The sequence below is a fragment of the Lissotriton vulgaris genome, chromosome 2_2 (genome assembly GCF_964263255.1).
Source record: "Lissotriton vulgaris chromosome 2_2, aLisVul1.2, whole genome shotgun sequence".
NCBI lineage: Eukaryota > Metazoa > Chordata > Amphibia > Caudata > Salamandridae > Lissotriton > Lissotriton vulgaris.
The window spans coordinates 53378495-53955210 of record NC_141688.1 but is presented as its reverse complement, the minus strand read 5'-3'; the positions used below and the strand labels follow the sequence as shown (position 1 = coordinate 53955210).

Below are 576716 nucleotides of genomic sequence, written 5' to 3'. Positions count from 1 at the left end.
CTTTTGCTGTGGAGGTTGAGGGTAAAAATTCCCTCTCCCTCTGCCTCTCCCTCGGTTTTGGTTCCCCTTCTGGGATCGATGATCTTAAAAAGGTAGGGAGCTCTGGTTAGAGGAAGTTTCACCATTATTAGTGTTATCTGTGTTGGTTTCATTGTCAGATTCTGCATTTGTGTATGAGGAATCTGAAAAGGTCACTCTCTTTTTTGGGTAGACTCTTTTAGGTTGTTGCCATTGGTTCCGATTGAAATGTTCTTCTCTCGGTCTGTCAAAGAAATCTTTTTGGATGTAAGGATATACTGCCTCTAGATTGTAATTGGCAACATCTTTTCTAAATTTATTTGACTTTTTGTTTAGAAGATAATCTTTATAGCTGGAGACATCCTTTTGGATGTCTTCAAGTTTTTTCTTTGCATCTTCTAAGGCAGTGTTCCCTTGGAGTTTACTTTCAAGTTCTTCAATTTCTTTTTTATCAATAGTCAATATAGAGGTGGCTGTTTCGATGATAAGCAACATCCAATCTCTACTACATCGATTAGCGATGACGGTCCAATTCTCTATAAATTTAGCGTGGCGTATGAAAATACCAGGTTCATTTTTTACCTGTAAGCCTTTTGGAATGATACCCTTTTTACAGTAATCAATTAGAAAATCTGCATGTAATTCGGTTCTAACCAATTTCTTTTTATTATTCCAAAGTTCGCGCCATTTTTCCTCATCGCAATTTGTTGTGGATATTGAGGAATAATTTTTAGAGGTACCATTTATAATTTGGTTGAATTCCCCTCAGAAAAACCTTTTGTTTTTAGGGTGTCCATTTATATATTTTAGGAAACACCGTTGGTAATAATATATAATTCAATATTAGTAGTATTATCCTTCCCAGCTAACAAGCTGTACACATAAACACCAAAAATATATTGGAAGGTTCCCCTGGTTATTAGACACAGGTAAGGGGAGAGAACTGCAGAAAAAAGGGGACCTGTGGTTTGTAATAAGCTCAATAAGATCAGGAATACTGAATGGAACAAGGCAGTACTAGGGCAAAGTTAATTTCTAAAGGTCCTGCCCTAATCACATCACAATGTAGTGGTACTCTGAATATCAAGCACTGTTCATTTTGATACCTCCCAAAGATATTAAGTAGTCAAATCTACTAGGTAAGCAAATACACCAGAAAAGTAAAAAGTATAAACATAATTTATTAAAATGCCTCCCTGTCAGGGTTACAATCTAAGTAAAATACAATAAAATATTCACCAAAGTGAAACAAATCTAAAAAAGTCAAAGTACAAAGGTCGACGCTGCGTTTCGGTGTTTGTTTGTATTATTTACACCTTCTTCAGGACACTTTGACAGTCCAAAATTAATCTAGGATTTAAACAACATAATTTTAGATATATGTACATTCAACACATAATCTTTAATACAGTATTTGCTATCCTATCTGGTGTGCATTTCCACCTACAGTATAACATTCTTTATTATCTAAAAAAGGCGTGCTTATATAAGGACCTCCCTTTGATCTCAAACTATACAATAACACTAAGCCCTTGCTTTAAGCTTTTAAATAGTGAGGTAGACAACCCCTCTTTTAAGGGGAAATTTATCTAAAAAGTGAGAGTGAATACCTGATATTTTCGAAGTTTCCTTTTTAACCATTTGGAAGACTTCTTAGAAACAACCAGATAGCTGTATAACATCTATTCCTTCTGTTTACATAGCACCTTGATCGAGAAAATTAATAAGGTTTTTTTAGTGAGGAATACTTTAGTCTACCTTTTCTTTGTACTCCGTTTAGTTCTTAAAAAATTACCTGTTTTCAATTCACGGTACAAAATAATGAACACCGGAGGAGCCACCGGACTTCTCTCTCAGACAAATTCTATGGGGGGATAGCCTTAGGTCCTTTTCTCAATTTAGGATCCCTGTAAGGTAGGACATATAAATGTAATGGGACTACCATGACTCACCGTCCTAATAAAAACCACGGATGTGTCATCCACTTACCACAGCTATGTATCCTCTTTCAAATGCTGTGTTTATTTAGTTGATTGCTGTTTCACCTGTTTAAGTAAAGGGAACGTATGTGAGTCTCATGCTATTAAGGATAGTAGTATATTATCAAAAAAAGAGCAACATGTGCTATTTTATCCTTATATGTTAATAAATGTTTGGCATTAAGCCTAAGTGACATGTTTCTTGCTAGTATTGAAATTATATTCAACATGTCTCTCTGAGTTTAGTCCAAAAATATATTTATGACAGCCATTTTTTAAAAAAAAGGGGGGTATGCCCTGTTGTTGTTCAGCCTGCCCATAAGAATAAAAGTTGGTTTCTTTTTACACATTTATGCTCCACGGGCGGCGTTTTAGACCTAAAGGGACTTTTAGCGTTAAACATTTAGAACCTAGTTCCTGCCTCCTCTAGTTTACATACCTCGTAGTTTGCGGTCAGCCTCCCTGCTCCTCCGTGTTACTCGTCATCCGGGTAGATAATTTACCGGGACGCGAGGTCTGTTTAAATGCTGTCTCTTCTCTTATTGCCCCGGAAGTGCACAGGATCGTCGGTGTTTGTAAAAAGAATATATTTTTCTAATCCTGAATTTTTTACTCATTAACGTTCCCTTAACTATGGAGGAATTAATACATACATCGGACAAACCCGAGTCCACATAAAAAAGGAAGGCATGCCCTGAATGTCAGGTTCCCTGCCTCGGAAGTCGTCCCTTCAAGACGGATTGTATTCCCATCCTTAGTGTATTTTTTCATTGGTAGTTATGAATACATTTAGAAAAGTTATGAAAACAGGCAAAGGTGGTTGCTTTTAGCATGTGATAACCTGCTATGTGTATGTTGGACACATTTACAATATTAGTGTTTTATCCGATTTTGTTTCCGAGGACGGCGGCCATTTTGAATTGGGAAGAGTTCAGCTTGTTATTATTCTTCCTTGATATATCGGTATCTCTCACGTTCCTATGGGTCATGTTAAGTTTGATCCAGGATTAATTTGTACAGTATGTAAACCCGCCCATTTCTAAGGTAGACTGTATTTCTGTATGGTTAACATCGATTTATCAAGCGACATCTTCCTCTATCATGGTGAGATTAATCCACAATATTATACAACATGCATTTCTGTATCTATATGTTTTCCACCCTACATCTTATAATCTGACAGCCTGGTCAACATAGACTTTTCATTAAAACATATTCATAAGGGGAGTTTAGTTTGTAATAATACTTACTTAACATATCAGTATGTATCATGTTCCTATGGGTCATGTTGAGTATATCACAGGATTGATATATACAAGATATAAAACCGCCCATGTTGAAAATAGACTGAATCTCTATGTACCTAACATTGATTTATCATGAAACATCTTCCTCTGTCATGGTGAGATTAGTCCATAATACAATACAACATACATTTTTATATTTCCGCACTGCATATTATCATCTAACAGCCTGGTTAACACAGACTTTTCCTTATAACATATTCATTAGGGTATTATGCTTAATACCTTTTGCGATAGATCGTACATTTGTTCATACACCCCATATAGTGTCATCTACTATTTTTGGCTTGTTCATCAATTACAAGCGATTGACTTAGTAGGTCTCATGGTATACAGTTCTACATACAATTCTTAGCATATTTACATGGCTTTATAGGCAACAATCATTGTAGTCATATAGTATTCTCGTGATTAAACATAAATAGTGTAGCAATATTCAAGGGTGCGTACAGTTCTACTTCGGCCAAGATAGTTCCATGAACAACTCGAAGAAAACAAATAGACTTAGTGTGTCATAAGGTTACATTATAGGGCATCTGATCACATTAGTTTTGGGACAAAGGATGCTATATATGTAGTTAGCTACAACAGAAATTAGTTGCATATACTTTTAATGCTATCTTGCAAGTTAAGAGTCTAATTATGTTGGGGCAGTGCATGTCCTATAGGATCAGTCTTTCCCATTCTTCTTTATTATTCAGCCCTGTCCTAAAGGTATTGAAGAGGGACATAAAAAATTGTTCCCTTCTTTTTCTCTTAGTCTGTATATCACCGCCTCTGAGGGTTTGTTTCATTACCTCTATACCGCACCATTTCAAGTCTTCAATTTGGTGATTGTGGGACAACCAATGTTCCACGAGGGGCGCTGTTCTCTTTTTTGTTCTAATTGCTGATTTATGTTCTGTTACCCTGGTTTTGATCTCTCTAGAGGTTTCACCAATGTAGGCTTTATTGCATGGGCAAAGTATCAGGTAAACTAGATTTTTGGTTTTACAATTGATGAAGTTTTTTATTCTATATCTGATACCATTGTGCTCAATGATGTCCACTTTCATTAATGTCGCACAGTTTGTACACATATTGCAACAAAAATTACCAACTGGTAAAGGCCTTTTGTCAATCGTTTGTTGGCTTTCAATTTTTTCATCCCTGAATGTATGGACCAAGCAATTCCTAACTGTTTTATTTCTGCGGAAGCTGAACATTGGCTTCGGGAGTTTTTCACCGTTGTTCTTCTTTAAAAGTGACCAGTTTCTATTAATTATATTCTTCACTTTGTTACTGGCTGTACTAAAATTTGTAACAAATATCAATCTGTTTTCTGAAGTATCCATCCGTTTTTGTTCTTTGGAGAATAAAGATTCTCTGTCGTAATATTTGGCACGTTTATATGCTTTTCTAATTAGATGTTTAGGATATTCTCTTTCTTTTAGTTTGAGCGATAGGGCATCCGCATGTTTATTGAAATCTCTAATGTCTGTGCAGTTTCGTCTTATTCTTAAATACTGGCCCAAAGGGATATTGTCCTTTTGGCTCCTGGGGTGATTGCTATTGTAGTGCAAGAGGGTGTTTCGATCAGATGGTTTTGTGTAAAGTTCCACTGCTAAAGAATTGCTGATGATAATGCAATTACTTCTACTCAATTGGGGGAAGGGAATCCTACAACAAGAGCACATTTTTTGTTCGCTATTTGTGTTCTGCTACATTTAGCACTATTTATTACCGCAGTATGCATTTAAGCATCCATTTTGGATGCAAGAGGACATTTTTGCACTAAGAAATAGCTCAAACTGCAGATCTACTCCTCTTGCGTAATTAAGCGTAATCTCATAAAATTCTTAGGTAATTCTGCATGATTAGGCTACACTAATTTATGTGAGTTAACCCCCCTACCCTACCTGGGTCTATCTATTCCAGAGTCTACACTCTCCGAGTCCCCATTAATGTGTGTTTCATTGTCACTGTAGTATACCTCCACAAGTTCCTGTCTTCCCCTATGCCTGTATATCAGTGGTACACAAACACTTGCCCAGAGTATCTAGGGGCTCAGTAGACTAATGAATCCACCGCAAAGACCTGAGTTGAACTTGCTGCTCACAGGTTTGATCATGTGCGTCCTCTCAGCTGATCATATTTACTAAGTCAATAAAATTATTCCCACTGAATTGAGTAGAAAATAAATATTTTCTAAAATAGACTTCCTTGGGGGCAAACCCGTGGTCTACAAAGTTGGCTGTTTTATTATGTTGTATAACTTCCCTAATATTGCACATGGCAAAATCTTACGAATTATTTCACAACCTTCTGATCAATGCCTTTTATGGAGACAATAACTAGAACAAGAAGAAGCCTGGAATGATTGAAGATTTGCTAATTTCAGGTGGGGGAGACACTTGTCTACTTGCCTTGGTTACACTATGAATGTAATTAACTGCAAACAATAAAATCAACTCCTTCACTACCCATTATAGAAATATATATATAAAGTATGTAATTTTTAAGTTTTCATAATCTGAGTAATTTAGGTAATTCTGCGTTACCCTTTGATGCAGACTTACTGGTAATAATGTGATACACCTGCTCACGCAATTAAGAGTTATTTGCAAAAAACAATCCTAGGTAGAGCACATCTAGCGACCGTGAGTGGCAGCTCCTGCTCGCCATTTGTCTTCTGTCGTATTTAGCGCTATTTCTGAACGTAAATCCTTGCTTCCATTTTGAATGCAAGTGTGCATTTCTGACTAAGAAAATAGTGCTAGATGCCAAGAGTAAGTTGGTAATAATATTTTACCCCAACATCACCTTTAGCGCTATTTCTTATTGCAAAATGCCTTCTCGTATCCATTTTGGACATAAATGGGGCCTTTTGCAATAAGAACATAGCACGAAATGCCAGGCATGCACTGGGTGAAAATCCTACCTCAAATACACAATTAGCGCATACGAACAGCTGCTTACGCTTACCATTTATGTTCTGTAGCGCTATTTCTTTGTGCAAAATGCATTCCTGGTTCCATTTTGAACGTGAGGGGGAATGTTTGCACAAAAAAATAGTGCTAAATGGAGAAATACTCTTCTCACGTAATTAAAATAATCTTGCATGCTTACATTATACTCAATTACTCGAGTCAAGCCCACCCGTATCTAGAAACAGAGGGGCAAATTATCAAGATGTGTGTTACAAAACGCACATCGCACATTTCCCTATCGCCGGCTATCGCCGGATTTTATCGCCGTGATAGCGCGTTATTATCAATGTGCAACACGTAGGCGATATTAACCGGCGATAGTTGGCAATAGGGAACATTAGCGCGTGAAAACAAGCGTTGTTGTCACGCGCTAATGTGTGCCTTGATAATATGGGGGGGTGGATTCAGCTTTATGATCCACACTCCCATGTTAACAATGCCTAACACCTGATCAAAGCAGGCGTTGGGAGACCTGCGATAAACGAGTTTATCGCAGGTCTCCTTCTCCCAACGCCTGCCTTGATAATAGGGTGTTACCACCTCCAACCACATTCTACATGTGGTTGGACGTGGGAACGCCCACCCTGCATCCCATTAGCGTTATCTATCGCCCCCAGCGCGAGGGCGATAGATGAAGTCAAGAATACATCTCTAACTCCGGTTAGAGACGTATTGAGAATAGTGCGATAATAAAAAAATGCGTTAGCGACTTTAATAAGTCGCTAACGCTTTTATCGCGGGCTTGATAATATGCCCCAGAATTCATTCATTTACAGTTACAAATTGGAAACTATCATGGGAAGAGAGAATATAAAGACAGAAAAGAATAAGCTTGGAAAGGCAAGCGCAGATGGCTCAGTAGTCCATTGCTGTCATCACTTTCTGTTTACCCAAGGAAACCATCCGCAGAGAAGCCATTGGGGAGCTGGTCAGGTCCTTGCATTACCCTCACAATCAAAGGGGGAATTCACAAAAGGCCTTAGCAAATGAGCAACAAAGGAACGTGCCACTGCCTCTATGAGTCAGCAGGAACATTACCAGCTCTATTATCGTAACAGGAGAACAGTAGAGCGAAGAAAAGGTAGGACATTGCTATTTGCTTTGCATGCCACGAAAGGCATGTGCAGACTAGGAGGAGGCAGTGCTGTGTCTAAAGCATAAGAGGGGCTCGCGTTACAGACCGCACAGCAGTCAAATGAAAATGTGCAATTCTGGGGAGACATCTCAGAGGAGCGTGGGCAGCTTGGCCAACCGGAGACAGCAATGAGACCCAGCAAGAACACACTACCTAAGGGCTACATTTTTCAGACGCTAAAGCACTTTCAACAACACAAGCACGGGGTGTGCATTGCTGCAGACACGCTGTTTGATCTTGCCCTATCTATCGGACTTGCTTTTTACAGGTGGTAGTTCCGGGAATCCTGTTAGCAGGGAAGCAGTGGTGGGCGGACAGACGTTTGACAGGCTTCACCGGGGTTCCGCCGATGCCCACATCAGAGGCTCGCAGTCAGAGGCGAGCAAGCATTTGGTTTACCAATAGGATTGCTGGCCGAACTTAAAAGCTTTATTCAGCCTCAGGTGCTGAGGAGGACTTCAGACATCAATAACAACTGCTATCAATTCGAAAAGAAAGTACTGAAAAGCTCAAATAAAATAGTAGAAATAGTAATGTAAAAATTATAAAACAAGATGGGTAAAATATGCCGAAAAACTGCTTTCAATGTTTATTGAAGGAATCGCTGACTATATACATGAAAGTCTAGGGATCCTATTACCATGTATAGGGATGGTTACAAAGTTCTCTGTGCAGATCTATCTTTTTGATGTTCCTTGCTTGTTCTCGTGCTGGTATATCTGACCTCTGGAGTAGCTGAGGCCGGTAGTGCTTACAAGGTCACAGTTACATGTACCATGCTTTAAAAAACACACAAACACGCCTGTTTTAGTCTAATGCTACCCTCCTTACCACTTTTGAAAGTCAACTGTGTGTATGCAAACATTTTGCAAAGTTGTATCAACTGCAGATATGTAGGGAAGAAAAACATTTCACATTGGCACGAAAAATGAGATGCTACTAGAAGTGGTTGATTTCGGCAGCACGGGTGTTTCCAATTTAAACACAGGCGAAAACATGTATTCAGTCATTCAGATAGGAGTGGTCTATCAAATTCCAATTCACAGCAAATAGGCAATCAAGTGTCCAAAGAGGACTGAACTGGTCAGATGGGTAATTTCAACAGCACAAGTTAAAACGTTTGACTAGACGGGCCACCAACCTTTACTGGGCTATGGCCCATCACAAGCTGGATGCAATGAGAGCCAATGTTTCCAGTCCACTGAATCCTTCAGATCTGTATTAGAATTTTACATTCCGATTCTTTTCAATATAACAGTTTTTGCTACGATTTGTGATCCCAACACTAAATCTTGAGTCTTTTCAAAAATTTCAGCTCAGATGACTGAAGGACCAGACCCACCACACCTGGCTCGTCTAATGATATCCTGTACGAGAGCACTCCCTACAACCTGTATCCCTGGGACACTGCACCTCCAAACTGGTTCCAAGTCACTATTCTCCAGGAGACCTCCTGTGAAAAACTGCAATATTGTGTAGTCTTCTCCCTCCTTGTCTGCCCCCTTCAGCCCTTCTACAACAGCGCCCCCTGCCCCCAACCTTCGGTCTCTTTAATCTTATCTCTTCGCCTTCAAAATGCTAGGCATGGCAAAGCTGAGATACGCAAAGAGCAAATGCCACCTAGGACCTCTTATGGTCAGAGCCTGTTGTTGTCTATCCTGGTTCAGAGACTTTAACAGAAACAAACCTTAATGCATGGAGGCAAGAAAAATCCTAGCAAATTGCTATTACTCAAGACTGAGTCCCAGAATCTCAGTTGACAGGCAATTGCCTCAGGCGATTCCATAAGGCTGCGATGGAGGATGTTATTACTTGTTTCCGTGCAGAGGTTACCTTGATCATTTGACTGGTGGTACGTTCATAAACCCGCATTTGCTCTAGGATAGTAACTGCCCCCGTTTTACGGCAACTACAATCAGCTGGCAACCCATGTCCGTATGGCTCATTTGAATGTCGGTCATCACCATGTATTACATTTCCCAGGTAGTCTGCGAGTGTTAACTCAAGTGCGTGATGTGACCTTCATTACAGGCACCCGACTCGCGGTTCAATCACTTCCGCAAGAGTTGTCCTAGAACACTCATTACTACATGCAAGGTGAGGTTATACATAGGGCTGCTTGGTTTAAGGTTTGCAAGGGCTGCGGTCTTGGTTGTGATTATTTCTATGGCCGTTGCCTGTTGTGTATTGTGACCTGGCGGCCATTTGATACTCGACAGCCAGACCTCCCCTTTTGTAGCATAGTTTATTTTTCACAGCCATCTCTATAGTTAACATACAATCACCCTACATTTTGTCCCATACGGCACGTATTTAGCTCAGCCTTAGTACCAGTGGTTTTGACCAATAAAGACCATTACCCCTTGAGAGATATAAACATAACACAGTCGGAGTTGTATGAGAGAACAATGGGCACCTCACAAGAGTAACCCGCAAAGTTCTTCCTGAACTCCGTGTCTTTACTACTGTATCTGCATTTAATTATGCTCATTAACTCATCGAAGACATGGTGTATATATCTGTCCACCATAGGATTGTGCTTTTTAGCTTACAGAAATGTGTGTGTTTCTGTTGTGTTTTCTCTGACCTTCATCTATATTGTTGTACCTCAATAGAGAGCTCTATGTGTGAAGAGACTCTGTAGATGGTAGAGTCGGACGTTATATACTGCCCCTGGGTAAGGTCACTATATACAATCTTTGGGAGTATGTACATACGTTTTGAGGTGTTAGTGCACTTTGTTGTTTTTAAATGTACATTGATGCATATGTTTGATATCTACCTATTTGCGTTTTCTTTGTAGGGACATCTGACCCACTCATCAAATCGTTACAACTGTGCACTGTTGGTGGGGATATAGGCCTTAGTATAATGTTGATACTTTTGCTATTATAATTTGTACACGTTTATACATCAGTTGTAGTCCAGGCTCAGTAACTTGCGGCCCCAGTGTGTGGAGGGACCCAATGTTGAAGCATGTCACCCTCGGGTGAGTGAGGGTTCTCGTCTAAACACCTGGAGTGCCCCCCCCTGTTGTTCCCATTTTAATTCGTTCCACTTGCACCTCGCTTCTCTATACTCTGTGTGAGCAGAATTATTGCCTCAGGCACCCATTTGATCTGTCTTGAAGAGGATCCCAGCATTTAGGTTAACGGGATCGAAACGTCGTAGATTGTATGCACTCTGACATAAAATGTATACCTTGCATTAATGTGTGCTGAGTCCTCTCACATATTTGATGTTGGCCTAACAGCTATGATTCTTTCTGGCCAAGCCTTCCTGTATTGCCTGAGCCTTTTTCCGTGTAATACACATGTCCCCACTTATATGTTTTCTTATTTATTTAATTAAATATGTTGTCCAGTTGGACAATCAAAGTATAGAGATCATTGTATTTCTATATGTATGAATCTCTTTACTTGTTTTTTTGTTAGGAACCTCTGATCCTTAAAATATTGAGAACAGGAGGGCACAGTTTTACACACAAGACAAAGAACTATCGCCACTGTGAGACCTGGTGGGAGTGTCAGCCCTAAAAATAAACAAGGAGAGTCCTCTGTCCCTGGAGCTTTTACTGTGTGCACTTGGTTGCCCCTAGAAGGATATTGAGCTTACTCAGTCCTCTTCCCTAGCCTTAAACTGTTTGGCTGGGTCGCCAAGGACGTTGTAAGCTTTTCAACACCCAAATCACTCTGCAACCCACCCAGCAGTCATGGTGATGTTTGAATTTATTCTTTTGTGTACCTGCCTGTGAGCAGCACTTTAGGAAAGAAAACATTAACTCTTTACTTTTCTGATGCGCCATACATGCCTTGTTTTCAACTTTAGATCCAGCCGCATCTCTCGATTCATACCCTTTACAAAACCCACCTTTGATGTATAGTGGCTGACTTAAAACATGTATTGTATTGTATTGTAATTGCATTTATATAGCGCTTACTACCCCTGACGAGGCGTTTAAGCGCTTTTTTGGCGAGTAGCACGCGAGTAGCACGCTACTCTGGGACCCATAGAGGATTAGTGTTGAATTAGTATAGTGAAACATGCAAATACATTTTAAGTGGTGTAAAGGTTAGTCAGTTATTTGGATTTGGAATGATAGCAGAAGGATAGAAGAGGAAAAAGGTTTGTAGTTATATAGCACTTGTTGATGTTGATGCACGCTATTCAGGAAGCCCATAAAGGATCAGTGGTGAATTAATATGGTGAAATATGAAGTAATTTCAGTGGTCGATATTTAGTCAGTTATTTGGAGTGAGAAGGATAGCGGAGAGATAAAAGGGGAAGAAAGATTTGCATTCATATAGCACTTGTTACCCCTGAGGGGTGGTGAAGCGCTTTTCTGGCGAGTAGCATGCCGCTCTAGAACCCATACAGGATTAGTAATTTGAGTAGTGGATATTTTATTCAGTTATTTGGGTAGAGAAGGGTCGGTGGCAGGATAGAAGACAGAAAGAGGTTTGTATTTATATAGTGCTTGCATCCCTGATGGGGTTTTAAAGCGCAAGTAGCACGCTACTCTGTAACCATTCTGGCTTAGTCTTGAATTAGTATGGTGAAACATGAGAGTAATTTTAGTGTTGGATATGTAAATCAGTTATTTGGATTGAGAAGGGTTGGGGAGGGGCAGAAAAGGAAAAAGGTTTACATTTATATAGCACTTGTAACCCGGATGGGGTGTTGAGACTCTTTATTGGCAGGTAGCACGCTACTCTGGAACCCAATAAAGGATTAGTAGTGAATTAGTATAGTTGAATATGGAATTTGAGAAGTTAACGTGTTAGTCTGTTAATCTTGATTGAAAAGGTTAGTGGAGGGATGAAAGAGTGAAGGATTTTTTTGAATTTTTTATGTCTTAGCAGTTTGAGGAGGCTTTTGGATGAGTAAAAATGAGTTTTGCAGGGGAGGAGTCGGAGGGAAGAGTTTAAAAAGGTTTGTTTTAGGGGATCGGTATAGTAAAAAGAGGTGTCAGATGATGCAGGAAGGGGTAGAGTAGGAGAGAGTCTAGAAAGGGTTATTTTGGCGATCATAGTAGTGGTACGTGGTTTGGGATAAATGAGAGAGTGGATGTAGAGGATAGATGTATAGGATGAGAGATGGGGTAGTGCAGTGGAAAGAGTAGTAGAAAGAAGTTTGAGATGAGTCAGAAGGTTGGGCTAGAAGATATATTGAGTGAAGTATAGGCTGAGAAAGGATGTATGACGGTACAACGCAGTATAAAACACCGCAGCCCATCACAACGCAGGTTTTACAACGCAAGTCGTTACCACGACTTGCGCTGTAGGGTGCTGGACTTAGGAATAGTAAGATTTACTATTCCAACACCAGCCTACTTACAGTAGGGAAGGTGCTGGAATAGTAAATCTACTATTCCTTAGCCTAGAGCGCCCTCCAGTGCAAGTCGTGGTAACGACTTGCGTTGTGAAACCAGCGTTGTAATGGCACTGCGGTGTCATTACCGGGTTGTAAAGGATGTTCCCCGCTGAGAAATAGGGTAGTGCATTGGAAATGCTAAATTAAACGAAAGTGATATATATATAGATCCATAAGTACATTGAAATTATATAGATACATAAAGGAGGTAAGTATATGTAGATTAAAGATATTGATAGTAGTGGCATGGGGTTTGGGATAAATTAGAGAGTGGGTGTAGAGGATACATTGATAGATGTATAGGAGGAGCGATAGGGTTGTGCATTGGAAAGAGTAGTAGAAAGAAGTTTGAGATGAGTCAGAAGGTTGGGCTAGAAGATATATTGAGTGAAGTAAAGGTTGAGAAATAGGGTAATGCATCAGAAATGCTAAACTAAAAGAAAGTGATAAATATATAGATCCATAAGTATATTGAACGTATATAGATACATAAAGGAGGTAAGTATATGTAGATTAAAGATAATGATAGGAGGCACAAGATGAGAAATATGGTAGTGCATTGGATATGCTTTTTCAGGAGATAAGTAACAGACACACAGGTCCAAGTACATGGAAGGTACATAGATGCACAATGGAAGTATGTACACGTAGACCATAGATGATTTATTTATTTATTCATTATTATTATTATTATTATTATTATTATTATTATTATTATTTTTCCTCTTAACAACATCATTAATTTACATGTTTATACAAAGTAATACACAAAGATAGGTACATATCTATAATGAAAACAAATGCTTATATACAGAGGGATATGCTATAAATTTCTACTTGCGTATGGTGCTTATGTGGGGAAGAGCCAAATCTTGAGTAGTTTTCTGAAGATAAGGTGATTGTTGGTGGACCTTATGTTGGGGGGTAAAGAGTTCCATAGTTTGGCTGTTTGAACAGAGAAGGATGTGCCACCAATGGTTTTTTACTTGTATAATGGGATTTTGAGGCGAGATGCTCCTTTAGAGCGGAGGCTCCTTTGTTGAATGTGTTTGGTGATTTTATTCCTGAGGAAGAGTGGTCCCATCCCATGTATTACTTTGTGGGTGATAGAAAGCAGCTTGAGCGTGGATCTTCTGGCAACCGGTACCAATGATGGGCTTTTAAGGCAGGGGAGATGTGGTCTCGCGGTATGATATGCAAGACTAGTCTGGCAGCCGAGTTCTGAATCCGTTGTAGTCTTTTCATAGTGATTAAAGGTGATCTGTGGTAGAGGCTATTGGCATAATCGAGTTTGGACAGAACAAGGGATATGGTAGCTTAGACCTTGTGTGGAAATCCCAAATGAGGAAAAATTTGTTGCAGTGTTTTAATAGTGACAAAGCTTGATCTTGCTAGTTTATCCACTTGAGCTTTCATGGACAGCTTGGAGTCTGTGGTCATTCCGAGGTTTCTTACTTCCTTCGATACTTTAGGCAGTGATCCCAGTTCATTAGGCCATGGGGCAAGCAGGTTGTAATGTTTCCAATCGTAACACGTGAGTATTTCAGTTTTTGAAGCATTCAATTTGAGATGGCTCCAAGTCATCCACTAATCCACGGTTCTGAGACAGCTGAAAATTGGTGATTTTCCAATGTCTTTGGGGCATTCCAGTTGATGGAGTATTTGCGTGTCATCTGCATAGTTATAGCACGTGAGGTGAAATTTATTAATCAGTACAGGTAATGACTGCATGTAGATGTTGAAAAGCATGGGCGAGATAATAGAACCTTGAGGGACCCCTGCTTTTGTGGAGTACGGTTTGGACGAGAAAGGTGGGGTATGGATGACATTAGTTCTGTTTCGAAGGTAGGACGCGATCCAGTCTAGAGCAATTCCCTCTACGCCGACTTCATAGAGTCTTTATTTCAGAGTGTCATGGTCAACCGTGTCAAAGGCAGCTGAGAGGCCCAAGAGGAGTAGCGCAGCAACCCCGTTGTGGTCAACTGTATTCTTCAGGTCATCCCAGATGGCAAGGAGGGCAGAATCAGTGCCTCTTCCCGGACGGAATCCTGTTTGGAAGTTTGAAAGTATGTAATTCTCTTCAATGAATTGTGACATCTGGGCGAACGCTGCTCTTTCTATCAGTTTGCCCAGGAAAGGTCCATTTGTAATGGGTCTGTAGTTGTCAGGGCTCAGCGGGTCCAAGTTTGTTTTCTTCAGTAAAGGACATATGTATGACTTTTTGAGTTACTCTGGAAATATTCCAGTAGTTAAGGAATCATTGATGATTCTTCTTATTGGAATGGCAGCAGAGTTTGTTAAAAGAATTGTCTTGAAAGTTTGTGGCGGACAGGGGTCAGACGGACTGCCGGCAGGCCTGCTTGCTTTGACCAGGTCCATTAATTCATCGTGTGAGATGTGTTGGAAGGAACGGAGAGGCTTGATTAGAGCATTCTTGGATTGTTGTTTGGTACAAGGGTTAGTGCTGGTGCTTTGTTTCTGTTTTAAGTACGAGTTCAACGTGTCTGCTTTGTCGGTGTAATGATTTGCCAGTTTGACTGCGAAATCTTGAGTAACAGGATAAGTTCCTTCTAGGCAATTTGGTTTTCGAAATTCATTGAGTATTTTATAGAATTCTTTATTTGCACATTTAGCATTTTGAATTCTGACTGAATAGTACCTTTTCTTAGCTTTTTTGATTGCCGACTTGTATAATCTGTTAATTTTCTGTAGGTGAAGTTTGTCTTGTTTGGCGTTTGTTTTGAGCCAGGTACGTTGCAGCTTTCTAATTTGTTGTTTTATGTCTTTATTTCTATGTTTCTCCAAGGCACTTTTTTCTTTTGTTCTTTTGTGTGGTTTTGAGTGGTATCAGAGTGTCAAAAGCTTTCTGTAGCCACTCATATAGATTTTGGACAGAATTTATGGTTTCCAGATTTGTACTGGATGTTAGTTATGTTTCTAAGTGATCCAAATTGAGTTTGTTCCATGGCCGATATGTGGATGGATGTAAGGTAGTTTTAGGTGAGTCGCTTAGTGTTGTCTTATGTTGGAAAGCAAGAAAGTGGTTGTCTGACCATGTGACTGACGTTATAGTTTGAAAGGTAACTAGTTCAGTATTTAGCAAAAACTACATCTAGGATATGTCCAGCGGTGTGTGTCGGATTGTGGACAATCTGATGCAGGTTCAATGCATCTAGGCCAGAGATTATTGGTTTTGGATGGGTCATATTGGGTTTATCAAACAAAATGTTAAAGTCACCCAGAACGCATAGGTTGGAGTGTATTGTTATCAGGTTTGAAACTGTGTCTAGAAGTGTGTCTGGGAATGTTGCCTTGCTAGGTGGAGGTCTGTAAAGGAACAGGAAGTTACAGGAGGAAGACGGTGTAGGATTGCATCTTGTTAGAAGAGCCTCACAAATATTTATGGAGATGTTGTCAATTTTAGTGATATGTATTGTTTGCCTGAATACAACAGCTAGACCACCTCCTCTTTTGGCTATACGATTTTGGGTGATTGTTTGATAGCCTAGAGGAATGGCTTCATGCTGGACTGGAGCCATATCTTCTCCCAACCATGATTCGGTTATGAATAGTATGTCTGGTTTTGCATCGGTGAGAAGGTCATAGATGTGATGCTTGTTTTTAGAGAGGGATCGAGCATTTATTAGTAGACAGTTTAGTGAGTGGCCTTTGGTGATACTGGGACTTTTTTTGTAGAAGAGTGATCAGTATTGTGCGGGTTTGTAGCAGGTGTGTTTTTAGTGCTGGTATTAGCTGTATTAGGATAGCAATTGTGTAGCTATTCTGTATCGTGTTCCTCATCCAGCATGCTAAGAAGGCATTTTGATGGGTCTGCGTGTGTATGTGTTGGAGATGGTGTCTGAGAGTGATATGGAGTGCTGTGTTTCTTTTGTGGTGTAACAGTGTTGTGAAGTAGACATGGGGAAGCAAAGTTGTGAGGTGTGGCATGTTGCTTATATGTTTTGCATGTGTTTAAGGTGGAAGGTGTATGAGTCAGGGGAGGTGGTGCAGCATGTGGGTCATGTAGTAATGTTCTAAATTGTCCAATGGATGAGAGGCGGGTTTGAAGAGAGTTGCTGTATTGCTGTATCTGTGTTAGGTGTGGTGGAAGAGGGAAAGCTTGGCATTGGAGTTTGTTCCTTTGTGTGGTTTGGAAGGTGGGTATATGTTTGCATTTTGTGATGGTAAGTATTATGAGGTGCTGCGCTTTGAAGATCTTGTTGAGCTGGTGTGTGTGATATGTTTTGCTTTTGAGTAGTAGTGAAAAGGGGTGCTAATGCATATGTTTCATGCAAAGGATTTGGTTGCATAGTATTGTTTGTGAGAGGAGGTTGTGACGTAGAGGGGGTGGTGATGTGTTTATGAGTAGAGTGTATGTTGTGTGTAGGAGGGAATGAAGTAGAGGTGAGAGTGTTTATCTTAGACTGGTTTGTTGCAAGAGTTACAAAGTGTGGTGGTGTGCAGCGTGTGTGTTGTGCGTTAATGTTATTATGGTAGAAGGGAGAGGAGGGTGTTTGTTGGACAACTGATGGAAGGATGATTATATGTTTGTTAGTGATAAAAGCTGGTCTGTTAGGTGTAATTACAGCAGGGAGAGTGTGTCTGAATGGGATGGGATGGGATGTAGTTATGTATGGTGTTGATTGGCGTTGTGTTAGTGATAAGTGTATTGGTTAGTGGTATAGGATAGAGTTGTGTACTGTTTGTAGGTGATGGTGGATATGTGTGGTAGTTGGGATAGTAGGGTTTGTAGATGTGGTTTGGTTGGGTTTGTAGTGCATGCTGGTACATTAATCTGTGCATAGTGTTGTGCGTGGTTTGAGTATGTTGCTCTGTTTGTGTATGTGGATGGTGTGGGCTGGGTGTTGCTAAATGGGAAAATGGGCAGCATTTCTGGCCCTGGACCCGACCAGTCTTGAACAGCCTCAAACAGGCAATTGCCCTTGTCGCTTACCCACACTCACAAATGTATATATATATATTTGTTTTCCGGATGTCTTTCTTGAATTTTCGCAGCATCCGTTGGCATTTCCCTGCCATGCTCTGATAAGCAGTTAAGAAAACTTGATATGTCTGGCCGTCCTGCCCACACAGAAAACAGTAGATTACTATTTCAGAGTCTGTGTAAAGCAGTGCCCACAGCCCACGCGCACAGGCATGGCGGCCGCCGCTCAGGTATCACTTGGAGACGCGCAGCTCCCACCTAGTGTTCCCAGGTGTGGTGACCACCGTCTCGGCATCCCCGACAACAAATGAGATAATGGCTGATCTGTCCTAAACCCTGCAATTATTCAGAAGTCATGGAAACCCCGTTATTACGCAAGTCGGAATCGGTGATCACAGCCTCGCTGCAGCTCCTGCCAAGATGAAATATTTCCCCTCCGTAAAGAATTTCTTCCTAACAAAAGGTGTCTGAGTCTAAATTCATTACTGCATTTGAAAGGCATGTTTTCCTTATCACAAAGTTGTACTAAAACATCATACCACAAAAGGTATACATGCAAAAAATTCAGTGCCAGACTTTCTGATCAGCTACATTTCAAGGAAGACAGAAGAATAGTACTGACAACAATCAACTGCATTTCTACAGTCCCGGCTCATTTTTAATGGAACACATGTTATCTCCGCTGGGTGTTGTCCTAGGATAAGTGATATATTTTTTTTAATCTTGAAGCAAATCACAAAATAAGCTTCTCCAATGTTGCCTTTTCATTTGTTTTCTTTTCCTATAAATGATTGACAACCCTCATAGCTACACCTTAGGACAGGATAGAGGAAGCAGTAGAACGGTTGTAGTAAGTACAACAACTGGATCATATCCCCCCAGATGTTTCACAACAATTTCCGCCCCTCATAGATTAGCTGTTTTCATTAAAAGATGGTGGACAGTCATTAGCTCTAAAGGTATGACTGTACCTCCACTGCAGGGAATGGAGGCCTCACAGCCATGCATTGGAATGGAAGAACTACTTCGGCATATTGGTATATATGGCAGGGACCTGTCTGCTCTAATACTATTACTCCTCAACAACACAAGTTACAATCTTTGGGTGAAGGTTTTGCACATCATCAGAAAGCAAGCACCTCAAACCCCTTTTCCAGAAGACAGGGTCTTCTTGACATTTAACGTTTTCTACTTTACCCACAGTGTCACCTGCTGCTCCTGCTCGCAAGTTGACAGGGAACGGAGCACATTTTCAAGAACCTGCTGGGCATTTAAAAATGTCAACACAGGTGGAGCGATTTATCTTTCCTATCGAATGCACAGCCTTAGTCCTTAAGAAAAGGTAACTCCCTTTTTCTGTTTAATTCATTCTTTTAATGTCCAATTTATCCATAGATCGGGACAATTTCAATCCAGTTTTTAACAGTCACATGTGAGGCAGCACATGTATTTGGAACACTTCAAATGCTGCAGATTGCCCATCCAGGCCTCTCTACTGCAACACGTCGAATACATTTAAAAAGACATCCTCGATTACATAATCTCCGCCCTTCATCAGGGATTCACTACAAATTTTTAAAAAACACAGCGTTAAATCACAAACTCACCACCTCAATTACGACGCTCATTACAATATACATCCTAGTTGCTATGCATGCCCTGTTTTTTAATCGCACATATTTAACGTGTTCCCTCTAATCCCTTGACTGTGCATCAAAGTCTAAACCACACCAAACTTTTCCCAACACACGATCTTCCCCAAACAATATCACTGTGACTTTCTCCAATCCTTCCCTCCTAAAACTTCCCCCTCCAATCAACACATTTGTACCTCCTTACTTCACTCGTCTTCCCATCGCACTTCTCGCCTTCATTACAACAATGTGCAAAACCTCCCATTTCAAAATGTCATTATATAGCACATGGATCTTTCTTGCTTACCCTTAGCTAACATGAACATTGATAGCCACATTTTAATGAATGATAAGAAGCTCTTAACTGGTAGTAAAACTGATTACCTAAAGAAGCACCTCACCACAGTTTACACCTAATAATTGAAGATGATCCCCTGAGAACAAAGCTCACGATAATTGGCAATAATAATGTTAAAAACTCAGGAGCAAGAATTCCTCCACAATTGACTCTAAAGGATTCAACTTTAGACCTTGTCTGCTCCAAGACGCTCTCAACAGACTCAACTTCAAGATCCACAATGAAGAAGACTCAGATAGTTTGGTATCAGCTCTCAGCTCTTTGATAAGCCACATCTTTTGCACACGAACTTCGGAACTACTACTTAATACTCAGCCCATCACTCCTGGACAGTGACAAAGTCTTGTTTGCCATCCTTCTAGATACTTGCGTAGCACTATTCCAAGCATCTTCCAGGCGGCTGAGAAAGTACGATAAGATTGCCCACACACTTCACAAACTCTGGTTTTTGCATGAGCTTTCATATCTCATTAATATCCAATCATAGCCTTCCACCTGAAGTCTGGAAAGGTTGTTGATTCTAATTGGAAGTGTTATCTCAGTGGAGAGCTTAGTAGGAAAACAAATTCCTAATAGGAACTGCGGGGATATTGGGATGCCTCTGGATAAAGTCACTTGTTAACTTCTCAGAACTATGCTTCTGAGTCATCTGCAGGGTCATCACTATGAGAAGAGTCTCCAAGCTGCCCCTCAAAAAGTATGGTTTAATATGGGTTCTTTCTAAGTGTAGCTAAATTCTGATTAACTCACCCAAGGACATACATATTTTACATTGAAAATAATTTAGGGAACACGTATGATGAACTTAATTGTCTCTGGAGAGGATTCATACCGTTCTAGGGCAACATTTTGTAGTCTGCCTGACAAAACGGAGGTCAGTAAGGCTAGGGCCTTATCTTTGACTCCTAGTTTGCTCACTTGATTGATCAGCAGCTTGAGATCTCCTGTAGTCTAGTTCTATTTCTGTGTCCTTTTCTGAAAACAGAGTATTGATTATCCTGCCTAAGTCTTATCAAAAATTGACTGCTGTAACGGCTAATAAATGAAAGTGCAGGAAAAGCATCCAACTGGTGGAAAATGAGGCCGCTAGGCTTCTCCTAGGAATTCCCAAACTCTAATCTGTTTCCAGTAAGAAGTAATGTCAAGTTCCAAACCCTTTGTGCCATCCACACGGCTTTGCACATTACAGAGCCAGAGTTCCTGAATCACATCTCTGAGTGGTACAAACCTAGCAGACTTCTGCACTCCATAGGAGCCAAGAAATTGGTAGTCTCTGAAATCTGAAAGATGAACTGGGGATGAAGATGCTTCATCATGGGAAGGACCAAGCTCTTGAACAGCCCCTCCCCCCCCCATATCAGGGCCTTGTCCACCCTGAAATCGTTTAAAAGGGAGATTAAAAAATGGCTATTTAAAAATTAGGGTCCTTTTCAATTGTGTTCATGCGCAGTTAGCACCAAGACATCTCAGGGTGTGACCGCTCTATAAATCTTTTCAAAATTACATATTCACAGTATTTCCTGCAGAGGCCTTTCTCTGTAGTTTCTCAGCAGTGTAGTCCCACATTACATTTTTCATTTAGACAACGCTATACCTTTCTGAAAAGCTCCAATAAGACCAAAACATGCGTCAGGAATGAAATTGCTATTATGCATTCCAAACAGACATTTGAGGTGAGAAGATGTAGGCTGTTCGTTGTGTTCCATGCAAAGGCGCTACTCTCCACCAATTACCAAGGGTTCCCTGCTCTTTGTTATATATATATATATATATATATATATATATATATATATATATATATATATATATATATATATATATATATATATATATATATATATATATATATATATTCCTCCAAACACCTTCCCAGAAAGGAAAGCAAGTAGCCGCACACCACGGTGGAATCCGCATCAATTTATTCAAAAGCAGCCCCATCTTCCTGACATGTTTCGCTCGTTCATCTTGAGCTTTATCAAAGGGTTTATGCCTGCTGCCGTTCAAACCATGTATGGCGAAGAAACTACATCACTTAATTTTTTGTAATTTATTTCAATGGGCGTTTCCATCCCTCGCTCAGTATTGTGGTCAATGTAGTTTCTGATGTTTATTAGTTTTTTATCCCTCCAATGGGTTTGTGACTCATACCTGTCTTGAGAAGAGTCCATTGTGTCCCAAACAATCCATTTTCAAAATTGTCCGGTGAACCAATATAGGAGACAGTCTCCGGCGGCACCCGCCTGACCTATTGCTTGCGCATTCAAAAAACAGAGGTTCCATTTCAGTCAGGCCGCGGCGCTCTTATGGCGGTGCGTCGCATACGGCTGAACCACGCCGTTCAAACATTCCTCCAAACACCGTCCCAGAAAGGAAAGCAAGTAGCCGCACACCACGGTGGAATCCGCATCAATTTATTCAAAAGCAGCCCCATCTTCCTGACATGTTTCGCTCGTTCATCTTGAGCTTTATCAAAGGGTTTATGCCTGCTGCCGTTCAAACCAGGTATGGCGAAGAAACTACATCACTTCATTTTTTGTAATTTATTTCAATGGGCGTTTCCATCCCTCGCTCAGTATTGTGGTCAATGTAGTTTCTAATGTTTATTAGTTTTTTATCCCTCCAATGGGTTTGTGACTCATACCTGTCTTGAGAAGAGTCCCTTGTGTCCCAAACAATCCATTTTCAAAATTGTCAGGTGAGAAGATGTAGGCTGTTCGTTGTGTTCCATGCAAAGGAGCTACTCTCCACCAATTACCAAGGGTTCCCTGCTCTTTGTTATATATATATATATATATATATATATATATATATATATATATATATATATATATATATGTATATATATATATATATATATATGTATATATATATATGTATATATATATATATATATATATATATATATATATATATATATATATATATATATATATATATATATATATATATATATATATATATATATATATATATATATATAAAGAAGCAGAGAACTCTGGGTAGTTCCCAAGTTAAATGGCACACTATAACACCAGCCACACTCTGAATTTGTTAACCTCAAATGTCAGTTTTTCTAGCAAAGTTTTTAGCATGGGATTTGCCCAGTGCCATCCAAGCCGAACTAGAAAGGGACAAAGTATTTTGCCATTTCTAAAGCAAAGTGTTTATGCATAGGATTAGCACAGTGCCATCCACGTTGCGCTGTAAAATAACAAAAGCCTTTTACCATTCCAGGCACAGTATTACAGATTTGGATTTGTAAAATACCATACAAGACAACCTGGAATAAATATAAACAACTCCTGACATTTGTTTTGCTGTCATTATAACTATTCTGAGAGATGAATCTTTTTCAGACCCAGGGGAGCACCCAGTATACGTGTAAACAATACACTTCCAGGCTTAGAGTGCCACATAAATGCAAAAGGAGTAGCAGATAACTCTGGGTAGTTCCCAAGTCTAGGTCGAAAGCAGCTTCTGAAAAGAGCACCTCACAACACAAGTGACACTTTGAATCTGCTCACCTCAAATGCATGTTTTTCTAGCAAAGTTTTAAAGCATAGCATTAGCACAGTGCCATCCATGTCAAGCTAGAAAAGAAAAAAGTATTTTGCATTTTCTACAGCCTAGTCTTTAAGCATAGGACTAGCACAATGCCTTCAATGCGTGCATAGAGTACCAAAGGGCTTTTATCATTTTGCAGCTTGCCTTGGATGGAACTGTGCTAATCCTAAAATCAATGATATTAAATACCTCTTTGACCAATAAATGTAACTCAGCCTATTCCATGGTGTCTATTGCTTTAAGCCCCACTTGGTCAAGCAGACAAGGAGTCTTGTGGAAGGGGATTATTAAAAACTCCTTCTGACTTGCTGTATAGGAAAGAAAAGAGAATGACACAGAGGTTGTATTAAACTTCTCAGTCCATCTGGCAGCTCAACAGCGGAGCAGTCATTAATTGTTGCCACAGTTCTTCTACATGTTCTGTGTGGTCCATAGATAAACAGGTCATTATGGACATGGCATTGACAGTGAGGTACCATGCATGCCAAAAACATCTATTTCGGGTGACCGGTAAAGTAAGGGACCGCATCAAGAGTAGAGTAGCAAAGATCTTAGAAAATGTGGTTATTGAACCTTCCAGTAGTACTTGGTATAGGTTAGTGAGGTTAATTTCAAAAGTTACTTGTTATCTGGTAGTGCCCCAGAAGTAAGATTTGCATGGTCTAAATAGATACCCGCAATATACCACTAGTTGATATGCTTTGTGAATAGGTTGGGGTACTTAACCTTGTGGACAGGTTCAACATGTCAACTTTCAGTGTACCTATTATTTAACTGCAGTTTCTTAGCAGAATACATACCCATCCTCCATACCCGAAGGTCCTTTCTATGAAATGTGTCACGATGATCTCGCTCCTCAGGATCAGAATGATGCTCAAAGGGGTCCACCTCCTGATGCCCCCATACTCTGACTAATATATATATATATATACAGAGTATTGAAGTAATCAAGCGAGGGATAGGGTTAGGGAGGGAACAGCGGTGGATAGGGGACACCTGTAACAATATAAGCAAAACATTAACATGTTATTGTATCTTCGCTACTCTCATATATTTCTCACTACAGGTTGATCCATACCATGAAAGTCAGTGATACTCGGGGACCCCTTTCCTCTCTCTCTATGACAAGATGCTTCTCTCACCTCAGAAATTGTCTGGACCTGAAAGTCAAAACATATCATCAGTACTTCCAGTCACCATAACCGACCATAGTAATGTATACTTCAAATCACATACATACCCTATTTCATTCACCCTTGAAAGAAATAGCAAAGCACTTATACAAACTCAAGCTCCAAGGAGTTATCGGTTCATGGAGAAACATTAAGCTGAGTCAGAAGAACCAAAATGAAATACGAGGAAAATAACTGTTCCTTCAGAAATGAGGAAAAAAGGTAGGATCAAAATGTCTCCAGGAAAACAAACTGGAATGGCTTAGTAACGTAGTTCAGAATTCCATTTAGGAAAGTACAATGAAAAAACAAAAGAGAACCAAAGTCTCAAACGTCATACATCCACACCCAAAGAGTTCACGACCTTACCAGGCCTCAAAGAATCCCAGCAACTCCCAGCTCTCCGTGATAGCAACCAGAAGGAGGGGCGGAATCCCACAAAGAAATCCCCCACCTGACCTCTGAAGGTCAGAGAGGGGCAGCGTTGAATGAGAACAGTACTTCAACTCGCAGCCACAAGCTGGAAGTTTCCAGGAAAAGATGATTGACGCTCGGCCGAGCGGAATCAACAGATGGCTACAGGAGCTTCCTTATCCGAAAGGTGCCTCAGACGTCAGCAGCCGCAGGCGGAAGGAAGTATTCGGTACAAGTGCGTTAAACGCAGAGCCGAGCGGAACGCAAATCACAGGTTTTTCGCGTCTCCAACTAGACGCCAATCCAGGGTACGAACAACCTGGACCGCGAGAAAAGTCGTCCGCTTCCACAGGTACTCGAAGCAAACTAGAATCACGTACGTCGCATTAAGCGAGTCACGTGACTATATACCAATAATTTCTCCCAGAAGGCCTGGGAGACGTAGAATGGTCTGGGCCAATGTAAGCACATAGGCACAATCTGGCAGATCCTGACAAAATGTGCAGTCCCTTGAATTAAAAAATGCAACAGCCATCTTCCAGGAGGACAGAAGGTATAGCTAAGACTGTGGTTCAATTTCAAGAGTGCAGTGTTGCTTTCCAGGATTTCATTACTCTCTCCGGCGTCCTCAGGGAGCACCACTTGATAATTCTTGGGTAGTGTGCATGGTATTAATGTTTTCATTCATTTATACATATTAAAAAGGGATTTGGGTGCTTAAAAAAGCGCAGCATGCACATAAAGTTACTATCAGATAGGACTCAGCTTTTCTGTCTTCCTAGGATACCACATTGGCAGTAGCAAGATGAGGCCCTTCAAGCTATTTTACATTACACTTTAGACCAAACTAATGTCAATACTCATCATCAAAGATTAACTTTATTTGGTTTATCACAACCCTAAAGTGTACACAATAAGAAAGAGAATGGCCATCTAGATAAAAAAATTAAAAATGCATTTTCTTAAAATTTTGCAATTAAAAAAAAAAAAATCATCTTTCCAGTCCCAGCTTTGACTATTAATTTTTTAGAGTAAAGTCTCTACTAATGTCATGAATATTACACCACGGCATATTAGAATGTTCGAAGTGGCACCCATCCAAGTTGTTACCGCCTGCCTGCAGGTGGGAATTTTTAGGTTATTTAGAACTTGTTTCAGCAGTTTTCCTCTTTCATCTTTTACTGCCTCACACATGCACATTAGATGGAGCAAGCTTTCCGTGTGGTACCCGCATAGGCGGCATGTCTTGGCTTGCTGTTTGATTTTCCAGGAAGGAATCAGGTCTTTTGAGCAGTGGTCGCCCAATCTGTATGCCATGAGTTTCGCTTTTAACGATAACCGAAAGTGAGCTTCTAAATAAAATTGGGGTTTTAGTCTTTTATACGAATTAATTACAATCCATGCATGTCGGTGTTTGGCTAATCTCCTTTTGTCCTCTGCCAGGGATAGCAATTTTGCGTTTGAATTACAAATTTTATTAAATGATGTTCGTTCCAATTGGCTATTCCAAACTTCCTCAATGTTTAGTGTTTCCAGTGCAAGTCGCAGGTAATCGCCCCAAGTGTTTGGTTCTTTTTGCTCATATTGTGTCTTGATTTCTAACCAACATAAGTTATTTAATGATCCTTTTTCTGATGCTCTGAGTTTCCAGCACCATTTTGTAAAAGTTGCTTTCCTTTGGTATTCTTCGTTTTGTAGACCGAATTCTAAACGTATTTGTGCTGGCGATGATCCTTTAAAAAGATTAAAAACTGATTTGTAAACTTTTATCTGTAGTTTGTTTAAAATATCAGTTTCTTTCCCATGTCAATACTCAGATTAAAGCATTGCGGACCTTTAAGAAGCTCTCTGTCAAGCACTGGTGCTCGGGTCTGCAAGGAACAGAAAGCAATGCATTGGCAGGTAAATGTCCAAGATCATGGAATTGGAGTAGTACTCCCTTAAGTAATGATTATGAAAAGTGAAGTCTGCATTTGCCATAAGTGGGGGACTTTTGCAAAGGAAATGTAACAAGCACTTTTAGTGATTTCAATTGAAGACGTTTAAGCTCTATTCATTTGACATCCACTTCACTGATTTACCAGAGACTCATAGGAGAAAATCTAATGCTTCTAAGGGATCACTGACATAATATTGAGGGACAGAATATCGAGTTTGTATCTACAAACAGGTAAGTACAAAAATATCGAGTACAAAATATCGTTTACAAAAATATAGTTTATAAAAATATAGATTTTATTAAAAACAGTGTTAAATTAAATTAATATTAAAAATTAATTGCTAAAATATACTTAAAAATACTTAAATTAACTTATAATAATTAAATAATTAATGAAAGTTATAAAAAAATTGTACAATCATATTTGTTAAAACATACATATAGTAACATAATATAATTAAATAATATCCAGTATTATTACCGTACGATAGCAGAAGTGTAAACAATACTATTCCCACTCCAGTGGGTGCAACAGTAGGGAAAGTGTTGGATAGCGTAGAGGTAAAAATTACTATTCCCACTCCAGTGGGTGCAACAGTAGAGAAAGTGTTGGATAGCGTAGGGGTAAAAATTACTATTCCCACTCCAGTGGGTGCAACAGTAGGGAAAGCGTTGGATAGCGTAGGGGTAAAAATTACTATTCCCACTCCAGTGAGTGCAACAGTAGGGACAGAGTTGGATAGCGTAGGGGTAAAAATTACTATCCCAACTCCAAAGAGTGCAACAGAAGGGAAAGCGTTGGATAGCGTAGGGGTAAAAATTACTATTCCCACTCCAAATAGTGCAACAGTAGGGAAAGCGTTGGATAGCGTAGGGGTTAAAATTACTATTCCCACTCCAGTGGGTGTAACAGTAGGGAAAGCGTTGGATAGCGTAGGGGTAAAAATTACTATTTCCACTCCAGTGAGTGCAACAGTAGGGAAAGCGTTGGGTAGCGTGGGGGTAAAAAATAATATTCCCACTCCAAATAGTGCAACAGTAGGGAAAGCGTTGGATAGCCTAGGGGTAAAAATTACTATTCCCACTCCAGTGAGTGCAACAGTAGGGAAAGCATTGGATAGCGTAGGGGTAAAAATTACTATTCCCACTCTAAAGAGTGCATAGTAGGGAAATTAAATACTTCATATATTATTTCAATAAATATAAATTAATATCTATAAAAAATTAATTAAAAGTAATTACCAATTTAATATAATATAATAATTTATCAATTAAAATTACAAATTAAAATAATTATTACAATTATTTACCTATTAATACAAATTAATTACAAATTAACAATTAATATTTTTACATTTAAAAATTAATTAACAATTAATTCAAATTAAATACAATTAAATACATTTATTTATTTAATTAATTATAAATAAATTACTTCCCACCCCATTCCCCTATAAACCCACAACCCACTACAGAAAATAAATTATTAAAATTAACATAATTAGCAATTAATCGATTAATTAAAATGTATTGCCAATTAAAATTTAATTAATTACCAAATATAAATTAATTAACAATTAATTAAAAATGAATATCAATAAATAAATTTACATATTTAATTAATTTTAATTAAATTACTTCCCACCCTATTCCTCTATACACCCACAAACCGCTACAGAAAATAAATTAGTAAAATTAACGTATTTAACAATTAATCAATTAATTAAAATTAATTGCCAAATAAAATGTAATTAATTACCAAATATAAATTAATTGACAATTAATTAAAAATGAATACAATAAATAAATTTACATATTTAATTAATTATAATTAAATTACTTCCCACCCTATTCCCCTATAAACCCACAACCCACTACAGAATTAAATTACGCAAAAATTAAAAAAACTAATTTCATTAATTAAAATTAATTATAACATAAATACACACTTTTTACACATATAATAACATAAAAAACACTATAAAATATTCGATATTATTAAAAATTCGATAATTTTAATAACCTATATTATATACTTTGATATTTTAACTGTCTATATTTTTAACATTCGATATTACATTACTTACCTTAAAAACGATATTTTTGATGTCTATATTCTGTCCAGTCGATATTTTGTCCATTCTATATTTAAAACTCAATATTATGTCCATTCGATATTTTGTAGTCGATATTTTGACTGTTTACCGCTTCTAAGAGGACCCTAACCTTACTTTTGAACACAACACTGCAAATAGCTATTTCAATGCAGATGGGCTCTCCAGGATTTTTTTTCTCACTCTAATGAATTAATCATCCAAGTGGTTAGATACACTCTGGAACATTAAAAGGCTATGGATACTAAAGTGTAGTACCAGAATATTCACTTACATAGTGTCCTAAATATCACCTATGAAAGAAAACATTATCCTACTGGAATTTATAATAGAAAATATGTACAAAATAATACAGTATTTTTTATAAACATTGTTAATGTCAGACAATATGGAGATGATATTCTGACATACAGTTGATGGTAAGTGTATGGCATTTCCGCTGCATCTGCATTTGGTGCATTCTTATTTCAAATTCTGCTTTTATCTTATGTTATTTAAAATTACCTCTACACTCACATGCTTATATTTAAATTGTCATCACCCCCTCTTAGGCACATCACACTGGTAATAGAAGTAAGCATAGGAGAGTTTTGTTTTTAATAAAAAAATGCACACATTTAATGTGTTGGTTAATATTGACAGACAACTACCGCAGAGCAGTTTGTTTCTTTTAAACTTAACTGAAGAGAAATCTTATTTTCTTCACACTATTCCAGTTTCTGACTTATTGTTTTCTCCTACCAGATAAAATCATACATCGAATGCCAATAAGCCAGAAAGAAGACACAAAATGCAAACAGGTAAATGTATTAGATGAATATAGCTATTAAAATAAATGTTATCCTATAATCCTTGTGGTGGATGATAACTCCATGAATAGATTTGTTTAAATTTAGGCTTTTGATATTTATTCAACTTCAGATATATTTTTTAGTTTATAAAAAGAGATAAAATCATATAAAAATCAACATCTCAACAAAATGAATTAGACCTAAAACATTTGTTGCTAGTATTTGCATGTATGCATGCACATGTATGTTCTATATTTAGTTGGCAAACACGTTTTCAAAATGTTTGTTTAGTGAGAGATTTTAGATATTATTTAGAAATCTGAACGCTTCTTGTTGGGGAAGGTGGGTGAGAAATCTGTTGTCCTCTATGTGAGCACTAATGGGTGTTGCATTCAGTCCTAGCATGTGACGAGGACTGGATTCTGTGAAGATCTATTAGGCCTCCTTCGTATGTGGCCGAAGATTGGGATACTCCTTTTAGCCATGGTGCCTCCTTCCACTTAGCAAGACACTTGAAAGGCTTTAAGGGTCTTCTTGAAAGGGTCACAGTTAGGTGAAAAAAACTATTAAGGGGATCAATATTCCTCTGGAATTCTACAGTTCTTGATTGAAGATGATGAATCATACCCAAGTTATTAGTTAAGCACAAACACTCACTGGCATTAGGGAAAAGACCAGAAAAATTAGATTAAGTATATACAAACGTAGATCCAATAAAAATTCAAACTGCTTAAAAGCAATAATCAGGGACAAAAATGGGCAAAGAATGTCATGAAATATAAGGGACTAAGTGCTTTTCAACATATCCTCCTCTTATAAATGCCTCCTTGTGTGTGATTCAATCAGAAACTGACATCACTAGAAAATATTCTACTCCTTTTTGAATTGGGACCTTGATATAGAATTTACTGTACTGAAACAATCTTGAAAGGACAAATTATAAACCTTGTCCAGGCCCCTTTCCTGAAACTCATGGTGTTGCTTTGACACATAAAGACGGAACATAAGTTTGACATAGTTTGCCCAGCATTAAACTCTCTAGTCCTGCCAAAACCCGTAATGCTCAACTCTCTATGTAGCCTCAATGATCGTGTGGGTCCCTTGATCTACATGTCCACACCCTTTAGCTTCAGTTTATAGAGCGAGGGAATTAAAACACAGGGATTGAAGAGCTCTGTAATATACAGTGCTGTTTTTGTTGGTGTATATGTTTTCCTTGTTCATTGGGATGTTGATCGCATGGACTTCATGCACTCTGCTGCTAGACAATGCAGTAGGAAATTGGTTAGATTTCGAATAGCGGACCCATTTCTGGTGATGGCATTGTTCCCAAGGTGACACTTGTTGTAGTGATTTTAAAGGCTCCTACTTCAGTTAATACAGAAACGTAATAACACTTTCTGTTTTGTATGAATATCATAGCAAATGTGTAAGTAATTTTGGTGAGAATTTGGAAGGACTAAGAAAATTGATGCGAAAGGGGGCAGATTTTGAATGGATAGAGGCACAGTAAGAGGCATTTCATCATATTAAAAAAAGACAGTGAATGCTCCTACAGTAAAGCCTTATGTATGGGGGAAAAGACGAGTTATCATGATGGATGCACGCATGCAGGTATGGGTGCTGTTCTTTCTGGAGTGGGAGGAAGTGGAACGTTGAATAATTTGCTCGAAAACATTTGTCTGCTAATGTTTCTACCTATACAATAATTGAAAAAAAAGTTGCTTACCTGTGTGTGGGCATCAGAGCATCTTAGAATCAGATTATGAACCCCCTATGGTAGCCTATTACCAGGAGGTGGTTGCAATGCCACTGCACTTATTGATAGGTTGACATCTCGCTCACAGGAAAACAATTTTAAGGTTCAATTTGTACTTGGGAAGAAGAATGTTATGGCACACTTTTTGACAAGACTATCCATTGGACCAGCTCAGTCTTTGGAAAAGTTTGATGAGGAGAACTATACCGCTACTGTGGCAACTTTTAACGAGTGAACATTTTTGAGGAGTTTACAAAACTGATTGGTTTGAATCAGTTAAGCATGATGCAGTACAGAATTCTTAATGTATATGGGTAGGGAAAGTTTGGCGCAAATAGAATGACATTTCAGCATTGTAAATGTAAATGTAAATGTATAGGCATTTATATAGCGCACTACTTACCCGTAGGGTCCCAAGGCGCTTCGACCGCTGCGAAACCCTTCCTGGCTTCCCTGAGAGATGGTCCCTTATTGGGTATCTCCAGGGTGAGACCAGGCATCCCCGGCGGTCTGGTGGGGCCGTTAGTGAAGACGAGGCAAGCTAATGCCCAGAGTTGCCGAGTGTGATCGCTGAACAGAGTGGGCACCGAGGCGAGAGAATTATCGAGTCCGCTGACCCTGGTCCAGAAACCTGCCGTGCCGGGAATCGAACCCTGGTCCCGGGCCGTCCTCTGCTCTCGGGTCTGCCGCCTCTAACCAGTGAGCCACACTACTTCACTGTGTTCCCCTTTCATGTTGGTTACAGAGAGCGGGTCTTTTTTGTAATTAGTGCATACGCTAACATTTAAAAAAAGGGTTTTAATTTAACAATCCAAGTGTCATCTACTATCTAAGATAGGTAAGTAAAAAATTAAAGCAAATAGCACCTGTGTCAATTTGCTGATGCATGCATACATTCTTTTTTGTGTTTAAAATATTTTATTGGATATTATAAATACACAGACTATGAATATACATGAAACAGCACTGAATACACAAATAACCAGATACTTCCAAAAGTCAATTAGTCTTAATAGTATACATTCATATAGTAAGCTTTTCATCTGTACTATAATACCTTAAAATGAACTGAAAATTATAAAGGGCTACTTCACTATCAAATTCTCCAGATAGGAATTGTAAATATGTTTAATAACAGAAACAATTTGGACTATTATATGAAAGGATTTAAGGGATAAAATCAGAAACATGCACAGAAGGGGTTTTCCACATTGTAGAGTTAATCAATGATGAATTCTTAGAGGTATGCATCAAAGAGGACTGGCCATGTCTAAGATATATTATCCAAGCCGACCCTTTAAGATTCACCTAAGAGATCAGTATCTTTCCAGTTAGAAGTAATTGATTTGATTGCCTAGCAAATAAGAAAATCAAATAGTCTCATAACAGAATTAGTTCGAGTATACATAGAGCATCAGATTTGCAAATAAACTTGAATGTTATTTTTATATTAAAATGGAAAGTCTTAGTAAGAACATTCCATACATTGGTGCAACATTTGAAAATAATTGGACAATCCTATTTTAAATCTTTTTAAAGATGCAAGTCTATATTTTACGTGATAACAATTTGGATTATCAATTAAATTTGGTTCATAAACCATTGCATAAAATAAAAAGTTTAGTTTGAGATATAGAAGCTGACACGTAATCTGAAACATTACAGGACTATACATTTATGCATTGTTTTAGGGAGAGCTGGATGCCTAACTCCGAGTTCAATATTTGTCTACAATTATTTAGCAGTAGTATCAGCAGAAGGAATTTTTTTATATACTTAAAAAGATATATATCCAGAGTGACAAAAAATATGAATGCACAATTCCATATCAGGTGTTTTGGCAGATGGTAGAGAAATACTATGTGCATTGAGATTGGAGTTACATAATATTTCATACTCATGATATTCTGTCCTAAGAAAATGAGATTTACGTTGCTGGTCTGAAAAAGATATAATATCTCCTCAACAAATATCATGCATGTAAAAAATGTCAACCTCAATCAAAAACATGCAGAAAGATATGTGTGTTTGAATAGTAGGGTGACAAGGAGCCGAGCTGCCACCCTGCGGAGCCTTGTATAACGGTGGAACAGTAAAGGGATCACCAAGAGTTAATATCCTTCTGCCCTTTTTCCCTGCAGGTCGAGGAACCTCCCCTCCCGTGTGACAACCAATGGAGTGAAGCGCTTTTGAAGAAGGGGCGAAATCCGTAGGAGAAAGAGAGATCCCGGAAGACGCCAAGTGGTGCATGTTCGGGAAGCAGGACAGAACAGAGTGGAGCACCCTTGGAGGACGAGAAGCAGACTGTTGAAGGCAGAGCGAGGATGAGAAGCAGACGGGCAATAGGAAGAGCAAGGACAAGAAGCAGACGGGCTGAAGGCAGGGCGAGGACGAGAAGCAGACGAGCCGAAGGCAGAGCGAGGACGAGAAGTAGACGGGCTGGAAGCAGAGCAAGGACGTGAAGCAGACGAGGAACTCCTGAGACGTGCGAGACAGCCGACGTTCAACAAGAAGAGTCGTTAGAGGATTGGTGGTCACACCCAGAGGACACTGTAAGGCTGCTGGAGCTCAGGAGAGCTGCAGCCTCTATGGTATGTACCTTTTTCTCACTTCCCCTCACATCACTCTAACGGCCTTCTTTAACCACTATGTACAGCATCATAAGCAATGTAACCACGGTTATGAGAGAAGCACCCCACATTTATGTGATTCTCCTCAGAGTCGGGAGTATAAAGTAAACTAAAGAAAACCAGCAGACTTTTATATTATTGTTTTTCACATTCTTTTCTTTTCACGGTATGGTCGAGATTTATCGGAAGTGCATAACGTAATCCCATTCTGAACCTTCCCTCTATTTACCCATAAGCCCTAGTTATTTTGTCACGTGATGGCACGGTTCACACTTTGAATAACCGTTTGCCTAACAGGACAGCCGCATTGACCGCCTTTTGTTTCTTTTTGCTTTCTCAGGGCGGTGTCATCATCCCCTGGAGAAGAAGACGATCCTCAAACAACAATACCCAGAGCCAAGACAACGCCATTTTTATCTTCCATACCCTTCCTCTTGTTCAGCTATGGTTTCTACTGTGATTGACCTTAATAAATGTCCCCATCATTCAACAGCCTATAAGACCTCCTTGCTTTATTTTCCACCCATCCCTCTCACAAGCAGATAATATCAGAGAGAGATTTTTGAGATTTTCATAATAATGTGAAATCTTGCATCAGTATTCAATGAGAATGAGGCAAGTTCTGTAGCATTGATGATGGGCAAAAATGTTACTAAATTTACTAGTCGTAAGAGTTTAAAAATGCTGGTAAAAGGAAAGGTTTTAGAAAATGATGTTGTTTTTGAATCTTAAGGAAATTATAAGAGGTAAGATTTGGAACCATAGAAAGCTCTGTAAGTAGAAAAACAAGATATTTTCTAAAATCTAGTTAAGCAATACCACCTCTTTTTTAGCAAATTGTGTGAATTTGCAACATATTCGTGAATGTTTGTTGCTCCTAACAAATGTAGTAATTAAATTTGGCACACTCTTATAAGAGCTATTTGGAAAACATATTGGCAACATAGATAATGTATACTGTTTTCGTGGTGCAGTCACCGTTTTGACTTCATCAGCCCTACCCCATTGAAGTGATGTCAGTTACTCCAAATTTTCTTTTATTACAGTAATTACATTTGTACTGTTTACATTAATTTTTTTGCTAGTGTTGTTGAACATGATACCAATATATTTTAGCTTAGGACTTCAAATAATACTAATATGCATTCCAAAGTACATAAGGTATTTAAAGGAAAAAAAAAAAAATAACATGCAGGAACAGAGGCATATTGATCTATAATATGTTAAATAATCAGAATGGTTGTAAAAAAATTATCAGCAGACAACAATATATCGTCTGGTTATACTGATCCCTTTAAAGCAACATCTTCTAATACAATACCTTTATTTTCTTCAGTATTGTGAATAAGGCATATTAAGAGCTTTATAGCAATCAAATATAGGAGACTGGAAAGTGGAATACGTTGTCTTGTATCGTTTTGTAAATTAGGAGAAAAATGCCATTAACATACATTCTAGCTGATGGGCTAGCATATAATGCTTTAACCATATTCAAAAAGTTAGGACCAAAATGGAACAAAATTCATGGTTTTAAATAAAAATTGCCAGTTCATATTATCAAAAGTCTTTTCAGCATCTAAAGCCAGAAGAAATTTTGATATTGTCATTATAAGATAAAACGTAACAAATAAGTCATGTTTTATGAGCGGAAAGTCTACCTTTCATAAAGTCTGTTTAGTCAGATATTATAGAATGTAGAATTGTTGCCAATCAATTAGCTAATATTTTAGTATAAATCTTGTAACCCTGGTTTATGAAGGAGATTGGACAATAATTGGATACTGAAGTATGATTTCAGGTTTGGCAAGACAAGTTTGGCTACTTTAAATGAACCTTCAACAGTACCCTTCAGCTGAAAATCATAAAATAGTGAAAGTACAGTAGAAGATAATATGTCCTGGGTATTTTATAAAATTCTGCTGGTATCCTATCTGGAGTTTAATTTGGAATTTGGGACTTATTAACTGAATGTGTTTCCTCTATCTCTATAGATCTGTCTTATATCATTGTACCTTCTTTAGTGATTTGAGGCAGTTTCATTGCATTTAAAAAAATCAATAATATCTTATTGGTTAAATGTAAGATGTTCACAAAGGGTATAATAAAATGATACACAATATTGGGCAACATCTGTGGCAGTAAAAATACATTTTCCATCATCTCTTCTAATTACATGAATTTGATTTTTAATCTTTGTTAATACGTAAGTATTTGGTTTGAAGGCTCTCTGATATATTGGAATTGCAATAATAGTTAGATTATTCCAGAGAAATAAGCACATTTGTGCTTTTACTTAATAGTTGAATATGTTCTTATTTCATTTTTGAAGCTAAAATGTATATTCAGTAATTAAGGAAGATATAAATATTCTTTCTATTTCTGCAATTATTTTCTCTAATGTTGAAAGTCTAAATTAAGATTTTATTCTTGTGTGCCATTATAGAAATAATTCTTCCTCTGATACATACATTAAAGGCATCCTAGTTGACAATCTAAGAGGTGTCTTCAGCTTTATTATTAAAATATTCACTAGTAGCTTTTAAGAGTTTGGTGGAATTTTCTTAGTTTAGAGCCACCTCACTGTTCTTTCTAAATCTATTTTTAGTAGTATGTATGTCAAGCATAGAGAATGAGGTTAAGGCATGAGCAGAAATCCTAATTTATTCCAACTGAAGGTCTTTAATCATATAACATAGGTTTCTCAAAGAAATCAAATATTTAATTCTAGAATATGCAGAATGAATATTTAAAAAAAGTAAATTCTTCAGTTGTAGGGTATAGGCTCGTCCTTTGTACGACCATATATGTTAACTAGGTTTAAGATGTATTAATCTAATTAAATTTGAGCAAAATCAAATCTACCTTATGAATCATTATGCTGATCTAACAATTGGATTTGCAATTTATAAGAGACTAGCTTACCCATTGCGCGTTGCTGCGATCTCAGAAGAAAGGAAATTTAAGGAAACTTGTTATGATAACATTCAATATACATTGTGTAATTTTTATTGAAACGTATTCATTTCAATATGGAAAACATTTTAAAGTGTTGTTTTAATTCTGTTTATTTATTCGAGTACTTGTGGATACACGGTATTTTTTGTTTTTCCGTCTGATGCGTACACAAATAAATCCAAAGGTTTTCCAACGCTTGAGCTGGCCATATACAGTTGTCCATGCGAGAAGCACGGATTCTCCAAATGTAGTCCACACACTTGCAGCGATTGTCCTTGTGCTTTGTTGATGATCATTGCACAAGCGAGTCGCACCGTAAACTGTAAACGTTCCGTATTGGAAAGATCCTTGGGGTCAGGGGGGCCGATATTTAACAAATTTTTCTTTTATTTTGCCAGAAACCTTCACCGGAGTGTACTCAACAACTTTTAACAATTTTTTTTGTTTTTTTCTTTGCCAGAAACCTTTGCTGGAGTGTACTCAACAACTTCCCGAAGTTTCATGGCGATCGGATGAATGGTGTAGTAATGCATAAAGGACAAACAGACATACTTTCGCTTTTATATATATAGAAAAAGAATAGGATACCATTTTTCCACCCTCTCACTGGTGAAGAAATAATATTGCCAATCCATCCTTTTGACATAGATGATAAAGTTTACTGATTTGATATGAGTCTCTTAGATGAAACAAGTATCAGCTTTACACTTTTTTAATATTCTGAAATGTTTCATCTGTTGACTGAATGACCATCTGTTAACACTCACTGATGTGATTTCTGTAATCTATTTATAAAAAAATAACAACTAATAAATCTAGAATTAACCAACAGAAACTGACCAAAATGATAGACAAATCATAGAAATTCCCTAAGCAGGAATAAAACGATCATAAAGTACTGAACAAGGCAGGTACGAATCAAGACAAAACACACTGCAACAACCTTCAACTAAAGAGAAAAATAGAGATATAATGGGGTTATATGTTCATCCAAGGCTTTCTGTAGCTTGAGAGTTCATCATAATCGGACCACATTGATATAGGTAGGAGATCAAATCTAATGGAGTAGAAAAGGATTTGTATATACCATTTTTCAAGATTCATACTGACAATCAAGAAGGCCATATTTACAACCAGCATCTTCCAATCTAGGTCTCAAATCTGGAAAGTGTTCCTATATATATTTTGTTAACAGTCTCTTTGGTAAAATCTTAATGGATGAATACTTGGTTTCCTTGTACCAATAACAATGGAATTTCTCTTGTAGCTTTTCTGATGAGGACAAGATGATGATGTTCCTGACTTTTGAGATAATCTTTCTAGGATTCGATTGGTTAGGTTTCTGCTGTGAAGGGATGTGATGAGCTCTATCAATCTTGAATTTTCTGTTAAACTGTATATTTAAGGGTTCCGGTAGAAAAGTCTCCAATTGTACTCTGCTCCTTAGACCTTTGATATTTTCCAGAACATTATAACGTGGAGATCATAGTGTCAGTTTCTGTTTTCCAAGTCTCAAAGTGATTTTTTTCAAGGGAGACATTTCTTTACTAAAGGGGTGATGCTTTCAACAGCTGCTTTATTTTATATTTTAATCTCATTATCAGTGACTTTCATTGTTGAAGTGGCAATATCTAACTGAATATTTCTAAAGTCAGGGGATATTGTGTCAGTAAAATGTATTACTTGAATCTAATCTGTAATTTTTTTTCAATAATATATTTTGTGCATCACACAAACAAAGGCGATGGGAGGAATGCTTGCAGTTAGTATAACCACTGGCAATTGCTTGCTCCTGGTAGTATTCAGACCCATCAACAAATTGCTAGCATTTATTCCATCACATTATTTGCATCTGATGTAACCTCTTAGAGAGAAGTCTAGGATTGCCCACATGGAGGGGCTCAAATAAATCTTCAAGGGACTACACCAGTGGGAAACAATGTTATACCAAAAATAATGGAAGTGCAAGAAGTGGGAATGGGAATAGTGTTTTTGGGCAGCGCTCATAGTCGATCGTAAAAATCCCACACATGCCTAAAATAAATATTACAACAGTTACAGGTAACCCTTCAAACAGGTGCACTGCCAATGATCGCATATCCTTTAGCTATATAGTTCACTCATATTATGTTTGCAAAGGGTTACAACAGTGATGACTGCAGAAAATGCTTGAGATCATTAAAGTTATTAAGATAAACACACATGGAGGCTCAACAGCCCCATGCCTCTTTATTTTAATTTAAATGTGCAGAGTGATAGGCCACTCCCCTGGTTGCCATTAGTTACTCTTAAATCGATCAAAAGCTGCCACTAGCTTGGGACTGGTCTAGGTGTCTATCAACTTAAAAACAAACATTTGCAATGCAATTGGTCTCGTATTAGGAAAGTTTGAGCTATTGGTATTGACAAATTTTTTATTTAGGTTTTGTTTTTGAAAATAGCGAAATTAATAGCTTTGTCATTTACCATGCCAATATTTATAACTTTCGCAAATGTGACACCTATAGCATTTGTAATGCAATATGTGTTGTATTTACGTGGCTTACATGTATTGATATTACAAATAACAATGGTTTAATTTTTTTTAAAATAATTAATACTTAAATAAAAGTTATTGTAATTTATAATGGCAATAGCTTAAACTTTTGTAAATAACATTTGTGAAGATTATGTTCAGTGTATTTTATTGTGGCGAAAATCCAAGAACATATGTCAAATATTAACATCTTTTTCTTACATTTGTAATAAAGCTTGAAACATTGAGATAACATATTTGAACCAGTTGTTGTTAAATGGTTACACAGATTGATGCTGTGGTGGAGCTTAGTGATGTGGTGCCACAGAGTGATGCTGTGGTGGTGCTGAGTGATGCTGTATGCTATGCTAGGTTTTGTTTTGCTATCCTATGTTTTGTTTTGTTATGGTATGCTATGCTATTTTGTTATGCTATGCTATGTTTTGTTATGCTATGCTATGCTATGTTTTGCTATGCTATGCTATGTTATGCTATGCTATGTTTTGTTATGCTATGCTATGCTTTGTAATGCTATGCTATGTTTTGCTCTGCTATGCTTTGTTATGCTATGCTAAGTTTTGTTGTGTTTTATTATGCTATGCTTTGTTTTGCTATGCTATGATTTGTTATGCTATGCTATGTTTTGCTGTGTCTGGTATGCTATGCTGTGTTTTGCTATGCTATTATATGTTTTATGTTTTGTTAAGCCATGCTATGTTTTGTTGTGTTTTGTTATGCTATGCTATGTTTTGTTGTGTTTTGCTAGGCTATGCTTTGTTATGAGATGTTTTGTTATGCTATGCTTTGTTATGCTATGCTTTGTTATGCTATGCTTTGTTTTGGAATGCTATGTTTTGTTATGCTATGCTTTGTTATGCTATGTTTTGTTATGCTATGTTTTGTTATGCTATGCTAAGCTTTGTTTTGTTATGCTATGCTATGTTGTGTTTTGTTATGCTATGCTATGCTTTGTTGTGTTTTGTTATGCTATGCTATGCTATGTTTTGTTATGTATGCTATGGTTTGTTGTGTTTTGCTATGTTTTGTTTTGCTATGTTTTGTTATGCTATGCTTTGTTATGCTATGCTTTGTTATGCTATGCTTTGTTGTGTTTTGCTATGTTTTGTTTTACAATGCTATGCTTTGTTATACTATTCTATGTTTTGTTTTGCTATGCTTTGTTTTGTTATGCTATGTTTTGTTATGCTATGGTATGTTTTGTTGTGTTTTGTTATGCTATGCTTTGTTATGCTATGCTATGTTTTCCTATCCTATGCTTTGTTTTGTTTTGTTATGCTATGCTATGTTTTGTTATGCTATGCTGGTGAGGGTGAGTGAGGGTGGGTGGGTGAGGGTGGGTGAGTGGGTGAGGGTGGGTGAGGGATTGAGGGTGGGTGAGTGAGGGTGGGTGAGTGAGGGTGGGTGAGTGAATGAGTGAGTGAAGGTGGGTGGGTGAGTGAGGGTGAGTGTGTTAGAGCGAGGGAGAGGGTGAGAGGGTTGTGAGGTTGTGTATCCTATGCTTTTTTTGTTATGCCATGCTATGTTTTGTTATGCTATGCTGATGAGGGTGTATGAGGGTGAGTGAGTAAGGGTGAGTGAGGAGTGAGGGGGTGTGAGGGGGTGTGAGGGTGAGGGCGAGGGTGTGCTGGTGTGTGAGGGTGAGAGGGTTGGGAGGGTGAGGGGGTGTGAGGGTGAGGGTGTGAGGGTGAGTGAGGGTGAGGGTGTGTGAGGGTGAGGGGGTGTGAGGGTGAGGGTGAGTGAGGGTGTGTGAGGGTGAGGGTGTGTGCGGGTGAGGGGGTGTGAGGGTGAGGGTGTGAGGGTAAGGGTGTGTGAGGGTGTGAGAGGGGGTGTGAGGGTGAGGGTGTGAGGTTGAGTGAGGGTGCGTGAGGGTGTGAGTGAGGGTGTGAGGGTGTGTGATGGTGAGGAGGTGTGAGGGTGTGTTAGGGTGGGTGAGGGTGTGAGAGGGTGTGAGGATGTGTGAGGGTGAGAGGGTGTGAGGATGTGTGAGGGTGAGAGGGTGAGTGAGGGTGAGTGAGGGTGTGTGAGGGTGAGTGAGGATGGGTGAGGGTGAGTGAGGGTGTGTGAGGGTGAGGGTGTGTGAGGGGTGAAGGTGAGTGAGGGTGTGAGGGTGAGTGAGGGTGTGTGAGGGTGAAAGGGTGTGTGAGGTAAGAGGGTGTGTGATGGTGAGTCTGCAAAGAAACAGCAAATACCTATAAAACGTACCATTTCTAAATAACAGTTTAGATAAAGGTTGCTCTCCCACACATAAAAAATAACCACACCACCCGAACCAGCTTTACTATTAACTGCAGACATTTGATTTACAAATGGCCACTGAAGCGTCCCTTTATCAGCGCAGCTCTGTCTGCAGCACACATCACGTTTGCACCTACACGCTGGCCTGCCGCTTTTCACGAAATCGCTTTTCTTGGCACGAAATGCAGGACATATTGTAGGGTGGAGGGAGTGACTGATGGGCTGAGAGCCCCTCCCTGCGAGGAGGAACCAGACCTTCAGCTATTGCAGAAATGCGGTAGTAAATGCAGATCGCTCGCGGTGCACACGTCCATTTTGGACGTTCTGTTTTTGAAGAAATGTATAAGGCACTGCCGCTCACTTAATGTAAGAACAAACCAAAGATAAAGAATACAATTAGATGGGATAATACAGGCGAGGCCCCTGGAAGTGGAATGGTGTCATGTCAACATGGACACAGTCACAGTGTTGGCGAGTCGCACATATTTTTTTTTTGTTAGTTATGTATTTATTTTGTTATCTTAACTAAGGCGGACAATTCAAAGTAGAATGGTTTTCGGTTATTCTCACAAGAAATCACGATGTGATCAAATACCAGATATGCGCCTTCTCCGGGATAAATATTCCTGTTTAAATAGTTTTAAAATAATTTCTGTACATGGCTGTTACAACAATGGCATTTTAGTAGCGAGTCGGATGCTTGAACTAAGTCTTAATTTCTGTCATCTTTTCTCCTACTCACGTCTCTTCCTTGTCCTTTCCTTCTTTATGGAAAACAAGGCAGCGCTGGGAGGGGGGCTGGGCACGAAGGAAGGAGAAATATGAGTCACGGCAGCCGTGAAGTGTGAAGCAGATCCCTTTGAAGCTCTCGGAGGTAGGAGCAAATGGTAAGGGGAGGAGAAATGCTGCTGGGGTGAATGCCTGAGGCCAAATCCGGATCGTAAAAGTCAGCTTTGTGGATGGACGGCATTAGGTCTCTCTCTACGAGACCTAATAAGGAAGGTATTTTCTTTCTCAAAGATCTCCCCGTGGGGCATTAAGTTTGCGATGACTTAGGTTCTCTGCGGTTTGAGAGGCAATTAAACATATTGCCAAAAATAAAAGTTAAAGAGCAAATTTCCAGAATAAAGGTTGTCAGGGCTTTTTGTCCTAGCACTCTCCAGCACTTTCTTAAAGTAAGGGCCATTTTTTGAGGGGGCTGATAATGGACAATCGGCATAAAAGAAACAGAGGACTGCTGCTCACCCGACCAATTTAGAGATTCTTACACAGCAGATGTCTTGCTTCTGCAGCCTTTAACCACATGGCTGCTGTCCATTTTCCCCCCCTGTGCTGAGGAATGCAGGAGCCCATTGTTCATGACGAGCTCAGCTCGTCATCAGCACACGACACCCGTGGGTGATGACGAGCTGAGCTCGTCATCAGCATCGAAAGGGTTAATAATGTAATTTGGCAGACCAAGATGCAGTGCTAACCCTACCAAGAAACACTTGTTTCAACCACCGCATTTATAATAAAAGATCCACTACAATGTTTGCTGAAGTTATGAACAAGAAAAACTAGCAGGGAAAGGGTGACAGATGTTCAAGAAAATGTTAATAAAGTGTTCCGAGTATTCTGTTAAACAACCAGAACATCTAGGAGAAACAAGGTGCAAAGGACCGAAGCCAGGTAACGGTGAATCCAGAAGTAAAACGTATCAAGGTGACAAGCAAAGTACATACCAGGCTTCTCAGAGTATAACTTGGGTCACAGAACTACAGCGGACAGGAGATGCGAGAAGCAAGGACTAAGAGAAAGACAGGAGACAGACAAGAACATGGTTTGATCAAAGTAAGGGATTTACAGGTATAGGACAAGGATATCTCTTAGTGGCTTAGGGAACATCTTTGGAGTGACACGAGAAGCTGGCTCTTAACAACAGTCATACTTATATGTCATAGTTCAGGCCTGCTGTTAGAGAGACTGTTGTACTCAGTGCAAGATGGAACGAGACTGACAACAGCACTGAGAAAGGTAAGGCTCCAAAGGACCTGGACACAACAAAAGAAGTCTTTTTCCTTACCTATTCAGACCAGAGACCAAGACAAATGTCACACTGTAAACAGACATGGACTGCAACAGACGGTGTCAAATCTGGAATGGAAAACAAAACCAGAATGGAAAGAATAACCACAATACAGGAACGATAATAAAAGCAAGAAGAGGGAGAGAAACCCCAAGCCAAGCCAATGAGTATTTCAGAAGTCTAGAAGAGGACTTCTGGGATCAAGAGCAGGCTGTACTTAACAGGCACTGAAACAAGTAATACCCTGTTGATGTAGAGAAACTGGAACAAGGATTCAGAACAAGGAATTCAAGAATGTACCCAACTGGCACTGGAATACGTAATGCCCCGCTGCTACATGGAAACTCAATCTAAATAGAACAGGGAATTCAGAATGTAGCCAGTCAGCAGGCACTATACAAGTAATGCCCTGATGGCACATGGAATAACACAGGAATGCAGAACAAGGTCAGAACAGAAATTCAGAACAAGGAAGCAAAGGGAACCGCTGCCAACCCAGTGAATATGTAGTCAGAAACCCAACAGGAAAAACGCAAGAGTTAAGGATATGAGAATAGAAAGGAAAGGCAGAAAGACATTTGAGACTGTGAAGCAAGGAAAAAGCAGAAGGCACAATTCTGCACAGGGCAGCCACAGGAAAGTAGGATACATAAAAAAATAGTAGTCGGAATCAGGACTCCTCCCTGAATTTCAAGGGTTCAGCAGTGCAGGCAACTGAAGAAGAAGAATGCAGGAGCTCCCATTAACAGAGGTTGAAGCACACATTCTAAATGCAGAAGTCAGACTTAAATTCCTCCTCCCAGCTTACAGCCACACAGGGTGAATGAAACTCAGAATAAGTGTAAGCTGGCTGTAGCATAGTGCAGATGAGAACAATCCCTCCTCCAGCTCTCTGTCTGGAGAAGTGTACTGAAGTTCCAGGAAGCAAGCAATGGCCAGAATGAAATTCAGTAGTTGAACAATGATTAAATCTTGTTTCAGAACATGGCAGGAATTCATGCAACAAAGAGCACTGACATGCTGCGAGTGGTAAGAGAGTTCAAAGTATAAAGATTCATGAAAAAGCTCTTCTCTTGCTCTCATGCTATAATGCATTAAGAGTTAATAAGTAAACCCTGGAGTGGATCTGATTTCCAAGAGGGTTCATGAAGTCTGTGGCTTGAAGTGCAGCACAGGTACCAAACTAGTGTTCACAATCAAAGCAGGCTCACAGAAGGTCTTCAAGTAGTGCCACCTAAAACCAGGATAGAAGGAACCTAGCGCATGGTGTGCGGGGAATGAAAATCTGCTCACACCTTTGGGATACATTTCCAGTGACCTTATTAGATGGTGGAAAGTCCATCTTTTACTAAGGTATTAAAGATGTTTGACATACATTACCTCCATTCAAAGTAACCAATCACAAGGGGGAGACTGCCACACTGATGGAGAAACCACAATAGCAAACTCAAAATATGGTGAATGGAAATGCAGCCACAAAATCACCAAATCAGCCCCCGCCCCAATCTGGACCAATTCTCTCCCCACCAAAAAGAGAGACATGTATATTTTAAGGACTATTTAGTTTCCCCAAGGAAATCACCCTCAGCAGATTACTGTTCAGAGTCAAAGCGCATGATTGTCTTAGTGCACTGTTAACAATGTGTTGGGATTGGTCAGGAAACATTCAATGCTATGTCCAGTTACTGTCCCTTCCTGGTTTATCATAATTAGGAAGTGAGCTTTTGGCATTAGGGAGAGGTGTGGCGCCACGGCCAGGGCGACTGACGCTGGTTTCTGGGGATCATGGTTCGGTTTGATCCCCGGGGCTGGCGGCAGATTAGCTCAGCACCATGTGACTCTGGGCAATAGCTTGCTTAATCTTCCTGACTGCCCCCAGTGCCTGGAGACCCTTATGGGTGATTGTTCGCGCTTTACAAATGTGGATTATTACAAATGTGGATTACTATTATGAGATAGTACATATTTTGGTGTTCTATATTTACTGTTTTGATTCTTGGTCTTGCCTTCCAAATGTTCCTAAGATGTATTCACTTCATCTTTAGAGTTCTAGGCTGATAGCATTCCATAACAGACCTACTCAGTGTCACTGAGATGCCAGCCTTCCTTCAAGGGCTCGACTTGTGAAGTACTAAGATAGAGCATCTGCACCCCCTCTAGCTTCTTTCATTCCCTACAGCCATCACCATATCCACCTTCCAGGACCTATTCTGCCATTTGCCAGTGATGAAATGAGGAGCATCATCTATAGAACTTCTGTTGCTCACTCCCTAAACCATGTACTGGTCAGAACTGTTCTTTTACATGGAAGGCCCTTTCAGTGCTCTCCGTTATTAATGTTCCAGTGTCCAATGATTGAATAACTTATTTAATTCCTCCATTTTACAATCAAAAGTTGGTTTCCATTTTAATTGGGCTCATCTCTAGCTCCTCCTTGCCCTCTCTTCCTGTTCTGTGGCATGCCTCCCTGTACACTATTTCCCATGGTAAAGTGTCATTGCTTTCAGGTGGTTGATGTGCTATTGTTGCCAGAAAGGGGCGCCTGGAGCTGGCATAAATGAACAAACACCTGCCATGTGTCCGCTTTAGTCTCCTTGCTTATAATTTAAGAGCAGCATTCTCAATGCCCACCATCCCCCACCTTAAACCATCAAGGTGTGCTAGGTAGATTTCCATGATGTGTCAAGGTATATGTTGGTGTGATCAACAGGAGAAAAACTATGTGCGTGTTACTAGAAGTAAGTAAAAGTTATGGATAGATAGACTGTGTCTCTTTTAATCAATTACATGTGATCACAAGTATACAAGTGAGTGCTTCAGGCGGGCAGCAGGACAGTCTAGCTTTGTCAGAGAAGAGCGTGAGTAGATACAAATTGCAGTCTATGGTGTTTGGCAAAAGAAGCAACCAAAGAAAACTCGAAAAAGCCACATGACAAAAAGAACAGAACGTGGCAAGATGGAAACACTTGATGTTGTCCTTCACTTGGACATTTCACATGCATGCTACCACTCAAAGATCTCAAATTAGCCAGTGTCAGCCATGACTCCCTGATCCAGTGTTGTGTTTTCTGATTCTATGTGTGATACCTGTTGTGCTGTTTTCTCCATTTAAAATTCATAACTACAGGAACCAGAATGGGAAAAAAAATCAGGACTGGATGCCCTCACACTTGACATGCTCTAATTGATAGGTATTATGACACCCTACTGTAAACTCACAGTTGGAGAAGGGCAAATTCAAAGGGGGCATAAAATAGGTGTTATATGGGACTTTAAATTATGCTAAGGCTCATAATATTTACACACCTCCCTGGAGCCTGGTTATTTTACGTCCTACTCCCTGTTGCAGGCTCCTGCCCCAAATCTGTCTCTCAAATGGCTTCAAGAAAGAGATGCTCATATCCTTCTGGTTTTCCTACCCGAGTGTCTCTCCATTTTCATTTGGTTCTGGATGCTTGGGTATGTATTAGGCCTGGACGAAATTTCAATAACTCTGACATAATCAGTCTAATTTTGCTAATTTCTTTTTACTCATGTGACCCAAGATTGCTGAGAATTAGAGGATTACATCCCAGTGCTTAATTTGGGGCAAAACGCCTCCCCAAGAGCATAGAAACACTATGTGCTAAGAAAATAGCATCAAATGCAGGGATACGCTTTTCAAATAATTTCAAATTACCTTGCATAATTTTGCTATAATTTCGCATAATTTTGCTACAGTAAATTACACATGTTTCGCCCATCCACTAGTTATTGAGAGGAATTTCTCAGTTCTTTCACACCTAAATTGACTCTGTGGTCTGTTACTTTCAATTTCAAGTAGGGTTATTTTAGAGAGTGTTCAACATGTGTACCTCACATTATCTACCCCATATGGATTGACATTGTCCACCGACAAGTTGCATTAAAAAATGTGAATCCTTTACAAAAGTTAACGAGCCCTACTATTTACAAAAGTTAAAATATGATTAGTTGATCTCACTTGGGCTTCAATATGCTTAGATTTTAAAAAGCCAAATATACATAGCAGATGCAGTCCGTGTAAATTTACCACTATCAACTGAATAAGTCACGGCAGATGTTCCGCACGAAAAAATTATCAGAGTAATTGCTAACATTTTATTTTAATGAAAGTTACCTAGATTTGAAAATGACCTACCTTTGGTCAGTTCATTAAACTGTGCTTGTGATCCTGTTATTAACCAAAATACGTGGCATAAAGTTTTCCTTCACAATTAGAAATTAGAAATTTAATTCTGACAAATGTTTAAAATGTTCAACAGGTTTAATACCAACATTGCAAAAGAAGTAAATTGTAGGAAAATTATTACCTCTGTAAATTGAAAAGTCTATAGCATCATATTTTCAAACTTCAATAATATCCACAATTTCCTTTTAAAGCCATCTAAACTTGAGCAAATTACACCATACAAAGAGATATAGAGGTGCATGAGGACATCTTTTTTGGCTAAGAGTGGACACACAAAACAGATCAGTTGTCATGCTCTGTTTGTTTTTGTCGATGTCTTAAAATTAGGATAGTCCACTCTTCAGAATGCTAATTACTAATGGAAATTCAAGAGATTAGATATGTTTTGCTACTTCCACCATCAAAAGATCTCCGAAACAGAAATGCTTTTGCACAGTCAGAAGCCTTTTTAGGTCGAGCCTATCCCATTCCGCAAGGAATGGATAGGGTTGAATTTTAGTGTGCAAAATAAGTTCTCAAACCATCGGGAGGATTTCCGACAGTTCACGTGAACACATGCACACGCTTTTCTCTCGGAGAGCTTCACTTCAAAGGGCTCCCCCGCCCACTGCTTCACACTTCATGGCCGCCAGGCCGTGTCTCTCATTTCTCCTCCCCCCGCCCACTGCTTCACACTTCACGGCCGCCAGGCCCTGTCTCGCATTTCTCCTCCCCTCCTCCCCACAGCAATGCCAAGAGCTTGTTTGGCCTTGCACACTTGTAATGCACAATGGCTGCTCCGGTGGCTCTCTTCGCTTCAGGCCCTCCTCTCGCTCCCACCTCCCCTCCCCCCCGGTTCAACACTCATGAATGCTACATGTAGAAATGGGCTCTGGGATGGCCTTCTTAAGCCACTAGCAATTGTTTTGTGCATATGTGAGGGAGTTAATTGGAAACCGATAGCTCGCACTGGCCCTAGTGAATGCTTCACTTTCGCCGTGGACCTGGCCACGCGTGCCGCGCTTGTCCGTCCGTCTTGTGGCCATTTCGAAGACTGCCCAGGACCACCGAGTCATGATACATGTGTTAGATTCAGCATGGTCACGCTCTTGGAACCTCCACTGCCACTGAAACTTAACTTGCGTGTCCCCTATTATAGGGTCACAGTCCTGAACTGCACGCAAATAAGTCATCCCGCCTAAAAAGGAAGCCGAGGCTGGGGCATGTGCACCGGAGCAGATGCTTATAAGGTACACTAATTACCTCTACTTGTGGTCACTGTCTGATTGATGTCTCTCCGTGAGGCAAGCTTCCTTATTTGCTGGTATGGTGGGCCGCTTGCATCCAGAGCAATTAATAATTCATCGGGCCCTTCCCGCCAGGCGCTGCCCCTGCTCCCTCTCTCTTCGCCGGCAGCAGTAAGAGCTCCGCCCCAGCTCTTGCCTCCCCCGCCGGGGGTGGCGAGCAGTGGATGAGCAATGAGGGTGCCGTCGCGTGAAGCCACTCCGATATTGTAAGCGAAAACAAAATGAATGAAACGCCAAAGGGCTTTTCAATCACAGCTCTCCACGAAGTATCTTTTTGTTTACTGCACATTAATCTATGATGAGATGCTAAATTAAATACAACAAACTCCCTTGCAGTAATTATTAAAAATTACTCAAAAGACAGTCATTAAATACCTTCCATTCACGTGATCAATTATGACACCCATCTTGTTTGATCTACCACAGTTTATATCACAACAGAGCCCATCGCCTAACTCTGCGGTGCGCCACCCTTCCCGCGCAAATAAGCATCCTACGCTGGGCAGTACCAGTACCCCTCGGCCCAGTACACATGCCCACTTCAATGCTGGACCACTCCAATGTGAAGTACGGGGCCTCTCAGCTCCTGCACTGAGTAAAGCTGACTTTTCTTACTGTCGGTCCGGACATCCCAATCTCTTCTTAGGGGCCTATCCATGTTGACAGATTATCTTCCCTCGGGTCAACTAAATGTAGAAAAAAAAACGAAAATGGCATATGTTGCAGAGAGTGTGCAGTGCTACTTTACTATATCATAATCTTAAATGCGAATGAGCGTGCACTGTACTGCACAGTGTGCCCCATCTCTTTTATGTGCTTAGAATCACACTGTGTGTTGGAGACGAGTGGTCACTGATGCCTCAGGCATCGACGCCATTTAGTTCAGCTTATCGTAGAAGTGGATTATCATTTGTGTGCTTTCCTGTGTTCCGGGCGCATCCCTCCTAGTCTCTACCTGCGCCTATTTCATTCCAAGGTGGAAGACTTCGGTGTGGTTACCGGACGTGATTTTCCAGATGTGATTTCTCGCAAATGTAAATATAGAGCCCCTTCTACCAGAAGTTAGAAGAGGACAGCTTGTCAGGCAGGTGTAATGTACTACACAATATTCTACCGTAAAGTAAAGAACAATTCACTCTGACACATCACCAGTGAGCAGGGAAAGAGGGTATGTGCGAGGACCTATGCAATGCATTGCAATAGGTCTCGCATTTGCGAGAGATTGAGCTGTTGGCATTGTAAATGACAATGCCTTTTATTTACGTGTTGGTTTTTAAAACATAAATAAAAGGCATTATCGTTTACAATGCCAATAGCTTATTTACATGTGTTTTTCATCCTAGGGCTGTAATATACTGTTTCTTTGCTAAAATAAAACATATTTCTACTCTAGTTTACATATATATATAATATATATATATAATATATATATTATTTTTTATGCTGCACAATGTTGGTTTAGAGCGTGCTGTATAATGTGTGTGTTCTGTAATATGTGGTTTGTCTTTTATAACACCCAGTACTAAATGTCATCTGTTATACTAACCATTTAGGTTACACTATAAATTTGCTTTTCTTTGCAGTATTTTATAAATATGCAGCTAAATTATTGTTACACTTTAATACCTATAACATATTTATGTTGCAAATTCATATGAATATTTTAGCCACATATGGTACAGCACCCTGCAGCATGGCTTGGAAAAGAAGCATTTACAATACAATAGGTCTCGCATTTGTTAAAGTTAGAGCTATTGGAGTTAAAAATTAGGGTGTTTTTACTATAGCTTTTCTATACCAATGGTAATAGCACTATGTAAATATAATGACTCAATTCCAAATAAAAAATTAAAAGGTAAAAAACATTTTCATTTTCAACACCAACAGCTCTAACTTTAACAAATGCCAGACCTATTGCATTGCAAATGCTTGTTGATACATGGAAATATGATAATATGGCTGATCAGGTAATAAACTCCGAGAAATTCTAGGTAGCTCTAATTCAGGTAAAGTGCTGATAACCTCAATCCGACAAGTCTTTGGAGAAGATATCACACAATAGATTATCAAACTGCTAGTTACATTTACGAGGAGTAATAATAGAATATAACAAAATAGAGATTATATTGCTAGTGAATTAACTAACTACCCCAATGTCTTCCTCGTCTTCACTGTTTGAAGAGCTTGAACTTCCTAGACAGAAGCACTTGCTGTTCATTCCTGAAAAATAAAACCTTTTAAGAAAAAGCAGGTACCACATTCCTACAGGTTGGCTATTCTATCTCTACTTACTCCCCACTTTTGGAATGTGTTTTGCCTAAAGACAGTGCACTCCCAGGGTTGCCGGATAGTCTTGTACCAAACGGAACAATCTTAATCAATCTCCCTGGGCTCACAGCACCAGGGAGAGCAATCTGTGGTTGGGGTATCCTGAATTTGTGCACAGAAACTATTCAATATGGAGGGCATGGGGGAGTTAATAAAGAAAATGTTTGGGAATTGTTGAAGAAACTCAGAGGCCTGTCATGCCTTGGAAGAACAAATACCAAGACTTAATTCACTTTCACCATCCAAAGCTAGCATTCGGTCTCCTCAGATTGGGGAGATAAGTCTGTGAAGGTAGGCTGCAAAGACAGGAGTGTACTGCTTAGTTGTGTTAGAAGTGACACATACAGAGGTATGGGTTCCTTGCCCATCTACCATAACAAACCCTCAAACAGGTTCAATTGCCACAAATTTGTCTGCCTTTGCACAGCTCAATTTTGGAGTTGGTACAGAGAAAATGGAGGGTTCATGAGATAATTTCCAAACCTTAGTTCAAACCTTTCCTCTCAAGAAGAGACACTAAAGTCTCTACCAGAGAGGTCATAGATTGACTGCCTGTAGTCTGGAATACATGGAAGACCACCTTTTTTCGATAGATGAAACAAGACTACATGATATGGTGGACAGGAGACTGGATGGACTAAAGAAATGTGTATGTACTTTCCAATGAGGTCAGTTACGTATGCGGCATACTCAGTTCGGCCAATGTTGATGAACTTTGAATCCCTCTTCAAAACTATAGTAGTGTAATGGGAAACATCCTTTACGACGCAACTTTTACCACGCAGTACCTTTACAACGCAGGTTTTTCAACTCAAGTCATTACAACGACTTGCGCTGGGGGGCGCTCTAGGATAGGTAATAGTTACATTTACTATCCAACACCTTCCCTACTATCCACGGGGACTGGAGTTGGAATAGTAAATTAAACTATTCACTATCCAGCACCCCCCAACGCAAGTTGTTGTAACGACTTGCGTTGAAAATCCTGCGTTGTAAAGGTATGCGTGGTAAAAGCATGCATTGTAACAACGTACATCTAGTGTAATCAGATAGGTCGGCATTAGTGGAGACCATGGGATGGCAGGGCAGTTACCTTTAGGGCATCACATTTAACGGAACAGATGTGTGTCACTGGCACACATTTATGGGTGCTAACCTCTTTAGGGATTAGCTCGGTGAGGCAGTCTCTGTGTCTCTATAAGGAAACAAAGCATCCTGGGACCATTTAAGAAATTCAAAAGATGCAGTCACTCATTGTGATAGTCTTCCTAGAAGACAAGCTGAGTTAGCCAGATACTTTATTCAGCCTTTGAAAGTGAGAACACCTAAATCCAAGTTCTAAAAGGACAGCATTTCCCAAGTTCAAGATCGTGGTAGAGATGTCAGCAGGTGGAGATGGACAAACTTTTGTGAAAAGTACCAGGAATTGATCTCAGACAAATGGGTGTTACAATTAATTTATAAGATTCTCAAGACAAATGCTAATCTTTGCTACCATTTTTTGTTTCATAGGATTCAATCCTGAAGAGAAAGTGGAGACAAAAACACACACAAAAAACAGACAGATGCATGTATATTTCTTATAGTACCCAAAATGATTTTAAAACACAAATTAGTCTTAGGCAAATCAATTTAGCAATTTATTTGCATTATATAAATAGAAACAGTGAAGGCTGGGGGATACTGCCAGGTGCAGTAGGGAGAGAGTGCAAAGGTAAGTGCTCATGTGAAGAGGGAAAGGAATTCAGGAAAGATTCAAGAAGAGAATCCAATGATTCACATTCAGCTAAGGTCCAATTCTCCTAGCGGAATAAAATGAGAGGCCTGCCCCAGACAGTTTTTAAACATAAAGTATTACAGATGTCTGTCCCAGTGTCACTACATCTGCGCAGACGATCAATTGGGTGAGGGGAGAACGAGAATGCAGGCCCCGGAATGGGGGAGATCGTCAACGTTTTGACCCTGGCGCAGTTGAGGGAGGATTAACACCTCAGCTATGGGTATTCTTCGGGATGGGGTAGGAAGGGACCTAGGTTGCAGGGAAAAATTGCACCCCCAGCAATGGGTTTAGGTACTATAAGAAATATACATGCATCTGGCTGTTTTTTGTGTGTGTTTTTGGTCTCCTCTTTCCCTGCAGGATTGAATCCTATAAAACAAAAAATAGTGACTCATTTATTGATTTTGATTAAGTTATGTCTAGGACCACTTTGTTCTTCTATACTATTTAATACACAGGTCCTCTGACTTTTGCTGGGTTTGACCCCATTATTTCAATGAATCTTTGCTACCAGCAAAATGGACATTAAAAGCACTGGAAAGTCAAGACAATAGAGTGTGAAGATAATGCTCTTGTGTTCCCTCCAATAAAGAGGCAGCAATGAATGGAGGCACCATCTTTGGCCAGGAAATAGACAGAGATGAAGATGGTTTGGACAATGCCCTAGAAACTGTAGCTGTTCTTCAGCATCCTGAATGGGATGGCTCTTTGTCCTTCATAACAAGTAATGATAAGAGGTGCAAGCAAGAGGGGCATATGCGTGAGGTTGCGGGTGAAGGAGACAAAAAATTGGACCTTGGAGCACATGGAACCCACACCCAAACAGAAAAAGTGGCAGGGGTGTTCTAAGCTGTCTTCCATTAGTGCACCACATAGTATTAATTAGTGAATGAATGAGTGGTTCTTGAACAACACTTGGCTACTCGCAGTGCTTTGGCAATGAGACACAAAATGGCGGCATGGTTCGCTGTGAGTCCTAGAATCCTTATAAATAGGTTTTCAGCACTTTTTTGAATCTACTTTCCTCCATGATACATCTTAGATGACCAGGCATCTGATTCCTCATGTTAGCTGCCCTGACTGCGAAAGAGGAGCCCCTTCTTCATTGTTTTTTAGAACAGGAGAATGTGAGTAAGCCAATGGTACTTAAGCACAGTGACCTTCCTGATCTATATTCCTTCATTCTCTCATTCAGATAAATGGGCCCCTTGTTATGGTCGGCTTGATGTGTCAGTGTCAGAGCCCTATACATAACATGGTTATGGAGAGGTGACCAATGAAGCTTTTCAAAAAGCTGAGATACTGACACGTGCTTGGGTAGTTTATAGAGTAAGCAGGCTGCTATGTTTTGGACTTCTTGTAAATACTGAACCAGATATTCTGGGAGTCCCAAGTACAGTACGGTGACATAGTCTAACCTCGAGAGAATCAGTGCCTTGACCAAAAGTGACTTGTGCATCATGAAGCAGAAATGTGTGAAATGTCCTACTCCTGTGAGGTGGTATAGGACCAACAATACATGAGGAGGGTTACCTTATTTTGTTGGATCCTATTACAACCACAAGACATAATGTTGCATAGCCACTATCTCACTCGGGAGTAGGATTGTTCACCCGGGTAAATTGGTGACAATCACTGTGCTCGTGTGAGATAGGATTATCAGACGACCCAGGCCTGCAGTTCGCTAACTGTGTCTTCAGTTCCTCCTTGGAGGGGACATGGAAAAATGACAACTTAGAATATGATATTGGTCCTACTATGTTTCCAGGCCCTGGAGCAAGAGTTACATTATTTAAACCCACTAAATTGATCTGAATTTTTTAAATCTTATCCTCGAAAAAAAATCACTGAGTCTCAAGCATAGTACTTGATTGATCTCTGGGGAAGGGGACGTATTTTTAGGGTCCCTGAAGCTGGAGACAATTTTGAAAATCTTCCCATTATTATCTGCCTCTTTAATACAATGGGAATAGAAGGAGCTCAGAGCCCCCTTTATGTTTTTGTGATATATCATAAGACCCAGTTTGTAGTAGGTTTTGTCTGTTTCATGATAGTGGCAATGCCACACCCGTTCCAATTTTTTGTATGTTGTGCTTTCCAGGACCAACTCTTGAGAGAACCATTGTGCTGAACGGCCCAAGGCTGCTTTCCTGGCAGCTGTCATAGGGGTCACGGAATCAGCCGCCTTTGTGAGCCAGGATCTAATAGCAATATCGCCCTCTATGACAGAGTCCAGGATACTGGTTTGCATTCAGTCAGTATCCTCCTATGGCCTGGAATAGAAAACTTGCTCCAACATCTATTCCCACTATTCTGTTGGGCGGTCTGGTTTCCTTCATACATTCAAAATGCTAAGAAAACACAAGTAACAAGTAGTCAGACCAGATCACCTGGCATGGGTGCTTCCAATGTATCATTGTGTTAGCCAGGAACCCTTCTAAGGCATGCCCTGCCCTGGTCATCTGGCCTGTATCGGCTTGTGCTATTTTAAGTAAGGCCAGAGTGTCCAAAAAGTGGATGGACAGCGGATCATCTGCCCTATCCATGTGTATGTTAAACTTGCCTAAAATGGTGAAATGTGCACTGCGGATACATTTAGAGGCTAAGGCTTGATCCAGGGATGCTACAAAATCACCTACATATCCTGGGGGCGGTAGGCTAAAATTCTGAGAGAGATGCTAAAACCAAGGGAGTCTGCTCCCTTCATCTCCTACAGCTTAAACTCTGTCTATTTTTTGTATGCTGTGCTTTCCAGGACTAACTCTTCAGAGAACCATTGTGCTCTATACATGTGTCCTCACTTATCCAGGTTTCAGTCATCAAAGAGCATCAAAAGTACTCTCCTCTATCATGCTTTATATGTCCAAAGCCTGCTGATGCAGGGAGTGTAATTCAAAGTGGCATTAAATTCCACCTGGTTCTTAGTTGGGCCTGACGTGCTTTTAGGCTTTAGGATCAGGGGGTGTAGACTACATTTATATTGACTACACATATTTGGTTCCTCCATACCTCTCAGTTCAGACGCTGTGTAAATATGTCTTGGGTGGCCCTCTGTCACCAACCTGGCATAATGCCTGGCACTGGTGTGATGCAGATGGGCTTGCCATAGATGCTCCTCTGGTGTGCCAGATGCACGCATTGACGCTGCAGCCATAAAGGGATAAGAGGGGAAGACTCCTCCTGCAGGTCACTTTGGAGCACTAAAGCGCATCTTGCCGACATATGGCCCCGCTCCATGTCCCGCCAGCTCCCCTCCTTCTGGGACCGCCCACCAGTTATTGTTATGCGGAGCAATTAAAAAATACTTTACTGTGCAAAACGATAAAAAGTGCGAGAGGTGATTAAAAGGTACCGGGCAGTTTGAAAAAGATATTTCAGCGCAAATCAATTTCAATTCGTTTCAGTTAGCAGTATCAGAATTAGCAGCAAAAGTCATGTACACCTCAGATTAAATAGCTAAATTCAGAACAATTCTACTGTTTTAGCCCCCAGTATGAGTGAGTAGGAAAACCGATGGAACCTGCCTCTACAGATGTCAAAAAAACCTATGGTGGCATTTGTGCAAACACAAAGAAGAGTTGGGGATCTCCCATCTTCTGCTGGGAGGGATGTCAAAACGACCAGGAAGATGAAGGGGATCTTATGAACTGACTTCCATGAAATAATCAGGACTTTACAAAAGAAACTTTAAAATAAATTAAGGCTCCAGGTCAAATATCAAGGGGCTCCAGGAACTCAGGAGGAGTCTGTGGGAGATTTAGATCTTCAGCAGCAAACACTCTTAAGTAGAGAAACTCTTCCCATGGCTCATTTCTCCCATCTTTCAGGCACTCTGCAGGTGCACCTGGAACCCAGTGAGATCTGTTGCCTCAGTAGATGCTACAGTTAGACCTAAATTGGTCAGGAGGGGTGCGACCATAAGTGTGTCCGTGTGGCAGGAGGGGCGTGGACCTATGGTAAAGCATTTAGGGGTACTTAATATGGCCCGGCCGGAGATATTTTGGGCATTCACAGCCAACCTCTTGTATCTCTCAAATATTAGGGGCCTATCCAGGCCTGACAGGTTGGATTCAGGATGACATTCTAGCTTTAAAAGGCAAAATTGGGGCCTATTAATCATGTACTGTGGATAGTATAAATCTAGCTGGCCTGATCGGCCCACTCACAGTGATATTGTGGCTAACACTTCATTTTAGAGGGTTAATCATGAGAAACTCTCACAGTAGACGATCTAGCTCAGGCAACTATTAAATAGCTACATAAACAAGAAGAATCCTACCACTTATTGGGAAGAGAGGTGAAGAAAGAAAGGGGACACTCAGTGTTGTGTAAAATACCCCTCACACACCAACAGGCCCCTTGGTGTCATGCTTCATCATCGGGGTCTTCGCACCCTGCTAAGGGGATGCGGCACGCTACGACCTACGACTACGCGGGAGCGTTGACAGTTCAGTCTATGTGTGGTGTGTGTTGAGTGCAAGTGAAAGGAATAGGATGTGAGTGGGAAGTGTAGTGAGAAAAATTAAAAAGGACCTGGCCAGTGGGTAAAAAGAAAAAACTTTATTCTGTACCTCTGGCTGGTACTATTAAAAAAAGTGCTAGATGGCGAGGTTTTGTGTCTTAGTAAGGGACAGAACCTCTGGTGTGCGTCGACATGTTTCGGTACAAAAAGTACCTTCTTCAGGACGGGGCACAACTCCCAACCCTACTCACGTTTCTCTACAGAACAAGATTATTGTTCTAACTTTCCTAAAAAAGTGATTATATTTACTGAAGACAAATACAATGTGCCTACAGCGGTTTTACTTGAACATGTAGTTACATGTCCTGAAAAAAGAAAAAAAGCGTTAGGTTTGGTTACCATATAGGCTGGCTCATACAGGTGCAGTCACCTGGAGCCCCAAAACGGTTGTTTTAACCTGTAAAGGAAAAAGAGACACACAGAACACATAACACACAAACTCACACACACTTATGACAGACTTAGGGTTCAGTGTTTTCAAACATACTTATTGTATAAGCTGGTTAAAGCCTCATGAGCAATTTCAGAACATCAGGGTAGGTAGGTAGGTGGATCCACAATCTATAGGAATAGAAGGGTGGAATCAATGTTGTTATCTCTACTCACTTGTTGGACTCTGTAATGTGCCCACGGAGTTTAGACTCCGTTTCAGTGAATACTCACGAAATCCGCCTTAGTCGGCCTCTTTCCTCCACCCTGTGTTGCTCCGTCGTAAATGATGTACGGCTGAGCTTGATGGTATTTATAGGCGGATGCAGCGCGTTCTCATTGGTTAATTAGTGGAAAGGCTCATGACCGTACCAGGGTGATATCCCTATTGACGCCCCTTCCATGCATGTGATTTGTCACATGTACCATGCATATCATTGTCATTCGTTAATTACCGGGTTTTAACCTGTCCAAATATGGACTTTCCGCTTGTTAGCCACTCACACTCCGTTATTTGTGCTCGCGTTGGAGGGAGCCCGTGTGATGCAGCCTCCGTTCTATTCCTCGCGCATGTGCGCTGTCGGGTCTTCGAAAGTACCTTTGCGCATGCGCGCAGGCGAGACTTCGGCGTTCCAATGCGCATGCGCATTGGTCTAGTGTGGTGTTGCGCATGCGCGTTTGCTATTTCGCCCGGTTAAATCATTCTTATTATTGTGGGTAGTGCACTTTGAAAAAGTAACCAGATGGAGTTTCTTGTTGATTTCATCACGGAGGTCGTACCATACAGTTTCTAGTGATAATTTGGTATAGATGGCCATGCCTTCTTATGTCATTCCTACAGATGGTGGTACCCAATGTTGGGGATAGCACCGCTATTTTGCCCGTTTATTCACTCACTGTTATTCTCGATATTGCGTTGTGGAAGGGACCAAGTGGGTCACTGGAGTTTTTGGTTCATCTCCTTTTGACATAGCCACGGAGGTACCGTTTGTAGTGATATTATGGTGTGATTTGATCATACCATCATGATTCATTTATTCAAATGTTGGTACCAAATGCCGGGCTAGCTAATTGTTATCCCTTATTTATATCTGGGGGTCTTTTAGGAGACTTGGCTCCATGGTATGTCATCATTAAGTCCGGTGACATGGGTTGCCAGGCGGAACACCCAACGTTGTTCCTTTTGGAACAGACCTGTCTCGGAGGGTAGTCGTTCTATGACGGTCCAGCGGAGGTCGTTGACGCAGTGCTGGTGTGACAGAAAATGTGTTGCCATCTTAGTTGTTGTCTTCTTACAGCGTATATTACTTTTGTGTTCTCCTATCCTTATCTTGACGGGGCGGGTGGTCATGCCTACATATTCTAGTCCGCATGGGCAGGTGACTAGGTAAATCACATTCTTTGTGTTGCAGTTAGTAAAGTGGCGTTGCTCCCATGTTGTGCCATTTCTGAAGTTTAGGTTTTTACTTTTTTGAGTTTGGTGGCAACAACTGCAATCCCCGCAAGGGAAGTGACCTTGTACAGCAGTTACATTGGGTCTTTCCATCTGGTTTGTCCGTGGTCTGGTATGGACCACAATGTCCTTTATGTTTCTGCCCCTTCGGTGCGCATGCATCGGTTTCTCAAATGATAGACCTCCACAGTTCAACCGACAAGCGAAAGATCTCAAAACCAAACTTGTACAAAGGAAATACCCCACAAGAACAATCGACAAAGCGATGAAGCGCGCTAAAAACAATCATAGGGAGGCACTCATAGAAGATAATCCTCATGAAAAAGAAGCGAACAAGAGGCCGATCTGTGTAACAACCTATTCCACCATATCAAATCAGGTGTCAAAAGTCATTGATAAACACTGGGGCATATTGAACTGTGGAGGTCTATCATTTGAGAAACCGATGCATGCGCACCGAAGGGGCAGAAACATAAAGGACATTGTGGTCCATGACCACCCGCCCCGTCAAGATAAGGATAGGAGAACACAAAAGTAATATACGCTGTAAGAAGACAACAACTAAGATGGCAACACATTTTCTGTCACACCAGCACTGCGTCAACGACCTCCGCTGGACCGTCATAGAACGACTACCCTCCGAGACAGGTCTGTTCCAAAAGGAACAACGTTGGGTGTTCCGCCTGGCAACCCATGTCACCGGACTTAATGATGACATACCATGGAGCCAAGTCTCCTAAAAGACCCCCAGATATAAATAAGGGATAACAATTAGCTAGCCCGGCATTTGGTACCAACATTTGAATAAATGAATCATGATGGTATGATCAAATCACACCATAATATCACTACAAACGGTACCTCCGTGGCTATGTCAAAAGGAGATGAACCAAAAACTCCAGTGACCCACTTGGTCCCTTCCACAACGCAATATCGAGAATAACAGTGAGTGAATAAACGGGCAAAATAGCGGTGCTATCCCCAACATTGGGTACCACCATCTGTAGGAATGACATAAGAAGGCATGGCCATCTATACCAAATTATCACTAGAAACTGTATGGTACGACCTCCGTGATGAAATCAACAAGAAACTCCATCTGGTTACTTTTTCAAAGTGCACTACCCACAATAATAAGAATGATTTAACCGGGCGAAATAGCAAACGCGCATGCGCAACACCACACTAGACCAATGCGCATGCGCATTGGAACGCCGAAGTCTCGCCTGCGCGCATGCGCAAAGGTACTTTCGAAGACCCGACAGCGCACATGCGCGAGGAATAGAACGGAGGCTGCATCACACGGGCTCCCTCCAACGCGAGCACAAATAACGGAGTGTGAGTGGCTAACAAGCGGAAAGTCCATATTTGGACAGGTTAAAACCCGGTAATTAACGAATGACAATGATATGCATGGTACATGTGACAAATCACATGCATGGAAGGGGCGTCAATAGGGATATCACCCTGGTACGGTCATGAGCCTTTCCACTAATTAACCAATGAGAACGCGCTGCATCCGCCTATAAATACCATCAAGCTCAGCCGTACATCATTTACGACGGAGCAACACAGGGTGGAGGAAAGAGGCCGACTAAGGCGGATTTCGTGAGTATTCACTGAAACGGAGTCTAAACTCCGTGGGCACATTACAGAGTCCAACAAGTGAGTAGAGATAACAACATTGATTCCACCCTTCTATTCCTATAGATTGTGGATCCACCTACCTACCTACCCTGATGTTCTGAAATTGCTCATGAGGCTTTAACCAGCTTATACAATAAGTATGTTTGAAAACACTGAACCCTAAGTCTGTCATAAGTGTGTGTGAGTTTGTGTGTTATGTGTTCTGTGTGTCTCTTTTTCCTTTACAGGTTAAAACAACCGTTTTGGGGCTCCAGGTGACTGCACCTGTATGAGCCAGCCTATATGGTAACCAAACCTAACGCTTTTTTTCTTTTTTCAGGACATGTAACTACATGTTCAAGTAAAACCGCTGTAGGCACATTGTATTTGTCTTCAGTAAATATAATCACTTTTTTAGGAAAGTTAGAACAATAATCTTGTTCTGTAGAGAAACGTGAGTAGGGTTGGGAGTTGTGCCCCGTCCTGAAGAAGGTACTTTTTGTACCGAAACATGTCGACGCACACCAGAGGTTCTGTCCCTTACTAAGACACAAAACCTCGCCATCTAGCACTTTTTTTAATAGTACCAGCCAGAGGTACAGAATAAAGTTTTTTCTTTTTACCCACTGGCCAGGTCCTTTTTAATTTTTCTCACTACACTTCCCACTCACATCCTATTCCTTTCACTTGCACTCAACACACACCACACATAGACTGAACTGTCAACGCTCCCGCGTAGTCGTAGGTCGTAGCGTGCCGCATCCCCTTAGCAGGGTGCGAAGACCCCGATGATGAAGCATGACACCAAGGGGCCTGTTGGTGTGTGAGGGGTATTTTACACAACACTGAGTGTCCCCTTTCTTTCTTCACCTCTCTTCCCAATAAGTGGTAGGATTCTTCTTGTTTATGTAACAGTGCCCGTGGAGTAGGAATCCTACTTGATACTCTACCTCCCCTCTTTGTTAAATATAACTATTAAATAGCACCAGGAGCTCAAGGAGGAGGTACGGATATAAAAGCTTCAAAATGTAGGATTAAGAGAGATCATGTGGCAAGAGAGATGGGTTCCCATATCAGGGAACAGGGGTCCGCATTGCGCTTGAGCATCATTTGACAGAATATTGAAGTACTTCAATGCCCTACAAAAAAAAACAATTCATCCATGTTTTAATAGAGTTAGTCTATGTATAAAAATATTAGACAGATGTACAGCACCTACATTTGTTCAAGAGAAAGTTTACTAAATTAGTCCACGCCACTAGAGATACCATTTTGGAGTCCTGGGAGTTTCATTACCAATTGGGTGTATTTTTGCATCTATAGTTTTGCTTCATTTTACAGAACCAATTGGACCTGTAAAGCTGAAAAGTAAACATGAAGTTCAACTAGGAAAGCCCAGCACTAGGATATCGTGTCATTGGTAATATGAAATCATCTGTAACCTTACTTGAGAGATTTGTGTCCCAAGCAAGGGGAATGTTGCAAATTAACTCGACTGCCCACTGTGTTTTTTTACTCTTTGTAACTCAACAAGCCAAGTTTAACACAAGACTCCACGTCACTAAAGACACTGCCCTCCAATTTAGGTTTTTCCCCTCTACAAATTAGAGCACTTTTCAATCTTAATCCAGATGGCTCAATTAAATTGAACCAAACTACAAATCCCAGAAGGCACAGTGTTGTTAAATGAAATGCGGGACTGAAACGTGGAGTCAACTAACAACCTTAGAAAGTGCACAAAACGAACAGTGAAGTTCACACATTATAGCAGCAGATAAAAAATATTATATGGAAAATGCTGTAATTTACTTCCATAGTCGTAGGCCTTCGTAAATTCCGTTGCTGGTTTTCCCAACAAAAAAGAGTCATGCTGAAAAGAGGTTCCCCTTATGTTTATTGCTCTTAACTGTGAATAACTTCCCGATAATCAGTGAACCCATGCACAAATGAAAGGGGATTAACGCAAAATAGACATCTCAGCCGTGATAAATGCGTTCACCGAGATGAATCCAGGCAGTCCTCCCTCAGAAGAAGATCAGTACATTGCAATTTTAGCAACTAAGGGGACGGGGAGCAGGTGCCGTGATTTACTCAGGCACAGCCAGCACCCAGAAAGGTTTACTCTGCCAACACGCGATACTGCCGGATCACCCTACAAAAAACAAAAGATTTAGGGGCATATTAACAAGGAACAGGGAAAATTAACGCTAAGGGCGCTTAGCAATAATTTTTTTAACGCCCGCTATCGCTGGATAATATCGCCTGGTTATCGCGTTATTAACAACGCTAACCACCTAGGCGATAAAAAACCCAGCAATTGCGGCATTTTGGGAGGTTATTGCTGGTAATGCAGCGATTAAACTACAAGGATAGGGATATCCTTGTTGATAGCCCATGGTGGATTTAGCCGCAATCCACCTCCCATTGGATTACATGGCTAAGTCTGAAAATTAGCAGACGTAAAAAAGCAGCGTTAACTGTGGTTAGCGCTGCTTTTTTTGTCTCTAACAGGGTTAGCGTGAAGCTTGATAATAGGAGAAATGTCGCTTAGCGACATTTCTCCTATTATTTTGCTCTGGAATGCCCACTTTGCATCTCATTAGAGATGCAAAGGGAAGCGTAGTATGCCATTTTGCATGTTAGCACCCTGTTGTTGATAGGGCAAGTTTTTTTGTCTCCGCTTCTTTGGCTTTTAAAGCCAAAAAAGCGGAGATAAAGCCATTGTTAATATGCCCCTTAATGGGGAACAGACTGGTACTCCAAGAAGCCTTGTTTACCTGTTCTTTCCTCGCAGCGCGAGCCGAACGTGTAAACAGAAGAGAGTCTACGAGAGTTCTGAGGATGCCACTGTGTCATCAGGAGAGCCCAAGGTGAGCCACAAAGTCTGGAATGAAAGTTTTCAAGGCCCATGTAGGGCAACATGAGACCATTGATATGCTGCCGGAACTAAATCACCCATTTAAATCTCTGGAAATTATGAGTGACAGATTAAGGCAGGTGTGTCCAACCTAGGTCCTTGAGAACTTGATCAATGCCAGACATTGTAGAAAGGCGCATTAAGTACTAGTACATACATTGAAAGGAAACATAGCTCATTTGCACATTCTGGGGAACTCTGGGCACCTCTCATTGTGGGAACAAAACTGTACCCTAAAATCTTAACACTCCAAAATATAACTCATTCGTATTCCACGGTTTACTGTATCAGACATATTGTTAAACCTCAATTTCATGAGGCAATGTGCTCCTGTGTTAAGGCAGCTCCCCAACAGAGTAAACAGTTTGATAGATCAATGAAAAGTTGCAGTGTGTTTCCTGTAGAGCCCACTTAGTTTGCTAGTGTGTTTCCTTTAGAAGCCACTTAATTTGTTTGTATTTTACTTTACTTGCACATTTAGGCCTCTTTGTCTTGCACACGCTTGGCACTTTTTTTGTGTGCCACAACATTATTTTAGAAACGCACCACGCATGTTTTTATTATTGGATCAGACTGTCTGAACATCTTGTGCTTGGTCAAACAACTGTGGGCTAGATGTAGGTAACTCTAATTTACCGATTCATAAATACCGAATTTTACCGATTCGGTATTTATGAATCGGTAAATTAGAAGGAGGGAGATGTAGGTAAATCAAAAATCTGATTTACCGAATCGGTAACATTCGGTATTTACCGATTCGGTAAATACCGAATCGGTATTGCCCATTGATTCCTCTGGGCCTTGAAGCCCATAGGAATCAATGGGCAATACCGATTCGGTATTTACCGAATCGGTAAATACCGAATGTTGCAAGGGTGCAGACGGTGTCACTTTGACACCCTCTAGCACCCCAAGTACTGGCTTGTGTGCCATGTGGCACACATACATGCCCTAAGGTGTGCATGCACAGATGTGCATGCACACCTGAATTTGGTATTTTACCACCCAATAGGATTGGGTGATATAATACCGACTCTTAAGGGCCTGTGGCACTCTTAGGAGTGCTAGCTACATATGGATTTACCGAATCGGTAAATATACCGATTCGGTATTTTACCGATTCTGTAAATTTAGGCCCCTACATCAGAAAACCCTAATACCAGTCGGTAACGGCCGAATTCGGACGTTACCGACCGGTATTAGGGCTCCTACATCTGGCCCTAAGTGCCCAATCTTCTTGTAAAAGGTTAGCAAACAGCTTGGCACTTAGATACAACATTTATTAATATCTGCTGTTTTCAAGAAGACACCTCGTAGCATATAAACCGAGATGTGCCATTTTGAAAACAGAGAGAAGATATTTAGAAGAGCAGAGGTCCTGACGAGAGAGAGTTCCACTGCCTGAGAGGTAGAACTACCTATGCTTTTCAGGTATCGGGTTTGTCACTAAACCCAGAGATCTATACTATAACACTGTGTTTCCATATTGGAGGTAGGCTGAGGCAGATACATAATTTACCATGGTAGGGCTTCTTATTGTTTATAATTTACATGCAACACTCCTCATTCTATTGGGGTGCATATGTTTTCTTGGTGCAGCGCAGATGTTTTATAATAGAGCACAATAGGTTTCAATAAAATTGTAAACGGTTCTCGTGTCTTTTTTATTTATTATGGACATGCATGTGTGAGAAAACGATAGGTTGACGATCTGTTTCCACAGTTACCTGACGGGACTAGAGTGTTGTGTATTTTGGGGGTGCTACCTTCCCTGTCACTCTGGGAAGGTTAGGAGAGCAGGTAAAGGACTATGAGCTAGTCTGGATTGGCACTCATACATACTGATGTGGTATGGTGACTCAGTCCCTACATACTGAGGTTTTGTGGTCCCAGCTTACACCTACCACTGGAGATGTCCATGGGGCTGGAGATTAATCCTCGAGTCGTATTTAGAAATCACCAAATCCTGTAGTTTTTCAAGCTTGAAAGTTTAAAAGGAGAACCCATTTTTGTGTTGCAATTTCTTTTTATTTCTGTTTTATATATTGCTGTACCTGCTGCTGTTGTCATTTGTGTTAATTGCAGACCTGCTGTCCATGCACATGTAACACATCATGGACTTACTAATGCAGGTGGTGCTTTTATCTTTGTGGAAGAAGCAAATTATGCTTATCGTTTTGAATGATTTTATTCTTGGGTCGATTTTCCATATGTGGATGCTAATTGAAACACATTTCAAACATATACTACTCCTGCCACACCAGCACAATACAGAGTATATGCACTTATGAAAATACCACTGACTTACTGGGAACACAATCCTTGGTTCCTTGGTGCCCTCCCCAAATGTGAATGCACCCGCATGCATGAGTTCCTTTATTAATGATGGGGTGACCTGGCCAGCACTAGCTGGATACACACCATACCCTGATGTGGGAGCTCTTAGGGCCCGATGTAGGTAAAAGGGATTTTCCGAATCCAAAATACCGAGGCGGGCCGAATCGGTATTGTGAAATCGGAAAACGAGATGTAGCAAACAAACAGCGAAATAATCCCGAATCGGTCGGCATCGGTAATGTGAATCGCTACGTACCGATTCGGCACGGACCGAATCGGAAAGTACCTAATCGGCTACCACCGAATCGGAAATAGCCGAATCGGCTACCACCGAATCGGAAATAGCCGAGTCGGTAAAATCCGATTCGGCAATTACCGAATCGGAGCTATGAAAACACACCCATGGGCAAAAAGCCCATAGGAATGCATTGAAGAAACCGAATCGGAGAAATCCGAATCGGATTTTACCGATTCGTTAAAATCCGATTCGGTAAAAGCCGATTCGGTAAAAGCCGATTCAGCCAATGAGGTGGATCCCCCCTCCCCCACCCAAACAGGGAGTGGCAACCCTGGCAGGTGCAGCTAATTAAGAACTTACTGGAGAGCCAGCCTGAGCTGAACACTCACAGTTAGCAGCAGTGGGAGTAGGAGGTAGAGAACTGTTCAGATCAAGATGGCAAACCCTAGTGAGAGCCAGAAGTCCAGCCAGAAGAGGAAGCCAAAGTTCAGCAGCACCGAGCTGCAGGTGTTGGTTGAGGAGGTGGTGAGGGTGCACCGGCAGCTATTCGGGAAGCTGTCCCTCAATGTGCCAGACAGCACCAAGAGGAGGCTCTGGAGCGAAATCGCCCAAAAGGTCAATGCTGTGGGTGTCACCCCCAGGTCCCTTGATGAGCTGAAGAAGCGCTTCTATGATATCCGCAGCCTGACCAAACGGAAGATGGCTGAGATCCAGAGGCAAGCTGGAGGCACTGGTGGAGGCAGGAACCCGGCGCCACCCCTCACAGAGCTGGAGGAACTGGTCTCCAGTACCATTGAGAGGGAGAGCGTGACCGGAATTGGGACCCTGGACAGCTCAGCCAGAGCTACAGCTACAGGTAAGAAGCATGCGCATCATGACACACCCTACCAGACACCTCCCCATTAGACACAATGCACAGCCAAACCCCAGCACAGTACTGTAACCAACATACAAGAGACAAGCATCATGGTACATGTAGTCAGCAGAAGGTAGCAAAATATGGCAGTGCAGAATAACAAGATAGGAAACAGTGGAACACATTCTAAGGAGATGCAAGGACATGTGGAATGCTTTAATTGTACTGACTGTAATACATCGGCACTCAATTTACAAATGCTTCTTTGTACCTAGGGGCTCCATCAGGCGGCGAACCACAGACAACAGAGGCAGCAGCACCATCTAGCAGTGCAGTCGCAGTGCCGAGCACGAGTCAGGCTGCCGAGGAGGAGGAGGAAAACACCATAGGGCTGGGTATTGAGGGAGACCTGGCAATTGACTATGATCTACTTCACTCCCCACAAATGCCGAGCACACCCCCCTTGCTGTTCTCCCCAGAGAACTCCCCGACAAGGGACCTCCATCCACCTATACCAGCTCCTGCCACGATTATGGCTGTGGCTCCACTACACCCTGTCCTGGGAGCAGGGGCTCAGGCCCCGGCCAGCACCACATCCCCACCAGTGGCACCCCAGCCCACTCAGCAGGCCGGCAGCAGCAGTACCCGGCGCCGTGCCATTCCCACCACTGCAGCGCCAGCACCGGAGGGCAGTGTCTTCAAGGGCCTTGAAGGGAATATGGTGAAGATCCAAAGGCAGCAGGCGAAGTCCATCATGGCCTGCCAACGCCAGCTCCTGCAGCACAACCTGCAGATGGGGGAAATGGTGAAAGGTTTTCAGGCCTTTGTGGATACCAACAAGGAGGTAGCAGCAAGTCTAGGCAGGCTAACCACTGCCATTACCCAGTTATGCGGCCGACTAGAGGAGCATGAGCTTTCGCGCAGGCGGGATGCCCGGGTGCAAAACCGCTCCATAAGCCGCCTTGCTGCTGCAACGGCACAACTCTGTCAGCGCGGTGCCAACATGGAGTCAAGTCTCACCCAAAATACCGCCGAGATAACAAGGGGAATGGCCCGCATCACTACAGCAATGGAGGCCATGATTATCTCAAACACTGCCGCAAATCCTGCCCTGGACCTGGGGGATGCTGGGGACAGCAGCAGCCGCAGCAGCCCGGCCAGCGCTGCGTCAGAGCCACGCAGGAGCAGCAGGCGCTCCGCAGAAGCCGCTGGTCATTCTGAAGGGGGTGAGGGACACCCCAGTGGGGCTGCCAAGCGCTCAAAGAAATAGGCTTGCAAGGGCGGGTGAGGCAACCTGCACCTTAGACTTTTGTTTTCTTAGCTATTACACCTTTTTTTTGTTGCACATCAGTGCAGTAACTGTGTTGCAACAGTATTAAAATTTGCTTTTCACCACAACCATTTGCCTGTCTGTGCATCTGTACTCACTCAGAAATAGTTTTCTGTAATCTCCTCACGTCTGTATCTGCCATCACTTGGCGTACACACCCCAGCTGGCTGTGTTAGTGGCACAGCTTCGTCGTCGTCATGGTCCTCGTAGTCAGACAACTCCACCTCAGTGCCCTTCTTCACCGCAAGGTTGTGTAACATTGCACATACAGCTATTATCTTGCAGCAGGTGATGGGGGTATACTGCCTTGCACCTCCACTCTTGTGCAGGCATCTGAATCTACTTTTCCAGATGCCAAAGGTCCGTTCGACGACATTCCTTGTGCTTTTGTGGGCCCGGTTATACCTCCTTTGGCTGGGTGTGGAGGGGTTGAGGTAGGGGGTGAGTATGAATGAGCGGAGGGCATATGCACTTTCGCCTGGAAGGGAAAGGGGTAACATTACACACATGCATACATGTATTACACCTAGCTACTTTGTGTTATGGGGGTCTGATGATGTGTCTCACCTAGTAGGTATCCTTCACCAAATTCGCCAGCCATCAGCCGTGCATAGATGCCGCTCTGTTGGAAAATATAGGAGTCGTGGGTACTCCCTGGGAATTTTGCTACCAGGTCTGTGATGGTGCACTTCGCATTGCAGATCACCTGCACGTTGATGGTGTGCGTAGACTTCCGATCGCGGTATATGTATTCTGTGTCCGCTGGTGGGCAAATCGGAATGTGCGTGCCATCTATGCAGCCAATGATTTGGGGAAATTGTGCCATCTGGTAGAAGTCAGCTTTAGTTTGTAGCAGTTCTGCGTGGGTTGCAGGGAAAGAGATGTATTGGTCCATCCTGTGTATCATGGCGTCAAGGAATGTGTGGAAGAACCTTGACAGGCTGCTCTGGTCACCCCTCCTGCCGCTGCAACTCCACTTTGATAGCTGCCAGACGCAAGCAGGTGTAGGCTGCATAGCACCTGGACGTGTGCTGGGATGGCGTGTGCCCTTGGGGTGTGGTGGTCCAACAATGGTTTGAGGTCCCTGATGAGCTCAAGAATGGTGTCAGAGTCCAGCCTGTATCTCTGTAGGATCTCTGCCTCTGTGAGCATGAACAGGGTTATCCTCTGTCTGTAGACCTGTTCATTTCTTTGCCATTCCCTCTGTCCTTCCTGCTGTAGCCGTAGCCGCCTCGCAATGACATAAAAAGCTGCCATCCTGCAACTTGCAATGCATTTTGGGGCTGTTTTTATGGGTTGGAGTTGATTACCACCTGATTGTAATCCATGGTAAATACCGAGTGAATTCTACCGATTTTGAGCCGAAATCGGTGTTTCTGTGCCTCCCTACATCTCCCCATCTGTCTGAATCGGGGAATTTCCCGATCGGTGATTCATACGAATCGGTAGGTTCTCCGATTCGGCTCATGTCCGAATCGGTGTATCTACCGATTCGGTACATGGACTGAATCGGCTTTATTCCGATTCGGTGTGTCTACCGATTCGATACATGGACCGATTCGGATAATTTCCGAATCGGTGTCAGTACCGATTCGGTACATGGACCGAATCGGATAATTTCCGATTCGGTGTCACTACCGATTCGGTACATGGACCGAATCGGTTATTTTCCGAATCGGTGTCACTACCGATTCGGAACATGGACCGATTCGGTGTTTGCATCCGATTCGGTGTGTTACCGATTCGTTACATATCCGATTTTCGGTATGTACGTATCGGATTCTTTTCCATTCGGGACTCATTCCGAATCGGTTTTCGCTCCGATTTTGACTTTTTCTTTGCCCTACATCTCGATGGCTGTATACCGATCGGTAAGGGCCCGAAATCGGTATTTTCGGCCGTTACCGATCGGTAACGGCCTACCTACATCTGGCCCTTGGTCTTTTGCAAACAAGAGCATTATATGAGGCTATAGTTATATTATATAGACGCTTGACTCAATATGTTTCACGCACTTTATTGGCTGTACCACCACGACCTGGCCTGATAAAGCAAGCCCAGTTGCCTGCAGTGCCTACTATCAGTCCTGTAATTGTTCATTCAGTTATAGGCAAGGTGCCCACTAATCATGAGGACATTCTCTTTTGGATTTCTCAGAGAGTAGATCAACTTGAAGTTATGTTTTGCCTTATGCGACCACAAAACAAGCCCAGAATATAACTATATGCTCAACACATGGAATGGTTTTCGGAATAGGTGACTGTCAAACTTGGGGGACAGTCTTTGCCACTGTATATACCATCAATCTTAGCACTCCGTCTATGTCAGTCTTGCTGGACGTGTTAAAACAAATACAGAATGAGCACAGGGCAGATGCCACCCTGGATTTGGGGATGAAACTAATGGGACATTTTCCTGTGGTCTCCTCAGTGATTCTGTCTAGCACTAAAGGTAACGCTGGATATACTACGCCAGAGTCACGCAGCGGTCACACGAGCAGAGTGTGAACGTGAGCTTCGTATAATTATTGCTGATGAGTACACATTCTTAGGACGCAATAATTTGGGAATCAGACCTACTAAACCATCCCTTGGCAAACCGAGTACTGACAAGTAAGCCAAGCAAAACCATGAGTGTTTTAAAAAACCATGGAATAAATATAAACAAACACAGAAAAATAAACCTCGTGATGGTTCTCCACCCCCACCCCAGGAGCCCCCTGAGAGATGCTATGTTTTTGGCGATCGCACTAAGCTCAAGGATCCAGCCAGGTATTAGAATTCTGATACACCTTCTCCTCGTTCTTTGCAGGGCTCATCTGATAAGCAGTATGAGAGAGGGCAATCTGAATACAGAAAAGAAAAGTATGTGACACGGAAAGGGGACTCACAATGCTCTTCTGATGTAAAGATAAAGAAGGAGGAGAAATCTCCTCCATTTAAACCCCATTTTCGGAAAAAGAAAGTAGCAGCTATCACCACAAAATATGCCACAGGCACTGAGAACCTTCCTCCTGAACAGGAGTTTGGTGGTGACTCTCCTCAACAGCGCAGCAGAAGTCACCATAGGGCGCTGGAATCTCCAGGAGTTTCTGGTATCGAAAGCAACTGATACTTTTATTACAGTTGAGACCCCAGACATGAGCTTAGCCCCTCCTGATAGATTATATGATCTAGACATTTAAATTGAGGGTGACATACAGTGCACAATTAAAGCAATATTCTGGGAAATAGTAACTTTGTCTTATGACATCCTTCTGGCAGGGGTCAATATAAACAATCCAACAGGATGAGGATGTCATACTTCCTTCCTTCTCTGCGCTTGTCCCTGAACAGGTCAAACAAGCTTATGCAGCAGAATGTGCTCTTGCACTAGCCCCTGCGCTATATCACAATCATGTTGGCTGGGATAAGGACTCTCTTTATCATATCATACCTGTAAGGTCCATTCTGCAAGTGCAACTGCAATCCCCCATTAAATGAGATGCTTAGGCACCCCTTAGAGAAATTATTTTGCAATTGGAGTACCAGGGAGTAACTGAACCCTTTGTCTCTCAGATGACCATCCCCTTTTTCCTGTTTTGAAACGGAATCATTCATATCAAATAGTCTTAGACTACAGACATTTAAACAGTCATACACACACATTTGCAATACAAAATACACACAGAATGACACTAATTAACAATATAGTCAGTAATAAATACAAAACAGCAGATATTTCCAATGTTTTTTTCAGCCACAATCTAGCGCCTGAGATCAGAGATTGGACAGCCTTTTCGTAACTTGGCTTTCAGCATTGCTTTACCCGCATAGATATAGGCTATAAAAACGTTCTGGGATTATTTCCTTCCTGCATAGTGTCAATTCTACATGATATAGATCTGGAACCATTGTATTATGTAGATGACATCTACCTGACAACGCAGTTAAACCTACACTTGCACAGAGTGGATCGCATCATTTTAGGATTCACTGGATATAGCTATATGTTCAACTTTCAAAAATCACATATCGCATTTCTAAGTGTTCTTTTCTTAGGATATGAACTTACATGTGAGGGTAAGAGCCTTGCCCCTCACTTTTTAGAGACGTGTGCATAATTACAACCTCCCAATACTTTAAAGAAACGACAGTACTTTTTAGGATTCCTCAATTTTGGCAGAACATACATTCCTGATTATGCTCATCGCATCAAATTACTATATGAATTAATTTGGCCTGTTCTTCACAGTCAACAGATACACTCAGATCTTTACAATCTGACTTGCTCAGCACTCGTCACTTACATACATGTATATATATATATAACACATGTAATCATCTGTGTTTTACTAGGTGAATTGGATTCATCTATTTCACCTTGGCATATAAATAACATTTATATGCCAATGCGGAAATGTGTTTTACCTCCACTGAAAAAATACTGCCTGTGGTGCAGATGGCTATTCTTACAAGGCATTCACTTGCACAACAGAAACGCATTATTGTTTTTACTCCCGTGCCTTGGAGGCTGTCACAAAGGCTACCATTCCTAATGATAAAACACTCCATGCTCGATGGATACAATAGGCAACATCCATTGTATCCATCACAGCTGTTGATGTGGACTTTGTCTTTGATCGGTTTTTACAGATACAAGAATTCTTGCAGTATGAGCGTGTTTATCCCATGCCCACTTCGGTCTTACTTCTTAAACAGTATAAACAGATTTTTTACACTGATGGTTTAGCCCAGCCTGCTGTTGGCTCTAAACAGCAGTACTCAGCGGTGTGTGCCACCATTTCTGGTGTCATTCTTCTTCCTACGTCAGCTCGCAGGATGCTGGTGCACGCCCTCGTCACATCGCGCCTGGACTACGGCAACTTGCTGTATCTGGGAGCCACCAGTAAGGTGATTAACCGCCTCCAGGTGCTGCAGAATGCAGCGGCTCGCCTGATTTTAAAATTTCCCAAGAGATCAGCATCGAAGGTAGCCCTTGCGGCCCTTCATTGGCTCCCTGTAAGGAGTAGGGTCGAGTTTAAGGCCCTTTGGACATGCCACCGCATTCTGGGAGGTAAAGCCCCTGCTCCGCTTCAGAGTTTGATCACCCGGTGCGTGCCCGTGCGCGCTCTGTGGTCCTCCTGTGGAGGGTTACTAAAGGTGCCCAGAATAAGAAAGGCACGCATGGAAGGGAGATCTTTTTGATTCTTGGCTGCTAAAAGCTGGAATGCCTTGCCATTGGATCTCCGCCTGGAGCCATCTGAACCTAGCTTCAGGAAGAAATTAAAAACCCACCTTTACGCACAGTAAGCAGAGCAGACCCGGCGGCATGACTCTGCTGACTCCACTCACCACAGCCCGGGGACACGCCATACGTGCGTAACCAGGCACTTTATAAATCTCCCTTAATAATAATAAATAATCTTTAGACGGAAATTTACAAATGCAAAAAACTTGCACTCAGTCCTTAGGGTACTGCACTGCAGTTGGCTGAACTGAAAGCTTTGCTTATTGCACTCCGACATACAGATCTGGATTCCCGACACTTACTGTGTGTGATTCCTATTACCGTGTACAGTCCTTTAATGATAATTTACATTTTTGGCGGCAGAATGGATTTAAAGATTCTAAAGGCAACACAATCAACCATGTAATGCTTTGGATTAAAGCGTAGGACCTTAAAGACTGGTTTCCACAGGCTCATGTTATACATACATTGAGTCATCAGCATGTGGAAACACAGGCTGAAGGAAATTCTTTGGCTGATGAAGGGGCCAAATCTATATTTGCAACTGCTACTGTTGCTGCAATTACTCATTCTAAAACAAGAATACACTCTGATAATTTTGAGGATGTTTATACTAATAAAGACAGCACACCCTTACCTAAGGGATTTCCATTTAAATATACTTACCATTTGAGTGAACAAAACATTCCTTTTGTAACTATTCTAGGAGTTGGTGATTGATTGATTCCCAACCAAGACTGAAGACTAGCTTTAGTGATAGCGCACTCAAAGGTGTTGCTTCGTCACAGGTGTGGCTGCCACAATTACACTGCTACTGTAGCGTTATAGGTGGTATGACTTATATCAGCAGGGCAAAAAATATGCCTTTGCTGTGACATTTGTCAACAAATTAAAGCTTCCAATGTAGCTCATCCACCGCAGATATACCTGTTATTTTTAACAAACGTTTGGCTGCATTTATTTGGATACAGCCTTTAAATTTATCCTAGATGCTGTTGATTCTTGCTCCAGGTTCCTCTGGGTTTTGCCATAGTGTTCGACTGATGCTCACACTGTTAATAAAGACATGCAAGTCTTTATCAGGAAACATGCATGCAGTACATTCCACTCGGGCCAGAGCCCGGCTTTCTCTTCTAAAGTGTACCTGGATACTATGGCATCCCTGGATGTACAGGTTCATTATTCTTCTCCATAAATGAACAAGGGCAATTCTGTTGTGGAGAGGATGAACCATGACTTAAAGCCGTCCTTAATAGCTAAAGAATTAGGCAGTGGACGTAGTTGGATCCACCACCTATATGGGGTTCAACGGGCTCTTAACAATCTCCCTAAAGAATTTCTGGGTGGTCGGACCGCATACAAAGTACTCTTTGGCATCAAAATGTTCATTCTAGACCTTGATGGTCCGGACTTTGTGGTGGGTGCCACGCCTTTTGATGTAGATAACTGTTGTGCTTTCTTACATGACCTACAAACGTTTCATGGTACCCAATCCAATGAGCAGTTCAAGACGTCTGACTCTGTGAGAATCAAGGAGAAGCCAGAAACTTCAGGCTGGATTCCACAAGTTGGGGATCTCATGTGAGAAAGAGTTTTGCCCATCATACCGATCTCGGGTGCCAGTTCTTGGCAATCAAGGTACAAGAACTGTAATCTTGCCACCGTTTCCTGGCTCTAAAGGCAATAGTTTTGTCTCCATTGACAACATCAAGTTACATCATGTGGCCGATTTTCAGTAGAAGGCCATGAGGAGTCCTTGGCAGTTCCCGAACTCCTCTCTATGTTTTCCTTCCATACTTCAACTGTCGGAGGCCTATGGGATCCCCACAACTGTGCAATATCCCGTTTAGCAATCATGGCCCCCAGGGTTGCCCATTGGGTCTGGGCCAATGCTATTCTTAATGTCTGTGTCACTACATGTCTACAGTCGTCATGGTAAAGTCTCGTTATTACCCGATGCCTTAGCTCATTTGTCGGCTAGCATTACTGTTGGACAGGCGATGTGTGAATAGAGAGAATTTACCATTTCTGACTTGTACAGAGCTCATGGTTCAACGCATCTATGTTCAGCATTGTAAGCCACGCTAACTTCAGTCTAAAGATATCTGCCGTCATCCATACTATTTCCGATCCCAAGTAGACATCATTCCATTTAATGCCGACATATTTTCAGTACATCACTTACTTTATGAGTTGCTGACCCGCCGACCCTTGAGGCTTGTGGGTTTCCTGCTTCTACCATAGCTGTTGATAGTTCAGCGTTGGGAACAGAAAAATCTGAAAAAGATGTGGTCTGTCTTTACGACGAGGCACATTGTGGTTTTGAGGTAAATCGCATCTCATTTTCAGCCCTAAGAACATGGCCTCGGGGAGAGACAGTTCACTGCAGATGGTCTTAGCCAGCCAACGGTCTCCCGCACCACAATCAACCCAGGTAAATCCTTGCTTACCTTGGATTTATTATATCAAACCAACATTCTGTATGACTTACTAGTGAATTATCGGTGTGCGCCGCACTGTTTGCTTGCTTCTGGCTATGTTATTATTGTTCTTGCATAACATACAAATACCTATCGTACAGTGTGAATATATATGATGTTTACATTGGCTCCCTCCTCTCATCTGGATTGCACAGACTTCATTTGCAATTTGCACACAAATCCGCATTTGTTTTAATTTAGATGTCCAAGGAAACTGAGCTCTAAAGTTACCTTTGCTTTTCTCAAATGATGCTGCCTTGTGCTTCTAGATCTTCATGTGTAGGACAGGTTTGAGCAACCCTTCATTGTAAACTTTAATAATGCGAGACCTATTGCATTGCAAATGCTTGTTTCTATTCCTGTGGATTGTACGTGTGATAGATTTTTTATTGCTGTTTAATGGCTACTACCTTCCAGAATGCTCTGCTGCAGAACTGGCCGATGGGATGTTGACCCTCCACTCTTCTTCGCACAAGCTAAAAAGAGACTTGTCCCTCATGAACATTTGAGCTGTTCCAGTAACTGATGGAATTGTTTGGGATAAAGTTCCGTACAACATATTCAGTCCTACATAGATTCTGCAGATACCATATGTGATCAGAGTTTCGATGAGGGATGTAATAGTACCTGGGTTACATTCAGATGATTGGGATGTTTAAACTGTCAACTCCATGCTCTCGGAGCTGGAATAATTCTGCTAACTGTGATGAGATGTTCTGTTGCCACCATTATGGACATCATTGTTTACATTGAGCTAGTTTTCAGCACACACTTTTTTATTACACACAATGGGAGCATTGTCCCACTCCCCCACCAGGGAGTTCCAAAGTATACAAAGATAAACATACATATTTTTCTGGATATAACATGTCAGATCCAGCGTCCTTTTGTTTTAAACTTGTCCCTACACCACCGAGAAAATATATGCTTACGCAAACCAAATTAATCTATGCAGAATCATTTGTTGCACAATTGGCTGTGAGAGACTATGATTATTGGAAGGACAATATTGATTTGAAATCCATTAGGTATACGAAATCCTTGTAGGTCCAGGGTACAGATACTTTATTTCAAGTCTGCTTAATTCCAACTCAAATGATTTTCCTGAATGACAAGGGAAGGAGTAGTGACAGAAGGAACAGGCACCAAAGTCATCAATTGCTGGGTTGCGGTGTGTGAGAATTGGGGAGAGGAGTGGTGCTGACACACTAGGCGTAGCAGATAGACTAAAAGTTATCACAGAAGGGGAATCCACAGAAACGGCAGGAAGCGCGGCAGCCAAAGCAGCTGAGTCAGTAACAGAAGAAACAGAAGCAACAGGGGCAGAAGAGACAGCCAACTGGGGTTGTGGTACATCAGGGTATATTCTCTGAAGCCTGTATGGAGGCAGAGGTTGGGTGTCTAACAACTCCTCCTAAAATGTGTTATTTTCTTCTCGAACCACATAAGACTTTTCACATTGCAATCAAAACCTTCTATCAGCACACTCTATCCTCTTCTCAGCTTTCTGAGTACCTGTCTGCATCCTTCCCTTTCGGGCCTCCTTTTCGGCTTTCATTTGTCTCTGTTTGCCAAGTTCTGAGGGAATCAAACATCGACTGCCTACTTCTCTTCCCAAACAAATTATCCTGCAGGAAATTATGCTTTTGTTCATCAAAAGTGCCTGTCAGCGGCCACTGCAACTCGGCATTAACCCTCGTATATTTGTGCCATAATGTACTAAACATAATAGGACCAAGGCCATGTTTCCCATACCTCTCAAAGTTTGGCGTGCCTTCCAGAGGTGCAGGTTGGCTCTCTTTCAATCGAGCATCAGCAGAGCAACAACGACAACTCACACAGCAGAATTTACTCAAGTAGGGCATTTTTCAAAACAAAACGTTCACTATTTATGCCGAGTTGATATTTGCACAGATCTTACCAACGTTGGTCGTCAGACCTCACCAAATCCAAATCGAAGTGATACCATGTTCATAAGGAACTAAAAAAATTCAAGCGCTTATCCAAAAATGATCCTCAGACCGTACCAAGCACAAACCAAAGTGGCGCCATAGCCACAAAACAAAAACCTAAGCAGACTCACCTGGTGCACACAGATCAAACAAAGTTATTCTCCACTGCTGACTCTTCAGACCAAACTATCAGATCCAAGGGTTTTGACTTTCAGGGCCCAAGTAGGGAGAACCACTGGGCGAGGCACCACCGGGGCAGCTGGGAGTGCTGGACTCTTTCGTGCAGGTATCCCCGGTCCGCCTATCTGGCCCGACATGGCCCCGTCCTCCTCACCTGTCTGTGGGCGAGGATGGGTCACCCGATTGGGTCTCTGTTCGAGCACCAACTGAAGGAAGTGACCCGATTAGGGCCACCCGGGTCACTCACTATCACCTCTCAGCCTTCCATACAAATGAAGAGTCGGTCAGACAGTAAATAATACAAACCAAAGTCATTTATTAGTCATACACTCGAGCAAAGGTAGTTGAAGAAGCTGAAGGAGACTGGAGTTCTGATACAATATCGTATATCTCTTTCGAAAGAGTCAAAGCTTGGGAAATGCGATTAGAGAAGTAGCTTTTCTTGGCTTCCCTGATTTTAAATGTATATGTAGCAACAATATTGATATAGTCTATTCTTTTATCTATATTATGGTCTCTACAACATTGTCTTCATACTCTGCTCGCTCTGCCTATGTTGAGAGCCTTACTTCATCTGCAAATCAAGGATTTTTTGTTCTATATAGTTATATCCCAACAACATATATTAAGATTTTGCTCTAGTTTTGCTCTGCTGAGAAAACCAGAGAGCAATGGGAGGAATGCTCAAATTAATCTTGATGCTGGGCATTTCTTGGGCAGAGATTTTTAGTCCATGCTTTTTTTGCACTTTATACTACAATCAGGTATCAGCCTTATGAAAATAAGTCTTGGTACTGATGACTTAAGGAACAATCCAGCCATGTCTCCTCTAAGCTAAAACACAAGCAATCCGGACTGGTCACAGTCTCGTTAGACCTCCACAGTGGTGTGCAGATTATTTCCTATGGCCCAGAGATCTACGGAGCCCACATTTGGGCAACCCCATTGTACTTAGTGAATCATACTGAGAAGAAGAGAAAGGCGAGGGGTATAATGCTTGAATTAATCTCAGCTCTTGCAATTTTTGCCGCAAGCATTCTCGGCTATCGTTGTTTTACATGGTGTGCTACAGACAAGGACCAACCATAAGCAAACAGTCTTTGTCTTCCTGCAGAAAACAGAGAAAAATTCCAGCTTGTGTTCCTTTCCCATTTTTGTCCTCTGGTTTAAACATGAAAATACTAGCCATACTGGTAAAATACTAGCCAGGTGGTAACTTTAGAGGCTTCTTCTCTCCCTCCTGGGCCTTGCAGCCATAGTCCAGCACTGATAAACCCAAGGAAATTGGTTAGTTAGTGAGCAAGGCTTGCATAATTATTTAATTGCTTTTGGACTTTGGCTTTCTAGGTTTGCTGCAAAGTTGTGTGCAGTTGAGGGGAGATAAATCTCAAAACTGCTAACTGAATCCGCATCACGCTAAAGTGCAAAAGGAAATGCACACTAGCGCTATCAAAGTGTATAATCAGGATTTCTATCAGTAGTTTAAAGGTTGCAGAGGGCGTTGATGGAGGTCTTCTAGCCGTGGCTCAGGGCACATGCCATCAAATGCTTTTAGCCTTAGCCTACATATCGGATTCTGGTAGTTTCTGGTATTTTAAAGTGAGTTGAGTGTTGCCTTTCATAGAGGTGAAGCTATTTTCAACTATTATGCTCGCTTTCATATCTTTCTAGATCAAAAACTTCTGTGCCACACAGCTTATCTTGCACTGTGTAACTGGAAAACCATCTTGAAATGTAAATCCAGTGGCCAAGGCCAGACTAGGAAAGCAAACCAGCCCTGATTTATTGAACAGTCTTTCTTCTCATGCAAGAGAAATGAATTGCCACAATTGCAAGACTAGTTATTATAAAAAGTGCGTACAGTAAAATGAGGATTGCAAAATAATACTGTAAAAGCATTGATATGGTTTCTTAGCCATACAATGGTTAAAATGAATAAAATATATACATTCATATATACATTAGGCTAACGTACTCAACTGGTGCTTCTAACTACGCCTACCCCAGTGTACCTGACCTAAGCCTAATACTTGGGAGGGAGTAAGTAAGTAGCAGTTTTAGTTAAGTTGGTTTTGCCAAGGTTTGCTTCAAGAATTCTCTCTAAGAGTTTAGTCAACACCATACCTCTGAAATAGAATGTTGGAGGTCTTGTATCTCCTTCCAGGACTCGATATCCCAGTCACTTGCAAGAGTAGGCTGGAAACGCCGGAGCTGGCTTTTCTCGGCAGCAGAAAAGACAGCGTCTCTCTCAGCGCGTCAAGGAGGAGGAGGGGCAGCGTCCGTGGGCTGCTTGCATCTGCTGGGCTCTGCAAGGGCCAGCTGTTCTGCTCCTGTATTCACCACACCATCGCTTTCATCGATGTCGCCCCATTTGCTTAAGGCAACATTGGTAATATTTATACCTGAAAGGTGCCTTGTTTGACGTAAGTTTTTGGACATAAGACGTCAATAAAGATGTCACTAGGAAGTGATCGTCCTATCAGTGCTCATTAGATTTCTATTACTAATAAAAACATAGCAAGCGGGGCTTTCCCAGGTTGATGAGTTTTATCTTGTTGAAGAAATCGGAGTGTAATCTAGGAATCTAAGATAGTGGCTTCTGCTGTGTCATCTACTGTAATGAGCTACAGAGGCGAGTTTCAGAAATGTGGCTGAAATATGGCCCTGATCGGGTATGCCATTATAGGGGTATGAATGGATTATAGCGGTATAGGGGCATAAGGTCACAGTATTGATCGGGGTCCTAGATTAGAACACAACACCCACTCCACGAATTTATGTCCATCAAATTACTAAAAACTAAAGCAATAAGATGCATGCGTAACATTGCCCACCCCAAAATACATATTTACATTTGAAATGGCGTATTTTGAAATACATGAAAATATAGGTACTGTACGTCTTTAAGCATAGAAATCATTAAAAAATTATAGCATATGTAATCAGTGAACAATTTTGCGAAAAAATTACACATGAAATATCTTTTTATATAGAAAAGAAGGGCGAGATTATTTCATCACATATAAATGCATTTGCTGTAACATGTGCTAGAGGCTGATGTAAAGTTATTATGTCTCTAGATCTACCTAAAAATAGAAGTTCTGTTCTTTATGAATAGGTCTACTTTAAGCAAAGAATTTCGTGCCAGAAAAAAAGGTAAATATTTTGGAAAATAGTTCAATTAAAAAAAAAAAATTCTTGGTGAACTGGGGAATAGAGTTCCAACGCTTTTCAGTAGTTTTTGTTGATCAAAACTGAAGGCCGAATTCAGAGTTCATGGGAACGCTGTGTGTCGGAAAGCTTTTCAAAATTATTGTTTCTGTTCAGGGGAGAACATCATATCAGACAGGCTCTCAAAGAATTGGTCTACAAAATCAGATGACAGTTCGACCAGTTCGATAGTGCTGTTACTTGGCAGGTGTGAGAATGATTGCTATCATCAAAGTCTGGATCAGCAATGCTCACAGAGGGTCGTACCTGGATGATGTTGCTTTTATTTCTCGCTCCACTGTCACCACCTAGTCGTAGCACAGGAGTCTCAACGAATGCCGTCATCAGGATTGGTAGCCGCTGGGGACAACACAATGCGTGAGCCGTTACAGGACTTAGCAACGTATCGATATCCATTGGTACTGCTGATGGAAGTGCAAGACAGGTGTCTAACACGCATTCTTCTCCGCATAGCATACATCGAAGCACAGGTATGATGCAGGTCTGCCATATAAGTCTGAATGAAAGAAACCAGGACATGTTCAGATCTCTCAGCCTGGCCAATCCAAGGATTCTAGTTATGCGGTCCCGGTAGCGTATTGCTAGGATTGTTTCTTCCATCCCTGCCGGAGTCATGTCTGTATTTTGGCTTGCCATATCGGAGCAGGGGGGTCGAAAATAAAATGCCTGCTACAAGTCCCAAAATCAGGGGTATGCCTCCAAAAACTGAATGGACAAAATTAGGAATGACTCCTAGAATTGCTTTGAATGGTGTTAACAGTCCCGAAAAAATGGTCTTAAATACGCCTGGGATGCCTATGGCACTTGGCATATTTAGAATTTAGCTAAGCATTTCTCTGAAATGCACGGGGCAATTTGTTGATAAAAGGTCATGAATCTCTGATGTTGTCCTTGCAACTTGGAGATCATACGTCTCTTTTGATGACGTGATGGGCACTGTTGTCTGCAAAAGCACTGACTTCATTCTGCTTAAAGTATCATTTCGTATAGAAGAGACATTCAAACGAGGCCATATGGGAGTCTCGGAGTCTCCAGGGCCGTTTGGAAACAATGCTTGCATAGAGCATTTGACCATGGAAGTTACGCTTACGAGATATGCTTTACCTGGCAAAAGGCCACAACAGCTGTGATCCGTTATTAGAATGTAACTCCCGTTCGAGAGTTGCTTAAAGAAAGGCTCTATCTGCGTTGCAGGTGTGACATGTTGGTGGCATGAAAGGTTGTTTGAATTTCCTTCACAGGCCCCGTGTAAATTAATACCTTGGCACAAAAGTATACCGCTTAGTGAATGTTTGCAGTTCTCACCACTAAGAAATTCGTTTTTGTTGCTGTCACTATAGCATGTGTGTGTATATGGTAATTTCCATGCTGACTTAATGTACCCTTTACCCAAACGTTCATACTGGCCAGTCGGTATGTATTCAAGGCAATTTTTAAATCGGAAAGTTGTTATCGGAATTGTGATAATCCCGTGTATTATCCATTCAATGACAGGACTTTCTGACATTGCCAATGATAATCTCTCAAGTTTTTCGATGCTCAGGATTGTATAGTCTGCTCCTTTCTGTGCCAAGCTGATTTGTTTATCAGTAAGGTTAAAGATGGAAAACAATGACGTTGTGTTGATTAAACGCCATGGCACATAGCCTGAACGAAGATTTTGCAGCGTCCAGCCTAGCTGTACAATAGAACGTAATTGTGACTGGCCATGCTGTAACATTAGCAAGTCTTTATCTATTATATCTATGGCAGATGATACAATACTGTCCAGTGAATATATTCTGGAGGACAGAGTCATTAACCCATTGTCCACAACAGAAAGTGATTTTTCCAAATTAATACGATCAATTTCTCGTATTTTTTCAGCTGTTTCAATTTGTGTTACTTTCCAAACCTCGTTGTAAGCCGCAAATATACTGGTCGCTATGAAACGTTTTTGACGCGGTTTGCGTGGTCCCAGAATGAAATTGCGCAAATCAGCACCATCTTTAAGTAAAGATAAGTGTTGCTTAATTTCTGCCAGTGTGGATGATTCTAGCCATTCAAGGCACAGCTTCCCTACACTGTATGTTGTTACTATCCCTGGATGTTGTCTCTGGGAGTATCTAGAGTCTAGTCTGGTCATTGTTAACCCCTGTGTTTTATTCAGGAATATATCTTGACAGTTATTCGTGTCAGTAGGCCAGATTAACCACTTTTTCCAATCAGGATGTGTTCTGTTTAGATGTAAAAATTTTGATACGTCTATTTCAATATCTGTAGTTGCATTATCAGGTATTGGCTTTGGAATAGACGGTTTGTTAAGGTCTTTAATCTTAGCTAGGCCAAGACAGGTTGTTTGGTGAATTGTGTCATTTAAGAACATTATTTGTTCTGGGATCATGCAGGCTCGAAATAATGCTTCTAGGCCTTGTACCTGCCAATCTTTTGTACCCCAGATTGTTTTTGTTTCAATGTTATTTCTCCAAAAATCAAAACCAAATGTCATCATTTTTTCATAAAATGATTCTGAATATATCAATTTAGTATTTGTCATCATTGTTTTCAACCCTGTTTTATCCAACAGTGTCAGGTCCGGGTGTCCTCAGGATCGTACGATGCTCAATGGGTTCCACCACTAGACAGCCCCTAGGTCTGAATTACCACAGACTCAAAGGAGTGGTCAAGTGAGGGACAAAAAACAGGGAAGGGCAGGATGGGGACAGCAGGGAGAGAGAGCTGAAACGAGAACAAGGCACTATGAGTGAAGCCCACACAATGCGATCTCCTATATGTAGATTGACAATGGCTACAGGCTATCTTTTTGTACATGCACAAATAAGATGTGATACCTGTAAAGGGAAGTAATGGTGCTTTGCCTGGCAATCTGGAGATGCAAAGAACTTTCAATTCTATAAATGCAAAGAACTCAAGATTATAATAATATCAACATATCAATGACATGTCCCTGTAAAGAAAAGGCATCGTCAGTACATACCAAAAGTATAAACGCAAAGACTTCAACAGGGGGGGCTTGGGAAAAGCAGCCTACCAGGCGAAGCTCAAGTACCCCTGTTGTAAAGAGACATAAATTGCGCAATGAGTCACTCAAATATCCAAGACACAGGATTGCGCTGCGGGTTAAACTCACCCTTACAAACATAACATGAATTAGTTTCCAATGAAACTCAGGGAGCACCAAAAAAGATACTCCATCAGTGCCCGAAGGCCAGTACAGTAGATCAAAGTCACGAGTGCTTTCTTCCCTCAGAGAGTTGCTCAAAAGTCACCTCCTACTATTCTGAAGGTGAGTGCAGTTCCAAAGACACCTATACTCTCTTAACTCAGAGAGTTAACCACTGTTCCCCATTCCTTGCCGGAGGTGAGCCCAGCAAACAAGTACAAGTTTACTTGTAATGTACACTGCTGTGCCTGGAGATGAGCGCAGCCAATAAAGACACCAAAACGTTCCAAAATGCAAGAGCAGAATGGCACATGACACTCGATCAGCTCAGGAAATAAGTTAGTATCGGTGAAAACACCCCTATCGTAATCTTCCTCAGTGAAAGCAGAATCAACGGCGGCGCTCAGCAGTTCCCGGCTTCAGATGAAGTTTTGCGCGATGACGTCACCTGCCTCTTCCGCCGCGCGCATCAGCTTAGGAGCCTGGGAAATGTAGTAATTCAACAAAAGACATGTCTCACGGCAGTGTTCGAGCCCGCACTCCGCCGTGGGGCACAACAAACAGTTTATAATAAAACGTTTCTGCATCACTGGTGTTAAACCCTGAGAAGTACTGGAATTTCTCATAGAATGTTTTAGAACTGCTTTTAGGTGGAGTAGCACAATGTTCCCATTGGTTATATTTAAAAACATTTCTAGGTTGTGCAGATTTATGTAAGTAATGATCTCCGTAATGTGAGAAGCAGTACATTTGTTTATAACTAGACAAACCTTGTAAATAATCATGTTCTGTAAATCTTCCTGACAACACTGAATCAGACATCATATTATTAATTCTTTCAAAATACCAATCATCAGAAAATGTACTTGGTTTTACAAAGTCACTTAAGGAAACCTTGAACTGGCGAGGATATTTCAGGATTTCGACCGGACCATATATTTCATAGTCAGTTTTGTCCCATACTACCCCCCCGGGTAATGGAATGGCTGTGACATTTACTGTTGATAGTTCTCTTTTCCTCACGTGGGATGATCTGTGTGGTTTTAGGACTAAGTTGATGTTCTGACTTGCTGTGTCCATTGAACTGTATTTTCCCTCAATGAATTTTCCCAAACAAAGTACCATGATGAGCCAAAGCAGGAGGAAAAATACATCTAGTCCAGACCAGAACTCTAACCATGGAGAGATAAGGTAAATTTCCTTGAGTTGATGAAAGAGTTCTGTTGCTTTTTCTTTAAAAGTCTTTGTTTCTGGCATCACTTCGGGGTCGTTTTGATCTTCAGAAAAGTTGTCGAAATTGATGAAGTAGCCAGAGGCAGTTCTGTCAATTGTTGGAATTGTTTTCTCAATTTGTCTTTCGTTAGCACATTCTGATGCCACATCATTGTAGACTGGTGTTTCATGACGAACTGCTTCAATCTGTGTTCCAAGTGGCACGAGTTCCATGACATTATTGCATAGTCCCTCTCTGTGCACTGCAGGTTTATCAAATGTGATTAATCTTTCAGTTTGAACCTCTTGGATTGTTGCAAGTTTGGGTATTCTGTTGTTTCTCGGGAGTCCACTGGGCCTACTGTTGATTATAAGCCACATGATTGTGGTTTTACCAGGTCAATTGATACAACTCTGTTCTCCTTTTTACCAGCAAGGGGCTGTAGTATAACTGATCTTGTTCCGTTGATTGCCAAGACAGGTACTTCTTTTCTGTAAGAAGGCCCAAATTCCTTCTTTACCGCTATTTTTTCTGTCTCTGACTAGATCCCCAATCTTTGGAATCCAGACAGGCCTTGCTGGGGCTGGTGGTGCCTCGTCAGTGGTAGTTGGCTGTTGCTTTAACTTTATGTTGCTTATGGATTTTCTTGTTTCATTCAAGTCCTGTAAAACAGCCAAACGATCTTTGATGTCAAAGTCTTTATTCTTATCTTCTACCACTAATACCTGACTATCTAAGTCCTGAATGTGCATTCTAGTTCCGAAAAATAGTTCGTATGGGCTGAAACCTTTTAGAGAATTTCTTGGCAAATTGTTTAGACTAAGCTGGACACTTATTAAATGTTTGACCCACCCATCACCCGAACCTAATACCTTCGCTGTTATAGATTGCTTTATGTCCCTGTTTTTTCTTTCCACTACACTGTTCCCTTCGGGGTGTGATGGACAAGAGTATCGCAACCCAACGCCCATGCTGGCCAGGGCCTCCTTATAAGCTCGAGAGCTGAAAGCAGGACCCTGGTCAGAATGGAACATGGCAATTGCGTATGTGCCGATAAAGACTCGCAGATCTTTTATAACCGTTCTGGCATCAGCCGAGCGCTGGGGTCACATTTTTTAAGTGAATGTAGTCTTAAATGATATACAATGGGACGCATTTCTCTTGTTTGATTATGCGTATAGATCGCCTTATGCTTTCTATAAGGGTTCCTGACACTACGCTGGCCGGTTCTCCACTGCGATCTCTGTTGTAGTCTTCACAATTTTTTGCTAAATAATGAATATCTACGCTCATTCCCGGCCAACAGTACTCTGATTGTAATTCTTTCAGAGAGTCCCTGATTGTTTGGTGTCTCAGACCCAACCCCATATGTGCTTCCTGTGTGAGGAAACCTCTCCGGTTCGTGTTTGGAATTACCCTGTCCCCCACTCCAGGGATTCGAGCAAAAGGAACGGAGTTTGCATCAATTACGTATGCATAATTGAGTGGATAGTTCACGGGTAGTGCTGCACAGTCGCCTTTTAAGGACGTTTTTACTGCCAGCATGGTTTCCCCGTCTATGTATTTTTCTGAACGCTTTTTTGTGGCTACGGAAGCCGGTTTGGTTGCTTCCGCTATGGCTGTATTAGCCAAAGAATTCCCTGCAACGTGAACGCCATCACGTTGATGACTCAGAGTGTGTATCACGTGAGTCTTTCGTAGTTCTTCCTGTAAAAGAACTACCTGTTTCCAAAGCATTTTATGCTTGATTGTGGCACCTGTGTCATCTTTGTAATCATTTTGAACCCAGCTCTGTAACTTGTTATTGTAAGAGTTGATGCAAAAATGCGAATCGCACACAATTAGTGTCGGGAATTCACGTTCTGCATTTTCAAGCGCCATCTTTAAACATCTGATTTCAGCTCTCTGAGCCGAACAGTTTCTAACTGCTTCAGTTTTTGTTATTTTCGGTCTGAATTTACCGCACAGCCAGAGACCTTTAACAATCGCGCACGCTGCATCGTATGATTTGTTTTCTACATTGTAGTGCTGTACAAATCTGTCTGTATAGATTATACAGGAGTATTGTTGGAGAGGCAGAATTTCGATTGGCAGAGGATATTCTTGTTCATATTTTAAATCATTCCGTTTTTCGAATTGCGGAGCAAAATAGTATTTCACGTCGTCCGCAGCAAGAGAATTTACATACTGTATCCATTTCGGATCCAATGACACTGTAGGCAGGTTTTCTGGGCTGAATAGCTCCTCGAAGGCGGATTCTGCTGTGAGGATATTGATCCTTTTGCCGTGTGCTAGTTCTCGTTCATTAGCTATTGCAGTAAGTACTGCTTTCACAGTATTTTCTGTGAGACTGAATGTTTTTTCTGCTTGTGTGTACAAGTGAGATTTGTAAGCTATTGGTACCTTTTCTCCCTCATTAGAGGTCAGGTCCGTGAATCCGCATCTTCCTGGGATGACTCGGATTACAAGGTTGCGTGTGTTATCGCGTGTTTCAAATTTAGTTTTAGCTAACATGTCTGTTTGCAATGATCTCAAAATTTCTGTGTGTTTTTGAGTCCAATTGATTGGTTTAAAATCAGGTTTAATTAATTCATAGAGAGGTTTAACCCTCTCCGCATAATTTAGAATGCAAGTTCTTCCGAAATTCAGGAAGCCTAGAATCGATTGTAAGTTCTTCAGCGTTTTCGGTGCTTGGAGTACAGCGCACTTCTCTAAGAAGTTGTCCACTAGGCTTTTTCCTTCACTTGATGATTCGTATCCTAAAAATAATACTGTCAGATGGGTAATTCTTGACTTTTTAAAGTTGAATTTGTAACCCTCTGCTGCGAAACCAAGTATTATGGTGTTCACTCTTTTCAAGTGAGTCTCCAAGTCGTCGTCTGTGAGATAGATATCATCTACATAAGATAATGCCTCATCATCATACATTTGTAGTAACTCTGTTACTCTGGCTGAGAATAGTCCTGGGCTGTTCTTGAATCCCTGTGGGAGCCAACAGAAATTTTCTGCGACCCCATTACTGAGAAAGCGGTCAAGTATCTGCTTTATGGTGCAATATTTTGACAAAAGAAACCATTAGATATATCTAATGTCGTTTTATATTTTTTCCGAACTATGTTATTCATTAGTGCAGCACTATGCGAATTCTGTACTGCAAATGTTTTGCAACATGAGTTAAGGTGTCTGTAGTCCAAAACTAGACGATATGAATTGTCTGGTTTGGAGACAAGAAACAAAGGATTGTTCATTTGAAAGGTGCATGTTTCAATCACCCCCTGGTATTCAGGTTGATCTAAAATCTCCCTGACTTGTTTTTTAGCTTCTTGCTTAATGGGATACTGCCTTTGTGCAGTCGGTTGACTTTTTAACTGGATTTTGTGAGGAGGAGAGTCCTCATCCCATCCTACATGATTTTTATATAATGCTGGTGCCTGGGCCACTGCCCATTTCCTTGCATACATATATTTAGTGTGAATCGGAATGTGATTCGAGAAGGCAGGCATAATCATTTCTTCGCCACGAGGGCACTCCCTGACAAACTCCGGGGGCCAATCTTTTTCAGCTAACAGGATGTCATAGCCTTTTGAGAGTTTATCCCAAAATAGACCCCTTATTTTCCTGGTCTTATCACCCTCTATACACAGTGTTATTTCGTATATCTTATAAGGTTCGCTAACTCTGGTGTCGGCAGTTTCTACTTGAATGTATTCATTCGTGTCCACTGTCTCCAGATGACTCATCAGGATCTTGCGAGCTATGGTGATTTCTGCTGCACTGTCTAGCATTGTCTGTGCCCACTCCCCATTTTTCAACTGTGTCCTCAGTATTCTCGCATGTTCGATTACTCTAATACTGGCTACCTTCTTTCTTGGAAATTGAGATTTTTTACTTTGAGCAGGTTCCTTGTCTTTGGACTTAGTGTGCTCTCCTGGGTCTGACCGTCCTCCTCTTTCCGATTTCTGCGAAAAAGATCGAGAGGGACGTGTATCAATACTTTGATGTCTATCAGGCTTCTTCAAGTTATCCCTATTTCTAAGGTTATATCTTTTCTCAGAGGGCTCCCTCTGGGGAGACTGGTGTTCTCGAGTCAGAGTTCTTTCCCTCCGTCGAGGAGACCTTCCTCTGGACTGGAAAACTTTTTCCTTGGGAGTGGATTGTTTATTTCCATCCCAGTTCTTTTTAGGAGTGTTTGAATTATTTTTAATAAATAATTTTTCAGGATTTTCGAGTAGTTGGGGTTTCACTGGTTTCCCACCCAAGCTGTCTCTACCTAGTTCTTCATAACATTTTTCTATAATTCTGGCAAGCACAATTGGTTGATCTGTTATATCTGTTTCCTTCAACTTCTGGCGGATCGCCACAGATGCTGCTTCTCCTTTTATATTGGCTAGTAATATAACCGAGACCTGCTTGAAGTCTTTCAGTAATTTCATACCAAGAGTTAAAGCAGGTTCTGGACCGTATTCATTCTGAATCTGTTTTAGCACATCTGGTATTACCACCATTGACGGAACACCATGTGTTTTTGTGTAAATGGAAGCAAAGACTGTACCCCATGTGTCACAGTCCTCCACGTGTGGTGCAACCCCCATTGGAAGGCAGATGGTCAGGATTCTGTGTTTCTCAATAGGAGTAGTATTCGGAAATACTGCCTCTATTTGAGTAACATGACAACTTTGCTCCTTAGAATAAGAGTCAATCTCTAGAGTTGTGTGAAACAATAGACAGTTATTTTACTCAGTCAGTTGTGCAGATTACTTTCACCAAGATGCAGAGAATAGAGAGACGGGTGTTTTCAATAAAAGGTATTATTTATTGAACAGTCTTTCTTCTCATGCAAGAGAAATGAATTGCCACAATTGCAAGACTAGTTATTATAAAAAGTGCGTACAGTAAAATGAGGATTGCAAAATAATACTGTAAAAGCATTGATATGGTTTCTTAGCCATACAATGGTGAAAATGAATAAAATATATACATTCATATATATACATTAGGCTAACGTACTCAACTGGTGCTTCTGACTACGCCTACCCCAGTGTACCTGACATAAGCCTAATACTTGGGAGGGAGTAAGTAAGTAGCAGTTTTAGTTAAGTTGGTTTTGCCAAGGTTTGCTACAAGAATTCTCTCTAAGGGTTTAGTCAACACCATACCTCTGAAATAGAATGTTGGAGGTCTTGTATCTCCTTCCAGGACTCGATATCCCAGTCACTCGCAAGAGTAGGCTGGAAACGCCGGAGCTAGATTTTCTCGGCAGGAGAAAAGACAGCGTCTCTCTCAGTGCGTCAAGGAGGAGGAGGGGCAGCGTCCGTGGGCTGCTTGCATCTGCTGGGCTCTGCAAGGGACAGCTGTTCTGCTCCTGTATTCACCACACCATCGCTTTCATCGATGTCGCCCCATTTGCTTAAGGCAACGTTGGTAATATTTATACCTGAAAGGTGCCTTGTTTGACGTACGTTTTTGGACATAAGACGTCAATAAAGATGTCACTAGGAAGTGATCGTCCTATCAGTGCTCATTAGAGTTCTATTACTAATCAAAACATAGCAAGCGGGGCTTTACCAGGTTTCTGATTTTTATCTTGTTGAAGAACTCGGAGTGTAATCTAGGAATCTAAGATAGTGGCTTCTGCTGTGTCATCTACTGCAATGAGCTGCAGAGGCGAGTTTCAGAAATGTGGCTGAAATATGGCTCTGATCGTGTATGCCATTATAGGGGTATGAATGGATTATAGCCGTATAGGGGCATAAGGTCACAGTATTGATCGGGGTCCTAGATTAGAACACGAAAATGCAATGCAAAAAACCTTAAAAATAAACCTGAGTAAAACACTCACAATGTCAATCAACTACAGGAACAAACATCAGAAGTCCTGGTTCCTGGGCGGCCGGAAAATAGAGCCATCACGCGAATACAAATACCTGGGAGTCATTTTTGACAGTGATGGTTCATTTGCCCAGCAGCTGCAGGAAAGAAAAAGAAGAGGAGTTCTGATTACCATCACACTGAAAAACTTAGCCAATCAACTCTCAGGGCCAACTTTGACACCTTACTTGAAAGACAATCAGTCTAAGCTAATCCCCTCTATTTCCTACGGAAGCGAGGCACTACGAGGAAGAGACTCCAGGAACCTAGACACTATCCAGGCAAAAGCATATAGAACAATGTTCTCGCTCCCGCCCTACACCTCGCCCGCACAACTAAGGCTGGAGATTGGCTTGCAAAAACAGGACCTCGCCAGACAGGGAGCTTACATCATTTGTTGCCATAAATTCCGTTCTGCCAGAATCGACACACTAAATTCACTGCTGTGGCATGATATACAAAGCAGGGATGCATCTCAGGCACGCTCCTACCTGAAGGCAGCATTGGGGGCTGTCAAAGCATCTGCGATCTGGGATATGCATCTCGGGCACAACCCGTTCAAAAACCTAGTCTGGAAAAGCGTAAGACATCTTTCCTTATTAGAGGACAAGGCGGCCTTTGCAAAAAGAAACCATGCTTGGATGACATTAAACATGTACAAAACACTGACACCACAGGCATACTTCAGCCAGGGCTATTCAAAAACCATCAAACTGAAGTTCTTGAAACACAGACTAGGGGTGCTGCCCAGCAGAGAACACATTCCACCATGGCTCAGAAGCAACAGCCACGAAGCCTGCCCACTTTGCAACCTAGAAAAAGGAGACATACTCCACATGACCTGCCTCTGCGAAGAGCTTCGACAAGCCCGCCAACAGCTCTTAAAGGATCAGTTTAAGCAGATAGGGACTACCACACGAAGGCAAGCGGTGCTTGCCTGCTTGAATCCTGCAAATACCAAACTGAACTGCAGAAACGTTAAGTGCCTGGTTATAATAGAGCAAAGACTGCCAAAAACTGCAAAAATCGACGATCATTAACACAACTAACAAGCAAACAGCTACCAGGTTGATAAAGGGTGCATGCTGCCCTGGCCCCGGCAAATTACTGCTAGATATTTACTTAGGTCTTCCACTGCGTGTTTTTAAAAAAATGCTGATCTTAAATGATCAAACTTTCTATTATATTTTTTAAACTTTTTAATGCAAAATGTTTGTACTGGTTTTAATTAACTATGCATAATAAACTTACCTTACCTTACCTTACCAATGGCCCCTTAAAGAAATTCTACACGATCCAGCTCACCTCATTAGAGCGTGTATACGTATGACCCCATCACCCCACTCTGCTGGAACTCCAGGGGCTCCCGTTGCTGGTCCGTGCCACCTCCCAAACCAGCTGCATCATCTATGAAGCCATGAAGACTGGCACTCCTATGTACCTGTCTGACAAGCCTACTATCTCGGAAGGCACTCCACGCACTCACGGCAAGGACACCTCACACACAGAAGATAAAGAAGTGCAAACAAGGACAATAACAAGGCAAAAGTCCTTCCCCGTCTATGCACCAAGAATCTGGCCCAGTGTCCATGCAGACAGCCCTGTGGCAGGCTAATTTAGGAAACAGTTGAATACGCACCCTTTTAAAGAACACTACAAGTCCACAATCCACCCACGCCTCCTATCACATGTTGCCTCTGTCTTTGAACATGCATAGCTGTCTGCTTCCTTTCGACTAGGTTTGCACCATGTAAACACCATGGGCCTCATTTATGAAAAGTGACACATCGCTGCGTTCAAACAGCGATGCGTCACTTTTCATTGCGTCCTCCTTGCGACACGAATGATGCGTCATGTTTACAGTATGATGCATCATTGCGCAAAGAGTTACAGATAATTCAGTTTTTCTGACGTTTCTATATGGCGCAAAAGTGACACTTTGCTGGAGTGAGTCACAAAAGTTACGCAGCTCCAGCAATGTGCCTTTCACATGGGGCAAGCCCCATGTGAAAGGGCCTGCATCAGTCTTACGCCTGCTGTGAGGCAGGTGGAAGAAATTGACGCATTTGCGCCCTAGAAGTGGCGCTGTGAAATCTTATAGATTTCACTGTGTCACTTCTATGACCTTTTCTTGCATCAGAACGCCCCCCTGCATACATTATACCTGGCTCAGGTATAATGTAGCGCAGGGGTTTACAAAGTGACGCATCTACCTAGATGCGTCACTTTGTAAATATGGTGCAACAAGGCACATTTTTTACGCTGCTAGTGCGTCACAAAAAGTGACGCACCGGGGGCGTAAAAGTGTCGCACGACCTCATAAATGAGGCCCCATATACATAAATAATTAGTGCACTAATCTTTAAAAAAAAAGTTACAATGTAATTAAATATATACTTTTTGGATGGATCTAGACTAAACGTTTCCACCCAGTGCGTCTGATATGACGCATTTGCACTTAACAGAACTTTTAAATATGTACTTATTAACGTAGGGTTATTATTTATGTTATTGTTTTAGGGATTTCCGCACAAGGAAAGTTACTTCTTGCAATAATTCTCCAAGGGGCCTAGAGGACTAATATCCAATTGATGTAATTTCCTGTGGTGTCATGGTGTATGCAAATTACAAGAGCCTCGCGCACCCCTGTCTGCTGGGGCTTGAAAAATCCTAGAACCATTCCTTGTCGGAAATGCTGTTTGGGGGGCCTAGAACTGTAATGACTGGGAGATCCGCAAATCAGGACCGAAGAGATGCAGTGATGGGGCGGGGCTCAGGTAGGCTGAAATGCACGGACGACGTCGTGGGTGTGTTCTGGAACCGGAACCACGTTCAAGGGCTGAGGGGCATTGGCTGTCTGTTAGAGGGGGTTCTTGTTGACATACAGCGGGGAGGCAGGGACGAGTTTTAACTTCAGTATTCTGGTACTAACATTACATTATGGGACTGAAAGGCAACGGCGTGTGTCTAAAACGAAGGAAATAGCACAAGTTCACGCCGAACACGAATGCTGTGCGTGGATAATCTGTTACCAGGGATGCCGTCCTGCTACAGGGCATGGCAGGTGCTGATGGTGCAGGGATGCAATTAAAATATACGGGAGGGAGGGGCTTTAGAGCCGGATGGTAAGGGCTCGTGTAGGACAGGTGTGAGGTGCAGGGGGAGACTGTTGCCAAGGCGCTGCTGGTGAGCGGGATGCACCGAGGCGCTGTCTCCCTCTGGTGTGTCAGTGCGCCCTGCCTGCCTCCGTACGGTACTCTATGGAGGTGAGTCATTGCTCCGGCCGGGTCCGCCCCTCCCCACCTGTACCCCGGCCGCCCCCACCTCTGGGGCGCCGGCGGCGACAGACAATGAGGGCTGGGATCAAAGCCCTGGGCGGCGGCCCGCTCAGCCGGCCCATTGGTCCGCAGCCAGGCCCGGCAGAAGAAGGGATAAAGTTCCGCGGACCCCTCCTCCGCCGCCTGAACTTTGCCTGCTGCCTCCGGTGCACTGTGAGGAGGAGGAGGCGGGAAGGAACGGCAGCCTCGAAGCCGGTGTGGTGAGGCACTGCACCGACGTGCGCTCCGAGGCCCAGGGGGCGCCACTCATACAGCAGGAGAGCATCCTCACACAGGGGTCTGCGGTGCTGGAGCCTGACTTCGGGAGCTGATGCACTTCCCGGTCTGAAGACTCCGGAAAGAGCGAAGTGCGAAATCCAGCACAGGTGCGTGACCGACTCTTTACACTCTTTCGGGATCTTCTCCAGAGGGGGAATCGGGTGGAACAGGCGAGCCCCTCACATCCAGAATACCACCTTATCCCAATTCTGTTTTTACACGAATTCCACTAGAAGTCATTAGTTGAAAAAACAATAGAATGCAACTACCATGATGCATCTTGCTTGACAGTTGACACTTGACAATGCCTCGACTTGTGCTGACCTTGACCCTACTTTAGCAGAAGAGGTGATTGGTTGTAGTCGAGAGACTGGCAGTGCCTCCGCGAGTATCCAATAGGTTTGTGAAGGAACCCCAAGGGGCTCATTCCCTTTGGAGACATTTGATTGGGTCGGGGAAGTTTACGTAAGGTCTGATTTGATGACACAAAGATGCAAGAACTTTCTAGTGCATGGAAAGGTTGATCTTGGGCAGGGAGTGTGCTTTGTACAGTCTAGAACTGTGAATCAGTAGTGCCAGAACCACACAGTGAGACGAGTTAGTGACTTTATGCTGGAATGTAAGACGGCACCAGAGCAAATAATCCGTGTAGAGATAAAGGCTACCAGTAAACAATGTGTTTGCTCATTAAAGGTATCTTCCAAAAATGGTATCGTCCTAGCGGCCTTGCTTGTTATGTTAATTACTTTCGTAAAACACAAACTTTGTGGAATGGCACGGTGAACGTCGGTGCCACGGGGTTATTGAAATTGAATGACTGGGCGTGGGAAGCATACGCAATGCATACATTATTGGTTGACAATGACATTAGGTGAGAGGGGAAATACTAGTGTGCATTTTTGACATACAGTGGTGATATAATAAATTGTGTAATTCCACAGAGATTGCGTGGACTTTAAGCACTGGTGAAAGGTGACTTCATTAGGGACCATCGCCCCGTTGGTTTTTCGAGAAATACTGCTGGATGGGGACACATTTAAGGCCCGCGTTTTATGACCTCTTTAATCAGGAAAATGTGAAAGCGACTGCAGTGCTGCAGCTAACATAAGCACCAGATCTTTGAATATGTGGATGAAGTTAGGGAGGGTGACCCAGTAATGTAGCCCATTGGGTCAAAGCGCCTCCAGCAGAGCATGCACCATCAGGGGCTTACGTTTGTGTCCTGCATAGTTTACTCAGCGCTCCCTCCTCCCACAATTATTTTATAGGCCCTAGAGGCGTACATTCAATCACTCCACCATTTTAAAAGAAAACTAGTGTTTACTTAATATCAGAAACGAAATGCAAGTCGGTGTCATCGCAATGTAAACTCAGGCGCATAAAAGCCGTTGTGTCAGTTTTGTAGTAGCACTCTGGCAGAAAAGACCCAATACATCTTCGCGCCAAGACACCCCCAGGTATACGTGCGCTATATACATTTTAATAACAACATATTAACACATCTATTTCACAGAACATAGTCTGGCTGGGCTGGGAAGGGGGTCAGTCATCTCTTTAGTACTGTGCCGGGCGAGGCACAGAGTTTCTGCTTGTCGTGTTGGTGTGAGGGATTCTTCAGTGGTCACTCGCATGTCTCCTGGGCTGTGGAAAGAGTCCTTCCTCATGGATCTGACCTGCAAACATTCTCAGTGTAGTGTTTTGAGAGCCTGAGCATCGAACTGTTCATGTTTCAATACAGGTGACATAAGCAACATGTTCTTTATGAGAGGAGTATGACCAGGCTGTGTCAGGACAATACAGACCATATTTTAGAACTTTTGTCCCATAGAAGCGTGGTCGTTTCCAAGAAATTACAAGAAAGAGTTTGTCCAAGCGCCCTCTTTCATAGACACAGGACTGTGGATGAGAGGCACATCTGTTAGTGTAGCAGGTGCAGTGACACCGAGGCTCAGGGGTTTGAGCTTGCCCTACTGGGCCAATGACACTCCTTGCTATTCCACTGGGATGGAGATGGTCGGAAGACCCTGAATCTTTGAGAGAGATAGCGTCAGACAGGTCTTTCTGAAATGTTTCAAACCATTGAGTGGATGGGAAGGATAGAGTACATGTGAGCGGCGTGAGTTAAAAAGTGATCAGCCTCGTAGATCTCTGGGTGTTTGCACGTCATTGCAGGAGACCACCAGTAAGGGTACACACGATGCTGAGCAGTGACTTTAAAATGAGTAAGAGTTGTGTTTTACAGCTACAAGCGGCCATTGACCAATGACTTGCAGACCCTCAGACTGCTCTATGAATGTTCCCTCAAGCTTTCAATCTGTTGTGTTCAGTGTCCCTTTGACAGAAAGCTGGATGTTGCATCTGCTGTGTTTTTTTCAGTTCTGAAAGCATTCCCCACATCAACTAGTGCAATTTTTAGGTCTAGTATTACAGTGCAGCTGTGTGCAAGAGCTATGGTTACTAATTCTTTAACATAAACTTAGAGTGGGCTTTGCCTCATCCTTGGGGAGCAACTCTCTCTCACTACATTCTGTCAGCTGTTTGATGTATATTATACTTTAGTTCATCCTGGAAACAAAATGCCTAGGGTCACACATGTCTATGCATCTGGACCCCATGGCAGCTACCAATCTTTTTGCTGTGTAACAAAAAAGGGATTTAATTAACATGTATTGAAGGGAAATTACACAGCTAACAACAACACTTCTAATCGTACTACTCTCCCCTGTAGACAATGCATTGGCATACTTTGACTATAAGTGCAAGCTTGTGCTTTTCTCACATTCTGTTGCTTTTCTGCCTTGCGCTCTCATGCATACATGTTCACTGTTCCCTTTCTCATACAAAATTAATTCATAAATATGTCCATGATTGAGGGACATGCCTACTTTGTGGGTCCGCAACTGTTTAGAAAATTAAATAATATATACACATTGATAACATTTATATAAACAAAGAAGCAAAGTGTAAAAATGGAGGTTACAAACTGTTACTATCCCCAGAAGGATTCCTGGGAGCAGTGCAAGTGCATCAAACCAGATATAGTATGAATGATCAGTAGCCTCAGCTAAATTGTAAAAATTTCCACCTTCCCATTAAAATTCAATTTTTATTGGTTTTAGATTTGTTTGTGAATTTAATAAAATATTTTGCAATTTATGTATGTGTTTGATGAATGCTTGTTTCTGTATTTGGTGTGTATTGCTTTTCAGTTCAAATCATCGAAAATACTTTGGTTGGGGTGCTCAGCTTCCAGATTCAAAAAATAATCCAGTGGGGGTCCCCAGGTTCCAATAGTGATTAAGTAGAGGTCCACAGAAGTCAAAAGAGTAAGAACCACTGGGTTAGACTACAGAAGTATAGAGGCGGACAAGTGAAAAGCTAGTCACGCTCAATAAGATATTGAACATCACTGAGATTTGCAGCCCACGGTGTGCATTAAGGTTGCTCCTTTAGCACCTCCACACAGTCCATCAGCTAGGTACTCTTTCCCTCTTCCTAATTCCACTGGCACATTGGTCTTCTGCAAATTGTGCACAGCACTAAACAGGTCTAAGGGCGAGAGGGGCAGCTTCCAGATTAGCATGGCTCTGATCACTCCACACTGATATGAAATTACCTGTTAATCCTTGCTACTTCCGCCACAATTATGCCAGCGCATGCGCTAAGAAAGTTGCTGTACCTAACCTGATGTACAGCTACTGGAAAGTAAGACAGGAGTGGACTGGACAGGCCGGACTGCATGGTCTTGGATAAGAGTAGACTTTGGATCTTCTTTAGCTCACTGATACCTCGGCTCACGCATCACTTCTGCTGCCAGCAACCACTTCACCTGGAGATTACAAGCAGAGCCCAGGCCTTGCTCAGGGATTATAAGTGTGAGTGACCAGGGTTGCAATTTCTGTTTTTTTTAAACCTTCCTGCAGTGGGGGCATGAAAGGAGGGAACATACACAGCCTCTGTATGTGCCTCCCTGTGTGTAAGTTTGGTTGTCTTTTTTTCTTGTCGGCCCAGCACCCAGTCTCCTTTCTGAATGTTAGGGGGGTCTTTCATTCCGTCGAGCATCAGCATATTCTTTCATTTTTGCTTTCTTGGTCTTGTCTATTTCTGCTAATGCGGGGTGATCATAATGTTGAGTACTTGAGTGCACGAGGGTGTCCATGATGGGTATTCTGGTATGCAGTGTCCTTTCCAGCATCAGGGTGGCTGGATAGTTCTGCCTGTTGTAGGGTTTTCTTCAGTGTAGCAACAAACCTCTTTACCATCCCATTGGCTTGATACCACATGGGGGTGATCTTCCAGTGTCTGAGTGGAGGTGAATTGCGAATTCTCCACAATCATGTCCATTGAATGGAGGGCCATTATTGGTCTTGACTACTTTGGGGACACCCCAATGTAGTATAAGGATAACTCAAGAGACGTCAGGAAATATTTGAAGAGGATTTATTTCTATAAGCAGAAACACCCACGACCAGACGCTCCCGCTCCGCTCCAGGACACCAAACAACTGACTAACGTTGCTGGAATCCAAGAGCAGGGCAGCAGCATCAGAACATGGAACTCTATTCAAGAATATACATGTGTCCTCGCACTGCGCTGCAGCGCGAGGACCAGTGAAACATACATGCAATACATTACATCTTCTCCCTCTTCTCAAAAAAGACAACATTTAATTTTCAGGAAAATAAAAATAAAACTTACACAAAAAAAATGCTTATGATAAAACATAATCATTGAGTCTTGCAGGTAATCTCCTACATTGGACCCCCATTTCTGAAGCAGATTGAGCATTACTATTGATACCTACAGAAGTTGAAGTAGAAGTGGACGGGCCAGACAACAAAGAATGATTGATAAAACCACTTGATGTCGTACTGGTACCAGTTGACACTGGAATTTTTAACCAAAAAGCCCAATCACAGTGTTCAAACTCATCTTTAGACAATTTGAGCAATGAACGTGCCTGAGAGGCAGACAAATGTACCAGAGCCCTCTTATTCCACCAACCTCTACTGCCAAGTAAAGCAGAAGCTTTATTGACCGACGTGACTTGAACTGGAGTGGAAAATTTCGACGACCCTTTAATGACCTTTTTGATTTTTAATTAGGACCCAATCGCCCAATTTCAAATTATGTGAACTAAAACTTTTACCAAAATAATGTCTAGTTTTCATAAGATTCTGCTTCTGCAATACCCTGTCAGTCAAATTTTCATTATCAAGATTTCAACTATTATTAATTTTATGAGTTAACCAATTGGGACAAAACTTGTTATGAACACGTCTATTCCTTAACAATGAGAATAGAGAAGCACCTGTGGTACAATGTGGGGAAATGTTGTAGGACCACAACTTAGTTTCCAGAAAATTCCTAACATCTTGTTGAGAGGAAATGGCTGTTTGAATAGCGTCTTTAACCAATCTGTTGGCTCTCTCCACTAGACTATTAGATGTTGGAGAATAAACAGCCACCTTATAATGAACAACATCATGTTCACTTAAAAATGAAGTACGCTTTTCAGAAGTAAAGTGAGAGCCATTGTCTGTTACAACAATAGAAGGAGAACCTTCAATTAAAAAGAACTTTCTTAGAAATGCAACAGCATTGGTGGAATCAGCTGAGCATCAGAACATGTGATACACCCACTTAGAATGATAATCAATTAATAAAATAAGATACTTCATGTCATGAGAAAGTAAATCATACGGGCAGGAAAAATCTAAAGCAACCTTTTCCCAAGGTTTCTCTGGGAAGGGAACAGGATGAAGAGGGGTATTCACGACTTTCCATTTTTTGTCAGAAAGCAAACACTCATGACAGGAATCAATGAAAAACTTAACTTGAGATTCAATAGATGGGCAACAATAATGGGACTTAATAAGTTGAGACATTTTTGAGATTCCAAGATGACCTTGGTGGGCAAATTGAATAATATCATTTCTGATACTAGAGAGAGGAACAAAAACCTCATGTCCCATTATCAAATTGTTAACCAGGGATAACTCTGAGGCAACCATAGCGAAAGCCTTCAATTCATTAGAAAGCTTTCTACTTTCTGGCCAACCCTTGGTAATGTACTCTGCAACTAATTTCAAATTGTCATCCTTATTATACGCCTCAAACCAAGACTGTTCAGTAAAACGAGGACACAATTTGATTGCATCAATGGCAGCAACCACACATTCAATATCCCCAGCTTCCTCAGCTTCAGAAACATCTTGAAGAGCCATGCATGACAAACGGATGTATGACATTACAACGCATGCTTTTACCATGCATGCCTTTACAACGCGGTTTTTACAACGAAAACCTTTACAACGCATAGCGCTTTGGGGTGCTGGATAGTGAATAGTTTAATTTACTATTTCAACTCCAGTCCCCGTGGACACTAGGGAAGGTGTTGGGTAGTAAATAAAACGTATTCCCTATCTTAGAGCGCCCCCCAGCGCAATGCGTTGTAATGGTTTGCGTTGTAAAAGTTGCGTCGTAAAGGCACTGCGTGGTAAAAGTTGCGTTGTAAAGGATGTTTCCCGTGACAAGCAGTCGGCTCTGAAGTTTTTACCTCCAGAGATATGTTTTATGAAAAAATTGAATTCATGCAACTTAGACAAAAGTCTGACAAGCCTGGAAGAAGCGTTACCAAGACCATCGCCATTGATAAGCTGAGTGAGGGGTTTATGATCAGTAAATAAATCGAACTCACGTCCCCATGTATAGTTCTTAAACTTCTCTATAGCCCACACACAAGCGAGTGACTCGTGTTCTATGGTGCTATAATGTGTTTCTGACACTTTGATATTCCTTGATGAAAAAGCTATTGTATGCTCTTTTCCTGACACCCACTGACCTAAGACAGCTCCTAAACCTGTTAAACTGGCATCTACCATCAAAAAGCATCTAGAGGAGTCGTGAAAAGGATGTAAAGCTGGAGCTTCAACAATCATGTTCTTAACTTGCTCAAAAGAGGCAGCAATATCCTCTGACCACTCAAACTTAGACCCCTTACATAAAAGAGCACGTAGTGGCTCCACTAACTGAGCATACCCTTTGACAAAGCAGGCATAATGCTCTGCCAGACCTAGAAAAGATCGAAGTGCATCTTTGTTCTTGGGTGGTGTGGCATGAGTGATGGCTTTGATGAGAGAAGTTTTTGGTTTGATGCCCTCTGGTGACAAGGTATGACCTAAATATTCTAAAGACTGGGTACCAAACTTGCACTTATCAGCTCTGACTGTCATACCTGATTCGTCAAGCTTACGTAAAACTGAATTTAAATTCAACAAATGTGATTCCCAATCGCCAGAAAAAATCAAAATGTCATCCTGGTAGGCTTGGACTCCGGGCATGTTTTGGAAAAGATTGTCCATAATCTTTTGAAAAACACTCGCCGTGGAGGCCCAGCCAAAAGGAAGTTTTAAATATTTGTAAACTCCAAACGGAGTAACAAATGTGGTAAATTCTTGGCTATCCTTGGTTAGTGGTACCTGGTGGTACGCTGACCGCATATCAATAATGGAGAAATATTTGGCACCCCCCAGATTAGCAAGAAGATCATGAATTTCAGGGAGGGGATGGCAGTCAACTAGGATATTTTTATTTAATGTGCGCAAATCAGCACATAATCTGACCTCGCCATTTTTTTTTCTGACTATAACAATGGGAGAAACCCATTCTGAAGAGTTAGAAGGTGCAATAACACCATTATCACATAAGGATATAAGAACAGACTTGAGTTCATCCTTTGCACTATGGGTACAGGTCGAACCTTATGAACCACTGGATTAGCCTGAGACTTCAGTCTAATTTGATGTTGAAATCCCTTTACAGTACCTGGTTTGTCTGAAAACACATTGGGAAATCTATCTAACATTTGTCTAATATCAGAATTATAATCTATCACTCTGGCTCCCCACCAATCCTTTAAAGGATTATTAGTATACAGACCGCCTGGCCCACCTGAAACCTTTTTTGAAGACTTCGATTCGGTTTTGCTGGGTCTGGCCCTGAAAGCAGAACATTGTATAGTAGCCGGGGATTTCAACTTCCGTATGGATGATCCGTCGGACCCGGACACTATCAAACTATTAGAGGCTACGGCCCCGTTGGGCCTGATCCCCCTACCTTCAGGGGCCTACGCACGACAAGGGACATGCTCTTGACCAGGTCTTCTCGACATCTCCGCTCGAGGTGAAAGAGATTATCCCGGTGCTATGGTCAGACCATCGGCTTGCCAAATTCTTGATTAGAGGCACAGCTAGACCGTCTACTTCTGTGTCCCTGCAGCAGGGATGAGCCCCTAGGGCATACCATCGAGTGACCCCTGCGATGCTGACCCAGGCCGCCCTGGATCACCCTTGCCCCCTCTTAGGCGACCTGGAGAAGGATTTGGAGTCTCTGCAAGCATGGCTTTTAGATAGGCTGAACGATCTTGCCCCAGTGTTGGCCCCCCGCTTAACATCGAAACTGGTTTCGGCTCCCTGGTTCACCGCGGTACTGTCGACTGCGCGGCAGCAGTGTAAGGCAGCCGAAAGAGCCTGGCGTTCACAATACGACTCTGTGGCTAGGCTGACCTATAAGATGGCGGTGAAGGCCTATCACCGGGACATTCGCCTTGGAAAAAAAGCCTACCTTGCAGGGAGGATAGAAGCCGCCTCCAACTCCTGTAAGGAGATTTTCACCATAGTGAGAGAATTCATGGCTCCGCGGTCCAATACATCTGAAGATATGCTCTCTGAATCCTGGGCTTCGGATCTTGCTAACTTTTTCACCAGCAAGATTAAACTTATCCAGGATTCTTTTCCACCGGTGGCGCCCGCGGGGCTCACTAACCCCGAGGATGACCTGCACCCTCTGGCCCCGCTCGGTCCGACGCTGGCTGTGTTCCCACCTATCTCAGCCCCTGCTTCCTTAGTGCTTATGGGCAATCTCAAATCTGGGTCGCCTTTGGACCCTTGCCCGGCCAAATTCTTGGCAAAAATTGCGGAAGTGATAAATCCGCTGGCGAATCCACTTCTGAATCTCTTGTTGAGCCAGGGAGTGGTTCCGCAGGCCTGGAAGCAGGCAATGGTCATCCCGTTGCTCAAGAAGCCTGGTCTCAACCCTAAGGCCCCGGTCAATTATAGGCCCATCTCTCTGTTGCCGGCTCTCACGAAAATTCTGGAGAAGCATGTTCAGACGGTGCTCTCCAATTTTCTGGAAACACACGAGATTCTGCATGCCACCCAATCCGGCTTCCGCCCAAATCTCAGCACAGAGACCGCGCTCCTAGAGGTCTCAGAAACCATTAAAGGGGTTCTGGACACTGGGGGCAAAGCCATGCTGGTGATGTTGGATTTGTCGGCGGCTTTCGACACCGTCCCCCATGACGGCCTTCTCGCAAGACTCTATGAGATTGGCCTACGGGGGACGGTGCTCAGCTGGTTTTCTTCCTTCCTAGCTGGCCGCCGGCAAACGGTCTGGGCCTCCCCAGATTCCGCCGTGATGCCGCCTCTGGGAGTCGGGGTTCCACAGGGCTCTATACTGAGCCCGACCCTTTTTAACATCTTCATGACCCCTTTGGCGGCGCTGGCGGAGTCGTTTGGGGCCCAGATCGTATCCTACGCCGACGACACCCAGCTCCTCTTCTCTTGCAAGAGAGGAGGAGACTTTGATGGAGAGAGTATCCGGGATTGCCTTGGGGCTGTTTTCAAATGGTTCCAACTGAACAGCCTCAAGTGCAATTCCGATAAGTCTGAGGTACTCTTCTTTGGGTGCGCTACGGAGCCAGACTGGCAAGCTTGGTGGCCCATTGAGATGTTCCCTCCGTCTTGCTCATCCCAAACTGCTAAGAACTTGGGGGTCAAGATGGACAAGGGTCTGACGCTGAGATCCCAGATCCTTGGTGTGACAGGCACATGCTTCGGCCTCCTTAAGATGCTGCGGAGGTTTTGACCTCTTCTGTCTGAGGAACATAGGAAGCTGACTGTGCAGGCTCTGATCGGCTCTAGGTTAGATTACTCCAACGTTCTTTACCTGGGCCTGCCAGAGTACCTGCTGCAGCGGCTGCAAGTTGTGCAGAACGCTGCCGCGAGGGCCATTTTCGGCCTGAACAGACGAGCCAGTGCTGCGGGCCTGCTGCAGACTTTACACTGGCTTCCCACCCGCAAACGGATTGCTTTTAAGGCATTAACTTTGGCCTATAAAGCCCTTCATGCGGTGGGAGCGAAGTACCTCCAAAAGAGACTTGCCTTTTATCATCCGGCTCGTTCTCTGAGGTCAGAATCTCTGTTCCTGGCGGCTGTGCCGCGAGCGAAGAGAGCTCGCATTGGAGGCCGCTCCTTTGGACTGCTGGCGCCTCAGTTGTGGAACACATTGCCGCTAACACTCCGGGGAGCCACCAGCCTACTTGCATTTAGGAAAGGCCTCAAAACCTGGCTGTTTACCCAGTAGGCTGTTCTGCTGTTCTCTCTGTCTTTTTTTTTTTCTCAGCATTCCTCCCTCTTTTATTACTGTGTTGTGTTATTTTACTGTAGGTCTCCTTATTTAAAGCGCCGGGACACTCTTTTTGAGTAGCCGTGCGCTATACAAAAATAAATATAACATAACATAACATAACAGAAGCTAGACAAACAGATTTTACAGGGGGAATAGGGATATAATCCTGGGGAAGTTCACCTGCTGCAATTGGATTTTCAGAACCAGGAATAAAATATAAACCCATTTTCGCAAGATCTTGCCATCCAATTAGGTTGCGTCCCTTGACAGCAACATATATTTTTGTAATGATAGACTTTTCCTGACATTCCAATCTGAAATTAAAATATCCTAGCATGTCAATGTCAAACTCACCGAATGCTTTCGGGTTGACGTCAGTTTTGGATAAGCAAATAGAATTATTCCACTTCTCATAAGATACAACATCTGACAAAATGGTTATAGGAGATCCCGAATGCCATTATGGGAATATCAACGTCACCAAACAGAGCAGTACCTAAAGGACCTTTGACTGATTTTGGAGAGAAAATTGAGTTGCATTCAATGGAGACCACCGTGTTTTGGAAATGATCTGCACAGTCTTCTACATACTCAGGATATTCGATACTGTTGACTCTGGTAGGTCTTTTCACAGATCCACAAGAGCCTTGGAAATGACCTAACTTTTTACATAATACGCATCTTCTCCAAAGGGCAGGACAAGTGGGATTACTACCAAGATGTGATTTCGATCCGCATCTGTAACAAACAGTATTAGTTTTCCTAAATATTTTTTAAAAGGCTTGTTAAGTTTCACAATATTAACAGAATTTGAATTTTCAAAAGAAACATTTTGACTAGGAGTGCGAGATTGATCATTCTGCATATCCCTGGATGTAGTAATGGACCTTTCAATTCTCTTTGCGATATCAATAGTTTCTTGAAGTGTTGGTTTTCTACAACTTAATAAGCGTTCTTGAATTTTTTTAGGATGGCAAACAAAAACAAATTGATCTCGAATATAAATATCTGGACATGCTTCAAACTCGCATGTCGAAGCCAAAACTCTCAATTGTGCAATATACTCTTCCACTGACTCATCTTCGCGTTGTCTCCTTCTAAAAAAATTATGTCTCTCAAGCATTTCATTTGATTCCTCACCATAATGTTTTTCAAGATGAGATAAGGCCTCTTTATATTCATTCCAATGATCTGCATCGACTGCTTCTCCAGCACGAGTCGGAAATTTTGGCAGATTCTCAAAAACATTTTGTGCTGCAACACCTAAACAACCATAAAGAATTGCTACTTTCCTTTCTCGGCTAAATTTGACAGCATCAATAGCAACAATGTGATTAGCAAAAGCTTTGACCCAATGACGCCAAGGAATAGTTGGCTTTCCGGGATGTTGTAGAAAAGGAGGAGTTTGAGCAAATTGTTGCGAAGAGGCCATGACTGACAGTAACAATTATGTGGAATGCAATGAAAAATAAGAAAATAATGTAAAAGTATTTCCACAATATTAATGTGAACTATCTTGCAATTACTATATTAGTCCACAACTGAAAAACCATACAACAACTTACATAAACAAGGTGTGCTTGTCACCGTGGAAAGATGCAAGCTGCAGGTGTGCCTGTCACCGTTAAAGAAAACAGAAGGATGCAGGCCAGAAAAGTCTTTTAAAAACAATAGAATGGTGTGCCTGTCACCGAAATAAACATTTGAGGCATCGTACCTTGAAATCAGATGTGTCCCGATTACAGCTGGAGTTGTAGCGTGAGCGCAGAGCTAGCGTTTGAGTGCGTTACCAAGCAACCAAAAACATGGCCGCCTGACCTTTTATGCGCTGACTTAGTAGCGTGGTGAGGCAAGACTTGCGTACTGACGCGGCATTTGGGAGCGTACTGCAAGCGTAGCCAGGATGAGTCACACTAGAACGCTGAAGCCGAAGCTGACGTACATCTCTGTTGCCAGGTTACAGAGGTAAACGTCACGCAATCGGCAAGAGTCACTAAAATGCCAAAATCTCACCAAGGAGAGGAGGAGACTTCATCTGTGAAGAACCAGCTGTTTGAAGAAAGGCAGAACCGGGAAGAGCGCTGAGGATAGAAGAGATGCCGAGGTATTTCATCGGTGGGTGTTTAAAAATGAAATTCTTCACTTTAAATAGAGTTCTTGACCACCTCGTTGCCAATTGTAGTATAGGATAACTCAAGAGACGTCAGGAAATATTTGAAGAGGATTTATTTCCATAAGTAGAAACACCCACGACCAGACGCTCCTGCTCCGCTCCAGGACACCAAACAACTGATTAACGTCGCTGGAATCCAAGAGCAGGGCAGCAGCAACAGAACATGGAACACTATTCAAGAATATACATGTGTCCTCGCACTGCGCTGCAGCACGAGGACCAGTGAAACATACATGCAATACATGACATCCAAGCTGCAAATGTGTAGTCTAGGACTGGTATGATGGTGGTCACTCTTGTAGATGATACTTGTTGCACAATGTGGAATCTTGAGTATTTATTCATTATGATGATGATGTACATTCCGGATTTTAAAGGGCCAAAGAAGTCAATGTCTACTTGTTTCCACACTCTGTCTGGGAGGACAGACATCTGTAATGGGGACATGCTCAGCTCTACGGATCTGGAACTCTCTCCCCCCTGAAATTCACAGTCTCACCTCCACAGTTGCCTTCACAATTGAAGTAAAACGATTCCTTATGTGAAAGTTCTTACCTTAAGGGGGCTCCTATCTTTTGCTTGAAGTTACTTGACTTACTCCCTCATTCAATGTACTTACTGTAATGATGTGTTTGCACCCTTTGTAATTTTTTTTCTGTTTTATGTATTTGACGCCTGCTTAACCTTGACCAACCGTAATTGTGAAGCGCTCTGATATCCCTCAGGATCATGTTCGCACTATATAAAACTTTGCAAATAAATAAATGATTCTTCTCGCCCTTCCAGTTGACATTGAGGGCAGTCACAAAGTGTGGCGTTGACCATTTGTTTGAGTGAGGGGAACCAGACTTGTTCCCGTAGTGCCTTTTTGGTTGCCATTATGCCCCTATGCCCTTCGTGCACCAAGTTGCCGACGATTTGTGGTAGCTGTTGTGGTATGACAATCTATTTGTCTCATAGTAGTAATCCATTGTCACCTATTGTGAGTTTATCTTTGACATGTCGGAAGGACACTCGATCATGTGGATTGACTCCTTTTTAATTTGATGTTTCATTGAGGTGTCTCCAGGAGTTCGTTTGAATGTGATGTATTATGTTTTAAAGCGTAGCATCTTTTGCTGTGGCTTCAGTGATTGCTTCCAGTGGGACGGCCGGTGGTCTTTCTTGATCGATGACAAAGTGGATGTTATCAGCAGCCAGTGAGTGTCTCGTTTGAAGTGAGGTCCTAGGATGTCTTAACATGTAGTCAGGTAGATTTTCCACCTTTCCTGGCTTGTGACCAATGGTGTATGTGTTTTCTTGAAGACAAAAACGCCAGCCCTCCATTCGTGGTGGCATTTTTACTCAGGGGTTTCCGAATATTGTTATGAGAGCTTGATGGTCCGTAATTAGAGTGAAGTGCTTCGGATAGATAAAGATGTGAAGTGCTCACATGGCCAGACATCTGCCAGGCTTTCTTTCTCTGGCTGCGAATATGCTTTTTCAGTGTCAGTCAAACTGCGGCTGGCGTACACTACGATGTGTCATTGGTCACCTTCATTTTCATATCGCGTTAGGATGGCTCTGAGTCCTACAGGCCTGGTGTCGACAGTGATTTAAGTTTTTCTACGAGGGTTGAAGTATGCTGGGTTGATGGCAGATCGTACAGCTGTTTTGATTTTGTTGAAAGCCTGCTCACATTGTGCTGACCATTGAAAGGATTGACCTTGTTTCCTGAGTTCTAGCAAGGGAGAGCTGAAGGTGGCATAATCCTTTATGTATCAGGCACAATAGCTGACCATACCTAGGAAGGACCGTATGTCACTGGCGTCTCGTGGACAGGGAGTGTCAGCTAATGCAGTCACCTTTTCAAGGTCAGAACGCATCCCTTCACTGGAGAATATGTGGCCAAAGAATTTCAAGGTGGATTTGTGAAACTCCTATTTATCTCGATTGAGTGTGAGGTTGGCTTCTAGGAGAGCGAGACACACTTGATCCAGGGCTTTGTCATGTTCCTTGAGGATGTCATCACTGTAGTTGAATGAGATGGGAATGTGATGAATGACTCACCTCACTGCTTCTTGAAATATTTCTGCAGCTGATGAAATGTCAAAGTTGAGGCGTTTGCATCAGAAAAGGCCTCGATGAGTTGAGAATGTGGTTATGTAGCGGGATGTCTCATGAAGCTCAAGCTGATGATAGCCTTTGTTTAAATCCAATGTGGAAAAGAATTTCGCCCCATTCCGCCGAATGCGTTCTCATTCTTTAGTCGTGTTTGGGGCTCTCATGTCTATGCAGAGGCACACTTTGTTATTTTACCCCCGTTTGGGTACGACCACCATTGGGGATACCCAAGAAGTTGGTCCTGTCGACGTCTTGATGATGTCAGCTCATAATAGGTATTGTAACTCTTCCTCTACAGCTTTTTGAAGGTGAAATGTCACTTTCTGGTGACGTTGGGCCATGGGTGTTACCTGTTCGTTGATGTGTAACCGGACTTTAAAATGGGCTTGTTTTCTGAGTCCAGTGAATAGTTTTGGAAATTTGCTGATGTCTGGTGTATCATCTACTTTGTATAGTATGTCTACAAGTTTTAGGCGTTCTGCGGTGGACAAGCTGAGAAGGTAATCAGATGCTTCAGGTTCTTCTATGACTTGGATTTGGGCATATACCGTTCTGTCTTCGTATGTCAAAGATGTGCAAAATTGTCCTTGGCATGTTAGGGGTTCTTTGGACATCCAGGTGTAGACACGCATACCAGCCTTATGCAGTTTGGGTTCACTTTGGGTATTTAGTGACACATATGTAGTTGAGGGATGCTCAAGTGTCCAGTTCAAATTGTGCTGGATGGGTTCTCATTCGAATGTGCAGCCTTGGATATTTCTTTAGTCTGTCGGGGTCAGCAACCATGCACACATATTCATCACTGTCCTGAAAGAAGGAAGGGATGATGACTACCACATGACAAGCGTTTAGATCGGTACGTGAGATGGGATCGTCTGCTGAATCTTGACGAGCTGGTTGAATGTTCTCGCCTGTCACAGACTGCTTTTGCATGCTGACAAGATCAGGCGTTCTTTTGGGGTTGTTCTAATTACTTGCGAGGTTCTCTGCACACCAGTTCAAAGTAGTATTCTTTTCCACAGCAGTGACATTGCTGCCCCATGGCAGGGCAGGGACCTACATGAGGTTTTCTTGACTACAGTGGTAGCATTCTAGTTGTTGTTTTTGGCTGCTTCAGTTCCTGTTGGTGCTGTGAGTCTAGCTTGTGGGTTTGGAAGTTCATCTTTGATCCAACTGATGTCTTTGTTTCATCTGAGACTGAAGTCGGAATGCATGTTTGTGTTTTTTTCAGTTTTTCCTACTTCCATCTTCCTGGCATGTTCTTCGGCCTGATCATTGATTCTTGTCTGTTCTTCAATATTGTCCAGTGAGTAATGTTTCTTCATCAAAACAACGGCATAGTGATTCTGAAGGGCATCTCTCTGATTCTTAGACAGAGGGGGGCATGTTCCGTGGTGAAGTTGTCAAATTTGCAGTATTGAGCTAGACGTTTGAGACCTGTAATGAAGAAGCCCATCTCTAACCTAAATATACTTGCTGTCTCTTTTGAGACCAGCGGCCTCGATGGTGGCGCTTTGAAGCCACTTTTTCCTTTTTAACAATTCTTGAGTTATTTTAAATATGAAGCAAAATCCCACTTTGTAGCATTGAACAGGTGTGATTAAGCAAACTAAATTTTCCCCACAGAGCCGGGCCTCATCCCCTGAGCTGTAGCCAGGTGGAGGGCAGGTAACTTATCCTACATTGGAGGGTAAGTGGATCTCCAGGCAATATCAATTGCAAACTTTGATGATAGAATTTATCACAAGATGTTATTGATTCAAGCATGATTACTCACTGTGTGTGATATATATATAAATATATATATATATATATATATTTTCTTTTCACGAGTGCCGGTAGTAAGGAAGCACTGTCAGCGGGCTGTCCGAGCCGGGAACCGGCAGTCCCCAATTATAAGCTTCACAAATCAGTTCAATACGAATTGATAGCCCGGACACCTTTTCTGTGCAATTATAATAGAGATTTATTGGCAACAACAACGCGTTTCAGCGGTTAAGCCTTGATCACGCTTACCGTCTCGCCACAAACAAAGCCATTTAAATCCACAAATCCAATAAATCTCTATTATAATTGCACAGAAAAGGTGTCCGGGCTATCAATTCGTATTGAACTGATTTGTGTTATATATTCTCTCTTTTTCTATAGATTGTCCCAGTAAATCCTGACACAGCCACACAGGATTACTGGTGTTGTATCTATCTGTTTCTTAAATATATAATTTGAGCACTTGTTCACTACTAGCACCAGCAAATATCATCATCTTAATTGGTCCTGAAGAAAGCCACTGATACACAAAATTGATCATCTAGCTGAAACATGTCGACCGTATTTAGTGAGCAGTTTTAAATCCATACTGCTCCACGCACTGCATTTTTAACCCTGCCAGTGAGAGCTAACTAATAAAGACAGTATTTAGCATCTTCCTAGGCAGTTTTAAGTTCACCATTAGGTCCACCTTTTGTGTGTATATATATATATATATATATCACACACAGTGAGTAATCAATAACATCAGTAATCTACAGAAAAAGAGGTAATATATCAATATTAATTTTTGCGCTGCGCCCTCACCACACTAAACTTTCAAATATGGGATTCTAGCATCCTAGTCACACTAGGAAACATTTTGAAAAACTTCCCTGAGCTCCTCCCTCACAGTGAGGGGGTTGTACCCCTCAGCAGGACCAGGCTTTCCTGCTGGGAGGAGGAACCCATATGATGAAGCATGTCACCTTCGGGTGAGTGAGGGTCCTTAAGGGAGAATTCCCCTTTTAGGCTGTAACTTTCTAACATTAGTTTAAGAGAATATTCTTATGCATATCACACGCAAACTCACGTGCTGAATATATAGACCCGAGGTAGTATAGTGGTTCTGGTGGCACTAGGAGCACCCCGGGTGAGCCGCAGGGGTACAATGCAACAGCGTAGAGAAAGCTCCTTCCCAGGTGGTGGTGTGGGAGAAAAGAGGTCAGCTAGATGTCATGTTGTATGAGTCTTGAAGTAGTTGGACCAGAGCGTGCTGCAGTTGTCCCCAGGAGCATGTATATGCTGCTATAAATGATGGTGCCTGACTCAAAGATGGTCCCTGAGGTCAATGCAAGGTTTCTGGCAAGGCCACCTAACTTAAAAATGGGCGCCTGGGGACACACGCATGCATGAGGCTGCAGGAAGGCAGTGAGAGTCTGGAAGCAGGAACGGCGGGAAGCAGGCTTACCCAGATGCAGCGGTGGGGACCTAGGCAGGCAAAACTCGACCAGGGTGCAGTGGACGCAGCAGTGCAGCCGGTGCAAGGTAGGGCCTTCACTCGCTTCGGTGAACGCATCCGGAAGCAAAAATGCAGATGGTGCTCCTGTCCCGGCCAGATTGGGAGCCGCAGTGAAGGGAGGTTGCTGCTGGAGTGATAGTTGGGTGGTGCACCATGCGGAGCAGTGTGCAGAAGTGCAGTCGTGTAGGGTGGCAGCAGTATGGAAAACGTGGGCGGGTCATGGGGATCCCTTTCGCTTGTCGCCAGTAGTCATGTTGTAAGAAGACATGGACAAAATTTAGGCGGATAATATTCTTTTTCTTTTCGCCATTTCTCCTGCCTTGCCTTCCTACCTCTCTCTTTTACAGTCCTCCTTCCTTTTTTCCTTCTTTGCCCCTCCTCTTCCTTTCTCCTACTTCCTTCAGCCCACCTCCCTCTTCCGTTCCTGATCTGCCCTGCATGGTCTTAACGCTGCGCTAGTGTACCTGACGACACTACACCTCCTTCGCATTAAGCTGGCCCATTGAGCTCAACCCTGGTAGAGTTACACCTTGCCTCGCTGCCTTGGACTTTGAGCATCTTATTATGAACCTTGGATAATTTGAGTCGACTACTGATATCATTGGTAGAGCCTTGAAATATTTAAAGGGCTGCTAGATTGTAAAAAGCCATGGCACATAACAGCATATATTCTGAAGCTCTTTAATTTTCTACCACAATCATTTTGGATGGGCAGTTAACTAGCACTTGACCACGATGAGCAGAATACCTAACTGTCTTGGGCTCATCTCCTTTGGCAAATTTATTTTGCCTGCTGTACTTGCTGTTTTTCTGTGAGGCTTTAAAGAGCACAGCTTGTGTCACTCTGACCCAGTGCAGCTTGCAGTATGGGATACCTGCAAACAGCAAAGACTGTGCCCAATCATCTTTACAGCAGGAATGGGTGATGGGTGCAGATTGTGGCCAAAATTCATACCTCACACCAAGACCCAAATGTGCAGTGGGCGCTGCTTTTGTGGATATCATATCTCTCCCTTTCTCCCCAGAATTCACTGTATAGCGTTGATTCATTCACTCATTTGATTTATTTACTTTATTTGATTCTGAGGACCCCCGCTTTATTTGAGGCAGTACATATTTTTAGCATTACCCTTTGTTTTAAATGACTGAAAATCATAGCTCACCAGCAATTTAAATGAACCATTTTTACTCCGCCAATTTTATGATTAACATCAAAGAAAAAAAGACCTAAAAGGCCGCATATTTTTTTTTACTTTCTACAAAGTGGTTTGGTGCATTTAAACTCCATGTTTCGTATGGTATACCAGACATAACCTCAATGTGACAGGACGTTCCGAGGAATGTATGACATTTTCAGACCGTTCTGTATTTTAGCAGGCAGTACTTTTGCATTCTGGGACTTTTAGTTTCCGTTTCTCATTATAAGTAAAGGTTTTTAAAAATGTCAGCACGCAAAGCCTTGATGGCAAAAATCAGAGACCAGTTGAACATACATCTCAGATAACATGTAACCACTTGGGAACTACCAAGCACCTGTTCATATTTTGTTGGGGTGTACACACACATCATCCGTATAACCAAATAAAAATGGCCATAGTTTTCCCTTTTTTTATAGTAATTCATAGACATAGTTCTTTCAATAATGAATAAAAAATCCTTTCAGGATTCTGCTTCTGGCATAGGTTCCATTATAGGGTGGCAGTGAATCCTTCTAACTCTTAGCATCTGTTGACATCTGTTTAGATAAGGGATAAGATCCATCCTGGCAGGGTATGCATCCTGCACACTAAAGGCTCTTCTGATGCCTAAGGTGGAAATAGTATACAGAAGTTGGAAAGATCTGAGTCCATTCTAATCAAAGGTTCAACACACCATACAATTGCATTGAGGGTCAATGTGCTTGTTGTAGAGTACAGCATACACCAGATTTGTTTTTATGTGGATCAGTGGTTCTAAAACTCTGGTCCCCGGACCCTCAGGACCCCCAGTGGTCGGTGACACATTCCCAGGGAGTCCACAGGCAGCAGTTTTAAAAGCACCGCAAAGTTCCTTGTATAATCAGAGGTTTCAGGCAAAAAAAAGGTTTCAAGACAACTCTGCTGGAGAGAGTTGGGAGTTTTGTTCAGTGGCAGCTTTGACTCATCTAACGTAGCACAGAAGATTAATATGCCTGCTGTAAAGTACATGTACCATGCATTTGAAAAAACAATGTTTTATGTGCATAGCTCAGTGGGTTACTGCTATTGTCACAGAGATTATGTTGTTACTGTGCAGTTCACAGGTTACAATCGTGATTTAGCAGTGAGCTATGAACTTCCACCAAAGAGCTACAAGCAAACTGCATGGTGCAAGTTAGTAAGTCATGTTTTTCCCCCGTCTTTCATTATCCTGACACTGCTTAAAAAGGATGTTTGCATAGAAATAAATTCTTATTAAAGTCAACGCAACCACTGGGTTATATTCTGAATCCTGAGTTTGCACTTCACAGAACAAGCACTCTTAAAAGAAATCCCGACCAGTATGGATGACATGTCACTCCCTTTGCCTTATGTAACATTTTCTCTATACTGATTTACACAAATATGATTAATTGCCTCTCTATGTGTGTGATGTAAAGTGCTCTGATATCCTACACTGGTATGAGAGGTGCTATAAAACAAATGGAATACATGTGAGAGAGGGGCTAAGGAGAGATGAGAGGCACTGTGGGAGGGTGATAGTGAGGGAATCATTGAAGAACCCAACAAAGATTATTGTATCCTGGTGCACAGTAAGGTCATCATTTACTATGCTTAAAAAGCTAATTACATTCAATATATATTGACAAATGTGTTGTAGAGTGCACCATTTTTCCCTAATTTTCTTAGGGGAGAGCCACCCAAAACCTTCTTTGTAGTGGTCAGGCTCGTTCACTGTACTTGGTGTGCACCATACGGGGATTGTTCTGGGACTGCTTTGGGTTTCTAGTCTGGCCCTGGCAGGAGCTTCGTACCGCGAAATAAAACCAAACATTGAACAGTTAGTCACCAAGAAGCAGCACCAACCTTCTCATTAAAGGTTTTCGATTGTTGCAATTTTTTTTTTATAAAATGAAATCTTTTGTAGTCCGATTATTTGTTTGGTGTGCAGTTGTTTAATGTTTGAAATTTAAATAGTATAAATTGCTTGCAGACTCGTGCCCTTAAAGGCCTCTTGGGGCTCATGTTTACTGCCCTAATAAGTGGGAGTGAACCAAAATGAAGAGTTGGCTTCTTAAAGGAGACTTGATCCTGGATACTTCTTAGGGGTAAAGGCAGTGTTGGTTCGTGTTCTTTTCCCTGCACCACTGCTTATGCGCTCCTCTCTTGCACACACTACACATCAAATGTTATCTGTGTCGAAACACTGGTATCATTGTTATTAGTGACGTCATTTGAGAAGGTATCAGTAATGTCAGCGACAATATCGTTAGGTTTCATCTAACATGTCATCTAGGCGGTCTGGGGCAGTTATCCTTTGTGAAGCTTGCCATAGCTGGGGAATTTCACTGAATTCGGGGTTTTACATCCAACTATGATTTCACTTTACCTTTTAGTTTTTGTAAGGTCATGTGCAAGGTTTAAAAAAATATGTGTTAATAACAACGATGACTATAGCTTAATGTTTTTTCCCCAGCTGTGTAGCAGAGAAAGTAATGAACTGGTGCCAGTCTCTGCAAGATTGTAACTGAACCACAAGGCCCTGTTTCTTTGCTGTTGACATCAAAATTATGCTTGAATAGTTTTCGTGGTAACCCTCAAAACTGTGTTTTGTGACTATTTATACATTTAGGGCTGCTGTAGTCGGATGTGGATATTCATAAAAAATAGTTATTCATACATCTGTTCTTGTTAACTTTCAGGTTTTTGTGATAAACTTGGGAAATTATGCTTTTGACACAGATGTCAGTGTTTACATTCATGGCCCCGGATAGACCATAAACTTTTTCCAATAAGTTTTTAGTGGCATATGTGCCGCTAATGAGTAAGACTTGTGTTTTCACATTGCCACAAACATTTCTCACACCCAAACTAAAATAAATTGAGTTACTAATGCTAATTTATGATGTGTCATAGAGTGACAGAGTGCGATGAATGTTAATCAGGTAACAATAGCAGCAGAAACAACCACAACCAGTTTCTTGGTGTTTTGTTATTGCTGTTTTTGTTCTATTCTATTGAGTTTAAAACTTAGGTTAAAATGCTGCCCTCTCTGTCTAGTTTTACAAACCTACTTCAAGATAAACCCATGTGAAATATTATTACAAATCTCCTTATTTGATGAACACTTATGAATCTAACACCAATGGTTGAAGGAAACAATTTGTGAAGCTGTTTGAATATTTTCTTTTATTTTATGACATGTAACTTTAGCAATTGGAAACGTGTCCATACAATAACAAATCCTTTCTCCAGTATGGATAAGGAGTCTCTACTCGCCGCATATCCCTAGCACCTCCAGATCATCATGCTATTTTTGGGAAATTTTTGTTTTGGTTTTTGATCTCTTTCCCAGTGCACTAAGCAGATCTTCTCTTAAACTGACACCGAATGAATGCACTTATGTCACACTACACCGAAGGTTGGATCTTGGCATTCTTCTTCCTTCTTCTGTTCACTTTTTTATCCAGATTGACATTAGATTTCATTTTGAGAGTATCCGCTCATCATCTGTCACTTCCGATGAGTGTCTCCTAGCCCATATTTTAAGTTCTTCATTTAATCTGATGTGTAGTCAATTGTAAGACTTGCATATTATAATTTTTTTTTAAATCTGTGATCTTCACAATATTCGCAACATTTTCTTTGCTTAAGAAAATGGTAGATTCAGTGACCCCTTGTTACTGAGGAAAACCTTTCTGATGGCAGTGAGAGACCGTTGGTAGACAGGAGAAACAATTCAGCAACAATGCGTCAGTGTCACGCTGTCGCATACTGCATACTCGACCCTGCACCCCTAGAAACATCCCTATAATTTTTAGCCTTCATCACCCTGGCAAGGTCCCCTTTCGGAGCTCCCCTATTTTCCATGGTTCAAGACTGTTTTCCCTCATGTCGCTGCCTCTCACCCAAGTTTTACCAACGATAGTAAGCCAGTTTCCTATCTGCAAAATGTCTCGTGTTTCATGAACAGAACATTACACGATTGAAAAACAGCCCAGTTTGGCACGTCACATGTGGGGGAACCTTTCCCATAGCAACGATGGATGAAGTAAAAAATAATACATATTATTCCTGTGGCAAGGCACTGTTCCTCATATCTCATCATATCATTTTACTTCACTTGTAATGGTTTTCTTTCACTGGCCTCTAATCAGATTCACCATCCTTGCGACATTGCCAGCCTTGCTATTGTGTCGGCCAACTCACATTTTCACTTTGTATTTAGCAACTCCTTAGAACCTTCACAAAACACCTTACAATACTGTCACAGGTCCTAGAACCTTCACAAAACACCCTACAATACTGTCACAGGTCCTTATTTGATTGTCTCTCACACTCTGTTTTTGCAAACTCTCTAGCTATCACAATACGTATGTTGACTGATGTGTCCAGCTCCTAACCTTCTCGGCTGGTCTCCTCTGATCTAGTACACTCATTTGGAGGATTCCACCCCAATCTGCTTTATTCCTCACTTCTGGTTTTTTAACTCCTCTTTTAGAACCCTTGAGTGTGACTGGAGTTCTTTCATCTCTGAAATCTGCGCTCTCGCTCCTCTCCAGTTAGTACTCATCTCGAAATCCGCAAAGGGAACCAACTACAAATCTGTCTCTTTGCAATCGCCTACCACCCTCTTGCCTTTTCAATGCTGACCCTTCTTACTAGGTGTGCAGCAAATGTTCATAATTTAATTTTGCTAATTTTGTGTTTTTTAAAGCTATGCCATGCTTTCTAATGGCATGACCTCGGTAAAGATTTAAAAAACTTAGAGGCTGAAAGTTTCAGAAGAAGTAGGATTAGCAGGAAAACAATGGAGGTAGAATAGTTTTTAATCAGAAGCAGTCTTTGTCAAGGGTGACAAATGTTGGCCTTCATGAATTTGCAACCATTTGCCACTTTTGCAAAAAGCTGTAAATAAAATTACAACGTCACACCCTTACTTCTTCTCAGTCTTTTGCGTAATCACTCCTTGTCCGCCTACTTCACTGCCACAATCTCTTCCGAGTCCTCGCACTTGTCCCTTACTGGTCACATATTTACCTCCCTTTGTCTCTGCTGCTGATTCCAAAGTCCTACACTTGTTGTCATGTGTTAATGTTACATCTGTACCTCTTGAACATCTTTACACGTATCCCCTTAGTCTTTTTTTCCTTCTCACATTTGTAAATTATTTTTTCTCTCCAGAGCTCTGAACTTTTTTACTTATCTTATCAACATGCTTCTGTTCTTCTGCTTGTAAAGACACATGTTCTGGATGTTTCGCTCGAACTAACTTTACCTCTATCTTTCCATCGATCTTTCTATCTTAACTCATTCCATGCTTTGCTCTCCTCTTTTCTTGATTTCCACACCTGACTCTTTTTTTCTTTAATCTGGTTTTCACTATGCACACTGTAAGGAAACTGCACTCTAAACCGACACTTTAAACTGTCTCCTAATTTGTCAGAATATTTTTGAAAAGTTTTCCGATGGGCTTCGTCTTCTCTTTACAACCGTTTCAGTTCAGTTCACTGTTGGGACTCTTTTTCTGTATTTGTGCACTGTTTTACCAGCGCCTCATGGTTTGTTTTTACTTTGCTCTCTTATCTTCAGCCTCCTTTTTTCTGCTAATTATGTCTGCTGCCAGTCACTTCCATCATTTCTAGTCTGATTCACAGTCTTTCCCTTTCCTCTTACTAACCATAATTTGATTAACTTGCCTGTGCTCTCCAGGAGCCAGGTGCAGTCAAATTTTCAGCAATGTCATCCCTCTATTTTAAACATGTTTTTCCTCCATACCCCCTTGTCTACCAATCCCTCCCCACCTATTTCATCTATTTCAATCAACACATCTATATCTCTTTTTCTTTCCTGCCAATTACCTCAGCGGTTCTATGTAGCACATACCACCACCTGCAGTTTCCCATTTTAAATATCCATTAAATCATCAGCCATTTTATCAGTTTCTCTGCTGATCTATAGTCCACATACTGCAAGAAATTGGGGTATTAGTTGAGGGTGGTAAGAACCCACTTTAAATAATCATCACAATTCTTGCCAAAGAGAACCCAAAAGGCCACTAAATAAGCCTATGCTAAACCCTCCAGTACCTTGGCACAAATCAGTCAGGCTTCATTTAGAGGCAGTGTGTAAAGTGTTTAGGGAGAACTAAAACCGTAATAAAGTTGCAAATGCAAAACAAAAAAATCCCAAAATGTAATAACAATATGGCACTAAATGGACACAAATCTAATAGGAGAAACCAAAGTTCTGCATTTTTAAAGGTTTAAGTAAGAACAGCCCCTGGAAGCACAACTAGTCAATAGTATTCAATGCTCATGATAGAACAGGCAATAATACACAGAGAGAGAAAGGGTAGAGTGAAACTACTACTCCTAGTCCCCTTTAATAAGTCATAATAACTACAACGAAAGAGTGATTCCACACAAATCTTGAGCCAAACATGTGAATGAAAGCGAGAAAGAGGAAAACAATTATGTTTAAAAAAGAACCCTCACTCACCAAACTAGTTGGTAACATGCTTCATCATAGGGTTCCCACCCGAGCAGCCGAATGCCACTCGGGTGTGCTTCGACGCCTGATTACAGCGGAGCAGGATGTTTCATTCGCATTTTTGGCTTAACCTCTTGCGTACTGCCGTCGGCCGGCGGCAGCACTTCCTCCTTAGTGCTGCCGTCGGCCAACGGCCGATGCAGCCCCGCCCACTCTTCAGAACGTCCGCACCGTGGCGGAGAAACCGCCACGGTTAAGGCGTTAAGATTAGTTTAGAATCACTTTGTTGTTGTTACCGTGGTAGAACAGGACCTAGATACAAATAAAAAAAATAAAAAAATAAAAACACACAACAGAGCAGAACAGGTCTTAAAGATGGTGTGCAACTATACCTGTAACTCAGAAACAGTGGGATGTGTAAGTGAGCCAATGCTGTTGAAAGTTGTTGTTGGTAACGCAAAGCTAGAATAGTTCCCATCAGACCACCCTCGTGGTGGAGTTAACGTCACGTGGGAATTACTGATCAATCCATACCAAACCCGACCATATAGTGCCGGTGTGAAAAATGGATGTCAGAAAACTAGCCATGATGTTTACCATAAAGTGGACTAGATAATGTGCAGTGCTCAAGTGATAGGTGATACATAAAATTGACTACACTGATTCAAAAGAGCGTACATAAGGAGATCTGTGTGTCAAAGGTTAAAAACACGCCAGGTAGACAGGCTACCCGTGGCGCTGTGTAAGAGGTCGACATGTTTCAGCCAAATGGGGCATTGCCCCGGCTTTCTTCAGGACCTTTGGTGTAAAGCAGCTACTGCAACCATAACTACAAGCGATGTGTAGAATGAAAAAATATTAACAAGTTTACTAATAGACAGATACATATCTACTAGGAACTTAAATGCTTAGACGTCCACTGGCGGGAGAGAAGCTTGTCTTCTTCCTATCAACAAACAAAAATAATTGTAAAACAACACTAGATTACACAAACACATCCACCTGAATACAGAGAGACTGTACAGAACAAACACACCTGCATGAATATTTGACATTCTGCATATATAGGAAAAAGCATAATAGCTTAATCACCTTGGAGGCATTTCCTCCCAGTGATACTCACCCAGCCTTGTGTGGGTGAAGACCTCACCTCACCCGGCAACCGCTCGGGAGTATGAGGCCCCGCTCTAAGGTGTAGAAAAAGGGACGCAGTCAGTACACTACTCTACTGTGCCCAAGCCAATTGCTCTACACACATAACCCAACAAACGTGTGATAGGTACCCAACTATCAAGCCAAAACCACCACACAACATCCCATATGACATCAATAATGCGACATACCTTATGCCAAAAGACATAATAGGGACCTATAAGGGTGCCTCTAAACAGTTTATTGACAGTTCTCTACCTCCTTATTCAATTGCATAAACTGGAAGCTTATTGTAAAACTCAGTCTAAATGACATTAGTGGGAGGAGTATTTAAGCCCAAAGGTGACCAACAGGGCTGCCTACAATAGCGGGCCCCTGCAAACTCAAGAAATATAAATAGAAACCAAAAGAGGTCCCATTTAGCAACACAGTCATGTCGAGAGTGAGAACCAACCAGGCTACTGCTAATCCTTGTCAAGTCAGCAAAAACTCTCATCGATAGAAGCTGGCTGAGATAAGGACAAACGGATAATCACCTGTCCGTCGGTGCCCCTGTCCATGAGTCGAGCGGAAGTGGAGGTGTTTGAAATGAATCCCGTCACCCTTAAATAACCGACACACGGTGGATGGTGGGGCGTGCCGGACATGCAGCATAACGCAGCTGTCGGGCCAAGCGCGAGGAGAGAACACTACTCCTTCGGGCATGCGCAAATGGTTAGATAACCAAGGGCAATGATATTGCTTTACATACATATTGCGCCGTTCGTAAAAAGGGGTTTCTATGCTCATCATTGATACACCTATAACATTATTTGTCTCCTGACAAGATGTTATTCTATATCTGAAACGGATGGCTGCCCCAGAATATGCGCGCAGAAGTACGCCGAGAGACACTATTCCCTTAGGCATGCGCCCGACCTCTGGCATTAGGCAAGGTTTAGAGTCGATGAAAAAAACTGTTAGACCAATATTTCTAGCGTGTATCTCTCAAGTGGAGAGCCATCAATGTGCCCTGTGGTAGTTGGAAGCACTGTAATCTAGCCATCCAGTTTAACGCATGCAACATCAAAATGATGTACACTTTCACCGTGAAGACGGCCATTGTGAATATAATAGGTACATGGTGGGGAAAATATATTTACTACACTCTAGGTGTGAGATATACCAACATCAAGAACTCATGGAGAGGAGAGCACGGGAAGTGCCTCTGGTAATATTTCGAAATGAGAAAAATGATAGTTACAAAAGCATGACTATATTCTATGAAGGATTGTCATATTTACACAGTTGAGTGTCACACAATTAAGTTGGGTGAGCTTAAAAGGTGCAAACCTTTTAAGCTTACCCAACTTAATTGTGTGTGTTACCCTTCTGTCTACCCAGGCTCTACCATATTCCCTCCCGTAATGACATTAGATGATAGAAATATCAATTTAATTCTTCGTCCACGCGCTAAGACACTCCATGACACTCAACTGTGTAAATATGACAATCCTTCATAGAATATAGTCACGTTTTACTATTCAGTGACTGCTGCTTGTACAAATGCTTTTGTAACTATCATTTTTCTCATTTCGAAATATTACCAGAGGCACTTCCCGTGCTCTCCTCTCCATGAGTTCTTGATGTTGATGTCACAGAAAGGCCCCAGAAGCTTTAGGTAGGGTAATGCTTGACATTACCATTAGATAGGATTTTAAATTACAATTCAAATGAGTGGAAGAAGTATTTCTCCAACTGCTCCCAAATGTAATCCATCACTTGTTAAATGTAATAAGGTAAACCACGGTTTGGTTATGAGAGGCCATCCATGCCACAGTGAAAAATGCCTTTGGAGGTTTTTCACTAACAGTACATATAGAATATTAAACATACCATCCTACTTTTTAAACACCATGCACCATATTCTGTGAGAACTTAGGGCCTACCTAAGGGGTGACTAATAAGTATTACAAAAAGAAGGATTAAGACTGGCAAAAGGTTTATTTTACAAGGTCTAAATGGCCATTTAAAACTGCCCTGCAGGCTGCAATGACAGTGCTGAGACATTTTTTAGGGATCTAGTTTAGTGGGTGGGACAATGAGGACTGCAGCCCACTAACAGCATTTAATTTGGAGGCTCTTGGTACAGGTAGTACCATATACTGTGGACTCCTAAGAATATTAAATGAGCCACTCATGTCAATGTTAATTTTACCATGGTTAAAGGAAAGAGTACACTCACTTTACCAGTGTTTAGCAGGAGTAAAGTGCATAGTCGTATTGGCAACAAAAAATAGGTTCAGCAGCAGAAGGCAAAAATCTGAGGTGACATTGCAGAAAGGGCACATTCCAACATAAACATATGTGCTAGAAATGTGCCCTCTCTGCATTGTCACCTACACTAATTCAAATCCATTTGGTTTTGTATGTTGATTCATTCACCTTTAACTACATTGGACTCCATCCTATTGCTCCTCACTCTTAAAGACAGTCAGACAACTGTGGTTTGGTTGCTGATCACACGATTGGCATGATGGGGTGGGGCTTTAAAGTGGTCAATGTGCCACCTCTCTATCATGGTAACTAAATATTTTGACATCCAATTCCAGAATGAACTTTCTCTTGGCACTGAACCCCTCTTGTAAACCGCTTGTGAAGCTCTCGTTAGCAGGTATAGTCAGGACAGGTGTCTGTATTAAAGATCTCAGTGTGTTGAGTGTCAGGCATGAGTAGCTCTTAAAGTCCTGGTTTTACCTTTACATTCTGGTTCATGTAGTGCTGAGTTCAAAAGGAAAATGCAGAAATAAAATTTCCATAATGCAAAGGGAAAAAAAGTACTGAATAAACTACACACAACTACAAAGGGATAACTTACAAACTTAGAGCTCTGCCAAAGTACATGTTTAAATGACCGTTTCAGGGTTATAATCTCCTTCTGTAATGCACACATCCATTGCTCAAATCCATGTGCTAGTGAAGGATCACTAACACCTTTCCTAGTACATCTGGGTTAAAAGTAAAGAGAGGTGGGGTGTTCCCCATTTCACTGACATTGCTGTGGGGTTGATCATGCTTATTAAGAAGCCATTAGTGAAGCATTTTGATTAAACTTTGAATAAGTTTGCTCCTCACAAAGAAAACATTTGAGAGAATTCTAAAATGTATGTAAAGTGGTCTTTGAATCCTATTGGCTTTAGAAGTTCACAAGTGGACCGTTTGACTCTAAACACCAACTAACCCACTAAAAGGATGTTTTAAATCCCACCGAGATAAGTCGAAAGGTTGACGAATGCATTACGTGATGCTATTATGTACCCCATCATCGTTCCCGTTCTAAGCAGGTGCATCAAGACGGAAGTGCTACAGATCTTATTACGTGTCCCGACCCTCATCCTATATCGAGTATCTATGCTCTTTGGCAAATTAGCAAAACTAAAGAGGTATAAGATGGAATCAATGGCATCCAGGATGTGCAGCCTTTGTATTTGGCAACTCAGACATTTGGCAACAAAGGTGACGGGCTCCTAAGTTGCACTTTATTGATATTCAAAGACCGAGCGAGAGAGACAATGTTGGTGTGGAAAAGTTATCTAATATGTCACAATGGTTGCAGTGCAGACCTCAGTTCTCCCTTTTTTAACATACTTTTCTGATCATCATATATTCTCCATTTTGCGAGATCCCTGGGCTACGTGATCCACCCTCTTTTTACGCTTAATAGACAACATGAGCAAATGTCCCTAATATTGGAGAGCGCCAGAGAGCCCTTTCAGTTTAGTTTCACTTTTTTGTCATCTAGTGCTCAGAGACCTTGCTCTGGTAGGAGGAAAGCTGGGCCAAGAAATCAACTGGAAATTCATGACTGCAAACCTACCCACTGTCTTTGTATGTGAAGCAAGGCTAGAAACAATAAACAGACACTTCACTTGGACTTTGCACCCCCTCTTCCCACGTGGGATGACTCGCATGTAGATGGAATGCTAGTTTTGTTGAAAAAGAAGACACTCCCTTTCAAGACTCCCCCCACTGCCTTGCTGCAAATGCTTAAAAGCAAAATAAAGTGAGGATCCTTTATTCAAGTATTTGAAAATGTGTTAATGCTTGGTTGTCCCTAAATGTTTGGCCATGCAAGATTACCCCTGCTTGCTGAATTGGGGAGTTGTACCTGCCAGAGTTAAAACGTAGTAAGTATCATGAATGAGTTTTAGCCCGGAAGGTAAGTGCAAATGCATCAGGTCTTCAGTGGGAGCAGTCACAGATGTCTTATATGACTTCACATTTCTTGATACTTCTCTGCACTGCTAAATCTAGTTCAGAATTCGGGATTTTCTTACTGTGGCATCCATTTCATTAAACCCCTGGGTACTGTTCACACTGACCTGAGCTGCACGATTAATCCAAGACTTTAATTCATTTATTGTCCCTTTTTCTAAAGTGGGCAATTTATCCATACAGCATCACTACACGTTTGTTTTCCTAATAGCAATGAGGTTTTGATGCTACAGATTGGTTATCGTTTGATACTCTTTGGTACTTTTTGGGCTTTTTGTCTAACCCCCTCCCTGCATTCTGCCTTATTATACCTCTGATATCAAATGGTCTGGACGCACCTCATGGTTTCCAGAGTGAGTTTGGTTGTATGTTTTATTTTTTGTTTATTCTAATCACCTAAAAGCAGTGGGCTACCAAACTGATCTGAATGGGTCCAAACTTTTTTTATTTCCACCATTGGTCTTCAAACAGTAGGGCTGCCCCTCCCCCCTTTTTAACTCGAAATCTGCATGGCATAATAGTTTTGAAAACCTCTAATATAGACACACACTCCTACTCCCTGGGGAAAGATGAAGAGCCTCACAGACCTGGAGTTCGTCACACGCACTCCAACATGATCTAAGCAATGAGAATAATTACATAATCTAATTTGGGACGTCACTTTAATATAGAGCAGCTGTAAAACAGACCTACCACCACTAGCAACATGCGTAGGGCTGCCTGTGAGTCTGCCCCTTTCAACTATTGGTATTCTTCAATCGGCCTCCTTTAGCCATTGGTTTGAGACTTTGTCAAGCATGCCTTGGCTCAGCCCAGTGGAGTAGCGATCTCTCACCTAAAACTATTGGCTCTTCGGGTGTATCATTCCGCGTTCACTTGAGGGCTTACATTTATCTGCCTGAGAAACATTGTTACAATTATATAGCCCTCTCTCAGGTTCCAGCTTATGTGTCTTGCTCTAATGTGCTAATGCTGTCTGTGTTACCACATTAAACCCAGACCTGTTGGCTTTGACAGTACTTGTATTTATTTTGGTAATCCACCGTTCTTCACAGAGGCACAGTTAATGAGTGTGTCGTTAACACACCAGCTACATTGCAGTGAAACCACATTGAAGTGAGGTGCCCTTGAAACTGGCGATGATAAACCCACATAATATATTAGTTTTGCATAAATCATCTCTCGCCCTCCCACATTAATGAAACCAAAAGCGCAGAATGGGGCGGAACAGCCACGGGCTTCACTTTATTAACCACTCTCGGTGCCCGCGAGGGGCGGCTGCATAATTCATGCCTCGCCAGCGAGAGGAAGTGACACTTCGTCTCGAGCGAGGATAAGCAAATGAAAAAAAAAATCGCGAGCTTGGTTCTCGAAGATAGATGGGTATTGAGGCCAGATGTCTGATGTGAAAGAAAAATAGAGATATGGCTGCAAGAGCCGCCTCCAGTACACGGCTCCACTTACTTCCATGCGGATTTTTTTATTTATTTATTTATTTATGCGATTTTATATAGCGCGAACTTTACCCGAAGGTGTCAGAGCGCTTTACATAGGACCCAGTTTCAAACATAAGGACTGACGGTACAAAAAGAATTGGCAAATTTTTGACTTACATAAGAACCAGTTGAAAACATACGGATTTAGGATTACATGCGTTATAAAAGGTACAACCAGAAAAAAATTGCAAATGTACAAGAGATAAAGTCACACAAGGAGGAGATACAAATCGATAAACTCTAGGCATATACTAGTGAAATCTCTATCTACTTAGGGAGGGGATACACATGGATATACTCTAAGAGTCACATAGGAATGGTAGAGAGCAGAGCGGACTCCTGCATAAACTAGTGATTAGAGTTATCTCTATATACATAGGGAAGGGGTAAGACTGGATATACTCTAAGAGTCACATAGGAATGGAAGAGAGCACAACGGTCTACTGCATATACTACTAGGATAGTTCAGTAAAGTCAGTTCCCGCCAACATTTACGCACCGCACCCCCGCCCTCACGCGGTTACTCCGCCTAGACTTCGCAGCATGTCAATAAATTGATTTATTTCGGTTACAAACACGCACACACACTATAAAGCAATCAACATATACTATTAATAATTATAATTGAACATATACCATTATTCAATAACAAATACCGGCATAGAAAGAAATCTAGTTTAAGACTAATCCTGAATTGATTAACTTATTTTAACAGCCTTAATTCAAAAGGCAGCCATAGCTTAGCATGTCGGGCAAGTAAATGACATTTGAACATATATGAATGTCAGCATGCCTTTAGTAAACAGAAATGGTGCATGATATTTCGAGTTAGCAAATCAATAAAATCCAGGAAAGAAGGCAAAATGGATAGTGATTTGAACAGAGCTGTTATCTAAAGAAAGCAAAATTACGGTCTCAGCAAATGTCCTCCCTTTATGCATGCATATCATTGCAATGGCCCTAGCTTCGTTTAAAAATATGAGGCTTAATAAATGTTCTTATATCGCGCAATAAACAGACCACGCAGTTTTAAGCGTAAAAGGCCATTTATTAGACCAGAACTGCGCATAACAATAATACAACAATAACAATAACAGCAAACCCCCATTCACACTTCCCCCCCATTCGTTTCATTCATCCATGTCATCACTGAGCCCTAGCGGCTCCAAACACCCTTCTCTTGTCCGTCAATCACCCTTCCAGCCCCCAGTCATTGCAAACTTCCAATCAAACTTCGGTCCGTCCTGTGCCAAGTCCCCCCCCAAGGGATGGGTATGCCCGCTCTTGACCCCCTATCCCTTCGAAACCTGCCTACCGCAGCTCTGGCCTAAACTGGCAACGCAACAGACCGGCCCAAGAAAACCACCTCCAGTTGCCGGGTGGGTGGGCGTCCTTTCGAGCTCCCTCCCGATGGTGCCAGGCGCAGAAAAGAGGAAGATCCCTTCCTCCCCCGCGCTTAAGTACCCACCCCCTAACTCCTCCCCTTCCCCTGCCTGGACTATCCCCTGCGCGAAAGACCCCGGGGAAAGACTAGTCTGCGACTCTGCTTTCCCCGGGGCCCGGCATCGCGCAATAAACAGACCACGCAGTTTTAAGCGTAAAAGGCCATTTATTAGACCAGAACTGCGCATAACAATAATTCAACAATAACAATAACAGCAAACCCCCATTCACACTTCCCCCCCATTCGTTTCATTCATCCATGTCATCACTGAGCCCTAGCGGCTCCAAACACCCTTCTCTTGTCCGTCAATCACCCTTCCAGCCCCCAGGCATTGCAAACTTCCAATCAAACTTCGGTCCGTCCTGTGCCAAGTCCCCCCCAAGGGGTGGGTATGCCCGCTCTTGACCCCCTATCCCTTCGAAACCTGCCACCCAGTGGACCCCCTGTAGGGCGGTACACTGCCCCACCCCCCCCCACTAAGGGGCCGTCCGTCCGTCACTGCAAAGTCACTCCCTCCGGCACCAAATCGACTCGTTCCACAACTTGCTCACCACATCCCTCAGCTCCATCATATACCACGCATTCCCCAGTCGAGACAGATGCACACCGTCCTCCCTAAAAGCTAAAGGCTCCTCCAGTCGAATCCCAGGATGCGAAATGACTTTCACCCCCCTGTCCACACAGTACAGTCTCATTGCCCGATTCAGTTTCCTCCGGGCCTTTTCAATAGCCCCGTGTTTCATGGCCCCCCCCAAACTTTCCGGGGGACCAGCTCCGTCCAGGCAATGCAGGCCCCCGCCATCCTTGACTTCAACACATCCAAGTCCCTCTGCATGAGTTGCAACAGAGCCAGTCCAGACAATTGCACCAGGTCGTTCTCGCCCAAATGAATGATCAACAAATCCGGGCATCCCCTTTGTGGGACCATCTTCGCGAGCCAGGGCAGTAGTGCCCCCCCATCGCATTCCGCTCTTTCCCCACCATTTCACCTTGTGCAATTGTCCTTTCAGTCCCAGGTTACGGCCGTAAACCTGCTGGTCAGCGTATTTGGATGCCCAGTGCACAAATGAGTGCCCAACGATCCACGTCACCGTCTTACCACCCGGGCCACCCACGCAACCTACGGAGAAAAGAGATGTTAGAACAGGCAAACAAAACAGTGCAACACCAACAAACCTGCCTGGGACCCCAACTACTTCCTCACATACCGCTCGCAACAGCGCGACTTCCAACGCCCAATCCTCCTAATCCTGTCCCAGGACCAACCCAGCCGGGCTGCCGCAGTCGCAGCCCCAATACGGAAAGAATGAGTACCGAAATCAGCCCCATCAATCCCCAGGCGTCCCAAAGCCATACGCAACACCGCCAGCAACTGGCCAGCCGACACTCTCGCACCAGAGGCATGGCGAAAAATCTCACCCCCCCCCCCTGCGGGCCCCCCGCCCCGCAGAAGGAGCGCCACTCCAGCACTGGGCAAACCGCCCCACCAGATTCATTCAGCCACACCCACGTACCACGTCCCACTTGATCAGTCTTCGAGCGGCCCAGCCATATCCCCAAACGCCCCGCATCAACCCGCAAATCCTCAAACAACCTTCCGGCCCCCCGCCTCGTGCCCAGCAATTCAGACACCCGAAACGCCCCAAAAAACATCCACACCATGCACAGACGAAACAGGCCCACCTCGGCCCCGTCATAGCAACACTCCGGCAACACCCCAACCAGCCGGACCAACAGGTCAAAGGTCACCGCCTCCCGCAGGCGCCCCCTCCCAGCGCCCCTCTCTCGGCCCCACCCCGCAACATGCGAGCCAGTACCACATCCTTGGTGGGGTCGAAACCCAAAAACAAGACACAACAAAAGGAAATGCCTGCCAATTTTCCAGAAATCGTAGCAGCAGTCAGGCCACGGTCCATACAAGAAAGCACATATCCCCTCAAACCCTCCAGCACCTCCGACTCCCCACTCACCACACCATCCACCATCCAGCCCATAAAAGAACTAAATTCAGACCATGCCAGTCGATATGTTCTCCTCGTGGACGGGGCCAACGAACCCTCCACCAGACCCATCATCCTCACTCCCCCAAGGCCCAGATGCCGGCCGGCAGCTCGGTCTTCCAGGCGTCCGCTCCCGGCGCCAGATGTCGGAACCGCTGCCACTGCGAACGAGACAACGCATCCGCAATGTCATTATTCGCCCCAGGGACATGCTTGGCCCGAAACACCACATTCAACTGCAGACAAGCCAACATGAATCTACGCATTAGCGGCAGCACTCGCAGGTCCCTCGCCCTTTGGTTATTAACCAGGTCCACCACCGTCATGTTGTCAACGTGAAAGAGCACTGTCCTGTCCCGAAAGTCATCCCCCCACACCACCAGAGCCACCAGCAACGGGAAGAACTCCAAAAACGCAATGCTCCTGCCCTGCTTGATCCAGGAGGCCGGCCAGCTCTCCGCACACCACCGACCATCCCAAAAGACTCCAAACCCCGCTGACCCAGCCGCGTCAGAGAAAATCTGGCATTGCCACACTGCCCTCTCCTCATCAAACTCCAAAGGCACCCCATGGAAATCCTGCAGGAACGTAATCCAAGTCCTCAAATCCGTTCGCACCCCCAGCGAGATCCTCACCTTGTGATGCGGAAGCACTGCCCCCGACATGGCCATGCCGAGCCGCCGACAGAACGTGCGCCCCGCCCGCACCACCCTGCATGCGAAGTTAAGGAAACCCAGCAGCCTCTGAACCGCCCGCAAAGGAATCCGCCGTTCCCCCACAGCCCACTCCAGACACGCCAGAATCTCCTTCACCTTAGTCGCCGGCAGGCGCGCCAACCATTCCACTGAGTCCAGTTCGATCCCCAAAAACGTGAGGCAACAGCTGGGACCAGCCGTCTTCTCAGGCGCTAGAGGCATTCCAAATTGCACAGCCAAGGCCTGGAAACGCGACAGAGCCCTGCCGCAATCCCCCGACCCCGCCCTGCCCAGAAAAAGGAAGTCGTCCAGGCAGTGAGTGACCTCGCGGCACCCGCTCACCCGCACCATGACCCACTGCAGAAACGTGCTGAACAGCTCAAACAACGCACAGGAAATGGCACAACCCATGGGCAGGACCTTGTCGACATAGATGGCACCCCCGAACTGCATGCCCAAGAGCCCAAAATCCGCCGGGTGAATCGGCAAGAGCCGGAAAGCCGACTTGATGTCACACTTCGCTAGCTCCGCCCCAGGACCACAGGAACGCACCATCCGGACCGCATCGTCCACCGACGCATACAGCACCCTCGAGTCCTCCTCTGCAATGAAGTCATTCACCGACCTCCCCTCCGGCCAGGACAAGTGGTGAATCATCCTGAACTCCCCCTCCTCCTTCTTCGGCACCACCCCCAGCGGTGAAACGATCAGGTCCGGCAGCGGCCAGTCAACAAACGGCCCCGCAACTCTCCCCTCCGACACCTCCTTCTCCAACTTTGCAGCCACCACACCCGGCAACTCCTTAGCCGACCTCAAATTTTCGGCCCACCGCCGCTCCCTGGGACCCTGATAACCCACCCGAAAGCCATCGGTGAAACCCCAAAAGAGCTGCGCCGCGGCCTCGCGATCAGGATAGCACGCGAGCCACGGGGCCATCGCCTCCACCTTAACCGGAGTAGGCGCCCTTCGGGCCAGGCTGCCCCCGTCCCCTAGCGTTCCGCCACTGTTCAGAAGGGGTGGCGAGCGAGAGACATTGAGTAATGGGGTGCTTCCCTCTGCACTTAGAGCACTCATGTTTGAACTTGCACGGGTACCTCGAGCAGAAACCCCGACTGTAGCTCCAACACACCCCCGTGGTGGCCCCTCCCGGTTTGGGCGGCTGACCGGACACAATGGTGTTGGGCACAGTTCCGCCCCCCGCCCCGCCCTGGGCGGGACGCGTCGGAAAAGACCGATACAACACCGGTAAACCGCTGGCCGTATGCGTAGAGGCAGGCGAGTGAGAAGACGCCATCCACTGCATCCAAAGCTCCTGATCCACCTCCCCCCAGCTTTTCTCCGGATCGGCGCTGACACGGGCCCGAAACTCCTCATCATAGCTCAGCCATGCAAAACCACCAAACTGCATCTGGGCCTTACGAATGATATCCATGTATTTGAATAGCGCAATCTCCCGGTCCAGATACTTCTGACAATAAACGCTAGCATAGATCAAAAAGGCCAAAGTCCAATTCTCCATAGTGACGGGACCCTAGGCCGCCTCGTCAGCTCCCACTCCTCCTCCTTGGAACCCTCCTTCGCTTGAACCTCCCGGTGCAACAACTTAAAAACATCCACAAATTCATGTTTCCAAACCTTCTCCCTCATTTTCTCGGACAAATGTGACCCCAACGGCATTGCCAGCCCCATGTAAGGCATTTTCTTCGGGACCTTCACCCCTTTTTCATCTTTACCATCACATTTGTCAGTTTGTATCCCCAAAGTCACCGACTTACCATCCACCTTCTTACCATCCACAGGTGGACCGCCCGAAGGCGCCCCCCCCTCCCTCACAGACCCATCTCCCACTCCCACTGACCTACAGGCTCGCTTTCTCCCCTCCCCACCCCGGGGCGCGTCATCCCAAACCGCCCACCAGGCACTCTCACCTGTTAGTGCCTCCGTCCGCTCCCGGGGCCGTCCTCTGGACTCCTTTCCACGGGCCTTCCCAGTTCCAGTCCTCTTCCGCGACCCGGGGTCGACCTGTAACACACCAAGGTCGTCAACCCCTGTTGCGCGGCCTACGCCTTCCAGGTCATCCCGCACCTCCCCCTCTTCCAACTCCTCGCTCTCCTCGCTGTAATCCAGTTCAAGCACCGGTTCCTGATCCACACCTTCGCATGAGACATACTTCACTGCACGTTTCATTCCCTTAGGCGCACACTCGCGGCCACGCGATCCGGTGGCGCTACCAGTATCCGTTGCCCGATCCCGCGGAGGAGGGACAGCCGCCGCGGACTGCCCTACTTCTTCCGGCCTGCGTCTCGGAGCCGTGGTGCGCCCCGCAAGGCCCCCCTTGGCTCTGCCGACAACCGCCGACTTGGATCCCTTCCCGCCCCCCAGGTCGCTCGAACCTGGCAGGGCCCCGGCACCACCGGGCCTCAAAGCCGTGCTGGCCGTCCCTACCCCGGCCGCGCCCTTGGGGAGGTGGGCGGCCGGGCCTGACTTTCTCAACCTTGCCTGCCGAATCTCTTCCTCCTGCCTCTCCGCCTCCCTCTCCTCCTCAGAGGTGGGGATGGGGGGACCCTCAATGTCGTTGCCCCAAACTGCACCCACTCTGGCCCTCGTCTCCTCAGCCCACCTGACCTCTTGAATCTGCTCCAGGATACGCTCACCTCGGGACCTCTCCTCCCAGGAAACGGAACCCCAAATCGGGGGGGGAAGGGGTGGTCCGTGGCCAAAGAACTCGCCCCCCGGGGGAAGAAACCCACCTGTTGGAAACCCTGCACCCAGCCCGGGCCGCCGATGGGAACCAGAGCAGGGGAAGCGCTCCGGCCCACCGTAAACCCAGGCACCAACGGCCGCACTACAGCCGGGGTGCCCGCCCTAGAGCCCCAGGACAAATCAATAGGGGCCCTCCCCTGGCTCCCGCAGCTCAAGCTCAGGCCCATCCCCCCTAAAAGAGGCTTCCCCCAAGCGGACCACGGGCCCAGAGGCCCCGCTGCCACCCACCGACCCCTCCAGGCCCGAAGCGGGCCCGGCCTGGGCATCCCCTAGCTCCTCCCCCCGCGTAGCGCCGGCCGGCGCCAACAGGGGCCCGAGGAGCGGAAGCGCAGGAGGCGCGGCCCTCACGGCCGCACCAGAGGCCCCAGGCAAAAAATCCAATGGGGGGGAAGGGGCGAGCGGAGGTTGTCCTGCGTTTCCCGCCCCGCGCCGTATCCTTGGGAACACCCCCCCCTCTCCTGACCTCAGGCCCACCCTCCAGAACCTGGTCATCCTCCAAGCAGGCGAAAACCGCCGCATGCACCCCGGCCGAGGCAGACCTCGTGCCCCTGGTGGCCCCTACCCAGGCCTGGTCCAAGACCCCGGGCCTAATCAGGTCCTCGCGGCCGGCCCTAGCAAGCAGTAACAAGGCCTCACGGACCTGCTCCGCAGACACACCAGACATCCTACCCGAGCCAAAAAACAAGAACAAGAACAAGGGACAAGATAAACCCCAGCTGTCGTAAAACAGCTCCGAGCACAAAACCAAAAACAGCACTAGGCCTCAACTACGCACTAACTACAACTCCTTTCGAGCTCCCTCCCGATGGTGCCAGGCGCAGAAAAGAGGAAGATCCCTTCCTCCCCCGCGCTTAAGTACCCACCCCCTAACTCCTCCCCTTCCCCTGCCTGGACTATCCCCTGCGCGAAAGACCCCGGGGAAAGACTAGTCTGCGACTCTGCTTTCCCCGGGGCCCGGCATAAGAAGCATATTACAGGTCAGAGCTTTAAGTGGGATGATAAAACCAGGGGGGGGCTCTCAAAGGGGCGTGGCCAGTGTAAGGGCGTGGCTTAAAAACCTGCAAGCTAGAAATCTGTGCTTAGCATAGTATGCCGCCCGACTTGTATTTTGCTGTTTCTCTCAATGCAACCAGATATATGATCAGGGCTTTAAGTGGGCCGGGTCTAAAGGGGTCTGAGCACCGGCAGTTTTTTAAAGGGGGCCTCGAAAGGGGTCTCTATCGGGCTCTGTTTTGAGCCCTGGCACAGGCGGTCCGTTTTTTTCCCGGACTGCAGTGACAGCAGTTTGCTATCACTGCTGTCCAGAAAAAAAAGTGCCAGGGTGCAAAACTGCCCGATAGAGACCCCTTTTTTGAGACAGCCGGCACTTGATGTGCGCTGCCCACACTGCTTACTTCTCACTAGTGGAGAAGTTACGGCATGACGTCATGCCAGGTGAGCATTATGGGGGAAGGGAAATCCTTTAAAGAGTCTTTTTCTTTCTGGTTTTCCCTTCTCTTTCTAAAACGCAAGAGCAGCAACATTGTCGTGGTGTCACCAGGGCTTTAATTGGAAGCTTTTTCAAAATTATCTGTAACAAGCCATAGTTGCAGCTTATTTATTTTATGCAACTAATAACCATTGACAAAGCCAATAGTCCTTACTTGTTATAGGTATGATGTTAATTGCTGTATCACATATCTGGATGCAATGACAGAAACAGCAAAATGCAAGTCAGGCGGCACACTATGCTAAACACAGATTTTTAACGCAAGTGTTTTAAAGCCACTCCCCTAATTACACTGGCCACGCCCCTCTGAGAGGCCCCCCAGTTTTTTAATCCCACTTAAAGCCCTGTATATGATACAAGTAACACCATACCTACAAGAAGTCAGGACTGTTGGCTTTGTCAATGGTTGTTAGTTGCATAAGATAAATAAGCAGCAATATGGCTTGTTGTATGAAATATTGAAAAAGCTTCCACTTAAAGTCCTGGTCACACCACAACAATGTTGCTGCTCCTGAGTTTCAAAAAGAGAAGAAATCCAGAGAGAAAATGACTCTTTAAAGGATTTACCTTCCCCTGCAATACTCACCTGGTATGACGTCATGCCGTAACTTCTCCACTAGTCAGTCAGTATAGGTTTATTGTTTGATTAATTAAAATCATTACAAACCCCCCCCATGTCCATAAAAACGTAGTAAAAATTTCATTACATTTATAAATACACCTAATTTTGACATGATTCCATAATTATATAAAAGGATATTTGATTCTTTTTAAAAATTTGGGGACCTTTTGGAAAAGATAATTGCATAGTATAAACCCCAGTGAGAAGGGAGCAGTGTGAGCATGCGCACATCGATGTGCCTGTGGTCACTGCATTCCGGAAAAAAATGGACCGCCAGGGCACCAAACAGAGCCCGATAGAAACCCGTTTCGAGGCCCCCTTTAAAAAAAACTGCCGGTGCTCAGACTCTGTGAGATCCGGCCCACTTTAAGCCCTGTTACAGGTGTGGGCGACAAATGATTGTGTCCTGAGTGATTGCCAACGGCTGAGATTAATTCAAGCATTCCTTCCATCACCTTGTTGTTTGTATGCAGTAGAATTCCGAAGTGTGACAGGTATGCCCATATCTGGTCTGCGCTCACTATGCCACACAGCACAAGCAATACCTTCCTGACAGACCTTAGTAGGTCAACACTGGTCCGGGGTTACTTGTGCTGGTTCCTGCCGTGGACCTGGACTTGCAGATCTAGCTGTACTCTTCCTATTGGAGCAGGACCAAGATTGTTTTGCATATGGCCCATCTTTGTGACATATTGGGTGAAACAGCATGGTCTTGTACGCAGCCCTGACTGATCACCTGTGACCCATATTAGTTCATACATTTCTTCCTTCACCATGTTTGTTGCAGTAGACTCCCTTAGTGTGACGGGCATGCCTGGACGTGGGTTCCATGCTCACTGTGCACCAGTACTCATGCTTCACCTCACTAAGACCCAAGTATTTTGAAGCTGATTAAGAGGGCTTCTCTTCCTATTTGGGGGCCACTTGATCAGAAAGTTTAGGATGGACTGTTCCAATTGGAGGAGGATCAAGACTGATTTGCATATGGAAGGTGTCTGTTTAGAGTAGCGTAGTGGGTGAAAATCATGGTCTGAAATGAGACCTTGAGTGATTGACAGTCGCTACATCTTGTTCCTTGCGTTGGAGTAGGTCATTTCACTTCCCCTCATACTCTTTTTTTTTTAATTAAAAAAAAAAAACATTTTTATTGAGCAGAGCAGAGGACAGTTAATACAAAAAACAATAATCAATAATTTGTATTAAATGGAGTCATATGTTAAAAATAGACAAACAAATTCTAATAAGAGCCTTGGTCATTAAAAACATTATCGCAGAACAACAAATAAGAGCAGAGATCCAGTTCCTATGCTTTCTAAAGTGCTAACAGTGCTAGATGTATAAATACAGCAGAGTTGAACATAACATGTCTTTTTTTTTTGTTATTAACCTGGATCCCTTAATGGATGTAGTCTTCCAACAATACATAAACCTTCTATCTATTCAAGGAACTCTGTTATTTTTAAGTACACGCAAATCATTCCTGTACCTAAAAAGGCCATAAAGTGCCCCGTGGTGCCAATTCTACCATCCTAAATTTCAAAAGTGCTAACAGTGCTCAATACTATACATTGCAAAGTTAGATATTATTCCTATTGTTTATTTGCAAGACCCCTCCAACATTTTTGTATTAATTTAATAAATAAACATTCTTCCTTGAGAAGAAAGTGCTAAATAGGCTATCCTTAATTATATAACATTAAAGTGTTGAGTACTAAAGTGCTACAAAGCAGACAAGGAGTGCCAGTTATCAGAGAATCTCCAAATATTAATAAACTTTTTCGCTGCCCCGACTCTTTTTGCGTAGGCCTCTTCGAACCTCCTTGTCCTTTTCATTTTATATACCCATTTAGGGTAGAATTGTACCTCCATTTTTGGAGGATTAGGGAGCGGGCTACTAGGGAACAAATCGCCGTGAAAGTCTCTTCGGCTTTGGTTAAATTCGATCTTGTTTTAGAAATGCCAAAGAGCCAGTTCAGCCTCGGGGTCAAGCGTCTAGTTTAAGGCCTGGCTTATTGCAGAGAAAATCTTACGCCAAAATATTTCAAGTTTCGGGCAAGTAAAAGCCATTCACCCCCGCCTTGAGTCTGACAACAGAAACATTTGTTTTCCACTTCTGGGAAGCGTTTACGATGAGCTTTTGGGGTGAGATAGACCAACCAATGAGATAGAAAGGCCATCCTTTTAAAATTGGCTGCTTTAAGGGGCTTGCTTCCTAGGTGAGCTATCTCCTCCCACTCCTGCACCATGAAGGAACAATTTGTTTCACAGGTTATTTTAGCCAGAACTCCTTCAACCAGGGGGAACTCTTCACCCTTTCTCAGTAAGGTGTACCAATGTCCCACCCCCTTCAGTGACGTACCTAAAAAATAACATAAGGGGCTATACCTACCAATAACCCCAATACCAAATTAGCAAATAACCAGTTAGTTGGCAGTGAAGAAAAGTCAATCATTTATTATACAAAATACTCTATAGAGGAGCCTCTTCTATCCTCACCTATTAGGTGCGCGGAGACGACTGCCAGCTTACAGTCAATACATTGCATATATACCTTCAGATCCACATGTGAAGTCACCGTACATGTAAAAGTACTACTTGGCTCTAAGGAATGACCATATATGGTACACAGGATTAGTTTGAAACTCTGCTTCTGCTATTATTGGGGAAGGTCAGGAGGGGTGACACCCTTTCGTCCCAGTGCCTGGGAGCGCAAGCACAGCACCTTCAGGAATGCGCTTATCACCTCTAAAGCCAGATGCGACCTTGAGTCTCAGGACAGCGAAAGAATAGTGTGCATTCAGCTACTCTCTATAACTCAACCAACAGGGCCTACTGACCACTGGAGGATAACACGTGACCTCTGCTCAGGTCTGACGGGGACAAAGCTAAGATCGTGTCTGTGTGGTTTTCGGCTCATTTCATAATGGTTGAGCACGATGAAAACCTGTACTAGCTTACCCTTTAGAATCATAACAGGGAGAGTCGATAAGCATTTATATAGATACATCATGTAAACAAAAGATACCCACCTCTATAACTACAGACAAATCGAATTTTATCTCTCATCAGTTTGACTTTATAGAAGTGCATTGGCCTGGGCTGAAGGTAGCCCGCCCGACAACAGATTATATTTCTTTATTATATATACAATCTGGAGATACTCCAAAACCCCCGGTTTTAGCCGATTCCCAGACCTCTTGCCAGGAAATAAGCTTCTGTGAAGTAAGAAAGAAACCCAGTTCTCCTAGACCACAGTCCTTCCATCTTTTGAGCTTAGTAGAATGTCTTTGGAGCCCGAAGATTTTACACTTTTCTAGTTTCAAATAATGCCAGCCCCCAAACCCAGTTTGTTTAAAAAAGGACTTTAGTCTATCGGAAAAATCCTGGAGGGTGTTATATCGGGTCTTCTTAGGTAATTTAGTTGTTTTAAAAAAAAATAGGTACTTGAGATCCAGACTCCTGAATCATTCTGTCATAAAAAAACATATCTATCTGACCTTTAAGTTCCATTAAAGTGCTGACAAATCCAAAATTGCTGCCATATAATAACAGCGAATATTTGGTAGGGCTAAGCCCCCCTGAGCGCTTCCCAACTGTAGTATAGGAAGCTTAACCCTTGAAGCTTTCCTATTCAAAACAAAATCCCTGATCATTGAGTCAGTCTCTTTGAGGTAGGAAGAATTTATCTTAAGCGGTAAATTTAAAAGAGAAAGATCCGAAGGGGAAGAAATGACATTTTAATGAGTGCTACACGTCCAATCATGGTCAACCGTAAAAGGGTCCACCTGTCTAACAAAGTTTAATTTTATTACGCATTGCTACATAATTCCATGTAAATAAATCTTCACGTTGATTAGAAACATAAATGCACAGATATCTAATAGGTTCTGCCCTCAGTGCTTGGGATTTTAAAACTGGGGTAAAAAATTACAATCCACATTCAATGCTATAACCTCTGTTTTATTTTGGTTTATTTTGTACCCACCAATCAATTCAAATTGACTGAATTCGAGTAAAGCCTCCTCAAGATTAAGTTGGTCAGGTTGCAGATATAAAATTATATCATCGGTGAATAGTTTTAATTTCGCCATTCCTTCTAATGTAGATTTAATTTCAGGGTTACCATGTATTCTACTGGCTAGAGGCTAAATAAAGAAGGTGAACAGGATGGGGGACAACGGCCAGCCTTGTCTGGTGCCCTGATTTATATTAATTGTCCCTACGATGTTGGTGTTTACTACCACCTGGGCGTGTGCACATTAATACATATTATTTAGAATATTAATTGTCTGGGCGGGAATACCACATTTTTGCATACCAAAAAAGAGTGCATCCCAATTTACAAGGTCGACCGCCTTTTCGGAGTCGACCATCATAGCCAGAATTGGAGTTTTGTTGTTTGTGGAAAAATCCAGGGCCTGGATAAGAAACTCTGCATTAGAGGACATTGACCTCCCAGACACAAACCCCGACGGGTCGGGATGTATTAAGGCCTGGCAATCGGGGTAAAACGTTGGGCCCATATTTTCATTAAAATCTTGAAGTCGACGTTAAGGAGGCTAATTGACCTGTAGGAATTAACATCCTTCTGGTTCTTCCCCTTTTTGACAAAACTAATGATGATAGATTCCTTACAGCTCGGAGGAACAGCGCCACCAAGTTTAACTACATTGAATAGTTTCGCCAAGAAGGGGGTCAATTCCACGGAAAAGATTAAAAAAAATTCCATTCGGAGGCCATCTACTCCACAGGCCTTCGCTCCTCCCATCGATGTTAACGCGTCCTGGATTTCTGCGGCCAAGATATCACGGTCAAGTAGATCAGCTAAAGCTCCAGGCAGAGCAGGAAGAACAACTTCATCAAAATATTTATGAATTTGGCCCGGCCCTACCTCATATTTTGTTGAGTAAAGCTGTAAATATTGTTCCAAAAAGACTGTAGCTATGCCATCTTTATCTTTTATAGTATCTTTGGTCTTTGGATCACAGATTTCTGCTATCAAGGTTTTTCCTGTTTAGTTTTTGTTTGCCCTGCCAGCATCTTTCCCACCATTTGACTCTCCTCATAGACTTGTTGTTGAAAAGTTCTAGAGCTATTGATTTCTTCGATTTTAGAAAAAATTCTTTCAATGCAAACTAACCCCTAGCTAGCTGGGTCGCGACATCGCCACAACTCCAGGGTGGAGAATCTCTAAAGCTCATTAAATTATTGTTAGACCTGACATCATTGGCTTGAGTCTCTCCTCCATTTTTTCTGTTCGCCTCCACTGTTTTTCGATGTTTTGCTGGTACATGCTTTGGGCGCTGTGCCACGGCTGATCCGTGCCACAGCGCAAGTGCTCCCTATGTTAAATTGATGTATCTATTGTATCGATGTTTGGCTTATTTGGTTTACTGTCAGTCCCTAGTCTAGTGCACCAGGAGTGCCGGGGCTTGTAAATACAAATGCCGCTCGTGGGCTTGCAGCACGTGTTGTGCCACCCACAAGAGCGGCCTCGTAAAAGAATGTCCACGGGTCGGTCATTGCGAGACCCACGTGCAGCCTAGTGCTGTCACGCAGGCTGCGCAAGTATACCTACTTGCCAGCCCCTCAAACCTTCCCTTGACTTCATGTTAGTCACCCCTACAGTAGGCCCACGGGCAGGGTGCATTGTAAGTATAAGGTAGGACACGCCTGACCAAGTTGGCATGTCTTAAATAGTGAATTACCACCATCTTCGTTCTTCACTATTGCGAGGTAGCATGCTCTCCATTAGTTAGAATGGGCCGCCGGGATTATTAATGCTATGATCCTAGCTGGCTCGGGGAGCATGGTGCAATGTCGAGTTTGGTATCCCTGAGCTCGGGGTTTAATTACGCATCCGTTGGTGTGGATGGTTTTTGGACTCTGGGTTCGAAAATAGCACTTTTAGAAAGTGTCTATTTTCTTGTCTAACCATATCTGGTTTCTGCTGGTCTTGCGTGTGTGTGACAGGAGCTGGGTGGCTCCACAGGTCTGGATGAGTCAGTGTGGGATGAGTGGGACATTTGCGTTGAGAGTAGGGGGAGAGTAGTTGCTGATAGCCTGCCCTGCCTGATACAATGCTGGCTCCACCTCCTGCCAAGCGGCTGATGGCTCTGTGCCTGCCTTGGACGATCCTAGCCCCACCTCCTGCCAGGAGGCCGATAGCTCTGCTCCTGCCAGTGTCAATGCTGGCTCCACCTCCTGCTGGGCGTCTGAGGACCCAGCCCTGCTCAATGAATAAGCCAGGTACTCCTGCCCGGCTCCGCCCACAACAGACCCAGGATGTTGGGAAAGTCCCCGGCATGGACAAAGGGATCAAAGACGAAAAGGGGTATAAGAGAAGGACCCCTGAACCAAGAATTTAGATCACTTCTGACAAGGAACCCTGTAACCAAGGACAAGAGGCCTGCTGATCTGAGGACTTGCCTACCCCTTCTGCCAGTGTGCTGTTGTTGGGGGAATCCTGCAGTGCTTCTTTATTTTTGCCAAGGAACCAGGAGAGAGGAACTGTGTGTGTACTCTCACGCTTGCTAAGAAAATCTCCAAGGACTGGAAGAGTGCCAGTCTCCTGCCGAAGTAACAGGGCTAAAGGACTTCATCTGCTTACAAGTGCTATTTGCTGGAACCTGTGAATCCAGCACCTCTGAAAGAACCAGCAACCTCGACGCCGACGGACGTCACCGAATCCAGCTCGACGTAGTGGGTAACGGCCCCAGTGTCCCGCTTCCTCGACGACCGGCCGCCGGGCCCGAACGACGCCAGCAGCAACGCCAGTGAGTGGGAGTACGGCTCCAGCTCCCTCGTGTCTGCACCGCTGCTGTTCGCATCGCCCTCGTGCCCTCTCGACGCCGTGAGCGCTGCTCACTCTGAGTAACTGCATCATCGACAACGACGCCTGCTGAGGCCTGATCGACACCGAAGACGCGACGCCGGATTGCTCGACGCCGCTGATCATCGTGTGTTTCATTTTTCCTAAGGTACTGTGTTGTTGGGGGTCCGTGTGACTCCAGGCTCGACGTAGCGCTCCTCGCGGTCGACGCCGAACCTTTGGATTAACTTTGCCTCGACTTCGTGTAGCTCCCGTGTGGGTTACCCTGTTGCTAAGAACTGTGTTGCTAAGAAGAAGATTTGCTTACTACTAAAGACTTTGTGCTAAAGAAGAAACTACCTTTGAACTATCCTTTTTCCCTCCCAACGTATTTATTCAGATTGTGTACATTTTTGTCGTTATTTGGTCTTGTGCTAAGCCTTATATAAAAATACTTATTTTTATAATACTACTGTGTCGTGTCCATTTGTAGTGCCTTCACTTTATTACTGTATGTGGTCATAAATGCTTAACACACAGCCTCTGAGATAAGCCTATCTGCTCTGCCAAGATACCAAGGGGGTGAGCAGGGGTTATCGAAGGGTGTGATCCCCTTGCCCTGACTAGAAAAGGTGTGTCCCTATTTGTCAGAAGTGTATACCTCTGCCAACTAGAGACAGCCGGTTCTAACATTGGATGCAGCGGTGAGGATTTGGACCTTGCATTTATGACCCATGTACAGTGATTAGTGTGCGCTACATAGTGAAAGCAGACCATAGCGCAGTCACAATCTAATTGGGAAGGATCCTATTTTTGGTTCTCCGCTTTTCTGAAACTTGATTTTTTGAACACTGCCAGTTTTGACCATGAGTGACACCGGAGTCACTACCCCTGTTGTTGTCGTGGAGGAGTTCGACAGAGCGAAGATAAACATCTACAAATTGGAGGAGCTGAAATTCTTTTGCAAACAGCTGAAAGTGCCTACCAAAGGTCTCAAGGCTAAGGAAACATATCTCAAAGCATTGGAGGCCTGGTTGGAGGCCAGAGATCCCACTGATCCGGTGGTGGTACCGCCAGTGGAAGGGGAAGAGGAGGCGCCAGCGAATGGGCCTGAGTCCTCTCCCGGAAGCAGTGTTTCCTCCAAAGGTCTTTCCCCTGAAGAACGAGAAGAAAGGGCGAAGGAGCGGGCATACAACATGGAAATGGCAAGGCTAAAGATAAATGGGCAGTTGGAGTTAGAAAATGCAAGAGGTAGAAGAGAAGCTGATTTGGAGACCAAAAGGTTAGATTTTGAAAGAGAGAAGTTAGCTTTGGAGCGTGATACCAAGTTGAGGGAGTTGTACATCCAAGTTAAAAAGTTAGAGTTGAATCCCTCTGGTGGCAGCATCCCATCTGTGCCTGCAGAAAGTAAGTTTTACTTTCCCAAAGATGTGATAAAAGATTATCATAGGAACGAAGATATTGGTCAGTGGTTTAAAGCATATGAGTTAGCATTGTTGGCCCACCGGGTCTCTGAGAAGGAATGGGGAGCGGGGTTGTGGGGTCGCTTTGTGAATGAGGGGAGAGATACCCTGTTAGACATGCCTGTTGAGGATAGGATGTCGTATGCTCATATGAAAGATGCTTTAATGTTGCGGTATGGCCTAACCCCCGAGAAGTACAGACAAGCTTTTAGAGAATGTGAGAAGTTGCCTGGTACGACGTGGGTTGAATATGTGTCTTATTTTTGCAGAGCCATGGATGGTTGGGTAAAGGGCAGCAAAGTGGAAAGTTATGAAGCTCTTTATGATTTGTTTGCTTGGGAGCATTTGTCTAATAACTGTTTTCCAGAGCTGCGCCAGCACCTTATTGATAGCAAGATATCTAACCCTAGAAAACTTGCTGAGGAGGCAGACCGCTGGGTCAGTACCAGGGTCCACAAGGGTCCAGTGGGAGACTCAGCCAAGGGTGGGCAGGGTCCCCAGCAGAAGAGTGGGGGGGACAAGGGTAAACAGAAGGAGTCTCAGAAAGGGCCCCAAAGTAATCCCCAAGGGAACCAAGGGAAAGGTTCCCAGCCTCCCCCTGAGAAGAAGCCAGGGGCCCCGACGGGTAAACCTGTTCATAGGGGCCCCCTAACCTGCTACGGTTGTGGGCAGGTGGGACACCGGTTTTATGACCCCCAGTGTCCCAAAAAGGATTCGAATGCACCGCCGCGTGCACCCCCGTCAGTTGGCGAGTGTAGCCCTGGGAGGGGAGGAGATGGTTGTCCATGGTGGGAGGGGTCCCGCAGAAATGTCCCTGGTCTCGCTAGGAGACATGCAAATGGTCCCTCCACCCCCTCTGCCTAGTAACACTAGTAAATATAGGCAGTGGGTGACCATTAATGGCCATAGAGTGGAAGCTCTCAGAGACACCGGAGCGAGTGTGACAGCTGTCAAGTGTCACTTAGTGTCCAGAGAGCAGGTGGTTCCCCACGCATTCTACCCTGTGATAGCTGCTGACAACTCCCACAAAGAGTGTGAGGTAGCTCAGGTTTCCTTTGAATGGGGGGGAGTTTCAGGTACTCTTCAGGTTGCTGTGAGGCCCGCCATGCCTGTCGATTGTCTCCTGGGCAATGATTTAGAAGACTCCCCTTGGGCTAAGGTGGAGAGAGAGGCGCACTTGAAGATGTTGGGTGTGCCGGAGTGGGTGTGTGCAACCACTCGATCGATGACAGCGAGTAAGGGTGTTGATGGGGTCCCGGAGCCTGAAAGTACGGCCCAGGACCCAGCTGTGACGAGAAGAGGCAGGAGGCGCGGGAAACCGGCCCCCGTAGTTCCCGTGGTCCAGGAGGAGGTAGACCCTGAGGGGGATGCCCTGGAGCCCACAGGGGAACAAATTGCCGAACTGGGAGACCTGCCCGAGCTGACCCATTGGCAGCAGGATGGTGGTCCCTCCAGGGAGGAATTCTGTGCGGAACAGAAAGTGTGCCCTTCTCTTGTGGGCATGAGGCAGCAGGCCTAAGCCCAATCCTCAGGTGATCAGTCAGGGTCAAATTTTGTGTACTGGGAGAACGACCTCCTGTATAGCGAGCCTAAGGCTGCTGAGCCTGGGTCAGCCCGTGTGCTGGTGGTACCCCCAGCGCTTCAGAGCCTTCCTACTGGGTTTGGCTCATGACGTTCCGTTAGCTGGACATCTGGGGCAGGACAAGACCTATGACAGGCTTGTCACCCATTTTTATTGGCCTCAGATGCGAAGGGATGTAGACATCCATTGCAAGACATGTCACACTTGCCAGGCAAGTGGGAAAAGCGGAAGGAAGCAGAAGGCTCCCCTCCAACCTTTTCCAGTGGTCAGTACCCCCTTTGACCTGGTGGGCATTGACATTGTTGGGCCCCTGGACCCCAAGACAGCCCTGGGCAACAGGTTCATCCTGGTCTTGGGGGACCATGCCACAAGGTACCCGGAAGCCATCCCTCTCAGAACAGTGACGGCCCCCGTGGTGGGACGGGCACTGATGGGTGTTTTCTCCCGGATGGGGTTCCCCAGAGAGGTGGTGTCGGACCGAGGCACCAACTTCATTTCGAACTATATGAAGTCTCTGTGGAAGGAGTGTGGGGTAACCTACAAGTTCACCACTCCTTACCACCCTCAAGGAAATGGGCTGGTTGAGAGATTCAACCGGACCCTGAAAGGCATGATCATGGGTCTTGAAGAACCAATGAGGCGGAAATGGGACGTCCTCTTGCCATGCCTGTTGTTTGCTTACCGCGAGGTACCGCAAAAGTCTCTAGGGTTCAGCCCCTTTGAGCTCTTGTACGGTCACCCGGTAAGAGGGCCTTTGAGTCTGGTCAAGGAAGGCTGGGAGCAATCTCCCAGGAAACCTCCCCAGGATGTATACAGCTACATGCTGGCCTTTCGGAACCAGACTCGGCGCTTCAGAGAACTTGCTCAGGCAAATCTGGAGGCCAGCCAGGAGGAGATGAAGCATTGGTATGACCGGAATGCCACTCTGGTAGAGCTTCAGCCTGGTCAAGAAGTATGGGTCATGTCCCCGTGGAACCTTGTGCGCTCAAGGACAGGTGGACTGGACCGTTTAAGGTTGTGGAGAAGAAGAGCGATGTCACCTACGTGGTGGACTTGAAATCTCCCAGGAACCCCTTGCGGGTCCTGCATGTCAACCGTTTGAAGCCCCACTTAGAAAGGTCCGAAGTGGGCATGCTCCTAGCTACAGATGCTGGAATGGAGGAGGAAAGTGAGCCTCTTCCTGACCTCCTGTGTGCTAAAGAGCAAGACGGGTCAGTGGATGGTGTGGTCCTCTCTGACACACTGACCCTTGAGCAGAAACAGGATTGTCACCAACTGCTGGGACAATTCCCGGATCTGTTTTCCTTGGTTCCGGGTGTCACGCATTGGTGTGTCCATGATGTTGACACCGGAGACAGCCCTCCTGTAAAGCACAAGGCTTACAGGGTGACTGACAAGGTCCGAGCATACATTAAGGAGGAGGTCTCCAAAATGTTTGCGTTAGGGGTGATTGAGTCCTCTAGCAGTCCTTGGGCCAGCCCAGTGGTCTTGGTCCCGAAGGCTGCAGCGCCTGGGGCTTCACCGGAACTTCGGTTCTGTGTGGATTACCGAGGACTCAATTCGGTCACGAAGACTGACGCACACCCCATCCCCAGAGCTGATGAGCTCATCGATCGGTTGGGGGCTGCCCGGTACCTTAGTACGTTTGATTTGACGTCTGGGTACTGGCAGATCGCCTTGACTGATGGGGCAAAGGAGAGGTCAGCATTCTCCACACCAGATGGGCTATACCAGTTCCGGGTGATGCCCTTTGGTATGAAGAATGCCCCTGCCACCTTCCAGAGGTTGGTCAACCAGGTCTTGGCTGGACTGGAGGATGTCAGTGCCGCCTACCTGGACGACATCGCAGTGTTCAGCGCCAGCTGGGAGGAACACTTGCGCCACCTCCAGGAAGTGTTGTTGGCCCTGCACGGAGCAGGCCTCACAATCAAAGCCAGTAAGTGCCAGATTGGGCAGGGTTCTGTGGTGTACTTGGGGCACCAAGTAGGGAGCGGCAAGGTTGCCCCCCTGCAACCCAAGATTGATACCATCCTGGCTTGGGCACCGCCCAAAACCCAAACTCAGGTGAGAGCCTTCTTAGGACTCACGGGTTATTACAGGAGGTTTGTCAGGGATTACGGTAACATTGTGCACCCCTTGACGTCGCTGACTTCCAGGAAGCAGCCACGAAATGTGATCTGGACTGACGCCTGTCAAACGGCCTTTGACACCCTGAAAGCTGCAAAGTGCACAGCACCTATACTCCAAGCACCCGACTTTTCTAAAGAATTTGTTGTCCAGACGGACGCTTCAGAGCATGGCGTGGGGGCTGTTCTAGCTCAGGTGAATGAAGAGGGCCGAGACTTACCTGTAGCCTTCATCAGCAGGAGGTTACTTCCCAGGGAACAAAAGTGGAGTGCGATAGAGCGAGAAGCATTTGCTGTGGTCTGGGCGCTGAAGAAGCTAAGACCCTACCTGTTTGGGACTCACTTCCGGGTTCAGACAGACCACAGGCCCCCCAGATGGCTGATGCAGATGAGGGGTGAGAACCCAAAACTGTTGAGGTGGTCCATTTCCCTACAGTGGATGGACTTTACGGTGGAACACCGCCCTGGCACAGATCACGCCAATGCTGATAGTCTGTCCAGATTTTTCCGCCTTAGTGATGAGAACTCCCCAGGGGAAGGGTAGTTCTCCCCACATTTCAGCTGGAGGGGACACGTGTTAGACCTGACATCATTGGCTTGAGTCTCTCCTCCATTTTTTCTGTTCGCCTCCACTGTTTTCGATGTTTTGCTGGTACATGCTTTGGGCGCTGTGCCACGGCCGATCCGTGCCACAGCGCAAGTGCTCCCTATGTTAAATTGATGTATCTATTGTATCCATGTTTGGCTTATTTGGTTTACTGTCAGTCCCTAGTCTAGTGCACCAGGAGTGCCGGGGCTTGTAAATACAAATGCCGCTCGTGGGCTTGCAGCACGTGTTGTGCCACCCACAAGAGCGGCCTCGTAAAAGAATGTCCACGGGTCGGTCATTGCGAGACCCACGTGCAGCCTAGTGCTGTCACGCAGGCTGCGCAAGTATACCTACTTGCCAGCCTCTCAAACCTACCCTTGACTTCATGTTAGTCACCCCTACAGTAGGCCCACGGGCAGGGTGCATTGTAAGTATAAGGTAGGACACGCCTGACCAAGTTGGCATGTCCTAAATAGTGAATTACCACCATCTTCGTTCTTCACTATTGCGAGGTAGCCTGCTCTCCATTAGTTAGAATGGGCCGCCGGGATTATTAATGCTATGATCCTAGCTGGCTAGGGGAGCATGGTGCAATGTCGAGTTTGGTATCCCTGAGCTCGGGGTTTAATTACGCATCCGTTGGTGTGGATGGTTTTTGGACTCTGGGTTCGAAAATAGCACTTTTAGAAAGTGTCTATTTTCTTGTCTAACCATATCTGGTTTCTGCTGGTCTTGCGTGTGTGTGACAGGAGCTGGGTGGCTCCACAGGTCTGGATGAGTCAGTGTGGGATGAGTGGGACATTTGCGTTGAGAGTAGGGGGAGAGTAGTTGCTGATAGCCTGCCCTGCCTGATATAATGCTGGCTCCACCTCCTGCCAAGCGGCTGATGGCTCTGTGCCTGCCATGGACGATCCAAGCCCCACCTCCTGCCAGGAGGCCGATAGCTCTGCTCCTGCCAGTGTCAATGCTGGCTCCACCTCCTGCTGGGCGTCTGAGGACCCAGCCCTGCTCAATGAATAAGCCAGGTACTCCTGCCCGGCTCCGCCCACAACAGACCCAGGATGTTGGGAAAGTCCCCGGCATGGACAAAGGGATCAAAGACGAAAAGGGGTATAAGAGAAGGACCCCTGAACCAAGAATTTAGATCACTTCTGACAAGGAACCCTGTAACCAAGGACAAGAGGCCTGCTGATCTGAGGACTCGCCTACCCCTTCTGCCAGTGTGCTGTTGTTGGGGGAATCCTGCAGTGCTTCTTTATTTTTGCCAAGGAACCAGGAGAGAGGAACTGTGTGTGTACTCTCACGCTTGCTAAGAAAATCTCCAAGGACTGGAAGAGTGCCAGTCTCCTGCCGTAGTCACAGGGCTAAAGGACTTCATGCGCTTACAAGTGCTATTTGCTGGAACCTGTGAATCCAGCACCTCTGAAAGAACCAGCAACCTCGACGCCGATGGACGTCGCCGAATCCAGCTCGAAGTAGTGGGTAACGGCCTTAGTGTCCTGCTTCCTTGACGACTGGCCGCCGGGCCCGAACGACGCCAGCAGCAACGCCAGTGAGTGGGAGTACGGCTCCAGCTCCAAGGGACCTCGTGTCTGCACCGCTGCTGATCGCATCGCCCTCGTGCCCTCTCAACGCCGTGAGCGCTGCTCACTCTGAGTAACTGCATCATCGACAACGGCGCCTGCTGAGGCCTGATCGACACCGAAGACGCGACGCCGGATTGCTCGACGCCGCTGATCATTGTGTGCTTCATTTTTCCTAAGGTACTGTGTTGTTGGGGGTCCGTGTGACTCCAGGCTCGACGTAGCGCTCCTCGTGGTCGACGCCGAACCTTTGGATTAACTTTGCCTCGACCTCGTGTAGCTCCCGTGTGAGTTACCCTGTTGCTAAGAACTGTGTTGCTAAGAAGAAGATTTACTTACTACTAAAGACTTTGTGCTAAAGAAGAAACTACCTTTGAACTATCCTTTTTCCCTCCCAACGTATTTATTCAGATTGTGTACATTTTTGTCGTTATTTGGTCTTGTGCTAAGCCTTATATAAAAATACTTATTTTTATAATACTACTGTGTCGTGTCCATTTGTAGTGCCTTCACTTTATTACTGTATGTGGTCATAAATGCTTAACACACAGCCTCTGAGATAAGCCTATCTGCTCTGCCAAGCTACCAAGGGGGTGAGCAGGGGTTATCGAAGGGTGTGACTTGCCTTGACTAGAAAAGGTGTGTCCCTATTTGTCAGAAGTGTATACCTCTGCCAACTAGAGACAGCCGGTTCTAACAATTATCTACTGCCTGTTAGAGTTGATTAATCTTCTCCTGCCTTTCTCTCGACTGGGTGCAGAACATGCAATGATTTGCCCCCACATGGCTGCCTTAAACCCACCCCAGACTGAAAAAATGTCAGCAGAGCCCTCATTAATTGTAAAAAAATCCAGTATCCACTTCTTGGTTTCAGCAACCCAATGAGGGTCTTGCAGGAGAAGACGATCCATCTGCCACCTGGATTGGGACCTACCGCCCCCTTCGGTTTCAAACTCCATTGTCACAATGGAATGATCCGAGAATGGGTTGACCCCTATTGCAATGCCTTGGAGCCTTAGGGATTGTGTTAATAAAAAAAAAATTGATCGAGAGGCTGTGTGAAATTGATTGGAATGAAAGGTGAATTTGGCGCCAAGGATCTACCAACAGATGCTAGAGCTTTGGGCCTCCAGCACTTTCTTTGTTTGCGGTTTGAGTTCTTTTTTATTTTTATTCCAGGTATCTTTTTTAAGATCCTGGACAAAATTGAAATCTCCACCCAGAATTATTTTTCCCCGGGCCCTCCTAAATAACTCGCTGATCTTCACTAGGGCCGTGGGATCATCCATTGTTGGGCCATAATAATTTACAAAATTTTAAATCAACCCATTTAATTTGGCCTCAACCCACAGCAACCGCTCAAGAGGTCTCTACGAACCTGTCCAAATTCCCAAGGGAGACTGCGGGAGAAGAACATTGCAACCCCTCTTTTTGCCAGACCGGCCGAGGGAAAAAAAACATGCGAAAAAAATCTAGGAATATATAACTTAGGGAGATTAGTTTGTAAATGAGTTTCCTGAAAAAATACTACCTGGGGTGAGAGGGACACTAAATAACTAATTAAAGCTTCATATTTTGCTATGTTTAGTATCCCATTGACATTGATTGAGATAGTGCAGCACATATTAGTCATTCTTGCCCTATTTCAATAGAGTCAATAAAGGAAAACCACCCCAAAAAAAAGTTTCCTTTTTTTTCCAGCAGCGACAAAAGAAACCACCCAATGAGATATTTCAGCCCTCTCATTCTCTTAAAAACCTTAACTCTACTGCCCCTGCTCGTTTTACTGCTATACTCTTTTGAGTCCCTCCCACCCACCCTTCTAGAAAGGTGAACCACTACACCAAACTCCTCTCACCCCGCCCTGCTACTTTGGAGGGTGCCATGGCTCTGCACCCTGAGTGTCCCACCCCTCCCACCCGGCAAAGGGTACTAAACGTAGACTAGCAAAAAAAAGAAAAAAACTGGGAAAGCACTAGAAAGCCAGTACGTCCATTAACTCATTATGGCACTGAAATTTCCTTGAGAAGGTCCTGAGCCTCTTCTAGGTTGGAAAACATGTGAAATGTCCCCCTAACAAGAACATGCAGTTTCGACTGCTGGGCGATGGAAGCCTGCGCACCTTGGGCTTTAAACAAGAAAAGCAGTTTAACAAACTCTTTGCGTCTGCGGGCCGCAGCTGCGGACATATCAGGGAAAATTCTGCAGTTGGAAGTTTCGCTCACCGGAAATTGCTTTTGCTGTATGGCTTTAGCCAAAATCTTCTCTTTAATGCGATAGTCCGCAAAATTGACTAAAATGGTGTGAGGACCACTCGAACTTGATAGAGGATGAAATGGAACTTTGTGGCCCCCCTCCCCTCAGAGCCTTGAAACCCTCACGGGTAAGTAGCACACTGTACAAGTTGATTGATTGATTGATTGATAATAGTAAGATCCCGTTGAACTCGGGGAGGACTTTCTCCTTGATGAAAGCTTCCACCCATTTCGGTGCCTGGACTCCTTCACTTCTCTCAGGAACTCCCACTATTCGCAAATTAGAACGGCGTGAGTGGTTTTTCAACTCTTCGAGTTTGTTCTCTAGCGTACTCCTGTCTTTAGTAACGTCACGTACTTTAGTAATTAATCCGCTCATCTGGTCCTCCAGCTGAGAGATCCTTGATTCTGCTTCCTGGATTTTGACTGGAAGACAGGCAACTGCTTCTTCGATCTTCCCTAGACGAAGATGGAGAGAAGCAATCTCATTTTACTGAGACGTCTTAATTTTTCTAATTTCGTCAAGGATAAGAATAAGCATGGTTCTTGATATCCATCTGCTTGGTGGAGATTGTTTCAGCGGAATCATCTGAAAAAGTTTCTGCAGGTTCAACTGATAAATCCGGCGCTAAGGGTTGTGAGGGATACAATTCCTTCTGGCAAGGACCTGATGGTAAAACTTTGGAAGTAAAAGACGTCTGCGTTGGAATTAGTGTTGGTGTCTTTGGCTGTTCTTGCAATACCCGAAGGACGGGGGATAATACTGGGCTGTTATCAGTCGCCATCAGGGACAGAGCCAGCTGAACTTGAGATTGCAATGGCGAGGCTGCAGAGGACGGAGGGGCAGAGCTCTGCGAGTTAACAGTTACTTCTTGAGTCGCTTCTTGTACCATCGAGGTTGGTGCCGGAGAATTCTGAACGTGTGGGGGCACTGGAGAGGCCGGAGGTGGAGATGACGATGTAATATGGGGTGGGGATTGAAGTGGACTGGCAAGATCATCTGCCCTTCTCCCCATCGGCTGAGGAAGAGGTTTTGTGGGCTGAAGAGGAACTGACTGTAGTGACTTTTTGATGAAGAGGGGGAACCCCTTCACACTCTTCCCCTCCTCCTTACTGCTTTCGGCCATTGACGTGGAATCCATTTTTGGCTTTCCAGTTTCGCCAATCTCCAGTTCCAGAACCGGTGCCGTTTGGGAGGTTCTGGCCTCAAGGCTTTTGCCGGCAGGTTTTTCGACCGGATCGTCTTCTGAACTCTCAAAGCTGGAATTGTGGTCAAGACGATTTCCCAAAAGTCCTGCTCATCCCTCTCCTGCGGATAACGCCTTTGCCTGTGCCTGCGCCAGGCGCGTCTTGTCCTTAAGGCTAGTTGCTGAGTCAACTTTAGTAACTGGATTATTCTGCTTGTTGTGCCTACCCGTGTTCAGACAACACCAACAAAGGAGTACAATGCGGTAACAATGAAACAGAAACACCACTTGGGCCAAAACTTCTCCTCCTCCTTTGGGTTAGTTGTTAATTCGCAACAGCTTTTTGCTGCTGGTTCCCCTCAAGATCAATTTCGTCTCTATCCACTGCCACGGTCTTCAAAGAGATAGATTATGAAGCCCTTCTTCTGCCTAAAAATGCTTAAATGCGAGGCTGCACATACGGATGAGATCCCCCTCACCTCCTCAACTCCACGCCTCCCAGCCTGAGCCTCTTCACCTTTCTTTTCTTCTGACGTATTCCTCTCCTGCCTGCCCGGTTTAGAGTCCATACCAGGTTTTACCTGTTGTAAAAAGTAATCCCCCTGAAGACTGCCACTGGAGGTATAACCGAAATTAACCTCCTCCTCGCAGACCTCAAACGCATCCACCTTCCCAGCTGGAACAATCCGTTGCTGCCCGATAGCTCCTCACTGCAACTTAACCGCACTGGAAACTATGAGACAGCGCGGTCCCCGACCCCCGCACCTTAAGATTCTGTCCGGCGGGAGTCGTCGGCGTCATTTCTCTCCCCTTCTAAAAAGGCAGGAGCCTGATTATGCGGCCGACAAAGACACCACACTATCCAGCGCTACGAGCGCTGGAATCCGCTGAGATCTGCCAGGTAGCATCGCATCACCATTGCCGTTGTGGGAGGTGCGGTCACCTGTGGCTGCTCGGAGGCGTGGTTCTCCGGCATGACCCACTTCCCCTCATACTCAAGTGAGACCTTGTCCTAAGTACACCTGAATTGACAGCCCTATGTATATGTGTTAGCATGAATTAGTACTTGTATAAAGCAAATTTACCATATCTAGGATGTAACAGAGCACTTAATGGTGCTTGATTTAGACAGCAAATAGTCTCTCTTAAGGAAAACTCATTCCCTCCTAAACGATAGGGAAACTTAACCATGCTTATCAGGGGAGGTGCTCCTGTTGTTATATATTCCTCCTCACAGTGGTGCTGCCCGCAGGCAAAGGTAACCAGATGTTGTACGCTGAGAGTGTCTTATGAAAGTAACTGAACAAAGAGCAACACACTAGTTACCGGAAATCGCCAAACCAGTATAAAATCTACAAACAAGAAAAAATATGTAACCATGGCACTCCTAGAGGCTATTTAAATAATGAGAAACAAATCCAGATGTGTAACGGCCAAGCCAATAAAATGCTTTGTACAATGTACTGTGTGTCTTAATATTTTACAAGATGAATACAATACTTAAATGATGCATAATTGAAGCTGAGACTTGTCATGCTTTCTCATTGTAAGCCAGATCGGGGCCTCTGTTGTGTAACTTCATAGATCAATGTCGCTGGTGAATGACATACGCCAGATGTATCTAAAAAGGTACTGCTCTTGATTAACCCCTCCCCTGCTGGTAACAGAACCACTCCGTCATCATCTGCGGTCACGCTGTGCTGATGACGGAGCGCTTCCGTCACGGCCCTCGGCACGCCTGCGCGGCGCGGATTCCGCACCTGCGCTGAGTGTTCCATTGAGCGGGCGGGGCCGTGACGGAACCGCTCCGTTATGAGCACAGCGCGACCGCGGCTGGTGACGGAGCGGTTCCGTCACCGGCATGGGCATGCCGCGCGGCCCTCCCGCCCCCTTAGCACTGCGGCGGAATAGACGCCGCAGCGAAGGGGTTAAAGAGCTACCCAGGGGGCTTAATGCACCAAGTCTACTTCATGGACATTAAAACTGATACAGCTCCTGTTCCTCCAACCCTTGTGCTGGCAGACTCAAACCTCACATGCATGCTTCTCTTGCCCAACCTTCCAGCTCTTATAAAACATTCGCTTTCACCTCATTATCAGCTGCAACATTCCAATAAAGTAATGACCGAGCACCTCATATCTACCTGGCCCTGGAGCATTCTTCTTATCGGCATGGGTGCTTCCGTAAAGAAAAGGTATCCTGTGTAATCATGCATACCTCTCAACTTAGTCTTGTTTGGAGGATGTCACCAACCTTAGACTGATCTTTACCCTATGACCAAGCAAGGTACCCCTTATAGATTTCAGTTTCATCATCTGCCCAAAAAATCTTACTCCGCCTTCAAAACCACCCATTCCCACCCTTCTTGGTGACTCAAAAGGTTCAGTGGTATAAATCACGCAGGCCATAGACTTCAAGAGGGTTACACATACATGTTCTGAGCATCCACAGAACGGTATTGTTTTGCAACATTTATATAGCACTTCCCATCCCTATGTAGGGTTCTGAAGCGCTTGCCTACATTGGTAGCATGCTACCATGGGTAGAATGTGTGGTTGGATGTGTGTGGTCTTTGTTATGATCCTCAATGGGGAGTGTTCCCTTGTGATGATCACTGGTGTGCGGGTCTCATTTTCTAGGACGCAGTGCCTCATAGGCATAGCATATGGGCTTCGGGGAATATATAGTTGCTCAGTTTTTTTTCTAGGTTATAATAAAGCATCAGGGTTGGGACAGAAAAAATGGTATGGAATGTGGAGTGTGGCTCAAGCATAATATCTTGAAAGAATGTCGGATCAACACATTTAGCAATGTGAAGTTTTTGTTGCACTTGTACATTTCATGATAATTTATAAATATCTTATTAGACGAAATACCTATAATTTTGTGAATTTCCCAAGTGTGCCAAGTGTGACATCTTGCGCACTTCTTTTGCCGTGAGGGACACGTTCAAGGATAAAAAGCATTTAGGAAGACTAGTTTGAGTAGAAAATGTAATCCAGAAGACACTGTCTCGCTGAGCTAGTCTCCTTGTCCATATCTCGAGTGACGTTTGAAAGCGAGGTGTGCCCTCATACTGATGTTTCACTTGAGCTACACCAAAGTATATTTTATGAAATTTAAACATAATTTTGCATTATTTTCGTGACATTTTCAAAAGAAAAAATACTAAATTCGGCATGATTCGGATGATGTGCACAATATGTGGGGAGAATGGGGAATTGCACAGCTTTTTAGCATTTTTTAAGTCATGGAGAATAAAAACGAATAAAACAGCACGTTTAGAGGAAAAATTAGTTCCCCACCAGTGCAAATATGTATTTAGAGATCAAGTTTTTTTTAGGTAAGCTAGAAAATAGCATTATATTTCGAAAAACGTACTTCCTGTCAAGGCAGGTATGGAAATAAAAATATATCCTGGCAAAAATGTGCAAAGTAACCAACTCCACACTGCTGGATGCTACAAGAAGAAAGGGACCCTGGAGTTATTAGGGGCATTATGGCAGCTCACCCTGCCTTGAAAGCAGTCACCAAGCCTGCAGCCCATCCTGCAGCCCGTAGGGAAATTGATACAGTGATAAAAAGGTTAGTCTGGGCCAGTATCATATGAAAGATCTACACACTACTGGAATTCCCTACTTCTTGTTAGGCTGGGAGTTTGAAACTCGCAATCGTTATATTTTGATGTTTCTTAAATTGTGGCATGCTGCAACTAAATACAGTGGACCAAGATGCTCAACGAAGACCAATCGGAATCGAGATCAGTGGTGTTGTGATGAACAAGAACCTGCACATCTTGTTCCTAGGACAGCAGTAGAGTGAAGGAAGTGGACACCCCCCACTTATCCTCATGCATCCACATATTAATCTTTGCTCACTTGCGCAGCTGTGTTGTGAAATGGGCATCTCTCCCTCTTCCTTCAGATTCCTGCAGAGACAGATGGGGATGGGTAAGAATCCCAATGCTCCCTTGCTGATCTCCACAGAGGTTATTCCATAAATCAGTCGTTGCCCATATGGTGGCCACGACTTCCACCTGCGAGACCGCTTGCAGCTACACTCGCTCATTGGCTGCCACAGTTTGTGAAGTTATTTGCAGTGCTGGAAGTGAAATGGCTGTCTCCCACAAGCACTTAACATTCTACCTGCTATGCTACAGAAACAACCATCCTCTGCTCCTGGGCTTGAGGCTGGGTCGCGGCAGCCAAAACTCAATATCCGTCTGCTCTCTCTTTCTTATTACACATGGATAAGCCAGCTTGAAGATAGTCTGATCTTTATCAGCATTGTTTAATAATTCCATTACAGGCATATTGGAAACCGTGTGTTGTCTCTTCTCCTGATTTTTTTAAAGACAAAGTGGTTCGGTGTAGTAGCATGACCTACATCGGGTATAATTGGGAAGCAACTAGCAATCTGACCTGCCATCGAACCCTTATATACTTCCGAGTTGGTCAATTGGGGACTGTTACATTGTGTAATAGTAATACCCGCTAGTTAGAATGCACAGAAACTACACTACTGCACTATGAAGTACTATATAAAAACAAGTTATCTTTAATATTTTTTGACTGTACTTAGCTTGCATTATGTAGTATTTGATCTGTATGATCGTTAGGTGTGGGCGCAATTTAAATTTCGCCTGCGTAATTTGGGGAACTTTGTGTAATGCTTATTTAGTGAAACAACAAAATGTTGCCACTTCGTGTAATTACGTGAGGTTTGTGGTAAACTAAACATTTACTGTGAAAGCACAGACACAACAGCACGCAAGCCGCTCTTGTTTGTGGTGTTTTTGTTTAAACTTGTCCATGCACCAAAAATTGACATAAGGACACATTTTGTGCTAAAATATAGCGTGAAATGTACATTTTGTGTAATTATGTGTAATTTTACATATTTGTGTGTAATACAAATGCATGTGTGAAAGCAAATTAAGCAATTTTCCCCTCCATCTTATGTGGTTTGAGCTATATTACCCACTACCATATAACAAGTAACCCAAGACAGTTTTTGGCCTATTTGGGCCTCATGAGTGTAGCTTTGTTCCACTGTGAGCATGGGATCAACAGCTGCGCACTCCAGAGAGACTAAGCTGGTCGTGGTTTGCTTTTGCTTCGGTTCGGTGGAGACCTGGCTTGTCAACTCAGGTCGGACTGTTCTATTGGAGCAAGAACATGGCTGATATGTTTATTGCTGGGTCTAATTTCAGCTAGGATAGTGGGCACAATTTTTTTTATTGTGATGACCCAAGTGTGAAATGTACGCCCAGATGAGTGTCCCGTGCTCACTGCGCCTTGGAACCAAGCTGCTCCCGACTGAAAAGTCCCAAATAAGCTTAAACCAGTCTTGGGTTGCTTGTGTTTCAGTTCAGAAAGGACCTGATGTGGTAGTTCAGGCAAGTGCTGGTCCGATTAGAGCAGGACCAAGGCTCATCTGTATATGGCTAGGTCCAATCTGAGGTGACATGATGGCAAAAAATGCAATGGACTGAAATTCATTCAATCATTCCATCCATCACTTTTTTGTATTTTTCATATTCTTGCATGTGGCAATTTCTGCATGTGCGGATCATTCCAGTCTGAGAGTCAAGTGGCATTGTGCATGGCTAGGGACCTTCCAATGTGAGGATGTGGAGACCTTGTGCTGGAGTTGGTCTTATCACAATCTCATGATGTGGTGATATTGTCTGTGATGGAAAGTCCTTCTCATTCTAGGCTGTGATTGTACTATGGATGACAGTGGAATTAACTGAGGATGTGGAGACAGTCATTCACTGGGGACTATTCCTGGTTGGATAGTTTTGAGGAAAAGGGCAGGGGAGAAGGATCCAGTAGAACCTACATTTGTATGATTTTTTTTTTTCGACAAATGTAGTTTTGTAGAAAATCTCCATATTGCTTTGCTTGTGGAGCTTGCAAGAATTTGGGAATAACTTCACGAAGTGTATAGGGTAAGATGTTTACAATTGTGTACTCTCTTAGGTAAAGGCAAATTCTTAGGTAGAAACCAGTAATGACTGTGGGTTTACTTTAGTCACTTTTCCCCCGCCCTCCTATCAAATGATGTTGTCAAAGTTTAGGTGGTGGGTCCATAGTAAGGACAAGTGAAATGCTAATTTATTTATTTCATTTTTTGCTCACCTAATTTTTGTGAAACTTACACTTAGCATGCCGGTTGTCTCTGCAAAGATAGTATGTAAGCCCCTGTAATGTGTACCAAAATAACGTGAGATGAGCAAGGAGACCGGTTGCAACTGAAAATGTATTTATGCGGCCCGTACAGACATATGTTGTGTGAGACATTTTCTGCGGAAACCAGACAGGTGAAAATGACTCAAAATTCATGACAAGCGAAAACCAAAAAGATGTGAAATATGTGAACTCCGACGACCGGGAAGTGCAAAAGGTTTTGCTTGCGTAAAAAAAATTGCCAGGACCTAGACAGATGTTCCTTCCCTGTATCTAGCCTTGAGTTAATGGCTGAGCTACAAAAGAGGGAGGGGTGGCATTGAGGTGCCCCTTCAACATGTGGCCAAGCCTTGCTTTGGCAAGGTCCACCCTCAGTGGAGATAGACAGTCACTTGGCTCCTCTGCTTTCCAATGACCTTCTATTAGGTAAATGGACCCAGGATGCTGTGTCAGCTTCCCGGGAAGAGCTCCTACCTCTGAGTGGTGAGGGAGGGGCCCACGAGGCAGTAGGTCTGATTCATTATCTGTCCGATTCATTATCTGTGACACATGGAAACTGTTGAGGATGTATGCCTTTTGCCAAGATACATATACATAGCAGATGGTGTTGAACAGGGAGCGGCGCCCATGGGAATGCGCTGCTCCGTGGATTCCAGCAGCCGTGAGACCACAGATCCCGGCTGCGGTCAGAAAGGAAGGTGCCATTGATGGATTGATAGACCGGGGGCTGAACCTTACATCTAACTACATGCCCCGTATATCCATCTAGTTCTTCTTCCTGTGATCACCTCTGTTGTAAGATACTGTAGCAGATGCACTTCATCAGGGTGGGAGATACAACTACCTTGAACCCCAAACAACAATTTTAAATCCAAGGCAAAATGAGCATAAAATTCACACAATTAACTTTGTGCTCCAGTTCATGATCTCTGCTTTTAGATGCCGGTTAATTGATAGACATCTGCACAGCTTACAGGTTTCAGGGGTGATTATGGTTTTGCTCGAGGACTCCGCTTGAGGGCGGATTTGGGTCCATGCTTATACCAGACAGATCCTGGGGCACCAGTAGATGTTAAAAGGTGGGGCAGCAGTCAAAAGAGGCCTTCTTTTTAATAAGAACGCCAATTTTATGGTGCCAAGGAGAAATCTTGCCATATGTCTCATGTTCCGAGTTTTGGTTCATTTGCACATTGTTACTGCAGCATTTCAACCTCTCTGCTCTGGAACTCAGCGGCAAGGACATCTGTCTGTTTGGGCACACTGTGGGTCTCCTCTCGACAGCACTTTCAGGCAACAGACATGGCAGAACTTCAGGCTAGATCCTTGTCCAGTGTGTAGAACTGGACCCATGAGACTACCATGCCCCCCGAGTCTTGGTCCAGTGTAGATCTTTAAATTCTTCAGTAGAAGCCCAGCTTAAATGAGCAGTTTGTGGCAATTGTGCATTCATGGCAATCAGGGTATTTCAGATGTCTGGGTGCCTCCTAATCAGACTGAATGCATCTAGCGTGCATTCAAAATGTAAACCAAATTTCAAAATGGAGGAAATTACCTACTAATATAGCTCTTACTTCCTTCTGTTCCTTGACACACTTCGTCCTCATTGACCCTCAGAGCTGAGAAAACATTTTTATCCCCTCCTAGTTAGGAGAGATGGAGAAACGAGTTGAGCATCAGCACCTGACTTGGGGAAAGCAACCCTAAAGAAATGTGAGTCCCATAAATTTGAGAGTAGAAGGATCCCTGATCTTTTGTGAGGGTCAACATTTCAATACAAGGGTAGTGTGTGGACACCATTTATGTGAAACTGTGCAGTCTTCCAAATGTCAGTTTCGTGGGTTTTAGTTTCCCTCCCAGAAAGAGGCACCCACAGGGTACTGCAGCTTCTCAATAAAGATTATTTACTTCAATGAAGCTGCAACTATCTCCATTCCTGATCGTTTATTATGTGTATGGTCAGTGCTCTGCTGTATATATGTAAGTGCTTCACTCTGTCAATAGACCATGAAAACAGACTGGAGCGAGCGCCTTCTCCATAGTCCACTTACTGTGTCTATGGACGGTGAAAGTTTACAATGTGGAAGGACAGAGTAAACGGTCAATAGCAGCGAAAAATGTCATGGGTGCAGTCTGACATCAACCGTCCCTGCAGGCAAGCAAATAAAGACATGGGACAGGGAGATAATATATGCACCTATAGACTGGACCTTAGGTCAAGATTTGTGATGAAGAATGGATGTCCTAGAAGAACTGTGAATCTCGAGGGACCTTAATCTTTGAATCCTAGGCTTAATGGGCTCTGGTCAGACCTCTTTTGATCCTGAAGCCTACACATCTTTCGGCCAGGTTCACCCCCTGCAACACTGCCAGGACGCTCAGATCCTCATCTGTAAATCTTCTCAAGCCTGCTTCCTTTAGGTGCAAAACCCAAGGAGGCAAATTCTTAGGAGCGCTGGGAGCCAGAGACTGGAACATTATGTCCACACACTTAAGGTTGATGAAAACAGAAACTCATTTCAGAAAGGCCTTGAAGACTTGGATCTTTGGATCCTCAGATGAACTGTGCTCATCTCGGATATAATTGCTATCCCTGCCTACCTTACCCTTCTTCCGCATAGCGCCAAGATGCTCCTTTTGGCGTGATAGTCGCGCTTTAGAGATGCCCAAATCAAACGAAATCACATTTTTTAAACAAAATCCCAAAAGGGAAGAAAAACCCATGTAAAAACTAACCTCATATATATGCCAGTCATTATGGCAAACAGAGCCCGGTTTCTTAGTACGCAGTCTCCACTGCATAATTTTGCAAGGCCTCCTTTTTAAGTCTGGCCTTTGAGATGTCTTTAGCTGTCTCACCGGAGTTTTAAACAACTCGTACATGATATACATATATAAAGAGGCTTTTGGTCAGTGGGCTTCATCCATTGGTCTGTTTGTCACTCACCTTTTGCTTCCGCCCACCGCAGCTGCAAGCACTGTGCTAGCCCAGTTTACCCTTTGGCTCCTAGCCCTTTCTCTTTGGGTGACCGTGCAAAACCTGCGCACTATCTTCACTTCACCTACAAATCTTTTCTTTCTCTTCAGGGATAAAGCGGTTGCCAAGTGTGCTGTTTTATATTATTTATAATATTGATTTTTGTTTATACTAACTTTAATGCACATTTTCCCCAATTAAATAGTGATTAATTTTCCATCTCCTTTTTAGGTCGAAGGCCTAAAAGGCTGCGCTTGCGCAGTCTTAGGCCGGAGATTTAATGACTCTCAGTAGCGCAGAAGGTCCCCCCTCCCAGCCCCAACTCTCCTTCATTGGCTGGCTTCCTAAACGGAGGCCAGCCATTGGAGGAGAGATGCGTCACTCCAAACAAGCCCCGTCCTTTTCGGATTTGGGGGCGTAATTTTTGCTGTTCTTTAGACAGTGACGTCGTCCGTCACTCAGCACAGCAAAACACGCCCCCAAATCCGAAAATGTCCTAAGCTTTGTTGCCGCCATTGTTGCCCAGCCGGCGCCGAGTACGGTGATGCAGCGCACATGCTCCGGTGCGGATGGGGCTTCCGCCCAGTGCCTCGGAGCCCAGCTGCAGTCTTTTCCACTTCCTGATGTCCCTGGCCGTCGCCGACATGCTGAACGTCCTCTACGGTGAGTTTGTCCTTATTTGCGCAACTGTGGGATCCTGAACAGGCCGGCTCCCCCTCCGCCCGCAGCTCTCCTGTGTCCGTCTCCCCCCCTCCCTCCACCCGCAGCTCTCCTGTGTCCGTCCCCCCCCCCCACGGTCTGTGTGTTTCTTTAACTAAGTTTTTGTCCGTAATGGATTTAAACAGCTGTCAATCTAAACAGTGGAGTTTAACAACCCCAATTCATGTGGTAAACTTGCGATTCCGTCCTGGTAACGTAAGTAGAGCATTTGGTGAATATAGATCAGGCTGGCGGACATTTGGCAGAGGGTCTTCAAAGCATGTGTACCTCACACACAAAAAATTTGGGACTAGTCATTTATGCAATCCAAACATTTATCTCGTGTTGCAGAATAAATATGGGGAAAATGTGAAACCTGTTAAATAGCTCAGGCCATTCCAGAATGCTTCACCTCCTCCAGCGCAGGGTGTGTGTGTTGAAACCCGAGCGGGCTGCCGCGGAGCGAGAGGCGGGAAACGAGGGCTTCATAGGGAAAGAATGCGGTGTTCCTTGGGCGATCGTAATGCGTGCAATTCAGACTGGAAACATTCCTAAACGGCCTCCGGACCTGCCACATCTGAAAGAGTTGTCCGTCTCCCTCCGCCCGCAGCTCTCCTGTGTCCGTCTCCCCCCTCCCTCCGCCCGCAGCTCTCCTGTGTCCGTCTCCCCCCCCCCTCCCTCCACCCGCAGCTTTCCTGTGTCCGTCTCCCCCCCTCCCTCCACCCGCAGCTCTCCTGTGTCCGTCTCCCCCCCCCCCCCCTCCCTCCACCCGCAGCTCTCCTCTGTCGCGCTCCGGAGAGGGGTCGTTGCATGCAATTTATTTCAGGTGGGATGAAACTCCAAATATTCAATAGTATGAGGTGAGAGAGAAATACTGGGCAGAGCCTAAGTTAACTTTCATATTTTTTTAAAAACATTATCTCTTTTGCTACTGATCCACTTTTGGCAAAATGGCTGAGTTCTATTGCAATGGGTGAAAATTACACCTTTCATCAGCATCTAGAGATAATTAAACGTACATCATATGCGGAATATACATTGTCAAAATCAATTTTGGGACCAAAACAAGCCATGCACAAAAGGAAGCAAGCATTGGCACAGCTGGTAGGTCAGGTTTGCCTTTTGATTGTGACTGAATGCTAAAAAAAAGGATAATATGTACAGTGCATTTTTGACAAAAAAATATTTTAATGTGTGAAGATTCAGTGTACTTTTGAGATGGAAAATAGTCACTTAAATATTCCAATGCATGCAATTTATTTCAGGTGGAATAAAACTCCAAATATTCAATAGTATGAGGTGAGAGAGAAATACTGGGCAGAGCCTAAGTTAACTTTCATATTTTTTTAAAAACATTAGCGATATGTTTTAGCGATGAAGCTATTGGCAATGTAAATGACAATGCCATTTATTTATTATTTAAAATAAAAAAAATCAAGAGCAATGCCAATAGCTCTACCTTTAATGCTGCCGAGACCATTGCATTGTAAATGCTTGTTTATAGTTGTTGGTATAACGTGTTTACGTGACATTGTAATATTGTACCTGCCTGCAATATGACTGCTTGTTTAGGTCATGATTTACTCTTGTCGCCTTTGAAAACCATAAAGAACGTGAACTCGACCCAAAGGTATCACATCGCTTTACACCAGCGCCAGTTGCGTTACAGAGACATTCATGTTTTTTAGGCACTGGGTGATTTGCCCAGAATCACAGGATGTTGAGCGTCCCTGTCAAGACTCGAACTCTGTTCCCCATTGTCAGCTTCGAGGTTGACCGCTCTAGCCATAAGGCCACATACTCTTCTTTGGGACACCTGAAAGGCTTTTAATTAAAAAGAAAACATAATTAGTAATTCAGCCACACGACTGAATGATTTAGGAATATAAAATGTATTGGAAACATGTAGCAGTCGAGTTTAGGTGGTGGCGTATTTTCTTTTTTTCCTTTTTGTGTCATCGGTTCACATTATATATATTTGTTTTTAAAATAATTTCTTTTTTAAATAATCATTACACTATATTGCCCAGGCTAGTCCTATTGGTTGTGTCAATGCTTGTTCTGTGTTAATAAAGTTGGAGGGTCACGGCCTGCAGTCCATGCAGGCTTATTTTTCAGTCCCATTCTCAGTTTTTCTGTGTCCTGCGGTCTGAGGGACTTTGTTACATTAAGCAATACATAATGACAAGTTTATCAGCGTGGAGGAGAAAAACAAATATTCTAAAGCTTCCTTCTTCTTGAGTTTGTGCTCCTAGAGCACGTGACATTTTACAACTGGTGAAAGGTTAAACAGTATATACTAATGCAGCTGATTGAGGTTTAAGGAGGGGCCTTCTTAGCAACTAGCATCTACCTGTTACTTTCAAGGGTCTCCCCTACATCTCATACTCATAAAGAGCAATAGAATCTCTACTCCCAACCCTTAGGATGGGAGAGAGATTAAGATCAAAGAACTTCAGAAAAAGCGCGGCCATGGAATGAAATGGAATTGTAAATCCCTTCTAGTTCAGATTAAATTTCTCCAGTGGCAGTCTGAACGTCCTGGTATCAACACCAGGATAACAGGAGAGCAGAGGGAGTGCGGAGAGACATATTAGGAGGGGGGAAGGAGCAGGAAGGTGACAAGGTGCCCAAATCACAAAGCTTTTATCCAGGAGGAAGTGTGTTTTACGCCTAAACCAGGTGTTTGACCAGAATTGTTGCAGATTGGGGTCATACTCGGAAGATCAGCGAGCCCCAAAAGGAAAACAGAACCTTTTCAGGGAGAAAGAAGAACACGCATTTACAATGCAACGGTTTCGCCTTTGGAGAAGTTAGAGCTATTGGCATTGTAAATGACAACATTTTTATTTATGTGTTGGTTTTGAAAACAGATAAATAAATGGCATTGTCATTTACATTGCCAATAGCTTAATCTCTCGCAAATGTGAGAACTATTGTACCCTACGGACGAGCTCAGCATACAGCAATTACTACCACACACACACACACCCAGAGTCAGCCACACACACCCAGAGCCATCCACACACACCCAGAGCCAGCCACACCCAGAGCCACACACACACACCCAGAGCCCCCCACACACACAACCAGAGCAGTCACATACTCACACCCACTGGAGCAGTCACACACTCACCCACTGGAGCAGTCACACACACACACACACACACACTGGAGCAGTCACACACACACACACACACACACTGGAGCAGTCACATACACACACACACACACACACACACACACTGGAGCAGTCACATACACACACACACTCTGGAGCAGTCACGCACTGTATACTATGCTGTGCTATTTCGGAATTGCCCTTGAGATAGGCATGTTGTATAAAGATCTTTATGGCAAGGGCACTAGATCATTGAGGGCTTTTATGTGCTTGGAACCTGTGACTGGAGGGTTAAATGCATATGTCAGGTGCAGGCACAATGACCGTTTCAGCTACCTTCCTGTGTCGGGAACTGTTACACACACATACATTCATACATCTCAGTAGTAGGCACTCCAACCCCATGTGCTATTTTCTAGTGATTGGAAATGGTGGCCCGAGGGTTGCACATACATCTGGTCAATACTTCAGCTGTGTTGCTGTTATTGAGCGCGTGACCGAGAGCTAGACACATACCTCAGCAGTAGGCATGTGCACCCCCTGAGCTATTGTGCTGGGGGGAAGGCCAGGGGCCCATAATGGACGACATCGACACCCAAAGCCCTAAAAGTCAACAGTCTCATTTGGAGTGCCGAATCCTGGATTTCACTCGGATGTCCCCTGCTCAAAAGTGACAACCTTTCAGTTTTGACCTTCGGGTGTTTTCAACTAGAGGTCAGACTGGGTCAGCATCCTTTTAATGTCCAAGAATACGTCAGCACGGATCTGGGGTTCCACAGCTCGAGAATAACGTGGACGCATAGAGTGATAGGGGGGGTGATCTGGTCTAAGAGCGAAAGTTACCTGCTTTAGGTCTGCTCCAATCTCAGCTCCGCACTTGGGCTAAAACGACGCGATTTATTCGTGGCGAATCCCTTAAACTCCGTATGTTTAAATCTTTAAAATGTGATGAATCTCCGCATATTAACAGTGCTTGTCTAATTGAAATGAGACGATGAACACAACCTTGTATGCCCTCAGAACGGCTCCTTAATATTACAGGCAGACATTGAGCCAGAGTTCTAATCCTGACTTTCTACACTTGGTAAAAACGTGTGATCCTGGGCAAATAACTTCATCTCCATGTTCCCAGCTCCATCTTTTCACAAACGCTGCGAGACTGTACACCACAACTAAGTGCTGAGTACAAGTTCATGGGGGCTGATATGGCGAGGCGTATGCTCACCCGAGCAGGACCAACAGTGGATTTGGGGGAGGATTGCATAATGTAATGGCCGAACTAGGAACTGGGGAAACGGGTTCTAGTCGCGGAATCAGTTTAACATCCCCGATTCTGGGCAAATCGCTTAATCTCGATGTGCCTAGAAAAAATGAATGTGTCCGTGTGTAATGTAACCGGTGCTCATGTAAAGCGCTCCAATGCCAGGGTTCGGGTCAGATCTGCGCTATAAATAAACTACAACAACCAAAAAAAACACTTCGTTTTCGGTGCCTCTTTGACCGCGGTGCTGCACCGGACGCACTGTATTGTAGTGTTGTATTTATCTAGTGCCTAGTAGCACGTAACGCGGTGCTGCATCGCATTTTTTTCACGTGCAGCACCTACACTGGGCAGGAGTGCCCGGTTGGCAAAGTATTATATTTGGTCCCAGCCTTAGTGGGCTCTGTTTTGGATGTTATGTTGAGGGTGCTTTCATCGTATCTCGAGGCATAGCGCCTAGCACAGTAAGAGAGGGCGATACAAGAGAGGCGCGCAAATTGGAATTGTAATTAGTTGACGGATAATTTACAATCCAGATCCTATGTTATGTTTCATTGACTCTATGACAATGTATGCTGCACTGCAGGCAGCCATTAAGGTAGCCCCCCCCCCCCTAGCCCAGTGAAGACAGCCAGTGTGGGATTCCCAGAGTAGTTCGCGCCTCTATTTTTTATTTTATAACGCTGGGCAACTTCCGTTCAAGTCGAGTCAGATAACGAAATGGATGCCTTCAGACTACACGGAGAGCTCCGCATTATCATTCTGGTCTGTATAGCGCTGAATCTTGGGCACTCGGTTCATTTCCATGGGCTCCTTACGTTTAAAGCTTGAGGAAACCATGAGGCAATACCAGTCCGACAACTTGACAAAAAGTTTTATGCCACACATTTTTTTTGTGGTTGTTTTCGTCATTTGGAACGAGATAGGCTGTCTGGAGAATGTGCAGAGGCTCACACTGAGTAACAACTGCCCTACCTACTACCCGCCAGGCTCCAGGAATAGCGAAGTCTTCACCTTGTCTTGTCCTCTCGGTAATACACCCTGCAAGCAAAATTAGGCGTCACCATATGGCCATCTTCAGCTTGCAGTGTTTTAAAACGCTGATGCCAATCTTTACGGGCACTGTGTTTTAAAAGAAACGGTCACCTTGGCGCTAGTCCGTGGGGGTATACTATGCTGACAGACTTCTGGTGTTGCACATGATGAGCAGTGTATTGCTCCTTTGGAATCGGGATAGCAGTGCCTGTACTTAAAGTTGCCCATGTGCAAAGATGTACCAATCACATCAACGAGAATAGCTTACGTTTCTTGGCTCCATGCGGACTGCAAGGGGGGACAGTTAGAGACAGTGGCAGAGCGACCGACAGGCAGGGGGAGAGACGTGCACAAAAAGCCCCGCCCACCGCCGCATGACGTGGGCCAAAAGAGAAAAATTCTCTGGAACGCCCACGAATCTGGTCCGGCCATGATGGACAGATCTGTCTTCCAATGGCCAGCCTCCATTTATGGAGCTAGCCAATGGAAGACAGAGGCGGATTCAAAGCCACTACTTATACTCATTAGATTTCCCCTGCGCAGAAGAGCTGCGCACAAGTGCGCAGCTCTTCGCTTAGGTCGAAACCTAAAAAAGGAGAATTAGCAGGCATCTCTCACTCTGCCTTCACTCAGGCCCAGGTGGAAATGAGTGTTTGGAGTCAGCCAGACCTGTCAGAGAACTTCCCATTCACAGGGATAAACATAGAACCCCACCCATCATGTCTATAATGGGGAGTGGGGGTGGGTGTATATTTGTATATCCACGCACACACATACTCTCTCTCTCTCCTCACTTTTCATTGTTGGATTATTTATTATGTACTATTTATCTAAAAATAATGTGTCTTAGACTGTGAGTATTATAAGGAGCTCTGCTACAATTGAGAACATTAAGGCAAAGTTAAAAAAAAATGCCCTAATCATATTTCATCACATATCCCTAGTGCACTAGTTTTACATAAGCCGGTGGTAACGGCATGGTTAATACCTTTTAAATTCTAAGCTAATATACTGACATGCTAAGTCTTGCAATTCATCCCCACCTGCTTCCTGGTGCCTACAGCTTGAAGTCAGAACTCGATGGTCCAGCCACCAGTCTGTGTGTCTGACCCGACCCCTGTATGAATAAGAATCCCTTGTATCCCTTACCTAGGCAGGATGTTCATTGGAGCAGGGAGTGTTGGCTGCTGAGTTGGCTGCTACTTACTCCTGTATCATTGCACAGGATACTTTACCAATGCTTCTTGTTCAAAGAGTGCATGTGGAAACTTACTGCTACTTTCCTTCCTTCTTCCTTCGAAACGTTCTGTACCTGTTCCTCCAGCTGCTGCGTTTACAAACAAGAGAATGAAAATGTTCTTTCTTGTTAGCAGGAGTTTCAAGATAGAACGCAATCCAAGCAAATGTTTATTATCTGTAAAAATAAGTCAAGTTGGCTTCCTATTGGCTTTCTGAGCTCACACAGCATCTGAATACTACCACACGGCAATACAAACGTCCGTCCGTCTGTCCGTCCGTCTGTCTGTCTCTCTCATACAAATTGCAGTGCAGGAAGTTAATTCTAATTGAAGCTGCAATGGCAACATAAATAAAACTTTAAATACAGTGCCATAATAAAGTAACCAATGTTACTTATTACTCAGGGTACTAATCATCCAGACTGAGGCCTCAGACAGGTACATGTCAAGTTACAAAAATTGCCAAGATGGTTGTTTCCACATTGCCATGATAGTTTCCAGACTGCCCTTACATGTTAGGTCCCATTGGCTCGTCATCTTCTACGCAGCTTCAGTATGCACAAAGAATATGGCAATGGCAGTATATTCCTTGACCCTCATGTGAAGAAGGAATTGCCATGACCGCTTCCACAGGGCACTCTTTCAACAAACAAAAGTGTAGGGAAGTGGGTTTCTGTTGCTGTAACCCCCCCACTTTTTGCCTGATACATGATGCACTTTTCCTTGGTGTTCCCTGGGTGCCTGCCAATCAGGTACCCAGGGCCTGTGTTCCTTCCCTAAAAACTGCACTAAAACCTAAACCCAATTGGCATCTCTGGCCACAGGTAAGCCCCTTGTAAATGCCACCCTAGGTACCCAGGCACTGTGACCAGAGAAGACCCCTAAGGGCTGCAGCACTTATTGTGCCACCCTTAGGGGCCCTGTACCATGACGCACATACACTGCCTTGGCAGGCTGAGGGTGTTGGTACAAAACTAAACAGATAGTCGATATGGCACACATCCCTGTGTGACATGTCCACAAACACACTGCCATGGCATACATCAGTCACTTCTCTAGCTGGGCGCACTATGCCAGTGGTGTGGGCACAGGTGCATGAGCCCTGTGCCCCTACAGTACCCATGGCCATTCCTGGGCACTGTAAGTGCAGTGATGCCGTTACGAGTATATGGTGCTGGGAGGTTGTCATTACAAACTCCACAGCACCATAATAGCTGCACTGAAGACCGAGAAGTTTGGTTTCAAACTTCTCAGCACATTAAACCCACACTGATGCCAGTGTGGGATTTAATGTAAAAAGCACTACAGAAGACATCTTCGAGATGCCCCCTGAAAACTAACCAACTACCAGTGTCCTGAGTGAGAGGCTGCCTAGGCTGCCACACAGCAGACATGTTGCTGGACCCCTGGGTAGAGAGCCATCCTCTCTCCAGGGCCTGCAACAATGCACATCCTGGGACGAGGTGATAGGTCTCCTCCCCCAGGATGGGCAGGGGGAGCTTCAAAGGCATGCCACCTTTGTGAGCTTCTCCAGGCCCCTTGCTGTACTCAGCCGCGACCAGCAAAGGGTAAGATTTCCCGACTTAAAAAGACACCCCTGCAACCGGCGCCCCACGGCCCCCTGTGCCCAACTCCTGGGTGCCTACCTATCCTCCAAGATCCCAACTTATCTCTCGAAGTGTTGGTCACACCTGAAGAATCTCCGTACCCGAGCCTGCAGCCTTTGTTCATCTCCCAAGATCTCAATTGAATAACATTGAGCGCCCGACGGCTCAAAAGCATCCTACACCCAGCCGCCCAGTGCCCCTAGCAGTGCAACCTTTGTCCTAACCTACTCCCCCATTTGCCCTGAGCAAGTGACCAGGAGCACAGCTCCTACAGCCCTGTGGCCTGCTTGCCAGCAGCCACCAACCGAAGGCCCCCTACCTCTCATTGGATAACATTGGGCCTAACTACCTCTGCACCCGGCTGCCCCTGTGCTGCTGAGGGTGTACCAACTGTACCTACCTGACCCTGGGAGACCCCTGAGTCTTTGCCCAGAACCTTAACTATGCCAGTCGAGCTGATAACTCACTTTTCTTCCCTAAGTTAACATGGACTGGTTTCATTCGAAAATTCTTGTGTGTGGAGTTTTGAAACTTTAATATATTCATCTAAAATCAGCCGAACAACAAATTCAGATTTACTTACCTGTTATCCTGAGAGAACCCAGGGCTGCATCTGTAAGTCCAGCTCTGACTCTGAAAATTAATTTTAACTGTACTCACCAGTAACTTGAATTTCTTTTTTTTTGTGTGACATTGGAAAAAATACTTTAATTTCATGATGAAAGGACTGCAAAGACAATTGTCCACCTACCACACAATAAAATCACTGTCGCTCAATACACTTCACCTTCATCTTCTTCGCCCTCATAAGAGTGTAATCACACCTCTTCATAATCCTTCTCCAGGGCAGCCATGTCCTCCAGGGCCTCTGAGAACTCACCTTCCTCCATCCCCTAACCCACATACCAGTGGACAAAGGCACGCTTCGCATACATCAGGTCAAACTTGTGGTCCAAGCGAGCCCATGCCTTGGCGATGGCTGTGGTGGTGCTGAACATGCACACAGCATGCTGCACCTTGGAGAGATCCCCACCAGGCACCACAGTGGGAGGCTGGTAGTTAATACCAACTTTAAAGCCAGTTGGGCACCAGTCCACAAACTGAATACTGCGCTTGGTCTTTATTGCTGCAATCGCAGCGTTGACATCTTTGGGCATCACGTCACCACGGTATAACAGGCAGCAAGCCATGTTCTTACCGTGGCGTTGGTCACATTTCACCATCTGGTTTGTTGGCTCAAAGCAAGCATTGGTGATCTCAGAAACTGAAAGCTGCTCATGGTATGCTTTTTCTGCAGAGATGACTGGGGCATAGGTGGCCAGGGGGAAGTGGATACAGGGATAGGGCACCAAGTTGGTGTGGAACTCTGTGAGGTCAACATTGAGCGCACCATCGAACCGAAGGGAAGCTGTGATGGATGACACAATCTGACTTATCAAGCGGTTGAGGTTGGTATATGTTGGACGCTCAATGTCCATGTTCCTGCGGCAGATATCATAGATTGCTTCGTTGTCCACCATGAATTCACAGTCCGAATGCTCCAGGGTGGTATGAGTTGTCAGGATGGAGTTGTAGGGTACGACCACAGCAGTTGACACTTGGGGATCTGGGTAGATAGCAAATTCAAGCTTTGAGTTTCTCAGTGTCTATTTTCAAAAACTACACATATTCCTTAAAAATCGCCTGTATGACTTAAACACATTCTTTCAAGTGTTTACAGGAGATGCACCAGGGATGGATCTAGGATCCAACCCTGAGTAAGAAAAAGTAAGGATAACACTACTTACCTGCTAAGTGAATTTCCTCCCATAGGATAACATTGGTGATTCTATGTGAAAACGTTTCTGAGTGTCAAATTTTAAAATACAATAATATTCATTAAAAATCACTACTGTAACCAAAACGCTTTTACTTAACTGTTTACAGGAGATGTCCCAGGACTGAATCTAGGATCCAGTCCTGTGGTTAGAAAAGTAATCTGTAAAGTAACTAATTGCATTTATCTAGAAATTCCCATTGAGCTCAATGTTGCATTGTGTTTAAAATTGTGTTGCCTATTGCAACAACTGTAACTATTGTAATCAAAAAGTCTATTGCCTATTTGAAAAGCATTTAACTAAAGTAACTCATTCTGAGAAAGTATATTTTGATACCTTGGCTCTAAAAATAAAAGAACTATTTATTTTGATACAAAACAATTGCCCTAGAGTTCAGTTCTTGAGTGTGTGAGATCATTTGCTGACTGAGTGTGTACAACAAATGCTTTACACTGTCCTTTGATGCTGCCTTACTGCTCGACCAAGCTACCACTTTAGAGACTAAGGTTATATCTAACTTTAGCCTCTGCCAAACCTCTGGGGACTGTGAACTCTGTACACACTGTACCTTCCTTTGGTCCAGTATAAACAGAGCCACTTTCTTACAAAAATAATGAGGAGAATCGCCAAAAGTTGTATTTAAATGTGTTTAAAGTTACTGGTCCAATGTGCTTGAACTGCACTATTTGCCACAATATTAGGCAAAAGTTCTTAGGAGAAGTATAAATGGCATTTAGCTTGGATACTATTGTGATCAATGTTACTGACTGAAAGTGCCCTGTACAGCACTTGACACTCATGCTCCAAAATTATTTGGAAATCAATTCCATTTACTTGTGACCACTGCCCACTAACCCAATTATCTCAAAAGTACACAAATAAATGAATTGTATGCTAATCATTCCTGCCCCCAAACCCTAATGTTATGTTTTTAAGATTGCAGGAGCCCAGTACCACAAAATACCTACTCATGGCTAGTGTTACTGGGTCCCAACAGGAGCAAACAGAGACCTATAGTTGTAAAGTAATCAATTGTGCAGTTCAATGCAAGCACTGCAGGTCTAAAGTTACCCAGTTACAGCTAAAGGCATGAGAGATACTCCTCTGAGCTGAACCAGGATGTGATTGGCAAAGTGACGTCTCAAGCCAATTGTGAAAGATGGCGGTTACAAAAATGGTGGAAGCGGACGCACCCAAAGCCCAGTTTCAGTATATTGTAAGAAAAATGTCTACTTGGCAGCTGTGCTGGGAACCCAGACCTTAGAAGGAAACAAAAATACAATGAAAGTGCTGTTTATGTGTGTACAGTAACTGAGTATTACAAGGTAGATTGTGAGGACTGAAGTCTGGGATGATAAAGCCACTTCATTGATCAAGGTTTCTACCCACTGTCTCTGAGAAAGGGAAGTAGAATGGCCCCCACCACTGGCAGCCCCTTAAATCTGAGTTGCTGCTGAAACCAAACATGGAAGTGAGCTGTTGAGGACTGCCACAGCCATAGGGCTTTGGGTATAAGGTACAGGAGGAAAAAAAATCTCAAAACATCTATTCTGCCTCTCGTGTGTGTTTGTTACAAACCAGGTGCACTCTCACGACTTTCTGACTGTCTGGTGAGGAGGAAACCAGCTTCCGTCAGAATGGTGCCAGGGTTGATTGGATAATTCCGGTTAGCCGCAATCTAGGAACTAGGCAGCATTCAGAAGCTTACAGGATTTTGCAAACTGATAAAAGCCAATGGTGAGCCCCGGGGAAAGCAAAGTCGCAGACTAGTCTTCCCCCAGGGTCTTTCGCGCAAGGAGGGACAGGCTGGGGTCAGGGGCTGGGGTTTGGGGGTGAGTATAAGAATGCAGGGGATGAAGGTGACCTCCTCTTCCTGCATTCTGGCACCGTCGGGTGAGGACAAGTTTGAAAAGGCCACCCACCCACCCTACAGTTATTAGGGTTCGGGAGTAGGGTTGGCGGAGCGTGCCAGTTTAGGACGGGCTGCAGGGTTGGCGGTACTTGGGAGGGGTGGGGGAGTCAATAGCGGGCACACCGATCCCTCGGGAAGGGGGTCTAGTGAATGATGGGGGCTGGCTGGAGGCATGAGTGTAATGCCAGGTGATGCCAGGGAGAATGCTAGGAGTGATCTGAAGAAATGGATGAAGAACGGAATGGGTCATGGACTGGAATGAGAGGTGAGTTTGGAGTGGGTGAAGGGAGTGTATGGATGAAGAGTTGATGTTGGGGATTGTTATTGGTTAATTGTTATTTGGTTATTGGTTAGGTTGTACAGCCTGGTCCTAATAAATGGCCTTTTACACTGAAGACTTCAGCGTGGTCTGTTTATTGTGCGATACATATTTTTTTCCATATTTTATCTGGTGAATTAGGCATAAACTTAGTTCCCCAGCAACCATCTCAGGTGACATAGAGGCTGAGGCAGCCCATCACTAACTAGGAATTGTTGTCAAGTTCATAAGGCTCTGTGCCGATGTTCAGGCCATCCCCGTTTTCCAGGTATATTCGCATTTTGTGAATGCGGGGTTAACTCTGCTCTATCCTTATTTTTTTGCACAGCCTTTTATATAATGTTCTTTTATGGCTGTAGGCCGAAATAAAGATATGATGAATGGTACCATTGCTGCGTACGTCAGGAGATGTTTAAAAGATTCATGCAGGTTTGCCCAGTGATTGTGAATTAAAGTCTTTGTAATCATGTTTTTTGTTAAATGATGAATAAAAGGGCCTTTATAGGAGTGATATCCTCTAAATTAGTAGGGTAGACCAATACCAAGCCCTATAAATCTAATTCTAGCTACAATACAATTTATCAACCTTGCTTGAAATGTTTAATATGCAGTTGACACTCTTTGGAAATGGTTGCTAATGCTACCTAGTACAAATGAGGGACTACAATCGAATATTGTTAGATTTTTTGGGTGCAAAGCATCATATGTGGATGAGTAGACGGCACAGCTGATGTCCACTTGGATGATCAGCTACTGGGCTCCTTTCTCCAACATTAAAACTAGATGAAGGTCGTCCTGAAGCGAATGGGACACAATTATCTGAAGTTAAATGCCATCAAGATGGAGAATTTACTAGATGGATAAGAAAAGACCACCACCCAAGGTACAATGCTTAGGTGTTATTTTGCAACATGACCTTTCTACGATCTCTCAGATTAATGTGCTCTGTAGTGCAGAATTGTATTTCTTCCTTCTTCTAAGTGGGATAGAACGATATAACCCAGAAAGGTCCCATTCCACTCTGTAGCACCTTGTGTTTTGTCCAAGTCATAACACATTAACAGCCTTCTTGCTAAGGCCTTGATAAAGCTGCAGCAGGTAGGTAGTACGGCTGTTGGGTTGAATTGTGATCAGCAGATACCAAGTGCTTAAAGTCCCTTGGATAAATCAGGAATGCGTTGGAGGAAGATCATTCTTTGTTTGAGGCCCCAGATTCTGGAACACACTTCCATAGCTGATCTGAAAGATTGACAGTTTTATTATTCGTGATGCTGCCACCGCTGAGTGACAATTGTCTGTTTACCTATATGGTTTATTGGAGCTGCTATGCCTGCCTAACAGTGTGATCTACTTAGTAGGAGTAGTGGTGCCGCTGATGTCACCACCAAGAGCCACATTTCTCTTTCTTCTCATGGTGATGTGATATTGCAGACCATGGTCCTCACTGAGTGCAAATGTGTCCTTTTGAATTCTATGCATTTGGTTTCTTGGTTTTACCTTCAACAGTTAATGACCGTATGTGTCGCTATCTATGAAAGTGATTTGGTGAAGCTACAGGTGATCAGCATATAATATGACAACGTTTATTATATTGTCTGTTGATGGCTTGGTGTTGTTGATGTCCTGTTTCTTAGACTGATTTCTAAAGTCTTCAAAGTCTAGTGTCTGTCAATTTTAGGGTATATATTTTTAGTGCAGGCAATGTTGTGCATGTGCCACATTGCTGCTGAGAAGCCTATGGCTAGTGCTATTAAATGCATGGATGCCAAAGAATAAGGCTGTGTATTGGTCACCTCCTTAATCCACTATTCAATATTGCTTGCCCCTTCATCTTCTTTCTTGTGATGGTACTTCCGTCGCTTCTTCTCTTCCTCCTTCTTTCCTCTTAGTGTGTTGTTTCCCGCTTGATCTCCGTAAATGTCTGATGAAGAAAAATAAGTGCATGTCCACAAAAATGAGTGCCCATGGACCACACCAACAACCACCGATGCAAATTAAGCACTGGTTATGTTATGTAAACTGGGATAATCTGTGACTCTGTTCAGCTCATTTAAGGTGATGTCTGTTTAGCACCTTCCATGTCATCACTGGGGATGCAATATGTCATGTTTATCTGTAAAGTGGTTCAGGTGATCAATTAATTGTGGGACATTTGAATCTATTTCCTTACTGTTTTGGTGGTGTGACCTGGTTGTTAAAACCGTGGTTCGACATAGCAAGAGACATCATCACTGTGAGACAGACTGATCAGTTTGTTAGGATGCTACTAACATGTGATGGTGTAAGAAGACTAAGTCTGTAACAAGAATGTTGGAAGGACAGATAGTTAATTATGGTCTGGTTGAGCATCTCGCATCCATCCATCAAAGCACATGCACAATATATGGCTGCCACGTCTCTCCCAACAACATTAGCCATCAATGCACTATACTCAAAAACAACAGATGGTATCAGACAAACACCATGCCTATGCACCTAGCACCACATAGACATGTCACATTGTCTACGGTCTCGCTTTGTACAACACTAGCTCCCTCAGTATTACTCATACTGATCAAACAAAATAATCAGATAGAACATCTTGCATTCCCCTAATCAAAACAGTGATAGAACATATGTTTGGATGAATCCTTGCTTTTAACTGCACAAGCCACTATGAAATGCCACATAGCAGCTCACCAGAACATATTAAAGTTTTCACTCTGAAACTTTAGACATAATGTCTCATATGCTTCAAAACTAGCACCATTTTCTTTTCTTTTTTGCAGTTTTTCTGTAAAACAAACTTGGGACGAGGGCATTGGAGCAATTTACATGAGCACTAGATTACATCACAGAAGGTCAGATTATTCCTTTTTTAAGGCACGGGGAAATTAAATGATTTGCCCAGAATCACAGGATGTTGAGCGAGTTGACTCTGGGCCTAGTTTCAAAGTCAAAACACACAAGATGATGGACGGAATGTTGCACAATGGCAAAACCTTCACCCCCAGTCACAGATCTGGGTTTAATCCATCGTTATTTTGCTCACCAAGCCACCCCAGTTCAGACATGGCCATATGCAAACCAGTCTGACCATGTGCCTCATGGGAACAGTCCAGCCCGAACTGCCAAGCCATGTCTTCCCTGGACCAGAATCAAGCATCCTAGGACCGGTTTCTGAATATCAGCCGTCTTCAGCCAGGATAGCTTGACTCCAGTGGCTTAGTGAGCAGGGGACCCACGTCCCATGCTCACTGAGTGTTTGATTGGTTCAGATGCTCTGTCCATCACCACCCCCTTTTGTACCGATTTGTTTGCCATAAGTTGGCAGGGTATGTTCAGACGTGAGTCCCTTGCTCACTTTGCCACTGGATTCAAGCAAGCCTGTCTGAAGACGGCTGTAATGCCAGAAACCGGTCATGGAAGCTTGTTTCCGGTCCAGGGAAGGCATGGCTTGGCATTTCGGGCTGGACTGTTCCCATGAGGCACAGGGTCAGACTGATTTGCATATGGCCATGTCTGAACTGGGGTGGCAGAGTGGGCTAAAGAACAGTGATGGATTAAACCCAGATCTGTTGACTGGGTGTGAGTGTTTGATTGGTTCAGATGCTCCGTCCATCACCACCCCCTTTTGTACCGCTTTGTTCGCCATAAGTTTGCATGGTATGCTCAGACGTGAGTCCCTTGCTCACTTTGCCACTGGATTCAAGCAAGCCTGGCTGAAGACAGCTGTAATGCCAGAAACCAGTCTTAGGAAGCTTGTTTCCGGTCCAGGGAAAGCATGGCTTGGCAGTTCGGGCTGGACTGTTCCCATGAGGCACAGGGTCAGACTGATTTGCATATGGCCATGTCTGAACTGGGGTGGCAGAGTGGGCTAAAGAACGGTGATGGATTAAACCCAGATCTGTTGACTGGGTGTGGAGTGTTTGATTGTTTCAGATGCTCCGTCCATCACCACCCCCTTTTGTACCACCTAGTTTCAAAGTCGGCATCTCTGGCCATTAGGCCGCGTATTTTCAAGATGGTAATCTACCATGGCACACCACATCTGTGAACCACTAAAGGAGCAACCTCAGCACATGCAGATGGTACACATTGGCCAATTATGTCACACATCTTCAATCTAGGTCAAGGCAGCAGCAGGTAGCATTGTCATATAGCGATTAACTTTAGCGAAAGGTGGGATATTCCCTCACCCCTAAGGCTCCTTGACAAATGGCTATACTTCTCTGACACTAAACTCTTAAACTCCTACCAGAATGGCATTCGACATTACTAACCACCCATTGACATGACCACTTATAGGGCAACTCCTGGTGGCGGTGGAAGAGGCCAGAGCACTGCTCGACGCTGGAGGATCAGTGGCAGTGATCCTCCTCGACCTCAGTGCGGCCTTCGACACCGTCAACCACCAACTCCTGATTCATCGTCTCAGGAGTGTCGGCGTGGAAGGAAAAGCACTGTCCTGGCTATCGTCCTTTCTGGGTCATCGGTCCTTTCAGATTTGGGAGAACAACACCCGCTCCTCCGGAAAACCCCTCCAATGTGGTGTACCTCAGGGCTCCTCCCTAAGCCCCACATTGTTTAACATCTACATGTCCCCACTGGAGGAGGTCGTCATCCCTTTCGGAGTGAGCATCGTCAGCTACGCCGACGATACACAATTAGTGGTTTCCCTATCTCACCAAAGCCAACAACCTGCGGACCTCTACAACTGTCTGACGCAGATACAAGGATGGATGAACTGATCCCATCTCAAATTTAACGGTTCAAAGACCGACATCCTCCTCCTGGGTCAGAAGGGACTCTCCCTGTCATAGAACATCTGGTCACAGAACATCTGGCCACCCTGTTTAGGCCCGCCCCCAGACCCTAAACCCGAGGTTAAGAGCTTAGGCGTCTGGCTCAAAAAAGACCTATCGTTTGCAACACAGGCAAAAAAAGTAGCCGGGACATGCTTTGGGCTCCTCAAATCAATTCGAAAGATCCTGCCCCTACTCCCCCCTACCGCAAAAAAATTACTGATCCAAGGCCTAATACTCTCCAGGATCGACTACAGTAATTCCATCTATCTGGGCACTCCTGAGGCCACCCTGAACCGGCTACAGAGGATCCAAAATGCGGCTGCCCGGATCGTCACCAACACTCCTGCCAGAGCCTCAGCCAAACCGGCTTTGAGGCTCCTCCACTGGCTCCCGGTTAGGGAGCGAGTGCAGTTCAAAGCCCTTTGCCTGGCCCACAAATCGCTGCAAAACAAAGGACCTCCGATCCTAGCTAAATTCATTAAACCTTACAAAGCCCCAAGATCCCTCCGTTCCGATCAGGAACATCTCATCACCATTCCCAGATTTAAGAAGGCCCGCATGGGTGGAAGACGCTTCTCGGTTCATACAGCACGTCTCTGGAACGCCTTACCCCGCGAGATAAGAACAGAACCCAACTATCTACTTTTCAGAAAGCGTCTGAAAACCCTCCTATTTCCATAAATCCCCACCACACCCCCTTGCCCCTCACTCCCCTCAGGTTTACTGTTCCTAGCGCTGGGATACTCACGGGTGACTACGCGCTCTATAAAATTTATTAATAATAATAATAATAACCTTCAATTGAACCCAATGCTTTACATCTGATTGTTGTGTAGCTTACCAATGTATATTTGGCAATCACTACGCTGTATATCCTGTATAACCGCATCTGTTTATTATTGTGTGTAACTTCAGACTTTTGCTACCAAGGTCCAAATGTTTTATGATCTTTAATCTTAATGACCGTCCACATAGTGAACCAAATATTCACATAGTTAACTTTTATCTTATCTTACAGGCACTTATATCTATCTTCTTTTTGTCAAACGTGCTTCCCTGCAGCATGTGGAACACCCATTCTTTGTCTTTGAAGTGTGTGTTCTTTATCAAAGCATGAATTAATATTGAAGGGAGATGGGAGCACACTGCTTCACCTCACAGCACAGTTCGCCGCTTAGCATCATGGTAAATGCAGTTCAGTTTAAATGCTTACTTTAATTTTTGTTGAAGTGTTTCACCAAAGTTGGTGCTGGTTAGTGCTGTGAATCTCTTGACACATGTGTTTCTGGATCTTATCCTTCATCAGTATAGATAACAAGCATTTACAATGCAACGGTCTCGCCTTTTCAAAAGTTAGAGCTATTGGCATTGTAAATGACAAAATTTTTATTTATGTGTTGGTTTTGAAAACAGATAAATGGCATTGTTATTTACAATGCCAATAGCGTAATCTTGCAAATGCGAGAATGTATTGTGCACTGAGAGGGACAGTAAGGAGGCATTTGCGCTGAGAGGGGCAGTGAGGAAGTATTGTGCATTGAGGGAGGCAGTGAGGAGGTATTGTGTGTTGAGGGTTCAGTGAGGAGGTATTGTGCACTGAGGGGAGCAGTGAGGAGGTATTGTGCATTGAGGGGGCAGTAAGGATGACCAAACTCCTACCTCGCAGCTCGGCATGTTGGCATCTAGATAAAGGCGTAGCTGTATCTCGTCGCATTCTGCAGGGGACCTCATAATTTTGTGTTACGACACTCTGTGTGTCTCTCTCTGGCTCCCTCCTCCCCCCATGTCACGCGTGACACCTTCAGCACGTGCACGCGGAGAGCTGAAGCGATGCTTCCAATGAGAAAGTGAAAGTTCATGATTTCCCGAATGTGGTAAAATGCCGAGTGACCGCCTAGATGTGGAAACGTGGCGTCCTGGGGACTTGAGGTAATCTGGCAACGCTGGTCACAGCACGCACGGTGTGTACCGCATACGCCTCTTCATTCACTCATGCATTCTGGTTGTGCGGGCCTGAGTCTCCAAGATACCCTAGATTAGAAGGACAGGTGTCCCCTGAGCCTCACGGTACTGCTAAGTCATCTTCTTCGAGTGACCGTCTCATTCCGTACCGCTGCTGCCTAAAAAAAGCGCGCCCCAAAAAGGTGTTCCTCATCGCCGGAGCTCCAAAGTCTTCTAAGATCAAATACCCCTTTCGGATGACCAAACCCCTACCTCGCTGTTCGCAGATGCAGGGGTTTAAGGAGCCCCCACTCCACCCATTAAGTGGCTGTTTTACTAGCATACCGAGGACGGTATTACTAGCATACCGGGAAGACACTCGCCCCGACCGTGCAGCCACAAGGCCTCTGGGAAAATAAGTAAACAAGTGTTCGCCATGACACAGCCTTTTGTATTTTAGCCCCGTCCCTTTCACACTGACTTCCTACTGACGTAAAAGGTTCCTTATCTTCTTTATGAGGCCATCTGTTTCGCCCCATAAAGAAGATAAGAAACAATTTACGCCAGCAGTAAGCGAAGTAAGCGAGTCTGAAAAGGACGGGGCTTAAAGAGAAAGAAGAACGTCACTAGGACCTCTTCTCCAATGGCTGGCCACCGTTTAGCATGAACGGTGTCGCCAGCCAATGAAAAAGAGGGGCAGGGCTTAACCTCGCTAGTGAAAAATACTCTACCTCATTAAATTTCGCCAGCTCGACTGCGCATGTGCGCAGTCTTTCGCAGGCGGAGACCTAAAAACGAAAATCATCTGGGGTTGCTGAGAAAGCTGCCACAATCCGCGTAGGTGTCTGTACCACTCCCTGGCGAGCAGGTGCATCTCCAAGAGCTCATCAGCTCAGTGGCTCATGGGAGCCTTTTTAAACTGAAGGGGGTGTGGGAGCACAGTGCTTTGGTAAACATCACTTACAACGCAAGCATTACAACGCACTACCATTACATCGCAACCATTACAACGCAAACCATTACAACGCATTGCGCTGGGGGGCACTCTAGGATAGGGAATATATTTAATTTACTATCCAACACCTTCCCTACTATCCACGGGGACTGGAGTTGGAATAGTAAATCAAATAATTCACTATCCAGCGCCTAAAAGCACTATGCGTTGTAATAGTATGCGATGTAAAAAACGCGTTGTAACAGCAGGCGTTGTAATAGCCTGCGTTGTAACGTCATAGATCCCAGTACTTTACCTCCCAGCATAGTTCACCCTTTAGCAGCATGGTAAATGCAGTTCAGTTTCAGTGCTTATTTAAATTTTTGCTGAAGTGTTTCACCAAAGTTGGTGCAGGTTGGTGCTGTGAATCTCTAGCTTTCTCAGCAAACCCAGATGAATTTCGGTTTTATCTCTACTGATGAAGGATAGCATCAAGAAACACATGTGTCTAGAAATTAGATTTCCGAGGGTTGCAGTTACTCTGTTTCTACTTGTAGATATCAATGTTTGCACACTGCAAAGTCAAGTACTAACGTGTGTATACACTGATTGGCCTAAAAAAGATTAAATTGTGAGCTACCTTGAAAGTCCCCGAGGATGAAAGAACTATGTCGGAAAATTTAGGCTACAGAGCATTATAACTAAGAGCCCTCAGAAGGCTTAACATTTAATCATTGACCAAACATTGTAGGACACATGCATTTTTCTCAGCCATTCACCATTCTGACTTTTTCAGTGACTCCAAACTTTCAACCTTACAGCTGGCTAACAAATATTGAATTCACAGACCACCTTAGATTCAAATTCAATCATACTTTGCGCTCAGCACCATCTCTGTTTTGCCTATTCATATTTTATAGAAGGTTTTCAAATCCATGATTAGGGGAAGGACAATAGGACACCTTGATTTTAAAAATAAACAAAAAAGGCTGAAATGTTAACTGGAAATCAATATTATTAAACTAGAGATTAAATATTCCTCCCTAACGAATTCTCACTTCTTCTGCAGTTAGATGTCTCGAGAGAATTACTTTAACAACTCTCCCTAGATACAGGCATGACTGACATGGATAGCATCTCAGACTATACTCTATATAATGAGGGACTAAACTGGCAAGTTACTCCATTGGTTAGCCCGGAGGAACAACACCACTAGAAAAAAAAACATGGATCTGTGTTACAGATGAGAAACTAAGAACAGATGAATTTAAAATGGTGTCAATTTTTGTGAATGCCACCTTCACAGCTCGGGAGACGGCAAGTCTTTAATGTTTTGCTCCCGGATTACAGATGTAAAACATTGATACATACCATAATGAATTGCTATTTGAAAGAGAGGCCCTGAATATGCCCCTTCCAAATAGTGATCTGTTATCCCTTTCTAAAGCCATTTTACAATTCAAATACAAGACTGAATCGCAAATTGGGTTTAGTGGATTAAAAATAGAGATGTTGTTGTAAAACCCTCCTATTAACGATTTGAAGGCTATGAGACTGCAAAATGGCTTTGTACATTGGGCACTTGGGTCTTTGGATTATGCCTTCCTGTGGCAACAGGTCCTTCTGTGCCTTAAAGTCTGGCCTCCTTTAATTTCTACTATCGTCCAATTGAAAAGGTCCGAGATATCCCCCCTTATCAATATCAAGAGAGGAGGATGCCCCCTCTCCCTTTTTCTTTTTCCTTTAGAGATGAATCTGTTGGCGGATTGGATGGGGAGAGATGGCCTATTGTAGGGATTCCAATGGAGGGAGGGGATTGAGGATTTCCTATCCCTTTAAGCTGTATCCCAGATGGATGGCAGATTGGTTTATGCAGATGCTAGAGGCATATGGTAAGGCATCTGGGATCTGCATGAAATCGGAAAAGTCAACCCTGGTTCCTCTTCGAGGGGAGCCTGCTGGGTGACGTTGGGGTAATGCGCAGATGATTATGGTCTTGGAAATTAAATAATTTGGAATTAATAATATGTTGGGAACTGCCCTCGATAAAATAGGGAATTTTGAAAGAACCACAAACCTGAAGCAAGCTACGCCTTAATACACTTGGTGGAATAGGAGGTTGCACAGTACGATGGGTTGAACGTGATGTGCCTCATCTATATCTGGACTATGGAATTGGACATACTTCTAAACCACTTCAGCACCAAGAGCAACTCACTAGGGACCCAGCACAGCTCTTCCAGTAAAGCCCTCATATATAGTTGAAGAGCTCAAAACAATTCCCATATTTGGGGCTTCTCAAGTCCTGAACTTGAATTACAAATAAAACTCCTATGTCTTGCATTACAACGTCAGAGAATCATGTAGCAAGGGACTAAGTTGTCCTTAATTCATTTTGAATAAGTCTGTGTTCAGGCTGTCGCCAGTCTCCTTAAACATATTTTACTATAATGTTAGTGTCTCCGTTAAAGTTTTATTTATTTTCAAGTGATGTCTTTGGCTGGATATTCATATCTATTGTATGAAATAATTCGAAGTCAAAGATGGTTCGGAGGCAAACCTTGCATCTCAGCCCAACTAGCCAGCTCGCTTCCTGGCCCATGGGGAGCTCATGTAGTCACGCCTTTGATACTGCTGTATCTTTTCCTCAATATTACAGATCTAGTAGAAGGCTCTGGCCGGCGGTGGATGTATGTGAAATACTGCTTCCTAAAACTTATTGGCATACCAGTCTGAATGTAGAGTTGCAGGCAGTCACCCATGAATTAACAAAGTCATTGGTGCAGAATGCTCCCGCTGCTGTTACCAGCTGCTATGAAGATGCTGAGCCACAGCAGTTCAAGATCAAGTGAGCCATAAGGATGACTTCCCTTATTAACACAGCACCCAACACCAACAGCCCTGGCAGGAGGCTTTATTCAGCGAGTTAGAGAGAGTAAGAGGTACAAAAACCCAGTCTTTGCTCCACTGCTGTTATAGTCGCTACTCGATAAGCTGTGAATCCCCAGGTGCAGTGATGGGCAACAAGAGCATGGAAGCAAATGTTTTTGGGAGCTAACACTTGTCGGAGGTGGGAAGAGGCAGAGGTACCATTCCAATAAGACTTTGTGGGGCCCAGCATGGAAGAGGATGTCATTGTCCCTGGTGAAATGTCATGCTAGTCTCTCATAGCCCCAGCACACGTTCTAAAGCGGCATATTATAGTCTGAGAGAAACCAGGTAGTGTTCATTTGTTATCTCTACATTTGCTTTCATCTCCAAATTCAGGCGATTTGGGGGTTTGCAGCAATCTCTCTTCTGTATTTCAGAGTATCCACATAATTGTGTCACAGGCCAATGATACGTGCAACTAGCCTGAGCTACATTGCTTTATATCCAGCTTTGCGTTATAGGAAAGCCTCTACATACATACATAATACATTGTTAAAGTGTGCCATGAAAATGAAAATATACTGCATGTCGGTTTGGATTGAAACCTGACTTAAAAAAAAACATAAGTGGATCTGTAGGGCTTTTTTTTATAGCGCAAACTAGACCCGAAGATATCCGGTATCAGAGCGCTTTACATGAGCACCAGTTTCGTTACACAAGACACATTCATTTTTGTTAGGCGGGGGAGATTAAGTTATTTTCCCAGAATCGCAGGATGTTGAGGGTCGTTGCCGAGACTCGAACCCGGCCGGTTCCCTCCCCAGCTTCGAGGTCGGTCAATCAAGCAGTAAAGCTACATCCTCTCTGGTCACCGGTGACGTGGCCTGTTTCTTAGGTTGGTGGTGAAACAAGCTCAGGGCTGGATTGACCATTAAACAAAACAACCAGGTGCTTATGGCATCAAGGGAAGGGGGTACCACAACTACAGAAACTTTGCGTCGACAGATTCATCATGGATCATGTGGTGCAAGCCTGCAAATGGTGCAGCTGAACCTAGAAACAGAGCGGAAGTATACAAAAAGAAACATTATTTTCCATCTTAATGTAAGTTTTGTTTCATTTCGAATAATACAATTTTATTTTACAGTTTATTTTTGTTTACATTTTGAATTAGATAAATATGTGGCATCAAATTATTTGAAGTGCTTAGGGCCTCTAAAGGTCTGAATCCGGCCCTGTACACGCCGCTGGTGAAGTTATGAGACCGTATTTGTGTTTTTGGTATCTCAAACTGTGATATTTTGCTTGTTTCCACAGGACAGTGTCTTATTTTGCAGCCACAGTCGGGTCTACCTCAAAGGCTGGTAGTTCCTGGCGGGGTCCTGCGCATGCCAAGTGTGCTCTCTTTCGGAGGATGGCAGTTTGATGGTGCTGGTGACGTCATCAGTGAGGTAATGGATTCTGCTTCTAGAGATAAAAGCTCAGGTGGTGTCATCGCTGCCCGATATGGGGTCCTGTCTTCAAATTCAAATTCAAAGATAGCTTTATTCGGTATTTGACAAACACCATATAAGCAAACATTACAAAATACAATCAAAAACACAAACATTAGACACTTAAGTATTAAAAAGGAAATCACTGCAACAAATTCCTATTCGTTACGCTTGTCAATCAATTAATCTAGTCTTAAAAGCCATAAAATCTTTTCATAAAAACGTTTGGTACAAAAGTGAATTCATTAACTTGATAAAGAGGTTGAGGTAAATATAGCATATTTATGTATTATGTGGTGTTATTAGGCACAGAATAATACTCCTACAAACCCTCAGCCTTCTAATCGCTTCTCATGGATCCTCTACATTTTATAATGAACGACAAAAATTTTATCACCACTCCAATAGTGAGCTCATCTTGGAGCAAATACAATCTATGGAGGGCTGCTTTACAACTTCTCAAACCCCACAGCTTTAGTAGTGGCAACAGGTGTTTTGTCCTCCCCCACTGATAATACTTGCAGAAAAGGATACAATGTATATTAGACTGGGTGGCTACTCCATCACACGGACATTTTATCAGTTTCACAGACCAATCATTTGGGACAGGGAACGTTATTAGCCTGAAAAAGGAATCCGTCCTCAATCGTGCTAAAAGCATTCTGTGATAACATGAAAAATTTGGCGCCAAATAAGGATGAAGGCCATGATCATGGAGGATCTGGCGATGGGCTATAATGGTAGACTTATTCCCATCTAGATAATATCTCCTCTCCTCCAATAGACCAAGGCATGTCTCTTTTAATGCTTTTTTTGAGATTTGGGCACATGAGGTTGGGTTTGAAAAGAATTCTGGTTGGCCGATGGAATTCAGAAGTTTTTTAACATAGGCCAGCCATGGCTGTTTAGCGCCGTTAGCTTGCTGCAGGCAATCATGAATTACTTCCCTATTGAAGGTCGTGTCCTCGCATGTCCAGATCTTGTGCCACAACATGACTGGCGCTATCTTTATCAGATCACTAATATGGGATCTGTCAAGTTCATTGTGGCAGATGGTAGTAGATGTGGAACGCGGGACTCCTAAAAGATACCTCAGGAAAGCATTCTCCACCCTTTGGATTTCAGAGCTATCTGCAAGTCCCCAAATCCCCGCCCCATAGACAGCTGTAGACACACATTTTGCTGCATAAATCTTAAGTAGTGTGTCTACCGGTTTCCCGCCAAGTTTTTTAGCAAATTGCTTGACCGCCCCTATTGAGCGGGCAAAGGCCAAATTCCGGGAGGTAATCGCTGTAGACCATGTCCCCCTATTGTTAAAAATAATACCCAAATAAGAAAAGGTTTTAGACATTGCTATCTTTGAATCATTAACAAAGGTTTTGCAGTCAGGAGCTGTTTTTCTGGTGGTACATGACATCGTGAAAGTTTTCCCCACGTTTATTTTTAGGCCTCTAGAGCTCATGAAGGTTGCAAAGCCCATTAGTGCCTTTTGGAGTCCCCGCTGAGTGCGGGCCATAATCACCACATCATCAGCGTATAACAATAGTGGGACTGCGAGACCATTTATCTTGGGGTAGTCCACCTCCAGATCATTCAAGAAAGCTGCTACCTCGTTGATATACAGGTTGAATAAAAATGGCGCAAGTATGCAGCCTTGGCGGACACCCTTTGCTATTGGGAATTTTCTAGTTTGCTCGCCATTTTTGCCAAATCTCACCGTGGCGCCTGCATCTCTATACAATTCCTGAATAAAACTTAAGATGTTTTTATCTATCCCCATTGTGGTCAGGGTTTTCCACAGCATTCCATGATCCAAACAATCGAACGCCGAGGTTAGGTCAACGAATGTTAGGAACAGGTTCCCTTTTTTTGATCCAATGTATTTATTCATTATGAGGGACAGGTTTAGACCCTGCTCTATGGTTCCCAAACCCGACTTAAAACCGTATTGGAATTTTGAAAGTATCCCATTGCTCTTGGACCAGGTTTGTAATTTGGTTAGCAGCACCCTGCCTGCTACCTTCATTAGATTGTCTAACAGGGAAATGGGGCGGTAACATTTTGGGTCTTGTCGGTCCCCTTTTTTAAATATTGGGATGACTATCGCCTCATTCCATGTGTTGGGAAAACCTAGTTTAGTGTAAGCATTCAGTACATTTGCTAGTAAGGGGGCCCAAAGATCTACGTTCCCTTTAAACAAATCAATGGGGACTCCATCAGGCCCCGGGGCCTTTAAACTTGCGCTCTGGGAGATCGCTTGTTCCAGGTCTGCAGGGGTAAACATTATTTTTAGTGGGAAATTTCCCTGAGACTGTGAAGGAACCTCTCGCCCCGCATCCATCTCATCTTGTGGGATCAGAGCAAGTGATTCTTTCTTATAGAGGGAGGTAAAATGATTGACCCAGACGTCTTCCGATATGCCTATTTCCAAGGAGTCTACCTTCCTATCCAGGAAGAAGGGGGCATTAATTTCTTTCCAGAACGACGTGTTGTCCCTTAGGGCGCTTGCCTTTATCAGGGCTTCCCAAGCTGCGTTTTTGAGTTCTTTCTTTCTGGTTAGGAGGGTCAGCTTGTAAGCTTGTCTAGCCTCCTTAACTCGGCCGCTATCCCTAGGGACGGTCTTTAAAGCCTGTAACAGGACTTTGTGTGCATTAGTACAGGCTCGATTGAACCAGCCATGTAATCTCGTGTCATCCCCTACCTTTAATTTTTTGGTTAACTTGGCGTTTATTGTGGCTTTAATCCCATCATACGCCTGTATTATTAGCTCGGGGTTGGTGCTTGGTTCCAAACAGGTGGTAAATTGTCTAGATTCTTTCTGCACTTATGCCCACATGCATCAAACTCCCGTTTTGCGTTTCCAAATTTGCGAATTTTACCGAATCGCAAATATGGATTCGCAAAACGGGATGCATCATGGAAAGTGCAAAATATTTCCGAGTCGGTAAAATTCGCAATTTTTACCGACTCGCAAATATTTTTGTGAGTTCAAAATTGCGAATTTGCAATTCCCATTGATTCCTATGGGCCAAAAGGCCCATAGGAATCAATGGAAATTGCGAATGGCACTTAGAAAATTTCATGGGTGCAGGGGGGGGTCCAAAGGACCCCCCCCTGCACCCCCGAAATGTAATTTGAAATGGATGTTTCACACACACATGTCCTAAGGACATGTGTGTCTGTAACATGACATCGTTTAAAATGTAAATTTGTACATTGTAAACATTTTTCGCAATTTACCACGAGGTTCAACCTCGTGGTAATTTGCACTTCCAAACCTTGTTCTCGCAATTTCATTTCTGAATGATGCATTGCATTTAAGGAATCGCAAATTTGCGATTCCTTAAATGCATTCGCATTCTGGAAAGTCGCAAAATCAGCGAATTCCATTCAGAAATGATGATGCATCTGAAAAAGCACTTTTGCATTCGCAAACGGCCGATTTTAAGGAATCGCACCGTTTGCGAATGCAAAAGTGCTTGATGCATGTGGGCATAAATCTTTCAGAAAGTTTGTGGGTTCAATTTTTGCCCATTTAATGGCGTAGCCATTTTTTCTGGCCAGCGCCACTGAACGACCATGCAGTATATTCATAGTACTTATTTTTTGGGTCCCCGATTTCCCTAGACTAAGGGAAGTGCTGATAGGAAAATGGTCGCTTATTGCTAGACCCTCCGTATCAAAACCCCCCACCCAGCCTTGATTCCTGTTAGAGACTAAAATAAAGTCAATTACAGTGCCTGCCCCATGGCCAAAAAAAGTTGTTTGAAACGCTACGGGTGGCTGACAAAGTTCATTTGTAAAGGCCAAATCCCATTCATGCATGAATTGATTTAACAAGTTGCCCCCTAAGGAGTGTTCGAAGTGCGTAGTAGGATCCCCTTTTAAGTCAAAAATGCCACCGTTTTTTGTTTGACTATAGGGACATAGGTGACAATTAAAATCCCCTGCTATAAGTAAGCAGTCTGCCGCCTGCCCACCTCTCTTTAGCAGTGAGTCCAGTTCCACTATTAAGGTTTTAACCTCAACTTTTGGCACGTTATTATAAAGGTTGATCAGGAAAAAGGAGCGCCCATTTGATTTAATAAACAGGCCTTGTAATGAGCTCCCTACACCTGCTTTTGGCCCGCTTGCCTCGTGCATACTCTGTTCTACGTTACAGAGGTTAGAAGTGAAAATACACAGTCCCCCAGAGCCTCTGCCTCGGTTGCCCTGGATCGAGGGAACATAAAAAGTGCTAAAACCCTCGATATGGGTCTCATCTAGGTCCCAGCACTCCTGTAGGCAGATTATGTCCTGCCTTTCCATAAAAGTTAGGAATAGCTGGTCCCGCACTTTTTTAGCCAGCCCAGCAATGTTCCATGATGTTATTTTTAGCGAACATTTCCCCTCATTGGTTGGGCTGGATTCTTCCTGACTGGTTAGTGAGACAATGCCCGCGGGCGGGGCTTCAATCTCGTTATCAATTTGAGTCTTAGTCTTGTCTACTGTGCTCAGAAGTGAATGCGTGCTGGTGGTTTCGGTTGTGGACTCAAGTCCGCTCTCCTTCAATGGCTTACTAGGTTTTTCTATTAGCTGCTGGCCTGACAAGTTTCCACCACCCGTGTCATGCTCTAGTGTAATCTCTGTCATCACAGGATTAGTGTTTTCTACCTGGGGAGAGACATCATGGATCTTTAGTTGGGGGGCTGGAACTTCTGATACCCCTGTAGTAACCTTTATTGGTCAATCGACCATGTCTAAGCAATCATATCTGTTCCTTGTGGGAACCCCCCCCAATAATCAGGATTTGGGTTGCCTCTACTATGGTACCAGGGGCGAGAATCCCAGCCTCTATTCCAGTAATTATTGTTGTTCCTATTTCTGCTTCTATTGGTGTACCCCACCTGTGTCCAAGGCCAGTCTTGGACGTCATCCCAACCAATTGTATTCTCATAATTGGGAATATTTAACGGTGGATAAAAGAAGGAAAGACGCTGTACGTCCACCCCCCCCCTTTTTTCGAGCGCTGGCCAAGAAGAGATATAGTCAACCATGGCAGGATCGTCACAATTGACTATAACACAGTCACCCTGTAGGCTTTTTTTCGTGTCCCCAATCCAAAACACTCTTCTGACTGAGTTTATTCTGCTAAGATGCGATGGCTGTATAGGTCTATTTTGACTAAGCCATTGCAGAACTTTGTTTCTTAGTGACCACGGGGGCTCATCCGAGCCATCTGGCAGTTCTGACACCCCTGTTAGGACAACAGTGTACGGGGTAGCCTCAGGTGGGAGGTGAAACGGCCGCCTGAATCTAGTGCCCGTCCTCTGTTTCCCCTGAGATTGGAGGGACTGGGTTTTTTGTGATTTGTGTGAAGTCTCCTTTAGATTGGCTAACTGAGTATTTAAAGCCACTAGGGCTGGGGTGGGTTGCGCATTATCGCTGGTGATATCGGATTGGCCCTTCCCCTCTACAATTTGGGGTTTGGGGGTATTTTGTGAGTTTTGTTTGACGCTTTTAGTAGTCTGGGTGTTTCCTTCTTTATCTTGTGCACGGGGCTTTGGACACACAGCTGGTAAAGTAGGTGGTTGAGCCGGTTTAACCGGTTTAGCCGGTTTACTTGGCTGTTTGGTTTTCCCCTCCCCCGTATCTAGGGTGCTCAATGACTTCTGAGTAAATGCAGGAGTATTTAATTTAGCAAGTTGTTTTTCGATTATCCTTATACTTTTTTCCAGGGGTTTCAGATGGTATTTTAACAGTTCCCCCATGCTATTTGTAAGAAAGTCATGTAGTGTCACACATGTGGTGCATGGTTTGTGTATACCGCCTACTGCACCTAGTGTATCTAAGTTCCCCAGTGGCGTAGTGTTCTGTGGGGGCATGTTAGAGATCACACTATTGGTGGGTGGTGGGGTTTGCAGCACTACAATGTTGTTACTATTCTTATTCAGGTTGCAAGGGTTCACACCGTTAGGTGGAGCCGATGTGATCTCATGTGGAATCAACCCCTTGGTTAACCTCTTAGGTATGGCACCCTCCCTATCCCCCATGGAGTTGGGTTCTAATGCCATGTCTTGATTGTGTAGGAGTTGTAAGTCCGGTGTTTTTTCCAGATCCTCCACAGAATCAGATCCTAATGATAATTGTGTTGCTGACAGGTCCACAGTATTTGGAACTGTGTGAACTAGTGCACTTGCTTGATTCAACAGGGGAATGATCGGACCCTTATGAGTTGGAGTTTGTGCTGAAGCCAAGGGGCCCATTGACGATCTTTTTCTGGCAATCTCCAGTTCGTGAGACACCCGTCGATCTATCAATTGGATGGTATTATCAATGACGGCATTGGCCTTATTTAGAAATAAGTCAATGGGTCCAGTTATGTCAGTGGTTTTATCTGTCTTTTTGCTTCTAGTGGCTCTAGTCATGATCGGACGCTAGGCGTCTCAGACGTAAGAAAAAAAGACGATAGGGCACGAACAGACAGGTCTCACTGTTGACTGGTGACTGGGATGTTAGACCCCACAATTTCTATCAGAACAAATCTACAAATGGGTGAAAAAAACACAAATACTGTGGCCCAGTCCAGTCTCTCACAGTCTGAAACGGGCCCGCCCTTGGCCCGGGCTTTGCCTCGCGCTTCTCCTCGCGCGCGTCCCGCGTTGCGTGTGATGTAGTTCAATTTAAAGGGAGATTTATGCACGGGGGCGTTACCGCCGGGGGAAGAGGCACCAGGTGGAAGAAGCAAAGGCTTCTGGTCCTCGCAGTCCCCCGGTGCAGGCAGCCAATGATGATGGGGTCAGCGCTCGCTGGGAGCTGGTAGGCACTCCGTCGACCACAGGAGAGCTCCCACCAGCGGCGCGACCTCGCTGGAGTCTGGACACAGGGCAAAAATTCGCACCAAAGACGCCCTTCGCTTCTGATGCTGCAGAGAGCTCCTTTCTTGGCAGTAGTTAGGTTAGTGAGCGGCACCCGCGGAGCGGGTGTCGCGAAAAGTTAAAGGCGGCAGATAGGGGGCGTTACCGCCAGGGGAAGAGGCACCAGGTGGAAGAAGCAAAGGCTTCTGGTCCTCGCAGTCCCCCGGTGCAGGCAGCCAATGATGATGGGGTCAAGCGCTCGCTGGGAGCTGGTAGGCACTCCGTCGACCACAGGAGAGCTCCCACCAGCGGCGCGACCTCGCTGGAGTCTGGACACAGGGCAAAAATTCGCACCAAAGACGCCCTTCGCTTCTGATGCTGCAGAGAGCTCCTTTCTTGGCAGTAGTTAGGTTAGTGAGCGGCACCCGCGGAGCGGGTGTCGCGAAAAGTTAAAGGCGGCAGATAGGGGGCGTTACCGCCGGGGGAAGAGGCACCAGGTGGAAGAAGCAAAGGCTTCTGGTCCTCGCAGTCCCCCGGTGCAGGCAGCCAATGATGATGGGGTCAGCGCTCGCTGGGAGCTGGTAGGCACTCCGCCGACCACAGGAGAGCTCCCACCAGCGGCGCGACCTCGCTGGAGTCTGGACACAGGGCAAAAATTCGCACCAAAGACGCCCTTCGCTTCTGATGCTGCAGAGAGCTCCTTTCTTGGCAGTAGTTAGGTTAGTGAGCGGGGTCCTGTCTTAGTATGTTGTTGCATGGCTGTGACGTCACTGTGGGACACCGTGCGCTCTATTTTTTGGAGCAGTCGTAGCTGCTTAATTTCTAAAAGCTGCATATGAGAACAGGACAACACAATTTTTTTCATAAAACACAAGCTAAGTGTTTTTGTTTATTTTTTTATAACTTCTGCCTTTGTCCTTCAGGAGGAATCTTTTTTGTGTGGACACTTTAGAAACGTTTGTGAGAAAAAAAACGACACAATCCGAGTGAACTTTGAGACCTGCCCCCGACACCACCCCCCTCCCCCTCCCAGACAGGTAATAAATCCGATCTGTGAGTTTAGGGGGTCCGAGATTTCTATGCTCCCCCCGCCCCGAGGTGGGGGTTTGTTAACAGAAGAGCATCACTTGTGTGGTATTTGCTTGGGAAAGATCTTGATCGATGTTTCAATAAAAGCCCCAAAATCCACTATAAAAGTTTCAGGGCGGGCTGCAGAATTACTCTTCACTGTCCCCCCCCCCCCCCCTACAACCCCCCCTCCCTTTCTCCCCACCCATCATTTTGATTTCCTTCCCCGGGGAGTGATGGATTGTGAGAAAGGAAGAGCTTGTTGGCGGGAATCTTTAATTGAGACCATTAATTACGCGGCAGAGAGGGGTGCTATCATCAGGAAGCCTGACCCTCGCGGAGGGCTGGCGCGCGCCCCGTGGGCAGGGTTTCACCTTTCGAAGGGGTAGAGGGGGGGGCGGTTGAGGGGAGGGCAGGGGCGCCCAGACCCCTTTCAAAAGAAGACTTCATACACCAGGGGGAAACACTCTCGGCTTCTGCACAACAAGGTACCCGCTCCCCTGACGGCTGAGCCAGCCAAGCCCGAACACCCGTGTATCCAGAGGGGCTCAACAGGGGAGACATTTTCTGCACAGGAAGGGGTAAGAAGACGCGTCCGCACCCTCTCTGGGCTACAAATCAAGGTTAGACTAGGATGGTCAGTAGGCCTTGGACAGCAGCTGTCCGACAATCATGCATTATTTGAAAAGTGGCAAACTTTCCGAAGTTTGCAAAGTTTTTGCCTTCGGAATATCTGCACGGAAATCGTGTCGTTTGCAATTATTTATTGCCTAAAGCCTGCTACTGATACATAAATAGTTCTTCAGAAGATATTTTTAGCATAAAAAGTTAGTGTCCATCTTTCCTCTGCAATAACTTTCATCAGAAAATAGCACTTCAACTACAAACTTCCAGAGAAATGTAACTCGTGCAATAACACCCTCGTGGTGTATCCCACCTGAACATTCACCAGATGGAAGCCAGTGAAACGTCTGGGTGGGGAATGGCCCAATAGTGTGCAATTAGTATGGGAGTCAGGTGTGGTAACTCTGATTTTCCTAAGCAGGTGCCCATTTTAAATGGCATCCTATGGTTCTGACTCTGAGCACCGCAGTATTCCAGCATCCTGGCATTATCGAAAGCCAGGTGATGGGTAAATGTGCACCAGGACATTCTAATATAGTAATCCCGAACATTTGAACGGGAGTTACCTAGAGAAAAACTTCACAAAGTTATCAATATTTGCAACCTCGCCGCAGGACAAAAGCACTCGAGAAATTCGTAAACTTCTGTATGCAAAGAAACACAAACTTTGCATTCACCTGATCCTCATGCTTCAGCACCATGTACCCCCACCCCCCTCCCCCCAAGTTGGAACAATCAAATGCACTTAAACTTTAGACAACAGCGCCATCCCTCCAGGGACACAGATGCTAAAGACTTTACGAATTACTTTTCATTGTATCCATGTCCTGGCTCTGTCTTTGTGTAAGCTTCGGCTGTTCGAGTTCTATCTTCCATTGACCTATATCTGCCGGGTTTGAGCAACACTTTACAAATCCCCTAATAAATCCATCCAGCAGTGGTGCAAAAATGCTAGGATTTGATGTTTTTTGACTTGTAACATGTTCCCATTCAGATGTTCTCACCCCTGATGATTCGTCCCCATGCAGTGCAACCTTTCTTTTTCCGTAGACTGTTTCCTATTAGTGTTGTATTAGCTGTTCTAGCCCACTTCTCTCCTCGGTGAGCTATCAGTGTGCAACATAAGTATCTCATGCTTAGGGGGCGTACCATTCTCGAGTTTACCGCAGTTCTTTTCTACTCCACCAACTACGTAATTACGTACCCCCTATTTGCAAAATTGCTCTCCTAGAAGAATAAAAAGTTACCCTTTTTATAACCTCAACCAGCAGAGAGAAAAACACACACATACACACAGTAGGCCAGTGCCCCTAGCGCTTTACCAGGAGAGTTTCGAGTATTGACAAAACTTGGCACGCTACAGAACAGACCTGTCTATCAGTTTACGCCTATCGGACACGTGCATGGTGTACGCAGGTAAGCGGGGCTTCAGGTGACACACACCCTCTGGCCTTAGAATAAAATAAACCTCCAGGAAGCCAGACTTACCCTTAGGGTGACCGTGTGGTACCCAGCATGAGACCTCTTTTACATAGCTCCCCCTGGCTCCCACGTGCATGAGTGTGATTTTCTGTCAGACCTGGTTTTGCATCCAGCATTCCTAGCCTGCTGTGTCTTGAAATTACATATTTTTATTATTACACAGTCGAAACCCAGCTTTCATGAATTGATTTCAGGTTTCAGGTCTGCACTGGTGCCCTTTAGGTGTCTCAGATCACACGGGGCTGTTCGGTCTCGTAGATGAGTGGTCTCGTGCTGCTGTGCTGCTGTCCAGTAGCCAATACTAGGGCTCGAGACGAGGTTTCTCAGGTGACATGAATCATCCTTGGCCATTGGACATCAAGGTTACCCTTCATGAGACAATTCATACCCCAGTGTTAGACAGCAGAGCTAGCCCAAACGGGTGATTCTCTTGGCTTGTGCAGCACAGATCAGCAGCTGGGCCTTACTGCAGAGCTGGTACCACACAGATCCCAGCCCTTGGGGTGCGATGCTGTCTTGGGACATCCTGCCCCCTCCATGAGAATGACGTCTCCCCGGGTCGGTGCCAGCCTCGCGCCCTTCCCCTCTCTGATACAATCTGCAGCCACCTGCAGGCCCCGGTCAGCCCTGCTGTGGTTTACGGAGTGCTACATTCCTGCACTGTGAAGTCACGGCTCCCCGGAGATGGATTTATGAATGAGTGCGGGCCGTGTCTCATTCCCGGTAATTAGTACCACCCTGCCCCGTCCCATGCTTGGGGCTCGGAAACTATAATAGAAATGTCCGCTGCTCCCAGCAGCTGGAAGAACAGGGGAGGCCTGCACCGGAAGTCGCAGTGAGTGCATGTGCGCGTGACAGGTGCGCGAGAACACCGCTCCCCTGCCTGAGGACTGGTGCCCTGCTTTGGCGCCTGCAGCGCGCTGGCATGTGCTGCCTATGGGAAGCAGCGTGCTGCGACTCTGCTGCTGCCGATGGGAAGCAGCGTGCTGTGACTGTGCTGCCTGCTGCCTATGGGCAGCAGCGTGCTGTGACTGTCCTGCCTGTCGGAAGCGGCCTGCTGTGCCCGTGCTGCTGCCTATGAGAAGCAGCGTGCTGTGACTGTGCTGCTGCCGATGGGAAGCAGCCTACTGCGCCAGTGCTGCCTGCTACCCATGGAAGCAACCTGCTGTGACTGTGCTGCCTGCTGCCTATGAGAAGCAGCGTGCTGTGGCTGTGCTGCCTGTGGGAAGCGGCCTGCTGTGCCCGTGCTGCTGCCTATGAGAAGCAGCGTGCTGTGACTGTGCTGCTGCCGATGGGAAGCAGCCTACTGCGCCAGTGCTGCCTGCTACCTATGGAAGCAGCCTGATATGGCTATGCTGCCTGCTTCCTATGGGAAGCAGCCTGCTGTGACTGTGCTGCCTGTGGGAAGCAGCCTGCTGTGACTGTGCTGCCTGTGGGAAGCGGCCTGCTGTGACTGTGCTGCCTTCGTCCAATGGGAAGTGGCCTGCTGTGTCTGTGCTGCCTTTGTGAAGCAGCATGCTGTAACTGTGCTGCCTGCTGCTTATGGGAAGCTGCCTGCTGTGGCTGTGCTGCCTGCTGCCGATAGGAAGCAGCCTGCTGTTTACCAGCAGCAGCCTCAGCGTGCTCTTGGATGCAGCTTGCAGTGAAGGTACATTTATGCTTCCTGTGATGGGTGCTGTGCAGTGGTGGCGCAGGTAGCACACCCTCACTCCTGGGAGGAGCAGCTGGAGTAACTTCACGGGCCACTGTGCTGTGATAGTGCTGCAGCTGTGCCTGCTGGCAGCTGCACACTCTGCTCATCCAGTGAAGGTGCCTGTGGAGGAGAGAGGTGGGTGCAAGGTACCGTGATGGTACAGTGAAAGTCCTAGTGATGTGATGGAAGTGATTGTTTGCTCTGTTGATGCAGTTGTGGTGGTTATGGGAGGTATGTGTTGTAGCAGCAGTTTTGGTGTCTATGGGCGCCTTGAGCTGTGTTGATGCAGTTGTGGTGGTTATGGGAGGTATGTGTTGTAGCAGCAGTTTTGGTGTCTATGGGAGCCTTGAGCTGTGTTGATGCAGTTGTGGTGGTTATGGGAGGTATGTGTTGTAGCAGCAGTTTTGGTGTCTATGGGCGCCTTGAGCTGTGTTGATGCAGTTGTGGTGGTTATGGGAGGTATGTGTTGTAGCAGCAGTTTTGGTGTCTATGGGAGCCTTGAGCTGTGTTGATGCAGTTGTGGTGGTTATGGGAGGTATGTGTTGTAGCAGCAGTTTTGGTGTCTATGGGCGCCTTGAGCTGTGTTGATGCAGTTGTGGTGGTTATGGGAGGTATGTGTTGTAGCAGCAGTTTTGGTGTCTATGGGAGCCTTGAGCTGTGTTGATGCAGTTGTGGTGGTTATGGGAGGTATGTGTTGTAGCAGCAGTTTTGGTGTCTATGGGAGCCTTGAGCTGTGTTGATGCAGTTGTGGTGGTTATGGGAGGTATGTGTTGTAGCAGCAGTTTTGGTGTCTATGGGAGCCTTGAGCTGTGTTGATGCAGTTGTGGTGGTTATGGGAGGTATGTGTTGTAGCAGCAGTTTTGGTGTCTATGGGCGCCTTGAGCTGTGTTGATGCAGTTGTGGTGGTTATGGGAGGTATGTGTTGTAGCAGCAGTTTTGGTGTCTATGGGAGCCTTGAGCTGTGTTGATGCAGTTGTGGTGGTTATGGGAGGTATGTGTTGTAGCAGCAGTTTTGGTGTCTATGGGAGCCTTGAGCTGTGTTGATGCAGTTGTGGTGGTTATGGGAGGTATGTGTTGTAGCAGCAGTTTTGGTGTCTATGGGAGCCTTGAGCTGTGTTGATGCAGTTGTGGTGGTTATGGGAGGTATGTGTTGTAGCAGCAGTTTTGGTGTCTATGGGAGCCTTGAGCTGTGTTGATGCAGTTGTGGTGGTTATGGGAGGTATGTGTTGTAGCAGCAGTTTTGGTGTCTATGGGAGCCTTGAGCTGTGTTGATGCAGTTGTGGTGGTTATGGGAGGTATGTGTTGTAGCAGCAGTTTTGGTGTCTATGGGAGCCTTGAGCTGTGTTGATGCAGTTGTGGTGGTTTTGGGAGGTATGTGTTGTAGCAGCAGTTTTGGTGTCTATGGGAGCCTTGAGCTGTGTTGATGCAGTTGTGGTGGTTATGGGAGGTATGGGTTGTAGCAGCAGTTTTGGTGTCTATGGGAGCCTTGAGCTGTGTTGATGCAGTTGTGGTGGTTATGGGCGGTATGTGTTGTAGCAGCAGTTTTGGTGTCTATGGGAGCCTTGAGCTGTGTTGATGTAGTTGTGGTGGTTTTGGGAGGTATGTGTTGTAGCAGCAGTTTTGGTGTCTATGGGAGCCTTGAGCTGTGTTGATGCAGTTGTGGTGGTTTTGGGAGGTATGTGTTGTAGCAGCAGTTTTGGTGTCTATGGGAGCCTTGAGCTGTGTTGATGCAGTTGTGGTGGTTTTGGGAGGTATGTGTTGTAGCAGCAGTTTTGGTGTCTATGGGAGCCTTGAGCTGTGTTGATGCAGTTGTAGTGCCAGCATGGGACAATGTTCTATGATGGTGCAGCGGTGATGCTTGTTTAAGGCAGAGCCCTGTGATGTCTAACCAGTGGGAGACACTGTTGTGTGATGCATGGGCGTCCGCAGGGAGGGGCAAGGAGGGGCGCTTGCCCCCCCCTGGATCTCTGGTCTGGTGCGGGTCATACTGGTGCAGCTATCAGAAATGTTGGTCATGTTTGGATTGGCACTTTAGATGATCATATAATGACATTAAATGTCCTTTGGATGACACAACCTGGGCACTTCGTATTATACCCACGGAGCTCAGGGTGGCACTTCAAGGGTATTCTATAAAATTGAACAGATTTATTGTAACTTCCTCCAGGCATATAATGGCACGTGTGTGCTGGTAGTCTAAATTTGAAGGCTATTTTATTGAGGTGTGTACAATGGACCACTCTGACCTCACTGCCAAAGAGAGCTCTTGAGTCGGCCCCATCAGAGAGTTTTGTGAAGCAAAGTGGAGAAAGCCCCTGTCGCACAGGCCCTGTTTAAGTTCACTCCCTGCTCATGTGGATGGAAACACAGCTACCCCAGGCGATTCCTCGTTGTCTGAAACAACACAGCCGATTTGTCAGTGAAAAATAAACTTTTATATTTGAAAAAAAAATTTTACAGGTGAACTCGGAACGGCCCAAAGTGAGTAGTTTCCGTTTTCATCGTATAGTTTGTTAATTTTTAGAGTGCCTAGAACATTGTGGTATTCTGGAGTCTGCAAGGTGAAATCTGCCAGGGCACCTCGACCTTCCTTCCGAGATCGGTAAATGAACGGACATAAAATGTGACATAGTGGCATCTGTTATGTACACCGCTTAGAAACTGCAGAAGTGAAGTATGCAGCGCTACTACAAAAAGAAGCAGAGAAGCATCTGAACTGGACTCTGTCTCGAATCCGGTAGCACAGCCATAATCTTTTGCTACATTTCAACCACTCTTTTAGGTTGAGCCTACCAAACAGTGCAGTTGCAAAATACATATTTTGGACTTACCAAGAAAATACAGGTGCTTGCAGTGGGACCCACTGCTTACCATTTGTTGACCTCACTGTCACTCAATTGTCTACTTCTTATTTGATGGCTTTTCATGCCCAGCTTGTCAACATTGTGTTTGTCCCTCCCATGGAGCAAGCCTCTTTACCATCTTTTTGTTTGGCTCCTTAAGCTGTCTAACTTGTGATTTTTCTCCCACCCTCCTCCTTGCTCTCTCTGCCATGTGCTTGCACTACCCCTACCCTATCCCTCCTCCTCCCACAGGAGTCAGCATGGTTGCCGCATGTTGTCCTGTGGGACTCCTGCTTGAATGGAAACAAACATATAACAAGCATTGGCAAAGCCAACAGGTCTCACCTTTGGGATTTTATGTGTTTAGTTATCCAGCACAATATCCTGGGTGCAATAACATCAACGGTTGCATAGCTAAACTATTATAAGGTCCCAAAGGCGAGACCTATTGGCTATGCCAATGCTTGTTTAGTTAATATTTCTTCCCATGACTCATGTCATTGGTAACTGAGCGCTATGGTACTACAAATGACATTTAGCATAGCGCTCAGCTACCAATCACATGGGACAGCCATCAGGAGGCTCCGGTGGCATTGCAGACAGGCGAGACAGCTAGCAGTGTCATTGGGTAGCTGAGCGCTACCAATGATAGCGGATTACCACATCACCTACTAATTGCCTGACATGATGCAAATTGAGAGCTGGACCAATCATGGTCCAACTCTGACCGGCCCCCAGCAAGTGCACATTGCGCAAGCTCCTCTCCAGTCAGACAGAGAGAGTTCAGAGAGAGAAGCAGCCTCTCTGTCCTGCGCTTTGTGTTCAGATATAACAATAGATTAATTTAAAACTATTTAAAACTTGAAGTTTTAGGGCTTTTTGACAGCCTGTATGTTTTACGGCAAGCCCTGCCTGGTTTTGTTGAATTTCTGAAATGTGGTGGAAAACAGGAGACTTTTAGGAGAGGAGGGTAAAAATCAGGGCAGAAAGAGTCAGAACAATGGGGGGGAGGGGTGAGGAAGGAAAATGCAGTAAAAAAACAATGCAGAAGCAGGAAAAAACAGTCAGAACAATGGGGGAGACTAAGGAAAAAGCAGTAAAAAAATTACAAATGCAGGTGAAAGCAGTCAGAAAAACGAGGGAGTGGAAAGGAAGGAAAAAGCAGTAAAAATAAGGCAAAAGTATGAGAAAATACTCGGAAAAATGAAAGGAGGAAGCAATAAAAAAACGGGACAAACGCAAGAGAATGGAGAAAGCAGTCAGAAAAACAGGGGGATATGTTAACATTTTGCCCCCCCCTGAAAAAATTTCTGCGGACGCCTGTACGTGTGGCACACCGGGTAGGAAACGTGGTGCGGCAGTCATTAATCAGAGGTGGTGGCAATGTGCTGTAATGTGTCATTCTTCAGTCAGGGTGGATTGGACTCGATAGGCACCTGCACACGTCGTACTAACACTTTTCAGGTCAATGCCCTCCAGTTAACTGTGCTGTTGAATGTGAGCGCTGTTGGAAACTGCAGTACTTGAGCCAATGGCTGGGTTCACTGATATTCATTATTAACTGCACATGCTCTTGTTGCACCACCGTGCCGGGGTTTGGTGCTCTGATATTGTCACTCTGTGTACTGCACTTCAGTACACTTACGTATTTTTTGCACACTCTTCTGATCGCTGGCTTCAGTCTCTGCTATTTCTTCAACTTCTGTCTCGTCATGTAACGGAGAGAGAGAGTGATTGCTGGCGACCAGTCCATCCATGGTTCTAGCTGCTACTTTTGTCTCTCTGTTACTATGTCTGTATTTGACTCTCCCACGTTATCGCAGCCTCGTCGTCATATGTCATTTTCTCAGGCTTACCTCATTGTCTCTGACTTGATTTTCATGACCAAACCTCAATGCAGCAATCTCGATACTTTGTTGCATGCGTGTTTTTCTGAAATCCAAGTCCTCCACCGTGAGAAATCTCACAGGGGGTGAAGAGATGCGAGGGAGCCCCTGGTGCAGTTTAAGTGTGGACGAGGAGCGGCCTCAGCTAAACTTTGAAAAGCTCCAACCTTCCAATTAAAATGTAGGGTTTAGTTTTTTTACATGTATTGCGAATTAAATATAAAATGGAATCATTTGTGTATTTGTTTGATGAATGCTTGTTTATGCATTTGTGTGTGTATTGTTTTGTGATTCAAATCATCTCGGCTTCCAGTAATGACTCAGTGGGGTCCCCAGATTCCCAGAACGGGTCAGTGGGGGTCCCCGCGTTCCAGTAATGATTAAGTGTGGGGGCCCACAGAAGTCAAAAGGTTAAGAAACACTGGTGTAGTGTGTTACTGTATGTGGACTGCAAATTTTGATAGAATATCTTTTCGGAGTCTCCCCATAGGAATTTTGAGTGCAGTCATTATTCTGTCACCATTCATTTGTGGAATTCTTATCTTGGTTCTGTTTGTGTTGCTTGAACGATAGGAAAGAGTAGGGTAGTAGTACAGTTGTTCTGATGTAGGCGATGGCATGGCGTGGTTTACTGATGGGGGTAGTCTTGCAGTGTGGCTGTGCTGTCACTTCAGGTGTGATCATTGTATGAGTTAATGAGTTTGCTGCTGTGCTCTAGTTGCTGACCAGTAGAGATGGTGCTGTTGATTCGGTTTGTCTGAAAATGGAGATGTCTAGGTATCCAGTGTTTCTTTGGTCCTGTGGTGTGGCATGATGCTTAAAGAAGGCAACAGTCTGTGTTAATCCTATGCAGTAAAGATGGAATGGTTTGCTCGGGTGATCCGAGGGCACTGCCTACTTGTCGAAGGTGGTAGGGTCTGTGGGCAGAGCTGCATTGGGATCTTGCTGACTTATTATTATGTTTTAATGTAATTTTCCCTATGAAAAATGTTTTGATCCCATGTAGTTGTGCTCCTTGTGCTAAATGTTTTTGAGATTTAGCATAATTGCTGGTTGTGGGAAATTATTTTTCAGTGCTGCGGTGTTAATTCCTGTTTTGAGATTTAATACATGGCCTGAGAATGCAGCTTGTGGAAAAAGGCATGGTCTTGAAGTAGAATTGTGCTGCTAAGTCTGGTGGTACAGCTGTTCTGCTGTTAGGAGAGATTGTCTATTGGAGTGATGCGGCTGTGTTATTTGTGGAAGATCGTTTATGTTTGGAGTACTTTGGTGTGCATTGTGGAAGATGTCTTCTGGTAGTGCATCAGTGCTACTGGTGTGTTCTGATATTCGTAGGCACACTACATCTCGGAACTGTCAACACAAATCAAAAGAGTTAATTAAATATAGGGTGGATGTAGCAATGCCTTAGTGACTTTAATAAATATAATTTGGCCAGTCCATCATTAAAGGCCTATCTGTGGGGTATTTCACAAGCTGGCTGCCTGGGGACTATTCATCCGAATACTGGCGCTAGTAATGCTCAGGGTGCTGGGTCCAATAAATTAATACTTTCCCAGGTTGATCCCATCTGTCATGTCAGAAGCCACCATGCTCAAAAAAAAAGGGAAGGGTTCTATTCCTGTTACTCTCGTTCACCTTTCTAACCGCATGCAGGCAAACAACGCTGATCTTCCATAGCTAAGCAGAGAATTGTGGTTAATGCTGCACTTTTGAGAAATAACCTTCACTCAGCAGAACTGTTTCTACTTCTTTGGACTGCTCATAATACACTTGGTTTAACTATACCATGCTACAAAGCCCTCCTATTGATGGTGGCCAAGAAAAGTTACTAGAGCAATTCATAAAGCTGTACTATTGTATGTACTCACATCAGCCATACACTCTACTGATGGATGATTCCTTCATCCCTGGAGAAGTGGTGCATTCTACTGGGAGATGAATCCTTCAGTAACTGGAAAGAACTATGACTCATAGGAATCAAACTTTATGAGACACAACGAAGCTGATGGGTCATCCTAGAACCCAGGTATTGCACTCCACAATGCAGATATGATGGCTGGGGAATCCATTTTGTAGGTCCTCTTGAATCCAGATCTTTCTAATGCATTTCCTGCAAAACAAAAATAAAAAACATTGCCTAGGCCTGTTAGCAAACTAACATGCATGAAATATGCAAAAAAAAAACAGAAGGAAGACCGAGTACTTGTAATATAATAGGAAGAAGTCTTGAAACTAAAATGTTTTAAAATTGATTGACCTTGAAGCAGTGTTAACTAGCAGTCAAACTGTATCTGACAAGGAATAAGTGTTTTTAAGCTTTTTAAAAAAAATAAAATAAGCTTGCAGAAAAAAATCATCTTCAGGGCTCTGTGGTAAGGGGCGCTGTGAAACACCACCATAACCAGCACAAGACCGGTTGAGCACTGCAGGAATCTACGTTACAAATGCTGCAGTGCAACACAGTACAATGCAAAACAATTCACTAACGCTGACCTCTTTTCTAAAGACAGAGTAACACATGCTGTCGGCATTTTCTGTGGCAACAGTTTGTGCAATTGGGCTCTTCCAGGCACACTACATGTCCTCATAACCGAAGGTAAAAGAGACAGATCCCGGAAATGCCAACTAACTTCTGGTCAATTTCTGGTCAGTCAAACATGGTAAAGATCATGAAATCCGGGATTTCCTCCAATCTGTTCTCATATTCGAAGCAACAACTCCTGCAATGGAGTACCGAGACACCCCTTTGAATATTAAAGAACTGCTCACCTTGAAGCACAAGTTCCCGTACCGTACACTGATCATCTATAGCCACTGCATGACATCAGATGGATGGATTCACATTATTTTTCTCCGTCACTCTAGATGACCTTCAGAATAGTTTGGGTGGGAGTAACACTTGTGTGTTTAAAGTTATTTTCTGTTTTTCAGATTTAATCATCTAGTCATTGACTACAAATGCCTCCTGTGGTTTGGCTCCAGGGTCCGCATTGTACCCAATCGCTCCACCCCTCGGTGGTTCTCATTGACCTTAGACCGACTCAGTTGCTCCCATCACAAGTGCGCCGAGGGCATTTGGCATGTCACATGGGATCCGGGAAGCCACCACCTTGCACGGCTTGTATGCTTTTGTCTGATCCAGGAGTGGCTAGGGCTTAGCTGGCCTTGCCTCAGTCGATCTAAAACAGAGGTGCTGCTGCTCAGACATGGTGGTCCCATGGAGCCTGCATTTCGGCCTTCCCCAGTGGGCACCAGCTCTTCCTCTCCTCATTACCAGGCATGGTCACTTTGCTCTTAATACAATCTAAGTGATGTTCTCGGGCCTTGCAGGTGAAACATCTTGCCTCTCACTCACTGATCATAAGAGCCAGGCTGTCTTCAATGGAGTTTAGAGGAGGCTGCTGTTCACCAGCCTCCTCCCAACTAAATCCATGATAATGCAGTGAGGAATTATTTATTCCTCTAGTTCAGGGGTTCTTAACCTTGTGTCATCTGTGAACACCCATTGAATCACTACTGGATGTTAGGGACCCCCACCTTAGCAATTCTATGATTTGAACCTTAAAATAATACACAAACGTTTTTCAAAATGGATACACACTTTTTTTTACTTCTAAAACAGCTCCAATTGCTATAAAAAACCCGAGCACATTAAAAAGAACTTTTGCAACCAGAATTTTCGTACATCTGGCCCTTAATTCTAGAATCTTCGCTTTAATCATTGGTAGTTAAGTCTTTTATTCTGACTCTTTAATACAATGACAGATGAATGCTTTTATACCATCCACTTAATTCCACGCTCTGAACGATTCTTCTTGTTCGTCTTTGTGACAATTTAATTTATTGGTAGCTCGATCAAGGGTTCAATAAGATTTACAGTAAAATACGTGAATATTTATCGTCTACATTCGGATGAGTCATTTATGCCACCAGGACTTGTTCTGCAAAGTAATCCACTGGATGACGGATCCTTTATTTCTGGGGCTAATTAATATATAGATATCTAAACCCTTTGTTTGCTTTGACGTCGCCGTGTAATGTATTCTGCGCGCGGCTTCCTTCGCTGATGCAGGCGGCATGCAGGGTTCTCATGCATGAAAAATTATTATCGCCTAACAATGTTAGACATGGATTTTAACGACTGTCGATACATCACGCCTCGCCGCCTTCCTCTCTGCGCATCTGTTGACTTTTCTCCGCCGAGATTTAAATGCCGGATCCGTCTGAACGTAATAAAAAAGGGCAATGAATCCTCAGCCTGGAGAATTGATTCCAGCGTTTGCCAGCTAGATATTGTGCTTCGCATAAAAGGAAATGTAATTACAGAAGATAATTGGAGCCCAGAGACTGAACCTGGCCATCGGCTTCTCAGTCCGACCGACAGCGGTACTCCGGTCCGTGGACGGCTCCGCCAAAGCCCCTCTGCCCTGAACAGAGCCCAGTTTACCTCCAGTAGATGGGGGCAATCAGAGCTCTGCTGATGCACCTCCATCCAGCATCACCCTGCGCTACCACAGTATAGCGCCCTGCAGAGCATGGACTCTGTGTTTCCATCCTCTATAGCTTACCATATACTGCTCCTCAGCACCTATCGATTGCTCTGCCAATTTACCGTGCAGCAGCACTGGGCACTACTCCAGTAGAAGGGGCAGGGGCATCTCTGTCAATGCCCCTCATTCCTACACAGTGAAGCCTATGCTACTCCTGTGCAGGGGTCGCTCCCAGCTCTTACAGTAGTCCTTAGTCCAGTACTAAGCACCCTATGCTTCCTCAGTACGGGGTCCTTGCACAGCTCCGCCAATATACACCCTCAATCTGATTGCTTCTTCCCAATCTCCGCCACCAGATTCTAGTGCAGCAAAGGCATGCACGGCTGTTGATGCCCCTCAGCCCACGGTCGTAGCCTTCATATGATTCTACAGCTCATGATCTGACCAATTCTCTTGCAAATGTGCCTCACGCCCTCCTGTAAATTACCATGCCCCTACCATAATGGGACTTTGCCCAGTCTCTAATGTTCTTCAGCAATAACCCCTAGGCTCTAGTCTGCACACAACTATTTAAATGCACCTCAGTCAACCTATCCCCTTTGCCCCACACGGTTCCCAGAGTTCTAGAACTGGATCCACCACACTATGGTCTATACGCTGGTGATGGTTTCTGTCTGATCCCACTGAAAACTGTGAATAATCTTAAAGTCTTGATCTTTCATTCGCCCTCTCTCACTCCTGGTCTTTAAAGTCTCCATCAGCTTCTTTTCCAGGTCCTGAAAAGTAGTTTCTCTTTGCTACCTTCTGAGTCTTGCTTCCATCTTCTCTCTGTGGGAGGTGGATACCACCTGGACTACTGTGATTCACTTTACTTGGACTGTCACTGTACCAAACTCACTGTCTTCAGCTAGTGCAGCACACTGTTTCCCCGCCTCTTGTGGAGTTACTCCATAGAATGTACATTTCTCACCATCTGAATAGCCTATGTATCTGCCCCCAATCTGTTTATGATCTCCAAATTTATCTGGAAACCATTCTATCTTCGCCCCCTTCCTAATCTTCCTAATACTAGAACAGTTTTTGGGGACCCACCTCTTCTCCTCTCTCATGGCCAAGGCGTTGGATGTCTTGCACTGCAGCTCTAATCATTTGGTGTTCAGGAAGTTCTAAAAAACCTGGACACTCTGTAACTGTTTATTGCAATAAGAGATCCTTCAGTTAATCCTAGTGCCAGGGCACTCCAATAAGCATTCACCTCTTACCTGTCATTCTAGCCCCAGTCCTTATGCTTTTAAGCTATAAGCAAACACCCCTTCTCACAGACATTATCTGCCTATCCATGATAAAACTGTATACTGTTACAAAGGGTGTTAATAAGGGTTCCAAAGACAACCGGTAACCAAAGACCCTTTTATGTTGCCCGGCGGTATCGCCTCTATGACCCACCAATATTAATCAATGAAGAAGCAGGCGCTGGAGACTGGAAGGCAGGAAACGAGGATTTTATTCTCTCCGGAGGAGAACACATCAATTCAGACAGCAAGTATCGTCACGAGGTGCTCTAACCACATCTCTGAGGCCTGGCCTCTTATACTAGGGATTATGACCTTTATTGCACATAACACATTCTTGCAATACTTTAGTACTTGAAAGAACATCCTCGGAATCTCCCCTTCAGACCCGTTCCCACATACATTTACAGTTGGATTCCCCACCCCGGTCACAACAGGTGATGGTTGTCGCACAGCAGGGCATTCCGCCGATTCACGGAATGCATGGGGTTGATCGGATCTCATGGGGTGGGGGCTTTGATCGGTTCGGGGGTCTTTTGATGGGGAGGGGAAGCTTCCTACTGTACGGGGTAATAAACAGTATCCGCAGAGCCAGGTGGCGGCCTGGGAACAGGGAAGACAAACGGGGACACAGGAAAAGGGGTTTGCATCAAAAGGGTTTGAGGCCATGAAAGGAATGAGGGGAGGTGTCGCGCTGGGAACAGGATGGGATTCAGTGGTGAAGCTGCGCTGAAGAGGGGTTTATGACCCTAGGCACGAGAGAGCGGGGGTTGTCAGTGTGTGGGGGAATGCTTGCGAGGTTAAGAGAGAGAGAGACGTGCTGGCTATCAGCGAGGGGCAGGGAGGCCATGGTGCTCAAAATGGCTGCCGCTTACGCGCACGAATGGGCTTGGAAAAGGGGCAAGATGGCGCCGATAATGTTCACCAAGTTTGTAGTTATTTTCCACAGTCCTCCCTTTAACATTTCCAAGACATCTTGCTGGCCTATTTCCTATCTACACCTATATGCAGCGATCATAAGTAAGGGAGAGGGGACTTAGGCGAAAGAACTGTACATAAACATCACATTATCAACATCATATTGAAAAATCTCATCATTTAGTAGGCGGGTTCATCGTTAAGTTGGTTGCAGAAAAAGTCATCGTAATGCAATATCAGACTAGAATTACGTAGTGAGGGCGTTGGGTACAGATCATAGAATAAGAACTGGTAAGTTATCATATAAGTAAGTCCTTTTTGTATACGGCGGGTGCATAGTCAGTCCAATGGTGGTTGGGAAAGAAATGAGATACAGCAAAAATATATATATCAGAGTTCTCGTTGTCCTTTGTCGTCTTCTGTCGGCACTGTTGAGCATCTGGATTACCTATCAACAGAAATGTTCATGTGGATTGAGTCGTTGGGGGTCTGCGGGTAGGGGTGCATTCTGTTTGGTTTTCGTCAGACCTCGTAGGAGGAATGCGTTACGGTTTTGGAGCAGGTGCATCTCCTTCCGTAATGCAGAGCATAGATTTGCAATGGAAAATGCAATTGTTCCAGAATTGTGAGATCCGTTCGTTTCTTGAGTCCCTGTGGTGGGCATTTCCTGTTGCTTCCATCATCTTCAAGGTGCTTGGTAGCGGGCAGAACCACAGACTTTGTTTATCTTTTCTTCGGGGGCGACCCTTGGTGGAGTTCTAGGTCACCGTTCTGGGTTTTAACATAGTCCGTGGTCTACTTAGTCGGAGTTCCCTCCTTTCTGACGCAAGGAGTACTCTTCTCTGGGTAGCTCAGTAGGATTTGGAGGAACTTGGGAGTTCGGATGGAAAGGTGCGGGTGTGAACAGTCCTTATGGTAGGTCGGAGGAGGAGGGGATGGAGCAAGGCCAAGTCGGGAACAGATCAGGGGGAGGCGGAGAGTTTTGCGACAGGCGAGTCCGTAACCATGTTCAGAGAGCGGGGGCTTTTGGCACACGTTGATCATATAGCAGGGGCTTCAGGTCAGCCCTTTCCTTAGCTTTGTCTGAAACAATGCCCCGTCCGGCGTCTCCTTACTGCTGTGGTCTCGCCTCGGCCTCCGTCGCTGATGTTCCACAATCCGCAGTCAGGCCGCGTGCTCCCACATCCGGTCTCTTTCTCCTCCGACAGTGATACCCTTAAATGAGTTTTGAAAAGACAGTCTTTAGAGATATTGCAGAAGAAGGTAATTACATAAGTCTATTTCTCTCCCAACACCAAGCAACTGGGGTAAGCACTCACTACATTGGAGATTCTTGCGACTAACGTATAAACAATTGATGATGGGTTTGCTGGATTCCTTACAACTTCCTTTTGTTGGCTAATTCTTTGACGCTTTGATGATTATTACGTTCATTTGTCATATGTCTATTATAGTAGATGTCAGTTCTTCTGGCAGAGACCCACTTCCCTAGTACAAGTCTTGAAAAGCTAGGCTGGTCTTCAGGGCCTTGTGTTTTACAAAAAGTGCAACGTGCTATTCACCATAGTCTGATAGGCATCCTTCTGAGGGATGAACATAGGCTAAACAAGTCTTCATTACATCAAAAAAACATCTTATTTTCAGCAAGGCTTACAGCAACAAGGTCTTTCGATTTTCGATCTAATTTTTAACTTTGCATACATCTTTCTAACTTTCTATATAAATCCTCGCAACCTGGTTACTACAAAAACTCGGGAGGGGTGGTTTGCAATAATTATTAAACTTATCCTCGGGGAAGGAGGGATCTTATGGACAACAATTAGGGACACAGTGAATTAGAGCAGGGGGCGTTTTTCAGGCTCTCGTTCAGGGCAGCTGACACAAACTGGGGGCATTTTGGGTAGATGGGGGTGTCTCGATCATTTCTTACAGCTTGGGGTACGGAGACAATTTGCAATGGGGATGGTCGCATTACCACAGACACATTTTATCATAGAAGCCACTGACAAATAGTTCCCTGAGGGTGGGTCAATTTTAGGGAACCTTAGTCGTCTTACCTGTCCCTTTCCTATCGGTCAATTTAATTTTCATCCATATTTTAGCAGAAGGGGAGAGGTAGTAACGTGGTACCGATACAATTTTATTTAGGACAAATTTGTGCAAATACTTGTGGTATTTGGGGCCAATCAGGAGGTGCACCAGGTTCGCCAATTAGGTGCCAGTTGCTAGGAAGAGGGAAAGTGTGGAGGGGTGGAAGAGTGAGTGAGAGAGAGAGAGAGAGAGAGAGAGAGAGAGAGAGAGAGAGAGAGAGAGAGACAGACAATAGGCCAAACAGTACACGTGTGACATGGGGAATGACCGTGTATTGTTAGGGCTATTCAGTGCGTTACCTAACGTTTAGACGTTTTGGGTCTGTGTTAGGATGTAGAAAGCATGCAGTTTGGGGACAGAAGAGCATTAGATCAGGTAAAAAGGTCGTGCATTGGGTAGAGCGTCCTTGTTGTGTCGTTTTGCAGCGCTAGTCCGTCTTCATGCATCGGGCGTGACGTGGTTCCAGATCCCTTATGGTACTCTAATCGGGATTCTAATGTAACCTGCAGAGGGAAAAAAGGGGAAAAAAGGGGAGGTAGGGGGACAACATTCGAACACATCAAACGTATGGGCACGAAAGTCCTTTACTTACCACATACTCGTATTTATCTCTTCGGGATATAATCCCTTAGGGTTCTGGTTTCCTAAAGTCATGGGGGCAGGCAATGTGATAGGTTGTTCATGGGGAGGTTCGAGGATGGCATTAAGGATCGTGTGTAGTGAAAACGCTAAAAAGAGGAATCAGAGGTGCCTAGCGTGAGGTACCCGGTTTTGTAGATGTATCCGGCCATCGGGATCCCTAAATCATTCCCAAAGCTGTGATGTTCTAAGGCATATCAGTTCTTCGTTCAACCCTGTACCTTAGTACCTTCGACCACCATATCCTTATATCATTTTATCAATTACACCGTTTTACTTTACCCATTCTCAGAGGTCAAGGTCCTTCTTCATACGTCAGTTCCTGAGCTTAGTCGCATATCTTGGAGGCAGCGTATCATACCTTTGATTCGACCATCAACCCAGGGCCGAACAACCATTTCTCGGATAACCTTAAAAAAAAAGAGCAGAACAGTTGCGTACAGAAAAACCCTCCCACCGATACCCGTATTCACAAAAGTATGCGATGCCTATCCATAGCTTTTTAAGACCTTTATTTGTAGAATTATTCAGTACGTAAAATGTGAGAGCGCAATTCATATTTTGGCCTGATATGTCGTCGATGGAAGCACATACAGTAGGGGTTTTTTTTGTAACACAAGAACATGTGAAAAAAGGTCTAATTAATTATTTGCAAGTAACCAAAAAACATTTCATTGCGTGACGAAGGAATCAGGGGCATTTCAGTTCATAAATGGAAACACAGCCAAGCTCATCATAATCACATTTTCTAGATGTAAACCGTGGGTATGCATCATAGGCGGCGTTATGTATCAGTTACAACAAATATCAGAAATAAATTGTTCATTGAAATCAACATTTTACGGAACCCTTCTCAAATGTTCGCCAAGTGAACCCTCCTCCCTCTAACATTGAGTGCGCAATGGTTCGTATATATATATATATATATATATATCTTAGTACATCAAGTTTTATTAGCTAAGGAATACCACGAGGCATCCGTTAGTTTCCATTGATACCGGCGCCATTTTGGGCGAGGCCGGCTTAATCCGGAAGTAGCATCAGAGAAAAAAAAAATGTCCCCGACAATTGGCGGTTGGACCAGAGTCCCTTTCGGCAGTTCAAAAAACTGTGCTAACAGAGGGGCTGGTGGTGTGGACCGTCAATCAAGAGAGGGAGGGGGATAGAGTCTTTCTTACCGGGTCATGTTGATGCTCAGCCGGAACTTACTCAAGTTCGTTAGTCCATAATGTTCCTGGGTGGTTCAGACGGAAGCTGATGCAGACACGAGAGCACCGCCATCTTGTTGCTGTGCCGTGGTTATTTCATTTGAGATCAATGCAACTGTTCCTCACCGGAAGCCTGAAGGGGCCGAGGGCTCTTGGGACTTTGGTAGAATCTTCAAAGTCGAGGGGATGTTTGTCGATGGTGGGGGCTTGCGCCCGGGTGGGCAAGTGCCCGAGTTGCAATTTCGGACAAAGTTACTCCAGCGGCCTAGACCCGCCTTTCGAGGGCCCAGGCGCCATTTTGAGACCCTGTGGCAGCCACCTTTGCCGTATCCATCAGGAGTGGAAGAAACTTCTCGTGATGGCGAAAGACAGAGCATCATGTTGCTGGAGCAGGACATTTTGGTTCGGGGCGCCAGGGTGCAGCAGTGGAGCCTTCATCTGGGGAGGTGAGGGAGGCTCGTCCGTGCCGTCTTTCTCTCCCGGCGCATCCTACGCCGTCCCTTGGAATCAGGGGCGCACATGATGACCACCCTACACCCCTGATTCCGACTCTTGGGGGACCACTGTACATCCGGTGCTCCGTAAATATGCCCGTCGGACATTGTATGTCCTGTACTACGCAAGTATACCAGCCGGGTCTTGTATGTCCTGTGCTGAGAAAATATACCAGTCGGGCATTATATTTCCTGTGCAGCGTAGGTATATGGCCGTCGCCCGGCTGGAGGACATCGGCGTCGGGCCAGGGCAGGGAAGCCTCCTACCTGTGGAGGTGGAAGAGGCTCGTCCGCGTCGCCTCTTCCTCCCTGCCCACCCTGCATCCGTTCGATGGAGGAATTCGTGATGGCCGGACCAGAAGATACGAGGGAGGGGGTCTTTTGCAGCCGCCCCCTCCCTACTCGCGGCCTGGGGGACGCCATCCCTGGATGGGTAGTATGGAAAGACCATTTCATTGCCTGCTTGGCGGAGCCTCCAGGACCTTCTCGCCGGCGATCCCTTTTGGCTCATGGCTGCTGGCAGGCCCCGCCCCACACGTGCTATGTGTTTCGGATGGGCGGGACCATCGAACTGTTACATTTCGAGGACTTCCGGAGTGAGCATAACATGTTTTGTATTTTTCCTATTAGTCAAGTTTGCTTTTTAGAGAGTTCTACTAGTTATTCTATTTACTGTTGGTTGTGTGTTTTACCGTAATTAAATCCTAAGTTATATAATAGACGCTTGGCTTTCTTGAGTCTTTTCTCTAACGGGGGGGTTGTTTACACTGACCTGCAGTCGTGTTTGTTTTTCAGAGTGGGGGGAGCAACAGAGAGCAATCAGTCCCAGAACTCTAACATGTCGTTAAAATTGGCCTGACGAAATCTGTGCCACCGAGCATAATCAAACGGGGTGGTCCTGTCTGTTCTGTCTGCACTAGTCTGATTGGTTTTTATCTCACGTCTTTTTCCTTTCTGTCGGTCCGTCCTTTCTGTCAACCCTCCATTCTTACCTATGCTTTGCAGAGTCGGGCATTGGGCTTTCCAGTGTCCAAGACATTTACAGAAAGCACATTGGTTTTGTTTTAAATCTGTCCGTCCTGTGCGTAATGTCGGGGGATTACCTTCGGGTCGTTGTGTTCCGGGGTTGGCTTGTCGGCACATCCCTTTACACCGTTCGCTTTTCATGTCTACTCCTCGGGGCTGTGCCATCGCTGGCCCTTCCCTTTGCCTACTAGACGTTTGGAGGGTTGTCCGTCGTGTCCCTTCACCTTTTCTAAATTCGTCGCCTTCCCTTCGTCGTGCAGCTTCTTTACGCCACATACCGAGGCTATCGAGCATAATAGGTGTTGCTTCATTCCTACGAAGGGCTATTTCTACCGTTTCTATTTTGTCGAGATCAAAGGATCCTCTCAGTGGCCACTGTCTTTCTCGATCCCTTTTCGTATATTTATGCCACAGCTCACTATAGGCTATAGCAATTAATCCATGCTTCATGAACATGTCCTTATTAGGGGTGCCTTCCAGCGGAGCCGGATGGTTCATCTCTAATAAGCGGTCCGGGTTAAACAGGCTACTAACCAGTGGGGAGAAGACAGGCATGACGGATCACAATGGGATAATAGTCAGCACTACCTATCTTATCACTGCGCGCAAAGACTAGACAGAATATTTCTATTCTACGTTGTTTGCACGTAGTGAATACCTCATGAACCAATTCTGAGCAATCAATCAATGTTAGGTCAAAAATAAAAAATCAATATGGTCAATGGGGAGAATAAGTAGGCTCGCAAAGGTTCGCGTCACCTACCCTTTCACTATCTGCAAAGAGGGGACCTAATCTTCCCTGTTTTCAGACAGAGAATCTCCAGAAAACAATCTATAACAGTTAATCAATGTTAGGTCAAAAATAAAAAATCAATATGGTCAATGGGGAGAATAAGTAGGCTCGCAAAGGTTCGCGTCACCTACCCTTTCACTATCTGCAAAGAGGGGACCTAATCTTCCCTGTTTGTAGACAGAGAATCTCCAGAAAACAATCTATAACAGTTAATCAATGGGGGGGGGGGCAATTGTTCAATGGGGAGGGGGAAAATAGGTCCGACGGGTGCGTACCTATCCTTCACTGTTTATAAAGGGAGAGCCTGTTGTTTCTCCGTTTGTAGACAGTGAATCTCCAATAAATTAACAAAGAGTAATACTAGTATTTTCTTCAACAATTATCAATTACTTTCAATTATCTATTACTTTCGCAATTCGTCGTGTTTACACGACCTTACCCGGACCGCATGGACAGTTTCTCGTCTTCCGAATCCAGCGCCCGATCGTCCTCTTCTCTTCGTACTTCTCGTGGCACTCCTGATGGTTCCCAGTCAGGACCGCAGATCACTCGAGAGAGGTCTGTTCGGAACCAGTGAAGTTCGGATGATCGGCTGTCAGACGAGGGTCTATCGGACAGGGTACCTTCCGATCGTTGCAGTCGTTCACTCTGTCGTCAGGACCTCTCCCACTGGATCCACGAGTCGCTGATGGGCCCCACGTTTGGGACGCCAATTGTTAATAAGGGTTCCAAAGACAACCGGTAACCAAAGACCCTTTTATGTTGCCCGGCGGTATCGCCTCTATGACCCACCAATATTAATCAATGAAGAAGCAGGCGCTGGAGACTGGAAGGCAGGAAACGAGGATTTTATTCTCTCCGGAGGAGAACACATCAATTCAGACAGCAAGTATCGTCACGAGGTGCTCTAACCACATCTCTGAGGCCTGGCCTCTTATACTAGGGATTATGACCTTTATTGCACATAACACATTCTCGCAATACTTTAGTACTTGAAAGAACATCCTCGGAATCTCCCCTTCAGACCCGTTCCCACATACATTTACAGTTGGATTCCCCACCCCGGTCACAACAGGTGATGGTTGTCGCACAGCAGGGCATTCCGCCGATTCACGGAATGCATGGGGTTGATCGGATCTCATGGGGTGGGGGCTTTGATCGGTTCGGGGGTCTTTTGATGGGGAGGGGAAGCTTCCTACTGTACGGGGTAATAAACAGTATCCGCAGAGCCAGGTGGCGGCCTGGGAACAGGGAAGACAAACGGGGACACAGGAAAAGGGGTTTGCATCAAAAGGGTTTGAGGCCATGAAAGGAATGAGGGGAGGTGTCGCGCTGGGAACAGGATGGGATTCAGTGGTGAAGCTGCGCTGAAGAGGGGTTTATGACCCTAGGCACGAGAGAGCGGGGGTTGTCAGTGTGTGGGGGAATGCTTGCGAGGTTAAGAGAGAGAGAGACGTGCTGGCTATCAGCGAGGGGCAGGGAGGCCATGGTGCTCAAAATGGCTGCCGCTTACGCGCACGAATGGGCTTGGAAAAGGGGCAAGATGGCGCCGATAATGTTCACCAAGTTTGTAGTTATTTTCCACAAGGGAGGACGCAGTCATCAGAACTTCCTGTTATTTCCCCTCTGTCTTACCGAGAAGTGTATCTGCCTTTGCTGAAGGCCAGTATGCAGATTATGTTTTTCTTCTTTTTCCTCAGAGAACTACTCTAGTGATCCTTTTTTACTTTCTGCAACTGCATATCCCCTTGCTTTAGTGGGCATCGCTATTTCACTGTTTCGGCCTCAAATCCTGGTCTATTTGCTACTGTGACAAGATGGTACTGTCAAAACCAAAGGGGACGATGGACAGAGTATTGAACAATGCAAGCACTCAACCCCAGTCAACTGTTCTGGGTTTAATCCATGATCATTCTTTAGCTCACTCTGCCACCCCAGTTCAGACATGGACATATGCAATCAGTCTGACCCTGTGCCTCATGGGAACAGTCCAGCCCGAACTGCCAAGCCATGTCTTCCCTGGACCGGATACCAGCCCCCTGGGACCGGTTTCTGGCTAATCAGCCTCCATCAGGCAGGCTTGCTTGAATCCAGTGGCAAAGTGAGCAAGGGACCCACGTCTGGGCATACCCTGCCAACCTAGGGCAAACAAAGCAAAACCAAAGGGGATGATGGACGGAGTGTTGAACATTGCAAGCTCTCATCCCTAGTCAACTGATCTGAGTTTAATCCATCATCATTCTTTAGCTCACTCTGCCACCCCAGTTCAGACATGGCCATATGCAAATCAGTCTGACCCTGTGCCTGATGGGAACAGTCCAGCCCGAACTGCCAAGCCATGTCCTCCCTGGAAAGGAAACAAGCAACCTGGGACCAGTTTCAGGCTAACCAGCCATCATCAGCCAGGCTAGCTTGAATCCAGTGGCAAAGTTAGCAAGGGACCCATGTCTGGCCATAGCCTGCTAATTTAGGGTGAAGAAAGCAAAACCAAAGGGGATGATGGACGTAGTGTTGAACAATGCAAGCACTCACCCCCAGTCAACTGATCTGGGTTTAATCCATCATCATTCTTTAGCTCACTCTGCCACCCCAGTTCAGACAAGGTCATATGCAAATCAGGCTGACCCTATGCCTCATGGGAATAGTCCAACCCGAACTGCCAAGCCATGTCTTCCCTGGACCGGAAACAAGCATCCTGGGATCTGTTTCTGGCTAATCAGCCGTCATCAGCCAGGCTAGCTTGAAGCCAGTGGCAAAGTGAGCAAGGGACCCATATCTGGACTACCCTGCCAACTTAGGGCGAACAAAGCCAAAGGGGATGATGCACAGAGTGTTGAACAATGCAAGCACTCACCCCCAGTCAACTGATCTGGGTTTAATCCTCAGACGCTCAGACGTGAGTCCTGTGCTCTCCAAGCCACTGGAATCAAGCTATCCTGGCTGAAGAGGGGTGAAACTCCAAAACCGGCCCTAGGATGCTTGTTTCCAGTCCAGGGAGGACCTGGCCTGGCAGTTCGGCTGGACTGTTCCTATTGGGCGCAGGGTCAAGACTGATTTGCATATGGCTGCGTCCAAACTGGAATGGCATGGTGAGCAAAAAAACAATGGATTTAGGCCCAGATCTCTGTACTGGGGTGAATGTAAGAAATTGGTTTGTATTCTGTCCATCAATAGTTCTTTTTGCAAGATGGTACTGGAGCATAAGTCTTCCATTAAAACTTTCAGTGCAAATAGAGGGGAATTGCAGGCCCTCCATTACCTCTCAAGTCTGATCTTGTAATGCTCATAATAGCAGCTCTTGTGTTAGCTTGCGTGTATCGTGATACTTTGCAGCTATGGAAGCCAGCCAAAAAACGAAAATTCAAACTCATTTTGGTACAGAAAATGTTTTCCTCACAGCAGCCATATTTCCGCATGACAGCCATGAAAAACTTGAGGTAGGCAGCCTCTCAGCGCCTTCACTGCGACTGCCCTCGTGCGGTTTCGGCTGAGTATTAAGCTGCTGCACCTGAATCTGCTCCTTCAATGCAGTTAATGCAGAGAATGATTGAACAGCAGAGGCAGCTGCTCCTAAGGTCAGAGACCAGCCTCCTGACTCAAAGGTGCCTAGGAGGTTCCAGAGGAGAATATATTACCTTGACGCTGACGTGGATGAAATGAGAGTTTGTTTGTTCAGAGTGCTGAACCTTCAGAACTCCTTTAACACCTGTAGGCTAATTTATCCTTTCCAAGCCAACTCATCAGGGCATGCGGAGGACTTCTTCATGCAATACCAAAACCAAGAACCTGAAAGTCTGCCCTTTCATGGAGCATTCTGGAAGATGCTGTCACGTGTACGGAATGAGGCGGTGAGACAGTCCTTTCCCAGATTCATCATAAGGCATTACTGGTTGGAGAATTTAACTGATGAGTTCCCATTAGTCATCCAACTTGAACCTCCGATGGCTGGGTTATCATCACCGGGGATAATTATATCTGAGAATGCCTTTTCTGCAGATCCGCTGGATAAAATAGGGATGTTGCCATAAAGTATGGCTATTCAGTTTCGAATTTTAGTATGCAAGCTAATACGTATGTAACTTACTCAATATAATCTATCCTTAAGGACGTTTTATTGATGGCTGAACAGGTGCAGCAGGGCTTAAACTGTACATCTGCCTCTATCAGTATGGAGCAACAAGTTTCTTCCTTTCTGATGTGTTTTTTTATTTTGATTTGATCATTTTCTGCATAAAGTGCAGTTTCCGGGACCTCTATTGCTGACAAAAGACACATTTGGAAATATGCCTCTGGAAAGAACATACAGCACAAAAATCTCTGCTTAGGGACCTACACTTCTCAAGGTCCATGCTGATTTGGGCCTAAGATAGATACGTTTGTCAATTAATCGGCGAAGGACAGGAAACTGGTGATACCTGTAGAATCCCATGGGACAAGAAAAGCCTTTAGGACAACAAGAACCTTTTGACCAGGAGCAGTCGGCAAATCCCTTCACCAGCCATTTCGAGGTTAAGGTCATGGCTATGAGACCCTTAATTCCTGTCTCCAGTCTTCCACTGTCTCAACCCTTACACTCTCCCAAAGGTATGATTACCAACATGGTCCAGACTTACTGGTGGGAGGCAGAATAATCTGTTGGTTTCTGAAAGGCTGGAAACATCATTCTCAAACTCTTGGACTTTGAAGATTGTGACATCCGGGGTATCATATTCCCTTTCGAGACAGAAAAACATAATGTTCACTTCTAGCTCTCTTTACATGGTGAAACGGGGAGTAGGAAGTAATTCTGAAAGGGGTTCAAGACTTGGACAAGTCCGTAATAATTCCTGTTCCAGATTCAGAAAAACATCAGTGGGTTTAGTCTCTTTTGTTTTTTTCAGAAGGTTCCACAGTATTTTTAGCCAGTGTTAGACTTAACAGTTTTAAATCTTTTTATTCCCCACTACTTAAAATGGTGACTACTCAGAACATTCTGCCTTTACTAAAGCCAGTAAAATGTTTAATATTCATAGACCTATACAGATATTTCCATGAACTCATTCATCTAGAGTCTTGGATATGCATTTGTGCCTATTGGAGCAGCATTACCAGTTTCAGGTTTCCGTTTTAGTCGGACGTCTGCACTAAGAGTGTATACAAAGCTCTTCGTGCCCCTCAAAGGTAATATACATTCTCAATGAATACATGTCTCCCCTTACTTGGGTGAGTAGCCAGTTGCTGCTTCTACTTTTTCTAAGGCCTGCAAAGAAGTCCAGAAGGTAGGCTATGTTCTTCAGATGTATGGATTTCTCATCACCCACAAAACGTCCCATCCATTTCCAACCAAGGGGTTTCAGTTCATGGGTGAGGTGCTTCAAACAGATTGGGAGGGTAAAAGTACCTTCAAGGGATTTTATATTTATGTTAGTTTTAAGCTGATAATGATATTTGGTGACCACTCTGAATTTGGGTCAATTGTGCAAAAGTGCAACAACAACTAATTATTCACTATAAATCTGTCATAATATGTGATCAAAACATAAAAAACGAATGCAAAAGGGTGTGTATGAAGATTTTCAGTATTTAATACTCTAGAACCATTAAAAAAGGGTACAGAATGAATAGCAATGTTACAAGAAGTACATGTTCTCGATTCAACACTTCTTTGAAACAATTGTTAACGCTTTTCTTCCTTGATATACTTGATTTACAAATCCAAACAAGAAAAAGCGTTGGTCGACGTTTCGGTCTCTATTGGTTGTTTGCTGAGACCATCTTCAGGACAATTACACAATATCTGAAGACCCTTGTCTATTTTCTCACAAGTCACTAATTGTGGGCGGTAAAGATCTTCGCCGAATGGTGCACGTATCTGGCATAAACGATGGCCAGCACCTAGATATATGGTGAATTTTGCTCTCGCTCAGCTATCACAAGGTCGCTGAGTGACCTTATAAATGAGATGTGCCAACTTCACATCCGTTTTAAAGAAGATCAATGCCAGTGAGTATGCCTTTCTAGAAGACTGAATCGGCGGTAATCTCATCCGTAAAGGTTCCAGTCAGGGCAAGGAGGAGACGTTTACAAACATTTAATCCTTCACTTTTCTCTACACATTTGTCTAGAAGTGTTGAATCTAGAACATGTACTTCTTGTAACATTGTTATTCATTCTGTACCCTGTTTAATGGTTCTAGAGTATTAAATTACGAAAATCTTCATATACACCCTTTTTCATTCGTTTTTTATGTTTTGATTACATATTATGACAGATTTATAGTGAATGAATAATTGTTGTTGCACTTTTGCACAATTGACCCAAATTCAGAGTGGTCACCAAATATCATTATCAGCTTAAAACTAACATAAATATAAAATCCCTTGAAGGTACTTTTACCCTCCCATACTTTTTGCCCGAACCCTCAAGGGTATATTGGGTTGTCCATTTCTTTGATATCTAACAGATTGGGGCATGTTTTCTACCAGGATGTATAAACTGGTTCTTCTCTCAGCTGCCCTTTCCAAGCTTCAAGAGTCTGCAAGGGAATGCTTGAAGGTTCAGGGAATGATGACCTTAACTCGGACAGGGCTTTCCTGGGCACTTCTTCATCTCCAGTCCCTGGTGTTCCATCTAGGTGTGTCTTGACTTGCGGGTCCTGGGAATGAAAGAGGAATGCCATCCAACTGGAAGGAATTAATGGCAGTGCAGAAGGCTCTGTTGCAGTCTGCCCCCTTTCCAATTCAGTAACTGGTTCATATTCAGACCAACAATCACACTGTTGGAACCTATATCTGGCATCAATGAGGATCAAGGGTATCTGGTCTGTCCAAATTGGCTTAAGAGATTTGCTTTTAGGCCAATTAAAATCTTCTTTGTATGAGAGCAGTGCATCTTCTTGGGAGGGAGACTGTGCCTATCAACCAACTAAGTTATATTTCCCTCCTCAATAACCCTCTGTCTCAGTTCCCTCATGGTATTAAAGATCTTAGAGAGGTTCGAGTGCCATTAGCTGCATCTCTTTGTCCCCATAGAGAAGGCATTAAATCGGACTTGTTTCAGTCTGATAACCAATGAAAGGGCCTGTGGGAGAGATTCTGTCTCCATTTCCTGGCCTTCGGGTCGTCTTTTTTTAAAATTTATTTTATTTGTAAAGCGCTAACATTCATCCTGAAAGGACATCACGGCGCTGAGGAAAAGTTGCAGGTGATTCGACGGCAGCACTAGTTGAAAATTATAGATCTGGCCTGGGGAAGAGGAATGTTTTTAGTTGTTTCCTAAATGAGAGGAAGCAGTCATTTGTTCTAAGTTTAGGGGGTAACTCGTTCCACTTTGTTGCGGCAATGTGAGAAAAGGCCCGCTCTCCCATCCTGACAGTCCGAGCTCGGGTGATGGATGCTCTTCCTGACGTCATAGATCGTAGGTTTCTAGAGGGTTTATGAAATCTGATCATGTCATGTAGGATGATGGGGCCTGAGTTGTGGAGTACTTTGTGTGAAATACACAACAGCTTGAAAATAGCTCGTTGTCGCATTGGAAGCCAATGAAGCTCACGCATGCAGTTTTTGGCTGAGTCGTATTTTCTTTTATTACAGATGGCTTTGGCAGCGGCATTCTGAACCATCTGCAATTTGGAGAAGAGGTAGTCAGCCATTCCCACAAACAGTGAATTGCCATAGTCCAACCTACTCATCAGTAGTGATTGGACTAGTGTTCTCCTACAATCTGTCGGCACCCAAGGGAAGACTTGTCTAAGCATCTTCAAAAGTCCGAAGCCTCTGCCGCAAACTATGGAAACATGGGATTTCATGGATAAGTCCCTATCCAGTGTTATTCCTAAATTTTTGGCTTTTGCAGTAGGATTGGGAGGCAAGCCCAAATCACTCGGCCACCAGCTGTTGTCCCAGGCCTGTGTGCCTCTGCCGAACAATAGAATTTCAGATTTGTCAGCATTTAGTCTGAGACAATGGTCCTGCATCCAAGTTGCCAGTTCAGTCAAGCAGTTTGTCAATCTAATTTTAGAGTCATCATTTTCATCAATGGTAACCATCAGCTGGGTGTCATCCGCATAGGAGCACATTTCGACACCCCACTTTTTGCTGATGGTTGCCAACGAGGAGACGAATACGTTGAACAAGGTTGGGCTCAACGACGCCCCCTGGGGAACTCCGTATTTTATAGGTCGCATGCGCTTCCTTCATTCCAGATGATTCTCTAGCTCATAAAACAGATTCAAGAGGTACATGTAGAAGTCATTTTGACATATCTATGCTAGATTAGTTATCTGTGATATCATCTCCTCCTGCAGCCCTCCGTTTGCCCTCATTGGATCCTTCCTATTCATCCATCCCTTCTCCTCCCTGCAGCATCCCTCAGTCATCTTTGGCTGGGGTCTGCACCTTGAAAGGCTTAATCCATTGACTCAGGATTTTTTAAGTTAAAGTGAATTTCAGAAGTCAACAATGTAGACGTCCTTCAACCTGTGAGGTGTATGGTTGTAACTGGAGTAATTTTGAGGGATGCTGTGCGTCTAAGGGTCTCAATATTTCCTACTAGACTTTTGTGTGATTTTTTTTTCTTCTTTTTTTTAATTGGGGTTGCATGTTTTCACCTTACACAGTCAATGACCAGCTATTTAGGCAATCAGTGGTTCAGGTGTGCAATCTATTTTTTTCTTTTTCTCTCAGATCCTTTGGAGTGTTTTTTCTTCTGTGCCAGATATTCATTGTTCAGGCCCTGATTGTCACTTACCTCTGGTTCTGAAAGGGCATGGAGAAGTCTCTATCTGAACCACTGAATTTTTCTGACCCCCAGACTGTTACAATTTTTTTTTGGTAAGAAAAATTCAGACTATTTTGGCTTCCAAGTGATTTTTGCTTTTTTTTTCAGACAAAGTTGTCCTTCGCCTTAATGCAGCATTATTTCCTGAAGTCCATCTCATTTTCGTTGTTTAGAAGATCTAGTGTTAGCATGTTTCCATCCTCTTCTTGGGATGAGGAAATGGGTTTGCATACACTTGATGTTCACAAAACCTTTTCTATTTATTTGACCTGTACTTCGAGTTTTTGAACGATTAACTCACTTTTTATTACTTTTAGAGTTCTTGGTAGCGGTTTTAGTACCTTGTCTTTCTAGTCGGCTAAAGTTAGTCATATTTTTAGCTTGTTTCTCTAAGGGCGTTGAGCTCCTGGTACCTGGTCAAGGAAGATCAACATGAGGAGTGACAACTTCTTGGGCTGTCTTTAAAGAGGCATCAATAAAAGACAGTTGAATTATTTTAAAATAGCCATCCACTCACATGTTCATAGCCCATTACCATCTTCATGTGGCTGTGGTAGGGTGACCCGACGTCCCGGATTTTCCCAGAAGGTCCCGGTTTTTGAAGAAGTATCCCTGTGTCCCGACACTCTTCTCCAAATTGAAGAAATGTCCCGATTTTTGGGTAGTGCTTGGGTCATTAAAAGAAATGTCCCGGTTTAAGGGTGGGTCGGGTGAACCTGCACGTTAATCAGTGTTATGCAGGCTCACATTTCCACCGGCCCTCCTAGAAATGGGAACAGGAGTTCACCTCTATGAACTCTCCTGCTGTGCTGCTTCACTACATTTACGCAGCACAGCAGGATTTAATGAGGTGTGAATCAGGGCTGCAGAGGCAATTGGGCACGGCCAGGTCCACCAGCAGCCAGACCCTGGAGCTCTTCGCAGAATGGGTGGTAATGTAAAAATACATTTATTGTTAAAAGAACACAAATATATATGTATATTTTAATATAAGAAGCCCTGAGACCTAATAGTACTTTTAGTCCTATTTCTATGTCTGTCCCCATCCCGGTTTTTCATTCTGAAAATCTGGTTACCCTAGGCTGTGGGTCTTTGTCCTCAGATTTTACTTTATATGTGTTGCTGCTCCAGTACAACATATTAAACCATGATTTCTTTTTCATGCTGTCAATAAATTCATGGGTGTTGCAGCATAAATATTTTTTCATATTCTATTTTATTTCTGTATGATCAGTGGATCATATTAATTCTGCTCAGTTATTAGCTCATAGTGTAAGAACTAGATTGCAGATAATGTTCATGGTGGTAAAGACTCGTTTGCTTTCTGTTAATCTACAATTCTCCAAGTCAAGGTCTGCCTTGTCACGATCCTAAATTCCTTTGTCCCATTGTGAGGGGTATGTCAACATTTCTGATGGCTTCTTTCTCCTTTTGTATTATAAGTTCAGCCAAGGGTAACAGGGGGGAGGGCGCCATCTTGGAAAGCTTCTTTTATTCAAGCAATGTCTGTGAGGTATTTGCTCATACCATTAGGAAAGCGATGAGGAAGACCTGGGCGTGGAATAATGAAGATTACCCGTAAAAGCCAGGCCATTTTTGTTCTTTCAAAATTAGAAAAACAATGCTCTTGAATTTTAGTCTACAACACCCAATGTTACTTTAGACATGGTCTGGATTAAGCTCCGCTAATACACCTCAATCCAACATGCACCTGTAGGAGCTCACTTGAACCTGGAGTTAATGCCATGGAATTGTAAAAATAAGAGGTAACTGAGTTATCTGATATTATTGTTTTCAAAGTTCATCATTACAAGCATCTCCGGGGATTTATCTGTGGTGCAAGTCCAGTACTATACAACTAATCAGAAATGTCAGCAGCAGGCATTAAATACCGGTGTGCAGTCGAGAAATACAGCACACAACAACATTAACACCAGTTCATTCCCCAATTTTTCACTGAGCTTCTGGATACAGCAAAGGTAGCGGCCAGTAATGCTAACAGTGCAGTTGGATGCACCCTATTTATCAGCAACATCTTGACTGAGGGTCTAGAATTCTGCTAAAGAATCTGTACACAGCTCTGCCAACATCCTTCAATCATTTATAAATAAATAAACCTCAGCACCTTAATCTGCTCTACTGCAGGGTCTGTGCCAGTGCATCTCAATCTAACCTGCACACTAACTCCCCAGTATTTGAGGATATAATCGGTACAAAGCTCTGACAATGTCTCTCAATCCTAATCTGCAGCACCCTCTTGAATCTTCTAATAGAGGTGTCTCACACTAGTCTATGAATGTCCTTAATCCTGATGTGCTTCACCATGGCATCTGCACTATTGCATTGTACTTTTTCCAGAGATTTGCAGATATTACTGAACTTTGGCAGCCAGATGCCTCTGTGTTGGTAAGAGTAAGGCCGGTGCACATATCTACTGATGCGCCTCCATCTTGGCCTCTACTGTGGTTGTTCACTGCAGTCTACACATACTGCTCCACTTCACTACTGGTGCTGCACATACACGCTAATTTACAACAACAAGCCCCTCTGTTGATGCACCTTCATATTAACCATGGGACTCTCCTCATGCTGGTCAATCCTGCTCTTTGGCTTCGCCTGCAGAGTTTTTTAGCTTGAAGCCTACCAGACAGCCCGGCTGTCTGGATTGCAAAAAACATCTTGATGATATTCAGAAAGCTGACCTAGGAATGCATTCCGCCCATTACTTACCATTGACTTTGTAATTTGTAACTCACATTTTTTGGCTTTGTATTTGCTTGCTTTATTTACTTTAGATTGTCCAGCTTGAGTTCAGCCCTCCCGTTGCCTAAACCTTGTTTACTGTATTCTTCCACAAACTCACTTTCTATAAATAAGCTTTTAAATCGTCTACTTATCTTGTCACATTTGCTGTGCTTTCAAAGACCGGTGGTAAATGCCAAGCTTTCTCTTCCAAGGGAGCTGGTGTTTACTTTTCTTTTCCTGACTTCAAAGTGAGAGAATTTATGTCACAATCCTGCTGAGTATCCCTGTAAGAGGAGAGGGTGCAAGGTGTTTAATTTTTCCTACCACACACTCCAATTGTTTTTAGCTGTGCTGGTGTTTCAGAATATATCCAAATTAGTACAAATGAAGCAGATTTTTTTTAATTCTGACGTGTGGTGGAATACAATCAAAACACATCAATACGCTAGATGACAGCATTTGCACGCTATTTGTGTATATTAAAACAATATTTCAGTGCAAATGTAATGGTCATTTCAATTGAAAATGTGTTGTCTGTAATAGCCGTGAGCTACCCCACTATGCACACTCCACCGTACGCCGCTCTACTACACTCTGGGCCCTTCCGCTTTGCCATGCCACTCCATTCTACGGCACTCTGCTCCACATGACACAACACTCACTCCTCCTTATGCCTCTTCACTCCATTCCACTTGCCCCACTCCATTTTACCTCACTCCAATCTATCCCACTCCACTCTAGCCCACTCCACTGGACTCCACTCAAATGTACCCCGATCTACCCCACCCCACTCTACTTCACTACAAGCTACCCCACTCCACCCAATATACCCCACTCTAATTTACCTCACCCCAATTTACCCACTCTTCTTAACCCCACCCCAACCTACCCCACCAACTCTAATCTACCCCGCTTGAATCTACCCAACTCTAACCCAATCTACCCCTCTTCACTCCACTCTATACCAATCTACCCCACTCAATCTACCCAGATCAACTCCACCTCACTCTAATCTACTCCACTTCACCCCACTCTACCGCACTCCACCCCAATCTACGGCACTCCACTCAAATCCTACCCAACTCTGTTCCAGTTTACCCCAGTCTACCCCACTTCACTCCAATCTATCCCATTCTAATCTAACCCAATCCACTGCACTCCAATCTACCCCAGTCCAATCCAATCTACTCCACTCTGTGCCCTTCCACTTAGCTGTGCCACTCCATTCTACGGCACTCTACTCCACTCCACGACACTCGGCTCCACATCACTCCAATCTATGCCACTCACTCCATGACACAACACGTCACTCCACTCTATGCCCCTTCACTATATTCCACTTACCCCACTCCATTTTACCCCACTGCAATCTACCCCACTCCACCCTATCCCTCTCCACTCCAATCTATCCCGCTGGATTCCACTCAAGCATACCCCAATCTACCCCACCCCACTCTACTTTGCTACAGACTACCCCAATCCACTACACCAAATATACCCCACTCCAATCTCAAATCTACCTCACCCCAATTTACCAACCCCTCTTAACCCCACCCCAATCTACTCCACCGTACTCCAGTCTACCCAACTTCAGTCTACCTTACTCTACTGTGGTAAATAAAAAACTAATTATTTACGCCGTTCGGAATTTCTATAATTACCCAAGAAAATGGTAATTCATAAAATGAGGAGCAGAGTCCGTGGTCTTCGAGTTGAAAGGGTTTTATTCCAGAACTCGAGTTAAGGGAGAGCTCCTTCACCAAGCGGGTTCAGGAGTAGTCTACTTTGCTTGAAACATATCAGCACTTTTATACAATACGAGTACAATCAGAAAAAAGGAGTTTCCCTTAGACTTGATTCAATCATTTCATGATGTAGTCATACAGAAGACATAGCATGCTTGTTCTCGTTTAAAGAATAACCTGAATAGCATTTACACATAGACAAACATATTGCATTGGGGTGATTGAGGTAACAAGTTACAGAGTTGCTAGTATCTGAGGACAGAGAATCGAGGCATTGTCACAGGGTCATTTCTGTCGGAAAGGTAAAGAGGACGAGGCATTGTGCGTTCTTTACTACGTACACAAGGGCGGTGATGTCTCACAATGGTATGTGTGTGCAGCGGGGAAGAGGGAGAATGGGCTGTAGTAAACTATTCTTCTTCGCGGCTGTCTCGTGTGCTTGATTAGGTTTTCCCTTGGTTGTTAACCCAACCCGTGGCTGTCCTCGCAAACTGGGAGATCATTGACGAGCGAGAGCTGCTCGTTCGGTGACAGAGTTAGGGAAGGGGGGGTTTTCGAGTCACCCATCCGACTGACTCCGTTCTGGTCTAAAGGAAAATATCGAACGGGACGGAAACCCAAAGGATACATGGTAGCTGGTCATCATTCTTTGCATGTGCTAGTATTATGAGAAAAAGAGCAGGCAAGAGGGGGTATAACAGGATTTGCGCTTGAAGTAGGAGAATCGGCTTGCCTGGTCGATGTTAGGGTGGATAGGGTGCATGATGGGACACCAGGCGGAAAAGGGAGTTTTTTAGTCAAATTCCACATTCCCTCCTTGTCCCATAGAAACCCTATTACAGAAATTCTTAATCAATTTCTATATTCATCAGGTCGTATATTTGTTCCTGTAACATGATCATTTCATTTTTCTTTCCTCTGTTTCGTGGACGAGGAGTACAGGAAGTGACACACAGTCCACAAAGGGCGGGGCCACACTGGGCACAGAGGCAACACGTGAGGATAGTGGCGAAAACGAGGCCCAGAACTGTTAGTGCCTTCCACCCCCAGGTGGACAGGAGATCCCACAACCAGCCGGTTAGGGACCATGTGCCGGTGTCCATATCCAATTTGTCGGATAGAACATGAAGACGGGAGATAGCAGAATAAACTGATGGGGCGTTGTCTGGAATAAATACACAACAACTGGACCCTATTACCTTACACACACCACCACGGTCGGCTAACGGGACATCTAAAACTATACGGTGCTGCAGTCTCATGAGCCTGTCTGAAGCTACCTCGGCTGTAATGTTATTTAAGGCGCCAGTCGTTTCATCTATGGCGGCCTGAACTACACGGGTTAGTTGCCGGATGTGGCGACTATTTGCCATAGGTCCCCAGAAAGGGAGAAAACCTTTAAAGAAGTCTCCAGCTTCTTGTCCTGTTGTATCTTCTGCATCTATGACCCCCCTTCGTTGTCTTCTAACTTGGGACAGAGGGTCAATCAGGTGGTAATTGGCAGGGGCTGTGTAAGTCGGTGGTAATAGGAATGCGATGTAGCACTTTCCAGACCAGCCTTGAGGCAACCAGGTGCGCGCATGGGGTCCACAAATGAAATAGGTGTTTGGGGCAGTTACTATGGTTGGAAAATCGGGAGCGGGCAGTGTGTATGTCCTGTCACACTCGCTGTTCCCCATTACTTCCCCTTTTCCCTTCCCCCTTATGCAAAACTGGCCGTTTTGCGGTACTACCCAACCCCCTTGATCTGTCCGTCTTTGATCGACGGAAAACATTTCCCTGAAGGAAGCAATGTCATGGAACTGGGAGTAACTGATATTTTCGTGATCTTCAGCCCTCCCCCAGGTCACAGTGAGATCCACCATTTTGGAAACAGCCTTTACTATTTTGGTCTTTACTTCGTTCCAATTACTCTCGTTTTTCAATTTGGTCGGGGGAATGTTTCTGACTGAGGCAGAGAATATCATGGCTAAGGCATAGGCGGACCCTGAATAACCAAACGGGAGGGAGAAAAAGGGCATTCCCTTATGTACGGAATGTGGCATCAAGCCACAAACCCAACAGTTTGTCTTGTTGACTATGAGCTGGTGTTTATGGAGGGTGGAAATGAATGTATTATTTATAAATTCCTTTCTTCTGTCCTCGAGGTGTGGGGGAAGATCAACATGGGAATGCATAGTGGTATTCTTTACAAGTGTCGAAGAATGTGGAGGGAAAACTGTACATAAGATCCATCCCAGACAGGCTGCTACACAGCAAACAAGTAACATTGTAAATAGAAAGATCGAGAACCTGCTATGCAGTAATTTCACATAATTAATCTTTTTCCATTGGCGCATTGCGTCATTTCTCCTCATATTGTTTATGGATTTAATATCAAAATGTCTCTGGACACGAGATCAGAACGTCTCCCAGCAGCCGCTTCACCAAGAGCTTGTTCCTGGGCTTAATTAGCCACCGGTGTGTTACGATCAGGTGTAATGTCTTTAGTCTGTTTTTGGTGAGATCGCAGCCGCGATCGGTATTCCTGTTGAGGAGTGAGTTCTGGAAGTGGTAAAATTATATCCGGGGCGTTTATAGCCATTGAACAGGGCACAGTGTCTGTAGGTGTAGGTCCAAAAAATTTCCGACAGTGGCTAGCGTGGAGCCATCCTTTGCGTCCTTCTACTTTGACGGCTGTCCTCGTGGTCAGGAGGACCAGCTTAGGAGCTGTCCATCTCTTCTCCAGGGGGCTGGTATGATCAAAGTTCCGCACCAAGATCCAGTCACCGGGCCTGATGGTATGTTCTCCAGGCGTGGTGTGGTCTGGAAATGCTGCTGTAACCTGTGAACGACAAGATTGGAGTGCAGACATCAAGGAAGCCAGGTAATCTGTCAACATATTAGAATCAATGTCAGTCAGTTTTCTAGGAGAAGGGACACCCCAGATGTTCGAAAGGGGACAGTCCCGTCCGGGAATGTGCCACCATTCGCATATAAAAGAGAGCGACCGGGAGGGCAGTGACCCAGTCTATCCCTTTTTCTGAACATACTTTGGCTAGTTTTGTTTTCAAGGTCTGGTTGTGCCTTTCTACCAGGCCAGCTGCTTGAGGGTGTCGGACACAATGGAATCTCCAGGAATATCCCAATAAAAGAGAAACGGCCTCCATTAATTTGGAGGAGAAAGGCTGTCCATTGTCTGAATAGACGACCCTTGGTAACCCATACCTGGGGAAGAATTCTCTCACTAATTGCTTAGCGGTTGTCTGGGCACCATAGTCTGGGACGGGGTATGCTTCAGTCCATCGTGTCAGTGTACACACTACCACTAGCACATATTTGTACCTTCTGCATCTGTCCATCTGGATATAATCCATTTGAAGGACTTCGAAAGGATGATCAGGGGGCTGGAATCCACCTTGTTCTACTGGTACACCTTTACCAGGATTAAATTGGCAACAAATCATGCAAGTTTTTACTTTTTGTTTGGCTGCAGCTCTCAGATGTTTGATAAACCAGATATTCCTGTAAACTATCCAGCATACCTTTCTCGCCTAGGTGAGCGGGGCTATGGACCGTGTCAATTATGACTTGTACCATGGAATCAGGGAGAAACCACACTGTTCGGTCTTTGGTCATCCAACCCTGATCAATCTGGACCCCTCCTTGTTCAGTCCATTTCTTTATTTCATCTGTGGTGGCATGTGTCTGTATGTCTAGCACATCTTTCAAGGGGTCCCTCACTATCATAGTGACGGTTTGTGTTGTTACCTGAGAGTCTGTTGTGTTCGCTGGACTCTGGGCTGTCTGTTTAGCAGTCCAGTCCGCTAAGTCATTTTCTTTAGATATGGTGTCTGTAGCTTTGGTATGTGCTTTGCACTTCAGAATAGCTATGGCTGTAGGTAGGTGTATGGCATCTAGTAGGGCTTGAATCAGGGGCCCATGTTGTATCTTGGCCCCATGTGAGGTAAGGAAACCTCTTTCTTGCCATAACACTCCAAAATGGTGAACTACACCGAAGGCGTATTGGGAATCGGTATAGATGTTCACTTTCAATTGTTTTGCCCATATGCAGGCCTGTGTCAGAGCGATGAGCTCTGCTGCTTGGGCTGACAGGATGTCAATTCTTTGGGTCTTTATAACTTTACAGTCCGTTGTTACTGCATAGGCTGCCACTAACTCTCCAGCACTTGTCATCATGCACGACCCACCCACATAAAGTGTTACATCAGGATCTGGGAGTGCAACATCTGTTAGGTCTTGTCTTGGTTTTGTCACTACATCGATCATCTCCACACTGTCATGTTGTGTCGTGTCATCTAAGCTTGAGGGCAAAAGGGTAGCGGGATTCAATACGTTGCATCGTCTGATCTCTATGTGTGGCTGAAAGAGCGTTAGTTCGTATCCTGTCAGTCTTGCTACAGTCAGGTGTTGTGTCTGTGTTCTGTTCAGAAGGACTTCCACAGCATGTGGTACTTGTACTATCAGGGGATGTCCTAACACTATTGAGTCACTTTGTCTTATGGCCAGGGCTGTAGCCGCAACAGATTTCAGGCATGCAGGCAAAGCTTGTGCTACAGGGTCCAATGTGCTAGAAAAATAAGCACAGGGTCTGTTTCTTCCTGCTTGGTCTTGTGTGAGGACGGATAGTGCTGTTCCGTCACGTTCTGTCACAAACAGGGTAAAATGCTTGCTGTAGTTCGGGGTGGCCAAAACTGGTGCTTGACACAGAGCTAATTTCAGAGCTTCAAATGCTTGGGAGTGTTCTGATGTCCAAGGGAGAGTTGTAGGAGTGGCTGCTTCCACTGTGGTTAACCGTATGAGGGGCTTGACTATGTGGGCATACTCAGGGATCCATTGTCTGCAATATGAAGTGAGACCAATGAATGCGCGAACTTCTTTCTGTGACTTTGGCTGTGAAATTGTTGAAATCAGTTGGATTTGTTCTTGTGTCAGTTGCCTACCCTCTTTGGACAGCAAATGTCCTAAGTAAGCCACTTGCTGTGCGCAGAACTGCAATTTTGAGGGAGACACCTTGTGACCTTTGTCTGTCAGGAAATGTAGAACTGTGAGAGATGCTTTTTCACATTCTGGTTCTGTCCTTGCTGTGATGAGAATGTCATCTACATACTGTATCAATGCTGTGTTGGTAGGCATATTGATACTGTCAAGTTGTCTTTTTAGTGCGTGGCTGTAGATGCTTGGACTTTCTGTATAGCCTTGGGGAGCTCTAGTGAACCTGAAACTTCGTCCCTTTAAACTGAATCCGAAAAGATATTGACTGTCGGGGTGTATAGGAATGCTGAAAAACGCATTCTTCAAGTCGATGACTGTAAAAAATGCAGCTTCGGGGTCTATGGCAGTCAATAGTGAGGAAATATCTGGGACCACCGGATATTGTGGGATTACACATTTGTTCAGTTCTCTGAGATCAACCACCAGTCGGTAGACCGGGAGTGCCTGAGGGTCAGTCCTTTTGAGGACCGGAAGAACTGGAGAATTGCAAACATTTGAATCAGTTTCTATCACCACACCATGTTCTATGAGTTCTTGGATTATTTTTAGTAAGGCTTGTTCAGCCTCGAGTGGAATCTTATATTGTCGTATACGGGGTAGGACTACACCGTCCTTGAGCTGACTTGATGTGGGGTGATGTCCATGTATCCGACATCGGTCGAGCTTTTGCCCACATATGTTGTGGGATGTCATTTAGTCTGGGGTCGAATTCTTTGACTGTGAAATGTCCTTTGAAATCTGGTAGGAACAATTTGACTCCTACCGGTGAACAGCATATTACTGCTCCTAGTTCTTTGAGTGTCTTGATTCCTAGTAAATTCTCTGGGCACGTTTCTGTAAGGACCAGATCAGTGGTACGTGTCAGAGGACCCACTCCTAAGGAGACTTGTTCAGATACTTTATTTATGATCAGTTTTCCTGAAAAGCCCAGAGATATATTATGTGAGCCAGAGAGAGGAACCTCTGGGACTTCCTTATGACTTATGGTAGTCCTACTCGCCCCCGTGTCTATGAGGAATTTTCTGTCTCGTCCCAGTAAGTGAGCTTGTACATATGGACCTTTCTGATCCACTGGAAGGAACTGGGATGAGGGGCAAGTCACTTTCTCTCTCAAGGCTGTCTCATGCATATGGCTCAAACTCGGGGTAATCTGACTGTACGCTCTGGTACATCTGCGTGGCAGCGGCCGCAGGCGTCTGAACCTGTGGCGGCGTAATGGTCTGAGGCTGCTTCGTGTTACCTGGTCTAGGAGTGTGAGGGCGTTCTTTCGTTTTTCCTGTTGCTATGTTGTGTTTCAGAACTGGGCATTCCCTCACAAAATGGCCCTGCTGCTTGCAGTAGTTGCAAGTACCTTTATTGGCCCCCCACATTACCTTTGGGGCCCGTATTTACTGGTGCCGTCTGTGCAACCAGTACCTTCATTTTTGTGTCTTTTACTCTTTTCTTTTCCTGTTCCTGTTCTTCCCTTATTCTGTTGTGCTGGTACTGTAACATCTGTAACATTTGTGAAGGACTATTTGCTTGCCAGGTACTCTCAATTTTCAACACTCTATTTCTGATGGGGGGTAAGGCGTTGTCCACCAATTTGGACACAAAAAGATGAGGATATGCCTCGCTACTATGTGCGAGTCCACTATTTATAGAGAAACATTTCTCCAATCTGGTGTAGTAATCACCCGTATCCTCGTCTGGCTTTTGTTTACAGGCAGAAATGGCATCCCAATCTACCTTTTTCATTGTCAATAACAGAGGCAAGACCTGTATGAGGAGACTGGGCAGCTCTTTTACGCATTTACCTAGACCTTCACCTGGTTTTCTGTCTGTCTCTTCTTGTTCTAGGGCAGCCCACGTAATCTTTTTACCACCCACCTCCCAGTCCTTTTCCTTCAATTTGTCAAATATGCCGGTGGGTAGAATTACCTTAAGGAGTATTATTATATCTGGATATGTAAAACTACCCATTTGGAGGATATCTTTCAACTCTCTATGGAATCCTCCGGGATCTTTTTCGTGAGAGGGCACCATCTTTTTCATTTCATTTCATAAAGCTTTATTCGGAGCATTTGAAGAACATGTCCATAAAAGCACAAATAATACAGACATTTCATACAATTTCATAGAAGAAAACACAAGATATAAAAATATTGAATTATCGGTTACAGACAATATAAATGCATTATCGATCAAAGAAAAAAGAAGTACACATATTACAGAATATCCAGAGGGGGATGGAATAAATATTTAAAATGTACATACATTTTTAAAAACACATACTTTTCCTGGCGCTAATCGCTTTGAGTAAAAAAGATGCAGTAAAAAAGCAAATGTCCGGGTGGTTCAGGTTAAAAATCAATTTCATAGCCTCTGTAATGTCTCTCACTCCAAATCTAATGAATAATGGCTTCAAGTAGAATTTCCGTAACTCAATGTACAAATCACATGTTAACAAAAAGTGCTTAGTGCTTTGTTCGGTCTTATTGTCACATTTACAGGGACCAATAGGGTGCATTTTAATGTTAGGGCACGCAACCAGATAATGTACTATGCCCATCCTCATTCTGGTCAGTACAAACTGGTGCGAGGTTCTTGTCACCTGTGATAGATATGGTCTAAAACCAGTAAATTCATTCATGCTATTGTATAGTACACAAGTAGTTAATTTAGAATCCTCTAAGAGATGCCTTTCATTACAATGATTTAAAAATATTGTTTTCACATCAGATTTGGGGATTTCCAATAGCCTATAGGGGTCCATTAACACATTGATTCCAAATAAATTTTGTACACAATCAATAATGTATTTGATCCAGGGGATCTTCACGTGTTGGTCCAGTAAAAGACAGTCCTTAATAATTGCTCTATTCAGTGTGGTACCATCACTGAGCCAGATCGAGCGCCACAGTAGTATGGGCCTTAGCATGATCAAATCATTTAGGGCTTGGATCCCTGTTTCATTGTGAACCAAGGAATTGGAAGTAGACTTGGGTAAGCATAGGAGCTTTTTCAGGAAGAGGCTCTCCTCTACCTGTAAGCTCTTGGCAGATGACACCCCCCAAACTCCTGCCCCGTAAAGGGCAGCAGAGAGACATTTTGCTTGGTAAATATTTAACATGTCTTTAATACGTCTATTCCCCAGTTTCTTGGCAAACAGAAAGACCCCATTGGCACTCCTGATCATCTTAGTTCTGACCACCTTATGTTCCGTAGCCCAGCTCCCATTATTAGAAAAGGTAATTCCCAAATAACAAAAGTTATCAACTTTTTTCACTGGTTCACCATCAATAACATAGTGTGTTTTCCCTTTTCTTTTATCTTTTCCAGAACAGCATTCCATTACATAAGTCTTAGCCTTATTAATCACCAGTTTCCTATTCTTAATAAAGGATACAAAACGATCCATTAAGCGTTGGAGGCCCAAGGGTGTCCTAGACAGTAACACTGCGTCATCCGCATAGAGTAATACTGGTATGTTAAAGTTATTAACTCTAGGGGCATCTGCAGCGACTGCCTGCAGGGCAGATTCGACCTCATTAATAAAAAGGGTAAAAAGCAGGGGCGCAAGAACGCACCCCTGTCTGATGCCCCTTCCTATCCCAAACTTAGTGGTACATTCCCCGTTGGGTCCATAGCGGACACTGGTGCGAAGTTTTTCATACGATCGGGCTAAGAAATATATAATTCCTTCTGGGGCACCCATTTCCAATAATTTGGCCCATAGTATTGCGTGGTCTACCAGATCAAAGGCACTACTAAGGTCGGCGAAACAAAGGTAGAGCGACCCGTTTTTTGCCTGGGTATATTTTCCCACCAATAGCTCTAAATTCAGACACTGTTCTATAGTACCACGGCCTTTTCTAAAGCCAAACTGGCAGTTACTTAAAATCTCGTTAGATTCTGCCCACTCTTCTAATCTTACAAGGAGGACCCTACTCATAATTTTAACTGATGAATCCAATAAGGAAATAGGCCTATAATTTTTTGCATCCCCCCGATCTCCTTTCTTGAAAATAGGGATGATTATTGACTCTTCCCATGTAGACTGTATATTACCACATATAGCTGTATTAAAAATTTTGGTAAGCAATGGGCCCCAAATATCTGGGGCAGTCTTGTACACGTCTATGGGAACGCCATCTGGCCCCTGGGCCTTACCTCCTTTGCTAGCTCTTACACTAGCCATAGTTTCACAAATGGTTATATCTAAGGCAAGGATGGGCCATCTATCCCCATTGGTATCTATTAAATTACTAGAATCAAAGATATTAGAAAAATGTTGGATCCATGAATCCATGCTCACGTTAGAAGTGAGTTCAGGAACCTTGTCATCTTTTAGGAATGGGCTGTTCACCGTGGACCAGAACAGGGTACAATTATTCGTGTCCGCTGCTTGGGTAAGATTATCCCAGGCCTCTTGCTGTAATTCAGCTTTTCTACGTTTCAGGGTCGTATTAAATCCCTGTCTAAGTTGGACCACCAAAACTTTGTCCCTTGGTTTAGCTGCAAGGGCCTCTTTAAGTTCTTTCCGGGCATTAGTACAAGCATGATCAAACCAGCCCCTTGGACACCTTGCTTTAGACCCCGCCTTCTTAGTAAACTTTTTGTTAATAATGGAATTAATATTGTTAAAGTGATCAATACTTTCGGACAAGGTGTCTTCACGTTCTAAAATAGCCGTGATATCTATCAGACAACTAGATATAATTGAATCCGATGTTATAGCGGCTTTTTCTCCTTTCCACCTCAGTCTATAACCATTCTGTCTATGAGGTTCAATATTATTGATAATACCATTTTCACAGACATGATTTTTTTCCCAAAAGGTTAATTCAGTAGTCAAACAGTTATGGTCACTCAACATAATATTTATCACATTGGGCATCGGGCATAACGGGGCAATAGTTGATGACATGCATATAAAATCAATAACGGTATTAGAGCCCCTTCCTTTAAAAGTTGGAATATTTCCACCCATGTCATTTTTAGCATTATCCATGATTTCCAAGTCATAATGAATCATAAAATTATTCAAAGTTTCCCCGTAGGTGTGATGGGGGAAATGGACTTCAGCTTCCCCCTGTCGGTTATACACACCGCAAACTTTCTGGGTGGATAATGGGCACACGGGTACATTAAAATCCCCCACAAAAATAAATTCAAATACATTGTTAAAATTCCTCACGAAATTATTCACTGCCGTATCTAATTCATTAATTGCTAAATGTCTAGTGTTGTCAAATACATTATTATAGAAATTTATCAATAGAATGTTTCTGCCAGATTCTTGTGTAAGCCATAGGATTTGCGAATGCACCCCCACATTAACAAATTTTTTCACAAGGATGGGTAATTTGACAGAAATTAACACCAACAAACCGCCTTTGGCTCTACCATGAGATGAGGGCAGTGCTGGGAGCTCATAAGACACATACCCCTCAATGCCTTTGAATTTTTTACTCCATGTTTCCTGAAAACACAGGATGTCAAACAAATGCACGAAATCAATCCAGCCTAAGGCATCCTCCTTGGCCACAATTCCCGCAATATTCCAGCTAGCAATATGACAAGTTATATACTCTCTTTCTTTGCTAGCATTTGGCAGTTCAACACTAGATATGGGCATGATATTCTCTATATTAAAAAGCTATATGTTAGATACAAAGTTTAGGGTGTCTCCCCCATTCAACGTACAGTTCAAACATACATTACCCCTTTCCTCGGTTAACAAAACGGCCTCTTCATTAGGAGTACTAAACTCTAGATCTCTAGGGAGTTCAATCTCATGTCAATCGTTCTGATCTAGGTGACTCAGGGACTGAAACCTGTTCTGGGTAGGGACCTGGTATACCATTCCGTTATCATACAGAGGGGTGTTGCCAAATGGTACAAATGGGTTGGGGGTGTGCATTAAGGGGGCATTCCCCCCAAACATAGGATTCCCCATATGCAGCGATGGAAGGAATGGACCATGTTGTGGGCCAAAGAAGAAGTTAGGCATCAATGGTCTATTTACCATATGAGTATAGGTGGGATTGCTCGGAGCCTTCTCCTTATAATTAGATGGGGGTTGCCCACCGAGGTGGTTATAAAAATAACCCAACGGCCTAGCAACTACTTCAGTCTCCGACTGCGTAATTGAGGCCGCTCTAAGCAAAACCGTTGCCACATGTTGTGGGTGCTTGAAGTTTATTATCACGCAGTCCCCCCCACCGATTTTTTTTGGTGTTACCTATCCAATTTACTCTTCTGATGGAGATAATTTGGTCAGCATAGCCGACTGGATAGCCACAATGACGGTTTAGCCAGGAAATGGTTTTATTTCTCAAAGAATCAGGTGTCTCATATTCACTTGAGGGCTGAGTGAGAATGGGGACATTAGTTAAAACCACCACGTAAGGTACACAGTCGGGTGGTAGATCAACAGGGCGTCTACAGATCCTAGTGGGCTCCCCATTAAATCCTCCCATTGTATCGGTTGGGACTATCACCGTAGGTGCTGATACTTGCGTAGGGGCTTGCATGGGGGCTGATGATTTAACACCCGGTGGATTACCTGTGACCCCATGGTTAGATGGATTTGAGGATCTTCCTCCCTCCTGGGACGATGTGGGTGGTGGTTTCTGTGGTTTCGGCTGATCTTTGGAGGAGTGTTTCCTGGTAATAGTGGGAGGGGCACTAGTAGAGGCTTGTGGCTGTTCCTTATCCCTGGTGGGAGCAGTAACAGGACCGGTTGACTTTTTAATGTCAGCTAAGGATTTTTCCAAGTTGTTTGCATGCTTATCCACCAAGCCCCTTAACCTGACTACTTCCTCCTGGAGATCTCCTATCTTAGTTAACAATGGCTCTACCACCATACTAAGTTTACTAAGAATTGCACTCGTTAGTGAGTCAATTTGATCAGGCTTCAAGGAAACATATTTATCTAGGTTCGGGGTTACTAAGTCATCAGTATGTTCCAGTTGGGTCGTATCTTTTTTCCTTCTAGAGATATGGCTACCTCGCTTGGGGATTGGTTTTCTACAAGCGCGCATAAATTTAGAAGCCCTCCCAGATTGCTGAGGTGTCCCCTCACCATTATTACCTTGGTCTTCTTCCCCCATTATTGACTGGTCTAAGGCCTTAGTCGCTTCGACATTAATACTGATAGTGCTATTATCGAGTTCCACAGGGGAGACCATCTCGTTAACAGTATTATTAAAATTTACAAGGTTTACATGATTATTTGCGTCGGCGGACAAAGTCAAAGGAGGATCTACAATAGTACTTTTTCCCAATGACTTCCTCCTGTCGCTGTTGATTTTAGACACCACTTTCAGTAAGTAGTTATCCGGCAATGTACTTTGGACTGACATTTCTGGGATTTTTATGACAGTATCCTTAAAACTTAGGTTAAAAATACAAGGGGTAACAGGTGACTTTTCCACGGGATGTCCTACAATGGTACTCACAGTTCGTGCCAAGGGGGGAGGCCCGGCCCGGCCTCTTCTGGCCCCTGACGGCCACAGACGGCCCCGCCCTTGTCCCGGGCTTCTCCCGGTCGCTCCCGCGCGCGACTCGCGGGGCGAGAGGGGGTGTCAGCCTTTATCCGGCGCCTCCGGCGCTCACTGCGCGTCACGGGCGCGCTGCAGGCGGAGGGAATGCTGGGGAGTGTGGTCCGGTCTCTTGGGACGCCTCCCTCGCCTCCCGGCGTGTGCCTCCGCTGTCGCTTTTTCCCGCCGTTCCCCTCACGGCAATGCCCGTTGGCAGGTAAGTCAGGTAAGCCTGGTGTTCCTCCACTGGGCTCCCGGGGGGTCAGCCTTTATCCGGCGCCTCCGGCGCTCACTGCGCGTCACGGGCGCGCTGCAGGCGGAGGGAATGCTGGGGAGTGTGGTCCGGTCTCTCGGGACGCCTCCCTCGCCTCCCGGCGTGTGCCTCCGCTGTCGCTTTTCCCGCCGTTCCCCTCACGGCAATGCCCGTTGGCAGGTAAGCCAGGTAAGCCTGGTGTTCATTTCCAATATCTCTAACTTGGTTAGGGGAGTGTACACATGTATTCGTTGCAGTGTACCATCTGGCTGAGGTATGGGGTGGACTTCTCGTAAAGGATATTGGCCTATACTGTAAGGTTCATGATCTGATGAAGCTAAGGTAAGTAGGAGGAAACGGAGGCGCAGGTCCAGAATGGTGTTGATCAATTCCGGTCCCCGAGACCTCCATCTATCTGTCACTACTTCCTGTAACAATTTGTATAGCTTGTCTGGTCGGTGGGAGTTATTCTCGTATAAGGTAGCCAGGTGTTGGACCATATAAATACCTGCTAGTCGTTGTTCTGTTCGGGGAAGAGCCAGAAACATTTGCGCTACTATATCTGGGCCGTATACCCGATGCTGTGATATCCAATGGGTGGCAGACCGGGCCAATTCTTTTTCTTGTTGGGTAAGGGGAGGCTCATTGTCCATCCATTCATCTAGGGCTCTTTCCGTGGACTGAAAAAGATCTTCCGAAGAAGGATCTAATCTTTTAATTCTCTGCGACATTCGCGGGGTTCGCCACTTGGGACCAGGACAATGTTGCGCTACACCCAGGAAATTCATTCTATCTAGTGTCGGACCCTCCTCTTCCTCTGAGTCGTCCTCTTGTGTGACTTTCTCAGAGTGAATAGTGACAATTTTCTTAACCAATCTTTTAGTTATTTTGTCGATCTGATGTCCCAGATCGTGTGCTCCTCTGTGTATCCGATCACTAAGGTCTATTAACTCAGAGTCTACGCTTCCATTACCCGGGTCTAGTTCCCGGATCAGACAATTTATGATGAACCGCAGGAGCAGTCCTCTGATGGGAACTTTTCTGTTTTTCATGACCTGGACCGGAGTATCCGGACCTTCCCCTGTCCGTATGAATTCGTAAACTCTATCCAAATGCTTCGTTATATCAGGGACCTTTTAGAGTTGACCCAGGGCTAGTCTTAATCTCTCTGATATCGTGGTCATTGGGCCACTACCGGGTTCGGGATCATAAGGACACTCAAGAGGCGGGACATCGTCTTTATCCTCAGCCCCGTTCCCGGACACTCCTAAATCAGAGGTAGAACCACCGGCTACTAGTTCAGGAGCACATGTAGACGGGCGTGTTCTAGGCATGTTTACATAAGCGGGGGGTGGTTCGGACAGATAGGCAGGGAGGAAATTGTCGGGAACAGTGGGAATTACTTTCACTGGGGACTTGGGGTGTTCCTCTACAATTTCTTCCGACAAAATGGGATAAATACCAGTAACAAGGGCGCTTCTCTCTCTCTCTACCTGTTCAGCTAGAACTTTCTCGACTTTCTCTTCTTCCTGTAATTGCTTTTCTTTAGCCTGCTCCGACATTCTCTTACTTTTCTCGACTTTCCCTAGTTCTTTCTGGGCCCTCCTATGCGCTTCCTTACGCCATAACTCAATGGCTTCTGTCTGTGAGGCCTCGCCTTTCTTTTCCATAACTCTTCCTCCACTCTCATAATGCATTCTATATCCCATGTACCTGTGGCAGGCCACCTATACGCCATTTCTAATTTCTCGGTGTAGTCTACCCAAAGGTCTAAAAATAATATGGCACGCAATCCATGTTTGTTGTACATGAAATATCCAGGTGTATCTCTAGGCTAGACTTTAACTGGTTTCTCTAATAGATTCCTTTTGGTGCCTATTGTACGTAATTTGGAAAACAGAGGCATTCTTAAACTCAACAAATTACGGTTTTAAAAGATTTGCAATATACAAAAACAAACACTTTATACACTAGAGTATAGTGTAACCTTACCGGGTCTCACGAATGAGACTCGTCTTTACCGTTTTCCAAAAATGGAACCCGTCTTTATACTATCCCAGTGGTACTCACCAAGAAGCAAAACTTGAAGACCTGGTCATCGGACTCTTGACGCTTGCGCAGGAATTCGGGGCTCCAAAGACCTCGGACTCGGCGTTCTCACTGGTCGGGCTCTGGGTTGGGACGCTCCGCTATCTTCTTCACCGCCTCGTGTGGATGATCAGTCGCAGTCTGCCTCCTCCTCGTCTCGAGGGAGTTAGCGGGAACACCCCGCTGTTGTGCACTTGAAGTCCGTCGAAAGTATGGAAGGGACAAGGACCCGACTTACATCGCCGGCGCCTAGGGAAGAGGGAGCGTTCCTGTTCAGGCGCCAATTAATGTGGTAAATAAAAAACTAATTATTTACGCCGTTCGGAATTTCTATATTTACCCAAGAAAATGGTAATGCATAAAATGAGGAGCAGAGTCGGTGGTCTTCGAGTTGAAAGGGTTTTATTCCAGAACTCGAGTTAAGGGAGAGCTCCTTCACCAAGCGGGTTCAGGAGTAGTCTGCTTTGCTTGAAACATATCAGCACTTTTATACAATACGAGTACAATCAGAAAGAAGGAGTTTCCCTTAGACTTGATTCAATCATTTTATGATGTAGTCATACAGAAGACATAGCATACTTGTTCTCGTTTAAAGAATAACCTGAATAGCATTTACACATAGACAAACATATTGCATCGGGGTGATTGAGGTAACAAGTTACAGAGTTGCTAGTATCTGAGGACAGAGAATCGAGGCATTGTCACAGGGTCATTTCTGTCGGAAAGGTAAAGAGGACGAGGCATTGTGCGTTCTTTACTACGTACACAAGGGCGGTGATGTCTCACAATGGTATGTGTGTGCAGCGGGGAAGAGGGAGAATGGGCTGTAGTAAACTATTCTTCTTCGCGGCTGTCTCGTGCGCTTGATTAGGTTTTCCCTTGGTTGTTAACCCAACCCGTGGCTGTCCTCGCAAACTGGGAGATCATTGACGAGCGAGAGCTGCTCGTTCGGTGACAGAGTTAGGGAAGGGGGGGTTTTCGAGTCACCCATCCGACTGACTCCGTTCTGGTCTAAAGGAAAATATCAACGGGACGAAAACCCAAAGGATACATGGTAGCTGGTCATCATTCTTTGCATGTGCTAGTATTATGAGAAAAAGAGCAGGCAAGAGGGGGTATAACAGGATTTGCGCTTGAAGTAGGAGAATCGGCTTGCCTGGTCGATGTTAGGGTGGATAGGGTGCATGATGGGACACCAGGGGAAAAGGGAGTTTTTTAGTCAAATTCCACATTACCCCAATCTACCCCACTCCACTCAATCTAACCCAGATCTACCCTACCCCACTGGAATCTACTCCACATCACCCCACTCTAATCTACTCCACCCCACCCTTATCTACCCCAAATCCAACCCACTCTACTCCAGTCTACCCCACTCCACTGTGACTCTGGGTAATAGCTTGCTTAATCGTCCAGAGGGCCCCCAGCACCGGGAACCCCCTTTGGAGGTAGCTGTGTGCTTTACAAATTCAAGGTCATTATAATTATTATTATTATTACTCCATTCCATTCCATCCCAGTCCAATTAACCCAACTCTATTCCAATTCACCCTACTCCAAACTCCACTGCAATCTACCCAACTCCTCTCCACTCTGACCTACCCCACTCCACTACATTCTACCCCACTCCAATACATTCTACCTCACTTCAATATACCCCACTCCAATCTACAACACTCCACTCAAATCTAACCTATTCCACCCCACTCCAGCCTACCCCATCCCATTTCACCCCTATCTGCCCTACTCCAATCTACCCCACTCCAATATAGCCTTATCTTCTCCACTCTACTCCACTCCAATCTGCACCATTCTACCCAGTGTACCCCACTCCAACCTACTCCACCCACCCCGCTAAAATGTACCCCACCCTACTGTAATCAACCCCCCCAATCTACCCCACTCCAATCGAACCCACTCCACTCTGGTCTACCCTACTCCACTCCAATGTACCCTGCTCCAAACTACCCCAATCCAATCATCCCTCTTCAACCTACCCCACTCCCATTTCACCTACTCCAGTCTACTCCATTCCATTCCAATGTACCCTACTCTAACCCACCCTATATCCCACTCGACTCTACCCTAATCTACCCCAGTCCACTCTTTCCCAATTTTTCTCACTCCACTCTTGACTCTGCTCCAATCTATCCAACCCCACTCCACTCCACTCCAATCTACTCCACTCTACCTCAATCTACCACACCCCAATCCACTCAAACAAATGTACCTCACTCCCCTTCACTCTACCGCATGCCACCCAAACTGATCCTCACTCCAATCCAATCTAACACATTCCACCCAAATCCACCCACTCCAATCTACTATGCCCTACTCCACGACAAACTAACCTATTCCAGTCTACCCCATCCAATCTTACCCACTCCAATCTACCCTACTCCAATAAACCCCAATCTACTTCCATCTACTTCACTCCAATATATTCCACCCCAATCAACCCAATCGACCCCACCCTAACCCAATCTACTCACTCCAATCCAATCTACGCCACTCCAACCTACCCCACTCCAGCCTAACCCACTCCAATATACCCCATTCTCATCTACCACACCCCATTCTACCCCACACCACTCTATCCAACTCCACTCTAATCTACTCCACTCTACCCCACTTCAATCTACTCCATTCCAAACTACCCCACGTTTGTTTGTTTCACTCCAGTCTACCCCACTTCACTCCAGTCTACCATGCCATAATCCACCCAACCTGTCCCTCTCCAATCTACCCACTCCATTCCAATCTACTCCTCTCCACTCCGATCTACACAACCCCACTCCAATAAAGCCACTCCACTTCAATCTACCCCAAGCCACTGCACTCCACTCTCCCAATCTACCCCACTCAACTCCACCCCAATACATCCCACTCCACTCTACCCCACTCTAATGTACCCCACTCCAATCTACCCCACTTTACCCTAATCTAGACCTATTCAATCTACCCACTTCCCCACTCCAATCTACCCCAAGCTACTACACTCCAGTATACTCCACTTCACTCTAATCTACCCTACTCTACACCAATCTAATTCAATCTACCTCAATCTACCCCATTCTACCAACTGCAATCTACTCCACCCATCCCAATCTTTCCAATCTACCCCGCTTCCTTACTGTACCCCACTCTACTCCAATCAACCCCACCCCAAACTACCCCAATCTACCACCACTGCATTCCATTTTACCCTACTATAATCCAACCAATCTACCCCACTTCACTCTACCCAACTCCACTCTATCCTACCCCACTCCACTCTTTGCCAATCCACTTTTCCCCAATATATTCCACTCCACTCTACCCCAATATACCCTGCCCCTATCTACTCCACTCTAATCTACCAAAATGTATTCCACTCCAATCTATCCCACCCCACCCAATCTACCCCAATTCAATCTCCCACCTTCAGTCTATCACGGCAATCTACCCAACTTGCCCACTCCAATCTACCCAAATCCACTCCACTCTACGCCAATCTACCCCATTCCACTCTACCGCACTCCAATCTACCCCACCCTCTCCACACAACAAACTTTTAGCCATGCTGAACAACATTCACACTGGTGTGCATAATGGCTAAAACACATTGACATAGCCAATAAATAGCTCTCACCTAGGTGTGACCTATTGAGTTTGCCAATGCTTGCTTAATCAAGTTTACCTACAGAAGTCTGCCAATATACCTCTTTTGTGTCCTCCAACATCACCTTCAATCTCATCTCTGAAGACTGCAGAGCCGGCCAGAAACGACTTCATTAAACATCAAGGGAGGAGCAGGTCCTTGCATCTGACTAAGGCCAGGCATGCACGGATAGTACTGGACTGCCCAGCTACGTTTGACGCCATTAGCCACAAATTTCTTGTCAACAGGTTTTCTGTCATACAAAACAGGTTCCTCCACCTCCAAAGCCACCACCACCAATGATGGTGCCTCTGAAGCATCAGCCCTCCTGCCAATCCTCTTCACTGCCCACGTGACTCTGAAGACTTGGGTGCCCTGGCAAGGGCAGGTCATCATTGCACACGCTGTATGTAGTCCATGAGCTTCTAGCCATGAGCCTCTAGCTACCCTGCACTAGTTTGCTTAGCAAAGATCTTCTAGCTCTTCCAGTTCACTTGCCACCTTCTACCCATACCTTGCTCTGCCACCAAGATGCCAGTCACCAATGACCTCAAGACCTCCCCCTGGTGCTCGGTATTAATGTCACTGAGCCTCTGTTTATTATTATAAATTGATAAATAATAAAAATGCGTTTTCTCAGTATGCAGCAGCGGGTGATGCCCAATGAAGTGATGGCTGAATGTCCCGGCTGCCTAGTCTTGATTTCAGCTCCTGCCTCTTTCTTTGATCCCCCTACACTTCCCGTCCCTGCTTTCTCCCTTTGTCCCCGTTTTTTCTATCTTTCTCTCCTACTTCTTTTGATATTTTCTTTTCTCTCTCACTCTGCATCAACGTCGGATGATGAAAATCATAAATTAAACACTGCTGATGCGCCCGAACCCTGACACACCGCCCAGATCGCTGTTCTATTACCGAGGTACAACCTAAGGTGTGCACAGTGTTGCCCTGCTGCCTCTGACTGCAATGATGCCAGTAGTGTGGAGTCCGCACAAGCCTACAGATGTGCCCCAATGTTGACCACCATAGGTTCCAGTGCAGCTCGAATGATGCACCTCAGCCTTGCTTGACACTGACTGGACTCCCAGGACTGGGCATTCACTGAGGTGCATCCATGCGCCTCAGTCCTGACCTGTAGCATCCCCAGCCCTTCTAGCCCTATATTCTTTGTTCTGTCGATGCTCCTCCACCGCCTGTAGATCCAGAGCTTCCCCCTGTGCTGCGCCCTATGCACACGCCCAGCTCCATAAAGGGGCTCCTGAGCACCCATTCCGACCCTGCACAGAGGGGACCCCTTGCTGGGTCGTGCCTTCAATTATTGTATTCCTTTACAAGAGGGGGGCCACAGACAGCCCCGCTAATGTACCCCTTCTGTTTTGCATTTGTAGGGCGCATGGCTACCCGAAGGCTTCCCTGTGCCAGGGAGTGCTGGCCCTGGGCTCGGTGACTATGCTTGGTGCACAGGTCCCTGGGGGATCGACCAGGTCTTGAATTTCTTACTGAATTTTCCCCCGCACTCCGCCACCTGCCATTAAACACTGATCACACCAATCAACACATTGCAGCGCTCTGCCATAGGCCACATCGTTGTGGTGCAACTCAATTACAAAGTAAATTAATAAACCAATAAAGTAAACCCTAGACGTGCCTTTCCAGCGCGCCTCGGTGTTATAGGTGCAGCACCTCTTGCACACTCAACACAATGCTGAACCTCTCTTGCACAAGGCTCTCCCAAAGCACGTCACGAATCCATTCCTGCTCCTAACACACTGAGGCCACGGCGCATGGGGCGGTGCACCTCGGTCTGAGTTAGATCACTCCCTCCTGTGTTAGCTCCCAGATCCCGTGCCCAGCTCCACAGATGCACCTCCAGCCTAAATTACAACACCCCCTGCCTCAACCCAGCTCTGCTGATGTACTTTGCTCATGGCGGCCCGTGCTCTTTACTTCTTTCAGTACTCCTTTCCCCTTTGGGTCTGTCCATGCACCTCTGCCTGGCCTGCAGCTCAGCCTGTCGGTGCAGCCACTGGACGCCTCACAGCTCTGAGTCACCTCGGCCGACCCCGCTGCCCCTTGCGGGACAGTCTCCCGCCCCCTACACGTGAGGGTGTCACAAGCGAAGTGGCACACGGCCTTGCACCCCTGATCTCCGCAGTGTTTGGCGAAATCCCTGCTTAAGGCCGAACAAAGGCCGCACCGTCCCGCCTGACCTAGCTCAGCGTCTCGGGGCGGCAAGGCCCCAATTAAGAAATACCACAGGGCCGGTAATCCTCGGATAAGACTGTCCCTTCCGCCGTGGCACTCTCTTCACTCTCTCTGCTTCTCTCCGCAGGCTGTAGGGACGGCTGCCCCCTGAAGAGAGACCCGGAGGGGCGCCCACCCGTGCCCTGGCAGTCCCCACGGCTGGAGATCTGACGTCGAGCGCAGTCCAGGAGGGCCGCGAGGTGCCATCCCCGTTGACCAGCAGCGGGCACCATGTCTGTGGACGGATCGGAACCCGGGACCTGGAGCGACGGAGAGGAGCAAAACTTCGACGACTGGTACCTGGACGAGCCCCCCGCGCCCACGCAGCCCGCGCACGAGTGAGTCCGACTGGCCCCCAGGGCACCCGTGCATGCCCTGTTGTATTTCCTCCTCTACCCTCTTCTTTCCTAAGGTGTCGACAGTAGGTGTTTGGTCCCGCTGGAAGGAGGTGAGAAGGTGTTTTCTTGGCCCAGTTGCTTGCTATACGGTAGCACCACCCTAACCTTCTTCCATTTTCAGGGCTGGTTCGAGGGTAACGCCTGAATCAATGGCGGATAGAGTGACACTGTCACAGGCACCCCATTTTCACATTGCCCCAGTAAGCGGCAAAATATTTCACTGTGCAAGGTCCAGCATGTGGCAAAATGCCATTTCACCGATCGCAAAATAATAATAGACACTTCCTTCCCTCTGCCCTTAGAGCACCATCTTCCATCTGCCCTCTTTCCTTTACCTGCTTCCTCCTATTCATTCACTATTCATCTTTCCCTACTCCTTTATTTCCCTTTTCTCTGACTGTTTTCCATACTATTCCCTTCCTCCTTGCTATTTCCCCTTCACTACTTCTCTTTCGCCAGCTCCCTTCTCCCTCTCCCTCTTCCTTTACTCCACCATTACTCTCCCTTCTTTCCTGTTCCTCTTCATCTGCTCCTTTTCACATTTCCCCTTATTCTTTACCCTTTCTTGTTTCTTTCTCCTTTCCCCTTTTCCCTCCCCCTTCCTCTTAATCTTTTCCCTTGAATTCACCTTTTTCGCCCAGTCTCTTCCCTTTCTTCTTCTCCCTGCCCAATCCTTTCCTTGCCTGTATCTCCACATAGTTTCCATGCAGAAGTATCTGACTGCTCCCTGCTGAAATGAGACCACTACGAAGTGTGAGAGGGAGTCCAGTCTCCAGAGCCATCTTGTGTAGTCTACAAGAGTCTTCTCTGGTCCCATAGTTGGTTCCTAACATAGGTTCACCTTACATTATAAGATTGTATTTAGGTCCAATGCTCATAAGTCCCTGGATTCTGACATACCGTCCCACCGAATGATAAAGGGCATCTTCTCTGTGGGATTCTTGGCTTGGCTGAGACTCGTGAGAAGGAGGTGTTCTTATAATTCCTGGGTTCCCTCATTCTTCTTGACCGCTCAATACATTGGTTAAATTTAGGAAGAGTAATATTTCTCATTCCGTATGCCCATTCAGTCATTGGCCTCTCCATACAGCTAGAGCATATTGGAGATGGTAGATAGTTTTCATTGCCCTTGCGTCCCTTCTTGTGTTCCCCATATATATTCAAACTCCTTATTGACTCACAAGCAAGTGCATCTCAAATTCACGAAGCTGGCATCTTGATAATCCAGTTTGTATTGGAAACTGTCCAAGAAGCCTGGGCCGCATCTGATGGGCATACACAGGTGTCCAAATAGGACCCTAAAATGGTAGAATGGCAAAGAGTTTATCTCAACCCATTAATTCAATCCTTAACTTTCCTACACATATGTACATTTAGGGTTCAATGTTTACGTCACGTATAAGGGTTAGAATATATGCATAGATTGCACTGATTGAAAATGCACCTTATTCCATTTTTACCACTTTTGCCATTTGTTGTAAAGTTGTTTATATTTCTTCACGGTCTCCTGCAGTCTCATATCCGAAAGCATCCCACTAACGTCCACTCCTTTCAGCACCTTTTCTTCCCTATGATGCAGGACTCTCTGATGTGGTCTTGGGTCTTAAAGCCCCACCATTGCAGCCCTGCATTACTCTCTGCAAGTTATTTCCTTTAGAAAGTCATATTTTAGGTCTTTCTAAAATAGGTCCTTCTCCACTGTGTCCCCTCTATTTGATTCCTCTGAAGAGTCTCTGCTGTTATCCCTTCTACAGAGCCTCGAGGGTACAGTGCACTGATTGAAATGCTGCATTTTGTGTTCTGTTGGGTTTTGTGTCAACTTTTTGCATGTATTTCTCTGAATGCCTTCTTGTTGTTTCCTGTGTCTTTTCAGAATCATCCTGCCATGCGATCCCACTGTCTCTGATCAGCTGTACCACCTCATCCTGGCTCCCCTCTCGGTAAGCAATCTAGAGAGCATGTCTAGAATCACTGGATGGCTCTGAGCTGTGCTTAATTTGTAAAAATAAAGAACAGTGCCAGGGCGCTGAGTATTTCTCAGGAGTTTACTGTAGCTGGCACCACCCACCCCTGCTGCCAAATGCTAGTAAAAGCAGAAACCATGTGCTAGTGTTATCAGTTTTTAGGAAGTATATTAAATCGTTAAACGGTCCATTGATTTCTACTAAAATAATAGACACACAGTGCCACAATGTGGTGGATAAATACCTGACAGTGTTTAGAAATTAGTGCCGGTGCCGAGCTCTATCAAACACCAGCACAAACTAATCACTGGCTCTGGGTGAGATTATCAAGAAAATAGTGGAAAGTACAGGGTGCATCAGCTGTTAATTCACACACTCACTCACCCACTTACTCATGTCCCAGTTCACTCATCCTTGTGATAACCTTAACTTATACATGCTGAGCGTCTGCCTACACATGCACTTGCACAGTACCTCACTCCCTCGTGTGGCTCCTCATTCATGTTTTGCCTGATCATCTCTCCAATCACTTACTTATGTGGACATTTGAGGTCTTCGTTCCCTTTTTAATCTCACTCATCACCATGCACCAGCTTATTCCAAAATTCACTGATATACATGTTCAGTCCAAGACTCTCTTTTTTATACTTCCTGCTTCCCATATGTATTCAGGCAGTCACTCGTGCACCTGCTCAGGCCTCTACTCACATATACATTCACTGCACGATTTTCTCTGCTCACTTCTGTCATTCGGCTTTTGTAATCTCCATCATACATAGAACAATTTCCCACTGACTCCAGGGCCCCTTTACCTGTTTTTGTAATTGCATTTATATAGCTATTACTACTCCTGACGTGGCATCAAAGCCCTTTTCGGTGAGTAGCACACTACTGCAAAACCCCAAAAGGATTAGTGGTGCGTGAATTAGTATAGGGAAATATGAAATTAATTTGAGCGATGGACTTGTGTAAATACCCAGTAAAGCTATATCGGCTCCCTGTTTGGGCTAGTCCTTTTTTCAGTGAATTTTTGCCTAGGGCCGGACTAGAAACCAAAATCAACCCTGACAAAAGTACAAACTAGTTTCACACTGCAGGGGGCAATGACTAGACTGTCCGAAGGGGACACCTTCATGAGCTGGTTATGGCAGCCCACGTAGCAACAGCTGCAGTGGGGCAATGGCCAGTCTGGCCCTGCATTTACCTCACAGAACTGAAGGCCCGGGTTCCTATGTTTTTTTATGTACCTTAGTAACTCCTGAGTGCTACAGTAGCACAAGTGGACAGTTTTGTTTTTGAGGTTCATCCACTCACCAGAGAGACCTTTTCCTTCTAGCTCTGTTACTATGTTCACCACGGCCGGCTGACCCATAGAGTGGACTTAATTTAGAGGCAGTCTTCAATGTAAATGTAAATGTACAGGAATTTATATAGCGCAAATCACCCAGCGGTTTCTAAGCGCTTGCTTAGGGAACCCGTCCTGGTATTCCCCTGTGAGATCACCCCAGCAGGGTATCCGCAAGGTGTAAGCCAGGCATCCCGCCGCGAGGGGCCGTTGTAGAGATTAAGCAAGCTATTGCCCAGAGTCGCAGAGTGTGAACCCATGAATAGAGTAGGCACCAGAGCGAGATTTGTGGAGTCCATGGACATTTTAGGACTCAAGACCCCGCCGAGCCGGGAATTGAACCCTGGTCCCGGGCTGACCTCTGCTTCCAGGTCTGCCTCCTCTAACCAGTGAGCCACACTTCTCCACCTCAGAACTATTTGATAAACTCAGTAATATATTTCAAAGTCAAAAAAGCACCCAAAAAAAGGCATGCACATATCATAAAACAGACACAGCAAAATAGACAATCAAATATCCATATATACAATATCCGAGAAAACCATGAAAACATGGTCTCTTCACAATTTCAAATGATGGGAATATCAACTAGTCAATCAAGTATACATATGTGCAATATTAATTAAAACATTTAAAAACCAAGTCACCTCACACATTATCAGCACCAGCAAATTTATGAGTTCCTATGTGTGTCAAATATATGCTGCAACACTGGCGCAAACTTCGAATGATTGTTTTAAAAACTTCAGTACCAATTTATATTGTCTAAAATTCTAGTCCTTTAAAAGAGGTTTAATACAAGACCTTCTGGGACCTGTATAAAAGCAACAAACAAAGATAAAGTGTAAAATTCCTCGAGGTTAATGATTGTTACAAAGACACGCATCTAATGTTCTAGGCCAATCATTGCTATGTGGGAAGGTCACCACATAAAATATAATATTTAGTATAAATCAAGTCAGAATATATATTTGCTGACTATTTGTGATTTCTGTCAAATAGGGCTGCAATCCAATCCCAGGTGATAGTTCTAAATACGCAATGTAGGATATTTAATTCCTAATGGTTACATTTCTTTCTACTTCAAAGCATTGAAGACACAGATGTTTAATTTCGGTCCTGCTCACCTGCGACAGGGATTCTGGGTGATCAAAATAATACGATCTCTCAGTTTTATAACATTCGTTTTTGATATTCTTAATTCGCAGTATAACTCTACCCAAGGTGGAGTGATTCAGTCCTCCATTATTGATATATTCAGTTGTGCCTCGGGCTTAGTCCATACCCGATGCCATAGGAAAATGTGCTTTACTCCGGTTTTCTAAATTAGGCAATCTTAATTTGCCATGACATATTTGGCAGTCAAACAACTCGGGGGGGAGCAGCATTTTCAGACAGGCTTTTTCAGATAGAGTAAACTTTGCTACATTAGCATATCCCCATAGCCCGGCCCCATAAGTAGCCACTGAGATGCACGTGGCACGAAGAATCCTGCAACAAGGGCTTCATCGACAATTTGGCTGAAAAGTAGCAGTAGTGGCCTTGGTGTATTGATCGTTCCTCATATTAACCTGCTATTTCCAGGTACAAGCCACATTTAAAATTGCTCCCAAGTATGAGAAGCTATGCATATGTTTCAGATCAACACCTTGGATACTTAAGCATCTATTTCTTGGGGCAGATGGTCCACATGTCATTACAAAACACTTGGCAAGGTTGACTATAAGATCCAGCTCTCTCAAGAAGGATGCATAATTATCTAGCAACAGCTGGAAAGCTTTTGGGATGTGGGCCATTAAGACCGATTAGAGGATCACGTGGATGGGTTGGTGACCAACCTGGGGATGTCTTTGCACCCCTCCACCAACACCCTCATTAAGTTATTGCTTTACATAGTGAAGAGAAAAGGCACAATTTCATTCATTTTCGACATAAAGCATTTGTCCTGAAGTCTGTGGATTAAAAACTTGACCCATCAGATGCCCAATAGAGATGTTAAAGAATGTTACATGATTGTGTGTGGCATATGCTATTATGCTAACAGTATTTGTATAGCACACATTTACCACCAGTGTGGGCTTTAGCTCTTGAGGGCTGACACAAATGATAAGATGGCATGTGGGAGTGAGATGTCTGGGAACCTTTATTTTAGAAAGTGAAGAGGTGAATCATGGAGCATAAATGGCTTAATAACTTATGTTGTCAACTGGGCAGAAGAGTGGACATGCACCACTGCAACAGAAAGGGGGTGGGATGGCTTGCCTGCCTCTTGTGCATCCTACTCCGCACACATGCATGCACACACACTCCTTACTCAGCACACCCAAATCTACTACAACTCACATCACACTTGGAGACGCACCCATGCATAGCTTACCACACAGCACACACCGGCACGCCAAACCATATGGCACCAAATGGACGTAGACAATAGAGGACAGTGCCGGTCGCAGATGGTTTCCCAGCACAGCAGTGCAGAGGCAGCCCAAGTTCATATTTGCCCCATTCCGCCAGGATCTCCCCAAACTCCCATGGCTTGACATTCTTCTCCTCTTTGTTTCTTCTCCAGCTGGTTGTGCTGCTCGCTCTCTCCCTTCTGGTGAAGCGCCGGAGGCTCTGCAGAGGCTGGTTCAACCGCGTCCCTGGATTACTGAGGTATAGAAAGTCATGTCAAGTCTCTTCCTTCTACTGTTTGTGCACCTTCGCGTAACTTGGAGTTACCCAGCATCCTCTACAATTGCAGCCCGGAGACTAAGTGGCTGCAGTGGTGTTACAAATGAAATGTGCTACCTATAGAACGAGGGACCTCAAACTGGTGGGCGTCGACCCCGCGGGGCTAGTAGAAGGCTGTGATTAGGTCGCCCGGTGTGCCATGCGAGGCATTAATAAGTCAACAATGATGAAAAAGTGTATGTTGAAAATGTAAATTAGTTGGGCAGCAACATTGTTAAACCAGTGTTAATAAAAGGAAACCGGTTTGATAAGCCCCACTTTACAATGACAATAGAAGACTTGCACCTAATTCTTGTTCCACGTCTGGTTACTTGCGCACTCAACATAGCGCAAGTCTCTACCGTCATCACTGGCTTAAAACAATACCTTGAGGTTGCTATGCCACTGTCTGGTGAAACTCCTCCCACCTGCCCTGCCCCCCCTCTCCTAGCTCCCCACAACACCCTGTTGTAGTGTGCTGCACTTTCACCAGGAATGAGGAATGCCTACTGATCTTAGACCTGTTCTAACTTACCCAAACCTGATGATACTTGATCTCTATAAGCACAGGGCACTATTTACATTACCATGGGATCATAGGCAATGGTTTCTGAGAGAAGGAAAGAGCTTGTCTGGAAATTCTGTGGAACTGGAAATCAGCCAAGCAACCATCAAACGAGGGATGGGCAGATGGTCTTTAAAGCCACACAAGTCTAGAGAAAGCTTACTAGGAGCTTGAATTGGGAGGTTTAATAACATTGGGAAGATGGAATCAATCGATACAGAACGTAATTTGTGTTTGAGAAATACACAACTAAAAGTAGCTCTTCTGGTACCATTCATGCTTGACCCACCTTTGTCTGCCCTTGCTATTGGCTTCTCTTCTTTGTTTCGTTCCTTTACCCTGCTTTCTACATCAATTGTTAATGTTGTATGGAGCAAATGCATCCAATTAACAACCAGTTTCTCTACTCAAGTTATTATTTCCTTTATTCATTTGTGATGAGCTGTCTAAATCATTGACATGTCCCCGAGTTCAGTTCAGATCACTATGTCCATTCAGAGTGAACTATTTTGTTTTCCTTGTGGCAGATCAAAAAATCAATTTATTAAAGAAAGAGACCGTGTGAATGGGGCTTCCACGGCCAGTGATAGGTGGGAGGACTAGTAAAGTCTGCCTGGACTTGGGATGATCTCATGTCTCCTGACACCTCTCTTTGTAATGTCCCTCCCAGCCCTGTGAACTTCCTGGGCCAGGATGGGCAGAAAGCGGGCGCAGCTGCTGTCTTTGGGGTGCTGTTCTGCTCTGTCTGCAGGCTGGTCCTGGATCCGAATCCGCTGCCTTTCCTGACCGACTCCTCTCCGACGTATCGAGGTAAGCTCGCCTCTCCTGCTGCCTTCCTCAGGAGTACAGACATGCAAGGCCTGTCCTACGTCATTTCCTGGGTGTGTCTGTCATACCATTGCATGTGTGCTACATTGTAGTGCTTCTGCAGGGGCTCCACTGCAGCCTGTCTTTTGTTTAAAGTTGGATTTAAGCATGTAGTCTCATGTGACCAGAAGCACGGCACACATCTTGTTCTGGCTTTTTATCATGCTCTTCCTGCTCTTATACCTCTGCTGCTTTCCCTTCCTCCAATTTTCATACTACTTTTCTTGCTCTGCCACTCCATTTTTTTCAGTATGTTGCACTATTCTGCTTTTCGTCCATTTATTCACTCATTCCTTCTCCAGCTGATTCCTATTTCTGTCCTCTCTCCCCTCCCTCATTATTTGCCCTTTTTCTCGCCTCAGTATTTCTCTTCCTTTTGTCTTTCTGCCTCACACTTGTCATATGTAATGTTTTCCTCCCACTCTCTTCCGCTTTTTTTGTTTCTCTTTGCTTCTTGCTTTCTAAATGTTTGATGCTTCAATGGAATCCTGTTTGTGTATGGTCAACTAGATTTTTTTTGTCAATGAGAGAGAGTGCAGTTCCTAAAGTGAGGATGGAATGGGGAGGGGAAAAGACAGGTCTGGACTACCAGGGTCCGCACCAGGCTACCTTCAAAATTTATTGGACCCTCTTATTAGGTGTGCACTACACTTTCACATAGGTCCTGATGAAGTGCCATACGATTCTTTAGGAATAACTGGGCATGAAACATGTCGACCCCACCTTAGTGACTGCCGGTTAGGAACATCACATTCCCATAGGGCGTCCATTTCATTTTATTTAAGCAGGATCTACCTAAGTCATTAAAGTTTTTTTGAGAATAGGACTGACCCTGACTTATTTTAGATCTCACTTCACATGCACACAAACCTCCACTGTCCCCTTACCCACACGCACCCTACGGCTTCTTCTAAAAAGATATCTACCAAAGAACCCCCTTTACGGTGAGCACATCTGGCATTGCAGCGCAGGCCCGACGAGGAGCAAGGCCCAATGATAAGGCATGCTACCATTCGGGGTGTGAGAGGGCAACATGGAAAAAGACCTGTCTTTTCCCCTTCCATCCTCACTTTAGGAACTGCACTCTCTCTCGATGACACGTTCTTCCCGGAGCCACGTGTGCAGGACCTGCTTAAATATTGGCTCCTGGTCCCACCCCTCTCTCTTTACAAACAACTAGATTTTTTGCCATGGCTTAATTTGTCACCACTGTTTTTTCTCACTTTCTACCTCTTACTCTTATACATTTTCTTTTCCTATATGTTTCAACCTTTGCCTCTTCCTACTTTCATTACAACACTCATTCGCACCGTACGAAATTTTAGGCCTTTGTGTGATTTGATGTCTCGCCCACATACTGTGATCTTCCTGGCCAATCACGCTACTCTCCACCCCAGTGGGCTGTGTGCAGAACAACCACTTGGAGGAAAAAAAAAAGAATCATGATGCCCCAAGTTCACATTTCACCCTCTAGTACTGGCATGGAAACATCCGACATACTCACTCTACAGCAAGGACGCGATAAACTACTCACCATTTCTTTCTCTTTACCTCTTTCTCTTCTCTTTGTTTCTTTTCTTTGTCTCTCTACCGTCGATTCTTGAATGTCATAATCACGCTCTTCCTTCACCTGCACTTCTCCACCTCTGTTTTTATTTACATCTTTCACCTTCACTGTCTTAATTGCTTCCTCTTTTTTCTCTTCAATTTTGCCTCTCACAAAAACTGTTTCTTTTTCTTTATTTTCTTTTTCCTTTCTGATATCATTCTCCTACCTATTCCTACCCCTCTTAATCTTATTCTGACCTCTGTTTTCAATCACACCTGTCCTTCATCACTGTCTTCCTTTTTCCCTTGATTTTTTTTCTCTTCTATTCTTTCTCACACACATATATTCTTCTATTCCGTTCCCCTTCCATTTTACTTTCCCCTCCCATTTTAGCCTTCTATTTACCCTTCCCGTGCTCCATCTCCTTCTCTTTCCTTTCTTTAGTGTAAATCTTACCCTATTTATGCTTCATCTTTTATTTAATCACCCATTCCTTATCCTTCACATCCTCTTGCTCTTTCTCCTTTCCAACTTTTGTAGTCCATCTTTGATTCTTTGCCACCTTCTCTTCGTTTTCTTCACAGTAACTCCAGTCTCCTCTCCGAAGATGTGATGGCCATTTAGCCACTACATCCACGCCAATAACTGTTTCTTCGGTTCTCTTGCACAACCAGTAGTCCGCTACAGAGAACATGGCACACGCATGAATGAATGAACTGAAAGCACACAAAAAGTACTTGGGAATCATGGCCTCTTCCTTGGTGAAAGCCATGTAGGGCATTTTCAGAGAGTCCATAACGGTGATGCGGTATGGAAGGTTTAGTAGTGCATGCGGGCTCTCTTTGTTGGCTAGTGATTTACAAAGAGGAGTCTACCTTCACATAAATGTCTGGGCCTCAGGCTAAAGTGTATAATCCTGAGGTGTGCATGGTGTAGGGATTCCTGTATTAGTGTTCGTCTATGACATGGTGATCTTGGTATGGCCAAAGTATGCCCTTGCCCTGCTTGTGGGGGGTGTTTGAGGACTGTTACTGTGACAGATTATGTTAACTGATAATAAAACAACTAAAGTGATAGTGACATGCAAGCGGGCAAAGTTTAATAGCAATTCCACTATGCATAGGGTATGTGTGGATCAAGTGGGCAGTGATTCCATGGCTCATGTTTACTGTGGATGGAGGATGGGTATCAACAAGAGCACAGCTTCAAGCTTAGAGAGGAGAACTGTCTCCTAAGCGTATGGAGGACCTGTGGGGAAACCTGTACTTGACATATATCACACAAGGCAGTAAGCGCAGTGTTGTATTGAGCAAAGATGGAGGAGGCCTAGTGGGGCAGGTGTTAATTACAGAAAATGTGTTTACGCTGTCTCTGTTAGGAGATGGATAGGCAGTTACCTAGGGCTGAATTAAATTGGTATTTTTTTATCTTTGTGACATACGTAATTTTGCAAAAAATGTAAAGAAATTAAACATGCATCTGAAAATGTAATTGGCTATTGTCTTGTGTGGCAATTTAATGCAAGAAATGCCTCACATACAAATGCCATGTCAGAAGCTGATAGAAAAGTGCCAGTAGAAGAAAATGACTCTTGACTACAGATTTACTGTTCTGGTGAGACCTTTTCATCTCAAAACTGTTCCTCAGTAGGCACAGTTACATAAAAGTGCTAAAAATGGCAAACATCATGAATCTTGGCTCCTCCACCCCATAGCCCTTGTTTTCAAGGTAGGTGCTTCTTCTAGACTTTTAAGTGAAGGGAGCTCTGAGGTGTTCCAGTCAATCGCATGCACCCATTGTAAAGTACACCATTATTTTTGCAATTTACTTCGAACACCACTGATGGCTGGGGCCAACACTTTGCCTGATCCCTAAGTGTGTATGCTTGTTTAGTTGGAGAACTAAGACTGTGAGTTACTGATGAGTCTATGCCAAAAACGACTTGGGTGTTGCTTGTGCTCCTGTTCAGAGGTGACCTGGCCATGGCAGTTTGGGCTGGACTGTTCCTATTGGAGCTGAATCAAGACTGATTTGTAAATCTCTACAGTGGCATAGTCATAGTGGTGAGAAAATGATGGACGTTTATTCAGCGTAGTGTGAAAGGCGGTGGCTGAGACGTTTACAAACATTTAATCCTTCACTTTTCTCTTTTGTTCAGTGCAAGTCCTCAATTGCAGTGGGCATGCCCAGACATGGATCCTGTGGGTATGCCCAGACCTGGGTCTTGAGGGTATGCCCATACCTGGGTCTTGTGGCTATGCCCAGACATGGATCCTGTGGGTATGCCCAGACCTGGGTCTTGAGGGTATGCCCATACCTGGGTCTTGTGGGTATGCCCAGACATGGGTCCTGTGGGTATGCCCAAACATGGGTCCTGTGGGTATGCCCAGACATGGGTCCTGGGGGTATGCCCAGACACGGGTCTGCCCAGACAAGGGTCCTGGGGGTATGCCCAGACACGGGTCCTGTGGGTATGCCCAGACATGGGTCCTGTGGGTATGCCCAGACATGGGCCCTGTGGGTATGCCCAGAACGAGTCTTGTGGTTATGCCCAGACATGGGTCCTGTGCCCGCTGTGCCACAGGACTCAAGCTATATCTTGCTGATGATGCCTAACTATGAAAAACCAACCTGGAGTTTCATGTTTTTCCCCTTCTGAGTGGACCTGGACGAGCATATCAAACTGTACTGTACTGCTAGCTCCAGGATCCATGCAGATTTGCAAAAGGCTTGTTTCTGCCTGTCTGTGCATAGTGGAAGAAAAACAATAGTGATTGGAAGAAAAACAATAGTGATTGCAGTGCCCGACACCCTTGAAAGCATTCCACCCATCATTTTTGTGTTCCTTGAATAGCTGGATGCAGTGCTTAATTTGTAAAAAAAAAAAGGAAGTGCAGGTGCTGAAAATAGTTGCCAAGGAGGCCACCGCTCACGTCTTCCTCCGGTGAGCCCCACTTTCAACACTCTCACTGCCTCAATCTCTATCGTCTAACCTTGATCTGTTGTCTGTCCCCTAAGTCTTTTCACTAAGAATCTATCCTCTCACCTCTCTAATTGTTTTCTATCACCTTTGTCACATCCTCTATTTATGATTTGCCCTCTATTCATTTTAGCCCTCCCCTTTTTTCTCTTCACTTTTTCCATGCTCTGCTCTCTATCCCCTCGATCTTGGCTCTTTACTATCACTCTCTAGCAGTGATTAGCTGTGTCTCCATTTTATCATTTGTCTGCTTTTTTTCTTCTGTCCTCCACATTCTTTCATTCTATCTTCACTCTTGTTAATGCTCTCTTCTTCACATAATGGCTGCTTTCTCTTTGTATCTGATTTGCTCTCCTCCTTTTCTTCTGCTTTGCTCCGTTTTATCTCTCTCCTCTCTTGTTTTTTCTTCTCCTCTTTACACTTGCGGTCTCTCATCTCTATCACTGCTGCTGCCTGTGACACCTGTCGTCAGACTGTACATGTCCCTTTTGAACTCTGCCTTTTCCTGTTGTCATTCCTAAAGAAGCGGAAGATGGTGTGTTTTACTTTCTTACCTACACCGAGTGCAAAAACAAAATGTACACCAAATGAAAATGCTTTTTTGCATATATTAATCAGTGTGGTATGACTGGGTTTATTGCGGAACAGGCAGCTGCTTGAGCACAGCAGGTCATGTCACTGCTAGTGCTGCCTGTAATTAGTAGGTCCAAGGATGACGACGGCATCGGCATCCACTGCTCAGGTTGCTGTGATCCTGTCTGCTACAGCACAGGCATTGTCCCCAGCAGTAATGCTGCCAATGCCGGCAAGAATAGCTGTGGTGCCTACTGGACTCACTCAAGCTCAGCAATTACCATGCTGGGGTGCAGCGCACAGATTCTACTGGTGATGCCATGGGGCACAAAAGTTGTGTTGGGCCACAGCCGCATTGAGGATAGCAGCAATACAGGCCTGCCGGATATGATACTTTGGCTACACAACAAGTGGAAAGTCCACACTTACTTTAATTTATTCTTCCTCAAGAGCCCTCACTCCCAAGTTCCAAATGCGGTCTTGCAGCTTCCTTGCCTCAACTCCGTCATGAGCCAACCCCCAGCTACAGTTATCCAATGGGAGGTTTAGGCTCAGGCAGTTGCAGGGTGCAGCAGACTAGGGGAATAGAATGCAAGCCATAGTTTGTCGATGACTTCTTGGATTTGTGATCAGCGTGATGACATAATTACTAACTTGGTGATACACAATCATGCCTGCCTGGACAGGCATATGCCGGCCTGCCTTTGCATATTTACCAGCCAGTCACCATGCAATGTATGTTATTCTTTTTCTTTTGAATTGAACAATTAATATTGAGACCACCCCCTGCAGGTTCAGAAATTGTAGCTCCGGCTCTGTGAAAAAAGTGCAGGTGCTGAACACCTGAAAGCACCTGCTCAAATTAAGCACTGGCTGGATGCAGCCTATTGTTTCTTTGCAGCCCTCGCTCATAAAGAATGTGTGACCGAATTCAAACTACATCTTAAGGTCTTTATCAAAATAGTACAAATTTGTCACATTATTTTCACATTCTTACCAACTAACCCTATTCATTCCCACCCCCATCCCCCCTCCAGCTCTAAACTCTATTTGAACCAGGTGATAATTTTATGAATCAACAATTCATAGGCGTTGAGCATAGTTCAGCATGTCAATTTTTGTGGACATAACAGAGGCGAAAAAGTTATGGGAGTCAGAGGATAGTGTGTGATTTGGGAGTCGATAAGCAGTTGTGATTGCACGAGTGGTCAATTTCAGTAGTGGATTCGCCTGCCATTTGTGAAACATCATAAATCTGATGCAAGTTGAGACTTTCACAAAGCGTTAATAAAAAAAGAAAGGCAAATGTGGTGTGAGGCAGAGACATATAGAGAAAGAGACATACAGAGAACAAATGACTAACAGTTGGAGTTGGCTGCCTCTCAGCAGGTTGGGTGCAGGGCCTGGCCGTAGGACAACCCCTCTGCACACGGACAAAAGCGAGGGATGGGAATAAAGTGTTTTATTAAAAACACATAGAAATTCACTGAAAAAAAAACACAATTCAAAACTGAGTTACTTTTCTGGCTCAAATGTCTAAAACCACTCAAATTCACCAGTTAAGGAGTACATCACACATACAACAGGTATGGGTATGGTGAACAGCACACAAACTCGCATGGGTGATGCAAGTTCTGGCATTTGTTTGTTATATATATATATATATATATATATATATATATATATATATATATATATATATATATATATGTATGTATATATATATATGTATGTATGTATGTGTGTATATATATATATATATATATATATATATATATATATATATATATATATATATATACATATATATGATGTATGTATGTGCATATATATACCCACGTCGGTTCAAAAGGATCCGGGAATCGCAGCGCTCACCATGGGGTAGCACCCTGCGGTGGAACCACGCCGCTTTCACATCTATTCACAATCCTTCACACGAAGGAAAAACGAGGCGCCCAGCCAGTAATTTCCACAGCTGCTTGATTTTAATCAAAAGACCATTTCCACAGGATTCAAAGCGAGCGATCAACGTGTTTCACTTGGTCTTTTGATTAAACTCAAGCAGCGGTGGAAATTACTGCCTGGGTGCCTCGTTTTTCCTACGTGTGAAGGATTGTGTATACATATATATATAATACATTATTGCATTCCCACGCAAATATATTTCAACATTGGCTTAACTATGTAATGTGTGTAGTAATAATTTTTTTTATTCTGTATGTGCTATTTATTTTGCATGCATTTATTCATCTGCAATGAATCAGTAAAAGTATTGTCGCAGATCAATTTAGAAGTCTAAAGCAGGCCTTTCACACACCTATGTTCCTCTTCTGCACAACCTTTTAGGGCCCTGGGAGATTCAACTTCGACCCACATGCAATATAAACGCTAACCATTTTTTCCCTCTTCTATCCCTCTGCTATCCTTCTCAATCCAAGTAACTGACTAATGTCCACCACTCAAACTACTTTCACATTTCACTATACTAATTCACCACTAATCCTTTATGGGTTACGGAGTAGTGCGCTAGTCGCAGAAAAGAACGTTTTAACACCCAATCAGGGGTAACAAGCGCTATATAAATGAACAGCTTTTTACCTCTTCTATCCCTCCACTAATCTTCTGAATCCAAATAACTGAGTAACCTATTCTCCACTCAAATTATTGTCAGTTTTTCACAATACTAACAATACTAATCCTTTGAGTTCGGGAGTACCGTGCTACTCGCCGAAAAACCTCTTTGTCGGCTCGTCAAGGGTAGTAAGCGCTATATAAATGTAATTACATTACAATACAATACATTTCCTTGCCACCCCAGCCTTTTTGCTCATCTGACTTTCCATTGAGACTTCTTGACATAGTGTCCATCTCTCCATTGGGAAGGGATCTTCTGTGGCTTATGTGAGAACTTAGACTAACCGCCGAGGGGAGAGCCACCAACCATGCTAGGCATTATAAGCAATTTGTGCACTCACATTCTTCAAGCACCGTGGGAATCCAGAGGAAGCTGGCACTCAGGGGTTCTGTGGTTGGAAAGCAGTGTGTAGCGTATTGTGCAGGCTGTCTGTACAGCCTGACGCCAGGGAGTCTGTAGTACAGTATCTCCTGGGCAAGCACTTTGTTGCACAGTAACAGATGTACAGATATTCTGTGACACTTTAACTAACGGGGAGGCAAGGTTTGCATAGGAACCAATGCGTAGGCATTTTATGTAGAGCAACGACCAAGCAGGCGTCCTGTGGAAATGTACCTGACTAACCAGCAGTCTGTGTGCAGGTCTGTGTGGAGTAACTACTAATCAAGCAGTCTGTGGCACAATAACTGTGTCAGATACTCTCTGTGGCATAACTGAGCATGTATTTTATGTAATGTAACCAATGAGCCGCGTTCTGTACTTGGCGGCCATATTGCTGTGTGTGGTAACCGATGAATAGGCATTCTCTGGAGTAAACAATGAGTAGGCATAGTGATCAAAAAACTGGCATTTTGAAATCAGTATCTGACAGCCAGACATCCTGAGATTTGAAAGCATCTGCCACACAGTAATTCGTGGAGTCACATCCGGTTCAGAGGCACTGCTGGCCAGCCATCTTGTAGCAGAGTGACACACAGGCAGGCCTTTTGCACCCAGAAACTGATGAGCAGTTAACAGCCTGGCATTCTGTGACGCATTTGGTGATTGAAAGGTATGCTGTTGTAGGAAATCACGAACAGGCATTTCGTGGTGCAGTTGGTGGATGAACACGCGCTCTGGTTGTTAGACACAGGGGCGTTTGTTGCTCAAACCAGAAGCATTTGAAAGCATTGCCTGCCTGTATACGCAGCTGCCTTTTTTTGTCTCTTTCTCCTCTAGAATACTGGAAGATTCTGGCTTTGCTCTATTACCCCGCACTCTACTACCCTTTGCTTGCATGCATGAGCATCCGGCACGGGGCAGGCTACTTCCTGGGCGGCATTCTCTCCTGGCTCCATTTCGGCATTCTTATCTGGCAGAAAGCCCAGTGCCCACAGGCACCCAAGGTAACTAACATGGAGTCAGAAAGCATCTGCAATTCTAACATTTCTTTGACTTTTGGCACTGCCTTAACCAGGGTCTTGTGTCCTTGTCTCAAGAAGTGTTATACTCTCAGCTAAACTTTCCTGTCTACTGACAAACACATTGGGAAGCTATTGGCAGGAAGGGTCAAGCCCAGCTATGAATATGGGATGTTTACCATACCATCCCCCCCATACATTTAAATGTGGACTTCCTGCACCCATCTGTCTCACTGTTGGACCTTTTTACCTAAACCACATGGGGTGTTTCAAGTAGATGTCCATATTTACAAAATATGGGTTCACGCGTTCCTGCCTGGACACATTTATGTGGTGTCAAATTACCTTTGGCGAAGCCCTCCAATCAGACCCACAGACTCTGCACCCTGATGGGCTGCCTTCATCCAAATGACCCCTAGAACCTACTGTTAGTCTTATGTTGGGATTAGGGGTGCTATCCTCCTGCCCGGTGGATGGTGGAGGGATGAGAGGCGCTCAGGCGGGGCTGATGGTGCAGGAGTCTAGTTACTAACGCCAGTGTTCGTCCCTCCAGTTCCACAGATACTACTCGCTGCTCTCTGCCCTGCCTCAGATCGCCTGCTTTCTGCTGCTCTGCTTGCTGTACCCAGCCTGGCTTCTGAAGAAGTGCAAAGAGGACAAGAAATCAAAGGGTGATGAGGTAAGAAGCGCCCCCGGCCCATGCCTCGCATGTATATCCATATGTAGCATGTTGCAGTTTCCCATCCCAAGCCCTTTGACCATGATGGCAAGAAACTTTGCTATCCTCTACATGCACTTGCCCGAAGAGAGGCCAAGGATGTATTTGTGCACTGAGACTAAAATCTAGAAGGTATCGGTCTGGCAAAAGACCAGTGCGTTACATGGCATGCGGATACTTAAGGTTTCTCCTACTAAGAGCTCCTAGGGACGCAATGGACATTTCTGTCCTTCACCTGCTCACTCGCACCTCTTCTCCAGAGGTGCTCGATGCAGCAATACGACTGTTATTCAATGGCTGGAAATTGGCATGGAGACAATGCCCATGTCTTATCTAGGGCCCATTGATGGGGCATTGTGTAAGACATGGTGATGGGGTAGTGCAACATGTGTTGTGCTCCCTGCAATAGGACCAAACTTAGTATACGTGGGAGGCGTCAATTTTGAGTTTCATAACAAGCAGTGGCTTTAAAATTCCCAGTTAATGAAAGAAAAAGAATAAACTAACGAGGAGCCAGAAGTTTCCGAAGGTAAACTCCTTAATCAAAGAGGATTTGGCTTGAATGCAGTCATTCACGGGAGAGAATTTCTTTCTCATGCTTTTTTCAGCTCGGTTTCCAAGGCAATGCATCATTAGCAGGATCTCTGACTCCTGATTGGATGAGACGGGCAGAAAAGCCTTAAAGAACAGAAAGATCTTGTTTGTGCTTCTTTAGTAAAGCCTTGTCACTTGTATGCACTTCCAGACAAAGCCGTTGTTCTCCCTTGCAATAAATAAATAAATAGAAAGAAAGATAGATAGAAACTGTTGGTAGAAAATTAGTTTTATCAACTATTTACCTACCACTTATTGCTTAAAATATCAGAAAACCCCACCTATTCTCCAGCGTTTTCCCAATTCTTTTTGATTTACAAATTTGTTTTAAATTGTTGTTTCTGAAAATCAACTCTAACCAAACTGTCCCACTTTGCACCTGGATTTCTACTCATCCCCTTTGACAGTGGCTTGGAGCAATAAGCAGGCCTCCTACCCCCCTCCCCCCCCCCCATCCACCCTAGGATTGATCTTATCTGTGCCTGATCCTCCGACCAGACAAGCAGGGCCGGACTGGGAACCAGAACCGGCCCTGGCAAAGTGCTCGGCCGGCCCCCCTCTCCCCCTCTGGGAGGAGAGGGGAGGGGGGAGAGGTGCGACCGCGCTCTGCGACAGGGCCGGTTTTCGGCCGTTTTTGTTACAGGGCCGTTTTTGCAGCATAACGGCCCTGTAACAAAAACGGCCCCAGGGGCCCAAAACCGGCCCCCAACCATGCGGCCCACCGGGGAATTTCCCGGTGCCCTCAACGGCCAGTCCGGGCCTGCAGACAAGGCCCACGCGGGCCCTGTTCCTTTGCGTGCGAGGCAACCACCTTGGTCCTTCTTCTCTGCTTCTCTCTCGCCTTCCCTCTTGGCTTCTTCTCTACCCAAGGTGTGTTGAAGCCACTGTTGAAGCCACTGATTCTGGTTATCTCTGCTGCTTTCTTTGCCAATCTTTTTTGTTGTCTGCTGTTTATCTATTGTGACCTTTGACTGCTTTCTTTTGTTGCCGCGTATAGGGTCTTTCCGGTCAATTCTGCCACTTTCACATGTTCTCTGCTCATTTCTGCTGCCACTTCACTCATTTTCTGCTTAATTTTGCTATCTCTCTATTGCCACTTTCACTGTTTTTCTTTTAATTTCTGCTGCTGTTTAGTCTTTTTTGCCACTTTCTGTTGTTTTTCCGTTTTCACCACTTTCACTCTCTTTGTTCTCTCCTTGTGCCATTGTTGATTTTTCTGATATTTTTTCACCTCTTTTAGATTCTTTTCTCTTTTTGTTTCCTCCCTTCCCGGGGCCTTTCCTTTCCAAGCCCTTCCCGAGCTGTGCACTTCTTACTTCTTTTCATGCATCCCGTACTTTCCAGCGCCTACTTTCAGCCCTGCCAATTGTCTACCCTCCCTTTGCCATGACAGCCCGGAAACAAAGCAGACGTGCACAGTAGGTCAACTGTTGGTGCGCTAAAAGCAAGCCCCTCTGCCAGGGGCGGCCTTAGGCATGTGCAAGCTGTGCACCTGCACAGAGCCACCAAATCCCAGGGGCCACCACGCCAATATATATCCTTATTATAATAATCCTCTGAGGATGGATACATATTTGCATGGCGGCCCCTGGCAGGGATTTGGCGGCCTCACCGGCTCAGTTCCACTTCCAAACACCCTGACCCCCGCTCTTCACTGGCCTCCACGCTCTGCCCCGCCCGGACCCCCTCTTCCGGGGCCACCTACCTACGTTCCCTGCCCAGGGCAGCCATGAGCCTGGAGCCACCCCTGCCTCTGCACCTGTCTGGGCTCGGCAGCAGGAGCCCTGGTCATCACCTGACACACAGCTACCCTCCATGCTCTCAAACCTACCTAACACCACACCACGCAACACTGAGGGAGTGTTCTCCTGCAAATTCTCTTGCACTCTGCCACACCTACTGCTCTCCACTTCCACACCGGCAGCACCAAACACCCCACTCTCTCTCAAACTAACACAGACTAGCCTTTGCCCCCTCACTACCCATACATGCTCCTCAATACCCCCTCATTCACCAAACACACCACAAAGGTTAGGAACCTGCTGCACAACCACGTTTCGTACCTGCTGTTCCTCAAGGGAACCTGATTGAACCTGGCATTGGCCCTGACCGCCTCAGCCATTCCTGCCAGTTACAAAATCATCATGCAGGACAAATAGCACAAGCCCAGAGCCAGAGTTACTATCCTCCTCAAGGAAGCTATACGCTGCACCACCTCCACGGACACATCCATCTGCAACATGGAATGTCTGATGTGCAAACTTCGCATCACAACCAATTTCACCTGTGCAGAACACTCATTTAGAGACAACAAAGACCATGCACCAGCTAGGTCAACTCCACCATGGTAGTGGTTCCCCTCATCCTCGACTTCAGTACCTTCTTCCTCCTCAGAGGCCTGTACTTCCACTTGTAAATCCGCGCCGTCCTGAACTCAACAATTCTACTATAAAACTTTGGAAACCTTTGCCTTACAGAATTCCCACACACTCTGCCAAACACCTACTCCTGGACCCACTCTTGGTCTCCATTAACATCACAGTCGACCAGCCCACACCGGTCACTGTCAAGGTTAGCATTCATGTCCCACACCTTCACAGGCCGACCACTGCCAGACCAGCACACAGAAACTGGAATAACATCCCAGAGGGAGAGCGGACTACTGCTCTCGCTGCAAATCAGCCTGAATAAAACAGCAGCCTGCCTGAATCCATCTATTACTTCAACAACCGGATCACTACCTGCGCTAACACCCTGGCTTCCTTCTGCACAACAAAGCCACAAGATCCAAATCCCAAGCCAGTTATTACTAAGAGGAGCGCAGGATGACGAAGTATCTCTGCAAACAACTAAATCACAAATAAACAAGGAGCCAAGACAACACAGACAAAAAAAGTAAAATCTGCCCAAGACCCTACCACCAACAGATCTGGAGCACCAAACACAGCGCACTTGCAGGCTGCATCAACAACTGTACAAACTGCAACAAAGAAATCTTTGCCATCGTGAAAGATTTCACCTAATCTGCAACCGCATCCAACAGCCCCATCCTCTCATAGGACATATGCAACAAGCTCTCTGGACACTTCAGTAGCAAACTAATCTCTGTAGATAGCAAACCCAGAGCCTCAACTGGACCCAGTAGACCTCGCAACATGACTTGCCATTTTGTTGCAGAAAATGACCGCAACCACATGGCCTGCTATCACCTTGTATGAAACTGCTGCCCCCGTGCAGTCCCATCAGACACCTGCACTCACCACAACTTCGCCAAGGGACTACTACCCATTAGTAAAGTGCTCACACCAAACCTAAAAACACCTCAATCACAACAGCCACCTTCCTGGAAACATGCAACAGTCCTCCCCCTGCTCAAGATGCCCTGCATGGACCCATCAATGCTCACCAACTACAGATTCATCTCCTTGCTACTGTATCCAGCCAAAGTCCTAGAGAAACTTCTCTACCTCACCAACCACCTCAGTGACCACCTACTCTTCGACCCCCACCCACCCCCATGCTGGCTTCAGACTCATCCACAGGACAGAAATATCCCTCATCACCACCAGAAATGACAATTTCATGATCCTGGACAAAGGAGGCACAGTGGCCTTTATCATCCTGGACCTTCCAGTGCCACTCAACACAGCTTCGCACCCTATCCTCATCAAATGCCTAGATACTGCATGAGATTGAAATCCAAGTACTCACTCTTCCCTTGTCCTTTTCCTTCCTGATTGCCAGGATACAAGTTGTCAGTCTGGCCCCCTACCCTTTGACAATCCACAACCTCATCTGTGGAGTACTCTAGGATCTTCACTCAGCCTGACTGTCTTCAACACGAACATTATCCCTCTGTTTAGCTTCATCCTCACTTGCATCAATGTGCTCTCCTATGCTGATAACACACAACTCGTACCCTCCCTCTAGGACAAGACTCCTATAATCTGAAACAAATTCACTACCTGCTTTACTGAAGCTGCCCCAAACTCAACTCCGACTAGACAGAAGTCATGATCTCTGGGAAGAACCCCTCACTGTGTGACTCCCCTTAGTGGCCGGCTCCACGAAGAACATTGAGATGGTCATCGACCACAAACTCAACATGAGTGCTGTAGTCAACATCGTTACAGCCTTCTGTTTTCACATCCTCAAGATGCTGAGCAGCATCTACAAATGGCTCCTGAGTAACACCCATAAAACCATCACACATTCCCTCATCACGAGCAAGCTGGACAAACAGAGCATCCTCTGAGCTGACAACATCAAACAACTAAGACAACCCCAAACCATTCAGAACTCGGCAGCCAGCATAACTCTAAAGCAGTACATAAATCACATTGCACCTCAAGGAGCTCTACTAGCTCCCGATACACCAGCATGCACAGCTCAAACTCAAGCACTACACAACTCTGGCCCAGCCTGCCTCAATAGCCACATCTCCTTTCACAAGCTATTCAGACACCTACACTCAGCTAAATTACTACTTGAACACATCCCATGCAAATGTAGAAACAGATCCGGAAGCCAAGCATTTTTCCTACATTACTCCTAAAGCATGGAAGGGCCTGCCTCTACATATCGGAGCCCTTTTCCTCACTTTTCAGTTCTGCAAGCAGCTTAAGACCCGTATCTTTGATGAGCCCCACCCACCTCCATTCCTTAGGCAAGGCTAGCCTCATACTTGCTCAGTGCCAGTCCACCTTCCCAGGCGATAGTGTGCTCTAATAATACTCATAAAATAACACAACAGGGATTTTCACAGAGGGACAATCGTCTTCATGCCCCTGCTTAATATGTGCAGGTGGTGGGCGTCTGCATTCACTTGCAAGGAGTGGTTGTTATTTTTCATTATTTTAGACCATCTTTATTGGGGTTTTTGTAGTACATTTATCTTATAGCAACCATGTTTAGCATCACCGTACCAGAGTACATGTACAATATTGTGTAACACAGATGTTAAATGCCAGTTTAGCACCGTGCATCAAGATAGTATGATAGCTTTAAAGCAAGAATATAAAACAACAACCCTTAGCTTATCCTACATTCATATGAGGAAATGTGGGGACAATCCAAGTGCTCACTGTAGCCTTATAGAACTGAGTACTTGCCAGTCCTCTACCCCACAGGTATGTGACCACTGTATATTAGTAATGCCTCCTATGGAGTGGAAGTGCCAAACTACTGCTGTATGGGGGAGCACTTACCTGAAGGATCCACTCGAAGAGGCATGGGGGAAAAGGTCAAGAAAGGGGTGGCAATGTATCTATCCCACCAGAGGGGGGGCACCCGGCTATGTAGAGCTAATATCACTCTCTGCAGTTCCTTGCAGCTTTGCTAGTAACTCGTCTCACTCGTCGGCAATGGGGCATCTCCTCAGTCCCCACACCTCTTCCGAACATAGCGCCCTCAACTTTTTCTCACCCCATTTGGCCAGCAACCCCCACCACAGTGCCATGCTTGGGAGCACAATGGCCTTCCAGTGTATCGTCCATTTGATGAGCATCAATGTGAGATCTATGAAACGGTTTCTGGCGCCGCCTGCTTTCTGCACCAGAAAAGGCCTTGTATGCAGCTGGCTGCGTGGTCTAAGTCAAAACAGCACGTGACCGGGGCAAGACTTCCATCCCCAACCCCTGGGCACACAGGCAGTTCCAAAACATATGTTTTGGAACATATGTTTTGGCAGTTCCAAAACATATGTTTTGTAACGGAGCGGTCGGCGTCTGGAACGGCTCCGGTGTGCCCTGTGGTGTGTCTTCAGTAGTGCTTTGACAGGAGGCCTCCCCCCCCCCCGCCTTCCAGTGGTTCGGTGAGTACGGAACGGGGGGCATCTGGAACGGCTCCGGTGTGCCATTGTCTGGATGTTTGGGGCGGCATTTTGGCGGGAGGCTTCACCCCTCCCCCCTCACAGTGCCGGTATGCCCTGTTTGCCTGTGTGTTGGGGGCAACCACTGCGCAACTAGGGAGAAGCCTGATGTGAGCAGCAGCGTCAGTGGTGACTTGTAAGGTAACTGCACGCAGAGCTATTTACCCAAATACCCATGCAGGTCTTTTCATTCTCTGCCTGGAATACAGCACACAAAACTATTTGAACAGCTTCAGGGGCGACTCGAAGGGCACCTACTCGCAATCCCATCATCTTAAACACTCATGCAGGTTTTTTACGCTTTTCCCGGAATTTTAAACTGATATCTTTATGTGACTGGTATTTTCACGGGCTTTTCACTCTCCATTGGCCAATCTGGCTGGGGCCATAAAGCTGGAACCATAAATCGCCCCCCTGCCCACCAGATGACCATGAAGCTACATGCCAACGCGGTCAGGCAGCAGCAAAACAGAGATAAGCCACCATCTAGCAGCATAGAAGTGAACTCTGCTCTCCCCCTCAATCAACATGGAAGATGGACTAACTCTACATTCCCAGAGTAGAAAGGGAAACCAAACTCTGTAATCCCTACAATTTGGCTGCCATCTTAGACTGGTCTCTCTCTCTCTCTCTCTCTTTGTAGGCCATCTTGGACTAGTCTTTCTCACTACTTGAACACACCCTAAGAAAGCCTCTTTAGGCTAATATTAATTAGCGAATGTGTGCCATTATTGCCGTTTCATACCTCCACTTGCTTTTAATGCACCGATCGTTAGCTCATATAGCACCCTAAGAAATGGCCTTTTTAGACTATTATTAATTAACGAGTGTCTGCCTTTTATTGCAGTATTATACTTCTACTTGTTTATAATGCACCGATCGTTAGCTCATATAGCACCCTAAGAAATAGCCTCTTTAGACTATTATCAACTAGCGAATGTATGCCTTTTATTACAGTATTATACTTCTACTTTTTTTTAATGCACCGATTGTTAGCTCATATTGCACCCTATGCATGATTTACTTGATTGTACTGTTTGCTCCTTCTGATTTACCTGTTTGACTATGTACTGTTTGCTCATCTGATTTACCTGTCTGACTATGCTCCCTCATGTACCCCTTCTGTGTAAAGCGCTCTGATATCCGCAAGGATCTTGTCCGCGCTATATAAAACTTTCAAAATAAATAAATAAATATGTAGTATGTTCACCAGAGTGGCACGACAGCGCCAGCACTCCGGCGCCACTGCGGGATATCTTTGTTGTAACTTGACTTGTGTTAAACAGGTTCTGTGGAATATATCTAGGCTATCTGGTTTTAGGTTTAAACCTATAATAACTGATAAAACCCAGCCGAAAGGGAAACAGCCCTCACCAGTGTAAACCTATAAATACTGAAAAAATACCTGCACAACCACAAACTAAATGCCATTCAAAAAAAGGAGGAGGAGAGTGAAAGAGTCATTTTTTTGTTCCTAAAGGGCCAATACAATGTAACTTTGTTATACAAGCGAGCAGCAGGAAAGAATGGGCTAACATTATTCTGCTTGGGTTTTGTTATTTTGGGATGTCACTAAAATATTGTTTCTTCTTACTTTTGTTTTTTTCAGTTTGTGCTCATAGGTGTAAAGATGCAGGGTTTAGAAGTATGTTTTAGGTCTTGTTTAATTGTTTTATAAACTGTAGAGAATCCGGAAATGTCAAAATCATATTTGATATTTTGACTGCGTTTGATTCTTTTACTGATAGATAAAATGGCTGGTTTCATAAGAATCTTTCCCAATATGTGCCATCACATTTGCCGACAGAGAGTGGGTAAAAACCCTTGGTACATTTGCCCCCAGTTTCTACTAAGTCAGTATTGATAGTAGGTAAATTGCCAACCCTTCAGGCTTTAAACATTTAAAGCAAAGTATAGTGACAAGCATATGTAAAAAGAGTGCTATCACCAAGCATCTGGGATAGTGGTGAAAACATGACACCAGACCTTTGGAAAATATGGAACACAGTTTCACTTGGAATCCTGCTGCAAAAAGGTTCTTGCCAAGTTCAACAAAGATTGGAGTGATATTGTTTGTATTTGCTGTGATTCAGCTTCATATATAAAAAAAGTTGTGATGACCTGCCAAAATCGATATCTGAGCTGAAGTGCTTCCCTGTAAGAGATCCTTGCCACTTGTTAGATGGTATGCTGAAAGCATCTTTACAATCTTCAGAGTTAATGAAGAATGCTATAGACTTTTTTTTGTCCATTCTGGTGCACTGTTTTGTTATGCACGGGAATTAAAACGCCAATTTTTCTAATTTTGTGATGTGTGGCATCAAAGAAAGAGCAAGCCCACCTGTTTTGCCTAGCTGATGGTTCTTAGTCCAAGGGACGGTGATTGCTATATTATCCATGTGGCAACCGTTTATAGAATTTGTGCTGAGTTATGATACCAAAGGCAAGAAATATGAGGATCTTTGGTCACATAGTGGTAGTGATGTGAAAAAAGTGCACTGTACTGCATTCTTAGATTCTTACAGGAAAACATAACTGCTGTACAGGACATAAAAAAAAAAAGTAGAGTCTGACAAAACCCTTGTCTGCCAATTGTTCAGCAAAATTGGTGTAGACGTGAAACATCTTCTTGAGAGTGCGCTGGGCGACACATTTAGTGATTTGGAACTGCATCATGTTCCATGTTAGAGTGCTTGCCACTTGGTAAGCAAAGCAATGTTCAATAGCAAATCAGGAACTTTTGTTTTACAATGTATGAGAAATGGCTTGCAATGATGCATAGAAATGTCCCTTCACCAACCATGGCATTTGAAGTCAATGAAACCTCCCTGTGGTACTCTGTACAAGTTCTAGATCCCTTCTGTAATGGGAACTTTTCCCTGTAATTTCAAAAGTGCTGCTTCATGTTTGACCGCTTCAGTAACTCTGAGGGCATAAGAGCCCAGTTCAACACAAATGTTGCAGAACCTGCCCAGAGAATCGAAATGATCAAGTACACCAGTATGGCCCGGAAAGCTGTCAGTGGCCAGAGTTAGCAAATTGTGTTCTGACTGTTTTGGCGTTGTGTGTCTCAAGTGCCAATGTTGAGAGGGCCTTTTCACAGATAAAAGTGTACATGGGAAGAAAAGAGTGAGTGCACATGACCAAAGACTCACTGAAGAAGTATTGTATGGTGTACTACAATAAGTTAGATTTGGAAACATGTATTTGGACCTCATATACACTGTATGTACACTGTCTATATACCATAAACTATCAGTGCAGAAAACAAGCAATAATAAAAGCAAACATTTCCATAAACACCGGAAAAACACTGTTTCTGTTGTTTTTAATGGCACTAAAATCTGTAACCACTGATAACCACTGTTTTTTAGGGTATTGAAATCACTAGAAAACACAGAAAAAACATCACCAGAATTTATCAAAAATAGAAACTGAAAACAGGAAAGCCTAAGTATATCATACTGGGTATACTGGAACTGGGCGTTGAGAGAGACGGTACGTGAGTAGCCCACTGCTCTGCTACACTTCTTTGCAGACAGTGCACGGCCCAGGTGTGCCATGGTTTTGCCAGTGAATCATGTGCCTTATAGGAAATGGCTTTTGCTAGGCGGGAGATAGGTTGGTGTATATTTCTCAGGGTGTACAGAGTCTGTATCATGGGGTGTGGAGTCAGTTGTATGTCCGTAATGTTCCACAGATATTCCATCTCTGCTGCAAGGTGCCTATGTGTTAGAAACTTACCCGTCTGGAGGTGCATTTGCTCCAACAATAAGTCAAAGGGGATAATCCCTCTGCCTTGAAAAAGAACGCTCAGCATGCCCACCACCATTGGTCTCCCAAATTGCTGCTCCTGCTCTGCCCACTGCAGCCTTACAGTCATTCATCAAGTTAAGGGGAATTTCTTGGGCCATATTCAGACATCCCGGGTGACATTCACAATGCTCTGCAATGGCTCCGAAGCACCACCCAGAGGAGGCAGTTCGAGAGCTCAGGCAACACCATACCAGGGAGAAAGAGTTACTGTTTCTGGGTCTGTGCCTCAGCCTCGGTTTCTGTATCCACCACTACTAGGTTGTGGTCTGTGAGCCATCGGGCCAGCCACTAAACCTAGGTGGTGGCCTGTGAGCCATCGGGCCAGCCACTAGACCTGGACGCACAGGGGCTCCTTATGCACCATGCTCAGGCAGCAGCTGCAGTGTGGAGAGAGCCACTCTGTCTCCCCTTATTTCAGTTTATCCCACCCAGCATCACATTAAAAATTCGGAAGGCAAATACATGAGGTAAAAGAGGTGCTTGGGCAACATCACCATTTTTGAAAGTCACAATAAGCCCTGTACTGTGAGGGGGGAAGGGACTACCAAAAAGGCAATCTGGGGTCACAGCGAGTTTTTGTGAGTTTCACATCTATCATGTCCTGTGCCTTATGAAAAATGTTAATGCCCCAATATCTGAAGGTCTGCTGCTCCCACAGAACAACATGAGCCATAGCCCTGATGAGCTGTGCAGGGCAATCGGATGTATTGGGAAAGGGCAGTTAATGCCTAGCCCTGAGGTGGCTCAAAAGCAGTCTAGGATATGTGTCCACGATCTGTGTGACGTGGACATTGCCTACACGCATGCCCCATATGTATACAAGGACATTGTCAGCATTAAATGAAATATTGGGAAGTTGGCCTCAAACCGGTATACCCCAGGTTTCTCCAGCCTACCGTAACCCTTGTGCTAGTGGCTCCATTGGCAGGTCAAGAGCAGGCGTAATTGAGAGCAGCCCTGATGCATGCCCCTACATATTCGAAACAAATGTGGGATCCTAACCCCTATCCTGACTCTAGCTGTCTGTTCGGTGTAAAGCAGTATAATCAACCGGAGTAACCTGCACCTACATGTTGTCCCAGTCAAGGGTGTCGAATGCCTTTTCGACATCCAGGTTCATGGCACGCTGACGAGATCCAGCGTGAATGAGCCTCCCGCAGCAGCCTCTGCAATTTCCAAATTTTTTGCGTAGTACACCTCCCTGCTATAAAGCCGTTCAGGTCTGGGTGTACCAATGTGGGCATGTGCTCCAGCAGATGTGCCTCTAGTATTTTGCGGAGGATTTTATAATCACTGCCCAACATGGAACATGGTCCATATGAGGCTACATCCACCAGGTCGTACCCGGGCTGTGAGAGCGACACTAGGTGTACCTGTCTCATGGATTGTTGCAGGCAGCTGTCCATTAGACCGGTCAAGTAAAGTTCAGACAGCTTGGGGACTAGAAAGGTCTCGTAAATTTTGAAGAATTCAATGGGTAAGCCATCAAGAACCGGGGTTTTATAGGTAGGCGAGCCATACATGGCACCCAGTATCTCCTGCTCCTTTATATGGTCATCCAAGTCTTCCTTATTTTTGGCGGGAATCCTTAGCAAAGTGACCATGGGTAAAAGTTTCCAAACAGCAGACCCAGCTAAACAGGTAGAGGGCTTTAGATAGAAGGAGCAATATATCACCTCCTGAGTGGTGGCGACCAAATTGGGGTAGATGCAGATGCAGGTAGTCAGTTCAATGTCCGAAACACGCCATAACACCCATGTCAGCAGTTGGCCCAATTTGTCCACATCTGCATCTTAGCTTAGCATGCCTTGTATTCGATGCAATGCAATGACTCGAAGGGTGTAAGGCAATCCCTTGCATCCAACAACGCCGCCCTCATGATGCCATCTGACTACGATGCCCTCTTGAGTTCCTGGCTAATGTTGCACCATATACCAATAACTGTGTGAATGCAAAGGCAGCGGAACACTGCTTTCAGCCTCTCCAACATCTCTAGGCATGTGGAAGTTGTGTTACTTTTGTCAGTTATGTCTTTAACTAGTGCTTTTCAAGCATTTCACCGAAAATGGGGTCCACTAGAGCAGCAGTGCTGTAAGTGTCATGTAGGCACCGTTGGGTTGAGGTCCCCCATGTAGTGTGTAGTAATAGTAGGTTGTGGTCTGACAGGGTCTTGCCTAAGTATTACACTACAGTTACCTTAAGCTGTATCGTAGGATGGCAAAGGAATGGGGTCGAGCCAGACATAGGCTGGGAATAAAAGGAATATTCTCTAGTGATCGAGTTCTGGGTCCTCCAGCTATACACCAGTGACCATTGTGCTATTTATTGTGTAACGTATGTTGCTACAAGTGCTGTGGGTGAAGTGTGGGGGGTGAGATAGATCAAGGACTGGGTCCAGTATGTAGTTAAGGTTTCCCCCAATGATCCACGGCAGATGAGTCCATCTTGTCAGCGGTGATGAAATGTGTTCCAGGAACTGTGATTGGGCGGAAATTAGGAGGGTACACACTGTCCAGTAACACCTCCCGTCCATCCAGCTTCTCTTCCATGAAGACATATCGCCCAGTAAAAGCAAAAAAGGTAGATGGGAGGAAACAAAATAGGAAAACAGTGAACATGGGAATTAAAAAGAAACTTGTAAGAGTGAAGTAAAGGGACAACAAGTTTAGAGTAGTGTAAGAAAGTTCCGTTTTTTTTAAGCCTGGGTCGATGGCAGCCTATGGTGACCGATTAAGCAGGGACATCAAATTTCCTTTTTTACGTCTCAACTACCAGACAGTTTGTTTGGAAAAGACCAATTTTGTCTGACTTGTATCTTTCTGCTGCTCAATGTTAGGGAACTGCTTTTTTTATTTTTGCTTAAGCACTCAATGAGATCGCATGTTTTGTACAGTTCTGTCTGATGTGTGCTTCTCCCCCCATGAAGCAGCCATACCCTACTGCACTCTGTGTTGCCAACTCTTTTCACTAGCAACCGCTCTCGAGAGTGCTTCTCTCCTGCAAAATACTCCTATTAGCTGTGCTCTGTGTAGCTTTCTTGGTTGTGTACTTCTCTCCCTGTTTTCCCATCTGCTCTTCCTCTGGTTGCTGCTTTCCCCTCTACCCGCTCCTCCGTTGTGCCCATTAATGCATTCCTTTTATCACTTTAAAATTATATTTTATTTATTTATTATTTTGGAGGAAACTGGCAGCAAATTGCAGACATCCGCCTGCCTAAACAAAACACCTTTGTGCTATTTCTATTTTGTTTTTTTATTTACTAATCAACCAATAAGTCAATTAGTAGATTTGTAGAGTGCTACTTGTCACCCGCGAGAGTATCCAGGAGCTAGCAAGGTCCAGTTGGTTATCTGAATAGCCAGGCCTTCAGGGACTTTTGGGTCTCTGGAATAGATGAGGAAGTCTATAGATGAAACCGTAGCTCGTCACATATCCTCGCTGCTATGTTGGAGAAGGAGCGACCTCTGCATCTGCTACAGCGATTACAGGGGGTGGAGTGGTGAGGGTTAGAGAAAGTGGAGGTGTCAGGTGGCCTGATGGAAGCTCAGGCCGTAGTTCAATAAAGCAATTCAGAAGTTGTGTAGGCCATTACATGCATGGGTCAGGAGCTTGAAATGGCATCTTTTTTGTACAGGGAGACAGTGGAGGTCCCTGAGGTAGGGGGTGATGTGGGTTCATCTAGGTCAGTGATACTCAAAATATAGAACTGGGCCGCATGCGGCTCTCATGACCATTACATGCGGCCTTCTGGGCAGCAGCACTGGGCTGCCCTTTACTCAACTCCGCACCAACATGTGAAAGAAAAGTTAAATATTAAGCAAACACATATTTAATGGTTAATTGCAGTTAGGGAAAGGAAGTAACTACCCCTTAACTTTAGGAACACCATCATTTTTAAAGACAGCCACTAGATATACATGCTTTGCTTCCCCTAAACCCACTTTTTAAACCCCCTGCTGGCATAGATGCAGCCCTCGATTACACCTTAAACCAAACTTTGCGGCCTCCAGGAAAATGTTTGTGAGTACCTATGAGCTAGATATAGCCAAGACAAGTCTGACTGCGGTGTTCTGTGTGGTATGTAGTCATCGGAGGAGGGGAACTGCAATCAATCTCAGTTTGGTAAATTAAAAAAATGGTGCCCGCATTATCGTACATGCACATGTCTCTAAAATTATGTGGCTTCTGTGGCCAGTCAATTGCTTTTTTTTCCCTTTAGGCCTTGTTGCAGAGTATTTTGCTGATGCTTAACAGCATCGAGAGAAGGCATTTGCATAGCCAATAGGTCTCAAAGCAGAGATGGGATGCCTTTGCCAATGCTTGTTATTCATTTAAACTTTGAGACTTTCTTGCCCCAATTTCTCAGTCCTATTCAGTGGATAGCATTATGTCCTTTCTGCCAACCACTGTCCATACAGTACACTGAAAGGGCATCTTACATTTCCTACTTGGGTGTCTGCCTTGCACTGGTACCCGGTAGTCAGTTCTTGTGACACTTCAGTATTTACTCTCTCCACTGACGCTACACATTATATTTTAAGGATGAAGCAAAGGAAAACCTCTACAGAGTTTGGGGGCCAACGTCGTTCAATGCATACCCAAAGAGCATGGATTTAAGAGCACAGAAGATTGCGAAAGTACATGAATCTTTTAACTTTGCCATTGGCTAAATGAGGCTGATTTTTGTGCTGCAAATGATTAGATATTTCAGTATTCAAAAACTCAGTGCCTTGGAGTTGTGGAACCTATTCAGTGTTGATGTCATAGTGTAGATCATGTGTGGCTGAGACCTCTTTCAATTTCAGGGCCACATTCTAAAAAAAAAGGGTAATTTATCACAGTTGCTGGTCATGATGACTAACATCAAGTACCTACTGACTTAAGTGCTGCAGAAGGCAATGCTTACTTTACTCCAAGGCTGCATTATTGAGGCTAGGGCATTTTCATAGCCAGCTGCTTGAAAGGGTATGCAGCTGCTGACCTTGTCCTTGATCTGAACCTCTCAATCTGTAAATGACCCTCTGTCCAAATCTATTAGATGATCTTCTCATGTGGACTGCTTCCATTTGTAATCGGCCTGGAATCGTAACATGTTCCAATGTTCAATTCTGTTAGTCCATCTTCTTACATTGATCTTTGATCCCTTTAGTTAGTCAGACTCCCCATATCCCCTTGCTCTCTTGTGTTAATTAGTTACCCCAATTTTTCACTGTTCTCTTCTGAAAGTATGTCCCACTATTACCTTATTTTAGTTAGTCTCCCCATGTTTCGTTGTTTCCCTGTTAGTCAGTATGAATGGAGATGAACCCAAGTATTCTACAAGAGTAACTCTGATGCCACAAGCTGCAAAAGATTTGAAATCAGATCCAATGATGAAGAACACAGTGAACCCAGTAGGTGATTCCTGGGTGGTCCTGTAACAAAAATAGAAACAAGTAGCTAGTTCTCTATGCCTAAGATTCAAATCAATATTCTCCAGCGTTAGTATGGAAACGGATGCTCCTCAACCATTGGTATGGCCGGATTACTTTCTCTTGAGCTCTAAAATCCCTCGGTCTTTACCCCATATTCAACCTAGGGATAAACCCCGCTCTTGCATCTTCAGACCCTTCAATTGGGTTGCGCCTAATAGCCTGGAGATAGCTCTAGGTAAGCACCTGTTGGGAAGTCTCCTGCATGTCTCTAGAGAGTGCTTCCCCTGCCTTATGCTAATTTCCAGGCAAGTCACTCAAAAGCTACTGTATGGTTTCTAGATCCCTACCTCAGGGAGCATGACTATCATACATGTCCACTGAGGGTCTCCCTGTTTCCATGGATTGAGACCTTAGAGCTTGGCTCTGAGGTCGAGGGGGCATGCCTAGTGCACCCCTATTTTTCAGAGCGGGTCTACTGCCCTCTCTATTAAGTCTGTGGTAGACTAACAGTGGTGGCAGCAATAAATCTATAGTCAGGAGGGGTGAGTCCCTAGGCACCCTCCTGACCAGGTCTGTGCAGTATGCCATGCCTGTGGTCCTGCTGCCTTTGTCTACCTGATGTGTGCTTGAGAGCCCGTGGGTGTACTGAGGAAGAATGGTGATTTGAGCCAGTGTGAGGAATGCGAGCCGTTCTGCTGGATATCCCAGCTCCCCCGTGCCCCTCCCCATTTCCTTGGAAAGGCCTAGTGGGCTGGGGTAGATACTCAGCTCTTATCTGGGTTTAGCTGCACTAACTCTGTAAAGAGGACCCTCCCCCACTGGTGAGGGCCTCCTGGGCTGGATTTAATTAAAATTCCTCTGTAGGGAGTTGCACAGCCTGATACCAGGAAAGGAACTTGTGCATGCTTTACCCATGCATTGAACACACCATGAATGGTTTGCGATTGGAGGTGTATTCAGGATGCAAAAGTAGCAGACCCTCTGATTGGATGAGTCTATCAATCAGAGTTGATAAAAGTCTGGCCTGAGTGGTCAGCTGTTCCATGATACAGGTGCAGTTTACCTGAGAAATAGAATCCAACGTTATCAGCCTCAAGTGGTCCTACGATCCTCTAGACAATCCCTCATGGTGATTCCCAAGATTACGAGATCTCGGATAGGAGGTCCCTCATTTCAGGTCCAAGCTGCTCGTCTGTGGAATTAATTGCCCCTTTACCTTAGACTGACACAGGACGTGTTGTCTTTTAGGAAACAACTTAAAACATGGCTGTTCCAACAATAACACCATGGTATGAGGGCGGGTCCTTTTCTGTTTCTGTTTCAGTTTTGAGATTAGCGCCGGGACACTCTGTGACTATCCGCACACTTTATAAATGCCCAATTTCATTTCATATAGATGTTCATAAAATTATCGACTCTGTGTGAAAAGTAGACATTTATTCTATCAAGATGTCTACAGAAATAAAGACTCTAAAAGACAGTTTTCAAGCTACAGGCTACCTGTCTGCATTACATGGCTAAGATTGAGGATGCAAAGGGCCACTCTAGAAGAAATAATTTGCACATCATACACATTCCGAAAAGGGTAAAAAGGACAATGTATCTAGCTCTTTCTTGAGCACCTAATCTTGAAGACCTTCCAGCCCAAAGATCTCCCATTATACTGGTCTGTTGCTAGGGCACACAGGGTTCCTGTGATCAAGTCATAACTGAGAGCCCACCAAGGAAAATTGTTACAGAGATTTTCAATTATTGGAGCAGGGATGCGCTTTTACAAGGGGCAAGAGTCTATGGTTCCTTGGAGTTGGAGAGTGTGGGAATGTTGGTGTTCCCCGACATTACATAAGCGATACGACAGAAGATACTCACATGTGAGTAAAACAAAGCACTTTCTGTCCCCACATGACACTTGGGAGTGGTTGGATGGAAGGAGAACTCAATCTCCTGCGTGGAAAGCAGAGAGGCTAAGAGACCTGAACGACGGGGCGAAATGACAGTAGGGAAAGTTACAAACTACTCCAAGGAAATGACCCTGGGAGTAGCAATGTAAAGTGAAACTGACGTCTGTACTCACGGTAAATTGTGAAGTCAGTCCTGCACTCGCGCCCAGCTGCTGATTGGCCAACCAGGCAGGGCAGGAAAAGAAGACATTAGGTAGGACCTGCCCTCGTGTGGAGAGAGGGCCAGGTCAGCGATCTAGATTTTGCCAGCAAACACCTACTTATGGCACCCGCAGCACGGACACGCTAAAGAGAAACTGACAGATAGTCAGCAACACGGTGCGAGACGTGTACCGATAGAACCTTGCACTGTTGCACAATCATATAATTGATGTAAATTAAGTGATATTGATTTACCAACTGTTTTTAAAAGAGAATTGATTCTGTGACTTTTAAAACTTTTCAAATTCAATTTGTGGCTTTTAGACCTTTTCAAATTTAATCTGTAGCTTATAAAACTGTGAAGTACTTAATGTAAAGTTGAAACTGAGGTTTTGTACTCGCGTTAATTTGCGAAGTCAGTCCTGCACTCGCGCCCAGCTGCTAACTGGCTGGCCAGGCGGGGCAGGAAAAGGAGGCATTAGGTAGGACCCGCCCTCGTGTAGAGGTGGGCCAGGTCAGCGCTCTAGATTTTGCCAGCAAACACCTGCTTATGGCATCCGCAGTGCGGGTGCGCCGACAGGCAAGCCCATCTACGCCCGGACATGGCCAGGGACCCTGCCCGTTGTGCATCAGAATAACATCACGTACTCAAGTGAAAGAACTAAACCGTACCAAAAGATGGCCGCCGGGTAGGAGCGCTACGCTAGAGCTCCGAGTGCTTGGGATTCCAATCCTGGATTTAATCCCTGTTTGCACCCAGCACCCCCGGGCATCGCAAGCAAGTAACGGCAACGTAACTATCGCAAGTAAACAGGATTAATATTTTCAGCCCTCGGAGGTTTGGATCGTCGAGGGAGAGGACCGAATCGCCCCTGCCTTCACCGGACACTCGGCTGCCCCGGCCATCGGCGGTGCCTGGATCGACCGTCTGCCTGCCTGGAGTCTGCTGTGGCTCGGTCTGAAGCCTGCTGGGGGTCCGTGGTCTCCCCCCCCCCCCCCCCCCCCGGACCATCTCAAGAGTCACCTGGTCGCCCCCCCCCCCCCCGGGCCGTTTGCAGGAGAGAGTCGAGACCCCCCCCCCTCCCCTCTGTGTACGGACCCCAGGGCTGCCCTTGCCATCGGCGGTGCCCGGGACGGATTCCGTGTATTCTGAAGCCAGTGGGAGTTGAGCCGAGGGGGAGCGTTGGCGGCCGGTGTGGAGCCCCGAGGAACACGGCGAGGCAAGCTGGAGGCAAGCGGCGTCGCCTGTTGAGGCGGGCGGGTCTGCGGCTCGGGAGTTTCTGACTGCCCTGCGGACAGCAGCAGGAATCCCCCTGCGGCTGTGACTCCCGGCGGTCCCCCCTGCTGCTGCCGGGACCTGGAGAGAGGACCTGCGGACCCTGGAGGGTTAGCTGCAGCACGCATCGGACGGGGCTACCTGGCTCCGGAGGATCGATCGAATGAGCCTGCCCCCACCTGCAGCTTGATAAACAGAAAAGGGTGGCTGGACAGGACAATTTAACACAGAAATCCTGCAGGCACGCAGTCTATATGTACTACGTGACCACTGTATTTTATATTCCAGAACACATTTATTTTTCTTTTTTTCAGATTCTTAAAGTTTCAAAATACACCGGCACAAACAAAAAACCATCAAGACAGTAGGTTCATATACACAGTATCTACAAAAATACAAATTTACAAATGTACACTATTTACAACAATCGAGTCAAACGAGACAAATAATAACACACCAAGACAATAGAACATAAAGTGATTCAATTCAATTGCAGATTTAAATAATGCAATACTGATGCAAAAAACAAGGAGGAAAACCAGTCCTTAGAACTATGAACCCAGGGGACAGGCGGGATAGAGGTGGAAATGAGTGCCTGCCTGTCTACTAAAACCTGTGGTCGGATATTTAAATGGGGTTGCACTGCTAGGGTCCAATAGAGTGGAATTAGTTGTGTCCTAGCGGCACCCTTTGAAGTTGCCACAGCTGGCGGCGGGAGCAGGAGGCGAGTGGAAGTGTTGCCCCGCTACCCTGGGAGCTGCCGTGGTGGAGCGAGGCAAGCGGGAAACGGGTGTCGTCGCCCCCATCTGCGGTCTGGCTGCGGGAGCCGAGTGGGAGTGGTGCCTCGCTGCCCAGGGAGCTGTCTGGGTGGAGCGAGGAAACCAAGCTGGAAACAAGCGTCTTCGCCTGTCGAGGCGGGAAGGGCTGCGGATCAAGAGCCCTGACCGCCCTGCGGGCGGCAGCGGACCAGGTGCCCTACAGACGCTGGCGGGGATCGAGGCTCCCCAGGCGTGCATGAAGGTTTGATGGAGCCAGATGTTATTTTCATCTCGCATTTCTGTTAGACCCTCGAGATCTACAAAACTCGATGTGTGCAGAACTTTGCTGTCTACATCGGGTTACCTACTAAGCAGACTTCTCTAAAGGTATTTACTGCATCACACTAGCGTGCTCACATTTTTAAATTATCCTTTATTCAAAATGGCTGAGTTCACTAACAGAAGTAATAAATCCCCTCCTGTACCTCGAGCCAGATGCCCACGAGGCTCCTCTTCATAACTCCTCCGCATAGGACCTCCAAAATAGAGATAAGACTTCCAGGGATTGCTCAAATAGAAACTGAAACTGCCCGGCCCTGCTCTCAAAGGAACAATAACAGACAGAGGACTACTGTCTCTATCGCCCTTACATGGAGACCATTTTAGACTGGTCTCTCTCTCCCTGGCTGCCATTATGGACTAGTCATCCACACACCTTCCTGTGATAGAGTGTCTGCCTTCTATTACATTATTACACTTCTATTCGTTTTTTGTACATTCCTAATCATTGCACTTTTTATTATTATTATTGTTATTTTCACTTGGTATCCTTTGATTGCTACCTCATATATTTTGGTTGCTCACTATTGTCACTTTTGATTCATGTATCGTGTATTGTCACTTTTGATTCATGTATCTTGCACTTTTTATTATTGTTATTTTTCACTTGGTATGTTTTGATTGCTACCTCATATATTTTGGTTGCTCACTATTGTCACTTTTGATTCATGTATCTTCTGTTTGCGTCTGTATTTCGTTCACGACTGCATATAGATTTGTCGCATTTTTGTAACCTGCACCCATTACACTTTTCATTCCCATATGCACTGATTACTACCTCATATATCTTGCACTGATTACTACCTCATATACTTTGGCTGCTCATTAGTATCAATCTTGTTCCATGTAACTTGTGGTTTGCATTTGTATTTTGCTCCTGTATATCATTATTGTGCTCCCTACACTTTTGTAACCCGCACCCAATTCAATCCCTATTCCTGTATACTCCGATTGCTACCTCATATACTTTGGCTGCTCACTAGGGGCACTCTGTTCCATGCAACTTGTTATTATTGCGCACCCTCCCACACCTACCTATACCGTCATCCCAACATGGAGCCCATCGGCAAGCACACATATAGAATCAATTACCCACCCTCACTCACCAAAAAAGCCGCTAAACGCTTTATACACAACTTCCTAAGATCCCACCCTGAAACCCCCTTTGCAGACACCTACTTCTCACCGGTCAATGGTCCCTTGAACATTGATTTCATCTTCCACACCGCACGCAGAGCTCAATGGAGAAAAGCGTTCCTCGCCTTACTCACGGTCTCCTCCACTAGGAAATCCGTTCACAGCCTAACTCTCTCCATCACACCATCCCAACTCTTTCCAGGCAGAGCCACCATTACTGTTTACAATAACGGGATTATCCTATCTCAATCCACAGACAGGAACCTGGAACTACTAGACAACTTGTTCCCCACTTTCAAAGAGCACCTCTCCAATTCGCGGACCAACACTCATAACTCCTCCAGTCCCACCAACCATGACCTCACAGCTCCCACCACCCACAACCCTTCTAACCTACTTCAGCACCAGTTAACTACTACATACTCCTCAATCAGGAACAAACCTACCACCCCTGACCTCCCATCTCCCACCCACAACCCCTCTTTCCCAGTTCAGCACCAGGCAGCTGCCACACACGCCTCAACCACAGACACAGATCGCTCCCCCTCACACACCACGCACACCCCCACCCCTTCTACCAACCCTCGGACCTCCACACATATCATCAACACTCCTCTCATACCTACAGCTGGCATTCACATTCCACTCACCCCTGACAGCACAGCTCCCACCCACAACACACCTAACTTAGTCCAGCACCAGAACAACACGCATATCGACAAATCGCCCCTTTATCCCCCCCATTCTCAGTCCCCATTACCCTCTAACCACCTATGCAGAACACACCTCCTCTCTTAATTTAACTCCCTCTCCCCACAACAGGACCATCTCCAATCCCGTTTCCCCTCCTACTCTCAGCCCCCACTGCCCTCGTCCCCCTCGTCGCCCCTGCAACCCCTCACACAACTACACCTCCCCGCCCAACTTGTCCTCCGCTTTTCCGATTAACTCTCTCACTCAACTCTCCCCCAACCGGACCTCAATCCCAGCTCACAATCGCAACAACCGCCCTCGTCGCACCCACAACCCTACTTCTGACCTCGACGCACTAACCATTCTCCGCTCCTATGACCCAGACCCCCAAAATCACACATCCACCCCACACCTCACCATTCCCACGATACACTCAAATCCCCTTAGACCCCCACACTAAACAGCAGGTCCTCCATCCCCAATAACCTTAGAAAAATCCCTCTCTCTCTAGAACCACCTACCACCCTCAACACACCCCGTCTCAAATGCACTCTCCTCAACTGCGGATCGGCCTCGAAACATTCCGCCGCCATTGCTGATCTCCTCTTGTCGCTGGACTTTGACCTAATCATCCTGACTGAGACCTGGCTAATTGAATCCTCGACACCTATAATGGACATTCTGGTTCCTCCCAACTACCACATTATCAGGCTCGACAGATCAGGCAAAATTGGTGGTGGAATCGCATGCATCTACAGGAATAACCTCTCTGTTCTGAAAGTCAATTCCACCTCCCTACCATCCCCAACATCCTGGGAATACATCTGCCTTGACATTATCAGTGAGGGCAAACCGATATGCTCTCTTCACAGCATCTACCACCCACCCAGGGACAACTTCACCTTTTCCCAACAAATCATGGATATGATCTCAACCAATTTCGGACGGCAGCTCACCCAAATATACCTTGGTGACTTCAACCTCCACTGGAACGACTGCAATGACGCGGTAGTAAATAGTCTTAAAAATTTCCTCGATGCCCTTAACCTTACCCAAATATGCAACAGCCCGACCCACGAGAAAGGTTCTATCCTCGACCTGATCATCTCCAAAGAGGAATCCATCCAACTCGAGTCCATCCAACCCTGTGGCTGGTCAGATTATCATATTATCACATTCTTCATCAACGAAAAAGTTAAAGTTAACCCGGCTCAATTCTCCAAGCCCAAAGTCTGGAAAAGAGACATGAAGAAACTCACCCAAACTCCCTACCCCCTAACAGTTGCAATCTCCTACTTCCACCGACAGGCGATACGGACGTTCAAACCTTGACTGACCACTATCTCAAAGCTATGACCGCGATAATTAATGAGGCTGCACCTATGCAGCTAAAAAGAGTCTCTACAAAAAGCTCCAATCCATGGTACGACGGGAGTCTCAATGAGGATAGACGAGACATGCGAATGGCAGAGCGCACCTGGAGATCAGCTCCCTCTGCAACGCACCGAGAAGATCTGAAGAAAAAGAGAAACGCCTACTTCAGGAAAATAAAACGCACAAAATCAGACTTCTTCAGCCTCCAGCTCGACCAAGCGAAAAACCGCCCGAGAAAACTGTTTGAGCTAATCAGATCACAATCCAAGGATCAACCCCAACCACACAACACGGTGCGTGAGGCTCCCTCCTGTGAAGACTTCGCTGCTTTCTTCATCCAAAAAACTGACAACATAAAGAGCGATCTCCTCATTGACGCAAGCCTCTACTCCAAACCCCAGTGCCTAGCACCCATTGAACCAAAAAACAATGCTACATGGTCAACTTTTGGCACATACTCGGAAGAAGAAATTGGCAAACTGCTCAGCACCCTGAAACCATCCAATCACCTCACAGACCCCCTTCCTGCTACCGCAGTAAAAGACTTTACCCCTTTGCTTCTCCCTCTCTGGACTAAAATTATCAACAGCTCTCTCCAACAAGGAAGCATACCTGACTCCCTCAAAGTTGGTCAAGTCACTCCTCTACTAAAGAAACCTACAGCCGACCCCTCTGATCTCAACAATTACCGTCCAATTACCAATATTCCCACTCTCGCCAAACTGCTGGAAAAATGCGCACAACTACAATTGACTAAACACATTGAACAATTTGATCTCCACAACCCTCACCAGTCAGGCTTCCGAGCAGGACACAGTACAGAAACTGCTATGACTCACATAATTGACGACGCAGTTCAAATGCTGGACCAAAACGACACCTGCCTCCTCATCCTTCTTGATCTCTCTTCAGCATTCGACACCGTTAGACATGAGAATTTACTAGATCTACTAAACACAAGAATGGGTTTATCTAAAACTGTTCTCAAGTGGTTCACTTACTTTCTTCACAACAGGTCGCAGAAATTCAAGAGCAACAACCTGATGTCCTCGCCAATACCTGTAACGCTAGGCGTCCCCCAAGGATCCTCTCTATCCCCAACTTTGTTCAACCTAGTCATGGAACCTCTCACCACCCTGCTACAAGCATCCAATGTACACTTTCACATGTACGCCGATGACACTCAACTTTATCTCAAATTACAATCCCCCAAAGACATCTTGCTCCTGAACTCAACGATCAGAGGCACCCAATCCTGGCTTGCCGATAATCATCTCAAACTCAATGCCCTGAAAACAGAGTTCCTTCTGATCTCACCACCAGCGAAGATCCCCACTACGCAAATTTGGCTTAAACACCTAACTGCACTCAATGTACAACCCACCATCGTGGACTCAGCAAAATCTTTAGGCATAACACTCGACACCAATCTCAACATGCAGCAACATATCAGCAAGGCAACAAAGGGAGCGAACTTCCAGATCAATACTCTGAGGAAACTTAAACCCTTCCTCCCAGCCAAAGACTTCCAAACCGCAGTACAAGCTCTAGTCATCCCTCGAATTGAATACGGCAGCACCGCCCTCTGCGGACTCCCCCTAACTACAACGGCACCACTAAGAGCTTCTCTAAACGCTGCAGCGAGACTCATCACTGGGTCAAAAAAGCACTCCCATATTACCCCTGACTTGAAATCCCTGAACTGGCTGCCTTTTGAAGCCAGAATACATCTGAAAATCGCCTGCATGACACACAAGGCGGTACACCTAAACTCACCCTGCTACCTCGCTCAGAAACTGACAATCTCTGGCGGAGCTAGAAACACTAGAGGCACAAACAATCTTCTGCTTAAACCTCGAAGATTCCGGAAGGAAAAAACATATAAGCGCTCCTTCTCAGGAATGGCGCCTAGGATCTGGAACTCACTCCCTCCCGAAACCAGGCTAATCTCCTCCACTACACTCTTTAAAAATGAAGTAAAAGCTATCCTCATGGCTAAATACACTTGAACTATTATCTCGAACTCTCTTAATACTCTGCACCAATCGGTACTACATGTTTGACCCCTCTGCTTATTTGTATGAGTGTCTTATTATTCACATGATTGGCTTTGCCGCCACCTATTTGTACTGTTTGATTTATTGATTTATCTGTCTGACTATGCTCCCTCATGTACCCCTCTATGTAAAGCGCTCTGATATTTGCAAAGATCTGGTCCCCGCTATATAAAACTCTCAAAATAAATAAAATAAAATAAACTACTAGCAATAAGGTATTTAGGGACCACCCGATGCGAGCACATCCTACTGCTAGCAAGCCTAATAGGTAAGGAAACGACCTGTCCAAACTGTTTTCCCAAGATCAGCACAAGGAATATTGACAATTCTTATACAAACAGATAGGACTGCTAGTAAAGCCCAGTGGAAAATGGGACTTGTTAACAGCAGATCATTACCGGCACACACCACAGAAATTAGGATGCTCATTGAGAATGAGGAACTTGACATCCTATTTTTGACAGAGACATGGTTGAAAAAATGTTCCACCCCAGATAATGTCCAAATACTCCCTCCAGGCTTTGCAATCAGAAGACCAGACAGAAGGGAGAAAAAAAGAGGGGGTGGCTATCCTATACAGAAAGGAATATGGATGCATTACAGCACCCCTGTCCATCACTAACTGTGATACATCACTCTTTAGCATCAAACTCTCGCCAATACCACCTTCTCAGGGACACTAATCTACAGACCTCCAGGTACCACTAACTCCTTTCTAGAGGAATTTCCTGGTACAGTAGCAACAAGGGTAGCCAGTAAGTGTTCACTACCCTACTAGGGGACTTACATTTTCATCTAGATTTCACTGACAGCAACCTTTCAATCAAATTAATACCAAGACATGGAATCCTTGCAACTCAAGCAATTGGTAAGAGAGGGCACACATGAAAAAGGACACCTACTAGATGCCATCTTTTCCAAGGAACCCAAGTTAGTGGTAGGGACCCCATGTCAGTTCCATGGACTGATCACCACTTCATTCCTTTCACATTACACAACCCCCAGGCACAGCCCATAGGCGATAAACTGACCAAAACTAGGAATAAATGTTAAAAGATAGCATGGTGAATGAACTAGAAGCCCAGGCCCCATGTATAACAGTTTAAGGGCAGACTCCTTTACCTCTGCCTCTGCCAGCCTTTTGATCAGGATATAATTGTTCACTGTGTTAAAAGCTGTGGATAGATCTAATAAAATCAATGCGTCCTTGCCACCTGTATCCAGGATTGCTCTGAGCTCTTCAGCTGCCATGACCAAGGCCATTTCCATGCTATGCCCTTTTCGGAAACAATATTGCGAGTGATATAGCCGATCCGCAGATGATATGAAGGTTGAAAGTTCAATATTTTTTCCAGGACCTTAGCTGGGAAAGGTATCCTGGAAATCAGTCTGTAGCTGCTGAGATCACTTGGATCCAGATTGGGTTTCTTTAAGAGTGGTAGGATTGAGACTGTCTTCCAGGAATCTGGGAAAATACTAGAACTGGTGATCTCTTCGAATAGTATCCCTAGTTGTTCACTGATCTGATCTGGAGCAAGATGAAAGATTTTAGGGGGGCATGGATACAATGGTGCTCCAGTCCAGAGATTGATGTTCTAACCACTTGGGATATCTGTTTTTTCTTAGGTGGATCAAAGGAAACAAACAAATTAAACAGTATGGAGGATGCAACAGCTGAAGTACTTCTAATTGAATCAATGTTTCTGTCAGTAAGGGACCTGTACACGGTCTGTATATGTAAATGTAAATTGAAACTTGTATAGCGCACTACTCACCCACAAGGGTCTCAAGGCGCTTGTACGAATACCGCTGTGGAACCCATCCTGGCTTTCCCTGTGAGGCGTCCACTCCTGGGCACCCCTAGGCACCCCCAAGGTATCCTTGAAAAACTTTGCTAGAGAATTACAAAATTCCTCACTGCTGTCCATGCTAATTGGTTCTGGTATATTGGCTAGGCTTTTGACTGTTGCAAAGAGTTCTAGCGTATTTAGCCTGCAGAATTTTTGCTGAGAAGTACTTGCTTTTTTCTTCTTCTATCATTTTCATATAGTTAGACAGTGTTTGTGCATATTTGTTTTTTCTAAAGCCGCAATTCATTTTTTTACAGTCTCTCTAACTTTCTACATAGTTGTTGCTGAATTCTCAGTATGTCAGAGAACCATGGTTCAGAAGGTTTTTTCTGCCCAGTAGAGAAGATTTTTTTCCGGGGCTAAGGTGGCAGCTGTTGCTTTGATCCAGTCGGCAAATCTACAGGCCGCTGAGTTAGCCTCTGTTGTTAGGTCGGACTTTGAATTGGTTAAGGACGTCCGCAGTGTCGGAGGGTCGATATTCCTCTAATCACAACCTTTTAGAAATATAGCAGGATTGTGGGGACGCAGTAAATGATGTGCGGTAGATACCATAAATATTATGGCTTTATGGTCCGACCAAGTGATAGGCAGAACCTCTAAGGCTTTCAAAAAAGGGTTTGATGTAAAAATGGCAACTAACGTGTGTCCTGCGTCGTGCATAATGTGCTCGACCACCTGTCTCAAAGAGAAGCTAGTCATCATGTCCAGTAAAGAGGCTGTATTAAAGTCCTCCAGTTTTTCTAGGTGATAGTTAAAATCTCTCAAAATCGAAAAGTCATCAGTATCATTGCTAGATTCAATAAAAGGGCTAATGATGTGCGCAAAACAGTTTTTTGGGCCAGGGAGTCTGAATAATAAGAGTCCTTTAAATGTATAATTTTTGCTTAGAGTAATCCTGAAAGATAGCACTTCGTAGTCTGGGCTACTTCCAGTAGTGGATCCCTTAATTGGCAAATTATCTTTATAGATAATGGCTAGATGCCTGCCCCGTTTGTCTGGTTTATTTCCATCGAGGATCGCGAAACATGCGGGAATGGTTAAAACCAGATCTGGGTTGGATGTTCCATCCTCCCAGGTTTCGGTGACAAAAGGAATATCTATCTTGTATGTAGTCATCATTTCAGCAATTTCTATTTTATGTTTTATAAGAGACCTTACGTTGATGAGCATTCCGAAAAAGGTCTTAGATGTTAATGTCTGTAGAGGTCTCTCCTGGTTGCCAATGGAGCAGGCTCTAGTTTTTGTAAACCGCAGATTTAGCAAGCAGTGCTTGAATAATTTAGGCTAGCTTTTTAAGTCCAGCAGGGGGCATTTGTGGGATTTGGCTGTCACGTTAAGGCTCATTAATAAGTCCTTAGAATATTTAACTATGGGCCTTCCCTTGACGAGAAACAGACAGGTGTTGTGTCGCTGAGCGTGGTCCGGGTGCCGAGGGGCGCATTCGCGCAAGAACCACACTCCACGCTGTTACTTGAAGTGTTAAAGGCCATTTTATAAGGACAAGGTTGCAATCCTTTCAACTTTATTACATAGTACATAAATGCAATAAATACACTCTCCCCATCTCCATTCCTCTTTCTCCAACCATCTCACCTGTTTGACTCTTCCCCATTCACTCGGTGACCTCCTTCCTCTACCCATTCTCACCCTCACTTGCCCTCCGCGCATCCTCTGTTGAATTTCCTTCATTGCCTCCCGCGCCCCGCTATCAGTCACCCGTGTACTGTTCTCTCCCCCGAGGGGTGGATCCGCCCGTATGTGACTCACCACCCCTCCAAAGAACCGTCACACCACTGCAACCTGCCCTAAACTCGCACGTTCATGACCCAAAATCCCCCAGGCCCATCGCTTAAGACCTGTAGGGTGGGTGGGCGGACAACGTTTTCCATGACCCTCCCGGTGGTGCTCAGGAGTTATGCAGAGGCTGTTTCCGCCTCTTCTGACTCCTTATGGCCTCCTAATCCCACCCCTTCCCCTTGACCCCTCTAATCCCACCCTCCACCTTGTCCTTTCGGTCCCGCGCGAATTCCCCAGGGGAAGACTGGTCTGCGACCTTTACTTCCCCTGGGGGCCGTATCGCGCAAGAACCACACTCCACGCTGTTACTTGAAGTGTAAAAGGCAATTTTATTAGGACAAGGTTGCAATCCTTTCAACTTTATTACATAGTACATAAATGCAATAAATATACTCTCCCCATCTCCTTCCGACTCACTCTCCATTCCTCTTTCTCCAACTAACTCACCTGTTTGACTCTTCCCCATTCACTCGGTGACCTCCTTCCTCTACCCATTCTCAGCTTCACTTGCCCTCCGCGCATCCTCTGTTGAATTTCCTTCATTGCCTCCCGCGCCCCGCTATCAGTCACCCGTGTACCGTTCTCTCCCCCGAGGGGGTGGATCCGCCCGTATGTGACTCACCACCCCTCCAAAGAACCGCCAACCAGGGAACCCCCGGAGGGCGGTTCCCTGCCCCACCCCCCGTGTGCATCGAATGCAGCCGCCACCCTGTGGCGTCCGGTGGCTGACCAGCCACCACCTCACCGCGCGTCTCGGGCACACAAATAACCTAATGCGAGGCAATCCCCGACCAGGAAGATGCCCCCCATTCGCGGTAAAGGACCAAGCCCACTTTTGTTTGCAATCCGTGTAATCCGACCTGCGTCGTGCCAAACCGTGACAAGAGTCCCTCTCCGCCGGTGAACGACCATCCACCACCTGTATCCGTGCCCCGAATTCCCAATCACATTCCCAATCAGTTGACGGGAAGCTGCCTGCCTCTTCCAAGGTGAACGACCATCCACCAACCATCACTGCGTCCCGCAGCAAAGCACATTTCCCGGGCCATTTGTTGCTAAAGGTGCCCCCCCATGGCGACTGACCATCCACCACCATTCCTGCACCTCAAAGTAAATAGGAATTCTGTCCAACACTGAGCGCGACGAAAGCACCCCTCCAGATGGAAACGGCCATCCACCCTATGCTTGCCGCCAGTGCAACAGAGAAAAATTCACAGGCCAAACATCCACCTCCTGCTTGCCGCCAGTGCAACAGAGAAAAGATTCACAGGCCAAACATCCACCCCCTGCTTGCCGCCAGTGCAACAGAGAAAAATTCACAGGCCAAACAGCCACCCCCTGCTAGCCGCCAGTGCGACCAAGAAAAAATTCACAGGCCAAACATCCACCCCCTGCCTGCCGCCAGTGCAACAGAGAAAAAATTCACAGGCCAAACATCCACCCCCTGCTTGCCGCCAGTGTAACAGAGAAAAATTCGCAGGCCAAACAGTTTCCAAAAAGGCGCCCCTCGCCTCAGTGAACGACCATCCACCTTTTTGCTTGCCCCCCATTCGAACCGCCAGGAGTCCCGGGCCGGAAACCATGTTCATGTCAAGCTCCCCCTTTTCAGTGAACAACCATCTCCATATTGCGTGCCTCCATTGGAAAACAAATTTGAATGAACCGGAACTGTGTGCGTCACAAGTGCACCCCCCCTCGGTGAGTGACCACCCACCCATTTGCTCATTCAAATTACACAGATCGGATCTTCGGACCAAAACCACGCTCATAGAAAAAAGGAGCCCCGTTTGCGGTGAACGATCATCCACCCTTTGCTTGCCTCCAAGCGAAAACCGCCAGGACTCTTGCGGCCGAAACCTGCTCCTGTCAAGCGCCCCATGAACGGTGAACGACCATCCACCCGGTCGCTGGTCTACCACCAAAACCAAATTCGACTGGGACCGAAACTTTATGCGTTATCAGTGCACCCCCCGTGGCGGATGACCATCCCTTCATGTACTCAACCCAATTGAAACAGATAGGATTCACAGGCCAAACCTAGTTAGTGCCAAGTCCCCCCTTTTTCGGTGAATGGCCATCCACCTTCTCATCCACCTCCACTGTAAACCTATATGATTCAATGTGACCGACACCTTACTTGGGAAGTGCGCCCCCTCCGTGGTGGACGACCATCCACCCCATGCCTGAATACAGCGTATCCAAGATTCATGCGGGACCAAAGCCGCAAGTGACAAGCACCCCCTCCAAGGTGAACAACCATCCACCTCACAAGGCCGCCTCCCGTGTACACAGACAGCATTCTTGATCTCCATTTCAACCTGTGCCAAGCTCCCCCATTGCGGTGAACGACCATCCACCTTCTTGCCTGCAACCAGTAACGGAAAAATTTGTGCCCAACTGTGCTGTTGATGAGATCCCCCTCATCGGTGAGTACCCATCCTCCCTCTAGCTTGTTTCCAAAGTAGATAGATAGGATGCTGGGACCCCAAAACCTTACTGATGCCAAGGGTCCCCTTCAGGATGGATGACCATCCACCCTCCTGCTCGCCACCATTGTAGACAGATATTAAATCAGGCTGAATCTTGGTTCGTGTCACTTGCCCCCCTTGCTTTGAACGACCAGTCCACCTTCTGCCCCCCATCCATGTAGACCATTCAGAACTCTGTAGGCCAAACTTCGATTATGACCAGAGCCCCCTTCCGGTGAACGACCATCCATCACCATGGCCCGCTCCCAATTGCTCTAGTAACACGTTTGGACGGGCCGCACTGCCCCTGCAGGTGACGCTCCCGGCGCAATTCACTGCCCCAACCTGTACCACCGTCATGCATGGCTCCCCTTGACGACTGATTCCACTGCGAGGCCCAATGTCAGCACAGCGATCTGATTGTCACCATCATCCGCTTCCTCGCACTATGTCCCACTCTGTGCATCATCTCGTCAAGCCATACCAAAACTCTCCCAGCAGACATCCGCCTCCTATTCGAAACGTTGGAATGGGCGACTCCTCATTTCACATGCACACTGTCAGCACCCAAACCCTCAAATACGCCCCCCACATTCCTACATCATTGAACAGCCCTAGGGCAACTGGTTTAATCGCTGCGTCCGACGGTCCACGCCCAGGAGAAAAAAGGGGGGGGACCACTCCCGCCAGGCGACCGCCCGGGGTCCTGCTCCACTCCCAACTCCTGTAGTAGAAAAGAACAATTAGTCCTGCATGAAGTGCGGCCTCCATCCCTTAGCCCCCCCACCCCGTCCGACAAATGTCCAGTCGCCACGTCAACCCAGAAACACCGTGGCGAACACCCGCAACCCTGAATCCTGCAGCCACTCCTCCCCCCCCCCCGCCTGTCAACTCTGAAACGGCCCCCAGAAACACCCATAAAACGAGGTCCACCGTAAGCAGCCCCCCTTGCGTATGAAGCCTAAAATGGCAATGAAATACTAAAACTCCCAGTACTATGCCTCCGATCACATAAATATAATCTCAGTGCCCGCAGAAAACGCCTCCCCCAACCGTTACCCTTAAAAACCACCCAGATTCCAGGCACCCAGCCAAACCATCCCCACAAAGCGCCTAAAGCACCAAAATCGCCCTGCTAGAGAAACAGGTGCCCCCAGCCTGCACCTCAAAGCACACCAGCCACAATGCCGGTCACCCATCCATCCGCTGTTCAACGCTGATCACTGCAAAAACCCACCCCCAGGGAGAAACTAATGCACCTCCAAGTCTACTGTAACGCATGAGAAGAGCACCGTGCCAGAGTATTCCCTCCACTGCCCTGCGTGCAGGTTCCATATAAAACTGTACTTCAACAAACAGGGGCAGCAGGGGGCGTGGCCGAGGCAGCGATGTGAGTGGACGCGTCCTGAGCGAGCTCCGTCGCCCCGCTGTATCATAAGCTTCAATACGCGGAGTTCGGGGGCTATTTCTCGGGGTCCCCCCTACGAGGCAAGCCTTGCCTGCACTGAAACCCTCGGAGTGAGTCCTGGGCGTGGGAGACCCCGCTGGGAGCAACCGGAGCACCGGAAACTCCGCGACCGACATCTGGCCGCCATCTTGCTCTCGGGTCTGCCGTCAAGACGCCTGGCCCTGCTGCTCCCGAGGCCGATCCCCGACGTCGGAGAGGTGGCGGAGGACACCGGTAAACCGCCTACAACGGACCCCCCCGGGGACGAATTGCTGGCGGGGGGTCCGACGGGCGGAGAGAACGCGGCTGTCGGCGCTAGGACATCCCCCGCACGGAGGAGCTGAGGCCACCCGGGCACAACCACCAAGAGAGGCCCGGCTTCAGCGGAGTCCGACGGCCCCGCCTGGAGAAGCTGCCGACGGACCTACCACTGCGAGGCCCAGCTCCAAATCCCCGGACTGCCGTGAGAAAACTCTGGTGAGCTGCCCTCCCTGTGTCTCCCTCCCCCGTCTGCAGATGGCTGCGCCCTGCTGCGGGTGGGCCTCACAGCGGTGCTGACCGCCGTTTTGTCCCCTCGTCGGCCACCCGCAGAAGCGAATCCTGACGCTGTGGAGGGGGCCTCGCCCGCCTGCGCTGTCCCCCGCTGACATTGAGTGAGCAGCTAGGAGGCAGTGTGAACGGCTGGGACGCCCTCCCCCCTTGCCCGTGGGGACTCCTGATTCTGCCCGCCATTTTTACCCGCTGCTTGGCGCCATCGGTCCCGGGCCCTGGCCTAACTGACTACCGGGGCCCTGGGGAGTGGCGGCTGTCTAGTGGGGGGACGCTGAGCACGGAAGAGCCGCCACAGCTGGGCACTGCGGCCTGGGAGGACCTGCGCTGGCCCTGCCCCTGTCTGCAACACACCTTTGCCACCCACACCTACGGCCTTGTGCTGGATCCTCACCCTGACGGAAGGACTGCCCGGCGGCGCGTGAGTACCCCTCCACCTCCACTAGCGGCTCGGGGGGGCTGGAGCACGGTTTCCTGACATTGGGGAGACACAAGCCACTAGCGGTCGGGGAGCTGGGAGGCCCCTTGCAAGCCCAGGGGGTGCCCTCATTCCATGTCAGGGGGGTCAGTGTAGCGCCTCTGATTGGGAGTGGAGCTCATCACTCACGACGGACCCACGCTGAGACACCCTCAAGACCCCTGGGGACGCGGCCTATACCCCACATACCGGACTAAGGGGATCCTCACTAGAGACGTCACTCGAGAGGGCAGGAGGCCACTGATGGCGGATCACTCAATCCCGCGCTGCTGTAGCGACTACAGAGAACCGCACCCGCGGCTGAGAGCGGCGCACTAGGGTACGGTGCCTCGCACCCGGAGCTGACGATGACCCGTGGCAGAGGGGGTACGCCCAAGGGCACGTCGGTGGCCACCATGTGGGGCAAAGCGGGCACACCACCATCATCTGGAGGAACGCCACGGCCGCCCGCCGACTCCCCCTGGTGACGCAGGCTTTTATGTCCTCCTTCATGACCGAACTGAAATCCGAAATTGGATCCCTGAGATCGGAGGTCCACTCGGGTGTCAAGGAGCTATGTAAGGAGGTGACCAACCTGGGCGATAGGGTCGATGGCCTTGAGAAAATCGTTGACACCCGCACGGAAGACCTGGAGCAGCTGTGGCAGAGAGTGAACAGAACAGAACATCGAGCTCCAGGTCAAGCAGGAGGATCTTGAAAATAGGGGATGTCGCAATAACCTCCGGATACGGGGTGTACCACTCAGAGAAGAGGGGACTGACGCCATGGCCTATGTGGCCCAACTCCTGCTCGAGGTGTGGGGAAAAGACGACGCCTCCCCACCGCTCCTGGACCGTGCCCACCGAGTCTTTGGGGCAGGAAACAAGGCGGGCCTCCTACCTGACATCGTAACCAGACTGCACTATTTTACGGAGAAGGAGGCCATACTGAAGGCGGCGAGGGACAAACCGGACCTGCGCTACGGAGGGCACAAGATCCAGATCTTCCAAGATCTGGCCCCCAACACGCTCCACAGGAGAAAAGTCTTTCGTCCGGTTACTGAGAGACTGCGGGCCCTTAGCATTCCCTACCAGTGGGGACACCCCTTTGCCCTCATCTTTCATTGGGAGGACAAACGCAGGGCCATCCGGTCCTATCGCGAGGCAGCCCAACTGCTTGGCATGTCGGAGTCCCCAGAGCACAGCCCCTCCCGCTCTCACCATCAGGAGAGGGCCCCTCCCCGTCCGGACTGGTCCTCGGTACGCCGACGTCGTCGAACCCCCCCCAGTGGATAGCTGCTCCACCTCTCAGGCCAAGCAGGACATTATAGCGCACATTCGCTCCCTTGAAAGCGACCGCGAGGAACAGGCCTCACAGCCCCTCACCTCTGAGACTGAAGGGGAGGACCAACCCCTGACTTCAGATAGTCACTGATTGGCAAGTACATGGCGACACTCTCCTAGGTAATGGTCCTCTACATCTCCCACGGCGAAGGATCCCCCCCTTCAACGCAGTACGCTGATCCGTGCACCCCGGCGGCTCCTCTGACTTCATTCGCCCTATACGCAAGGAGGGCACATGCCCCGGAGGTTGGATCTGCCATATAGTTGTCCGGGGCTATCCAGACACTAAAAACGGACTTGCCCTGCTACCAGCGATGAAGGGGGTCCCAGCAATTTTTCACGGGGCACCTCCGCCCCCCCCCTAGTGGAACTGAGGGGGCAGAATGCGATGTCCCTCTTCTTCGGTGCCCGGATCCTCCCTACTGAGCCCTGATGCCTATTTGAATCTCTGGACAAGACGCATCTACCTTTGAGAGGTCTCAGTTCTCGCTGCCCCCGAACTTGCTCGAGACAGCGGGGCAGACGGCCAGCGGGACGATCAGGATTCTCACCTTCAGACAACCGCCCCCCACTTTGTCCCATAGGAAGTGACATTCCTGTGACCATCCAAACCCTCGGGAAGAGGATGCCCGGTACCTGGGACATTGTTTGTGGCCCTGTTGGCCTGTTGTAGTTATACTTTCTCCACATACTCTCCATTTTCCTACTTTCTCTATTTTTCCTACTTCTCACCTGCGCTATCCCCTCTTCTGGCCAATATTCTATTCGTGTAGTGTGGTGGTCTGGTGGATGCCACGGGTGCCGGCGCAATGGGGGTGGAGGGAGGAAGGTACTGCCCTGCCCGCGGTGGGAGGTGGACACTGGGTGATAGAGCGGCCTCAACCCCCTTAGTGCGATGACGGCGACCATTCCCACTCCCCTAAAGATCCTGTCGCTCAATGTCAAAGGACTTACCTCCCCCAATAAGCGGAATCAGGTATGGCGCTATCTTCTACACCATTCCCCCGACATCATCCTTCTCCAGGAGACACACCTTATGCGGGGGGACACTAGGCGCATGGCGCACCCTAGGTATCCCACACAATTCTGGGCGTCAGCTGACACTAAAACGGCGGGGGTGGCGATCTTATGTAGAGCTGGCTTTAGGCGGGGACCCACTAAACCCTACAAGAGTAATGATGGGCGTTTCCTCCGGGCCACGGTACAGTTGGGGGGCACGCAGTTCACCCTGGGTTGTGTATATGCACCCAACCAGTCGCAGGATAAATACCTCCAAACCCTTCTGCGAGACCAGTTTAGACCTGGCGACCCGCATACGATACTGGGAGGGGACTTCAATCTCGTGTGGGATCCGGAGCTGGACCGTGCGGGGGCTGCGTTTAATGGCGCAGGCGCGATGTCCTCTGCTCTCAGGGCACAGATCGCGGACCTAGGACTCGTTGACGTGTGGCGCTACCATAATCCGGGATCCCGGGACTACTCCTTTTACTCGCACTCTCACAGGACGTACTCCGGTGTCGACTATCCCTTCACTTCCCTTGAGCTGACTCGAGATACGCTGAAGGCCACCATCTCAGATATCTCGCTGTCGGACCATGCGCGTGTGGAACTTCTATTACAAGACCCGCTGGCTCACGCCCCCCAGGAGTGGCGATGGATCCTCCCTCCGAGCACCCTTCGGGACCCGGAGGATGTTGCCAGCATCCGGGAAGCCATAGACTCGTACTTCGCCGTTAACGACAACTCGGAAACGCCCTTCCCGATAGTCTGGGATGCCTTTAAGGCCACCATCCGAGGCCACATTACCTCCCTGGCGGTAGCAAGGAGACGAGAGGTTTTTAAACTGGAGAACGATTTAACGAGCGAGATCAAACAGGCGGAGACCCAGCACAGAGAGTGCCCCTCTCAGGCGTCTAGGAGAACCCTTGCCAACCTTAGGGGGCAACTCCGAACACTGCGCACCAACAAGGCGGAGCGCTCTCTGCTGGCACTTAAACAAAAATATTACGAGGGCGGGGACAAGGTAGGGCGCCTCCTGGCTGGTAGACTGCGGGCACGAACGGCTAGACCCCATATAGCCAATATACAACGGCAGGACGGCACCTGTGCCACTACTGAAAGAGCCAAGCAGGATGCCTTTGTTGCTTACTATTCCTCCCTATATGCGGAGGAAGCTACATCAGTGGAGGCACGAGCGGCCGTCCTCGCTGACTACGAAGGGACCCCGCTGCCGCCGGCCTGTGCGGCTGAGCAGGAAGAACCCATACAGGAAGAGGAGATCTCTGCGTGTGTCAAAGACCTCCCCACCGGGAAAACACCGGGACCGGATGGCCTACCGCTGACCTTCTACCGCATCTTCCTGACTCAGCTTCGCCCGATTCTACTGAGGCTGTACCGCTCCTTCTCAGACACCTCTGGCCCATCTCCCGATATGGGTTTGGCGGAAATCGCCTTGATACCTAAGCCAGGGAAAGACCCCACCCTGTGTGCTTCCTACCACCCTATTTTCCTTCTAAATACCGATCTAAAGATATATACCAAGATACTGGCCAAACGACTCGACCCGTACATGCCAGGACTGGTAAACCCGGACCAGGTGGGGTTCATTCGGGACCGGCAGGGGGCTGATAATGTGCGCAGGTTGGCGCATCTGGTAGGGAAGGTGCGACACTGGGACATCCCTGCTTGTCTTCTCTCGCTCGACGCGGAGAAGGCCTTCGATTGGGTCGACTGGGCCTTCCTGAGGGAGGTTCTCCAGAAGGTCGGTATCGGCCCCAAAATGATCCCTAGGATCATGGCCCCTTATATCGGGCAACAAGCCAGAATCAGAGTCAACGGCCAACTAACACCGCTGCTCCCGATCCACAGGGGCACGAGGCAGGGGTGCCCGCTCTCGCCACTCTTGTTCGCTCCCGCGAGAGAGCCACTGGCGGCGCTGATAAAGCGTACTCCTAACATCCACGGAATACCCCATGGGGGACGAGACAACAAGGTGGCGCTGTTCGCAGACGACCTGATCCTCACTCTTACGCGCCCTCGCGACTCCCTCCCAGCGGTTCACGAGGTGCTTTGCCTGTACGAGAGGGCATCTGGCCTTAAAATAAACCATACCAAATCCTGGGCGCTCAACCTCACCATACCTGAGGAAGAGATCCCGTTCCTAAAGGGGGCTGTGCCCTACCAATGGGCGGAGAACCACATCAAGTACTTGGGCCTTGACTTGACGCCCCATTTAGAATCTTGGTCCTCGGTAAACTGGACGGAATGCCGCAAAGAGGTACTGGCTGATCTCCGGAATTGGAAACCCCTGATGGTCTCGTGGCTAGGGCGCCTTAACGCGGTAAAAATGTCGATTCTCCCCAGAATTCTTTACGTCTTTCAATGTCTACCTACCCCGATCCCACTTCATTGCATTAGGAGTCTCCAGCGCAAACTCACGTCTTTCATCTGGGGTGGAAAACGCCCCCGGTTCTCCCAGAAGGTCCTTATGGAACCGAGAGACAGAGGCGGCCTTGCCTGCCCGAACTTAATACACTACTACTGGGCGCCACACCTCCGGTACGTGGTGGAATGGGGTGCACGTGAAAGTGACAAGCACTGGTTCCACATGGCCCGAGCGGTCACAGGGCGTACTATATGGGATTTACCCTGGCTTCCGCGAGTGGCGCGCTCCAGAAGTGCGTACATGGCGGTCCCAACAAAAACGGTCCTGGGTATCTGGGACAGGATAGCGGTGCCTAAAGGTCTAACTACGTTCCCATCTCCACACACCCCAATCGCTGGCAACCCGCACTTCCCTCCGGCCGCCCGGACTCGAGCATTTGAGAGCTGGACGCATAGAGACTGCAGGGTCATAGGGGACCTCTTCATCGGAGGCTCGCCCAAAACGTGGAAGGACTGCAGGGAGGAATTCGGAATACATTCGACCGCCGGCCTACAATACGCCCAGCTACGCCACTGGACTATGGGCGACGACATGTACCAGGCGGCCACCAGGGCCTACACACCCTTTGAGAAACTAGCACGTTCCCTAGGGGGACTGAAGAGGCTTATTTCTCAAATATATCACATACTGCAGCACCCTACCTCGACACCTACACATCCCTACCAGAGACAATGGCAGTTGGCAGCAGGCGTCGACATCGAGCCCTCCCAATGGAACAGGCTGTGGAGTGATATCCCCAAAATCTACTGTAGCATCCCCCAGAGGGAAAACGCTTACAAGTTGCTCACCCAATGGTACTATACCCCGCTGCGGCTTAGCAAGATGTTCCCTAACACCTCGCCGCTGTGCTGGAGGTGTGGATCTGCGACTGGTGACTTTGTGCATATATGGTGGACGTGCCCGAACCTAGCTGTCTTCTGGAAGGAGGTACTTAGCCACATTAAAAGGGTGTTGGGCTTTCCCCTACCTGAGGAGGTGAGCACGATATTGCTTGGCGTCCGACCCCCCACGCTTAGGGCGCTCACGTGCAGCGACTGGATCCTTACGCTTCAAATGCTAGGCGCAGCTAAGCAACTCATCGATTTGTACTGGAAGCGGGCCGAAGCAACGCCAATAACTTCCTGGTTTGTGCGTCTCTGGCAGGTCCTGGCAATGGAAATGCTTACGGCGCGGATACAAGCGAGGGACACACGCTTCAAAGCGGTGTGGGAGTCCCTTGTGCGCCGTCTGTGCTCTGTCAGTTACGCGCGACACATGCCTCCTAGACTCCATGCTCTGCACCTCTTTGAAGACGCCCTTATCCCCGCGGACCCAGCCAGACTTTGCCCCTGACTACCGTTCTCCCCGCAAGCGCTGCTGCAGCTACGCAAGTCCTCTCGCACCCTGCCCCCTGACCCGCCACACGAAACTGCCGCACCTTCTCCCTGCCTCCTTACTCTCTGGCTAGCTACCCTCTGATTCTTTCTCTTTTCCTACTTGCCACCCTGGCTCTCGCCTCACTACGAGGCAGTTGTGCCCTGTTGGGCCTTACATTTCTGTGACATTACAGTCAGGTATTCACCATGCGCCTCCCTCGCGAAGTAACACAGCATCCGCGCGAGACCAACCTCTGCGTATTTCACCCTTAAGCTACGCGGCCGGCCCCCCTCGAGGGGTTGTAGGCAAGGCGCTGTGTTAAAGCTTCTTCCCCGCCCCAGTTGGTATAAGCCCATGAGTTCTCATATGCGCGGCCGGCCTCGGCATGAGGTTGTAGGCTTATCGCTGTGTTCACAATAAAAACAGATTTGAACAAAAACAGGGGCAGCATATCAGGCAAAACCCATCTCCTTATCGCGCAAACCTCGCGCCCTCCACTCCTACGCCGGACTGCAGTATCTGTGTCAGCCATCCACATCCACGCAGACATCTACTCCCGTCCCCAGATCAAATCCTGCCTCTGCGCCGGACTCCCGGCCTCCTCCCCATGACAGTGAAACGCCATGGACCCCCATGGCCTCGAACCAACCACCAGACTTCTTAGCCCCCTCAATCCCCCACCTGTCCGGCCGCGTATTCCACCTATTACTGTGTTGCCGCAATCGGCCCCTCTGGCCCCCAAGCGCTTCCCCCACTCCGAGAAATGCACCGGGCCCCCTTGGCAAGGAGTGTCAACCACGCTGAACCAACATAAACCCCTTTTCTTAACAATACAACTAGCACCCGGCGTGCCTTGTCAGTCCCCAGTCCAGCCCCATGCCTACCCATCACCCGACCATAAACCTTACACCAGCCTCCCTCGCCCCCCCCGCCACCACCCCCGGCCAACCAGCCGTAGAACCCGGACCGTGCAGCTCCCCCTTTCGCCCCCATCCATAGAACCGTATCTGAGAGTCCCTAAAGGACCTCCTTCTCCTGTCCAGCCGCTGGTGTTCCCGCATTTGCCGTCCCCGCTTGTAACCGTACTGGCCTCCTGTAGTAACACAAAATAAACAAATCACCAGGAAATCCCCCCCCCCCCCTTCGGCAAACCATCTGTACAGCCTTCTGCACTCCACTAACCCACTCTCAATTCACACAGCATATCCTCCCACAGTCACGTCCGCACCCTTCACTCCTCAGCAGACTGCCATGCCGCACGTCAACTGTCACACTGGTCATTGTCTCCATAAATTCAGAATGCTGCCATGCTTGAGCTGCGCGATCCCACGATGGAGGGCAGGCCGCCGCGGACCCCCCTACTGCTTCGGGCCAGCGTTTGGAGGCCGTCGTGCGCCCTGCTGGCATCCCTTTCTGCCGGAACAAGACCGGTCTTGGTCCCCCCCTCCCCCACCAGGCCGTTCAAGCCAGGTGGGGCCTCACGCCGTGCTGGCGGTCCCTCAACACTAATGCCCCAGTGTCCCAAACCTCACCTGTGTACCCCGACCGCCCCCCCAAGGCCCTCCCACGCAGCACCCAAACAAAGCCCCTGCAACAATTGCCATCGCCACCCTACAAAGGTGTCATGCACCATGCTGGCCTAAATCAACCACTCTCGCTACGTGTACACTATATGCAGGAGGGGCTGCATTAACAGGCCCCCTGAGCCCCCCCCCGACGCGTGCTCTTCCACCCCCCCCCCCAGGGGTTCCGGGATAGGGGGCCCAAGCCATTCGGAGCAAGCCGCAGTGCACTGCCCGCTGGTCCACCCTCCCCCCCTGTCCTGCCCCCCCCCCCCCTGCGTGCATTCTAGCCGGGCCTTGCGAAGGTGCTGAAACTATGTACAGGCGGGCGCTCCGCGATCCCACACCCAAGGGCAGCCAACTAGCAACAATACCGGGCAAGGGAGCCAGAACCCACATGTTGACGTTGCCACCCCCCTCCCTGCGGCCATCCCACTAGAAACGTGGCCCATCAAGGGCCCGCCAGTCCACCTCCCGCCCAGCGCCGGCCCACTCCTAGACTCCTCACTCTCGATGACCAAACAAGTCAACGCCGTCTCATCCTCCTGCTTCAACGTACTTCGTATGCTCAAAAAAATCTTCCATTGGATCCCCGCCGAAACAAGAAAGACTGTCACCCACGCACTGGTTACGAGTCGACTAGACTACGGAAACACCCTCTACGCCGGAATTACAGCCAAATTACAGAAAAAACTCCAACGCATCCAAAACGCATCAGCGAGACTCATTTTGGACATCCCTCCCCAAGATCACATTACCGGCCACCTGAAAGACCTCCACTGGCTTCCCGTCAACAAGAGAATAACATTCCGTCTCCTCACCCACGCACACAAAGCCCTCTACGAACTAGGGCCCCAATGCCTCAACACTCGTCTATCCTTCTACACACCCACCCGCCAACTAAGATCCTCCAATCAAGGCCTCGCCGCAGTTCCGGGTATCCAAAGATCCACCATGGGAGGTAGATCCTTCTCCTACTTGGCGGCCAAGACCTGGAACTCACTCCCCACTCACCTCCGCCTTACACAGAACCACATCTCCTTCAGGAAAGAACTTAAAACCTGGCTATTCGATAAATAATGAACCCCCTCCCCAAGCGCCTTGAGACCCTCTGGGTGAGTAGTGCGCTATATAAATTCTTGAACTTGAACTCTCGCCTTAATGTCGGCGCCCCCCGCACAGGAATCGCACAACGCGCAAGCAGCAACAATGAAAACCGGTCCTACCGCCCCCTCGCCCAAACTCCCGCCGGACGCCAGAACAGGGTGCCCATCTTGCTGGCCACAACCTTATCACAGTGGGCGCCCAAACAAGACCTACACAGACCCCCGCCGAAGCCTCCGGCCGGCCCATCACCCGTCCGATCAACGATGGGCAGCAGCCTCTCCACCGCCCGCACCGCAGACCCTAACAGGGTGCCAGAGCCCATAACCCCCTCAACCTGCACTGCATTATAAACCTCAAACCGCAGCCATAAAACGAACTCCTCTCCCCGCCGATCGACCCTGCCCTAGACCCCCGCCTACTGACCACAACGTTTTCCATGACCCTCCCGGTGGTGCTCAGGAATTATGAAGAGGCTGTTTCCGCCTCTTCGACTCCTTATGGCCTCCTAATTCCACCCCTTCCCCCTGACCCCTCTAATCCCACCCTCCACCTTGTCCTTCCGGTCCCACGCGAATTCCCCAGGGGAAGACTGGTCTGCGACCTTTACTTTCCCTGGGGGCCGCAATGGGCTTGCCTTTGGCGGGAAAGCAGTGCGCCTGCTGCTCGCTTCCACTCTGGCATCCTGGTTAAGTAGTGGATGCGGCCGGAACTGGACCGCAAGCCCCGGATACCCCTAATGAACCAGAAGTGGAATTGGAGTGTTTCCAGTTTGAAACGCACTGCGCTCATATGGCATAAGCTGCAGCAGAACATGGCTAGGACCGGAGCCCCTGAGCAGAGTGCAAGCTGAGATGCAATATGGAGGGCTAATTCAACTACTAACTCTATGTCTGGTAAAAATGAGCGCTACCTTAAAATCATGAGGTCTAAAAGGTTGGACCAACTTTAAGAGTACAGCTTTACAGGTGTACAAACACCTGTAGTGTGTTTCAAAATATAAAAAACTTCTAGTGCAACAGAAACACAAGTAAAGAGCATAGGGGTAGATAAACCAAACATTTATCTCGACGGTCTTTAAAGAGTAGTACGTGGCGCAGAAGTGACAACCTACCACTGGTGTCTGCACGTCCGCTCCGGCATCCTGGTTAAGTAGTGAATTCAACAGGAACTGGAACACACGCACCTGATGCCCCTAATGAAACGGAAGTGGAATTAGTGTTTCCGGTCCGAAATGCCCTCCGTGCTAACGGCGCAAGCCGTGGCGGAACATAGCTAGGACAGGAACCCTGCCCTGAGTAGAGTGTAAGCCGAGATGCAAGGCAGAGGACTAATTCAACTGCGAACTATATTTCCGGTAAAAAAGAACGCTACATTAAAACCATGAGGTCTTAAAGGTTGTAGCAACTTTAAAAGAGTAAAGCTTTACAGGTGTACAAACACTAGTAGTGTGATTCAAAATATCCAAATACTTCTAGTGCAACAGAATCACCAGTAAAGAGCATAGGGGAAGATAAAGCAAAACTAAATCTCAATGATTTTTAAAGAGCAGTACGAAGCGCAGAAGCGGCACCCTACCGCTGGTGTCTGCGCGTCCGCTCTGGCATCCTGACATTGAGATTGTTTATGTTGCAAAACACATGTTGGCTTTGGTTTAGGGCTCAGTGGGACCACAGCTTTAGTTTTTCGCTCAGTGGCAGCGCAGAACAAATAAATAATGTTCTATTCATTGTTAACTTTTGTTTTAAGATTTCATTTGAATTGACAGTACACACAAGAAACCCAGTGTTCTGAGCCTGTTTCTCATGAAGGGTTTACAGGACACACAATCCCAGTATTCTGAGTCTGTTTCTCATAAAGGGTTAGTAATGGTCTTTGGTTTGTTAGACCCCTGAAGGGATTCACTTAGAAAAGACAGCCAAGACCATTGTATTCAAATGCCCACACTTCATGTTACAGGCTGGGTAATCTGTTTGTCCCTCAGGTGAATAGTTCTAGATTTGGAGTTACAGTATGTCTTGCAAGGGGTATTTCAGATCATACACCCTTAGCACTGACACTGAAGCACAGAGCCTCCTGTGCACTATGAGTGTGCAATCTCCATCTGAATACCCTTTCAAATGAGGGGCACATCAAATTTAGATAGTGGGCGACAAGGTGGAGCAGTCTAAGAACTTGAGGAGTAGCTCATTAAACTAGACAGTCATTACCTGATAAGTCAGGACATACTATCCAAATAACCTATATCAACTCCAAGGGAAGAATGTTGAAGTGTTGAACAGAATGAAGCCAGAACATACCTTTCTAGTATGCAACACTACTGATGTGATATAGGCAACCAAGCCAGCAAATCACTTACATGCCTCACCAGAGAAAGGCAGGATAAGGACTAGAATAGATTAATGGTCTAAATGACACAGAAACAGCAAAGATGTATAAGTAGAGAACAATGAGGCTGGAGAAAGAAACGAAAGGATTCATGGACAAGTTACTTGTTCTGAGATGGCGTTCTACATATGATAGTAGAGGAACTACATTTGTAATCAGGCAGCTTAAGGGTGGAAGGTCCCAGGACTAAATAATTTCCCCACAGAGGTATACAAGACATTTTCTAGTAACTGACACAACAATGTTTGAAGATGCAAAAGCAGATGAATTTTTTCCTCCACAATAACACTGATTCATAAAGCGGCAGAATTGTCTGAGGAATGTATCTAATACAAACTAATATCTATAGAAGTCAAGGCTTTGGTGAAAGGACTAGCCAACTGACTATATGGGGTGGCAAGTATACTCATCCATCCAGATGACTCGAGATTTATACTGCATAGATCAAGAAGACTCAACCTATGTAGACTAGAAAGTTGGAACCAGCAATTCTGTTATCACATTATGACAAAAACGGCATTTGATTCAGGTCAATAGCCCTTCATGTTTCCAGTACTGATACTGATAGGAATACGCTTGAAGTTTCTCTAATGGGTCAAACTCCTACGTATGACCACAATAGCATGGGGGAAAGTTAGTGGCACATTCCTCCGCCCTCTTTAACCTGGAATGCGGTACAGGGCACGGCTGTCTTTTATTTCAGCTGATTTTTTGCTATGACACTAGAACCATTGGCATGTTTGATGAGAAAAGATTGCTCCTTAGGAACCTTTGGTGGGATCGAGGATGGTAGGACAGCACAATTTCCTTATATAAAGTTGAACGTTTACAATATGTGGCAGACCCTAATTTCAGTTCCAATATATATGCTGAAAAATTTGGATAAATCCTACCTCTTTCCACTGAGGGAATATGACATTCACCTTGATTTGGAGGGCCTGTTTCAAGTGACCATAGATGTTTTTGATTTCTAGAGATACATATAACTAAAGACAGCACACGTTTTGTTGAGGGGAACTTGGAGGTAATACTGCAAGGATTTAAGATAGATGGGCCCACTGGAGAAGACTGCTACTATCACTTATCATTTCCTTCCATAGATTTCTATACATTGTGCATATACCCCTTTCCTAATAGAGGAGAGTTTGTTTCGGAAAGAAGATATGGTGCTCTATGCTCTGCTCTGGGATGGTAGCCCAGCTAGATTATCACTGATCACTCTATATGGTGGTACATATAATGAAGGCGTCGTTCTGCTGGACATGAGGAAATATCACTGAGCATCGTCACTGAAGGTAGTGAATGAGTGGGTGTTCTCACCTCAACAAATGCCTTAATTGACTATAGATTGGCAAGCAATAACTGCCAGAAGGTAGATAAAGGGTATATATGGGAAAAATATAGGGGAACATCTTTAGAGACCAAAAGTAGCTGTTATACAGGTTTAATTAAAAGGCCCTAAAAAATTGGCGTGGAAAAATTAGCTCTGGCAGGGACCCACCGAGGGACAGTGCTTTACTTCAGGAAGTGGGAATCTCGCTAGGTTTTAGGAACCGGGATACTATATATAGCTAGAGTGGGAAACATTTGGGATATGGGAAGAATTAAAGTGTTTGAAACTCTGAAAACTGAATTTTTCCTTTAGAATTCTTAATATTAGAAATACATACAATTGAAGTATGTTATGCAAGATATAATGAACATTTGAGGGCTCTCCAGGGCAATATCACACTAGAATACATTTTGATTTGGAACTACTAATAATCAAATCAATATTTAAAATACACAAAACATTAATTCATAATGCCCCCGATGAGCTGGGGAAGCTTGGAGTTAGGTGAGAAATGGACATAGACAGGTACCCAGGAGGTTTCATATTCAGAAGAAACATGTGGACATCATTAGGATGGATGTGTGACGTTACAACGCAGGCTATTACAACGCCTGCCTTTACAACGTGGTTTTTACATCGCATACCTTTACAACGCATAGCGCTTAGAGGTGCTGGATAGTGAAAAGTTTAATTTTCTATTCCAACTCCAGTCCCCGTGGACACTAGGGAAGGTGTTGGATAGAAAATTAAAATTATTTCCCCCAGCGCACTGCGTTGTAATGGTTTGCGTTGCAATGACCGCGTTGTAATGGTAGTGCGTTGTAAAAGTTTTGTTGTAAAGGTTGTTCACCCATTAGGATTGAGAAATGTGATTGGTATTTCAGATTGGGAACCTTCCTTCACATGATATGTATGTATGTATGTATTTATTTATTCATATTAATTCATTATGGATGTTTGCAAACCACCCTAGAGCTCATATAGAGAGTCACTTGGCATTCAAATGTAGGAGGGTAGGGTGTAGCTAATCACATTACTTCATAATGGTGCATACCCAGGTTTTGAGGACTTTAGCAAGATGGATTCTGCTACAAAAGGTAGAGGCAGTGGGTTCTAGAAGGAGGGAGCTAGAGCATGAAAAGATCTACCAACCCAGTTCTTTGGGAGGGGGATGTATTTTTCAATTTGAATGAGGGAAAATAGCGGATTACCCCATAAAAAGTTCTGAGCATTATGCATGCTGCTGTAAACATAGTGGATTAATTGTCAGGTACCCCGTGCAGCTGATTACTATTATTATGGGGTGATGTCCTCAATTTCTTTTAAGATTGAACATTAGTCTGACTGTGGCATTCTGTGATTTCAGGAAGTAGGTCTAAATTCTTTATAGGCAGATCTTATTGCAGTAATCCAAACACGATTGGAAGAAAGCATTGGCCCAGTAGTCTGTTAAATGAATAAACAGGGATACATTCTTGTCAGTTATTTTAAGTAAAGAAAATACAGTATACTATGTCAGCAGATAGCTGGGGTTCTAATGAAAACTTAGTGTGTGAGATGGTTCCAAGATAGCATGCTGAGGATACTGGTTTGGGACACAGGCCTAGTATGGTAGCCCAGAGCATTTGATCATATTTATTGATTTTGTTCTAGATGGGCATTATTTATTTCTTAATAGGATTAGTTTGAAAACAATTAACTTGCATCCAGTTTTGTTTCTTCCCAAAGAATAATGGACGGTCAGATGGAGATCACAAAAATTGTCATGCAAGCGGCAGACAAGATGATTGTACTTGCATGGAAGAAGTATGTGACCCCCTTGAATTGTTGTAACTAAGATGCCAGGGGGGATAGGTAAAAATCGAATAGCAATGGGGATAAGATAGGTTTCCACAATACCTTCCAGAGGATGGGCTTTGCCCTAGAGCAAATTTGACCAATTTGGATAGATTAGGATCTGTTGATAAGAAAAGAGATCTTCAAAGGAAATACTTGGACTTTTCCTCTCTGAGGTCAAGTCACAAGAATACCTGAAAGAAATTTCTAACGAGATTGGTCTGGGTTGAAAAAAAACCCTCTGCAGCATCTCTTATTGATTTTGGAAATGTACGTTTTGGTTTTTCTCAAAGGATAGCAAGGTATTTTGTAGAAGGGGCTTCTGTTTTTTCCCTTGATGTTGTTCTTCTCTCTTGGGCTTTGACAGGGTGTTGAGAGGTTTGGGGCAGGGGGCGGTGGAAGCAGGGGTGGCTCACAGGTTGGCACCATCATCAAGGTCAAGAGTCACCCCTTTTGCTCATGGCAGGGGTGGGGGAAATGGGGGGCGGGAGCTGGGGGGAATCCAAGCATGGTGGTGAGTTGAGTCTGCTGAGGTTGAGTTTGTGGCTGGCAACTTTCAGACGGCTTTGTATTATTAAAAAAGCTAGTTAATTTAAGAATAGCTTCGATCAATATTTGTAGCCTGAATAGTTTTCGGAAGAGGCAGAGGGTTAATATTGAGGTGCAGTACTTAAAAGCGAACATACTCTGCATGCAGGAAACACATGTTGAGGGATCCCAGAAATATCTATTGGAATTCATAGGGTATCAAGGTATGTCCACGACTCTGCAAGGTACTCGCACCGGTGGGGTGGCGATACTTGCACGCAAAGGCAAGATCCGATTCACTAGATCCAGGGCGGACATATTCGGAAGATGGGCCATTGTAAAATGCACTCATGATGGAGGCGTTTTTACACTCTGTTCTATATATAGTCCCGTCATTGATGATTCAGCACTTTGGTACTGGATCTGTGTTGAACTGGTTAGGTGGCCCCTTCCTTTAGTTGTGTGTGGGGATTTTAATATTAATATCAAAGGAGATGCCTTGATGGCAAGTGTTGCAAGGTATCAAGGGTGTAAGCCCAAAGTCTTCAGGCCACTGGGTCCGTTGGTTAATTTACACGGGCTTCTGGATGTTTGGGCTAACAAGGAACCATTGGACCCAGGCTATACCTACTATTCCGCCCCTCACAAGGTGCATGCTCGCCCTGATTACTTTTTTAGGTCTCGCAGACGTAAAAAGCAGGCGTAAGCCTGCTGTCTGCGAGACATCTGTTGCTGGCGTGTTAGAAGGAATCTGAGACGGAGCTCACGCACGAGCGTCGCAGTCTCAGATTCCTCTTCGGGGGCGCGCACGGCACCACACACGCATGCGCATACACAGACTCAATCACACACAGTCACGCATGCGCTCACACATTCCCACACGCACACACTCACCCCCCTCCCCCCTCAGGCATACACTCACGCATGCGCACATACACAGCCATACACAGGCACACACACACACTGCATACACACACGCAGACCCACGCGCACACACACAGACACATTCGAACACACACAGACACACGCGCGTACATCCCCCTCCCCTCCCACTCACCGGGCTCTTTCGGGCTGGTCGGGCACTCACTGGGCTGTTGCTGGGCATCGGGCTCCTCTCTGCGGCAGTCTCCTCACGGCACCAGGGGACAGGACTTCACTTCCGGGGCTCCCTCCAGCACTTGGGAGCCCTGCAACACTCTGGCTGTTGGCAGCCCCGGGACTCTCCTCAACTCATGGGAGCCCCGGGCTGCGGAGAGGCCATCAGTCGGCCGGCTTCACTTCTTCCTCGGTGTCGGCGGGCAGGACTTCCTGCCGGATTGCAGGCCCCGCCCCGTCTCGGCCAAAAGTGCCTGACTTCCGGTTTTCACGGAGCAGGGCTGCGGCGGTGATTTCTTTCGGGGGCAAGAGGGGTAAGCACCCTCGAATTAAAATATAATTATATATGCGAGGTGGGCACTCGCAAAGGAATGTTGGTGAATAATCGGATAGCCCTTTGACTTTCATTCAGAGCAGATGTAGCTTTGATGGCGCCAACACTGTTACCACAGCAGACGGAGGCCAGGCCGATGCAGGCACCTGCAGCATCGATTGCGCCAGCACAATCACCACAGGAGCTACAGTCACTACCACACTGACGCAGGCACGAAGAATGAAGTGCTTCCTGCCAGGAATCCCGTTTTAAGAGACCCTCTGCAGCAAGGACCGCTCCATGCTCGCTCCCAAGTAGGATGCTTTCTCTGGATGCCCCCTCAGTTCCAGGAACATACTGGGTGTAACTAATTGGGGTCCAATCACTTTGTGGCATCCTTGCTAGTCCCTGCCCTTTATTGTCTGTGAGGCTGTGTTCCCAGCTCCTCGATGCTTTGCAGGGCTGAGGCAGACCGCAGTGGCGGTATGTGTGGTTTCGGTGACTGAAGCAAAGTACGCTGTCGCTTCTTTTCACACATTGTTCACTGTGAGAAGTTGGCCCGATATGCAACGTTCGCTATTCTAGCGACCGCTATGTATCGTTCCAACGACCCTTATGGTGTTTGGTTGTAAGTCAACCTATAGACCAGCTATCCTAGTAGCGTGGATACGAGCAGTCTAAGGCTAAAGACTCGAGAGGGCGCATTAAGCCAGCTGTTTACCACACATGTACCCCTTGAATACCCAGTGAAAGGACACCACACAAGTGTTATGAAAATAAACAGGATATTTATTAAGAATCACAACAGCCCTGTACTCTTTATGAGGACAGGGTACTAAGCACAAACCAAATCTCTTTAGCAAATACTTCAAGTGCACAATTAAAACAAGTGTCCGAGGACACGGAAAGGTTAAGGTCTCGGGCGGACCCGATAAGGCAAGTCGGAAGCGAGGGACTCGGGACCCTAGAGTAAGGAGGCTATGCAGGCACCGAAATGCCGAGTTACCTAGCCACGAGGGCTGCGGCTGCACAAGTCTTACAGGCGTCGGGGTCTTCGCTGACGAGCCAGGAGCCGGAAGAAAGGAGTTGCTGGCCGGCGACCAGTGCTGAATAGTTCGTAGAGATCCAAGCCTGGATCGGAGATTGATGAAACCTGAAAGCAGAGGGGACCAAGTTCGTACTACTAGCCAGTAGTCAGAGGGTACCAGGAAGGCACCGGTTGGCCGTCACCTCGACTAGGTGAGTGGGCGACGCTAGGCTCTGCAGTCTCACGGACCAGGAGGCGTTGTCGGCGACCACGGTGGAGGTGCGAGCTGTCCCACGAAGGATGATGCTGTCGGCGTCGCTGGGCCCAGGATGGGGCAACAAGCCTTGGCAGATCTCAGGGCCACGTGGTGGGCCTAAGATGGCGTCTTGAGTGGACCAGGAGGGTCCGGGGTGCTTCTCGCAAAGATGGAAGCAAGGGCCAGTCTGGAGCAACCAGACCAGCAGTGATGATTCTCGGATGTCGTCACAGAAGGGCACAAGCCAGCGGCGAGTGACCAGACAACGTGCTGAGCAGCGAGCAGAAGGGCCCCACGCAGATCGTGGAGATGCTGGGAGACTGCACTTCGGTGCTAGAGCGGCTCAGGGTCGGGGCTTCTCGGACCCCAGAGCACTCACCAGAGAGTTACCTCGATGGTCGTGCTGGTTTTTAAGAGCGTGCAGGTTCTGATGATGGCCGGTCCCTCGAGGTCTCGTCGCACCCACAGATCACAGCTGAGCTGATGACGTGGGTAGAGGTCAGAGGTGCCAGGGAAGCCGGTTCTCGTCGAGCTGGGCCGTTGGATCCTTGAGGAAGGACTTGCAGCAAACCGCAGAGTTCTTAGATGGTGCCCGCTGATGCAGGGTGACTACTCCTTAGTCACAAGGGAGAAATCTTGAGAAGAGTCTTGAGTGTCCTTTCGTAGAAAGTAGTTCTTGATTCAAAGATGATCTAATTTGGAAGGGTCCCCGCTCCGGCCTTTATCCTAAAGAAAGGGGTGGGTACATGACTAGGTCCTGCCCTAAGGGTGGGACCAGGAAGGGGGGTAGTTACACCCCTCTCCCCTGCCGGACTTTCCCCAGGCCAGGGCTGTCGCCCCTGGAACTGGTTCTAACCGGCAGATGCGTAGTGAGCACCGGGGTGCCACTCCGCAGTCACCTTCTCGCAAAAGCCCTACCTACCCAGAATACACAAACCCTGTCTGGGACGGTGCGAACACCGCCCTCGACAGGAAACCCTTTGTCCAAGCGCTCCTCGCTGGAAGGACTCCCAGCAGCAGGAGGTCAGACTCGTGTCTGTGGTGGCAGCATCCATTTTGTGGAGCTGAGGCTTTCGTTAACGTTAACCGGGGTTCACAGTTACGTACATGTCGTGTCCCTCTAGAAGGGTGGAATGCTAACCTCGTCGCCAGAGTTGGTGAGAGGGCAGCATCCCGATTCGTATGACACCTTACTCGACATGTCTTGATAACGCGACACCGAAGTTACCGATGTGGCACGCGTTATCATGGAACAGCCATTGGGCCTTGATTCCGCAAGCTGCAACCGGGCTCGGCTCGGGCCTGAACCTAGCTCACACGAGCCCACGCACTCTGCCTTCAGGATTGTTAAGGCCTGCCATAGGAGTGACTGATAGGAACTCGGGTGTCCATTGTATGGTTAGATTATAGAGTTACTATACCTAAAGCGAAGGGTGGTTACACGTCTTCGCCCCAGCTGTCGTGCAGCCAGTTGTGTCAAATTTAGGAGGCCAGCCAGGGGTGGCATAATACATGCTGCAGCCCCTGGCGGCCCTGGGTACACCTATGCCCTGCGTTACGGGGTCTGATAAGGTGGCCCAGTACCAATTGGTAAATGCACCTAGGGTACATATCGTAATTTAGAAAGAGAACAGCCAGGCTGTGGGTCTGATTAGCAGGCCCACAGCCAGAGAAAGTCGTAAACCAGTGAAACAAAAGCAAAAATCTGGGTGATCATAGGATTGCAGACCCTACTCTCCTACATTCACCTGCTGAAATGTTTGCAGTGGCAAACCTTCTTTGCGTCCCTGGAAAGTCGCACGTTAAATGACCCACGGCACGCCCCCACTGGAAGCCCCCAGGCCGACTTGTGTGCTCTTTGGCACGGAACCATAAATGCCAGTCAGATTCGCTGTGAAAATAACGAATGAATGAAGACAGCTGCGTTTTGACACTGTATAAAACGGCGTGATGCGCTAAATCGCCCAGCCCAGAAAAGCGGCCGACAGATGTTTCTTGAATTCTTTATTTGAGGCGAACAAGCCTGAAATGAAGTGAACGTGCCCCACCAAACTTTAATACAGGCTTGCTTTTACAATGGTTTAATGAAAGTTGTATCCACCAGAGCAGCGGGGGCTCGTCCATTGATTAGGGAATGGGTGTGAAACTGGCAGATGTGAAGTAATATACATTTTCTCCACTTGTGTTTTTTTTATTATGCGCTACTTGTTCTTGTGAACTTCGCCAGTTTTTGGATATCATTTAATTTCTACAACTTTTCACTAGTTCGTATTTAACTTCGGATACGGAGATCTAAATGTTTGCATAGAGAATACATTTACAAAATGTTTGCTTGGTTTGCATTTCATTCTAAAGTCGCAAATCTGGCCAATAGCAGGTTCAACAAGTCAAGGGCACTCAAGTCTATTCTTGATCACAGAAATGTGCTGCTTTCTGTAAAAAAAACATTCTTTGGAGCAAAAAAAGAATGGGCTACTCTGCCATCCACCCCTGTTGGGGGACAAACATACGAGACCTTCGTCTCAGCAACAGGTGCATTAACCGCCAGTGCAGTCTCGACTTGCTATGCATAAGTCATGAGTAGTTAAATGCACAGTCACTCATGATACCTTTCTCCGCAGCAAACGGTACGTAAGAAAAATAGAGTAGGTGCTGTCTAATTCATTGCTCAACCTGCCCCATTCTCCAGTCCAGATTAGATAGCCGCTCGCTCAGCTGTTTGGATACATATTTTTCACAACAGTCATATAGTCGAGCAGTTTCACGTACTCCCCCCCCCCCCCCCCCCCCCCAACCCTCCCCGCCCCTCTTCCTGGTAGGTTAACCTGCTGACAACAGGAAAAACCACTGGCCTCCAGATTAAAATGTATTTAAGATGCTGCAATGTCCTTTTCAATGTTTTCTTCCAATCTGTGTGGTCTATCAAAGCTCGCTTCAGGGCCTTGGGTGCAGACACTGTAGGCCCACTTTAGTGGAGTAAAGTCTATTTAGCTAGGCCTGAGGCCTCCATGTGCTTTAGTTAAGGTCCGCTTCTGAAGGTTTTAATTTATGTTCTGGTTGGAACTGATACCACAGTCTAATCCCCAACAATCTACCAGAGTGCTGCTTTCAGTGATTTACTCGTGCGCTTTTCCATAGATCTGTAGGTTTGCGAAGCTCTGGTACATGGGGTTGGGCTGACGTTACAAAACTGTTCTTTAAAGTTGTATTTGGGGCATTTTCACGGATGCATAATGAGGGTAGGGTGAATGGGGGTATATTATGTGCTCCACTGCACGCTCTGTCAAAGATCCGTGGCTCTTTTACCTCCAGCATTTTGTTTTGTCCATGGCGCTCTTGTGTGCTCGCCGGAGACATGTCATGTCAATTATTTTTTGTCCACTACCATGGTGGTCATCCGTGGGCAGCCGTCTTATTGGCGCCATGCTTTCAGATTTTTGTTCTATTCTTTCTGCATTAAAATACGTGATTCTACAGTGCCATATGTAACAAGTGTTTTAACATTTATTTTCTTAGGATATATTAAAGGCCATGCGTTCATTAGGCGCGAAGCAGGAGGCTGCTGTTTGGACGCTGCCAAACACCTCTGTATTATTTTAAGGTGATACCTTACAAGCTATTCGTGCTGCCATTGTAAACAATAAATACACAAAAAATTGGGCGTCTTACTGGCGTCAGCACCACGCATTCATTAAGCACAGAGCTGAACGCCACGCGTTCATTACACTTGAAACTCGAGGCTGCTAAACTGCAAGTTTCTGACTTTTTTATCCAGTCATGTGTACCTCTGCCATGTGTTCTTTCAGGCCTTTTGTAGCCAGTTGGTTCCTAGACACCCACCTGGGGTTGCTTGAGTTTTTCCTCCTGTACATCACGTACATACAAAACATGTTGCATTACAAATGCTATAGGTGTCACATTTGAAAAAGTAAAAGTATTGGCATTGTAAATGATAAAGCTATTAATTTTGCTACTTTCAAGACCAACACATAAAATAAATTTGTCATTTACAAAATCAATAGCTCCAACTTTTCTAATGCGAGACCTATTGCATTTCCAATGCTTGTTTATTTCAAGCAGGCTGATTTCAGCCTCTCGTATTTTCAATTATCCACGAGTGATGTTCGACCACAATCCCTTAGTGTTAGAATTTGATATTCATGCTACTTCACAATCTGTAGGGGGGATGGTCTTTTGAAAGGGCTTTGTTGTTGGATGAAGATTATATTCTATATATGAGGAACGGGATTCCAATATTTATGGCTGCTAAAAATCTTGGGACTGCTCCCATTGGAGTAGTGTAGGATACCTACAAAGCAGGGATACGGGTGGAAATTGCTAGATTTAGATGGAAAAGACAGCAAAAAGAGAAACTCCAATTGCAGGGGCTCTCTCAGGGCATATCGCAGGCCGAGGCAGGTTTGGCAGAGGCTGGCACTATGGGATTTGACATTGAGGAGGCCCATCTTCGGGTTATATTGGCTAATACAGCAATAGAGGACATCACTGCTAAAAAAAGCAGCCAAAAATATACGGTATGGAAAAACAAAACTTATGACCTGAATGAAAAGGTGGACCATAGCTTAGCTGTGCACGCTAGACATCAGGCAACGTTCGGTGACATTAAGCAAATTCAAGACACCAAGCTTGGCTCCATCTCTGAAGCGGGGAGATACACTCCGCTTTTCAAAGATATTATCAGATATTGTATGCAGAGGAAAGGTAGATCCAGGAGGGATGGAGACGTACCTAGATCATGCGGCTATGGATACATTGGGCAGGGAGGATAGGGAGTTTTTAAATCTACCCATATCACTAGAAGAAACTACAGCTGCAGTGTTGGGATTGACATCTGGAAAAAGAGTGGGGACAAATTTCATTCTGGTGGACTTTGATAAAGCTTTTGCTACCATCCTTCATAAATTTATGTTGGAGGTATTTTTAGCCGTTCAGAGGGGTAGTCCTCCTACTGATTCATGGCCTTCGGCTAGGATGGTGGTATTTCCCAAAAAGGGAAATCCTGTGAATCAGTTAAGATCATATCGACCTATTATATTGATAAATTCTGATACTAAGGTTTTTACTAAAACTTAGCGGCTATAAAATAAATTGTCTTACCCGTACAACATGGCTTTATACCGGGAATGGGTACCACAGACCTCATCTGCTAGGTAATCACACTATTTGATGTGGCCAAAATCCAAGGAGACCCTATGATGCTGGTATAATCACACCATTTGATGTGGCCAAAATCCAAGGAGACCCTATGGTGCTGGTATTATTAGACACTGAGAAATCATTCAATAGGGTCTCCTGGTCCTATTTGTTGGCGATATTAGAGCGGAAGGGCCTAGACTTGGACTTTATAGCATGGGTTAGAATGCTATATATTAAACGTACGGCTAAAATTTCGCTAATGGGGGGAGATGCAGAGGTAGTTATAATTCAGCGGGGGACTAGGCAATGTTGACAATGCTCCCCCCTGTTATTTGCCCTTTATATCAACCCTTTTATCTCCCGAATCCACGTTAACACTTCAATGTTGCCAATGTCAACTAGGAGCGGGAAAACTGAAATTTTAGCTTACACGGATGACTTTGCAATTGTTACCCCGGCCTCCTTCGATGCGGTCAGGGAGACCGAATTGGACGTATCGCGGGGTACAGACTTAATACAGATAAAACCCAGATACTCATAAATGAGAACACAAGCTTTGAGGACATACAGGTTGTTTCGAACGCTGTATATCTGGGCGTCAACTTGAGCACAGACACAGATGGTGTTGTAGAGGGTAATTTGGGTGCTCTAATTAATAAAACCAAGGCTGTGCTGTTTAGATGAAACAATCTCAGACTTTCCCTGATTGGGAGGTCTAATTGAATTAAAATTATGTTTATACCAAGAATTTTGTACTTCTTTAGGGCTACACCCCTCGCGGTGGATAATTTGTGGTCTAAGGCTTTGGACAGCATTATTGGGAGGTTTCTCTGGGTGTATGCCAGGTCCCGGAGGGCCCTGAAGTTTTACTTCCTCCCCAGGGAATGGGGCGTATGGGCAGTACCAAATTTCAGGCTGTACTACTGGGCCTCGGCGTTGCAACACATAATACCCCTGCTGTTTGACCCACCTGAGGATGGGTTCATTCGGAATACTGTTCCGTCATGCTTCGAATTAACCCTCGGCGCAATGGTGCTGGACTGTTTGTTCCGACAAATAGAATTTGGCTACTTTAAAAAAGTTACATTTAAGACACTTTATATGCATGTGTGGACTGCTGTTAGGAAAAAACTTGGGGTTGGTCGTTTTAGTTTATACCCCCCCTTCATGATAACCCTTAGTTACTAGATATATTTCACAATCCTTATGCTAAATGATGGGGGGAAACCTGTGTCCCTTTATTTATGGGGACTTCTTTTTTGATAAGCGCTTCGCTCCTTTTGAGAATATGATGATTAAATTCCTTTTGTGAATACATGATTTCTTAACATTTTTGCAAATTAGGGATTTTATAGGGAAGAAGAGGGGAGGTGGGGAGGGGTTCAAAAAGAATAAACTTTTAGACCCACTAACTAGGCACATATCTTCAATTGAGATATTTTCAAAATATTAAATGTTGGAATAGGGGATGATATTAAGATGCATGCAACCCGATGGGTGGGATTACTGCAGTCAATATTGGAGGACACCCTCTCCTCTTTAACATAAGCTCGGACAATACTTATATCTGCCAATCTGCAGATTCAACACTATAAAACTTGCTTCAATCTATATATTACTCTGGCCAAAATCCGCAAATGGGGGGGGGGGGGTCTCTGGTACAAATTGTCCACAGTGCCAGGAAGTAGGGGTAGATCTGGTAAATGTGTTGGCAGATTGTCTCGGTCTTGTGAATCCGAGAAGAGATGTATCCCATTTTTTTGAGGCACAATTAAATCTGCGGACCAAGGTTACCTCTCAATTGATCCTGTTAGGGGTCCAGGAGGAGGAAGCTTGCCATTCGGCTCCTCTTTTGGCTCCTTTTCCCTTTCTGTTCCTCATCATGGCTGTGCTCAGACTGTGCTTGGCAACAGCTTGGCTTGACCCCGCTTCACCATCATTTAGCCATTGGTTGGCCCGGTTAATTTCAATCTATCACATAGAAAGGGCAGTCTATGCACATTAAGGTAACCATGCTCAGAAAAGGAGGCTTGAAATGTGGGCCCCTTTGAGGTATTGGCTTGTATCACAGGGATAGGAATGAACTGTCCATTTCTCCATGATCACACAGACTTCTCAAATTCTGTCTTAGGTCTCCCCTTTTCCTTTTTTTTCTTCTTTTTTGTCTATCTCTTTCTTTTTAGCTACTTGTTATCATGATGTGATTTACCCTGAACCATTATAATTATAGGCTGTGATTATATATACAGGTCCACCGTGTTTCCTCCTGATCGACAACTCAACCTTTTTCCTTTGTAGTGACTTTGTGTTTGCTTGGGTGTGGGGGGTTATCAAATGTCTATGTTAAAATGCAATAAAGACGGTTTAAAAAAAAAGTCAAATCCTTGCATAACCTTTTGAGCTGAGGCAGAGTGTAGGTTTCCATCCTCAAACTCCAAATTTTCTGGTGTAGCTACTGGTTCACCAGATTGATACATGATTGCAAAAACTGAAAAGGTAGCAAAAAGAAGAGAAAAAAACAGTATGGTGGTACGTTATGGTTTGCAATATGGCAGCAGTGTACATCAATCACTGTATGTAATGCACAAATACAAGCACTATCCCACCACTTCCACCAGTGCTAGAAATGTGGTCTCTAGTTGGCAGAGGTTTTAGCCCTGTTGAAGTAGGGACCCACAATCCTAGTAAGGATAAGTGTTGTAAACACTAAGTTTACCTGTGCTCATCCTCGGGTAGCTTGGCTCAAAGCAGTCAGGCTAAACTAAAGAGGAATTGTGTAAAGGATTGCTATACACACACACACTCACACTCACAATGTAACACATTGAAACACCACAAAAGTACTCTGCACCAGTTTATAAAAATAGCCAATATTTATCTGAGTAAAACAAGACCAAAAAGATAAAAATTCCAAAATATACAAATTAAAATACGAATTCTTCAATTGTAAATGTAGTTCTAGCTCTTAGAAGCACAATAGCTCCAGCGGGGGCTTTAATGACGTGCTTGACAAAGTTGAATCTCAAGTTCACGGCAGTGAGAGGGAGCGCAAACCGGCTATGGAGTCAAAAAGACCCCAGTTACATTACTTTGGAAAGGAAGACAAAACAAAGATGTTGCGAGGCGCCTGGGACAGGGCCGGCGCTAGGCATGGGCAGCATGGGCGGCTGCCCAGGGCCCCGAGCTCAGCCCATCAGCAGGGGGCCTCGCAAAAGTGTTTCCCCACCGGCCGCCGCGAGGCCCAGGGAAGGGCTGCCTCTCCCCTGGGCTTCGCAGGCATATGTAGGAAATGGGGAAGAGGCCCCCCTCCCCTGTGCCTCGTAGCACTGGGTAATGGCTCTGTTAAGCCCCAGGGAGGGGGGCCCTTTTCCCCTGGGCTGTGCAGCGCACATATTAGCGCGAGGCCCTTCTGCATTTGTAATTGGGGATGCCGTCCACTTCCCACTCCAGTGCCAATTAGCACGCATTTTGGGGCCTGACAGTGGTAAAACAATTTATGAAGACAAGCAACTCTCACAGATGCTGATGAGCTGCGAAAGAGATGCTGGTCAGTGGCTGAATGGAAGGTGTTATAGCACACGAGGGGGGCACGCACCATGCAGGGTCAGGAGCACCTTCCGTAATTTAGATGTAAATAGCTTTCAATCTCTGCGTTCCAAAGAGCTCTCTCAGTCCAGGGGCTGTGAGTCAGGTCAGTTAAAAATGTTAAGTGTTTTTCAGGCTCCACTGGTGTAGAGTTCATAGTGTTCTACTCCTCATTTCAGTCGTGCATGAATGTTACGCGTCCACAAAACTTTGAGGGGAAAAAGTGTTTCCTTTTAATTAGTAGTTGTGAAAAACTTGATTGTGAAAAATGATGTCTATTTGGGCAGTACCGTGTCTAGTAGTTTAAGCCATAGGCTACGTTTTACAACTTTTTTTTAAACAAATCTATGGAGAGAAAAACACTTTAAACATCGAATGCAAATATATAAAATAAAAATGTTGCCTACCCCAAGGTATTCCCTTGAGTATATGCCCATTTTTAATTGGCCTATTTGAAATGTGTACAAAGGGAAGATTTTACACAAAGTTTGTAGCCTAAGCTCTGCTATCCCAGTACAAAATCTTAGGCTAGAGCTTGCTTGGACTCCATCACCCATGTTCAAGCACTGGCTACTGTGATTTGTTGGGGGGTACAAGGTCCTTAACTCCCTTTGCTGCTAGGCCTTTCCCCCGTGCTAAGCCTTTTTTTGGCCATTTGTTGTAGTTTGCGTTTAGGCCTGTAACTTTGTGCATGTAAGGGGATGGAACCACCCTCTCCTGGGCCTTACATCTCGGGCTCATGGTGGGGGTCCACATCTTGAAGCCATGGTGTAGCACTGAAAGGCCTTGCAGAGGGCCCCTCTCCCCTGGGCCTCATAGCCATACTTCAGTGCTGGTAGGCCTATGGGTCTATCCTAATCCTTTCAATGCTACACCATGTATGAGAGGCACACGAGAGGGGCACTCCTTGTGTGGGCCCCCACCCCTGGGTCAATTAAAATTTAATTTACAGTGCTGGACCCTGGCCCTGTGCATGTGTCTCTAACAGAGGAATAGCAATCGGTAGTGCAGCAGGTGGCGTGGCACCAGGCTCAGGCATATTAAGAGCTCAATCTTTCAATATTATGGCTTTATTGTACTGTGCAGCCAGTGGCCGATGGTGAGAGATGCTTTCACTTTTCACCATGGCACCACTGGTGTGCTACAGCCCTCTCTATCATGGGCCTCCCAGCCATTTTACAGACCTGTGAGGCCTGCGAGAGGCCCTCCCTCCCATGGGCATCACAGCCATGGTTGGACACTCACAAGAGGAGGCACCCTCCTATGAGATAAGCAGCACTGGGACATGGCTATGAGGCCCATAGGTCCTCTCTCAGGGGGTGTAGTTAACAATAGTGCAGCAGGTGCAGTGGCACCAGGGCTCTTTCTTGCATCACGGTTCATGGCAACATTACTAGGTCACTGGTTCCTACTCCCTTGCACTGCAGAGCCATGATCCAGAACTGCTGTGCAGCTCACGGAAGGCCCACCCTCCCCTAGGCATCACTGTCATCGTCCAATGCTGAGAGGAAGCACAAATTCATGAATTCCATGCTTACGGCAAGAGGCGACATCTGCAGGGCATAGCGATCAATAGCGTAGAAAGTGCAATGGGACCATAGTCTTTTGGGGTTATCTGTCCAATGCACCCAAATTATGGATGTATTTTACTGCTCAGTCAGTGACCAGAGGGTAGTGTGGAGTCACAATTTGCCTTGCTTGCGCGACGGCAGGCCTGCTCTCCTACACCTTGCAGCCATGATCCTGTTCTGTGATGTCCAAATGTCATTCTCTCCCTTGGGCCTTATGTTTTTTATTATATGTGTTGTGTTTAACACTTAACATAATTCTGGCGAGTAAAGAGCCTACACCCAAAAAAGATTGTCCTACGTCTCTTAGCATGTGTGTGTGTGAGATACTGGTGAAAGAGAGGATTTATGTTAAAACAAATTATGAAGTATTAATGTCATCCTAAGGTAGCACAATAATGGCACAGAAAGATAAGGGAGCCTTTTGAAATTTGAAATTATATCCATGGTGTGAGAGGTTTTCTCTTGTGTCATTTTATATTTTGAATGATCCCGCCCCTCATTATTAATATTATTATTATTAATTCTTGTTAAGCGCATTGCTACCCTCAGGCATCCCAGCGCTATCATTACCTCACAGGATCTCCCCCCTTTATGAGTCAGAACTGGAAATTGTGTCATGCACTCATCTGGAAACAATCAGTTAAAGAGGAGTAAATATTATACATCTTTGTGAGACCTGCACCTAGCTTTTCCATCCAATATGACAAATGTAATCCATTTAATACAGTTTTAAAATATATGGACTTATTTCATTTGTATATTTATCTTTTTGTCCATGTTACTGATATCGATGTTAGGTCTCTTCAGGGTTGCCAAATAAGATCAATAGTCCTTCAATGTCACTTTCTGTGATGTCACTTCTTCTGATGTTACCAAGGGCGGTTCCTCCACTAGGGCGGAGGTGCGTTGCCCCACTGCTTTCTCGCAGTGCGAGAAGCTGAAACACAAAATGCTAAAACTACCATTTTATGTTTCTGCTACTCGCACTGCGAGAAAGCAGAAGGGTTTGGTTGGGGGCGGGCGGGTCTGCTTTAGGGCAGGGGAGGATTGCCTTGCCCCCTGAAAAAGGCCCTGACTGTTGGTCGGCCCTCCGGGACCCACCAAACAGTCATGCACACTCTGGCCTTTCTCCATGTAGGCACCAATGCACCCTTCATGGAGAAAATTTCCTACCCATAGGCGCCTGGCTGGTCGGCGGTCCAACCAATCACAATGCTGCCATTGCAGCGTTGTCATTGGCTTAGGAGAGGGAGGCTGCCTGCTTCCTGTTCCTGCCAGAGGCAGGAAAGAAAGAGAGCAGGTCAGGAGCAGAGATGACGCGAGACCTGGGAAGGTAAGTTTATTTTATTTTTAAATTACCCTCCGCGCGAACCCCTGCAAGACCTCCCACCCGCGAGTCATGCTGGCCGCGACTGGATTTTACATGAAAATTAGAGGGGCCTCACATCTTCCCTTTTGCCCGGGGCCCCAGAAGTGCTAGGACCGGCCCTGGCCTGGGAGGTGAAATGTTGCTGACACCAGTGCAGCCTTGGTGCCTTACTCTTGGTGCATGTCGTTGGCAGGTCAGTGCTCGGGACCGTGCATTGCACAATTGAGATGAGGCATCACTGAATCCAGTGAGGAGTTGGTTGCTTGAAGAGCTGCAGAGTTGTTGAGTCGCTGATGCCGGGATGCTGCAAGGCACAGGGGAGGTGGTGTGGAATTGGTGGCAAGATGATATGGCATTGGTGGCAAGGCTTTGGTTCCGCTGGTGATGCAGGATTGATGAAGTGTCGAGGGTCAAGCCATGAGGCGTCAACTTCGCAGTGTCGAGGTCACACCATGGGGCCATAGGTGCTGCAGTGGGGTTGAAGTCAGGCATCATGAAGTTCGGTGCTTGAAACTCATGCTGTAGTGGTTCTTCGGATGTACTGTGGCGGCATCAGGGCCTGCGTTGTAAGTGGTAATTTTAAACAGAGTCAAGACTTACCAGGTCATAAGTTGCGAAAATTGTATCTAGCCAATTGTCAGCCTCATGGATGTTTACCTGCTAGGCCAAATTAAGGTTAGACAGTATATATAAGTGATTGTGCATTTGTGTAAACTATAGATTAGACAGCTCGGCGACCTACTCTTTTAAGAAAAGGACAAATAAATATACTAGTAAGGAAAACAATAGGAATATCCTTAGATTGTGCCATGCTGTGATAAAGTTGCAAAGTAGCTGTCCGAGGTGACTGAAAGTATGTCTGATTCTAAACGTTTCTTAGTTAATGCAGCTAATACGATGGCTCCCCCATGATATTATGCAACCATATAATTGTAGTATTAAGTGTTGCTGTTTCTGAATGTTGGAAATGTAATAACAATACTTTAAATAGGGTTCTGAGCACAATTGGGATGTATGTAGTTGGACTTTAAAAGTTCTGAAGTTTAGAGAGTTAAAAAAAAATATGACTGGAAAAACTATGTAATCTACATTACTTCAAGGGAATGCGGCTATAAAAGCTCAAGATTTTATAACATTAGTGTTGTAAATAGGTTAAGTAGGCAGCAGTACACGTCTTCAGGTTATTAAGATATATTTATTAAGTTAGACAGGTTAAGACAGCAGAGCAGTAAACCTCACAGCTGACCAGACCATCAACTGCCAAGGCTGGAATATTCACACACAAGATAGAACACTCTTAGGTAGTATGGGAGGTAGAGAAGGCAGGGACACTAAGAAAGGACTACAGACACCAAGTAGCCATATTGAACCAAGTAAGAATATACCTCAATTAGGTAAGAGATGAATAAGCCGCTGGGCTGAATCAAGACCTGATTGACAACATCTCAAACCAATGTTTGAAAGAAAGTAGTCGAAGAAAGCAGTTGTTGAAAAGGGTGGACCCAAATCCCACTGTATGTATACTGTAAGCAATAGGTATGGGCAGCAGGTGTGTTGTCACAACCCAAACCTACAAACTATTGCCAAATGCTCTATATGAAGGTATATGGACGCAATCATTAACAGGCAGCATCCCTTTTCAGGTATTCCATTCCATTGCTACTCCCAATACCCAGAAACTTTCAGCAGTGCACTACCTAAATACGGATTAATCAAGTGTCATAACAGAATGTGTTAAGAACATGGGTATATTTTCAGATTCTATAAAACATCACACTGCTATTAATCCATGTGAAGTATGCTAGCTTCTCTGTCTACTTACTCCGTGAACTAGCCGTTATCAGAAATCTAGGAGCAACCCTTCTCTGGTAAGAAAAATATCTAGAAATTGTTGCACTTGAGGTGCAGGTGAAGCATTTCCTTCATCCAGTTTTCTAATCAGACTTTCAATGGAAGGTAAAAAATTACACAATGATCGGTATTTTGGAATTATAAACGCACACTTTTGCAGCAGAATTGGCCCACAATAAAGTTTGTGTTTGGAAAACTCCTGCAATTTTTTTACAAGGAATTTTGACATTCTTCAATCCTTTGCACTATAACAAACTTTATAATAGCAAAATTTGAAGAGTAAATTACAGATTTGATCACTCTTATTGAAAACTACGGGTGTGCCAAATCACAATTTTTTTTTTAAATCTCACAAAACGTTTGAAATTGATGCTTTTATAGTTAAATGCAGTTTGCTGCGATCTTGAATTACTTTTTACATGTGAGGAAAAAACTATCACGAGATACCAGCAGGACACTGGTTTGGGCAGAAAATGTCACCCGGCTAGACATTCTCAAATGTGTCTTCTGTGTGCAAAAATTATGCAAATTCAAGAATTTTCCACATACTTTATGTGACATGAAATTCTGGAATAATGTAAATTTCTCAGATGCGATTAAAATTACGCCTAGGTATATTTCAAACCATGCCTGCTTCATAGATTTCTCTGCACATCATGCCTGATCAGTGTTCTTTTTAGAGGTATTTTTTGGCAGCAAAGTACATATTTCTCTTCAGACAAAAGGCATCTGATGACGCCCATATCATATGCCTTCACGACTGTGGTAATTCCATGGTCTTATAGGCCAAGTTACTTATGTATATTTGACGGTTTCTACTACCAAGTGCATTAGGTGTCTTTTCTATCAAGTATTTTTCGTAGGTATTTAAACCTTCACAACTCAAGTAGGTCTCTAAGTTGGTGTGTGTATCATGGGTCTCTGATTCCATGTAGGTTTCAATGGTTTCTGGCACAGCAAAGCTTTCATGATTCTGAAAAGATTTATATACAGGTACTTCCTTATTAGATCCTCTTTTATGAGTGTTCCTGTGCTCTTTGATTTTATCACACATATTTGAGATACTCGATCCATGCTTGTATTATATTTATGTATTATAATTTACTGCATGAGTATTTTGTTTAGCTTTCTCACGATGCATGTTTCATTTCTTATTCGAATCGGCATTCATAGAAAGTCAATGATTATCTGCATGATTTGTGAGTTTCTGAATCCATGTGATTTTTTTGCTCACTGGATCTGTTCTTGTCGATGTGTCTCTAACTTTGGTCTTGTATAGTGGGTGGTACCCGGGTAGCCTCATCTTTCATAAATACCTGGTAGCATCTGTGTTTCAAGGGTCTCTCTAACAAATAAGTGCCTCTTGGTTTTCTGGCTTCATGCAGGGTCCAGTCTTTTGAACCATGTATGTTTGATGAATCTTTGGTCCAGTGCCAGTTTTGCTCACTGTCTGATCTGTTCTTGGGTCAAGGGCCCTCAAGGAGATTTTGGATAGTATGACTGTACACCTATTTGTTTCATTATTTATACCTATGACATAGACCCTTGGCTATGGGTCTTACATCTCCTCTTTGTATTCCATACTTAGATTACGGAGAGCAGCTATTGCCTGGAGTACCTACAGACTCTTCTAAAGAAGAAAAAGAACAGCAGCAGGTAAACCATTAACTGAACCAATCATCGAAGTCTAAAAGAAAAGAAGAGCTTGTTAGCAGGAAAAAGCTGGAGATCCTTGAAAGGGAGAATTGATCTATAAACAAGTGTTCCCTTATCCCGAGACAGGCATCAGCCCTTCGCTAGGACTGAATCGGTGTGGTTACATTCATAAAATATTTAGACCCTTACTTAGTCTGTCGTTCACCTTCATAGTTGGAATTCAAAGTTAATATGACTCTCTCTTGCCCAAGACCTGGTGGCAATTATGGCTATAGTTTAATTACTACTGCAGATTGTATTAATATGTACTTGTTGTGAGGAGCCACTGTGTGTTTTTAAAGTTCCACATTTCTAGGTCCTTTGCACTGGGTAGGAGCATGGGTATGGCACTCAACAGCTAAAGGCTTAATAGGATTCTGGGATCTTGAGAAATGCATGTATTACATCATCTGGGAATAAATGGACAGAAATAAACCTTTTTGGTACTACAATTGGTTTATTGTATGTTGGGTTGCAGTGCCTCTACTTACTTGCTTCAGTAAGGAAATACAAATCTTATCAACTAGACACACACATTCATTATCACTTCAGTTTAGAGTACACAAAATATTTATATTTATTACATGCCCACTGCAGATTATTATAGAATATAGGATTTTGCAGCAGAAAACTTTGGCGATACATTAATTTGAACTAAATGCGCTTTCCTTAAATTCTAAGGGAAAATGTATTTTCTGTATGAAAACCATCCTGTATGTAATGGAGGTGCTGCATCTTGCCCTTCAACACCACTTGAATATGTCCTGGGTGTAGAATTCCATCTAAATACCTATGAAGTTGTATACAACTCTATAAGTATTAAAGCACATCATAAATAATAAATTGGCTCATTTTTTATTCTCATTTGTTATGGTGGTATACAATAAAGTACAATTACTAAAACAGGCATCTACTCTAAGAGGTCAATAAAACCTTCTACTTAAATTTAATAAAGGGATGGATCCTACAACAATTGCTCTTAGTCAGTCTCGGCTATTTTAAAAGAGTGCTCAACCTTTATTTACACCACATGTATGTAAATCAATCTCATATACCATTTGGACTGCAGGCTTCCTTTTCATTCTTTGTCTGACGGACATGTGAAGCAATAAACAGTCGGCAGTTGCTCAAACAAGACCCATATTTTGGCTGCAAGCCTTTTGTCCTGTGTCAGTGAACGACCAGATCAACTTTGTTATGCTGCACATTTTTGTATATTGCAATGTTCAGCAATTACTTGAACTCATGGTGCTGTGGTGATATCAGTTAACATTATCCTCTGAAGTCAGTGGCCTTTCATTAGAACTAAGCTCATGCTGGATTACTTTAAAGGCTGTCCACAGGTTGGTAGTCTAATAATATATTAGCCATGTTGTATTGTGGATTACCACAGTGGCGTGTATTCCACATAATGACATGATGTTGCAAACTTCAGACTAATTCAGGCATGTACAAGGTTAATTATGGTCATCAATGGAAGGTACGTGGGGTGTCCTCTGGACTTTGAGTGTGAGCTTTCTTGGAATATGTGTTACAGGTAGTCCCATTAGAGATGCCTGCTGAAGAGCTAGAACCTTGTTAACTACCTATGAACCCAAGTTGGCATTAATAAAATGTGTGGATGTGTGAACATTATCTCATTCTTCATTTGTGTGAGTGAAGGGAGGGGGTTCAGGGTTTGCTAATGTGCTTTACTGGTGGGATCCATCACGTGATCAGGGTAGTTTATTGGACAGTATTTACCTGAGGGTCAAAGTGGTATGGTGGTTGTGTGGCATTGTGGCATGTTGGCAGGTACTTGATCTGTATCCCCAGATCCTGAATAGAAAAACCTCTGACCACAACCTGCAAAATTTGGTATAGAATTTGATTTCTTATTTTTACACAATTCCTTCTGTTTCCTCTCCTCAGCCCCGAGTCTTGGTTAGCTCATTCAGCTCCTTGATAGGCAACTGCCACATGAAATGTGCTTCTACATATGATCCCCAGTACACACTTATCCTTGAATGTTGGCACAAGCAGATTTGTTATTCATGAGCAAATCCTACTGGTGTTAGGGCCTGTTGGACTTGACCCTCTCTGCAGGTTCAGACCCAAACATTTTGCCTTAACTCTCATGTTTTCTGAACACTTTTTATTTGGCCTTTAAGACTGTGCACACATTACCACCGTTGACTGGTGCTAATGTGCTTGTGATTTCTCTATTAAACATTGGAAACTTGGCTTACACCCAATTGCCAAAGTGAACTTACTTGTAAGAACCTAGTAAAGTGGTACTAAATGTACGCAGGGCCTGTAAATTAAATGCTACTACTAGTTCTGAAGGACCTATTGTGCCACCCACTTAAGTAGCCTTTTAAACATGCTCAGGTCTGCCATTGCAGGCTGCGTGTGCAGTTTAAACTGCCATCTTGAAATGGCAAAATGGCCTTTTGCTAGGTCTAAACATTTCCATTGTAATAGATATATCACCCTTACGGTAGGCCCTAAAAAGGCCATAGGGCAGGATGCACTGTATTTACAAAATTGGACATGCACTTTTAACTTTTACATGTCCTGGTAGTGAAAAACTCTGATTTCATTTATTAAGTGATAACTTTCAATTAGATCAGGTAGAAATGTCGAGTTTGATGTAAAAAAAATAATTGTAATTTAAAACTCTAAGTGATATAGTCGAATTTTAAGTCACAATTCTGAAAATGGCAATTTTAGAAAGTTGGCATTTTCTGTCCTTCTCATTTGGTGCCTGCAGCCTGTTTCCTGAGTCACATGACTTGATGTAGCTGGCAGTTGGTCTTTATGTATTGCTCCCAGACAGTGAGACAAAGGGAAGCTAGGTGTTGGCAAGAACGGCCCCTCTCAGTAAACGAGAGGGAGGTGCAGTCACCTACCATACTTGCACACCACAAAGACACTGCCTGAGCACTCTCACAAATGGATTGTCACTAGTCTATTGCAACCTGTGGAGCTAGAACTGGGAGGAGGGTGTGCCTGATATTTCAGGGGGTGGAAACCTCTAGAAGCATCCTCCACTTCAAACTGGGTACCAGGTATAAATATTGGACCCGGGAAACAAACTCTTCCCTACACTTCTTGACCTGTGGATACTCTGCTAGGAATGACTGCTGTGCTATTGAAAGGACTGCCACTCTGCCGGACTGCAACACTAAAGGAGTAGATGCCTTGCTGTGCTGACCAGCTGCCCTCATGCCAGGTTGAGTAGGACTGGACCTCAATTGTTGAACCCAGGGCTCCAGAGTGGCTCCACGGGTAGTTGACTGTCCACCTAACCAGAAGGCTCCAACAACCTTGAACCCAGCACCTGCATTCTGCCATCTGTGAGTCCTACCCTGCCAAGTGGTGCCACCTTAGACCTTAACACTTGGAAGTCGGCCTGAAGGTGCTACTGTCAGCCCGGCTGGGGCCCCAATCAGAACTGATGGCCGCAAAGCCTCGCTGCACAGCTGCAGGCTCCATCAGAACTGACGCAAAGCTCTACCAAGCTACACCACACAGCTCTCTGGAACCAATGCAAACTAAAGCAAAGCTTCACTGCACAGCTACATCAGAACCAACGCCAGATGATGAGAAGTCTTGCAAAGCAACTCTGCGCAGACCACGCACCAGGATTTAAGGTACTGTGTTCAATCAGACCTGAGTGGGTCCCTGTAGCCGCCAGCCTGCGCTCCATTGCAGTCAACCTAAACCTGTGACTTTGTCCCCATCAGGCACGACCAGATAACCAGAGTAGGTGATTTAAGCTTTTTGGTGCTATTTTCACATAAATATTCCAAATTGCTTTTATATCCATTTCTACTGATTAGATATTAGTTGTTTCAGTCTTGATTTATTTATTAAAATGTATTCTATTTTTCTGAATTGATGTTGGGTTTTTCTTGTGTTATGTTCTCACTTTATTACTGTTGAAGTGCTGCATACATACTTTACACATTCAGTTGGGGGACGGAGGAGGGAGCTGGGTGGGGTTGGTGGGGGTGGGGGAGTGGAGGGGGTTAGGGGAGTTTCAGGAAACAGAATAATTATTATTCTTTTAAAAAAAATAAGCTTAGCTGATTGCCGCTGCCGACTCTGTCCGCTCCATCGCACTCTTCTTGTTTCTGGGATGGACTCCCAGACTGCACTGCAGCCAATCATGACACTGCAAGAAAGCAGCATCATGATTGGCCTGAGTGCTATGACTTTGTGCTCCCAGGCAGACTGGGAGCCTGTGCCTGCTTCTGTAGCCCCAGCAACGCTGCTGGAGCTCGAGAAAGCTTCACTGCGCATGGGATGTTTGGCCAGTCTGAAAGGGCTGGCCAAACACCTAATGCGCAGTGAAGAGAACAGGGAGTGCGCTACCACTCCCCCTCCACAGTGTCATCCCCTGGACCCGCCCCCACGACTCTTCAGAGTCCTGGGGGCAGGTCCAGGGGGATTAAAATAAAATGATGATAAAGCAGTTTCAAAACCCGTTTTATTATGGTTTTATTTGTGGGTGGTGGTGGCGCTCTTCAGCCCTAATGGAGATGCCTTTGCTGGACACATTGCTTCTAAGTTAAGCCTTACTGATCTGTACCAAGTTATCCGAGGGTTGAGCCAGGGGCGTAACACAAGCCCCCGCAGCCTCTGCGGTGCGAGGGCCCCCCGACTTGCAGGGGGCCCCGAAGCAGAGTGCTCTCGTCCAAGAGCTCCTGATAAAATCCGGAGAAGGGCCCTCCCCATGCACCTTGCAGGGGGGGGCCCTCAAATTTCATTACACCACTGGGTTGAGCACAGGTGAATTTGGGGTTTTCATGTGCCTCACCCTGACAAGGATTGTGGTTGCTGCTTGAGTAGGGTTTTGTCCCCCCGCCCACAACTAGTAACCCAATTTCTTACAAATAATATGACAACCATGTAAAGCATACATTTTACAGATGAATAAAGAAACACTCAACATCTGTCTATTCGTACCTGTGAATGACCATCTAATGAGGATGCTGCATTTGGAATGTAATGCTTTGTTCCCTTGGTGTTTTAACCCTTTAGTTAGAGAGGATAGATGAACTGTTCAAGGGTGCTGTACACGTCAGCCGCCCTATGGAGGAGCACTCACCACAGAGACTGATGATTGAGTGGGCATCGGGAAATATTTCCTCAAAAGCATGTCTGTCTCAAGCTACAAAAGTTAGTACTTTGCTTTTTCGGGCGTTATCAGCTTCACGAACTAAAAAAAACTGAAAAGGTTTAAAAAAATAAAAGCAACAAAAAATGTGGCTCTCCCCAGCCTCTGGCTCACCCTGTTCTAAAAACAAAACCGCGTAATTCCCCTCTTCCGAGGCTGATTTCAGGCAGCCGGGAAAGGTAACTGTGCTGTTTGTGGAGTGGCAAAAATGTAGTTATCCCAGTGTCACTTGGGGCTAGTAGCCTTCTTACTCAGGGCTAGTAGCCTTCTTACTCAGGGCTAGTAGCCTTGTCAATCAGGGGTAGTAGTCAACAGGCGAAACAATTTCCTGCATCTGACTTCAGAGGATGGCAGGAGTGATGCAAAAGGGAATGTATTTCTCACTGGACTTGGTTAGACATGCAAAGGTTAAAATCTGCCCTCTCCTACTATGAACCTAGTCCCTTCTGACAGAGGGCAGGCATCCATTGGTGCAGGAGACTGGAGATTCTAGTCACTGTAGTGTCCTCCGGCCTCGTAGCAGTGCAGTCTACCCGCGCTCGGAGGACGCTGTTTAGCGCTGGCGAGTGACGTCACACGCCGGCTATATAATAAAGAAGCGTGGCCCGGCTCTGGCAAGTAAAACTGAAAGCGGTGTCCCGAGCTTACTTGTGGCTGCAGCGCCTATTATAGCCACGTGCTAGCAGCACATCACACTGGCGACAAGGCGGTAAATGAGCCCACGTGCTTTGCTGTGTGCACTCGGTCCCCAGCAGTGGTTTGGAGCCTTTGAAGAGGGCCATAGAGCCACAGGGGTTCTGCTAGATCGGTGAAGGCCAGCGGTGGTGATCCTGCAAGGCCTGCCCCGGGCTGTTGATGACTCCCAGCTCTGAGGTGGCCTGGGAAGAGTGGAAGTGTCCATAAGTGCCTTGCCTGAGCCCTGCCTCGGGCATTTCACGATTCTCTGGTGAAAGAAGGGCAAGGTAGAGCGTGCTACCCAGAGAGCAGAGGGGACCCTGGCTGCATGTCGTGTCACCTTCGTCGAAGCAGCACCTACTGTGCCCAGGAGATAGGCCAGGCACGTATCGAGGAGAGCGTCTGCGCGAAAATAGCGTCGATTCTGGCCATTGAGCCGTTTACAGTTGATGGCGCCCCATCTTCCCTCGCCCCGCAGTGGAGAGACTGGACTGACCATCTCCAGATATACCTCGAAGGGGCGGGCATAGCCAGAGACAGACGCAGGGCCCTGCTGCTCCATTTGGGAGGCAAAGATATCCCCCGCATATACAAAACCTTAGTGGAGGCCACACCCAAAACCTGCGTGACTCTGCTGAACGCCCTAAACTCACATTTCGAACCTATGGCGAACAGAGACTACGAGAGATGTATTTTTTCGCCAGGCCAAACAGGAAGCGGAGGAGTCGCTAGACACATTCCATAGGCAGTTGAAGGAACTGGCAAGTACATGCGGATTTAGGGATGAACAGGAAGAAATCCGGGGGCAGATAATCCAAGGATTCTACTCATCCAAACTCAGAGTGAACATCCTTCAGTAAGATGGGAAATCCCTGGCTGATATCCTCACCATAGGCAGATCGAAGGAGCTATCACAAGCCAGAGCGTCCCACATGGAGGCAGCCCTCCACCGACCCATCAAGACTGAGCAAGCAAACGCAGTGGAAGCGGTAAACGTAGTGAGGCCTAAGGTGCGCCAGGCCTAAGGCAAGAGACCGCAAGAGAAGAAAAAGGAGTACGGCTACTGCGGAGGCGTGCCCCACAGCATGCAAGATTGCCCAGCGAGAGGGAAGTAGTGCAGTTCTTGCGGATGGATGAACCACTTTGCGGCGGTATGTCGGTCCACGAAACTGTGAAAGGAAGCAGCACAGGCGATAGCAGAAGCACACAACGATGGGGACATGGACGATGACGTGGGAGACTACCGAGTCCACTACGTACTTGCTATAGAACAGCCACGATGGAAGACACGACGGCTTCCAAGGTGCAGGTACAAGATTCACCATCAGGATGTGAGGCCACCAAAGACACTGGGGCCTCGATTTAACTAATGGCTGTGAATGTATACAATCAGTTAAGCCCATGCTCACCATTGCAGGAAGCCAGAATCAGAGTGTTCGCGTACGGACAAAAGAAGCCCATCCCGCTTTGGGGATGTTTCAAGACTGAGCTAAAACACCGGGACCTCAAGATCCCCACCACGGTGTACGTGACCCAAGAAGGAAGCAGAATGCTGCTGAGTGGGCAATCAGCAGAGGAGCTAAAGCTAATTTCCTTCGCCATTGGCAGTACAGGAAGAACTTGAGGTCATTATGGAGGAGTTTGAAGACGTGTTCAAAGGCATTGGATGCCTAAAAGGGAATGAAGTCTCTCTCGCCACATTGAGACCCCGGCCTGTTTGCCTTCCATCTGCGGGAGAAGGTCGAAGAAGAACTGGAGGCATTAGAGAGACAAGGGATTATCGAGAAGATCAGTGGGCCCACCCCCTGGGTGTCCCCGATCGTAGTGGCACGGAAGCCGAAACAACCAGACCGGTCCGCATCTGCGTTGATATGCACCTCCCGAACGCCGCGGTGAAGAGAGAACGTGTCCTAACCCCCCACCATCGATGACATCTTGGGGGAGCTGAACGGGGCAAAATGGTTTTCGAAAATGGACCTACGATCTGGTTACCACCAACTGCCATTACACCCAGACTCTCGATACATCACCACTTTTTCGACGCACGTCGGTCTCCGAAGATACCGACGCTTGAACTTCGGAATCTCAAGTGCCGCGGAGGCGTTCCAAAACACCGTCCGTGAAGTTCCTAGTGGAATTATGGGAGTCCTGAACGTGAGTGACGACCTGTTAGTATATGTTTCGTCGGTGGAAGAATACCACCGCCGACTTCGCAAGGTCCTACAAAGGATCAAGGAATCAGATTGACCCTGCACCAAGAAAAGTGTCAGTTCTTGAGGAACAAGATCAGTTTTTTGGCTACACCTTCTCCGATAAAGGAGTAGCCCCAGACCCCGACAAGGTGAAGGATGTCCAAGAAGCCCCAGCACCGTCTAACTTCTCAGAAATCAGAAGCTTCCTAGGAATGGTGAACTTCTGCAGGCGGTTCGTCCCCGACTTGTCCAACCTCACGAAGCCCCTCAGGGAACTGACAAAATCTACCACCACATGGCAATGGGGCCCAGAACAGGAGCAAGCCTTCAAGGACACCAAAGCATCCCTGTCAGCCGACACCACACTGTCGTACTTTGACCCAGCCAGACCCACCAATGTTGCGTTGGATGCCAGAGAATGGGCCCTGATCGCCTGTGCGAGCTGCTCACTGACGGACACGGAACAGAGATACTCGCAAATCGAGCAAGAGGCGATCGCCATCCATTGGGCCTGCAGGCACTTTCATGTATATGTGTATGGCCACCCATTCACCGTATCCACAGACCACAATCCACTCATTCCCCTGTTCCAGGGGTCAGTATCCAAGCCTCCCCCCGAGGATTGAAAAATGGATCCTTCAGCTGCAAGGGTATGACTATCAAGTGGAATACAAGCCAGGGTCCTCCAATCCAGCGGACTACTTATCACGACATCCAAGAGCCGCCACTAGAGCAGAAGAAGAGGATGCAGAGGACATGGAAGAGTATGTCCGGTTTGTGTCTGAGAGGTCGCGGCTTCTCCCCATAAGCCGGGAAACCATCGTAGAAGCCACCCGGACAGACGAATATCTGCAACTAGCCATCGGAGCAGCCCAATCAAACAACTGGCGCCACATTCAATCCACCATCACTAGGTGGACGCCACAAGCAAAAACTGTCCTGGAAGCCGTCATGAGTGAGAGACGAACTGTCGGTGGACAGCAATGGTTGTCTACTCGGAGGTCCTCAACTGGTGATCCCCACAAGTCTTGCTCAACAAGCGGTGGATCTCGTGCATCAAGTACACCAAGGCATGATGAAGACGAAGAGCAGGCTAAGGGCAAAAGTGTGGTTCCAGGATTAGACTCCCTAGTGGAACTCGCGGTCAAGACGTGCTCATGGTGCCAAGCATCAGGCCAGCCAGATCGACCCCACCCCGTGATCACGGAGGACAACACGCAGCGGCCATGGTAATGTGTCAGCATAGACTTCGGACACCTCCCAGGTGGTCGTTATGCCCTGGTGATCATTGATGGCGCACCCTTAACAAGGTAATACGCATTGTGCATGCGGATGAAGCACCCCTGGAAAGAGCCATATACAGTTTCCTGCGAGAGTATCGGCTGACACCCCATCTCACGACTGAAGCAGCTCCGGGGCCGGCAAGCATGGGCCGAGTAGTACGAGATACCATCCCACATCACCCAAGCTGGACCCCGTCTCGGATTGACGCCGGAAAAACATTAGCCAACAGGACCAACTCCAATGACCAGGCCAGCGCCAGCCGACGAGCCAGAGTGTCGGACATTCAGAGTCTACGTTAAGGACAGGTACCCCGGGAGCAAGTTCCGGCTTATATTCGGGCATCAACCTTGGACAGTCACTCGCCGCACTGGTACCTTAATAACAGCCCGAAGAGGAGCTGAAGAAATCACCCGCAACATCTCCTTCTTCAAGAGGGTACATGCTGGAACTCAAGAGCCATCGTCAGCGGACGACCTGGACGCCAGACCTAATCATCGACCGGAGGAAGTAGAGCCGGATGGTGACCAGGGGATGACCCTCGAAAGGACTCTCGTTGTGTCAGGTCAGAGTACCTCTGAGCTGTGGGGAACGCCAGACAGAACCCAGCCAAGATCTCCGGAGGGGGAAGACCCACAAGAAGAGACCCCATCGTTGCCCTCCTCCCGGGGCGAATACTCCGGGTATGACCTAAGACGCAACCCGGCTCCATCTTCACAGCTAGCAGGGTTCATGGTGTGATGAACCAAGGACTGGAATCTTCTAAGAACTGGTAAGAGATCTACTCTGTCATATTCTTGTTAACTGTTTATTATTTGATAAAGGTTGGAAGGAATGTAGTGTCCTCGGGCCGGATAGCGGTGCAGTCTACCCGCGCTCGGAGGGCGCTGTTTGGCGCTGGTGTGTGACGTCACACGCCGGCTATATAATAAAGAGGTGTGGCCCGGCTCTGGCAGTTGGGACCACGCGAGTAAAACTGAAAGCTGTGTCCCGAGCTTACTTGCGGCTGGGGCGCCTATTATAGCCACGTTCTAGCAGCACATCACAGTCACCAGCAAGGAGGCGTGGCCATTCTCTCAGTACCTGGAGCATGGGCATTTACTGTCATTCCAATGTTGAACAGTAATTTTAAGAGCAAATAGAAATATATTTTGTTTCTGAGAACAGGGGCAGCTCGAGGCTCATGGCGGCCCTGGGCAGGGAACGTAGGTAGGGGGCCACGGAAGAGGGGGTCCGGGCGGAGCGCTGAAGCCAGTGAAGAGGGGGGTTTGGAAGTGGAACAGAGCTGGAGGCCGCCAAATCTCTGCCATGGGCCGCCATGCAATTATGTATCCATCCTCAGAGGATTATTATATTAAGGATATATATTGGCGTGGTGGCCTTGTGCAGGTGCACAGCTTGCACATGCCCAGCCCCTGCTGAGAAGAGCTCTGAGGTTTCATTAGAGCTGTAGAGAAGAGGTCCGCGGCATATCCAGGTAAGCTTCGTCTTTTTGAAATGAATGCCTTCAAGGGCCAAGTTCAGTGAGCGGTCCTTAACCAGAACAATGGGGAACTGTTATCCAGCCAAGAATGTCTTTCATGATACGGAAAGGAAATGAGATATGCAGGCAGAGTCCCTGTGATCAGCAGTGCCTGGCAGAAGAGGGGGATAACGTTTGTTCCGGGTCAGGAGTAAGGGGCTTGCAAGGGTTGCAGCTGTTTATTTGTACCCTAGCTTGTCCTGTTCAGCCTCGGACTGGGACGGAAAACAGAACTGGGCATCAAAATAAAAATGGTCCCCATTAGCGAATCTCATAGCAAGAAACCGGGCAACATTTGCGAAACGGGGCAGTTTATAAATTGTAAAGAAAAGCTGCGTACGTGTTTTCAAGGTTTGGAAGACTGCATGGACTTCTGTTAAAATGAGGGAAATTAACAGTAAAAAAAAACTGGTCCACGTGACTGTAAGCCGAGCAATGGACCTCTAGTGATCATCACTAATGGCAATTACCATAAATCAAAATAGATTAAGCACAACTCAACTGATCATAAACGTTATTTTATGGTAGTTTTTAAAAAAACAATTACTACACAATTATTTGTAAGCAGAGACGTCATACAAGCAATTTTATAAACAATCTCAAACTTATATGCAACATTAATTAACCAAAAAATGTTAATGTGCCCAGTGCCAACACCAATTAGTGACACATTATGCATAACCTAACTCGTTTTCAAAATACAGATCCAGTTCCACAGTTCGTCACAATTTCTAACGTGTTTTGCTTCATTAATGTTGCCTATACGTTTACGAGATTGTTTATTGTTTAGGCCCAGAAACAGCTAAAAACTGGCCCGCACTCTGGCCTATCAGACCCTCTGACACTGCCTGTTTGCCGTGTAAGCCACCCGACCCTAGTGTTGCCAGGTGCCTAGCTACAGAGAGGTTGTTTGGGGTGTGAAACTCCTAAATAAATACATTCTTGGCTTGCTAGTTTGGTCTGGGGCCCTGAGTTAAGTCACCTATATCAGTTTTAGTTTTTCTTCTTAATCCCATTTCACCAAGAGGTTTTAACTTGTTTATTTTTTGGAATCAAGAACTTAAATATATTTAGTGACGGGTTTACAAAAAAGTAGCAGATCTACACACATAGAAGTACTCCTTAAATTAATGCAAAATGGGCAACTTTTTAGGATTCAAAAACATTGGCAGAAGTAGGCTTGGAAAACTACAACGATCTCTGTTTTTTAGGTATACTACTGACCCTCACACACCCAAAATGTGATGGGACAAATGTTTACAAATAGTCTAACCACGAGGAACATGTTCGGTACCATTCCAAAACGGTGTTTTTCACAGAGTGCTACTCTAGGCCGGGGGATGGAATTGGAATTTTGCTGACGGAGTGGCAGAGGACTTTAATCTGTTTGCCAAATTTAGAGATGTCCGCCAGCCCTGCAGACATCTCTATTTATTGGCAGGAACCAATTTTATAGCGGTTCCTGTCAAGATAAAAAATTGACACTTACCTCCATCAAACATGACAGCTGACAATCAAACGTTTGTGAAGTTTTTTTTATAGTCAAAAACCAACTCCTTTAGGAAAGTTTGTTTTAGAAAAGTAAAAAACAAATAATTATATCACCACACCATGGATGATCTCTTCCATGGTGTTGGGGTAATTTTTCTATTTTTACAATCCCTCGCCACCAGGATATGCCAGGTGGTGACTCATTAAAAAACACAAAACATAGGACAGGGCCAGCTAAGTAAGCCATATGGTGGGATGACTTACTTCCGACAGCCTCTACTCTTTTGAACCGTCGGAGCAAGTTTTTACCCTGATGCAGAACATTTTACTTCATCAGCATAACACTTGCAGTCCACCCAACTGAATCAGGCCAGTGGACCTTGAGAGTGGCGGACAGTATACTCTGACACCAATCCAGTGGTGTGTGTATCCACCAAATTCTAAATCCGCCCCAGAAGCAAACCTATTTCAAATCAATACTTCCTCTGCTCCTCATGGGAACAATCCAGTCCAAACCATGTTCACCTCAGACATTCACCTTGTGACCCACTGCTGTTTAAGTTGGCAAATTTGAGATTCACGCCTCCCAAATCTCACTGCCTCCACTATGCCCCTGATTATATTTTCACACTCAACTGAGCAAAATCCAATAGTTCATCTTCAGTAAAGGTAGGACCCTTTTAAGACCCAGGAGCTGATGCTTATTAAACATGGTGTTATGCATGCATGTCTGTGTCTCTTTTTGGCTTATCTCTTTATGCCTGTGTCAATGCATGAGTATGAGTGTGTGTTTGAATCTGTGTTTCTACATGCCAGGACCTCCCATTGTGTTTGTACATAGCTTCCAATTAGGCATACTCTGCAAAGATCACATTCAGTTTCTTATAGAAACCTCAGAGCAGTTTGCATTATGGGACTTTTAGGCTCATATTTATAATGCGCAATGTGAATTTACAAGTCAGAAAGTACACAATGTTATTGTCTAAAAAGCCTAGATTGGAACATAGTGACTTTTATTGACAGATATGATTGTAAGTGTAAATTAATTGTAAGTGTTATTATTTGTAACTTAAAGTAGATGTTTAGTGAGCCTTGTAGAAACTGGGAAAAACCAGACTCAGGAGGTGTAACTACCTCCACTGGAAATTAGTTAAGTTCTAAATCTAAACTATGATGATTGTTAACAAGTTATCAAATGTTTGTGAAGCATATATCCACCTGTGGGTACGTATATGCTATGGAACAAATTCTAACTGTAACTTAATCAATACTCCTTTTCCTGGCCTCCGGAAGATGGACGGCTGAGTTCACAGTGCAGGTTTTGAACCTGTGCCCACAATGCCACACACAGATTCCTGCAGTGGATTTGTGGTCCCAGGAGCCATTATCCCGTATATTTATGATAGATTTTTTTTTTAATGATTTTCATCCATACAGGAACAGATAGTCCTTCTCACAGAAGGTATTTTATCTGATCTTGATTTGCAACTGTGAGCTATTGGAGCCTATAAGGACCTGTGTTTGATGACCCCTACCCAGTGGCGTAACACAGGCCCCCGCATGCCCCACAGTGCGGCGGGATCCAAGCTCCGAGTTGCCCCCTCAGCACCGTACTCTGGCTGGAGGTCTTCTGATTTAGTCCGGAGGGGGCCCCCTCCATGTGACTTGCAAGGGGGCCCCTCAAGTTTTGTTACGCCAGTGCCCCTTCCAGGCTCCATTTTTCAAAAGAGAACTATAGCAGTGCTAGGAAATAGCCTTGTGGGTCTTCTTGGTGGAGGAAGTGGTGGGGCCATTTTTAACTTATTTATCATGGCCTGATAGGAAGCCTTTGATCCATTGTAGAGATGTCACTGTGATCTCTGTCCAGTGCTAAATACAGTAAATAGCATGTCATTTTGTTCTGCATGCTATGTGGCTGGTAGGTCAAGCAGAATTATGGTTTTATTATTATTAATAATAAAATAATATAATGAATATATATTAATGATATTATTTTTAATGTTTTTATTATTATTATAAATATGGTATTATGGTTGGTTCTTAACAACAGCAAAAGAAGCTCTTGTGCTCCTGTCACCCCTAAACCCTAACCAAAGTCATGAAGGATGTTTTACAACCCCATGACATAACACCCTGTTGCATGACCTTAGCTTCCATGATATGCGTGATGTTGGGAAAGGGACATTAGTTGGCTGGGCTGTTGGAGTCAGCTGTCAGTATTTTGCACAACAGGATTATGGAGTCATACTTTCAGGTTTTTTGTGCAATACTTTTCTGGAGGGAGGCATTCAGCAACTTCAAAATGCCTCGTTCCAGAGTGCCACTGTGTTGATGCAGTCTTAGATGAGGACTGCGGGAAAGGTTTGATTGCAAACTGGATTTCTAGATTTATATTGTTGCTTGCAATACTTGTTAGTGGCATGAACGTGACTGTAAGAAATTGGGGTATTAGTTGCGGGGGTGAGCACCTACTTCAAATAACCACAATCCTTGTTAGGGTGAGCCACTGAAATCACAGAATTCACTTGAGCTCAACATCATGGTAGCGATGGCACAGAGCAGATGGGCTTAAATTAACGGCAATGTGTAAAGCATTTATTTAGTGATAAAACAGCAATAAAGCCAAATGCAAAACAATATGAATCCCAAGACAAGTTAGAAAAATGTGGGTAAATGTGCCAAACAAAATGACACCAAAATGACAAAAAAACAATAAGGGTAAACAGAAATTGAATTTTTTAAATGTTAACTAGCAATAGCACTAAGAAGCACAAATTTCTAATGATAGTCAGTGGTCATGGTAGAACAGGAGCTTGGCGCAATTTGACACTGACCATGATGGAGCATGGGTCAAATACACTAAACAGGAGTGGCCCAGGTTAAAGATTTTACCTTCTGACTAAGTCCCAATCCACCACATGAGTACACTTCTAAAGCCACCTGGCGCTCAGGGGAGTATCAGGCAGAGGCCAATTGGAGGGTCCAGTCCAGGGAAGTGCCAGGCAGAGCCCAATAGGAGGGTCGGGTCTAGGGCTGGTCACCACTGGTCAGCTAGGCTGTTGCAGGAAAAGACCTCTTTAAGATGTCAGCCTTATGACTCTTGCAGTCCATGTCTTTGTCTTCGGTACAAGAAGGAGAGCAGGTCCAGTCTTCTAACCTCTTCTTGGGTCTCAGACAGAAAGTTAAGTCCTCTTCTGATATTCCACAGGCCCAACTGTGTTCTGAAGTGGGTGCCTGGAAATGGCACATTGATGCCTGGCACAAGCTAGTGGGTTGAAATGACGGCTGAGGAGCTCTCTTATCACGAGGGTAAAAGTTCCAGAAGCTAAACCTACCCACTTTGGGAATTTTCTAGTTGGCCAAAGTCTTCGGCCAAACTAAACTTGGGCTCATGGACTGGAGGTGAGTAAGGTGAGTGTACTGTGGCAATCCTAATGTCCTGCCACATCTAACACGAATGTCCAGTTATAGACTGTCTCTGTTCTCCCAACAAACTCCGAGGCAGAAGTTTGGTACAACAAAACTGAGCTTTCAGCAACACAATCAAATAGTGGATACACTAAAATTGTTTGACTTTATTTTTCCCTCATTTGAAGTGTGCTCCTATTGTCATATGAAAAACAATAGCTGACCTGTCTAGCAGGTCTTGACAGTTTTGCAGGATCTGAAACTTTGATATCAATAAGAGACTCAATGTGAGGGAGACTGTTCTGACTGGTGTGACAAGAGTTACTCGATGTTGGATACTTTTGCTTGTGACACAAAACTCCTCTTTAAAGTTAATCAAGTCCTTGCGCCTAGTCCAAATGTCATCCTGGCAAGGGTACAACAACATCATCTCCCCACACCCAAAGCCTTATGTCTATGTTCTTGGAGCAATTTCACACCTCATTGACATCTGATGAAATGCATTTACTGGCTTACAGAAGGGAGAGCGCAAACTGCACATTTTGCATTCATGGACTTCAGGCAGAGCAAAGCTGACTCTTCCAAAATATTTAACAGAAATTCGACTTCACCTGTGAATTGGCCTAAATATTTCAAAAAGTCAAAAAATGTAATTTGTATCTGTTATATAGGCGATGTAACATTTGTTGAACTTGATACTGCCTCAAAATGATTTCCTAAGGAACAGCTAACCCTACTATAATGAAAATAGCTTCTGGGGCCTAGTCACTGTAAAGACATGTTTAACCTGAAACATTTACATGCCCTACTTTTAAATACCATGAAATTGTCTTACATGACTGTAAGGCTTACTTAGGGGTGACTTACAAATATTTACAAGTAGGGTGTTAAGCCTGTTAGAGGTCTTCTTTTGGCAGGTATATATGCAGTACAAACCTTCACAGCCAGGCTACTATTGCAGGCCTCTGTCATATTTACATGGTCACTGTAGTGGGCGTTACAATGGGAGTCACTTGTCACATTTAACATATCAGTACTGAGTGCCCCTTGGCACCATATACTAGGTACTTATAGGTAAGTTATAAATGCCAATCAGGAGTATACACATTTTACCTTGTTAAAAGGAGGAGCTCAAGCACTTTACCACTGGTTAGCATGGGCAAAGGCCACAGAGATCTATAGCCATCAAAAATACAGTTCAACAAAAAGGCGAAGAAAAGTTAGTGTAACCCTGCCGGAAAGGGACAATTTCCAGTGGCAATACCGCATGGAAGCTTGATAGGTATATTAGAACGTCCTATTAGATTCTTTTAATCGAGACCTAAAGAACCTGTGAATGTGTTTGCAACATTTGACACTGGTGCATTCTTAAAGGAATATGATCTCATCTGCTGTGCTTGAAAATGCCGAACAGGCAACAACAGTTTTTGTAAAATTTTCTCATGGGTAGAAACCCCCAAGCAAATGCCTTCAATTTTTGAAAGCCATTCCTGTTTTGACCATTGTTACTGCCTCCGTGTTCTTTGACATTCACTATCTGCTACAAGTTTATTCTAAAAATATCAAGTATGACTGTGTCATATTACGATCAATGTTACTGGCTTCTTCTGCTTTGAAATACGCAATTTACCACAAGGTTTCCAAAAATATCCATGATTATGTACCCCCAAATGCCCATGTCAAAATACTTTTTATGATACCGAGTTTTGACTTTTGTTACTGGCTCAAAGTACTTTAAAACACATTAGCAATATTTACAACCCCCCTCCCTTGAAGGTGCTTCACTAACAAGGAGTCATGAAATAAAGGAATGACAATCAAGGGAAGTTTTCCTTTGGTGTCCATGCTTAACTTATGTCCTACTTTGACCTACATCGCACAGCTGGCTCAAGATGTGACCGCTGTGTATTGGTATAGTAGTGTTTCGGCCTTAATGCAGGTAGAACATGGCTTCTGTAGCACAGAATTAAAATGTCTCAACTAATACAATTTTCATTTCTACTCATTGTGCATGTTCCTCTTTTGGTGTACCTTCCCATTATGTATTAACATTGCTACCAATGTCATTGCGATGTTAGTATAATCTCTTTTTAAATCTAATGTACACAAAGAGTGTGGTGCTTATTTAACACCTTCTTGTAACAAGAGTAATTGGTTCCTTTTGTATTCCCCACAGCCAGCTGAATGACTGCTTTCCTTCCCAGTCCCGGGGCTTTTTGGATTCTTATCTGTACTCTCCTCAGCAAGGTACTGTACCATGATGCTATCTTCTAAGAGCATCCATGAACCTCATCTTGTCTGTAGGAATCACTTGTTGGACCCTCGTGCTTTTTCAAGTTCCTCGATAGCTCCCTGCAGCAGGCACAACAGCTCTATAGCCGTGTTACTAGGGATGGATGGAATATTTTGTCCGGCTTGTGAAATTGGCGGAATTGTGGTCACTCTACGTTACTCTTTAACACCGAGTTATGGCCAAATTCCACCAATCATTGTGTGGTGGAATGTTTCTTCAGCTACAAGGGAATGCATTGATACTCAACATCTATATTTATAATGACATTTAGGCTGAATCTATTTATTTATTAATCGCGAGGACCTGCTAAATGTCTGGGTGATAAACAAGCCATTAAATGTGTACTGTGGATCTAGCAGATTTCTGCAATCTGTAAGAGCGACCCAGTCTTTTAGAGTGATATGAGCCTCTGCAAGAGATTTGAAAGAGATATAAGTGAGTTCTAGTTTAGAAGGTGAAACAAACTATTATCACATAAGGTAATGTGGTAGGGAAATCATGTAATAGTGGTTTCATTGGAAGAAAGAAGAATGAAACAAGTATTTATGAAATGTCTCCAGTTAACAAAGGTTGCACAGTTCTACAAATTAATTGTGGGAAAATATACACATATGTCCCTTGTACATTGGAACTGCATATTCCATGAAAAGAAAAAATGAGAGAAAGGATCGTTTTGAAATGTCTCCAATTGTTCCTTTCCTGTAAATTGGTGGTAGAGTGGGAAAGTCTTGACAGTCAGTATTTTTCACTCCCTGCTCAAACTGTGTAAAATGGAAATAAAGCTAACAGATTAAAATGTCAATGCGATACTTAACTTATTTTTGAGTTTGAGTTATGAACATGAGCCCCTTACAGGTAGGGTACAGCTGGAGACTGTGGACTGATTATCTAGGGACCATTGCTCAAAAACACTTCTAGAGAATTGTAGTTTTCTTTTGTGCACCCCAATTTCAGTGTACATAAATCCTATATTATGTTTAAATTGTAAATACTTCTTACTCATTTGTCACATGCATTTTTATTTTAATGGGAAACCAACAACACAAACAAGCCCCAGTGGAAAGACCACCAAAAGAACCAAATAAAAAGTTTCTATCAATGGGCTTTTTGAGCTATGATCCCTCACAAATACTTATATAGCCTTCATCATCTCTCTTTCTGTTCAATGCTGTAACTCAAACGAGCATTGGCAACACCAATATGTTTTGCCTATACATGAGCTTCTTGCTTTGCCAATGTCTTTTTGCCATGCTGTACATTGAGTAGGATGGAGTGGAGTGGCATGGTCTAAAGTGGTATGCAGTGTAATAGAGTGGAGTAGAGTGGCTCATAGAGGCATAAAGGGGCTTGGAGTGGTGTAGAGTGGAGTGGCGTACAGTTGAGTGGACAGGCATAAAGAAGCATGGAGTGGTCTGGCATAGAGTAGAGTGGTGTAGAGTGCAGTGACTTATAGTGGGTAAACATAGAGTAGAGTTAAGTAGAGTAGAGTGGAGTAAAGTAATGTGGAGTAGACTACAGTGGCATGATGTAGAGTGGAGTGGAGTATTGTATTGTATTGTAATTCCATTTATATAGCGATTACTACCGCTGACAAGGCATCAAAGCGCAAGTGGCACGGTACTCTGGAACCCAGAAAGGATTTGTGGTGAATTTTCCTTCAGGAAAAATCTTAAAACTTATCTATTCACTCAGTCTTAAGAAACAGTTGCTAATAGTATATGATCATGATTCAGCCTTTCTGCTAGGAGCGAAAGCGCAGAGATATCCCTGCCGGGATTGATTCAGGCGCTATACAAGAACATAAATAAATAAATAAATAGTATAGTGAAATATGAAAGTACTTTGATTGGTGAATATTTTAGTCAGTTACTTGGATTCAGAAGGAAAGTGGAGGGATAGAAGAGGGTAAAGGTTTGCATTTATATAACGCTTGCTACCCATGATGGGGTGTTGAAGCGCTTTTTCAGCTGGTAGCTCGCTACTCCGGAACCCATATAGGATTAGTGGGAATTAGTATACTGAAATATGACAGTAATTTGAGTGGTGGATATGTTAGTCAGTTGTTTGGTCTGAAAAGGATAGAGGAGGGATAGAAGAGGGAAGGAGGCTTGGGATGAGTTAAAGGAGTGTGGAGGGAGAAGAGTCAGAGGGAAGGGTTTAGACAGGTTTGTTTCGGGGGATTGGAATAGTAAAAGAGGTATGAGATAATGCAAGGAGGGGTAGAGTAGGGAAGAGTTTGGATAGGGTTATTTTGGGGATCATAGTAGTGAGTGAGAGCGGAGGTAGAGGATATGTTCATAAAGGTATAGGGTGAGAAATAGGTTAGTGCATTATAAAGAGTAGTAGAAAGAGGTTTGAGATGAGTCAAAGAGTTGAGGTAGAGGATATGTTGAGAGAGGTACGTAAATGGAAGGTAAGTAAATGCATAAAGGAAGTAAGTATATGTAAATTAAAGATGCATTAAATAAACTCCGGCTTTCAAGGATTGTTGAACTTAAAATTAATTTAATTAATTTATTTATATATATAAAAAAAGTTTGTTGTAATTCAGTAGTGAAGCAATTGTAGATAAATAGTTATGATAGATTTACTTATGTATGCAGTGATTTATATACATGTTAACATAGAATGATGTTACTATCAGTAATACGTACATTTGTTTTGCAGAACTAATGAATATCTCTCTCTCTCTCTCTCTCTCTCTCTCTCTCTCTCTCTCTCTCTCTCTCTCTCTCTATATATATATATATATATATATATATATATATATATATATATATATATATATATATATATATATATAGTTTTTAAACATAATTATTCTACACGTTTATACAAAGCAATGCACATATATAGGTACATATCTATAGTACAAATAAATGCTTATATACAGAGAGATATGCTGTATATTTCCATTTGCGTATTGTGCTTATGTGGGGAAGAGCCACTTCTTGACTAGTTTTCTGAAGATAAGGTGGTGAAGGAGCCGGGAGACTTACTCTGGAACCCCTGATTGATGGCTCTCTCTTGCCTGCTTGAAAGTGCAGAGGGGAGAAAATATTATTAGCCAATTATACATTACCGTTACTATTGCCCATGTTACTAAAGAAACGCAGACACCAGATCCAAAGTTTAGTAAGTTTATTACAAAGCCAAGAAAAGTTGGACATACAAACACCTCAAGACAAGGGTGTTAAAGGATATGGTACTAATACTAATACAAATCCAAATCTACAAGTGAAATTTAGACGGTGCAACATGCACATGATGACAAATTCCAAAATCAGAATGCAGAATATAGCTGAGCCGATATCAATAGCCCCCTTCATGATTGGTTTGTAAGCAAAAGCCATAGTCTTTCCATACACTTCCACTATCGTGACATCCTTACTTAGCATTTCCCAGGTAAGTTCCAGAAAAGGTGTCCGCACAGGAAGGCTTCCTAAGAAGTGCTCTCACGTTGAATGGGTCAAGTAGCATAAAGCTACAGAGCTCATTGTAAGATGGTCTCTCCTCTCATGGCACGGCAGAAGTGTCCGGACTCTGTCCCTAACCCTAACACAAAAATCGTAGGTCACACCCCACATCACATCACAAGAGCACCCGATCCTGATAGACACCCCTCATAGGTTACTTCCCATGCAGCAGTGGTGCTTTCTGGCTATTTGACCTTGATTCTCAGGTCTTCTCCAGTGAGAAAGAACACAGTCCAACATTATCAGTATTGCTTGTACAAATCTATCATCTCCTCCCTACACCTAGCTCCTAAAACAAAGCGTTATTCTAACTAACAAGGATGAATTTCTCCACGTGAAACGTGAGAAAGACAAATTCCACATGTACTTTAATTCTAATAGCACTCCTGAACATGAGAGCGAAAAGGGAGAAATACACATTTAAGCCTACCAAATTCGGTCAACATAAAAACAGTAAATAAGCTTTAGAAATCACACACATGTATAAATCATTAAATTCAACTTGTTACATAAACGCATCAATATCGAAAATATTCATTAGTTAGGAATGAGATTTCATCTAAACACGAATAACTACAATGTTAATTCTTTGTCGTGCATGGAAAAAGGAAGCTTAACACTTCACTCTGCACGGTATTACAATATTCAATCTAACAACCAAATGTTAACATGACAAAGGATGATATGCTGGTGCGAACTACTCATGATTATGATGCAACCCTACAAATGAAAGAGCTAACTCACACTCTATCAGTCCCCCCCCCTCTACTGACTAGTGTCATCGCAATCATTTTCATCTCCCTGAAGAAAGAACCAACCTAAACAGAAACTGAAGCCAGTCTTTCCTGACTAAACATTTCTAGGTTCTTTAGATTTTCATAGTGACTGTCCTGCAGTATCTCCATTATCCTCTCTCGCTGTCTAAGAGCATTCTCAATTGTCAAGAAAAAGCTCCCCTGGGAATGTAATAGAACCATTCAATCTCACAATCATACAAAGTGGTCTACCAGATATATATAACCAATTACCACATATAGGTACTATGCACCAAGAAAACCAAATCAGTGCAAAGGAAAATATGTAAAAACAATGACGTTCTAGTTTATTAGACAATGTTCGGACAATAATATAAAAATGCACTAAAAATTAATTGTACAATTAAAAACAAATTAAAAACATTGTTAGAACAGCAAATAAAGACATGTGGGAAAAACCACACAGAGCAAGAAAAATTATCTTCAAATCAGGGAGTACCACGGTACTAGGACTTATAGACAAAATGAAATATGTGCAAAAGTGCTTTAGGCAAGAGAAAATTCTAGCAAAATAATCAAAAGCAATTAATTGCAAGTGTCTCATATCCGTGGTAATTCCCAACATTAAAGCGTTGACGCGTTTCGGTGGGTCCAATGCAGATAACTGCCCACCTTCATCAGGACAAACACAATATCTTCCCACTTTCATTCGCAATATCTCAAACGTTTGTATATGTTCTTATGGCTATTATAATTTTAAGTGCAAATTTGTCCACCAATGGTGACCCTCTGTAGCTCGTGGCAAAAACTTAAAAAGCAAGGCAAGTACTGTAACCTCTTCTAATAATGTGAAAGCACAGTTCCTCACTGCTGGCGCCCAATCTGGCCACAAAGATATGGTAACCAATCTGAAGAAAGCCAAAAAACGGAGCCCCTAGGATTTAGTACTCTCGTTTATCAAGCCAGTCAGGATTCACTTCTATATCCACCGGTAACCTTAATCTAGAAGCAGCCAACGACGGAGCCCCCGATAAGGAATCGCTCGTGTAGAGCTGTACGATATTCAAATGGATTTAAAAACGGATTGTAGTATATCACTAAAATGATGAATAAAAAAAAAAACATGGGAGTCTGTCGCGGGGTGGTATTCCTGTCTTTATCTATGCCACTCAGAAGCTCTTATTGCTTCCAGCAAAAGGATGAAACAAATGACCACTATAATGATTGGCTTCAAGATGTAACCATGAAATCCCTTCCCAAGATTTGCAAACCTACTTCCAATCTTTACAAATCGTTTACCAACTTTATCCCGAACTCTCTCTGCAGCCAAGTCATGTATCTCGTAGTATGTCTCCGTGATATTACTTATATACTTCCTCAGTTCCTTACTATGGTCCATGATATAAGTACAGCACTATTGAACCCTCAGCGTTTTACAAACTCCACACTTTTTGTGCTAACCCATCTAAAGCAAGACAGTTTTGCATCACCAAAGCTCTTATTGAGGCCATCCCTCCATTCAAGAGTAGCAAAGGCTGAGTTGTATTTGCTGACAACTTTTCCACAATAGTTGATAACCTTCTAATCTTTGTCATTCAAAACTACTCCCAAACCTGGTATCATTGCTCCAAACACATCTCCAACAATCTCTCCTACACTTGTACCACGCTTTTCTCAATGGGACGGTTTCCCCTCTAAAGGTCCCAAATCCTCCATCCGGTACACCTTGAGAAACACTACAGCCACATAACACGTGCCATACCAGTTCAGTGGCAATAAAACATACGCATTTCTCCCATACACAAAGTACACATTCGGCACCACTTGTACCGCGTCTGGTAAGAACTTATTTGCGGTGGCTACAATTTTAAAAGTGTGATCACACATACTCTGACCCACAAAGATTTTATCATAATATGTCTGTACTTGTCTGATGCAAAGCTTCCTATGCTGCTCTAATTCTAACACTATTGGACCACAACTTACCCTAGACTTAATTGCTAACTCTTCTTTGGTCCACTCAAATTTTCCTTCACTATTGTTAAGCTTAACTGCTAATTGCCTATATCTATCTTCTATCTGATCTACAAACTTCTTTTCTATGTCAGTCAGCATACATCTCAAATTATGTCTATGTGCATTAGGTATATCTAATGTAATAATAGTTATGAAGTACTTCACTATTCTCTCCTATTGTTTGTAATAATAATACTTGTTCAGGTGCTTGTAAGCTGGAACCTCTGAAAGCACCACATCATAATTTGATAAGTAATACTTGGAATGACCCTTATCATAAAACATGCTAAGCAATAAACTACAAGTGATACCATATGTCAGAGACAAGTGGTGGTATCTGATACCCTTCTCAACTGATGCTGGTAACTGCATACACATATAAAAATCTCTCACATCCGTCGTATTCACAAACTCATACAATAACTTCGCATACGCATTAATAGTATAATCACCTTTAGACAAATCCTCAAGCAACAAGCATCTAGTTTGATCAATCATAGCACTATCAGCTCCAATTGTACCCTCTTTTGTGATAGAAGTGGTAGGTGTGGATGTCCCTTGTACTCCCACCCCAACAGCTCCTGCTTCGTGTGAACTTTAACAGACATGATAATGACTACCGCAATATCTACGATCACTCCTACTATCAGTGTTACTATTACACACTTTGCTCTACGGTTCGAATTTACAGACTCCATCTACAGGTAAGTTCAAGTCTTTCTTTGCCTCACACTGCTAGACAAACAAAGTTCATACACAGTTCCTTGAAGTCGTGGAGACAGTTTTCACAGTTTGTTGTACAATTGTTTACACAGTTCAAAGACTTTCGTAGCCCTCTTTCTTCTTCTACAGAAAGGCCCCTAAATTTGTTCTTAATCTTCTACTCTGGCATAAGTTATCTTCTTTTTGAAAAACTTTTATATATAATTCACAGTTCAGTTTACATCCCTATGAGATCAGAGCCAATTTCCTTAATGACACGCTGTAAAAGTTCAGTACAAAAAGCGTCAATCTCCTGAGCTGGTGGCTGATACCCAAAAATTGGAAACAAAAGGTCTTGCAAAATCAGGCCACTCCGTCTTGGAGGATCTGGTACAGTCAATGTCAAAACTCCATTAGCTTCTACTCCAAGGGATCAACAGTTCAATCTCAATTATCAGTACTGATGCTCCGCGCCTCACTAGTCCAGATCTCAGCCTCCTGTACCTCACTATTCAAGGCATCTGTAATCAGATAAGTCCACTCCGGGGCAGCGTATCTCTGGCACAGTACTTTTACTCTCCTTGGCCTTTTCAAACTCCCATGTGCTTGCTCTGTGTCACTCAGTTCTGATTCAGACGTCTCAGAGACGGGAGCAATGTCTCTTTCAGGTGCAAGTCTCAAGTTCTGTTTCCTCTGTCTCACAGGCCATGATTTTCTTGCAACTTCTGCTCTACTCCTTTGCACTTGACCATTTTCCACACCAGTCTCTTCAGCTCAGTCTGACTCTGTACCACTTGCAAAGTCACCGTCTCCCTCCGAGTCAATACCTGGGCCTTGTGTAGCGTTAATCCCCTCAGCTCAAAGTGGTGGGTAACCAGCCTTGTCAGGAACCCCCACAGCTTGGCTTGCCCTCTCTGGTGGCCTTGAAACCACAGCTGGGTATTCTTCAGTGCAAAGAGTTGTTTTTTTCGAGGGTCCCGAATCTCTGTGGGTATGAGAGGCATGAATCCAGTCTGGCAAGCCTCTGCACTTCACAGCTGTCTTTGTCACCAAAATCACCTGGTGTGGACCTCGCCAAAGAGTATCAAGACAGTTCTTCCTCGCATGTTACCGGACAAAACACAGTGACCTGGACACACGTCATGACAGGTTCTTCAAAGTCGGTGCAGTCGCAGCTTAAACCTGTTGAGACACAGAACGGACTGCGTCAGCCAGTCCTTTGCAATAATCAAGGATCAAATCTTCAGTGATGTTTATCAATGCTGAGGATGGCACTGCTTGCAAGCGCATCACTCACCCCATCAATATATCATGTGGTGAGAGTCCTGTTCTCCTATCTGGTATGCTACACAAGCTCATCAGCACCAAAGGCAACACATCAGGCCAATTCAGAGATGTTGAATAGCATACTTTCTTCATTCTCATCCTGAGAGTGCCATTGATCTGCTGCACCATCCCGATGCTTCGGGTCTGTAGCTACAGTACAATCTCTGATCAACTTGTAAGGCAGTACACAACAGCATCATGATATCACCGTGGAAATGTGTTCCTCTATCCGACTCCAATGAAGTTGGAAATCCGAAACGATGAATCAGCTCCCTAAGTAACAGCTTGGCTACTGTGAGACTATAGCACCTTCTGGTTGGATATGTCTCTAATCAACGTGAAAAGGCTCACACCACAACCAAGAGGTTCCTCAGCCCATTACACCTAGGCATCTCTATGAACTAAAGCTGGATTCTGTTGAAAAGACATCCTGACGTCCAAATGTGACGCAAGGCAACCACAGTTATCTTTCCAGCAGTCATTTGTTGACATGTAACTCACCTGTGGCACTCTTCTTCAGCAAGCACACTAAACCTCAGGTTAAACTATGTTTGTCTGAACACTCACACTAAGGCATCTCTCCCATTGTGAACTGATCCATGAATCTGCCTCGCCATAAGGCTCAGTAAACAATCCGGCAACACTCCTCTACCAACTGTTGAAACCCATATGCCATAATCTCTCTTCTCACACCCTGCTTTGATACAAAAAGCCTCTTCTTGGTTCTCCCTGCAGACGATTGACCTCATCCCAAGTGTCCGCTATGGCTATCATCATGCTGAGCTCGATTCTCTCTGTACTATCTCCTGAATAAACCCCATTGAAAATGTTAGCATGTTTTTTTTTTAAATATATTTTTATTGCAGAGTTAGAAACCACAGAATACAAATAGTCAGCCAGTGCACTCATGACCTCCCCCCGGTCAATAGTAGAACACAGATCGTACACAGCCATTCAGCCCGCATCCCGGAGGCCGGGCGGTATAATACTCCACTCAATAGGAAAACATCACTGTGCACGTCCCATAGGGACCATGGTTGATATATCGTTTTACGTATCTGCTTTTACCCCTCCCCCTCAACAACACTCCGTCAGCCATCCCAGTGGTTATCGGTGGTACCGCCCATGTCGGGTCCTGCCCCGAACACTGTAGGTCTATCATGCCTGGCCGCACCCCCCAGCCGTTCCACACTCCGCACAGTACTCCACCATCCTATTGGATTCAAGGTGCCCTGTTGGGCAACCATCTATTCGGCTTCCGACCCACCCCAAACTCCCATTAACCAACCCCCCCGAGCCCCCCCCTGGCAACTGCTAAAGGTGTATGCCTCATTCCGACGTGTTGGATGGATCCACTACAGTGCGGATTATGATTCTGTTGTGTTCGCCCCGCAGTGTCCGCTGGCCTAATTCCCACCGTCCTCATCCTCCACCAAAGAGTCACGCAAGGCCTGCACCACTAACTCCCACGCACGCGCCGCATCCAAAGCCTTCTCATTCCCAATCTTGACAGCCTGCTTCATCCGGAGCACACTCTCGCAGTCTGACCACCGCAGCAGTTCATTCTTCCATCTACGCAGTGAGGGTCCCCCCCTGGACTTCCAATGCCATGATATTTCCCTTTGCGCCAGTATCAGACCCAGATCAATAAATTTGCTCGTCACCTTGGTGTGTTTGGTGTGCGGGAACCAGAGCAACAGGCATGCCGCCATATCGAAGTCCACCTCCCTGTCAGTCACTTCGTTTAGGAGGTCACCCACCTCCGCCCAATAGGCCTCCAAGTGCGAGCACCCCCAGAACAAACGGTCCATGTCTGCTCCCGGAGACGAGCACTGTGGGCATCGAGCATCCGGTACCTGGAAGTACCGCTGTATTTTCTCAGGGGTTAAGTAGGCCCTATGAAGCACGTAGAAATGCACTTGCTGGAAGCGCGCATTTCTCGTGCCTTTCCACGTGCGCCGCAAGATGTGACCCCATGCCGTGTCCGGTATGGGCCGGCCCACACTCTCCTCCCATTTAGTCTTGAGCCTCTGGAGCGGTTCCAGTCCCTCATTCAGCATCCTATTATGGAGGCATGTCACAGCTTTGAACGTACCCGCCGCCATTACCACATACTGGCACGCCATAGTCGTTGTCGGTTCCATGAGCCCCCCTTTCCAGTACTTCTGTATAGCAGCCACCACTGCCGCGTGCAGAAGGAACCCCCCGTCGGGCAGCCCAAACTGTTCCCGGAGCGCATCGAACAGTGCTAAGGCCCCATCTATGTATAGGTCGCCCACTACCTGTATGCCCGCCTCCTCCCAGTCCAGCAATGGGGACCAATCTCCCCCATGCGGCAAGGCCGTCAGCATGCCGATCGGGATCTCCGGTGCATAAGGCCGCGTCGCCTTCGCTCTCCGAAGGCTCCTCTGCCAGCACAGCCGGAGCGTCCGTTCCTCCATAGTGAGGCCCCGCAACTCGAGCCTCTGTTGCATGATAATATAGGATAGCACATGGCGTGGTATCCCCGGTTCCGGTCCTCCTCCGGACCCCTGAACACCCTAGCCACGTTCTGCGGGAGGACCTGTAACTGCGCCGCTAAATAATACAGCTCAAAATCGGGCACAGCCATGCCCCCCTCTATCTTGGGGCGAAGTAGCGTGCTCAGCGCCACTCTACGGCGACCATGCCCCCATAGGAAGCCAATGATCATTGTCCTCAAGTCTTTGAAGATCCCCTGAGGAATCCAGACAGGCAACGTCCGGAAGTAGTAGAGAAAGCGGGGGAGCGCCACCATTTTTAAAAGCGCGATCCTACCCAGAACCGTCAGCGGGAGGGTCGACCAGAAGGACAAGCTGCCCCTCAGTGCCCGGACACATCGACCAATGTTGCCCTCCAATAGGTCCGCAGTCGCGTGGCATGATGCGGACTCCTAGATAGGTGAAACAAGATGGCTCCCAGACCACACCCAGATCGCCACCAGGGTCGGGCGATCCCGCTCTAAGCGGAAACACACAAGTCTTTGCCCAATTGACCTTAAGGCCCGATAGCTGGCCAAACTCCGACAACAGGTCCATCGCTCCGTCCAGGGCCCGCGCCGTGTTGTCGAGGTACAGGAGCAAGTCATCCGCATATAACGATATATAATGCCGCTGGCCACCGCTGGCTATCCCTGCGTACCTGTCGCCCGACCTCGCATGGACCGCCAAAGGTTCCATCGCCAGAGCAAACAATAGGGGGGATAGGGAGCACCCCTGTCGTGTGCCCCTACCCACCGGGTATGCCGCCGACACCAGACCGCCCAAGCGCACCCTCGCTGTCGCCGAGGCATATAGGACCTTCGTCCACTGGCGGAACCCCTCTCCCATGCCAAACCTTTTTAACACTCCATCCAGAAAAGACCATTCCAGACTATCAAAAGCCTTCTCGATGTCCACGGACAGGACCGCCGGAGCTCCTTCCCCGTCCAAGATGGCGTCCATTATTCCCACCAAGCGGCGAATGTTCAGCGCCGTGCTCCTTGTGGGTATAAACCCGGCCTGATCCCTGTGCACCAAACCCGTCATATGTGGGGCCAGTCTGGTGGCTAGGATTCGGCTCAGAATCTTGTAGTCTACCGTCAACATGGATAGCGGGCGATAGGACCGTACATCCGCCGCATCCCTGCCAGGCTTTAAGAGCGGCACAATCAAGGCCTCTCGCATGGACCCAGGCAGTCCCCCGGCCTTAAAAGCTTCCGTATACACCACCAGAAGCCTGGGAGCCAAGCTGTCGACATATTGTTGGTAAAATTCAATTGGCAATCCGTCCACCCCGGGTGTTTTATTACGGGCCATATGTTTAATGGCCACCCATATTTCAGTGAGCGTGATCGGGCCACCCAGCTCCTTCGCGTCCTCTTCGTCCAGGACCGGAAGCTGCCTCTCCCCCAGGTAGTCTGCAATGTCCTGAACCCCCACTCCCAGCTGACTCTGGTATAAGCCCTCATAGTACACCCTGAAACATTCCAACACCGCTGCCTGGGAGTGCACCATCTCCCCCGCGCATTAATAATGCTGAGGACCGGGCAGCCCCTAGGTTCCGGGTTAGCTAATCTGGCCAAGAGGGTGCCCACCTTGTCCCGTTCCGCATGTGCTCTGACGATATACTGCCTGTAGTCGTAACACCTCAAACGTTCTGTCTCGGTGGCAACCACTTCCTTCGCTTCCAATAACTGGGTCTGCAAGTCCGGCCTAGCCGGCCTGCGGCGCTCCAAGTCCCTCAAAGTCTCCTCCGCTTTCATGAGCGCATTCAACACAGTCGTGCGAGCATTCGAAAACCTACCCAGGCACACCCCTCTCACCACCACTTTCATTGCATCCCATTCCGTGGACCTACTCGTAGCCGTGCCCTCATTCACACCGAAATAACTATCAATGCCTTGCTGGACCGCGTCTCTGAACACAGAATCCTCTAGCGTCTCCGGCCGAAGCCGCCATGTTGGTATCGCTGAGCGCTCCCGCTGCCACTGAATGTGCACCAATAGGGGGTTATGATCCGAGATGGTCCTAGCCAGGTACTCCGTATGAGAAATCAAGGGGGCTAGGGACCCTCCACAGAGCACCGAATCTATCCTGACATGCAGATCGTGGAGAGCAGAGTAAAAGGAGTAATCCCTGGTGTTTCTGTGCTGCTCCCGCCAAACATCCAGCAACCCCCATCTGTCCTGCCAATCCTTCCTGTGCAAGGCCAACCTGCGTACCGGGGAGTCCACCAGGGGGGGATGGGACCTATCTAGAGCCACATCCGTGATCGAATTGAAGTCTCCCCCTAACACTATCGGGCCCGCCAGGAAAGAGGCCAAGGACCCCGAGAGGCCATCAAAGTATTGAGCTTGATCAGTGTTCGGCGCATACACACAGCAGAGAACCACATCTCTTCCATACAACCTCCCCTCCACCGCCACGAACCGGCCATCAGGGTCCACCACTCGATTCAGCACTTGAAAGGGTATCCCCGCCCTCACCCAGATCAACACCCCCCTGGCATACGCTGAATAAGTGGTGCCAATTACCAGGCCCGCCATCTTTTTTGCAATGCAGCGCACTCTTTTTTGGTGAGATGAGTCTCCTGTAGCATAGCGATCTGAACCCCCCTACGCACCAGGTATGCATGAACTTTGTGACGTTTCACCATAGTACGCAGCCCCCGGACATTCCACGTCAGGCATTTCAAATTAGGTAATGTCCCCATTCCAACATCGAACAGTCCGATTCAAATAATAAAGGTCCATACCCCCTCCAATGCAGTTGCCCCCCCCGAACAGACCCAGAACAGAAAAACTCCCCAAACCCCACTCCCCAGGACAGAGCACACGAACCCAATGGCCGCCCCCATCCAAACCTTGAATCAACTTCCCACACTCTTACCCTGTGGTCTCCACCACAGCAGGCCTTAAGGGCCCAAGGGGGGTGAGTTACCGCCGATCCCAGCTAGCGGAGCCCGCGTCCCGCACCTTCATCCCCTACTAGGCACTCAGCCCCCATACCCAGCAACCCGCTCTTCACCAACAGGATATCACCCTACCATGAAGTCTTGATCAAGTCCCAAAACAGTCTCAACCGCAAAACATTCCATCCGATGTTTGTGGGGTCACTATCGGCCCCTTCGAGCTTTCCGCCTCTGATAGTTCTTCTCCCGTCCTGCTGCCTTCCCCGCCTGAGTCCGATTCTGCCAGTTCACTAGTCTGTTGCGACCCCGTAATGGCCGCCGTCGCTGCGAGTGCATCCCTCTTCTCCGCCTCCATTTGAGCCTCTCGCTTCTCCCGCTGGCGCCTGTTGCGGGACCTGATGCGCTGCGATTGCCTAATCCGGGGCGGCTTAGGCTGATCTCGCCTGCTTTTATGCGACCTATCCGTCCCCGCTCTGTACGACTCCAGCCATTGCCAAACTTCGTCCGGAGTCTGAAAAAAGTGCGTAGTGCCATCCAGTATGATCCGCAGCTTGGCCGGGTAGAGCAGGGAATATTGGATGCCCTCTTCGCGGGGCTCCTTCTTCACCGCTAGGAATGATGCCCTGTTCTTCTGGACCGCTTGGGTGTAGTCCGGGAAAATTGTGACCTTACTGTTCTCCACCTCATATGGGCCCGACATCCTAGCCCGCTGGATGAGGAGATCCCGGTCCTTGTAGTGGAGGAGCCGCACCACCATCGGTCGGGGGGGGGCGGCCAAGCCCCGGCGGGCGAGCAGGTACCCGGTGAGCTCGCTCCAGAGTGAAGAAAGGAGTAAGCCCCTCCGGCGCCACCACTGTGCGGAACCAGTTCTCCATGTAGGCCACCGCATCCTCCCCCTCAATCCGCTCCGGCAGGCCTACGACCCGCACATTGTTCCGTCTATTGCGGCCTTCGGCATCCTCCGCCCGTCGTTCCAGCGAGTCCAGCCGGGCCAAGATATCCGTGATCCTGTGTTCCGCCGTCACCAACGACGGCTTCAGGTCCAGCAACAGTTGGTCATGGTCCTTGACCCTGTCCGCCAGCTTCGCGTGGTCCGCTCGTAGTAGCCCCAGGCCCGTGGCCACTTGGGCGATATCTTGGTGCAGCGCCTCCTTGGTCGAGGTGATCGCATCAAGTATGGCATCCAAACGTCGGTTCAGACGCTGCTCCTGGTCCAACTCCGGCGAAGGAATCTCGCCCATCCGAGTTGATGTCGCCGGGTCCCCCTCAGTGCGGTCCTCGGCCATCAGCCCTCCGATCGCCACCATTCCAGGGTGCCGCGTCACAGGCCCAAGTGCCCGTCTAGCGTCTGCGCTCGTGGTTCAGTGCCGGCTCCCCGGCACCGGGCAGTGTCCAATGTCGCCGCCGATGCCCTCAGGAGCAATGACCAGCTTGGCGAGCCCTGTTCAACTGACCCCCTCGGAAGCCTGAGGGGGAAAGGAGAGATCTCGGGACGGCAGCCAGCGAGGGTTCCCAAGGACTGGGCGGGGCGGGTCAACGTCCCCTGGTCTTTGGGCACAGCACCGTTGATCCTAGTGCCCCGATCTATCGGTTGCAGGATCTCCTACCAGTCGGCGACAACTCGGCTCAAAGCTGGAGTCCGGGGCCACCTGGCCTCATCGCCGCCATCTTCTTCTCACTCTCGGCAACACCTCGGCCGTCTCCTCAACTCGATCTCCTCGGGGCCAGCAGTCCCCACGCGACTCGCCGATCGTGCCCGGCTGTCCCCTTACACTTCAGAGGGCAGGTGCGTCGCCTCCGGGTCGCCCAGGGTACCGAAAACAGGAGAATTAGCGGGATTCCGCGCGGAGCTGCGAGCTCACGCCGCCATCCCGATCGGCGTCCAAGCCACGCCCCCCTTCAATGTTAGCATGTTCTGCACAAAAGCGTGCAACTTCATCCGCATACCTGTTGCCCATTGTAACAAAATCCTCCCCGTTTCCATGGGAGGCACATTTTACCACAGCCGCTTCCTTCAGCAGCTGTAAGGCATCCAACTTTTGTCTCACATATTCCCCATTTCTGATAGGAGATTCTGATGACGTTAAGAGCTCCCTCTTGGACCAAAGCTGTTCGAAATCATGAACCACACCAAACCCGTACTGGCTATCGGTATAGATGGTGACTCGGATTTGATCAGAAACAAGACAGTGCGCATGTGCCGCCTGGGAACACCTATTTAGGGCGAGTCCCTCCTGTTCTCAGCCCCTGACAAGGTAGCTGCTGCTGCGAGAGCGCTTGCGCGTTTTTGCAGTAAAACTGCTGTTTTAAAAACGTTTTCTATAATTTCTGTTGGTTTTGGTCATTTTGACCCTTTTTAAAATTGCCCCTTACTTGCACCATAAATTGTGCCCCTTCACCGCCGTTTGGGCGGGTCTGGTCCTGGGGTGGGTTCCCTGCTCGTTTTTGGCGGACATCTTGGAGTGGGGTGAGTGGAGTGAGGCGTCTCCATCTGATAGCGCTTGAGTGCGCATGTGCCGCCTGGGAACACCTATTTAAAGCTCCTCCCCTAGCGCAGCGGGATCGCGCAGCGGGCGTGTCCTCGCGTGGCCGGAGTCGTGCCAGAGTCCTGCCCGTCTGCGCCTGTCCGCGCTAAGGACGCGCTGGACGTCGTGGGACTCTGGTTAACGACTAATACTCCATCTTACTGCCGCCATGCTGTCATATTCGCGGGAGTGCCTGTTTGCCATCGGTCAGGTAAGCCGTAGTTGTACCCTTCCTCCGGTGCATCCATTGCGAGGCCCATACCATTGCTCTTGTAATGGGTGGGCTCTCGGCTCTCCGAGTCCTCTCCCTAGTACTAACTTCCCGGTGACCCGCCGTACTACAGATCTTCCTTCCTCCTTGCGGATCCTGAACCTGAATGTCAGGTCTGCGCTGAAACATTATCAGAACATCTTTGACCTTATTGAGGAGGAAGCCCCGGACATATTTGCCATGACTGAAACTTGGCTACAGGATGCGGACACCGCTATTTCAAATCTAGCCTGCCCACCCGGCTATTCTATGTACACCTTGAATAGGGTGTCCAGAGGTGGGGGTATAGCTTTAGTAGTAAGGTCTACTTATTCCTGTGTCTGGAGTGCCCTAAATATCCCTGGGTGTGAAAGTGCCTTGTTCAAGGTCTCTGTCAGCCCTGAATTTACGCTTTCTGGGATGGTCGTCTATCGTCCGCCCGGCAGCGATGTGGTGTTTAGAAATGCTTTCCCCGACATTGTTGGCCCTTTGGTCGCAGATTGTGCCAACTTTTCCATCATGGGCGATTTGAATCTGCATTTCGACACCCTCTCAGGCCTGACAGTGCGTTCCATCTCCTCTGACCTAGAGGCCTTTCAACTTCCCCAGTTGGTCTCCCAGCCTACCCATTCGGGGGAGCATATTTTAGATCCCCTGTTTACCAATCTGCCGGGGACTAAAATTACCTCCATCTTGCCGGTGGAATAGACAGACCACTTCTTGGTGTCCATCCTTTGCCCTGACTCAGCCACCCCTTCCATCTCCTCGGCTAGACGGGTTCAGAAGAGGGCCTGGAAGAAACTTAGGTTAGAAGACTTCCATCGTCTTCTACTAGAGGAGCCGCTGGGTCCTTTGACGGATGTAGAAAAGGGGTATGACCTCTTCTGTTCCTGGATTACTAGTGCCTTGGACTCTCTGATACCCATTGTATCGACTAAAATCAACTCGAGAGAGTCGAGTCCCTGGTACGATGGCGCCCTTCGGGCTCTGAAGGGTGCCTGTAGACGGGCTGAGAGGGCCTGGAGGAAGACCTATGGGGCTGATTTAAAAGCTGCATATGCCAGGTCCGTCAAGCTCTACCATCGGGCTATCTGTCAAGCTCGAGCGGCTTTTTATGCCGCAGAATTCCGGAACAGTACTAATCCGTCGAAAGCCATTTTTAAGGCCGTAAAAGATCTCATGGCAAAGCGGACTACCTCCACGACCGTAAGCTCCCTTTCCCACTGTGAATCCCTTGCCTCTTATTTCCTGGGGAAAGTCCAAGCTATCTATCGGACATTCCCTAGCATAGGGTCCGGTCGGGAAAGCACCAGTGGGACCCACCATCAGACTACTCTGCTTGTCTTCCCCCCCCCTCACCTTGGACGGGTTTGACAAACTTGCGTTGCAAGTCAAATCTGGATCTCCATCTGATCCAGTAAGGCCTGCTCTCTTTCGTGATCAGGCTTTTATGGGACGTGCAGCTGTATGTTCCCTTGTCAACCTTTCCTTGGAAACAGGAGTAGTTCCAGCTAAGTGGAAGCAAGCTGTGGTGTCCCCAATTATCAAAAAGCCCTCCCTGGACCCGTCCAGGCCCGAAAGTTATCGCCCCATTTCGTTGCTACCCTGGCCAGCCAAAATTACAGAGGCCCATGTCATACTGGCCCTGTCTGAACATCTTGTACGGACCAATGCCCTCGATCCCACACAAAACGGATTTCGTGCCGGTCACAGCACAGAGACCGCGTTACTTGTGATGGTGGAACATCTCCGTGCAAGGTTGGATGCTGGTCAAACGGCGGCGCTCATATTATTAGATCTCAGTGCCGTATTTGACACGGTAGACCACAGCATCCTCCTGCATCGGCTTGAGGAGACTGGCATTGGCGGCCAGGTGTTGCAATGGTTCCGCTCCTTTCTAGATGACCGCTCCTTCTGTGTTGCCATCCCTCCCTTCAAGTCCAATTTCCAACCGCTGGCCATGGGGGTCCCGCAAGGGTCCTCGCTGAGTCCCACGTTGTTCAACCTTTACGTGAGACCGCTGGCTGATGTCGCTAGGCAGTGGGGCCTAACTCTGGTCTCATATGCCGACGACACACAGCTGGCGGTTACTCTCAGCGGGGATGCGGAGATTGAGGCCCCCAGGTTTCAGTCTGGACTGAAGGCGGTGGCTAGCTGGTTGACAGGCAACTGTCTCCAGCTAAATGCCACAAAAACGGAGGTGATGGTTATCGGTAAGGGAGTGGAGTTGTGGGGTGACCAATGGTGGCCCTCAGAGCTGGGACCCACTCCGACCCCGGTATCGGAGGTAAAAAACCTGGGGGTCTGGCTGGATGCGGACCTCTCCGTTGTAGGGCACACCAAAAAAACTGCGGCCTGTTGTTTCGGATTGCTAAGGGGCATGAGACCTGTTCTCAAGTTCTTTGACGCCCCGACCAGGCAGCTGGTGATCCAGGCAACTATCATCTCCCGCCTGGATTATGCCAGCTCTCTTCTGGCTGGGGCCAACCAGGCCGAGTTAACCCGTCTGCAGCGGGTTCAGAATGCTGCGGATAGGGCGATTGTCGGACTGCCCAGATTCAGCTCGGTGGCAGGTGTCCTTCGTTCCCTACATTGGCTCCCTGTAAGGAAGCGCATCCTCTTTAAGGTTCTGTGCCTTGCCTTTAAGATTCTGAGAGGTATTGGCCCGGAAATCTTATCTAGCTGTCTCTCCTTTTACGTTCCCACCCGTACCCTCCGTTCCCAAGGCTTGGCCCTTGCTGTGGTCCCCAGATTCAGGCTCAGTCGCATGGGAGGCCGCTCGTTCAGTGTAAAGGCCGCGTCAGCATGGAACTCCCTTCCTGTTGAAATCCGTCTGATGGAGGACTTCTTGACCTTCCGGAGGGCTATAAAAACATTCCTGTTTTAGCTGCTCTTATGTTTTTATTCTCCTGTTGTGTTATGTTCTACCTTGTCTCTGCGCCGGGACGCTCCTTGGCTGGAGTATCTGTGCGCATAATAAATTAATATAACATAACATAACATGCATGTGTCATAGCAATTATTTTAATAATTGTGCGAAGTGTACTCCCTGTAAACAAGCCGCTTCCTTGACTCCAGAAATGGTACAGACAGCAAACGCTGCTCTCAAATAACCCTCATTGTCTCTAAAGCATGAACCATCAACAAAAAGGACTAAGTCTGATTCAGGCAGAGGTTTAACAACAATTTCGGGTCTCTGTTTGGTACAAAGTTTAGTCACATCCAGACAGTGATGGTCCTCACAATCTTCCCCTTCAACATTTGGAATAGGTATCAAAGTAGCAGGATTTAGCACAGAACATTTTTTCAAGGTAACATTCTCTGAGGCCAGTAAAACTTGCTCATAACGTGTGAGCATATTATTGGTCAAAGCTGTGTTTTGGTTCTCGTCATCAGGAGCTCGACTGAGTGTGGAAAATAGGCAGTAAGAGGATGACCCATCACAATACTTTCACATCTTTCATTGCTGACACCAGTTGCAGCAACAGATCTGAGACATCTGGGCAATGCTGAAGCTACAGGGTCTAATGTAGCTGAGAAGTAGGCCACTGGTCAATGGACACCCCAGTATTTCTGGGGGACTACAGACAGTGAACAACCCTCCCTCTCAAGGCAAAAATAGCTAACACGCTTTGTTCTAATCAGGCATTCCTAGAGCTGGTGCATGACATAGGCTTTCTCTCAGCTCTAAGAATGCAACCAAGCAGCTGTTATCCCATGGTACCGGATTACTCACATCTTTGTGCGTCAATCTCTGAAAAGGCTTCATCTTCAATGAAAAGTTGGGGATCCATAGTCAGCAGTAACCAACCATTCCCAAGAACATCCAGACTTCCTTTTGTGTGTTAGGCACATTTGTTTTCATGATCACCTTAATGGGGTCTGGTGACACCTTTCTCAATACGATTACCCAAATACTGGTCGGCAGGCAAACAGTAATGAAGTTTGCTCGGAGACGCCTTGTGTCCATTTTCTGCCAGCTGGTTTAACAGAGCAATAGTATCAACCCTACAAGCTTCCTCAGTCTCTGAAACACACAGGAGGTCATTAATATAATGCATTAGTACTAAATTCTGCAGCAGTACTAAACTCTCATGGTTCTTCTTCAAGATCTGATTAAAGATAGATGGGCTCTCAGTATACCCTTGTGGGATACGGCACCATGTTAACACACAGTTCTCCAGCCGGAAAGAAAAAAATAATTGGTTTCCTCATGCAAGGGTATCGAAAAGAATGCTTGCCACAAATCAATCACAGTAAACCATTCTGCTTCATAAGGGATATGAAATGGGATCACAGATGGATTTGGTACCACAGGACAACATAGGATCACAATGGGATTTGCCGGCCCCTCCGGTCCTGAACAATGCGGTACTTTGAACTCTTTTTTTTGGTTTCAAAAGTCTTTATTAAACAATAAAGCATAATGTACATCACAATGCAAATTATCAGTAATCCACGCACTCAGGCTACGTACATACAGTTCCAGTGATGCCCCATCCATTTCCATCCCACCGTAGTCCTCCCCACCTCCCCAACTACCACCCCCTGAGTCACTCCAAAACTGCGGCCAAAACAAAACAGACAAGGTCGACCAAGGCCACCATAAATAAGTCCAAAGTTCAAAAGTCCACTCGCCAAACGAGTCGATGCCCCAGGAACGTTAGCAGATGATCACTTCGGGTTATTCAATTTGCCCCCCTACCCACAACCCGCATGCAGCCACAACCCACATTGACCAGTTAAATAGCAACATTCCCTATGCCTTTTCACACCAATTCACCTCCCCTGCAGGGTCCCTTCAGCAACCTCAACATTTGCATCCCCTGTGTGCTGGTTCAGTAAATAAGTCGTCAGGGGTCCCAAAATATCTCTGGGCCGAGATTTCAGAGGCAATTGTTCTGCGTACACATAAAGATATTCCTGCCAAGTGGACATGTCATGTATCCAATCTTTAAATTTAGGGGCCCTGCCCCTACCCCATTTGCAGGCCACCTGCCGTCGCGCCAGTAGTACGCCCATGGCCAAGAATTTGCGGTGCAGCGTTTTTATGTCACCAATCAAGCCCAACAAAGCCCTGAGGGGAGTCTGTTCAATTAGAGTACTCAGCATCTGAGTGAGTCCCGTAAAGACCTCTTCCCAGTAAGTGGCCACTTGGGGGCACCCCCATGCTAAATGTTTAAAGTCTGCCCGACCGTGTCCACATCGCAAACATTTATCGTCATCCCTGAGATGCAGCTTATGTAGCTTCGCTGTGGTATGGTAGAGTCGGTGTAAAAATGTATAATGCAATAACCGCAGCCTGCTACTACCTGAGATCGAGTCAGTCTGGCAGCAGGCCTCCTCCCACTGGTCATCAGTTAGGGGGCTGACTAGGTCCTTATCCCATTCCCTTCTGGCTCTTGCTGGTGAATGGGGAGGCGCAGCAGGCAGCTGTTTATACAACAGAGAAATAACATGTGCGGGGGCGTCTGTTTGTAACATTAAGTGGAGTGAAGTAAAGATCTCTGGCTCTTTAGGAAATTCCGGGGTCTTGGCCCTAACGCTCTGCCTAAGCCTGCTGTAAAGGAACAGCTCCATAAATGAGTATTCGCACTCCCCGAAAAACTGGTCTTTCGAACGGAATTCTCCCCAATGTACAAATCCCCCCCAAGTCGGGTAGTGTAGTTTGGTGAATACATTTTGGCATATCTTTTCACCAGTAAATGGCAGCAAGGGGCAATGTAGTAAAGACACCCCAGGTGAGTACATCAGTTGCACCCCCACAGCGCGCGTCAGCCAGTGCCATGCCCGAACAGTGCAGTCTACAGTGGTTGGGTCTCTCCCCCCTCCCTGAATGGTGTAAACACATACCCAGCTGTCGGGACCGGGGCCATATACCCATCCTCAACCGCGAGATGGGCCATAAATGGAGGGGGATGGAACCAATACACGCGAAGTGTGCCTGTGCGCTATAATAATACTGTTCAAAATAAGGTACATCGAACCCGCCGAATTGGTATGGCAGCATAAGAGTGGCCAACTTCAAACGTGCTTGCTTGCCTCCCCATATGAGACGCACCAATTGTGCTTTAAGTGTTTTAAAAAAGAAGGCACCTGGATGGTAAGGAATATTTATAAATAAGTATAAGAATTTCGGGAGTATAATCATCTTAATTGAAGATATCCTCCCGGCCATAGAGAGGGGTAGCTTAAACCATTTAGAGACGTAATCCGTCACCTTAACCATGGCCAGCCCATAATTCGTCCGCAGCAATACATCTTTGTCTCTGGTAACATGAATATCCAGATATTTAATATCTCCCGTCTCCCACGTTAGCGGGTAATCCAGTGGGTGTGACCAAGTGTGGTCCATTAAGGGGAAGACTGTGGATTTGCCCCAATTTATTTGCACCCCAGCTATCGTCCCAAACTTGGTAATCTCTCGTAAGACTGGGTTTAGGTTGTCCTGTGGTTTGTGTATATACAGGGTGATGTCGTCAGCATAAAGGGACACTAGTAATTGCCTGGATGGGTATATGAGGCCCCTATGATTATGGTGTTGCTGCAGTTTCGCAGCCAGGGGCTCTATTGCTATGGCAAAGAGTACAGGGGAGAGTGGGCATCCCTCTCTTGTCCCTCTAGTGATCGAAAAGGCCTCTGAGCAGGAGCCGTTAAGAAGGTCCCTGGCACATGGCTTCGTATATAGCAGTTGAATCAAATTTATAAAAGGTTCCGGTAGCCCCATATGTTTCAGTGTCCCTATCACATAGTCCCATTCTATGGAATCAAACGCTTTGGTGGGGTCCAGAAAGACAGCCACCGCGGCGCTGCGTGGGTCAATATCCTGTAGAACAGCCAGGAGAGTCCGCCGATTATGAGCAGTGGCTCGATTCAGCACAAGGTCAGGCAACACTAATCGTTCTAGTAGCAAATTAAGCGTTGTCGCTAGTACTTTTGCCAACACTTTGGTATCACTATTAGGAAGCGACAAAGACCGATACACATTAAAGAAAACAGGGGGTTTGCCGGGTTTTAACAATGACATTATTTGGGCTTTCCTCATAGTCGTGGGTAGGCAACCCTCCTCCAGTGCCTCATAAAATACCGCCTTTAAAATGGGCGCCAAGATGGACACATAAGTTTGATAAAAGTCTATGGGAATCCCATCGGACCCCGGGGCCTTCCCTGACGACATTTCATAATGGCCTCCATTATCTCATCAACTTCTAAGTCATGACCCAGGAATTTACGCTGCGTGTCCCCTAGCCATGCCAATGCTGTATCCTCAAAATATTCCCGAATATCTAGCGGAGCCCCCCTCTGTGAAGTATACAGCTGTTTATAAAACTCCATCAGGGTAGACATTTGGTCTGGGAGATTTCTATGCAGTCTTCCTTGCTCATCCTGCAGTTCAGTAACATCATTCTGAAATCTAGGGGAGCGTACTGCACTAGCCAGGGCTCTTCCAGGCCTGTCGTCCTCGCCATACACTCGAGCCACACAGTGTTTCCTCCGGAATTTACATTTTCTATCTGCTGCCTCAGTGTATTCCATCAGCTTCTCACGCAGGTTAGCCCTTAACGCCCGCATTTCCCCACCCTCACCTATTTCCTTTTCAAACGCCTGCAGCTCTACTTCCAATTTGTGTAGTTCTCGACGCAGGTCTCTCAATATACCCACTCCCTTAGAAATACACAATCCCTGCACTGTGACTTTAAATGCCTCCCATATCGTTGTTAAACTGGCCACCGAGTCAATATTCCTGGTGAAGAAGTCCTTAATGTCCTGCTCCATCTCTGTCCTAAATACTGCATCTTGCAAATGTCGAGGGTTCAACCTCCAACCAAGATAGGGGGATAGATCTATAAGGGGCCGTAGGGTCACCAACACGGGGGACTGATCAGAATATGTGAGAGCCAGATGCGTTGCACTGTTGACCCAAAGCATCACCGTTACCAGCACATAGTCTAACCTGGACCAAGTGTTATGCACATCTGAGTAATGCGTTGCTTCCGCTCGTGTGGGATGTGTGTGCCGCCATGCGTCCAGTAAATAGTCGGTGCCTATGATGCCCTGCAGGGTATGTTGGGTAATGGTATAGTGGGCTGTAGTAGCATGGGAGCGGTCCATCTGGGGGTTCACAACAGTATTAAAGTCCCCACCCCAGAGAACGTTAAGGGATCCAAGCGCTTGTAGCATGCCCCACAGCATAAGCAAGGGGTTGGCATCATCCACTTTGGGGCCATAGTAGTTTGCAATGGCAACATCATGTTACTGCAGCCTGCCCCAAAGCACACACAACCTCCCATGAGGGTCAATGTCCGTCCCCCCTAGCACAAACCTAACCCCCCATTTTATAAGGATGGCCACCCCTCTGGAATAGCTAGAATACGATGCAAAGCAACTATGGGATGCCCAGCGTGTTGCAAATTGGGGCTTACTGCCATGTGGAAGGTGGGTTTCCTGTAACATAGCCACGTGGACATGATGGCGATGTAAATAGCCCAGCACCTTTCTCAGTTTACTGGGGTCATTCAGCCCTCTCACGTACCAGGAGATAGTGCGAAAATCATTTCTATCACCTGTGACATCAACCATAACACCTATTTATCTCATTCTGTCAATGGTAATGGTCGCACTCGTCCTGCATAATCATACAGAGTAACCTTATCCACCCTACCCATCTTGTCCCCTCTCCGCTCCACCCACACCGGCCTCCCCAACTTGCCAGGAAAAAACACCCCCCACCCCCCACAACTGATCCAACAAATTGCATCTGTACTCTTTAAAACCAATCAATACAATGAATAAAGGGAATGCCCTCAATAGGGGACCACTAGGGGCTCTCGTCGTACCCACTCAGCCTCTCTATCTCACCTGTCTACAACCCCATTAAGCAAATGGGTCAGTCTGACGGGACGGAGGCGAGTGACCTGGCGGCAAGTAAGTCCAGATTAACAATAAACTGTAGATATACATCACCAAACGGCACAGCGTCCAGAAATCTCTTGGCTTCAGTACTGTTATGTTCCGCTGCAAGTCTAGGGTCGGTGTTAGCCCGGCTCCAATAATTGTGAGTAGGACCAGGAACGTCGACGGGCAGCTTAGCCTTGAGATGCTGATCTGCGTTTGCGTGCAAGGTATTCCTCCACTTGTTTAGGAGAGTTGAAGATATGTTGTTTCCCCCAGTGTTGAATCCTTAACCTCGCAGGGTACAACATGGCGTACGTGATTTCTTGTGTTTGTAGCTTTTTCTTCACAGCTGTGAATTTGCTGCGAGCTTCCTGTACGGCCTGGGTGAAGTCAGGATAGAAGGCTAAGGTGGTATTTTCATAACGTACTTCACCTTTTTCACGCGCTAGGCATAGTAGTGTCCCTGTCGCGATAATTCAGGAAGCGCATTATCACAGGCGTGGTGGGGCTCCTGGGGGAGAGCGCACCAACAAGGATCTATGGGCCCGCTCGGTGGTCCTGTGCGCGGAAAAGGAGTCCTTACCAAAGAGATCTATCAGCAGTCGTTCCATAAAGTCCTCCATTCTTCCAGGGTTTGTAGATTCCGCTAAGGCCAGTAGCCATACGTTATTTCTTCGGAAGCGGGTCTCCAACTCCTCATTTTTGTCCGGGATGACCTTCAGCAGTTTGTCCATCTGTAACATGTGCTGTTTACTGGCCACCGCTCCATCTTCCAAACCCGACACCTTGTGCTCCGCTTCTTTTAGCCGCTCCTCATGCTGATCAAGTTTAGCGACCACTGTCTCCAGCCTGTTGTTCAAGGCATCCCTTTTGGAGTCTATTGAGGTGAGGCTCTGTTGCATCCCCACCAGCAACGCCTTCCATCCCTCATCGCTGGTCTGCGGCGGGTCCTCCATGCCGCGCTCTTTGGTGCTGGGGCCTGGCGTCTTGCATGCGTCAAATGATAGTTTCGCCTGCTTGGGCTACGTTCTCCCCATGTCTGTTTCCTACCAGCAGTGTGTGCAGCTCTGATATTCGTGCCACAGGGGAGCAGGTATATTAGTCACAGGCGGTCTCTCCCCACTATGCGCCCTCTCTAGCAGTCTCGTAGGCCCCTCAGCACTTTGCCCCAGTCGCCTATATCTGTAGGATATAACCGGAGTACCCGGGGATGAGTGGTTCAGCAGGACACAGTAGATATTCACCAGTATTACCGGGCCAACAGGGGTATCCGTTCCCCAAATTATCCAGCGGGTGGTCCCTTTGCCTCTGCTGGCTCGTGGGGGCTAATGTCCGTCCCTCAGTTAAAATGGCAGCTAGGGGTTCGCCGCGGAGCGCCGGCGATCTCAGGCTTCCACTTGCGCTCCCTGACCCTCACTCGTACTGCCAGGTTGCCTGTCGAGACCTGTCACTTGTGCCACAAGGGAGCAGGTACATTAGGCACAACTGGTCTCACCCGTACCATACGCAGTCTCTTGCGCTCTTTCAGGTCCGACAGCGCTCCGTCGCAGTCACTTATATTCTTAGTATGCAGCCAGAGGACCAGGGAATGTGTAGGTCAGCAGGCCGTAATAGAGAATAGCCACTATTCCAGTACCAGCCGGGCCAACCGGTCCTCCATTTAGCCAACAGGATGAGCCCTCCGTTTTCACTGGATCGAGGGGGCTAGTATCTGTCGCTCCTTCAAAATGGCGGCTCGGGGCTTGCCGCAACGCACCAGCAGTCTCCAGCCTCCTATTGCTCCCGTACATCCTCTCACATCGCTATTCTCTGCCCAAGGATCGTGCCGCCAGTATCAGAGCCCCCGATGTCTCCAGCCGTCCCTGCTCCTCACCGTTGCCACAGCAGGGTCGCGGCCTTCTCTGCCGATCTTCAGGTGACACGCTTGTTCTCAGGGGAATCACCTTTGAGGGTCTCTGAGGGCCTTCATAATGCAGCCAGTATCCTCTACGTTAGGGCTGTTCAGCAGGGACAGGTCACCGGAGGCCACCCAGTCTCAGCCTCCATTCCCGGAGATCTGCGCAGTGTGTCAGTCAACACCACAGACGGGCCTGTGCAGCATCGGCCTCACGTAGCTCCCCCAGCCGGCCAGACCCTCCAGTTAATTCAGCCCAAGCACTGCCTCCGGGCCTCGCAGCTTGTTGCTCCGTTATAACACGGGCTACCTGCACCAGACTCGAATTGCGGCACCAGTGCACCTTTCGCCGCCCAATGGTGACATCATCGGACCGATCTGTTAAGCAGGATGAGGATTATGTTGATGAATCCGCCCGGATCGGTGGGAGCCTCACATCAGCGCGGCCATTACGGTCAAGCGCCACCTAGCGCCTCCGGTACTTGGAACTCTGCTTCTGCCACCCCATTATCAGTGAATTGCATGGACTCCCTATGATATCCTTTAAAATGCCCTGCTCAATCATGGACTCAATCACAGGTTTAATTCCTGCCACCGTTTCCAGGGTCAGGTTTTACTGAGGTGTTCTTGGAAATTCAGCATTGGGCTTTACTTGTATCTTAACTGGCTCAACTCCACGTATCAGTCCTATCTCTTCTCCTGTGAAGTCCCACACCACGGGGGAGACAGCATCTCTCAAGTCTTATGGCAGGTCATCCACCATTAGCACGGGGAGCATCTCCACACAGATATTCTGGTTCACCAGTTTGAATGCAATGTCATTATTATTAGTCTGCAATTCTACTCCTTTGGGCATGCAATATATGGTACGATTCAGCTTACACAAAAGGTCACGTCCTAACAAACAGACTAGACTTGAATCACACACCACAAACTGGTGTTGATCCTGAAAGGTTCCTATTCTCACAGGTATCTCATCAGTCAATGGATTTGTCATTCTACTATTACCGACTCCTATGACTTGGATCAATTGTCCAGAGAGGGGTAGGTTTGGGATTACTGCGTACCTCACAGTAGAACAGGTAGCACCAGTATAACGCAAGAATGTAATGGGATGATCATCAACATCGACCTCAACATACAGTCCCCTCTGGTCTACCTCCGAGAGTGTTCCAAGGGTACAGTCCTGATCCCCCCCTCAGGCACCATCATTGTAGCGGGTCTGGATAGAACCCGTCTAGAGTTTCGATGAAGGGCATCTGATTGTGGGATCAGTTACCCTGTGAAATTCTCAGAGGTTGTGGTACCTGTACTTGCTGATTTGGACTCACCCCCGCACCCTCCCCCACCACCAACTGACAGATCTGGGTCTTGTCACAGTATTTATAACATCAGGTACTTGCACTATCTCCTCATCCTGGACCTGATTTGCTGGATTTGCTCGACACTCGCGCATCCAACGCTCGATTTGGTGACCAAAATGACAAGTGGCTGTCCTTTTTAGATTACCAATGTCCACTCCTGTCTTGGGATATATTTCTCTCCCTCTTCTCTATTTCTTGTGGGTCGACCCATTCTGGGTCCCTCAATGATCATTTCACTGCTTTCGACCCAAAGTTCATCAGCTCATCTGTGCTTGTTCTACCATATCTGCATTCCACATCTGGACCAACATCAGTTTATCCTTTATCTTCCTGTGCTTAGAATACACCTCATCACTATAGTATCTGGCAAGGCATCTACTGATTCTTTGGACTCTTTGGTGGTTCTATCTATTTTAACTCAATCGATAGCTTGTGGGGCTAACTTAGACTGTAAACATGCGATTACTATTCAAAAGGAACATGCATTATAGGGTCTCCATTTAGTTCTGCAGACGGCCAATCACAAGCGTACCGCTAAACGCTAGGGACCACAATATTAAACAGTGTGTTCAAAGCAATCCGCAGCACTTTTGAAATCTTGACAAAGTGATCAACTTTCTTGTACCATTCAGCAGGTTTCTCCCTCAGCCGAGGAAAGTCGTTTGTAAATGCTGCCAAATCACCCCTGTTCCAAGGCACATGCACTTACCTCCACTTGGTACCTTTCGCAATGGGTAAGACTCTACCCCTGTTGTCCCTCCTCCAGAAGGCTGCGTATCTCCTATTCCTTTCCTAACAATCTTTTTCTTTGACTATCTTTCTTCCCACTTGGCAAGCATGCTCCGTGAGCCTGCACCTGACATGGCCGCTCGGAGCTGAGGCTCTGTGGTGAACTCTTTTTCCAACCTCTTGAACGGTGTTCTGCCGCACTGTTATCCCACCTTAATCAATGATTCCGCTACCGGAATACAGACTGATCACCTGGAGCCTTTTATCGCCCTTCTTAGACTTGGTTCCGCAGAGTTATCGAACTGCGAAGTCCCTGCCTTTGATTCCGAGTAGATGGTGCCCAGGGAGCTATGAGAACTCGCCCAGTGCCGTAAGAAGTACGCCGCCGATGGCCTCTGTTTTTCTTCAAGAGCTCAGCACCCCCACCTCTTGGTCCGCCTTTTGGAACTCTGATCTGCCTGCTGCCGATGCGCTCCTTAAAGTGAAGACGCGGCGCTGACTGCACGCGCTGACCACCGTTGCTGTCACTCACCGAGGGATAACAGACGGCGAGCGAGGGCACTTCTGATGACCCTGAGACCCCTGATGACCGGTACGGGGGCTCTGGTACCCCCTTCTTTTGGACTTAATCCAGTAGCGCTTTCACAATATAGCAGTGCCCCCGGCGAGCCCTGGGATAGACACCTGATCCCAAAATGGCACCCACCGTCAGGCAGCCACGGGAGGCTCAGCAGTGCACCCTGGGGGGTCCCCCATGCACATTACAGATCAGCTTTCTCTACTCTTGGTAAGAACTACTCGGTGGAGGGCACAGGGGAGTTGCTGTTCACCTTCCTGCAGCATGCCGTGATTTCGTCCTTGTCCTCCTTGTGCTACTTCTACCCCACGCTTCTCGACACCAGCTTGGCATCCGAGCCGTCTGTGGTCTCTCATGAGCAGGGCTTCATCGTGGTGGAGACCAATCCACCTCATCTATGCCTACAAAGGGATCTACATAATCTGCAATTTTAAAGTCCGGCACGTCCGGACCGGACGGTCCTGACGTGCCGGACTTTAAAATGGCGGCCCCCGCTGCCTTCATTTCTCTGGCAGCCACTATGGCAGGCCCCAGCTTCTTCTCCAATACCGAGCAGGACTACGCCAAGTGTCGCCATCTCCGCCAACACGTGGATTTCAGCAGCAACGTCGTTCAGGGGGATGGTTCCTTGAGCGTGGAGTCACTGCAGGGTGGCCTCTCGGCTAGCCTCTATCCAGGACTTGTTACTCTGTTTGACTATGCAACTGTAGCTAACATACCTACTCAAAATAGTTTCTTCTTGTTTTTCCTGATCGCTGAGACCTGAGCAACATGGCAACATGGTGGAGCTGCTAGACAGCTGTAGAGGATATTGGTCCCGGTTCACCCCCTTGACCGTCACCTACCCAGACGGACATTGGGCATAGTTCACGTTTTCTCCCCGCTGTCTCCTTCCTCCCCCACTGACCGTTGAGACCTAGCATTTTGAACGATGCCCGGTGGAGCTATCTTGACAGCTATAGAAGAGGTGGGCTGTGGACACCCCCCCTCTCCCCCGCGGCTGTCACCTACCAAGCCGGACATTGGGCACACTTCTCTTCATCTCTCCACTTTATCTTCCTCCTTCCCATGTCCCTTACCCTTCTACGCTACTCTTCCTTGACTTCTATGCTCTTTAAATGCTCTCCAATAACAGATGTGATGTGTAACTGATGTAACTTCGTAATGATGTTGAACCTCATGTAAAGCGCTCTGATACATCTGGGTCCAGCCAGCGCTATATAAAACTCAAATAAATAAAAATAAATACATCCCATCATGCATCCTGATATGCCGTCATCGCTTTTTTCATCCTTCCATGACATCTTTCCCTGCTCTTTGCCTGAGCTGTTTGCATCCAAGTATCTAGTGACCGAATACTCATTTGCTTCTTGCAAAATAGTTTGAGATACATTGATTACCATATAGAGGAAAGATCTGATTCTGATCTCAATCACTGATATGTTGTTGAAACAAGGAATAAGAAGGGAGATAACAGTCCATCATGGAAGAAAGTTATTCTAGGGGGTGTGGCTTACATGGCAAGAATGGCTACCGTGCTTTAAGGAGTCTTCGCACCGATCACCCTGGCATTCTTCGTTTATCCTGATTCCCTGTGCCATCCATCAGAAACGAACCGCTGCTGTGTCGAACATACTGCTTCAACCCTGGTGAGATGTTTCTCTGCCACTGCCTTGCAGCGTAGAACTAGATTGAGGAATTGCAGCCCCTGAGTGCAACGTCGCTCTGCGTGGAGGGCCAGTGGTGCAAATAGACAGATGCTGCTGAGTTTGCCTTCCCCAGACTGTGGTTTGTTATGTTAAAAAGGATTTCTAATGCGTGCAGATACTCAAAAGAGTGTCCCGGCGCTTAAAACAGAAGAAGGCCCAGAGCAGGCGGATACAAGGAAGAGAGAGAAAAGAAGACCAGATAGACAATGTAAATATTAGTTTATTTGCTGAAACAACCAGGTTTTGAGTTGTTTCCTGAAAGCAAGCAGATTAGTGACCTGTCTAAGTGAGAGAGGCAGCTTATTCCACAGTCCAGCCACTAGCACTTGAAAGGAGCGACCACCTTTGCGGGCTCTAAGATGTTTAGGGGTTACCATAAGATGTTGATGGGCAGATCTGAGGGATCTGCCAGTTTACATAAAAAGAGACTCTCCTAGAGATATATTGTGCACCTATACCATGCAGGGCCTTAAAAGCGAGGACCAGAGCTTTAAAGCGGATTCTACTGCGTACCGGTAGCCAATGCAAATTCTTAAGATGGCAAGAGATCCGGTCCCTAGGCCCTAAGCTCAAGACATCCCTGGCTGCTGCGTTCTGCACCACCTGCATTTTATTAAGTAAGAACTCCTGAAGGCCCAGATATAGGACGTTGGCATAGTCCAGCCTTGAGATAATAAGTGCTTGAATAACCATTTTTCTGTGTTCAATCTGTAGTAGAAATAGAAATCTCTGGAGCACCTTCAGCAGACCAAAACAAGTTCTGATTGATGACCGAACCTGAGGTGCCATGGAGAGGGCATCATCCATTTTTACACCCAAGTTTTTAACAGTCCTAACCGCAGACTGGGAAGGCGACATATCTTGGGGCCACCATTGTTTCCAGACCTCCAGCGGGGGGAAGCTAAAAAAGATGATTTCAGATTTGTCTGTATTACATTTCAGATGGTTATGTTTAAACCAGGCAAAAATTTCTTTTAGGCACTTATTGATCTTCTCCCCATTGATTTCCTCACCCTTCCTGCATGTGAACAGCAATTGTGTGTCATCGGCGTATGATATTATCGAGACATCATTATCTTCCGCCAATGATGCTAGTGGGGCCATGTATAGGTTAAAGAGTACAGGGCTCAGAATAGAGCCCTGAGGCACACCCACACTCAAAGTCGGCACCCTTGATGAAAAAGGGGGTGCCCAAACCTCCTGGTTTCTTCCCTCTAAAAAGGAAGTAAACCACTTCAATACCGTGCCCGCAAGCCCGCATTCCCTCAGTCTCTGCAGGAGGTGGCCAGGGGGCACGGTGTCAAATGCCGTGGATTGGTCCAAAAGGATCAAAACCGCTTTGCCACCTACATCCAAGGTCTCTTTGATGGATTCATATACCTCCAGTAATGCCATCTCAGTACTAAGATTCTGCCTAAAGCCGGACTGCTAAAGTGAAACAGATTATTAGCCTCTGCAAAATTGCTGATTACTGTGTGGACGTATTTTTCAACTGTTTTTGCAAAGAAAGACAGAAGAGAAATAGGTCTATAGTTAGAAAGGACCATAGGATCCGCCGTAGGTTTTTTTAATAATGGGATTATTTTCGCACACTTCCATCCAGCTGGGATCCGTCCACTAAGAAGAGAAGTGTTCAGCACACGATTAAAAGTGGGGTTCAAAATCTCTGCCATAGAAGCCAAAAATTTGTCCGGGCAAGGATCTACAGGCAAGCCTGATTTCAGTCTCTTCATTATTGCTAGAGATGTCTCTAGAGGCATAGTTGGAAAGATGGAGAGAGAACGCCCATCTTCCCGACACTGGGGGACAGCCCGTAGAGGGGTCCACACATCTGTCAAGTCTGGATCATTGAACGAAGCTTGTATAGACAGTATCTTACTGTAAAAGAAATTAGCTGGATTACCAATCCACTCATCCGAGGGAGAGGCAGGCCTATTTGCAGCCTTAGATGTGGAAAAGCTTCTTACAATGTCAAAGATCTCTCTGCTTTTGTTTCCTGCAGAAACTATTTTTGAAGCAAAGAAACTCTTCTTAGCATCCTGTATCTTTTTATGGTAGCCTCGTAAAGCCTCTTTATAGTTCATTTTATTTTCCGCTTTAAAATCCTTCCTCCAAACTCTTTCCTGACGTTTACAGTCTTTTCTGCACTGACATAACGTGTCCATGAACCAAGGAGCTGAAAATCTAATTATTCTTATAGGACGTGAGATAGGAGGGGCCAGGGACAGGGTACCTTGTGCAATCCATTTTAACAAAGCTTCAGCATCCAGGTCTCTATCACCAATAAGAGTAGGTAGATAAAGATCTAATTCACATTTATAAAAACCTCTGGAGTGATCTTATAAAAAGCTCTGGAAATGAAGGGTGGCTGCTTAACTTGGGCCTGTGCATACCTTGTCACTTTAGGTAGCTTAAAACTGATCAGATAATAATCAGACCAGGGTATGGGTGGGGGGGCTCTGTTGCAAATACTTGATTAAGGGTATGGCCCTTCTCATGTGTGGGGGCAGATATATATGGCACAATACCAAACACCCTAATCGACTCCAACAAGGAGGAAGATTCTGCGCTATCCTTACACTCCAAGTGTATATTAAAGTCTCCCAGAACCATAAAATGTTTGCATCTAAGAGCCAAAGGAGCAATAGCATCACCATTAGACTTTAGAAAAGCTCCTGCATGCCCTGGGGGTCTATACACAAGGACTCCCACCAAGCGCTGATGGGGGGACAAAGAAGCCTGAAAACATAAACATTCCGTCCCTTCAATGCCCTCCATGGGAATACAGCTAATAGCTATGCCCTCTTTACTAATAATGGCAAGCCCACATCCTTTGCTTCCAGTCCGATCTTTCCTAGTAATCAAGTAGCCCGGGGGGATTGCTGAAGCTATAGTCTGATTAGATGAGGCGGACAGCCATGTCTCAGTCAGAAACAACACATCAGGATTGGTTTCAGCCAGTATATCATAGATATGCAAGGCATGTTTATTAAGTGAGCGACAGTTTAAAAGTAGAACCTCAAAATATAGTTGGTGCTCAAGTGTAGCGACTGGCTCTTCCTGTCCTTGAATATAGACCTCGTGCTGTATACTAGAGATATCATTGACGCTATACCAACTGCAGTATCGACCCTGGTCTTGAACAATTCGTCTCTATATTAACACCTTTCTTAAATTGAAAGTGAGCACTTAGCTCTAGAAGAGTTTCCCTGTCATATAAAAGTACCTTATTCATAGATGGCTTCCCACCAGCAGAGTGCCCGGCTCCGGCCGCCTCCGCCATCGGCACGCCCGCTGCGCGGCCGGGTAACCATCGGAATAAGTCCCGTGCCGTCTGCGGAAATGACGTAGGCAGGGGGAGGAGCCGCGTCCCTCCACAACAATCGGCCGCTAAGTGACCGTGGTGGACCGGGGACCGGCTTTAAAATGCCACAAAAATTACTGCAAGCAAAGATGACGTTCTCTAAATCACAATTCTCCCCAAGCGCAGATTTCCCCATTAAAAGCAGGTAGGTCAAAAACACCAAAAGTCAAATGCACACTAGAAAAAGATTTAAAAGACAGAACACATTGCATCCGCCATGCAAGGGCTTACTGGTAGGACCTGCCTTGGGTAGTACCCCCAAAAGTTGAGCGGCCTCACTTAAACCCCCTCTCCTGTGGCATCAATAGTATCCAGGGCGACCAGACGCTTATCCTGAATTTTAGATATCCTACAGCGCCATCTGCCCAAGCTTGTGGGGCTGCTCATGCTGCACACCTCTTTTTGACTGTAAGTGCAAGCGGGCCCCAGTGACTGTGCTTTTTCCCTCCTATGCATGGCAACTCTCCACTGGAACTTACCTTGCACTGTGCACAGTCTCCCTCATGTTCTGTTGCCACTCATTGAAGCCATAGACTGGGCTGCTTGTGCTGGGTGGTTGTGCCTTGCCTTCTGGCACTGGCATGCGGGCCCAGCACTCTGGGGGAGATGGGATCTCCACTGCAGCCTACTCAACTTGCCACTTGCAATGGGGTACCTATGCTCAGGCATAGACAACACCCCTGCGCCTTCCAAGAGGGCCTTCTCTCCGTCCACTATTGGCTTCATCCCCCCCCCAGACCGGGTTGCTGGCTCAATGTCCATAGACCACAAACTAGACGCGGTACTGGTGGCTGTTGAAAACTCTCGTTCCTTGCAAGAGCAGGCGGCTGCAGATCTGACCTTACCGTGAGTGGACCACCGTAACCTAGCAGACAAAGTCCCAACTGCTAATCATACTATCGCACCGATACAGCCTCAGAGGCTGAGAAGGACCTGCACGCCCTGCTGTAACAGGCATACTTACTAGAGAAAAGAGCTGAAGATACCGAATGGCATTCACGCCAGATCAAAACGACAAAAATCCACGTAGTAGAACTGAAGATATACAGTTTTAAAGATTTAAGTGAAAAAAACATCAAAAAGCACAAAGTGCCAACTGTGGATGTCTGGCGCAAGTCACAAAATCAGGCTGACCACGATAGAGAGCGTGCCGGCTACATGGACCCAGTAGATGTGTCACACAGTGGCGATTCCTGGGAGGCTGCAGGTGGCGAACGGTAGTCCCTTCGTCAGAGAATACATGCAGCAGAGGCGATGTGTCAGTTCTGATCAGGGTAGCACTGCACAGCAAAGGAGATGCGTCTGCCCTGCTAAAACCACAAATTGGCTCGCAGAATGCCTTCAGGCACATTTTGAAGGGTCCACGACTGGGGAGGCACCACTTGGCAGGGTAGGACTCACAGATGGCAGAGTCCAGGTGCTGGGTTCAAGGTTGTTGGAGCCTTCTGTCATTGAGGCTCTGGTCAGGAAGCTTGCCAACTAGCCCCTGGGTTCAACAGATGTAGGTCCAGTTCTTCTCACCCAGGTAAGAGGACAGTAGGTCAGCACAGCAGGACAGCAGTCCAGCAGAGTGCCAGTCCTTTCAGCAGCACAGCAGAGTACACAGGTCCAGAAGTGTACTGAAGAGTTCAGGTCTGAGGTCCAATCATTATTACCTAGTGCCACTTTTAAAGAAACTTCTAGAGGATTCCACCGCCCTCAGATGTTGGGCATCCCCTTCCTTCCTGTCCTGGCCCGAGCTTGTTTATGACCACAATGTTCTACCCCTTTATGAGATTGCTAAGGCAGTACCTTTGTGATGTGCAAGGGTGGTAGGTGACAGTTCCTCCGCCTCATCAACCCAGAGTGGCACATCCTGCCACTGCTTCCCTTTGTCTCACCTTCTGGGTGCAATACACAAAGTCCAACTCCCAGCTACCATGTAACCCAGAAACAGGCTGCAAGCACCAAATATTTAGGACAAACAAATGGTAGCTTTCTAAAAGAGGCATTTTCACAATTGTGATGACAAATTCGACTTCACCATTAAAGGGCTTTTAATTACAATTCTTTAGACACCGTGATTAAACTAAACTTTTCTACCTCTTCCCAATTGAAAGTTGTTATAGATTATTAAATATAATAAGTTATCTGCAATGTTATCATAGGGGAAAGGTCTCAGGGTGAGCCAGGACGGATTCCCCAGCGGTCGAAGCGCGGAGATACTCCTCCGGAAGTCGATTCCTAGCGCTATATAAACCCGCAATTAAATTAAAGTAAATGTTCCAATTGGGTGTAAGCCAATTCTACCATGTTTTAAGGATTAAACACATGCACTTTAGCACTGGTTATCAGTGGTAAAGTGTGCCGTGCCCTAAAGCCAGCAAAACCGAAGTCAGCAATACAGGAGGATAAAAGGCAAAAAGTTAGGGAAAATCCATGCCAAGGATGCGAGGTCTAACAGTAAGCCTAACCAAAAGTAGCAGAGCACAGTAGAGACGAAAATAAAGTCATCGACTGACAGGAGAGGAAGATGGTTTGTGGGCTGTTAATGCATTGTTATGTAATGTTCTTTAAAGAGTTGCATCTTAAAAACTTTCCTAAGTTGGAGCACGTTGGGGCAATCCTGATTGATATGAGGATATACTTTCAGATTCTGGATGTACAGATGGAAATTGCCTGCTGTCTTGTATCTTCTTTTTTATACTTCTTAGTCTGCAGTTTGATGGTTCCTGGCTACAGGTTTGACGAGAACCACCAGAGATGGTGAGCTTGTCTGCAAGATGAGCATGGGTGCTGGTCGTTATTGCTTTGTAAATGTTGAATCTGTTTTGAAGATGTGTCGGTCGACAAGAGGAGGTTATGGCATTCCATCAGCATGGAGGGGATGCAATTGTATTTCTTCTGGCCTAGACACGCCATGCTGCAGCTTGTAGGATGCCCTAAAGAAGTGCCTATGTGAAGTCTGGGAGACCAAGTAGCAGGGCATGACCTTCCAGATATGATACTACGAGGGATTGATAGTCGCACAGGAGATGGCTAGCATTTATGTGAACTTGGAGTTGAAGATAGACTGCTTTTTCAGTCATCTTGAAGATGAGTAAAATTCTTTAGGTGTGTGAATTTCTGGGAAGAGAACTTTGATGAAGAATGAGGGTAAGACATCATCTTCATAGTAAGTAGCTTTGAGGAGCTGAGTATGTCAGCAAGACCTGCAAGTGATAGGACTTTCAAGGATGCCCATTGCAACATTCTACAAGAAGTGGTGGGCCTAAAATTAAGAGGTTTTGGTTATGTCGATGTGCTGCTGGATAATCTGCCGATTTTAACTGATGAAGAGGTTGATGGCATTCTACTTTGCCGGACACACCTATTCCCCACTGCATGGATGAGAAGGTTGATGCAATTTCTGATTTTCTTGGAAAGCCTTCTGCTTCAGTTGGTACCTTCACAGATTCTGTTGGTCTAGTATAGTACTTTGCTTTGACTGCTGTGGCTGATGTTATGAGCTGTATGTGTCTTTCGTGTAGGGAATTTCATTGTAGTGATGTATTTGCAGTACTAGTGTGCTAAAGACTTTGGCTTGCACTTGTGTGTTTTAATTGGAAAATGGTTGTTCACATAGTTTTCCAAAAAAGGGCTGCAGTTCTTTAGAAGGGTGTTGGCATGAGATATGGATTTGATAGGCTGAGCGAGGAGTCCACACACTTTGTTGTCTGTGAAAAAGTCTTTGAATGTTTTGAAGTTTTGGTCCTCTCTTTTGGGTTGACTTTGGTTTGTTTCATAGGCTGCTGAGAAGTGAGATAGGGATGGCAAAGTCATTGGTCCAGTCCAGGGGGTATGAGTGGTTCACATTGAATAGTTGGTTATGTTGAAAAAACAAGGTCAAGGGTGTGGCCTTTGGACTATGTTGGTTGTATGCCATGCTGCACCATGTTAAGTGTGTCTTTTTATTTTTTGAGCTTGTGTTGTCTGAGTGTTGAAGTCACCCAAGAAGGTGGAGTGGGCTTTTCAGATACATCAGGTGGCAAGGAGATCTGAGAATTCATCAGTGAAACCTTTTTTCTTCCTGGGATACCAGCAGATGAGACAGAAGGTGGGGGTCAGAGTTGAATAGAGTGAACATGTCATTTTAGCAGCTCCATGGATTTGATTGCTGCTTGTTTGCCTTGCTGCAGGACCAGAATGACTTATGGATGACAGCAAGGCCTCTTTTCTTCTCTTGTGCAATGTCGACACAATGGATGCTGTAACGTGTGGCGTGTTGGAAGAAGGACATCTGGGTTGTGTAAGGAGGATCTTTAGGGTGAGCAATATTTCTGTGACAGTTGACAAGGTCTATTATGTCTGCTGCATGGAGTACTGTAGAGAGAGCAATAACGGTTTGGAATGGGTGTTCTGTAGTTTGTGGCATATGTATGAGGTTGGGTGTAAGTGTTGTGAGAATGCTGTGTGAGTATTTGGATTATCTATAACTGTGTGTAATTTAGGGGCATGGTAGTATGAGGTGGTGGGTGAGACACATGATTACATCTTGCTTATTAAGTTGCAGTGAAACAGGGGGTATGGACTCTCGCCAGATTCACTGATTCTGTTCAATGGTCAGGCATACCTGATTCGTGAGAGACTGTTTCTATTGTCTTTGTCATAAACAATGAATTGCTCTTTGTGTTTTGGTAGTGGGGGGGATGTGAATCTTGGGTGCCTTCTCCCACAGGCAAACTATCATCTGTCATATCTATAAATTCTTTATTTTACATTGCAGGCTTTCATTTGCCTCTGAAGCTCATCCTTTCTTCTACAGTCGGTGGAATATGCATTTATCAGGTAATAGACAACACTTCAAGTGTCTGAATTTCTGTGTGTGTGTGTGTGTGTGTGTGTGTGTGTGTGTATATATATATATATATATATATATATATATATATATATATATATATATATATATATATATATATATATATATATATATATATATAATTATAGTGAGAAATTGGATTGTTGGTTAACTGGGGTGTGAGCCCTAGTCAAGAAGCAACCACAACCCTGGTCAGGGTAAGGCACAAAGAAAGCCCAAATAAACCTGTGCTCACCACCTGGTAGCTTGCCACAGAGCAGTCAGGCTTAACTTATAGTCAATGTGTTATGTATTTGTGCAATATTTCAAACAGTAATCAAGTGAATTCACCATAAAAATACGAACCCAAACACTTTAGAAAAATAGAACTGAGTTTAATAAATAAAACAAGACCAAGTTGACAAAAATCCAATTCGTGGACCCGGATATCTAGATCTATATCTATACTAATATAATAAAGAGAGAGCCCAAACCTTTGAGGCAGGTAATCTCAGGAACCACAGCACCAATCACAACACAATACAGCATTGGAAAGGGCAGTTGCAGCAGAAGGACATAGGCTATGCAGACGCCCACCATATACATTTAAAAGGTAAAAGAACCGTGCCAGCAAAGTAGTCCCTTGTGGGCGTGTCTGCGTTGTGCTGTGGGTGTGTGCTGGGGGTGTGACAAACGCTGGGGGCGTGTGGTATGTTCCGCCCTTCATGCGATGTCTCATTTCGTGTGCTGGGGGCATGGGCGTGTGCAGGGCGCGGGATTACGGAAAAAAACCGAGCAATGTGCCCAATATTTCTTTGGTTTTTCTTCCCAGGTTCTGTACATTCCAGCTCCAGGTGTCCACCCTGCTCCCTTTAAATCCCCCTGCACTCCATAATCATAACCCACCCTTACTCCTTAAAATACCCCAACACCCTTAAAAACTAACCCATCTTAACCCTATAAATATACGCTGTACCCCAAAACCCAAACCTATCCCTAAACCCTAAAAATACCCCTGTACCCCAAAACCCAAACCTAGCCCTGAACCCTATAAATACCCCTGTACCTCAAAACCCAAACCTACCCCTGGATCCTAAAAATACCCCTGTACCCCAAAACCCAAACCTACCCCTGAACCCTAAAAATACCTCTGTACCCCAAAACCCAAACCTACCCCTGAACCCTAAAATACCCCTGTACCCCAAAACCCAAACCTATCCCTGAACCCTTAAAATAACCCTGTACCCCAAACCAAAAACTACCCCTGAACCCTAAAAATACCCCTGTACCCCAAAACCCAAACCTAGCCCTGAACCATACAAATAACCCTATACCCCAAAACCCAAACCTACCCCTGAACCCTAAAATACCCCTGTACCCCAAAACCCAAACCTATCCCTGAACCCTTAAAATACCCCTGTACCCCAAAACCCAAACCTACCCCTGAACCCTAAAAATACCCCTATACCCCAATACCCAAACCTAGCCCTGAACTCTAAAAGTACCCCTGTACCCCAAAACCCATACCTATCCCTAAACCCTAAAACTACCCCTTTACCCCATAACCCAAAACTATAGCTGAACCCTTAAAATACCCAAACACCCCAAAACATATACCTCAGTACCCCAAAACACATACCCCTATACCCATACTTACCTTATCCAAACATTAAAAAAAACATGCTTTTACCATTCATGCATTTACAACGAATTTTGTTGCAAATGTATGCATGGTAAAAGCATATAAAATGTAATGCCATGCGTTATAATGGCATTGCGGAGTCATGGTACTTTTGTAATGAAAGTATGCGGAGTGATGGTATGCGGAAATAAAGTTGCGGAATAATGGGTGTTTACCCTCCCCCGGTAAGTACATTGGTGGCACGGCGGCCCACATCTCCAGCAACATACTCATATTTTTTCACCACCGATTTGAAAAATGCACAGGTCTCTCTCATTGACGGCCTGCACCGACATACACTTTTAAACACACCTCCCGCCACAAGTTCTAGAAATGCGAACTTTAGAGCTGGGGAGCTACGTTCGAATCTCGGCATCAGCTCAACATCCTGTGATTCCAGGCAAATCGCTTTGCCTCCCCGTGCCTACCACAAATGAATGTGTTCTTCTGTAATGTAAATTGTGCTCATGCCATGTTATCGAGTTTGCGCTATATAACATTGCAGGGAAAAATAAAGTAGGGAAACTCGAGTTCACACACTACTGAAAGTGCACTCTTAAGTGCATCAGCAGTGCACTGTGAATTGGAGCGTTTCACAGGCCTGTCGCAGATAAGAAATGCTAACAAAACGAAATCCTACAAAACAATATACTACTGGCCGGCAGCAATTCATACCCGGACAAAGTCGGGACGGGCTGCTAGTGATTTTATAAAGGTGTTAGTGGAAATAGCGGCAAAAAGCAGGAAGCGCTAACTCAGGATATCTTGTCAAACTGGGCAGGGTCAAAGTGACAAGTTCAGGCAGGCAATTGAGCGCAGGTCTGCTACAGTCCCCAGGCAGGTGCTGCTGAAGCTTTCCTTCTCAAGGTGTCCCATCGACATTGTAGAGGGCCGCAAGGAGAGTGTTGTGGGAGGTAGGGTTCGTACCACGAAAAGCAGACTGGGCATCGTGGACAGGCAGATGGAGCCTTGCGTTGGTGGTCCCCCTCAGGTGGTCCATGCTTGGGTGAGTAGAGTTGGACTGGCGGCACTATGCGTGCGAATTTTGTTTCAGCTGGCTCAGACACACCAAAAGTCCAGGACCTGAGGTGTACCACTTGGGGTCAGGAAATCACTGCAGCTCGGTCCAGGGGGCAGTGCAGGATGTTGGAGAGACATTATGTCCCTGGGGCTCAGATGAGGGCAGCAGACTACATCTTGGAGTCACTCTGGTTTCCTGGGTTCAAGATGAAGTTGCAGGTCCAGTTCTTCCTCCCCAGACAAGAAGGCAGTAGGTCAGCACAGCAGGGCAGCAGTTCCTCACAGCAGCAGTCCAGCAGAGTGGCAGACCTTCGAACAACACAGCTTTCCTTCTTTATTTTATTTTTTATTCATAACGTTTTATATAGCACAAACATGACCCTTGCGAGTAGCAGAACGCTTTACAAATGTTCCGGAAACAGGTAGAATCAACAACATCATCAAGGATGGAACAAGATGTAATAGCATCCCCCAGAGAGTCCACCTCAGGGTCCAAAACGAATAAAAAAAAGCAAAGTTAAGAACATAACATGCAAGAAATACACATGAGTGCAGACTATGGGACATATTGTGTCCGGGAGTAGAATTTGCGAGTTCTATACAGAAATTTGTTTATCAGTATCACTTTAGCTTCTTGCTTGAATGAAGCAGTTGAAGAGTTCAGTCTGATTTCAGGAGGTAGTGAGTTTCAAATTCTTAGGACCATATCTGAGAAGGCTCAGTTATACGTTTTGTTGTTATAGAATTTTGGTGGTTTTGGCAGTAGGGTGTCACTGCCTCTAGAGGCTCTACAGCCACCCAATAGTTTTTGTACAAGGTCAGAGTATCTACAGGTCCAGAAGAGTACTGAAGAACTGGTGTGTAAGGGCCAGTATTTATACACAGTTGTGCCTTTGATGTGGGAAGAAACTTCTAAAAGCATGCCTTTGAAGTGCACAGGTGCCCTGCCTTCATTGCCCTGGCTCCAGACTAACAACATGGGGTATGCAGCCCTTTGGAGACTGGACACAACCTGTTTAAGTGGAAGTGGGGTTAGGCTCAGCTCCTCTTGCCCATCCTTCCATTGATGGCCCATCCAGTCACAGTTAAGCGCTCCATTGTGTGTGGCTGTCTAGGAGGAATACACAAAGCCCAACTGTCAGTTACACCCAGTCATGTGACCCACAGATAAGCTTCAAACACCAAATGGCTGCTGCAAGAAAATGACGACTTTCTAAATGTGGCATTTTCAGAATTGCAATTTAGAATCCAACTGCACCATAAGACAGGATTTTAAATTACTTTTTCAGAGACACCAAACATACTCTAGCTACCTATTCCCACTTGTAAATTGCTCTAATAAAATGTATTAAAGTAACTCCAATGTTACCATATTGGAGAGATAGGCATTGCAAGAGTGAAAAACAAATGTAAGAGTGTTTTACTACAAGGACATGTAAAACTTAAAAGTGTATATCCTACTCTTAAAATACATTGCACCCTGCCCTCTGTACTGCCCAGGCCTCTACCCTAGGATTGACTTCAATATATTAAAATGGAATATTTGGGCCTGACAAATGGTTTCTTTTGCCAGCTCGACATGGCAGTTTAAAATTGCACACAGTTTGAGACATGTTTAAAGTACTTTAGTAGCATTTCATTTACAGGCCCTGGGCACAGTTATATATATATATATATATATATCAACAGGCATTCTCTCCCAGTTTGAAGAGAAAAGGAGACGCACATGGTATTCAGTTTGCAGACAGCATTTTTTATTCAGCAGTGTTGAGGCACCTGACGCGTTTCGTTTTTGCTTAAAAACTTCTTCAGAGGTGTTGCCTCAGTCCTTGTGAGCTTGCAACCGGGTTCCAGGTGATGTTGTTCACATTTATGCCACGCCTCTGGTGGACGCCTATGGCGGTGTGCTGGGCATTATGGTACCTGGAGTCCCATTAGTATTCACAGTCTAGTCCCTCACATTGCTGCAAAGAGAGGGTGTTTTTCCTCAGTTCAGCAGAATGCCATTATCGATCTGCAGTGAAAGTTTGTTGCAGCATTGTCAGTCCCCTCCATATATATGTCCTCCTCGATCGGAGTGTATGCGGACTGGTAAACAATATATATATATATGTATGTATATATATATATAACAATTTAACATATTGCGAAAGGATTAATAGAGAATATATTTTTATATGGTCATATGCCTATCAACAGGATCTATCAATTGACGATCCTGGGTGATTTTAACATGAAATTATTTATAAATATTTATATATATATTTATTTGTTATTTATTTGTATGCCATGTTTGCACAGACTACTTTGCGTTTTTTGCGCAATTGCATCTGCACTTTATCTGCGCACATTGCACTTTACAATGACAGATGACCATTAGTTATATTGTGTCTCTCCAACACTGCAATCTATTGAGCCACAGCATTTATGCGGGTATCATGTGTCACTTTAATTGGACATCGACAGCATTTGTTTGAATTGAAGTTTACATGATGTTAAACATTGCAACCAAATACGAAATGTCTGCATGATTTTGGCAACAAAATGTAATTATGGAAACAATATCTCCTTCCTCTCGACTTTTGTATATATCAACTGTGGTTTGGAAAACAGACTATCTAGGTCAGCCATATGTAGTGTGTCCTCGGTTTTTATTTTCTAATCACATGGTGTTGCAAATGAAAAAAATCACCAATTGAATTCGTGCAATGTACCCTTTAAAAGGGATGTTCTTTCATTTACCTGACGATCTGTGACCAAGGGCGGACGCCCGAAACGCGTCAGATTTGGTGAACTTTCCTTACCAATGAACTTGCCAATGAAGATTGGGACTCGCGTGGTTTTTCCTATGTTCTACCTGCTGGGTAGTTGTGTGGTGAGAGACTACTGTATATATATATATATATATATATATATATATATATATATATATATATATATATATATATATATATATATATATATATATATATTATATGTACAGCAGCAAATGACACTACCCACTGGAGGGACATAAATGCGACACAGCCTTTGGTACTACAGGCTCCAGAATGCAGTTCACTACAGGAAGTGATCCTGACATTAAAGCACCATCAGAGGAAGTGAATTTAAATACCACATCGAACTGCAGTAACCAAATGGCGTGTCTTGGTGTAATGGCTCACCTTTGAAAAAGTTCGAGGAGAACGAAACGCGTCAGGAAATGCCACATGCTGTTCCAGTCATAAAATAAAAATCGGCAGAAAAGAAGCTTCGTGTGCGACTCATTTACTTTCAGGAGGAGAGTGTTTTGTGAATATAAATCGGCTGGCTCTGCCGAAGAGTAACGCACCACCAGAAGAGCGCCATCATCCTCCGACCCTGAGCCTTTCGTGTTGAGTCGTGAAAGGACCTGCCCTGGTATTGGACCCGAGTCAGCTTTAAAAGCGAGCTAACACGGGGAAACTTCAGCCAAAACTAAATTAAAGTGACTTATATTTTGTACAGCAGCAAATGACACTACCCACTGGAGGGACATAAATGCGACACAGCCTTTGGTACTACAGGCTCCAGAATGCAGTTCACTACAGGAAGTGATCCTAACATTAAAGCACCATCAGAGGAAGTGAACTTAAATACCACATCCAACTGCAGTAACCAAATGGCGTGTCTTGGTGTAATGGCTCACCTTTGAAAAAGTTCGAGGAGAACGAAACGCGTCAGGAAATGCCACATGCTGTTCCAGTCATAAAATTAAAATCGGCAGAAAAGAAGCTTCGAGTGCGACTCATTTACTTTCCAGGAGGAGAGTGTTTTGTGAATATATATATATATATATATATATATATATAGCGAAATCATGCAGTACGCCAGCAATTTTCAGCGCAGCAATCCCGGGTACGAACCACTCAGGGACTCCAATGATGTTCTTAATGTTTTTTAAGGGTCATGAAACACTGTCTTTGAAAGATGAAATCAACACTATGTTTTTATGACTTATATATTTATATGTATATATTTATGAATGTATTTATTTATATATTTATTTATTTGCCTTTATATTGCACAATGTATATACTTCATTCATTTACCCACTGTGGGTTATATTCAAGACCAGGAAAACTATGAATTATTTGTATAGTCCCCTGTTTGTTTCTTTGAACCCTTGAAAACATTGTTTTTACAAATGGGTGGTTGATTGTAGTCCACCTTTTGTGTCATTGATTCTGTACATAAATTCCCTTGTGGCTTTGCGATCACATCATGTGATCAAGACAGTGGATACTGTCGAAACGCGTAATGGCGGGCATGCTGAGCAAAATTGAGCTGAAATAAAACACGCACTTTGTGTGGCACCATTCCTGGGTTCCTCTCATTGTCTTTTCAAATCTGCGTGCTATTGTGGCAGTGTTGAAGTTCCTGGGACGAGATATATATATATATATATATATATATATATATATATATATCTATATCTCAAAATCATGCAGTACGCCAGCAATTTTCAGCGCAGCAATCCCGGGTACGAACCACTCAGGGACTCCAATGATGTTTCTCAGTGCTTCATTATTTAAAGGCATTCAGTCAGTCCTGGCCAGTGCATCAGCATGACGCGTTTCAACAGAACAAGTCTGTTTTGATCACACTCCACAATTCTAGTGATTCTTAAATGTGAAAACTAAAGAAGGTACAGGCCAATAAAAATGCTTTTGAGTCAAATCACTTCAAATGTCACATGGTCATAGACATAGAAAAACAAGATACTTGTTAAATATATATGTTTTTCAAATAAGGTAGATATGCTTCACATAAATACTTTATGAATGCATAAATAAATATTGAGTTTAAAATCAATAAATATTGTTTCGCACATATATAATACTAGCAGCCCGTCCCGACGTTGTCCGGGTATGAATTGCTGCCGGCCAGTAGAATATTGTTTCGTAGGATTTCGTTTTGATAGCATTTCTTATCTGTGACAGGCCTGGGAAACGCTCCGCTTCACAGTGCACTGCTGATGCACTTAAGAGTGCGCGTTCAGTAGTGTGTGAACTCGAGTTTCTCTACTTTATTTTTCCTTGCAAAATCATATAGCGCGAACTCGACAAAATGGCATGAGCACAATTTACAATACAGAAGAACACATTCATTTGTGGTAGGCACGGCGAGACAAAGCGATTTGCCTGGAATCAACAGGATATTGAGCTGATGCCGAGATTCGAACGTAGCTCCCTAGCTCTAAAGTTCGCAATTCTAGAACTTGTGGCGGGAGCTGTGTCTAAAAGTGTATGTCGGTGCTGGCCATCAATGAGAGAGACCTGTGCATTTTTCAAATCGGTGGTGAAAAAATATGAGTATGTTGCTGGAGATGTGGGCCGCTGTGCCGCCAATGTACTTACCGGGGGAGGGTAAACACCCATTATTCTGCAACTTTATTTCTGTGTACCATCACTCCACATACTTTCAGTAGGAAAGTACCATGACTCTGCAATGCCATTATAACGCATGGCATTACATTTTATATGCTTTTATCACACATACATTTACAACGAAATTCGTTGTAAATGCATGAATGGTAAAAGCATGTTTTTTTATGTTTGGATAAGGTAAGTATGGGTATAGAGGTATATTTTTTGGGGTGTTTGGATATTTTAAGGGTTCAGATATAGTTCTGGGATATGGGGTACAGGGGTAGTTTTCGGGTTTAGGGATAGGTATGGGTTTTGGGCTACAGGGGCTACAGGGGTATTTTTAGGGTTCAGGGCTAGGTTTGGGTTTTGGGGTACAGGGGTATTTTATGGGTTCAGGGCTAGGTTTGGGTTTTGGGGTGCAGGGGTATTTTAGGGTTCACGGGTAGGTTTGGGTTTTGGGGTACAGGGTTTTTTCTATGGTTCAGGGCTAGGTTTGGGTTTTGAGGTACAGGGGTATTTTTAGGGTTCAGGGGTAGGTTTGGGTTTTGGAGTATAGGGGTATTTTAAGGGTTCAGGGCTAGGTTTGGTTTTGGGGTACAGGGATATTTTAGGGTTCATGGGTAGGTTTGGGTTTTGGGTACAGGGGTATTTTTAGGGTTCAGGGCTAGGTTTGGGTTTTGGGTGCAGGGATATTTTTTAGGGTTCAGGGGAAGGTTTGGGTTTTGAGGTACAGTGGTATTTATAGGGTTCAGGGCTAGGTTTGGGTTTTGGAGTACAGGGGTATTTTTAGGGTTTAGGGATGGTTTTGGGATACAGGGTATATTTATAGGGTTAAGATGGGTTAGTGTTTAAGGGTGTTGGGGTATTTTAAAGAGTAAGGGTGGGTTATGATTATGGGGTGCAGGGGTATTTAAAGTTAGCAGGGTGGACACCCGGAGCTGGAATGTACAGAACCTGGGAAGAAAAAACAATGAAATATTGGGCACAACACTCGCTTTTATTTCCCGTAATCCCGCGCCCCGCACACGCCCACGCCCCAGCACACGCCCACAGCACACGATATGAGACATGGCATGAAGGGCGTTTGTCACGCCCCCAGCACACGCCCATAGCGCAACGCAGACACGCCCACAAGGGACTAATTTGCTGGCACGGTTCTTTTATCTTCTAAATGTATATGGTGGGCGTCTGCATAGCCTATGTACTTCTGCTGCAACTGCCCTTTCCAACGCTGTATTGGGTGTTGTGATTGGTGCTGTGGTTTCTGAGATTACCCCCCTCAAAGGTTTGGGCTCTCGCTTTATTGTATTAGTATAGATATAGATAAAAGAGCATGTCAGGACATCAAGAATTGAGTAGGAAAATTCCCATTTCTACTATTATATAAATACATTTGATGAGTCCTCATATATAAATATGTGCAAATGTAGCAAAGATTTCTGTAAACATATGACATTAGTGCAAAAAGATGTATCTGATCGAAATATTAAGATCAAGACTCATGTGCATATATAGCAACAAAACATTTTAAAGTGAAAGTGCAAAAAGTGCCAATATTGTACATCTATAACAATTAAAATAGAAAAGGCAGCAGTAATGAATATCATCCCGGAGCCCCGAGAATATGTCCATAAATAAAGGACAGATAAAATACAGCAGCAGTATCCAAAACAAAGAATGTTATACATAGACCGTTGTTTGTGGAAGATTGATGATATAATGGGCCAGTGCCCAATAATATACCAATCGTCACAAACAAAAAAGTCAACTGTGTACTTAATTAGAGAAATGAAAAAAGTGGGGAACCTACAAGTAAAAAAGAACCCACTAAGGGGAAATGACTGTACATTGTTAAGTAGCTCATATAAATGGACTCAGCAATCAACTAATTAAAGTGCCATAATGCAGGAAAAAGGGTTCATGACATATAGAGAAGGCAACGGACTGATTAATAAAAAAATTATGTAGATCCTCCCCCATGTTGAGCCCGTTCTGCATCTTAGTGTCGAGCTCCAGGATGAATCTACTTTCCAATTGTCTGAGCTGACGCTCACGGTTACCTCCTCTGATATTTTTGGATCTGCCCCTATCACAAAGTAGTCCAGATCTTTTAAGTTATTGTTTTGAGCTAAATTAAGGTGCCTGGCTACCGGATAATTAGGGTCTGAATTGACTACTGCCCCCAAATGTTGAAGTATGCGGTTGTATACTTGCAACTTGGTACTACCAATATGTCTTAAATTGCAAGTACAGCATAATACATAAACCGTATAGTCAGTGCGACAAGTGAAAAATCCATCAATTTTAGTTGTTGAGTCTCAAAATGGAGTCCAATATTCAGTTGTACTAGTTCCGCATTTGCAAGCCCTGCAGGAGTTGCATTTCACAAACCCATTTTTGTGTGTCAGCCATGAACCTGATATTTTTACTTCTGGGCTAGTTCTTGCCAAATCATCCCGCATTGCCCTAGACTTCCTGAAGGTCAATACAGGTGCATTGGGAAGTAACAATGAAAGTGTTAAATCAGTTTTTACAATAGGCCAATTTTTCTGCATTATTTGTCTTATTTGTTTATGCTGTTTAGAATAAGTTGTGACCAGCCTTACTGACTGGATGTGGGTCACATTCAAGGTACCAACTTCAAGGGGGGTTTCAGTGTCAGGAGTAATGTTGCTAGGATTTCTTTCCTTAAGTGAGGTGTTTGCTTTGTCACGTGCTTTAAGAAGATCTTTTCTGGTATAACCTCTACTAAGAAATCTATCTAATGCCTCCTCCTGACAGATTCTTAGGTCGGAACTATTGCTGCAGATCTGATGGATCCGCAAAAATTCTCCATAAGGGATACTGCGAATTAAATGTCTGGGATGGGAACTGGTTGCATGAAGAACCGAGTTCCCAGCCGGCTCCTTACGATGTAATTTGGTATGCAATATTCCCATATCCACATAAACTGAGACATCCAAGAATTCATCCTGTATCTCACTTATAGTGGCAGTGAATTTTAAATTCAAATCATTATTATTGATGAGATATATATATATATCACTCTGGCTTCAATCCCCGATAACGGGTAAAGAACGGGCTGCACTCGTAGGGTACTCTCTCACCAGGTAGTTTATTGGTGTATAGGTTCAAAATACAGGATGCGTTTTGGCGTTCGACGCCTTTTCCCTACTGAATACAAAGTGCATACTAGCATAGTCGCCATTTTAAACAGTCGCCAGCAGTGTTTACTTCTCGTAAATCAATGATATAGAAATAGGACTTCCCCGCAAAAGAAAATGTATATACAAATGTGGGTGCCATATTAACATTTGTCTTGTTAATGCTAAATTATTCCATTTCAGATTTAGTTATCATTTATGCAGATAAATATTTGTATATGCAAAACAGAATTGTTTTTATACAGAAAAGATTGAAATAATTATTTACAAGCGCTTGTGGGTAATTTTAAATGCCTTGATCCAAACCTCATACAATTTAGACATCTTCAGTTAAAAGTTGAGAGATTATAGCAATGTTACCAATTTCAAATTCTGCGCTTTCATGAACCCTTCACATGTTGTTAACCTCCTATATATTGCATGTTATTGGTAAATTCATTTAAACAAAATTGAGCCCTGGATGGGCACTAATCACGGTTTCACAATAACTACATAAATGCTATTATCAATTAATTAAATTCAAGTTTTCAGGCGCCAGATCATCTATTAAAAAAAAACAATTAATGTAGAACCAAAATTAAATCAATATGTGCGTATTTACATGTGCAGCAGACATTCTTTTCACAATTCATTTCCTCCACTGTATTACCCAGACATCAGACTTCAATTTCAATCTACATGTACGGACTCCTGTCTTATCTTAACCTAGGTGAATTGAAAGTTCTTCCTCTGTATTGAGGCCATCAGGGATTACAGTTTGCATGTCGATTATGTATCTTGATTCCTTGATTCGAGCCTTCTCAGTTTGAGTTCCCTATTTCCCCCATGAGAGAGAGAGAGAGAGAGAGATATATATATATATATATATATATATATATATATATATATATATATATATATATATATATATATATATATATATATATTATTTATTTATTTATTTTTTTTTTTTTTACAGAACTTAACCACAAAATAATATTGAGAATTGAATTGAAAATTGAGAGGAAAAATCTCTTCTCTTTGACTTTTTTTTTCAGGAAACAATTAGGTGTCAGTTATCATGATGACCATGTCAGGAGGAGACTATTTTTTCTAGACTCTTTTTTGGTCACTCTAAATCACCCCTCCATTCCACTTGAATTGACTAAGAATAGAACAAGAGTTTCACAAATCTCTCATTGCTCATGTACAACAGAAATTATCTGCTGCATAAGGCATGTGTCACTGTTTTATTTCTGCTTTTTGTACCATTTCACTTTTCTTTCCATTGCTATTATTTTATTACATATGGATCCCTTCTTTAGGTGGCGCTTCTTTTGCTAGTGGTGTTCCTGCCCACAGTGCAGAAAATCAGAGCTGCAATAGACATGGACATCGTCCTAATGATGGCAGGGTTTGGGATAAATTTGACACAAGATAGAGAAGAAGCAATCATCCTCATTAAGTATTACCTCTGGGCACTGGAAGGTAAGTCACCATAGACCTCTTCATTTACTACTTCAGGATAAACAATATGTGTTGTTAGCCTTATTATGCAGCCTTCTGTGGCCCTTAAAGGTAAACGTTAATACACTGAACCAGGTTTTACCTCTGTACACAGCAAGGTTGGTATTAATAGACTAAATTAATGTGTGGTCACTAAAAGGCACTTCTTCATATAGCTATTGAAGGTTTAATCTCAGTACTAGAAGACATATTTTCATATATCTAATTGATGAATGGGTCTTGAGTCTGAAAGCCTGGCCTTTGTAGACCTAAAAAAAGGATTTTATTCAGTAAACTGGCAAGCAGGCCTACATATATCTTGTAAAGTAAATCATGTGGTCCTGGGAATGTATGCTTTTTAGAGATCTAATCAATTGTTACCCATGGACACTCAAAGAAAAGTTTTGAACATATGTACAACTCCCTCGCACTTTAAATCAATCCTTGATAAACCTAATCAACTTTTAGATAGCCCTCAGTAGGAGTTATTTGGGAACCTTTAGGTTGTCAAGCATCTCTAATAAGCACAGGTTTAGTGCCTATGAACCTAAGCAAGTTTTAACTATAAAAAATCAAGCAAATATTCTAGATGCTGAGTCCCAACCAGGAAATATGTTCATGTTTTGCCAGTAGGATAATACTTGTAGATATTATGTAATATTACTTTCAACATGGAAAGCTATGTCACATCAGATATTGCTTTTGGGACTCAGAAACTATTAGCTGACCCTGAATCTGTTTTTATAGAAAATGCATGTGTTTGATTATTGAAGGACCAGTGTGTTATATAAATATTGTTGAACCAGTTCGTGTTTAGCAGATTTTCTTAGTGTTATTAATAAAGTTTTATTTTGTAATCCACCTATGGTATATATGCAGTCGCTCCTAAAATGAGATTTTTCTTTGAAAGAGTTGAAAAATTAATTTTGAAGGTTGTTGGGTGGCTGCCCAATAGTGAAACAATCACATGTGTTTGGGGTCACAGATAACAGCAGCAGGTGATATGGAGAGATGTAATCTAACAAAATATGGTGCAGCACACTGGAGAGCATAGTACCAGAAGACTCAAACAGTCAGGTAGGAGGAGAAACGTGGATGAAGCTGACACATCATACACTGTGCACAGGGACATGAGTCCAAGAGACGGGTATTGGCTGCATCCCTGTCTACAAGCACTCAAGGTGGTTACTTGGATGGTGTGTTAGTATATTTTAATATTAATAAGGAAAGTGGCTCTGGAAAGGAGGTGTTTTATTACGGCTGTCCCTCTGAACGGGGTACATAATTTTGCCTTACAAATAAGTGCTTATTCATACTTCGTTGACACTGTGGACTTTCCCCTCAAAGCTATACATTTAGTGATAATTTAATTCTTTAGGTGAAGGCAACTTTAAGTACATCTTGTACTTGAAACTGGTTTGAATGGCTAAAACACAGCAAACTGACAGCCTGGTCATCAGAGGATACTGCTCACTTTTATATATTGGGTAATATTTGGTGAACACAGAATGGAAGTAAGAAGGAGTTCTTGTTTTACTTGTCTGTGATTTAACATGCTCCTATTTAGGACTCAAACTATGTAACCTCAGTGAGGTTGAATACCTCAACATGACGCTGTCAGTCTTTTTCCCAGATTCTTAAGTTTCTGGACTGGGACGGTCCAGCAGCATCAAACATGTAGCTGCATGGGTTGTCTAGTCGCCAGGATGCTGGATACTGGTCTGTGAAAACAAGCTGATGCACGAAAGTCTCTCCTTGGTACCTTGGCCAAGTAGTCCATAGCAAGTGGGTCAGACAAAATATAAATATCTGGTCAGGATAAAACTTAACAAGAAAAAACACATTACTGAGAACTTTTAAATGATTCTGGAGTTGACAAATAATAATCGATAGATATTGCAGAAAAGAATTGCGGTGTACAGAAGACGCAGGTAAATCAAAATGCGAACCTGGGCGAACTCTCGGAGGCTGCTCAATGAATTATTTTGTTCCTTTGAGAAATGCAATTGATTTGTACTGCAGGATGATCAGGCTGCCTTTATATTAGGGTTAGTTATGCCCTGGACTTTAGGATTGATAAGCCTGAAGGGACTAGCCAAATGAGGTCTGGATTTAGAGGTGATGGGTGTTAAAGTGTCAGAAAGGGTGTAGGACGTTAAGACTGTCTGCAACCCAAGAACACACATCACAAAATGGCATACAGTCCAAGTACGTATGGGCTATATCCACAAACTATATCTTGTAGTTAAAGTACACAATCCAGGGCAACCCAACTGTTTAATGCCTAGAACTCTGCACAACCTGGCAAGACCATGGTAACCCCAAATGAAGCTCGGAGCACAGGCTTAATGCAAGGCTCTTAGGCATTAGGGATGCATGCACCTGTCAAGCTGGAAAAGAGTCAGGGTGCCAGGGCAGGAGAAAGAGAAGTTACCTACAGTTAATGATAGGTGCCTCAGTGACCTTTGGATCCTGGTTACCGCTACTGATGGTGAGCTACATGTCCTTTGCCATTGCTCCAATGGTTCTTAGTTGTCCAGGGGCGACTTCAGGTGGGTGTTAGTAGTTATTCTGATCTCCTTGCACTTCCTGTCCGTAGGAATCACTTCCAGGCAGCAGACTGGCAGAAAGCAGAAGCGCCTAGGACAGACCTTTCTTTATGCTTAGCCAAGCTCACAGGGTTTTTTTTCTGTAGGTCTTCAATTTGCGTGAATGATTTCCCAGGTTAGTTTCTTTGTTACGGGCAGTTGGGTAATAACCCACTGCCAGTCATGTTGAAAAGGTGTAAAGGATTTGGCGCCATTCAATAAAGTAGCTGCACTGTTTTAGACTTTTTCATGTGCCTGGAGTCTCCGACCAGACAGCCAGGAGATGGGGAGTATTCTGTTGCTGTGCACAGTTTAGTGTTCTCTACTTCTTGCTTATTCTGCAAATAATCGAAATGATATGCACAAGTCCCTCAGATACTGTCAGGCACTAGCCAAATATGTGAAAATGGAAACACAATTCAGTATAGCGGGTTGACGATGCATGGAGTACACAACCTTTCTGAAGGGTAGCAAAGGATGGATAAAAAAGCATACAGCTGACCCACAGACTAGGCCTTGGAGAAAAGAATAATGTATCCTTTTAATGAGTTGACTCCTGATCACCAATCTCTACAGGCCACTGGCATAAAGGTTAGACATTTCAAATGCAATGTAAACACGGACATTGCTTGTGAGTGGACCTGACAGGCAGGTTAAGGCGGGGTGCATATAGAAAACCAAAGAAGGTGTGTGGGAATGCCAGCTTCAGGCTGATCCAATAGTCTTACACATGGTTCATCCGCCTTGCGGGATGGTACATAGCGCCGATGGGCATATATTGTAGGAGTGTGTCATGTACAATATTGATACATCCTTCATCTTGCAAACACCACTGGGGGGGGGGGCCTTACCATACAAGAATACTGGGCTAAAAGTAAAACTTTCCTTGGATGATGCAGATCTGCCCCCTGAGATTGTTGCGTCAGAGAAAAAGTATTAATATATGCAAATGCTTAAATCTGGCATTAATGTTTCCTAAATAGTGGATTTCCATTCCATATGTTGCGCCCATTGTCAGTCATTCGTTTTTTTGGGTATTTTGTGTTATTGTTAAAATGACCCAATAACAATATGTACATCTGAGTGTTAGGATGTGAACCTAGTAAATTGAAGGTTACAAGCCTAATTTAGAGGTCCAGAGCTGGAGCATTTTTAGTTTCCACCAAACACCCAATCAGACCCGTACTTTTGGCTCAGGAAGACAGATCCGAGGAAGCCACAGCCGGTCCATTCAGCCTTGCTGCATTGTTCCATCTACCATTAAATAAAATATGTGTGCTAAATGGCAGGCTTTATTTTACTAAACGTTTTAGTGAAGAAAGATCATCTAGATTTGCAGTAATCTGCTGTCATCTTTAATATCCATTTCCCCTGCGTGCAAATCAAATGCTGCTGTCAGGTTTTTACATACCTTCCGTCCATAATCTCAACCAGTGAATAACTAATTCACAGGTGAACTTAATTCCGTTTCAGTTGTTTTTCTTTACCTAAGTCCGCACGGGAACGTTTGTTAAAGTATACACCTATAAGTTGTATGCAAATCTACAATGAAAAGCGAATGAAAAAGATCAAGTGGGGGCAGAAGTATCTCCTTCATACGGTTCATAAATGGCCCTTCCATTAGTCCTGTAGTTCTGTAAAGCTCCCATAAGACTACATTTATTTTTGAACTTTGATTCACTATCTGCTGCACTGGTTCTAGTTCACTTACAGTCAGAATAATTTACAACGACCTTTCACTATGTTGAGGGAATCATGGATTCATTCAGTGTTTTAAGAACATATGGCTGTATAAAGTCTACTAATTCTTTTGAATTTGGGTTCCTCAACGTTATTTTGTGTCTTTTTTGTGCTTGTTGTGTTTTTCTAATTTGAGCTTCTGTATTTTTTAACTCTCCTGGTGCATTCTTGGCTGTTTTTTTTCTGTTTCTCTATTCTGTTCTAAATGCTCTTTTCTGTATCTTCCAGTGTGTTATGTTTCAGCCTTGGTCTTATCTTGCGCACTGACTGTCTGCATGCTGGTGAGATCCCTGGTGCTGCACAGGTGAGATGGGTCCAGTGAACAAATAGGAAAGAAGGAAAAATGCGGTGGGATGATAGGTGTTCATAGTATTGTTGTTATATAAAGTCAGTGAAGGCTGTGGTTCCTCCTGAAAGGATCACTATGCTCAAAGACAATATTTCCTCTTATGTTGTGTCAGTAAATAAGTATCAAAATGTGTTAGCAATCATACCTGTGTCCAGTACTCAATCGTGGTACAGTTGCATGTCACTACAATGCATTCCTTTCCCACACATGCCTTTATCACGCAATGCCTTTGCAATGCATCCTTTAACACATGATGCCTTTACCACACAATACCTTTGCAATGCATTGCCTGTGCCACACAAGTCTTTACCATGCATATGCCTTTACCATGCATGCCTTTACAACAAAATTGTAAGTATATTTCAGGTTAGTGAAACCTCTTTATATATATGACCCAACATTTCAAACAAAATTGACACTCAGGTCTACGTGGTAAAGATTTAGTCTCAACAAGACTAGTTTCAGCCAAGGCAGTGGAATTGATCACGTGCACATTGAGATAATTAGATGGTGTACATACAGCAAAAACAACAAATAAACGAAGGACTACAAAAGCAAAATCCATTGCTGTTGTACCTTGGGCGCCATCAAAGAATTAGCAAAATGTCAAAAAAACATGTGGCGAGGGTCCATAAAACATTATGGAAGGCATTATGGAAGGCACAAAGGATGAACAATTCTTATACTATGTGGAAAAGTCCCCCAGAAAGAATCCTTATGTGGCCAAATGCCATGATGGCGTCTGCAGCTGTACAAATGTACTGATTGTGTATCAAAAATGTGTGTTGCTGCTGTGCTGTTAGTGTGACAGCTTTGAAATTAACATGCACATGTAAATATTACTTGCCATAATAAAGCACATGTTTGTGTCAAAGCCTGCATATTAGGAACACCGAGCAAAGGTCCAGTGTGGAAATTAATTGTACAGGCATCATGGACATAATGCGTTGTGGCACCGCGAGTGCCCACAGGCTCTGCAGGCGAGATTGTCACTGTGTAAATGTGCCATCCAAGGAATCAAGTACGTTTGTCAAAGAAACCATGCATACTCCGAACACAGACCCAAGGCCCAGTGTAAGAAATAAAGGGTTGAGCTATTAGTTCTAAGTGCATTATGGTACCATGAGTCCCCAGCAGGAATGTCTGTAGTTAGGCATGGCATACGGCTCAGCCCTAAAAAAAAGGGTACTTTGGAAGGACTCTCCAGTTTCATATGCGCATGATTAAAATTATAAAGTGAGACCAAAAAATTTGACAAATAATAATAGAATTAGTAAATAACTGTTTTGCTGCTGCGAGCTTGACTTAGAGAAGGAAGCAGAGCTGGCCTGGGCATAGCAGGCACTGGGCATTTCCCCAGTGGGCCGCCAGGTTGGCGACTGGTTTTGGGCCTCTGGGGGAGCCGTTTTTGTTACTGGGGACTGGCAATATCGGCTCCCGGTAACAAAATCGTCTGACACCGGCCCAAGCAAACAGCTCAGCTGCACCCCTCCCCCCTGCCCCCCCCCCCCCAGGGGGGCGCAGCTGAGCAGTTTGCCAGGGCCGGTTTTGGTTCCCAGTCCGGCCCTGGAAGGAGGAGATAAAGAGACAATAGTGCTGTGCAAGGGACATGTGTGCCTGGAACACTTAAGCAAAACAAGTTGTAAGGGCTGTGTGGCATGCCACTTATCCTTGAGCCCACTATAGATGAAGTGTCCACCAGTGCCACTGCCAGTTAAAGTTTGACAGTGCAAGCAAGCACAAAGTCGTGCCCAAGTGGGCTGGTTCAAATGTGGCACCTTGGGAGAAAAGTAATATTGTACGGAGATATTTAACAATACAGTAGAAAAATTGAAAATCAAGGCCAAGTGGGCATAGATAGATAACTGCAGCTGCAGTATGTGTTGTTACCCTGATAGAAGAGCTGTCCAAGTACATCAGAGAAGCCCAAGTGGTAAAGGATAAATCTTCTCTGTATATATCAAGCAAAGCATGGTGCAGCTGTTTCCATATAAATTCATAACACCAGTACACTGCGTCTGCTGAATTCAATAGTAATAAGGTCATGAATCAACAATATTCTAGAAAGTTACACAGTGTACCAAGATAAAGCAAAACAAAAAACATAGGAAGTTGTGCACAAAAGCACTCTTATCTAATGTGTGAAGTACTCCACGGTGTCAAGCGAAGAAAAGTGTATGGGTACTCATCCAAACTGCCAAACTGGGATACCATGGAGTGCTCCTTCCTTTCCTCTTGTAACCAAAAACACAAAATGAATCAGAATTAGCAATAAAGATAAATTATATAGAGAGGTCAATAAAAACTCTTCATAAGTGTGCAATTCCAGAAAAGCATGTCACAGAAATACAACAATTCAGTCATTGTATAAATACATTTGTAATTACTCGTCCTAATTCAGACCTGCAGGAATACTTAATTCCTCATCCAGATTCAGACCTGTAGGGCACATAGTGTCAAGTTCAATGATGAGTTGAGATTCCCTCTTTCTCATCCTCAGGGTATGGTCACCCCCTCTGGGGTTGAGATTGACATGTTCAATTACATAAAATGACAGATTACTGTAGTTGCTTTAGTGTTTCTCAAAGCAATGTCTAGCTACTGGCTACTTAGGTTCATTATGGTTGATGGCCCTGAGATGTTCCAAACCCCTTTTCTTTGCTGCAAAAATGGTACTGTCAATGTAGCATAGAGGACATGGACATTCCAGGACATGAATTACATGGTGTGAACTGCAAGTCAGAAATTGTCTAATGGTGTGGGTGTAGCCATTAATTATGTTGTATTCTTTTCTGATGTGGCTGTTTTTGCAAGCCTTACATCTCCCACAAGGGTACAAAATCCTGTGGGCTATGTCTTTAATGCCTTTGTGAGAGTGATACAATGTGTCACTGAATGATTGCGCTCTACTGTATTTGTTTTTGTGGTTCTTGTTTCCGATATTGGGGTCACATTTCAGAATACCCCAATTCTTGGCAAGAATACGTCTCACTTCAGTGTAGCTGCTGTAGTAGGCCCTTGACGTGGATTCCTCAGTCTGGTGTGGTGTATTACGAAACAGTGGATGTTCCCTATTTACCCGCTCGACTCGTGCCTTATGGAGAACCCATTGCGGATATCCTCTTTCCAAAAACCTTTAGACCATCACTTTTTGTCCCAGAGGAAAGCTTTCTCAGTACTGCATTTCTTACGTGCCTCAGTAGTTCCCCATAGGAGGTACTTCACTTAAGATTTTTTGAATAACTGTGTTTGTATCTCCCCATTGAGAACGCCAATATCAACATAGACATATTAGTCGCTGCTCTTGAGTATTGTTGTTGAGTTTATTGACAAACCCGATGGCCGAGGTAATAGACCACATCACATAATGAAGTGGCTGGCCTTGGACAAAAAAGAATCCCGTATGCTGGTTCTTTTAGATTTGTCGCCCGCCTTCGACACCATCTCCCATGATATTTTGTTACAGATGCTCTCGGAGATGTGGGTCCGAGGGAAGGCTCATGACTGGTTTAACAACTATTTAAAGGATCGTTTCAGCACCGTGCACCTAGGCTCACAGGCTGCGTGTAGCAGACGAGTATGTATTGGAGTTCCACAGGGTTCTATCTTGAGCCCTATGCTCTTCAATCTGTATGTCACCCCACTGGCCAAGATAATTAGATCCTACGGGTCTGAGGCCGTCTCGTGTGCAGACGATACCCAGCGGCTGATCACCTTTGGCCAGACCCAACTGATACCATGATCCGGTTTAAAAACTGTATTACCCACATTGACAGCTGGATGGGCCAAAATAAATTGCAGTTAAACAACAGCAAAACCGAGATCATTCTGTTTGGCAAGGCCAAAGATCATTGGTCAAGCAGCTAGTGGCCCCAGACACTCGGCCCCTCTCCATCTCCAAAACAAACATCTGCAATCTGGGAATTACCATCGATAATAAACTCCGTAAGATGGCACCTGCTATGCCATCTTACGGAAATTACGGAAAATCTTCAAATGGCTACCAATTGAAAACCAGAAGCCACTGGTATTGGGCCTCATTGTTAGTCGGTGATATATATATATATATATATATATATATATATATATATATATATATATATATATATATATATTGGATATATATATATATATATATATATATATATATATATATATATATATATATATATATATATATATTACCTACTGGCGGCCGCCAGTAGGTAGTTATAGTTAGGATTTTTTTCAATGCAAAATCTCAAAATTCTATTGTGAATAACTTTGGCGCCGGTTGAGGAATCTGCCTGAAAATGTCCTCAAATTTGCCTCGCCAAGCTCCGGTCCCTCCTTGAAAGTTTGGGGGGGATTCGTCAAGCGGGGGCCGAGATAAAAGGGGGGTCCCAAAACATGTTTTCCCCATGTTAATTTCCATAGGGCGGTCGACCTGACTTTTAGCCCGAATGGCTGAATGGATTCCCACCAAACCTGGCAAAATTGTAGGGACTGGTACCCCGATGTGCCTTTGCTATGTCTCAAGAAATGTGCTCCAGTGGTTTTTACAAAAATTAACTTTGAAAAAATATATATTGGGCTACATTGGGCTATATATATATGTTAGAGCCCAAATGTAGCCCAATGTAGCCCAATGTAGCCCAAAGATGGCCACCAGAGACAAAAAAAAACAAATGTAGCCCAAATATCAGCCAGATGTAGCCCAACTATAGCCCAATGACAGAATGTCCCAGAGTGTTCTAAAGAACAACTAGAGCGCTAACAGTCTTACTTATGACAAAAGTATGGCACACCTGAAGTCATCTTGATTGGAATAAAGTGTTAACACTTAAAACATTTAATTTGCAAAGGAACAAAACGAGGGGGTTCATTTTGCCATAGAAATTATGATTAGTGCTGAAGAAAGAAAAATTAGGGCACATTTTGAGTGACTTCTCAAATCCTCTTATATTTCATTAAAACAATTCTGATATGCAGTCTCCCAAGATGGCCACCGGAGACAAAAGAGCCCAAATATCAGCCAGATGTAGCCCAACTATAGCCCAATGACAGAATGTCTCAGAGTGTTCTAAAGAACAACTAGAACGCTAACAATCTTACTTATGACAAAAGTATGGCAAACCTGAAGTCATCTTGATTGGAATAAAGTGGTAACACTTAATACATTTTAATTTGAAAAGGAACAAAATGAGTGGTTTCATTTTGCCATAGAAATTATATATATATACACTGAAAAAACCATAGGTTTCACACCAGTTATAGTTAGGAATTAGCATTTAAAAAACCTATTAAATTCACTGAAAAACTGTTTCACACCAGTTATAGTTAGGTGGAAATTTTACTCGCATAAAACCATTGAAATTCCCACGTTATAGTTAGTTGGACTCACTATAACTTGCGCGTGCAATGCACTGCTGATGACGTCACATATAACATCACTCATGACATGGTCAGTGACATCACTAATGACATCACTGATGACATCTCAAATGACATCACAAGATGACATCATCCAGTGAATGTGTATCTTTCTGAAAAACAAATATTTTTTATATATGTATATCTAAAGATTGTTGGAAGAATAAATGGGTAAATAAATGTCTAAATGGATGTTTTTTTTGTGTAAAAGTGATTGGTTAACTGACTTAAATTTATCTTAGTGAATACATATATTAGCGAGTAATGTTTAAATATTTAAATATCTGTATCTGTGTCTCACTTTGTATATAAGTGGCTGCATGGGTTGGTGAGTAGCTACATGAGTGCGTATATGTGTTATTAGTTGTTTTTTTGAGTATCAGTATCAGTGTCTGTATGGTCCGGTGGAGGATATTACTTAGAGTACAGATGCATGAATGAGTGACTCACTATTTGTATGTATTTTGAAGACAGCATGTGTGCAAGACTGTATGGATGGATGATTGTGTGTATGGGTGGGTTAGTGAGTATGTGTTTTTATAATTGATTGTTTAAGAGAGTAAATATGTTTCCGTTTCTGTAGAAGTATGTGTAGTGGTGTGTATATAGCAGTATAATCAAGTAAATGGTTTTTTGATAGTTTATTTGCATGTGTGAATTTGTGTGTGAGAAACTATATGGATGAGTATTAGTGTGTAACAGGATGGATAGGTGTATGAGTACATATGATGAGTAAGTACATGCATGAGTGACTATATAGAACTGTTGGTGAATGAGTGGATGTGTATGTAGATGTTGGAATTACCTAATAGGTTGTTATAATTGGTATTGGTTTCTCCTTTTTTAAGAAAATGTTAGTTTCTATTTTTGAATGTGTGTGTCAAAGGTTATTTTATGCTGATAGGAGGTCTGCCACTTTGTCACAAGGATGTTGTCATCAGTGATGTCATTTGAGATGTCATCAGTGATGTCATGAGTGATGTCACTGACCATGTCATGAGTGATGTAATATGTGACGTCATCAGCAGTGCATTGCACGCGCAAGTTATAGTGAGTCCAACTAACTATAACGTGGGAATTTCAATGGTTTTATGCGAGTAAAATTTCCACCTAACTATAACTGGTGTGAAACCTATGTTTTTTTCAGTGAATATATATATATATATATATATATATTCAATAGAATAGTAAATATAAAGATTCCCTTATCGACCCCTAAGCTCAACCATGCTCAAACCCTAAAATACCCTTACCACCCAATACCTTTCCCCACCCCCAAACCCTAAAAACACCCTTACCACCCCATACCGTTACCCACCCCCAAACCCTAAAAAACACCCTTAGCACCTGTCGAGACGGGAGGTCTTCTGCATGTCTCTGGAAGATTGCTTCCCCTGCCTTATGCTGATCTCCAAGAAAGTCACTGAAAAGCTACTGTATGGTTTCTAGATCCCTACCTCAGTGAACATGACAATCATACATGTCCACTGAGGGTCTCCCTGTTTACATAGATTGAGACCCTAGAGCTTGGCTCTGAGGTCAAGGGGGCATGCCAATTACACTCCCATTTTTCAGAGAGTGGCTACTGCCCTCTCTACCCAGGCTGTGGTAGGCTGGCAGTGTGGCAGCAATGAATCTACAGTCAAGAGGGGTGAGTCACTAGCCACCCTCCTAATAAAGTCTGTGCTGTCTACCCCTTGCTAGGGGTACTGTTGCCTTTGTCTACCTGACGTGTGTTTGAGAGCGAGTGGGTGTACTGGGGAGGGAAGGTGAGTTGGGCCATTGTGTGTAATGCAAGCTGTTCTGCTGTACATCACAGCTCAACGTGCCCCTCCCAATTCCTTGGAGAGGTCTGGTGGGCTGGGGTAGACACTTGGCTCTTATCTGGGTTGAACTGCACTAATTCTGCTAAAACAAACCTCCCCCTTCCCCGGTCAGTGACTCCAGGTCTGGAGTTAATAAAAATTTCTCTTTAAGGAATAGCACGGGCTGGTACAAGGGAAGGCAGTAGGTCAACCTGTGCATCTTTTGGTTGCGCATTGAACACTCCATGAATGGTTTGTGACTGGAGGGGAAATCAGGATTCAAAAGTAGCAGATCCTCTGATTGGATCAGCCTATCAATCAGAGGTGATTAAAGTCTGGCCTTAGTGGTCAGCTGTTGTTCAAGACTAGTCTGTGACTGCAGAGGCGGCTCATACGAGGTCCTTCCAGAAGGAAGCCAGCCGCAACCCGAGGTGTGAAGGCAAGATAAGACACTTGCTAACTGCATCTGGGATTTGAGGAACTTTTCTCTATTACTGATGGATTATGCTGCATAGGAATGTGCCAGTACGAAGAGAAGCGAGGCCATCAGCAGCATCAGTTGAGGACCATCTGTTTCTGTAAGACTTGTTGTGCTGGCGCTTTGAACAAGGAAATTGCAGACAGCTGCACAAGGAGTAAAGGAAGGTTGCAACACATCAAGGGAGACAGAGAAGGGGCAGCTTGATACCAGTCCGTGAAGGTGTGGTCGGTTTGCCCAGACCCCTCCCCTGCGCTGTGGGAGCCTGTGTGGAAAAGAAGCTTGCAGCACATCAAGGGAGCCAGAGAAGGGGAAGCTTGATGCATACCAGTCCTTGAAGGTGAGATTGCTTTTCCAGACCCCTCCTCTGTGCTGTGGATGCCTGTACAAGCAGTAGCTGGGGAATAGAGGCCAGTGAAATAGACCTCCCCAAACCTTTATTATTGTGGTACCAGGGTGAACTGGCACTCTGTCCACCACTACCCTCCTACAGCTATCCAGTGGCTACTGGGCTAGTGGAGCTTAAGTAAACTGTGCAAAGATATCAGGCACCTGTGATTAGATCCATGACATCACTATAGCAATGTCCTCACTCAGCACAGAAGGTCACTTCTGTTGCTTTGGTTGGGGGTTATAGGACTGATAAAGAACCTTTGACTTAACTTCATATGCTGAAATAATATCCTTTCAATCTAAAGATTAGTATCATGGCTGAAGCGAATGAGAGCAAACCTGTGCAACATGGTCTGTAAGATGCAGTGCTAATTGTGTGTCTTCATGTTAACTGTGCTTTTATAGCGCTTTGCGTCTAGGTGTATAATACTGTTTGGGATCAGAGGGTTGTAGAGAAATCTGTTTTCTCTGCTTATCCTAGTTGTACGTGTATTATAATTCTCTTGTGTGTATTATAGCACTTTTCTTTAATAAAAAGTAAAGCACTGACTGGACATTGATTTTATCAGCTGTTATCACGGTGTCCACTCTATTCTGAATGTCTAACGCCCACCTCACCTTCTTGAGTAAGCCTTAGACTGCTCTATCTCGCTACCCTGAGAGAGTCAAGTGCTGGAGAGAAGTACTGGGTTATCCAGTTTTCGGTCCACTTGCACTGAGGTCCCGGGACACCAGTGGAGAACACTCCAGTTAATGCAGTTAGAGCGCAGTAACTTCTGACTGTCCTGGTGCCTAGGAAGCCAGGTCTAACACAACTCAATACCCTTACCCACACCTAAACCCTAAAAACACCCTTACCACCCAATGCCCCACCCACCCATAAACCCCTCCTGGCACACCACACCTACTCCCATGTTTCAGGGCTGGCTCCGTCGTCTGTGGCATGTGTTAGGCATGGAGAAGCGGTCTTTGACATTGGCAGGGGAGGTTGCTAAATACTCTGAGCTCTGGCAGCCTTTCTTGTCCATGCTGGCCTCAGAGTTTCGAGAGGTTACATGTCCTCGCTATCTCCGCTTGCTGCGTCTGTCAGATGTGGATCAGTCGGGACGGGTTAGTGAGATGAAGCCCTTGATGGAGGGGGGTAGTAGACTTGGAACCTGGGTGGTGGGTGGGAGGAGGGGTGTTGAGGTGGGCATGGGGGGTTTTGGTTGTTCTTGGTTTCTTTTGTTCTTGATAAAGATTGTTCGCATCTACAGCACGCCCATTCTTGGAATTGGCTCTATAGCGTGACATGGCTCTGTTTGTTTTATTGCCATGAGCCCCCTATTTTACAATGTAATGAGTCTGGGGCCATATGGTCATGTGCTGTTTATACATGCGTCCAAATATGTCAATAAAGAGATTTCATACTAAAAAGGATCATTATCACCCAATACCCCTACCCACCCCCAAACCCTGAAAACACCTTTACCACACAATACCCTTACCCTTACCCACCCCTCATCCCTGAAAATACCCTTACCATCCAATACTCTGACCCTCCCCGAAACCCTAACAATACCCTTTCCACCCCATACCCCCACCCACCCCTAAACTCTAAATACACTTTTAAATCCCAATACTCTCCCCCAGTCCAAACCCTAAAAATATCCTTACAACACAATACTCTTACCCACCCGTAAACCCTGAAATCCCATGCATGGTAAATACTTGAGTAGTAAAGGCAATGAGTGGTAAAGACATTGCATGGTAATTGATGCATTGTAACAGCTGTTTTCCTCATGGTACATGTCAGGAAGGAACAAAAGGGGAAGGCAAGGCCAACCCATGGCTTGACCTTGGTGGTAAAGGATGCTAATAATATTACTTGACACAGGCCAAACTAAACTCCAAAATTAACAAGCATTGGCGAAGTCTGTAGAGTAGGCTTGATATTTGTACAAGGTTTGGTAATGGTCTTGACGGTGCTTGTTTGTTCCCTGAGGCTGGAGGGCTAACAAAAGCATCTGAAAAACGGATGCAACAGAAAATAGAGAACTCATTCCAGTGGATGCAGAAGGACACTAGAAAAACAAAAGAAAATCAATAAGACCAAAATACTCTCTTGGGCTGAATCACGATGCAACTAACAACGTATCAAGCAAATGTCTGAAGGTTCTAGAGCTAATAGAGCCAATGAGTGAAGGAGGCTGACATAAAACCGGTTAAAGAAAATATAGCCTATAGCATGTTTGCCATGAATGATGCAAGCACCCTGCACTTACAATCTAAAAACGAAAAACAACAGAAATGTTGTTTCTAATTGTACTGTGTTGTGAGGACACCATCATGCAACTGTATTGCAAGATTCCAATAGTCAAAGTGCATGCAGCTGTTCAGCTGCCATTCATAAACGGGCACTGCTACATTTACATGTGTACAAACAAATATGAAAAAGAAAACACAAAAGGGAATGTCCTGAAGTGTAAGAGAGAAACAAGGTGTTTAGAGTGATTAGGAATTCCATGATCTACTGTGTCAAACGCAGAAGTATAATAGCGGCCGAGCCTCCTAGAACCAGGATCCTCTTGAGTTCCTAAACTACCACCAGAAGTGCTGTTTCAGTACAGTGCTGCCATTTAAATCCTGTCTGAGTGGGATGCAGGATAAAGTTGGATTCCAGGAACAAGGACAGGTGTTGGTTCAAATCCTTCTCTATTAGCTTGCCAAATCCAGATAATAAAGAAATGGGCCTGTAGTTCCCCCAAAACATAGATGGTCCAGATTAGGTTTTTTTAACAGAGGTTGTACATCTGCGTGTTTCCACGCAGGGGGACCTACACCACTTATTGATAGTAGATTAAGTAGTTTCAGCAAGACTGGAAAAGTATATTCCGAACCTTCTTCCATGCCATGAGGAGGTACAGACTCAAGAGGGTAGCCTGACTTCACCTTACAAAAAACCGCTAAGAGAACGTTTGGTGTAAAGCTGGGGAGGTTGATAGGCAAATCATCAAATTCCTACAGCTACCCCACTTGAAGGAGGTTGGCTCCCTGCTGAAATCTGTGATACAAGTCAGGTAAGTAACAATCTATAAAGACTAGAACTACAACACAAGTGACTTATGTACTATAAAATCCAGGAAGGAAGAGTAGATATCTGGGGCTTTCTTAAGAAAGAATTTTGCTATATCATTAGAGCGAGCTACCATTGGCTCAGGTAGTGATCTATCTGGTTTAGTCTCAGTCAATGATTTAACAATTTGAAAGATTTCCTGGGGGAAATTAGAGGCCCTGTTGAATTTGTATGCACAATATGAGGCTTAAGTAGATCTAATTACTGTGTGAAAATTCTGATTGCAATGCGATATTCCCTTTGTCCCTTCCCATCATACGTCTTCCTCCACTTCCTTTTTAGCCTTTTTACAGTCTTTCCCTTTTAAAATAAGTGAGGGGTAAACCATGGATTTACTACTTTTCCTTAATTCACAAACATTAAAAATAGTATTCTTGGGATTCTGCACCAGTCTCAGGCTTCCAGATGTACCACTGGCAATGTCATGTGACATTTTGATTGCCTGGCATTTTTGAATTTTACTATTCCAATACTGGGATTTTACAAACTACATCTTCTCAGTGGAAAAGATCACTTTGCAGTTGTACTTTTTCAGTTTCTATATTTTTCAGAAGAAACTCTTTCCCCAGCACGCTACACAATTTCGGGGTGTTTAATTCCCACTCACTCCCTTTACTCCAGCACTTTAATGTAGCAAATCTCTGACAATTTCCAAGGTAGGAAAGGGTTAGACAATAATTTGAGAATGTTTGTTTGAGTACAAGTTGATAAGCATTGATAAACTCACAAGGCATGTCTTGGATTATCTTCCTACTCCTCACTAATTTAACAAGGGTTTACTACTGTTTAGTTGTACAAAGTTGTGACGCACAATTATGTAGTAGTAAATGCTATATATCTTTCAGTGGATACTTCACAGGCATACATTTTTGGTCATAAATTTGACTTTGTGAATTAGACCCGCAATGTCAATATATTATGGCATGGAGGAGAGCATTGTAAATATCAGTGGTTCTCTTTTCAGTTTTTTTGGAGCTGGTGAATGTAATGGGACAGCAGAGCAAAAGAACAGAACAAACCTCCTGGTGTTTTTATGCTTAATATTACCGAGCTAGACTGTGGGCTTGAAACAACTCTGGAAAATGTAATTAATCCCGGTACCTTTTTGCACCACCAGTCACAACACAGCAAGACAGTCTGCCTCTCTCCAGGCAGGTCTTGGTTATCCTACCATCAAGATCTGAATCAAATTTGGGGGCTAAGAATTTATTTGAGAGTACATAATGCACAAATATATTTGGGATAACAAGTGTTTGCTTAAAAAACTAAATGCTGCAACCTCTCATGAGTTCTGCACCCCTTGGTCCTCTCACCACTCAGCCTGACACCCACTGCTATTTAGTTGGGACATTTGAGCTTCACACCCCCCTAATCTCACTGACTAAGTAGCGCCCCTCAGTGTGTCTCTTCTGCATTTATCTCACATCCCTCCCTATCATGTTTTTTTCCCCTACCAACAGACCGCTATTGTACTGTCATACTGACCCTCCTTTCAAATGTTTTTAGCCCTTTCTTCAGCCTTCTCTCTCGTTTTTTATTTCTCCTTTTATTCTCTGTGCTTTAGTCCTATTCTTGCTGCATATCTAACCTGTGTCACTCTCTATTGTCTTAGACTACCTCTCCAGACTTGTACTTAAGTTTCCTACTTAGCCTCCAAACTCTGCTTCTTTTGATCTCTATCTCCTTGTGGTCTTAACGGACTGGTCAATTTAATTGATTCTGTCAGAATCTGTTCACATCAATTCCTCTTCTTTGCCTTGGACCTTTTTCCGCAGTATCCTTTTGTCATTTTCTCTAATTTTCTCACAGGTCGAATTTGAAGGCCCTCTACCGTGGTGCCACAACAGAAGTGTTCCTGCGTGACCAAAGGTTACGTCCATCTCGATCCGCCATTTTCTGTTGGATGAGCTTCACTAGCTACCAGACTGCGCTCATCTCCATAGGTAATCTGCTGTACCTTGCTGGTGAACTGGCACCTCTTCTAGATATATACACCAGGGTCTGCTGTCAGAAATTTGAGGCATGGGCCAATTTACCATTGGACAAAAATGCTGAACCGGGACAAGCGACCATGCTCACCACTGCCATCTTGTCCATTCTCCCCTGGGGTTCTGTGCGGTATATTGATCTTTACCGCTTCAGAATTGATGGTTCATGTAAATGTAAATTGATACTTGTATAGCGCAAACTCACCCGCAAGGGTCTCAAGGCGCTTGTACGAATACCGCTGTGGAACCCATCCTGGCTTTCCCTGTGAGGCGTCCACTCCTGGCCACCCCCAAGGTGGAGGCCAGGCATCCTTAGCATTGTGGGGGTCGTTGTGGAGATTAAGCAAGCTATTGCCCAGAGTTGCAGAGTGGAACTCCATGATTGGAATAGGCACCGAGGCGAGAATTATCAGGTCCGTGGAATTTTGAGCCCAAGACCCGCCGAGGCGGAGAATTGAACCCTGGTCCCGGGCTAGACCTTGCATCAGGGTCTGCTGCTCTAACCTTTGAGCCACACTTCTCCATGAAGGTCATTCTGCTGCTCTTGCCACTTGGCAAGGGCGGAAAGGATCCCCCAAAAGCTAAGGAGCCGAAAAATACTTCTTTTTTTATTTTTATTGGGAAAGGGAGAAAAGGCCAGCCGCATTCGTTCCTCATGGGGACCAAAAATTAACAGGTGGATTTCAAGCCTGCAAACACAGAAAAAGCGTGGGTTTTGGCTGCTTAGGTCTCCATAGACTAAGAAGCAAATTCCAGGGAGGTGTGGGCTGCCGGGAGAGATGCAACAAGACTAGCATGCTGGTATAAGCTATCACTTATTCCTCTCTAATGGGCAAAGTCAAGTCCAGTTCGCAGTGTAGATGCTGTGCTCACAATATAGTGACAGAACACTGGAAGAGCAAGCTAGTGCATAGAGGGGAACAGTCACGTCAGCATATTTTTAAAGTTCAAAGATAAGTTTATTAGAAGAAATAGTAACATTAATGTACAGAATATAGGATCAAAGAAGCTTAAACTAATTCATACAATCAGCAGTTGGATGAAATAAGCAATAAGTACGTAAAACAAGCAATCAAATGTATCATATAGATACAAGATAACAATCATCATAGGTTCTGTAAGGAGTTACAATAAATATTGGAATATAAATATAGATTATATAGTAACAATATAAGGAAGTCATGGAGGTTTAGCAACTTCTTGTAGTAGAGGAGTAGGGAGCAGGTCAGCATTTTTAAAGATCTATTAATATGTTTATCAGTTGAATACTTGGATATTTAATACAGAGGTTCTATTTGTCTCCGTCTGCTGCTTTATTTTGTATGTGATGACCAAATAAAACATGAATGGAAAAATAGCATGAAAATAAGGGTACTAAAAGAGACAAGGGGAAAATAATGTTAATATTAAGAAAGCTGTCCTATGTTTAATTTGTAAGACAATGGCTTCAATTATTGAGGTTCATTGCCTTAATATACTGTCTGCTGAGAACGTTGTGCAACCTGGGGCCACAGGTTCTAATCCCACTGAGAAAGCTCAGTGGGTTGATGCACAGTATGCAAATATATATATGTAAAATGTTGGTCTGAGGCTCCAAACATAGTGATAATTGCAATATTCGATGTGCCATCTATTTAAATGCTGTTGGCATATTTCCCCCTTCCAAGTGTGAACCGTCTGTTAGTAAAGTCAAAACAGAAATAGGTAGAAACTTGAAACAATATGAAATATTTGCTTACATCAAATTCAATTATTAGCTTATGAAATGAACCAACCCATATCCGAGACTACCACAAGCTATAATAACCCTAAACCCGACCCCCCAACTCCACACTGCACCCCACGCATAGCCAGGGTCTTCTGTCAGTCCATTGCCCTAAAGGGTTTTAGAACTTTAGGAATGGGTGTAACGAATTCCACAGGGGAAGGCACACAACTTCCCAATCATTGACGAGTGTACTAGTGATTGGTGAAGCAACCTTGAACTGACTCTCCAGACCATTCTAAGAAGTGCGTGTGTGCGTGTCGGTCTGTCTGTGATGGAAAAGGGATAGTATGGTGTCAGAGGCATCTGGCGGAGGACCTCTCAAACGTCTCACTCTCTCCCAATTTGGATATCACGATGTAGCATCATTATTACAGCAGGTTCAGTGGCACCAGGGTCTAAGCACAGCGGGTACGGGACCGCCCATCTGTAAGGTGGTGGTCCCGCACTCCAAATCACGATGCGACCGCCACCGTGGTGGTTGCATCCAGCGATTTCACATTGCGGACGGTACTGCTGGCTGCAGCACCACTGAGGTGTTGGAAATCACATGTGCATTTACCTGCATAACATGGCAGCCACCACGTGCTGCCTGCCAGCTTGTGCATGGAAATGTAGAGGCGTACCATGGGTACCCCCCTGTGCACATACAACCTCCCCTACACAGAGGGGGCCCGCAACGGGCACCAGAACCCAACCTCCACCAGCCTTTCCATGGCAGTTCCACCGCCGGTGGCGGAAGCGTGGAGGGTGGTCTTTGCGACCGCTGCAGTCACAAAGCGATTCCTCCGCCATCCTTATGTGGCGGGGGAAACGGGAGTCAGATGGCGGAGGGACACGGCTGGCGGTGACGGTCCCTCCGCCATCGTAGTCTGCCTCTAAGGGTGTGAAGGGCCAACTGCGCCAAATTATGACTACCCTATCAAGGGTAGGCAGCTCAGGCTCTCTGCTAAACCACTATCTGTATACATCAGTCTTCAAAGCACTTCAATAAACTCTGCCTTGGATGATAGGGCCCCTTTTGGTGATGGCGCTCGCTATTAACGGTAATATTCTGCTTCGTTACTAGTTAATATGATGCTCTGGGGAGGGTATTCACCCAAAACTCCAAATCTGTGAACCCTGGGGATCTACCTTACAAGTGCAACCATGCCCGAGCACACACAAAGCAGTTGTCCTTTTCTTAATTAAAATACATGCATTTACAATATTGATCGGATTTAGATTCTCGTAAATATATTTTCTTCCTTTGGTTGATCCAGCCAACACGTGTTGCTTCTCCTGGGAGTTAACCCACGACTTCCTCAGAGCTGGAAAGACAATCACACAAACACACAATAGTATCTTGTACAAGATCATTACATTGTACATTTGTGATTTGGTGGAAACCCACACATCCATTGACACCGGAAATATTTCCCGGAATTGTGATACAGTGTTTTCATGGCCTTGCAAGCCACTGTAAATTCGTGGCTAGTGGCCTGATGTACATTAAACATGAGATAATATTGTGGGACGTGGTGCACCTATCAGTATCACTGCCAGTGCAACAAAATGGTGGTGGCACATAGAATATGTTTGGAGGAAATGGAGAGAGCTCATATCCGATATCTTCATGGTGCGAGTGACTATATTCAAAATTCATAAAAAATAGTTGATGGGAGCATACCTGTATTGATGCGAACAAACTCAATATTTTTTATAACTGTAACTTATCCTTGGAACCAGAGGTCAAGATATGACATTGAAAGGGCTTGAAAAGATGCATAGGGTTTTCTCAGACAAATGTTTTCAGAGGAAGAGGAGAGATGAACACTAAAAGGTTAAAAGGAGGTCAATAGTGTGAGTGAGACATGCTAGAACTCGAGGCAACCTTCTTGTGTGCTAACGGCAGCAAGGAAATCCTCATCTGGTTTGGCTTTATGAGCCGTATCTGTAGATCCTGTACCACCACAAGAATCATTATGCTCTCAATGAGATTATCAGGTGATAAAATAGAATACATATGGATTCTCTTAATAAGGCAAGACTGCCGTATAATACATGTTATGAACTCATTCAATGGTTTACATCAGGATGTCCGTTCTTGTCAGGAATACCTGTGCAAGAAGTGCGCCGCGAGCACCGAGTGCATGATAGAGGAATGTGAGATGAATAATTCTTTAAATACGGTTCGGGTGAAATTATGCATTACTTACATGGCATGCATGTTGAACATGGAAGTAGTGTTATGAAGATAGGTATGGTGCCGGTAAACAATGCTGAGGGAAACATTTATTTAATGGCCTCTTAGTGGAGGGGATCCATTTATGTTATTCCAGTACATGCCCAGTTCATTGCCACCTGGCGAGTGCATTGGGATTCATACAAGCATTGGTTTTGTAAGGGATTCTTGCTTAATGGGTTATGCTTATCACCATGAAAAACAGAAACTCGGATCTAGACATCTTGCATATTGGATGCAAAGAGTTAAAAGAGTGTCATTCATAATGTGAGGGGGGACCAGTGTATAGTGCACTTACTGTCTGAATTGCATCTTAATGATAAGCTGAACTAATTAAGTAACAATGAGCTGGCTTATAAAACAAAAGCTAGCTTTCAAATCATGAGTAATTAGCAATTGTTTAATAAGGCAAGTCTAGTCAAATATGCTGAGAAAATGAAGTAATGTCCGTGGCTCTTGAATTAAAAGATCCAGATCCCTTCGGGTGTTTACCAGGTTTTAGTATTGATAAAAGAAGGACCAGTAAAACGAGTAAAGTTCCCCGCCAGGTACTAAGGTATGTCTGCATAGGCTGAATTTCAAGTGGACCAAAGCATTTACACACTGTTGATGTCAATTGAGAAGCTACAATGGCGGCGCCCAACCCACAGTATGAAAATGTTCATTTGTTTTGCTCGTAGTTAATCTAGAACTTCGGCAAGATTATATTGAGCCTCTTATCCTATTCATCAATCCCAACAGGTCTTCTCCTTCAGCAGCTGGTATTTTTTATCTGCAACATAGTGATCACTTTCCTGGTAATTATCCCAGTGATTTATGGCAAGAACCTTCTCCTCTTCAAAATACTGAAGACCATGTGGTGAGTATCCTTGGAGATGCCTTAAAACCAGAAAGTAAGCAGACGTCAGAGAAGAATGTGACAGAAAGACTTACATTTGATTAATTGTTGGTTGGCCAAAATTTACAAATTGTCAGAGAGAAAGTCCAGATCTCATGAAGTAAACATTTGTACTTGTGTATGTTTTTCTCTGCCCAGACCCTTGTCAGGGTGGTCCTGGTAGAGTATTTGAAGAAGAGTACCAACTCCTATCTGTGTGCTTCTTCTTTCTTCTAGGCCTTTCTGGGTAATGTTACTGCTGGCACTGATTTTACAGCACCTGTGCGCTCGTTTTGCATTCCTTCAGAGATCTTCCCCAACACGGGAACTGAATAACACGTAAGTCTTACTTGATAAAAGCTAAGGTTGGCTGAGGTGGATGGGAGAATGAATGTGATCACATATAGCTACGTTTCTAAACTGTGGGATGTCATATCAGCGCTACTGGTTGGTCACATCCAGTAATGCTGCATAACTGTGAATTGTTTGTCCGCCTCGGTTATTTCATGGAAAGCTTTGGTCTGAACTGTCAATCAGAGACTAAGAAAAATATGTGAGTTCCAAAAGTGCAGTTTCCCATGTTAATTCCCATTGAAAGCGTTGCTCTCCCAATTCCAGGAAAACACATCTGAATGATACACCAAATTTGGCAAAAAAGTTTACCTTAACTGAAAAAGATTGCTTTTTGTGATTTGGGATATATCTTAGTTCAGCTGTTTACTAGAAACTACAGAAGCATGCTGTATTTAATTGTTGGTCCTTTGCCATCAAATGATCTAATGGTTTATGGGGTAATGGGAATAGCACTACCATGCATGATGTCATGAGTGATGTCCTTATTAATGCCATTCAACATGTCACAAGTGGTGTAATACGTATGATCAGTACCAGTGTTTGAGAGGGGTCAGGTTACAATTAGCTCACTGAACTACAACTGGCAAATTTCAGTAGTAATTTGATTTTTAAACATAAGTTCTTGTGCGACTGTCACCTCAGTAAAATGTCACCTTAACATTTGTTTTTTTCAAAGTGTGTATCCTGTGCAAAGTGATAGTTACATGCAATCTGTGAGGCAATAAACAGTTTTTCCTCATTTCAGTTTTCCTGTCCTTTGGTAATACACTTGATTCTTACCTTTGTAGTATAGTAATACATGTATGAATGAGAGATTAATAATACAGTTGCTCTAAATAATGTTATTAGTTCACAGTTATTGTTTTCAATATGATAGCATATATGTATGTGTGTGTATTTATCTAAATACACACATATATATATATATATATATATATATATATATATATATATATATATATATATATATATATATATATATATATATACATTAACCGTTGGCAACGAACTCCGCTCCGCTAGCGGAGGTTGTGGAGATTTGTTAACTACGCATTACATTGAAAACACAGAACTCATGCAGAAATTCCAACTCTGCCATGTAGCTGAGTTGGCTGCTCTACCAGTGGCGGCTGGTGACATTTGAAATTGGTGAGGCGTAAACTGATAATTATACTGCACCGTAGCGAGCGAGCCCGAACCCCCTAAGGCGGGTTCGGGGGGATTTCCCCCCGAGAAAATTTTGAAAATATAGTGGAAAAATGGTGCATTTTCAAGCAAATTTGAGAAAGCAGGAAGGTTAATAAAGCAATTGTGAAATAAAGAAAGCAGGAAGGTTAATAAAGCAATTCTGTCTGGCATACTCATAACATAGACTATTATAGTGACCGCAGCACTCACAAGGTAATTTGCGTAAGTAAATGGTAGTAAAGTTTGCAAAGGTAAGTTCCTTTTTGGCGCTCAATGTGGTCACCTCCTGGTCCATGAGGTGCTAGGAAAATGTCAAAGCAAGGCCTTGCTGCGAGCAAGGTCAACCACTAAGCACACTTGATGCGTGAGACACGCGTGGTGTATGTAGTAGAAAGGTATTCGAGAAGTAAATCAGTTTTCAAAACCATCTTTTAATGAAAATTCATATTCTCCATAGGATAGTCATCAGTGATTGTATATAGACCAAGTCGTCATATTACATCATATGGGATCAATTGATGAATATACTCCATATTCAATGGTTAAATAATTTGAAAGCGCTCCGTGTAATTGATATATCCCCAATGCATTTTGTGCGGACTGCACTTCGTCAGGGGGAATCAAATTTGGAAGGGTAAGCGTCTATGAACTCAGCATTCGTACCCGGTCCCAACGGAAAGAACCCGGAAGACGTTCATAGGCGCTTACCCTTCAAATTTGATTCTCCCTGACGAAGTGCAGTCTGCACGAAATGATGTAATATGACGACTTGGTCTATATACAATCACTGATGATTATACACATACACACATGATTATACACATACACACATAGTTTCTACTAACATACAGGCATCTCATGCTCACTATACAAACACACTTGACATTCACAAGAGATGTCAGTGCAAGGTTCTAGGTTTAACCTAACAGCAGACCTTCACACAAGAGGGGTCAGTACACCACATTGTCACTGACACAGAGTAAAACAGGCTAGTCAACTATAAATCTCAAAACCCAGAATGCTGCCATCACTGCCTTACAGCATACACCCAGCACAGGAACTGTAGTCCACCCTCCAATGAGGGCAGACTTAGTGTGCCCCTCCAGGTCATAAGGCAGGCCAACAACCCTACATTTTTATGAACAGTCCTAGGCCCTGGGCACACACTACATGATGCCAGGATCAAAATAAAAGTCAGCTTATAAGTTTCACGTGTAGTAGGGCACTCAGGGCAGGGATACATGCAAGTTCACCATGCCTAGGACATCCCCACTGCAACAGTCTGGTTGGGATCAGAGTGAATTACACTGGCTCACGGTTTTGCCTCTTTTTAGAAAAGTATGAAGAATTTCTTACGCCTCTGCAGGAGCAACAGCCCCCCCCCGGACTCTCTTAGCACAAAAGCTCTTTCTATTTCACACCCAGAATGACACAAACTGGCCATCAGAAACCTTGGTATGAAAAAATGAAGGGTTTTTCAGGAAAATAGCCCCTACTGTTCACTCAGGTTCAACAACAGAACCAAATAAGGTGCACATTTAGTGAGATAACTATGGCCCTGAAGTAAAACAGTGCGTGCTAACCAGAATAGAGTGTGTAGCAGCAGTTAGCAAGGCAGTTTTCTCTTTAGCCCTCCTAAACACATACACAAACACGCCACACTCAACAAAACCAGTTTCCCCTGCAAATACATCTTACACTTCTTCTCACAATTTAGCTCACATTGTCATGTTAATTTTTGCCCTCTCTTTGTCCTTCTCCAGTGATGCTGATACCCTACTCTCAGCCACTCAACTAATACAGATATTCTATACTTACAAACTCACAGTGATCTATTACTTGCACACAACAACCTAGCACTGCTACCATTCCTTCACTCTCATGTAAAACGTCTTGATCTACTTGGCACACTCATCGGACATATCCACCCATCCTGTACACTCAGCGAACACTTTTGTTCTCCACTTGCACACTCGCTTGACACGTCTACCCTACCTTCACTCGCCTACATTAGACTTTCACCCTCTCTGTTCTCTATACATTCTCAAATAACACAGTCCATATTTCTTGTATACTCACCTTACACTTCTATGGTAAAGTGCTGCACATGGTGATGGACGTGTGCCCCTGCCCTGAGTGCACCAGGTGCAACTATGTCCGGATCTCTGGGGTTCATTTTTGTTGTCATTGACAACCATGGATCATGAGTGTGCACCATGACATAGGCCAGCCTAAAGGATTGCTATCTTGTCGGACCAAGAGAGATCCCCAAAGTGATACTCTCATAGAGATGAAAAGTTACTGTGTTTGCCCAGAGATAAGTAGCGGGTGGCTGGTGGTGGCAGCATACCATATAGTGATCAGTAAAAATGAAACCGGTTTCATGGGAGTGATGCCTAAAGGTTCACTCATGTAAAGTGCTTCTGATGTGTGAGTCACCTGTGGCCTTTATCAAGTTTGTATGTGGCGCTGTGCCGCATGTGTGTTTGTTACATGCATATGCTAGGTGTATGTGTGTCTGTGTCTGGTACAATACATGGATGATTCTGGGTCCCATTTTGGGAGACCATGGGATGACTGCAGTAGTATGAGGATGTAGAGGAATGCCCCCAGGCAGACTTGTGGATTGCTGCAGTCCTGTGAGCTGGGTGGGACACACACTGGAGGAGGAAGAAGAGTCAGGCTTCACTACTCATGGAGCCTAACCTTAATGTCGCCTATAGTGAATGGGGAAAAAACACTACTGCTAGTGAGAGGAAAGTGATATCAGGGACCTGCCTTTTGAACACCATAGCCCTGACCTCAGGGGGCTATGCCTATTGTTTGTGTATGCTGTATTTCACTTTGTGTTCGTAAACAAATACTACTTTTGTCATAAATTAATGTAATTGACTGGAAAAGAATGTATTGCTGCAACTGAACGTACTTTGAGTTGTGAGCCTGTGCTCACCACCCTGTACGAGAGGAGAGGCCTTAGACTGCTCGACACGCGCTACCACTGAGAGTCAAGTACTGGAGGGGTACTTGGTCCAGTTGCTCAGAACCCATAGTAGTTGGGCCCCAGAACATCAGTTGTAAAAAACCTCACCCCCACTCTTGGGCCCAGCTGCTCCTGCTTGCCTCGTGGCCCTCTGAAAGGAGTTCTGATACCTTCACAACATACACTAGGTGAAATAATTTTCCTACCATTATTCAGTGACCCGACACCTTCACCCACCCGCACACACTCACCTGACGGACTGACAAATCCATCCTCCTTTGCCCAGTCACTTCACAATGCCTTTCTTTACTGTGGCTCTAACATACTTACCTTGAACTTGCACCATTCACTGACACACTCTCCTAACACAAGGCTTTTAGAACATAATGCAACTCAGCTGATGATGATGATTCCTTTTCACTTGATTAAGGATTCCACTCCAATCAGTCACACTTAACAACCTGTTAAGACCTGTTGTTCGTAATGCCCTGCTCGTGCCTGGTTTGGCTGTTCAAACAGGAATCACCAGCTGAGACAGCAGCATTTGGCATCAAACCCCCTAGCTCATTGGGAAATAACCCATTAAAGGGATCAATCAGAAAAGTAGCATCAGAAATCTTTCTCACAATCTCATTGACATAACCTCAATGTATGGTTTGATATTGCATCGGATGCTTGTTCTACAGAGACAGCCTTGCAGGTGGCAGGCTTTCTTCTGATTTATGTCATGTCTTGATGGATGGCCACATGCCTTTGTGGACTAAGAGGTTATTGCGCTCATGAGGCTGTCATGTTTGATTGATCCATTCGAAAGTGATCCACACCAGGGGTTAAAAGTGGGTGGCGGCCTTCTTAGAACCATTTTGGACACCGGCAGCTATGAGTGTTCCAAACTAATCACTGCTTTTTGCTCTTCTAGCTCTCAATAAGAAAACAAAAGTGAGATTACGGAAATTTGCTATATGAAGGAGATTAGTGCCAGCTTGTGCAGTGTGCACTGACTGCCGGAAGCAAACAGGCTTCACTACTTGATTCACCTTCACATCACATGTCAGGGAAATAAACTTTCAGAGCCTTGTTGTGGGCACGTAATGAACAACACAGCAATTCACTCGAGCTGATAATGTGATGCAGCACACCTGATGTGACAGGCGCACAAACCACCAGCTGTAGTGTCACTCCAGGAGAACACCTGAATTATGAATAAGTTAAGAAATGTTTCCTTCAGTAGTCATTTCTAACTATTTACCTAGCAATACAGCGCTGTTCCATAGCTCTGAGCAGTTATAAGGGCAACTAAATGGAACCACGGAGAGAGCTGGCGTTTCCCACTTAATAGGGCTTTAATGACCTGCCAAAGGGTCTGACCACTGTATTTGTAGGAGAAATTGTGTATGGGGTAATAAGTAATGGAACATCTCACCTGTGGATTGCACTGGCAGTAACAGCCCCTGGCAAACGCACCTGCACTAGAGCATTCTGGGACAAGCAAGGAAGGCAGGGAGCTCTCAGAGGAAGGTTACTTTTGATCTGTGCCTGGATTTTTAAAACAAATGTATTCACAGCAAAGGTACCAACTTTATGCCGTTACGGGTTTCATTTTTCATCCATGTTTAAAACTTAAGCAGGGTGATAACATTTTAAACATTTGCTCTTTTCTTAGGGGGGGTGAATCTGAGGTACTGCAAATTTTATGTGGATGAATAACAACAAAACACTTTTAATTTCTTGTAAAATAGCACGAAATGTGTTTTATGTGTGTTGTACATGTGCAATTTAGTGATGGCTTTTGGGCGCTTTTAATTTCCTAAACACACTACACATTGCTGCCGCTGTGCTGTCTCTTTGTTAAGAGGATTCGGTGTAACGTCAAGAAGGGACTAGCAATCGAAAATGTGGCCTAACGAAAAATAGACGCGGATCAGATTCATTCACTCATACTTTTATTAAGCAGAGCTGCTTTGCCCGTGAAGATGGTGTGTCTGCGCCGCCACTTCAATGTTATTCTTTCAGCCAGCCCATGAACCATGGCTGTAATTAGGCCTAAATGTCCTGATCATAAAACTCTTTCCTCCTCCGAGGGACAAGGCAAACCAGTCTTTAGAGAACTTCTATTTGGCAGCCAGCAATGAAAAAACATAAATAAACATGCCTTCATTTGTCAGAGGATTTCTTTTTAAAAATCTGAGTGACAATCAATGCAGTTTTAGCACCAGGAACAGAATATTTGCCACTGTAGAGGGTCTATTACAACACAGTCCCTTTTCTAAATATGGAAAAAAACTATCACGTGTTAATGATTTTCAAAAAGGTTCTTGTTAAAGCCCTTGTGGAGTTCTCCTGATCTGCCTATGGCATATGGGTTTAATAACGTTTCACTGCATGTGTCCACTGTGAAAAAAAAACATTATGGAAATTCTACTTGTTAATAATATAAAGCTGGAACCAATAGGCACATTTAGACATCAACTAATTAGACAAACATTACAAATCAGCTCTAATCTGCAACCGCCATCAGCTGGGATTTCCACCAAGGGTGCTCTGTATATACAACCATATTATGACGCAGGAACTTATAAACAAATAGTCATCATATGTCTTTATGTTTGGAGTCTTTTCTCTGGGGTCTGCATGGCCGACAGATAGAGCAAACAGTAACACGAATGCTCCTTTCATTGTGCCCTAACTTGTGTGAAATGCTGTGATTTCCTTCTTAAATGGGCTGCGTGGGGTGTGTGAACGTTTCTTTATTTTCCTATTGATACCACACTTTCCAGAACTTGTAGTAAATGATTGCCAGAGGTAAAGGAGCATGGGACACTCATCCTTGACCCATGGGAGTGCTAAAAAAAAAGACAGGCTCTCCACTCTTCATCCTTGTGAAAATACTGCAGTAATTTGCTGGTGCTTCAGTGGGAAGACAGGTGTGGCGTTGACATCCATGACTGCATGAATGGGGTGTTCAAAATGACAGTTTTTAAACTGCAGGAAATTGTGATTTGATGCCCAAATTATCTTGAGGGCAGCTAGTGATGGATAGATAGGGGGGGGGGGGTGTTAAAATGCTATTTGCGCACATCCTGGGTGATCTATAGAGGCCAGAAGGGCTGGGATTAATTAAGTGCAGAGGAAAACTGTAGAGACATCTTTAAAAGCGATAGGTCAGCTCCAATGAGTTATCAAGATTAGTCGGAAAGGAAAATTGGAACTCTCTCGAGGGACCTGAAACAATGGAACTGGGGTTACCCAAGGTTAGCCAGTACAAGCACAGTAAGTGTGGAGTAAACTTTACAACACAAGCTTCATTCATTCGCGTTTTCCAGGACTCAGCTGTGAATGTTTACACTCAGTGAGTAACTACAGCTGAATTCAGCACACCAGTATCTTTAAACTTAAGTTACTAGCTATTTTGTTCTTACCGCCGTGCCCTTATCAATTTACTGGATTGGGAGCTGCACTAGGGGGCCATCGGGCTGTCACTGCTCCTCAGCTTTTGCCGGCAAGTTTGAAACACAGGAGCTCTATTAATGGCTCCAACTCACGGTCCTGCCATCAACAGCAGCGCCGCAGGAAGCAGACAACTGCATGATGTGCTCTTAGTGTTCAAGGCATCTGCCAACATTCCAAACCAGGAACAGTTGGCAGCCATCTTGTGACTCGGTAACCGAGTCACAAGAAAAAGAGTGAAACAAAGATAAAAAACATGAAAAGGGGGCAGGGTACAAAAGCCCTGACCCCCCCCCTAGGCCTGCTCATTGGGTTTCTCAAGCACTCCCAGGGCCAAAAAAAGCATTAAAAAAAAAAATCTGCCGAATTCACGCTGGGGTCGCGAATCCGCCAAGAAAATAGAAAAAAATGAAGCGCGGGTTCCTGCACTTCGTTGTATTTAAGCCCCCTGGTGGGCCAGGTCCCAGTGGAATGCTTAATTATGTGGCGGGGGCCCTGCAACCCCGGGGCCCGCCACCTCCCTGGGGATATATTTATGATGTGTGGGGGGCATGCTCCCCCCAACAGCCCTAGGTACTGCCTCCTCCCCGGGGCATTATGCAAAAAGTGTGGGGGGCCTCACGGCCCCCCAAGCTTCCCTGGGCTTTTTTTATGATTAGGGTGGGGGGCCTCCTGGGCCCCCCCAAGCACAAATGACCGCCAGCTCCTTTATTTTTAAATAAATGTGTGGGGGGCTTGAGCTCCCCCACACGCCCCAGGGACTACCACCTCCCCGAGGCACTAAATATTGAAGTTGGTGGGTCTGTTACGGACCCCCATGCACCGGGGCCCACCACCTCCATGAGGCTTTGAAAATGAAGCGAGGGGGGCCACGGGGCCCCCCTCCTGGAGCCCTCGATGGCCATGGGGACCACCACCCCCCCTGGGCCGGCTCCTGCAGTGTCCCAGGGTGCCCACCTATGGGACATTGCTGTTTCCTATGGCAGGAGCACAGCTCCCGCCCTGCCATATATATACACTCTCCCCCACTGCCTTCAATTCTTGTAGCAAAGCCAGAGCACAGCCCACAAAGTAAGTGCAAAAATATTTATTTGCTGTCAGCCATTACACATTTCATCCCTCTAGGGCCTTGATCACATGACATACACATATATATATAAGTATTTGGCAATTATGATTTTCCTATAATTTGTTGGAGTAAGATGGTGAACATCACTGATACCGCCTGCCACATTATTACTACCGCAATATCATTACCATAGTGCGAAATGGGGAATTATATGATATATTTCTGTAAAACATATTTACTTGTCTTAAGGCCTTAAAATTTGCAGTGTTTTTTACGAGACATATTCTTCTAGGTCTTACTTGATGAAATTTGTGCATTGAGAAGATGTGTGAAATTTGCACATATTTTATAATCACAATTTGGGCTTGAAAAATATTTTTTAGAACTAGAAATGGGAGCGGGGTAAAGAAGACACACTTATGGCTTGAGAGACACTTTCTAGTGAATTTGGAGTTAGATGGTATTCTAAAGTTTGCAGTTTAACCAGCAGCACATAGCTCAGTGGTTCTAATAAAAGCTTGTGGGCAGTGGGATAATGTGTTGATGTGAACAAGGGATACACAGTCAACATTTCTCGGTTCTGTTAAATGATTTAGCAATAGGGTCTTGTTGTTGTTTTTATGATTGAGCCCAGTGATTGAAGGTTCCTATTTATATATGTGATATTCCCATAGTACGAACCTACCCAAAATGCAGCAGCGCTCTCTGCAGGGTCAAACACAAGCATAAAGTCAACAACTTGTAGGAGAAGTGGCTGGTTTGTGGATGGTTACTGCATTATGTTGTTGTGTTCATTAAAGAGGTGCATATTTAAGGTGTGTTTTCCTGGCTCCAGCTTTAACTTCAAGATAGTCTTAAGTGTTGACAGTAAGAGGTGAGATATTAGGGTCAATAACCATTGGCCATAATCCTTGCACTTGAAATAGCTAACTTTCAATTGTGAGATTGACCTCTAGAAGACAAAGTTGCCCTATTCAATATCCACATCCTCTGTTAACCTTAATGCCTTTTTAATGTCTGCCAATTGTGGAATGCACTCCCTTCTCTCTCTAGAAATTACTTAATTGGCTGAATTTAGATTTAAAATTTTACAAATCAATTCTACCATACTAACAGATTGTTAGATCTTTTAGTCTCAGGGCAGTCTTCCCCTTAAAACATTTTGCCTTCACCCTCTTGTTTTTTGTCTCGGCTAGACAGAGATATCACCGTCTCTTCGAGACATATTGTATATACTTTGTGGGCTGCAGTCCGCCCATAGGCTTCCTATTTGATGACTCCATCATCTCATCGCTCTCCTACTCTTTCAGCATATTTGGGCATGGCATGCATTTGTCATGCCTCTTCCTGTGTTTTTCGATCCCGGAGAGCAGGGAACAAGTGCTACTTTTTTCTTTCTTGAAAAGTAATTCACAAGATCAGTCCTGTTTTTCACCGCTCCTAACTCTACTTTGTTTTTGTAAATAGGCCTGTAAATCTTGTTCTTATCTAATCACATTTTCTGAGCATTAAAAGACTTAGATTAAATCACGGACGCTATTTTCAGAGGGCATCTGCTTATTTCATGTTTCGGTGTTGCTTGTTTTCTTGTTTTTCAACATCCATTTCTGTTACTCTAATACTGTATGCTTCTCATCTCTATTTTTATTTTCCTGCATCACTGTCTTGATTTTGTTGGCCCCCATCCTGTCACCCTACCCTGCAGTTTGTCATTGTTGTGCATATTTGCATGTCCCCATTCTGTGTTCCTCATGTGTCTGTTCTAGCTTTACGTTTCTTTTTCTGTGTTCACTTCTATTTCATTTAGTGTGCATGAGGTATCTTTTCAATCATCTAGTCCTCAAACCAAGTCAGTGTTCTGTTTCTGTATATAGAAGTTTGCGCAAAGTCTTTTCTATATTTTAGTTCTTTGATGCCTCGTCAGGGGTGGTAAGTGCTATATAAATACATTTACAATACAAATTAGTTCAGTTCGCCTCACCCTCTGTATGCTGGTCTGTGATTGATGCCTTTGAAATAAGCAGCATGCTGTGATTGATCCTGTCCGGTGATAACAGTTGCCTAGCACCCGGTTTGTAGAGAGGCCTGGAATGCAGGTGGCACCTCAGGCAATAGAGCTTTGTTTTCCTTTTTTTTGTTTCAAGCCTAGGAATTGGCTGCTGAGTCCTTTCAGCCCTACATATTTAGCAAGTCACTATTTTACATTTCTCACATGGAGAATTTTACAGAAGAAATTGTGTGCATTAGTAAGAAAAAGCACCAGAATTGAACACATAAGTCTAGCCGTCATTACCAGATGACTCCATTTTAGCAGACAGATGCACAGTTCTATCCACTTGTGTTCATTTCTCAACGGCATGCATGTTGGGGATTTTAGTCTGTGTTCACCTCCTGGAACCAAGAAGACTAAACCAGGACCAGATTACAATGGTCTATTAAGAGATACCCCAGGATTGTAATAACAGCGTCTCTGGATACAATAACTATTTCTTATCACTAGACTCTCACGGAGACCTGATTCAGGTAATCAAGCCTTAAGGGCACAATGCACGTAAGAGCAAAGTAAAAATACACAAGACTAAAGCAATTGTCAACACACTATTCATAGAAAGACAACTGTACAAATAAGATCACCTTAGATTCCGGCGACAAATGAGGTTATTAGTGTGAAGGTCATGTATTAGCAGCAAAGGGAGGACCTGGACAATGGTGTACTAGTTGGAAACGGAAGTGGGAAACAGATGAAAAAGGTAGGTTTCTACTTCATTTCCTTCAATTCCACCAACTCAAAGTAGGGGTTATCCCTGTCACAGTTTCCTCAACGGAAAGGCACATTGTGATTGGCCCGGCGTTAATCTTGGCTAGACTCCCACCGATAGCCGCTTCTGCTTATGATGCCATCAGCACGGGTGCAAATTCCTGGCTGAATCTGCACTCAGTCGGTCTTTCGTCCATGGAGCAGCTAACATCTAAATAGAGTGGGTGGAGAGCCACGTAGGTGGGTGGTGAACCCATTGAAAAAATACAAGTGGACCCAGATCTGCCAAGATCTAAATCAGGTCTTAAGTTCTAATGTAGAGATCCTCACCAAGACTATATCCAGCAGCTCACCGATGATGACGCCTCATCCTTGGACACCTCCAGCTGACCCCCCCCCACCCCCGCTGAAATTGACCTTCTCAGACATTTTTCTACCTTCGAACGCAAGTCAAGAATGGGCTCAATCCACTCTTTGTATCCAAACCACGCTCCATTGCTGTGGGGCAGAGCTTTGGACTTGGACCGGTTCTCTCATGGCTAGATGGCCACGGTTGGTGTTTTGATCTTATAGGTGCTAGTTTTCACTATACTTACTCTGGTTCTCATGATTGGATTTTTATTGTTTTGGTGTCAAATAATTCATTACAATATTCTCTTTTTGTAGTTCACCCTGGCAGGGATTGTGGCCACTCTACCAGCAACCCAAATTCTCACATAGATTTTCTTTTCTTTAAATATATATTTCTATAGGGAATGCATTTATTGTCCTAAGAAGATTTTTCTCAAATTGTAATTATTTTACTGTAGCGAATTCATTGTTTTGTTTTTTATCATTCCTTTCTTAATCATTATAATTTGTTTTATTCATCGTGGCAATTTATTTCGGCTTTAATTATGCTAATTCAGATTCTTAACAGGCAGATTTTAAACCAAAAGTCAATTAATTCACTTTTGAGTAATCTAAACTCAGCTTTAACCTATTACAGAGCATTGAGTTTGATGAATGTGACATCCGAGGCTCTCTTCCTAGAGGATAATTTGTCTCTCAATTAAGGTCCTATCTAGTTTCAGGAGAAACACCCAACTAAATTAAAAGTGATGAAAAGATTAAGTGTGTGGTAATGACTATCCTTCTGATCAGGGCCAGGGCTAGGAATGGGAAGTGTATGCAGCTGCCCAGGACTTCACCCCTGCTCACATCTAAGGGGCTGCACCAGAGGGCAGCTTTTCTAAAGACTTCAGCAGCAGAGATTCCGTCCTGCAAGGCTCAGAGGAGGCAGAGAGGGGACCCCCTCACCTGGGCCTCGCTGCCATGGGCTGTAAAGTGCTTCTGAGTAAGGGTGGGAGGAGATCTCCGCCCTGCCCGCGGAGTGTGCAGAGTTGTGCCTACTCCGTGTTAGGCGGAGAACATTTGGCCCACCACCCGCCTCCACCCCCTATTACTTTAAACATTTACAGTAGTTAATACAAAATTAAATACACTTACCTTAAGCGTGCCGTCCCCGGGCTGATGATCTCCTCTGTTTCCTCCGTGTCCATACAGATTATGCATGCGCATTTCTTTGTTAGAAATATGCATGCTCTGGCGCGCATGCGCAGTTTTCTTAATCTATATCGAACGCAGAGGAAACAGACGAGGCGGGCAGCCCGGGGAGGGCACTCTTAAGGCAAGTGTATTTAATGTTTTATTAACTACTGTAAATGTTTAAAGTAAAAGAGGGGTGGAGGTGGGTGGCGTAGCCGAGCTACGTGGAGTTCACTGAGTTTGATTTCAACTCTGTGGTGCTCCCCGTAGCCCCACTTTGCCCGCTGTGCCCAGGGTCACTTCTGAGTTTTAATTATTGCATCGTGGTACTTGAAATGCCCTTAAATGTGATGTGAGCCCTCCCTGTCCCTGTGTGAATGAAAAGCAGGGTGTCCTGCAGGGCTCACAACAAAAGAAAGAATCATATTCCATCATCAATTGTCATTACTCACCTAGGAAGGAGGAAATAGAGGCATTTCCTCAAAACTCAAAAAACATATCTCCTTAACACACAGAAGTGTTTTACCTTAGTCGATCAGATTATGTCACTGCATTGAGACGTATTTAGTAAAGTGAGATTTTTTTTAACATGAACTAAAATACATTCCTGCTTCCACGCTGATTTATCATGAGAATAGTGAACTGAGAGCATAGCGACAGGAATTATGTGGCGGGAAAGTTTAATAACTTATGCAGTAAGAACAGTTAAATTATGTGGCATAATGAGGCACATTTTGTGTTAGTATTACCTCACTATTTTGTAATTTTTACCATGTTATTACTATCTGGGCAAAGGTTTCATCTCATTCATCTGCCATTTCTTCTATATGAAGCCCCTGCTCTAATGGCAGTCACACAGGACCCTTTAAAAAGCAGAAACCTTTTATGTAATATCAGATCACTGTCTAAGCACCATAGCGAAGTATAGGACTTGATTTCCTCTGTGTAACCTGAACTCTGCTATCTGACTGAAACATGGCTAAAACCCCATTCGGTCCCGGTTATTACTTTAGGGATCCCAGAAGGCTACAAAATAGTCAGGTTAGATCGTCCAACCAAGATTGGGGGAGGTATTGCGATCGTATATAAACACAACTTATCGATCACCATTTTAGAAGAAAATAGCACTCCTGATCTAGAAATTCTGGTTTTTAAAGTCTGCATCTCTAATAAAATCAGTTATAAAGGGGCATTAGTTTATCGCCCTCCAGGGCCTTGTGCTAGTTTTAACATCTTACTGTTGGAGATATTAGCCAGACACATTGACACTGAGAATGAAATCATACTCTTAGGAGATTTCAATGTACACAGCGATTTGAAGGAGTATGGAGAGGCACAGTCCTTACTGACTGATCTTTCTTTGTTTGGACTAACTCTAATGAATACCGGTCCTACACATCTAGCAGGACATACTTTGGACCTTATTTTTACAAATAAATCTAACTCCATGACATGTGTTCCTCCAATACAAGTAAACTGGACAGACCACTTTGTTATGGAATTCCACACCTCCCATTCAGGTTGTAGTGTAGTTCCTAGTTTCCCACTAGGCCCTGCGCATTGGAATAACATAAACAGTAGTATCGACGTGGAACTGCAGATATTCCAGGCCTCCACTGACTATGCTAAACTTAATTGGGTGTGTTACCAACTAGCTCAGAGGTCATTGGAAACTTTCTTCTCTGCATAGGAAGTGATCAGCTTCCTTGGCACAGACAAGAAGGGATTCAGCTTTCCAACAACCGTGCAACATGACAACTTTGCTCCTCAGATCAAGAGTCAATCTCTAGGGTCGTGTGAAACAATAGACATGTATTTCACTCAGTCAGTCTAGTGCAGTTTACTTTCACGAGATGTAGAGAATAGAGAGACGGGCGTTTGTCAATAAAGGGTTAACATTTATTGAACAGTCTTTCTTCTCGTACAAGAGAAATGTATTGCCACAATTGCAAGACTTGTTATGATAAAAAGTACGTACAGTAAGATAAGGATTGCGAAATAGAACTGTAAAAGCATTGATATGGTTTCTTAGCCATACAATGGTTTAAAAGTCATAAAACATATATACAGTCATATATACATTAGGCTAACATACTCAACTGGTGCTTCTAACTACGCCTACCCCAGTGTGCCTGACCTAAGCCTAACACGTGGAAGGGGAGTAAGTAAGTAGCTTTAAGTTAAGTTGGTTTTGCCAAGGTTTGTTTCAAGAATTCTCGTCTAAGGGTTTAGTCAACACCATACCTCTGAATAGAATGATGGAGGATTGGTATCTCCTTCAGGGGTCACTCTCGATATCCCAGTCACCCGCAAGGGTAGACCGGAAACGCCGGAGCTGGATTTCTCTGCACGAGAAAGGCAGCGGCTCTCTTCAGCGCGTCGAGGAAGGAGGGGGGACAGCGTCCGCGGGCAGCTGGAATCTGCTGGATGTCTTCGCAGAGGGACGCCTATTCAGCTCCTAAGCGTACTGCACCATCGTTCGCGCTTTAGCAGCGATAATGGTATCAGTAGCTTCACCACCAAGGGGACAGCAGGCTGCAGCGACAGGGTGCTAGCTTCACCAACACGGGGTCTTGCAGGCAGCTAGTATCAGCAACAGTAGCTCATTGCTTAAGGCAACGTTGGTAATATTTATACCTGACAGGTGCCGGGTTTGACGCAAGTTTGCTGGACATAAGACGTCAATTAAAGATGTCACTAGGAAGTGATAGTTATCAGTTGCTCATTAGAGTTCCATTACTAATCAAAACAAAGGAAGCGGGGATTTCCAGGTTTGCGGAGTTTTATCTTGTTGAAGAACTCGGAGTGTTAATCTAGGAATATCAGATAGTGACTTCTGCTCTGTCATTGCACTAATTGGTCGCAAAGGAAGTGGCAGAGAGAACTATGCTGGAATGTGGCTCTGTTCGTGTGAGGCCAGAGATGACATTTCTGAAAATCGCACTTGAACGGTTATGCCAATATAGGGAATAAATGGATTTATAGCCGAATACGGGCATAAGGTCACAGTATCGATCAGGAGCCTAGATAAACACATAACACCCACTCCACGTATTCATGTCCATCAAAATTACTAAAACTAAAGCAATTAGATGCATGTGTAACATTGCCCACCCCAAAATACATAAATGCATTCGAAATAGGCGTATTTGTCATACGTGAAATTTAGGTACTGTACGTTTTTTGAAGCATAGAAATCATTCAAAAAATTATTGCATATGAAATCAATGAACGATTATGCAAAAGAATTACACATGAAGTATCTCTAACAGAAGAAAAGCGAGATAAATCATCACATATAAATGCATTTTAATAACATGTGCTAGAGGCTGGTGTAATGTTGTTATGTCTCTAGATGTGTTTAGAAATAGAAGTGTGAAGCTTCTGTTCTCTAAGAATAGTTTTTACGTTAAGCAAAGAACTGTTCGTGCCAGAAAGGGTCAATATTAAAAAAAATGTCCAATTCAAAAGAATTATTGCTTGACCGGGGAAATAGAGTTCCAAAGCTTTTAGCAGTTTTTGTTGATCAAAACTGAAGGCCGAATTCAGAGTTCATGGGAACGCTGTGTGTCGGAAAGCTTCTCCAAAGTTATTGTTTCTGTATGGGTGAGAACATCGTATCAGACAGGCTCTCAAAGAATTGGTCTACAAATTCAGGTGACAGTTCAACCAAATTAGATAGCGCTGTAACTTGGCAGGTGTGAGAATGATTGCTGTCATCATAGTCGGGAGCAGCAATGCTCACAGAAGGCCGTACCTGGGTGATGTTGCTTTTGTCACTTGCTCCACTGTTACCACCTAGTCGTAGTACAGGAGTCTCAACGAATGCTGTCATCAGGATTGGTAGCCGCTGGGGACAACACAATGCGTGAGCCGTTATTGGACTGAGCACAGTATCGACGTCCATTGGTACTGCTGATGGAAGCGAAAGACAGATGTCCAACACGCATTCATCTCCGCAAAGCATACACCGTAGCACAGGTAAAATGCAATTTTGCCATATCGGTCTGAATGAAAGGAACCAGGTCATGTTTTAGATCTCTCAGCCTGGCCAATCCAAGGACGTTAGTTATCCTGTCCCGGTAGCGCATTGCTAGGATTGTCTCTTCCATTCCCATGGGAGCTATGTCTGAGTTTCGGCTTGCCATAACGAAGCAGGAGGGTCAAAAATAAAATCCCTGCTACAAGTCCCAAAAATAATGGTATCCCGCCAAAAACAGAGTGTACAAAATTAGGAACGATTCCCAAAATTGCCTGGAAGGGTGTAAGAAGTCCCGTAAAGACTGTCTTAAATATGCCTGGGATGCTTGTTGCACTAGACATGTTAAGGAGTTGGCTCAACATTTCTACGAAATGCACGGGGCAATTTGTTGATAAAAGGTCATGAACTTCAGTAGCTGTCCTTGCAACTAGAAGATCATACGTCTCTTTTGATGACGTTATAGGCACTGTTGTCTGTAAAAGTACAGATTTCATTTTGCTAAATGTATCAATTCGTATAGAATAGAGATTCAGACGAGGCCAGATGGGAGTCACTGTGTCTGCAGGCCCACTCGGGAAGAATGCTTGCATACAGCATTTGACCATGGATGTTACTTTCACTAGATAACTTTTCCCTGGCACGAGGCCACAACATCTGTGATCCGTTCTAAGAATGTAACTCCCGTTCGAAAGTTGCATAAAGAAGGGCTCTATCTGAGTTGCAGGTTTGACTAGCTGGTGGCATGAAAGGTTGTTAGAATTTCCATCACATGCTCCGTGTAAATTAATACCCTGACACAAAAGTATACCGCTTAGTGAATGTTTACAGTTCTCACCACTAAGAAATACATTTTTGTCGCTGTCACTATAGCAAGAATGACTGTATGGTAATTTCCATTCAGATTTTACATATCCTTTACCCAATTGTTCATACTGGCCAGCAGGTATGTTCTCAAGGCACTTTTTAAATCGGAAAGTTGTTATCGGAATTGTGATAATTCTGTGTATTATCCATTTAATGACAGGACTCTCTGACATTGTCAATGGTAATCTCTCAAGTTTTTCGATGCTCAGGATTGTATAGTCTGCTCCTTTCTGTGCCAAACTGATCTGTTTATCAGTAAGGTTAAAAATGGAAAATAATGACGTTGTGTTGATTAAACGCCAAGGCACATAGCCTGGACGAAGATTTTGAAGCGTCCAGCCTAATTCTATAATAGAACGTAATTGAGACTGGCCATGTTGTAACATTAGCAAATCTCTGTCTATCACATCAAAGGCAGAGGATACAATATTGTCCAACGAATATATTCTGGAAGACAGAGTCATTAACCCATTGTCTACCACAGAAAGTGATTTTCCAAATTAATACGATCAATTTCTCGTATTTTCTCAGCAGTTTCAATTTGCTTTACTTTCCAAGCCTCGTTGTAAGAAGCATAGATACTGGTCGCTATGAAACGCTTTTGACGCTGTTTGCGTGGTCCAAGGATGAAATCGCGCAAATCAGCACCATCTTTTAGTAAAGACAAGTGTTGCTTAATTTCAGCCAGTGTGGACGAAGTTAGCCATTCAAGGCAGAGTTTCCCTACACTGTATGTTGTTATAATCCCTGGATGTTGTCTCTGGGAGTATCTTGAGTCTAATCTGGTCATTTTTAACCCCTGTGTTTTATTCAGGAATCTATCTTGACAGCTATTTGTGTCTGTAGGCCAGATTAACCATTTTTTCCAATCAGGATGTGTTCTGTTGAAATGTAAAATTTTCGACACGTCTAACTCAATATCTGCGGTTGCATTCTCAGCTATTGGCTTTGGTATAGACGGTGTTTTAAGGTCTTTGATCTTAGCTAGGCAAAGACAAGATGTTTGGTGTATTGTGTCATTTAAAAACAACATTTGTTCTGGTATCATGCAGGTTCTAAATAGTGCTTCAATGCCTTGTACCTGCCAATCTTTTGTACCCCAAATTGTTTTCGTTTCAATATTATTTTTCCAATAATCAAAACCAAATGTCATCATTTTGTCATAAAATGCTTCTGAATATATCAATTTAGAATTTGTCAGCATTGTTTTCATTCCTGTTTTATCTAACAGTTTGTAATAAAACGTTTCTGCATCACTGGTGTTAAACCCTGAGAAGTATTTGAATTTCTCAAAAAATGCTTTAGAACTGCTTTTAGGTGGTGTAGAACAATGTTCCCATTGATTATACATAAAAACATTTCTAGGCTGTGCAGATTTATGCAAGTAGTGATCACCATAGTGTGTGTAACAGAATAACTGCTCATAACTAGATGAACCTTGTAAATAATCATGATCTGTGAATCTAGCTGACATTACTAAATCAGACATCATGTCATTAATACTGTTAAAGTCCCAATCATCAGAGAATGTACTCGGTTTTACAAAGTCACTTAAGGAAACCTTTAGTTGATGAGGATACTTCAGGATTTCGACCGGACCATATATCTCATAGTCTGTTTTCTCCCATACTACCCCACCAGGTATTGGAATTGCTGTGACATTTACTGTTGACAGTTCTCTTTTCTTCACGTGGGATGATCTGTGTGGTTTCAGGACTAGGTTGATGTTCTGACTTGCTGTGTCCATTGTAATATATTTTCCTTCAATGAATTTTCCCAAACACAGTACCATGATGAGCCAAAGCAGGAGGAAAAATACACCTAGACCGAACCAGAACTCTAGCCAAGGGGAAATAAGGTAGATTTCCTTCAGTTCATTAAAGAGTTCGGTTGCTTTTTCTTTAAAAGACTTATTTGTTTCTGGCATCACTTCGGGGTCGTTTTGATCCTCAGAGAAGTTGTCGAAGTTGATGAAATAACCAGAGGCAGTTCTGTCAATTGATGGGATTGTTCTTTCAATCTGTCTCTCGGTAGCACTTTCTGATGCCACATCATTGTAGACTGGTGATGTTTCTTGACGAACTGTTTCAATCCGTGTTTCAAGAGGCACGAGTTCCATGGCATTATTGCATAGTCCTTCATTGTGCACTGCAGGCTGATCGAATGTGATTAGTCTTTCAGTTTGAACCTCTTGGATTGTTGCAAGTTTGGGTATTCTGTTGTTTCTTGGGAGTCCACTGGGCCTACTGTTGATTATAGGCCACATGCTTGTGGTTTTACTAGATCGATAGACACGACTCTGTTCTCCTTTTTACCAGCAAGGGGCGGTAGCACAACTGATCTTGTTCCGGTGACTGCCAAGACAGGTACTGCTTTTCTGTAAGAAGGCCCAAATTCCTTCTTCACCGCGATCTTTTCTCTGACTAGATCCCCAATCTTTGGAATCCAGACAGGCCTTGCTGGGGCTGTTGCTGGTGGTGCCTCGTCAGTGGTACTTGGCTGTTGCTTTAACTTTATGTTACTTAATGATTCTCTTGTTTCATTCAGTTCCTGTAAAACAGCCAAACGATCCTTTACATCAAAGTGCGTTGTTTCTTCTTGTACCACTGACATCTGACTATCGAGGTCCTGAATACGCATTCTAATTCCGAACAATAGTTCGTATGGGCTGAAACCTTTTAGAGAATTTCTTGGCATATTATTAAGACTAGTCTGGACACTTATTAAATGTTTGACCCACCCAGCGCCTGAACCTAATACCTTCTCTGTTATAGATTGCTTTATGTCCCGGTTTTTTCTTTCTACCACACTGTTCCCTTCGGGGTGCGACGGACAAGAATACCGCAACCCAATTCCCATGCTAGCCATGGCCTCCTTATAAGCTCGAGAGCTAAAAGCAGGACCCTGGTCAGAATGGAACGTGGTAATTCCGTATGTGCCGATAAAGACTCGCAAATCTTTTATAACCGTTCTAGCGTCAGCCGTGCGCTGGGGGCCTCATTTTTTAAGTGCTTTTCGTCTTAATGGTGTACACTGGAACGCGCTTCTCTTCTTTGATTGCGCAGATAGACCGCCTTATGCTGTCTAGCAGGGATCCTGAAACTACACTGGCCTGTTCATTACTGCGATCTCTGTTGCAGTCTTCACAATTTTGAGCAAAACATTGAATATCTATACTCATTCCTGGCCACCAGTACTCTGATTGTAATTCTTTCAGAGAAACCTTAATTGTTTGGTGTCTCAGACCCAACCCCATGTGTGCTTCCAGTAAGAGGAAGCCCCTCCTGCTCCTGTTTGGTATTACTCTGTCCCCCACTCCAGGGATTCAAGCAAAAGGAACGGAGTTTGCATCGATTATGTATGCATAATTGAGTGGATAGTTCACGGGTAGTGCTGCACAGTTGCCTTTTACGGTCGTTTTTACTGCCAGCATGGTTTCCCCGTCTATGTATTTATCTGTACGCTTTTTTGTGGCTACGGAAGCCGGGTTAGTTGCTTCCGCTGTGGCTGTATTAGCCAATGAATTCCCTGCAACGTGAACGCCATCACGTTGAAGACTGTGCGTGAATTACGTGAGTCTTTTGTAGTTCTTTACTTAAAAGAGCTACCTCGTTCCAGAGCAATTTATGCTTTATTGTGCCACCTGTGTCATCTTTGTAGTCGTTTTCGATCCAACTCTGCAGTCTGTTATTGTAAGAGTTGACGCAAAAATGAGAATCGCACACTATAAGTGTCGGGAATTCACGTTCTGCATTTTCGAGCGCCATCTTTAAAGATCTGATTTCAGTTCTCTGAACTGAACAGTTTCTTACAGATTCAGTTTTTGTTACTTTCGGTCTAATTTTACCGCACAGCCAACGACATTTAATAATCGCACAGGCTGCATCGTAGGATTTTCTCTCTACGTTGAAATGCTGTATAAAGCTATCTGTATAGATTATACATGCGTATTGTGGGAGAGGCAGAATTTCGATTGGCTGAGGATATTCTTCTTCATATTCTAAATCATTCAGTTCTTCAAATTGCAGGGCGAAATAGTATTTCACATCTTCCGCTCCTAGAGAATCTATACACTGTATCCATTTCGGATCCAGTGACACTGTAGGCAGGTTTACTGGGCTGAATAGCGCTTCGAAGGCGGATTCCGCTGTAAGGATATTAATCCGTTTGCCGTGTGCTAGTTCTCGTTCATTTGCTAATGCGATATGCACTGCTTTCACAGTTCTTTCTGTGTGACTGAATGCTTTTTCTGCTTGTGTGTACAAGTGAGATTTAATTGAAATTGGTACCTTTTCTCCCTCATTAGAGGTTAGGTATGTAAATCTGCATCTTCCTGGGATGACTCGGATTACAAGATCACGTGTGTTGTCACGTGTATCTAATTTTGTTTTCGCTAACATGTCTGTTTGCAGTGATCTCAAAATTTCTGTGTGTTTTTGAGTCCAGTTGATTTGTTTAAAATCAGGTTTAATTAGTTCGTAGAGAGGTTTAACCCTCTCCGCGTAATTTAGTATGTAAGTTCTTCCGAAATTCAGAAAACCTAGTATGGATTGTAAATTCTTCAGCGTTTTTGGAGCTTGGAGTACAGCGCACTTCTCTTCACTTGATAATTCGTACCCTAAAAATAGTACTGTCAGATGGGCAATTCGAGACTTTTTAAAGTTGAATTTGTAACCCTCTGCTGCGAACCCAAGTATAATGGTGTTCACTCTTTTCAAGTGAGTATCCAAGTCGTCGTCTGTGAGATAAATATCATCTACGTAAGATAATGCTTCATCATCATATATTTGTAGTAACTCTGTTACCCTAGCTGAGAATAGTCCTGGTCTGTTCTTGAACCCCTGTGGGAGTCGACAGAATTTTTTTCTGCGACCCAAATGCAGAGAAAGCGGTCAACTATCTGCTTTCCGGTGCAATGTTTTGACAAAAGAAACCATTAGATATGTCTAATGTCGTTTTGTATTTTTTCCTAACTATGTTATTCATTAGGGCTGCACTATGCGAGTTTTGTACTGCAAAACTTTTACAACATGCATTAAGGTGTCTGTAGTCTAAAACTAGACGATATGAATTGTCTGGCTTGGAGACAGGAAACAAAGGATTGTTCATTTGAGAGGTGCATGTTTCAATCACCCCCTGGTATTCAAGTTGATCTAAGATCTCCCTGACCTGTTTTTTAGCTTCTTGCTTTATGGGATACTGCCGTTGGGCAGTTGGTCCACTTTTTAATTGGATTTTGTGAGGAGGTGAATCCTCATCCCATCCTACATGATTTTTATATAATGCAGGTGCCTGGGCCACTGCCCATTTCCTGGCATATATATATTTTTTGTGAATCGGAAAGTGATTCGAGAAGGCAGGCATAATCACTTCTTCGCCACGAGGGCACTCCCTGACAAACTCCGGGGGCCAATCTTTTTCAGCTAACAGAATATCATAGCCTTTTGAGAGCTTATCCCAAAATAGACCCTTAATTTTCCTAGTCTTATCACCCTCTATACGCAATGTTATTTCGTATATTTTATGGGGCTCGCTAAGTCTGGTGTCGGCAGTTTCAACCTGAATGTATTCATTCGTGTCCACTGTCTCCAGATGACTCATCAAGATCTTGCGCGCTATACTGATTTCTGCTGCACTGTCCAACATTGTCAATGCCCACTCCCCGTTTTTCAACTGTGTCCTCAGTATCCTCGGCATGGTTGATTACTCTAATACTGGCTACCTTCTTTTTCTGAAATTGAGATTTTTTACTCTGAGCAGGTTCCTTGTCTTTGGACTTGGTGTGCTCTCCTGGGTCTGACCGTCCTCTTCTTTCCGAATTCTGTGGAAGAGATCGAGAGGGACGTGTATCAATACTTTGATATCTATCAGGTTTTTTCAGATTATCCCTATTTCTAAGGTTATATCTTTTCTCAGAGGGCTCCCTCTGGGGAGACTGGCGTTCTCGAGTCGGAGTTCTTTCCCTCCGTCGAGGAGACCTTCCTCTGGACTGGAAAACTTTTTCCTTGGGAGTGGATTGTTTATTTCCATCCCAGCTCTTTTTAGGAGTGTTTAAATTATTTTTAATAAATAATTTTTCTGGATTTTCGAGCAGTTGGGGCTTTACCGGTTTCCCACCCAAGCTGTCTCTACCTAATTCTTCATAGCATTTTTCTATGATTTTTGCAAGCTCAACAGGATCTTTTATATCTGTTTCCTTCAACTTCTGGCGAATCGCAACAGATGCTGCTTCTCCTTTAATGTTGGCTAATAATATAGCCGAGACCTGCTTGAAGTCTTTCAGTAATTTCATACCTAGATTTAAAGCGGGCTCTGGACCGAATTCATTTTGAATCTGTTTTAGCACTTCTGGTATTACCGCCATAGACGGAACACCGTGTGTTTTTGTGTAAATGGAAGCAAAGACTGTACCCCAAGTGTCACAGTCCTCCACTTGTGGTGCGATTCCCATAGGAAGGCAGATGGTCAAGATTCTGTGTTTCTCAATAGGGGTAGTATCAGGAAATACTGCCTCTATTTGAGTGATTTTCTGTGCTAACCAGAAGGGAATTTGTTCCCGTTTTACGGGTGTTTTACCAAGACATGACTGTATGTTCTGTGGTGTAATTTTATTTGTGTTCCCCTGATGAGGGGTCAGCTGTGGTGTATTAACAGCTGGTTGGACTGTTGCAGTCCGCATTACATATTGGACTAATTGCCTATGTATTTTAATTAGTGTTTTGAGCTGTACTAACAGCTCTTCCTTTGACATTTTTGCAATGTCCGGATGTGGTGTGTAGCTGGCTAGAACCGGCCACGTGGCTCCTGGTCTACCTAGTGGACCGAGCCTGGTTATGTGATCATTGTGTTTTAGGGTGCCATTAAACCAGAGCAGGTGCTCTTGAAATTTAAGTGGAATTTCAATCTCCTCGAAAGGAGCATACTCTTCCGGAGGTTTCTCTATTTTGTAATAGTGAAACTCTTTTGTTCTAGCGTTTACCGCTGGAAAGTTTATCCATGAATAGAATACCTCTGTCTGCCGATATTCGTGTGCCTCTATCACGAAAATTACTGTACCACCTTGAGGTGTCAGTCCGTTCTCTATAAGTTTTAAAGTTATAGATCTTCTTAAGTGGACCGGGATGATTATAGCATCCGGGTCTGTGTGTTCGGGACCTTGCTGAGTCGCATCTACTGCGGCCCCAGTGGTTCCGTTATTTTCTGGCATTGTAAAAATGCAAGGTTTGCAGAGTAGGTCTCCAAGGAGACAAAGATTAGGTGCACAATATTTTGGAACACTGTATCCTTCAACGTTGAATAAACCAGAGCTTTACATAGGAATCTCTTCCTACTGAGGTCGGGCGGATTTTAACCTTTCACCCACTCCAGACGTCTATTGGAGTATTTACGGGAGAAAGGGGTGTGAAATATGCACGACTGAGTTACTCTACCGTCTTGCGTTAGTTTATCGCCTTACCAAACGTTGGGCGCCATGTAGTGTAGTTCCTAGTTTCCCACTAGGCCCTGCGCATTGGAATAACATAAACAGTAGTATCGACGTGGAACTGCAGATATTCCAGGCCTCCACTGACTATGCTAAACTTAATTGGGTGTGTTACCAACTAGCTCAGAGGTCATTGGAAACTTTCTTCTCTGCATAGGAAGTGATCAGCTTCCTTGGCACAGACAAGAAGGGATTCAGCTTTCCAACAACCGTGCAACATGACAACTTTGCTCCTCAGATCAAGAGTCAATCTCTAGGGTCGTGTGAAACAATAGACATGTATTTCACTCAGTCAGTCTAGTGCAGTTTACTTTCACGAGATGTAGAGAATAGAGAGACGGGCGTTTGTCAATAAAGGGTTAACATTTATTGAACAGTCTTTCTTCTCGTACAAGAGAAATGTATTGCCACAATTGCAAGACTTGTTATGATAAAAAGTACGTACAGTAAGATAAGGATTGCGAAATAGAACTGTAAAAGCATTGATATGGTTTCTTAGCCATACAATGGTTTAAAAGTCATAAAACATATATACAGTCATATATACATTAGGCTAACATACTCAACTGGTGCTTCTAACTACGCCTACCCCAGTGTGCCTGACCTAAGCCTAACACGTGGAAGGGGAGTAAGTAAGTAGCTTTAAGTTAAGTTGGTTTTGCCAAGGTTTGTTTCAAGAATTCTCGTCTAAGGGTTTAGTCAACACCATACCTCTGAATAGAATGATGGAGTATTGGTATCTCCTTCAGGGGTCACTCTCGATATCCCAGTCACCCGCAAGGGTAGACCGGAAACGCCGGAGCTGGATTTCTCTGCACGAGAAAGGCAGCGGCTCTCTTCAGCGCGTCGAGGAAGGAGGGGGGACAGCGTCCGCGGGCAGCTGGAGTCTGCTGGATGTCTTCGCAGAGGGACGGCTGTTCAGCTCCTAAGCGTACTGCACCATCGTTCGCGCTTTAGCAGCGATAATGGTATCAGTAGCTTCACCACCAAGGGGACAGCAGGCTGCAGCGACAGGGTGCTAGCTTCACCAACACGGGGTCTTGCAGGCAGCTAGTATCAGCAACAGTAGCTCATTGCTTAAGGCAACGTTGGTAATATTTATACCTGACAGGTGCCGGGTTTGACGCAAGTTTGCTGGACATAAGACGTCAATTAAAGATGTCACTAGGAAGTGATAGTTATCAGTTGCTCATTAGAGTTCCATTACTAATCAAAACAAAGCAAGCGGGGATTTCCAGGTTTGCTGAGTTTTATCTTGTTGAAGAACTCGGAGTGTTAATCTAGGAATATCAGATAGTGACTTCTGCTCTGTCATTGCACTAATTGGTCGCAAAGGAAGTGGCAGAGAGAACTATGCTGGAATGTGGCTCTGTTCGTGTGAGGCCAGAGATGACATTTCTGAAAATCGCACTTGAACGGTTATGCCAATATAGGGAATAAATGGATTTATAGCCGAATAGGGGCATAAGGTCACAGTATCGATCAGGAGCCTAGATAAACACATAACAAGGTAAAGTCCCCGCTCAGATGCAAGCCTTTCCCACTAGACGCAGGCAATGGCATAAGGTCACCCCTGAAGCCTTCCAGGAGCAATTTGTTGAGCCTTTTATTAGTCCCTCAGAGGATGTTGATACGGTTTTAGCCAATTATAATCATGCAGTTCTTAAAGCGGTCGATTGCATTGCCCCCATGAAAACGTTTAAACCTCGCTTAGCTCGCAAACAGGAAGCATGGTTTTCGGAGCATTTAAGATTACTCAAACAATCGGCTAGAAAGCTAGAAAGGGTGTGGAGAACGACCCATGATGAAACAGACAGGAATCGTTATTAGGCAGCCCTCACCATTTATCACAAAGAAATCCGATGCGCCAGAAAAATACATATTGAGTCTCTACTCTCAGCCGCAGGAAATGCCCCGAGGATTCTATACCAAACCCTCCAGTCTTTTGTGAAACCAGCTGCCTGCGAAACTCCTGAATTAGCGTCACAACAATTGTGCAACGAAGTTGCTCAGTTTTTTGCTAATAAGATAAATAGGATACATGATGACATCACTAGAATCAATTCATCCAGCACAGGAGTAACACTCTCACCCTTGGAAAAAGGAAAAGAACCAGGATCGATGACCTTGGACACCTTTCCACCCATCTCCCTGGTATAGATCGAATGCTATCTAAGCCAGATTAAGAGCGGTAGTCCCTCAGACATCATCCTGGCCAGAATTGTGCCGGTAGTAGGGAAGACTCTGAGCCCACAGATTCAATGTCTTGTGAATCTCTCACTGATGGAAGGTCAAGTTCCTGGGGAATGGAAGAAAGCACTAGTGAGGCCTATCAGGAAAAACCCTTCTACCCCCTGGACTGATATATCTAACCTCAGGCCTATATCCCTACTTCCTTTTTTGGGGAAACTTATAGAGAAACATGTTAATAAACATGTATCAAACTACATCGAACTGACTGGTAGGCTAGATTGTTCTCAATTTGGCTTTAGACCAAAACATAGCACCGAATCTGCACTGCTATCAGTGACTGATGACCTTCATATGTACCAGGATAAAGGATACTCTGTTATCCTGGTACTATTAGATCTGTCGGCAGCGTTCGACACGATATCCCATAATATCTTAATCGAACGCCTGACCATAATCGGCATTGAGAGCACAGCATTAGCCTGGTTAAAGAGCTTTATATCTAACCGTACCCAAGCTGTCAGAATGGGCTCATTTCGGTCGGTTGAGACTAACATCACAAAGGGGGTACCACAGGGCTCTTGTTTGAACCCGACTCTTTTTAAAATCTACGTGGCACCCCTGGCCAGAATTCTGAGAGAGTTTGGGTTCTTCCCCGTCTCCTACGCGGATGATACTCAGCTCTTGTTTCCTTTTAAAAGTCTCACCGACGAAGTGAGGACGGCCTTTTCCGAAGGCATGAAAGCTGTGGCAAAGTGGATGACCTTGAACTATCTCCAATGCAACGTAAATAAGACCGAAGTCGTGCTTTTAGGGGAGGCTAAAGCTTTGTGGACGCCGGACTGGTGGCCGTGCGAGCTTGGCAAGTGCCAGAACCTAAACAGGTTGTAAAACACCTAGGGGTACGCCTCGATCGAGAGCTTTCTTTTGAACAACATGGTAACTGGGTGGTTGGCCAATGTTTCCATGTTATTGGACTTTTACGAAAAGTTTTTCCAATACTACCGGACTCCACCAGGAAAACTCTGGTACAGGCATTCGTATTGAGTCGCCTGGATTATTGCAATGGACTCCTGCTGTCAGCCAATGAAGGTGTCCTAGCAAAACTCCAGGTGATACAAAATACTGCAGCGAGGCTAGTATTGAATGCCCCTCCAAGAACGCCATCGAAACCCCTCCTTGATAAATTACATTGGCTCTCAGTTTGTAAGAGGATCAATTTTAAGACTTGCTGCCTGATCCACAAGAGCCTACATGGATGTGGGCCCTCCTATTGGAAGGATAAATTCATCCTATATAATCCTACTCGATCTCTCAGGTCAAGCAGCCAACTTTTAGTAAGAGTACCAATCACAAAGAAGGTCAGACAAGGGGGCAAAGCTTTATCGGTTGTCGGACCCACCTGGTGGAATAAACTTCCTCTTGAGCTTAGGCAATGTCCGGAACACCTAAATTTTAGGAAAAAACTTAAAACATTCTTATTTGAGACTTAGTCTATGTACCTATGTCCATACTGACCTGAACTATATGCTAAACTGATGCTGCTAGTCTTTTTCTTTCTTTCTCTCTTTTTTTTCTCCTGTGCGCAGAGATACTCTGTATAGAGTCGATTCTAGCGCGTTACAAACCTATAAATAAAAAATAAATAAGTTAGTAACAGTCTGACACCCAAATACAGCAATAAGCTACAGAAAGATGTCCAATCAGCGTTTGCAAAGGGCTTCCACTGTGTAGTAACAAGTGTTGCTGCGTTTCTAGTAACTTTTGATCATTTTTTTTTAGTTTGAGCAGATGGCTCATGAGGCAAATCTAAAATTATGGCAGAAATGCAGCAACCGCAAAATCCATAATTCCAGTGCCCTGACTAAAAGGCATGTCTGGGTTCATATGTGCTGTGTATATGGGCTATATTCTTATTTAACATGTAGAAAAAAGATAGGGTTAGATGTTTGACCGTTATTTGCAGTCGCAAAGGGGATTGAGGCCCTTTGCAACAGCAAAATAGGCCAGCCCAATGTACTAACCTTATTTTGCGAGTCGCTCACCTATTAGCGACTCGCAAAATAGGGTTAGCGACTCGCTATTAGGAATGGCGTGCCAAGGGCATCCCTTCCTAATTGCGAGTCTTTACCCAATGTATGATTGTTTTGCGACCACAATTGCTGTCGCAAAACACTCTCAGTTTATCACCCTTCTCAGAAGGGTGGTAAGGCACTTGCAAACGGGAAGGGTTCCCCGGGGAATGCCTTACCCTTTGTGAATGGATGCACAAATATTTTTGAAGAGCAGGCAGTGGACCCAATGACCACTGCCTGCCCTAAAGAATTTAACTGAAAAGTTTCATTTTTCTTTTCTAAATGCAACAGGTTTTCCTTTAATGAAAACTGGCTTCATTAAAAAAAAGAAAAACTGCTTTATTGACAAAGCAGTCCCAGACATGGTGGTCTGCTGACTCTAGCAGGCCACCATCCCTGGGAGTGCCAGCCATTCCCAATGGGGTTGCAAATTGCGACAGCCTCATTAATATTTATGACGCATGCAATTTGCGACCCAATTGGGAATCGCAAACAGTGTCTGAGACAGTGCTGTGAATTTTGCGACTCGCAAATTGTGATTTGCAATTTGCGAGTTAGGAAATTCAATGGTCATGCATCTGGCCCTCAGTCTAGTACATCAAACATAAGAGGTGTTGTACAGCACACACCCTGACTGGTTGTATTTGAATGTGTTCTGATGTGCGATAATGAACAAAATGGAAGCTGTTGAAATAAAGCATTTGTCTAGGAAATTTGGTCAAGTAGAGAAGCCTGTTTTGATCCTAGATTTTCCAGTTACTCACTGTGCAAGTGAGCTATTGTATGGGTATCTCTTGATGATAATAAAGCCTAATACTTCGTCTTTAATTCTTGGAGAATGAGACTAGAACCTTGGTGACAGGCAGGGTCCACATCGTATTTCTGGCAATTTTACATAGCAGAAACCTTGGCCACTGTTATAAGAGTGCTTTTCAACACACGCACAAACTACTTTAATTATTTTCAGGCATAGAGATGTTGCCTGATTTCATAGGATTCTGAGCCGAGGCCGAGATTCAAGCCCGATTCCCCATGTTGCATGGTGGGCTGATGCAGCCACTTTGCCACCTAACCTCCTGTGAAAACTTGGCTCATTTTGGGTACACCTTGAGCTGAGCAGTGTGTGAGTTTTCCGTGGCTTGCCCGTCTACAATAGCATGCAAAAGAGAGTAATTTTAGAAGGGGCAGAATCCTGGAAAAAATTTAAAAACTGTTCAGAGAGTGGGATGGTGGAAGGGGAGAGATGAATGTAAAGAAGGAGAACAGCCTAGGTGGGAGGCTGTGGAGAAGAGCGGTAAAGAGCAGCATGTGCAAGAAAGATGTGGATGTTAGAGGGGAAGAACCAGAAAGAAGACACTGGGTAAAAAGGAGAGGTTGATGTAAAGGGGACACAACCAGCAAAAAAGGTTGCGGCAAGAGATGATGGATGGGAAGATGAGAGGAGTAAAGCATTGATGGGGAAGACGAATATAAGAGTGGCTGAATCAGAGAGAGAAGTTAAGGTCGTTGGGGAGAGATGAAAAGGAGTACAAGCAGAGGTGAAGTGGATATAAAAGGGGCATGAGCCAACAACAGTGGATAATATGTTGGAAAGAGATTAGGTGAAAAGTAGAGCATGGGGGAGAGGTGGATGTAAGTGGGCATAATCACAAACAAGTAAGAGGCCGGAAAAGAGGTCAGAATGCTGTATTTGTGTATGCTGCTAAATCGATCGAGCCTTCTGCAGAAGTTTGCTACTCTCTATCTCTTTATTTTCCATGTAAAATAGATAAGTCTTTTTTGAGATGCACGCAACATCCTGCACAAAGGGTTGTGCTCCTGAACCATCCTCAATGTGTCAGCTGAATTTCAGCCTCCTCTTCGTGTAATCTATTACTCCTCGTGACATTTGTGTCAAATCTCACTCCCAGTGGGATCCTTTTCTGCACATGTCCTGACCAGAGTTCTAGAGACCATAGCTCACAGAACTCCCTTTGCAGTATCTTGCTTGTATCGTCATTATATCCTACCAATGTAAAATTAAATAGGCCATGGTTGTTTCTCTGCTAAAAAAACATTCAGTAGGTTCAAAACATCTATGCATATTCTAACACCTTTTTGCTACCCTTTTCCCGATCTCCCACAATATTTTTCTATAGAAGAAAAAAAGCAGATGTAAATTGTGGGACCTTTTCTTTGGGTCAGGGGCAATATGTAATTAATTGGCAGCATCTGTGGAGGATACCATTGTTTAAGATTACTGTTTCAGAACTGGCTATTTCATCTCACTTGGATAAGAGTAATTTTCTTTGGAAAATTGTCTCTGCAAAGGTGGTAATAGTGAGACGTCAAAGCTTACTCCAGGCTGGAATAGCGATACTGGAACTCAAACACAGTATATCATAGTAATCTAGCCAGTTTAGCACCTTATTGAGTCCGCCTAGCTATGTCCTTTAAAAGGGACTGATTTAGAGCAGGTAGTAATGGAATGAAATACCAAAAAATGTGTTCTGTGACTAATTGTCCCCCAATACCTAATAAATGTCTTACGATATCTCCGAGGGTGCTACGTTTCCTGCAAAGCAATCATGGACAGTGGTCCACCCTACAAGACTTAAGTGCTGCGAGGCCAAGAAAGGATCTAGGTTCAGGCAAGAAAGGCAGAGAATCCTCAGTTTACTGACGGTCCTACAGAAAGGCCACTTGGTGAGATGATTGTTTTAATTACTCTAGATAAACTGAGCTCCTTGCTTGGGATGGCTTGACTGCTGGTAAACAACCCAAACGGTTGTTGCAGCCTTAATTGTGCTGTGCACAGAGTCAGTCTGACTGGCGAATCCTGCTGGCTCATTGTCATGAGCAGAATGACCATGGGCCTACCTGGACAAGCACAGTATGATGTGCACCTTCTCCCACAGCAGATAGTCTCAAACCTCAGGGAGTGCCAGAGCATCCTGGAGAAATGGCTGCTTTTCAGGAGCACAATTAGATGTGGCCTCCTGTGGGAGGGAAAGGGACGAAGGGAGTGTACTGAAGATGGGGAGGATGGCAGCTGAGAAGTGAGAGGGTCTTCCATAGAGTACATCAATGCTCAAGGAGTGCTCTGCCAATCGTTCACCGTAAGTAGCCAGTAGGTTCAGGAAGGCAGATCTCTCATTGGAGGTAGGAAGACCAAATGTGTTTGGTTAGATACCCTGGGGAGTGACTGGAGTGACTTGTGGGTTATGGAAAAGACTGTGCATTCAATTATCTCCTTAAGCAAGATTCAAAAGATTTACCTGAGGGCAGGCACAATTTGGTTATTACTTAAGCTATATATGAGTTGAGTTGCAAGCTTATGGTCCCTTTTCAATTTGACAAGGGGCTTCTCAGATATTAGGGACATGACAAACCTTTTTAAAATGTAAGTCTCTGATATTACTTAAGCATTATTTTGCAAGTCAAGCACCACCTCTGCCAACCTACCGATTCTATGTTGCTAAATTTCCTTTCCATATAGAGGTAAATTGCACAAAGTGTACTATAGCGAACCCTTTTTGTTTTGTTATTTTAATGTATTTTTTGTGAGTGATTCCCAGTATAGCTTTGGAAGTCGTTTTTCCTGGTCACAAACTCGTTTCCTATTTTAGCTCCTTCTCCTGTATATCTTTAAGTTAATTCAGCTTATTGCATCTCTTAAAAATCGAGTTTGAAAGTGATTGCTGTGTTTGAGCGTTCGGTGTACAGGTGTGGTCCAGCCCTTGGTGCTTCTGCCTTTCCAATGTATTTCCACTCGGTACAGCTTTAAAATGTACATACTTATTTTATTAGGATTATTATTTATATTTTAATCCATTTTAGTGATCTCCACAATAGGTAAGTATTTTTTTACAATGCTGCTTCAACAATGCTACAAAATTAATATTCCATCAATGTCACTTCCTCTGATGTCACTTTCTCTGATGTCACTTCCTCTAATATCAACTCTTAGAGGGGCCTCACAATTTCTTATTCTGCTTGGCCCCCACAAACCCTAGAAGCAGCCCTGCCTCTGACTTGTAAGAGGTGTAGGATGTCTGCTTTCATTGGAGCCAGAATGTGCACAGTGGACCAATTGCAAAATGAAGCATCAATGCAACATAGAAGCCTGAAGACGTAGGAATTTTCTCTTTTCATGAAGTAACACTGAGTTTTAACTGGATTCTTATCGATAAGTACTCGGCAAATAGATAATTCAATCTTCTTTAGGCCACATTTCTACAGGCTAATTAACCAGAGATAAACACCAGTCTTGTTCTGTAGTCCAAGGCAGTCCTACCTTTGGGTAGTTGCCTTATAAGGGGTTGATATTTGTTGCCATCATTTAATGTGCAAGATACTTAACTTTCTGCTTTGATTTTATTTAGTAAAATAATAGGAAAAAAGATAGTCCCTGCAACGCCAACCTAAGGGCCCATTAAAGCTGATATTTTATGTAGGCTTGGTCAAAATTTTAATTCCATTGGCGTATTTTGTGGAATTTTATGATACACTTCTGATGCAGAATTCCCAAAATTATGCCATTATGCCACTTCATGTAATTACATGCTGTTTGCATTACAAAATTACTAAAGGTGTGAATTCTTTTTGTTTGATTAATAAAAATCATTACAATGATGTATATGCAACAATGAAAACATGTTGGACGGTTGCTAATATATTTACACATGGTGCAGTAAAAGGGCGTTAACTGGACTCCTGTATCTTTACTTACATTATTTCCTCATCCTCTTTAAAAAACAATTAAAACTGTCACGAATAAATAGTAAATAATAAGAAGGTATTGTTTTCAACAGTACATAGTTATTTAAAGACCTAATCGACACCCGTCAGAAAATACCCAGTCTCTATTCATTCACGCTGTTTAAATGTGGACTACATTTAGACGATACATCCTTTTTGTTAAGACACAATTAAAAAGCGTAATGATCCTTTTTAGTTTTAAGGTCATACTAAAACAATGGGACCATACACTAGTCGTTATTAAACTGCTAACTAATCCACTGATGGTACAGTTTTATTTGTTAATAGTTGAAAACCCTACATAAGATGGTAGAAACTTCAAGGTCGCTCTAAGCAGAGGACAATAAATAAACAATGTGCGAAATACCATATTCGGCCGCTCTCAATTAATACAGTAAAGTAAACAGGTCAGCAAAACAACATGCTTAGTTCTCCCCAATATCAATTAACAATTGTTGGCTTGCTGGCTCTCACAGTTAATAAGTCTTTTTACTGCGCCTGTAACGAACTTGGTGAATTGGATGTTAAGCACTGGATTATCCGGGTTCTTAGATGCAAGAATTGCTTGTTGACAGGTGTGCACACCAAGTTTGTTCCATACTCCCCATAGCAGCATCTTTCGATCGTTGAGAAGTGCAGGGCAAAGACATACCACGTGCTCAATTGTTTCCTTACTGCTCCCGCCCCCTTGCACTTTATATTCGTGTTTGTGCGTCGCCAACCTGGCAAGTCGTACCGGAATGGCCATTCTCCCATTCTGAAGGCCAAAAATCTTTTTTCCACAGCACTGAGTAGATGCATGACATATTTACTGTTAGTGGCTATATTTGTGGTAAGAATTTACTAAAAATGCACAGGAACAACAGAATACAATTGCCTTTTACTTAAATTCATCATCACGCAACAAATTGACTCCGACACATTTCATTCTAAAATAAAGAGCTAATTGATGGATTTTCTTTACCTGTAAGTATGCGTAATTTAACAGAATGTCGCCGAATATTCTCATAATTACACTTATGCAAATCACACACATTACTCATACACCTAATTTTATGCAGAGGGTGTTTAACAAATAAAGGGAAAACAGGCTTTTTCCGCTACTTGATTCCAAAAATGTTGTTTCGCCTCTTAGTGAGACCTGCTCACTGGAAATACATATACGATATATTGATGGATCCCCCCAAAAAAGGAACTTTGTTGTTGGGCTTTTGAACTCTTCCCCTATATAAATCTGTTGTTGGAAACTTCTGATCTGGAAGCAAAGGTTTCCACTGATCCAGGCTGGCATCCAAGCATAGACGGGATTATTGAGATAGGGCCCCCCCTTCATATATTTTTGGACAAACAATTGTTTCTCATGGTTTCTGGTTGCTTGACTGTGGCTTTGATTGGGCTGGTTATGGGAAAGAATGCTCTGATTTTATCATGCATGGTTATTTATTTTGTTCAATTCAATTCCGTATATAAATCATCCACATTGCATACGCCAACTTAACATTGTTCTCTAAAAGGATGAGAATAGACTAAACAGTTTCTTACCTCACTTCTTCCCCTTTCCACAGGAGGGCGCTGTGTATACTAACATACCTACTCTTCCCCATTAACGTGCTCATGGGAGTCCTCATGGGTGTCTGGCGTATCGTCTTCTCTGCTTTGTTCAACATTATCCACATGTGCCGTCTGGACATCAGCCTGCTGCATCGCTCCGTGGAGACGTTTGATCCAGGTACTCCTTGAGGGCCGCGCACTAAAGTATGGCGTGGTTGCTCACAAGAGATGCTTCTCTTTCTGAATATCCTGTTCCAGCAAAGGCCTGGCCTATCACTGCTGTTAAAACATTGTTCATTGATCCCTTAATAGTGTGGTGGTCACCAGTGTGGGTTGTGGGTTAGGTAGAATGTGACGGATGTATGACGTTACAACGCATACTTTTACCACGCATGCCTTTACAACGCGGTTTTTACATCGCAAACCTTTAAAACCCATAGCGCTTTGGGGTGCTGGATAGTGAATAGTTTTATTTTCTATTCCAACTCCAGTCCCCGTGGACACTAGGGAAGGTGTTGGATAGAAAATTAAACTTATTCCCTATCCTAGAGCGTCCCCCAGCGCAATGCGTTGTAATGGTTTACGTTGTAATGCCTGCGTTGTAATGGTAGTGCGTTGTAAAAGTTTTGTTGTAAAGGTTGTTCACCGAATGTGACAGAAGAACACTTTAAAATGCATGCCAAGGTGTGAAATTAACTATTGTCATAGGCCTGAGCTAAGAGTGTACGAAATGCCCATATAATACCAGCTGGTGATTGGTACCACAACTTGCAGTAAAGGTAAGCACAGTGAAGCCACAAATCCCGCCTCCATTATCTGCTACTCTCTTCATTTCCGGTGTCTAAGAAGGAGAAAAAGCAGTGAAACACAATGTGGAATTTATTGAAGAGTCTATACCAGAATCAAATCAGACACATTGCCCACCCTTTGTGATGCTTTGGTTTGCTCATCAATATGATTTCTAAATGTATTTGCTGGTTCTTTAGTTCATATTTAACTGTTGTTAATGCGTTTTTTTATTTGTAATTATTCTCAATGTTGGAAACCTCTCCTCTAGTACTCCTCTACAACTGTCCTCCACTGTCCTCTACAATAATGGTGTCCCAGATGTTTTCTTCCAACAGTGTTGCCCCTGCTCTATGTGGTTCCTTTGTATTGCTTCCTGGCTTGCTGTATCCATATGTGCAATGAGCTACCCTGGCCACCAACAGAGTGTTGCTAATGGGTGCTGTTTCAGGGTGGACTCCAACAGGTTCATTGAGTTTTTTCTCTTTGATTTACTTTGTCATCTTAATAAAGTAGAATTAGCCAGAGGAATAATTTGCACTTTTTTGGCATGAATTTTGACCGCAGGCAAAGTTGCCATACTTCACCTCTTCGTGAAGTTGCACATGTGGTCTTCACACACTTTTGGTGGTGTAAATATATGTTTGCACACTTCTTGTTGCAAACAGTGTCACCGACTAAAGGTAACCATCCATTTAAGAATGTTTTGGCAAACAATTACATTTGCCTGAATGTTCTTTTAGCAATAATTTTCGAATGAATAAATACATTCTCATTACAGTAAAAAACAATTTCCTTAAAGAATGCCACATGAGTGTCATGTTGGCATCTCCTCTTGAGTAATCGTGTGATTTTCAAAACCACACTTTTCCTTATTCCAATGTTCATGCTCTCGCTACCTCACATATGCATTCATAGCCACAAATTACATTGATCAGGGTTCATCAGTCACCAGTGGCGGCTCCTCCGCTAAGCCTTCGAAGCAGTGAAAGAAAGGAAAAATACAATTCCTAGTAACTCGAGGTTATTATCATTTTGTTGTTTCCTGCGGCCAGCAGTTTTGCGGGCGGGGCTGGTCCGTAGACAAAAGAACAGGAAAGGAGTGGTTTTCCCACTCCAAAGTGCACATGACTGTGTGGCTGGCCCTTTTGGGCCGGCCAAACCATCCTGCGCACTTTGCATTTTCTCCATGCAGGCTGCATTACTGCCTGCATGGAGAACATGCACCGGCCACCTGGCCTGTCTGAGTGCTGAACCACGGCACTCAAACCAATCACAAGGCTGCATTGCGGCCTTGTGATTGGCTTAGGGGAACAAATTACAACGCTGCACTGCAGCGACGGCAGAGAGGCACGGCGAGGGGTAAGTAATTTTTTTTTTACTCCCACTTACCTTTCCCCTCGCCTCCTCTCGCCTCCTCTGATCGGTGCCAGCCTCACCCGCAGTTCACTGGGTATATATCAGTTGCTGACCTTCCACTGACACCACCTAAATTCTCTCAGAAATGACTGATGGTTTCTGTCCTAAGTCACAGTTCAGACTCTGATGGTAAGCAATGTATGGAGATATTTAGCTGGTAAGGAATAAGGAATGAGCCTAGTTAGTTAGATAGTAAGTCATGGTGCCTGCTTCCGGCCTGTAGCTGGATACTCCAGTTGAATAAATGTCTTGTGAAGATCCTGTCTGTGTGTTTTGTGTGCTTTGAGAGAGCTTAGAGCAGTGAACATTGCTTGGAAACAAAAAGCGTTGCCAAAGTCAAATTAATAATGAAGATCAAATTGAATCTATTGCTCGAGATCTACAATATCGAGAAATGATATATAATTCAAGATACTGGAAATTCTATCCTATCGATCAGCATTACACCAACCAAACCAAGAAAGAGGGATATGCAGGGGATCTCTTAGGGCGTTTATTTACTATTTGCCAGATAGTCTAACAGTCCTCTAGGTTGTGAAGGCTCTCACCTATACCCCCCTAAATTGGAAGACCATTGGAGGACCACCCAGCATATCAAGAGATCTCTGCTTGCTGCCAATTTGTTTTGCGGTGTTGCCATTTATTTAGGGATTTCATGCCCGCTGCGAGGCCTAAAGGGTGCTCCTGTCCTTCAAACTCTCAATGGCCCTCATGATGACCTCTTAGTTGCTCTTACCTCCCTGCAGCTAGGGGACTCTTGGGAATAATATTGATTTGCTCCTTTAGATGCAGATTCAAACCAGTTCCTGAGTTTGACGAGCAACACAGTGGGCTGGAGAAAGGTCACCTAAAGTCTTGAGGATAAGTGCTTGTGTCCCTGAAGCTGTTACAAAATACTCGGGTTGATTGGCAGGAGTCTCCTAGGCCAGCTTTAATCTGAAGCCATCTACATCTGCAGACCCTGTCTAGTTCACCAGTCCTTTTTATTCAGTCTGCAGATCTAGAGACTACATTGGGTACAAGATGGTCGTCCAACATAGGCTGCACTGCATTATGCAATATTCTATGTCCGATAATCAAGAAATCCGTAGCATCAAAATGTCAAGAAATCATCCCTATATTTTGGGAGAGGTGAAAAGGATCAAACAGGGTTTGGTTGAGTGGGTTCCGATAAAACGAACAATGGTGACAAACAGCGGCGTCACTAGGGTTGGTGTCACCCAGTGCGGGTAACTCATGGTGTCACCCTGTCACGACTTACCGCCTGAATCCATGATGGACCTCCTCCGAGTCCACCAGTGCCAAATAACGGGACCAGTTTCAGTGCAAACTCCCACATTGCCCCATCCCTTGTCGCCCCCAGTCCCCACCTCTCATTTGCCCCTATTCCCTCCAGGTCCGGGACCTGACCGCTTCATCACAGAAATGCTCTGTAGTCCACGCATAAACCCCCTTCCCTCCTCTGATAAACAAACAGCCTCGCAAGTCACGATGCTCCGACCCGTCTATGGCTCGCTTTCTGATCCCTGCACTTCCTTTAAGGAAATGTGTTTCCATTATACTTCTCTCTACAGCTGAAAGTTATGGCCACGCCCCCTTGGTGGGGGTGGCTTGCTCTAATAACAATGCAAATGCCCACATTTAAAAACTAAAAAGAGCCACGCCGGGTCAGATGCGCGACTTTTTGTAAAAGTAAATAAGCTTTGCTGTCTTTTTTTCTGACCTTCAAATATATTGTGGGCGGTGCAAGATGGTCTGTTGTCTTTCTAAATGCAGCAATGCGGTAATGACAAAGCAATTACAATGTGAACACGAGGATGCAGTCGTTACTATGCTTAGGAGTCATCTGTCAAATAAATCTACTTCTACTTCCATGAGTTTCTGATACTAGCTAGTTCCTTCAGTGGGCTACAAAGAATATAGCAATCCTGCTGCCCTAAAACAACCCTATTGAGAGGTCATGACTTTCGCTTCTAAGTCTAAGTGGTTGTAATTTCTATGCAAGTAACAAAGGGGACATTTGAAATCAATTCCGTTACCAAAAGAGACAGAATCTTTTAGCAGATTCCAACACTTGAAGACAGCCCTCCTGAAAGCAGAAAAATAATGCACTCTTAGCTGAATGCATCTTTCCCCACTATTTGTTTACTACCGCTAGAGACAAAAACATGTAAATCAGGCTATTTTGCTCTGGGTAGTGCGCGAAGGTCAGCTTTTGTGAGGTGATGTATGAAATTGGCAGTAGCCTCGTGTGATTATGGGTTGGCCGCTGACGCTGCTGAGACAGTATGTAATATTTTGCATTTTATTTTGGTGACACCCCATGTGAAGGTGTCACCTGGTGCGGTCTGCACCCCCCCTAGTGACGCATATAAAACAATTGCAGTAAATGGTTTCTTGGTAATGCGTTCAAGGGAAAGGGTTACTTGGCAACGGATTTTTTACCCTTCATATAGATCCAGCTAGACCTATGGGATAGAATCAACCTATGCCCATAGGGTTGCTGGTAAGCCTCAACCCAAGCTCAGTGAGAACAATATATGTTTACTACAGTTGAAGGGAATTTTCAGTGTGAATGATACTCAAGGCGTATTAGGCTCTCAGGAGCTTTTAATAAATCATACACGTATTGATCCGTACAGGGGCCATTGGCCTTTTACCAGCTACATGCTCCTGAGTTTTCTTGTTCAGGGAGGGGATCTGTCCAAAGGGCCCCCACATCTATATGCAAAACTATAACTAAACAATACTTGATATAATTTAGCACCTGCTTAAATTGGATTCAAAACAATCAATGCAACAAATATATCCTTAAATTAATATTAACATGCAGTCGTTGGGAAAGTAGCCACCCTAAGAAATTAACATGATTTTCATCGCCCCACAAATAGAGCTACAGACTACTGTCAGCTGCAACTGAACACACAGCAAGATGCACTGAACAACCTACAAATACCACTTGAGTTCACTGAAACAGTAATTGAGACTTTTTTTTGTTAATTACTTGCAGCACATGAAGCCTAATAATTTTGATACTGATATGTATAAACAGCAATTAAATTATAATCGGTGAGCATTCACAATCAAATTTCACACGTGTGAAATATCATTATCTCGTTTCTCTTAATTACAAGTAATCTAATCTAGGCAGCCAGCGTGGCACGTGGCAGCTATCATACCAAAACAATATTAAAATTAGCATTTTTCCGAACAGTGTATAAAATTAATTTTCAACTTTATTGAAAGGATAAGGATAAAAGGATTCCACCCATAACAAGGAACCGTAGGAAAAAATAGCGTTGCCCGGATTTTTCGCCTCTCCGCTATAAACACTGAATGGAGAAATGTTATAGAAACAGATCCCTCTCCACCCAATGGGCGCTAACCCCAGGCCCCCTTTAATGTTGAGTGATAATTTCACCCCTGGGCTGACCCCTGTCCACCTGCCCTGGGTTGGGAATAGGGGTGTATGAAATTATGAGGTGATTCTTGTTTTGAACTTCCTGGTATCCTGGTGAATATTTACCCAGTTATTCTTCTTGTGATTTTCACATTTAATTTAGGGCCCTTTCAAAGTTAATTTATGGGAAAGGACTCCTCCATTTTCAGCTCCACCTATCACTTGTGAGGAAATATTTCTAGTTTTCATGAAATAAGTTACACAAGGCCATGTATGTAAGTAAAGTGGGGCACTCCATCAACCATAGGAGCCAATAATTGGGGTCTACACAAGACTTTGCTTGCGTAGTGGAAATGATGCACACTAATAGCTGAGATCTCTCCAGCCCGATCTTCTTTGTGGGCTGGAGTGCCCCGGGACCACAAAACACTGCAGGGTAAGGACGGCTCCACCTCTGGCGGATGAGCATAGCACCCCTAAAAAAGGCAGGAAAGAAAAAGAAAACACACTTGTTTTATATAGCTCTTTTCTTGCCAAGTCTTGTGGGCGGGGCATGGAGTGACGGCACTGAGGGGAGTGGTAGTGCACTCCCTTCACTGCCCATGATGGTTCGGCCGGCCGTCTCAGGCTGGCCAAACCATCATGTGCTGTGAATCTCTCTCCAACCCCAGCTGCATTGCTGGGGCTGAAGAGAGAAAGCTCAGACTATCAGTCTGTGCCTGGAGAGCTAATTGAGAGTGCCCAGGCCAATCCTAAAGCCTTATGGGTCATTGCGTGCAGGACACAGAGGGCCTTACACGACAATACACCCAGCTACCTCGCACAGAAACTGACAATCTCTGGTGGGTCTAGCTCCTCGAGGAGTGCAGACAACCTATTACTGAAACCTCAAAGATTCAAGAAGAAGAAAACATATAAACGAACCTTTTCGGGAATGGCGCCAAGGATTTGGAACACTCTTCCCCCAGTATGCCTCTACCGTCTCTTTCAAAAAGGAAGTTAAAGCGATTCTCATGGCAAAATTCACCTGATTGCAGACTAAGTAACTCTAGAGACGCATTAGTACCCTTACTAGTATTCCACTCTCCTGTCAAGGACCCAACTAAACATCCTAGGCACATGTTTCTGCCCTGGCTTGTATCATCTGTGATGTTCCTGTTATGTACTCCACGGTTTTTCCTCCGTACACGAACTGCTCATGTCAGGCGTGATCTCTCCTGCATATTATTTCCTTTATAATTTGTTATACTATTCGTGACTTTTCTCGCATTTATTGTTATGTATAATTTGCGTTCTTTATTGGAAAATGCTCTGATGTCCGCAAGGATCTTGTCCGCGCTATATAAAATCTTCTAAATAAATAAATAAATACTCTGAAGAGAGAGCAGCTTCAGGATTGGTTGCAGGGCATTCTGGGAGCCTGTGCCTGAAGCAGAGGAGCACGATGCGGAACTCAGACAGCTGAAGGTACGTTTTTTAAAATTATCATTATTTTTTATTTTGCCTCCTCCCTTCGCGACCCCCTGTGCCCCCCTCACGCCCCTGTCTGCCCACCGTACCAGTCGTCTCAAACACTGGCCGCTACTGCACTTGTAGTCCCAAAATATAGCCCAGAGTTAAAACTACATTGCTGGCCATCAAGCACAGCATCAGAACCCCCCTACAATACACAACATTACGAGCAAAAGGCAGGTCTTATTCTGATGAAGTTTATCCTCAATCCCGGCTCGCCAGCACCAAAAGGTGTTACAGTGCTGTGGAAAGGTCCACATTTGCATGAGGAAGGGAACATAGAAATGTGCTCTACTCAGGTCTTTAAGTGGGCTGGGTCCTGTCGGTGCTCAGCACTGGCAGTTCTAAAATGCATGTGCAGTGACGTGTCTCTATCGGACTCTCCATTTTTGCCCTCAGGGTGAAAACTCAAATCTTAACTGTGTACCAGTACCACTCTTAACTGCCTTTGAGGTAACTTCAAAGAGACTTGCTGTACTTCTTTCACAATCTCATCATTTCAGAATGGAAGCATTTTCACTATTCTATACAACAAAGCCATAGTTGTTGCTTATTTATCTTGCACAACTAACAACCAATGGCAAAGCCAATAGCCCTAGCTTGTGTGGGTGTAAATGCTACATGTTGTAGTGTAAATCTGTATGCAATGACAGAAGCAGCTAAATACCTGTCGGGCGGCACACTATGCTAAGAACAGATTTTTAGGCTGCGTGTGTTTAAGCCACACCCTTCATTACATTGGCCACGCCCCTGTAAGAGACTCCCTAGTTTATTTTAATTCCACCCAAATCCCTAGCTCTACTAGAGGTTTTCTGCACCAGTAGAGTACTCTTCAAGGTATCTTCATGCTATCTGGTATGGGTGGTGTGTAACTCAATTTACATAATAGCAGCCTAGATTTTTTGGTTCCAATCAGGTTTGGTGTAAAGTGTTTGCAAATGCATATACAGTGCCAGCACTTAACTTTGTGCTGCCAATTTACTTGACATATCTTTCAACTTTGTTAAAGCTCTTCCCACACGGGGAATACTACAATCACAAGTGTGAAGACGCACCGCATTAATTGTTCCAATTGATAAATATCTAATCGACAACGTTTTTGGTACAATGCATTTGCTTAAAGAATGCTGACCACTCACATACATGTTTTCAAATTCTGTCATTTATTTTGCCCTGGGTTTTGATAGCAAGCTTGCATTCAAGTTTTTGCTTTTTATTATAGGGTCTCTTTATGAGTGGAATAATATTTAGAGCACTTTTAACACACCAGTAATACTGACAGCCTGGGATGCAGTATTTACCGGGAGCAATATTACCCTGCATTTATCCAAGTCACGGATCCTGAAATAAAGTTTACCAGTATTACAATTTGTTGGCCACTTATGAGTTCCAAAGCTGGAAATGTGAGATAGTTTCCTCAAAATTCCACCAGGTGCAACTAATGCACTAGTTGTAATCCTACTTAAAATGAGGACAGTAGATTTCTAAATAGAAGTTTGATTCAAAGAGGCTACTTACTTGTCCAAGGAAGTTCAACAAAGGAGCTCAAAACTGTTTCACTTCCATCCCTCAAATACTAGTTAATAGAATCGCAAGTGGCAGATTCCGATCAAAGTGAAGCGCATCTGCAAATGCAGAAATTGCACCAGAATCGTCCTATTTCACAGTCACAAATGTAGGGTTAAAGTTTTTACTGCTCCTTGAGTGCAGTACCTGAAGATGTAGATGAGCACAAAGACTTGCTTATTTGCACCCCTAGCAAAAGTATTCATTTGAAAGAGTCCAAGAACACCTCTGAATTCCAGGTGCTGGTAGGTGAAATTAGGCCTGGCACAGGCAGCTGGGGATGCTGGCTAGCCCTCAATTCATTTTTTATGCTGATGTCAATTTGAGTGTTGTTGGTGTTTACCTGGAATTAGACCTAGTAAGCCTCAAGCAGCTGGGAAAGGAGACTGTGGCTTTTGAATAACTGGTTGGAAAGAGAGTGTCCATCTATCCAATGTTTTTCTATGATGTCCTATACAATCACCCCAGCAGCTCAAAGAGCAGGACTGGGTGGGATTTCAGAGGCTTTGTGTAACACCCTCATCAATCAGTTAAGCAGCATTTGTAGAGTGTGGCTTGTCACCCAAGAGGGTATCCAGGCGCTTGCAGTAGGTCTCAGTCGAAGAGCTCGGTCTTGAGTCCCTTACTGAAGTCGGGCAGCGATGACGGGGTGCGGAGCTGGGGGGGGGGGGTGTTCCAGGCTTTGGTAGCCAGATGGGAGAAGGAGCGTCCTCCAGCCCAGCAGCGGCGTATGGGAGTGATCTGTGCGGGGGCAAGGTGGGCAGAGTGGAGGTACCTGGATGGTCGGTGGAAGGAGATGCGGTGGCACATGCGTCTGCTTCAGCTTTTCTCCACCTATAGAATAATCCAATTGGGGTAAGAGTCCAAGACTGAATACTAAAGTCTTTTGATCTGCATGCTGCTAGACACTTAGGATCACATGGGCTGAGCTAGAGGAAGACCACTTCAGGCTCCACTTCACTTGAGGTGCGGAATGACCTGCCGCAATAGATAGGAGCCTCTTCCTCACTTCTTGAATTTCGCAAGAAGCTGAAGACCTGGCTTCCAAGTGGTCCCATTAAGCCCTAGATTTGATGAGATTTGATGAGACTCACACCTCCTAAGCGCCAAGAAATCCTCCCAGGTGAGATTGTGCTCTACAAATCTACATAACATAGCATACTCTAACCATAACATACTTGATAGCATTGGGACACATCTTTCGTGCTTCCACTTGCTTGAGATAGTGCAATGTGGGGCTTCTCTTATACCACTCTAATAAAGAAATGGTTGGACTGGTAGCCTAATAAAGGAAATATAGTGTGTGCCTTTCTTAACAATTATTGCAAATTAAAATACCACCGTCAAATTCCAGAAAACACAACATTTTCTAAAGTGTTTTTAAATATGTTTCTGTACCTTTCAACGCACAATTCCAATGGAACTAAAGTAAGTAGGGAGAGAAGAGATGTTGTTAATCATGTGATGCTGGACAAGAGTGGTAATCTCCTTGGGCCAATAGTTGTAAATATGTAAGAAATGTAACAATAGGTTATAGGTGTCATTGTGACATGCATATCTCCTATTGATTTACTGTCCTGCATTGCTATTCAGCACAGTTCACAATAAGTAAATTCCTGTACATGCATACCTGAGCAAACATTTGCAGATGATTTAGTAGGTATTGGCCTATGTGGTATTATAATTCCATACATTAGCCTGCTTCGTGCCTTCCCTGGAATATCTTATTTTCTCCAGCTGCCTTTCACCCCTCCCCAACGAAGGATACAACACACTTTCTGATCTCCCCCTTCAATTAACTGTTCCCTCCCCAAGTGTTTGTTCAAACTCCGTTTTATGCACGGATCCTTTAAAAGGGGCGGGGTAATTGTGTATGACCAGTATGTTGACGTACAACTGTGCCATTGTTTTCTGATGTGGCGCGAAGAGGCGTTTGATTATTGGAAGTGATGTTTGATGACATAGAGTATTGTTTGATGACGGACAGTGTTGTTTGATGAAGTGGTGCGGTATTTGATGATGGAAAGTGATGCCTGATGATGGGGAGAGATATTTGATGATGGACAGATGGGTTTTACGAGGTCAAGAGGGGTTTGAAGATGAAGAGGTATTTGGCATAGAAAGGGGTTTGATAGGGAGAGATGTTTTTTAAATAATTTTTTTATTCACATCACTAATAACAAAAACAGTGTTTGGGTTAATGTTAAAGATAGCAAAAGCACATAATTGATCACATAAAATTGTCAAGCACAAAGTACAAACAAGACAACATATCAAGATATGGATACTGTGGACCCACACTTAATGCTCAGTCGAAACATCGGCTAGGGCGTCCATTTTTAAATGAACGGGAGAACCTGCTCACATAAGCCACCATATCCTTATTCAGTGTGAGATTGTTGTTCCTAGTAGGAATGACCAGGAGCTCAAATGTCTCTAGGTCTAGCAACATCTCCATGTGTTTCTTAACACACAGATTGCATTCAGCAATATCACTCACCAGCCTTTACCCGTGGGACCGGCCCTTTAATCCATCACCTAGCAACCTCTCCTTTTGAAAGCACATGGAGTATGGTGGTAATTTTCCTTAAAGACGTAGGTGCAACAGCTTTATACCCAAACACGGTTACAAATGGAGAGAGATCGTCCAATCAACAATGGTATACAGCACAATAATCGCTTCATCTAGAGAATGGCAAACATCGCGCAGCTCCGGCCATATACAGATATCCAGCATAAGGGAGTGGTATCAGTTGCACATAAGTGTAATGTTTTTGATCAATTCTTTGTAATTTGTCTGGTGTGCAGTATAGGGGATGAAGACATTTGTAATGTAATAGTTTATGCTGATAGTTCATTGTGAAGAATATGATTTGAGTACAGCAGTATTTCCATTTAGCATCAGAATATTCTTCCCCCAAATCTTCCACTCATTGCGTCATCGCCCTCATGTGTAACCTTTTTCTGACATCATTGGTCTTCTTGTGCCATTGGCATTCTCACCATCCAGTTTTATTACACAAATAAGTGCACTCATTTCTAGTGCTCACCGGTATAGTCACCTTATAGGGTTTTAAAGGTGTGTCAAATTCGGAAGGAAATGAATATGTCATGTGTGTCCGTATCGCCTAGTATTTTATATTGTTCTAGAGTTATAAATTGACTATTGTACATCTGTCCTATTTTAGTTATGTCATGTTTCTGTATTGCTGCTTCCATTGGGATTGCTATATTCTGGTTATTCAAAATTGATGATTCCAGTACACATATCAGGTGGTTCCTTAAGCTTCTTCCACGTCCTGTCAGTGGATGCCACTGCGTCCATGTCGTCTCTGGAATATGGGAACCGCATCATGAAATTGGCCCACAGGGTGCCGTTCTCCAATGAGCCAATTTTGGCAATGATATTTGGCATAAACGGAGGGGGCAGCTGTTCAACGAGATACTGTCTTTCAGGATCTGGCAGAGGAAGCCCACCTTTCTCAATAGTAACGTGAGCATCTCCCACCGCATTCTAGCCTTTTTGTTGGCCCATATGAAGCTATTCAGTGCCAACGGGAAGGTATCAAAGAAAGCCTTTGAAAACGGAATTGGGCTATTAGTGAAAAGATAAAGTCGTTTTGGGAGGATGACTATTTTGTTCAGAGCATGACGGTCCTCTAGCAAAAGCGTAAACAGTTCCATCCCTTGGTCTGCGTTCATATCCTATCCATTACTGGGCTCTAGTAATCCTGTATTACTGTGTCTTTGTACCTATAGACTTGGATGCCCAGATAGTTAACAGAGTTAGCATATGTTGCAGTGGATAATCTAGTCCTAAGGGCTGTGTCCATGGTGTTAATGGCAAGATCTTGGATTTCGTCCCATTAATACTTAATACTTTTACCAAAATATGCCTCAGATCTAATGGCTTCTCTAACCATGTGTGTGTATTGCATTGATTTCCAGATGTTTCAGTAACAGCAGACTATCATCTGCATACATAGAAATATTTATATGTGTCGTACGGGCAGAATATAATAGTTGTACTAATGAAAGGCAGTATTCGTCAAGTCCAAGCTTAGCTAGCAGTGTGTTCTGCTTCGAGGAAGATGCACACTGCAGGTAATTTCGGATTAATTTGATGCAGCATGGCAAATATTGTGGAGATATTCAGGAGCGGTAGCACCAATGCACACATCAAGGGTGCGAGCCTATTGTCTATAAGCAAAGCTAGAATTTTTAAATTCAAAAGTGAGAGGGGTCCGTGAGGATCCATCCCAAGTTTCAGTAATTCTATGATCATCGCCTCCTGCATACTTTCTGGAAGTGCACCCTACTCCATTGCTTCACTGCAGGCTTCCAATAGCCATGGGCTTAAATATCTTTGTAAATCATATAAAACTCAGTACCAGCAGAGGTCATCAGAACTGGGAGCCTTCCTATATCCAACTCTCTCTCTTCCTCAGACAGCAGGGAACTGAGTCCTAATCTTTCACCCCCACTGCATCCTTGTTATGATTAAATATTTCAGGTAATCGCTAATTTGCTGTGGCGTGACTGTTCTGTTGCCCTGGCCATGAATGGCTGTTCATGAAACACCATACCAGCATTAGGAATGCATGAAGTGTCTGATGGACTTTATCATGTATGCTAGTAAATATGTTCATTGAGTATTATGATATGGTCGGGGCCATTTCATAATACTCACAGATGAGCAGTGTTCTGCTAAGCCTTTCTCCCTCGCCATATGTATATATCTCTATCCAAGAAGAGAGCCTCCCTCTCAGCTAATTTGCAGAATTCTGTTAGTGTGCTGTGAAATTTGACCAGTCGCCCAGGTGCATTGTCAGTGTATGAACCATTTTCAGGCCTTTTAGGCATGTCTTTAACCTAATCAAATGGATAGTAATACACATGTAACTGGCGTGAATGTCCCCCATGGAGTGGAATATAGAGCTAGAGGGTCTGTATTAATATCAAAGCAATTCTTAATGTCAACAGATATGGTGCTTCTGACAACAGGATGGCCAAGTACCTGCGACGGGAAGCGCCAAGGCGGATACCGTTATGTAGGCAGCATCAAAGTCGGGGCTACGGGAAATGATCTGAGAGTGTGTGTGTGGTGACTGACATCTCGGTAACCCAGCCAAGCACCATATGTGTATACTGTCAGAAGTCTAGTGGAGACCTGGAGCAATTTAGATTTCACAGAGGAATAATCATAAGATGCTGGTTGATCCCCCATTTCTATTGCCACACACCATGACAGCCCTCGCATATTTTAATCCAATTGATGCTATCTTAAATTGCAGTTTTACAAAGCTTTTACGAAAGGCCGATCATAAAATTAAGAATTTTTAACTGCGCAGTTGGGGGAAATGTTCCATGATTGATCGTCTTCTATTATTTTAACGTACCTATTTATGCTATATTGTTATGTTATATGCAATGATTTTAATGAAATATGCATAATAACATTTGTTTCTGATTCATCAAATCTAGTAATTAGAATTCATACTGTGGGCACTTATTTTTGCATTAGTATTACAGTGAGTAGATCAGTCTTATTCCCATAATGACATATTTCCCATTGGGGACTAAAAAGAGGCGACGGATCATTGGAAAAGGTGATGGATCATTGGAAGAGGTGATGGATCATTGGCAGAGGTGATGGATCATTGGCAGAGGTGATGGATCATTGGCAGAGGTGATGGATCATTGGAAGAGGTGATGGATCATTGGAAGAGGTGATGGATCATTGGAAGAGGTGATGGATCATTGGAAGAGGTGATGGATCATTGGCAGAAGTGATGATCATTGGAAGAGGTGATGGATCAGGATGGATCATTGGAAGAGGTGATGGATCATTGGCAGAAGTGATGATCATTGGAAGAGGTGATGATCATTGGAAGAGGTGATGGATCATTGGAAGAGATGTTGGATCATTGGAAGAGGTGTTGGATCATTGGAATAGGTGTCTGTTGTCAGAAAGAGGTGTTTGATGATGAAGAGAGGTGCTTGTTGATGGGACATTTGTTTGATGACAGGGTCTTGAATGTCCTTTTGTGGAGCATATTGAAGCTGGTTGCAAAGCTGGTTTTACCCCAGGGGTGTAGCTATGATTAATCCAGCAAGGACTCAGGGTCCCAGGAGCATGAAGGCCTTAATATCCCCTGTTATCGCAGCCTCTTACATGTTCATTCCTTGCTTTAAGACCCATGGCGAGCCTGGGACCCTAAAGCAGCAATGGCAGCCGGGAGGGGTAGGGGGAAGGGGTGTATTAGTAAGTGGGAGGGTGCGCAAGTGTGCACTGTTGCCTCTGTTCCTGGGAGCCATTATTGCAGTGCCGCTGCAAAACCAGCCTCCAGTGACAAAACCATCTTCTGCTGCTGAAAAGACGTCCCCACCCTTCCAGCCTCCTGGGAAAACGCCTGATGCCCGCTAAGGCCAGTCCGTCCCTGATGGCATCTCTGCCACAGCACTGGTGTAACACTGCGCCTTGGGGAATACAAATTAAAATATACTCTTTAGAAGCGATCTGTATATTCTTTTTAGTGAAGCTAAAATTCTATCAAATCAACAAAAAACTAAAATCCATAGGCTAATTTACCCTCTTTCGATATGCAATCTCCTTTGTATGCCAAATGTAGCCTCTGTTAACACTCAGTGGAAACATCAATAATAGAAATTGGCCATTGCTCAAAACGTGTCCACCACCCGCCAATGGAATCGATTTCCCTTAATTGATAAAGCTTTCCGGATCATTATTGTTTAGGGGGGTGGGGGAGGGGACAATTTTTACATGCAGAGAAATTATTGGATGAAAATGTTCTTTAAAAGTGGATTCATTTTTGTTAGCTCGCTCTCTCGGCGGGGATGTAATAGGTGTTTTCACAATTTAACAAGGTTATTAAATATTTTATTTTTGTTTATTTGATGAGATGGTCATACCTTTCAAATAAACTACTGCATGAAATGATTTATAATCAACTATAATGAATAAATTGTTTTTGAAAAGCATGGCAACTGATTGCAGGTGGGTAATAACCTTGACTTAATAGTATTTTGTGTGCTACTATCATATGTATTAGTGTAATGTGGTTCATTCATTTTGGTTCACTGTTAATAGTGTAATGACAAGCACTGCTGCTATTGCAATGAATCTGCTATTCTTTAATCCTGTCACAATGTCTATTTCATTTTCTCTGAGTCGTTTGCTTTATGCTGCCGTGAAGTTTAGCAACGGTTGTGTTTTCTGAAATGTTGAGACTTTTGTTGCATGCTTTCATTCCTGATAATGGATTCTTGAATTGTGTGGGTAAATGATGAAGCTGTGGTTCTGAAGATATTATTAGCATTTAAATTTGACTCTTTTTAGAAGGCATTTAGATTATTTACAATGGATTACAGTAAACCTATAGAAGGTTCTCAGAACAATGGAGCTAGGGCAGACCTGCCTAGAAACTGTTCCAAGAGCTCATGATAATTCTGTAGCATTTCCTGAAATATATCAGAGGTTAGCAGGGAGTCTGCCAATAGCAGTAGAGGATTTAATATGTATTTCCCCCTCAAGGTTGTATATGGGTCTTGCTTTGTGTTAAGGCCTCATTACAAGTGCCCAAGTCATCCTGGCGGGGCTGGTAACAAGTTATCATCCCCAACGAAATTGCCTGTGATGCAGGAATATGGCGGGTTCAGTTATTCACACAAATACTTCACATGCTCAAAGCAAGACTAATGTCCACGAGCAACCCTAAGTAAGAACGGATCAAACATGCAGTAATGAGTGCTGGAGCACCCATCATTGCATGTTATTCCCCATTTATTACTAATTTGAGCTAATTTACCTGCAGGAAGTACAGATTTTGCTGTTTGATAAGTGGGAGTGAAAGGGAATTAGTGGGTCGAAATCTGGCCTACTCGTAGTGGCCCTCCTCCTAGTGTAGAGGGGCAGTGAAGGATCCTTCTTGAAGCTGCACCACCCCTGGGGGTTTGGTACCATTTTTCCTATGACTACCCTGTTTTCTTTTTGACAGAATTTGGGGGACTTCTATTACATGGGGATCCCGCACACTGCAGGACTGGTTTCCTTCATGGACATCTTTGCTACGCCTAAGATGTCTATAGACTGATTGGTCTTCTCTTCCTGAAGTGTAGCGGGGGTAAGCCTGGCGCCATGCCTGCTCATGCCTTTGCTGGTGAGGGCATGTCCAGGTTTTAGGTTGCAGTGGCTGCTCCCATGGTGATGGTTACTGGCCTCACTATGTAAATGAAGTCCAGTGGCTAAAGACAGTTGCTTCCTCTCTTGTTCATGGTATTGTGTGCATAAGATGTTTGCATAGACTGGGTGCATCCGTTTTTGAAATAATGAGAGCGGGCACTGTAATCTGCACGGGCAATAATGAATAGTGCATTTTGATGGGCTGGTCATTAGTTCCTTGCAAACATCTTTCTATGTGGTGGAACCCTGGAGGATGCAAGGTGGAATATACATTTTGCCTACAATGACCCACCTCCTTTTGTTGAGCTCTAAAAGGGAAGTGCACAAGGCTGTCCTGCAGAGTAGAACATGGGAGGTGTAAGGGGTCAACTGCGCCAAGACTGTGACCAGCACAATGTGTTCTTGGTTGTCCTTGTTTCACAGCACCTGGTCCTAGGAGGTAGACTATGCACCAACTTTGGTTAGTGGGATTTTAATCTTTAAGGATGGACTGACCATGATTGGCAGCTGCTGCCCAATGGCCAACGACTTCATCATGCATTTCAAAGTGTTGCTGTACCTTATGGAACACCCGCTGGGGACAGACCTCCCTGGACACTCATTTGTTGTCGCTTTCAGTAAGTGGAGGTGGGTGCTCGGAACAAACCTGAAGGCTGTGCAAAGGCGTTGCCGGTCAGCCCCACTCCAGAGCGTGAGCATCGGGAAGCCCTGTCAGCTCAAGGAGTCCAGAGGAACAGGCACTGTGTGTGGAAGCCGTAATAGAGCACCTCCAATTTACAGTCCTGGGATGGCTTTCAGGTTGTGGCAAACATTACCTGAACCATTCCGTTGTAAAGTAACTGCATGGACGTTGCCATGTGTTTTCTTGGTTTGCGGAGTGTTCTGGCGTTCATCTTCATTTTCAGCCCATGCAACTGTCCCCACTCCTGAGCCTTTTCACCTACAAACCACTGATTTCAGGTAGTTCCTTTAAGCTTCCATTGAGCTAATTATAATAGCAGTTTTAATCATTCATTACAATTAGCTCATTGGAAGCATAACAGCATAACAGAAAACATTAGGCTATCACACAACAGTGCAGTCCTCGCTTTCAGACAGATGATATTGTTTTTTACTAAGTGGTGAAATGTATAGCTCTCTGCTCCCATGGATGTACACAGGGGAGCTTTCTCTTTACCACTCCATATTTTGTTCCATTCCATATGTTGTAGTCTTGCGATTTACAGGCTTAAGCATTGCAGGCGTGTATGAAATCATTGTAAGCGTTGCATCTAAAAGTATATTGAGTTTTCAGTTATATTTGTAACATTGAGACTTCTATTGCATTTTTGTCCATGCATCCCTGGGTTTCCGCAGTCTGATTGAGGTATCTTTGTGGGTCTGCCTTCCCAATGTTGCATATGTTTTTCTGCATTCTCCGTGATGAATATTCAAACGTTGAGTGTTAGTGTGTCTCAAATCGCATGCTTGTAGTGTGCAAATGTTCTCAGAGATACTATCTCAGTGTTGTCTGTTTGTGTGCCTTCTACCTCAGCACTGCATGTTTCATAGTAGTCTGATAGCCAACCACCATGAGGATAACTTCAAGCCATTACTTGTTTTTCATCTCACTGCTCCAAGCATGATAGAACGTGTAGGCTCATAGGTGATTATACCATGAAATTTGACAATATAAGTTCCAGGTCAGATTCTTTGAGCTATTGACTCACCATTCTCAACTGCTTGAACTCCGGCCTTGTGACATGTGAGTAGTTGACAACTATGTGGTTTAAGTGTATTCAGTGGTTGTGCTATATTCCTGTTTCTGTGGTCCAAGTGTTTCATAGTTGTGTGTCTGTGGTATAAGTACTGCACGGGTGTTTGCTGTTTCAGTGGTGCATGCCTGCCGGCAGTCTCAATGCTTTTGTGCTCGTAACGTCAGCGCCGTACAGTCCATCCTTAATGTGCATCTTCAGTTAAAGTGCTGAAAGCTCTGTCACTCCAGTCTCTCTTATGTATGCCTGTGAAACTGTGGACCTTATTTAATGCACGAGTCCTCTCATCACAGGCTACCGCAGCTACTACAACTTCCTGAAGATTGAGGCCAGCCAGTCCCACCCGATGATGAGAACCTTCTGCTTCTTGTTGATGCAACCAAGCAGCCTGGGGAGACCTGCCGGGACCAAAAGTGGAGATGTAGAAGAAGGTGATAGCACGCGCTCCTCAGCGTCCTCTTTCTTCTCTTCCTCCTTTACTTTAGAATTGTTCCCATGACTACTTTTACCACTGCCTCCACCATGACAGGGGGACCCAAAATGTATCAATTTTGAGAGGATTGTTAATTTTGAGAGTCAGAAATACTGTTGTATTTTGACTTACTCCTGCAAGTGCCAAAATAATTGGTAAATTGTGACAGTTATTGATGAGACTACGCCAAATGTTTGCCTCTTCCCCCACCCTTAAAATTCAACAGCTATTAGTTGGTGAAATTTCCCGGTGGGGAAGACCATGTTCCCACATTTTTTGTAATTCCTTTTTCATCCAACCCCAGTGTCCGCAGCTAAATAAGATATAACATCTCACTTATGATGAGGCCATCTCAGGGACTCCAGACTCACCAGGTCAACTTTGAATTTTTAAAATTGGTGTCAGGCTGCCACCAAAAAGAACTGTAAGTCGACCGTCGCAGAGATAGAGAGAGCGAAAGAGAACGGGAGGAAGAGAATGTTAATAAACATGAAGAGGGCTTGTAGAGTGATGGAGAATGGGAACCTAAGGTAGCTGTCCTAGGTATGGATGCTTGCCTGAAGCAATGAGGTAGCATTCTGTTAAAACAAGAAAGCCCATTAGGAGAGCCCACTGACAGATTCCAAGTCATGTGAGACCACCAACCCCAGCATTTCTCAGTGTTAACAGTCTGCTATCCTCCTCCCTGTCTTCCTGTCAATGGCTTTGAATGCAGGGGAGTATCAGGTTGTGGGTGGTCTCAGGTGGGTCACAATAGCTTGAGAGAAGCAGTGTGGTTATTAATATTGACTGAGTGCTACAACTAATTATGCCAGTATGGAACTGACATTAAACTAGAGCCTCTTCTTTGCAGGAATCCAGCTCATGGAGTCCAAGACCCCGCTGACGAAAGAAGTTAATTCCAGGCGAAGCCGTATACGGTGGTGGTTGGCCTACACCCTCCTCAACAACCCATCTCTCGCAGCACACCGGACAGCTCGCCTCGTAGACGTCAAACCCGCTCCCAATGGCACACCAGTGATGGGACCCAGCTGAGGGAGGCCACCTGTGGTTCAACTAAACTGTGAGAAAAGCTGTAAAGCAGTCCACCTCGTTAGGTAGATGAGAGCTTTGGAGACGCCCTGCTTCCTCTCGCGGCTCGCCTAGGGACGAGCTTCTTCATGCAGACCTGGACGTGATATGGGATTGCAGTTCTCCCTCAAATGCACCTTAGAATCAGCCTGACACTGTACAAGGAAAGTAAAAATGATTAAAGCACTGCCTCCGAAAAAGACAAGACATTCATTTTTGACGTCTATTCCAACAGTGAGTTTCACGTACCAGACAGGATGACCAGTTATCCTGAATTGACCCACTTTTTCACCACCCGAATCAGTAAATTTAGCTTCTGTCCAGAGAGAGTCGACTGAACAAAAGAGGGAAGCACGTTTTCATCTATCCCAGGGTATGGTTAATTAATAGCTCTACTTAGCAAATCAACAGAAATGATACTGTATGTGAAAGATGCATTTAATTAGCCTTAATGTCCGATTATCTGTGTTGTCTATGTTGATGTGATATCAATAAATTAATTCTTCACCCCTCGGTCGATGCAAAATGATAGTCCTGTTTCTAGGTTTGTGGATTGTCCTGGTTTCTGGTTTTCAGTCTTTGCCTACCCTAGAGTCAGAGGCCTGATGCACTTGCAACGATAACAGATCCACAGTACCCCTGGCTCCCTAGACCCTTGTGGGGTGCCAGTGAGAGCGCAGAAATGTGAAACCGCTAAAGGAGAGACAATGAGGCAGCGTCTTATCAGGTGTTATTTAGAAACGTGCTAAGTTGCAAAGCTGGTTGAGTCTCACCTTTGAGTATTTTTTAAACTAGACAAGTTTCATAAAGTGGCAAGTTTCACGAAGTGAAAAGCTAATAAAAGGGGGTCCCGCTTCAGTGGTTGCTTGCTGGAGCTGGGAAACATTCCTGCTGTTACTCAGGGTCACTCAGGGCAGCGGGTACAAATCTACCCCCATCTCCTATGCTGAGGACACTGGACACCCCCATACCCTTCACAGCCTCTGTTCCATCCTCTGAGCCCTCTTAGCTGGCCAGCATGCATTCACACTGCAGGGAGCACCGATCCCCACCACGGTCCCCTCTCGAGAGCCCCGCCCCGGGCTTCATGCCCCTCTGGTCACCTTCTCACTTCATGAAGGGCAATATTTCCTGGCTTTTTATTTGGGGGAAAAGTTTAAACTTCACCTACTATTATTATTAGCTTTCACTTCAATGACATATGGCGATCGCTCCCTCCTATCACCAGATCCTGAGGTAATGGAAAGCACAGATGGCTGTTATGTGGCATTTCTGGCCTCCACTTCCATTGCTTCAGACTCTGGCAGCTGTTTCCCGCTGTGAGGTTAGCTCACTTTAGGATGTCACATTTTGTGATGTCAGACACATCTCAAGCTCCTCTAGTTCTCTCCGTTTTCATGTTGGGCGAAACATGGACCTTGCAGCCACTGCCGATGGAGGTCCATCCTGTATGGCGTTCATTCGTCTCAAAGTTTTATTTTTAAGTGAGAGGTGGCAAGATTATTTGCAATTTTAGGTGCACTTTTCCAAAATGTATGAATGGCCAGGGCTTTTCAAGAGATAAAATTGTATTGTGATTTAATGCTTTAAATATAAAAATATTTGTGCAACATCTAATCATGGGTTTGGCACATGGTTGAGCAGAGTCTCATCCTTCCGACATCGGTTAGGTGAGTACCATTGGGTTGCGGATTAGTAATATCTTCTGCTACAGTGCTTGGTTTTCATAGTGGAGTTCAGGCATGGCTACAGAAACGTTTTTAGGATTCCGTTCTGTAAATACCTGTGGGAAATGCTACACTCCTTTTACCTTACAGCGTATTTGGAATTAATGCTACCAGTGACCAACACATCCATTTATGAGCCATAACCAATTTAGTAATCCTGAAACACTGTTAAACGTCAGTACCTAAAGGAAACCGAGCTATGGCTGTAACACACTAAGAAACCCAGGATTGGCCAATGCTTCTCTTCTAATCTGAACACTTGGGAGGGTCAATAGTCTATGTGTCTCTCCTCCTCGCTCATCACCACAGTGAACTGAGCAGCTGTTCCTCATATGGAGTCTTTCTGCTATTCTGTGACAATAGACAGAACACAAAGAAATGTTCGGGTGCACACGGAGAGGTGAACCAGTGCTAGATGGGTGCAGTGGCACGTACAAGGATGCATTTTTGGTGACCAGGACTTATTTGTCATCGTCAGACTTTGACCCAGAGCAAGAGAGAAAAATTTAGAGAATGGAGAAAAGAGAGAAAGAAGAAGATAGGAAAATAGTAGAAAATAGTAGAAAGTAGGGATGAAGCATAGCCTGCAAGAGTGAGACAAGAGTCGGAAAGTGTATGGTGGTGAAAGAAAGAGGCACAAGGTGGAATAAATGCTAGGTAGTCTTGGTATTGGGCATTCTGGCATATATCAAATTAAAACCTGGGCCTGGCTGGAGGCACCCGGCACCACCAGGGCCAGACTGGAGAAATGCTAAATAAATAGAAAAATTAAAACAAGCCTTCTCCAGCTATGCCCCTGAAACGTGGAACACATACCAATATCCATCAGTGACTGGGGGAGTTATCACCTGGCTGCAGTCCTTCTTAGAAGAAAAGTCCTTTCAGGTCTTTGAAGGAGATGTCGTTTCTAAGCGTATGTCTCTAGCTGCGGTGTACCTCAGGGATCCTCCTTGTGCCCTACTTTAGTTAATGTATACATGATGCCCCTGGCCGAGATAGTTTGTCCATTTAACATAAAATTTGTTGCTTACGCTGACGACACACAACTTATTGTGGCCTTAAAACACTCAGAAAATCCATCTTCCAGCTTAGGCCCCTGTCTGGAGTAGTTAGCTGAATGAATGGAGATAAGATGGAGCTCATGCTCCTAGGCAACACTCCAATTTTAAATTCAGGGCTACTGTGGCCAAAGTGTCTCGGCCCTGCTCCAGCACCAAAGAATCAGATCAAAAGTCTGGGCATGTGGTGTGATCGCTCTCTGACTTTTGACCTTGACTTTTGACCATCAAGCAGCAAAATTGTCTTCCACATGCTCTGGCATCTTGAGGATGCTTCGAAAAATCCTCTTCTCCCATTCCTTGCTAGAAGGTAATGGTCCAGGCTTTGATTCTCTCACACCTGGACTATGGGAATGCACTCTGAGAGCGCCCCAAGCCACTACCGCTAAACTACAGGTTATTCAAAATTGCACAGCTCGCCTGCCGGCAATCTGCCAAGCCTGTGCTCAAGACTCTCCATTGGTTGCCGATATTGGAGAGAGCCAAATTTAAAGCTCTTTTTATCACCCACAAGTCTTTCCGGGGTAAAAGATCAACGAATAATCAATCCATTGTCACCCCTTATTACCTTAACAGAAGTCTCCGCTCGGCGAACCTCTTGCTCACTGTTGTTCCAAAAATAAAGAGAGCATGAAGCGGCGGCCGCACTTTCTCTTATAACAACCATAGACTTTGAATGCCCTCCATCTCCGACTTTCGCCAGGATTCCAACCATTTGCCTTTCCAAAAACTCCTTAAAACTTGGATTTTCCAAGTCTCGGCCCAGTAAAGATGTCTCTTCGGTCCGCTGCCGCAGATAGCGCTGGAATGCATTAGGGTAAGCTATGCGCTTTACAAATGTTTTTTCATTTCCTTTTTCATTTTGTGTCATCAGGACCGCCGCAAACCTTCTTCCATTTAGAAAAGAGAGGAAGAAGCACCTCTTTAAACAACAGCTCCTCTTGTCACAATAAAAGGTCTCTGTTTTACTCTTAGAAATCAGCACCTACCTGCATTCAATCTCTTTTTCACTGTTCTATGCCTTTGCCTATGTACATTGCTCCAGTGCCTCCTGTCTAGGTTTTCGCTATAGAAACTCTACATGCATAGTGCTCTTGGAGTACATTGGCACAGGGAAATCTGGTCCAGAGCATCTACCGCTGCCTTGACTCACACCCTCAGTAGTGGCTATCACCTTATTACCACTGCTGTTTCCATTCCTTAAAGAAACAATGGCAGGCTGGCCAACTTTGAAAAATTCTTCTATATGAGAGGCGGGGTAAGGTGTCTTTCAACCCTTTACTGTCTGCCTTACCATGTAGCAGCTTCTGAGGTATGAAGGGTGTTGAGCACCACCTGAGAGCCACTTCTACTAAACATGACAAATGTTTCTGGGGCTGCCACAGTAAAGTTGAAAAACCATAATGGACATCAAATGTGCAGGGCATCCACTCACTAGCTAGACATCTACTCTGTGCAGGGGTTCCAGTTCACCTATTCCTCCTCCTTGTGTTAATGTGATGATCACATGCCTTAACCAGGTGACTGTGTAAAGGGAGCTGGGCTCATGTGACACACTGTGGTACCGTGTGGCTTAGCAATAGTACTGATGGCTATTGGGCACCTCATACACTTACCTTTGAAAGTCTTATGTCCCATGCAGGCTTCCGTAGGAAAAAGTATCTCCATTACATAGAGCTTCAGTACATCTTAATAGTGATTTCGAGGAGTAGAATTTATGAATATATGGCGTGTTAGGATTCTAAGGGCAGCCACCCACTGCCTAATAATAAATCTGTGATGGAGTTCGATAAATTGATAAATCGTACCTAGCGCACACTATCTGCAATGACACATTTATATATAAAGCTCTTAATTTCCGGGTAGGCCATTCTCTACCGCCCCATATGCCAAAGGTCAATGCCTTATTCAAGACCACTCCTCAATCATATGAATTGTATTTACTTGCATGAAAATAGGCTTCAAACGTGTGTTGTGACTCTATGAAAAAAATAGAAACAGAAATAGATGTAAAAGATCACTTGGCTTATACATCTCAGCCTGTGCCCCCGCAACCCCTCCCGTGCTCACCTCAAAAATGCTGGAAGAGAAATAGTTGTGTCAATATTTAATTCAGACACTGTGCAGCATCACAAGTGACCCTGGGAATGCCTGGAATGTGTGATCTGTTGTGCTGTGCCATACTTCACTTCAAGTACACCTGATTTTGTGGATGTCTGTCCCTCTTGTACCGTACCCCCCACCCCCCCACATCTTCTTTCTTTGTGTGACTGCAGATTAACTCCCTTTAACTCAGTCCAAGTCCAGCTTTACTGTTGACTTGAGGCAGCCTCAGGTAAGTCCTCTTCCTTCCCTTCAAAGACTGTGATTTTGAGTAAGTATCTTTTCCTGCCTTTACCTCATTGCCTCCCATGCCAGTAATAAAAGGCTTTGAATGACTTTGATGCCTCACTGCACTTGCTAACGCCTCAAACTAACACTGGCTTTGCCAGAGACTGTTACTAATGGACTGCCTTACCACCATGATACCCCCTACTGTGAAACGTCAGACACAAAACTTTAACTCTACCGCCTGAATTACCATTTCCTCCTCAGATTCCAATACGGTGTAAACCCTTCTGGGTACCTGGTATAACCTGACGTGGTAGAATCTGACAGTTGGATTTTTCTCCCAATTGATCACACCTGTTGGAATTTAATAGTGTAAATGACCAGTGCGTTGAGATATTGGAGTAGAAAAAACTAAAAGCTGCATTTTATGCCTCATTTTAATGGGCGCAACTTTTAAACGGTGGTCTTTAACCCTAAGGTATTGGATTTTAAGAGGTACGATAAATAGGACCAACTCACTCCGAAGCACTGGCAACCAAGGCCTATGAATCTAACTCTGATCTTAAAAATGTTTAATGCCACGCCCACCTGTGCAAAAAAATATATATATCGTCCCCTCTTAAATTGTATCACAATTATTCTATTAAACAGGCAAATAAATATGCCTAGTCGTATTTAAACATTGCAGGTAAGTCTGTTACCATTTTAAAAAAGCTATCAAAATACATGATCGCCAAACATGCTATTCTGGTCAGGCAAGCCTTACTAACATGTAAAAGTATCCACAGTGTGATTATTAGAAATGGAGGTGGGGGGGTGTATCTGAAGAATGTTTGAGGTCCCTTCCCTTTTGAACCCTTCTCCCAGCTAGGATATAAATGACAAAAGGTGTTAGTGAGGGCCCATTACAGACCTGGTAAAACAAAGCACTGTTATCGGTCTAATGCTAGAGCACGGTGCCCCAACCCACCCCCCACCCCCTCCCTCTACCCCTGGATCGCTTGGGGCCTCATGATAGGGACTTGTCTCCTTGTGTTACGCTGATGGCAAATCAACCACTTAGGGCATGATTACGAGTTTGGCGGAGGGTTACTCCATCACAACCGTGACGGATATTCCGTCCGCCGTATTACGAGTTCCATTATATTCCATTGGATATGTTGGGGCTCGCAATACAGCGGACAGGATACACGTCACGTTTTTGATGGAGTAACCTGTCTGCCAAACTTGTAATCAGGCCCTAAGTGTGTCTCTATGGATAAGAGATATTCGTCCCTGCGCCTCAGTCGATCTCTCGTTGTGCCCTGGACTTTTTGTAGCCTGCAAGACGCTTCTTTTCCTCTCTGTGCTTCAGTGTGATTCAGGGGCGGTATCGTACCTTCTTGGCCAGTTCAGGTATTGACACTATGAAACCTAGGGTGAGACACTTCACATCCCTCTTTGTCTATAAGCAGTTCAAGGGATGACAGTGAAACCTGGAGTAAGATACGTCACCTCCATGCCTCTGCCAATCCCCTGTTCAGGTGAAGACATTCACCGAAAGGAGCAGGGAGATGAGTGTTTCCCATCCCCCCCTGGTCCTGCTATGACTATACCCTAGGACAGGTCATCTCATCTCCCGGCGCTGGTGTCTATGCTCTGCTCTACATGATCTCTGGAGAGTCACTGTAATATCTGACATAATCTCACCCCTTCCCTGCTACTTACCACTCCTCCTTACCATGTGTTACAGACAATGCAGGTAATAGTGGTGACTTTAGGAGAGTATCTTTCCTCTGCCAATGACTAGTTGTGAGAAATTGGTTAAGCCACCTTGTGTCTATCACCAGTTAAGATAACAAAACTCAGGACTTGCTTCCGAGTCACGGCGGGGCCAGTACGAGGTATTAGGGCCCCATCGGAATTATGAGTTTGGTGGAGTCCTAATTGAGATGCCAGGAATAACCAGTGGTATGTGGACTGGAATTACTGATTTCCCCCGGTGATTATTGATTTGTAATGGAACTTTCAGTGCCCGCTTTGTAATCCCTGATAACCCGTTCGTACCCCAGACTCAGTAATTGATGTGCTGAGTTGCCAGATTCCCCCTAAGGGTGACTGCGTTACACTTTTCAAATGCTGTTTGACTGATTGATTAATTGATTGAAGGTTTATTAGCGCCATGTCTGAATGAAGGCACAATACAGCAGTGATTGAATATTACTTTCATAATTACACGACTTCCTACTAATCCTTCAATGTACACAAGTTTGCTGGGCAGGTGGCTGATGGCAACAGCTTGTCTTCTATGAGGGTTTACAAAGATCAGCTTTACCAGCCATGTGATCTGGTGCTCTTCGAGCACACCCACCTGAGCCCCATGCCCTGGTATCCTCTTGATAGCATCGTCCAACAGTCATAAATTCACTAGTTTGGCAGGATTTGATTTGGTGCCAGGACAGCAGTGGAGTGCTGTTGGCTAGATTGAGGTGGAATGACAGAGCTGTGCAAGTAACACAGACTAGATATAGGGTTTATGCTGTGAGAAGATTAGGTGTGTCAACCTTATATTAGGATAGTGTTACCAATTTTACTGACTTCATCAAATTTCACTTCCTGGACATTATCACACAGAAAGTGATGCAAGACAATCTTCTTGTAATTTTTTTTTTGCTACAATGTTTTTCAGTTGGAAGTATTTTCTCATGCAAATCTACAACTGGCACAACTTTAAATCTCCGTTCATGTTTTTATACTAAAAAACTTTGCAAAGTTCACAATGATTAGAACGTTTTTTAAATGCTGTGTAGATGTAGAGGAGACGCAGCATACTGTTGGTCGAAATTTAAACCCAATTACATAGCTGTGTGACTGTCCAAAAATATCTGTGGACATAGTTCAGGTCAGAATTGTGGTACATTATAAGAGCTCTAGTGAGGTCCTAAACATATTTCTGAGCATACTGCATGAAGAATTGAGGCAACATAGCAGAGCTGAGTCCTTAACCAATTAACAGAAGATTCTACAGGTCAGGAATTGCATTAATTTCCAAAACTGTGCCTGGGAAACCGAAGTGAAGGTGCTGCACAATAAATTAGAAGCCCATTGGCAAGGAACCCAGCACACGAGGCGCACATGCTGGAAGTCACAATAGTGCAGCTTAGGGGGCACCAGAGCTGGGCCTCGGCAGAGTTTGTGGGAGACATAAAAACTCTGCAGAGTTCTGCAAGCAGCGGAGTACAGCGCAAACTGTCGTTCGCGCTGATCTTCCTGCCGCTAGGATAGAAATTCTACCCGAGTGGCAACTCTTGCTCACCAACTTACTGTTGGCAAGCGCGAGTGGGGAAAAACTTTGCTGTGCTACACAGAGCGGATTTTTCTGCACTCCGCGAACTCTGTGGAGCGCGGAGTGCAGTAAAAAAAAAATGAATGAATGAATTCAGATTTCTAGTGCGCACATAGCTGCTCTGAGGCGTCCAAGCGCTAAGCATACCAACTGAAGTTCAAGTTAGAACCAAATTCACTGCCCAGGCCCACCCAGAACATTACTACAGAATCTCTAGAACAGCGGTTCTTAACCTGTGGTCCGAGAACCCGTAGGAGTCCAGGAAGCCTACTCAGATTGTGTGAAGGCCTTGGAAATTAAATAATATTAACAGATTATTAAAGTGTATATAAATAAAGAAGTACAATTGAAGATTTTAAAACTTTCTGTAAATGTGGCGGAAATAGAAATTGAAGGCTAAAATTTAAGATTGTATCCTCAAATTGATTTGTGGGAGCAGTGCAAGTTCAACAAACAGAATATAGCATTGATCATGAGTGGCCTCAAATTAATTTAGAAAAGCTCCATCCTTCTCATTATATTTATTTATTTATTTTGTTTCACATTTGTATTTGACTTAAATAAAACATTTCCTCATTTCCATATTTGTTGAATAAATGCTTGTTTCTGTATTTTCTTGTGTATGGTTTTGCAGTTCATATCATGGAGAATGCTTAGACGGGAGTCCCCGGTTTCTACAAATGACTCAGGGTGGGCCCCTGGATTCCAATAGTGATTCAGCAGTGGCCCACAGACGTCAAAAGGTTAAGAACCACTGCTCTAGAATTTGGCATTGTGTTTTTACCTTCTATTCCTGTATCTTGCGCTCATAGCATGGCCACACTAATCCGGCGAGGAGTGAAAGCGAGGATCATTATGATTTCCCTCTTAAGCAATCACTGCCACGCTTCAAACTTGGCACCTTCAGGGGTGCTGAGAAATTGCAGGTCCTTTTGTATCAACACGCCTGTTACCATGGCAGCGGCAAACCTTTGACCGCCCTCTTGGCTCAGAGAGTCCTGAGATAATCCAAGTGCACCACAGGATACCTGTTTCAGATTCCGAACTTCCGAGCTGAATTGTCCTTTATTTTTTAAAATAATCGCAAAAAGTAAATTTAAAGGAGCAGACACACCTGCAATTTGGAGAGCGGCTCTAATACTTTAGAGACCTATGTCTGATTACCAATAGTTGAGAAAAGGTTGTGGAGCTTGGTTTGCATATCCCAAACATTCTTAAAGGATTGGCTGTTTATGGTAGCAACACTCAGAATGGAAATCTCATTTGCTGCCGTGCACGAAGAGATGCAGGATTTCTAATGCATGCATTATGGAATAGTGAATGTCAATTCCATCATTTGTGAACTATTGGATGTCCATGCCAAGCACTGTGGGATATTTAAAGGCATTGATGTATGCTATAGCATATCCCTTGCTATTGTTATGCTCTGTGTTGCATGAGCACGCTGTCACGAGTTGCAGGATGGCACTTGTTGGGACTAAGAGATGAAGACTTAGACGGGAATTATAGAATGTCTAGTGGTGACCACCAGTTAATTCTAACATGATGGAAAGTTGATGCTTTGATGTTAGATGTCACATAGTGATTTTGAGCATTACAATAAGTCTGATACTGTGCACTGCAGACAGCCTTCTGTCTGGGACACACATTATACTTGGGAAATCTGTGAATTATGGGATGCCTGAGGTCATGACTCTGCACCAAGAAATCTAAGATGGCAAATGCATGCATTTCATGAATGCCCATCACAGATCTGGCACAATCACTGCAAAATACAGGATGTGTTTTGCCACTACTCTGATTTATGTAGTGTCCTTCCCAGGTATAATAAAGTATCTAACACTTGTGCCGAAGATCTCTGTATCCAAATCCAGTCGTTGAGGCATTTCCTCTTGTGTCTGTGTATTTTATGGTGATAGACTTAATTAAAATGCATTACAATTAGTCGGACAAACAGGATGTGTGTTAACAGATGCCTTTGGGAATTAATTTATTATTAAATGTGTGAAGTTTGTCATGCTTTGTGAGAGCTCCCATCATGGCCGAGCATGATCAATTATCCAATGCAGGTTTGCATTACAAGATCGATGCTGTCATTATTAAGTACTATATGACTTTTGATATAATGTATGTGTGTTAAACAATGTCGGATATCGCAATGCAGAGAACGGTGTGTTTGTTATTATTATGAAATATGCAGTGGGTGATGTGATAGTACTTTTTTGGAGGTCATCCGTTGTGGTTGCGTTTGACTGAATGACAAATGTATGGCTCTTACTTCAGGGTGTGTTATTTCTGGGGTTGGTAATACTTGCTGATATTCAGATATGGATTACCAAAATAATTCAAATTCTGTGATGGATCGACTGCCTTTGATATCTCTCAATATTGTTTTGTTGACCAACAAATATCATCTGTATGGTACCTCTATGCACCATATGGTATTTTGACAAATTTACTGTAACTCTCACAGCTTAAGGTTGGTATGAGTACAGAATGAAACAGCTCTTGAAAGTTAAAAAATTAAAATGCATGCTGTGGCCACCAAAATCCAAGTTGAAGCATCCTTCAAAGTCTCTCCTCTGTTCCTCCATGATCCTTCTGGCAAGGAAATAACTAAAATCTCATGATGCTTGAGCCCCCCTGTTGCCTTCCCAGGATGGACTCTCACTCCATAGTGCTGAGTGTCCAGTGACCCGGCAACAGAGACCTCCACTGAAGCCTTGCTGGTTCCCATTTCATTGGTGGCTACACATGAATAGATACCCTGGTGCTTAAGGCTCACGTGGGGAATTAACAGAGTCCTGTTCTGGAAGACCAGGTAGCCATCTGTCCTGTGGTCGACACTGGTGGTATTCACAATCTTTTCCTTGCTTTGCCCGACAGCTGTACAGTCACAAATCTCTTGCTTTGTGGCTTGGAAGATCCACTTGATAGTTGGAGATGGGCTCCCTGTAACATTGCAATGTAACATCAGCCTAAAATCTTCATGCTGCTCAGTTGTGGCCAACGTCGGATTATAACTCACACCTACAGATGGGGATGAGCACTGCAGGTTGGGAGTCTTCCGAAAAGGGATGCCTTTGAGGTTCTTGGGGCTGGAGCAAACAATGGAATCCTGTTGTGCGATACCAATGCGGGTATTATTGGTCCACTCTTTAAGCCACTCCAGGGGGCAGGTGCAGTTAAACAGGTTGTTGTGGATCTGCAGGTTGGACAGAAAGCCCAATGGATCAAATGTTCCCTTGGAAATGGTAGTTAATCTGTTGTTGTTGAGATGCACGGACCGTAGGCTTGTTAAGCCACTGAAAGCGTTTCTTGGAAGAGAGGACAGCCAGTTATTGTCTATCTTCAGGAGATTTAGGTTGGTGAGGTTGACTAGGTCCTCCCAAGGAAAGCTCACAAGCTGGTTGTGGCTCACATCCAAGCTCTTCAACTCTGCCAGGATTGCAAAGGTGCCTTGCTGGACAGCCTTGATCTCATTATGTGCAAGCCACAAAGAAGAGACTCTGGGCACCTCCTCAAAGGAGGACACCGGTAGAAATGTGATCACATTAGCAGAGAGTGTTAGCCTGCTGATGTTGGAAGGTAGCCCAACCGGCACCAGATGGAAGCTGCCATATGCACAGTTAGCAGCAAAACCAGAGTATCTCACAGAGCAAGCGCAGCCTGCAGGGCACCCAGAGATTTCCCTGAAAAAGAGTACGTAGAGGGCCAAGTCTACAGCAAATGCCTGCATCATGTTTCCTGCAGAGGACAAAGGGAAAGAATATTAGCCAGTACAGTTATACTTTTGGAAACTGCAACATAAGCTACATTTCCTTACAGTTTTACTCAAATTGACTATTTGCAGTTGTATAAATCATTTGAATGGGTCTGAATAAGAAATATACTGAGTAGCACATATATACTGTATGTGTATGTGGTGGTAACCCATTTGATTTCCCATAATCCCTCTCTTTGCAAATTTTATCTTTCTTCTTTGTCATTTATTAGCTCCACTAATCCCTCGAGGGACCCCTGTATACTTCAGCCCTGTTAATGTTTCTATTCTCTTCTCTTCCTTTTTAGTTCAGGTCTAACAGCCTATCCTTAGCTAGCTAGAGAACTTTGTATTTTGTCAGCTTACCTCTAATTTGGGCTTCTACAGTCTTTCGTCAACCCCTCAACAACATTCCTTACCTATATACACAATCAATCTCAGACTAGACTTGTTATTTAATGGATTTTCAGTTCATCACCAGTCTTACAATATATTTGGAACAACTGTGGTGTAGATAGCCCTGCAGGGATGTGCAAGTTCTCAGGCCAAGTGCAAAGAGATTTGATTAAATTAGAATTCCAGGGGAAGGAAGGTTATATAGATTTGTGCAAGGGGTTAAGCAGTGGTAAGTCGGGATCAAGCCACTGTTTCTTACCAAATAATTATTAAAAAAGGGACTGAGCCACGTACCCAGGATTCACACACGTAGTTCATTTCAATCTGCAGGATGTTTTGACAGTTTCACAGGTTCGTCTAGGGGCAGGGATAAAGGTTGGCAGTCAGTGTTGGTTAGCATATTGGACAAGACATCTGCACTCACCTAGCTTCAAGTGTGCACCAGGTGCAGGTTTACAACAAGCAACCAATTTGCAAAAATACAAGACCTTGTTCCAAAATTTCTTTGTTCCCCAGCTCATCATTTTCCAATATACATAAAGGGAATTCAATATTCCTGGATAGAAAAGCTGCATCCTTAGACCCAACTAGGGAAGTGGTTGCCTGTGCATTTGCCACCACTCTGCGTGACACCTTCCAATCTGGGTTCAGGAAAGGCTGCTGTACAGAGATTGCAATACTGAATATCATTGATGACCTACGCAGCTCTCTGGATGATGGCCAGGCCTTCCTCCTAGACCTCTCTGCTGCCTTTTATACCTTCAACCATGACATTCTCCTAAACACCCTCTCACAGCGTGCAGACATCAAAGGCACTGTCCTTCAGTGGTTCGCTTCATTCCTGAACCAACGCTCACAGCTAATCATACTAAACAACTCTAACCTTAGTCTCACAAGGAATTCCTCAAGGATCAATCTTGTCTCCGGCATCGTTCAACCTCCACATGGAGCCCCTTGTACTGACCGTCAAACACGCCAGAATTGCCTACCACATCTATGCAGAAGACAGCCAACAATACATTAAAAGATATCCAGCATCTAAACCGCACTCTTTTTATGTTACAATCCTGCTGACCAACAAACATCTTAAGCTCAACCCCAACAAAACAAAACTCATCTTCTTCCTTTCCCATTGATATCTGGCTACACAACCTCACAGCAATAAACTTCAAACTATCCATCTCCAACTCCTTCAAATCTCTTGGGATTACACTTGACAGCAACCTAAACATGAAAGAGCATATCAACTCCTCAGCTAAAGGTGCCTTCTCCATGCGGTATCACCTTAAAAAACTCAAACACTTCATTCCCCTCGAAGACCTAAAGACAATGGTGCGATCCCTAGTCCTCTCCAAGCTGGACTATGGAGAAGCCTCATCCCACTGAAGGCTACGTTCCATGCAGCGGCCAGGCTACTCTCGGGATGAAGTCGCTTAAACCACATTACTCCCACCCTCAAGAATCACACCTGGATACCTATCTAGGCAAGATGTATACTCAAAACTTCCTGTGTAACCCACATGGCTCTCTACACTGAAAAACCAACATACCTCGAAGAGACCCCTTCGAAGCTCTAAAACACTACTCCCAATTCTGCCTAAATTCAAGAAATAAAATTCTTGCACCTGCTCTTTCTCCAGGAACATTCCTAGACTTTTTAACTCTCTGTATAAGGATCTGTGCAACAATCAACCATTCACTCAGTTATGAAAAAAAACTAAACTACTTCTTCTCAATAAATGCCTAAACCCTCCCACCTAAAACATCTGCTTGCCGGATGCTCCTCCCGCACCCCAACCACAGAATTTGGAGCTTCACTACCTCGGAGAACAAACTGTTCTGCTACTCTCCCCATCTCCGCAACACCCTACTATATCTACCTCCAAATTATATCATCCACATATTGTATTAATTATTGTTTTCTTCTTTATATTCTGTTCTATGTATTACTTATGTTTACTCTTATATAACTTGTGTAATTGCTGCTTTGCTAACTTCTTTAAAGCGCTCTGAAACCTTCCGGTCAAGTTTGCGTTATATAAAACTCGATAAATAAATAAGTTAAATTTCCAACTCTAAAAGCAGCATGTGTGAAAATAAATAATTGCTTCTACTGTTGATTGAACTCATAAAATCTTCACTCCTGTTTGCCTGTGACTGTTATTTTTGAAAGCACCTATTTATGTAAAAATAAAAGTATGTACTATATCTCACAAATAGATTTACCTTTTATTTGTTTTAAATATATAAATTATTTTTTCCTGAAATGTATAAAAATGTCAAACAATCTTAAAATAAATTAACATACATACATATGCAAATTGCCCAAAGAAGCAAAGGTGAATTCATATTTATAAAAACATTTTACAAAATAATTAATTAACCAACTAATGAATTGAATGTAAAAATCAAATAGCAATAAAAATCAAAACAAACAGAAAACAATATGTAATACAACAGTATTCACTAAGATTGTAAAAAAATGTTTTTATAAAGTTTACGTGTGGGAAATAATTACATTTGTGGAAATACATATGTGTGGCGGGGGGGAATCAGTATTACTACTTTAACTCCAGTCCAAATAACATTGGGTAGTGCATGTGTTTCGGTGTTCCAGTTTACTGTCTAAACTCCACCCCAACTAAAACTGAGCAAAGTACATATGTTTATGAGAGTCGGATTTACTATTACAACTCCAGTCTAATTAAAACTGGGGAAGTGCATACATTTGGGGATCAGATTTACGATTTCTACTCCAAATTAAGCAAAACTGGGGAAAGTAATGGTTTCTTTCCAACCCAAATTATGGAACCTTGCAGAACGTGTTGATCTATGGGGGATTCAATTTACTGTTCTTGCTCCAAAGTAAGGAAAAGTGGGGTAAGAACTGGATTCTAGGATGTCGGTTAACATATTCTCACCCCAAACTAAGGAAAATTGGGGTACGTTTTGGATTATGGAGGTCAGATTTCTTTTCAAACCCAATAAGCAACATTAAGAAATATGATAGGCTCTTGGATGGGGGAATAGTATTGAGAAGGTGCTCTATTCCAAATCCAAACGAAGCAACATTGGGCTAAGTGTTGAACTTGGGCGGGTGGAATGAGATGGGGTGAAGGGAGGTTATCAAATAAACTATTCCAACTTCAAAATAAATACCATGGGAGAAAATATTTGACTCCGAAGGGATGCAGTTAACTATTTACACTCCAAAATTAGCAGCATTATAGAAAAGAGCACAACGCATTATAAAAATGTATTTATCTAAATATAAATAGCAATACAAATATTGTTAATTTTTGACATCATAAAATCAGAAAGTTAGCACAATAAAATTAGTGAAACATAAAACATTTAAAAGTATTTTAGATGCTTTATGCCACATAGAAGCACAGCGCTTAATCTACGGAGGGTACATGGGGTATTGGCGAAGGCGCATCTTCTTAAGGAGCAGGCTGTGATACTTTCCTTAGATGCTAAAATGGCCTTTGATTTGGTAGAGTGGGAATACCTTTTTGCTGTCCTAACCCGCATGGGCTTCGGGCCCCATTATATGGCATGGGTGCGACTGCTCTACGCCCAGCCGATGGCACAAGTGGTGGCGAACGGACGCATATCCTCGACCTTTCCACTGGGAGGGGAACAAGACAGGGGTGCCCGCTGTCGCCCCTGTTGTTTGCGATAGTACTGGAGCCACTGGCAATCCTGCTCAGATCGACGCCGCTGTTTCGGGGAATCACTTGGCGCGACGGGTGGGAGGACAAGGTCTCCCTGTACGCCGACGACATGTTAGTATACATGACCGGCCCAACTGAAGGGGTCCCCGCCCTATTGGCGATCTGCGATGAACACGGCAGGGCCTCAGGATATACCCTGAACTGGGCCAAGTCTATACTCTATGTACTTACTGGCCCGGCTCCGGTGTTGCCGGCTAACTGTCCTCTCACAGTGACCGCCTCCTCCTTTAAGTACTTAGGTATTTATGTGACGAAGGACGCTAAACAGTTTTATATCGAAAACCTGCAGCCGCCTCTGCAAAGATTGCGTGCTGATGTCCAATACTGGGCGACGCTGCCGCTGACCCTCCTAGGGCGCGCGGCGCTCTACAAAATGATGGCTCTCCCGAGATTTCTGTATGTGCTAGAAAACTCCCCCTATGTGGTTAGCCCGCAGTATTTTAGACGAGTAGCAGCCTTGGTCTCCAGCCTGTTGTGGAGTAATGGTCCGGCGCGAATAGCGCAGGCAAAACTGGTGAAGAGCTGGTACGAGGGGGGTATTGCATTACCTAATCTCCAACTATATTACTGGGCGTCACAGCTTAAAGTTATTAATCATTGGATTCACGTCTCAAGAGACGACCCAGCATATAAGGCAGACTGGTCGCAACTGGGGACTGATGGCATGCTTTCGGTACTGTACAACTACCCGCAGGTGAAGACCCTGCTAGGCCCCACATTCCACACAGCGACAATCTGGCATACGGCACAATCACGCCTAGGGTGGAAGGGTAAAATCACCAGGCTGACACCACTATGGGACACTAAAACACTGGGTAACCTACGGACCTGTCAGGGATTTGCGAGGTGGGACGACATAGGGATCTCGGTAGTTGGGGACCTCTGGGACAAGGGCACAGTTATTCCCTTCCAGCACCTCCAGCAACAATACGGCCTAGGGCCCACTGAAACGTACCGCTATGTACAAATCCGGCATGCATTACTGCGAGCGATCCCACCAGACACCGCACTCCCAGAATCATCGCCACTTGAGGATAGGTTGCTCACCGAATTCATGGAGCAAAAAGCGACCTCACTCACGTACAAAAAATTAATTAACAACATGCCAGATCCCACACACAGACTTAAGGAGAAATGGGTGGACGAACTGGGCGACATGGATGAAACGGAGTGGAATGAGGCATTGGCCTCGCCGAGGGAAGTGGGCATATCAGCCAGATTCCGCCTGGTACAGCTCAAAGTGCTACACCGCACCTACTACACACGCACATTACTCCACAAAATACAGAGGGCGCCACACCCATACTGCCTCAGGGGCTGCGGGGAGGAAGGGACTCTCCTACACACGTTATGGGAATGTCCACAAATCAGGGAACTATGGCGTCAGATTATGCGCACAGTCTCTCAGGCCATCAATGTGTCTGTACTGCCGGAACCTCGTAAATGCCTGCTGAACATCTGGGACCCTACGGCCTTGAGCAGGTATGGACAACTGTGGGTCACCCTAGCAGTGACAGTGGCCAAACGAGACATTGCACAGAGGTGGGGTGCTCCAGACTTGCCGACGGTGGCAGGGTGGATAAGAAATATGGACCTTCTCATGGTTAAGGAGAGAGCAGTGTATGTATTAAGAGCCTGCCCCCGCAAATGGAACCGGGTGTGGATGCCATGGAACGCATATAGGGGTGACCCGTGTGAAGCATTGCCGGAGGGTGAAGACTCAGACTCGGAGGAAGAAGAGGACTAGTGGCTATAGAGGTGCTAACATGAACGGGGGCGGGGCCGGGAGGCGGAGGGCGTGCACCGCCACTCCAAGCGGAATGCTGAATATGTAAGCCTGTGGATAGTATATATGATCGTACACAGATTTTGGTAACATGATGACCATTGTTTGGTTTTTTAGATTTGTTTTCTTTATTCTCATGAGTCCCCGCTCATGCTATGTAAGGGGGAAGTCAGCCTACTGACTTGCAACAGTATGGGCGGGATGGGTGTTAAGAAGAAGGGGTGACACTGGGCCTTGTGATGCATATGTCTGATTATTCACTTTTCACCTGCTGGGCCCTACGTGAACATGATAACTGTTACTACAATCTATGTTAAATCCTTTCCCCGCCCGGGGATCATATTACTGTTATGTTGCTGCAATTGCAAAATGTCGTTATGAATATCTCTTCTAAACTCCTGACAATAAAGAATTTTCAAAAAAAAAAGTATTTTAGATACAATTTAAGAAAAGAACTTAACATAATGTTTGTTCTTATATTTTGATATTTAGCTTCCCAGAATGATATCATGTATGGATAGATTTGTGGTGTTCATGTGCTTGCCCATCTGAAAGATTTGATTTAATGATACAAATTTAAATAAATTTGTATGAAAGACGTTATTGTTACAAATGTGAAATCAATAATAACTTTAAAAAAAGGAAACACTTAAACTATATCAGCTATATAATTAATATTAGCACTATAATTGCATTCTAAAAAAGAAATGTTATATTACTAGCTATTAAGGCGCCCCCGACTCGGAGGGCTATTGCTTTAGGCCTTTCACAATCTCTGTCTTGCGGACTCCTTAACGTTAGGTCGCTTTGTAAGCACCATACTGAGATTGCCTTCCTGATTGAATCCTCAGGGTTGGACGTTCTGTTCTTAACAGAAACGTGGACCCGGGAGGACTGTCTGGTCGAATTAGGATTGGCCTGCCCCCCAGGCTTTAAAATTATTCACACCCCTCGACTGAAGAACAGAGGTGGTGGAATCGGTATCATCTATAGAGAGTCGTTGGGTCTCTTCCAGCTTAAAATCAGCGAGGTTTCGGGCTTCGAATTGATGGGATTTTCCATCAAAGACTTGATAAGAACACAGCTCGCAGGGGTGCTATGCTATCGCCCTCCGGGCTCTGCTCCCTCCCTATCAGACTTTCTTGATCTGATATATGACCTCTCGAATTCTCACTCTAAGCTGCTGGTCCTGGGGGACTTCAATCTTTGGCAGGGTGGACCTCTGGATGGGGCGTTCACGACACTGTCAAGCTTTTGGTGACATTCAGCTGCAGCAACTGGTAGGCTCTGCGACTCACAGAGGAGGTCACGTCTTGGACCTGATTTTCGCTGACACTCAATCAGTAGTGGTCAACGATATTTTACGCCAATGCTGGACTGATCATGCACTGGTGGCCTTCTCCCTTTGTATAGAGGTTTACCCCATGGAAGCTGCCGTGGTAGGAGTTTCGAAACTGGGTAGACCTTGGTCTCGACTCTCCAAGTCATCTTCACCACCTGCATTGTTACCAGCCAACTTTTGTCTGAGCAACTCGGTGGAGGAAAGCTATCTTTCCTTATGTCAGTCTCTCACTGACTCGTTGGATAAGCTGGTGCCTCTTCGTAGGTCTCGAGGGAGAGTGAACCGTGCCTTTCCCTGGTACACGGAAGAGCTACGACTGCTTAAGCTGAGCTGCAAACGTGCTGAGCGTGCGTGGAGGAAGCAGTACTTGCCATCGGCAAAGGCCTCGTTTAGGCTCGCACTGCAGGGCTATAAGGCGCAGATCAAGTTGGCTAAGGCGGCCTTTCTGGAATCCACCTTGAATAAGGCGCCTAATAAATCTCAAGCCCTGTTCAAAATTGTCAGGGACTTGTCTCACCCAGTGTGTGTGGCCAACACGGTCGTGGCGTCGCAGGCCCTGTGCGACGCACTGGCCGGTGCCTTTGAGGAGAAGACTGCAAAGATCCTAGAGGGCTTAAAAAACCCTCTGCCCGCCGCCCTCGGTCTGGGAGCTCCGGTTAGCCCGCTCAGTCGACCCCGGCCAGTCGGGCTTTGTCCTGGCGCGGGAGCTCCGAACGGGTCACCCAGTCGACCCCAGCCGATTGGTGCAGCTCTTATACAGGGTACCCTTGGAGTGGGAGCTCCGGGTGGTCCGCCCAGTCGACCCCAGACGGGCACATCTGGCCCTAATCTGGGAGCTCCGGACGGAACACCCAGTCGACCCCAGCTGAGTGACCCAGGTCTTTGCTTGGGAGCTCCGGAGATCTCATCCAGTCGACCCCAACTAAGACGGTTTCCCTGTCCCTCTTATGAGGAATTTTGCAGCTTGGCACACACGGTCGCCTCGGGCTCCCCGCTCGACCCATTACCTCCCAAATTTTGGAAGGTCTTCCACGCAGAACTCTTTCCGCCTTTGCATGCCATCTGTCTCCAGTCCCTGGAGCTGGCCTGGGTTCCTGATTGCTGGAAGTTAGCAGTAGTGTCACCTCTGCTTAAGAAGCCAACGTTAGACCCTGCCTGCCTCTCCAACTACAGGCCAATCTCCCTGCTCCCATTTCCTATTAAGATCATGGAAAAATGGGTGACCCGCTCGCTCTCAGGCTTTCTGGAGAACATCGGTTGGTTTGATGAGGCACAGTTTGGCTTCCGCCCCGGGCACGGGACGGAGTCAGCACTGGTAACCGTACTGGACAACCTTTCGTACGCGTGTCGACAGTGGTCGGGCAGCCTTTTTAGTGCTGCTTGACATGTCGGCCGCGTTCGAAATGGTCTGCCATCAAACCCTTGTCAGAAGACTGGAGGAGTGCGGGGTCACAGAGAGTGCAAGAGATTGGCTGGCTTCTTATCTGGGTAGCCGGCAACAGCTGGTTTCGCTTCCTCCATTCCGCTCTGAGCCAAGGAAAGTTGGACAGGGGGTTCCACAGGGCTCGGCCATCAGCCCTATACTTTTTAATCTGTATCTTCGCCCCCTGGTCCAGCTTATAAAATCTTTTGGTGTCTCGGCATTTAATTATGCCGACGACACCCAGCTGGTCCTTTCTCTGGAAGGAAACAACGCGGTCTCGCTGGAGACATTTCATCGCTGTAAGGCAGCCACAGCGGATTGGCTACGGGCCAACTCCCTCCAATTTAACAGCTGTAAGACGGAGGTGCTCCACTGTTCCGGTGACCGATTTCCGCGGGTTCTTCCAGAGAACTTCTGGCTCACCACCTTTCCTGAACCAGTAGCGGCGGCGGAATCAGCTCACAACTTGGGGGTAATCTTCGGCCCAAATCTACAGCTTGACTTGCACGTAAACAAAACCATCTTTACGTGCATGATGCTGTTACGCATGTTGCGTAAAGTTCTGCCCCTTCTCCCCGCCCAGGCCAGGCCAGAGGTAGTCCGCAGCACTATTCTAAGTCGTTTAGATTACTGCAATGCACTACTTCTGGAGGCCCCAAAAAATCTGGTGGGGAAGCTACAACGGGTGTAGAACATGGCCGCCAAGTTGGCTCTCTCGCGTTCCAGGTCTAGCTCTTCCACTCTTGCTTTAAGAGACCTGCACTGGCTCCCGGTGCATCTGCGAGTGGTGTATAAGGCCGCGTGTCTGGTGTTTAAGGCAGTACACCAACAGGGCCCAGTATCACTACGTGACATGTTTGCTCGGTACTCTGCCTCGCGGCCCCTTCGCTCATCTTCGGCTAACTTGTTGGTGGTCCCGAGGTTCCAGAGAGTTAGGATGGGTGGCCGCTCATTTAGTGTTGCAGCGGCCAGACTTTGGAACTCCCTGCCTCTCTCTCTGAGAAGCCATAAGGACTACCTACCATTTAGGAAAGCGCTGAAAACGCATCTGTTTCCGAAAATTGCCTGAGCAGCGAGTAGTGTAATCGTCCCGAAGTTCAAGCGCCAGGATGCCCTCTGGGTGACAGGTTGCGCTCTACAAGTATACAAATAAATAAATAAATAATTCAAAAAATGTTTTTATGTTTTAAAAAAATACATAATTTAGAAAAACAAATTTCAACAGGATCTGAAAAGTATTTATTAAACAAACATGTATTAAAATTGGCACATATTAGAAATTATTGAACAAAATACTTCAAAATCCCAACCCCCCGAAAAACATTACAATTACAAATTATATTTAAAAAAAACCAAAGAGGTTGATAAAATTAAACTCCAACAAAATCAACAGAATTAAAAGCATTTATTAAAAAACAGTAACCAAATAAATTAAACTTTATTAAAGTAAAACAGGTAAAACTCCATGGCATTACAGTAATAGCCATTTAAAACTACTGTCGATCTTCAAAACATTGATATACTAGTACCCACGATAATAAGTATCATCAATATTCTGCCACCAATGTGCAGAATTCACACCCACCTTGTCTAAGTTCTTTATGGTAGCAAGTAGACCTTGCCTGATGTGGCTAGCCAAACCTTAGTCAGCGGTAATTGGAAGGGACTGTCCTCTGCGTCTTTTCTCACAGTGTTAGTGGAGAGAGACAATCAACTTTGCAGTCTGAATTATGCTTTACACAGCAGGTCATTGGGAGCCCTAATCCGAGAGTGGTATCTAACTACAGCACTAAAGTAAACTACTGAAAACTGATGTTTTCAAATTTACCTCTCAATAAACTGACAAAAGTAAAAGGAGTCAAGAAGATCAAAGGACCACAGACTATGCTGATAAACACATTCAACACTCCCTCACAATTAAAACAATAATGGTTTCACTACCAGGGAAACACCATACTAACATCATATGCAAGATATTTTAGCATGAACAGAGAAGATAATACACATAAGTTCCAGGAATTTCTTCTGCATCTAACCACGTCTGGTTGAAGCTCGTACCCCATTATGAGTAGAACTAAGTCTAATCCAACTGCGTCAGCATCATGGTGTACAGCCAATCTTCTTTGTTTAGTTCTGAGGTATTACATCTATCACTCCTGATGATCCTACCTATTAGTAAGATTTGATTTTATAGTACCCCATATACCGGAGGTCTGGCAGTCACCTGCATTAGTGTGGCATATGTCTCTGTTCTGTTACAAACCGAGATACATTATGCAACCAATTTTTTGCTGTGGTGCAGGACCCCTCTTCCATTTCACAGCCCCCAACTCCTTGCTTAGTGATAAGAGTAATGCCGTTAGTATTCTTATCCCCTTGGGCACATTGGCCACTCATCCCAGTAATGCTATTTTAGGGTGCATTGGTAATACATACTCAACGGTGTCCAATATTCTAGTTCTAACCTGCACCTAATATGCATTTACAGCATGGTACTGCTATACAGGTGCATGGAATCCACCAAAGAGTGGCCACACCACAGGCACGCTGGGCCGTATGAGGAGTTTATCTTATATAGATATTTAGGTGTGTAATAAAATCTAGGTAGGAATTTAGAGTATTAGTATGTCTACTATTCACTGAAACCCTGGCCATTTGTATGCAACAATTCCAACACCCATTAGTCACAGCTCCATCTTTATGTCTGTCCCACAGTCATTTGCTCCTGACACACACAGCTCAGTGGTCGTGGAATGCAGACAATAAACCCAGGGGTATGTCTTCTCGGTCAATATTAGTTTTGTTAAAGGAGGGAATTCATTTGTCTAATTTGGGAAGTTTGAACATGTCACCCTAAGTATATGTCATTGTTAAAAATGCCTCCTTTTTTGCTTGGCCACTCCCATTTTGTTGATAGATGTTGTTGCTTGTCCCTGTTTGTTTGCACACTGGGTCACTACTGTCCAGTATCCAGTGTATGTGTTCTGACCCGTAAAATCATGTCAAATTTCTATATACCTAATTGACATATTTAACTCGCCTACAAGACTTTGTAAATGGTACAACAGTGTACCAGGGCCAGTATATTAAATATTACTAGTTGACTGCAGCATAAATTGTGCCACCACTACAGTAGCTTAGTAAAACATGTCTCCAGGACTGCCCCTGCCGACTGGGTATCCAGTTTTAAAACTGTCCATTCGACCTGGCAAAATAAACCTTTTGCCAGGCCTAAACCTTCATTTTTGATACTTCTAAATCACCCCAAGGTAGGCCCCAAATGATCAATAGGCCAGGGTACTTGGTATTTAAAATGTAGGACATTTATATTCAATGTTTTACACGTCCTGGCAGTAAAAAACCTTCAAAGTTGTTTTTCACTGCTGTAATGTTGCCTCAACCACAGGAAATACTGGGTTGCATTTTAACACATTATAATGCTTAACGTCAGTTTAGGAATAGTGAGAAACATAATTCAAGGACTCATTTTAATGGTAATCTAAAATTCAATGTAATGGTCAAGCCAGATTGCAGATTACTATTTTGTAAATGATACTTTTAGAAAGTTGTCATTTTCCTTCCTGAGCTAAATGTGCCTTTCTGCCAGTTAAGTGCCACTTGACTGTTGATGGCTCCCCTGTGGTGAAATGTGTATTTCTCCCAGACAATGGAGAAAGGGCTAGGGTTTGGGTTTGGGAAGATATTTCTCCCTGACAAGATGGTCATGTGGGCTGTGCCCAGGAACTTTGTCAACTTCAAAGGATGCCTTCTCTGACACAAGTAGATGTAGTTCACGTCTGGGTGTGTCCCTTTTATTGTCCTGCTAGCCAGACATGCACCAATTGCAGTGCGAGTGGAGTTGTCCATGGAACTGGTTTGGAGTGATGACAAGGGATGGTTTGCCATTATCATAGCTACACCTACAGGGGAGAAAATAGGAGCTCTAAACAGGGAAAGAAAGGTTCTGCCATCTGCTCTTGAAACAATATTGTCTCTTACATAATATTGTCTGTCAGCATATATTTTCATTTTCTGTTTGCGACCAAAGTCCATAGTTTGAATGTTTCCTTCATTCTTGGTTCAGAGGTTGGTCTTTTGGGCAGCTTGGTCTTCATGGCTTTTCCAAGCATGAGAACGGCAGGGATTTGCCCTGTCATTGAGTGAGGGGTCCAATGGTAAGCTCGAAGAGTAGCATTCAAAACACCTTTGAGGTTAAGATTCTCCAATGCAGCACACTGAACAGCTTTCTTTAGATTATTCACCGATCTACCAGACCATTGGCCTAGGACCTAGGGCCTAATATGAGTGTTTTTTTGATGCTTTATATTGAGATGATTTAGAAAGTCTTTGAATGTTTGACTATTAAAAGGTGGGTTGTTGTCAGACTTCAAGATTGCAGGTACACTCCATGTCGCAAAGATACCATCTAACTTTTGAATAACCTTTTCATGTACAGTTGATAAAAGATCTTCTTTTTTTTAGTTTATTGAAATCAAGAAATCAGCAGTATAATTAGCATAATAAATCTCAGTTAACAGAGAGGTTATAAAAAGAAAAGAGAAATTCAACGATTACAATAAACATGCTGTACGTCAGTCACAAAAATTGAAGAAGAACAAGACGCGAAGTTAACACTGTGAGCACAGGAATATTTAGGAAAGAAATATTACAATAAAAATATACAAGCATGAACAGCAATATCTTACATTTTAAGAAAAATACAACATAGTGTATTCAAGGTGGTGTCCGGACTTCGTCTGATGTATTTATGTTACCAGTAGAAACCATTGAGGAAGCAAACCGGGATAAGTACATGGTGATTGGAAGCCATAAAAGGTCTTTTTTAATTGCCAAAGATATAGGGGTGACAAAATTGGTGTCAAGTCTTTGATGAAAACACACAGCATTCCACCCAGCTTTAAAAGTGACTTAATCCTCTTGTTTCCAGTTGGAGGTTATTAAATGTAAAGCTACAGCAAATATTAAATCTAACAACTTGAAATTTGATGGAGATTGAGGCCATTGAGGTGACAATGAGCCTAAGAAAATGTTGGGTAAAGAAAAGGAAATATTAACTCTGAATATCTTTGTGATTTGGGACCACACTGGGTGCCAAAACTGAGAGATAGTAGGACAGTCAAATAGCATGTATTTTAAGTCAGCAACTGAGCAGGAACAAAACCAACAGGTAGATGGAGTGTTAGACGATACGGAGGCTAAAGTTGCAGGGGACATTAATAAACGTTGCTAAACAAAATAAAGGGTTTGAGTGGTATTAGCAGCTCTTGAAGTCTTGTGAATCTTAAGCCACAATTTGTCCCAGACGGAGGTCAGCCAACATTGTGATAAATCTTTCTGCAAAGCCAACTCAGTCTTCGACTCAAAGTCTATCCAAAGGTAATAGTAAACTTTTGTAAAGAGAAGATGCAGAAGGGGAAGTATCTAATAAAGGGAAAAATGTAGAGCAAGTTATAGGAAGATTGGGAGTCTTTGGGAGTCTAAGGAGATATTGATTAAGGGAGGGAAGTAAAAGATTGTATTGTGATGTAAAAGAGGGAGGGAGAGAATATTTAGTCTGAAGATCAGTGAAGGATAGAGGATCATTATTGGTCAAGAGTTGGGAAATCCAAAGTAAACACCTGGATATCCAGGATGTCCAATAAATAGTACAATTATTGATACATAGTAATTTATTTTGCCACATGGGATGTTGAGAGAGAGAAGTGAGAGAGGGATAAGAAGATAGCAGAAGAGAAGTTGAGAGTTTACGAGTGTAAAAACAGCAGAGAGGCACAAGGAAGATATATTATTAGTGAAGGCAAGAGCTTCCTGAAAGGTAAAAGGGGAGGTGAGAAATTTCCCTCTAGATATTCATACTGGAGGTTGTGTAGAGGGGTTAGTGGAAAGCCAGTGAGAGGCTTGTTTTAGGGAAAAAGAATAATGGTAAGATTTGAAGTCAGGAAATTTAAGGCCTCCTTTAGGTTTGTCTTTTTTTTAGAGAGGACAAGGCTATTGGAGGTTTGTTTTTTCCAAAGGAACTTTACTAAAAGAGAATCAATATTCTTAAAATAGCATCTGTAATTCGCACAGGAATCATAGCGAGAGTATATAGGTTGAGAGGGGTAAGCATCATCTTAATCGAATCTAATCGTCCCCACCAAAAGAGAAAGAGAGGGTACCAATGTGTAATAGTGTCATTCAATGTTGTAAGAATGTGGTCAAAATTTAATTTTAAAGTTGTGGAGGTAGTCAAGGAGAACCAGAGACCTAAATATTTTTACTTGGAAGGTTGCTATGAATAAAGTAATGCTTCACATAAAACATTGAGAGGTAAAACTTCACATTTATCCAGTGTAAGGTGGTAACCTGATAAGTGAGAAAATATATCAACCTGATGAAGAAAAGGAGGAAGAGAAGTAGCTGGGTTGGAACAATATAAGAGGATGTAGTCCACGTAAACAGATATTTGGACTTGGTGTGGGTCTAGTTGGAAACCAGAAATCTGGCCATCTTGTCTAATTTTTTGTGAGAAAGGGATCTAATGCCACTACAAACAATAAAGGTGTTAAGGAACATCCTTGTCTTACCCCTCTAGAGAGAGAAAAATCTGAAATGTTGTCATTAATAAAGACAGAAGCTGTAGGACCTGAATACAGTAAGGAGATGAAGGAGATCAGTTTAGGGGGGAAAATCAATCCATTTTAAAGCATGAAACATAAAATCCCATCCTATCCTGTCAAATGCTTTCTCTGCATCTAAAGCTATAGTGGGAATAAGATAATCTAGGGAAGAAGCCTTGCTAAGGAAATTAAAGAAGACTCTAGAATTATCAGAGGTAGAGGCGACCCTTTACAAAGCCAGATTGTTCAGGTCCGATAAGCTCCGGTAGGATAGGATCAATGCGAAGTGCTAGAATTTTAGCAAAAATCTTATAATCAGTATTAACTAAAGAAATTGGACAGTAATTTTTACAAAAGGAAGTGTCTTTTGGAATTAAGCATATCATGGTGTCTTGAAAAGTGCCTTGAGAGGAGACGTTTGCAATATAGGAATTAAATAGAAGTAGAAGATGTGGCAAAAGAAGTTTAGCAAAATGTTCATAGAACTCTACAGTAAGATGAAAGGTCTTCTACCATTTGAAAACTGGAGGATTCATCAACAATGATTAGATAATGATGTCCATTATCAAGAGGACCGAAGAAATCAATCGCAATTCTCTCCCATGCATGATGTGGCTATTCTCACATATCAAAGGGTGCTGAATGACTTGAGATGGATCACTGAAATAATATCGAGAGACAGAATATCGACCATCAAGAATATCGTTGACAAAATATCGACTGACAAAATATCGAGTTTCTATCTACAAACAGGTAAGTACAAAAATATTGAGTTAAAAATATTGTTTACAAAAATATAGTTTTAAAAAATATCGACTTTTCTAAAAACAATGTTAAATTAAATTAATATTAAAAAGTAATTACTAAAATATACTTTAAAATACTTAAATTAACTAATAATTATTGAAAGTAAAAAAATTAAAAAATGTAATTCATATTTCTTAAAACATATATATATATATATAGTAACAAAATATAATTAAAAAATAGCCAATATTATTAACGTACAATAACAAAAGTGTAAAATTACTATTCCCACTCCAAAGAGTGCAAGCATAGGGTAAGCGTTGGATAGCGTAGGGGTTAAAATTACTATTCCCACTCCAGTGGGTGCAACAGTAGGGAAAGCGTTGGATAGCGTAGGGGTAAAAATTACTATTCCCACTCCAAAGAGTGGAACAGTAGGGAAAGCGTTGGATAGCGTAGGGGTTAAAATTACTATTCCCACTCCAGTGAGTGCAACAGTAGGGAAAGGGTTGGATAGCGTAGGGGTTTAAATTACTATTCCCACTCCAGTGGGTGTAACAATAGGGAAAACGCTGGATAGCGTAGAGGTAAAATTTACTATTCCCACTCCTGTGGGTGCAACAGTAGGGAAAGCGTTGGATAGCATAAGGGTAAAAATTACTATTCCCACTCCAAAGAGTGCAACAGTAGGGAAAGCGTTGGATAGCGTAAGGGTAAAAATTACTATTCCCACTCCAGTGAGTGCAACAGTAGAGAAAGCGTTGGATAGCGTAGGGGTTAAAATTACTATTCCCACTCCCGTGGGTGCAACAGTAGGGAAAGCGTTGGATAGCGTAGGGGTAAAAATTACTATTCCCACTCCAAAGAGTGCAACAGTAGGGAAAGCGTTGGATAGCGTAGGGGTTAAAATTACTATTCCCACTCCAGTGGGTGCAACAGTAGGGAAAGCGTTGGATAGCGTAGGGGTTAAAATTTCTATTCCCACTCCAGTGTGTGCAACAGTAGGGAAAGCGTTGGATAGCGTAGGGGTTAAATTTACTATTCCCACTATAGAGAATACAACATTAGGGAAAGTAAATATTTCATATATTATTCAAAAATCTATAAATTAATATCTATTAATAATTAATTAAAAATAAATACAAATGTTATCTAATATAATAATTAATATTTTAAAAGTAATAATTAACAATAATTTCAATTAATACAAATTAAACATTAACAATTAATTATTTAATAATTAAAAATTATTTTACTATTTTTTCCAAATAAATAAATTTTAATTAAATGTATTATTTGATTAATTATTAATAAAATACTTTCCACCCTATTGCCCTATAAACCCACAACCCGCTATAGAAATTAAATTAGTAAAATTTACATAATTACCAATTAATCAATTAATAAAAAATAATTAACAATTATAATTAAATTAATTACCAAATATAAATTATTTAACAATTAATTACTAATTACTATCAATAAATAAATTTACATATTTAATTAATTATAATTAAATTACTTCCCACCCTATCCCCCTATAAACCCACATCCCGCTACAGAAATTAAATTAGTAAAATTTACATATTTACCAATTAATCAATTAATAAAAAATAATTAACAATTATAATTAAATTAATTAACACATATAAATTAATTAACAATTAATTACAAATTACTATCAATAAATAAATTTACATATTTAATTAATTATAATTAAATTACTTCCCACCCTATTCTTCTATAAACCCACAACCCGCTACAGATTTAAATTACGCAATAATTATAAAAACAAAATTAATTAAATAAAATTATTTATAACATAAATACACACATATTATAACATAAAAATACACTATAAACAATTATATATTATTAAAAAAATCGATATTTTTAACTATCTATATTATATACTTCGATATTTTAACGATCTATATTTTTAACAGTCGATATTACTTCACTTACCTTAAAAACAATATTTTTGTTATCTATATTCTGTCCTGTCGATATTTTGTCCAGTCTGTATCAAAAACTTGATATTATGTCCAATCGATATTTTGGACTCGATATTATGTCTGTGCACCACTTGAGATGAAATGCAGTTGCATATATGACAAGTCTTTAGTTCCTTTTCTACATTTCCGTCGAGATATTGGAACCAAACTCAGTCACGGACAGCTCTCCTGGTGGCAACTATTCCTCGATGTCCCTCGTGGGCTACGTCAAACACTTGTAGACTCTCAAGAATCACAATTCATGTACCTCACAAAATAAGGCCTTCTTGAGTCACTGATAGTTCATCTCTTATATTTTTAAACTTCAAGTACTCACTATCATTAGTGAGGGGTTTAGAGTGCTGGTTCCATGAGTGAGATGCAATAATGTCTTTTTAAATTTAACATGCACTATCTTGTCTCGTGGCAGTAACACATTTTTCTGAAAAAATGCCCTTTGGTGTGCTTTATTTCACAATAACATTGATATGGGCCTCCGTTGTCTTAGATGAAGTACCAGGACATTTCAATGGCACTCATGAAAAATAATCAGCAGGATTCTGATCTTTCCCTGGATGATGGAGAATTGTATATCGGTGTCACAAACAGAACATAACCAAATAGGCGTATGCTACAAATTGTTTCCGAGCATTTGGCTGTCTGCTTTTCCAGGAGTGGACCGACCCAACAGGGCTGGTGTCAACTACAAGCTCTGTATGAAGTTTAGGATCAAAGTAAGCCATTGCAGTGGCATTCTCAATAGCTTGCTTGTTTTTTTGGAAAATCTTCTCACATTCAAGTGACCAAGCAAAATACATTCTTTATTTGTCAGTTCTCATACCTGTGTTCTAATTGTAGAAAAGTCTGTCATGTATTTAGAACAGTAACTGGCTATTCAAAGAAATTATCGTAACATAGAAATGTCCTGTGGGGGACTGGCAGTCGACAACGCTTGTACTTTAGCTGGATCAGGTTTCATAGCTCCATTGGAATATACATGGTCAAAGAATTTCAAGCTTTTCTTGTGGAGTTTATATTTGTCAGCATTTAAAGTAAAACCTGCGCCATTCAGCAAACAACATCCTGTGTAAGAGCTCTGTCATACTCTTTCTTTGTTGCTCCAAAAGCTAAAATATCATCACTATAGTTAAATGCATTTACTAAAGGCTGTATGATACGTCCTATGACATCTTGGAAAAGTTCTGCAGCAGAGAATACACCAAAATTATTTCGCTTGTAGTGAAAGAGACCAAAATGCATAGAAAAGGTGTTAATGTTACTGGATTTTTCTTCAAACTCCAATTGGTGATATCTTTTATTTAAGTCTAGTTGAGAGAAGAACTTCACACCATTCTGCTGAATTAATATATCAACAAAGTGCGGACCTGGATGTCTCTCTTGCTCAATTGAATTGTTGGCCCGGCGCATATCAATACATAGGCATACAGCTCCTTCACTGTCTCTTTTAGGCACTACTTCAATGGGAGAAACCCATGGCGTTCGATCAGTTAAGCGTTCAATTATGTCATGTTTAAGCAATGAATAAAGTTCCTGTCATATGGATACTTCATTACATATATTGCGTTAAGTTAGCATGAGTGTATTACATGTTTAAACAGCCGGTTTGCCTTCGGCTTCAGTTTTGCACACGACACATACTTGTTGTTGTAGCTTTCACCCTAGAAGCGGTGAGGTGGTTTATTTGAGAATAATATGTTATTTCTATGCTATCAGCTTCGCCTGGTACACTTGGTACAACTGTCTGCACACTGAGAGCTGCACACTCTAAGATTAACCTAACACAAGGTTGCTGGGAGGCCTGATCCTCGCACCACATTAGACATAACACAAATAATGTTGATGCCAACATTTTAGGCTCTACGCGGGTTTAAGATAGAGTTACACGGAATGAACGTAGACACTTGGTGCTGCGCATGAAGAGAGCTGGTAGCTGTTGATGTGATCTGCTCCTACTGACATTGAGAGGTATGGGGCCGCCCTGCTACAGCCCGAATGAGACCTTCATATATATAAAATAATATGCAAGATAGGGTGCGCGAAATATAGGTGCTATAGATTTCTATAGAATTTGCATTATAACATGCTAGCACCTTTTGCTTACTATGGATTAGTGACTATGCTGCTGACTGATTTTTATAATCTGCATTTTGGTATTATACAAGATACTGCGTTTGAGAACTTTGCATTGAATAATAAATATTTCAAACTTGCACTTGTGTTCTTTGACTCTCAGTTTTGGTTTGAAATGATTATATAACGAAAGAGTGTTCATGTGTTCCACGATTCCTGAGGTATTCTAAAGATCATGTTCTGGTTTGTCTAAGACATGGTTCATTCCATAATGATCCATGAGACACTGTAGCTAGCTAGGTAAGGAGATTTCTGACACTGAGATGAGTTTTGGATCATCCTAACTCACTGAGGTTCTAGATCTCTATGCACAGTTCTGTGGGAGAACGGAAACCCTGCTACATGGCGCCCAACGTGGTTGGCCTTAAAACATGACACTCGAGTAGTATATCATTCATACCTTGACACCTTCATTCCCGTTTCCGGTAAACGGTGGTGTCGGAAAACCTACCTATTTTTGAAATAGGTCTTTTCAAGCTTGAATTCTTATATAAACGGTTTCTTTGAATTACTACCCAGTTGTGCTACAAAGTGTTCTTTGTCTTTTTTTTTAACTTCCTGTGCTAACATGGCCGTGGACATAGCGCAGCATAGCCGAGTCGCGGTTCGCGACCACTTGCGGGCATATAATGTCCCTGCGGAAGGTTTGGCTGTGGTTCTAGTGGTGAGTGCGGAACATGCGTACCCGTACGAATTGTTTTATTCCTGGGTGACGTTTCCGGAAGTAAACGCTAATTCGGGTGTCTACCATTCATACACTGCCTCGGCTGTTCCGGCGGCTTATGCTCCGTACAGGGCACTGGAAGTACCTATAGATGTTTGGCAGCACGGAGTTTGGTTTGGTGGCGTCCTACCCCACTCTTTAACGGCTCCGAGGTTAGGTCCGTTGTGCATTCCGGGCACAGCCTGGCCCGCCTTGGGTGGATTTACTCCTCATCCTAATCGCGCCACTTGTAATGTGGGTGATCTGCGGTTGACGTGATTAGAGCGCTTGTTCATTACATTGGTCGTAATATACATGGCGCAGCCCCCGCAGGTGCGCAGCTTCGAGCGGAACAGGCTGGTTTGAAAATCAGTCCTGTCTTGGTGAATTCCGTAATGGGCAGAAAGCCAGACAATAAGGATGATTTTCCTTACTGGCTTGCCGAGAAATTCGACCAGCTGGAGGCTGTGTTTCCTAATACGACTCCGGGTGAAAAACACCGGATTCTTACGCTTAGTTTACCGAAGGATTTAGCCCCTGAACTTGCTGACTGTGAAACATGGGGTAAGACTTTTGCAGCGGTTTACTCGAGGTGCTTTGGCACCCCGTCGGTGTCGAACCTGTCTGCGGTCCTAAAACGTGTTCAGGATGATCACGGACCGGAGTCGGCAGTTGAGTTGGGTATGCGCCTGAGCGGTTCATTTGAGACAGTTTGCGGTATTATCCTTGCGAATGTAAAAGGGGATGCAGTGAACTTTCAGGTGGCCAATGGTCTGGCGTTAATTCCCGATGCCGAGAAACCCCATCAGCTGGCAAGAATTATTGTGGCGGCTTATAAAACGGTTGGCCGCAATTCTAAGGGTGCAAAGGTTTTTCTTGAAAAAGAAAAGAAGCAGCCCCAGGGGCAGTCTTCGGAAACGGGTGGACAACCCAAGTCCAAAAAACAAAATTGGCCTAAAAAACAGAATCAGGGTAAGCAACAACAACAACAGACACAGGTTTCTAGTCCGGCGCCTTCACAACCTGCGCAGTCGGATCGAGTTTATGAATTGCGCGATCGCGCTACGATTAAATCGCCTGACAGATATCAGGCATCTGACCAACGCTCTCCTCGTTCCTTTCAGGACTCATCGGCTCCGTCAACCGGTGGTGGAGGGGGCGGCAGGGGCAGGGGTGGCCAGCAAGGACGTGGCCAGCCCCGCACGCGAAGTGAAGGGGATCAGCGGGACGACTCTACGCCAAAGAGACCGCAGTTTGCCAAGAAGAAAGTCGCAGCCTTAACGGCGCATCGATATGCCCCAGATAGTGAGAACGCGGCTTCGGAATCTGACGTGGGCTCTGACCTTGCTGGACAGCGCGGCGGAGATTACCATAGTGAGAGAGGCCCTCCGTCCACTGTTGAAGGTGACAGCGACTGAGACTTTTATTGTGATTGAAACAGCTGATACACATGTTGCTCCCCCTGAAAGACTTTTTGAAATTGTCCTGTTAATTGAAGGTGACATGCAGCGAACTGTAAAAGGGGTATTTTGGGAGAATCTTTCGGATACGTATGACATTTTGCTTTCGGAGGCTGACTGGCCCCCACCTTTTGTTCTCGCAGCTCCGCGAGGGGAGGAGGTAATCCTCCCCAGTTTCGCGCACACTGTATCGAGAGTGGAAGCGCTGCATTTTGCAGAAGAGTGGGCTCTGGCGCTTGCGCCGGCTGTGTACCGAAATCAGTGTGGCTGGGATAAATTGTCCCCTAGCCATGAGATTCCTTTACGGTCACAGCCACAGCCACAACCCCAGTATCCCATACGGCGTGAAGCTAAAGCTTCGGTCGCGGCTATCCTTGAACAATTGGAATATCAAGGTGTAATTGAAACGTGTGTGTCACCAATGAATAATCCCCTTTTTACTGTTAACAAGCCGGACGGCTCATATCGTCTGGTTTTGGATTACCGGCATTTGAACTCGCATTGCCGTAACTGTGCAGTACAGAATACTCACGGCTCTGCCCTAGTGAATAGTCTTGAGCGTAAACGGTTCAAAACCACGCTTGACATTTCCAATGGTTTTTATGCACATAGATTAGATGGTCTAAGTTCCCAATGGACCAGTTTTACGTGCGGCGGCGTACAAAAAAAGTTTAAACGACTCCCAATGGGATATAAAAATAGTCCTGGAGTGTTTTCCGCCCGCATAGTCTCTCTTTTAGAGAGTTTCGATCCAGTTGCATGTTCGTATGTGGATGACATTTATCTCACAGACGACGAACTTTGGGTGCATCTGTGTCGAGTAAACAGCATAATTTGTAACTTTGCAGACATGGGTTACAAGTTTAACTTTGCAAAATCACACATTGCGGAGTACACAGTGTTGTTTCTAGGTTATGAACTTAACCATGAAGGAAAGGGATTGGCTCCTCAGTTCCTGGAGAAGTGCGCGCAGTTGCGCTCTCCGACAACGCTGAAAAAATTACAGTCTTTACTGGGTTTTTTAAATTTCGGAAGGACATACATTCCGGAATATGCCCAGCGTATCAAGCCTTTATATGCCTTGGTACAACCTTCTTTTTCCAAATCATGCTGGCTGCCTGAGCATTCAGTCATTCTGCAGTCCTTGCAGGCTGATATGCTCGCTTCTGACTACTTACAGACTCGTGATAACCAAACCAACCTGGTGATAAGAATTATCCCTGGGACGGTGGGTTTCACGTACCTGACTTTTAATGAAGGGGATACTGTACCTATTGCTTACAAGTCACACTTATACACTTCGGCTGAACTGCGTTTTTCCACTGTGGAGAAAGTTTTAACGGCTGTGCAGATGGCAATTCTTAAGGAACGTGCCCTGTCGCAGGGAAAGCGCATGTTGGTTGTCACCCCGTGTCCAGCCTTGGAGGCGGTCACGAAAGCCAGTGTACCGAATTCTAAAGCTTTGCACCCTCGGTGGATTCAGTGGGCTACGTCCTTGACATCTCAGGATGTCACGTTTATTTTTGACGCCGCTTTACGGTCGCAGGAGTATTTACAGTATGAATTTGTTCATCCTGCTCCTTTAGCAATGCGGCCGTTGGAGGATTTCCATTGTATCATTTACACGGATGGTTCGGCGCAGGTTGCGCATGGCTCTAAACACGCCTATGTTTCCGCTTGCGCCATTGTAGTCGGTGCCATGGTGAACGATGAGTTCAAGTCCAGTGTTGTGCACACGCAAACGCTAGGGGACTGCACCGCACAATTAGCAGAGCTTCGTGCTCTTATGCTCGCATGGAGTACGCTGATCCTTGTGTGACGACTTTAATCGTAAGTGATTCTTACTACTGTGTCCAGTCTTACAATGAGAACTTGTTCTTTTGGATTCAGAATGATTTTCGTGATTCCAAGGGTAGCACAATAAAACATAAAATGATCTGGGTCCGAGTGGCGGAACTTAAAGAGAAACTGCCGCTCGTGTTTGTGATTCATACTCTCGGCCACCAGCGCGTGGGGGTCCACGCTGTTGGCAATTCGCTTGCTGATGAAGCAGCGAAGTCAGCGGTATCAAAATACTTAGTTGCAGCTGTCACAAGGTCCAAAAGCAAAATAGATGATGACATCTTGGCGGCTGTTGCTGCCACGGAGAAGGGAGGTAAATATCCTGCGGGGTTCCCTTCGAAGTACACATACCACTTAAGTCCCGATAAGGTTCCTTATGTGAAAATTCCTGAAGTTGGAGAGCGTCTAGTTCCCAACTCGGATCGCAGAGCTTCTCTGATTACAGCGGCTCATGAAGGTGTGGCGTCTGCGCATGCGGGCGTCTCAGCCACTGTATCTCAGCTACAACAGAGGTTCTGGTGGCGGGGACTGTACAAACAGACGCGCGATTATGTCCTTATGTGTGACATTTGTCAGCAGATCAAGCCTTCTACTGCTGCGCGTCCGCCTCAGACACAGTTGTACATCTCTAATAAACCACTGGGTTGTGTTTATTTGGATCACTGCGGTCCTTTTTCTTCTGATACTGCGTATAAATACATCTTAGTAGCAGTTGACTCATGCACACGCTTTGTGTGGGTATGGCCGCATCGAAGCGCTGATTCGCAAACTGTCATTAAGGATTTGCGTGTCTTTGTGGGAATCTTTGCTTGTGGTACTTTCCATTCGGACCAGGGTCCGGCTTTCGCCTCTAAGGCGTATAAGGATGCTATGGTTTCGTTGGGAGTACAGGTGAAGTTTTCAAATCCCTACAGGCCTGAGGGCAATTCTGTGGTAGAAAGAATGAACCGCGACTTAAAGCAATCTTTGACAGCCCGTGTTATAGGCACTGGTAGAAACTGGCTGACCCACCTCTATGGCGTGCAGCGTGCGCTTAATAATCTCCCTAGAAGGTCTCTGGGTGGGCGGACCCCATACGAAATGCTCTTTGGTATCAAGATGTATGTACCTGACCTTGATGGGCCGGACTACAAGGCCCAGGCCGGGGCCTTTGACGTAGATGAACATTGCAATGTTTTACAGAATCTACAAAAGACCAGAGACAGTCTTGCAAAGGAACACTTGCCCTCCACGTCGGATGATGCGTTGCAGATCCCGGTAGTTGGCTGGCTACCCCAAGTTGGAGAACTGGTTCGAGAGAAGATCGATAACAAGAAAGAGTTTGGTCCCTCATATCGAGCACCAGTCCGAGTACTTGGAGTGAAGGGCACAAGAACAGTCATTTTACCACCACTTCCAGGTCGTAAAGAAAACAGATTTATTTCTATTGACAATGTCAAGACACACAGGGTGGCCGATTCTTCATAGCATGACACCGGCTGCATCCTGTCCTTCCATGGTGAGGCACTCTGTGCTGGCTATTACATCTGGTGCAGATCAGGAGGTGTCCCTCGAGATGCCTGCCATAACTAGTCCTTTATTAAATACTATTCCTGTTACTAACATTGATGAGGTGACCTATGCAGATCCTGCTGATTTATCTATGTCCGATTTACAAGCTCGTTTGGCTAACCAATCCAGATTCTCTTTTGACTCTGATTCGGAACTTTCGAAGAAACCATCGACTATTGCAAAATATGCCACGTTGTTTAAAAAACATTTTTTAATTCCACCTTGGACATACATTTGGCTGATACTATTTTTATTTCATCTTTTTATGTCAATTGGTTTTGTGTTTTATTTTTTCCGACTGATCGATGGCCATTATGTGGAAGAAAGAACAGGAATTCGGTACCTTAATGGAACATTGGCCCCTCTTTCCTCCTCACATTCAGTACACAGACTAAAGAGAGACTTACATTCAGTACAGATTACTGCTTGGCCAGTCCTTGATGGGATTGTGTGGGATGCGGTTAGGTTTCAGATACATGGCCCCACAGAAGTTATTAATGTTCCTAATGTGCTTAGAGTAAACATGGGAGATGTGATTAAGCAAAATGTTCGTTCTGATGATTGGGATCTTCAGGCCGTAGAAGCATTATTCTCTGATTTGAAATATTATGCGGCCTTTGATGCTGAGGATTTGTACTTAGATTCTGTCAATTATGGTGATTTGTTTTGTTATCAACATTATGGGAATCATTTCTTACACAAGACAAGTTCCAGGAGGGTTCCTGTGAATTACACTCAGTGGGAACATTGCCCTACTCCCTTACAGGGGAGCTCAAGTACATTTCTGGGAAAATACTATTATTTTACAGATTTTAATCAATCAAATCCTGAGTCGTTTTATTTTAAAGTGAACCAGAAATTCATGCCCAAAGTTAGACTTACTGATACAAAATTGCTGTATTCAAAGTCCTTTTTAGAAAGGTTATCTGTGGATGGCTATGAGTTATGGAAGGATGCTATAGACCTTAAATCGGTTTGGGGTACCAAAGATTGGCAGGTACAAGGCACTGAGGCTTTGCATCGTGCATGTCTCATCCCGAATCACATGTTGTTTTTAAATTCTACTGTTTCTCAAACAACATGTTTTGGATTGGCTACATCTAAAAAATTAAATACCCCTACTATCCCTGACTTGGAAGAATATTCAGGTTGGAGTAATTTCACTACAATATCCATCAGTGGGATACAAGCACTTTTGCAGAATTCCTCCTTTAATATTTCCCGTTTTGATCCGGAGGGGTGGCTTTTGTGGCAAAGAAGCACTGATGCTTGCCAACGTAGGTTTTTGGGTTTATCTGAAGGTTTTACGCACATCAGGCCAGATCCCAGGTTTGAAACAGATCACACTGTTACCACTTATTCAGTAGGTAAATTGTGTCAGAACTGGTTACAACATTCCACTTTGGCTGCAGTTAAACTGCATCTGTCCCAGTTGAATGAGAATATAGAGCTAAATGATTTTATAAAAGGCCCGACTAGGGGTAGATCTAAACGCTTTATTTATGCTGTATACAATGAAATTTGGAAATTTTCACAGGTTGAGGCAGCTAAACGCCTGAGAGCGATTGATCAAGCAAATTTGGAAAAAGTGCTGGCTGTAGTAGATAACAGTATTAACATGCTTTCTTCCAGAATTTACACATTGGATAATATTGTTTCTTCTGTTGTTGATATTGTACATGATGAGGTGTCCACGTTATACCATGGTCAAAATCAATTGCGTTCTGTAATGCAGTTTGCTTGGACTCTACAGACAATTAAGGCAGGTCGAGTTCCCTGGAACTCATTGAACGTTTCATCCCTTTTCGCCCCTTTTAATCTTACTGAAAAACAGCGCATGCTTTCAATGCGTGATGCATCATTTTCTATGTTACATATTGAGAAGCTAGAATCCTTGCCTTTCTCTGTTGCTGAAACCACTACTGCCACGTGGCTGATTCATAGTTTAATTACATTACCATTTCCTTTATATAAATTTACTAACTGTATGCGGTATATTGCTATAGGACGATATGAACCACTAGGCAATGCTTTCTTACACGAGGCATGGTCATTACCATACACATACAGATGTCTGAAGGATGGAAAAGAAGTGAATCTTAATGGTGAGGATTGCACACAGTCACCTGCCTCTTGCAAGGGGTGCGCAATTCATCTGTGTCTTTGTGCAACAGGCCGAACATCCTCATTTATATGTAACTTTACATTCATTGTCTTGAGTTTTCCTAACCTGTTAAATGTAATGTATGACGATACATCGAAGGCCATTTCAACGAGGTCTGTTAGATAAATAATGAAGAAAACGTACTTGCAAATTCATGATGAGCGTTCATATTGTAGTTCACTGATATCAGTCCCATTTTAGCAGCAGTGTTGAAATTCAGTAAACAGTACTTGAGGTTGTTCCTTGAAGTATATAAATAAGTACTTTTGCCACAGTTTTCTTATGTTTCATCTTAGCAACAAACAAACTTTGACTCTTTAAGGGCCTTGAGGCAGCCCATGTGTACACTATAGTCTTTGACTTCGTAAGTTGATGTAACTGAGATAACTCTTGATACTTCTCCTCAGCCATGATATTTATCGACGCACCACTGTCTGTTATGAATGGTATTGAACACCCATTTATCTTTAGAGTGATCTTTGGATAATGTTTGAATGTTTGTGGTGCCTTTTCGTATTGATTTTTCTTCACTTTTAATTTTCCCTTACATTTTACTAGCCCTATATGTATGTGCATGCCTTTCTGAAGTAAACATCGACATTGCACAATTGTCATTGTCACTTTCATTGAGAACTGACACTGAGGAAATCTTTGTTGATGATTTAGACAATGATCGACACTGTTTGTTGTTGAGTGTTGATTTGCCTCAGTTGGTGTGACCACTTAGCCTTGTGGGAGCGCGTCAAACGTCACTGAAGTCGCGTTCGGTCAGCCATTTTGTCTTCACGCTGTGATGCACTTACTTTTCTCTTCACCTTACAAGTCGTCACAAAATGATTGGCTTAACCACAGCCGATGCATATTTGTCCTATTGCAGGACATTTGCCTTCATGTGGAAATGACAGTCAACATCTGTAACATGTTTCCTTCTTCTGTGGAGACATCACCTTGTGTCTCTCATTCTTATACTTTGGCTTACTCTTCATGTTCATAACTGATGCACTTTGGGCACTTCCGGCCTCCATGTCAGTCACTTGACAGTCAGCCTGCTTTTCAGACCAAGCAGCCTTGAAGACTTGCTCTAAGCTCAGAGTTTCCTTGAGCATTCGTTGTCAACAGGAATCTGACAGACATCCATCCATAACTATGAGGCGGGTAGATTCCTCATTGCTAAACTCATTGAATCTACAGTGCTTCACCAGAACATCCATTATCTCAACAAACTCATTGATGGTTTCACCTGGTCTTTGCTGTACTTGACTTAATATGTATTTTCCATATCCACATTTGGCACCGCGATGAATTGGATACTCAAGGCTGTTTTAATTTGATCATATGAAGGGCTCCCGGTTTTATAGTATTTTTTCTTCCATATTTATTTATCCATATTTAATTTTGGGCCATCTTGTAGGTATTTATCCATCTTGATTTTGTTTTTAGACAATAAATGGGGTCATAAAATGGTACATTTCCACATTTATTTAACCAATAATCATACACTCATACTTTGATGCCTACTAAATTTGAGCATATTAAGCAGACAAGTATAACAAAACACTAGGCCAAACATGTAAATATTAGCATTATATACAAAAACATGATAATATTTGCCTGTATTTAAGGAAATATCATCCTGTTTGTATCTCCTCATGCTGTCTATAAGCTCAGCTTTTGGCCTGGAATTTATGAATGGCAGGATGGAGAGTCATTCACAAGAAACACAACTTTCTGTATTTTTCCACTTTTAAAAAATAAATACAGACAGATAACACATTGTTTTGTGTCCATATTTATCTGAGAAAAATAGAAATGGAAAACTGGGCGCCTTAATCATATGTCACTTCACCTACTCATGGTATATTTTTCATGGCTTCTTTCACTCCTTCACCAGCCATGTTCTTCAGATACTTTAGGAGTTTTTATAATCTTTTTCATCTTTTCCATCTATGAAATCTTCAAAAATCTCTATCAATGCAGTCCATGTATTGCCAATATTTTGTTTCTTGGCAGTTTCAAAAGCAGATGGTGGTTTTAAGAAAGCAGCAGCTTTATATATATTAGTGGACAGTAGTTGTCTCTCAGGCGCTTCATGTGCAACTTGGTCAGGCAGAGCTTCTCTAGTGCTTTGTGACGTGCTAGCTTCGGGGTCAGCTTTAATGACTTTTGAAGCTTGGAACTCACCTTGGCTCTCCATCGAAGGTCCTGACGTGAGAGCCGCCTTAGGTGTTTTTCTGGTCCCCTATATTTCTATTTTCTATTTAGGGGGTTTTATAGAGCGCTTGGTGACGCACAGCGGCGTGTCCCCGCGCTAAGGAGCTAATATCTGCTGGAACTAACAAGTGCGGAAAGAACTACTGTGTAAATAAAGCAGTCTTCAGCTTGGCTCTAAAGATTGGTTCTGAAGGTTCTAATCGCAGGGCCATAGGTAGTTTGTTCCATCTTGATGCTGCGAGGAACCTAAAAGATCTTCCACCCATCCAGGCTCTGGACACCTTAGGAATTGCCAGGAGTCCTGAGCCGGAAGATCTCAAGGATCGAGATGGCTCATAGGGTGTCAGCAATCCTTTCAAAGGGAGCGGAGATCTCCCGTTGATGATCCGGTGGCACATGCATAGGGCTTTGAATACCACCCTGCTTCGGATCGGGAGCCAGTGCAAAGACCGGAGGGCCGCTGTGGATCCTGCTCTTCTGGGTAGTCTAAGCACTAGTCTGGCAGCGGCATTCTGGAGAACCTGTAGACGGCTCAGATTCTTCTCCAGAGTTCCTAAGTAGAGAAGATTGCCGTAATCCATCTTTGACGTGACTAGTGCATGTACCAGGGTTTGGCGGGCTCTGATAGGTAAGAATTTTAATACCTTCCTGAGACTTTTGAGGGTCCCGAAGCATGATCCAACCACCTGATTGATCTGGGGGCCAAAGGTAAGGTCAGAGTCAAACCAGATACCCAAGTTCTTTGCTTTCTGGCAAGGGGTGGGTGCTGGACCTAAACACGGCGGCCACCACGCCGACGTCCACGCCGATCGGTCTCCCCCCACCACCAGCAACTCGGTCTTGCCTCCGATGAGCTTGAGGAAGTTGGCGGACATCCAGGCCGCTAGGTCTTGCATGCACGCTCTGAAGATGTCCGCCGAGAGGCCGGGCGCACGTGACAGGGAGATGACCAACTGCGTGTCGTCGGCATATGACACAGCAGCTTTGGTGGTGAGCCGCACAGCTGTCTAACACAATCCCTGTGACCCTCCTTCTGGGGCCACTTCACAGAACATCGTGGAACGATGATTCATTAATGGTTTCAGAAAGTAGATTAACCTAATTATATATGAAAGCGGATAACGTTCCGACATTTTGTTGGATTTGTGCTTGAATGTTTCTTCACAAACAACTGTTTAATCTCTGGTTCGTAGCACATGGATTTCAGTGTAATCAGTACTGAACTATTGTTCCGCACTGCTTTCGTTTGGAACCTGGTAGCGTTCCCCTTAGTATTCTTACTCCGTTTAGCATATACCATTAATTTGCGTAATGGCCCAGTGCCTGTTATTTGTGGTAGTTTCATTCAGTTCCTGGCTACCAACATTTAGACTTTCAATGGCACTGTCTCTATCTTCAAGCATTTACACAGGCTGGCAACATACTGAGACTCCACCAATCCCAGTGTCGATTCTGCACTTCGACTGCGGCGCACATGGCACGCACAAGCATTTTGCAGAACCACTGCAAACTCTCTGGAAGAGCATTTTCAGTGTACGGGCTTCGTATCTCCTATCTCACCACCAGCTGTAGCATCCTGACAGCCCCAGGGTCTCACCATAACCAAGCCACGCACAGAGAGTAGTTGTACACACGTTATTCTGCTGAGTGTCAGTTAGAACTCAAAATTCTAAGCCTGCCTTCAACTCATCCCTCCAAAGCTTAAGTCACAGGCCTACGGTGTACAGTGGGATTCAAAATAGTTCCAGCATTTCTTTATATACAAGACACTACACCAACCTGATCCATTTTCACCCTAAATAGGGTTGTGGAAGGAGGGGTGAAAGGAGTAGATAGCAAAGTTGCCTCGGTCTCATAATAGTGCATGTATGGATCTGCAACAGATAACTTTCCTCTCTTAAATGGCAGTGTCCATATTTCCCAGCAAACTCTTGCCTGTCCCACAGCAATTTTAGCAATATCATCCTTTGGAGCATGTTACTTGTGTAATAGGCATGAAAGAAGTTCTAAGGCTATGAAAAATAGAATGTGAGAAATAGGCAGCCGCGCCGCGCACTTCTGTAATCTTAAAGACCATTGATTCGGATGCTGGCTGCAGGATCCACAAATATCCAACACATCAAATTCAGTGGATGGGGACCTCTACTGATTCTCTGCAGGACCATTATCGGGAGCAGCCATTCTAGAGAATCAAATATTCTTTCTGCGTCTAAAAATACCGAACAGTAGAAACCTAAGAACTTATTTCATCCATTCAAGCAAATCGGGTTTGCAGATCATAGTGGTAGTCCTGCTAGGGAAAGAACCTACATGATCTGGTGACACTTTCTCAGGTGTCCAGGGATTGAGTCAATGTACTATTTTTCAGGCCAATATTTTACTATTCGCATTTACGAAGACGGAGGTCTGAAGGATCCAATGCTTATGCGCCCCTTACCCCGTTTCAAACGCCTGTGATTACTGCTATTTTAGCCGTTGAATGATCCATTCATGACTCTAACGCTTCTTTATATAGTGTTAGCAGCTGCAAGGCAAGTATGTCCTCATGTGCAGTGCTTAATTTGAGCTGGTGGCTTCTGGTGCTCAGCACCGACACTTAATTGTCAATACTGCCATTCATAGCTGTCTGCCATATGGCGGCGCTGATTGTCTAATGTAGAAAGAAGAGCAACAACAGCTATTTATCAATTCAGTGTACATTAAAAATGACTAATAGTCCATTCCTATATCTTTGGGTCCCTGGAATAGTCTGAACTGCCACACATGTAGTAGTAGGATGGTTAGTAGTTATGTTGTTACTGTAATTGGCAGTGCTGACAGCAGCAATGGGTGTTGCAAGTAGAAGTGGCCTCCTGAAGACGGGACCGGTAGTTATAACTTTACAAATTAAGCACTGAGTCAGTGCTTAATTTGAGCCAGTGGTTTCCAGTGCTCGCCACCAGCACTTAATTGTCAACACTAGTACTTATAGCACAAACTCGACCCAAATTGGTGGAACGCGTTTTATGAGCACCAGTGAAGGGTACATTCATGTTTTACAGGCACAGTGAGATTAAGTGATTTACACAGAGTAAGAGGATGTTGAGCCTACGACGAGACTCAAACCTGATTCCTCAGCTCTAAAGCCAGCAGCTCTGTCAGGTATGCCCCATCATCTGCCCACTTGTAGGGTTTTATGTTAGTAGTTCTGTTATAGGCAGTGCTAATAGGAGCAATGGGCTAGTACAAGTATTCTCCTGACGAGAGCAGTGGCACTTATTTTTTCACAAATTAACCATTGTGCTCCCTGTAGATTTAAGATTTCTATCAAACAAAGGAATCTCTTAGAAGGCCAGTGATGGTTAGAACTATCTGAGAGTTAAGATTTTTTTGAAAAAAATGGAGAGCCCGCTAGGGACCCGTCTCAGCACCTGGTTTTTAGAAGTGCCAGACTCGACCCACTTAACGCCCCGGGCCTTCCGCTTTCACTGAATTTATGGGGACCAGAACCCCAGCCGTGACACCCTATTGCCCACATGACTCCTTTATTGCCATCACTTTGGAGATGTGTGGCTCAATGGTTAGAGCGACAGACCCTGATGCAGAGGTCTGGCCCGGGACCAGGGTTCAATGCCCCGCCTCGGCGGGTCTTGGGCTCAAAATTCCACGGACCTGATAATTCTCGCCTCGCTGCCAATTCCAGTCATGGAGTCCCACTCTGCAACTCTGGGCAATAGCTTTCTTAGTCTTCACAACGGCCCCCACAACGCTAAGGATGCCTGGCCTCCACCTTGGGGGTGCCCAGGAGTGGACGCCTTACAGGGAAAGCCAGGATGGGTTCCACAGCGGTATTCGTACAAGCACCTTGAGACCCTTGCGGGTGAGTAGTGCGCTATACAAGTATCAATCACTTTAGCTCTCCCCCTCTCTTCTTCTGAGCAGCATTACTGGCTTTGTCTCAATTGTCACAATATATAGAAACAGTTCATATGGTCTACGGAGGAGGCTACTTGAACAGCGCCTGGACCCGGCAATTCTCCACCTCTAGCACTATACATGAGCCACCCATCCAATTTAATTCGGATTCTGTTCTCTTTCTCGGGGTGATAATTGGGGTCGCATGCAGGCCCTATGAATGCAGTGTCCAGGGGCCTTCATTCATCTGAAAACGACAGGGAAACCTCCGCTCTGGCGGCTTCCGTCTTTTTAAACCGAAAAAGAACATTTACGTAAGTGCAGATACACAAGATTTCCACGACAACAGACACATTTATCTCAGAACAGGAAGTATTTCTCTGCGGTCACTGAGGGAGATTAAATCCTAATCAAAGCATCTCCACGCTCGTGTCCTGGGGCACCGGCGGGGGCGGGCAGTGCTGGCGATCTCTGGGGTGGGTGGTGTCTTAAGCTAACTTTAGCTTTCATTCACAGCCGGTTTCCATCATCTCCGGGGCCTAAAACATGTCGTGTTTACTTTGGATGAGAGGGGAGGTATTGTGAAATCTTGTGATGTGAAGCAGCTGTCTGCACACATTCCCGGTCCTTCTTCCCAGGTCACGTTCAGGCGTTGTACTCCGTGTTCACGGGGCCTCGGACTGGCCCGGTCCCCAGGGACTGGCCTTCCCTCAGCACTCGCTCTTTACCCAGACACCGATGGATCTGGGCGTTTCAATACTCTTCCAACTTGTGGCCACTTATTTACGGAGAGTGGCCCAAAGCTTTCATCGGCTTTGAGCTCTCCCCTTTACCTTACGGACCCCCACCCCCCTTCTCAAGCAAAGCTCCACAGACCAGCATGAGAGTGAATGAATCAATGAAGGTGAATAGTGAAACACATGCTTTTATTTATTTTTAATATTTTTGTTGAGTGCTGGATTTCACATTTCTGCTAAGGCTATTGACTATGGCCAAGCAAGTGCCTATCAGTTTGGGGAGAAGCCAATAACTGAATGGGCATGGAAGATGCACTTCCATGTGAGCATCTGGAGGTTATTCTGATGCAGAGTGGCCATGATTACTGACTAAATATGTGGTAGGTAAATAACTTTTATTCGGTATACAAATGTTGAAGGAACCACAAAAAGTGCAGATAAGAATCAACATACATGGTTAAAAAAGGAGACAAGAGTTCATTACAAGAATATAAAAAATAAATAACTGTAAGAATTATAAAACACTGGAACTACATTTAATCATATTTACAACGAATTTTTAGACAGATTTTAAGAAACATAGTGATGCATTTAGCAATAAATACTGATTCTAATTGTTGTAACGCCATAAGGGCAGGACGGCATCTTCTCAAACCCAAGGATAACAATATTGGAGTAATCCAACGCTTGCGGGGTGATTCATAAAATTTGCAGAACAATATTACATGGATAGTGGACTGTTCGGAAATACCATCACATGGACACCGGATAGATGAAGTGGACCAGTCTTGTTTCTTTGGAAATGTAACCAAACGAAAAAATATATTGAACCTGAACCGAGTCAGCAGGACTAAATATGTGAATTACATCGCGTGCACGCCTCCAGGCATTCCTGCCTTGGAGATTGAAGGATTGGCATTACATGGAAATGGATTCATTGTCTTTACAAAATACTTGATCCCAAAAGAGATAAGCCCTATTACTATTTTATTTGGGAATTTTTAGCTCGTAATTGTCCATTGTAGGCAGTGGGCCACTATGCACATCGAGACCTGTGAAAATCATCCAAGGTCACAGAACACATGAGGATATTTTTGTAGCTCATACTAGCAATTCTTTACATTCTAGGGATGGTGTAAGAAGAATTGGGGCGACTGGGGCTAACTGGTGGTAGATCCATGTAGGTTCGGCAGGAATTATTTAGTTAATATCAGTAACACAATGATGAGGTACATTTTAAAATTCAGCGTGGATTGGTGTCGGGGGAGGGGGTGGCAGGGGGCATATAACATATAGTGGGGACACCATTCCAAAGCCTCTGAGTGTTTAATAAGAAAGTCTGTTTCCTAAATTACACTAATCGGTGTTCATTTACACTGGATTCGCCTCTCAGACAAAGATAACCCTGCCAAGGATTGCATGAGGCTGATGCCTAACAACTCCCTCATCTTTAGATGCCCTTCCCTTCAAAACTCGAGGATGGCCTTGGCCGGGAGACTGGACTCCCATCTTAACGCCAATGGCTCATTCACTCAAGGAGAGAGCACATGCTGAATGCTCTGAAAGATATCTCCGTCTCCATGGGGAGGCCATTGGCCCTCCGGGGCACTGGCAAATGAATGATAGATACTCGGACTGTTGATAAATTTTGAAGGTAGAAAATTAAGAGTTTTGTTGGAAATGCCATCAATTCTACACAAAAGGAAGCTTGGAATGTTATACCCATTTATACAATAAACCGGTATCTACATTTCACAACACACAGAAGGCCACCATGCTGCAACTAGATGTACGCTCATAATTAGCAGACAGGGGTTGTGCAAATGAGCCGAGAGTGGGGTAAACATGCACCCAGTAGGATTCCACCCAAAATCTTTCTATTGGATCCGGAATGTATGGGATGTAATGCTTAGGAATTGTTTAGTACGTTCAGCTGCACGAATTTGACGAATTACACTCAACTTTCATAGATTTGTCATGTCACAGTGGGTGTCTTCATCTAATGTACATCAAGAGATCATGGTGTCAGTGATTTGGGTCTGGGAAGATGAGATTTCATTGGAAGGCATGCTGGGTATACCTTTGCATTGTTTGTTCCTTTTCACTTATAATTAGTACTTGGAAGGATTACCAACATACCTACTGGTGTGAAAACCTGCAAATTTAGGAAATTGTATTTTTCGCACATGTTTTGAAAATATGCAAGCTTTGTGACATCAGCCTGCAATCTTAATTTCCTTTTTACGGGAGGAGCTTTAGAGTCCCTTCATTGCAGCAGAACAACTCCTGCGGCAACGAAGTGCCCCACAAGGCAGCACGCAGACTGTGGTTGATTGATGGTGGTCCAGTATCCCACAACCGCACCTAGTCCAGTATCCCACTCTACACTACCTGTCCCCTAACAACTGTAGCCCCCTTGCCCAGTCATCTAAAATGTGCCCTCTTAAGGTACTTGCTCTATCCTGTACATCCTCCATGCTGTCTACCCCTCCCTACCTCTCCACACTGGATTCTTGCATATTGAGGACTTCCTGCTGCAGAATGTACTGGCTACAGGAAATCCTCTGTTAGGGAATCACAACCCTCAGAAGCTCTAGGGAGTTTGGCTTTCCGATTGGGTGAAGTTAGGGAAACTTCACCACCATCATGGACATGAGGTTTCCTATCTTTGTCTCACATACAGGACCCACCTCTACATGGCACATGCATGGCAGTCACAATTGCCACCAGAACAAGAAGTGAGGAACACATGCTGCAAGTCTGAAACAACTTCACTGATTGGTTGTGAAATTAGAATATCTTGTTGTGACACATACAACAGTCCATGAATCCCTCAATGTTATTTAAACTACAGGATTAGAAAGATCACCCTCAATAAGAGCTCCGCTTTAGTAATCTAGGGACCTGCCGAGGTACTGCGATAAGTCTTGTGGTGACAAAGAAAGTCATTGTACTACTCATCGCTAACACTGTGAGATAATTTATCACAGCAGATCCAAATGGTAGAGAACATACTGGCCTTGAAAGGGCTTTTATAAAGATGTGAGTACTTTGCATTGAGTTGTAGCACTGTCTCGTTTACCTGAGAAATAACACAGAAATGTGTGACTCTTATTGGAAAGCCAGTGCTCAGGATCTGATCGGCTACTCTCCAATGCACCCCTTTAAATGTCGAGGACTGGTGTTCCTTCACTTACTAGGATTCCTGCCTGCACACTAGGAACTATAACTACTAGACATATATAAAGTACAAAGTTGTGATTATTACAAAAGTGAACGTGAATTTAAAACTTTGCATAATTATTTATGGCTATAGATGCAACCAAACTGTAAAAAATAAAAATATAGAGAATTCATAATTTTTTCGAACTATTAATGAATGGTCCATTTAGATGTATTTAAATAGTGTAATTGGCTTAGAAAAATTGTCTCTCATAAAATACATTATTTAGACCTAATTAGTACTAATTAGCAGAATCTGGTGCTAAAGCCCCCACACATTAAACCCTTGGCGATGCACATATTATGAATAAATAAGGGTTTCTGCCCACACAATCATGGCACCAAACAGCGCATGCTATTTACTGCTATCGTAATCGGCCCTTTTGTTTTCTTCCTCGCACAACAGAGCAAATATGTCTGCGAGGCTTCCGTATGTGCTGGAGCCCTGTACTATTGTGACTGCTTTACCAATCAGGGAAAACATAGGGAACCCCTAATATTTTTATTTGTGTTATTGCTACCATTCGAACATTTTTGTTCCTTACTTGACCTCAAAAGAAGAGCTAGCGGTAACAGGGATCAATGACTGACTATCGGAAACAAAAATATTGTGTAGACAAAATATCTTGCCAAAAAAATCGAGGACCATAATATTGAGTGAGTACGTAAGTGCAAATAGGTAAGTATAGATTTGCTATTCTCAACCCCTCACATCTACGTAACTTGACGATATACACATATGTGGAGTTATATGTAGTAAAACTTTGCTCCCCTATAGAAGCTTTGCTTCACAAAACTTTTGTCCCTGATAATCTCAACACATAATTTGGCCCACGATGTTATTGTATCCGTTATTTTGCATAACACCAGTAACAGCGCTATGAGTGAGATTGCACTAATCTCGAAATGCATGGTAGTGCAAAAAAGGGTTCAAGAACCGTTTCAGTCCATTTTTTTCACAGGTCCTAAAGATCTAATTTTAGCTGTTGTCTCTCCTTACTGTATAGCACTACTGCCCTCTGATCACTGCATGCTTTATTACATTCTCAGGGTGCCCCTCAGTGTCTTCTTTTCCATGCTCATCCCTTCTCCCTTCTAAGATTCATTTATTGCTCATATTTGTCACTCCCCTCTCTTTCTCCATGTCTTACATCCAGTGTTGGCAAGACAGGGCTCCGTCGTGTGCCAAGGATAAAGCTATCACTTGCCAAACTACTCAAATGATCTGTTAGTAGGACCGGAAATTGTTCCATCATTACTCACTCTGCTGCCTCTGTCTAATCCTTCTGCTTTCCTCTCTGATCTCTCCTTCCACCTTTTCTCTCGCCCCCTCTCACGTGTTTAGTTTGTGAAAAAATATAAGAGCAGTGGCCCAAAGTTTTTCTAAGAAGCCCACTGCCAGCGCTGGCCAATGTCAGCGATGCTGAAAGCTGTGGCTGCCACGGACCAAGGCTCTCTATTCCAACTCCTGCCTCTTTCCCCCATCACCAGACACTCTGTGTCTCTGTGTCTCACTCGTGCTGGTATTTTTCAGCTCTGCTCTCGCCCATTGTCAGTGTTTTCGTATTTACGAGTCTTCCTTCTGTCGCCTATTTCTGCCTCTCTCTTGCTTTGCTCAAACGCTGATGAAGAAAAATAAATCCCTGTTCCCAAGAATTATTATAAATACCCGCCAACTGAAACCAACGCCACAAATTAAGTGGCGTTATTTCAACCCATCTCCCGCTCTTTTGCTGTTCTATCCGCTGCTCCCCTTCCCTACCGCGTCCCCTCAGCCTCATATTTCAGCCCCCTTCCTTCTTCGAGCGTATTATGAATTGTTTACTTCACCGCAGACGCCTGCTCATTCGCTCAGATTCAGGTTCCACAACATGGCTTCCGCCCCCTCCTTCGGTCGCCTCTTTTCGGAGAGTAGCACGCGCGCACACGCACACACGCTCTCTGGTGCAGGATAAACAGTGAAAACCGGCATACCTTTTCGCCTTGAGCGCGCCATTGTTTCTGAAAGCAGGGCAGATTTCTTCTAATACTGGAACACGTCTTTTCTCCTCTTTGCGCTCGCTTCCTGTCCAGAAATAAACTAAGTCTGCAACAGCTCTCTGTAAGCACAGCGTCCTGGCAGACTTTACTCCTGCCAAAAACTTGTAGAAAAAAATGTGAAACATTTTGAGTCTGAGCATGCTCGGCTCCAGGGGGACAAGCTGCAGCCGACATCTACGTTGATGCCTGCTCTTACGCAGTGCAAGTCAAAACTTTGTTTACGCAGCCGTCACCCACTCAATAGCTAAGGATGCGGTAGGCCCAGGTGCTGGCAAGAAAAAAGGACCCTTTGCTGTTGTTGGGGTAGTAAATACAGCAATTATCAGAGTTTAATGGGCTCTTTAGGACTTTGGGCCCTGGTGCCACTGCAACTCCTGCACCATTGGTAGCCATGCCCCTGTACCCACTATGACATGCTGCAACAACACTCCACGAGATGAGGGTAACATTCAAGGGTCCTGCTTTTTCAGTTAAAGTACCAAGCATGCCGGCTGTAGTAATTTCAGTGTCCATGATCCCAACAGGTCTGCTAGTCTCATCATGCATGGTGTGGATAAAAAGGACCACCTGACGGTCACCCTTCCGACAAGGCCATATTTGATAGCTGTGCTGTGAGTCAGTGGCGTAAGAAAACTTGAGGGGGGCCAAGGTACAAGGTACAGTAGCCCCCCCTAACCCTAGACTCAACCGGGAGCTCTCATGCTAGGGTATTTATTTATTTTAAAAGTTTTTTATAGCGCTAGCTTCACCCGTGGGTATCCGAGCGCTATACATATGCACAGGAAATAAAGGTTGCATTACAAAGCAAGATCGAGGAAGCAAAAAAGATATAGACAAACACATAATAATTAGGCAAAGAGTGCGGCGGAGGGAGACAAAAAATTAGGTGGTCGGCAGAGTCCAGTAGCCACCAATCCTTGGTGGTCAAGTGATGGTGGAGTCAATTAGGTCATCAGAGTCTAGATTAGTTAGCCTAGGTTGGTAAAAAAATTGTCGTTGAAATGGAGTTTCAAGTCCCTTTTGAAGCAGGCGAAGGAGGGGTTGCATCTGAGGTCTCTAGGAAGTGAGTTCCACACCCTGGGAACATTACCAGAGATGGATCAGCACAAAGTGGTTTTCCTTTTCACTTTCTGAGGGATGAGAAGAAGTGAGTTGGAGCTTCTCAGAGTTCTGTATTTTCCTGCTTTTACCAGTTTGCTTTTTAGGTAGTTGGGGAAAGGTGAGTGAAGGGTTTTGTGGGTGATGCAGGCCAGTTTGTACATACATCTACCTTACATGGGAAGCCAGTTGAGGGAGTTGAGAGCTGGTGTGATGTGATCAAATCTTTATACACCAGTAATGAGTCGGGCTGCCATGTTGTGGACTGACCTTAGTGGGGCTAGGGGAGCTTTCGATGTCCCTGTTAGGATGGCGTTCCCATAGTCCAGTTTGGAGAGATCTAGGGATTGTACTATTGTCTTTAGAATGATCATCTTAGGGAATGAAAGGATTAATTTTCCTGAAGTGTTTTAGTGAATAAAGCGCATCTTTTGTAGAGTTTTTGATGTGGTCCTTCATTGATAAGTTCTTGTCCAGGGTAATGCCTAGTGATTTAACCGAGTTGGATAGGACGAGGGAGCCGTTTAGGGCATCAAGATTCTTGAGCCAATCTTGGATTGGTCAGTGGTTACTATTAGGAGAAAACAGAATTAGTTCTGTTTTGTCTGCTTTTAGTAGTTTGCGTTGAATCAAGATTGGATCTTTGTTAGTGTGACATTGAGGTGACGGATGTCGCTGGGAGATTTCATTTTATAGTAAATTTGTGTGTCATCTGCATATAGATGGTATTTAACTCCTGCTTGTTTCAGAATGATTGTCAAGGGTTCAATGAAGAGATTGAAGAGGGATGGTGAGAGGGTCGAACCTTGCGGGACCCCGAGTGTGACTGCTGTTGGCCTCGAGAGACAGTAGTTGATTTTAATTTGTTGCGAACGGTGCTGAAGGAAGGATGAGAACCATTTTAGTACTAAGCCATTAATGCGGGCGTGCCTCTTCAAAGTCTCAAGTAGCGCTGCGTGATTTATTGAGTCGAATGCCGCAGATATGTCACTAAGGATGAAGAGACAGTCTTCGCCTTCATCTAAGGCTTTGTGGATATCGTCAGAAATATTGAGCATCGCAGTTTCGGTGCTACAACCTTTCCTGAATCCCGATTGAAAGGTGTCAAGGAGGTTGAAATCAACAATGTGTTTGTTAAGTTGTTGGAGAACGCATTCTCCAATGTTGTAGCTAGGAACGGGAGGTTGGAGATAGGTCTGAGGTTGTTGAGATCGTTGGGGTCCGCTCCAGGTTTCTTGAGTATAGGTGTGATTTGTCCTAGTTGAAGGGAGTCATGGACACAGCCTGACGTGAGAGAGGAGTTGATGATTTTTGTCCAGGGGAAATGATGTGATTGAGTTGTTTTACTAATGTGGATGGGAGGGGGTCCACAGTGTGGGAAGAGGGCTTTGAGCTTGCAATTATGTTGAAGACCTCTTTTTCAGACATGAGTTCGAGTCTGACCAGTTAGCATTATGTTTTGGTTGGAGGCAGATCTGTTCGTCCTTGGTATGATCTATTCCTGTTTGTTCCAGGGTGCCTAAAGGGTGGGTGGGGGTGGGCAGGTTAAGAGCGAGGTAGGATTTGAGGTTTGGATGAAAGATTGTTCAATTTTTGTGACTTTATCTGTGAAGAAGCTGGAAATTTCTTCACAACGATCTTTGGTGGCTTTGATTTCATGTGAGGAGGTGCCTTTTTTTTTACTTTTAACAATGTTGAAGAGTTCTCTAGGTCTATTCTTAGCCTGGTCTAGTTGGTTGCGGAAGAAGGAGTCCTTTTCTCAGAAAATGTTGTTTTTTATAGGCCAACCGCACAGATCTAAGTTGCGTTAGGTGCAAAGTCGATGGGTTTAGTCTCCAAGTCATTTCCGACTGTCTGAGGTGTCGTCTTTCATTATTAAGATCCATGTTCAACCAAGATTTAGATTTGATTGGTCTCAACTGTTTGAGTTTGAGTGGCGCTACTTGATCTAATACCTCAGTCATTGTTGAACTAAAGTGAGTTGTGAGGTCAACAGCCTACAAAGTGCTGTGCTGAGGGGGCCATCTGGAGCTCGGGTCCCCGCACCGCGGAGGTTCCGGCGGCCTATGTCACACCAATGCTGTGAGTGACAGTCTCCTTTATTTTCATTATTTTAATTTCAACTTTAACTCTAAATGCAACTCTTTTCAAAGCTCTACAGCTCCTGGGACCTGTAAAGAATTCAGAAAGCAGTTCCACCTTAAAGGAATTCCTCCTGCTAACCAGTGAGTGACAGAAGCCTGTTTGGATATACCTCAGTGTTCCACTCCGTTGTAAAGCTAGGACCTTTGTGAAGTTTTTTGTCATTCTATTAACTTTACATTTATTTCTATGATTCCACCGACATCACTTGTCATGTTATCATTGACATAACAGATTGTGAAAATGCGTTCTGTAAGATCATGGAATATGTTATTTCGGTATTATTCCGAAAAATTCACTAAACTTGAAAGCTCTGTTTTCCATACATTGCTCCAAACCTCCTCCATTGAAGTTCCAGTCGCACGCTCCACCCCACCGATTGCTGACATCCCAAACATCTCCCATCATATCCTCACATGCCAACAGCCTGCCCATTGACACCCAAACCTCAATCTCTATAACATGATTCACTGCTGCACCCGATTGTCTCCACTGCACAAGCACTGCACAAGCATTATTAACACAAATAAACAATTGGTTCAGTTGGGTGCGTATTATTTCTTCAAATTTTGGCAAATTATCCAAACATTTTCAAGCGAATTAATCCAATGGAGGGATACTGGGTTACCCCATTGTGACCGAACTTTTCCACTGTACAAGCATGTCAAGGCTTTGTCAAGCACATCATTATCAATACTGCTTCCTAACACATAGCTCCTCCAAGTCCCTTCTCTCAGCAGTGCCTTCAATGCTATCAAGTCCGCAAACATCTACGCTTCACGACAGATTCCTGTCAATGTTCCCACTAGCACCCTATCCACGCCATCATTAATACCTTCATTGATGCTTTCAAAAGCTACTTCTATCGGTTCATACCACTCTATCAGTGGCACAAAGTAATTTCCGCATGCCAACATCCCTGTGCATCCCATCCATAGCCATAACATTTCTAAAATTTCCCATGGTCCCAGTTCTTGTATTGTAATATTTTTTAGGCATTTTAAAAACACAAGGACAACTTTGAAAAAGAGCAGGAGTCTGCAAATGGTGAATAGTGAAGGATTCCGCTAAGAAAGTTTTTAAAATATTAGGCAAAGTATTATATATAGGTTATGCTCGTTAGTGACTTACACATCTATGGGTAGCATTGAAGGTTAGCAATTGCTCAGTTCAGCATTGTTTCTGTATTTTAACACAGATTAAATATGTTATTTTGCACTGAATATGATTCTAGTTGGTGCTGGTATGTAGGAAATGCGCACTTTAGTTGGGAGGAAAATATGGTAAAAGTAACTCAGACGGCATAAATTGATGTTGGCCAAGATGCTTTTGGCCTTGCTGAATAACATTTAAAATGTCCTTTCAGGCATAGGCATGGCTTTATGAAGATTGTTTGCTTCTCAGAAGTGGTATCATGGAAAGCAATCTTTTTTAGCTCCAGCCTAAATTCGAGAAATGCATATTGGGAACCTTGAATAGTTTGAAACTACGGCATTAATGAAGATTGCTTGGTATGAGTAGTTTAAGTGCGGAGTAAGGGATTTTTAGTTGACTGGAGTATCACATCAACATTACTTGAATCTATCTGAGATAGCATATTTTTTATCTTTAGAAGTGTTTGTGTTAAAAGGTTTCTGTGGGAGTTATTCTTGCCTTGAAGATTGAACTGCCAACATTACTTGTGAGGTTGACCATGTTCTCAGACTCTGCCTGCAGCAGCAACACCTTCCTGTCGCATGTCAAATAGGCTCCTCAGTGACTGACAGCAGCTGCTCTTGACTAGAAGTATTAAGGACTCACCTGCCAACCATAGAGCTTACAGGAGCTGAGGTGAGACCACCCCTGGACTGATTCCACCTGACTGCAATGCTGGTCAATCAACTGGAAGAGAGTCTCTGCTGAGCTATTACCGACATGAGATACAGAATAATTACTTCTAGACAATCTGTGAATCTCAGCACCCCATAAATTAAGATATTTTGGACAAAACGACTCCAAAGTGCTATAACTATATGCACTCGAGTGGAGAGAATTTATTTAGTTTTAAATAAATGCTGCTTTCCGTTGATGAAAAACATCACTCGTACTTTAGCTTGGAAAGTTTCTCTTCGAATGTCCCAGTGCAAATATAGAAGCGAGCAAAGTTGATTGTGCTGCTTGGAACCCCAGACTCATTTGAGAATAACATTCAGTTTCTCCAGGGTGCTGTGATGTGTGTAAGCTAAACTCTTCAGAGAAGGACCCTCTTCATCTGTTTGCCAGACGAAGTGCTGTCCAAAATGGTCAAAAAATCCTAATTGTTCCCGCTTCCCCTCGTGCCACCACCATCTGGATGCAGTGTTTTTCTGCAGTGGATCAGCTTTTCAATTTCTAAATATAGATTGTTAATTGCAGCAAACGAAGTGCTTTTTTAGGTCTGGGTTGAGTATCTCCTCGTGTGTTAGATGGTGTTACCAGGAGGTGCCTTGCTTATAGTATTCTTTTTATGTTAATGTAATTCATTGGAAACCATTTATTCAGTTTTTCTTATACCAAATACATTCATGTATGGTATTTATACTTATTATTCTGAATATGTATGTATGTATGTATGTATGTATTTGAGCTTATATAGCGCACAGCTACCCACAGTGGGTGTCCCGACGCTTGCTTAGGGAACCCGTCCTGGTATTCCCCTGTGAGAAAACCCCAGCAGGGTATCAACAAGGTGAAAGCCAGGCATCCCGCCGCGAGGGGCCGTTGTGGAGATTAAGCAAGCTATTGCCCAGAGTCGCAGAGTGTGAGCCCGTGAGTCGCGAAGGCACCAGAGCGAGAATTATCGAGTCCGTGGAATTTTTAGCCTAAGACCCGCCGAGGCGGGGAATTGAACCCTGGTCCAGGGTCGATCTCAGCTTCCGGGTCTGCCGCCTCTAACCCCTGAGCCACACTTCTCCAAACCTCAAATAGTAAAGTAGGATCTGCAACAAAATTGAACAAGCTTACAATAGTTATAAACCCTTCTTGAAACCCAAACATTTATAGACTGTTAAATGCAATACTGGTGTTTATAATACCTGTGACAGAGCAGGGAGATTGCCTGATGGTCACTACTGTCAAAAGTGGTCTGCCAGTGCCCTGTATCACACATGGGTCCTGCGCTTCATCCATGAAGTGATGTGTATGTCTCATATGTGTATACATGAAGCTTCTGTAGCAGGATGACTGTCATGCCCGTGTGTGGTGTTAGCATAATGGATCCCATTCATCCCTATGGAAGTGGCATATACAATGGAAATTTGGAGGACGCCTGCCAGACCGCACACGTAGATTACAGAGCTCTCCAAATACATTCCACAGGCTTTAATGCTACATCAAACTCTAGGGTTTGGAGGATTTAAACCAGAGGATCCTCTTTCAAATGTGAGGAAATCTCCTGTCATTTCCTGGTATATTTTCCCCTTTAAGGTAGGTAAGTGGAACAGCCCTCCCTCCTTTATGTCCTTCTTTTGTGTTCAAACTGACAAGAAACTACCAACTTCGCTCCATCTTCCTGCTAATAAATGACTACAAAGACTAAGGCTGGATCAGTCAGGGAACAATAAGCCCAATGCAGGAACTATCCGAAACCAGTCCCAGAGCTGGACCTGTGGAATACATAAGTTCTGTCAGCAAGTTTAATACAAGTACAAGACAGAACCTACTAGCCAGTATGTGCAAAAAAATAGATATGATAAAAATAATACCAATACCAAGTGATTCAAGTTGATACAGATATAACCCTGACCTATATTTTTGTGTGTTCTATATCTAGTATTGATCAAGATGTGTTTCTGGGATTCTTCCCTACAACAGTGATACTATTGCCAACACATTTGTGAAGTACATATTCTGTACAAGACTTATTTTCCACAATGTTTCATGTTACAATGGTTCTAGTCAGTTTGCTAATTGCTGTGGAGATATGTGTGTGTCCACAATTAGCATTTATCCAAGTAGCGTATGATAGTAAGGGTTTCAGGAATTGTCATCTGATCATTTAGCTCACATGTGACTCTCTCGCAGTCTGATGCTGTAGCTAGTTCTGTCACCCATTCATCATGTGTTGGTATGGTCAATCTTCGGCTGTGATGGTCAGTACATGCCTTGGCTATGGCTAGTGGTGATGCTAATTGTCTGCATTTACACAATCTGAAAGGTCTGGCTTTGAGGTCAATGCGTTCATTTGTCTTTCCAGTAGGGTAGTAGTTTCAGACACTTTCAAAGTATTTCTGTTATGTCACATTTACTCTGTTTGCTCCTCTGTCTGTTTTCAGGGTTCAGACTCGAAAACATGTTTTGCTGCGAATAAGGACTGCAGATGATGTTACAGGAAAGGGCATTATGCAATGAAGTTCAGAGAGAAGAGTGGATGAAATAGAGTGTGAAGTGTGGGGATAAGAAAGGATAGCCGAAAGAATACGCTGGTTCAAGAAGATGAAGTTGAAATGATTATAAAATTCAGGCCAAAGGTAGAGTATCGAAATAATGGAAAGGTTTGCATCTAATGGTACTTTCAGGCCCTCTACACCATTATTCCTGAGTATATGTTGTCAGAGGTCTGGGATGCGATTCAGCTAGAGCCAAAGGACATAAATACCAAGGGAGTAGCATGGAGCAGCATAGATGTCTTGAGATGCATGTCAGCTGAAATTGAATTTGGGGCCCAAATTTCCAAGGAAAGATTTGTGTAGCCAAAGATGGCCTGCTTATTATGGGTTGGATATAATTCATTTTGTATGTTATAATCAATTCCAGGGAAGTAGTACAGGGGAAGGTGGTGGAAGGTACCAATCTTGAGGAGACTGTGACAGAGGCACGGTTGGTGTATTGGGATGAGTTGGGTTTGTTGAAGGGGTACGTTCATCAGACCAATTTAAGGGAAGGAGATATACAAGTTAGGTAGAAAGATAAGCTTGTAGCAATCATAGCAAAGGAAGAGGTAAGGAGGGTACTAGATAAAATGGTAGCTAAGGGGTCAAACCAGTGGAGGCAGCAGAGTGGGTGTCATCTGTTGTCGTCACAAAGAAGGTGGACAGGAAATTAAGGTTTTGTGTCAATCTTAGAAGCTTGAATCAGAAGAACATTGCCATGAACATTTTCCATCTGCACAACATATATGTGTTGGTCCTAGTGTTGAATGGAGGCAATCACTTTGCAAAGTTCGCGTTGACAAGTGCTTACAATCAGATCAAACTTCACCAAAATTCAGATCCCTGACAGATATCATTACACCTGAAGGTGTACCCAGTCTACAGTCCACCCCTTTAGACTTTCCACAGTGGCAAGCATCTTTCAGTGAACGATGAGCCAACTTTTTGGAGATCAAAAGAAAGTGTTATTCTTCGAGGATTACATACTGACCATGGAAGAGCATATTTTGTAATAGAATTTCTTTAAAAATTGTTTGGAAAAGCAAAGTCTGACCCATAGGGGAAAGAATGCACCCGCTCTAAATGATACCTTAGTTTCAGCTGAATAAACATACAATTCTACAGACTGATGAGCATAGCATTAAGGTGTTGGACCCTATTCCCCTCCTAGATCTAAGTTTCTGGAGATTTTCATAATTTCAAATCCCTCTCAGGCCTCCAGGGGTAGGACTCCTTGGGGATCATTAGAGAAGCTCGGAGAGGACTACATAGATCCGGGATTCAAAATTACACCTCACTAACTTCCCCTCAAGTATTTCCCTGTAAGACATTTGGAGCTGATGAACAGATATCTATGTTGGCATCCAGCAACTGCGCTCTTACACCCATAACTCACACTTGGGGGGCTACCCAGACCCCCACTTACCTGGTACACTACTACATCTTCATGAGAATTCTACTCATACCCCTTGAAGAATCCACTCTTTATGTTTTTTATTCTCTGTTTGACAAATCTGTGTGAGGGCTGAGCACTACTGTCGACTTTTTGCTGTCATTGTCACCTGCAAAGTATCTTGACATCTTGTTTTGTATCAAAAGCAATCTAAAAAATAAAAAAACGAGAAAGGAATGCAAATTTATAGAAACGGAGGTACACATTCAGCATAGAAGGAATAATGCAAACATCTGATTTATTGAAGTTGTTAAGGATACTTCAGTGCCAGAAAAAATAATTAAGAATGGAAATGGGTCTTGTAGACCCAATGCAAAGTTTGTATGTAATTTTGCTTAGAAGATTGAGATGTTAAGGGAACTGATGAGGACAGTAAACATTTTAAGTGGTTTGTTAGACAATAGTATCAAAAGAGAGATTTTTGGTTGCAAATATCCTAACCCTTTTTGATGAAAGGAATAAAATGAGTGTATCAATGAAGATGACACTGTAGTAATAACTTCATATGCTTCGCAAAGATGATTTTGATGTTATGTGCCAGTACGACAAAACACTAAGGGGCATATTTATGGGCCTCTTGGCTTCGCTCCTGCATCAATTAACGTGGTGCAAGATAGACACAAATATAAAATGATCTTTCTGAAGCCACGTAAGACCACCGAATGGCCCTACATGGCTTAATAAATATTGAGTAATGCACTGAAGTGCAAATCGCTGCATTGCATTACTTTGCACCAGGGAGGCGTTTCCATGGGTGTTGCGTGGGTATTCCCACTCAACATTCCCACTCAAAATTTACAAGAACAGGTAAACCTGGGAATGTACCAAAACGATAAGCCTCTTTGGAGAGGCATAACGAGGAGAAATATGATTATTTCTCCTAGTTTTTCCCTCTTTCTTTGTGTGCTGCATTCTGCAACACATATAGAAAGAGGAAAAAGCCTCTCAGGATTGTTTTTGTGCAGGAAGGTGCCCCTTGTTGCACATAAGCAATTCTGGCTACAACACAGGCACCTTTGCACCAGGGTGCCTGCATTGGCGCTAGGCTGCCAAAACGGCACCAGTGGAAGGGAAAAGGACAAGAATACGCCGTATTGGATAAATGCAACTCATTTCTGACCCTTCCCTGTGATGCAGGGCAACACAGCAGGCTGACTTGTTGCGCTGCCCTGAGCCATAAAACGTGTAAATAAGCCCCTAATAATTCTATACAAATTGTTAAAAAAAACGACAAATGCTCCATCTTGAAAGAAAAATGGCTGGAGTCACAGGCTTCTGTCGTTCAGAATGCGAGAAATGACTTGGAAAGGTAGCCGGAGAAGAAACTGTGCGGAGTTGGCACTCAGGCATTTTTAATACGTTCAGGATAATCGTTGGGTCATAAGGTACTGTGTGACAGTGTGGGAAGAGAGATTTATATAATCACTGAAGTTGAGGAGGAGAGTGATGAAACGAGGACATGAACCACATTTGGGACTGACACTTTCCCTATGCAGAGTTCAGGAGTATTTTTGGTGGCTAGGTGTGCAAAATGTTGTAGTTGCATGAAGAAAGCAGGGATAGTGAATAAAGGTTGAGAGTTGTCAGTAGAAAAAACTTCAATTACAAGGTCAGGTGTGCCCTGGGTGAGATTGGCAATGGACTTTATTGGTTTATGTGGGCCTTGGTGCAGACCAAGCTCTTTGCTGTTATACTCGTGGACATGCATAGCTTCTGGATTGAAGTGGAGTGGGCCAGAGAAATTATCACATCAGTTCTATCGAAGTTTTAAAAAGATTGCCAGAGATGGTGTTAACCAATGGTTGGTAACAGATAAGAGAACACAGTTATGCTCTGATTAGATAAAGACATTTTTGATTTGGAAATGAAAGGGCATGGGGTTGAGCTCTCTGTTGGTGTTTGGTTTAAGGTGAGGAATGTACATCAACAACATGTTTTTTCCAAATTTAGGGGCCTTTTTAAGTTGAAGAGAGTTAATGAAGACTGGTTGGACCTAGAGAATGTGCAGAGATGGGACAGTAGAAGGGTTGTGTGATATGTGGGAGGAAGAGATGAAATGCAAGAGGACTTATATAAAGGCACGCACTTTCATTTCAGTGTCACACTTCTGCTCATTTCCCTTGTTGGTTCTCTGGACTGATCTGTCCCAAGGGCTTGAGTTTATGGCATTGCTTTGTTCTGCTGGCATATAGAGTCACCGATTTCCAGTCTCTGTGCTCTCTGTAGAGTGAGGTGGTATCACTCCCTTTCAGAGTCCCCCAGATGAAGGTAGGGTTGCCTCCCATTTCAACTCTGTATGTGGGGTAATGCACCATGCTCCAATCTTTGCTTTTATCTGTATTGCTGCTACCATCAGACAACAAGGCTGGAATCTGCTCTTTCTCTGTGTTGGAACAAGAGCAAGGTCCCCCCTCGCTATCGATCTCTGCCTCCTTCATTAGTTCCCAGGTGTGGGATCCTCAGGCTTGTGGTTTCACCATGCGCTCCCAACTGCATGATTAGGAGGCGAGGTGTTTAGGTTGCGTGTATCATGTCTCAGAAGATTAGGGTTGCATTTTCTCAACATTGCTGGGACAAGTAGACCTCCCACTCTTGACTGTTCTCTGCTACAGTGTATCCTGAGTGATTTAGCCAGGATTTCCTCCTCAGCCAACTGAGAAAACTACAGACCTACCATCTTGCTCTGTGACTGACTCGTTCCAATTAGTTAATCTTTTAAGATTTCAGAAGAGGGCGTCTTCCTGACTGTTGGTTCAACAGAATTCCAAATTCTAAGGTCACTACATACGAATGATCATTTGGATGTTCTTTCTTTTCTAAAGATCAAAATTTCCAGTAGAAATGCATTTGTGTCCTTAAACCAGTTCACTAGTTTCTTAGACAGGAAGTTTACTAGTTTCTTGCAAAGGAAGTTTCTTGCTCTGTAAAATGCAGGACAATTTAAGGGTGCTTCTTGGCACAATCCAAAGCAAGTTTAATGCCCAAAAGTTTGAGCTGGAATTGAGCATTTTTGGCTAGGGAGCTTATTTGTGATTGGAAGTTGAGGTTCTTCTCAAGAAGGCAGCCTAGTGACTTGGAACAGTCAACAAAGATTTGGTGGCAGACTGTGCCTGATGTTAAGAGCACCAAGAAACAATTGCACTGGCATTGAGCTGTTGTGGGGAGGGAGAAATATTAGTAGAAATTGTGTTTTGAATCGCTTGGTTTAAGGTGGTTGACTGGATTTTCTCCGGGATCTGTGCAAGTTAGGAAATGTCTCGTGGGAAGTTTGAACTTTTAAGTATAGATGAGTTACAATGGTTGAAGAGGTTCCAAGTCTAAGTTAAAGAAGGAGAGAGGGAGGGCAGAGCCTCTGGCCTCCCTGTAGAGTAAGCGATAGGTTCAAGTAAAGATAGTTGCGCATAACTTGGGGTTCTTCAGTTGGTCTTTGATTGCAGCTTCACAGCTAGTAACTGAGAAACGTATCAGAAGGTATTCCGACCGGTAAACAGAGGTTGGGAGTTCAGTTATTATTGAGGTTTCACTTCCTATTGGTAGGTTGTGAGGCGAACCCCTTTCAAGAGAAGGGGTAAGATGCATTGAGTTTGATCATTGCTGAGTAGGGAGGAAGATAGTTGAGAAACGAAACCGTTGTTGATGTCACCCAAATATAAATTGAAGTTGTGAAGAAAGGTGTGATTTGAAGAGGCTGTGCTTATATCCAGAATCAGATATGTGGCCATTAACAAAAAACGTGGTTGTCTCTGGAGGAGTTTGGGGGTGGGGGCGTGATAGATAAGTTAGAACATAGTTGGGGTTGTCTCTGCTGTTCTATGTTCTGCACTGGAAGGAGAAAAAACATTCAGACTTTTGCATTGTAATGGTGTTTTACAGGTGATCACCACACAGCCTCCTATTTTCTCACTGATCCATGTGTATGATTAAATATTCAGGGGAGGAGGAAATCAAGTGCTAGTTAAGTGGTCTCAGAAGTACCAAAACCAGGCGTGTGCCATAACCCTCTGAATCATTCTTTACCTTCTGTCATTAAGTTTTGGGGTCAGTAGTGTTGGAGCAGGCCTTGGCTCCCATTTCCTTCCTGCACACACAGTCATTGGCAGAAGGGCCCCAAAGTAGGACCTTGCCCACCACACACTTTGACTATACACTATTAAGTGCAGGAGGGAGCCCACACGTGGCGTTCTGGGGAATTTTATATACCTGTTCTCAGTAAGTGATGTTTTCATTGCTACTGCCCATTGTACACCATGTCTGGGCTTCTGCCTTTGCTGTGCCTGCTTTTATACAGCTGTTGTGCAGGTGCTACAAGTTCTTGCTTGTTAACTAATGATGCTCTGTTCCTGAGTGTGGGTTTGTGTCTGGCTGTCTGGTGTATTAGTGAGGGAACCTTTCTCATATGCTGTTGATGCATACCCCTTTTCTGAATCGTTTTTGGCCACTATAGGTGTTGCAGGGTATACTCAGACATGAGTCCCTTGCTCACTGCGCCATCAGGATTCAAGCAAGCCGGGCTGACGACGGCTGAAATGCCAGAAACCGGTCCCCGGAAGCTTGTCTCCTTTCTGGTGAAGAATTGGCTTGGTAGTTTGGTCTGCCCTGTTCCCATGATGCACTGGGCCAGGGACAGACTAATTTGCATATAGCCAGGTTCTCAGCTGGGATGGTGCAGTGAGCTAAATAACGGTGATGGATCAAGCCCTGATCTTTGGACTGGGTAAGAGTGGTCTGCTTAATTCAGACACTCTGTTCATCACCACCCCCTTTTCTGAATCGTACATTTTTGCATAGGCAATACATTTTTTGTTTGGAGTGCAGGGTGAACACGCACCAATGATAGTCATGTTTGTCCTGCTACCGGTTAGGTTAGGCTCACAGAAGAAACATTTACTTTCTAATATGCTATATACACAGTATTGCGCGTTCACCTTTAAAGATGTACAACTTAGGTAAGCCTATAAGGTGTGACAAATTAATTTTCACTTAAGGGAAGCTTGGCATAAAAAACAAAGTCACTGGGCTACATGTATTTTTAGGTCTCGTGGTGATTACAGCACGAAGCGCTGTCTCGCCAGAGACCTATAGTCACCGGCTCAGCTTCTCAGGAGACAAGAGATGGCCACGCGCATCTTCAAGAATCAGATCGAAGGGGCCGCGCACGTGTGTGCACATCTCCTGTCTCCCGGGAAGCTCCAACACACACAGCCACACCTCCCCCTGCTTTCGCACACGCTTGCGCGCACACACACATACTAACAAGCGCACACACAGAGACACACACACGAGCGCACATACACGCTCGCACACATACAGAGACACCCCTCCCCGCCGCCGCGCACTGAATGCCCCTGGTTCTGCATAAAGCGTATAAAGGACTCACAGTGCGGTGCCTGCTGCAGCGCCAGGCTCTGTGTAGCTCACTCCCTGATCTGCTGTTGCCGGCGCGAGCTGTCCCCGCCCACGCGCCGCTCTCTGGCTCCCTCCCACACGCTGCTTTCTCTCTCACACACTCTGCGCGCGCCCTCTCTTCCCACTGTCCGCGCCTCGCTCAGCCCCCGCGCTGCCGCACACCCGCAAGCTGATTTGCCAGTTCATGCTCGAAGCCACGCCCCACTCTTCGTGCCACTCCCAGCTCTACGCACGGCCTGCTCGTGCCGCGCGCTCTTACTCTACGCTGGAGGTAAACAGGTGCCGCCATTGGCTGGCGGTGGAGCCCAATGGAACTGTCGATCTCCGCGGGGAGTGGGCTGAGTTAATAGGTGGATCACAGAGCAGACCCGCGCGCAGTCTGTTCTGCGCAGGTGAATGCGGAAAAAAGACGGCGGGTGGTAATACCCCATTTCCGCCTTTTCAGCGGCAGTTCCAGGTGTTGCAGCGTAACCCCAAACAAGTTCAGACACCCAACATGGTGGATGGGAGAGGAAGCGGGATCGCACTATTAAATTGGAGAAGAGGTTCACAACCCATCCAGAAGTGGTTCTGCAACGTAATGTTTGTGCGTATGCGACTGCACAACAATCTATATTTGGATTTTTGTGTGGGCCTCAACGCATTTGTGGTTTTCATCGTTTAGACTATTTTTCTTAGCATCTCTAGCAATCGTTGTGTTTGTATTTTAGGTTACTTACTTTTACTATAGTTTTATTTGAACTAATACAAGGCCACTTGAATTTTGCAAATCTGTGGCTACGGATTTTCAGTGCAATTATGGATTGCCACATAATCCATCAGGTGCATAAATACTAAATAGCAAATTTTACAAAAACCCTCAAGCTTCAATGGATCAAAAGTTACTGGAAAAAAAACGACCACACGTGTTACGGCACAGTAGCAGGCCTTTAATTGCAGAGTGTCAGGTGCTGATTGCTGCATTTAGGTGTTAAACTGATATTAATAAGGTGAAACCTTTGGTCATACAGTGTTAACTTGTGTGAATAAAGGCAAATAGTGAAGTGATCCTGATTCAAAATCTGTTGAATTATGCTACTAAATTGCATTTTCTTTCTGCATAATATATACTTCATTTGATCCTCTCCTGTCACAAAATGTCAGCAGCGCAATCTTCCAGTTCGCCTAGGAACGTTTCTGCTGTAGGAAATGAGACTCTTTTTTATTACTTTGGCTTCCTACTACTCCATAGACTCTTTAGGTCTTTGTATGCCTTACCTCAAATGTGTTCGAAGACCCAACCAGAAAACTGTGTTCTATTTTATCATCTCTGGCTAATTATTACTCAAGCAATACAACAATGGCTATTTGGAAGATGTGGCAATAACAATTCAGTTTTGTTATAAAACATAAACAGCCCTCTATCATTAGCTTGCTACTACAGAGCTTTCTTAACATCGGTGTCCTTTTCCGATGGCTTTGAATTTCAATCAATCATAAATGTTGTGTGGTTGTGTTTGTTAAATATCTGGAATAATAATCTGAAACTAAAGTTCGATCCACATAAAACTCTGACTTTGTATATAGAGTTTTATGTCTATCGATGGGTGTGACAATGAACTTGGTGGTTTTTGATGAGCTCAGTTGGCAGTTGTGTACTGCCCAGACCCGCCAGATTGTTTTTGGGGGTCAACAATAGCCAGGAGAATAGCTATGATTTGATATTGTGTGCCTCAGGGTTGCTATATTTTTTTAAATTGTATCTGAATTTTTTTACATTTTGTGTTGGTACAGTGAGAGATATTGCTATTGACTTGTTATTATTTGTGATTGCATTTAAATACAAAATGATATGTTTTTAACATGCAGTTTGCTGATATTGAACCTTTGATCTAGCCTATAGGCTTACTTTAAATGTTTGTATGAACATTTTGGGGGGAGGCAGAGTTGAACATGCAGTGCCATCTGTGTTGTTTTACATCTACCAATGTATATATTTGTAAATTATTGGGTAGTATTTAGTAGTGTGTGTGTGTGTGTGTAATAAATGTACTTCTCCTTTTTCTAAAGAACAAGTACTGATTGGACAATCATTCTCCGAGTGCTATTATTCCTTGACAGTGAATGGCATGCATTGTAATGGCATGCGATGTAAAGATAGTTGCGTTGTAACAATTGCGTTGTAAAGGTAGATCGTTGTAATGGATGTTTCCCCTATTCAGCATCTCTTTGAGAGTAAAGAGGAAGGTCAGTAAATAATGTTTTCTAATTTCCAGACAGTGAAAGAAGTTGATTAAGTTGCAGGGGTTTACAATGCACCATCTGTACCTGCTTGCATTTGAAGTAGCCCCAGACATAAACCTACATATTTTTTGTTTCTCAGAGAGACCTAACGCCAACCTGGCAGTGGTCGAATGGGTTGTGACTGTAGAATAATTGTAAAAAGTACATGGTGAACTATTAAAATTTGAGCTATTGGCATTGTAAATGACAATGCCTTTTATTCATTTGCATCAGTGCTTAAAGAAGCGCATTGTACTTATAGTCCATGCTTATGAGAAGCAAGGCTGGCAGTATCTTTTACTGCCAGCCTTGCTCATCGTAAGCAAGGACTATACGTTCAAAGTGCGTGTTTATGCACCGATTGCAGGTTTTAAAAACAAATGAATAAAAGACATTGCCATTTACAATGCTAATAACTCAAACTTTAATAATGCGAGACCTATTGCATTGTAAATGCTTGTTTTAAACAAGGCCTGATAGTCGGATTCCTAACCTCTCAATTTGTACGAATTTTATATCCAAATGATGAATGATTACACTTGATTTGTAACCAACTACTCTGTCCTTTCGTTTCCTAGTTATTTTAACAGCTTAAAACATGCTTATGTAAACAGCTTCTTCACAAATTCGGATTTTAGAAAACTTGCTGATTCGAATTTATCATGCCTCATGGTGGTAGCCTAGTTTCACACAGTTTTTCATTCATGTTTCACCTTCTGTTTGGTGGCAACTGTGTGTCCAATCGGGATGGAGCGGTAACATTATTTAAAAACATATTTACTAAATATATTCAGTTGGCACTACACCCAACTATTCTCTTTCAGTGGCTTTACCTTCACAAGAACACGCCAAATCAGCGCGGTTAAAATTCAGCTGTGTACAGGGGAATAACATGTTTATTCTGAGCAATTTATGGATTTTGCTATTCTAAATTAGTTTTTCTAATTCAGAATGTACTATTTAGTGGTGCTGATTCTTCTTGTAAGTGAAGCCAAATAACACTGGCAAAATGATAGGACTGAACAAAGGTTAATAAATATAGTCATGTTACTTTTGGAGAGCATAAGTGTTATGCAGGCCAACATAAGGGATGTTTGCACTCTTACCCTGTAAATAGTGCCTTCCACAATGGCCGTGACTCAGTAATACAAAGGAATTCCACACGGAGGATATGACAACCACACAATGGACCATGCCTACCAATGCAGACTGCCTGTCAGTGAAGAAGTAAGAATGGATGGTGGTGAGGTCATCTCTGGTCTTACCTGATTAGAGCTATTCGCGTGTTTGCTGGATGTGTCTATGACCTCCGTTTATCTTGGGAGGGCTGGCGTTTCTATGAGTTTTTTCTATTCAATTGTTACTCTGTGTATTGTTATTTAGCATTTGTTTGATGCACAAACTGGGTATGACATTGCAGCTCTTTCTGTATGTATGGCCCTCTCATTTATGGTATCTGCAAATTGAGTCTACACTACGTTTCATGTTCACCGACCTAATACTCACTCACAGAAACATTCAGGACATTTGTTTCTGTAGTCCCTTATTGTTTTATTTGTTTTCTAAATCAGGAAAACACATATTTTCCAAACAAAATGGCAATGGCAATTTTTTTTTAAACAACCCATCTGTAGAAACCACAATACACTTTACTGATATGACTGATATTCTTCTTGTTGCAGTAATTGATTCCATATGAAAGTGGCGCCCAACTGGATAAAAAAATTGATGAGCTGCATCACCTTTCTCAATTTGTATCCCAGTATCAAAATGGACTCATGATAAACATCATATGTTTGTTGTCCTAAATTGACTGATAATCCATAAATAACAATTAAGGGGTAGATTCCGATTCGGGAAACAAATCCGTACGACGATTCGTATTCATAGCCGTTTCCGTACGAATCATAGTAATCCGTCCGAATCGCGCAGGAGGATCCATTGGTCAAAACTCCGTCTGAATCCTTGTGAACCGTACGAAAGACAAGGGAAAATCGGTACGACACACACCCGTACAGTGAACCGTACGATTCGTAAACATGCCGTACGACCGGCCAAGTACGATCCGGACCGGGGACTGTGTACGTGATTCGTACGGTAAACATCACGTATAGGCAATTCGTACAGAGAGTCACACAATAACATACGCACCGTACCCCTGAATTCAAGGGGTGTACGCACAGGGTGTACGCACTGTACACCTACGTCCTTGGGGGGTATGGACCGTACCCCTAGGCACCGTACACTGACATTCATGGATTGTACGGTATATTGCACGGGGATATACGCACCGTACCCCTAAAATCCAGGGGTGTACGTCCCATACACCGAAGCACCGTACCCCTGCAATCGGGGGGTGTACGCACCGTACCAGGGGCTCCGTTCCGTACGCATTATGAGGCGAAATCAGCTTTTCCGGACGTTTTCAGCTCTTGTAAAAAACAGTCGTACGGAGTGGTGTCTACACGAATCGTACTTGCTGGGTCGTAGAAGGCTGCTGCGATCCATACGAACATCTCGTACAGCGTGTTCTGAGTGCGATCCATACGGTTTCTTGACTCGTACGGTCTTTTGTACGATTCGTCCGGAGAACTGCATTGAGTGCACATCGTACTACATCGTACGTACGGGTACGGTCCTGCGTATGAATCGTACGGAAAAATGCTCCGTACGGCGATTCGGACTGGATTTCACCAAATCGGAATCGGCCCCATAGAAGGCAGATTTTGGTGTAGCTCTACCACTAATGGACATAGCATCATAGCGTTGTATGAATGAAACATCAAAGAAAATGTGGAAGATGCTAGCAATTGTTTGACACTTGAATAGAAAACCATATGGGATTAAATATCTTTGAGAAAACTGTTCTGCAATGTCTCGAAGCACCTAACAGGATTACAGAACACCAAAAAATTCTTAAAACATGCCAATTTAAGAATATATAAATACATTGGCCTGTTTTAAGAATATGTACATATACATATGTATATATGTATGTACATATTCTAAACCTTCATACTCCGGAATACGCTGCTGCCTCCAAAACAGCGGGTGTGTCATCGCATAGAGACCTCCATAGTCAGGTCTTCCAATATTTTCACCTATGTATGTACATATATATGTCAAGCCAACTTGAAATGGTTTTGGCGAAATGCCTTCCTCAAATGCCACAGTTCAAATGGCGTAGAACCCAATCGCTGATCTTTATAAAGCTCCTCCTTCCCCAGTGGTGGTGGGCTCACCTGCACTGAATTAACCTTGCATGCACAGGTTGCAGGGACTACCAGTCCCAAGATGCAGCGCGCTGGTACTTCGGTGCAGTGTAGTGGAGAAACGCACTCAGATTAAAAATTACAACTTTATTTCCCCTTCTTTCAGCCACCAACCTCAGAGTATCAACAGTCTTGAGGTGCAGATGCAGTGATAGCGTCTCTTCGCACAATTTAGGTCCGCTGTCATCAGCCTATTCAGGGCACCTCAGAGGCTGCGGTGGCGGGTTACGGAATATTCCGACATCTCGGCAGCAAAGCAAAAGATTCCCATGTACGTGACCACTGCAGTGAAATGGTACTTTGTGCGTGCCATAGGTAACGTGCTAATTATCAAGCCAACTTCTCCACACTTCCGAGTAGAGAACAAAGGAAACAGCGGGGCTTCATAAGTTGTTTATTTGAAACACTGGCATGACCAGTTTTGGCGAAATGCCTTCCTCACACGCCGCAGTTCAAATGGCGTAGAACCCACTCGCTGATCTTTATAAAGCTCCTCCTTCCCCATTGGTGGTGGGCTCACCTGCACTGAATTAACCTTGCATGCATATATATATATGTGTATATGTATGTAACGCAACAAACTTTGCTTTAATCAAGGAATTGATCACCCCGAGACCGCCACGAAAACAGGCCATGCAAGTGGCTGCTGTCAGGAGGCTGCCTGTGACTTCACTGGAGGGGATTTCTCACTGCAGTTGCTCTCCACGGCCCGGCCTGAACTGTGATTGTGGCTTGGGCGTTGGGGGCCAGAGGAAATCTTTCACATACAAACTACGGACGGCACCCCCCTCACAAGGCATTTCAAGCGCGTATTTGAAGCGCATCACTCACCTTGTTACGAAGATACTTTCCTGCTGCATGCTGGTAACTGTGGTCCCAGACTGGAGCTCAGCTGCCATGAGTTAACAGGGTCAGCTGCTCCCATACTTATGGGAGGGCCTACGAACTGTGTGAGGAGGGAGAAGGTACAATCCGGTGGCGTAAGGCGTCTGAGGAAGGCTAATTTAGCTGAAATGCATCACGCAGCGCCACAGAGTGAAATTAAAAAGATTTCTGACGGATTCCCCAGGTGTCCTTGGTCTACGTTCATCAAAGTGGTCTTTCTTTTCATATATATATATATTCACTGAAAAAAACCATAGGTTTCACACCAGTTATAGTTAGGAATTAGCATTTAAAAAACCTATTAAATTCACTGGAAAAACCATAGGTTTCACACCAGTTATAGTTAGCTGGAAATTTTATTGACATAAAACCATTGAAATTCCCACGTTATAGTTAGTTGGACTCACTTTAACTTGCGCGCCTGCAATGCACTGCTGATGATGTCACATATTACATCACTCATGACATGGTCAGTGACATCACTCATGACATCACTGATGACACCATCCAGTGAATGTGTGTCTTTCTGAAAAATACATTTGTTTTTTATATGTATTTGTAAAGTACGATGGAAGAATACATGGTTAAATAAGTGTGTAAATGGATGTTTGTTTTTAAAAGAATTGATTGGTTAACTGCCTAAGTGTATCTTAGTGAATACATATATTAGCAAGTAACTTTTAAATATTGAAATGTATGTATCAGTGTTTCACTTTGTGTATAAGTGGCTGTACGGGTTGGTGACTGACTCACTGTTTGTATGTGTTTTGAAGACAGCATATGTACAGGACTGTATGGATGGATGAGTGTGTATATGTGTATGTTAGTGAGTAAACGACTGTCTCACTATTGTCTTTTTCAGTAACGACATATGTTTTAATCTTGTATATGTGAGTATGGATGTATATAAGTGAGTATATGTGAGAGTGAGAGATTGAAATAGTTCCTGTTTAAATAAGTATGTGTTTATATAAGTGATTGTTTAAGAGAGTAAGTATGTGTAAGTATTCTTAGAAGTAAAGTGGTAGTGTGTGTATTGCTGTATATGCAAATAAATGGATGTTCAATAGTTTTTTTGCATGTGTGAATATGTGTGTGAGTAACTTTTGGATGACTGTCGAAGTGTAACAGGATGTATAGGTGTATCACTACATATAATGAGTGAGTATATGTATGAGTGACTATATAGAACTGTTGGTGAATGAGTGGATGTGTATATAGATGGTGGAATTACTGAATTGTTTGTTGTAACTGGTATGGGTATCTCCATTTTTTTGAAAATGTTAAATACTATTTTTGAATATGTGTTTCAAGGCTTACATTACACTGAAAGGAGGTCTCTCACTCTGTCACAAGGATGGTGTCATCAGTGATGTCATGAGTGATGTCACTGACCATGTCATGAGTGATGTAATATGTGACGTCATCAGCAATGCATTGCAGGCGCGCAAGTTATAGTGAGTCCAACTAACTATAACGTGGGAATTTCAATGGTTTTATGTCAATAAAATTTCCAGCTAACTATAACTGGTGTGAAACCTATGTTTTTTTTAGTGAATTTAATAGGTTTTTTAAATGCTAATTCCTAACTATAACTGGTGTGAAACCTATGGTTTTTTCTGTGAATTTCATAGGTTTTTTAAATGCTAATTCCTTTCTGTATCGAGTTTCTAACCTATGTTTTTTTTTACAATTTGCTGTTTTGTGTAAGTATTAATTTGTAAGTTTTTTTTTTAATCATTTTTTCCTGGGGCGCTCTGGGTGCGCGCTCCGTTAAGCTCTCCGGTAAGCTCTCCGGTAAGCTCTCCGGAAAGCACACCCAGAGCGCTACTTTCATTCGTGGAAAAAAAATATGAATGAAAAGTTAATAATAACGCAAAACATTTTGTACCATACAAATAAAAGCAGTTTCTTTTTTATAAGGAAATGAAAATGATTATGCATTTCCGTAAAACTATGATGACTTCACTTCGGCGCGCAACGTAAGCGCCCCCGGAAGCGGCTACGTTCGCGCCGCGTGTGCGCCCCCAGAAGCGCCTACGTTCGCGCCGCGTGTGCGCACCCGGAAGCGCCCACGTTCGTGCCGCGTATGCACCCTGGAAGCGTTCCGGAGCGCGCAGCGTCAGCGTGTCAAGTCATGTGACCTTAAAATAACACTTTTCATTGGTTGCTAACTTTTTTTTTTTACAAAGAATGAAATCCCCACTTATTTCCTTCACTTCTTCTTTCACTTTTGTGACTGCAAGACCTGCCTTTTTGCTCCTGGATCTTTCTTGGTTTTACCATGGCTGCCAGAATATCCAGCAGTGATGAAGAACCTGAATTTATCAATGAAGAGCCTCCTCAACGAAAGGTGAAGGAACATTTCATTTGGAAATTTTTTAAAATACCACCCAACCAAAAAAAGGTGAATGCTCCAAAAGTGGAGTGCAGGATCTGCAAAGAAGTCCTATCACGGGGTAACCCCTTAAGAAAATACTCATTTGGAAACTTCACGATGATCCGGCATGTGGAGAGGAAGCACCCCCAGAATTTTGCCCGGGAAAGTGTCAGGGCTCTGGCACAAGAGGTTCCCAGTGATGGGGCCTCTACATCCACCGGAGGAGCAACTTCTTCTGGGAGGGGGCAATCGCAGGAGCTGGTGCCAAACATTCAACCTGCTTTTAACCATGGTGCCCTCAGATGCAGATACTGCAATCAACTGCTTACCTTTGGAGAACAAAGTGTACAGCTCATGGTTCGAGCATTAGAAAACCATCGCTGCCCTTTCCACTCCTAATTTTTTTGTTCTTTTTGCTCCTGTTGAGCAGTTTCCATTCCCTGTTTTTGTTCCTGTTTTGAAAAAAGAAGAAAACAAAAAGTTCTTTTCAGAACTACCTCCAATTCTCATCAAAGAGCTATATTCTTTAAAAAATGAAAAAGAGTAAGTGAAATGGAGAGCATTGATAATGGTATGGAAAATGAGTAAGAAAGAACAGAAAGGTATGAGAGGAGAAAGGAAGTGAAGTAGGGGGACTGAAAGAAAGTGAGTGTTGGGAAGGAAAGTAAGGAGAAGAAGAGTGAATATAGGGAATGTTGATATTCAAAGAAAAGGTTGAAAAGGAACGGGAGTGAAAGGCTAAGAAAAGATACATTGCTGGAGTTGAAGGCTAAAAGCCTCATTTATGAAGCCATGCGTCACCTTAACACCACAAAAGTGACGCATTGCTGGAGTGCGTCACAAAAGTGACGCAACTCCAGTAATACGTCCTTTCACGTGGGGAAAGCACCATGTGAAAGGTCTTGCGTCAGTCTTACACCTGCTGTGAGGCAGGCGCAAGATTTTGACGCAACAGCATCCTAAAAGTGACACAGTGAAATCTCATAGATTTCACTGCGTTGCTATTACGAAGCTTTTTGCGGGGGAACGCCCCTTCTGCATACATTATAGCTGACGCAGGTATAATGTGGCGCAGGGTTTTAAAAAGTGACCCATCTACCTAGATGCGTCACTTTTTAAATATAGCGCAACAAGCCGCATTTTTTTACACCGCTGGTGCGATGCGTCTCTTTTCTGTGCGCACTCCTTACGACATTCCAGATGTGTCATATTTAATGTATGACGAATCATGTCGCAAGGAGTTACAGATACGTCAGTATTTCTGACGTATCTGTAAACACAAAAGTGACGCATTGCTGGAGTGCGCCACAAAAGTGACGCAACTCCAGTAATACGTCCCTTCACATGCGGAAAGCACCATGTCAAAGGTCTTGCGTCAGTCTTACACCTGCTGTGAGGCAGGCGCAAGATTTTGATGCATCAGCATCCTAAAAGTGATGCAGTGAAATCTCATAGATTTCACTGCGTCGCTATTACGAAGCTTTTTGCGGGGGAACGCCCCCTCTGCATACATTCTACCTGATGCAGGTATAATGTGGCACAGGGGTTTTTAAAAGTGACCCATCTACCTAGATGCGTCACTTTTTAAATATAGCGCAACGAGTCGTATTTTTTTACACCGCTGGTGCGATGCGTCACTTTTCTGTGCGCACTCCTTACGACATTTCAGATGTGTCATATTTAATGTATGACGAATCATGTCGCAAGGAGTTACAGATACGTCAGTATTTCTGACGTATCTGTAAACACAAAAGTGACACATTGCTGAAGTGCGTCACAAAAGTGACGCAACTCCAGTAATACGTCCTTTCACATGGGGAAAGCACCATGTGAAAGGTCTTGCGTCAGTCTTACACCTGCTGTGAGGCAGGCGCAAGATTTTGACCGAACAGCATCCTAAAAGTGACGCAGTGAAATCTCATAGATTTCACTGCGTCGCTATTAAGAAGCTTTTTGCAGGGGAACGCCCCCTCCGCATACATTATACCTGATGCAGGTATAATGTGGCGCAGGGTTTTTAAAAGTGACCCATCTACCTAGATGCGTCACTTTTTAAATATAGCGCAACGAGGCGCATTTTTTTACACTGCTGGTGCGATGCGTCACTTTTCTGTGCGCACTCCTTACGACATTCCAGATGTGTCATATTTAATGTATAACGAATCATGTCGCAAGGAGTTACAGATACGTCAGTATTTCTGACGTATCTGTAAACACAAAAGTGACGCATTGCTGGAGTGCGTCACAAAAGTGACGCAACTCCAATAATACGTCCTTTCACATGGGGAAAGCACCATGTGAAAGGTCTTGCGTCAGTCTTACACCTGCTGTGAGGCAGGCGCAAGATTTTGACGCAACAGCATCCTAAAAGTGACGCAGTGAAATCTCATAGATTTCACTGCGTCGCTATTACAAAGCTTTTTGCGGGGGAACGCCCCCTCTGCATACATTATACCTGATGTAGGTATAATGTGGCGCAGGGTTTTTAAAAGTGACCCTTCTACCTAGATGCGTCACTTTTTAAATATAGCGCAACGAGGCGCATTTTTTTACACCGCTGGTGCGATGCGTCACTTTTCTTTGCGCACTCCTTACAACATTCCAGATGTGTCATATTTAATGTATGACGAATCATGTCGCAAGGAGTTACAGATACGTCAGTATTTCTGACGTATCTGTAAACACAAAAGTGACGCATTGCTGGAGTGTGTCACAAAAGTGACGCAACTCCAGCAATGCGTCCTTTCACATGGGGAAAGCCCCATGTGAAAGGGCTTGCATCAGTCTTACGCCTGCTGTGAGGCAGGCGCAAGATTTCGACGCAACAGCATCCTAAAAGTGACGCAGTGAAATCTCATAGATTTCACTGCGTCGCTATTACGTTGTTTTTGCGGGAAAACGCCCTCTCTGCATACATTATACCTGACGCAGGTATAATGTGGTGCAGGGTTTTAAAAAGTGACCCATCTACCTAGATGCGTCACTTTTTAAATATAGCGCAAAGAGGCACATTTTTTTACACCGCTTTTGCATCACAAAAAAGGCGGCGCAAAACTGTCACAAGGCCTTCATAAATAAGGCCCTAGATTTTCCCCGTGCTTCGCTCCCCGGTGAGCTTCCCGGTGCGCGTACCGGGCGCTCCCCCCGCGCAAATCGAAAAAAAATATTTTATAAAAATGCCCCGCGGGACCCTATTTTCGCCCCCACATCAAACCTAGGGGGTCAGGAGGGGGTCTACCCTGCCCCCTTATAGTAATTTCTCCCTTTTTTTATGTCACCTCTTGTGTCTCGATCCTACCGAGACACAAGATGGCGGCTGCTCCGGACTGTTTCGAATGTTTACAGACACCCGTGAGTCAATCAGCTTTCCGCGCGCAAGTCGCTTGTCGCGCCTGGTGTGCTCCCCGGTGCGCGCACCGGAGCGCGCCTATAGATAGGCTACCAGTCTATACAATTTTGCCACGTTTGGTGGAAATCCATTCAGCTGTTCGGGCTAAAAGTGAAATCGACCGCCCTATGGAAATTAACATGGGGAAACGCGTTTTGGGACCCCCCTTTTATCTCGGCTCCCGCTTGACGAATCCCTGCCAAACTTTCAGGGAAGGACCGGAACGCCACAAGGCCATTTTGAGGAAATTTTCTGTCAGATTCGTCAACCGGCGCCAAAGTTATTCCAAATAGAATTTTGAGATTTAACATTGAAAAAAATCCTAACTATAACTACCTACTGGCGACCGCCAGTTGGTAATATATATATCTATACTACTATTATGAAGGAAGAACTTTGAACCTTTGAGGCGGGTAAACTCGGGAACCACAGTGCCAATCCACACACCCCATACATCGTTGTAATTGCCAGGGTGTGCAGATGGACATAGGCTACATAAATTAAAAAAATATAAGTTATTTAAAAAATTTACGAGAAAAAAAAAGTAGTCCCATGGAAGTAGCGCCGGCTGCGATGTGCGTGCTGACATCATGAGCACGTGGAGGAGCGGCGTCCAGGAGCGCGAGGAGGAGCGGCGGGGAGGAGCATGGGGAGGAGCGGCGGAGAGGCGGGGAGGAGCAGTGAGGAGCGGCGGACAGCCTGGGAGGAGCGGAGAGGAGCGGCAGACAGGCGGGGAGGAGCAGTGAGGAGCGGCGGACCGGTGAACTTAGGAGCGCGGGGAGGTGCGGCGGATGAGGTAAGCATCCGGGGGACCTACGGACAATGTCGGGGCGGGCGGGGCCCTGAAGCCAAGGTCGGGACGGGCTGCTACTCCGGGGGACCCACAGACAATGTCGGGGCGGGCGGGGGTCTGGGCGGGCGGGTCCCTGAAGCCTGATTGCTGCCGGACAAGGTCGGGACGGGCTGCTAATATATATATATATTCCAAATGAAAAGACCCACAGTTGGAGGCCCACACAGAGCGTACACAATTCTTTATTCCGCCAGGCAGCACAGAAAACAATTTCATGGGCAAAGAAAATTCTGTCCAAAGTTCCCCTACGCGTTTCTGGCGTGCTGTCCGCCACACACACACACACTACAACTACATCAAAGGGTCATTAAAGGGAAGCACCTCCATGAAGAAGACACTTGAATTTTGAAAGACCTTCCTTGCTCATACCTTTGTTGATGTGGACGTTCATAAATGCGGGCACTAAGGGCCACCATGCCTGTGTACTGCCTGGTATCCGCTCCAGACCCATGGCATAGCGCCTTGCTGTATTCTAATATTGGGACGACCTCTGAGACTGCTCTAGAGGTGCCTGGTTGCATTTGCTGGAAATGATCAGTTTGTATCAAATTATCATTATAGCCTTGCTACACGCTCTCCTAAGGGAGACCTGTTCCATCAATATGGGAAAAGAGAGGTCAGTGTATATTTCTTTGCAGGATGGGAGTGTACACTGGCTTGAAATTTCTTTTTTTCGTTCTGTAAACTAACATACAGAGAAAAAGGTTCACACCACATACTGCAAAATATTCTCTACTTGGATAAAAAAGTAAGTACAAGCGTCCTTTTGATGAACAGTTACACTGTATGTATATAAACCCTGCACATTTACGCATGCCTAAGAATTACCAAAGTGAGTGGTTCTACAAATCTGTCTGTATTTCAGCTTCCCAGGACTATGTGTAGACTTTTGGGGCGAATTAAAAAGAAAATACGCCAATTGTCGGTGTAAATCTACGGACCTTTGAATCCAGCCAATCTTCCCATTGACTGAGGCTGCCTGTGAAACTCGCTGCCCTTTTGGGCCAAATGCTACACAACAGAGGAGTGAACATTTCCCATCGTGAAAAGGGCCAATTCAATTCCATAGCAATCTTAGACAGTTTGTAGAAACGTGGAAAACTGAAAGGCAGGAAAGGCCGGAGGCTGGTTGAGATTCGACCGAGAAACGGCCTTGACGGAGCGGTGAAGCGCTGCCTTCCTGAAATGAGTAAACAACGACTGTCCCCACACAACCTGAAAGAAGCGGGCCAAAGCAAATGTTATCCCCCTGAGTATACAGTGCCTGCGCAGAGATTCCTGTCGCTGCAATGTACACTGACACAGATGAATGCTCGGCTCGCTTCGAGTCCGAGTAAGGAGAGCAGAGGGAGGAGCATGACGAGGCAGATCTAACGATTGGTGCACGTGCGCGCGCGCCTCAGCAAGGTATCTGGTTTGTATTATCACGCACACATCTGGGCACGATAATTCAAACCAGATGGTGCCTGTGCGGGTAACCAAATGCAAACGGCCGCAGGCGGAGCACAGGCGGGACATGCGCCCGCCTTTGCCCCATTGCATGCTGTCTTTGTTAAAAAGACGCACGCAAAGCCCAATATCCTGGGACAAAACCAAAGCACACGCAGGAGCGTGTGCAAGCGTGTGGTAAGATTTTAAAAGCCCCTACATAAAGTCGAGCAGAGCAGCGCATGCGCGCTGTGCTAGGCTCGACCTAAAAAGGTCTCAAGCTCTCATATATGCAAGAGACAGAGCAGCTCGGTCGACCATCTTAGAATGAAGCACTGTGCCATAATCTCCTCCAAGAAAAAAAATTCTCCTAGATAACAACCACATGTGAATACAGAGTTATTCAAATATTAAGTAACAATTGAATTTCATATCATATAATACAAACAGTCTTGTTATTCACCATGATTCCTTATGACACAATGCTTGTTAGAATTAATTTGTCATTACATACATGAGCAACATTACATAGCTTTCATGGCTACTAGATATCAATACTAGTTGTTTTGTTAATTTATAAACAACATGCAAGACAAAACAGCATCAAACGATTTATGCCCAAGTGGGCAAATCATGCCACAAGACCGTGTTAACCACCATCTCAATATTCATGCATCGTCATTGTTGGTTCCACAAGATCCCTGAGTAAGAACAACTGATTCTGCCCAAGAGGGCATTGCATGCAGAGAAATCTTAAAACGTTAAAAAAACACATTTACTAGCATCATTGATTAATACAAAATTATACCATATGCTCTTAAAGTCACACAATTTTTTCTACCAATTAAGCTTAGCATAACACATAGTTACAGCACTATGAGAAAAACGCTCAATCCCTGAGATATTCAATCACCTACTTGAAAAAAGAAAATTGTAAAACTCAGTAAAAACTGATTAAAATCATCAGAAACTGCAAAATAAGCCTTACTCATTGATTACACTATCTCAGGTGTACTGCTAATTCTTCACTGGAAATCAGGCCCCATGGGGCCACAGTTTTGAAATCAATAATATATTTCTAGATTCCAGTTTACATAGTTTTAATTCACTATTGCTACCTCGTATACCAATTTCTACTGAATCAATCACAATCATATGCAACAATTTTTCATTTTGGAAATGGACATCAAAGAAGTATTGAGCCACTGGATAATGTTTATCATTATGTCTGATTGCCCGAATATGTACATGGACACGTTTCTTAGCCTTATGGATAGGACTACTGATAAACATCCTATTACAAGGAGATAATAGGCAATATACACAATATGTGGTATTGCATGTCAAAGTTTTCTTGATTAAAAACTCTCTAGTTGTGTTTGGTACTTGAAATCCAAAGCAATCTGAGCTGCCACTACATGCTTTACAATTTTTGCAACAAAAGAATACACCTCTGCCCTATTTGTTGGAGAGCTGGTCTTGACTCGTGATCATATCGTGACTAAGCTCATGCCTTCGTGATCTGCTCTTTCTAAAGGTGATTTGTGGATTAGGATGTAGACGTGTGTTCAAAACATTATTAGTATTTAACACACAACACGTTTCATCAAAATCATGTGCAAATTCTGTGCCTGACAAGAGAAGGTACTAATAAACCTCACATTGGCTGAGTCATCCGCATTCTTTTTCTTAAGGAGTAACTCATTCATGAAAACTGCATCCATTCTTGTGGTTGCTTGTCCTATGGTTTTTGTGCTGTATCCTTTTTTCTGAATCTCCTGCACATAATGTTTTTTTCTTTCTGAAATTATTAATCCATATTACAATTACGTTTAGCAGGCAATAGCTCTCTATATGGTATACTGTACACTAGAGTGGGGGATGCGCATTAAATGCACTCAATATACTGTTTCCTGCAGGTTATTTCCTAAATAATACAGTTTCCACTCTGTCCCCTTTTACGCATACCTTTACAGCTAGAAATTCGATCATTAATTTACTTTTATGTTCTGTAAAAATCAGGTTATAAGAACTTTGGTTCAATTTGTTCACAAATTGCTTAGCAGACTCCTCATCTCCTTTCCAAATGCCCAAAATATCTTCAATAAAATGCAATCACATAATCACACAATTCTCAAATTCTTCCAGATCAATTGACACATCCTCCTCCCACCAGTCCATGACAAGTTTGCGTAACCGGCGGTGAATCAGGTGCCCATTACAGTTCCTTCTTTCTGTCTATACATGCAATTGTCAAAAAGAAAAAAGTTATTAGTCAAGCAAAAATAAATCATGTCTAAAATCATCTCAGAATGAAACAATAGTGAAACTGAGCAAGCTTTCAGAAATTATCACACTGTTTGCAACCCCAAGTCATGGACTATACTTGTATAGAGACTACTCACATCCAAAGTTATGTGTGTAGTGCTTATTTCAATGGATCCCATCAATCATAGTTAAAAAATGAGTTGTGTCTCTGATGTATGCAGGTAATCCTACCAGAAATGGTCTCAAATAGCGGTCTTTGAAGCATGAGGTGTTTTCTAATAAAGAATCTATGGAGAAGACAATCGTCTCCCAGGGGGATTATCTACATTCTAATGCAATTTTGGTAAGAAGTATGACACTGGAATCTTTGGCTGAGTGCATTTTAGATAGGCATATTCCTCCCATTCCAATAAGCCTCTTTCCCTCTAATTGATCAACGTGTCACCAAATAGCACATTCAATCTCATTACCTTGTTTCTATTTGCAATGCAATAACAAGTCGTATCAATCAACTGCCTCCTTCCTTCAGCCAAATTATATGTTTTAGACAATATCACTACATTTGTCAGACTGACGTATGACAATCGAATCATCTGATCGCTAATTTTCAATAGCTGTGATTTGAGCAACAGTTAAACGTTTCTTTCTGGTATACATTGTATTGTTTCAATTTTTTTCCAAATCTTTCATTACACCCCTCTCAAATACCTCAGTCGAAGAACAATGAATATTAGGCAAAAAACAATTTTGGTTTAAATGAACTAGATTGACTGAGATCTTAATCAAGATCAAAATTCACAAGATTCAAAATGGAATTTTCATGAATGTCACACTCCACATCCAATACAGATAGAGTGTGCAACACTTCAATATCATCAATACTTAAGTTTCTGAGAGCCGGTGCTGTAATGGAGATAAAAGATATCCCTTGTTAAATATCAAACCACTTTTTAATTTTTAACTTTCTTAAAAAACAGAATAAATCTATTCTTGTTTGAGTCTAGTTCAAATTGGCCGAAGGACAAAATGACAGTCCCAATGCAAAGAGTTTGATCTCATCTGCAGATAAAACTTGTGTTGAGAAAAGTCTTGGTCAACTTCCATACTTACTCACTAAAGGAGACCATTCTCAATCTAGCCCTAAAGCAGAAATCTGTGGGTGGTAAGGGATTTAATTTTCAGATTCAATCTGACCTGTCTAGGACCACACTTGACAAGCAATGGGAGTTTGGGAGGAGGCATGAGGCTTTTAGAATTTATGGTGCAGTTGCTCAATTAGTCTTTCCGGCAACACTGAGAGTAATGTATAAAAACAGCATGCATAATATCAGGTCAGTGCAGGCAGCGGATGAGCTATTACTGACTATGGGCAAAGACAAAGGAGCATCAGGCTAGGTAGGCTTGCCCTGTGCATTGTGGTATTGGAGAGCCACTAAGAACTTAATAGAACCTAAAGAGAGAGACATGTAGTTAAGGATCTTCGTAAGTACAGCAAGAAACCTTTTTTGCATTCTGATAAGTCTCGATGACAACGTTAGCTTAAATACGAAAGTGTAAAAGACTAGAAATGTTAAAAAATAAATAAAAAAAAGAGTTTGTGAAATAGATAATCTCTGCTTTCGTATAAACACCGGTAGTATAGGTATAAGGTATACATCATAGGTTTAATGTCTTTTAAAGATCACGGGTGGGGTGGGAACCCAGGATGGGGCGCTATCTTCTGGGTTTTCCAGATAGATAGAGCAAGGGTTTCCCAGGGGGAGTGGAAGGGTTGCTTGGGGCACAGGGGGGTCGAGGGGGGGGGTTGGGGTTGGGGTTGAAAGGGAAAAAACTTTAAAAATTTCCTCATTTTCACTCTAGTTTTGCTTTGAGTTTGTTGTTGCTGCTTGAAGAATATATGACTGTCCTTTCTTCTTTCTGGCTGCATGTATATTGGTGGGTTTGCCCTTATATACTCTGTAGTGTCGGTACAGATATTATTGAGCTGATGTTGATGGTAAAAACTTTGGAGTGGGATCTTTATTAGAATGAGTAAATTAGCGATTCTCTCCTGGAATACTAATGGATTGCGTACTAACCCTAGAAAAAATAATATAATGCAGTATCTTCGTGACTCAGATGCGCAGATTATAATACTCAAGGAGACTCATCTTGCCGAATCTGAAATACTTTTGTTGGTAAAAATAAATAGGTGGATCGACCTATGTATAATGACATCGCAATCTGTACATATTAGAGGTGTGGCAATAATTTTTAAAAAATCAATAAAGGTGAGTTGGTGTCTAAATTGGTTGATCCTGGTGGTAGGTGGGCAATCGCATCAGTGATCATAGCGGGGTGCCCAACTACTATATTAGGATACTATTTACTTATTTATTTATTTATTTATTTATTTATTTAGTGTATTTTGGTATCGCGCACAGCTACCCCAACGGGGTGTCCCGGCGCTTCTGTGTAACTTCATGCTGCATAGAATGGTTGTTAAAAGAAAAACGATCAGCAGAACAGGTGGGTTTTTAGGGCTCTCCGGAAAGGTTGTTCATCCTTGATCAACCGGATGGCATTAGGTAGTTTATTCCAGAGAGCCGCAGTCAATACTGGGAAAGATTTCCCACCAGAACGAGTTTTCCTAAATCTGGGGACAGTGAGGAGGTTTTTTGAGGAGGAGCGTAGGGTCCTGGTGTTGTTATAAGGAATCAGGCACGTGGAGAGATAGGCAGAGCCCTTGCCTCCCAAGGCCCGGTGGGCTAAGACCAAAGCTTTGAATTCTGCCCTTTTGTGGACCGGTAGCCAGTGAAGTTCACGACGGTGAGGAGCTATGTGCTCACGTAAGGAGATACCGCCAACCAGTCGCACCGCAGCATACTGAACCGTCTGGAGGCGATGACAGAGCCCCACAGACAAGCCAGTATACAGGCCAATGGCGTAGCCCAGGTGTGAGGTGATTAACGCCTGTACCACGATCTTCCTAGTATTACCGGGCAGAAAATGAATGAACTTTTTTATCATTCGGATCTTGGCTAGACATGCAGCGGAGACTGTGTGAACTTGATGGTGGAATGTGAGATTGGAGTCCCATCTTACTCCTAGATTTTTCACAGAGTCTTTTGGGAGAGGAGGGACGCTTAAGTCAAGAGGCCACCAGATGTTAGGGTCGAGTGGAGTTGGCTGATGGAAAAAGAGAACCTCTGTTTTTCCTGCATTCAACCTGAGGAAATTATTATCCATCCACTGGGCAATTGTTCGTAGGCAGTTTTTTAAGGGATCGAAAGGGGTCGGGGTGATGCTGTTAAATGAAAACAAAAGCTAGATATCATCAGCATAGGAAGTGACTTTTATACCAGTTTGTTTATTAGAAAGAAAGAGTTCTCCCAATTAATTTGAGGTCCAGAGGGGGGGGAGACAGATCAAGCAAACAGATACTAGAACCTCTGTAGGGACCTATATTGCTTTTAACATTGAATGAATCTCAAACATTAATAAGAGAGATGCCAGAAAGTAAACTACAAAGTATTATCAAAACATATATATTTTATTAATCTTTTTTGTTTTCTAAGAAAAATGTTTTTAAGGACATTTATAAGACTGTGCATATCATTTTGGTATCACAAGAAAATTCATTGCTTTTACATACATTTTTTCTTTTTGTAACATTCATATGCAAAAAAAGGTGTGCCCTCTCCTAAAAGTTAATCCTAAACATTCATACACACATACTTACAAACCAATCATACTGTTTCTATTAGTTTAAAAAGACATACCTATCTACATAAACAACAGGGTCTAATTCATACAAAACATGAGACTAACATTAATGGCAACTCTAAGGTGTGCTATATAAGATGGTATTGGGACAATTCCTCTAGTTAAGTTGGAATTCACTAGTTTGTGTCCAAGACAATAGGTGTTGAGCCGACGTACGTTTCGGTGAGTATCACCTTCCTCAGGGCCATAGACAACATATACATAAATACAACATAGGTAATATTAGAGAGATCGAGGGCGCAATACAATTTTCTATGGTATAGACGGTCTCAGCATGAATTGTATTGAGGAGCGGATGCTGGGCGTTCTTTTTGAGGCATAGGCTTGATTTTAAAGATGAAAACTCTTTAGTTTTCTCGAGTGGCGATCCTTATGGGTAGGAACCTCTATAGTTCTCTGGTTGTTTGGATATAGCTTTTCAGTGTTTAAAATTTGACAGCCTTTCTTTTTCCCGTTTTCCTAATATTAAAGGTCTGGCGCCGTAATCAGGGATTCCAACGACTCAGCCTGGTATGGAACATATTTGCGATGTATTATAGGGATATTCGATGTGACCTTATGTGCAGGTAGCTGTAGTCGTAACCGGGGGTTCTTTAAAAAATATCCTTTAGTACCAGTTTGGGCAATGATATCAAAAAGAGGGGAAAAATATACATTAAATAAGAGCGGATTCAGCGAGGAGCCCTAAGGGACTCCCCACCGAAGCGGGCGACTTTCTGAAGTGAAAGGGGGGGGTGAACACCGCCTGGGTAGGATTTGACAGAAAAGATGACATCCATCCTAAGGCTGTACCCTGAATGCCCTTTGAATGCAGGCGTTCAAGGAGGAGGGGGTGGGAAACGGTGTTGAATGCTGCTGACAAGTCCAGCAGCACCAACACCGCTCTTGATCCCTCGTCCAATCTCCATCTCACAGCATCTGACATCTCGATGAGTGCTGACTCAGTACTATATCCTGGCCTAAAGCCGTGCTGAGAGTCATGAAACGCACCCGATGTTTCAAGAAAGCTTGCTAGTTGTTGTTGAGCGAGTCTTTCGAGTACTTTAGCAGGGGCTGGTAGCAGCGAGATTGGTCTATAATTAGCGGGCTCACTAGGGTCAGCGTTGGCCTTCTTGATTATAGGAACTAGTCGTGCTTGTTTCCAGGTATCAGGGAAGGCTCCCAGTTGAAAGGAATCATTCCAGATCCTGTTCAGGGAAGGATTGAGAGCGGGGGCTAAAGACTTATACTGTTTAGCGGGCCAAGGGTCAAGGGGAGAGCCAGATTTGGTTTTAAGAAGTTCCGCAAGAGATTGTTCCAAAGTGATCTCTGCGAAATCAGAGAACAGGGACTCTGGACCCGTGAGAGGGGAAGGAGTGGAACTTTTTGTTGCCTGAGTATTGCTGGGGAAAAAGTCATAAATGATGGCTATTTTATTCTCGAAGAAAATGGAGAGATTGTCACAGAGAGTCTGTGATACCACTGGGGGTCGTTTTAAGGCTAGGGGATCCGTAAAAGTTCTCACTGTCTCGAATATTTCCCTAGATGACCCTTGGGAGCGGTTAATTTTTTCTTCTAGAAATTTTCTTTTGTGTTCAATGATCTTTCTCCTATAATTTTTCAAAGTGGCTTTATAAGGGCTTTTGAGGTCGGGAGAGAAAGTAGTTCTCCAGCGTCTCTCAAGACGTTTACATTCCGATTTAAGCTCTCGGAGGTCGTTGGAGTACCATGGGGCCGAAGGAGCTGAGCGATATGTTTTTATGGGCCTGACTGGGGCGATGAGGTCGATTATCAAGATAATCCGATCATGTAAGTTAGTCAGTCGTGTGTCAAGATCAGGACTCGTGTCTAAAAAATCGACCGACAGAAGACAAGGAGCTAGACTCTCAGAAGAAATCTTGCTCCAATTTCTGCCCTGTTGTTTAACCGGACAAATGTGTCGATTTATGAAATGGCAGGGAAATGTAAAAGGGACAAGCAGGTGATCTGACCATACTATTGGGACTGGATCAAGGACCTCTAGGCCTTCCAGATTAGTACAGATTAGGTCGAGAGTATAACCCGCTTTGTGGGTAGAACAGTTGATAAGTTGATTCAGTCCACCATCTGCCAAAGTGGATAGAAAGTTAATAGAGGCAGTGTCCTCAGGATTATCAACATGGAGATTAAAATCCCCAAGAAGAGTAAAGTTGGCATATCGCAATGAAGCTTGTAGGATGAGGTCTAAAAAAGCTGGGAGGTGGGATGGACTAGAATTGGGTGGTCGATAGGCCAAAAGACCAGAGAAGGTAAAATTGGGAGAGATTTTAATACAAAAAGGGAGCGCTTCGATGCGTTCTGCTTGGATATAGGGAAAGGACAAGACAGACCAATGGGATCTGTATATAATGGCCACTCTGCCCCCAGGATGTGGACTCTGTCTG

At 44.5% G+C, this 576716-nt stretch overlaps 2 protein-coding genes and 1 pseudogene across 5 annotated transcripts; 1 reads left to right on the top strand and 2 right to left on the bottom strand.

Annotated features, from left to right (window-relative positions):
- The first annotated feature begins 95872 nt into the window (after positions 1-95872).
- Positions 95873-487615, top strand: STRA6 (signaling receptor and transporter of retinol STRA6). Of its 2 annotated transcripts, XM_086959276.1 has the most exons (19): positions 95873-96223; positions 189336-189469; positions 252976-253225; positions 255159-255225; positions 259164-259249; positions 260542-260681; positions 269694-269860; positions 270429-270554; positions 337298-337365; positions 355314-355384; positions 395166-395227; positions 407797-407959; positions 412534-412609; positions 425667-425800; positions 430576-430693; positions 430949-431050; positions 466934-467097; positions 485853-485990; positions 486885-487615. In XM_086959276.1, the coding sequence occupies exons 3-19, from the start codon at positions 253119-253121 to the stop codon at positions 487064-487066; spliced, it is 1971 nt and encodes a 656-aa protein (XP_086815402.1). In that variant the 5' UTR covers positions 95873-96223; positions 189336-189469; positions 252976-253118; the 3' UTR covers positions 487067-487615. The 2 variants fall into 2 exon arrangements, with proteins under 2 accessions (XP_086815402.1, XP_086815404.1); XM_086959278.1 differs by lacking the exon at positions 252976-253225.
- On the bottom strand, positions 174256-183946 carry LOC147728999 (tubulin alpha-8 chain-like; annotated as a pseudogene).
- An 8430-nt stretch (positions 487616-496045) lies between the features above and the next one.
- Positions 496046-539404, bottom strand: ISLR (immunoglobulin superfamily containing leucine rich repeat). 3 transcript variants are annotated; one of them, XM_086959274.1, is made up of 3 exons: positions 509013-509083; positions 499997-500059; positions 496046-499290 (listed from the first exon to the last, which is right to left on the bottom strand). In XM_086959274.1, exon 3 carries the CDS (start codon positions 499283-499285, stop codon positions 498059-498061), a length of 1227 nt encoding a protein of 408 aa, XP_086815400.1. In that variant the 5' UTR covers positions 499286-499290; positions 499997-500059; positions 509013-509083; the 3' UTR covers positions 496046-498058. The 3 variants fall into 3 exon arrangements, with proteins under 3 accessions (XP_086815400.1, XP_086815399.1, XP_086815401.1); XM_086959273.1 differs by lacking the exons at positions 499997-500059; positions 509013-509083 and adding an exon at positions 539261-539404; XM_086959275.1 differs by lacking the exon at positions 499997-500059 and having other exon boundaries at positions 509013-509121.
- Between the last annotated feature and the right edge of the window lie 37312 nt (positions 539405-576716).

Bases quoted from the DNA above. Each gene is read 5' to 3' on its own strand.
- ISLR (XM_086959273.1), bottom strand. From the start codon at position 539,282: ATGGCGCGCTCAAGGCGAAAAG. The intron at 499,291-539,260 runs GTATGCCGGTTT...TGTCCTCTGCAG, and splicing joins GGCGCGCTCAAGGCGAAAAG to GAAACATGATGCAGGCATTT.
- STRA6 (XM_086959276.1), top strand. From the start codon at position 253,119: ATGTCTGTGGACGGATCGGAACCCGGGACCTGGAGCGACGGAGAGGAG. The intron at 431,051-466,933 runs GTAAGTCTTACT...CCCTTTCCACAG, and splicing joins ACACGGGAACTGAATAACAC to GAGGGCGCTGTGTATACTAA. The intron at 467,098-485,852 runs GTACTCCTTGAG...CTCTCATCACAG, and splicing joins CGTGGAGACGTTTGATCCAG to GCTACCGCAGCTACTACAAC.